This window comes from Bombus fervidus, chromosome 2, assembly GCF_041682495.2.
Source record: "Bombus fervidus isolate BK054 chromosome 2, iyBomFerv1, whole genome shotgun sequence".
In the NCBI taxonomy this organism is placed as follows: domain Eukaryota; kingdom Metazoa; phylum Arthropoda; class Insecta; order Hymenoptera; family Apidae; genus Bombus; species Bombus fervidus.
Genome location: NC_091518.1, coordinates 17,804,187 through 18,380,902, shown reverse-complemented (window position 1 = coordinate 18,380,902; position 576,716 = coordinate 17,804,187). Strand labels below are relative to the sequence as shown.

General features: G+C 33.6%; 23 protein-coding genes, 1 long non-coding RNA gene and 1 other non-coding gene across 50 annotated transcripts in view; 13 read left to right on the top strand and 12 right to left on the bottom strand.

Moving 5' to 3' along the window:
• The window catches only part of P130cas (Serine_rich_CAS and FAT-like_CAS_C domain-containing protein p130CAS), a 165,721-nt gene extending 30,208 nt beyond the window's left edge, over positions 1 to 135,513 (top strand). Inside the window, exons 2-9 of the mRNA XM_072021893.1 lie at positions 64,143 to 64,292; positions 74,579 to 74,728; positions 116,710 to 116,836; positions 121,864 to 122,164; positions 127,248 to 127,600; positions 128,597 to 128,889; positions 130,966 to 131,322; positions 132,175 to 135,513. Coding sequence (XP_071877994.1) covers positions 64,143 to 64,292; positions 74,579 to 74,728; positions 116,710 to 116,836; positions 121,864 to 122,164; positions 127,248 to 127,600; positions 128,597 to 128,889; positions 130,966 to 131,322; positions 132,175 to 132,462 — 2,019 coding nt within the window. The 3' untranslated portion in view covers positions 132,463 to 135,513. The remainder of the gene's footprint in view (positions 1 to 64,142; positions 64,293 to 74,578; positions 74,729 to 116,709; positions 116,837 to 121,863; positions 122,165 to 127,247; positions 127,601 to 128,596; positions 128,890 to 130,965; positions 131,323 to 132,174) is intronic.
• A 26-nt stretch (positions 135,514 to 135,539) lies between these two features.
• Vnc (GNAT family N-acetyltransferase vnc) lies at positions 135,540 to 136,686 on the bottom strand. The gene has a single exon (XM_072021899.1). It carries the CDS (start codon positions 136,557 to 136,559, stop codon positions 136,005 to 136,007), a length of 555 nt encoding a protein of 184 aa, XP_071878000.1. The 5' UTR covers positions 136,560 to 136,686; the 3' UTR covers positions 135,540 to 136,004.
• On the bottom strand, positions 136,637 to 139,071 carry LOC139997870 (uncharacterized). 2 transcript variants are annotated; one of them, XM_072021897.1, is made up of 3 exons: positions 137,898 to 139,071; positions 137,626 to 137,837; positions 136,637 to 136,818 (listed from the first exon to the last, which is right to left on the bottom strand). In XM_072021897.1, the coding sequence occupies exon 1, from the start codon at positions 138,766 to 138,768 to the stop codon at positions 138,013 to 138,015; it is 756 nt and encodes a 251-aa protein (XP_071877998.1). In that variant the 5' UTR covers positions 138,769 to 139,071; the 3' UTR covers positions 136,637 to 136,818; positions 137,626 to 137,837; positions 137,898 to 138,012. The 2 variants fall into 2 exon arrangements, with proteins under 2 accessions (XP_071877998.1, XP_071877999.1); XM_072021898.1 differs by having other exon boundaries at positions 137,626 to 137,832.
• Positions 139,072 to 139,698: 627 nt separating this feature from the next.
• On the bottom strand, positions 139,699 to 180,132 carry Axed (BTB/POZ domain-containing protein axundead). Of its 3 annotated transcripts, XM_072021894.1 has the most exons (7): positions 164,461 to 164,721; positions 163,446 to 163,743; positions 148,460 to 148,695; positions 147,101 to 147,273; positions 145,751 to 146,007; positions 144,672 to 145,066; positions 139,699 to 142,450 (listed from the first exon to the last, which is right to left on the bottom strand). In XM_072021894.1, the coding sequence occupies exons 2-7, from the start codon at positions 163,657 to 163,659 to the stop codon at positions 142,229 to 142,231; spliced, it is 1,497 nt and encodes a 498-aa protein (XP_071877995.1). In that variant the 5' UTR covers positions 163,660 to 163,743; positions 164,461 to 164,721; the 3' UTR covers positions 139,699 to 142,228. The 3 variants fall into 3 exon arrangements, with proteins under 3 accessions (XP_071877995.1, XP_071877996.1, XP_071877997.1); XM_072021895.1 differs by lacking the exons at positions 163,446 to 163,743; positions 164,461 to 164,721 and adding an exon at positions 180,051 to 180,132; XM_072021896.1 differs by lacking the exons at positions 163,446 to 163,743; positions 164,461 to 164,721 and adding an exon at positions 150,643 to 151,333.
• LOC139997872 (uncharacterized) lies at positions 144,969 to 146,061 on the top strand. The gene is made up of 2 exons (XR_011803136.1): positions 144,969 to 145,097; positions 145,742 to 146,061. It is a non-coding gene; the product is annotated as an uncharacterized lncRNA (long non-coding RNA).
• A 1,394-nt stretch (positions 180,133 to 181,526) lies between the features above and the next one.
• On the top strand, positions 181,527 to 188,353 carry LOC139997865 (uncharacterized). 2 transcript variants are annotated; one of them, XM_072021886.1, is made up of 5 exons: positions 181,527 to 181,722; positions 181,944 to 182,283; positions 182,362 to 182,636; positions 182,707 to 182,817; positions 183,012 to 188,353. In XM_072021886.1, the coding sequence occupies exons 1-5, from the start codon at positions 181,674 to 181,676 to the stop codon at positions 188,015 to 188,017; spliced, it is 5,781 nt and encodes a 1,926-aa protein (XP_071877987.1). In that variant the 5' UTR covers positions 181,527 to 181,673; the 3' UTR covers positions 188,018 to 188,353. The 2 variants fall into 2 exon arrangements, with proteins under 2 accessions (XP_071877987.1, XP_071877988.1); XM_072021887.1 differs by having other exon boundaries at positions 181,529 to 181,722; positions 184,260 to 188,353.
• Positions 188,354 to 188,731: 378 nt separating this feature from the next.
• On the bottom strand, positions 188,732 to 192,793 carry Rexo5 (RNA exonuclease 5). Of its 5 annotated transcripts, none has more exons than XM_072021888.1 (10): positions 192,567 to 192,793; positions 191,458 to 191,633; positions 191,208 to 191,392; positions 190,882 to 191,128; positions 190,608 to 190,806; positions 190,315 to 190,540; positions 190,101 to 190,245; positions 189,787 to 190,037; positions 189,320 to 189,713; positions 188,732 to 189,222 (listed from the first exon to the last, which is right to left on the bottom strand). In XM_072021888.1, exons 2-10 carry the CDS (start codon positions 191,584 to 191,586, stop codon positions 188,929 to 188,931), a joined length of 2,070 nt encoding a protein of 689 aa, XP_071877989.1. In that variant the 5' UTR covers positions 191,587 to 191,633; positions 192,567 to 192,793; the 3' UTR covers positions 188,732 to 188,928. The 5 variants fall into 5 exon arrangements, with proteins under 5 accessions (XP_071877989.1, XP_071877991.1, XP_071877990.1 ...); XM_072021890.1 differs by having other exon boundaries at positions 191,458 to 191,593; XM_072021889.1 differs by lacking the exon at positions 192,567 to 192,793 and adding an exon at positions 191,950 to 192,520.
• A 2,584-nt stretch (positions 192,794 to 195,377) lies between these two features.
• On the top strand, positions 195,378 to 206,874 carry LOC141445962 (uncharacterized). Its single transcript, XM_074112217.1, has 4 exons — positions 195,378 to 195,751; positions 195,869 to 195,958; positions 206,125 to 206,332; positions 206,465 to 206,874. Exons 2-4 carry the CDS (start codon positions 195,940 to 195,942, stop codon positions 206,601 to 206,603), a joined length of 366 nt encoding a protein of 121 aa, XP_073968318.1. The 5' UTR covers positions 195,378 to 195,751; positions 195,869 to 195,939; the 3' UTR covers positions 206,604 to 206,874.
• On the top strand, positions 206,780 to 240,560 carry LOC139998186 (uncharacterized). Its single transcript, XM_072022535.2, has 9 exons — positions 206,780 to 206,916; positions 219,339 to 219,593; positions 235,678 to 235,911; positions 236,001 to 236,176; positions 236,524 to 236,821; positions 237,281 to 237,781; positions 238,117 to 238,347; positions 238,938 to 239,181; positions 239,401 to 240,560. Exons 1-9 carry the CDS (start codon positions 206,797 to 206,799, stop codon positions 239,493 to 239,495), a joined length of 2,154 nt encoding a protein of 717 aa, XP_071878636.1. The 5' UTR covers positions 206,780 to 206,796; the 3' UTR covers positions 239,496 to 240,560.
• Trnal-aag (transfer RNA leucine (anticodon AAG)) lies at positions 238,710 to 238,791 on the top strand. The gene has a single exon. It is a non-coding gene; the product is annotated as a tRNA-Leu (tRNA).
• Positions 240,561 to 240,714: 154 nt separating the features above from the next.
• Positions 240,715 to 244,170, top strand: LOC139998200 (uncharacterized). 2 transcript variants are annotated; one of them, XM_072022565.1, is made up of 4 exons: positions 240,715 to 241,361; positions 241,747 to 241,952; positions 242,031 to 242,164; positions 242,297 to 244,170. In XM_072022565.1, exons 2-4 carry the CDS (start codon positions 241,811 to 241,813, stop codon positions 242,456 to 242,458), a joined length of 438 nt encoding a protein of 145 aa, XP_071878666.1. In that variant the 5' UTR covers positions 240,715 to 241,361; positions 241,747 to 241,810; the 3' UTR covers positions 242,459 to 244,170. The 2 variants fall into 2 exon arrangements, with proteins under 2 accessions (XP_071878666.1, XP_071878665.1); XM_072022564.1 differs by having other exon boundaries at positions 240,715 to 241,632.
• Positions 244,171 to 250,582: 6,412 nt separating this feature from the next.
• On the top strand, positions 250,583 to 364,582 carry Pip (heparan sulfate 2-O-sulfotransferase pipe). 3 transcript variants are annotated; one of them, XM_072022552.1, is made up of 8 exons: positions 250,583 to 250,733; positions 291,398 to 291,546; positions 342,514 to 342,587; positions 359,259 to 359,465; positions 359,745 to 359,824; positions 360,267 to 360,548; positions 361,577 to 361,731; positions 363,150 to 364,582. In XM_072022552.1, exons 2-8 carry the CDS (start codon positions 291,486 to 291,488, stop codon positions 363,344 to 363,346), a joined length of 1,056 nt encoding a protein of 351 aa, XP_071878653.1. In that variant the 5' UTR covers positions 250,583 to 250,733; positions 291,398 to 291,485; the 3' UTR covers positions 363,347 to 364,582. The 3 variants fall into 3 exon arrangements, with proteins under 3 accessions (XP_071878653.1, XP_071878652.1, XP_071878651.1); XM_072022551.1 differs by lacking the exon at positions 250,583 to 250,733 and adding an exon at positions 270,532 to 271,324 and having other exon boundaries at positions 342,517 to 342,587; XM_072022550.1 differs by lacking the exon at positions 250,583 to 250,733 and adding an exon at positions 270,533 to 271,324.
• LOC139998187 (uncharacterized) lies at positions 254,787 to 284,435 on the bottom strand. 3 transcript variants are annotated; one of them, XM_072022538.1, is made up of 2 exons: positions 284,073 to 284,435; positions 254,787 to 257,017 (listed from the first exon to the last, which is right to left on the bottom strand). In XM_072022538.1, the coding sequence occupies exon 2, from the start codon at positions 257,006 to 257,008 to the stop codon at positions 255,119 to 255,121; it is 1,890 nt and encodes a 629-aa protein (XP_071878639.1). In that variant the 5' UTR covers positions 257,009 to 257,017; positions 284,073 to 284,435; the 3' UTR covers positions 254,787 to 255,118. The 3 variants fall into 3 exon arrangements, with proteins under 3 accessions (XP_071878639.1, XP_071878640.1, XP_071878637.1); XM_072022539.1 differs by lacking the exon at positions 284,073 to 284,435 and adding an exon at positions 268,667 to 268,789; XM_072022536.1 differs by lacking the exon at positions 284,073 to 284,435 and adding an exon at positions 260,498 to 260,655.
• A 4,534-nt stretch (positions 364,583 to 369,116) lies between the features above and the next one.
• Positions 369,117 to 464,694, bottom strand: Gbs-76a (Glycogen binding subunit 76A). 8 transcript variants are annotated; one of them, XM_072022527.1, is made up of 3 exons: positions 407,313 to 407,679; positions 407,129 to 407,236; positions 369,117 to 381,858 (listed from the first exon to the last, which is right to left on the bottom strand). In XM_072022527.1, the coding sequence occupies exons 2-3, from the start codon at positions 407,201 to 407,203 to the stop codon at positions 379,492 to 379,494; spliced, it is 2,442 nt and encodes an 813-aa protein (XP_071878628.1). In that variant the 5' UTR covers positions 407,204 to 407,236; positions 407,313 to 407,679; the 3' UTR covers positions 369,117 to 379,491. The 8 variants fall into 8 exon arrangements, 7 of the variants coding, with proteins under 7 accessions (XP_071878628.1, XP_071878632.1, XP_071878631.1 ...); XM_072022531.1 differs by lacking the exons at positions 407,129 to 407,236; positions 407,313 to 407,679 and adding an exon at positions 464,589 to 464,694; XM_072022530.1 differs by lacking the exons at positions 407,129 to 407,236; positions 407,313 to 407,679 and adding an exon at positions 461,041 to 461,176.
• Aln (divergent protein kinase domain 1C) lies at positions 464,615 to 477,501 on the top strand. Its single transcript, XM_072022548.1, has 4 exons — positions 464,615 to 464,764; positions 472,687 to 472,847; positions 473,241 to 473,928; positions 475,560 to 477,501. Exons 1-4 carry the CDS (start codon positions 464,615 to 464,617, stop codon positions 475,788 to 475,790), a joined length of 1,230 nt encoding a protein of 409 aa, XP_071878649.1. The 3' UTR covers positions 475,791 to 477,501.
• Positions 477,502 to 478,043: 542 nt separating this feature from the next.
• Atpsynf (ATP synthase, subunit F) lies at positions 478,044 to 479,061 on the top strand. The gene is made up of 4 exons (XM_072017367.1): positions 478,044 to 478,278; positions 478,349 to 478,447; positions 478,713 to 478,829; positions 478,915 to 479,061. The coding sequence occupies exons 1-4, from the start codon at positions 478,149 to 478,151 to the stop codon at positions 478,941 to 478,943; spliced, it is 375 nt and encodes a 124-aa protein (XP_071873468.1). The 5' UTR covers positions 478,044 to 478,148; the 3' UTR covers positions 478,944 to 479,061.
• Positions 479,062 to 480,720: 1,659 nt separating this feature from the next.
• Hel89b (histone acetyltransferase 1) lies at positions 480,721 to 489,121 on the top strand. 2 transcript variants are annotated; one of them, XM_072022522.1, is made up of 15 exons: positions 480,721 to 480,901; positions 481,492 to 481,541; positions 481,968 to 482,215; positions 482,282 to 482,631; positions 482,712 to 483,072; positions 483,142 to 483,764; positions 483,834 to 484,609; positions 484,681 to 485,251; positions 485,332 to 485,626; positions 485,698 to 485,999; positions 486,073 to 486,386; positions 486,454 to 487,204; positions 487,307 to 487,579; positions 487,651 to 488,289; positions 488,604 to 489,121. In XM_072022522.1, exons 2-15 carry the CDS (start codon positions 481,531 to 481,533, stop codon positions 488,790 to 488,792), a joined length of 5,703 nt encoding a protein of 1,900 aa, XP_071878623.1. In that variant the 5' UTR covers positions 480,721 to 480,901; positions 481,492 to 481,530; the 3' UTR covers positions 488,793 to 489,121. The 2 variants fall into 2 exon arrangements, with proteins under 2 accessions (XP_071878623.1, XP_071878622.1); XM_072022521.1 differs by having other exon boundaries at positions 482,279 to 482,631.
• On the bottom strand, positions 489,047 to 502,546 carry Agps (alkyldihydroxyacetonephosphate synthase). The gene is made up of 6 exons (XM_072022540.1): positions 502,344 to 502,546; positions 501,679 to 501,768; positions 494,188 to 494,468; positions 491,542 to 491,830; positions 490,375 to 490,684; positions 489,047 to 490,071 (listed from the first exon to the last, which is right to left on the bottom strand). The coding sequence occupies exons 1-6, from the start codon at positions 502,430 to 502,432 to the stop codon at positions 489,298 to 489,300; spliced, it is 1,833 nt and encodes a 610-aa protein (XP_071878641.1). The 5' UTR covers positions 502,433 to 502,546; the 3' UTR covers positions 489,047 to 489,297.
• Positions 502,547 to 502,833: 287 nt separating this feature from the next.
• Positions 502,834 to 504,635, top strand: Vito (nucleolar protein viriato). The gene is made up of 4 exons (XM_072022566.1): positions 502,834 to 503,444; positions 503,652 to 503,832; positions 503,906 to 504,015; positions 504,066 to 504,635. The coding sequence occupies exons 2-4, from the start codon at positions 503,741 to 503,743 to the stop codon at positions 504,557 to 504,559; spliced, it is 696 nt and encodes a 231-aa protein (XP_071878667.1). The 5' UTR covers positions 502,834 to 503,444; positions 503,652 to 503,740; the 3' UTR covers positions 504,560 to 504,635.
• Nthl1 (Nth-like DNA glycosylase 1) lies at positions 504,571 to 506,181 on the bottom strand. Its single transcript, XM_072022547.1, has 2 exons — positions 505,220 to 506,181; positions 504,571 to 505,043 (listed from the first exon to the last, which is right to left on the bottom strand). The coding sequence occupies exons 1-2, from the start codon at positions 506,084 to 506,086 to the stop codon at positions 504,636 to 504,638; spliced, it is 1,275 nt and encodes a 424-aa protein (XP_071878648.1). The 5' UTR covers positions 506,087 to 506,181; the 3' UTR covers positions 504,571 to 504,635.
• Positions 506,182 to 506,388: 207 nt separating this feature from the next.
• On the bottom strand, positions 506,389 to 510,348 carry LOC139998198 (uncharacterized). 2 transcript variants are annotated; one of them, XM_072022561.1, is made up of 3 exons: positions 509,712 to 510,348; positions 508,247 to 508,435; positions 506,389 to 508,068 (listed from the first exon to the last, which is right to left on the bottom strand). In XM_072022561.1, the coding sequence occupies exons 1-3, from the start codon at positions 509,973 to 509,975 to the stop codon at positions 507,886 to 507,888; spliced, it is 636 nt and encodes a 211-aa protein (XP_071878662.1). In that variant the 5' UTR covers positions 509,976 to 510,348; the 3' UTR covers positions 506,389 to 507,885. The 2 variants fall into 2 exon arrangements, with proteins under 2 accessions (XP_071878662.1, XP_071878661.1); XM_072022560.1 differs by having other exon boundaries at positions 506,389 to 508,122; positions 509,712 to 510,347.
• Positions 510,349 to 511,363: 1,015 nt separating this feature from the next.
• Vps8 (vacuolar protein sorting 8) lies at positions 511,364 to 517,177 on the top strand. Its single transcript, XM_072022523.1, has 15 exons — positions 511,364 to 511,523; positions 511,831 to 512,109; positions 512,198 to 512,491; positions 512,576 to 512,794; positions 512,870 to 513,049; positions 513,132 to 513,377; positions 513,478 to 513,618; positions 513,679 to 514,134; positions 514,239 to 514,984; positions 515,176 to 515,563; positions 515,635 to 515,802; positions 515,871 to 516,018; positions 516,086 to 516,326; positions 516,409 to 516,622; positions 516,728 to 517,177. Exons 1-15 carry the CDS (start codon positions 511,443 to 511,445, stop codon positions 516,827 to 516,829), a joined length of 3,903 nt encoding a protein of 1,300 aa, XP_071878624.1. The 5' UTR covers positions 511,364 to 511,442; the 3' UTR covers positions 516,830 to 517,177.
• A 160-nt stretch (positions 517,178 to 517,337) lies between these two features.
• Positions 517,338 to 519,674, bottom strand: LOC139998197 (uncharacterized). Its single transcript, XM_072022558.1, has 4 exons — positions 518,645 to 519,674; positions 518,120 to 518,329; positions 517,741 to 517,959; positions 517,338 to 517,670 (listed from the first exon to the last, which is right to left on the bottom strand). Exons 1-4 carry the CDS (start codon positions 518,708 to 518,710, stop codon positions 517,392 to 517,394), a joined length of 774 nt encoding a protein of 257 aa, XP_071878659.1. The 5' UTR covers positions 518,711 to 519,674; the 3' UTR covers positions 517,338 to 517,391.
• A 1,027-nt stretch (positions 519,675 to 520,701) lies between these two features.
• Positions 520,702 to 525,766, bottom strand: Scny (ubiquitin specific peptidase 36). Of its 2 annotated transcripts, none has more exons than XM_072014172.1 (8): positions 525,579 to 525,766; positions 524,033 to 524,575; positions 523,816 to 523,923; positions 523,479 to 523,705; positions 522,997 to 523,395; positions 522,002 to 522,921; positions 521,744 to 521,880; positions 520,702 to 521,200 (listed from the first exon to the last, which is right to left on the bottom strand). In XM_072014172.1, exons 2-8 carry the CDS (start codon positions 524,526 to 524,528, stop codon positions 520,860 to 520,862), a joined length of 2,628 nt encoding a protein of 875 aa, XP_071870273.1. In that variant the 5' UTR covers positions 524,529 to 524,575; positions 525,579 to 525,766; the 3' UTR covers positions 520,702 to 520,859. The 2 variants fall into 2 exon arrangements, with proteins under 2 accessions (XP_071870273.1, XP_071870278.1); XM_072014177.1 differs by lacking the exon at positions 525,579 to 525,766 and adding an exon at positions 525,330 to 525,555.
• An 870-nt stretch (positions 525,767 to 526,636) lies between these two features.
• On the bottom strand, positions 526,637 to 559,382 carry LOC139992597 (uncharacterized). 3 transcript variants are annotated; one of them, XM_072013557.1, is made up of 4 exons: positions 559,132 to 559,382; positions 545,508 to 545,675; positions 535,300 to 535,559; positions 526,637 to 534,349 (listed from the first exon to the last, which is right to left on the bottom strand). In XM_072013557.1, the coding sequence occupies exons 2-4, from the start codon at positions 545,673 to 545,675 to the stop codon at positions 534,250 to 534,252; spliced, it is 528 nt and encodes a 175-aa protein (XP_071869658.1). In that variant the 5' UTR covers positions 559,132 to 559,382; the 3' UTR covers positions 526,637 to 534,249. The 3 variants fall into 3 exon arrangements, with proteins under 3 accessions (XP_071869658.1, XP_071869675.1, XP_071869665.1); XM_072013574.1 differs by lacking the exon at positions 559,132 to 559,382 and adding an exon at positions 551,752 to 552,273; XM_072013564.1 differs by lacking the exon at positions 559,132 to 559,382 and adding an exon at positions 550,358 to 550,875.
• Between the last annotated feature and the right edge of the window lie 17,334 nt (positions 559,383 to 576,716).

Here is a 576,716-nt window from a genome sequence, read left to right as displayed (position 1 = left end):
CGCGTTTTATTAATTCCTTTTCCGTGTGCCCTGGGTGCTTTGAAATGATCACAAAGTCGGATACGATTCAGAGAATTTCGAACTCGCGAGTAGCTCTAAATTTTGCGTTTAGGGGAACGATCTCCTACGTTAGGTTCTTAATTATACCGTGGTAAATCCACATTAGCATCGGAGCTTGCTTTCTGTCTTTGATCGTCAGTGGCGGAATCTTCTAATCTTGAATGCAGTGTTTTTCTATTTAAATTCCTGCCTTTTAGTGAGACTCAATTGCCGCGATAAAGTTCTGTCTCAAACACTGATTTTTATGTTATATATCGCTTGAAATTTAACAGTTCATCCGACTTTCGATAATGCGAATACATAAAAGCATAGTAGAGGCTCATGATAATGAGATGAATATATGAAAGCATAAACACGGTAACGAGAAATATAAAAGCCGAGGTATGAACCAATTTTTGAAGATTTTTCGCGAACTATTTATAAACTGTCTTTTTAATTCTTTTCTTAATTAACCGTTATAGGTAAATTGATCTCGATTCTTTCTGGTTATAACAAAAACTCTTCTTTATCCATTATTAATAATAAAAAAAATATATATATAAACATACGGTTTTGTAAAAAGAACATAATGCACTAGATTTTGAGGACAGTTTTATTAAGAATAGATACCTTTATCGCGTTGAATAATTAATCGTTTCTTATGTAACGTTGAGCATAAAAGGATTAACGATGTTCAACTAAATTTCTCTTCTTGGAAATTTAATTTCTTTTAGAAAATACAAAGAAAAATAGCGATATCCTTTCATCATAGAGTAATATATCTTTTTATCTCTTCCGTACGATGTATCTCAATTAAACAGTGCCATCCATTGTTATCGTACACTGGCCGTAACTATTTCAATAACATTAGTCGAAAAAAGTAAAAAATGAAGAACATTTATTTTCTAAATCATATAACGAGTTAACGTTGTAGATCCAGAAGATTGCTACAATAAACTCGATATGGTACGCAAGCATCAACGATAAGATTAGATAAACGAACAAGAAACATTTATTCAGTTTCCAATCGATACTACGAAAACTTTGTAAGCTCGATACGAAATCGTGCTGATTATATTCAATCCATATTGCACATCGGTCATTATACAAAAGTTAAAAATTAATACACGGATTGTCTTATCAAATTTGTCCATCTACAATATATTATTTTTATTATATAATTTTTTTATTATATAATATAATTTTATATTATAATCGCTATTTCAAGCAATACCTAAATAAAAATGTTACATATAAAATTTGTAGGATAGAAAGAAATAATGTAATACTTTCTTTAGGGTTTTCTTTCTTTAAATATAATACTCGATTATTTACGCAGTATTGCGATAGAATAGGGAATTCCGAGTATAAAAGTACCGAGATAAATTCATCCTGAAACGTAGCATTCCTGAGGAATTTGATTTTGTTCATGCTGTTACTATTTTATATAATATATACAGTATACAAAAGATTTTACCGAACTCGAACATCGTTCAATCTTTTGTCAACCAGCATATTAGGAGATCCTTTCGATTCTAAATATCACTCGAGTACTTTTTCAAGCAGAAAATCCTCACGTCCATGTTTCCTCGTGCGAGAAAGCGGCAGAAGAAAGACAGGTTAAATTCGCCCCATTTTTTCGTCCGATAGTTCAATTCCTCGTTTCCCAGATTAGCTCGTTCTCAAGCATGACAAACGTGTCTCACGGTCGTCGACCGAGAGCCAACGGGTTTCAGAGAAAAGAAGAAGCAGAAATAGATAGAAAAGAGAGAGAGAGAGAAAGAGAGAGGGTGGACAATCGTTTCACCAGCATCCCTGGAACCATTAACCCCTACGATGCCTCGCATTTAACCCGCACTGTTTTCTCCCGTTTCTCCATCCCTTTTCTTCCTCTTTTCTCGTCCGTTTGATGTCCTCTCTACACGCTCCGATTCTCCTCCCTCTCATCAGCCACTCTTTTCGACCTGCGCATATATACAGAGGGTGGAGAGGAAAAAGATGACAAGAGGCAGGCATATGACAGAAGAGAAAACGAAACAAGGACATGATAACGCAACACGTATCAGCGAAAGCTTGCTGGACCTGAAGTACACGATATTTTTTTCTCATTCTTTCATTATTTTATTAACTCTTCCGGTGCTGAATCGTGCGACGTTCAGCGTGTGCTGTTGACTGCCGATTTCTCACGACAGAGCATATACCGCATTGAATAAATTTGAAACTTTTACTCGAATATACTTTACTTGAACGTAGTCCAGTGTTTGGATCTTTTTGGTATATTATATTTCAGAAAAAGTACGTATCAAGAGCGCATAGACGATAAAGTGAACCTATGAAGCGAAACTATATGTAAGCGAATTTATGCTATCTTTAAGGACTGTAATATCAGTCTTGGCACTTGACCGTCGCTAAAACTATGGTCTAACGGCTATCTTCGAACTGATTCGGTTCCTGCGTCCTCTCGGTATCCTTAAGCCAGCGCAATAAAGTGCAGGTGATCTGAAGCGAAGGACCTCCGCCCTCGCGTACCAAAAATACCGTGGCGAAAATGTTATCGCTGATAATTCCAACAGTAATTATCGGATATTAAAGTCGATCGTATCGAATGGTTTTGCGAGAATATGCGTTCGTAGCCCATGATAAATGATTTTATGAACATGACATATGTAGGTTAATAGCGTTGAAAAAGTTGCTATCCTTTTATATATATCAGCGTATTCCAAGGAAGATAATCGCGCGCGTGGAAAAGTCGTAGAAAAATCGTGGAAAGGAGATGCCACCGCGATACTGGTCTTCTTTATACGTAATAAACTAGCTTCCTCGACGGTCCTCGAAAGTGTAACAGCAGGGCAAAACCGTGCAGCGAATTAAAGAGAAAAAAGTGCCCAGGTGAACGTGGAAGCAGAAAGAAAAAGACGAGGGGATCTAGGAGAAAGAAAGACCGAGATGAAAAGGAACGAGGTCGTCGCGAACATTCGCTGCAAGCACGTCACTCCAAGTGTGCTCCTCTCCGCGAAGTGCAGTTAGCCTCGATGGACTTGCCGGATCGCTGGAACACGCGGACCACCTTCGGCCAAGAGCGGAGCAACGACAGTACCACGTTTGAAAACGTTCCTAGTGCCCTCGTTTTTTAAATTAGCTGCACTGCCACGGTCAACGGGCCAGGAAAGAAAATTAACCTAGTACCGGTCGACGAGAGAATGGATGGAGCAGAGCCGCTCGACTTTGTCTAATTTACATTTGCTAATTTGGCTACCTCTATTGGACTTGGCACACGCGATGATTACATTCGCTAAGCGCATGAAAAATGTGGTATTGAGAGAAAAGGCAGAGAGAAAGACAGTGTAAAAGTATTCCACGTAAATCTGACATTTTCCAACATGTTTTTAAAACGAATGCCTCGTTCTCGTATCTCGTTACGAGAAATTTTCTTTTATCATATAATATTTACCTCACAGAGATTATAATGAACTTTGTTTCTGTATCTCGTGTTGCATATTAATTTTTATTACGTGTATGGAATTCTCTGAGAATCTTTCCAATTTTAATCGAAGGATGAGTTGAGTATTGAAGTTGGTCAAATATTACGTCGTTCGCGAAAATTTATAGCAAAATTTATGAAAAATTTAAAGCCAGTGTGTTTTCATACAATTGGCATCTTATTGAGTTATGTATATAACTTTTCTTATCCGCCGAATAGCTTCGCGAATCCTTTTCTGAAAAACTTCTGCTCTCCTCAGCAATAAGTTTTTTTCGTGCAGATTTTGCAAGGTCCTGCACTATTCGATTTTTCCTATAAATAATAGAATACGCAAATGAATGAAATTGACCTTTCTAGCAAGTAAAATCCGAAAGTTTTTGCCTCTTTTCATCCATAAATAAGAGTCGCATTGTTAAATTTGAATATGAATTAGAAGTTTGCATTTTACACTTTGAATTTTAAAAGAATTAAAACCAAAAATAGTCGCCAGACAGAAAGTACTAAGGTTTAATCTGCAGAGTAGAATTTACTGCGAGATGCGCAGAATTTTCTAGCGCCTTAACGATAAACGAGTTTAGAACTTTCCTGCTAGTAGCTTGCATGAAATTGAATTCCGCTGTATCACGCCTGAAAAGAAGAAAGCATACACACACAGCGCATAAAATTTTAACGTAATCCCATACGAGAAAACTGAGGTTACTTCTCGCTAACGTACGTCAGGGGAGATTTTGAGCTGTTTCGGTAGCGTGGCCGAGTATACCGACTCAATTTTGTCACTACGAGATTCCAGAGGAATTTTTGAATAATTCCATACGCATATTTACGTAGGAGAAAGAGAAAACTCGCGTCGCAATGCGGACAGAGATAAGCTGGTTCGAAATTCAAATCTGTATCTTCTTAAAGCGGAAGTTACCGCAAGCTTGTAGCTCAAAGCAACGCATTTATTTATCCGTATAGTCCGACTATTTTCTTAAGCACGCTGAAAGATTTCCCCCTGTCTTCGCTATTCATTCACGCCTGCCTCGTTAATTCTTCACGCGTGTGAGAAACAAAAACACACACTCTCTCCTTACGTGTTTCGATTTAGTGTCCCAGTCGGAACTGCTTAACGGTGTTTCCACCTGAATAATCCCGAAAAATTTACGATTTTCCCTGTCCGGATTTGGGGTAATTCCAGAAGAGATGAATCTCGTTTCTAAGATTCTTCCAAGCTTCAACGTTTTAAGAGTACGGGATATTCTACTTACCAATCTGTGCAGGTGCTATCTTATCTAACACACACATATAAATATCGTAAGACAGAATATTTTTATAAACAAGCGAAGCAAGAGAATAACATTTTGGTTTGCTTTTAACATTCTAAGAAAGTATTTAACGTAGGATCAAATTAAGAAACGACGTACGTACACCTGTAACTGATTCTTTCTTACTTGAGAAATTCTTCGACGATGAAGAAACACGATTGTATCTGTCATTTTTCTTTTTTTTTTTTTAATGGCCCAAAGGGTGTGGTAAGTTTAAATTCTTGGAAATCGTAGTTACCACGCGAGATTCGACAGGAAGAGCAGTCAAATAAACTGACGTTGTTTGCACGCGAGTTCCTCGAGTCTCTGCTTTCCCTTTTACGAAGTTTAAAAGTCTATATAAGAGGGTCGGGAGACATCCACCGCCCCTTGGCGTGACTGTCCTCCCTTCTCTGTGAAAGATTAGATTCTCTCAAGGGTGAGGTGCACGCAGTTCACCGATGGGTTCCATGTTGGTCCCTTCTGCTGGCATACGAACCGAGAAATATTGCCTTCCTCCGCGCCACCCCATTTGACTCCAAGGAAAAATATCATTTCCCTTTGCTGTAATCTCGCGAACTTTCGAAACATTCGACACGCTCTATCGTCGTTTGGGTATCGTCTGTGAGCTCGCGAAATTGTTCGAGTCATCGCGTGGTAATATTTAGGGGAGGATATGGTGCCAACCCTTAAACGGCGGTTAGAAACAGCGGTTAGGAACATCTGCTGTTTCTTGCGTCATTTTCTCGGCGTGATTATTTACTTCATTATATATATATAAGAAAGAGAAAGTGAAAAGCGAAGAGAAATGTGTTTTCAAAGAATTAGTGCACTGTTTATATTCATGCAAATTTACATTTATAAAAACGTGATTAAAGAAGCGAAAGCTGAGTAGAGATTTGTTTCATCGCATAAATACTATAACGAGTATTTTACTCTGGTTGTTTTGCATATTTTTGCACGTTAACTATTATATTTTGAATATTTTTGAATAGTTCAATTTTAAGGAAAATACGTAAGCATAAGCAGCTTAGCTTAGGAAGTATATAACTGCATTTTTCTAATATTTTAATTTCTTATTATTTTAAGAAGGGAGGGGGTAATTAGAAGCTTCGAAGGTGCGGATATTGACGCGTTTGTACAAATGAGTATTGTTTATCTAAACTTTCTACTTTCTCATGAATTTTTTAAATTACGGGTTTTGGGTAGAGAAACGAAGGCAGAGCAAGAAGAGAAACATAAAATCTTTGTCTTAGGACGATAATGAATGTTAACACGAAAGGTGTTAATATAACGTTCTTCCGAGTAAGCGTTTCCTACCTATGTTTCTCTAGAAATCTGTATTTTCCTAAGAGTCGAGGTATTCGTTCTTTACGTACATCCCATTTGTATACAATTATTTGCGATTTGTTAAATAAACGAATTAAAATTTATATTACTCCATTCAATGAGAGGTAAAATACTCAAGATAAGGTATGAACTATTATCAAAATTGTAAATGATTCCTACGATCAATTTAAACACTCGAAACATGGATGTAATAAAATCGATATTTTCTAAGAAAATGATCACGAGTTATAATAAGAAACAATATTATGAGCAAAAATTCGTGCTTTACATGCAAACATAATTTCAACAATAAATATAAATCGTAAGATAAATTGTAAGATTTACGCTTTGAAGTTGATTACTTAATCGGTGAGTTAATTAACTGCTTTCTTCGTCCAATCACTTCATCAAACAGCTGAAACGAATGAACTGTTCGAAGAAAACAGGAATTTCATGGGATTTTCATGGGGATCAGTTTCTCGACAAGGGTTAAGACGCATTGATCTTTCGTGATGGCTGACGAAGGTTAGATTCGTCTCACCCACATTTCCCAACGAATATTTCGGCATCGGACTTTACGACCTATCGTTGTTACGAAGCTTCACAGCCGTGGGATGATAACTCATTAAGAAATTTCATTCACTACTGTCAGGGATCGTCTAATTCTTCTCGTTTCGTTAACTCTGACAGATTTAATAAGAGAGAACCGTGTAAGTTGGTCACGTAGATGCGCTGCGTTAAATGTAATTAAGAATTCGTGACATTCGTGTGAAGCATAGTAAAGAATTTCAACGCATATTTGTAGGTAAAGATATTTCCAGCTTTGTTTCAGAGTAGAATGAGTATTTTAGAATATCAAAGTTAAAAACTAGTAAATATCCTTTAAGAAAAGTTTAATTTTTATTATACGTAAGATATAATCGAAGATATAAATGAAATATAAATCTCTAGAACTCTAAATTTTATTGCGATTGCCTGGTGTTTTCAAGCTACTAAATTTATTAATAAGTTAAACAAATAATAAAGTTAAATTAATGAATTGAACTTAAATTTAAGCTAATGTCTCCAAAACGTTTCATTCGATCAAGCACAGCTGAATTTCAGGCTTATGAAATATTCTAGTATTTTTTGTATTTATCTTTCGATTTCCTCGACTAAATTTTAAAGGTCGTTCTTGAAATCTAAAATCTAGAAATTATAATCTAAGCGATACGAATCTCCTCTTATCGTAGCATGACATTCAAAATATATCGTTCTTATTATTATATTACAGTATTACCAATACTAAGAAAGACTAATCGAATCGAGATAGCCCAAATTGATAAAAATAGTCGTTCTCGCTAATAAATATAATTACTTGTAATTTCTCGACTTTAAAGGACTACAAACATCTATATAAAGTCTAAAAGTAAAGTACTAGGTAAAGTATAAAAAATATTTCTCACACAGAAGAACCCACCCCCCTCCCTCGAAAAAAAAGATTCTACCAGATACTTCCAATGTCAAAACTGCGAAATATATCAAATTGTTTCTCGAGATACAATTATAACGCTACGTGATGTTGAAATACAACGATATTACACGCATAGGGACACAAATACTCTTACACAGACACCTACACAGGCATTTGAACAGGACTCTTACACAGGTCATACTCATTACTGTATAGAGAGTGGGGTTCAAAATATTTAAGGGATCATAGGTCATTACCTGCGTCTAGTCTGAGAGTAACTGGCCAACAATCAACAATCTCCATATTTTAACATAAACATTGTGTCAACCACAGATTATTAATCTTAACTTTAAGATTAAATTCTAACACGTGATATCAAATTAAAATTCGAATCGAAACAGCAAATAATTGAGATCCGAAGAAGAGTCCGAAATTGGTACCTCGAGGAGGAACATACACCGCTTTAATCAATTTTTACCTAATCCTGGCTGTGCCACTTGCTACAGGGAGCTACGGAACCGACAAAATTACCGTGTCAACTTCAACATACACCCGCGGGATCGAAGACTCGCGTCGACCGTAAGGAATTTTGCTCTTGGGTCTCTTTTAAGAGAACGAGATAAAAAATACTGCCCTTCACCATCCTAGAAGTATTTAGAACTTCAAATTCAAAACAACAAATAAAAGCCACAAATTTTCCAATTGAATGAACATGTTTCGCTGACGTTATTCAACCGAACGCGAACGTTTTTCCATTCATTCTCGCCATTCGTCGCCGGCAATTCGTTTAATTGAACGGGTTTCGGGGTTACGCGAAACACGAACCGTGCGTGTAACAGTTGGCGAGTCGCGTTTGCAGTTCTATTTCGCGAAAGCACATAATTCCGAGAATGCTCGTCAGCAATGGGATGCAATTCAATTTGAGACGAGCAGCGAGCGCGAACTTATCGCTTGTCATTAGGTCGACTGGTATGGGTAGTCTCGACCTTTGGTTTTAGCTGGACGTCATTGCTCGTCCAATTAAGCCACGACAGGAAAGGAGAATAAATTACGAATGGTATTCCTGGGAATTGCTGCAGGATACCGATAGATAATTCACCTTATTGAAGCTTGAATGACGTTCAATTAAACGCAATTTAAATACATGAAGCACGTGGGCAGCGCGTACCATCTTTCTATTGGTTATTTGTCAGCATTCGCTTATTTCGCGTATCCCTTGTTTCAATCGCTTCGATTATTATCTATGTAATATTTTCTGTTTTCGGTAACGAGTTTCGCGAGATTAATCCATGACACGTGCACACGATGCGCTGAGATTTTTCGCCCGCATATTTCCTGTTACATGGTTATCCAAACTAGTTATATGTGTATATGTTGTATTTATCAAGGGATTATAACTGATATGTAAAATATAATACAGGGCTGAACATGAATTTGCTTTTGTTCTTGTAATAAATCCGGAGTTTCAATAAATTTGAAAAAAAATTGGACATTTTTAGTTGGATAAATGGACATGATATTTTGATGCACAGTAAATCTGACGGGTTTGAAATATTTTAATGGAATTTCTGAATGGTGGACATTCGCAAGTGATATCGATAGTAGAAGATAGAAACAAACCATTAGGAAGAATTTAATATAATCCCCGATAGTTTGTATTATACAAGGTGCAGTTAAAAGTATTATACAAACGAACAGGAAAAATAAAATACGTTCGCCGAAGCTTTAGTTTCCGAGAAAATCGATTCTAAAAATCCACTGCATATATATGTACTTATACAGCTCACAATTAGATAAAATAAAGTATTATTGATAAAATTGTTCTTCGCGCTTCCTCGACTTCGATAATTTTTAAAAGTTGCGTAAGTATTATGTTACGCGACAATTATACGCAGTAAACTTTCAAAGACTATTTTATGGAAAACTAAGTCTCTAAATAAATACTTTATTCTGCTCCCTTGATTTATATTATTTTTTGCCACACTACGTATATATCATTTTCAATTTTTTTCTCTATTTCCATTTAAAAAAAGTTTCCCATATTTCTTGACCAAACAATTTTAAAGCTGTTACAATTTGTAAAACAATTTAATTAACTTCAATAATATAGGTCACTGTGTAAACAATAGAATTTAAATTACGCGATCTGGATCTTATCACCAGTTGTCCTGAAAACAAAAAGGTTTCTCTCATAAACTTCTCTTGATACCGTTGTCGTCGATTAACGGCGCAATTACCATCATGCTGTAACTACAAATCGAAACGTCGAGCCGTGACAGAACAAATATCGAAGAAAGCATTTGTTCCATGTTCGCCAATCATGTTCGATCAGCTCGATCGGTAGGCAAGCGTTCGTTTTAAGCTATCACCGATCGAGGCGAACGGTAAAATGGATGGGAATAATTCTGTTGGCTTGAACAATGAACCGCGCGTTCATGAAAAAAAGGGTGGAACACTCGAGGAAGCAGAAAACAGGACAATGAAAAGGGAGAAGATACTGGGTTTAATAAGCGAATATTTGTGTTTTTACGGGTAAAACAAAAACACTAGATTTGTCTGCTGGTATACATTTGATTTATTTTATATTTTTATTAAATACAGGTGGAATCTTCTATCCAAGTTCTGTTCGTTCCGTGATCATTTCTTTGAAGTGTACGAAAATTTACTTGAGACGATGAGATGAGATACTGTTGTTATTTCTGTATTTAGAGGTAGGATCGTGATAGTTATTATTTTATTCTTTGGATAAATCTATCACGCCGTTCTGAGCCGAAAAACCTTTGTTGCACTTTCTTACATGCACTAGGAATAAATAAAAATAAAAACGAAAGAACATCTTAAACCTATCGATTGTATCTGGAATTATCTTCTAGTTACTATTTATTGTAACAAGCGCATCTGCATATGGGTGGCGAGCACGAACTCACGTTGTCATTTTCAACAGATACAAATTTCACATTTACAACCACGTGTATCTTTGAATAATTCGTTTAAGCATTTAATTAGAAACATTTACTTTCTAGAATTTGTAGAAATTACATTTCCTTAGAAACTAAACATTTAAATAACGCTAGGACCAATCACTAAGTAAATCATCCATGATCCATTCTAGTTACTGACTAGAAGTAACTAATTTAAAAACAACGTTCGTTATTTCATAATATACAAAATTACAAAATTAGTCACGAACAAGTATTTTATCCTCCCATTTACCAAGTCAATAAAGCTCGTTGTACGAAAATAGAGTGCAGAAGAAACTGAAACGATCGATAAGTAAATACGGGGAAGTAAAAAATTGTCAAAAAAGTTAAACGAGTGGAAAAGGAAAGGCAGAAAAGTGAAAGGCAGAGTAACTGGAGAAATGAAGAAAGTAGAAAACCGAAGGGGTGGATTAAGCCACGCGTGTACGCACATATACAAGTCCGTGCCCGTTCGTTTCTGTTGATTCAGCCTGGCTTACCAGAATGGTCGTTTCACGACGTGGAACAGCGAACACGAAACGACGTCGATATCGATTTTACGACTGACGGATTAGTTCTTTCGCTCTACCTCCCTTACCTCTCTTCTTTCCTTCTCTTTTTTTTTTTTTTTTTCTTTTCGAGACTTTGTCATTAGCCTGTTCCATTGTGGTGGCGGCTAAAGAGGCAACGACAAGAAGCGTTTCGTTCCTGAGCAGAGATTAAGAAAGACGAGGAGATGATGAAGCTGTGAAGGGAAGGGCTGAAGGGCTGTTTTAAACGTCGTTGGTAGGAACAAACTTATCGATCCTTGTGTCTGAGCCTCCGGTACGCGTTGCTACTTCGCTTTCGAAAGTTTTCCGCGCTTCTAGCCAGCAACATCTTTGATACTTGTGTCTAAGTTTCCGTGCGAAAGGAGAAGTTGGATCGATAAGGGATGGGGGAGAAGGTATTGGAAGCTAAACGATGTTCAGCGAGGTTATTTTTAAGAATTATGAGGAAGATATTTCGATAACGGAGGAACGGATCCGCCGTTGATTTTTATGTATCGCTTGCAAGGGAAAGATTATTATTTTTAAGATTAATTAGATTGCGAATAGATTTTTATGCAGATACGAACATAGTTAAAAAGATGGAACGTATTTTTAAATTTCTTTCGCCTACAGGGTACTATAATATCGAATACTATTTTCTAAAAATTGTATCATCATGCGAATTTTTGCACCTTTGAATTTCAGTTCCATAGGTAATTGCATAAACATTCTCTGTCTAAATATGAAGAACTGTGTTCATGTAAAATCTTCCTGTAAAATCACCAGACTTCATACTATTTGTTAAATTCTTGGCAATGTTAATTACCATTGTAATAATGAGAATTATGGAATGACAGTTAATGCGGATACTCTGTCGTCTTGTAGAATTTCTCATTCATAAAAATTAATAGGAAATGAAATTTTCATGAATATATCGATAAAATAATGCTTGAATAGCTTAGAATGATAATTGAACATCTTAAAGTGTAGAAACTTGCAATTATAATAATACTTTGATACAATCATGATTTAATTACGTAATATAACAAACTTACGTTGCAGCGAGTCTTCCTTTTGTATTTCTTCTATCTCTATCAATCTTAATTTTATCCTCGTTCGTTCATCCTTAAAATACTTTCTATGCATCGTTAGTTTAGGTGACAGAAGTGCTGAGTTGTTCGTTCATCGTTTGTAGAACCAGTGAGATAAACGCGAAAATCCAATAAGTTGAATAACTCGAAGACGAAAAGATGCGACGTTTCCTGGAGTTTCCAGAGAATCGAACCTACTGTTCGGAAGTTTCACGTAAATCTCTTACAATGGTTACGCTTGATGCCGGCAAGGAAGCGCGATATCCAGGAATGCACTTAACTCCGACGCTCCTCTAAACTTTGACTGTCGCTTTATAACTCCGATTTTACGTCCTCCGCGATGCAGTCGCACGAATTCGTGCGATAAGATTGCCAAGACATTTTGTCTGGCACTAAACTTGCAACTGATTTTTTAAATCGCTCACAGTTTCGGATATTATAGCGCGTACTTTTGATAACATTGATATCGTTAATGATATTAATACTTCTTTGATGTATTTCTAAAAAATGATCAAGATGTATAACTATATAACAAACTAACAATAATAAATTATACACTTTCGACGATATTAATTTCGTCAATATTAATGGTATTTATTTAATGTGTTCTCCAAAGTTAATTACAATATATTAGGTTGTCCGGAAACGTGTTTTTTACAACAACGCACCTTCATACAAACGTGAAACCAAGTCTGTGAAATGTCACGGTGTTTATCTCAACAGAACAAAATGGATCGTACGTAATTCGACAAAATAATATAAAACAAAAAACGTCATGCGTCTATTATGTCCTCATAAAACGAAAGAAACTTTTCGGACAACCTAATATAATTCTATTTTTGCAATAATTAAATTGAATAAAACAATTAGAGTATCTTTCCAAAAGATACTCATATTCAGTTATATCGCGTAATCGTACGCTATCGAAAATGTTAAAGCAACGTTTATTTTATTATGTATTAAATATCAGAATAAAATATGTTACGTCGTAGATACATGCTGATGCTAGTGGTATCTGAAAATTGTAATAAAATTCGAACTCTGTCAAGATTATTAATATTCTGTTACTTAGAATTATTATTGTTAACGTCTGATTAATTTATTTAGAATTTGATACAATACATATATAATATAATATTCTGTATATATATATGTACATAATATAGATACGAAGTAATTAAATTCTACGCATATTCCCCAATAATCTACAACAAAATAATATCTTCTTGAAAACTCCTACAATGTACGTAAAAAAACGTCAAAACGTTTTTCATGAGACGCGCAAGCCCCTTTCTGTTTCACTCAAGAGAACTACATTATGCAAGGAAAGGCAACACTTGCTTTTTAAAGTTCACATGGCTGCCATACGATCCCCTAGACTTAATGATATTCGTCGAAGGCATTCCTCGTTTAGGTTAGGTCCAGTAGGCACCGCGATGTCGCGTTTCCAGCATAATTCCAGTGGGAAGATTACGTGGTCGATTTCACAGTGTCGCGTTCCTTTGCTTATCGATACAGATCTCATTGATATTCGATGGGGCTGCCGAAGGAGAAGAATTCGATCGATTGGATCGCGCGCGCGAGAACGCCGCGAGTGAGATGAATATTAATAAGCGGCCAGCGGGAGGGAAGGTTGTCTAGACGGGATAGGATTTTTGCGGAATTGATTTTTCTTCCCTTTTTTTTTATTTTTTTCGCTCGCGAATAAAAACCTATTGCGAATGGAGCAGGCGTGATCGTCAGATTTATTTTTAGCTGTGATTATTTTAGACGAGAACGTTATGCAATGAAGAAAAACCGGTGAATTAAGATTCTCGGATGTATGTATGCTCCGGGATCGTGACTCATTCGATCGTACGTCTGGTATCGGTTTCTCTTTAGGGAAGAAAGTTGCGAAACAAATATTTGCTGTTTAATGAACTCATAAATTTCCGACTCTTTGGCGGTCTCGGGATTTCATATCGGAATTCGATTAATTAAAATCGATATTTTTTTCTTAACTTCTTAAGAAAGTTTTTGATGTTTAATTTCAGAAATTTTCTACGTCGATGTAAAGGGGAAAGTCGTACGAAAGATATAGATTTCGGGTATTTTATAATTAGCGCGCATCGAGTTTGTTAGAATCGTTCAATAAATTTTGTGAAAGCTGGTAGTTTTATGTTTGTGTCCTTTTTAGCTGGAACATTGTCGTCCATGAAATTAACTGTTCGATAATGAAAATTAAGGTGCAAATTACGTTCGTGCGAATCTAAACAAGATTTCATCCGTCGTGTGAAACGGTAACATGAAAAACACAGTTTCGCCTTAATTTACTTTCATTTGATTACATCAAATTTAATTCCAGCTAGCTTCCACTTAGGAAGAGATAAGTATTCTGCAGACAATCTCGTTTTACAGAGAGCAGCAGGACAATTGCAATTAATTATTCTAACCTCTGCGAGCTCACTATTATCATCCTGGCTTCTTAACAAAATTAACATTTGACAGATATGATCGCTGAACGCGTATTTTTATAGATATTACTAATACGTATGGCTGTTTGACAGTTATAGTAATTCAGTAATTGATCTTTATGAATTCAAACTACGATATTCTAATTGTAGTTCAATTCAGTTGCATTCAATTAAAATGTACATATAATACGTGCTTTATAAAAAACATCATATTCGTTGTTTTTTTGTAGCATAAAAAGGTCTAATTATCTACAAATAGTGCTTGGAAGTTGATGTAAAAACATTTTACTACATTGTACATGTGTTAGTCTATAGGGAAATTAATATATATACAATGCTAACTAATATAACGTATAAAATATTAGCCACTGAAAATATTAATTACACGTTAGTATTTTATGTATCTACATACGTACATTTTTTATCCAGGCAACCAAAACTGTGATTATTCAACAGGTAATTAAAAATCTTTACATAAAATAAGTTTCAATATTCAAAATTTTTCCATAAGCTTTAACGTAAAAGTATCGAAAAAGAAACTGGTGATCTGTGAAAAATAGTGAAACTGAGAAATGCCCACATTAAGGATATATCTATCTACAAACATTTTATTTTATAGATGTACACCTGTGTATACACAGAAACCACATAAACTATGTGCTTTCTAACTTAAACCTTCTCAAACATCGAGTAAAACATCATACTCGAAAAGTACAAACGTACAAAGAAAAATTAAATCAACGTACTTTCACACGACCCCGATGAGACAATGTTGGCGTAGATCCGAGTTTACACGTGTTCCCGTATCGATTCTAATTTCGAGTCGACTCAGGAACAAGCCTTTACACGATAGACGAAAGAAATTACGAGCTTGACTATGGTAATCGCCGCGGCGCACACACGCGTGCGGCTTGGAAGTTCGCGCGCGGCCAGCTCCGAACAAGTCGTAAAATCTTAACTCTTTCACCGACTTACAAGCTGGTCTCAGCCGACCAGCCGCCGCCGGACGTTTACCAGACCGCAATCTCTTTCCCTCTGCCGAAGCTCGAAAGAATTTATTGCCTCGCGCATAAGCAACGCGCGCTTGCTACTTTTCAAGGTGTAACCTGGATACTGGATCTTGCTCTCACTCGCGAACCGGCTGGTTGCTCTTATTTATGGACCCGCGAACGAAATCTGTGGGAACGCGGAATTCTTCTTTACGACGAATGTCGTTGCTGCCCAATGAATCTTGTTGTCGTTCCTGTTGATGTTGTTCGGATACCATTTTCTTCGTGTTTCTGTCTGTTAGGTTAAACGGACAAAAGTAATGAGCTTTGTCGTAAGATTTGTTCTTTATGCTTGGCAATTATAATATGGTTTTAATGGTTTAACGGTAGAATGCTTGATTTATAACGTGGCGATATTATGATTGGCTTTATGGCTGGCGGCGATTTTATCCAATTCTCGATGAAATTGTTATGAGTATGATATTGTGGATGGTACTTTGCATGGGCATTTCACGAAGTATTTATCTACGTGGTAATCGTAAAACTGTCCGAAATATGTTTTAACTGGTGAAAGATGGAGATGGATGGGTTTTTAAGTTTGCGTTGTTTCATAGTGTTCGTAGCGTCGAATGATTCATCGGAACTATTAGCCATATATACGTTGGAAAAATCTTGAAATGGTAGAAGGGTGTGTTCGTGCAGGAGGAAAAAAAGTCAAGTTGTCGATTATTCTCGCTTTCGAGGGGAACGGATTCTATCGAATTACCCGCTAGTACCCTTCGATTTCACGAGTCATCGGTCTCCTCGCCGGAAGCTAGAGGGCTCGGTTAACCGGAAGTCCTATCGAGGGAGATCCGGTTCGTCACACGGTGGATACCTGTTTCTGCGTTACCAGAAATGCCTGTGGTTCGCTTAATTCTGGCCTCGATAGCACCGTGAAATTCGCAATAACGATATTAATTTCGATGCGACCGCAATTGAAAATCACCGAACGTTTTACGTGAGAACCTTGTTTAAACTTTATTACAGGCCACGGAACACTATTAATGCGATGGCGTTAGCTTTCGCCTCTGATAAATTACACGATATATTATATCGCAGGTAAATGTTTGTTTTATACTTCGCTATAAATGCAAAAAAGAATTAGCATGTCTAATATGTCTCAAGTGTTTAAGATGGAAGACTCGCAGATCTTTGAAATATGAAAACTTGAAATTCCAATTATCATTAATATTATAAACATACTAAGTACAAACGACAATTAACAGATATCGAAAAATTAACTAAAATATTAAATAAAAATTAAAATATTATTATCTTATGTTTCAAACTAATTAGAGAATCTGTTACCATCTGAAATAATCTAAATCGACCCACAACCCACTGACATCGACATGCTAACCCAATTAATGTCAACCTGTTCGCTATATGCGCGCGTATAAAAAAAATTACGCAGCGTCTCAGTTTCGTTGCTGGGTTATTCGTGACCCCGCTTTTTTTTTAAGGGAAGAAACAGAGGTGCAACCCCCTACTTCGATTCCCACGAACACTTGTTCGCCGAGAAAAAAAAAAAAAAAAGGGAAGGAGAGGAGTCACGGCAAGTGCATGAATGAAACCCAGTAGCACAGCCCCTTGTGTTTACACACGATTACGGCGCTGCTTCAAAATCAGAGAAACAACGACGAGTAAAACTCTCGCGTTTCTTTCGCTTTGAAATCGGAGATGTCTAGGCTTAGAAACACATTAGCTCGATTTAACGACGTTGAAGACCATGGTGCTTCGTTTTACGATGCCTGGAACCCCGATGGAAACCTGTGACAGAAATCTGGACAAACTGTTCATTTGTTTTTAGTTTCCAGGGTTTAGGGGAAAAGATCTTTCGTCGAACAAGACCATTAGACAATTAATGATTAGAAGCAATCCTTAATAGCTTGTCATCGAATCAACGGGCTGAACATTTAAATTATGTAATTATCAGAAGATACAGGAATAATATCTGTAGTAATCTACATATGTGTACTTTGCAATATTTATTGTATTATTACGCATATCGTTTGTATATAATAGCATCGTAAATTTCTCTGTTTGTTTCGTTCTTAGTCTGATTTGTAATTCAGAAATGAAAGAGATTAGAAGTTTATCAAGTATCGAAATAAAATTCTGCAGGATTTGGCTTTTAACGACCAATTCGATCAATAATATTCCATTATACGTAACCTACGACGATTACAAAGGATAAAATCGTTACAGTTAGTTAACATAATTTTGTAATTAAAGCGCAGTTTGCCCGCAAAAGCAAGTCCGCTTTACTCGTATTTATAAACGGCAGTATGAGAGAAGTTGTAGGACTTGCGTTTGTTTCTTGGAAAGTTTCAAGGGCTCGCTTCTCGGTAGCAGTCCCTTCTTTCTTTGTATATTTGGAATATACGTCTTTATTAGGCACATTTGCATTCGATGCAAGGTAAATAAATATCTCAAGAGCTACATAAGTTTGTGGCAGACCCATGTTTTGTCGTCGAGTAACGGGAATTAGTTACAACAGAGTACATATTAATCACGTTAATCCTTGGAATAGCTAATATTTTAGGATTGCCAGTGTGGTTGTGACTAATTTTAAGTTATGAGTATTCAATGGTGAATTTATAGTTGCAGCGTTGGGTAAATGAAGTCGCTTTCACGAAGCTGCTTGGCAAGCCTCTTTTACTTTGAAGCACTTAATCATTTCCATTCCTTACTCTTACTTTCCTGTGATAAGATGCTACGTTTGTAATATGATTAACGGAATGAAATTTAAGGTTTTGCTCCGATTAAAGACGGATGGAATATACATTTCAATAATTGGTCTGGGTAACTTGACTTCTACAATTAGTTTAGCAATAGCAATCAGATTCAAAATTAAAAGGGAAGCATTTTGATAAAGCGAGTTACTTGAAACGAGTAACTTATGTAAAATCGTAGTATATTATTTAATTTTCCGTAGTAAATTATTTGTTCATCTCAAATTTTCTAAATTTTCTTAGCTTCGAAAGGCTTATGCACTTCGTATTAGATTGTCCGAAAAATGTCTTTCTTTCGCAAACGTGTTTTTTACAACAATGCAACATTCATAGAATATTATGCAATATTATACGTACAATATTCATTCGATGCAATATTCGTACAAATGTGAAACCAAAAACGTTGTGCGTCTATTATTTCCTGATAAAACGAAAGAAACTTTTCGGACAAACCTGTTAGTATTTTCGTTTCGCTATCTAATAAGTTTTCAAGCTAATTAAATGTTGTTGTTAAAGGTTGAGATATTTTAAAGCTATTCAAGAGCGAAATTTCGCTTCTGTTCACATAGATCCAAAATTAGTTCGGAAGATCAAATTACTCTTAATGAATAAATATCCTAAATCGTCGTATCAGCTGTTTAAAAGAAACTTTTTTTCTCTATAAATTTATTTTTGCCTTTTCGTGCCTATTCTCTTCTGCTATACTTTTGTAACATTATACCTAACGCATCTTCCATTCTAAAAAAAAATATAATAGTTAACTGTTGGAATACAACGATATTACACGCATAGGCACAAACACTCTTACACAACACCTACACAGGCATTTGAACAGGACACTTAACAGATCATACTTATTACTGTATAGAGAGTGGGGGTCAAAATATTTAAGGGATCATGGGTCACTATCTAAGTCTAGTCTGAGAGTAACTGGTCAACAATTAACAATTCTTGCATACTTTGTTAATTATATCACTCGCTTATATACATTTGGTTCTGTAGTTCTGTTTAATAAATATCGCTGAATATTATTTTAACATAAACATTGTGTCTTCCACAGATTATTAATCTTAACTTTAAGATTAAATTCTAACATTAACAAATTCTATAGTAAACGAATGTTTCGTCAATATGTCAAAATACGTAGATACAATTTTAAAACGATGAAAATCGAAACGCTTGTTACCAGTAGCATCGTGTAATTGTGCGAAAATCAAATATATTTCAATTTTCAACATGTTCGATCACATAATAAACGTGGTTGCGTTAAAAAAATATTGTCCGGCTGACAGAAAGGTACACGATGGTTAGCAGTCAGCTGTCAAACCAAAAGAAGGGTAACGATTACATCGATACCGTGCGTCGCGATAGAACCGTTCGAACGTACATGCGTATACAGCGATGTGGCATCGCCAAGTATTGATTCCGAGTGGTTACCATCGACTTTTTATCATCGCGTGCATCTTCTCCCCTTTCATCGCTGTTTTTCTCTTATTCCTTCCCGGTGCATTCCTCCTTGTAACGTAATACTTTGCTACGCGCATCATGTACGCTGTCAGAATGCAACCCTTTTAACGCTGCGTAAGTGCCTGACGGATCCTTTAAAAACAGGAAAACGCCAATAAATATGTACATAAATATAGCTTGTTTGTCTTTGTTTAAACATCTTTGCTCGTGCACCTATTCTTATATCGATAATATCGCCTTTTGTTTTTGTGAATCATTTTATCCCTTTTAACGTGTTATTCCTTTGGTTTTCATTTAAAATATCAATTAAAGTTGTTTTTGAATTGATTTTATACAGTTTGAAAGCCTTATGCATGGGACAGATCGTTGAACAATCGACGTTTCCTAAGGGAAGCTTTCTTTTCACATCTTTCTTTTAGACAAATCCGATCGCTTATATATTCAGATTTGATCTTTTTGTTATTTTGGGCTTTCAAAAACTTTCGAAAAATTCTAAAAGTGAATCTGTACGTAGATATCGTCTCTACTATATCATGCGATGGTTGGCGATGTCGAACTTTGTTGAAGAAAAATAGAAACACCAAGAAAGGATATTCAAGGATGAAAGTTTACTCGAGTTCTCAACGATCCAGTGTTCTTATTGTGGATTATTCTCGATCTAGAGAAGATATATAGTTATAAAAGTTTCTATACGGGTTTTCTTCTTGTTTAAAATTTCTTGTAATATTATTGCGTAGTTTCATATCAACCTAAATTGGGTAGTACTTGAAATGATTGGTATTTATTTTATACACTGTACACATTTGTGTAGATTACGTATGCGAAGGATGTCGTTGTAAACTTTTAGACATGTAAAAGCGTGTCTTAAACCTTAATCGAAATTATTACCCTAATAAAATTAAAGTCGCTTCAAGTACTTAAAATACAGGACAGTTATGCCTTGTTAGATAACCATTGCTGTATCCTCGCCAATTTTTTAAAATGTTTCACGGTTATCAAAAATATTTATTTTAACCTTGATATCTTGTGCTTGAATTTCATATTTGACAATATGCTTACGTATTATCCTTTCATAATAATTACGAATATATTTCAAGAAATACATTTTAAACTTCAACTTTAAGTTTTTGTTTCCGTCTTTGGATGTAAACGATTATTGATAAAAAAATATGTTTCTGGAACTACACATGTTCCATATCTCTTCTATACTTCTATGCTAAAATGTTTGGGTTGGAAACTAAGTGATTGCGGATTTTGTCAATACCACCTAATGACAAAATCCGCACTCACTTAGTTTCCAACCCAATATAATGACGTGCTCGAACGTTTCCAAGATCATTGATTTTACAGGAATATGTTAATTTATGACGAGATTATTTCTTTCGCGAAACAATATTGTGCGGAAGATTCGAACATGAAACGAAACTATGCTTATTTGAAAAACTTTTAATAACAATAAATTAAACTTCATTGGGTCTTGGCGTAACGAGTAAGAGATGGTACACAAAATATCCCTTTTCATACTTTGCTTCGATCTTCCTCTCACCTTCTTCTCGTCTCTTCTCGCTCTCTTTGCACATGAAAATCCATTTATCATCAGCCAGCTAATTAACGATCTCTTAAAAACTGCGTACCCAAACAACTAGCCGAAACAAGTGATTTCATTCAATCGCTTGCCTTATCATCCGAACCACTTCAAATCTACTTCACCGTGGAATAAAAACCGCGGACAAAAAGTACACGCCTCTGAAACATTAAACCAAGCCTTTCTACCGCTGACGATATATATCGCTGCCGATCTTTTTCTGGAATCGACACGGTCGCTTTTATTTCTGTTGCGCCAACCGCGAATTAACAATCGAACAGCCACGAAAAGGCGTGGAAGAATGTAACCTGTATCTCTCTGGCGACCAGCAAATAAAGGGTTTTAAATTCTCAGCCGTGATTAGACGGTCTATAAATCGACGTGTCCAGGATTGATCACACGCCTCTACCGTAACGCGTTACAAATTGATATTATTGAAACGGCACGGCCCAGAACCGACGGTGATATCCGATAATGGTGTGTGATTTTCGCGGTGAAATGACGGCGTGCAGTCGCGGCTGGGCCATTGTCACGATCTGTTACGGGGTTCGACGTTCCACCTATGCATTACGGGCCCCGCCAAGGATTCATATGCATTTTAACGACTGACGTAATGTTTATGCAGACGAATGTTTGCCCCGGTAATTTGAGAGAGCGACGAGCAGGAGCAAATAAAACACGAAACGCGTCTACCTACAGGGTGATACACCAGGGATGATTAAAAATTTATTAGTTGATTCGGCGTACGGTTATTATTATCAGCAATGCCGTGTAAACTTGCTGCTGAAATTTTAAATCGTGTAATGACAGACGATCATTTTTTGCCGATTTAGTGTGCGCCGAAGATGCGCCTTTGGAATTCGTATTGTGAGCGCTGTGTAATTTCGTTCAGGAAGATCAGAGTTTCTCAAGTAAATCTTTGCATGTATAGGCAGCTGCCTTTATTACGCGGATGTTACAGATGAAACGATTTTCCGAATATGACGTTTTCTGTTTGTTAAAATTCTTTCGCTACGTGGTTCAGAGAATGGGAATGAATTACGTTGCACGAAGGGCTGGTTTAGATCTACGCGTATCAATCTTTTTCAGACTGTTCATTGGGGAATGAACGTTGCAATAAATCGCTTTACACGTCTATTAAAATGATGGATTGGCGCTTTATCCGAACTTTTAATTTTATTATTTTTGTGCTGTTGAAAAGCTTGCCCTTTCATAAAAGGATCGTTTGACAGGTAAATCTTGTAATATGTGTAATTCTATAAAAATTGATTTGGTTGATTAAAATACGTGAAATATTTCATTAAAAATCTCTCGCTAACTGCTTGGTTTTATAAAAATAAAAAATATATTCTCAATGTTATCAGCAGAAGAAAATTCTTGAAGATTTCTTAAGGCTATAAACTGCAAGTGATAAAAATCACACTTGATCCTATTTTACGAGTATTTTTATTCTTGTCTGATGAATTTGATAAATAAAACTTTACCTCGTTGCATTCGATAGCATTTCTTTGTATTTTTTTAATAACCAGAATGTTTGTAAGTTACGTGATTTTCAACGCAAGAGAGGGATATTTATATAATTTATGTATTATTTATTTTCTTCTCACAATCATTTTAAATGACGAATTAAATTTTTATTCGCTCGTAAAGTAGCCTGCATCGTTCCTGAAATCTCGATTACCCACAAACTTTTATCGGCGAAGAAAAACCACGTGTCGATAACTCAGCCAGGGCTTGGCATTTTCCAGAAATATTTTCAAACTTTAGCGCGCTATCGAGACGTTGACGAGGAAAAAAACATCGCTCTCGTCGTATATTTAGTACCGCGATAAAACGAATGGGAGATTTCTAGCGGGATCGAAGTAAAACCGAAAGAAAATGTTGGCTGGTGAAATCCTCGATTCGCTCTTCGACTATCGGTCCAATGCTTCATGGTTCGTATTTATGCGTGACTTATGGCCGTTCTTTATCGACAGATTTCCTCTTGAAGAATTCATCGTATGAATTTTTTAGTCGCGCGTAATACACAGCTATTTACCGTGTTAGTTTCGTGTTTGAAAATAATATTTCACATGACCTTGTGAACTATTTGATTTTTAAATATCATGATCCTCAGTTGAAAGGAGGAAGTAAATTTTAATTTTAACAGGTGCCTTTTATCCAGGTGAACATCGTACTAACTTAATTGCTAAATAACATGTGGGTGGCTCCCTCCAACGGGATACCATCTTCGAGTTTGACTATTTTATTTCTTTAGTGAGGTCAGTGGGGTGTTTTCTTTTTACTTTTCTTTCTATGAGAGTTTTGCTCGCTTCAGCAGCCAGCTGGTTTGGATGTGCTGCTGTTCTTTTAAGGATTATCAGGTGAAGCTTATATCGTAATTTCAATTGTAGCCAGAAAAATTTACCGAATGTCCAGCTGGACAAATTGTAAAGTACAAATTAAATAAAAATAAAACAAAAGTTCAATTTTACTTTGCAAAACTCTAATTTCAAATGGGTCTATATGTAGTTCGTTAGACAGGATAACTATCGTATTGTTACATTTATTAGTAGAAAAGTATATGCCGCGTGTATTGGAAGTTACATTGCGCTGCAAAGTAGAATCGCAGATTTGTAATATCAATACATCGATCTGTTAATCTCGCAATTTTGTTATTTACCTCGATACTTTATCTTTATTTTAATTCGCAACATTCGTTCTTTTCTATGAAGCGAAAACTGTTGGTAACATTTTTTATTTATTTAATTTGTACTTTACAATTTGTCCAGCTGGACGTTTGATAAATTTTTCTAACTTAATTGCTAAATAACATGTGGATGGCTACCCCCAGCGGGATACCATCTTCGAGTTTGATTATTTTATTTCTTTAGTGAAGTCAGTGGGATGTTTTCTCTTTAGTCTTCTTTTTATGAGAGTACTTCGTACAAATGTGTACGACTTGTCGTTAACGTTAATTATTCAGTATGATTTCGTGAAGGGTGCGATAAAATTTCAAGAAGTGGAGATATCTTGGTATTCAAAATAAATTAACGAGTCAAAATTCGTTAAAAGAAACACGCACCATGTTTTAAGAAATTTTTGTTGAAATGTATCTTTACTACCAATATCCTCTAAGAATAATTCTGAACACCATTTTCTCGTTAAAGTATAGTTCGCAAGATTGAAACCTCTGTTTCTCTTTCTTTCGGAATAGATAACGTAAGTACCTTCTTAGATACTTTAAATTAGCAGTTCTAAAATTCTAAACTTCCATCAGTCTTCCGAAACAATACTTCGTGTCACACACTTCTTCGTAGACGCTAAAATGCAACAATTAAATTCAAACTAAATTAAATCAAACGGACTCTCAATTGACACATTGGTTCCATAGGGGACCCACAAGAGTTTGGATCGAATTATTTAATTTCTCAGTGCATGCTGGATTTTAATTCCTATTCTGTGTTTCACGTTATCACAAAGGTTATCAGCAACCATTTATCGCGAAATACAAGTTAAAGCAAAAAACTGCAAGGTTTAAGGCTAAATAATCTGTCTCAGATCCAATGTCGTGATTAAATCATTGATCGAATATCGATTCGAACGTATTAGAACGTTCCTGTGATATTTCTCACGATAATTGTGTATTTGCTTCGCTCGACACCTAATTGTCCGCATTAATTAAATTTCCAGGGATTGTTATCCAGTTTAAAAAGGTAGCCATTCTTCCAGAAGGATGTTAGACTTTGAAAGAATATCACAGAAACTGCGAAATAAAATCCGATAGCTTCGACTTGTCTTCTCGCTTGTGTCATAGACACATCTGGGTCAAATAAAATACAATTTGCATTTACGCAAAAGTCATCATCCCCGTGTTGAAAAAATCCTACAATGTCCGTGACTTGATGGTATCCCGCTGGGAGTAGCCATCCACGTGTTATTTAGCAATTAAGTTTTTGTTTTATTTAGAAGTAGTTTACGATCAATTCTTATTGAGAATTATAAATAAATTATTCTGCGCTGGTACTATAACGCGAATAATAAATGATTATCGTATGTTTGGTTCTAGCTGGTTCTAATGTTTAAATCTACAGGGTAATGTCCTTTTAGCCTGCGGATCTGATCCGTCGTATCAAGTAATTGAGTAACTAGTGGGTTTTGGTGGTTGTTAATTTTATTACTGAATTACTGAATTTGGAAAATAAATACTTAAAAATACTATTACTGAATTTGGATATTTTTTAACAATTAAGTTAAAAAAATTTTACCAAATGCCCAGCTGGACAAATTGTAAAGTATAAATTAAATAATAATAAAAACAAGTGTCCGTGACTTCTTGGAGTTGACGAAAAAGTGTCCAGTTTCACGGCGTGACTAAAGGGCGAGGTCTTGAAGAAATTCGCAGGCGTATTGTCCTTGGTCTTCGCAGGTATTGCGTCCCGACATTCTTTTTCCTTTTGGTCCGACCGAGTCACACGGCCGACATAGACCAGGATAGGCCACAGAATCGTCGTCCTACGCCACAATACACGTAACACGAGACGCGCGTAGGTGGTCTTCTGTCGCAGTGTTCTACAGAAGTCCTTAAAGGCGGTCCCTTAAACGCTCGGAGACCTTCCACGAAGAATAATGACGAATCGTACGCAATTACTGGGAAGTTGCTTCCCACGAGAGGTTTTAACTTGTTAAGCCCTTTTCGTCGTCCACCGACTGCTTGTTGCGTGGTCAAGGGCTCTTTTACTGGAGAGAAAGAGAGAGAGAGAGAGAGAGAGGGCGCTTTCGTGAACTGGATCGCGTTTTTTCACTTGATTTCAAAAAACGAACAAAATTAGTGAAGTTGAAGGGTTGGTTAAAAGATTGTTCCTCTTTTTTTCTCAATTTTTCTGCTTCTACAGTTTGAGATTTGTGTAGAAATAAGGAGCGACTGTATAGCTTGTTTAAAGTTGTTAGAAGTTAATCGGGAAGTTAAAGAACGAAAGAAATGTGTTGATTGGAGAAATGACTGTACAGAGGATTTTTGTATAATAATTTGTCAAGTATAGAAACTGTATGGACACGAGTATCAAGTTGTAAGTTATAGACTTCCGTCGCGCAAATAACTGTACGTCGAATAAGACAAAGGTTAGTAATTTGTATAATGAATGATGACTACAATGCATCGGACTTTCAATTTACGTGAACGTTCAACCACTTGTTCCAAAAGAAATTCGTCGTTTTAAAATACGATGTTTCTAAATAAAATTACGTATATTCTTTATCCATATCGTAAGAAGAAACACTATTTCTTACGAATCAAAACCTAACATTTATTCACACTTTTCGAAACATTCACTGAAATAGATTTTTTGACTCTTCGGATTTCAATCGTCTTTTTATTGGCCTGGAATATTTACGAAACGTCGAAACACAGCACGACGCAGTACTGAAAACACGATCGAAACTCTAAGAATCGCAAATATGTCATCCAACTATTGTGAAAGCTTAAAATCCGAAGTTTGCTAAACCAGTCACTAAAAGTATGATAACTTTCACGTTTTTACCAAATGTCCAGCTGGACAAATTGTGAAGTACAAATTAAATAAAAAAAAAAATTTTTTTTATTTGGTAGAATTTTTACAATCAATTCTCATTAAGTACTATAACTAAATTAAAAAACAAATAAAAATAAAAAACAGAAAATACTTCCATGCTGGTTTCCGAGCTGTAATATCAGTCGTACAGGCATATCGCTCGGTAACATTTTTTTTTTTTTTTTTTTTTTTTTTTGGAAGTAGTTTACAATCAATTCTCATTGATAATTATAAGTAAATTATTCTGGCGTGGTACTATAACGTGAATAATAAATCATTATCGTATGTTTGATTCTAGCTGAATCTAATGGCTCGTTAACATAAAATCATATACTAGCATCCGGTGCTCTTAATATCTTTCTAAGCACAGAGACGGAAACATTAGAAGGTGAAGAATGAACGCACCGGCCTGAACGCAACATTTGTGCTGCACGTGGTATCGGTTGCAAAAACTTTGAAGAACTTGGGTCCATTCAAGCCGGCTGCTTATATACGCGCTATACTGGGTGCATTAAATGTTCTGAGAACGGCTTTCTCTGCATTATTCTTTGTCCACCTTGTCGAAATTCACGCTGCAACACGTGCTGACCGTCGTGGAATTTCCCTGCGGCACGTATTTTCTTTTTTCCGGTTGTGGCTTCAATAGAATTAGGGGTAACATCTGGAATCGATTTAGAGAAAGACTGGTTGCAGCAGAGATGCGAGGATGAGTACCAAGCGAGACCAGGATGACGTCACGATCCGACCATTCTCAGAGTTGTTTTTCAACTGTGTGGGTGTTTGAGAAGGATCATTCGAAGAATATTTGTTGACTGGAATGTTTCGAGATTTATATTGGACGTTTCTGATACAAAGACAGCAATTGGGAAAAATCAATGGACTATTTCTGAAAGTGCACGTTTAATTTATATATCTAAGTTAGAAAAATTTACCAAATGTCCAGCTGGGCAAATTGTAAAGTACAAATTAAATAATAAAAAGAAAAAAGAATTTATTTTATTGCGAATTTTAGCGATTTTCGTTATTAGTTACTGGTACAAATTGTTTCATTCCTCTGCTCGTTCACTATGACAATATTTGTTAATGCATCAAATTCGATGACAGTCTTTTGAAGTTTTGACTTGTCGATTGATGTTGTTGATAATATACGTATCTAGCGATTCTAGTATAGCTAGTATTAGGTACTTTGTCGTTCAATATCTTGTCATGAAAAGATGGGACAACAATTCTGAAAATCGTTCTATTTATAAAAAATAAAAATAATATAATAAATATATTAAATTTATAAAAATTATATTAAAAATACTTTTTGAAGTTACAGAAAAAGTCACATTAAAATATACATCCAAAGACGTCTCACATATCCAGAATTCCATGCGTATGTAGGTAATTCTCATTCCGACCGCACAAAGACGCGAAAGGTAGAACTCCGATTCAATGCTAATCACCCAAATTTGTTCTTCGTTCAGCAATTAGTACACGCTCACCTGTAAACGATATGCGTTTAAATATACACAAAAATAAGCTTACCTAACAGGAACAAAAAGTAAAAAAAAATAGGAAAATTGTTGGCAGAATAATCACGAGTAAGACAGTATATCCGCGAATATCTATGCAAATTTGTATTTTCCTGAACGTAGGAAATAGACGATAAGATGATAAGAATGTAAATGAAGAATTATTTCGCTAAATGTAACAATGTGTTATTTACATTTATTTTTATATATTACTTGAAAGAAGAACATCGCTAGTACAATACACAAAAAAACAATCTTACATGGACGTCCACCGATCCATAGACGATCTAACAATTTGTAAATTTTTTTTTTATTATTATTTAATTTGTACTTTACAAATAATCCAGCTGGACATTTGTTGAATTCATTTGTAGATGTGGTTATTTCGACGAGTAACGAAAATACATGTGCCATATTGTTAAATAAAGTTAGAAAAATTTACCAAATGTCCACCTGGACAAATTGTAAAGCACAAAATAGAAAAACGTTTCTCACTACGCTGTAAACCAATCAGATTTTCGTTCCATCCATTAGGCAATTTTCCAGTCGCGAACGGTGTATTTTGACACTGCTAAACGTCCTAAAGTAAATGCATAAACATACATAAACGGTCTAATGAAACTTGTCTTTTAAAAAATATCTTCGATCGTAAAAACAGGAATTAAGTAATCGTACGTTCGATGGAAAAGGAAAGCCAGGCAACGGATGAAAATAATTTATTAGGAGTGTCATTTATTGGCATTTATCGTGCGTGTATCTTTCTCTGTATCGGTGATTCGCGATCGGTTGCTCGGGAAAAGAAGCGACACACGTGGCTTCTGCAAATTGATTCGGGCCGCAGAAACTGGTCTGGTAAACTGGAGCCGCCGTTTCAGCGACCGGATGTTCTTAATGATCGGCAATTTCAACGCCGCGTTACGCGACAGAGCGAGTTTCGTACGTCGACGCGTGTGCATCTTCTTCCTTTTCTCTTCTTTCTTACATCCACCTTCTTCCGTTGCACTTCCTCTCGTGTCGACGTCTGAAAAACCTCAAAACCGTTGGACCGACGCTGGATATATCTTTTCCTCAATTAAATCCCTCGAATTTGTATGGTAATTACGAGCCACGGCTCGTAACTAAGAGGAATAATTAATGGCGCGCTGGATTGAATGAGAGGGGACCGAAAACGTCACGGTTGACTTTAATTAATAATGTTGCCGAGAACTTTTAACGGCTACATAAGTAGGAACGTCATTTTTCGCGTGGTTCTAAAAATTCGCGTAATTAGCCACTTTCTCTTGTAAATATACGGTTCATTTTTCTCCTCTCGTGTTTCCTTGCTCCGTGTGTTTCGACTAGTTGCCTTTTAACGTCCGGCATGTACGTTACCGTTTGAAAGATTCGGTTCGCTTTTTATATTCACGCTTTTCAAATGAATTCCACGTACTTCGTAATATCTTGTTTTTCGTAAGCGGATTACAAGATTTTCTTATTGCGTTGTCACATTTGATGTTCCTTTTCGCACATCGCGTCTCGAATGATTTCACAGATTTTGAGATTTCGTCTTGATATCATAAGATATACGTGTACATGAGCTATAATTTGTATAACGCGCTTCATAGAGTAATTAGTTTTTCATAGTGTTTGTTTAATTATGCGTTTAATTATGCATCTTGACTATCGTATTATGCACAGTCGATGATCGTATCGATATCAAATATAATAACTAGACTTCTGTTGTTGAAGAAAATTTGGAAATAAAATAGACAAACTCGGAGATGGTATCCCGCTGAGGGTAGCCATCCTCATGTTATTTAGCAATAAAGTTAGAAGAATTTACCAAATGTCCAGCTGGACAAATTGTAAAGTACAAATTAAATAAATAAATGAAAAAATAAAAGGAATTTTAGAGATGCAAGAATACGTAATGCATAGATACGATAAAAACGAATATAGAAAATGTTCAAAGTAAAGTACTCGTTAAAATATCTTTTTTTGATTATTTAATTTGTACTTTACAATTTGTCCAACTGGACATTCGGTAAATTTTTCTACCTAAAAATGTTTAATGAAAAAATAAATCCCTATTTAGGGCCCATTTCTTTAGCCAGATATATTCGCTAAAAATGTGACATTACGTAAAGATGTGCAGTCTAATGATACGTGTAATGGTAAACTGATAATTGTATATCATTTGTTACGTACAAACGTTCATTTGTACTTTCATATATTTAAAAAGATCTAAGATTCCTATTCACGAGACAAATATATCAATTGGAAACTTTTTAACGGTAGCGTATAGGTATGTACGTACACGAAATCACTACTGAAGGAACGTTTTCGTGACGAATCACGAAAATGTACGTATTTTGCGTGCTATTGAAGCTGTCAAATATTTCATTGGCAGAGATCAGTGTCTCTTCTCTCTCTCTTCTTTCATATTCGACGGTGCGCTGCGCCCTCGTTTAAAAAGTGGGCACGAAAAGGTACTCTTAACAGGGAGGACCTCGGTCTTTTATTACTCTACAGCGAGGGGATAGCACGCGGGAAGACTCCCGATTATCCATTCGTCCTGAAAGCCTTCACGTTCTCGACAACCCCTTTCCTGTTTCACAAGGGTCCTTAGTCCTTACAAGATGCGCATACGAGCCTGCAGCACAATCCATCTTTATGGAGTATCGTTGGTCAGTTTGACAATCGTAGAAATTTATCGCCGTTTACGAGCGAACGATGTTCCAATTTCTCTGTCGTCGCTTATGATTCCATGATTTAAGGAGTATCAGGTTTTTTCTTTTTTTTTTTTTATTTGTATTTTACAATTTGTCCGGACATTTGGTAAATTTTTTAAATTTAATTGCTAAATAACATGTGGATGGCTACCCCCAACGGGATACCATCTTCGAGTTTGACTATTTTATTTCTTTAGTGAGGTCAGTGCGGTGTTTTCTTTTTAGTCTTCTTTGTTGGTAGCATGTGAGTAATTCGTGTTTAATCCTTCGGGAACTGGGTAAAATGAATCGTTTATCCTTAAGCTTAATTCCTTTACTGGAGATTACTTTGTCTATAGAAATCGAAAAATTTTTGACAAAGTTCAAAGATATTTATCGGTGTTCTACCACATTGTACAATCGTTAGATGAAATATACAAAATTGTATCGAGTAGAGAAAAAAATTCGGAAGAAAGAGGTTCAAACGTGTTGGATTGCAAACTCAGGTTGCCTACGAAAGATTAAGAGTCTTATAGTTAACGATATTCGTCACTGCTACCGATTTATATTTTATTTTATATATTTATGTATGTACTAAACTTATCTCGTCAGAATCATTCGACTATTATCCGCTTCCCTTTGATACACCCAATTATTTAGAATCAAACTCTACTGCCTACGTCAAATTAAATGAAAAACGTTCATTGTTAGCTAATTACGAAGATTTAGTACCATCGTAAAACACCAACACCAGCCGTCACTCTATATGCAAATAAGTGACAAATAATATACGTAGTTAAACGACGATCATCGTCATCGTACCTTTATTATGTTTCGAATTTATGACCAAGGGCATAACCGTTTGATATTTCTTTGCTCATTAACATACCCTTCGTATCAATTACGTCGCTGTTACTATGAGTTATATCCAGTTAACCCAACTTTTAAACTATCGTCCAAAGAGTTTCTCTATTATACTCTTGCACTTCGTATTAACGTTCGTTCAACCGATGAACTTAATAAGATATGGTCGCGTTTAATTCACGCTTTGCTGTACGCACAATGCGTTTCAAACGAAAGTAGAACGATATTACACGCGCGAAAGAAACCGCCACCTATCTTCGTTGTTAACATATAAATTCTCGTTTATCGTTCAGATAGCGACTAGGCCATAATTGCGGTTAACGACGACACATTAGCGTCCCCAGTACGGGATCGTACGGTGATACTCCGTAAAAATAGAATATCCTAAGTTGAACTACTTGCACAGTCAATCCCGAAACTGGGTTGCGCACTTGTAATGTCAAAGAGCATGAATAAATTGGTCTCTTTCAGGTCGCGTCTATTTCAGAAACTCTTTCGTGGGCAAACTTTTGTTCTGGCTCGATCGCACCGACGACAAAATCCTGGGTGGCTGCTCCACTTTATTTTATTGGCCGAATTTATTTGCTTGACCTGGCATTTGTAATTCTGTTAGCCGATTATCTAACTGTGACAACGATATAGCCTTGAAAATTTTCTTTCACCCAGCCGTATCTTTGTTTCTTACGTGGGAACTCGAAGGAAATCGAAGATTTATGGATTTCACGGGGACAAAAGTTTTCGTAAATCGAAAGAAACGAAGAGCGTACATTATGCTAAGAACTGAGAATTCTCTCTCTACTTTTGTGAAAATGAATTTTCTCAAGTATCAGCAAGAAAAATTTTTTGTCACAATTCGAGGGAGAAAAAAACAAAGAACGTATATTATGTTGAGAATCTTCTTTCTAGGTTTCTCAAAATTAAGGAATTTGCATAAACTGAGTGTATATTGTGGCAGAGGTTGGCAACTTTCGTTCTATCTTCGTTAAAAATTTAGAATTTCCATAAACTTGGAAAAGACGTGTCTTGAAAGGTGAAAAAGATAAAATACGAATGAATTTTACTAAAGTTTGAAATTTGTACAATATTAAGGGTTTTATTATTAATTTCTTCGATTTATTAAAAATGAATTCTTTACGTTTAATATTCAAAAGTAAAAATAGATATTAGCAACGATATTTTTGCATTTTTTTTCTTTGTTTAAAAGGTAAAAAGATTTCTTTATTAAATATAAAAAAACCGGTTGAGTCAAAAGGTGCTTCTGTGATTTATTTATTGACCGTCTGAAAATTAGCGGATCCTAATTATAGGTTGCACACAGAGGCAGTGCTATAAACTTATCGCATGACGTTTATAACGTGGCATTACGATAAGTATCTGAATGTAATTTACACATTGCAAGATTTTTTTTAGTCATCTTGATCGTATATACACATCATCTCTTGAAAGAAATATCGCTCGGCAAGATATCGCTTTGATTAAATGATCGTATTCTCTCGATGTATTAAGTCGAATTGAGCAAAAGTAAGATTGCGAGTTTCTAGATTCCATGTGATATACGATTCCCATTGGACAAGAAACGAATTGTCGCCTCTGGAGATTTCAAGAACTTGGCGGCTGAAGATTGCGAGTGGAATTACTTACAGATTCGACTATGCTGCAGTTCTTGAACGCTCTCAAGAAAATGGAATTACTTGCTTTTGTTATGAAATTTATCGTTTCCATTAATCGTTTCATCATTACTGCGCGATCACTTTAACAATTTATGTTTGCTAAGATGAAAGAAACGGTGGTATGTTTAATTATGATATATATGGTAATATAAATAACGTATAATTCCACTATATTTGTCATTTTTAATTATGATATTGCAATGGAAAGTTTTGATTTCTGATTATATCATTTTCCATTATAATGTTTCAACATCGATTAAAGGATTTTGGCCTTCGATTATGATGCTTGGATAACAGATTTACGATATTTTTGCTAGTTTCTAATTACGATGTTTTTGATACCAGATTTACAATTCTAATTTCCAGTTTCGATGCCTTATAGCATCAAGGACAATATTACAGCGTATAATTACGAAACTTTTATGTCACAGATACACATATATACGTACAATTGTAAATTTTCCGTATCGATATCTTAATACATCTTTACGAAAGATACTTCTCTTTATGCCTAAGTGCTAACGAGTTTAAGGACAGGCAAGCCAATTATCAGCGATCATAAGGAACAAGGAAACTCTTACGTAGCACGAATAATAATAAAAATAGTAAAAACTTTCCAAATTCTTGTTGTTTATTTTAAATACAGAATCTTGTAGTTTTCTTTAATTCGTTACGAATATATTACCATTTTAACGACGAGACACATTAACACTTTGACTACCACCTTCTCCTGTGACGCCAATGTGGTCATTGATGGAGCGCTTTAACTTCTTACAATTGTAAAAATTAAATGAAAATTGGCAGTTATAGGGCATTTTGAATATAACCGATAAATAGAAGACGCTTTGAAATAAAAAGTGTCCCATTGAACGATTGAACATTTTTATTAGAACATTAATAAAAAAGAAAATGAGGACAAATCTTGCGTCTAACGGTGCACTGTGTTCGCGTCCATATCTTTGAGGGGTAATCTACGAATATTATTATAAACACACCTTAAAAAATAATCATAAATGCTGCTTTGTAATCATATAATTGAATTTAGAAAGGTGAACATACCTTACTATTATATATAGAATGAGAGAATACAGTTCACTAATATCTTCTACACGTTTCGACGATATATTCTGCACGTTTTGCTTACGACGATATAGTGAGTGCGAATGGTTTGTTAAAATAAACGAAATCTTGTTATAATATGTCACTATCAACTATTAACAAGGCGCCACGGTGGTCACCCGTGACCGCCAACAAGATAAACGGTTCATCGGGGAAGAATGTTGTCTTACATCGTCAATTTATTATTATTTTACCATTATATGCTTCGAATAATAAAAAATACTCTCGTGGCGTCCTCAGCGGAACATGTGATTTCGGCGTGGCAGTCAAAGTGTTAATTAACCTCCTACATATTTGTTGTTATTTCTTCATTTAGAGGTAGGATCACAATAGAAATTATTTTATTCTTTGGATAAATCTATCACTCCGTTCTGAACCGGAAAACCTTTATTGCACTTTTTTACATGGACTAGGGATAAAAACGAAAGAATATCTTAAACCTAACGATTAAATCCATAGAACTATCGTCTAGTTACTATTTATTGTAACTAGCACATTTGCATATGGATGGCGAGCGCGAACTCACGTTGTCATTCTCAACAATATTGCTGTTTGATCAATAATGTTACATAAATATCGCAGAAATGATAATCGAAGACTCTTCAGAGTGTCCTTCAATTTTCATACTTATCGTCTCAACAAATTTATTTTAGATACAACAATTTGAAAAAATGATTTCATTTTCCGAAAGCGTTTCCAGTAACGCGGGTCGCGTACTCATGAAAAATGCTGTCCTATCGATAAAGTGTTCATATCTAACGTAAAATTCGAACCTTCGCTTGCACCAAACACTTACACGTGCTTATCATAAACACAATTTGATCTTTAACCTGTGATTTCCACAAGATATCTAGGAGCATCAGCAAGGATTAATTGTTTACCATGGATCAATTTATCACGCGTTTATGCGTTATTGCGCGCGAATGTTTGTCGACGGGAGGATCGGAAAATGACCGCAATTATTCTAGCGTGATGTCGGGAACGAGTCCGTAAAGTCATGCGTCGAAGCCCATTCTGATGCGAGCTTGGTTAACGGTAATAATTTAATGACACGATATGACCGGGGCCGTGTAACGAGCACGATAATTTCAATATCGATGCACCCAGAGCTCTGTAAACTATGTTTAGAAACGTAACGCCTCGATCTAATCACTGCATATTCAATTACCAGGCTGCGCTTGCACCGTTTTCACCGCTTTATGCTGCTTTGACTCGATCAATTTATCCTGAGAAATTGCAAGGGAAAGAGAGATGAATTCACGCGACTTTCTTTGAAGTGAACCAATGCAATTAGCCACTATAGCTAACATAATATTCGTGCCGCTTACTGAAAATCGTAGAAGGTATGAAAAAATTGACTTGGAGCTTTTCTCTTTAGAGAATTCTATACGTCGATTAATTTGTTTTGATATGTCGAAGTGATTTTGATAAATTAGATTTGTCCAACTAATTATTTCGTACAAGGTAGTAAATATATGTTTGTTGTCGGTAGTTTTAATTAATTAGTCTCGATAGGAAATTTTATTGAATTATGTACGAGGAAGGGAAACGGTGTCATGCGTTTAATGAACAATTATGATAATTTATTGTGTTTAATATCAGAAATGGTTATTGCTAGATAAACGTAACTGCGAGTAAACCGTGTAGATAATAGAAAGAACATAATAGAATAAAAATAATAATACGATAACTAACCCTACTTTGAATATTATTAAATCGGAATTTTTCGTTAGTTAATCAAGAATTGTCAGTTCTTAACTTATCGTTCTAAAATAGAATTATCTCTTACGCATACCGTCGATCTAAATTATAAAAGGAAGGGTGTACACAAAATTCTATTATATTAGGTTGTCCAAAAAGTTTCTTTCGTTTTATAAGGAAATAATAGACCCATATGTTTTTTGTTTTATACTAGTTTATTGAATTATGCACGAACATAATGATAGAAATACGAACGAAATAGATCGCACCTAATTCAATAAAATAATATAAAACAGAAATTGTTGTTCATCTATTATCACCTTGTGAAACGAAATAAACTTTTCGGACAACCTAATATACGTGAAAATTATTCAATTAATCGATATTTGATTCGGCTACTTCGTTAAATATAATTATCTACGTCTTCTGTTCTTCAAACTAAAGGTTAAAAATCTTGTGTAATCAATTATACGCTTCATTATGGATCATTGATTTGATGTAAGAAGAAAATTAAGCTCGTTTAAAAATAGACGATGATGCATCCACGAGCATAAGGCGTGAAGGCATTATTATGGGATCGCTTGTTCACCCTCGCGATGTCATAAATTCAAATTAAGCGGCGATTTATGCGTGACGCAGTTGGCTATAGGAGTATTGATTCGAACTTCGATGTCTCGTTTCAGCAGACAACTGGCGAAGCTTTAATTATTCTCTGTTAGAGAAATTGTGATTCTCTCTGTTACTGGCAATAATGAATCCATTCTCTCATTATTAGCAAGAATTAATCGAATAATTTTTTATGCATGTTCGTTATAAACATCACATTCCTATACTTTCGATTCTGTAATATAACACGAAGCTACTTTATTTCTTTATAACGAAGTACTTATAATTAAAATTCTCCCAACTTTCGACGTTTATAAAATTTATTTCCACTTTCTAAAAGATTTTCGTGGAGATAAATAATTTAGTATTTTAAATCGATATTAACGATCGATCGGTATTCTACAGTCTTAATTATCTGCTATAGTCGAATCATAAGTAACCATCGTAAATTAAAAAGTTACTTAATCTTCCAGTAATTCGTTCTGTTTCGTATTTTACGTTTAACACGATAAAGGTTGTTAATGGTTTTTAGCATTTAAGTATAATATACGGAATAAACTGAAGCGTGTTAAGCTAGATCACTGTAGTCATTCATAACCCAATTGTCAAGAATTTTTTTATACTAATTGATTTAATATTTTGATTCACGATTAAGTAGCTTCGAAACTCTATATGTAATCCTTATCTATATCAAATCGTATTACAATCAAGGCATTATTTTACACCAACTAATCCATTTCAGGGAGAAAAGATACATAATCTTATTATTAACTCACAGAACTTATTTCATCGTTTGTGAATCATCAGTCGCCATAAAAAGACAAATTAATCTTAATTTGCATGTAATCGGCGCGATTAGTATCGATGACTTTAAGCCCTAATTGTTGAGCCGGAAATATCAATTAAGATCCTCTGCGTCTTTGTTCATTTCACTCATTTCACCCTTGTTGTATGCTCGTCACGACACCACTTTTACGACGGCATTCCCAGCGTCCATGATGACTCATCATCGATGCCTTTCTAATTCCTACGCGGCTAGATGCTCGTCTAATTTTCCGATTTACATAAAATTAGGGGACCCTGCACGGAATTAATTTCGAGGGAGGCATGATATTACAATGCGTGCGGCTAGATCGAAACTGTTTAGATTTTCTATCGATCCAGGGCGTTGTTCTTTTTTTATGAGGATCGTATGGTAAATGGATGGGAATTCTAGAGAAAATTTTAATATTGAAATTTTATATTGATTTTCAACGCATCACTACTGTTTTAATCTTGTTTAATTGCGACTTCTTGTAATTACCCCACGTATAAATAACAAAATTTATGTTTATATGAGATAGTGTGATGAAACATGCTAAAATTTGGTTTTAAATGTTTTAAAAATACTAATTGTTATAAGATAACTATAACTGTACTGTTGATTCTCCACAAAACTTTATGCGCCTGTCATCTATTACATTCTTATGTCTTTGCATCTGATAAATTGTTACCCTCTTCGATGTTGTATGCTATTAAAATATTCCATTTTACTCGCCTTCGCGTTAAAATTAAAAAGAAAATCGATAGAAACGAATTTATATTCTTCTCGTATGGTCCTCAGTTATGAATAAATATGAAATTGTATAATTTCACGTTACAGTTAAATTATTTTACTATAAGGGAATCATTGAAGAAACATGACGTTCATTCATAGATTAAATCAGTTATGCAAGCATTCCAATGAAATTAGTTTTTATTCACATATATTTAATACAGTAAGCGATAATATTACAAAATATACACGTATTTGTTGATAAGATATCGAATAAATTATATATTTCGACCAGTTAGAATAACTGTATCATTAACGTCGTGTATATCTAGCTTAGCCCACGACAGACATGGTCGTTAGGGTTAAGGGTTAATAATCTCTATTCATACCGGAGGCTACTTAGTTAGTATTGTAGAGGCTATTTTTAGAAAGTGGATTTCCATATAATATTCACATACATATACGTATGTCATAAATGAGATCCAAAACTTCATTCGAGTTCATTCAATTCTGTTCGTGCTCCCGAAAATACTTCTTGCAACTTGCGTTACGAGAATCGTTATTTCTTTTTTCATAAAATTGTAAGGAAGATTTAAAGAGGATATAAAAGGAATTTTACAAAGAGTCGGCAAGAATTTATTGCCTTGTTAACAGAATTTGGTGGGTTTATGATTCGTGATTAAATGAGAAATGCAGGAGACAGAATCGTAGAATTGTATTTTTAATATACACGTTAAAATTATTACACTTCGTTAATTAATAGCACGTCGTAGTTATCCTATAAAATTGTAAACGGAGCAAATTTTTACTCTATAATCTCTAAAAACAATTATTTAAATCAATACTGGTACGTTTCATAATACTATATATGTATTATATATTCATAATACCATTTCATATTGTTTTGCTTCATAAAAATTACAAATATTATTTCACTGTAAGATTCACTTTATTCCTTCTTTATAATCTTTCAAAAAATGCATTTTACAAAATTTCATTCCAGTTCAAAGGACACGAATAAACAACATTCTGTCCTCTATTAGATACGTATTTTTCTAAAATCACATCTCGCGTAGAAGCAGATATACTACAATTGTCATTAGTATAAATAGTGTTCGTTATCGAGGAAATTTTTGTAAGCGTGAAGGCTAGGAAATATTCCACGCTTAATCTCGACAGTCGTTAACCTTCGTGCACGGTGCTCCAAGAGTGACGAGAAGATGAACGGTACTCGGTGTACAACTCGCCTCAACATGCTTCTTGCGCGTGTGAACGGCTATGTATATCTGTTACGAAGTACCAGAACGAAACTGGAGATGTAAGTACTTTAACCGATGTCACACTCGGATGGCATATAAAGGATAGTACTTTTACTTTGCACGAGGCGGCCGCTATTTTTCTTGTATTTTATACAGCCATTTTAATTCCAGGCTGGGTCTTTCTATCTCATTGTTTCCTCCTTTCTATGTTATTTTCTTTTTTTTCTTTTTCTCCCCTTCTTTCTTTTTCTGCCTCTGGACACCTGACTGCGCGTATACGAACCGTGTAACTTTATATTTTTTCCCGCACATTTCATGGAGTTTAATTTTTCTTTACCATTTCCTTTTTCCCCTCTATTTCCCTCCCTTTGCTTCGTCGTTTCGTCATTTCTCCGCGAAATTGTTAGACCATTTTATTTTTCGCTTAAATAAACCGTACGAGTGCTTGGACACCAGATAACGCGTGTGTAATGCCGCTGAATTTTCTGCTGGTTATTAATTGGTATCCTACGATTCTTTTCTCTCCTTTCTTTCATTTGGCAATGCGAATTGTACAGAAATTGATAGGATATCAGGATCGAAATGTTTTAATAAGCTATGCACGAGTATAATCGAATAAAATATCAGTATCGAAATTTGTAAAACAGCTCGAAACGCGTTTCTTTGAAAGTCCGTATAATGATTGAATGAATCGATCGTGTTTTAATTAAACGTTTATCCAGGTATAATCAATTAAATAATATTTAATCATAATTCAACAAGCTTACAAGCTTAGTAACAAGCTTCCAAAAAAATATATTTCCTTTTTCTTCTGGACAAAAGGTATTTTTTTTTTTTTTTTTCATTCAAAATTATTATTACATTTTACAGTTTTGCATGAATGTAATCGTTTGAAACGATTTGTCCTTTGACAGACAAGGAATTAAACTTATTTCCTACATCCATTTTTCCCCTTCTGATTAAAGAGTATCTCGTCGCGTTTCTGGGATAATTTCTCCTTAAGCGATAATATCTACGTTAGATTAGAGTAGGATGACGACGTAGATATACCATGAAAGTTTGCATTTTATCTTGCGTGAGATATATTACCTACGATATGCTGACAGCTCCCTGTCCGTAATGTTTCCATTCTACATTTATCATACGACAATTGCACGATCCAATTCCTACCTGTTGTTATCTCGCGCGATTATTATCACTTTTTGGCCGTGTTGATTGTTCCATTTCAGAGTGTGAAAATTTGTGTAGAAATGTCGGCATAAAAAATTAGTTAGTTTTAAATATTTAATAAAAGTAAACGAATGTAGAATTGTAATAAATGACAAAGTGAAAGGTTCAAGGAAATAAGGATACAAATTTTTGATTTGAGAAGATTGCGGTTGCTAGAGTCTAAACTAGGAAACTACTTCGTATAATTTATTACCAGAGGAGTGTTTTAAAGGAGAACTCGCGAAGCTCACGTTAGATAGTAAAATGTCACGACAGAAATGGCACATACATCATTCAATAAAATGCTAATTCTTTGAAAGTATAGATTGCTTTTAAACTTTTCTTGAATTTCGTTACGTACCGACTTTCCGGACAACCCAATAGAATTTCTATGCAGATCGTACAATAGGACAATCATTCCTCATTGAAAATTTATGCGATGATAATGAATTTCAAGGTAAGATTTACGTCGTTATTAAAAAAGTATACGAAATTTCATATCTAGCTTTCAAATTTGAGAGTTTAGTATAGCAATACATTTTCTGACCAATTTTAATTTTGGAATATTGAAAATTTATTTTATTGATATCCGGTTATTGGCGCTTGTTTCGTGCTGACACCTGTACTCACGTACTTCTAATCTTCTTTCTGTTTTAACTGTCACGCTCTGATTATTTGGCTCGTGGCCAAGCGGAGATCGGTAACGCACTGTATCGTATCGTGCACGAAATAAACTCCTTTATTGCATTTTATTACTTATCGTTCAACATCCACGGCATTCCTTCGCGAGACGCAAAATTAGAAATAAGAAATTCCTGTCATTTTTATTTATTACATCTTTTATCTCCTGTTGAATAAATTCTTTTGATCGTTGTAGAAATAGCGGAGCAGAAGATACACTTCGTATAGAGATGTGCAAATAGCATAATTCGAAAATGAGTCTCTTATTATGATTAACCCTCGACGAACGTTCCAATCAAGCAATTTGTTGTACCATAATTTCATCCTACTTATCATATAATCGCACAATCGTTTTACCTCGTACGAGCTCGATTAATAAAATAAAATAAAACAATCTCAATCATAAAAATTGATTATGTCGGTAATAAGAATATTATCAATCGTAAGATAACAAGATTTCGATAAAATGCAAATTAAGAATAAACGAAGAAAACGATATAACGTTGGTAACAAGAAAATCTCTTCTTTATTATTTGTTATGAAAGAATCATGTAAGAAGAATTTCTATACAAGTATTTAACTAGGTGTCTACCTCGGATTTACTGGAATTTTTTTCTTCATTTTGATTCTTGAACGTTAGAGGGATCATTTTTATTTTTTAGGTTTTTAGTGACTCGAGGGCGAAGTTTACAATTTGTCGTAAAGTTCGATATGTTTCAGGCAGTGCAGTAGGTTTTGCATCGATTCATTGTCCTATAAACTGTCTCTCAAGGTGGTTCTCATGCTGAATTATCTATTCATCCATCTGTTATCCATTCATGATCTGTCTTCTGCGATCAACGATGACGCGCTCCTTTGTCGGATGATTTTTCTCTGTTACTATTATTCTTGAGATTACAAGTCGTGCCTTGATACAGTACGAACGATAACCTTCTTGTTGTTAGTCGCGATTTCGATGACGACTTTCATTTTCTATTCCAATGGAAATTTGATTTCTTCGAAGAAATTATACAACATGATAGCTTATAGTAAACAATTTCAGGTTCGTTGGAAATTACGTTGCCATAAGCCTGGAGGTTAGCTTCTCACGAGAAATCGGCTGGCTCGATAGACGAATAGATACATAATTCTTAGACAGCCACTTTAAGGCGAGCTTCGGCCGAGAAGCTACGCGATAAGATCGTCAATTCGAGCTTCCGTCGGATGGGAATTGAATTATGTAAATTCTAGCGAGCTACGTCCATTCCACCGGCCGAAATTCTCGATGATAGCATCCCTCTATTCCGTATAATCTCGGATTCTCCTCCTTCCGCGAACAGAAGGTGCAACTAGCCTCGAGTCCCGGCTGAATACCGCTTCACGTATTTAAATTATTCTCTGTCTGGTATTATACCAGACACGCTATTGTCCTGTGCCTGGGTTTCGCTACTACGGTCGCCCGGATTATAAGAAAACTTTGAGGAATACATTTCAAACGTAGACGTCTCTCTGTGGCCAGTGTTTTCTATTAAAAAAATGTCTGTTTGTGGAATGGCATCTTCCTCTTCTCTCGCGGAACTTGTGAATTAATATTAAATTTGTATCGATTATAAAGGATCGTATTTATGGTTTTAAACACAGGAGATGTGTGTTCTGCGTAACAGTTAGTTCTATCTCTGTATTTCTAATTTTACAGCAATTCTCTATGGCGAGCGAAACGTTTAAATCGCCAAATATTGAAATTTACTAATTCTTCTGCCGAGAGTAACAGATATTTCAAACATGCAACTGTACGAGTGAAGGGAAATTGAACATAAATAGCTACCAGTGAAAGGACGGTCGATTTTGTTCATGAGGTTTTATTCTTTTCGATGATTTTTAAGATCCTCGTATGCAGAATTTCTATCGAACATAAGGTCCGCAATTACGATTAAAAAATAGATCTGTACCTTTTGTTATTTTCCCTTAATATGATTTATAGCTACGCCGAGCTATAAACGTTTGTAATATCTCATGATAAAAATCTGACACGAAATTTACATAAATTACAATCAAATCGATATTCAGTCGGCAATGTTTATTACCGTAGATACGGCTATTATCTATAGATATATTGTAGCACATACGATATAATTTTATCGAAGATGAACGCACGATACAAATGTTGTACTTATTGATACGAGACCAATGCAAATTTTCAAAGCTTGGCATAAAAACCTATCAGACTTTTACCGAAACTCAATTTATTGGAACACCATCATCCATACGTCGCCAAGGAATTATAACGTCTCTTTTCTTCGTTTCCTCCAATGGTTTCCATTTTCTTCGTCGATCGTAACAGCACAAAGAATTCACAACAATCTGGAATCCCAGAGATATTAAAACGTTACAAGCCTTATCTACTTCGTCAAGAACGTCTTTACTTTCTTTCTCGTTATCCTCTGAAAAACGAGGACCAGATATTCACGTACTACGTGATAAAGCCACGGACGAATTTCCTATATTTTATACATTTTGTCGACGATAAAAGAATCTGAAATCCACGCGTCATTCCAGAGGGTTTAAAAAATCGCAGCGAGCAGAGGAAGTCTCGTTTAGTCACGCGTGTTCATGAATGACAGGCCACCGTCGATGGATGCCAGTCTCACGATTATTTTCTCCTTGAAAAATGAGTGTGAGAGAGTTAAAAGATAGAAAAAGAGAGAGGAGAGAATACACACGCTCCTCCATTGACAATGAGACGACGCGTGGGCAGTTTGTATCCCGAGTCGCATAATTGTCGTCGTTCTCTGCACGCACGTCTCTCATTAATCAGTCGTCTCCGATGGCTTGGGCTTTTGTTTCGTCGTGCTGCGACTGAAAAGCACCCCCCATGGTCGCTCGAACGTCCGCCACCCCCCAACCAGGAATTCCAATTCTTCCACCTCCCTTTCTCTGCTTCTTTCGTTTTCGTTCACTATTTTTTTCCCCAAAGTACGCAGCGTGCGGTCCCGCTCTAATTAATTCTGTCAGAAACGCATCTTTACGTGAAATATAGCTTGCCCCCTGGTGTAGCTACATTTTGACGAACAGCCTTTCGACTTGCTACCTTCCATTCCCCTGTCATGTTCGACGTGCTCTTTCGTAACGTCTGTAATTATCAAAGTGAATCGTTGTTCGATTTCTGTGGAATTGAATTATCGCGTGCGCGCTCGTGAGCCTGTTGGCTGGAATTTATGGGAATGGAGGAGAAACGAGCGTATCAAAGTCTCTCTTTGTATCTTTTACTGCATTGTGTCTTTTAAATTAATGGAGATATTGATACGAGGATTTTAGAACATACATACAAGCAAGCTCTGTTTATTATTTATATGTTCTACTATTTACTGTACATTATTTTCCACGCACTTTGTTTATACGTTATGCTTGCGCATTGCAATGTGATTATTTTACATAGGATTGATAATTGGTGTTAACGTTAATCGAAGAAAAGAATCGCGAGGAAAGGTGCAAGATACGTAATGACTAGACTAGAGATTTTTTTTTGAAATATTCAGATATTTTTATGAAAAAGGTAGGACTTAAATTTTCTTGCCTTTACTACGAGCTATAACGAGTATTTTACCTTTTACAATTTATGGAAATAATACCACGTGCTATGTATCGTTTATTATTGATATCGAATAACAAGTATTGCAATAATATTTATCGTTTATGAAAATAATAATTCCCGATTTTAATAATCTGTTCGTGATTTTGAATATTTTATGAATCGATAAAGTCGTACATAAATTTATTAAAGAATAACGCGTGTAGGAATTTATTTCCAAAATTATGCTTCCGGTCAGCGAACTACCGATATGACAAACGCACTCGTCTTCAACGAAACAATTCACGCAAAACGTTCGACTGAAAAATACGCTTTTCAATTTCTCTCGCGAAAAACGAAAATATCTTTGCAAATACAGAATATCTATCTTTATGCAACGATCAAAGTGACATATCACGCGAATCAGGATGAAATCTTTTTCTCTACCGATCTGTTTGCTTATTTTATACATATATACTCAGCGTACGCGATTTAGTATAAAACGTGGATCAGTTTTGCGGTATTTAAATTAATCGAGCGTACGCGTAATCCAGACGTTGGATTGGTTTTCGCTGGATGGTGGATTTTACGGCGCTTGAATCACAAAAAAAATCGCCAAGCACGACAAATCCTCTCCGGACGAATTTACAAGTGATTAGTTCGATCCTATTATTCGTCGTCCTCTCTCTCTTTCTCTCTCTCTCTCTCCCTCTCTTTCTCTCATCCCATCGATGCGTTAGCTTCAACGTTACGCGTAAACAGCACTTATACGATTCTCGAACTACACGGAGCAGCTTACGAGCCTGCTTGTAATTGGATTACAGACTTGCAGACACTCGTGTACACTCTTCTGCGAGAGTCCACTTGAAACTATCGCCGTAACGGGACTCGGCTCGAAGACGGATGCGAAGACGGTGAAATAAATTTATATATCTACAGGGTGTCCTTGTAGCTAATCTGTTTCTACAATATGATAGCAGTACTCTGTGAATGAGAATAAGAAACAAATTTCACATAAACGTAAGTTTGTACTTTGCTAGGAGGGAAATTGACGATTTTAACGATTCGTTCAAAGGTTATCGTAATAATGAAGTGGATATAAATTTCAATGGACTGGATGAATTTTTCGTTTGATACAGTGACTCGACTAACACGAGGATGAATCGCGTTTTGAATGTTGAAAAATCAAATGCCAGAAAACGAATAAAATAGAAATATTAGGTTGTCCGAAAAGATTCTTTCGTTTTATAAGGAAACAATAGACGCACGATGTTTTTTGCTTTATATTAGTTTATTGAATTATGCACGAACATAATAGAGATAGAACGAAACGAATAGAAAAATAATATAATACAAAAATTGTTGTTCATCTATTATCACCTTATGAAACGAAAGAAACTTTTCGGACAACCTAATACAGAAGTAGGAAAAGGAACGATTAAGAGGAATAGGTAAAAGATAGAAATATATAATATTCTTCTGCTTTCGTTTTCATTTATATTGTATGAAATATGAAAAAGTATACCTAATCAAAAGATAGTTTCAGATATTTTTGTTTTTACACTTACTAAAAATATACAAATGCTTGTGGTAGAATTAATATTAATTTTTATTGGGACAGACAAATGGTTTCTACGTTATTTATGTTCGTAGTATAATTATAACCGATGTGATTAATATATTTAAATATACATTACAGGTTGATAGTTATAGCGTTAATATCAATGATACTGAGACAGGTGGGAAGGGTATTGGATATCGCGCCATTTTATTTTCACTTGTAGAAAATTTTCGCGAAAAACCATCAGGATTTAGTCCTCGTCTGGTATCATATTTTCAGAAAAACTTGAGACACCTTGTATATCGAACGTGTATCGGCGCTCGAGTAGCGGATACAAAAGTAATAGTGACATAGTGACACTCGCGAATAGCGTTGTATAAGCGTGTTTAAGTGTGTAGGATGAGATGCTAGAAAGTGCTATCCGAAGTGGCATAGTAATGTGCGTTTGCACGGTTCATTGGACACGCAGATTTTGTTCCTTTACGTGGTATTCCATCGAATAGTTTAAAGTTTATCCAAGTCTTCGGGTTTATACATGGCGTAATTTATATCTTTGGACGCGATACGCGATTTTGGTTTTACTAAGAAAGATCGAATATGCTTGCGATATTTCTGTAGTTCTGAAGTTCTTATTTTTTCAGGTTTAAGTATATTGTATCAAAGAGTTTCTATTAAAAGTTTCACAAAGAGTTACTTTCACGTAGCTATAAAATCGATATTTCAAACTTCAAAGTACAAGGGATGGAAATTGTGTAATGTACGTTGATTAGATTTTACGTTACTCCCAAATAATCTGCTACGTTTTTCTTATACGTATACAAAATTTAAATTAAATTAGAGGCGAAAGTGAAGAATGAAAACCAAAGAAACAAATAAGATAGATATAAAACAAAAGCAGATAAATAAGAAGAACATAGAGTACCTGAAAATAGTTTAACCCTTATGAGAAAAAGCATTCGATTCCACGATCTTGGAAAACCGATATAGCCAGCAAAAATTAACATCGATCTTCTTCTCAATCGTCTTTGGAAACCTTTCACCTCTCCGAACCCTTGGAAAAAGCAAACCAAAGTATATAACGGCGAATAAATGTTAAAAAGTTTCCATCGTAAAGCGTTGAAAGTGGCTGGGCCGGGCTCTTATCAAAGAAAGGGGTGGAAAAGCTCTCGGGGCTCAATTTCTAATCAGTCTTCTATCCAAGGCTCTCTCGTCGCGGAAGAGCGTAATTAGAGGTTGTCGGGAAGCTGAAGGAAGGATGGGGAAGGGGACGTTAATTACGGGGAGGACCGATCGTTCAGACGACGCACGATGACAACGAAAATGGTCGAACAGCCCGGTGAAGTCGGCGAGAGGGGCTGTGTTTCGCGACGATGCTCTGCCCCGTGAACGGGCACGTGTCGCAAAGCGATTTTAACCCTCCCTGTAGTTAAACACGCCTCGACGAATCTGTATCGGTATGAGGCTACTTATCGCGAGCTGGCTGTGTGGCTTTTGTGGTATTACGATACCGGCGCGGCCTGCTTTGTGCGCAAGCTCTCTCGGCTCTTCGTCATCAGGCCACCTTTGTCGATGTCGATGTCGCTGTGGACCGAAAAGCAGATTAAAAGGGAAGATTTTTACGAGCTCACGCTCGGCTACCAGGAAAACGCGTCCCGTGTCGCTACCCTAGCGAGCACGGGGGTGACTCTGGGATGAGACGTCGTTTAAAGATCCCTCGATTGGCTCCTGGGATTGGCTGCAGCGAAGGGATCTTCTCGTTTTCCTTCTTTCCATATTGATACCGGGTATTCGATGAGATTATGGTGCTGGAACAGCGAGGATTTTTAACGATGTGACTTAGGGGGGTGGTTTTAGCGTGGAATACGCGTATCAAGGTAGTTCGTTGGTTTATTTGCGGAGGCAGTGTAATTGCGTATCGAAGAATTACTTAAAGTATGATTAATTCAAGATTGATCAAAGAATTTCTGGCTGATGTAGACGAAGATTGGTTTTTGACGATGTTAGATCGATTTGTCGGTTTTAATCGGTTACTGATTGTCGCTTGTAAAGGAAAAGTAGCTGATGTGTTTAGAGAAGATTAAGGAAAATGAAATTTTGTTCAGTTCGTACACGAATCTGAAAGATATCAAAAATACAATGGTCATATACGTATGTGTTACTCAATATTTCTTAGACGTTCAAAAATACTTTTTAACGTCACGTGTCTCGTTTAATATCTACGAATATGTTTTAAATAATTACATTTGAAGGATAGAAGAAGAAAAACACGGCAAAAAAATTATCTCTCTCCGATTTCAATAACTTCATCCCTGAAAAAATTTAACTTTCTTTTTCGAAGATTCGCAATATTTCTATATTACGTATTCAAACATGTTTAAAAAATTTGTACATTATAATAGTCTCTTATAAAAATTGGAAAAACGTCACAACCGTTTATCTGTCGACCAGATCAACTTTATAACAAATAAAAATATCAAATCGTAACCAGTATCCGTCATGCGATATGAAAGTAAAATTTCCCCGATCCATCAAACTCCTGTAAGTATCTCCTGCAAACGTTTTACATTTTAATTTCAAATCAACGTCGGACCATCTCCAAATTCCATACTTGTCACGCCTTCAAAAAAACTCGCAAGAAACTGGGTACATCAAACCCTCTAACCCACGAATCGCTGTATCTCTTCCAATTGCTCGTCGAACTTTCCCAATTCTCATCACCAATTCCGTATCCATCATCCTCACAGACGTTTCTTTGACCCCGTTCCACGATCCTAAATTTTTCGCGCAGCTGACGAGAGACACGACTAAAACACTGGCACGAACACGTCAATATTTACATCCCTCAAATTTATTCAAGCTCCTTGTCGCGAAAACTCTTGCAGCCCCTTATGAAACCGCGCACGTGTATTTTGTACACGGGAAATTGCGCCTATTATGGGGAGGGTGAAATAACGCGTGTTCGTCGAGCCCGTGGACGGTTTTGAACGAGTTTCTCGGTCGACACGGGAGCATTGTGCAGCCCCAGATCCGGCACGTGTGCCCTCTCGATCAAATACACTTCGGAAACTGAGTCACGACGAGCCTGCTTGGGCTACGAGCTGCCATGGGTCGAGCAAACGGCTCTAACAGCGGGGGACAACCGGCGTTTTGCATACGAAATCGAGCGGGAAAGCGGCGGTAAAATATTCGTCGCGTAATATCCAGCGTGTAATCCGCGCGCTTATCGCGCGCCGCCCTGGTGCGAACCCGCCTTATCGCCGGTGTGCCGCGCTCGAGAACCGCGCCGACGATGCGCTTTTCGCCGACAGCGTGAAATAATTAGCTTGCACTTGTTACGCTACTCGCGCGCTCGTTTTTCGCGTCGTTGCGTTGTTGGTGTTTCTCGAGCATCCGTAAGTTCCTTTCGTAGTTTCGCTTGTCGAGGTTATTCGAGTGGACATCTTTGGAATTTACGTGTAACATACTCGAATAATTGCTTTCATGCGTGGGCATTTCAAAATAAATATCCGTGGAACGCGTGTAGAATTGTTTCTTGCAGCTTCTATCAGCTTTGGTTTTCGAAACGATGGGAAATTTTTTTTGTAATATCGAGAGGTTTATGTGTTTCTTATTGGTGAGATAATTAGATAATTGTTCTAAAGTAGTGGTATTTCGATGTAGATATTTCTTGAACGCCTGTACGATATTTTATTCTGATTTCTCGTTTCTGGAAATGAAGTTGTTGGTGTTAGAATTTACTTGTTTATTGATTTGCACGATAATTGAATAATTATTCTCGTATATTGATATTTCAATACAAACATTTATCGAGCCACCGTGATACTTTATACTAGTTTCTGGGTTGTGTAGTATCTTGAAAAAAAATTTTAACGATATTATGTAACGATCTTTCTATCGGTTTCTTTTTTGCGATTGAAGAATAGGAATTCAATGAGGAAATAATTTTCAAATTTTAACGAAATACTTTTATTCTGCTCTTATGCGACGGTAGTAACTAGATTGAGAATGTTTGTGCATTTAAGGCGAGTACGATTATGCAGAAACCTACAATAATAAAATATACGTAAGATGTCAAAAGCAAAGTACATTTTAAAATTCGTATCATTTTACATAAATACATACTACTACATATACTCGTATGTAATAAAAAGCTGACAATGTAAAATTTGTAAATATGTATGCCAATGGACGATAAACAAATAAACCCGTTTCTCTGACGCTTTCACGGAAGCAAAAATCTTTCAGATAGCTGTATTATATTATATAGCTTGAAATAGAGAGAAAAGATGATTCATAAAACGAAGGACAACGCGCGAAAGTAAAGCCTCGCGTGATTTACCATATAAAGCCAGCCGAACAAATAACTGGGAGCGCGGTTGTTTGGTCTAGTTTTAGCTGAGTTTCCGTCTCGTATTTATGGTTCTCTATCCTCGTAAAGTCCCCAGATTTATTTTTCCGCGAGAAGGAAAATACAAAATCTGACGACCATGCTGTAGACACATTTGCATATGGAAGACAGTCGTCAAATAATTTCGCCGATGAAATCGAACCAAGATAAAAGTAAGAAAAACAAACGACAAGCTCGTTTCTTAACAATATATATGGCATGTCGAAGAAATAACGAGATTTTGTTTCAATTTGTCTAAATAATTGGATCAATTCGATGCACAGAATGGCTTGTGACTAGCGACAGGTAGATGCAATCGGGTTCCACTTGCGCAATAATTTACGATGTTATTAGCGAATTGACAAGATACAAATTGTGGGTTATAGACTTCCCTTGTACAATTTTCCAATTTCATATCGAAGAACCAAATAATTTTCAATTTATAAAATAACTTCTGAAATTCCATGTTCTTTATCGTCAAGCTTGTTGTTCTCGTTCAAAGAAATTTACTATCTTTGCTGATTTGTAAAATTTCGCTAATAATGTTGCGTGGTTCAATCGCACAAGAGAATCCAGTAGGAGAATGATTCTACACGATGACAAAATAAATTGAAAATGTAGAACAGAAATATTTTGTACGCTGTATCGTCGTGGAAATTGGCTTTGAATATTTGCTTGGTACTCGTACTTGAATTTAACTATGTTTCGATTTAAAGACTCATTATTGCTTATATTTATTGCATTGGATAAAACAGAATACACTGTAAAATAGCATATTGACAGCATACAGTGAAGTTTGTTAGCTTATAAATTGTCGAAAATGTTTCTCATTCTGTTCTTTGTATCGATGACAATTTCTGCGAACACACTCTAGCGTATTCTGATAATCAGTTTCATTAAACACTAAATAAATCTTTGTTTTAAACATCATCCGATAGTTTCTATTTCTTCGAAAGACGCAGTTAATTAACTGCACGAATCAAAATCGAACGAAATTAGATCGAGCATAGCCGAACAAATATTTAAAACTAATTTTCTCGAAGAGCAAAAGCTCGTAGAAAAAAATTCTTCTCTATATCCTCAATTTATTTTATCACGTAGAATCATCCCGTTTCCGCTTCATTACCAGTTACAAGATATCCTAACCATACATTGAGTTGTCATTAATGTGCATCCGTGTATCGACAGTATCGACATTGTAACATATATCAAGATCATTGAAATCCATGACATATGTCGTCTTTTACATAATATACAGTAGAACTCCATTTATCTGAATTCCATTTAGTGGAACGAAATACCAATTAACACCCGATTATTTATCAATGAATTTTTGCTGATTGAATTCACTTACCTCAACGAGAACTCCTCCTATACGAACGGAAAATAATAAGTACGTAGTAAGGAAAATCTACGAAGTCCAATTATACATAAAAATTGTTTGTCCCCTAACAAATTCAATTAAACGAAGTTCTACTATAATCGCTAGATTGCGAATTTGTATGCAGATTCGCGTCGTTGAAAATATAACGAAGAAAATAGGACTTCGGTAGAAAATTGTGTTATCCACTACGTATTGGATTAACAACTAAGTGATTGCGGATTTTGTCATTAGGTGGTATTGACAAAATCAGCAATCAATTAGTTGTCAACCCAATATTGCACAAAGCACTATACTTTGTATATTTTATATATTTTATTTTTTTTGTATCATGTGCATTTTGTGTAATTTTACGCTTTCATATTTTATTTCATATCTTTTTTATCAATACCACCTAATGACAAAATCCGCAATCACTTAGTTGCCAACCCAATATTACAGAAAGCACTACACTTTGTATATTATATATATATATATTTTTTTTTTTTTTTTGTGTCATGTGCATTTTGTGTAATTTTACGCTTTCATATTTTCTCATAAACGCATAAAAATCCGCAGTTTATTAATTATCCAAAACGTTATTATTCAACTTACTCAATTACCACTCCGTTATCCCCTTTTCTCATCTCACGTGCATGTCGTTCGATATATACACTCTACTTATGTTAATGTCATAAACCGCGAGATGACTGAATCCTAGTCAATGTACAAGCTCTCGAAGAAAAGATGACGGTGGCCCCGTGTCAAAATATTGGTTTAGGATCGACCCACGCTTTAGATTCGAGATATACGAGAATACGTAACGTTAGGAGTGGACCTAAGAGCCGTCGAAACACCTTTTCCACCAGTAGGCGCGTATCGTACGGTCTATATACGTATTCTGGTCGCATAAATATTTGTTCAGAGAGCGATCGGAATGTAGATCAATTGGAAAATATGGCCGTTCTCATCGATCTGGAATTTCAGTGGCTGCCTCCTCGCGGATATTAAATTCCATCGGTGTTGGACGTTTTGCATGGACTTAGTCAGGTGCATAGTCCATTAAATGGATCGGTTTATTAAACCTTTCGATCCTAATATTTAGTTCGTCATCCACGCAACGTTCTATGAGCAGCGGTGTACTCTGTGAAACGTTTTGAGTCGCTTTGAATATATTTCCGGCTCGTGCATAGACAATACTTTGGCTCGTCAAATATTTCAACAGTTATTATAGAAAACTTTTATGTGCATATCGTATGCGCTATATGAAACATTTTGAAAATTTTTTCACGTTGTAATGAAACTCGATTGTTACGATCGTCGTCAAATTTCCAATCAATGTGAAAATCAATCTATGTAGAAATTACATGATATTTTATTTTTAATTATAAGATATTGCGAATATATACGTATTTAATAAAAAGTTAGTATACAGCATATCTTAGGCATACAATAAGCGTTGAATTATGGTCCTGCTATATATTGAGGTTTATTAAAACGTAATGAATTACGTAATGCAAGAACTATCGATGTGGTACGCACGTCTTGTATATTTTATTCTATCAAAAATGTTTGCCTGCATTTTAAGAGCTGTTTATACCATCTCTGTCTGTTTGCTTAATTTTACCTTTAAATTATAATTTTGTGTATCTTTTGGTAATTTAGATTTAATATATTTACTAAGTAACAACGATTAAATAAACTTTGAATTAAAAGAGTATCATCGAAGAGTAATCATCGAATGTTTGTTACTAAATACTGAATAAGTTCTATTATTAATCACAGCTAAATACACAAAGAGTGAAGTAGAACACGAGTAGTCCAAATGTAAATAGGCTGTGATAAAGTACCAAAGTTTAATTATTTGTTCGAATCGTTTGTTGTGAGACTTCCATTCTGTTAATAAAATAGAGCTATTTGAAGAAAACGTCTGGTATCTCTCAGATGACCTCGTTCGTCTAATTTTATAGAGTTCTATAAATCGCTAATGTTGGTTCTTTTGATAAGAGCGCGTTAAATTAACACTCAGGTACGAGAGTGTCTATTTTCAAAATTTATGTTGAAATAGCATAGTTAGAATGGCGAAGACACAAAGTAATTAAACATACTATTTTCTATTTTCTCGTATAATTTCATCGCGTTATTCTTCCAGTTGGAAAGAATTCTTTGCAAATATACTAAAGACCTAATAAATCAGAATTCAGGACATGGAGCAAAAAAGAAGACTTCCCATCAAACCCATTTCGCTTAATTCGTTAATATTCATATTTTTAATTCTGTCCATGGAATAATTTATACCGTTCGTCGTAATTTTCAAGAACAATCTAATATTTCTCCAATATTCTGCTTCCATTTATTACAAAAATTGTGCTATCGTTTTCTGCCTTTCCTACCCTTTACATTCGTTTCGACATTTAATTAAATTTCCTCGATTGAATTCTGGTGCAGTTTAACTAGCAACTATAACTCGGAGCTATATCTATAGACCATAGCGAAAATTTTAACGAAAAGTATGAAATGAAATAAGAAGAAAGAGATAATACATGGCTGGATCTACGTTGATGAAGAGTTCTACTTGTAAATTGACTTTGGAATATTCATTTACGGACTAGAATATCGTTTAAATAAATCGCTGGTCTTTCTTCATCCGATATGATGATCATTTTTCAATGTCAATTTCTAATATAATATGTTTGTTTCATAACGAGTAGGACAAATTTTGATTATCCAATTAGAAGATTGGTTTCATCTTGACAGACAATATTGAAAATAATCGAATATATTTCGTTACTGTAACGATTACAAAAATCGATTTTTATGCTGTATATTTTGCACAATGCATACATTTTGTATTAGAGCATAGTTCACGCTTATTTCAACGTTTCATGCAGTATCTTATTATTGGTACGAAGTACAACAAAATATAATTGCAAAGCGTTGCATATAAATTTGAGACTGTATTACGATGGAACGTCTCTTTTAATATATTATCCGAAATTGGTAACATTCTGAAGAGTAGACATATTGAGCTCGCAAGGACTACGAGAGGTTCAGGAAACATTGATGCAATATGCTGCTGTCAATACAAGTTTCATTATACTTCCACATCATGTACCGTATAACAAGCTTCTTTGACATAGGTAAATTAATTTTAATACACGAGAAACACCAATTTAAACTTCGTAACATTGGCAAAACTATTATCTCTGTAACTTAAATTGCAAATTGTAAAGAGACAAATGATTAACATATCTACCTAATTATTCGCAATTTACTTACTAGCGTAAAAAAAAAAAAACATGACCTATCTTTGTCTCTGTTCTTTATCCACCAACTTCGTTTAATTTCCCCAGAATCAAACAACTCCATTAAAATTTCATTTATCAAGCGAGATTAGCGAAACGAACGTAAAGAATGACGACTTCCTTGCATACTTAACCCACACGACTCAACGTCTAAAGACACAGAAAATTCCAACTAGTAGGATTTTTCGAAGCACTGTGTGTTTGCTCACACGACCTTCCGAGGGGTTAAACCATTTTCCTGGACGCATACCAGCCGCCATGGAGCAGCGAATAATTTCATCCTTCGCATGGAGATTGTCCAGGAGCCATCGCACAATGGTCGTTGGGAGGACGTGGCCGTGGTCCCCCTAATGGGAATGTTAGGGAAGACGACCTCGTGTTTGGAATAACACGTTGCAATCTACAACGGTTAGAACGATGTAGCAATAATACAAGCGAACGATACATCGTCATGTGCACGTTCATCCGTATATACGTATATGCTGATGGTTATAAGCATTAGGATTTTAGGATACCTTTTGGATATTTAGCATAAATTGAATGGTCATTGAATAGTTGTGCGGAACGCAGTGCTAGGCTTTCGGGTAGAAGACGTGTCCAACTGGAATTTCTTTCCGACGTTTCGTTAGCGTCGCAGGTAGCTTCTTTAAGGTCTGAAAAAAAAGTTTTCATTGCGTGTTTTTAGACCTTGAAGAAACTAGCTGCAAAACGTGGGAAAGAAATTTCGTTTGGACACGGCTTCCACCTGAAAGCCTTGAGCAGCCTTGTGACGATTAATATTATTAAGCGTGACAATCTGGCTTATGGAAGTCTTAAAATGTTATCGTTATCGTATAGTATTAAATATTTTTTTTTTTTTTTATTATTTAATTTGTACTTTACAATTTGTCCAGCCGGACATTTGGTAAATTTGTGTAATTTAATTGTTAAATAACATGTGCATGGCTACCCCCAGCGGGATACTATCTTCGAGTTTGACTATTTTATTTCTTTAGTAAGGTCAGTGGGGTGTTTTCTCCTTAGTCTTCGTATTAAATATTATCGTTGATTTTATTTTCCATTGATTATTGGTTTCTTCAAACACACAGTTACTTGGCTCGGTATGTTATCGGTAAATGGTCAAGTTCATAATCATGATCCTTCATCTTATGATCAGCTAATTCAACAAGATAGCAAACATACGTTTTACTCAACAATTTATTATTAACTCACATACTATATTTTAGTAGACTTTCCCCATTTGTTACTATAAATTGATGAAATTATTTTGCTCGATTTTTGATTGATTTGATTTGATCGTAAACATTAGTATGCATAAGAGCGTGCGTTTGAAACGCAAGAGCACGGACTCAGTCGTGGATGCTATCACGAGGACTCGCGTGAAAATGTTTGCGCAGGTGCATCCGTGTCGGTACAGGTATGCTCGCTAACAAAGGCTGCATTATGAAGATACAATGATGCTGCATAGGGGGCCGCTCGCTATGGGGCGGATTTTAATCGAATTACATCGTCCGATCGACGTGATTCGCTGGGATTATTTCGGGTTAATGCTTCGCCAACGCCGGAACACGCGCCACGCCGTTAATGGAACTGACGAACTTTCGTCTGTCGCGTCACTGCCTCTATGTAGTTTGTGCAGAACCTGAAGTTGATTGAAGCTTGCAGTTTCTGATTGTAATTCTTTGTGCGCGGAAAGTGGGATGTTGCTGTAAATTCTTGTTTTTTTTTCTTTGCGTGTCATCTGAATCGAAGATAACGTATTTATTATACGCTTTAATTTTTATTGTTAGCTAAGTTATTAGTTAAGGGATTAGTAAGTTGCAGTTATTAAAAATAACGTATTTATTTTACGCATATATATTTTTTAAATCTTGTTTTATTCGTCTGTTCGAAATCAAATTCTCAAATCTTGTGGAATTCGTATTTTTATAAACAAATAAACAAGTAGAGTCTCTGGTAACGACAAGCAGAAATTTGTCTCGGTCTCTGAATGTTATAACAAAAATTGTACTTTGAAAATTTTGTATATTTTGACGTATTTAGATCTTTTATAAATACATAGAGTTGGTTAGTCTATCTGCTACTATCATACTACTGCGTTTCACCGCTATATCATCGTATTGATACGAAGCAATCTGTCCATTGCGATTATTGATTTCTACGTTTCATATCAAAGCGGGGAGTTCCAAAGGTCACAAATAAAATTCTACCTATAGAACGACAAAACTCGATATTTTTTCTCTTTTTACTTGCTTGCGCGCGTGAAGCAAGTTTAAAGAATTATTTTTAAAATTGGACTCTTTTGCATGTTACTTGCGTGTACAGCTATTTTCCAATTTTCTCATATGTATGTATTCTCGTTTGTTAGCTTTTCATACGTGCAAAACTTGATCATTAAAAAGTATTTGTAACGCAAAAATATATCCACGCGTTTTAAAATCCATAATTTGTTCTTTTTACTAAAAAAAAACGAACGACACAGAATATATTGAGACTGTTAATTAACCGAATATCACGTTAAATCGTATTAATTAATAAGATACTTTTAAACAATACTTACTTTCTCGAAATTCCCAAACGATGTCAATGAACCACCAAAGATCATGTCAAGATAATATCTTGTTTTTAATTAACGTAAACGTAGCAATCACGAGGGACTTCGTTGAAAGCATAGCCACAAACTGACCTGGCATAACAAAGGAGAGAAACGTTTTAAGCGTGCACCTTAAATTACACCAATTACACTTATCTCCGTCAAGTTAGAGTCCCACTTACCAAGGGGTTTAACGTGAATCCCCGTAAGGAATATTCCATTGCAATGATGTCATAAGCGCACTATGGTTCACGGCACAAAGATCTCAAATGTAATTACACGAAACCATTAATTTCACGCTACCGCTCAAACAATCAAATAACATTAACAATTCCATCAACTTCATTTCCGCTTCCAACAATGCTAATTTCCAGATGTAACAAATACCTCGAATGAAGTTGCAGTCGACCAACAGTTCATTTCGTTTTAAAAATGCCTTTATATTTTCGAATAAAAACTGTGCATACAATTATTGGCGAATTTATCTCGAATATTTTATACCCTTTTTTTTTGTTTGTTTTCAATCAAAAGAGCAATCATATTATTTGACATTTTGTTTTCCGTACAGGGAAATACAGCTTGAAACGAAAGCTCGTATGATCGAAAGGTTGAAATATCGAAGAATGTGATAAACAGAATGGACAGTGAAATTTCACAACCTATACGATTTTCGCACATAATGGAAAATTTATTCTTCAAACATTTGGAATACCTGGAATAGTATTTATCAGATGGAAAAACGATAAAGAGATTTCAATTATTTTGAAGATGAAGTATAGTTTGCTCGCAAAATTAATATAGAACTGACAATGGTATATATATATGAAGAAGACTTTTCAAAGAAAATTAAATACAGAGAAGATAACGGCGTGCTTAAGCGCAGGAAAAACTTTCAAAAGTATTTAGAAGCGATTCATTTAAAAAGTATCTCTTAATCCCTTTCCCTCAATTATTAACTCGTAACTTACAAGATTATAAAAATTGTTTGTAAAATAGAATTCTAAATTTATTACGCGAAAATACTTCGAAGGCCTAATTATGCTCGCTCGTCGCATATAATTATTCGTATTGCGGAAGTCGCTCGATGACCCGGTTTGTATCGTTTTAACCGTTGAGAACCGAAAGCTGTCAGTTCGAAAGGTCGTGAGTACCTGCGTGTACCTGCCAGACTAGCCTGACACGCGTTGGCAGCCCAGCATCCTTTTATGGGACTAAACTGCATTCTTCGACGACTTAACGTCGGGTTCGCCACGGCTCGATCCTCCTTAAAATAGGATCGATGTGTGGATCATACGCTGGCTACAGTGAACTTGAAGTATTCGCCAGGATATTAATTAACAGGGAAAGTTTTAGAGTATGTGAAAGTGGAATTTCAATTACTTGGACGTCATATGTCACTTGTTGCGTTGGACATTGATAATGTAGGGGAGAGTAGATGGAATTGAGTCATTGAATCGTTAGCCTGGTTTTAGATGATGTATGTAGGAGAATATTAATATCATTATCGGTTGATGTATGGAAAGTACTTAGTGACTGAGTATATTTGTTTTTCGTAACGCTTAATGATTCTGGAACATTGAAGAAAGATTTAAAGATCAGTTCTTAATGCGATAGCGTAATATATTTGTATACGACTTAAAATAAAATTTACTTGTCTTAAATTTCATGGATAAATAAAATGCGCTCGCGAAGTTAATATTTTTTGACGATGAGATTTACCGAAGCAATTATGTTTCATTTAGAAATTCAAAATTGAGATTTTTTATTACATACTTCCTTGCTAGCTGTCTTATAGTGAGTTACTAGTGTTTTAGTTTCCTTAAAATATTTAGTAGATTTTAAACGAGTTTTAAAAAGAGTTAGCAAACTCATATATTATGTTAGTGTACCTGAAAAATACATCTTCAACAATGAAATTTATTTCAGCTAAAATAATAATTTCAATTTTATCTAAAGATAAATTTGAAAGAATCACATATACATATATAAGGTGTCGAATAATTCAACAAACTTGAGATGATTTTCAAATATAGTTATATCACAATAAAGCAATAAATATGATAGCGACATCCAATATATAAATATCGGTGTAAATCTTAGAGTTTCGTAATTGAATGTCAAAGTGGCCGATCAAGAGACATTTAAAGCTGAATTAGAAGGGAAATTAATTTCTCTAATTCGAGATTAATTTCCAATCACGTTTGATCACTCGTGCATGGCAGTTACTCACGTAGCGGTTTCTACTAATTACTTCTTGATTAAAACCTTTGGCTACGCTTTCGATCGTCTTCGTGGCTCGCACGATCTACATTGCGGAAATGTCATCGTTTAATTCATGATTAATCGAGGTGACGAAACTGCGGGCTAATTATCGGCATACCTCTAAGAGTACGCTGCAGAATGCAGTAATTAAGAACGGGCAATAATTAATGGATTTTACTTTTACTTCTCTTGTTGAAGATAAAAGGTAGCGTCTTGAAGAATTGGCGAATTACAGTCGAATGATTGCATTGTTGTTTCGTAATGAAATTCTCTGAATTGAATTCCTTCGAGCAAAGTATTCGTTGATAAAGAGGAAGAAATAGAAATTTAACTTTAAACAATGGAAAATAGTTTTTATATGTCGTAGCTATATTTTTATTTAATTTGTCTCATTTTATTTCTAAAAATTTGATTTACATTATATGGAGATAAATACTCGAATCTTTATTATTTCGATGATGAAAAATTAAAGTCTTTTCTCTTCAATTTTATATAGTCAGAAAAGCATCGAATTATTCGAACACTAAAATGTCATAGGTTGCTTTCTGAACTTGAACCGAGAATGTTTCAAGGTAATTGAGGATTAAGCTTTGAAAACGTTCCAGCGGTCTCCGGTAATTCAGTTGAAAGGAACTTTGATCATTCCGACAAACTGTCATTCAGCTTCCATTATTCAATTGCTGTTTCAAAAGTTGTCAAAGGCAAACGTAGATAATCGTAAAAAGTTGAAGCTTTTAATGCTCATTTTTCCTTATAACACATCGTTATCGTATCATTAATTTATCTGCCACACGATAATATCCAATTACTTTGTAGAAACAGCAATTTGTAAATTCCATGTTTTACCGTATAATCAGCAGTTTATTAAATTCTTCATTGAATCGTAATAACGATAGGTTACACAATTTTTTGTGATAGCAATTACTCGTTACTCGCATCATTGGCAATAAATTGTTTCTTAATATTTAACCGACTAATTATAATCACTTGAGCTTGCCAGTGATTTTTCACGTACGTTAAGCAACAAAACATGGAATAAATAAAAGCAGAAAATAAAATAAATAGCACACAATGATGCAAAAAAGGAATTTTTATAATATGTGTGCGATCGAAACGTTCACGCTCTATGGAAGAAAATCATATTGCGTTGGAATATAATTACATAAAGCAAGAAATTTCATTGCATGTGTAACTGAAGTATTCTCATTCGTTTTAAAGTTTTTTTGCACTTTCTCATTCATTCGTATGTAAAAATGTCGATAGATTTGCATATCTAGAACAAAATTTCGTGATATGATCGAGCAACTCTATTCCATTCTAAATTTTGTAATTTTACAAAACCAACCTTTCTACCGATAAAAATAATGTTCTATATTCGGAGCCAAAAAATTCCGAAATACAGTCGAACAATTTTTACCTGTTTTAATTTATTCCCATTTTACAAAATTTATCGTCCAATGACAAGCGTATAAATAAAGACAAGCTTTTATACCAAAAATACAATTTAATTTAATTTGCAGTTACTGTTCGAAATAAAAATCTGGAGGTCATTCTGAAATTTTTAATTAAAAATCGTTTCGTAATGTATCTAGTTGAATTCCGCGAACAAATGTTTTCTTATTTACACGTTTACCGTTACAAATCTCCGATTCTTATTTTCATAAAATTATAAAGCTACTTAGATATCGCGAATGAGCTATACACAATGTGTTGGACGAAGAACAATAAACATTTGATAGAGCACACGGTACGTACAAAACGTATCTTTTTCATTGATGAGGAAAAACGGGGTCGTTCACGGTTCAACCACGTCGATAGTGTGACGCTCTCGTTAATTTAGGCTAAGATCATCAAGGCGCCACGTTTCCTCAGCGACATTCGTCAAAGTCGCGGCATGACATCATTGTTTGCCCTGAAAAATGGATGGCGAGGATTCCATTGTCATAGCACGGAGGCACTTTAATTGAACTCACTTGAAGCCTCAGTGAAACACGAGGCGACGGTTTTCCTCGTAAGCGAGCCACGTTCATTGTTTGCCTCCGTTTCGTTTGAAACGTTCGTTCTATCTCGTAGCGACATTTTGCTTCCCAAAATAGCCGCTCGAGCTGCAGAAACGGCTAGGATTTTATGGGATTCAATTGATTAGAAGGACGAACTCGCTTTGTACGTGCCTGCAATCTCTGAGAGGAAACGTGGCTTGTTGGTCGCTAATTCTGTGAATGTTGATAGGCAAGTTTGCGTCGCTTTCATTCTTTCAAAAAAGAAAAAAAAATCAAATCGATCGTTTTATCTGAAATTTGTATCAATCAATCTCTAATTTATTATTATATATTTCTGATTATCTCCTATATATTTGGCATATTTCTTTTTTTTTTTTTTTTTTTGTTACACTTCAATGTTCCACTGTTGCTATTAATTCTTTCAGCACCGATGATTATTCGAACTCTGTAGAAGCTCCTTTTTGATCTGTTATTAATGATAGAAACGTAGTTCTTCTGACGCTTCAGCGAAAAATATGTAGTGAATTAAAATCAGGATTAAAATGAAAACGTTTGTTACTTAATTAATTAGTAATTTGTTAAAGTACAGTGTTGCGTATGTACAACATCGAACGCGAAAGGTTAAGATATTCTTCCAGTGTTTCTATATACACAGCCTCGTTCGAAGGATCAAGCATTTTTATCGTCAAAGAGTTCAGCAAAAATCTATACAATTTACCTATCACGTCTCTAAGGGAAGATACGAAACCTGTCTTCGTTACAAACTTTACATGTAACTCATATAAAATACGCTTTACTGTAGAACAACTAACCGATCAAATGTTCGAGAACAGAATTTCTCCAGTAGGATCACATCATCTTTTTATAGGCTACGATTTGACGATTCAAATATGCATACGTTCCTTGCTCAAAAGTCTCAGAACAACTATGTATATTTGCTTTTCAGGACTGAGAAAACTGAAGTAACTTGATTTAACTTATCTTGATGTTCGAAATGAAGTAAATCCCAATTTATCAAAATTTATCCCGTTAAATACATAGAATTTCAAATTCATGATTCGCGTTAAACCTTACTAAAAATAAATTAAAAAAAAAAAAAAAGAAATAAATCTCAATACTTTTTAGCCAGTGTGTATGTCTTTCAATTATCTGGCGATGAAATTTTTCGATCAACCCGATATAAGTAACGTAATAATAATAATAATATAGAGTTATAATAATAACAATAACTCTCGACTATGAAGATTTACAGTATGAACGGTAGTACATAAATTTTGTATTTCTGTTGCAGCAAAAATGTGTGAAAGCGCGTGCCCTGTACGACAATATCGCGGAAGCTCCGGACGAGCTTGCTTTTCGAAAAGGCGATGTTCTTACTGTCCTGGAACAAAACACCGCTGGCCTCGAGGGATGGTGGCTGTGCGCTCTGCGAGGTAGACAGGTAATTATCTTCTTTAACGGAACTTTCCATCTTTTTTACTTTTCAACAAGAAGCTGATTATATTTTACTCGGCTACAGTATTTTACGTAAAAAATACGGCGGTACTAGTCTTACAGTCGAGTCTCGTTGCGTAAATAACTTAGTGTTATTAATTAATTAACCGTGTAATTACCTCGTATAACGTGAAATTCCTTAGAGAAATGGAAGTTCATTAAGATTCTGGATAAATCTTTAAATATTACACGTTGACGTTACGGTTTGATTATAAAAGAAGAATTCTTGCGAGGATGTGTTGGATCTCTGATGCTATATGAAATTGTTTCTTTTTTTTTTTTTTTTATGAATATTATGTGTCAAAGAGATTAAGTTGTTATGAAACAATTAGGTTGTCCGAAAAGTGTCTTTCTTTAGCAAACGTGTTTTTTACAACAATGCACCTTCGTACAAACGTGAATCCAAGTCTGTGAAATGTCGCGGTGTTTATCTCAACGAAACAAAATGGATCGTGTCTATTATTTCCTCGTTAAAGGAAAGAAACTTTTCGGACAACCTAATAAAGAGGGTATTTCTAGGTTGGATTAATTATTAGAATATTCGATATTTTTGTCTTGTACAAAATGCTCGTAATAATACTGGAAACATTTTTTTATTACCTTGGAGTTTATAATTTTTTATATCATCTACAAGCTAGTGCGATAAATAAATTCGTAGAAGAAATTCATTAGTTTTTCGAAAAGATCGATGTATGCAATATAATACAAACAAAATATGCGGTTGATCAGTTTGGTTTTTCAGAGTTTGATACATAGCTATAGGATATTTTTTGAAGACCTACACGTTTCAAGCTATTCTTTTTAATGGTTTTTAATTTTCAAATTAGAACCAAGAACAGAGATATATCATGAAATTATCAAAACTAATTTGAAAGGTATAGAAAGAAATTGCAATCTATAAAACAGATTCCCACGCGTCTCTTGAAATCTTCAAGTTAATTATCATTTCATCTTTAATTAATCTTCGATTATCATTTTGCCTACGAGCTTCCCAGCAAGCTATTCGGTAAAACAGCTCTTTGTCAATCGATCCAGCATCAAAGTTCCACATTTGCCTAGGTCTCTATCTGCATACAATAGCCAGCATACATTCTCATATAGCTAAATAGAAAGCTTCAAGCATCGTCCATCATCGAAGCTCTCTTTAACCAGCTTCCCACTCTGATCCTTAAAAGATTTCGCAATTGCCCTAGTTGACGATCGAACAGCCACTTACGTAAACGTCCGCGTTCATCGAGATCACATGTGTTCGCTCATGTGAAAGCCTCTCGGTGGCTCTATCAATGTCCGACAGACTTTATCAGCTGTTCTAGACAAGAAACACACGAGCCAGCGTATGGGCGCCATCAGAATATTATTTATTCTCTTTGCATTCACCGATGATATATCAGGCGACGCAACGTCATTCACGATACGTTGTGGATACTTAATTTCCACGCGATATCTAATTTTAAATGTATACACTCCACGATAATAAAATATATATATATATCGTTTATAAAGGATATGTGTAATTTATAAGCTTTATCAAATGTTCAGCTGGACAAATTGTAAAGTACAAATTAAATAATAAAAAAAGAAAGAAAATGTGTAAGCGTCGAAACACTTAAAAGAAGTTAGGCGAGTGTTAATAGGGAATAGGTTGTTAGGAAATTATTAAAATCTTTGAGAGTTATCGTGCATCTCGTTTCAAATGTTTCGCTATAAAGGAATTGTATATTCAATAACAGTGATCTGGTTGATCAAGTATATGTAAATTGAATTTCTGTTTTATCTATTTAGTTATTAAATGTTTCAACGAATTGTAAGTCAAATACAGATAGTGAACAGACTTTTTGGATTCTGACTTCTCGTATTAAGTTTGATATTAAACTTTTTCAATTTCGATCAGGATTTTATAGCAACTCGTAATTACTAATTGATTACTTTTCTATAACTTTACAAACAGCTATTGTCAATTCTTATCTTGTACTCTAAATCGATATCCCGAACAAATACAACATACTGGTCCTTTTAATATTTCCTCAGATCTAGAACGATCATAGCGTTTTGTAGTTCCAAGGCGTTTATAATCAAGACATATATAATTCTTAATAGCAAATAAATCTATTAAAAGTGTGATATATATTTCATTTTGTATCGTTCACTTCGACTTACGACTCGTATCCTATGGGAAGCTTTCACATAATTACAAAGTTAAATATCAATAAAGACAGATAGATAAAGGATTATTTAAAGATAAATCTCGGTTAGAACCGTTTCAGTCTCTACAAACTTGCATATAGTACAATTTATTTTCAAAACGAACGAAATAGCACGTAAAGAACGAGAAATTGCTAAATAAAAACGTTTGCGCATTCAAGAGATGGACAATTCAATCGACGAGTCAACTCGTCCTCCCCTTAATAGTTGAAGATCAACAGGTTAAGCGAGCAGATTAATAACTTGACTACCACGATGGTCATCGGCGACTCACGTTTTTCTTAGTAAATTCTCCAAAACGATTAAAATAAGATAAATGTCACGGATCAAAAACTGCTCTAGAATGTAAATGACAGATAACATTGGCAGAAAAAGGTGCGCAAATACGATGTAATAATTTAACAGTTAAATACTATGGTGTAACATACTCCAATTTATCGCCCCTCTCTCTCTCTCTCTCTCTCTCTCTCTCGCTCTCGCTCTCTCTATGTCAGGACGAAATGCATATAAAATTAGCCTAACAGTCAATGTATTGACAATGCAAGTGTCGCATAAACGACGTCGCATCTGGAATGAAAGAGTTATGCAGCTCGATGCGACTAGACTCGTTTATCTGAACAAAGACGTTGTTCCTTTCTTTCTCTCCTCTTCTCTTAGCACATGACACGGCATTATTATCGCGGAAATGGGACGTTAGGCCGCACCGTTACAGCCTCTGATCTAAGATCTTCATCTACAACTTTAGGAGAAGAGAGAGAAAGAGAGACAGAGAGAGGAGAGCCGTAGGAACGAGCTCGAAAGTGCGATCCAACTAGAATCGTTTCCGCGTTCGACATCTGTTCGAAAAATTTCGAAACGATGCGATGTCTGGCGGTTCCACGACCTACGGCAATCTTCTTGCCATGCTTATCTGTGATATTCTGAAACCTATCCCTACATCGTAGCAGCAGTACACGTCACGTCTGTTCGGACAACACGCTGGATGCTCTTGGAATGCGGAGAAACGATGATGGTTAAGCGAGGTCGGTTCTTACCGGTCGTAACTTGTCACAAGATGGATTTATCGGAACATTGTTAGAAGGAAAGAAGTTCGACTGGAATTTTTTGTGCGCCGAATCAAACCGTTTTCTTTTTCGTGAAAGAGATAGATCAGGTTCGAGGGCGATTTTTTTCGTGGAAGCTTTTTGAGTTAATTTTTCATGGAAATTTGATCGGTCACTTTTCAAGGCTTTGCGATTTATTCAGTTCATAGAAATAAGTAGTACAATGTAATGTATCGATAATTTGTGTTGTACGAACTTTGTCTTGCGTTATTGTCTCTATGTGTTGGTATATGAACTATTTTAAATTTGTAGATAAATTCGTTTATTTCGTAAGTAGATAGATAGATGGATGGATTTATTTATTTTTAGAGACAAATTTATTAATTGTATTATTTTTGAAAAAAGGAAATTGAGCATCGTTAGTATCTATGACTGACAATACGAATATTTTATCGTATTAATATTTCTTTTATACAATTTTTCGTAAAAAGTTTCTTCATATAGCGTTTCATAAACGAAGCGTAATGTGATTGATACTATAATAACAGCAGTATAACTATGAGTAAAATGATTGATATATTGGTATATTGCAGTACAATTTATGTTCGACTGACAGCTGTGGTGTTTTCAAACATTGACTTTAAAAGCTTGTCGATTCGTTATACTCACATTCTTCGCTTTTAAAACGCATTGGTCATCCTTGGAAGTGCTCTTACGTTTCACTGCACATAAACGTAGGTATAGTAAGTACATTCCTTGCTGACGTTTAGCTTGTTTGACGAAGACGCATTCTTAGGATGGCTTTCTGATTGTTGGAATCACATTTCTTTTTTAATAATAACGCTTTATACGTACGACGAGCGTTTTCTGATTTTTCTTCTTATGACACAATATTGCATATTTTATTTTCGGCTAATAGTCTCGCGTGTTATTTAGTCAATAATCTATATCGACTAAATCGATCAAACATATTCAATTCAAATAACAGCTTAGTTGGTCATAAGAATTCATCATCCAAAAATAGAGCATAAATGTTACGAACTTTTGTATTCTACGATTAAATAAAAAAATGAATCGTATATACATTTTACTTTATAAATTTTTAATCGAAAAATTGTATATTTCTATATTTTTTTATTTCCTGACTGACAGCTGTGGTGTTTTCAAATTTAGAAATTAATTCGTTATACTTTATATTCTTTACTTTTATATTTTTTATAATATACTGAATTATCGTATCATTCGCTAAATTTCTTTTTTTTTTTTTATTATTATTATTAAATTTGTACTTTACAATTTGTTCAGCTGGACATTTGGTAAATTGCTCGCTAAATGTGTAAATTTTATCTCCCATATTATTTCTAAAATTTATTTCATCTAACTCGATTCACGAAAGACAAATTCACTGATTTTTACGAAGATTCATACTTTTGAAAATATAATTAAAATAGTACGGACACGGTAAAAAATTGTTTTGCATATCAAATACTATACAATATTATGCAAAGCTTATACTATACTTTGGATATTTCATATATTTCTCTCATACTGTGTGCATTCTGTGCTATTTTCCACTTTCGAATTAAATCTAAATACATAAAGATCCCTAATAGTCTATTTATTAATACGCATCTCTGTATCCAGTCGTACTTCTTCTAGCAGAGATTTTGTTTCGCAACATCTTGTTCGTAGAATCTATCATTCGCCATATCGGTCCCTTCAACGTAGACAGAAGGCACGGTATAACGCATATGGTGCTCGTTGAAAAGGAACTGTTGGGGGTGGTTCGAATTGGAAATTGGAAAACAGGGGTACGCCGATGTACTACAAGTTTACGAGGAAATTACTCGCGTTCGCGTTACGAGTAACTGCAGCTGTGACCCGATACACGACTGCCTCATCCTTTATTTACAAGCCACTGCGTTACACGATAAATGCATCAACGTGGAGCAGTTATAAAATTTCAACTTTCACTTGCCTGAATTACCAACTTTCTGCGTAAAGCGTAATTCGTACGTTTAGTTTCGAAGTTGTACGTTAATCTCGTTCGTTGTGTTTTACCCCGTCGCAACTTTTATATTTAACAATAACGAAGCTTTTTTCTATGATTAACTTTTAAACGAAGTTGGAACCAAAAATAGGTTATATAATCGCACGAACGTGTTGTTCGATCGGTTAAAAGCTTCGATGTATTAAATTGTGAACGATATTCAAAAGTACAAGATACTGATGATGTTGTCGAAGATGCTGATTTTTTTTTACCAATATTTCTTTCGTTCAAACATCGTATCCATCTTAAACAATCAGGCATGAAATCGTTTTCGGCTTTACTTCTCGTTTTTCCGTTTGAGAATTTTATAAAAAGTTGTTGTGGCCTGCAAACTTCGTGTAGTAATTAGCACAGGAAACTGAGAGCCAATTAAGACCGTTGTCTTTAACTTAAAGAACTGAAACTATTAAGTTTAACGATGTCTTAATAAGAGCCGACTAAATAGCGATTAAAGAGCGAAAATAAGGATAAATTACGTGGAACTCGTTCAAAAATAAATACAACACTGTAGTAAAGATGACTGAATTACGCTTGAATCTTCAACAAACTGCATCTTCCGTTAAATTTTCCTGTCAAAAACACGATAATTGCTTCAACATCCTTTACGAATTATCTGAAATCTAACAGATAAAATGATCGAAGATATTTCCAAAATATTTACTACAAAATATCACCGTTTTATTTTATGCTTCTCCAGTATCAATTGATCATCAGTCTTGCTTGAATCACCTTAACACGTACCTCAAGCCTCAAAATATACATATGTACAAAATGACAAAATCATCGCAAAGTAGCAAATTATCGTTAGACGATGTATTAGGTTGCCCTAAAAGTTTCTCTCGTTTTATAAGGAAATAATAGACGCACAATGTTTTTTGTTTTATATTAGTTTATCGAATTACGCACGAACGTAATAATAGAAATATAACGAAATGTATCATACTTAATGCAATAAAATAATATAAAATAGAAATTGTTGTTCATCTATTATCACCTTATGAAACGAAAGAAACTTTTCGGACAACCTAATATTACTTAAATCTCAATATATATCACGTCTGTTAAACTTCAGGCCATTGGAACAATTGGATTTATTTGGTTTCCGCTGATATGCGATACAATTTACGAGTCCTGGAGTTTCATTTAATGAGACGAAACCAGGCCACGATCATTCGCACCGAAAGTTGGTTACAAAAGTGGTTTCGGTCGTCTTAACACCAGACACGTCATTGACTTCACAGTCGATTTGTCTCGCACGTCCGTACGAAAATTAACGACAGATGCGCCCCTGCGACATAACGGGTGTACGAACAGTTTCTGGTCGGAATAGGCTGTTTTCTATTTTATCCGTTGATAGAGAGTCAATAGAATCCGTAATGGAGCAAGCCTCTGTCCCTGCACATTGTCGTTTTCGTCCTCCTACTCCTATGCTACGGCAAATGAACAGTTTTGTAGAGCTAGGTACACAGACTGACTTGGTGTTTCGAAAATGAACGCGCTGTTGTTCGTCACCGGAACACGCGAACTTGCTGCATATGCGTTCGCTTGCTCCTGTTTGTACTCCTCGTGCCCTGAACCGTTTAAACCGTTTGTTTGCAACAAGCGAATATTTCACGTATTAGGTCGTGAAATTGGTCAACTCCATTTTGCATGAAACACTGAATTTCGGTAGTCAGGTATACAATTAATATTCAACGTTTCGAAAAACAAAGGACTTTTCACGATTGTATTTATTACAGGCAGATAGTACGCGTAAACAATGTTTGTGTTTCTCATTTTTCTTCGTATTTCGATTTATTTCACTTTCAACCAACGTGATTTCTGACCGTTTCACATATGAAAAGAGACGCGTGTTTTCTTTAAATGACAAACACTTTAGGTCTGTATTTTTGGTGATATATGTCCACAGGCGAGGATTTCCAAGAGAAATATCTTTATTAATATTGGTATTTGTATCGTCCATCGCTTGAACGATCTGCATTTTCGCAGTTTAGTATCTTTATAGATTTAGAGGAAGAATAAAAGATATAACTTTATAATTTTTTCATCGTATTCCACACGGAAGTTATATCTTCTCGTAAGAAAGTCTTTTCTTAATACAATTCTTCGATCATTATAATCTCTGTCTCTGTCAATCATCTAAGTGAAAACTTTCTCTGTGCGAGCACATATTTAAACGAATTAAGTCACATTTATCAAATAGAAACTTGCAACTTTGCGATGAACTATTATGAAAGAGATAAAAGAATTCTAACAAATATATAAGAAATATAAAAAGAGATTATCACCTCTGAAAGACGTTAATTACTGTTTCCTTTTTCAAACAAACCTAACCCATTTCCTGTGAACCCACCAGACATCATTCTCAACGCATGAAATCATATTTATACGACTAAAACCTGTTTTACCTGCTCGAATATAGGGCAAGAAAACATAGCCGGTCTAAACGAGCAAATATCCTTATGACAATTAAGCAAATCCACGACTTAACATAGTCACACCGCTAAATGACCAAACCAATCCATTAGCATAAACTTTACCAGTCAACAGCATTCATTTACTCAGCTAATCCCCTACTCACCGAACCCAGTATATTTCCATTTTCAGTAAACACCTCCATCCACTTCCGACTATATTTCCCGTTACCCACCAAATCCCCCAACAGCCCTCAGATTTCACGATCCCATTTTCCACTGTCGCCAGGCTACGATTACGTTACGTTTCACCTTTCTCGTACATATTCGAATATGAAACTCTCAGATAGGCAGACATTCGACAGCTGGCGCTGTCACGAGACCTCGAAAACGTGTCGTTTGCTCCACGAGAGAGAAATATCACCGATTCAGATTGAAGTACGCTAAAGGTACGTTCAAAACAAGCGAACGAATGCTCTTTCCACGTTTTAGTAGAATTTAGCAAACCGAAAACGTGAACGAGCATTCGTTGGTCGTTTGACGATTGCTCGTCGAATTGCAGATCGAACGTCCGAACAATCTAAAGGTGGTTTCAAAAATGCTGCAAAAACGCTCATCCGACTCTTTCAGATACTCGATTTAATCTTTACGAACGATCGCTAAAAGTTTTTACGAAAAGCATGAAATTTTTATGAGAAGCAGTTGAGAGATCTGGATGAAAATCTTTGTGACCTCGGCTTGAAATATTTTTAAAGAATACAAAGAGATAGATTTCAGTGTTTTAAAGTAACAGAAAGAAGGTTAGTGGAAGATGTATACCATAAAATTAAACCTACTAGGTGGAACGAGTCTGTTTACTTTGTATTTCTTTAATTGCATTTTGTCCTTCTCTGCATTTAATTTCTTTAATTGCATGTTCAGAAACAACATCGATCAACTTCATAAATTGAAAAGCAAAGTAAAATGGTAATTTTACAAATATTGTTTTTTAAATGTATTTTCATCAAGGAGATATCTTCATCGTATCAACGAGATTGAATAATTAATAAAAAATAGCCAGTTCAATTGCGTTCATAGAGATATAAATTTGCATGAATATAAATATACATATTATTGTTTGGCAACTAAGTGATTGCGGCTTTTGTCAATATCACCTAATGACAAAATCCGCAATCACTTAGTTGAACCTAATATAATCGTTACTATTCGTTTAATAACACCGGACAAGTACTAACTATACTAACACATACACAACGACGCTACGACAATAAACGAACTGCGACCAATATAGGACCCTTATCTTAGCTAAATACGACCTCAAGGGGCTAAAATCCACCAGTTCGCCGTGACGAAGGCAAGACCCTTCCGTAATACGATGGAAAGCTGCAAGGCTAACACGTTTATTTTCGTTTCGATTTCACGGAATCGTTACCGCCCGTACACGCTGCTAATTGAAATCTCCTTTCGTTTCCTGGCGACGATTCGACAAGTATTTCTGGTACGCTTGAACGTTGAGTAAAGTGGTGAAATCGTCAACAACGAAGCAATGTTCCTGTCTACGTTTCCTCTTGCTTCGTGTTTAAGCAGGGCTCGCGGAACATCGTTGGCAAATACACGAAATCGATTTCACGGACCGTCGCTTTATCACGCGAATGCGCTTTTCAAAAGATAATGGGTTCGTCAAATGGAAGAAAATGTAATTTGCTGGGCTTGATAAGTTGACTCGTTGGCCCAACAAATTGGGATGTTTAGAATTGTTCGTTAGAGCGAATTAACGAAAGGATTGTATAGAATTTCAGGGTGTAATAGAGTCAGGAATTAGTCGGACATTACGCCGGTGATATTCGAACGTTTATTACGTCCCGAATAATAGGATTTTTATTTTCGAATTGTTATTTTCATGGTAGATACTTCTAGACGTCCGATGTCATAAATTGTACGAGTCTTATTGTTTGATTGTTATTTTGATTTTACGTGCCTCGGCATTGTTTCAATTACCTATCGTGTAAATATCTTCCACGATCATTGGGACGTGAAGGGTTAAAGTTAACGAAAGAGAATTATCGATTAAAGAATCGATCAAACATTAAAAAGAAGTTTCGTTGAAGATCGAGTTACTTCGAACGCAGATCAAATATAAAGAGAAAGCAACTGACGATAAATACGTAGGACGGAACGACGATGAAATAGTCGCTCTGCTAAGAGAAAGCAATTCGTTAGAAAGAATTCCAAAGAAAATAGTCCTGAATAGACCTGTCACCTAAATAGTCGTGTGATTTAAAGTAACACACCGACTGTCAGAGATAAAAATTTAATTCGCCGCGTACACCGAACGTTTCATAGAACGATAAATTCCCCTTAACAACTGATGTTTCAGTTGTATGGAGCAATGTATCTTCTTGAGACGAGGATGTACGCCGCAACAAAGTTTGGCGAGTCCGACGATATTACTTTAAACCGTTGTTACTCCCGCCGGTTGTACGATGTTATTGCTATACGTCTCTTTTTTCCTTTTGCTGCTCAGGGCATCTGTCCAGGAAATCGATTGAGACTCCTGGTCGGCCAATATGATACAGGGGGCTGTTTGGTTGGCAGCAGACCTGACCTAACTATTTCTGAAGACGGCATACAGAGGCATGGAAAACGGCGTAGCTGGCACGTTCAACCGAACAGGGTAAGTTACTTGCTATACGATACCATTATTAAATTCATGGGGCACAGAGAATTTCTGTAGTATGCGCGTGTGCGTACATTTATGCGCGAGCATTGGAAATTTTATGAAAATTCTCCTCTGCGAAATCGCTAGCGTCGTATAATAAATCAAACGGTAGAAATTCGAGTTCGCAGGATGTAGAATTAATTGGAAATTAACGCTCGAAATTGGATCCAATCGAATGAGTATTAATTTTTGAATAAATAGTGATTTGTGACATTTAAAAGTTCGATTGAGCAATATGAATGCTTGATATTTAATTTTGTGATAATTGTTATTGAGTATTATACATACACTTAATAATAATGACTATTTCGTTTGATACTTAATATCGCACTTTCGTTCATATGTTTCATTATCGACGTACGAATTTTTTTTTACCAAATTTTATATGATAGAATATAGCTAGAATTTTCTGTTCGGAGACTACATTGTTAATTATTCCATGAATAATATTAATCAAATTCGATCGAAAAACAAGTCGTTTTCTTATCGACGAAATTAACGCTTAACTGTATAAAGCCCCATTGCTCGTTATGAAAACACAGACAGCTGAATAATCATTTAACACAAAAGACAGTCACATAGCGTAAGATAACACATACAAAAAGTATCTTCCTCCATTTCTTCCCACGAATTACTTCCTTTTCAAGAAATCGGCAATCTAATCACTTCGATATTATTATTCAAAGTCGATCAACTTGGTTCATTCAAAAGTAAAAGTTCATCCCTCGACCAATCAGCAATCAAGTCGCAGAAAACTCACGAAGCACCAGAAATACGTTCTAAAAGTCATTTGGATATCTGTCCACGCGATTTCTTCGATTGTTCATTTAAATACTTGATCGAGCCAACTCGTTGAACCTCGATCGGCGCAACGGTTCGATCCGTCGTTCCCCTCGACCGCGTGCTTTATCGTCGCGCAGCTGCCATCTTGCATTAATTTGCTTTCGATCTGAAAAGACGTAGAAATTTATAAAGTCCACCCTTACACTGCGCCCTAGTCCCATCGATCGACCTTCTACGTGAAACGTAGCACACAATGGCGGCGGTTCCATTGTGTTTCGCCGCAGACCCCCATCGTGCCCCCTTATGTCGTCTATGGTACGCGCTAGAGACGGGGATCTGTCAGAATCAGCTGACTACCAATTCGTTTGCTCCGGTGTCTGCCATTGGCATCGTTTAGCATCTGTCAACCGGCGCCAGTTTACCGAAATGAATATAGCCGATCGATAGGCCTCGTCGAATCTGCTTCGATTTGCCTTGTCGGGTGAAACCTCGTCGCGACGTTATAGAAAATGAATTCTTTGTTTTCCATGGTTTTTTCGATACACCGTGTGGAGGGTGTGCTTTCGAGTGGGTATAGGTACGCGTAAGTGGGTGGCGCGTACAGGTTCGAGGTTTGATCTCGATTGACTCGATGGTTGGGACGGTTATAGAACGGTAGAAGTGCAGTCGCAAGGGTTGATAGGCAAATGAAATAAGAACAGAAAGAAAGTTCCTATTGTCCGCGTCGGCATATGATGCTTTGGCAGAAACATGTTTCGATTTCAAGGGCGAAGAGTTTATTTGTCACCATTTCTCACGTCTTCGTTTTCTGACGTGCGTCTTTTCTTTGGTTTAGTTTACTCATAGAACTCGATGCGAAGAGGCTTTAAGTAAAAAAGGCCAATAGACGTTTAATAATTATTTAATTATTTGTCAATTAACTTGGTAAGATAACTGTACGAGATTAAACACATACATAGATACTATTTAAATATTTATATATTTGTAGAATATACGTGATTGCAGTCATTAATATTTTACTAGGGGAAAAAATCTCGAAAGATAATAAAAAATAATTGAGAATGGTGTAGAATGGTAATTGGTAATTTACTAGTTTCTTTTCTCTTCTGTTCTATTTGCTATTCTTTCTTTCTGTTTTCTTTTTTTGAAGTATATTTTTGTTTTAGCGATCTAAATTATTCTAAAATTATAATTGAACGTTTATTCTGCCTTTCTTTTCTTATGAAATGTACGTCAAATTTAATATTCTATAAAGTAATAACAGACAGTAATTCAGATTTTGAAATATAAACGTGATCGTGGAATTTTACGAAAATTATAATCAATGCTAATATAAATTCAATATTCACTTTATTGTGATCCATACATGTAACATTTATCAATTTCTGTCTTAATATATTTCATATATTGAGTCAACTAAAGTGTAGTACTAGAGTACAATATATTAAACTATCGATATATTAAGTTAACTAAATTGTACGTCAATTGACAGTCAATTGGCAAGTCAATTGAATGTAAATTACAATTAGAAGATGCTTTGTTATTGTTGCATAATTCCTGTAATGACGCAACGTTTGTTAGCGTTCACTTTTCGTACGTAACGCATGAAAATCTTAATTGGAAATTTTCATCGCGGAACATAAATTCACAATTTAGTGTAATTTGTTGAAACGAATGCAAAGCAGGACGCGTTAAATATGCAACAATTGTCGCGATTAACGGTCCATATTTTCATTCTACTTGTTGGATAACATCCGTCGTTTGTTACGTAATAAAGATCTTTGAAATGTGCGCTGAAAGCAAATGTTGGTTTACACTGGACGTGCTTAGATTACGAGTTAATAGCATCTAGCGATTTTCAGTTCTATTCGCTTTTATCCATCCACATGTTCCTATTTCTTTAAGGAATTGTCATATTTTTAAAGCTGACAAACATTTCCTTTCTTCAAATTTTGGTCATCGACTATCTTTCTCGTTGCTTCTAACTTATTTCGTTGATTAATTTTTTAAGAAAGAAACTAACGTATCAAGTTTTACTAGAACGAAATAAACCCGGGGACCTGATGCAAAAGAGAATAAATATGTTGATAATAATATACACAAGACAATGATATGTATTATAACAATAAATATATACATAGTAAAATAAATTAATAGGAAGAGATAAAAGATTACTTTAAAGGTTTACGTGGAAGAATAAGCTTAAAGCGTACGAATGTATTTCATTGCTCAACCATCATCGTTTTGAATATTTTAATTGCTCGAAAACTTTTAGAAATAAAACTTAAAAACTTAAAAGAAACGCTTTAGGAATACAAAATAGAGAAGTGCTTAAAAAATTATTTTCTGTTATACAATTATCAACGCGTACAAATGATTCGAATAGCTCCAATTTTATAACATAAAGTGCCGAAACTAATTAACTTTTTTCCGCTTGTTTCAAACATTTGTAAATACTGTTTTCGATGTATTAAAAATATTCGAAATATTCACCTCGATTTTTATTTTCATTTTTTTTTCATTCCTAGAATTTCATACATCATTGTTTACATAATCCGCCAAATATCTCTTTTATTTGTAATTTACAACAACGTATGTTATCCGTTTTATCTGCACATTTTACCTCTTGCATTCCACGTTATTAATACCTACAGCATACGATGAACGAACTGTTTACAGTTATACCATTGTCGGTGTTGTTTTTCTGGCTATTGAATTTCCGGTCGAGTATCCATCATACCATTAGCCATAATTCACTTTATCCTCTCATACCAGACGCATTTAGAAACGAGGGAGGGTCGCGACTCTTAATATTTCGCTACTCTTAACTTTCTTAATCGTTCATTATTATAGCTCGTACGTTTCATAATTTGCCATGCATTGGCGCAAAAACTAGTTGCATTGCGATCCTTTTTATCACACCGGATAATTGGAAAAATTATTTCTTCGAGCGCGTGTAAGTACTCGTTTCATCGTTTTGAACGGAACAAGCCTGATTTTGGTAAATCAAAAATTAAGTTATTATCAGTAAAGTTTCGTTTCACGGAGAACAACACACGTTCGTTAATTTTCTACAGAATTTTTATACCACTAAATGTAATTTTATATTAGTATAATTATTTATTTCGTAGCATTAATAATCGAGGAATTTTTTAAACGATACCTGTCGACTTCCAAAATTTCGATAATTTATTTCTCAATTAATTCACCTTTTCTGTTAAATATAATTCTTCTGGAAGGCTTTTTTTGTGAAAAATGAAAACATTTTTTCCCATATTTCGCGCTTTTGAACGCGAGGATCATTCGGTTTCGTCTTTTTTCGAGCATCTCGCACAGGATATTATTAATCCTTGTGAAATGCAAATATTTCAACTAACTCTCCAGCGAGCTGCTACTGAAAAAACGTCAAAGGGATTTTTAGTTTTGATTACATTCATAGAACATAATATTCATACATAGTATGAATTGTAAATAACATGGTGACATTTTCTCCTCGTCAGATTAGACAAACATTTTACGTGAAAAATATTTATTTTATACCGTTACAGAAAAGAAATTTATTTGAATACTTTAAGGATTAGTCTAAAATCTTTTCTCCTTATTTTCCAATCAGAAACCGTTATCAACATACCTAGCTAATTGAAAGATATTTGTAATTAAAAATCTTAAATCGTAACTGGAAAATGTCGGTGATATAAAATTTTAAATAAAATTCAGCGACTAAATTAAGTGCTATCGGAATATTTAATTCAATGTGTTATTTAATTCTGCTACTCTCGTTAGAAAACTTTTAAAACTTCGAAGAAAATATAAAAAAACCCTTATTGACACGCCTCGTCTTATTTTTGTACCAAAGTTGCCCTTGAAACATTGAAATTTCTCTTCATCGTCGAAACAAAAGTAAAAACGAAACATAGAAATAGAAATTGAAGAACAAGTGGCTGAGTTAAAAGAGCAAACTTATCGCAACGTTTACACCGTCTACAGTGTAGACTATAGAATCTCAGCATACCAGTTTAAAGATTAAAACGATATTTCAGCGTAAAACTTTACTGACTGAAGCCGCATCACGGTGTTTCACAACGTGAAACAATTTATGTCACGGTTTGCCGAATCAACAGAAATTTCCTTCTCCTTATTCCGAAACGATTCTGAATAAAGTATCCTTAACGTTTCATTCAACGAAGTATAGTTGTTGTCCTTTTTATCGCGGTTACGTCATCCTTTAACGTTTATTCGTGTTTTTCGACCAGCCAAATTTTCGATTGTAATCCCTGAAGGCTCTATCCGCGAGACCGACAGCCATAACTCAGCCCTGTTCTTTTATGCGGCGTATATTTCGGTAGGAAAGGGAGTGGAAGGACTGAAGAATGAAACAAAAGGGACGCCTCCACCGGCAAACATTTGTTATTCAAATACCGATACAAATAGCTACATAGCGAATGTCAAAAGCTGTATGCAACATCGACGTTTGGAATCGCTGAAGGGCAAAAGGATTTACGTAGCTTGTTGTGTCTGGACTCAATTTAGGTGATACACGTTTGATAAAGTAAAAAGGTTCGCGTAACATAAACACGAAACGTCCAATTCCATTATTCTTATAGGTTGTATTTTATTTGATATAATAATTCGTTCCTCGTTTGGTAAATTAATAAGATTTAAGAAGATAATTATTACTAATGTTTCGTAGAGATTTTTATCTAATTTTATATACAATACAATACAAATATCGATTAAATTTCAAGTAAATATAAAATAAATATCGTTCGAATTTATATACGTAGCATTTTTTAAGAGAAGCATTGATAGTTAATTTACGCGAATTATGGAATTATTAATATCTACAATGGCGTATTAAGTTTGATACGATTGTGTTTAAATAGAAATGATAATACAGATAATGCAGATAATTATGGATATAATAATTCAAAACTTAGTGTTTATTTCAGATTTAAGTAATTGTAATAAAGATGATGAAATATTAAAGTAGATGTTAACATAAATACTAAAGACTAGCGAGGACCAATAGTAACGTTGAACAAACGAAGAACATTGAAATTGTTCGTATCCTTCGATTACGTATCAATTATCAAATTAAAAATAAATAAAAATAAATGTTAAATTAATAATAAAGAAAACTAATACTTAAACAAAATTAATAATAAACCCTTACAAGACCAAACAGATCGCTAATATCAACGAGCATAAACGATCAAACAACGTCATACACAAGTCAACATCGAAGCCAGCCAGTAGAAAATCCATTCTCTGGTCAAAAATTACCACAACATTCGATCCACGATTGCATTCTCAGTTTCTCAAAAGCGTAACTGAAGAGAAAAGGGTGGGTAGAGCAGGAAGAAACTTTCTTTCTTCTCATCCCCATTGCCTCTTTGAGGCGCAAAAACCGCAGAGCAGAGATATAGATTCGCGATTCCGAGTTTCTTGTCGGAGTTGGCGTTTCCTCGACTCTTCCTTTGCCTCTTCTCCTTGTCCTTCTCCTTCTTCTTCTTCTTCTTCTTTCTGCGTTTGGTTGGGCTTTTTGCCGGCAAAGATCCGGACGGACGCGTCCGGCCCGAGCCCGCATGTGCGTCGACAGAAATACGAGCGGCGCGTCAGCTAAGGGTCAACGTTACGCGGTCCAGCTTCCTCGAAATTGCCCTGTCACGACAGAATTACCAGTCAGGTACCGGTGAGGCGCAGGTGCTCAGGGTCGTGCCGCGTGAAACGCTTCTAGCGGTATCTTTTCTTTTTTTTCTATTTTTTATTTTTTAGTTTTGTTATTCAGCAGGCCGCGTGGCCACTCCGCGCTCTTGTGCGCCACTCTTTTGGTATCGCGCGCGAAATCTACTCCTCTTGAAGACCACCGTTCTCTCTCTCTCTCTCTCCTTCTCTCGAAACCTCACTCGAGATTAAGACGTTCCACGAGTCGTTTCGGGATTGTTGTTTGTACGGGGGTACAGTATCGCGCATAAATGAGTCGTTGAGAAGTTGGATCGAGACTAAATTGAGACACGGAGTGGCGATGATTGAACGAAACTGTGGTTGTTTGTGTGTATTTGTGGGAAATTCAAGGATACACAAAGTATATGAAATATTCTCAAATATCGAAAGGATAGATGATTGAAGGAGACTGGCTGTTTGTGTGTATTTGTGGGAAATTCAAAAACACACAGAGTATATGAAATATTCTCAAATATCGAAAGGATAGATGATTGAAGAAGACTGTGGTTGTTTGTGTGTATTTGTGGGAAATTCAAAGATACACAAAGTATATGAAATATTTTCAAATATCGAAAGAATAGATGATTGAAGGAGACTGTGGTTGTTTGTGTGTATTTGTGGGAAATTCAAAAACACACAGAGTATATGAAATATTCTCAAATATCGAAAGGATAGATGATTGAATGAGACTGTGGTTGTTTGTGTGTATTTGTGGGAAATTCAAGGATACACAGAGTATATGAAATATTCTCAAATATAGAAAGGATAGATGATTGAAGGAGACTGGCTGTTTGTGTGTATTTGTGGGAAATTCAAGGATACACAAAGTATATGAAATATTTTCAAATATCGAAAGAATAGATGATTGAAGAAGACTGTGGTTGTTTGTGTGTATTTGTGGGAAATTCAAAGATACACAAAGTATATGAAATATTCTCAAATATCGAAAGAATAGATGATTGAAGGAGACTGTGGTTGTTTGTGTGTATTTGTGGGAAATTCAAGGATACAACACAGAGTATATAAAATATTCTGAAATATCGAAAGGACAGTTTTCTATTTATTTAATATTATTCTGTATATGATTATATATTATTTCTGTATTCATTGGTCGATCATGACGCATGCAACAAATTCTACTCAGATTCTATTTCTGCTGCATTAGCCGTGTTCGTAAAAGCGTGAGTTTGTATAAACGTAATCTAGCGATAATGTTAGAAATATTACTTTTTAAAGACTATCGTGGAATTTACCGCTCCTGCATTCTATCTGGGAAGTAACGAAGCAAATAAGTTACTTTGTACAAACGATGTCATAAATATACGTTATTACTTCGAAGCACGAATGTATTCGTTAAAGGCAGTAAACGGCGCCGCACATTATGGATAACGTAATTTCAAAGTTTAACGCCTTGTTCCAAGCAACGAAATGGGAAGAAACGTTTCAATAACTTGCACTGGAACTAGGAAAAATATACACACCGAACGTTTTTCAATTTTCTTTAACTTGAAGACCAACATATGTAATTTACATTTGCACAATATTTTTCTACTTGTTTCCAATGGATAGATCCAACCTTTGAAATATGAGCATGCACATGCTATACTATATATTGCTGTTCAAAATATATGTTAATAAATAATGATTTTTTATTATTGTTATTTTATTATTACAATGTGATAAAATCTTAAAAAGACTAGTAAATGATGCTATGAAATATTGGTATATCCAAGAATGACACAAGTTATATATCAAACTATTTTGAAAAAGACTGTCTAATTTTTAAAATACCGATCACATAACACAGGTTCTCCTAAACTCATCGTCGGTAGTTTGAACAATGATGTTTACAAAATTTTAATAAAAACTTCTTGACAAAAAAAATTCAATACAACGTCGGTCGATATTGAAACAAATAATTAAAGTTTATTATTTGATGATTTTGTAAGAAAACAATAAATGTTGTTCTTATCATCATATTTTGCTAATATCCAAGCGATATTGCCACAAGTTGACTAAAGTATGTGTATGTTTATGAACGGCAGTACACTTCATTCTTTTTGTACATCGAATACCTGAGGGACGCGTTTGAAAATGTCGAGGCAAAAATAGAGCCCGAACATTTTTCCAGTAGTTGGTTTTTTCACGGTAGCATACCGTTGCACCCTGGAACGATTTACGAGAAGTCGATCCTACAGGATACCCTACATGGAGCTTCCCTTGTCTCGCTCAGCGTGCAAAGACCACCAGTATCCTTATATGTCCGTAAGTCCAGACAATATCCAGTCCCCGACGCCACTTGTATACCTCCTCTTTCTTTCATTTCTATTTCCATCTCGGTCTTATTCCATTGGAAAAGAGCGGTTCTGTGTTCGATCCGACGCTCGATTAGAAATAAACTATTCAACGCAGCCAATTCTAATTTGAACGTCGATTCAGGCTCGAACATCGGCCTTTTAGTTCATCGCAGACCATTGAAACCACGGCTAAGGATCGATAACGTTAAGGGGAAACCTATCAAAGGTGCAATTTGAAGGAATGAAAGTAAACCTTCGTTTTTTGTTTTACATGCTATTTAATTCCGTGTTTTATAACGTGTTTAAAATCTATTCGAGTTTGGAACTTAAACGTTTGACGTGTCGCAAATCACAAATCTTTAATTTCATATTCTGAGATTTCAAGACAGCACGATTTCCGATTTTAAGGTAATAAAAATTAGAAATCCTAAACTAGCAGTATTGCAAACTTCGAAATGCTAAAAATTGCAACAGTTCAAGTTCTAAATTATTAGAATTGCAAGTTTCCTAGTGTGTAAGTCGCAGGATTCCAAATTCAAACATAGCGCGATCGTAAAATTTGCAAAATTACCAATTCTGAGATTTGAGTCACAAAATTTCCAATTCTGAAACAAACGGAGTGACGAACTCTCAAATTCTAGAACTTAGAGAATCGCCGACTCTGAAATTTCGAAACAACAGGATTACGAAATTTCCAAATCCAAAATCGCGGAAGTGTAAATTATGAGTAAAATCGTAAATTTGAACATACATAAAATTGTAAAACTTCTAGTTCCGATTCTGATGCCGAAGAAACTTCAAATTCTACGATTTCAGAATTTCAAGTCGCGTAATCTAAATTCTCAAAAATGTTCAAGTTTATAAATTACGAAGTATTCGCTCTAAATTTCAAAGCTGGCAAGTTTTAAGATAATTGCCAGCATGACATCGAGATTAATTATTCCACGCGTCGCTTGTACCAAACCTCACGTTCATTACGACAATTCATCGCGTCCTATCGATCTAAAAATCTCCACGATCTCTTGCTGCAACCAATCTCGATACATATAACCCCATCTAAGGCTGAATGCACACGAACGACATTTTACCGTGCGATTCGCCTGCGACAATGTATACCTTTCTTTCTTTTCCTATTTAAGAACAACAAAGACAGACGTACGATCGCAGCGATATCGCACGGCAAAATGTCGCTCGTGAAGTTCCCGCGTAAGTGGTCACTCGTTAAAAAAAGAAAAAAAAAAAAAGAAAGAAACGCAGTTACCGATCCAAAGTACCTGTTCGAAGTTCGTTTATTACCTACGACCTATGCTGTGCCAACCACTCTGCGGAGTCACTTTTGGTGTTGGTTGATAATCGCAAGGAGAAACACCCGCACACGTTCCATCGTGCGGGGAACACAAAGTGGGGTCCCTGGAGTCATCTCGATGGAATGCGCAGGGCGGTTTAGCTCAAAGAAGGGCGGACGCGTTTCATCACGTGTACATATCCATGGTCAGACTCGGCCTCTGTCTCCGTCTCACGCTTTTTCTCTTCGTTCCCCCTGTGTATCTGTCTTTATCGACTTCCTTCCTTCTTGGAAAATCTTGATGTCTCTTCTTTTATCACTGTCTCAAAATGTTGCCGTCTTCTCCTCTTTTCCATTTCTTGCGCGTTCATCCGGCACAGCTTTATTTCTTTCACTGGTTCGTCTCTCGCGTTTTCTATTAGGTATCTTCAAACAACCTTTCTTTGCTTCTTCTTCGAACCTTCTTTTTTTTCTTCGTTAGTCTTCTTCTTTTTCTTCGTTATCTTCTTCTTCTTCTTCTTCTTCTTCCTGATTTTCTTCGCATGAAACGCGGAAGATCGTAATGAATCATTCGAAACTTGCTTATCTGGTTTGAGAGTAGGATTTTGTCTCCTCGTTTTTTTCGTCTTGGGTGAATAAACTTTGCGAAGGCAATTCGGAGCAGCGTGTTAAGCGGGTACCAGTATGCGATTGCTTTTAGAGTGATATTTACTCTGTGTAACTCTATTTTAAATCGTTTGAAGGAAGTGGATTTTATGAGATTTTACTGAACCGGAAATTGTTCAGTGAAGATAAGCGAATAATTCAGTGATAAAGTTTCTACTAAATTTGAAAAGAGGTTTTATAACGCTTGAATGCTTGTACAAAGTAATAAGATTGAAAGAGATTTTCTTGGTATTTCTGAAATTATTCATTTGTATATGATCAAATTTCGAAAGAAAGTCGTTTTGTCTAAGTTTCGTTTGATTCGCTCGCTTATTCTTCTTTCTTCAAAATATTATTTCAATTTTATACAGCGTTTTCGATTCTACTTTAATTCTGATATTCGATAAACCTCAATTACCTCCTCCAATGAACCCTTAATGAACATTTTTTGTAAATACCCCAATAATTTTTAATGAGAAATTTCCACATTGTAAACATATAATACATCATTTAAGATCAGTATATTATACATGATTTTTCAGTAAAAGTAATTTCTTTTTTTTTTTTTTCAAAGAACAGATTCCAAAGGATTTTTAATAAACAAGATTGTTCGAAATATTTGGTAAAATGAAAAAGCGTGGAATTATTTTAATACACCTGCACATCGAAATTATTTTTCTCGAAAGAAAGCTTCTCTTTCAATCTTCCACTTGCGTATAGGGTCTTGTGTTTTTGTATTTTTTTCTTCCTACTTGGGTTTCTTTTCTATTCATTTCTTCGTATTCTAGTAAAAATAGATGCAAAACTTGCGCGCGTATCCGTCTGTTCGTCTTCTTTATTCTTTTCCTCCTGTTTCACGGTCTCTTATTTCTTTTATCCCAACACTTTCCTTTTCACTTTCGCTCGATCTTTTCCTTCCCCTCTATTTTCCTCTTCAGTTTTTTCCTTCTCCATTTTGCCTGTTGATTCTCCTACGTGTCCCCTATGCTTCGTCCCCTTTCTCTTCTCGTATCACGAGGTAAAACGAAAGGACAATATTTAGAGCTTAAAGTGCTTCAATTAGATGGAATTAAAGGGTGCATTAATTGCAGAATTAAAGGGCTTGTAACTCGTGTGGCGTGTAGCCAAAGGACCAAATTGTTAATCGCGTGTACGATAATCCGAGATACGTATATAACAATTTCAGATATACATCTATTATATATACATATACACACGTGATAGAAATTGTTCCTTTAGTTGAACAATATCCTGGGCAGAAAAAGAAGACAACGTAAACTGGTATTATTATTCGAAAATTACGGGGGAAGCATGTGATTTCTTATCTTTCACAAAGTTTATGAATCATCTTTAAAAGAATTGTTTGCCCTGACAAATATCGTTTCTTTAATTTCTATTTCAACTTCGTCAACTATGTCTTCTCTTTCCATTCTTGGACATTTTATACTAAAACGTTCATCGTAGCCGTAAAGCTGCAATAAAATAAAAACATCAACAAAAAAGAACTAATTGTACGTTCGAATTAAAGTCTCGTCCCAATTAAAACGGATGAATTGAGAGAGCAAAATTAAAAAAATGAATATGGTTTGTACGATAAGAATCGGGTAGAAACAAGAAGAGAAATAATCAAGCAGAGATCTCGTTGTGTCGGACAGATATCGTGGCCGGTTGAGTGTAACCATGGGGAAGCAAGAGGAGAAACAGGAGTATTCACGACGTAGGCGAAAGTGGCTTCGTGCTCCGACGACGTTAAATAGAATAACCAGATCGTGGCTGGTTCGGCTCCCTCGGTCAGTAACGACCAGTAACGTACGCTAACTTCGCGCATTAAATTCACTTTCGAACAACAACGCGGCCGTTGACGTTCCTCCGTTGGGCGGTTTCCATCGCGAGCTGCAGCTTCTGTTGCAAACGAACACACAAGCGTTACCAGGGCCAAAAGCCTCGCGAAATTACATCGCTCGACGGTTAACAACCGGTATCACGTTGCTCCGTGGAAATCACCAGGGAAATAAATTGCTAATGAGAATATTAAACGAATGCAAAAATCCGTCATTATCGTTAATTTTCTTTCGAAACGATGGTTACTATTTTTTTCTTTTTTTCTTTTTTTTTTTATGTACGTAATTTTGGGGGATTTTCTTCTTCAGAGATAATTAGGGAAAAAATTGTGGTACACGTGAGAAAATTTTTGATACCAGGAAATAATGAGCACAGAGTTCAACTTTTAATAGGAAGATCTGTATTATAAAAATTATGTTACTGCGTGGAAGGGACGGGGAATTGCTAATGAGAACATTGAACGAATGCAAACATTCTTCGTTATCGTTGACTCTATCCCGAAACGATGGTTACGGCTTTTAGTGTGTAATTTCTGGGATTCCTGAAATACTTTTTACGAATAATTAAAGGACTCGTTGTTAGAGAAAATGTATAAATGTTTAATGTAGGAAAACTGTGTTAATCTTTGTTAGAGAAATTTATATGCTTCGTAGTATTTATTCACGAAAATACCATGGTCTTTTTCAGTAATAATTCGTTAGAGGAGCTTCGGAGAAGGGAAATTAGTACGCGTGATAGAATTTTGTAACGTGACGGAATTGTGAACAAAATGAAATTTGTGTGCTTTCTAACATTTATTCGTGAAATTACGCTGTCCAACGATTAACGATGAGAATCACGTTGCTGCATGGGAACGACGGGTAAAATAAATTGCTAATGAGGATATTACAAGAATGCAAAGACCTTCGGTAATTTGACGGAGATCGTAATCGTTGTTCTTAGCGTGTAATTTTTGGAGAATAATTGTAAATGGAAGGTGGAGAACGTGGTGCTTTTTTTCAGAAATGGTTGGAGAACATAGAGCAAATGTTACAAATATATTTGTGGTAAATTTTAATAGAAAAATTTGCACTAGCCACTAAAGCTCGAAAATTTATAACGAAATATTTATATGTCATTGTAAAGATTCTTTTAATCTCTAATTAAATTAGCGGTAATAAACAATACATTTATATTACAACAATGAGTAGACATTGTAAAACAAAGTAGAAATATATATTTGTATAAAGTAAAATTGTTTGCCTGTAATGGTCGTAATTCGTGCATTTTCAAACCGACTTTCTTATTTCCATTTTTTCCTATTGTCACAAAATTCATTATGTTATCTACAAATAATTAGTAAAAAAATTGATTCTAGATATTATATTATGAATTAGACGTTTCACGTTTCTCCCACAGATCATGCCTGTAAACTTAAAAATTTGTTTAAGCTTCGCAGCTAGTAGAACTGTAGCAAAGAAACTAGTTTGGCAATTAGTAAAAGCTCCATCTTACTAAAAGCATATCTCTTTCCAAAGCAAAAATCTTAGAAAATCTTTTAAAGGGGAACATTCGTACACATATCAGCAGCAAAATCAAAATAAGTAAAACATCCGTGAATCCTCTGCCATACATCTTATACTTTATTCGCCCATGAATTTTCCAAATATTCCACGAAACCCCGCCATAAATCATCCATCCTTTCCGCGGAACTTTATCTCCATGGACCATTTCTCTACAATCTCTTCCAACAAACATTCAGCTTCTAAACGTGCGTGAGACGCGTCTCACCGTAGCATCCACCCTCGAAACCCTCGCCCTTATCCTCGTAATTATTCCGTCCCTCGTTCGTCTCGAGAATACTCAGCGAAAAATTCAGGAAAAAGAAACGAAAGAGAAGAGGAAAGCGGATTCATCGAGAAAATTCTGCCTTTTCCCGAAGCTAAGATCCGACAGAACTAAAGATAAAAGAAAAAAAAAAAAAGAAAGAATAGGAAGGAAAAAGAGTCACTGAAAAAGAGAGCGACAACCGTGTTTCGATCGCTGGAAGTGGGAGCGTGTGCCGGATGAGACACGTTTCACGATTCCAGTCGCGACGTTCGGCCGAGATTTAACGAAGGATGCTGCGTGCAGGAACCGATTCGTCGCCCGGGGTGACAAGATCTTAAAACCGTCACTGCCGTCGCCGAGCGAGCGTGCAAACTGTCGTTGCACCGGCTGAAAATGGCATGGAAAAAGGAACAGAAAGGGGAAAATCCGTGGACGGATGGAAAGGAGGAGAGGTGTTAGGGAGGAAGAAAGAGGAAGAAAGAGCAGAGAGCAAGGGGATAGAGGAGCTGTCTGGGCGTGGGCCGAGGTCTTTAACGGGGCAGTATCAATGAACTGCGAAACTTGTTCGCGTGGGATTATCTACTCGCTCGGTAGTAGCACGATGTTCGACGCGGAGGATAGATCGGAATGAATTGGCTGGTGGTGCTGTAAGACCGATGCCAGGAGAGAAACGGTGCTGCAGAGGCGACTGGAACCGTTGATTAGATCGACGCTGCTCGATATTCCCTACTTTTGCCGTAATTTAGAAAGTACACGGTGTTCTCGTGTTTGGTTAGGGTTGATGCTTGTGGGATTAGCTCCTTACATTTAGAAGCATTTGTTGAATGATTTTACACTTCGTTCTTTTTGGTGAATGTATCTGTTATATTTTTGTCATAATTTAGAAAGTACACGATATTCTAGCGTTTGGTTGAGGTTGATGCTTACGGGATAAGTTTCTTACGTCTGGAACGATTTTATGCCTCGTTCTTTTTGGTTAATACATCTGTTCGTAGTTTTCACGTAATTTAGAAGGAACACGATGTTATTCGTGTTTGGCGAGGATCGATGCTTGTGCGACAAGTTTCTTCTATTTGGAACGGTTTTTTGAGTGATTTTATATTTCATTCTGTCGACGAATAATATGTCTGTTCATACTTTTGCCGTAATTTATAAAGAACACGTGTTTCATTCGTATTTGCTCAGATTTCTTGCTCGTCGATCAAGTTTCTTTCGTTTCGAAGGATTTTTCGAATGATTTTCTATTTCATTATTGCGATGAAGTGTATCTTTTCGTATCGAAAACTTGTCTGAAATTTCTAATGATCATGCAACGAAACTATCGTGGCTCTGATTGTTGTTACAAGAGATATTTTCCATTATACTTACGAAGTGAGTCTTAACTTCGGTTCTCCTATTATCGAAGAATATTGGTATCGAGGAATATTACTCTAGAGGAGTATTAGAAGTCTTGAAACTTTGAAATAATTAAACTTCTATTGAAATTATCCTATTACAATATCACATAATCTCAGTAGATACATTTTAGAGTATACGTTAGAGCAATTGAAAATAATGAAATATGTAGCTTAGAAAGTAGATTTTCTAAACCACTCAGTATCGTTGGATCTTAGGTGATCTATAAGAGTTTGAGGTCAGTTACGTAATTTTAGGTATATTAATTATACGCCAACGAATTAGCTTACTTGGTTGTACAATATTCATTTCAATTTGTCATCGATAAATATTATACCTAGATTAAAATTAAATAATCTAATTCGATCTATTATGGATTAAGATTATTCTAACTATTTTACGAAATCAAACTAGACCTGTCCTATACTCTTGAAGCGAGGATAGTGTAAAATCTTGAAACATACTTTGCATTTTCTTCGATCGTTCACACACACACCGTGCACATGCCTGTTCGCAAAAATTCTAAGACTTTCATACGTAGGTGAGTTGATTCCGGAAATGCGTAGGATCGATCGCAGGTGAGGTTCATCGAACGCGTAGCGATCGCGTACCGATCCCTGTCGATCTATCTCGAGTCATTACGTCATTCGGCGTATTAAAATCGTTGGCCAGATCAACAAGAACGATTGTAACGTAACAGGTAGCTTTCATGAACAACACGACTTTCCCCTTCGCTGTAATGATACATCCGAACAAAATTTGAAATAAATTCTCTCTCTAGACACGTTCCTTGCGTCATTTTACCTAGGAAATTATTGAACAGCCACTATCTTCCGATCTGGAGTAGTTGCTTTCGCTTACAATGTGATCTTATTGAATTTCGTAATTTAGAAGCAAACGGAATCTTGTCGGTAGTAACATTTTGTATTTACAATCGAGAATCGTTATCTAAATTTATATGACAATGCTGTGCAAATGTTTCTGACCAGATAGGCTTTTCTTTTTTAATTTTCACAGGCTTATACGATGATATTGTAACGCTACATTTTACGAATATATCGTGTGTGCCGTGTAAAATATTTTGAAATTTCATTAATAGATTCATTGCGTACGTTGGTTTAATAGCGGAGGAGAAAGATAACGAGATTAAGAAATGATTTAATTGTTACTTTAGTGAAATTTGGTTGATAGTTAAAGGTTTCTATACGATAGAAATGATTTTCTTGTAATTAAAAAGTGGGAAAATTATTATATGGGTTGATGGTTTAAATAGAATATTGAAAGTGGATGTTTTCTATTAGGATCTTTATTGTATTGACTTTTAAAAAGACTAAAGTAGAAGACCGTTCAGGGGCATTGATATATGTACATGTAAATTAGAAAATGTTAATGAAGTTATTTGCAATGCTAATGAAATATTGAAACGGTCATCTGTGCAAACGCGACTTGCGCAAGTTATTGCTGTTACACAGTAACGGCGCTGATAACTGGATAAAATCCTGAAATAATATAAATGACGCACCGAAGTATTAAATTTTCGTACGAAAACGGTTATGAGTTTTATGATTTTGTTTCCTTGTTACTAGGCGTGTAAATTCATTTGCCGGCTCTTTAAATAAAATTCAAACCATAGTTATGGATGAAAATAATTTTATTATCCACCAAATGGCGTTTCTTTCAAAGTGTCAGAAAATTTGAAAATATGTGAAATCGAATAATTATTTATTAAAAATCAACATCGAAATCAATACATTTATTACACCTTTAATCGCTTATTGCAATTAATATTGTACATTACAAAATATACACAAATTTTGTTCCTTTTGTTCTGTAACTCGATTTGTTCGCACATGCGTAGATATAAAAATAAAATCAAACACGGAAACGACATATAAAAACAATCGTAGAATAATATGTTTAATGCTTCTTTTATCCAAATAATTGAATTAATACAGCAACGTATTTAACTAAAAGCCTGTGATTATAAAACAAGAACAGAACACACGTAATATTTTACATTACGATGAACAATCCTGAGATATTCTTTTTCTTTTCGTTTGAAAGATTGAAAGCAAATCATTCACGTATGACAAATTTCCTAATATCAGATAACTTCTATTGACAATTCTCTTGTCAAAAAATTGTATGGGTGTCCCGTTTAACATTTTTCTCACGACTGGAGCAAGTCAACCGCATTAGTCAAACACTTTCTCCACCCTAGCTTTTCTCCATTCTAATTTCCTGAATCTTTCGATGCGATTGCACGCTGACACGTGACGATTCGAAATCGATATTCCATGTTTTCCGGCTGCTGGCAAGGAAAACCGACAGAGGAGCACGCTGTAGAGGATAAAAGTCCCTCGTCGCCGAGACGGTATAATATATCCTATCCATATACGTTTCGTTGTAAGCGATAATTCCATAAAGCAGTTAAGAAGCGTGACAGCGTGTACAACGTTTACGTAATATCTCTGATAACTATAGCTCGCTTCAAGAAAGATGTATTATCTTCTCCTCCGTGTATAGTTCTTATTTGAATGCAGTTTCTACTATATATATATGTCGGATCTTCTTTGAAAAACGGTGCGTGTGACGAGTCTTGCTGCGAATTGTCCATAGCTGTCTTATACCAGACGATGTTTGTTTATGGGAATGTATTACAAAAGTTAACAAGTGATATCGACGATTGAGTGATCGAGATGTCTGTGACGATGAATTTAGGTTCGATAACGAATACACGGTCAACGGGATGACGATTGCGATTAGGAACTCGATGTACGTGTTCACTGGGCTAGTCGAACTTATCGGATTCCCACTCGGTCCAAGTGGAACTGCCTTATATACTCCTCTCCGTATTCATCAGGTCAATTCCTGTTTTTAAGGAGAGTTATTTAATTACTTTATACCTCTGTTAGGTACACGTCCCTGCCGTGACCGTGGCTACGTTCAGCGACCCATTACGTCACTTCGAGCCCAAGCCCACTGTCATAACTCTCGGATAATCATAATTGACTTAACTCATAAACAGCTATTTCTCAGTTTTATTGTTTAAGTACGACTATAACAAAAAGTCTGGACTAAAGTATCGGGGACCTTCCCAAATATTCCGGCGTCCCTTCATCTCCGACATATATATGTATTGGACGGGCAACTTGTGATTGCGGATTTTGTCATGACCACTATTGATATATGTATAATATTGTGTACTAGATTAGATTGGCCGCGTAAGAATGACACACGTATGTGAATATGAGTGTGCGGAAGTATATGTGTGCACAGCGTCTCGAAAAACAGACGAATGTAACTATTCCATTGGCAGTTTAGTATGGAAGATGACGAGACAAAGAAAGTGCTGAGACGCGTGCAAATGTATATCGACGAAGATCCTGAAAATCGTTCATTAAATAAATCTAAAGCTATTTTAATATGAATTCTGAGTGTAACCTTAATGTTTCTTTAATTTTATTTCGGCAATTAAGATCCACGATTTTCGACAACCACCTAATGACAAAATCCTCAATCACTTAGTTGGCAACCCAGTAGGTTGTTCAGAAGTTTAGGATATTAAGATAAATTATAAGGTTTTAATAGCTGTGATTGATATGCGTAAGAGGAAGTAAAATAAAATATAGACTAATTATACAGTTGATTATCTGTTTCCTGTAGTAGATTTCTTAGAGGCTTTTCCCATTACATCGGCATGTACGTTTTTCATATTTGTAAACACGTTTCGTTACTATTTTATCTAATTTGTACTTGAACGATGATTTCACGAATTATAAGATTTTGCTGTAGTATTCGAATTCATACGTGTATTCCATTTTGCCTCTCGTTTCAACGAATGAAATGATTTTGAATTGGAAGAATGGTTAGTACGATATTGAAAGGAAAAATGACACTTGTCAATAACAATTCTTTAATATTAACTGAAAATCTAATAGAAAATTTGTTAAAAACGGGAACACGATTGGTCCAAGAGACTTTATTTATATCGTTTCAAGGATCCAACCTTATTAATAGATATCTAACATAATAATATAGTAGAAATTATAGTAATATAAATATTTGAAACAGTCATTTTGTTTAAATGAAAAGTCAGTTCATCGTTGTTGCCTCGTCTAAAGACATACAAACTACGAGGAAGCATAAACAAAGTTAAATTGAAAGCAAGAAAAGTATCTGAAATTTCTAAGAATAAAAAACTATTAATTAATCTAGAAATTTCGATTATTCTTCCTGAGATAGGAAAAATACTTGTATTTATTTAGCAATTTCTAGCAGCATTATTCCTTTTATCTAATTACCTAATTATCTCTTACCTAGACAGAATAATAAATAAATAATATATTTACAAACGATATACAATTTTTTATAAAAATATTAATTACTATTTTCAATATAAAGTCTCAATAAAGAACGACTTTATTTTGTAAAATCCTGGAAAGAAAAAATTTACGATATCTCGGTTAAATCCACTTCTACGAAAGCTTTTTCTTCTTTCGAAACAAGTAAATTCTATCTGAAACGACATTACCCACCATCTCGTATTCCCCATAACCAAGAAGCACAAGCATCCTCAAGTTCATTGTACCGAAATCGCTCCTCGGAATCGACTTTACGAAAACATCGAACCCGAGTTTACGAAATAGCCTGGGCCAGTTATTAAAGCGATAACAAACGATATTATCCGTGGAGACGAAGGTGGCAGGGATTCGGTGACCCGCGTTGAAGATCTTATTATCCAGCGAGGCAATTTACATGGAGAATCGAATTTTCTTATCTGAGGCCGCTGGTCGGCGCTCTTATCGACGCATTCTCATTCGAATCCATCGCGAGATCTCCCTCTCTCTCTCTCTCTCTTTCTTTCTCCCTGTGTTCTTCCTTCTCCTTCCTTTTCGTCTTTTTTTTTTTGCACGAAGACTCGAGAGATCGACTCGTCGAGGCGTATAAATTGCTCACCGGTTGGAAAAGTAATAATTAAACGACTGAGATAATCGACGAAGATCAACGAACCAGACTCACGGATGTCCTCGACTCGTGTAACATCACGATGGATGGCGAACGATTGAGATTCTCGTTCGAGATAGATGTTCATGGGATGAAGAGAAGAGCTGGTGCTTCGTAGTCGGGGAGATTTTTGCTGTTGCATTCATGGCCGCCGACCGCGCGATAATTACGGCACCGCGAAAATATGGCGTTCCCAGTTTATGATGAACCGTGCTTCCTTCCTATCGATCGGCCAGGAAAATGATTAAACGGCGGCCGGGGATGGAAAATGTTCCGCGAGACGGCCCGCCGATGGACGTGATAATGGCGCAACAAATTGCTTCCAGGGGTGAAAATATTTGAGGAGGGAATTTTGGTAGGATAGGGTTTACGGCTGAGAGCGGGCATTTCGTAATTTGACGGTTGATGGAATTATCCTGATGTTTGTGATATCGTATAGTCTGAAGGTTTATCTCCGTTTCAATGATACATAGTGCAAATGGATATTAACGTGTAAAACTCCTGCAATACGAAAATATTCCAGCAGCGAGTTTACATGGACTAGGGTTTAATTAGGGACTCAAATTAATTTTGCAATTTGACGGCTGCTGGAATTAGCTGGACATTTGTAATATCGCTTAGAGTTACGTATGGTTTGCAGGTTTAGCTTCGCTTGACGGATAAATAATAGAAAGGAAATTAATGTGTAAAATTAGAAGGTGAAAATGAGATTTTTTAATTTGACAATTGATGGAATTATCTGGATGTTTGTGATATCGTATGGTCCCAAGGTTCTTCTCCGTTTCAATGATAAATACGTGGAAATGGGATCAATGGGTACGGTGTTAGATTTTGTACAAAATTGCAACGACAATGAATTGCTTCGAGGGCTGAAAATATTTCAAGGAGAAGATTTAGGAGGTGAGCGGGTGATTTCGTAATTTGACTGATGATAAAATGTTTGCGACGCTTGTGATGTTATGTGTGTGATTCGTAGGTTATAGCTTCGTTTGAACGATAAACGATGGAAATAGGACTAATGTATAACGTGTTAGATTTTGTGTGAAATCGTTACAACAACGAGTTGCTGCAGAGAATGAAAATAATGGGAAGTATGATTAATTGTATGATTAATTGAAAAATATCTTTCTCAACCGAAAGGAATTTTATATTTTAATAATTAATCAGATTCTAAGATTCGTGGAACGTATTGAATGGTAATCCAAAATGTATTTTACAATTCATAGTAGGATTTCTTCGATATCCTCCTTCACTTATGAGTTTTCAATATCTTTGAAATTTTCAATATCTGTTTTAAAAATTAAAGAAATATTCTCGGTAAGAATCGAAGCTTTCTGTGACTCATCCACTTTCTTATATTATTAACTCCTTTCTACCACTTGCGTAGCCGAATATTATCTTCAAATTTAATACGTAAAAATGCCTCACGAGTACCTCTAAACGTTTAAAGTGCATCTCGAAGAACAATAAGTATGCTTCGACTGGCGGACTAGGAAAAGTGTCGTTTAAATTCTTTTATTTTCAAAGGGTACTATGGTATCTCAAGTTTCTCATTTACGGTAAACTGAACTTAAACGTTCCTTCTGCATAATTCTTCAACGTTCTTTCTCGCGACAGCTACTTCGCAAAAGTCTCTTCTCCTTCTTCCTTTGTTAGATGTATCCTTATCGCGCCTCGCGACAAGTTTTTAAGATAGGAATTAACGCTCGGCAGTCTTGGTAATTCCTTTGTCGTTGGTCGTGTAAAATCTTGGTTAATTTACATTTTACGAGAACTAAATTAGCGAGCCAGAGGGAAGTGTCTTTTTGCAGGGGAGAAGCGGTTCCAGAACTTTTGGACTTTCAAGTCTCGCGCAAGGAGTTAGTAAGCAGCCGATTTAACGTGCCCACGATTTTCCTAACATTTAGATTTTGCAGAAAAACGTGCAACTTGAATGCGATTAGATGCTATGAACTTGTTGAGTAACGTGAAACCTGTCATTATCGATATACGCTTCAGAAATGTGGGTGAAATAATAGTTGTTTGTGAAACTTTTATCACATCGCGAAGAATAGAGCCTTTGTTTCGTATAAAGTAACTTTTTAAATAGTTGAAGAATGTATCATTGTCGTTTCTGTAATTTCACAAAAACATTTAAGAAAAATGTGAAGAAGAAAAATTCAACGTAGTTTAATAAGTTTCGATGAATATTATTAGAAATATAGGTATATGAAGTAGTTGGGAATATTTATGAATATTATTGTACATAACGAATGGTATCAACATTTTATGAGTAATATATATTTTGATTAGTATCGTTAAATATACTGATACATTTAACCCTTCGTTTTAATAATCGAGTATTCGGCTATCAGATTATCAGTTCTCAATATCTATCTCGATATTAGCGTTAAAAATGTACTTATTCCTACTAGAATATTTTTAAATCGCTCTAGATCTTCGTTAGACACTTTAAATCTCTTATTCAGCTCTAATAAAAGATTTCCGCCAAACGATATTAATCCTCGTTTAATTCCACAGAGCTGTAATCCTTTTAAATACGTAGATGTGGATGTTCGTGTAGTTTCAATATCTTTATGGACGTAGCTAAAGAGATAGAACCTGAATAAGGCGACTGCTTTTCTGTAAATATTTCACATATTTTTCTACATTACGCATTATGTTTTATAAATTTGTACATTTTGATGCTTGCCATGAATGCACAAACACCTACTCTAATCTACTTGCAAATCTATCACAAACAAAGTTACGTCTAACATTTACTATCCTAGCCTTATCCTGCACGCGGTACCATACGAAAACAATTCTATGCCAAGCCAAATCTGCTCCACCGTAATCTGCATACCTCTATCATACATTTACATACGATATCGTCTCCAAACAAAGACTCGTGCAGTTTCCTCCTAAAACGCAATTCCACACCCAAACATCCCCGCCGTCCAGCAAAGCGTATCACCGCCTCCTAACGAAGAGAAGCAAGTGGCACTCATGCCCTAAACAATACGTAGTGTTAAATTCGCGTTTCATTCACTCCATACAGGCTGCAGAACCCTCTAACCGCACATAGGGCGGAATAGAAAAATCCTTATCACTAGCTGAGACAGGCCTGAAGGTCCTGCTCGTGCAGGAAGTTAGAGAGGCTCCTTTCGCGTTTCCATGGAGACCGTCTTTCTATCTCCTCTGCTTCTCATACCCGTTTCTCTCTCTCTCTCTCTCTCTCTCCCTCTCTCTCTCTCTCCCTCTCTCTCTCTCTCTCTCTCTCTCTCTCTCTCTTCACCTACACAAACCCCTCTGCATTTCTCTTCTCCTTCACCTCTCTGGCCCTCTCCTTTCTCCATCCATCTGTTCCATTCCTCTCCCTCTTTCTCCTCTATCCTTCCAACCTTCCCTTCTCCTCTATCCAACCCTCATTTTTCCCTCCCTCCTCCCCGCCCCCTGTGCTTTCTCTCTTTCTCTCGCGTGCATGGGGTAATACGAGCTTTCACAGTTAGCGCCGCGACGCTGGTATCGACCGACGCATCCCTCCCTCCATGCACACTCGTGCCAGGCCAACCGTCCACCCTCTTTTTCACTTGGAGACCAAACCCCCTTCCCTTTGCACCACCTCGACTATCGCCCTTCGTCCTTCCTACTACGAGCCCACTACCATAGTACTATTCGATTCATGCCGGCAAGCAGAGTAATAGCGGAATCGCGTGCTGCCTTAATTCAGCAAAGCAGAAACCGTATCATGACCATAGACCACTCTTCCATCTTTTGGACATCGGATCACCCCGTGTCAATGTCACTCTCGGCCTCTCTGCTACGCCTACAGCAGCGTATATTCGTCGGTGAACCGCGCTCTTTCACGCTACTCGCGGCCCTGCAAATCGACGAATCAACCTGTTAGAGGTCGCGTGTGCTGCGATTTTGTAACCAGAGGGGCGTGGGCAAGGGGATCGCGCGAAAGTTGGGTATCAAACGACAGGTTTTGGGGCTAGAAGAGGCTAATTGTTTGTGGTCTGGGTCGTGTTGCGTCGGATATTCTGTTTCATCGTCTCTTGGTCCTCCTTTCTTAACGATTTCACGATCGAATATTTCTTGGACTGTGTAGAAAGCGTTCTTTCTTTCACGATTAGTAGGACGACTTTTTTTATAATTTTGAAAGAGGATAGAATAGGTCAAAATTAGGACCGACTTTAGCGAATACGTATAAATTCATATGTTGCACTGTTTGTTCTGGCTCGTGTAAGTTTCTTGGGTTCTTTGAACCTTTCATGGTCGTCAGTTGTCTTGCATTATGGCGAAAACATGTTTTTTTGTTTTCGATTATCCTTAGTAGAAATACATTCTTTCTTTGCAAGATACGCATAATCTATTGATAATGGGACTATGTTCGGTGAAAATATGTATGTTTATCGTTTAATTAAAAACAGATTTTTGCTGAAGTTCCATTTTCTTTGATTATATGTACGAGGAGATGAATTTATGGTAATAATATTTCAAAGTACACAGTGTTGTTTCTAGGCAACGTCAAATGTAAAGAAAGTAATCCTGTCATCATGGAAAGTTGTGATTTGGCATATTTACCACACGATGAAAGTTGTGCAATTTTGCTTAATGCATCGGTATACGTATGCGATGAGATGAGTTCTTTCGCTTTTAATTTTATTCGTCGCTCTGTGCGATTTTGTATGTTTTAGAGGCTGCGCAAATTTTTTAAGATTTTAATAACTTTCAAATTACATTTCTTCCAATTCCTAATAAAACATAACTTAGTTAGACATAATTTGAAAAGCTAATTTAGAAAAAATACTAAAATATTACTAGAAATACATCACCAAATACGATATTTTAAAAATTATGTTTCTGAAGGTAGCTGAATGAATATTTGATTGGTTCATATAGAGCTACGAGTATGATGTGATAAAGAGCCAGAGACTTGGTTAGAAAGCGAAAGAACGTTATTGGAAGTTCGGGTTCATCGTTGAAGATTCGACGGGTGGATTCTTTCCGACACTTTTTCTCTTCTCTTTAAATTTGATTTTCCCTGTTATTTCGGAGTTTGACGTTTCTGGCATGGCCCCGAACATTTATCAAGCTATCGAAATAGTAAATGACAGCTATGTTTTGGAAAAAAAAAATGATCTACCGTCGACTTCAATTGTCCAATTGTTACGGGATTTATTCGACAAATAAAAATCCCACTTTGGAAACTTTAAGCCAATAAATCCTGATTAACGTGAAAACAATTTTTCCTCGTTTTCTCTCCTTATAATGTCTCCGAATAGATTTCTCTTGTCTGCCTTTACATTTACTTCTCACTGTATTTCGCAAATAGAAAAAGGAGATTTCGTAACATTCACGCATAACAATTATTGTTAAAAAATCACGACATTTGACGTATCGTTTTAAAAGGCGGAGAATAAATTTCGCTTTAAGAAATGTAGAAAAATATATCTGTGTTACGATACGTGGATGTTCTTGGGATTGAAAAAAGTGGGAATTTCAACACCTCGTCACAAATAACACATAGGAATTCCCAATGAGAAACTTGTAATTGGGAAACACTATTATTCGCGTCAGCCACTTTTATAAGGTTGGCGCTGATTAATTTCGGAAGAAGATTAAATTGCTATTCGTATTTTAAGGTGAAAGATCGTATCAACTCAAAATTATTGCACGCGTATCGAAATAATTCACGTACACCGCGGTTTATAATAAAATTATTTTGTCAAAGAGACGCTCGCTATTTATATAACACTCGTCCAAATGTTCAAGTTGGTCAACAGACCCAACAATTTCACCAGTTAAATATGGAACACGACAGAATTTGTTTCTGGACAACTAGATCGTTATTATTAGAATTTATTATTATTAAAATGGTGTAAATGCAATTATTTGAAATTTCTTTCGCTCTCTCTACTCGTCAAACGTAACATCGTGAAAAGAAATATCGCCTTTTTCGACCACTATATTTATTATAAATAAATGAAATAAATGTAATAAACAACACGAACGCGTCGGTTGAAATCGAATATTATTAGGTTGCCCGAAAAGTTTCTTTCGTTTCATAAGGTGATAATAGATGAACAACAATTTCTGTTTTATATTATTTTATTGAATTAGGTATGATCCGTTTCGTTATATTTCTATTATTATATTTGTGCATAATTCGATAAACTAATATAAAACAAAAAACATTGTACGTCTATTATTTTCTTATGAAACGAAAGAAACTTTTCGGACAACAAAATACATACGGTACTTTCTTTAATTAAAAAGATGTTTAATTAAAAAGAAAGAAATTTTCAAAACATTGGAGTACGATAATGCGCATCGAAGAAACGAACGTTAATTACTTAAATAAAACAGTAATATCGTAGTAAGTTGATTCTCTTCTATATTCAAAAAATCAGCGTAATACAATAACTTCTTTTCACTTGTCAAACACTTCCAATCATTTTCTCCCGATAGCAAGACAAATGAAACCTTCGTCGCCTTTTCCAGTCTACTTCCCACTCCGTTTGCCATCCGAAACTTCTTTCTATCCTTGGTTTTATCGTTCGTAATCCAGTTCGAACCTATCGAACCTATTCAACCGATTCCATAAAACGGATCGCGAAAGTATTATCTTAAAAAGAAGAGAGGACGTTGCACAGAGAAGTTTTCTTTGGTGTTGCCTTCCTTCCAATTCGATCTATCGACTGTTATCAGTTTCAGCGAATGCAAACAGTCTTCTATAAACTTCCAACTTAGATATTTGCTTCCGAACGAAACACAGGCAAAGACAACTGCTTTTCTTTAGCGTTTACTCGGTTTCCTTGAAAAAGCTTCGCACTAGGCCAAGATCTAAATTTAGTGGCTCGTGATTTCTATCGGTTGAAATATAATTGAAGGTTTTTGTTAATGAATTTGAATGTGTTCAAAATAAGTTGGGAAATGGAAAATATTTTAGTTTTCAGTTATTGCAATAAATTTTAGTAACATACGAAGAAAAATTTTTTTTTTTTTTAAGAAAATAGTACAAAAGTAATTAAACTGTGAGATGTCCAACTTTAACGTTCTATCGTTACGTTATATTGTTATATCTAAATCATTAAAATTTCTTGGAAAATAGTTTTCGAGTAGAGTGTTACGATATCGTCGGTCCTGTGAAATATTCACATAACTGCAGAAAAGGGATTTCTCGACGAAGAGTTCTCAAGTTAAAATTGAATAATTATATGAAACATTTTAGAACGTTAGAATTGAAACAATTGTTAATATTCTCGTCTTACCTTTCAAACTAAATTTGTCGAAAATGATATTGTCGAATTTTATATGCAAATAAAAATTATTTTGTAATCAAACATGAATTTGACGTTTACGTCGCTGTTCCACCGACAAAGTAAAATAAATCTTCGAATTAGCCACACACAACTGACCTTTACATCATCGTTCGAAAAATTATGAAATTCTTATGGAGTGGAGCGATCGGGTACTTTGTATTTTTCATATATTTGGTATATTTCGTATATTGGTATATTTGATTAAAAATCTGCAAGTTTGCAGTCGTTTCATTGCTCCATTCGGATTGCAGCTATGTTGTTGCGTGTCCACGCTTGCACTTCTATTTTTTAAGTTACAAAATCTAAATTAAAATTCGTTTACGTTTCGCTGAGCGTTCGCGAGTTTCAGGGATGAAACAGCGGTTTAGTCGCCAGGAAACGAGTTTCTCGTCGAGAAATAACTCGATACGATAGCTGCGAGTCTCGTCCTTGGTCTTTCGTTCGATTCGCACTGTTTCTCGTGACGATCGAATGGAGACAGTGTTTCGAAATCGTACCCAACGAGTCGCCGCGGAAACACGCGATAATCAAAGGTTAGGCTCGATTAATTAACAGGCGAAAACTCGAACGATGACATCGATATCGAGTCACGATCCGTAAGATTCAGCGAACAGCAGATGGAGAAAAGTGGCGTGTCAAAAAATATGAAAAGTGAGCTGAGATAATTATGGAGACAGTTGTATTAATCGGTTGTCACTGGGACAAGTTGATCAAGTATGTAAACGTAGATAATTTTTTAATTGCTGCAGAGACTGTAGTTATGAATTATTCGACTGGAATTAATTTTTCGTATTCAAACTATTACGCGAGATTTAATTCGACGTAAATCGGTATACATGTGATATTGACTAAAAGTTTCCGATCGCTGTATCTGTGACGAAGCGTGTATGAGGATTTTTTAAATAATTATTAAATATTTCAAGGTAATTTAAAGGATATTTTTATATCCGAGTAGATGGAAATGAAACAAATTGTTATTGATGTAGCATAGCAACTACATTAACAGAATACGCAAGAATAAAAGGAGAAAATTAATTGGACGTACACTATCCTTCAAAAGTGTCCTGATACTTATTTATCTTTGACAGGGTATAATTCAATGACAAAATTATAAATGGACGGATCTGCAGTAATTTTATACTTTGTAAATTCAAGTTATATATAATAAAACATTACGGCGATAGAATTAATTCCTAGGTACTGATATAGAATTACACTATTAGTACCTGGCAATTTTCAAAGATCGTAGAAATCTAATTTCTAAGCTACGAGTCAGATGGAGAAAGTTGTCCTAAACTGACAGAAAGATTACCAACATTATTTCAAATCGTGATATCTGACATACGACAAGTACGTTAACATGATCATGTATTTTACTGAAAAAAAAAAAGAAGATGAACTATCGTTGAGCTTTTTAATGGATCATCTAAATATATGATTTGTTACGTTTATATGAAGATAGTAAGTATAGCTTTCAATTTACCATTAATTCGTGTGTGTCGATAAAATTCACGTATCGCCGTCGTTAGTTTGTATATTCTAGTGAAATTCGTTTATTATATATATTATAATTATATGTATAATTAATACGTATTAATTAAAGCATATTCTAGTATTCAGAGTATCTGATAGGTTAAATTATTGATCCGTCATAAAGTCTTGAAACTTTTTAATAATAAACGTTAACTTGATAAAGACACGTTTAAAAATGACGAAAGTGAAATGTCGATGAAAGAAGCATCTATTCACGTACCTTAATTTGTTGTAATTAATTCGGAGGGCAGGATAAAAGTTTTTAGATGGCTGCTTCGGAAAAGCACTTCACGTGAAACGATGTATCTAATATTAATATGTACAGAGAGCAAACTTTGGAATTTCCGATAGAACTTCGTAACTGGGTCAAGAAGTTCTATATTATGGTATTCAATTATAACGAAACCGACAGGCGCCGCGTTGTTGCGATAAATTCTTCACGGTTTCATCTCATTTCTCAGCTATGAGTTATTCGCCGAGCACTTTCACTGTAATATTAAAATGAGCAATAGATTTAGTAATTCGTGAAAAGTTTTGCTCTTAGAAAACGTTCAACTATCGATGGTTCTTCTATTACGGTTTGAAATTGTTCCATGTCAAATCTTTAAATACTTGAAATATAATTTTTCGCTGTTCCAGACATCTTTATAATATTTTACATCTGTCACATAAAATGTCTTCTTTTTTTCTCGAAATTTATTTTAATATCTAGTATTCTGATATCTATAGAAACGTTCAGTTTATTTATTTTCTATCAATTTATCTCATTGATATCGTATAACTTCAATTGAGCAAAACGAATCGCATAAGATCATTGAAGAATGCAATTGACGATAACATTATATATCTAGAAATTTACGCAGTCATTTCATTTTTATTTTACTTTTTTCTAACTGTATTGCGATACATTAACCCTGAGAAATGGCTTTCCTTATTGAAAACATCTATCTCTTCGTTGTAATTACAAGATATTTTATCCTAGAACTTTCTGTCTTCGCAATTAGAAATCTATACCTTAACGCTTTAACGAGTTATTAATTAACTAAACGACGAATATTTTTATTTCCAACCTTCTTAAATTTTAGAAAACAGTAGCAGAAACCTGCCTCTATTATCAACGATTAATAAAAATAATTGCCCTTCGATGCAATCGAATGCAATTCAACCCTGAAAAGGTCGACGATTAAAAAAAGTGCCCGCCGTTACAATTAAAAAATATTCCCCACCGAAAACGCTCTGTTTTTGCTATAAAAAAAAAACTCGGTATCGTTCCAATTAAAACGTACCCAATTTCCCCAAAAGCTATCTGTCATATGAAATTAAAAAAAAAAAAAAAAAAAACACGCTGTATTATGTTTGTCGGAGTCGAATTTTTTATCCTGCGAAAAAGATTTTTTTCCATTAATTATGAATAACAGAAGCACGTTTTTCAGATGGTTTGGCAAAGAAGATGCAATGTATTAAAAACGAGAGATCAGACAAAACACATTTATCTTTTGGTTAATTGGCAAAGTATCGATTAAAGTAAGAGGTCATCTATTAGGGTAATTTTAAAGCAACGTTAAACTATTTGGTTGTCCGAAAAGTTCCTTTCGTTCCATAAGGCGATAATAGATGGACAACAATTTCTGTTTTATATTATTTTATCGAATTAGGTATGATCCATTTCGTTATATTTCTATTATTACGTTCGTGCATAACTCGATAAACTAATATTAAAATTAAAATAATATTGTGCGTCTATTATTTCCTTGTTGGAATACAACGATATTTCACGCATAGGCACAAATACTCCTACACAGAGACCCACACAGGCATTTGAACAGGACACTTACACAGGTCATACTCATTACTGTATAGAGAGTGGGGTTCAAAGTATTTAAGGGATCATAGGTCATTACCTATGTCTAGTCTGAAAGTAACTGGCCAACAATCAACAATTCTTGCACACGTTGTTAATTGTATCACTCGCTTATATACATTTGGTTCTGTAGTTCTATTTAATAAACTGAATATTATTTCAACACAAACATTGTGTCTTCCACAGATTATTAATCTTAACTTCAAGATTAAATTCTAACATTGCTTATAAAACGAAAGAAACTTTTCGGACAACCTAGTAATTTATCAAGCAGCAATGTGCAATGCAACATGGAGCGTGAAACGCTTAAAATTACCCGTAGAATTCGCGCATCCTGTCTATCATCGTGCCAACCCTATGAAATCACTTCGTTTCCCAGAAGAAGCTTTCGAAACGATCTCCGAAAACAGGCTACTTCCGATCATCGTACGAACACGATCGCATCGTCGCATTCGGCGGAACAATGGGCATTCTGTCGCGTCTGTCGCTCGCGTCGCCGCGTCAAAGAACGAAATTGAACATGCAAATAGATAAAGTGGCACTCGAGGGCCCCCGGTTTGCTTGGCTCGTCAGAAGCTCGGCGCACAATGGAAGCTGAAAAGCCTTTCGCGGCTGCCGCCTCTCTTCTACGTCACCGGGGAGTTACTAATCCAACGATGTCGTTGATCCTGCTCGATAAATGACGAGCAACGCCCATGAGACCACGGCCCTACCCTAACCAAGATTTACGACGCTTATGCACGCGCGTACGCGTGTATACGTAAACGCATCAAGACGAATAAATATCCGGAACGTGTATTGTAACGAATGAGCGCATCCGACTCTGCTAGCGATTCCGACTGAAACACGGTTCATTTGATTCATGCTAATGCTAATTGTTCTTTATCGAGGATTACAAGTCTTCCTTTTCGAAGACAATTTCCATTTGTCGTCATTCATTAAATTATTAATTAATTAGAAACTAAAAGGTTCGTGGTAATTTATTTAATTTCTAGCATTGCCGGTATACATGAGACATACGTTACATTCTTGGTTGACGAAATTAAGTTAAATGTGCCAATGGACAGTTGTCATTACCATTTTATGTTTTTAAGTAACTATACAGTGGCTACAAAAAAGCCACGCCATTATATTCGTTACAGTGTACATTCACGCACTGTTACAGTCATTACAGTACTATGCATGCTAATTAAATCCAAATATATGAAAAATATCGAATCATTTAATAGCACTTCCACGTGGCTACAAAACTTTGATACTACGAAAATGAAATGTCGAGCGTGGTAGAAAAAGCTCTTCGTTGAAAAATAAGGGTGCGTACCAACACCGTGTAACTGTTGTTACTTTCCTCGCCATGCTTCATACAGAACTTCCATCATCTTCCATAATAATAAATTTGTCCTTTTTTTTGCTACCAGTATCGTTTGCTACACATCTCGACTCCTAAATTATCATCGACACCTTCGATCACATCTATAATCGTTTCTAAACAAGACGCAAACGAACAACGATTCGATCTACCCTCGCATCCGACGCATCTCTTCCGCTTTTCCACTTGACATTGCATCTCCCGGACATTGATCTTCCCCCACGATGCATCCTGTCACCTAATTCCGCGTCGTAAATTAGCTCGTCGCATGGTTCCGCCTGCGGACGCAGTCGAAAATCAGAGATAATCTGGTTTCGTTCGCTTTGTTCGCACGCACCCTCTCGGAAAGCTGCGCTCCATTTTCGTCTGGAGATTCTCGTGTAAACCGGTTGTAATCAGATTGGCTAAGGCTCTGAGTCACGGTGTATCGAGCCACGAGGCATGATCGAATTTGCAATCGGCCAGGAAAATCGTACGTACGTCGGATGAGTCTATTCGACTCTCTATACGCTCGAATATTCGTTCCTCTTGATGCGCTTACGCACACCAACGTATCCTCTATGTTCAGAGAAATATCTTTTAGCTTATATTGTTTGAACGTTGAATCCGAACAAATCCTCCTTGATACTTAGGAACAAATTTCAATTAGTATTTTGGTGCTGATGTTTCGACGAAGAAGAGTCAAGCGCGCAACTCTTTGATCATCTCGCAGATGCGTTGCGAAAGCACAGCGGTTGCGAAAAATATTGACACGCTAATTGTATTTATTATAACGTTTACACGGAGATTAATCGAGTCCTGGAACATTACATTTCGTATGGCTTAGTTGTACTTTCATATGACCATAAATATTCGACACTATGGAAATGACATAGAAGCTGGAAAAAGATTCGTTGGGAAAAAAGGAGTACGTACGAATGTTTTTCATAGTTAATATGATACAATTCAAACACGTTATTCGGGAGAAGCAAGAAGTTATTTGAAAACTTAGAAAGAAGTTGTTTATTAATGTATAAGAGCCGAAGAATATTATTTTTATTATTTTACTTTCTTATTGTTAGCCCAATAATTTGATGTTCCTTTAACACAGGATGGAATTGTTTTGTGTTATTAAATTTTCGAAATAATGTGGCAGATAATATTAATTTAGTTCATCGATGATGTCGATACTATTTTAACACAAACGTAATAATTCGAAAGATGAAACAACGATAGAGAGGATTGAGTTCAGGTAGTTCTCATGAAGAATAAAATACAAGAAGGTAAATTCATCAGTGATATTACGGACATATAAATATGAAGCCATGGTAGAATTTAATATTAAATTTATCGGGAGAAAATACAATCAAATAGCCATTAATATTTGATTAAACTTGTTTCCGAGAGCTTCATGCGTTTCCTGTTTTATTTAATGTCAGCAGCATTTCCACTTAACGAAACCGTCGAGTCGAATATCATTAGTAATTCGACATGACGCGTAACCAAGCAGCTGTGTATTTGAAAAATACACCCGTGAAAGTAATTAAATGCTACGTAAAACGCCAATCGAATATTAAATAATAGGCAGTGAATGAAATATCAGAAACGGTAGAAATATTTACAAGCTTTTTATGAAGCATTTATATGTAAAATAACGAAGCGCATATATTTATCGGCGTATAATACATCGAAAAAATTTTGCTTGTCTCAAGAATTCGTTGAAACCAACAATGAAAAAGATAACGAGAAAATGTATCTCAAACAATATGGAAAATTTATAACATTCGTACAAACTACGTACTAACAAGTATATTTTAAAACCAAGAGAAACGAAACGACGAACAAATTCAGCGTAATGAGAATTAGCGATAAGAATAGCAGTAATTAGCAATAGGAGCAATCAAACGAAAGATTCTTGAAGGGATTGCAGGTTGGAAGAATGTAACACGAGCGAGATAAAGAGCAATGTAGCCAAGTTCGTTCGAAGGCCGACCGGCTGAAATTAATAAATATACTACTATCACTGACATATTTTACTTCTTAAAGATAATTTAAGGTAATATTTTTTGTGGCATTTCAATGTTAAGTTATTCACCAATGATCTTACATTACGTTCCGTACAAACGTATATGCATACTATGCGATAATTGTGGAAAAAATCGAAGAAGAAGAAAACCATCGACACATAATATAGCAAATTCATGTGAAACGTTAGAACAGCCATTAGAACTGGATGCGAACCTCGTACTCTATCTCATTTGTATAATACTATTCTATTCTTTTACTTGTAAATTAGTTTCTATGTCGCAAAGCTGACTCGTCATAAGTAGGAAATCCATGTTAAACCGAAACTACAATCCCTTTCGTACAAAACCGATATCCGAAAAAGAGAACGGGTTTTAATCTCCTCGCGAAAAAAATTCTAGAGCCAAACGTGCATCAAACAATTTTAAACTTCATGAAAAAGCCACCCACTGCACTCAACATAGCGCACGAAACATATCCTCTTACACTTTGCCTTTCAACCGAAATACCCGCTGAAAAGATCAAAATACAAAGCTGTTGGCGCATGAAACAATGATAAAAAAAAAAAGAAAAAGGAGAGGAACATAGAAAAAACGTTCTCTCCGATGTATAAAATGAATTCGAAACGCAAACTCTGCAGGCGTTTTTTTGCCAGTCTTTTTTCAGTCGGTTTGGAGAAACGTCGGAACGTATCGCCATAGCAACCGATCAGGCATGATCGGTGAATGAAATGGGGCCGAAATGATTTGCGGTCGAGGTTCGATCACGGTTTATCGATGACGAGTCCTCCCTAGGGAGAGTTAACCGAGCTACGTTCCGGGCGAAAGGGGTGTGGCAGTCTGTTATTTCGAGGGTTGGCACGCCGACGCAACGATAAGGACTGACCCACATTCTCGTGGATACTTCTAGGCAGGATATTAGGCCTCCTGCAACCGACTCTCGCCTGTTGTTGTCCTCCTTTTCGACTGATCGAAGGCTCTCAGGCTACCTCTTGATGGAAGAGAGGTTGGTTTACTTGAAACAATGGGGTCGGGCGGCTGGAAAATCGCTAATTGCCAGTTCGTCGCGTCTACGAGCTTCGACAGATTTTGATATCTCGTTGAGACAGCCGCTGGAATAATTCGATCGAACGAGAACGAGAAGAAGTAGTATTTATTTATTTATTTATTTATTTATTTATTTATTTATTTATGAACGTTAACCCTATTGTACGATAGAAGAAAATAAATGTAGGAATTGTAAAAGCTAAGTTACGTAAGTTACAAGAGAACAGGAATACATAAATAAATACAAAAAGATATTACATTAAGCGTTAAATATGGGAAACACGGAACGTCGAATGTCGTGAAAGGATATAGAAAAGACATCAAGACATAGACCAGAGTATTGCATACTATGGTAATCAGGTCGCTGTTTCTAATATCGCTCGGGAAGAATACAATGCGGGAAACCATAGTATCACGCGAAGAACACGAACATACGTTATAAGCTGAAGAAACCGAGGGGCAATCGACGAGATTATTTATAAGCTTGAATAAAAAAAGAATATCGGCGATCTCTCTCCTGTTCTTCAGAGTGATACCGTTCAATTTATGAAATATAGGATCATAATTGAAATTTTATTCCGTTTGCTGATGTTCATTTTTAGAGGAATAAAATGGGAATAAAGGTTGGAGGTAACGTTCCGAATATTCTATGGGATTTACTTGAATTGTAGTTATGTTTGGACTTGTTTTCTTTTAGAATTTACAATTAGAAAGTATTTTGTGAAGTTTAACAAAGGCTTTTGTGTAAAGTTCTTGGGCAGAAATTGTGCTCTGCTGTTGATAATTATTTAATTGGCTGGAAAATAATGCAGTTGATCGCAGGTATCATTTTCCAATCAATTGAACAAATAGGAGAAGGTGTAACTTATGAGTAGTTGCACAGTGATTTTTATATTGCATATTACGTAATATTGATTTTTCTTGTAAACAATTTAATACGATGGCATTATAGAAACTGGAACGTATCGTCGATTTTATCTAAATAAACGTTTTCTCAGATATTCTAGCGCAATTTTATTGATCCATTTTTCAAACGTAAGGTGAATATACAAGGACTAAATCTGTTTCGCAAGATCCTATCTGTAACTGCTAAATGAAAAATCGAAAGAAGTAGAAGGAAGAAAAATAGATATAGACACGTTCGTGTTAAAGCTACTGTAATTTTGTGCCCGTAATGCCACGTTCATTATAGCTTTCGTTAGATGTTGTACCTTTGAGTTTTTGTGCAGCCTTGCCAATCGATGCTAGAACGATAAAAAGACTTGCAAGCATGTCCGAGGTCAGCTAAAAATATTGCTGACTTTCTTTCGCTATTACGTTATTCACTGTGATTCTTATCAACTGAATTTATTACTACTTCTAACTGTAGAGTCCTAAATTGACAGGATAAATATTTTCAATAATTTCATTTCGTTTGATCAGGAATTTCATTTATCTACACATATGAAATCCAATAAAATTCCAAGTTAACAAGTAACAAACGGAAACAAAGCTTCGATACTCGAAAGATCAAACGAAGAATCTTGAAAAATCTGCCTCTGTAAATAATTGTAGAAATGTAGAAAATCGAAGCTATTAAAAATATAGAAACTATTAATTACAGGATTATCATAATATAATATAAAACGGGCGATATAAAAGTGTAAGAAACCGAGTCTTTTTTACCAACTTACAAAAACTACAGCTTTGATGTATAAAGTAGCACCGCTCTTTTGTCCACAAAGTTTCCACAGCATTACCCGCCAACTGTACCGTCTTTTGTTCCACTTTCTATCGCATCTACGACAAAGAACGCTACTACCATTTTGCTTTCGCGCGCTGTCTTATCGACTATCTTCGATCGAACACACTGCGAACCAGAAAGAGTAAGAAAAGACATCGTTCTTCCTTCGTATAATGTATTGTGTCTAATATACCTTCGTAAGTCTAATGACCTATGGTATATACGTATTTCAACGAGGACAAGTCTCAGTCGTCGCGCGGACCATGAGCCGCGATAGAAGAAAGAATAAAAATTGTAGCACGCTTATGTATAACGCAAAAATTGAAGAGCCTCTATTATTGTAAAGCAGCGAACGATGAGCTCGGAGATTGCGCTCCAGAGAGATGCATCCCTCTACTATCTCACCCCCTACCCTCTGTGTCTCTCTACAACATACTCTCTCCTCTCGTTTCATCCTCTCTCCTCTCGTTTCATCCTCTTTTCCGCTCGCGTTTTGTCGACGAAATTGCATTTTCTCTTGGTTCAGCATCGCGGTTCACCGGTCGAAACGAACGCAGGCGTGTGTCCGCGTATCCACTCGTACACACGTATCATACAGATACAAACTAACGCAACTGTCATACAGAACGTTTCACGTAATTGGGACAGGCTACGCCTTTAAATTATTACGAGGGAGGATACTAAATACGTTGAGGCTGAATCAAAATGTTTTGATACGTCATAGGGATTGTAAGGTTTTATTTGAGGAATTAATATTTAAGTAGTTTATTTAAGTAGTTTCGTTTAAAGAGTTTCAAGGATTTGTTTCTTCTTTTCTTCTTCTTTAAGGAGGTTGAAGATTTATTTTTATTGATACTGTGAATCGAATGTAAACTTTCATTGTTTGAACAGTGGCATTGTGTGTGCTTGAATTTTGGTTAGAATTATCATAATTGTGCTTGATCTTAGATTGGAATATAGATGTATCTCAAGTTTAATTGTGGAATATTTGGATCTTGGGATGCTTGGAAGATTTGGATGTTTTTTAAGCATCTCTCATACGTTTTCACATGTGTCATGAATTTTTGCATGAATAATTGCATTTATTGGTTAAAATATCTTCTCATCTAATTATTATATTCTTCATAAAGAAAATTGGAATTTCTGCGTTTGTTTAATTATCTCTTTCTTTGCTTTAAAACAGAAATGAAAATGAGGAAAGAAGGAGGGAACGTTTTTTAATTTCTGCAAGGTTCCGCGCTACTTTTTTTCTTATCGCAATTAACTGCACGAAAGACAACGCGACACAAAGTCGTGATTTTTATCGGAAGCAAAATCGTGACGAGAATCGCATGGCGTAAATCGAATTTCGTTCTCTCGAGATCGAACTAGATTTTAATCGTACACTACCGGCTGTTTCAATTAACGTTTCATTCGGCCTCTGTACATTTAAAAGGATTTCACGGTGCACGGGTTTATAGGTTGCGCGGATTAATGTCGACAACTTCACAAACGCAGCTTTATGGATCGACAGCCCGTAAAAATTTAGGCTTACGAATATATTCCACCCACAGCTCTTTAATTTATTAGGTTTTATCGATGCTTCCAACGATCTATAAAAATCGTATATAAATACATCGTAAAAAAAAAAAAAAATATACGACATAACTCTGTATTCAGTTCCGTCCATTTTACTAAGAGTAAATTTTGCTAATAGCAAATATTTCGTTCTTTTACTTGCACATTCCCATCAATCCACTTGTTAAGTATTTTTGCAATGATAATTTTTCAAATTTTACCATTATTTTTACGCGTTAGGTTGTCCAAAAAGTTTCTTTCGTTTTATAGGCAAATAATAAATGCGCAACGTTTTTTTGTTTTATATTATTTTGTCGAATTAATATGTATGTTCTGTTGGAACAAAATCGATCATAATTTAATAAAATAACACGAAACAAAAAATATTGTGCATTTATCATTTCCTCATAGAACGAAAGAAACTTTTCGGACAACCTAATGTCTAGACTATATCTGGACAATCAAGAGAAAAAAGAATCTGTTCCTAATTCATCGATTCGTTACACCTATACATATATACATATATAGACACGATGGCAAAGTTCTATTTCTTACGAATTTCGTTAGATCGTTACGTGTGAAATATTTCTTTAAATAAGTCTGTAACCGGACTTAGTTTCGTCGATATATCATACAGGATGAAATAAAGTTCAAAATTGACACACTTTAAATTTTAGTAACCTTTGTACTAGAAATTTTTTATCACATTGGTTAACAGTCTTCTATTCTACTGTGCATATTATATTTATTCGTTACTCAGATTCGATATAAATCGATTTTGTAAAATTATGGTGTCTTATACTTCTCATTTTCTAAACTTTCTTTCATCTGTCACTGTACATTTAATTAAAGTAATATACAAGTCATATAAATTATTTCCTTGCTTTCTGTTTCCTGTTTTACCTTATTGTTTACATTTCCAATTTCTTCGCTTAATTTTCCGCAACGTTTCATGGAAACCTGGTGGAGGATCGTTGTATTTCGAAGGAGATCGAAGCGTCGAAGGGGTCCGTTCATTGCTGCGAGGAAACTCAATTAACAGGGTATTGCAATTAAGCTTTCGACGCGGAGAAAAAGTTGAAGTTCCTCGGGGCCTACTTTGCGAAATCGAGAAACGGAGCAGCGGCTGATTGGCACTCGCCTTGATAAATTCATTAACAACGCGCTGCAGACGTCTACCGTTTAAATTGACGAAGATAATCCGCGTGTTCTCGCGACAGATCTCGATTTAAATTTCTCGAAGATACTTTCCCTGCGAGACTTTCCTCTTCCTTGCTGCGCTCTGATCCTGTCCAACAATTTTCTCTCGAGCGATTTTACATTTTCTTGGAATAATATCGTCTTCAATTTTTTAAGAAATCTCCGTCACCTTGATTCATTTTGGATTTTATGTGATTTTATGCGATTACATAAATATCGAATCTTTTTTCTATTCAGCGTGATAAAGAAAATGAGAAGAGAAATTTAATCTTGAACAGCAATTTTTTATTTTATTTATGATAAACACGTGAAACATGTAAAAATTATCAGGATTTGTATTTTATAGCGAGATATATTTTTGATGTTATTAATCATCGTATTAATAATCAGCGACATAGTGGCGTATTTCATAATGAATAATACATAAACTAGCATAATTATCGATGAAACCGAGCGCAGGATGAGTTTCTTGTATTCGTATAAATTAATAATAATAAGCAGATTGAAAGGAATTTTTCCAAATTCTAATTTTTTCTTAATTGCAAAGATCTTCTAATTTTCTTTATTCTTCTAATTTTAGGCTTTTCGTGAAAATGGCCACTCAAGCAATCTATTAAAAAAAGCTTAATAAATCATTGCCGTCGATGAAAAACGTACATCTTTTAATCGCTAAAATGTATGCACATGTAGTTTTTCCAGTTTTCCGTTGATAATATAATTATACAATTCAGTTTACAATGTTTTCCAGATATCGATGAAAGATATACATTCTGAAATAAATCGTCAGTATGAATTCATATAATTTAGACATCGTTTATCAATCTGTCGTGCATAGTTCATTGCTTAATTAAGCGAATGGTTTAATGTACTAGCAACGAATCGATTTGGAAGATATACAGCATTTTCGTAACATTCGGCAAAACATTTTCATTCTGATAATCAGAATACATGCATGTGCTCTCCGAGATTATATTTCCATTTAGGATTATTAGAGCGGATTTATGTTCCGCTTTTATCTATACCAGTTGAATTTGCGAAATATGTAACGCTAATTCTATAATAAACGTTTCGTTAAACAACATCTTCACAAATTATTATTAACAACGTCGCAAATATTAAACTGAAGAGAAATAAAGCAGCGGTCGACTGAAATGTGTTTTGTATTCAGCGCGTAATTATAGCGAAAATAGCTTCAATAAATATAAATATCTGAATATATTGCCCAGAGTTTCGATACAAAATCTTAATTTCCTCGGTGCTCTTTGACGTTCTATTTTCTTAAGACTAAGATGAAAACCTACATTATTAGATATTAAATTATATACATTAGATATTTTATAGAAATATTACATTTTAAATGTAGGTTCGCAAGGTATTCAGAAAATAACAGAAAATGGCAAACGAGCGCTTAATTATTCGTAATGTTTAACGTTTTACATAAATGTAAACAAAGGTATCGACGTATCGAGGAAAAGCCCGAGGTACATGTCGATAATCTTTTGATCTTTGAACGATTATTAATGAGCGTTTGATGATTTTTGCGCAGGTGGTAACGCCACAGAAATGCGGCGACGTGTACCTTTACGATCTTCCAGCGAGCCGAGGAAGTCCTGCTCCACCCTCCAGGCACGATTCACCCTTGAATTCGAATAACGAGCATTTACACAACTCAGGTGCGTAGCAACCCTCCGTTTTATTCTGCAACGATTCGTTCGCGACGTAGCAACTTCAATAGTTTCATAGAGTGTACGCTGAAAATTGCGTGGAAATGTGTTTCTCAAATGAAACGTTCTTACGTATATATTTGCATGTAATCGTGCTATTTAATCTTTAATTCATGACGCGGTTTTTTAATAAATGTAATTTGAATAAATAAAAAGCTGGATAGAAACAGATAATTTCACTTGCTGAAGAGTAACTTTGATTTAAATTATTCAAATTATATTGTTTAATTTTTCGTTCGAATAACGTATACGTATATATTGTTTATGATTAATATAAAAGTTGATATAGAAATAAGAATATAAAAATTAACTTTATTCGAGCGCGAGACATTTGTACGAAATATAAATTAATACTTTAACGAGGCATCACAAAATTTCCAGCAATTAATACTTTGTATTCGAATAAAGTTGTTTCTTTCATACGTACGCGAAAATCGTATCAATATTTTAGTATACTCGTCGTTTTATTCATACAGAGATTACTCTGTTATTTTATATTCTGATCGTTCTGTTAACGTGAATTCCAATTGAAACGTGTTAGTTAAACGGAACTAAACTGCAGATACACTGCGATTGCATACTTTTCAATTAACATCACTCCGCGAGTAAATGTACGGGCAAATATTGATTTTAGTATCATGAAATAATTAAAGTTGCATAGAGAATTCATATTGCAGAATAATATTAATTATTTCGTTTCGAATAAACATTATTCATAATTTTCGTAATAGATTTACATGTATTTGTATTCTTCCTGTTTCATCCAGAATCTCGTTTACGGTCGCGTGTTTTATTAGAATTGCGCACCGGATGTTGTTCTGGCACGCGTGTGCAACAGGAAGTATCGAACGATTTCAACGCGAATGAAATAATTGTTCGTCTATCTATTATGCTTTTCGTACAATCTCATTTCATACTTAGAAATACGCTAAATAGAACATAGAAAATACAAAGAGAATATATAATTATGCCAAATATAGAAGATCTATTTTTCAATTAGTATATTTGAAATTGGTAACTTCTCTCACTTCATCTCCGATCGAAACAAAGTTTAAAAAGGAAATAATTCTATTTAGAGCTGTTTATCGCATGTTTTTCTCATTAACAGAACAATCAGAATTATTACATTTATTCTGGAATATTATACTTATATTTCGATATTACGTCAAAGAGTAACTGTACAAAGGAATGGAAAAGTGGTGAAAAATTGTTTCAAAGGCATTTTTCTTCGAAAACGATATAGATATAAAAGCGAATGTTTCTTTGTTGTTATTTAACGTTTATTGTAAAAGCATATACGCGTTTCTCCATCGAAGTTCAACGTTTCGCCTTATCGCTTTTTCTTTGTTCCCTTTGTACGTAACAATAAAATGAAAATGTATTTACAATTTCGCGACAATTCAAATTTCTTTCCATCGATTCTCTGTTTAACTCTCCACTCTTATTTGCTTGTTCGCCGAGTCAACGAAGTTCCGCTACCTCGAAATTGGGAAATAATCTTCCGCGTAAATGTGAAATTGCAAATTTCAAGAAAGAAACAAAAAAGAACGAAAAAGAAAGACAAAGTATTTGATCTAAAATTCTCGAAAACTATCCAAATATTTTGATAAAGAAGCGGACGTCTTGTAATTTGCATCGAACAAATAGAGTGGCATATCGTAAGTTCAGATCCTAACATCGTCTTACAATGTCATCATCCTCTTGGTGTCTAAGGTCATCCGAAGCTCATGGTTCAGGCATATTCAAATGTACTTTCTCGTCCGTGACACGATGCAACAGGAACAGACACGCGTTCCCTATATTAAAATACGACAATGACCTTGCAAAACCATAAGGTGAAAAAAAAAAGAACCAATCGAAAACTTTTTCTCACCTGGAAATTGGAAATCGTTCAAATCGTCTTACAAACATTTTTCACGACATTAGCAGCAAAGGGGATATTTAAGTGGTTTTCTTCAGTTGGTTCATCCTGTATATCGAGAAGGTTTAAATATGTACAGATATCGCGACAAAGCGATCTTTTTAATCCGTTTAATCGGCCATTATACTTTCGTTGCTGGGTATTCGGTTGAAAACAAGATATTTCCATAGAAAGCGTTCGTTTATTGAGAATCGATAGCACGTCGATGTTATTCGCCGATTTCTTTCATTAAACGGCGCTATTGCGAACACGATTTCCATCTCCATTCGAAAAACCACATATCGACTCGTGAACGTACATATACGCAGTGTTGCAATATTTACGATAAAAACTTTCAACTTGTATCATCGGTGTTGTATCGAGAGATCAATAATGTAGAAATACTTGGAAAAATTTTTACTGTACCGATACGGAACTCATACACAGACGGCATACGCTCGGTTATAAAGCAAAAGAGCTTTGAAGAAATTGTATGGAAATTATAGTTAAAAAGAGGAAAACGTTACAGAAACTCCAGGAAATTCATGTTTCGATACGTTTAACTTCCTTAGAGATAGAAAACGAGTTTATGAAGTTCTAGAAACGTGTAGAGGTTTATTTATTTATTGTTTGTAGGTGGACGTTTTCATGTATCGTATACTTTTTGCCAGAAATTCTTTGTTCGTATTAAATAATTTATTGTTACGTTGCATTTTCTAATATTTACTGAAGGGTGTAATTATTTTAATTTAGTTATTGTATGGAAATTGTAGGTAAAAAGAGGAAAACGTTACAGAAACTCCAGGAAATTCATGTTTCGATACGTTTAACTTCCTTAGAGATAGAAAACGAGTTTATGAAGTTCTAGAAACGTGTAGAGGTTTATTTATTTATTGTTTGTAGGTGGACGTTTTCATGTATCGTATACTTTTTGCCAGAAATTCTTTGTTCGTATTAAATAATTGATTGTTACGTTAATTTTCTAATATTTACTGAAGGTTGTCACAGGATATTCACAAATATAACCGTCATTTTTTCACATAGTTGTCATGTAGCAATAATAAATAAAACGATCAGCGATTATTGGAATATTATTCAAAGCTGAGATAAATCGAAGATCGCGAGAGTTTCTCTTATTTGTTAGTCTGTCAAGTTGAAAAACGAGGATGTTTTAAGAACAGATAATGAATCCAAGAAGAATCGTAAAAATCGAAGTTATACGAAAATGACAGAAGCAAAAAGAAAGAAAAATGTTTTGACGATACGCGATTGGTTCGTAGCCTGTTGAATTTTAAAACTGCTGTCCCATAAAAAAACAGAAAATATGACTTTCGAATTTTTCAATAAATCGATAAATCCATACGAGTCCACTTTACGTTATCAATATTTAACAGACATTTTACAAAATCATAAAAATTCCCTACGTTACGTTGAGAGAAGTAGTTTTTGAGAAATAAAGTTGTTGAAATAAACTTTGAAGGAAAAAAAATAAACTAAAAAAAAAAAAAAGTGGCGTTTCTTACTCGAAAAACTATTTCGATCTTCAAATAATTTTCATGCTACGAGCAAAACGAAGTCAACGACCTAGTCGGTTTTGTCGAGACAACATCGAAAACTGTCGCGTAATTGTATTCGAACAATAAAAGAAAATTGCTACAATCGCTAAAAGGAATCGCAGCTATTGTACTCTATTTGTTACGGACGATGAAGAAGAAGATGTACCGTGTACTATCTTATTTGTGCGTATTCGCGTGTCCGGTACCCGGGCTATTTATATCGGATGATCGAAGAAAAATAGTCTGCCGGTTCCTTTCACGAATCAACGTATCCGGGACATTCCAAGATCGTGGGCCATTAACGTAGGAAATTACAAAGCTATCTCGCGGGACCTTAACCAATCTGTGAAGTGAAAGATCGCTGATCTTGTCACGGTTCTCCTATCGACCGACTAACCTCGTTCGTCCGCAACGAGCCGTTTGAAAAATTCGCCTACCGAGAACAATGGTATCTCGATTGTTCGAATATTTAGTAAATAAATTAACGATATCGTATCTGTTTCTAATAGGCAATAAATTTAGCAGCGAATAGATTATGTTGCATTCAGAAAGTAATAATTATTATACGTTATTAGTCGTGCCATAATATTAGTTATTTAGTATTATTTTTATTGCTATTGGTATTAGTTATTTATTGCAGTTTAGATCAGATAATCGGAAGTTTCGATATTTATGACGTTTTTTCACTTTTTCTTTCGTCTTGCAAGAGGTTTGGAAATACGCGCATTGATCGTTTCAGGTCACTGTTAATTATGCAGGTGTATAAGTATACAGGTATACAGCTATTGGAGGTAATTTCGTTGTGTGAAGTATAAAAAGACTACAGAGAATATGGAAATAAATTTCCTTGTACCGTTTGTATAAGGAAATAAGTCGATTATAGAGAGGATATACACGTCCGTGAGTGAAAACCTGCATTAATCCCTGAAAACTGAAAATCCTTTCTTTTCTCGAGTCTCGAGTCTCGTCAAGTATACGTGAACTTGGCTAATTTCTTGCATAGAAACGAACAATTAGACCAACAAAGATCGCTGTACACGTACTAAGAAATTGTAAATATAGAATAACATTTTTTCGCTTTTGAAGCCACGTTTTCGAGAAAAATGAATTCCAAAATTTATGAATTTGCTATAAGAACTTTCCCTAATAAATAAACACATCGCTGTATACAAAAGTTACAAATGTACAACAATAAGAATAGACCGACGAGTACGGAGCAACGCTGCTTCGCGATCTTTCGTCACGAACATCTGATCTGAAGGGAAGATTTCCTATAAACGTCAAACCTCAAATACGAATTTCTACTGACAGATGGAAATCTCGTTTAGAAGCATCTTGGCGCTGTAATACGAAAATCTGAAACTGAAACGAGTATAGGAAACGTCTGCGTGTGAAGGCTACATCGAACCGAAATCGTTCAGACTTAGACATAAATGCGTTACAATCGCAAAACCAAGTTCTCAACATTTCGCTATTTATTTTGTCTTGAAATTAATTTTCTGGCGAATATGCGTGTGCAGGACGATACACAACTGGCAGCAGAAGTTCCGTGGACAACGGTGGCGACGCGAGCGAATGTTACGACGTGCCACCACGAGCTGTCCCCGTGATTCCATCGCCAGCGAGCAGTCCAAGTCCGGCACCCTCGTGCTACGACATCCCCAGGCCACCTACCTCCTGCACACCGAATTCCAACTGCTCTGGAGGATCCGGCGTGACGCCTCTCGATTGCTACGACGTGCCCAGACCGTTGCAACCCCTTACCCCTAGCAGCTCGGCCTCCAGCCTCACCAACGATGGATCCCTCAGCGGATCGAATCGGTACGTGATCTCTAGAGGATATACGATGGCTAGACAAGCGGATCTTTTATTTTATCGCTGGCTAACAGGATTAGCGTCTGATAGATAGTATAGAGCGATCGTTTGGTAAACGATGACTCGGTTAACTCCTCAGGAAGGAATTTTTCTTCTAGTTATCAGTAAGGATCACTCCATTGAGGTGTGGTCATTTTTATTTTAATGTTGTTTTTTAATAGTAAAAGCTTAGCGATAGATGCACGATATCTTTTGCAAGATCTTTCGTTTCGTTGTTGTTCAATGGGATGTACGTCTGATCGGAGATTTAGAAGGATCGTTTGTTAAGGCGATGTTTCGGTTAATCCGTTGTCACGCAGATTTTTCATCTATTTGTGGATAGGAAAAAATAATTGAAGTTTTTCTATAGTAGAAATCTAGCGAGAACGAAAACAGATGCATAATAATATCTTTTGTAAGACAATATGGATTCATGATATCGTAATCGTAACTGGAATTCATGAAATTTCTTCATTGGATAAAATAGTCAGCTAAATTAAAAAGAATCTGTATCTGTTTGGGTTGGATATGTCACTTTTAACTTTTTTTTTTTTTTTTTAATCAATTCTGAGTAATAGAAATGCGTGTATTTCTATGTACTTGCAAGGGAAACATAATGCAATAAAGCTTAAAGTTAGTTTTATTAAAAATAAATACACATTTGCAGATTAGTTAATAATTGGTTAGTAAGTTGTTAGATTACAATGGCTTGCATATTTGAAAGACAAGGAGTATTTTACTACATGGTGACATATATATAAAATGTTAGAGACTGGTTATTTTAATATTCTTCTTTTTATTCTTTTCCTATCTCTTCTATAAAAGAGAGTAATAAGCCTTTTTGAGCTCGTAGAATATTAAAAGATATCTAATTAAATTCTGCTGCTATTAATTCTGCGCGAGAAAATGAAAAAACATTTAATCAACGTAGTCTAGCTTGATATAACAGTAAATTAACGCGATATTTATTATTAGAAAATAAGTGTTCCTCCGAAAAGTGTTCCTTAATACGAAATTGACCCTATTTCCTCTCTTTTCACTCTGTTATTTGTCATTAAAATCACTGTTTCAGCTAATAATTGCAGGAAAATTTGCATTTAAATAAAACTAAAATCAATGGGGATTATCTGCTTCGTTGTTTAAAACAAATTAAACGCATAATTGTGTGATTCAGCGGGCGAGAATAATTATAACGCGCTAACGTTGATAAATACGAAGTTACAACGGTTAAAATAATTTTTAATTAAAACATAATGTTTTAACGAAGTTGAGATTCATCTTTGCATAAATTTCTACCATTTTTGGAACGCAGAGATTTCTTTGAACTTTAAACGCGCTTGTTTCTATATCGCAGAGCGAAACAGAAATTGGCAGGAAAAGACCTCTTGCTCAGAAAGAAAATTAAATTTCCAATACGTTTCCCTCGCTTGGAAAAAATGTCGTTGTTTAATAAGCGTGAATTTTAATTTGTATGCTCTGTCGATTAAAGTTCTGTTTAGTTTTCCTAGCGTATGTTATTCGATACACGATCTCGAATGAAAAGAATTCACCGAAATATTTCAAAAATCTCACTCTATCTGGAATTCTTTGACCGATTCTAGATAAAAAATAACGTTCTTTTGCAACTGAATAGAAATAAAAATCAAGTTTCGTGTTCCTTCAACGTATATGACAATAATATAATTTATATGCCACAAAGACTTATCAATATATCGAAAATAAATAAATAATCCGAGCAGAATCGTCTATCTTCTAATAGAAACACAATTTTCCTTTAAATTCGTTATGAATTAAAAAATATCAAAATGACGAGAATATGGAATATAATCGTTAATTATAATTTATAAATAACGGAGAATCATCGTTAGATTAGAAATATCATCAGAAACTGTGCAAACATAAACATTCGCTACAAGTCTAAATAAAGAAAACTTATGTACATTGTACAGGTTTCAACAGTGAGTAGCAGACACGAGCCATTATCTTTATATTTAGCATTTTACTTCTTCGCATAACCGTGAACAACGTTCAGAAACCCTAAAATTCTTTGCTCGTAGCTAATCCATTCTAATGGAACGCGCACCTTAAATTAAACCGTATCCCTTTCGAGCTTTTGAAGTTTTAGTATTTCGTTAAACCAGGTTTTAGCATTTCCTTTTCGTTACGACAGCTATCTGATGACTATGCCGAGGCATCAACATCGAGTACGTTGAACTTTATACGTTCGCTAGCGTAACGAGACATACAGCTGCTAGGAAGTGATTTATTTCGAGAAGCTCGAGCTTAAATACCGGACCGGTGCCAACAGCGGTCATTCCTACTGCAGTTTCGGAGAAATCGGTTCCATTTACGGTTCAGGAAAAAGAATAGAATGACGCTCGTCATAGTCTCCTTTACGATTTTCAGTTAGAATGTACTTTTTTTTTTGTTTTTTCTTTTAGTCGAAAAAATTTTACTCTACACGCTTTGGCACCTGTACAGAATGGAGAAAAAAAAGAAAAGACATCGATCGTTTTCAAGCGATATAATACGTACTGTGTAATGTTTATGCATTTATGGGAAACTGAAATGTGTAAAAATATGCAGAACGCGTATAACGTGCGAGGAAATATGTGAAATATTCGAAGTAAAAGACCTAGACGTTATATTTAGAGGGAATGGAAATAAAAATAAAATTTTGTTAATCGTTCAGTATAGAATGATATACATATGCTAATGATGTATAAAAATTTATCAGTATATTGAAAATATTTAAATAATTATAGCGAAATACGCCTGTGTTACGCGTTCGTTGTCTAATAACAACTTTTTATGTACATAAATGGTTTGCACTAATATCGTTTTTCATATTGGCTCCAATACGCAATATTTTTTTAAAACTCGTATACCGTTCCTCAATTTTTTCACTGTTCTCAAACTTTTCTGCCAGATCAGTGATCGTTGGTTTCCAGATAGCTTAAATCGATTTTTATCAGCGGAAAATTATCTTTTTGATAAATTCAGCGAGACTTTAACCGGTCTAGGACTTGGATTCTATTATGAAAATTATTTCTTTCGTAATAGATCATGTAACAAATAAACCATATCTTTAAGGAACTAATTTACCACTACTGAAATTTGTCTTACTAAAAAGTTCAAATTTAAGACGATTAATCCCTTTTTATCCACCCTTGGATTATAGAAATATAGAAACAAATTTTACAAATTGCCCTTTGTTAAGAACAATGCCAGATTGTTTAAACAGATATAATTATAATTTCTGGCTGTAAACTGTCAACAATAAATATTGCTCTTAATTAATAGTATCTAGTAATAAAAGAAGTCAGAAAAATAAAACTCTGTGACCTAAAATTAATATTCTAGCGGAAATAACTTTCTCGTTACCTTTTTCTTTCTTTTTTCTTTCTTTTTTACATAACTATAGTTCTGTCATTGTTCCATGAAAAGGTTTTACTTTTTTATTTCTTCCAACTTTCGTAATCGCTCCAAAGAAATAGTTCGACTCTACTAATAACATCAATTGTATTTAATCACTTAATAGCCTAATAGCAAAGTACTTAGGATAACAGGTTTCTTACTTCTGGAACTATTCCTTTGGAACTATTATTCCTATTCTACATGCCTTTCGTTGCCACTGATTAATAGTACTCCATGGGAGTGTGGCTCCTAATGGCTAAATGAATAGGAAACTGAAACGAGTTGAAACCAAATGGAAATACGCTTTAGATGGCTCTTGAAATGGCTAGGTTTTCAGCGATAAAATTCAGACTGGTTCTTTTTCTTTGTTTCTGTGAGAAATTAGAACAGCGGCCGACAAAACAGAGACAAGAAATTTTACGCTCGAACGAATACACACGGTGTTGCATTAGCGTAAAATGTTTTGCGAGGAATTTATCGTACAACGGTTGGTTAAGAATTGAAAACGATCCTAAAATCTGAAATTTTATCGTAGGTATAAATTCTTTCCACACTATCGTATTGAATATAACGATTTTAAAAACGTTTTGTTTTGTCTCCGCAAATGATAGAAATTACGCTCAATGAAAAGTTATAGAAACTCGCTACGCTGATGGAAAATCTACGCGTCTAGTTAAAACTCGGGAAACTTTGCTGAAATTTGATTCGATAAACTTTTAATAACGAATTAAAGTTAATTACAGCGAAACGAAACTAATAACAAGCTTGTTTCCTTCGACGTTTCAATTCGAATCTTCAAACACTTGCGTATATTTACAGCAAAGATTGGATATGTTCTTGAAAAATCGTTAGGAACCTATTAAGAACTTTAATTTCTCCCGTAGAAGGTTAATTACGCTGGAACTTGGATTATCCAAACCAATTATGACACTCGCTGATCCGATAATCGAATAACTCTGTTTTCATGCAAGAAACATCATTTATTCCGAGTTATTTTATAAATATCGATATCATAAACGGATTCATTGTATTAATATTAAACAGAACAGAATGTGACAATTTCTTTCGCTTCTTTTTTCCCGCTTTACGATATTTTTTAAGGAAGACCAGCCCATTGATCGATCGTTTCATTAATTCACATCCTGTTAATCGAGATTCCAGTGTATCACGTTTCGTCCAAGATCTATGAAAGATCTATCGTTGTTGAGAATTGTGGATCTTAATTGCTGAAATAATAGTAAAGTAACGCTAAAGTTACACGTAGAATTCATATTAAAATAATTTTAGATTTATTTAATAAATGATGTGCAGGATCTTCGTCGATATACATTTGCACGCGTCTCAGCACTTTCTTTGCCTCGTCATCTTCCACACCAAACTACCAACGGAACAGTTACGTTCATCTGTTTTTCGAGACGCCGCGCACACATATACTTCCGCACACTCATATTCACATACGTGTGTCACTATTACGCGGCCAATCTAGTCTAGCGCATAAAATTATACACATCTCAATAATCGTAATGTCCAAGTTCTAATTAGCGAACGAATCATAATTTATACTGCTGAATCGTATTTACGAACGAAGACTGTAGACACGGATTACACTGACAAAACGTTTGCCTCGTTTCAGATCCAGCCTGGCTGCTCAGGATTACGATGTACCTCGATCGCGTCTTCCAGCATCCTCTTTACCGTCCCGACACAACACGCCCGTGCCGAAAACACCGACACCTCCACCTCCGCCGCAAATGCAGCAGATCTACGACGTTCCAGTTAGCAAGGAGCTTCCCCTGGAGTTGGACTCCGCTTTGGAAGGTCTACAAAGGCTGCAGAGCGAGGCATCCGCAGCGATAGCCAGGTTACTCGGCTTCGTGAGCCCCACATGGAGAACGCCTCAACGATTAGACGCCACCCTAATGGATCTTAGGCTTGCTGCGCTCAGGCTTAGAACGTCTTTGCACGATCTGGCTGAATTTGCCGAAGGTAATTCTCACTTTGCTGAACCTATAGACATATTGTACGGAATTTTTATAAATTCGTTATTATTTGTTTGACACAAGGAAGATATACCATCGGTTCTCCTTCGACGTGAATTGAAAATCTGAAAGTCATTGTCTTAATTCTTAATCAGATCCATTCATTCGTTAGGTCTCTCACGGGAGTTTGTTCTCATTATGTACACTCCATTGTATATATACGTATCGATTTTGAATTTTCATATTATTATCAGAATCTAAGGAAGAATAGGAGAATTGTACTTCTATTAATTTCAACTTTCTATTAATTTTTCTTTCATTTAATTTTTGTTTAACTAAATGGTTTAGTAAATTAGATTAACAAATGGTTCGAGGAATACAGTCTCCGGTATAATGGACATAAGATACGAATATGAAACATACAGTCTTGCATGTACCTTTGAAGAAATATACAAAGTATACAAAATATATGAAACACACGAAGCGAATAGTTGAAACATTCTATCTAGAGTTTGTCAATTGTTCAAGGTATGTTTAAACGTTTGGGACTGCACAGGCTAACAGGATATTTCTAATCGACTGAAAACAAACACGGACGACGCGTAGAAAGTGATAACACTTCGATAGCCTTCAGTTCTGAAATAGTAGGTTCGACCTACTTTCAAGTAATAAATCACATTATGTACAACTATTGTAGTACCAGTCTGCAATCTTAACATCGTCTCAACATCATCATCGCCCACGCAACAATCGCAATTACGATCAACATCTTTCAAACCCATCGACCGCCGCAAATCCATGATGCACGCATTGACGACGACGAAAAATTCCTTTCCCCATGCTCGAATTAGTTTCACGAAGAGCGGAGCGAATCTCGAGGCGGAGTGGCTGTCGACGTGGAAGAATTGGTCCGCGTCGAATCAACGAAGCCACGCCGGAAAAGATTCTCCCAAGAGACTTGCCGTGATTTCTCTACACACATAATTTTTGTATTCTTGCGTAGGCACGCTGGGGAATGCGGGCAAAGCACCGGACAAAGGGTTGGCCTCGAAGCTACGACCCCTGGTCAAGGCTCTCCGCGACTCTGACAAGCTCGTGCAGGAAGCCGCGTCCGAACTGGACGCGATGGAATGGGACGCGGGTAAACTGTGTCGCGGGGTTGGTGATACCCCGACACCTACAAACGGGCCACCTTCCTCCCTGTTGCCGCCGGTGCAACCGGATCCACTCGATCAGCTGATCGCGTGCGCTCAGGCACTCACGGAAGACGTTCGTCAGGTCGCCAGTTTCATTCAGGTGAGCATCGAGTAGAAACGAAATTACGTTCTCTCTGGTTGGTGGAATCGGGAAAAAAGAAGACACTCGCGACGCGAGATAGCACGCAGGATTAGCCATTTGAGCGTTTAATTGATTAACTGGTATAATTGGTTCGATACGTCGTACGCAGGTTGTTTCAGTTTTGTCTCGCCAAACGATGTCGGTGTATATCGTATGATTGAAAATAAGAAAATGATGTTGTATAAAGAGAGGGTTGTAAACGCTTTATTACAAACTTCTAACAAGAATAGCGAAATTATAAATGACTGGATCGTCGTTCGATCGATTGGTCATGTTTACCGAGGTTCTTGTTCGAAGCGTCGTCCGTTCTCGTGAATACAAAATTCACATCGTTTCCATGTAGAATCAAACGAGGAACCAGTCGTTTATGATTTGCGTATATTTCTTACAAGGAATTTACGAACCTTGTTTATGTAACATCTTTCTCTTGTTGTTAATCGTACGATACGCCGACACCGTTCTCATCTTTTCATAGACGCGTAAGGAAATTCAAGATTTCTCTAGTACCACCGGGGAAAGTATGATGAAGACTGAGGATCATAGTGGTGTATGACGGTCCATTGGTATTTTTCATAATATAGCGTCTATTATTATTACAATATTTATTATATTTTTCTAAGTCATGAAAAATATCGCGGAGAAAGTAACGCTTGTAACTTGATTCTAAATCTGAAGGAATAACATTTTTAAGAGTTGAACTACGTTATATCTAAATTCTCAAAACATTGACTTACGCTTTCTCTTTAGAGTTTCCCTTAGAAACTTGAATTCGTACGATCTTTCGTTTGATTGATGAGACCAAGTCTCAATAGAAAATTCTGTATTTTTCTAAACATAAAAACGCATTATTTACGCGTTCATAAAAAATTTCTTACTACTAACTAAAAGATTAGAAGATTAGAAGAAAACTAAAAGATTTCTTCTTTATAAATTTAAATTCTTCAAATCTTACGAGTTCTATCTGGTAGCAGCAAAAATTTCAATTATTTTCGAGTGTATGTATTAGGTTGTCCGAAAAGTATCTTTCTTTCGTTTTGTTCTTTTTGTTTTTTACAACAGTACACCTTGTGTACAAACGTGAAACCAAGTCTGTGAAACGTCGCGATGTTTATCTTAACAGAACAAAATGGATCGTACGTAATTCGGCAAAATAATATAAAACAAAAACGTTGTGCGTCTATTACTTCCTCATAAAACGAAAGAAACTTTCCGGACAACCTAATAAAAGATGAAGAGGCGAGTTAGTCGAGGAGCAGAACGATTTATAGCAATCTTTTAGAGAAACGTGGTAATGACAACTGAATTTATTATGTTAACATAGTTTATAGAGGGATTGTTTTCTGCGTTGTTTATGTGGTTTGCGGGTGAACTGGTTATGGTATTGATCATCCCTTTCTCTTTATTATTTCGATGCATCTTTATTGACTATGTAAATTAATCACAGTGATATTTTTAATTTAAAGTAATTTTATATAATCGTTCTTCTTTAAGTTAACACAGAATGACACCGATGAATTAAATTAATAAATCATCAGTTTCTTGTATGAACTAAAATTGTTGCAATTAATTGACTACTATCGTGTAAATTTATTGATATTTTTCGTTTCTTTTTATACAACCTTCAATGCTACGCTATTTGTCAATTATGAGATCTTCCCATTTCTTATCAATTTGTTATTCTATTTTTATAATAAACTTATTAATTTACTTGGTAGAGAACATATTATCATCAAATATTGTTTCCCACAACACACATACACTGACAATTTACCGACATTCCACGGAAATGCCCAGTAACCAAATTCCTTCCCCTTTTCTTCTAACAGCATCTTCTCCGATTTCAATTTCATCGCAACAACAATTATTTTTCCCATCATATTCCAATGATAGAATCCTACGTTTCATCGTACAAAATAATTCCACCTACTTTTAAATCACACGTACAGTCTTATCATCGTTTCTCATCCCTAAACAACCCGAGCTCGTAATCGAATTCCTTAAAATAATCGAAACTGTAAAATTTGTCTAAAACAGGGCAACTCGACCCTGCTGTTCAAACGGTCGTCGATCATTTCGACCGGTAGTAGCAACAACAGCGGCGCCGGCGAGGATTACGATTACGTAAATCTTGACTCGAGGGAGGTAGTCGCGAAGCAACGCGAGGAAGTGAGGGCAACGCTGCCACAGGAACTACGTAGTAATTACGATCTCCTGGTGTCCGAGTCGGACAATGCCACGATTCAAATGCCACCCACGACACCGACACCCATGGATCCCAACGACAAACAATTGCTGGCTTTCTATGCCGCCCAGGTGATCACACATGGCAATCACCTGACTCACGCCATTGACGCCTTCATGCAGACGGTCGAGCATAACCAACCACCAAAGGCGAGTACCGTAAACCTGGAAATCTAAATGGCCATTGTCCTTCGGACGAACCATGAGCCATGAAAATATGCCATGGAAAAATAAGGCCTCGTGGAGTATTATCACTGAGATGACTTTACAGTATTCGGAGTATTTTGATTAAGAGGGTATCTCAAGTTAGAATTTAAAATTCGAAGAGATTGTGGAGAGGTAGGAGCGTTGAAAGGTTCCATTTTACGGGATAGAGCAGGATTAATTGGTGATAAGGGATAACGAAATGAAAAGTCAGATTTAAGAATATGATAAAATAAAAATAATTTTTAATTCGAAGAATTTTTGTAGTAGGGAAAGTAGAATTTCTTTCTATTATAAAATATTGTAGTTTTAATTGTGCGTATATTTCAATTTGAAATCGATGAACGATAAAATTGGAAGTTAGGTTCAAGAGAGTACGAGAAAATAAATAGCGATGAAACAGCGGATAAAAATATGTTACACGTTTGTTTAAAGGTATGTAGGCTCCGGTTAGATCTTACATACATACCTACGTACATATCTTTTAGAAATTTCAATTCCACCTAGCTCATCACCTTGTCTTATCTTTTGACTTAATTAATTAATTGATTACTATTTATATGTAGAAAGAATACAATACAGTAGAGTTCTTTGATAATTACATATTTTAAAGAGGATAAATATTTTACCAACATAGGCTATTCGCTAATTCTTTGGATAGCATTGTTTCATTGATATTAAACGAGACAAGGGAAAAGAAAACCTATGATTGAAAAAATCAAGAAAAGTTATGACCGAGAAAAGAAGTCAAGTGATAAAATTAAATTAACAGAAACGTTTTCTATCTTTTAAAAGCAGGTGTTCCTAGCGCATGGAAAGTTCGTGGTGCTGAGTGCTCATAGACTGGTGCACATCGGTGACACGGTGCACAGAAACGTGACGAGGAACGACGTGAGAACACGCGTTCTACAGTGCGCGAACGCTCTAAACGAGGCTCTGGGTCAGACCGTGTCGAAGACAAAACAGGCGGCACAATTCTTCCCAAGCGTATCCGCCGTTCAGGAGATGGTCGACAGCGTGGTGGACGTCTCTCACTTGGCCAAGGACTTGAAGGTCGCCATGATTCACGCTGCGCAACAGCCTTGAGCATCCAAAGATCAGATCCTAATCTCTGACACGAAAGAGGGTAAAGGAGAAAAAGAAGAGATATCTTGGATACACGCGAGCTGAGAACTATTTGTTATTTTTCTTTCGAGGAAGAAGTCACGTTACGTGAAATTCACGACGCCTCCATCAAGTTCCTTGGATTGTTTTCGACAATCCTAATGATCAAACAGTTTCTGTTCGCTAGAAACGTAATGCGACAGTAGGATCGATTGGAAGAAGCAAAATAAAGATGTATGTCGTAGCGTGTATTCACTGCCGATTTAATAGAAACGAGCAGCTCATCTGTTAGAATATCGCGATGCTTAATCGTCCGGTCAAACGTAGAGATTTTAACGACGAAGAGAAATTCGAAGTAAATGAAATAAATGATGATGAAAATTATATGATTATTGATTGATAGATTCGTTTTAACGAACAGCTATGAACAAAAGAAATTCGTCTTTTGGCTCGGATGATAGCAAAGTAGATCGTAGATACGCGAATTTCTGATCGTTTAATCGACGAGAAAATGAATTTGGACCAGAGAGGAAACGCCAACTTGCTTTTTCGCCCGACTAGAAACGACATCCTTCCCTCTTGAACGCAATAAAGAATTCTCGAGGCCTATCGTTACTTAGAGATACGCAACTGCCAAAGCCACAGGTATATAGAACGTAAGGGAAAAGCTCCTTCGAGACGAGCGTATATTTGTAATGTACTCGAGAATATAGAGAACGTAGACTTTTCTAGGAAACCATGTAACCGTGTCGTTCATTAGCTAGAGGTGTGGAATCAATTAAGCGACGTGTAGAACGTGTTCGAAATAATTCTCGAGACGTGGATGTATTGTTTGCTTGAAAACGAGGATCATTTCGAACTTGATACGCAGTTGTCGTTGCCAGCGTATTAATCATCGTCCTAGGTGTGTATCATGCGAAGAAAAAACTCTATTAAAATATGAAACATTTTCATTTGGACGCATATTTACAATAGATAATACTGCGACGAAAATATTAATTGGATTGAAATGAAAGGAGACTAAAAATATTGAGAAAATGAAACAAACGCAACAGCCTAATATATACTGCGAGAAAGAGCCACTGATGCAAGAAAGGAATTTTCTCTAATCGAGAATACTTTATGACAGCTACATTTATGGCATTAACGTTTATACATCAAATTCGAAGAACGCAAGGAACGCTATCTTTTTAGAGGCCAATTTTGAACGAATTTTATACCATTTTACCGCCATGTCACGACTTTTTCGTGTCAGGCCTTTTTACGGGCTCTTCCAGCAGCATTATTCGATCAAACGTAAACGCACACTGATGATAACAAAAAGAAAATGCATCGGATTTGCAGACTGTTTATAATCATTCCAATAACCTAATTCGATTACAAAGCGTGTTCCCTTTACAGGAGCGATGCAGAAACAATAACTTGAAAACAGTACGAAACGATACGCCTTATACACGGTCATTTTATCGATTATCATCGGCCGACGATGCTCCTACCGATTATAAAACTTTCATAGCAATCGAATCGTTCCCTTATCGTAGAAATTAGTTTTAGAGGCATAGGGCGTAGGGATTAAAAAATTTTTATAATCGGAAGGACTGCTTCTTTTGTTAAAAGATAATATAGATTTATGAAAAACATCAGCAACGTCTATATCTGATTTCGCTGAATTTGTTTTTAAATTTAATAAATTGTACAAATTATTTTCTCCGATTAATCGTGAAAAACTACATTCTTAGGTATTACGAAAGGTAATCGACAACCGCACATTTGTGTCGCAGCTTTAAGATCGATTGTATCATTCAGAACATGTATTTACTTTCCGCCTTTCGAGACGCAGCCTTTTAGTCTTTCTCCTTTTGTACAGGGGAAAAATAAAACGGAAGATCGTTCGTGCGAGAAATCGAAATGTCGAAAAAGAGAAAAGAAATTAAGGCGATTATCCGGCACTTACGATTAGGGAGTATTCACCACGATATAGCTTATAGTTTATTTTTTAGAGATTATATAATCGGAGCATATCGCGTGAACATGAACCTCGTTTACGAGACTTGTATTATAATTTATTGGTGGAACGTTTTTGTAAGATAAAATGCATTTTTCAGGCAGTTAGAGTTTACTGTATATTTAGAATTTATACATAGGCGATATATCAATAGGTGCTTGTCACATTCTCATTGAAAATCCTATTCCGATTGATCGTGACGTACTATTAAGTGAAATGAATTTTTTTTTTTCTCTTTACATCGAACAGAAAAAAAAGAATGTGAAACGCACAGATTACACGATTGCCTTTATCGTTTCGCGTCATTTCGTTTGATCGTACATCGTACCTGGAATTTTCTTTACACCGGAACAATATTACAATCGGAAACTGTTCTTAAGATTATGGAAGGTTTTATCAATGGAGTCTTTGTCAGCGAAGACTTTCGGTTAAACATTAAATATTGATGATTCATTGATTACCGTTATGTTAAATTTAATCTTACATAAATTATATATATATATATAATCGATCGATTATGAAATTGGAAAATTAATCGACGTATGACTTTCGGATTAGCGTGTCCTTCGAACTGAATCAATTATGTTACTTTAAGGACATTTACTGTGTACATAAGTATATATATATGTATATGTATATGTATATAATATACATATATATGTATATTATAATTATTCCTATTACAATGTATACACAAATACAATAATGTACCAACGCAGCAGTGACAAAGAAAGGAATGAAATATATAAAAATCGTGCAATCGTCAAACATTAATTTTTAAGCATGAAATTATACTCGTGAAAGTGCATCAAGTATTTACAAACAGCAGGGATAATTAAAATTGTTTCACGTAACGCAGATATAAAGATGGAATGACGAGTATAAATATTTAAAAAGTGTTCTCCTTTAAAAAGTTGGTATCATCTTGCACTTAATTTGCTTGGTGAAATCTGGGTGATAATTTTGTATACTGGCGCGTTACTTGTATATTATAGTTTCAATGGTTCAATAAAGATTAATTGAATACACAGGTAGAAAGTGATAAAACCTTCACTGTCATCTCTGCTTATCGTCTTTATTATTATATTAAGAGTTGTAGGTCTTAAATAACACAATATATCAATTAACTACACGCAGTGATACATTTGTTAGAAACTTCTTAACTCAATCCGCATTGAACATACATTACATACATTACTTTCATCTCTCTCCTACCCGCTGTATAATTATTAACAAGTACACCCCTTTTTTAGCGGTATATAGAACATTTCATATGTCTCAGGTAAGGCTCGAATGAACACTAATATTCTAAGTATCTGCAAAATTTTCATAATGATAATGTGTCAAACATTCAAGCCATGATACTTAACTCGTGATTATTTCGTGCACTTTTCATGGAAATCTATTTATGAAAAATATTATACATATTCATATGTATGATACTGATTTGAATTCAAACAGTATTGTATTAATGATGTGTAAAATCAGTTGCGACTTATAAGTAAACATCCCAATTTGACTATGAACGATCACAGCATCTGCCAGTATGTATGTGCGTATTACCATCTTTGTTTGTTTTTTCTTTTGCTGCATTCTTTTCTAAATAAAAGCTACTAAGATCACGTTTCATTGCATAAGCATCTTCTCCGTCAGCATAATATTTTGGTTCAACTTCTGATACTTCAAATTGCAAACTGCTTGTGTATAAATTCAAAGCTGCCCGATTACTTCTACGAACATGTAGAGAAACATATTTTGCACCAAAACATTCAACCATTGCCCTGGAAGCTTGATTCATAAGCTTCTGTGCAATACCAAGTCTTCTATGTGACCTTTTTACTGCCAAACTAGTAATGTGTCCATGTGGATTATCTTCGCAATCTTCTTCCATTTTAGCAAGGACATAGCCTACTATCCTGCCTTTTTCATCTTCTGCCACGTAACTCAACTGTGGCCACGAAAGAGCATGGTATAAATAATATTTCATTTGATAATTTTCTGGCAAGCATTGTAAATTACAATGTTGTATATTCAATAAATCATCTGTCGTAGCACAGCGTATATTTATAGACATTTTGATAAATTAAAATATTATAGATATATAAATGAAATACAATTTTGCTGTGGTCAATTTTCTTCTTTTGAACGTCCTTTTCTTTCTAATAATCTTCTTGTCTCAAAAATAAAAATGTGTCCTTAATCTTTGCGAATTTTTTTCATGCGAGATCTACTATTCTTTAAGTCATTTACAGAAGAGGATTCACTCATTCCACCCAATAGTTCCCGGACAAACCTGAACCTTGAAAGGAAAAACTTCCAAACTAAATACCAACCTAAAAAAGAAAGACAAAAGATGCATGTAAAGAAGAGATCCTGTAAAAATCACAAATCGAATTTGGATACACTTGAATACTTTCGATTTTGGATATAAATACATAGTGTGATGAAAATATAATTCACACAACAAACAATGTACGACATAACTACAGTAAGTACCTTGTCGATAGTATACATTATAGGGGAAAGATACAAAACAAAAGAAATTTTAACTGTTCGAAACGTAGAATAGCCGTAGAAATTGCACATACACGTGACGATAAAGGTTAAATATATAGTCAAATTCTCCTACTATACCTTCGACTTTGGGACTATACGACTATTCGACAGGCCGGATAACAATGTTTCGAAACACTCTGTGTACAGCACAGCAATAACGAAACGTTACTATCTATCGTTCTTACCCAAAACTACCAGGCCAAATACTATGAGTAGACTCGATATCACGGAGAAGGCTGCTAGAACGATTTCCTGCATTATTAATTCCGTACCCCGATTATGAATATACTAACGGACTTCCTAGAATGACACACGCGGGAACTGTGTCATAACCTTTTCCTTTCTTGCTCTCTTACCAAGAATATTAAATTCAGCAAATATAAAAACACGAACGACGGATTTAGCACCAGGAAATACAGATTTTATCTACGTTTTTTCGTTCAATGGTAACACGCCATTTTGAATCGGTGACGGAATAGTATATGTACAGGTTATGAATTCTTCCCCCTCCAATTGTATACATAAATTATTCACTGTTATTTAGCGAAACGTGTAATCTTTCAAGGATATATTACATCACTTACCAAAGTCCGATAGATTGTATTTTATACATTAGTCGGCATCACACGCGTGAAAATCGCAAATAGTCGCAATTGATTAGCGACTTTTGAATAGCCTACGACTAAAGCCGATAGGAAACAGTCGAAACCCGCGATGGTTAGTGCGCAATCGCATCGTTCCCGGAAGAACCTATCAGAGCGGTTTCGTTCCCACTTTTCAAAATTAGGAGCCTGTTCTGATTATTATAACATAGCAAAAAAAGTTAAAACCTTATAAAATATGGAATGTTCTATACCTAAGAAGATGCGCAGTATATTTATTACTCCTATATTCAAAATACATTATACAGAAAACTTGAAAACTATAATTAAATTTACAATATTAATGTCAGATATACATTATATATATATTCAATTTTCCTCTTCATCAGGTTCTTGTAAATGATCTAATTTAAGTTGTTTTGTTCTATCTATTTTCACAAGACGTATTTCTCTATTATTCTTTTTCTTCTTTTTCTGACCAACAACGTATTCTGGCATAATAATTTTACTACTCCTAAAGATTGGCTTATCATCATTTTCAATGATAACTGATGTATTGTCTGTTTCATTTGTGTTACTTTCAGGTTTCTTAAATTCAACTTCTGCGTTTGATATTTTTTGTTTCTTGGATTTAAACATTATTTTGGGTTGACTCCTCTTAACCAAATCAGATTCATTTGCGTCCTTTCCCTCTGATTCTTCTATTTTTTCCACTGATCTTCTTGCCTTCAATTCCTTTAAAAACGATAATGCAGCCCTTGTATTACTTTCCTCAGTCATATCATCATTGGACACATCATCCAGACTATATTTCTTCCACTTATGAGGGTTTTTGTGAAAGTCTGGTATGTTTCTACTGATAGCACGTGGTGCTGGGCCTTCTGGCCGTTTAAAGATACTCTCTTTACCACGAAATCTTCTTGTTTGACTTTTACGACCAGCTCTCAGGATTTGAGAATAGTTTGATTCGCTGTCAATATCCTGTGTAGATTCTGTAGATTCAGTAATCATTTTATTTTTGCTACATTCTTGTTCTGCATCTGACAATTTATCAAACAATAATTTTTGTTTGTTTGCAAATTCTGCACTACCACCGTGCAAAACAAAATCTCCAGTTGTATGCATTTTTTTGCACAGGTTTATATTGTCTGAATAGAAACGTCAAACATGGATATCATGAATATGAGATATATGTATGATACACTAACACACTGAGATAGGTTAAAACACTCAACAGTTATTTGCTTAAATATTTAAAATCGATAAGATCTTTATAGTCTTCAACAATTTGCTTATAGGTTTATCGTCCCTTTGTTAATTTCTAATATTTAATCACTCAAAAAACACAATAACAATATTGACGTTAAGTAGTTAAACTGCGTTGCATGTACGACGCCATTATATCTCGAAAGTGGGTATCGAATTTAAAATCGTATACTGAATATATAAACTTTTAGAACAATAAACAAAGTAATATTTATTTTAAAAATTTAAGATAAGTATGAATGGGGACAGAGATTATGATATAATTATTTAATAATAAGATATTTGCGAAATTCATTTTGTAATATTAACAACTTTGTAATAAACTTTTCTTTTTGTACTCTATGTGCAACTGCTATAGAACATAGTCTTTGATAAGTATTATATTTCACATTTTTGTACTTCTTACATTTAGGTAAAAAAGTAAAGCATCGAAAATTGAAAAAATAAGAAAGTATATGTCTTTTTTGTAAAAGAAGTAAAGTTAACATTATTTCCCCACTACAATAAGCAATTTTATACATATACCAAGCTGTACTTAAGTTGTTGTTCAGTATCCATTATCAAGAAAAAGTATGATTTATTAAATTTTACACATACTATAATATTAAAAAATATTGTGCCTTTTACATTCAATATTTAGATTTTCTTAACGATTTCCTTTACAAATTTATTCTAATTTATCTCTATATAATTCATAAATTTTATCACCTCAAATTGTTCCATATTTTTAACTAATTTGAAATTTATCTTTCTACAGTTGTTCAACTTGTTACAAGAAAAGGACTAATATAGTGGTAGTAAAGTTCTTATGTATATTTTATTTTTACTAAATTTATCATTACACTTGCAAGCTTTATTTGCAGCTTTCGATACTTCTTGTTTGGCATTCACAGAGACTTTATATGGGAAACGCACAAAATAAATTGAAAGATTTACCATGCGTATATTCAAAGAAGCAACTACGAATAGTGGTTCAAAATGAATTTACTCGTTTCTACAACCAATTTGATGCAATCAATCCGAACAAGTAATCAGGTTGAAATATTCCATCGATTTCTAAATAATCATTAACACACAATAGACTCAGCGACACTCGTTAGAGTAACATTTGATCTTACCGTAATTTGAGTACAACGAGTCGCGGCGAATAAAATTTAACCGATCAAATAGCAACACGAAATTTAATGACTAACGTATAATGGTAACGATAGAACACACCTAAGCGGCCATTTATGACATTAGCTCGCGAAAGGTATTAGCTAGCAGTAATCGTTAAACGAATATGACAATTACTATGAAAACGACAAACATCGTTTCATTAATGTCATCTTTCTCGTGTTTTTTATAACGACACGACATTGCCTTTATTAATAAAATTCGATGTTAACAATGGTATATTATATACAATTTAAATCTAGACACTTGGTATAACTATAGCAATAAGAAATTAATTGACTTAATTACCAATAGACAAATATACGTTGAATGGTCACTTGTTAAAATATGGTATGTAACATTAATTTAGTGAATTAATAAAGAAATTATTTAAGCGTTCAGATATGTGAACGCAAGATCTGTATATGTATATATAAAGAAAGATAAAAACAGTATCTCTAGATATTTCCGAACTTCTTCATTGTATTGTGTTTTTCAATACAGTATCATTTCTTCTCCATCCTTCATAACATATTTAACGCTCTCTTTAACTTATCTATTAATGTATAATAGATTCTTTAAAGCTTTTTATAAATAGTTAAGATATTTAGAATGAAAAGAATCGATATCATTCAAAGAAATTAACCAACTGCCTAGATTTGAACCGAACATGTTAAACGCACCAACTCCAAATTGATTTCCCCCTTTAATTAAGCTCCAAAATTCTTCGTTGTTAAAGGGACAATTCAGAGTTGTCGATTTCGAACCACGTAATGATTCACTCGAAGTCAGTAATTTCAAAGGTAATGACGATCATGAAAAATGCATCGCTGTTATTTTTTATAAAAATTTGGTATAAAGCATAGAAAAATTGTTGCAAAAACGAAGCTTGCGTTATTGAACGTCGTATTTACACGGACCAGCCATGGTTCCACGCTCTAACTCACAATTTGAACGCTATATACTCTGAACAGCAATTATGAACACAACGAACGTAGCCGTTAACGTATAACAGGATACAGATAATAGCGACGATGGAAAACTAAAAATACTAAACAGGCTGACTAGCATTTGTACGAAAAATATCTGGCATCCTCTATCTTTATTATTCTAGAAGATACCAGTATATGAATTAATGTAGAAGAAAAATGAGAAATTATAGCAGAAATAGTAGCTCAGCCTGTATAAAATTTTTAGTCTCCGTTATGATAAAACTACAAATACTTTTTAAACATTTTTAGAGAACTTATTTGTAAAGGGCGCGTAAAATATTGTATCAAAGATAACAAATGATGTTAAAAAATATATAAGATCGATCTCTTTTCAATACTCTTTAAATTGATAGATTTTAAAATGGTACTTGCCAAAGCCATTGCTAGGAGTTTTAAGTTAGTTCCTTTCTTTGCTTTGCTTTACGTCAGTTACTTTTACAATTTTGCCAAAAGGTTTATAAATACTTGTTTAAAAAGCAATAATATAATTGTTATTATTTTATAAGAAAGAGTAGATACAAATAAACAATAAAAATGTTCCAATGTACAAAATTCATTACAATATTTTCTCAAAATCAAAATTTACTGTGATTAGACAACAAGTAAATATTTCTATAAAAAAATGTGAAGACAATAAAATATGCAAACTTCAAAACGATTATTTAAAATTAAAAAATATTTGAATCCTTTAAAATCCAGTTTTCTATCCTCAGAAAATATCACTTCGCGAGGAGGAACGTTATATCCGAAAGTATCTATAAACTAGCGGAAAGGGACATTAACAAACGTATAATAATTAGATTTCAGCCTCTTTCAGCTTTCTTGCCATTGTATAACATCCATTGTTTGCGAAACTAAAATAAAATAAAAGATACTTCACGAAAACGAGAGGAAATCTGTAGAATAAACTGTATTTTTCAGCAGTATGTAGCGGACGAATGTTAATATCGATTAAACGCAAAACATTGTTATCCTTAGTACCTAAATCAGTATCATAACTCAGTGTCATATCATAACACTATTGAAACTTTGAAAAATTTTAACGCAAAAGTTTCACGTAATGCTGCAAAGATACGAAAAACGGTAGGAAAGAAATTAGCTTTCGGTGAGAGATTCAAGAATCTGTCAATGTCATCGATTCCTCTTCGTCTTGGCCCCATATTCAAAGTCGTTCAGTCGAAAATACAGGCGAGAACTCGCACGAGACAATTACCGATTCTCGCACAGGTCTTCTGTCCCTGATTTGCACATTCCTTTCTCCTATTCTTCCGATTGTCTTGGCATTCTTTTTTCCCTGGTTTCGATATTTTGTAACTTTGGTCCTCGCACATTCTCGTACCCATCCTTGGAGTACCGATCAGCTTAGGTAATGTTCCAGTTACGGAATTTCGGAGCTATGGACAAAGAATATAATAAACCTTTTATAATTATTATAAACATTATATTTATAATTAATTATAAATTAATTCTATACTTGTTATATATTTTTCAATTGAATTCCATTTCCAAAGAATAGATTAAAATTACACAACATGTTTAACAGAAAGTTAATCTTCATTTTAGATCTTATTAATGAAGCTTTTATTTTACTTTTATTATTGAAAGTAAAGTTGCATGTATTTTTCGAAAAAATAAAACTTTTTGTGTCTATTTATCTAGATATAAATTGCTTGAGATGGAATATTATATGTACCAACATGCTTCAAAGTAAACGTGACTTTTTATGATGTGAAATATTGTATAAAGTAGCGTTCAGACGATCAATATTATTATCGATACTATTTCCAATATTTAAAGTTCTCAACATTGTATTGACAATATATATTGATCGCCTGGAGAGTCTCTTACATATGATGATGTTGAGAATCTTAAACGTATTAACAATATGTAATGTTGGTCGTCTGAACGCTCCTTTATAATCGCTACGTTTGTTTATCATTTTATCCGATGATAGGAAGTGATATAAATATAACCCAAATAAATTCTGAAATTCATATATTTGTAGATAAAATTATTAGAGATTATTGGAAATCATATTTGGGCATCACTAGCATTAATTATTATTATCCAAACTGTTCAAGAAAATTATGGTATAAATTTACGTAGAAAATATAAATCTATTTACCGTTCTTCTACGTCTCTCATATCTGCCATTATGTTTCGTATCTTCAAGTTTGTTATTTATCCTATATTTTCTAATCGTCATTTTACACTTTGCGAATAGATACGTTAATACGTCACAAAAATGAAACTTATTATCGAATATTTCGTATTTATTAAATTTTTCGATATACAAAGATCTTTATTTTATCTTCTCGACTTTTAGTCGAATATCGCACAAAGAGATAAGAAAATATTCACATAAAATCACACTTAGATGCCAGTATATTACACAAAAGTATATTACACAGAAGAAAACTAAAATAGGTGATTTGATAAATGAATATGGTATAAATGGGATTTGGGCACTGTTAAATCAATAAACCATGGTCAGATAAAAGAGTACTGTCTGATAATAATCGTGGACATCGTTTTCAGCAACAAGATAAGTACTAACGTCTGATAAAGAAGGTGTGTTTCACTTTCACCTCGAGCGATATAGTTCTTATCCAATCGCGGAAAATTAACAATATACACGTATAACGTGGAAAAACGAGCAGAAATAGTTCTATCAAGTTTGGACAAGAAATATTAATTACTTCTTATCAAACATGATTATTACATAGATTACATCCTTCATGATAGTAAAAAAAAACTTACAATTGAAATAAGATATGTATCACTGATGGTGTAGGAAAAAGGAGTATTTTATAAAATTAAGAAATGCTCGAAAATAAAAGTGATATTAAGATAATCGCAGTATATAATTGTACTAGTAAACAATTCTACTGTATAAAACTTCAGTAACACAGTAATATATCATACGTGTATAAATATTGACAATTTTTAAAATTCTACTTAATTTTACTTGAATCAGACATTTCCTAATTATTATATTTTAGTCACTACTCTGTCTAAATATCATATTCCATATTATAACAATAAAATTTCTTTCTAGTACCAGATATGATATGTACAATCAGTTATCGTTTAATATATCACCAAAAATGAAAATTTTGAGATTTAACACAGAAAAGAAGGAAAGAAGAATTTTAATCTTCTCAACAGGTACTGTTGGATCATAAATAATCAAAAATAGTCTAGATCAGAGTATATAATGTTCAAATATGTAATCTTATTTTATATGTGTAGTATTTACTTAAACATGCTATAGACAGACAATTAAAAAGTAAAGTGTTAATTTTTGAAATTTAGAAAAGAAGGGGGAGAAAAAATGATCAATCTTCTTAAGAGGTATTGTCGAATCCCAAGTAGTCAAAAACAGTTTGGACTAGAATAATTAATGTCTAAGTATCTAAATATGGTAAAAATAAATATCAATTACATATGTATGATCTTATTTCTATCCCCCAAAAAATCAAAACATCTTTTCCCAAAACCACTTTGATAAAAAATTGTTATCACATGAAAATGGCTGTTAATGTAACCCAAACAATTATATATCATTTGATCCAATGACATATACTAGTTCAGTGCGAAAAGGTGCGAACGTACCTTCTCTTCCTCGTGTTTTACCGTATGTCCCAAAATCCTGGCAACGATATAAGCCGACTCTTCGCTAGAAAAGATTCCGCTCGCCATAGGGCCCTCGATGAACTCTCTGTCAGTCATAAGAAGATATCGGACGCTATACCAAACATCGTCCGAGAGTGCGGCTCTCTTATTGCTAGGAGTTGGTTTGACTTCGTTTCTTCTACACTCGAGCATGGCCCATCTGTCTAAAGCTTCGAACAGTATCGATTCTTTGGTCAACCTCAGGCTATCTCGAGACACCAATTCTTTCACTTCGGTAGAGCTCAACCATAAAAAGTATTCCTGGCAGAAAACCGTCTCCGGATTCGAGTCGATCACGTCCAAACAAGCGAGAAGAAGTCGCGTACAGACTGCGGCTAAGATTTCAACGAGGTTTTAGTTATCGAGGTTCTAATCGTGGAGGAAGAAGAAATGGTGTTTAGTAGATGTTAGAATTGGTTAAATGGTATGCTCTCTATGGGCTAACTTTTCTCATCTTGCTGGACAACTTGAGAATTTTTCTAATGTTTTTTGGAATTATGTTTTGCGGTTCTGTGCAATATTTTTTAACATGAATTGATGTTTGTGGAATTTTTTAAGATAAGTTGATTACAAGGAGTGGCAATAGCGGTAGTGTTTACTTTGTGGGTGTGATAGGTCGGTTGTGTTTTAGTAATGTGGCTTCATGGTTAATTCAATTAGTGACAGTAATGTCACTCGTTTGGCGTATTACGGTTATATCAGGGTTAATATCACGAATTTCAGTGTTCAAAGTTGATGATTTAATTGGTTGCCCTAGTTATTTAAACAATTATTAACAAATTATTAGAATAATAAAATATTGACTAAAGCATTATTTAACAATCGTAGAAATTTCCATGCGATTCGAAATTAAAAATTTAAAGATTAGCTTGAATTTTTATCGTGTTACTCCAATTGTTATTTTCACTATGGAATTTCCGTTGTAATTTTTATCATGCGATTCGAGCGTGTTATTCGAGGAATATTAATTAAGGATTGTCCAACAAAAATTGTCTAAAAAGGTAATTTAGTGACAATACCTATTTCAGCAGCATCATCACCGGGAGCCGGAGGAGCTGTAGGTGAGTTGGATGACCAGTTCTGATCCCAGCTTATCTGGTTCGCGTAAAGAGTGAGGTCCTCGTAGATCTCAAGCACGGAAATCGGGGTTAGGCTCCTTTCGAGAAACTCAACGATTAATCGTACTAATCCTGGACAAAGATACTGATGAGCCGCATGAAGTGTTGATTTAGCCATAGTCACAGTATGGAAATTGATCGTCTCGTCGAGAAGGTATCTGCACAAAGATAAACGTACTTCGAGTTTGTGTGAAAGAAAACAGTTGCCTGAAGGTTTGTATCATTGAATTACAGATTTTAACCATATTTTTCAGCCGTGTTTGTTCAGATTTACACCAACTCCTCCTCTTTTATCCAATAAGAATTTTTAAAATATTAAAGTCTCCTAAACTGCCCTTCCTAATCTCTAATCAATCGTTAGCACTGTTAGGTGAGAAATTATTTTATCAAATACCTTTCGCTTAGATTTGGGCTAATTTGGATCTGACAAGTTCTAAGAGAATTTTTTTCGAAATTTACATCTACTACATCTTTTTCTCGGACGTCGAGCTGTGATCATTCTTCGTTTGCAGCGGACTATCAATGAGAATGTAATTAAAATAAAAATCCAAAAGTAAGCGATGGTACCAAGTATCGTCAATGTGTACAGAGACGTTGCCATAATAGCATCGCGATTCTTTCTAAAAATACTCGATTCTCTAATAAAAAGAATTTTTATTTTTACTTATAAAAGAGAGAGTTAAGAAGTTGAACGACGAGAGATATTATTTACCAAATTCATCTTACTATGTTTCTATCATTTTGATTAAAACGTCGTAAAGGTTATCCTTCTCTAAATATTTTTATAATGATTGATTTTTATGGAAGATCAGCACTTTTGTCTTTAGCCCTCCCCCTCTCCCATTGTAAGTTACATAAAATAACTATGCTATGAAAGAAATGATATAATTTTGTCATCTACTCCTATGTATGTTTCTTCTTTTATTGCGTTTACAAAGTCACGAAGAATTTCAAACAATATAAAATAAAATATTGCATTTCCAAATTTATCAAATACAACTAACGCTTGTGTAAACTCCAATGTATATTATGTAATATTTGTTCGCCAAAATTCAGATGCGCTTGTCCTCGCTAGATCTATTCTTTCTCTTTATCGAGCAGCTAGAAAATATTCCTGCGGCAGCCTCCTTTCCGCTAGAATTACAATGCAAATCCCCGATTTATTCTAATTTAGACGAACTCTACCATAATCGAACTAATCGTATCTCCACAAACTTCCAATTTTAATATAACTATCGATACTGTGTTTACCTGAGTAAATGATCGAAAGCCCTTTTGTCCACGTGTTGTAATCTCAACACAGGTGGAGGATCGCTCGGTGCAGGCGCTAAAGGACCGAGGAGCATAGCACGGAAACATTCCGACTTCTCGGCAAGTCGTTGCCGTCCTACGCAGTAGGTCCACGTGTCTCCGGGTCGACCAACCTAAGTGCAATATGCACATACAGTACCAGGTATTAAAAAGAGGAGAAGAAATTTTTCTCATTGTGTTTCAGGATCACGCGAACAATACAGGTTTCGTAAATGGGAGAAATGAATTTAGGAGGTGCGTGATAAGCAGAATGCGTATATTTATGCGAATTTATATTTTTACGAATAGAGTGGAAAAGATGAAACCTGGATAGAAATTTGTTTTACCTACTAAATATCATAATATTTCATAATATTTCATAATATTTATTACATTTCATAATATTTATTACATTTCATAATATTTATTAGATAGCGATAAGCGTTTGATTTTTCTGACTAGTTCCGTTTCTTTCGTATTGATTTCTGCCGCTTGTTATAGTTTTCTTAACAGCGTTCTTTGTCTTTCAGATACGATAAATAATTTATTTAGGAAATGTGAAATTTCTGTGTTAAATTCTCATATTCGATTCTCTATTTAAATTAGAGAACGAGAAGATTAAGTGTGTTTGTAGATCTTTTAAATTATTGTGCAATGTATATAATTCAATGGAAGTGTGGTGCAAATGATAAAATTCTGTAATACGAGAAAAATGAATGAAATTTTACGATATGAGGCTTTAGATGTTTCCAAACATTACAACAGGTTATTATATTCGCATATACACATAAAAAAATCGGAAAATTTTTAGATGAGAAATTCTGTACAATTTGAATATAGACGAAATCCTTTAGATAAAAGTATAATACTTACGCCACGCGTAATCTGTTTCTCGAATGTAACGTAATTTCTAAAAGGAATAGAAAATAGAATCTTAAACAAGCTATAACGTTGTAGAAATCATTTAGTGCAACAGTTATCGAATCAACTTCTTCGATACCCTTTTTTCTATTGATTAACAAACATCAACGGATAGTATCGTACACGCGTAAACAAAATGTCTTTTTTTCTGTTTAAATCCGATATAAGGAAAAGGTATTACACTGAGGTTACCGCGGTTTATGCAATTCAAATCAAAGCGCCATTTGATAAACGATTAAAAAAGTAGATCGATAAAATGTTGATAAAAGGATACGCAAGCATAGAAAATGTGAATACGCGCTATTCATACATCATTCAATACACACAATTCATGAAATCATGAAAGGTATGGAGAACTTTTTCGTTTTATTCTTTTCTTTTTTTTTTTTTCTTTTTTACCTCGAGAATCACCATGTTACGAATCGAAGGTTCCGTCGATCCGTTTTCCTCGGTCTCGATAAGAGGAACTTGAGCCATGTCTTCCGTCGAGTTTCGAAGGACCGTAAGTTCTTCCAACGAGTCCCACGCGATTACGGGTAGGATTATGATCCTGGAGTAGATTCGAGTCCTAACACCCTCCTGAATCTTTTGTCGTATCCTTTCAGACTCGGTGCGAGCGCATCGTGAGCTGTCGTCTGCAACAAAACACACAAGAAACTCGATACTCCAGGGGTCAGGTTGCAAAACGTGAATTAAAATTTCTAATTTCCTTGTTTTGAAATATTTGAAAGTATAGCAGGGAATTACGTTGCGAAGATTATATCGGTAGTAAAGTACAATTGGTCTTTAGATGTTCTTTTAATACAAAGGAAGCTATGACTTTGTTCGACTAATTTTTATTCTTTGTTAGGAAAATGTTACGTAACATTTTTTAAACTCGTACGGCATTGTTCTTTAAAGTAATAATCTTTCAATTGTTTTTCGAAAATAAAAAATGTGTTATAGGATTTATGTACATTAATTATTGTGTAATTTTAGTAATTATTTTATAGATATTTCGTTCAAGACTCTAGTTAAATTTTATCGTTAAATTCATTATTTATTCTTTACCGGTTTGGATCAACATTTTTTTATGCAACACTATAAAATAATAATAATATAATATATACTATGTCGTATACTATAAATACTATATAGTATATTCGTAATATCGTGTCGTGCAGTTAAATATTATAAAATTAGTTATCAAACAGTTTAATTTTATACACGCTGTTATTTCTTTAACTATCGGAAATACGAACAATCTTCTTTTGTATTGTCATTCATAGAAATTTCAACATTAGTATATTATTTTTTAAAATGATGTTACGTATTTCTATTATTACTGCCTACTATTTACACGTTTAAAGACACGTATATATAGTACGAAGTGTGTATTGAAACAATAAAAATTAGAGTACAATTGAAGCATAAATTTATAGACGTAACATTTTACAACAGCAAACCTTGGCATAGAAATTTCGAAATATTACGAGTTTTCAAGTTCTTCCTTCTTAATTTTATACACTTCGGAATGCAAAAGCTACAATTTTTTCAAGGTGTGATAAAATGATAATATGCGATAGGTTTATGTCGCAACGATGCGTAACCAGAAACAGATAGTAGTTATATTTATTTTTATGATATCTTCGATGAATCATTTATTCGAATATCACATATTTCGCGAACTAGACCAAGAATCAACGAGTGCTATTTTTATTTCTTCACGCTTTTATCGAGCAGCTCGGTGATGTTTTGTTATGCAGCAGTTTTGTATCTAAACCATACAAGAGTTTGGCAACGTTCACCGTAGATAGCATTTTATGTTTGATTACCTTTTGATTCTTCTTCATTGAGATAATGAACAGTACTTATGCTCCTGATTGAAATAGCGAGGAAGAAAATTATATCTTATGATTTATAAAAATGAAAAATCAAGTTCTCGACAATGCTTAAGTGATTTTTATATTAAAAATGGGAATAGGCAAAGCGTAAAACGGAAGATATGTGAAATTTGTTACATTTTAAGTAAAGAAAAGTTACATTATGCTGAAGTTCAGCAGCCTGTTATGTCGAAAGCCGATAAAACATTTCTTTTATGTGTGTTCTTCATACGTTAGACGAAATTATTTCTTTAGACGTACTATTTTGTCTCAAAGTCAGAAGAGCATCCTGTTCTTATCATAAAAGTGCAATGGCAAACAAATTCATGAACCGGTAATGTTTTTACATGAAATTCCTACTGTACGAGATTTGTGCCGTTAATGTTTCTCTGTAATAGACATTATAATTATAGCAATTGGCTTAGCGACAGGATTTCTTAATATTAATTCATTACGATTTAATATTGTTCAAAATAAACGTGAAAACTAAGTTAAGTAACTTTTTACGATAGTGAAGATACGTTTACGATGTTAACTTTCTACATATCTATTGACCGCAATTCTTATATTTTAGTTGTTCGTGAAAAGAAGCGTTGCTTAGGAACAATCGGTGCCTATTTATCGATGTAACAAGCATAGAATTTTGGTGACCGGGTAACGCAAAGATACAAATTCTATGTTACATTCGTTAAACGAGAGTCAGAAAAATGTGCATCTTACCATCGTTACACACGATTGTCATGTTAATGGCGCGGTTCACAAAGTTGTTTTCTTTTGTCAGGTTCAGTTTTTAAGATCGTAAGGAGCGACTCTTAAAAAATATTAACACTCGACATATTCTTCACTGTTTACTTTCTGAAATTATGTTATCCTTTACTCTTTGTCTTATAATTTTACCAATAGAATTTATCGTCTGAAATAACAATAGAATGAAAAATATTGTCAAAGTATTTGAACAATAAGATCGTTCGATAAAAAATATTACTTTCACTACACTATTTATCTATTTACTTTATATTGTTTTCATATTTAGACGATACTCCGGAAAAACGAGTACACGCTGTATAAAATTCTTACTTTTCACTATTTTTACTCTCCGATCAACTAATCGTCTATTATCTGCATGTTATGCCATCGAAACGAAAGAAATTTCTCAATTAACGCAACGAGTCTTTGAAATTCCAAAAATCCTATATCTTCACGATAAAAACAATATTCGATTACGATTCATATTTTCACGCATCTTCACAGAAGGATCTACCAAACAAACTTTCTTCCAAGGAACTTCACTGTCATATTTTTATCTTTTAAGTTAAGATCTGTGTTCTTGTTCTACCGACAAATCGATTCGATCGAAACAGAGTGGACACGGCAATCCTTTCAGAGCGAACAACCTCGCTCGACTGACAGATCGATCAGACTCGTGCGGCTGCAATGAATGAGTCGGTCTACGGGGAGGGGGGGGGGGATTCGTTTTAAAATGCAAATGTATGCGGTTACGTTTTATCGACTGCAACGACAATTACTTATAAACAACGGATAAAGGTCTCAGGCACCGTGGAATGTCTCGAGTCTGTGACACCGTCTTATCGATACGTCGAACATCGATGTGGGAAAGAAAGCCGATTGGTTTGCTTCGTATCGTCGGAAAGGATGTTACTGCTGTGAAAATTGTATTTTGCTTGCGAGATAACTGGACTACAGATTTTCATGCGTTTAGGGGAAATCTGGAAGTGCAGAAAGGTATAGATACGCACACCATATGCAAAAATTATACGAAATATTCAAAGTATAGCGCTTATAATATTCAATGAATGAAATATATTTCTATTCGGATTCCGTTTGTTCGATTAACCCTTTGCACTCTGAATTTTATTTCAATTTCGTTACGTAAAGTTCGTTCGTAAGTGTTTTATTTGAAATTTACTTTAACTAAAAAATAAGACAATTTAAATAAATAATGGAAGAAACGAATTCACTTAAATACCAGTTTTATTCACACTATTGTTGCATTTTGTCATTTTTAAGTGTATGATATATGCAATCCTGGTTTTCTTTCAGGAAAAAAGATGGGACTCGACAAAGGAGCTCCTGAGATAAAAACTGATGTCGAGTCGCACTCGATATAGGAGTGCAAAGCTTGTGAAAATACGAATTTACATAGAAAGTAACTAGTAACAAGCTAAGTAGATTCGGACTTTTAATTCTTTCTCTATGGCATCGAAGATGCGACACTGGAGGTACTTTTGAAAGGTGTAGGTGAGGATAATTTTTATATATAGATATGTAAATATTTTTTATAATTATTCGTATATTTTGATAACTATTTTTATGATTATCGTATTACATAAAACGATAAATCTACTACGTTTTTAGCAAATAATTTTGGTCGATATTCGTGGCCGCACAAAGAGATGTTTTCATGATCTTGAAGGAAGTGAAGTTTGAGAAATCTTTTTATAAGTAATTAGAAAATGAAAAGTTTGGATTTTTCCAAATGATGTTGATGTAATTTCTAGTTTTACTTTTCAATATTTTTAAAAGCAAAAAGGTTACAAAATGGCGAAGTTACTTAATATATCTGGAATACCTTCTGTTACTTCTGGATAACTAGTCGCCATTCCCAAAAATTGGTACATTTGAAATAAAAAATTATTTCTATATCTTTACCAAATACAAATACATCTTAATTTTTTTTATATGATTTCATAAGTATTATATACTTGTGTAACGTTATATCGATTGCGTTATTTAAATTTCTCGTGAATTCTTTTTGGTGAATAAGTAGTTGCCATTAGCTAAGATACTATCACTGATAGAAAGTATCTCGTGAGCAGACTCGTGGAATGCATTTTTATTGTGTCTTAAAGAAAGACTTTATCGATACTTCGAAGCATTGAAAACTGCTTTGGTCAGCAATTTGATGCATACAGCATTGTTTTATACTATACATATTGCCATAGAACTCACAAGTTATAAATTTACAAATTTACTTACAAATTATAGTTAAAAATTATTTACTATCTAAGTTTCACATTGTTCGATATTTAACATTGTATTCGTCTACTTACAATTATCAATTAAAACGTAAAAAAGTGATTCCGCCAATAATATCAATTTCGATGTAATAGAATTTGCAACTAGAAAAAGTGCTGGGCGAAATATTTATGATTTGACAGTGAAACGTTTGGTTTAAAAAATAACTCGTTCATATTATTTCAATATTATAGTATTTTCAGTAGGAAATATTTCCATGTAATTTTTTATCGATTTCTTTTTACATATTTCGTCAAAAAAGAAAGAATAACGCAGCATTGCCAAAAATACAATCAGATTATTGTTCAATTTTGACATGATCAGAGGTCTCACTATGCCTTTATGTTCCATCCTGTTGCATTTTTCCTTCTCCCTTTTTTCTTTTTCTTTCGTTGTATGTCGAACAAAACACGATTGACAGAAATCTTGAGGCGGTGTTAATCTAGTTTTGCATTTGAAACGGATAATTAGCGCGCGTTAATTGATCGCAATTCCCGAGACGTGCACGAGTAATTTCATTTTGAAGGCCGGGACCGAGGTTACACCATAGTTATACAAGTAGAATGAAACTTGGAGGACGATACTAATTTATCTACGAAATGACCTTTTACAATTCTGATTTTTATTTGAATAAAATACTATTTGGGTTCGTTATAATCAGAATTATTAAATACAATCGATAAGTCGGAATGATATTGATATTAATATTTATTTTTTTTTATTAATTGATAAAGGAAAGGAACTTATTAAAAATAAAATATAGGAATTCACATTTTGATTGCAATTAAAAGACAGTTAGTTATTCTCTGTGTTTTGAAAAAAATCTTTGATCATTTCAATGTCATTGTCACGTAAATTTTTCTTCGTAATAATCATAATGATGAAAGATAAGGAAGCTCGAGACACGAGAGATTCAAGAAGAATTCGGATAGTGTGCAAACGCTTATAAAATTCTTCGTTGCTTGTGAATCACGGTTTCGTTAAAATTAGAGCTAGCAGAGGCAAGAAGTCAGAGGGACGTTGGCCACCGGGGTCATATAATTTTAGTAAAAATCTGTCTTGCCCCAAAAATATCATTCACATGGCGGTAAGCTTAACCTTGAGAATCCGGACGCCAATGAACCCTTAAATTATTCAGGCTAATCTTAATTCGACAGCATAAATACACAGCTACGATAGCGTGTTTCTTTCTGAATTAAAACAAAATTATGTTACTTTTTTCTAAAATAAAGAAATTATGTTACTAAAAATGTTATTATTATTTTCTCTCCTTTTTGTAGTTTCAAATATATCCGAAGAAATAATTTATTTATTTTTTTACTCGATACAAATTACATAGAATGATATATTTATGAATAATTTTAGATGTGTTTGTCGATTAAAAAATATGATTGTAAAAAGATTTTAAACAATGAAAGAAGAAATAAGTATGTATACGGGTTGGATAGAAACTACTTGTATCAGATTATGTATACACGTTCCGCTGTAACCGATGTACACGTGGTGAATTTGTTGAATAAAATTTTGCGCAACAACGCTGTTGAATTTAACACGATCCATGTGTAAATGGATAATTAAGCTAAACGAGCTCCAACGCGACCTTTTAATTCAATTGAGATTAATTTCTTTGTTTCATACGCGTCTATATTACCATAAGATACACGAATGTAGTGCAAAATTAATTGTGTTGAAAATAACGTGGCAAAATTATATAAGATGAACATTTTGGTTCTCGATTTTCACTTACATTATTTACATAATAGTATCTATATGAAATATTAAAGAACAATTATAGTATTTTATAATTATAATCTTGATAAGTTCTAAGCTCGTGTACGATTTGATATACTGAATAAATAATATAATTATAATAGTTATAATTAATATACGAAATAAGTAATATACCACGAAAGTTGAAAAGCTTTCCAAGTATAAAACATTCGTTTTCTATAGTTATACTTTCTTATAATTGTAACTCTATGAATATATGTAATATATCTGATAAATTATAATTTTTATAAATGATAAATTCACTATTTTCTAATCGTTTCAAAGTATGCGTCAGATGATATAGTACCGAGTAAGTGTTAGAGACGGGTGTAAAAAGAAAAAATCTCAGTTCACGTTTCTAATCCGATGCACGTATTAATTTCTCACGGTTGCATTAACTAGATTCACGCATGTCGATCAGCATATATTGTGAATAATAATGAGTACTGTCTGTGTTTTCAAAGACGTAATCCATTTTTATACCGGTCGTATCACCTTCTGCGACTATCGATTCCACCACTTCATTGATGTTGACTCGTCGATAATATAATTACTTGCGATATTATGCGCGCGTGCATTAATCGGTCGTATCATTTAATTCGTGTTAGTTTTATCCAAAGAATAAACGAATCAAATTTTAGAGAAGAAGTTGTGAACTATTTAAAAATTACATTTAATTTATTCCAATATATCTGCTTAGTATATTTTATTAGATTAAATAATTGTATATTTTATATCTAAAGCGACATTGAATTTCTTCCTGTTATGATTTATTTGCATTTCATAATTTATTTCCCATTTATTTTATTTAGTAATATACGAAACAAAAAAAGAAGATAAAATTTATTTTGATAATATTGTTTATACATCTACCGTTGTAGTATCGTCACTCGAATGATCAGTCAATAATAGCTATAACAGTCAATAATAGCGATTGAGACTGCAGTGATAGTATTTGCTCAATTAAGAACAAATGTAAACTTATCACTTCTCATAATGAAAAGAATAATTGAACTACTCAAGTTGAAAATATAGAAGGAAGCAACTTCTGAAATACTTGATAATTCTTTGATAATAGAATTAATTTAACGAAATAATTCTAAATAATAAATTTCTTAAGTATAGACAAATATTTTGAAAAGTTTAATAAATCTTTATGTCAGCATAAGGAAACAAGTTTTCTTACTATTAATATATCTTTCTCATGAAATACAAATTTTTGTGTACCTTCTTTTTTCCCTAGATACCAGCGAAGAAAGGAAGCAAATGATCAAACCTGAAATTCATGCTGGCTAATTATGAATCTGAGGAGAAAAAGCAGAACCGTAAATATAATTAATGTGGTGTTTTACAAGAAATATTTCGACATTTCTCTTCGTAGGCGTATGCAACGAATGTGGCCTCGAAGTCTGTGGTATACAATATACATATTGTCTCTCGTTATTACGTGACCTATACTCTCGTCGAGCAACCTATCACAGTAAATGACAAAAAGTGGTGCGTGAATTTGTATGATAAAAACATACGTTGCAACATCTTGTATGGTGAACAGAATGGCAGAAAAAATGGTAAAAAGTAGATGGAATAATTGGACTCTGAAAGAAGAAAACAATTTGAAACGTGCGAATGCTGGCGATTGTTATTTGGAGGCGAAAGTTGCTGATTTTATGATTCCAAAAAAGGCTTGTTTCTTACTTCCGAAATGTTTTAGAAGCATCATGAGCTAACAAAAGAAATGTCATATGATGTTTAGTCGTATGAAATCAAAAATTTATATCTACGTATCTCTGATAAAAAGAAATATGTAACAGACGTGATAATATAGAATATTTAAGTATAATTAATAAAATATAATATAATAAACATTTTTCATCTATAAAACTTCTTGTATGTAGAAAGGCATATTACACGATTCAGGTATCAAACGAATAAGAGCCATACGTCATGTTAGAAAAATTAACATATTTTCTTCTCTATAATGCAATAAAATATAATTTTGAATAGAATATCCACGAGCTTTTAATATTTCTGACAAATTATTTCTTGTTTCTTTAAAATATGTAAAACTTACAAAAAGAATATTTTTAGTAGCATCAAACATTAGAAATTAATGCTATAATATTTATAAATATCGTATATTACATTTTTTATTCCAAGTAGATTTAACGAATAGAGATATTAAAAAGAAGAAAATCGACTTCATGTTGAATTTTTATTTCAAATCTTTGTCGCCTATTTACTCTTCCTCTGCTATCTCGTTCTGTCAATGACCGTTCAGTTACAAAGAGAAAAAGAAGCATGCCGCAATTTTTATAGCTACAATTGCCGCAGTTTCCTTGAATTCTGGCCTGGTTTTCATATCAGAAGATCGTTCAATGAGCCTTTTTCGTATTTACGCTAATTAGGATATCAAACGTTTTGCAAAAACTTCATTTTTAAAATGGAATTCGATTTTACCTTCGTTAAAATTTACATATTAATATTTACACAGATATCGATACTATAGGAAAAATGTGAATTTTGTTTCAAACATAATTTGCAATTAAATATCTTCTTATTATTTGTTTATAATACCTTTTACTTATTTTCATCGAACAACATCATCGGTAATCGTGCGTTACAACATAATATTTCGTTCTGTTACGTTTCTAATGTTTGCAAAAAGTAAGAATAGAAACATAACGATGACAGTACGTAGGTACATAGCTTTAAAACAAAATGCCAATGTCAATCATGGTCGCGACACATATTTACAAGTTTACGAAGAAAATTAGCGACAACGAACGATAAATCCGACGAGGAATAGTTAGAGTAATAGTCTATTTACTTATGTAACATCATGTGGAACAATAAGAGGTGAATCTTCGATATTATCTTGAAATTTATCGTAATAAGGAGTAGAATGAGATGAAATAATCTTTTAGTGACGTAATGTTATTGAAGAATTGCTTGTATCCATTGAAATTGACGTGTTATTTTAATCTAATGTTATCATAGTTGAAAAATATAATTTCGATCTAAACATTATCGATGTTTAGAAGAGATAGAAAATAATACAATATCTATAATGAGATATTTTTTGAGCTTAAAGAGAGAACAATTATAATGAAATAGTAATAATGTTAATAATAGATGCTGATATTAATAGCAATATTAGAAACGAAAAATATTACAACAAAATGTTTTGCATAGATTAAGATCCTATTATACATATTAGATTTCTAAATTAATTTTATATTTTCGTTAAAACAGTTACACTGGATATCGAGTAAGTTCGAGGTATAAGGTAATAAAACTTAAATTTGGACTTTTGTCTAAAAAAGGTGCATCCTTACTAAAAAAAAAAAAAAAAGAAGAAGAACGAAACTTCCAAAAACAAATCTTTTATTAAAGGGTTTGTACTGAAAGAAGGATAATGAAATCAAACGTGGGAATTTTCGATATATAATCATTTTAAGGAGGAGAATACGTCGACTTTGTTATTCACAATTGAATCAATTAAATCAAAAGTACTCGAAGGGCTGTAATTGATTTTCGCCCGCATATAATTCCCTTTCCTTGCGTCCAGAGGCAATCTATGACCCACATAATACGCTGCAGAAACTAACGATCGCAAATACATTCTAATTTTGTCTAATCGTCGTCGACTCCTATTACCATTCAATCTTAATATCGATAATTATTACACGACAAAGACGCGTCACGTTTATAACAAAGCTTAATTTCAATTTCAAGCTTGACTTCGATTCTTCACTTCTATACGTTCCCATATTTTTGCATCTGACACAGTGTTACGACAGGAAAAAGCTAAGCTTTATTTAACCCTCCAACGTTCTTTGAGTCGCACTCGACCCAATCGTATCTTCTACCTTTAATAAACCGAAGTTTGCGGGAAACATAAAATGATTCTTACTGCTACTTAATTTTCTGCTACACATCTTGTGAGAATATTATACGTTCTTTTGTTTGTTAAAACAAAAACGCGATTCAGATATAAAAATTTATAGATCGCAGCAGGATTAAGTAATTACTAAAAAAAAAAAAAAAATTGTAAAGTTAGGGGTCAACATTTTCCTTTTACGCTTAACGAAAGAAAAACGACGTGTCTTTAACTCGAAAGGTGCGCTTACAGAAGGTTAAAAAGAACTTAAAGGGGGAAAAACCTAACGACAGGTATTTAGTTCTAGAAACATAATTCTCGTTGAAAAGTGGGAAGAGATAATAAAAATTCCAAGCTGTTCATTGGTTCCGGACGTTCCAGTGTATCAACGCGAAAAAGTGGAACCTAACAATGAATTATACTATGATCTGGAGTGTCACGCAGCTTTCGGGATCACTTTTTTGTCTGTGCTCATTCGTCATGCTCTACTAGCGTCGATGGTAAAAGCCGAACGCGATGACAGTATCGCATGAAAGCGAAAAATGTAGGTAAGAAACGAAGAAAAGGATGAATGGAAAAAAAACGGCGCGGCGGATCGAAATAAGAACGTGCGAGTGGTCGACTCGTAGAGCCTTGAAAACATAATCAACGTCTCGTACGCAGAATGGTTTTCGTCAAGACTTGGGGATCGCGCTTTAGTTGTACACGCGTTATTTCCTTTTTTTAACGTGGAAAAAAAAACGGAAGTTTATACGTGGTATCCGTCACTCGTGCACATACGAATTTATTTGTTGCGGATAGCTTCCACATATGTATGCAAATTAATATATTTTTATAAAAAGATTTAAACGGGACCTGCGTAAATTTGATTAGATTCGAATATTTTGATTCAGCTTTGAATATTTTTGCATATTGTGTTCGTTCGTTTAAATTGTCCGTAAACGTATAAAAATCCACAGCCATAATTATGAAAGATGAGTTTCATGATATCGTAACTTAATTGCCAACACAATTAAAGTAAGAAAATTGCAAGTGTTTCGAGAATTAATTAAGAATGAATTTATCTTTTGATGCAATTGATAATAAACGTAAAAGATATTGATATTTTTTTCACGTGATATTGTAATAGTTATATGTGCACTATTGTTGTTTGCTTTAGTTACTTTATTTTAGTAGAGATATCATTTTGTACGCTCTTTCTGGTAAACGTAATACTTTACATGTTTAGATTACTTTGTTTGTCTACTGAAAAAATGTTCAAATTTTAACAACTTTCATTTATATTCCTATATGAGTTTTTTTTAGAAGCAGAGTTGATTAAAATTTCACATCTGGTAAGTGTTCACGAATAGACTGTTTCACATAATCGACAGAAGAACAAAAAAGCGCAGGATTAACGAAAAAAATTTTACAAGTAAATTTTACAAATTACAAATCATCCGATTATCCCAATAAAATTTCTCAAACGACAAATGACTAAATAAACTTCCACGAGTTTGTTTGTAAAAGATACCGTTTATAGCACCATCGTCTTATGAGCAACTTGTGCTCAACAAATTTTCGAATGTAATTTAAAAGAAATTAATTTCTTTCTGAATAGTATATATATGTATATGTATTTCATCGGTTGAAACAACATAATTAAGTAATCAATACAACTTTATTTACACCGTATGGACTACGTAAAATGTAGTTACATACATGAAAAATCATAATTTTAATTAAACGTTACAGAAAACAACGCAAGAGAAACTCTTTGATTGCATTGTAGTTATTTTCTTGTACCCAAGTCGCGTCATACTGCTCGGAGAAGAATATGTAACATATTATTGGATTCTTTCGAAACAATGGATGCGCATTAGTTGTCAAAGAAGAATGTGAAGAGGGTAAGAGCTGGAACATGTAACGAGAGCATAACTTACGACAGGGTGAAGCGGAATTATCTGTTTCGTATGTCCTCGATCGTATTGACGATGACCAAAGTCTAAATTAGTCGAAAATAGTCGATAACGAAAGAAAATCAATGACATACAGACTTTGTTCGATCCTTTAGAAGCAACGCGAAGAAAATCTCGCGTGCCTAAGAGAATTCTAAATTTAACGAAATAAGACAATTGGATAACAACGTTCGAGACACATTGGAGCAAGAATGATAATGGAACGAGACTTTGAATATAAACGAAATAAAGCAAATTAATAAATTATATTATCCTTTGTATAATATATCTCCAAAAGCGTTGTATAAAGCGAATAAATATCATTCGATCGAAATATTCAATACAGGGTAAATATTACTCCTTCGCAGACAGAAAACTTCTATCGATGCGATCGACTGGCAATTTCAACGCACTTTTGACATGAAATTGTGTGAAATTAAATTACCACGCGTTGCAAAAAAAGAAAAACGTTGCATGAAAACGTGACTTAAAAGCATTGCAGACTTTGGTTAATCTTTTTATATGTATAGTGTCCCAGATTTTTCGACCAAACGTTGTCACTATATTCTGTAGACCGAGATAAGAAAAAAATATCATATAAATGTATGTCATTGAAAGCATTGTTAAAGAGTTATTACAAAAAGCGACGAAATGAACGAGAACGAACGTGCGTTACTATGGTACAAAACATAAATAGATCAGGAATATTTACATTTAATAGTAATCAGAGGTATACTTAACACAATACTTCTGCATGATACTTCTATAATTCCAACTACAATTCCATTTAAAAATGTTTTCTATTCCTGTTACTACAAGATTGATAGTGGCAAAAAATTGAATTTATTACTCTTTGTAGTATTAATTCTCTATGTTACATTAAGTCCTCGTCCATTATTCGTTGAAGCTGAAGTCATAAAAGTATTACGATACCTTCGATGATTACTACTAGACGTAAATATTTCTGATTTATTCATACTTTATTCATATATTAATATGTGTATAATAACGCATGTTCCTTATCGTGCATTTCGTATATCGTCTCTCTGTTAGAATTCTTTAATGATCCTAGATTTTGTTTCTTTTTTTTTTTTCTGAGTGATAATTGTTGTATACTCTATTTTCTACTTCTGTAATAAATATAGACTACAAAATGTAATATTCGGTGACATATGTTCGTACGATACTCTTTTCTATCTTTACCTACAGAATATACTGACAATGCTTAACCGGAAAAAGATTGGAACACACTGTACATAAGATAAATTTTATAATTACAGAGAGTATACATATCTTTATGAGGATATTAAATATCTTTGGATATTTAGAATGTAAATATAAAATATAACACAAGAATAACGTAAAAACGAAATCAAATAAAAATTTCCACGTTATCAATGTCGCGGTAGCGGCGCAAAATTTCACATACAGTGCAAGTATCAAATCTAAATATCAAATATACGGCAAACATTCGTCCTATGTATTCGATATAATTATACAACCTTGGACTAGATACAAATGAACTATAAATATATAACAGATATTTGATTAAGACATTAAGGCACAGAATATATATAAAGTTGGAAGTTATCGTTCTGGACAGATATAAATGAACTAAAGAAACATATGAATTAGAGATTCACGAAGAAAATGTGTTCTAGTAATTAAACGAAGAATTCATCTAACGACGATAAGTAGCGTACTCTGATAACTACCATAAAGTGGTACATTCAAGAAACGATAAAAGCTGTACATTCATAACATCGTTGAAAACACATCGTGAATTGAATCGTCGTATGAGAAGATTGAGGGTTTACAATGGCAAAATGTGCGAGAACCACTTGTTCATAGGATTGCAGTGTATCGGTAAATCCTTGAAGAAACCATGCCTTTTTCCAAGGTCCCTAATATCGGATTAAACGAACCAGGATATTCAGTACCTGATGGAACAATGTCTTTTTTGTTCTCTGATTTGCGGAAGACTTATATGCTTGTTACAGTTATGTGTATAATTATATTTTCACAAAAGAACAGAGTTATTATTTAATTTACATATTCCGCTATCGTAAAATTGTTACGAACTGTTTGGTGCTGTTTCGAAAAGATTGTACCTACGTGTAGCGTTATTATTATCTCTTTAATATGTTTAATATGTTTCACAGGTGTGATTAAGAAAATCGATTTATAGCAAAAGAGTATTAAAAGTTAATTATATTAGATTTGTATATATAGGAAGAAATTAGTGATAGTAACGATGGTAATTTTTACTTAGATTACTTAGATTACTTATTAGAGTACTTAATTTTTAAGTACTCTAGCGTTTCTAGAGAACGTCAGATCAGATATCATTGTCTTTAATATTTATTTTATATTGGAATTTCCAAAATAGAATATAGAGTTTTAAGCTATAATTTATAAATTGTATCAAGTATTCAAATTGTTATTCAAGAACATGTACATCAAATATTCAAACATTAAATTTTTCTCCACAAATTACTTTATAGGCTATAAATTATTCAGAAATTAATTTATAAATAAGGCATAAATTGCTAACATAAATTAGAATTAAATATCTTTAATGATTGAAAATTAAATATACAGTATACATTTATCAACGTTTGAACAAAATTTAAAGAAAATTATAATATTTTTTCCTTAGTTTCTTTATACTTTGTCTATACAAAATTTGTTGCCACAACTATTATCATCGTAAATATACAACACACGGTATTACAAAGTGCAAAACATATTTTCTATACCGTGTAACACCTCCATAATCTTTATTTAGATGTTGCATATATAAATTTATTACATAATTATTATATAATTATCTGAAAACGAAACGAATTTTCTTCAACCCTGATTCTTAATTTCTATAATTTCTTGGACTTCATCCTCACCTTCTCCATTCGCTTCTTCGTCCGATTGTTTATTCCCAAATCCAAATAATCGCATGTTTATCGGATCAGCATCGATTCCTTCTACGTGATTCCTGTAGAACGCGAACGTAAGGGAAACGATCCATTCGCTGACAAACCACAGCACACTACACGCGAAATAGTCGAGAAGTTCCGATGTCATCAAGTCGCGACACGATAACGGTCCATATATCATTAATAACTCGCGAACGTAGTTTAAATTTGACCCCAACGAGAAAATGTGTTAGAAATGGGGGATTTTTCAACGCTTCAGCTGCAGCTAAAATTAATCATACATATATCTCAAAATGGCGATCGAAAAAGGTCTTCTGTTTTATGTTTTTCAAAGACAAGGTTCAATTATTAATAGTCAACTTCTGTCGAGGTCTTTACTAAATTCATTTATTTAATCTGCATATATAAACAATTATTTTGTTCATGCATGACTGCCCAAAATTTGTATTAATGGTTCTTTATGTACCAAGAAATCTCGAATATGAGAAATATTTATGTAACATAGCAAATAGAGGACGCTATATTTAACCTTAATTATCAGTTTTTGTTAAATTTATTACTAACTTCGGTTATTTAGTTTATACGTATAAACGTTTCTTCTTTATTCATACATAATTGCTCAAAATTTGTAATTGACGTTTTATTGTGCACTAAAAACTCTTAAACATAAGATAGGCGTGGAAAAACAAATCGAGATATGGTCTATATTAACTCTTAGTTACCCTTCTTTGTCAAATTCTTCGTTAAATTCATTTATTTCATTTCCGTGTACAAATGTTTCTTCCTTGCTTATGCATAATATTACGTGTAACTATCGAAACTGGGGTTAAAGATGCTTCATTGCAAACTCCGAAACAAAGAAGGCTATAAATTTAGCAATACACTAAACAAAATATCAGGTAGTTTTACTAAATTCCCGCCATAGAACGTTTACGACCGATAAATACATAACTGACAATTAAAGATCGACAACATAGCGTACCACAACACTGCTATCTTGTGACAACAACAACGATATCTCACAGTTTATAAAGCACAAGTTCCAACTTCAATCAAAGAATTAAATACGAAACGACTACAACCCACTGATTTCTTTGTAGAATGTATCAGACTTTTTCTTCGGAACAATAAAACTATCAGACTTTTTTCGAAAATAGGAGAAATATTGAGCTCTGTAATTGTCAAAGATCATACGATTATTAGAACCGATACTAGCGTCGCTGTTAAAACACGTGCCGCGCGAAAGACACTCGAAGAATGAACCGACTGGCAGTAAGTCGATGCGCTTTTGTGGTTTCAAAAGCGACCACCAGCATCCTGTCTACAAGGAATCACGTGATTAATCTTTTGTACACGCACACGTGGTGGTATGATCGTAATGTGTCATATACGTGTGACGTTCCATTGCAAGAGGTTAGAATAGAATAAACCTCATTGACAAATAGACTTCTCTTTTCCTGCTGTTCGATCATTAAAAGACGAAGCATCATTAATGGGAATCTTGGAAAAAGTCGCGCCACGTAATGGGAAAGAGAGAGACGGAGAAGGAAATTAAGGAGAAGCTGAAGAGAGACAGAAAGTGGTAGAAACCCAGTTCCGAAGGGAAGTTCTACTATTATTCATAAAAGTGGTTGGAAAGTAGGGGAAGTTTCATTCTAGTGGAAATATTTTACTGGATTTAATTCTAGGAGAAACGGATTTCCTTATGCATTTGGGACTCTATAGTCGAAGATATTAATTTCTTTGTTATAAACTGCTGACTTTTAATCGATTAGAACAATCGACCTATAATATACAACGTAAAATATATTACATTTAAGCGATTATAATTAAAGTAATAAATGAAAAGAAATGGATATATGATTATGTTTGCCTCTAAATATAAGTCAATATAGAATAGTCTTTTTGTAGGAAAGAAAATGGGGGTACAATCTAAATATAATTCATAATTGTCGTGTTTCGTCAAGTCTCTTTGGTTAAGTTACAAAAACACAAGGAATATGAAATTTATCATTTTGATAATTGTTTGATAATTGAAAATGGGAAATATTCTATATTACACAGAAAAATACTGCATGTTTTTTTTTAACGATTTGCTATATATATAATGTACACTACAGCTTATAAATATTAGGACGCTCGGTATAAATGAAATATTCCTCGCATCTTTTATTTTCTAATCTATTTTATTACAAATTTGTTATTTCATTTGCGTCATATGCCCTTTATAATATAAAATGTTAGATGAAGTAAAATCCGCTAGTTGTCTAACAGATGTAATCACTAAATTGCTTATGTTATACTGAGCTTGTACTCTTTTAATTCGTCATGCAAGTATAGATTATATAGTAATCTATACAAATATATAACTATCTATGCATAATATAGTTATAGATATTACATCAACTCGTTAAAAATATCAATCGCTTGAAAGAAAAATTCAATGTTCTTCCGATTTTTCTTTCATGAATAAAGTTACGATTTATATTTTAGTGTGTACGAGTTATAATCTTTTAAGGAAGGAAATATTGATAGAGAGCAATAAATCTGATAACTGATACATTGTATTATTTTAGTGTTAAAAATGCACCATATTATCTACCTATGACGATAAAGCGATGAGGTCACGAACAATTGCATCTGTTTCCATGGAAAACTAATAAATATTACTGTTCAAACATTTGCAAAGTGTCATATGACAGCTGCAATTAGCTATATATTTGATGACTGGCGTGCCCTCATTATCTATTTATAAAGCGATGGTTTCTAGTGACATAGAAAATAATGATATGTCTAATGATACTCACCTTTAAATGTCTTAAAATTTTTTAAATACCATTTATGCTCGATCGAAAAATGAGAATAAGCGTTTTTTTTTTTTATAAACTCTTAAATAAATCCAAATCATACTCCTTGGGTATTGTCCAATTTCTCAAATTTCATTAAACGCAATTTCGGTCAGCCTACAGAAAGCTAATATGTAATCTAATTGGACATTTTTCAACTTTTTTATTGATATGTATAAACAACATGCTTTAAATAACGACAATAGCAACAACAATAACGGGAGAAAAAGGTAGTCAAGATCTGATGGTTAAAAGGAAGAAGAAGAAAACGAAGAGATAAAAAGATAATTGTTTATAGAAACACGTTGTACTTTTAATATAAATTGCTTATCAAGGTATCTGGATGTGATATGAAAGTGACGATTATTATCGTGTCATCTTACCATATTTGATATTTCGAGCTTACATTCGAAGCAGATTTTGTAATACAACCTAATTAATACATTCGCATTGTTTGAACGTTAGTAGACACGACATCCCCAGCTTATATCACTATGAAACCTCAATGATGCGAGAACATAAACAGTTTGCAATGTATCGACATTAAACGTGCCGCAGAAACGCACACGTATTGATGAGTAACGCAACATTGCTCAAAACCAGATTACGTGGCAACGAACTGATGTAAATTAAATCGTCGCATCAAGCACGAACTTGCAACATTAGTTATATCCTCGCTCGATGAAACCGTGTTTCCAGTAAGATGACAAGGAGTAGGATTACACAACTGTTCCGTCTATTATGATACATTTGAAACGACCTTGATACTAATATGCAATTCGTTTAAAATATCCTATTTCACCAATACGAACGCAGAAGGTTGTACGGCAGACGAATAATTTCCAATGACGATCGATTGATCGTAAAACGGTAAAACACGTTATTAATTAATAGATGTACGTATTTAAAATTTTTTGCGTACATGATCTTGGCTTGAGAATGTTTCGATTGTTTTAATTAAAGTACCTGTATCGATAATAATAACCTGGACTAATGATTTAGAAAAGTAAAGAATTCAATTTTTATTGTTGTACAAAGGTGTTTAGTTAATTTTATGTTTAGTTATTGATATGTATGAACCTGTAGGGGGACAAGTATAACACAAGTTCGTCTATTTCTCTCCACTACCTGATAATGTTTCGTTCAGTAAATGGGAGTTCATGTTTACGTAGGAGGATTCCATGAAACATTCGCTGTAAAATACATAATAATATCGCAAACTTGTATCAATTACAGAGCACAAGAACGTGTCACGTAACACGTGCTCCTCCTGTTTATATCTTATTGTTAGACTTTAAGTGAACGAGGTTCAATGGTAGTTCAGATAATAATAAGAGTTCAAGTTGAAATTCAGATAATCAGACACTATTACAATTTCGTTTATATAAACGAAGTTCCACTGTATATACATTTAGTTGATAAGATATATTGATAACAATGATTTGAAGTAGCTAAAAACTATAATTAATGGTTATCTCGCAAGAGTTTCGAATATTCAATAAAAGAAAAAAAGGAGACACGATAAGGATATAGCGAGACTCGGAATGCAAATGTGTTTAACGCGATCGATGTAATCGCACCTAAGCAAATTCGTTTCGATCTCAACGTCGGGAACGTCGCTGTCTAACATTTTCGCAATTTCACGTCAATGAGTCATAAGACAAAATTGCGCGTGATACGGCGGGAAAATACACCTCGTTTGCGAACGTGCGTGTTGGCCTATTGCTCGAACATATCTCACAAATGATCGACTTTTTCACGTGTGACACACGCCTGATAATTTTACGTTTTTACCTGAGAACAGCGCGCCTAACATGCGTAAACCGCGAAGCGACGCGATCGTTGTTGTTATTCTCGCTACACCTGTCGAGTCGCACACGCATCGCGTGTGAAAGCCGCTTTGCTTCGAGGAAAGCGAGTCTCGATCGATGGAATTCAAATGTAACGAGAACTCTCGTTTACTTTTCGCCATTTCACGCTTGCGTTTCATTGCTCGCTTATTCGTTGTCGTTTTAATCCTCGAAACAACTAGTATCAAAGGAAATTACATTGATCCCGTCATGGGTTTCCAGCTACTATTTACCAAATTCCAGCTACTATTTACCAAATTCCAGCTACTACATAGTGTTTTAAATTTCAGGCATGAATAAAAAATTTATTATTAATTGTAATTTTTATTATTAATTGTATTTAGGATCATGTGCAGAAATTTCGCTTCTCTAAGTAGAATGTGTCATGTATACATCCACTATGTCGGACAAATTTTCTTTGCCTGTCTAAATTGTTTCTAAATACGTACACGATCATGCATACATGTGTAGCTGTAGTTTAATTCTGTTAATGTATTACTATACCATATATGATGATCGTATACGATGGTGTACGTATGGCCATCATTTAATGTATTTAACGTATTACTACACCATATGGTGAAATATCCCTGTAATCCCAATGGTCAAACAAATCACCCGATTAGAATATCATTGAAAATGTTAGAAGCCTGATCGCATCATCTGCGTATTTATTTTTGATCACTGTATTATTCGATTTGACAACGAAAATTTAGGATGTTTAACAAAGTGACGAGGACACAAAAGTATGTTAAACAGGATATAAGCTGTAACAGAGGCATAGGAAAGAACGCAAATGATTGATATGCAGCTATTTGTAGAACTTCGTAGCAATTAATAAGCTTTGTTATTAAAATCGCCTCAATTTTATTCACACGATAGCTTTACTTGTCACGCGTAGATTTAAATCTACATGATTCATGCGAACCCTTTGCTTGTGATTGATTGCTGTTGTTGGCAATGGTGCTTTATTCGGCACTTGGGGTGGTTTAATATTAACTCTGAATCGAAATCATTGGGTTACAGGTTACTACGACAATTTAGCTCGAATTAAAGTAAATTATGATAAAACTCCGTTTATTTCAATCCATTGGAGGATAAACAATCCACGCAACGAGGGTTCATAAATAATATCACATTACGTTTCACATTAAAAGTATTGATCTTCTAATCTCCATTGATTAAATATTTTTTACCCTTTTTCGTAAAAACTGGAAGCCCTCGAAGTCCTAAACTCATTTCTTTTTTCAACATTCCATACGTATATTTCATTTTATAATCTACACAAGTCAGATTTCTTAATACGGAAAGAAATGTCGACTTATTGACAATCATGTTTCGAATGTTTATCTTTAAAAGTCTTGGACTCGTTCTTTCTCAACGTTGCATATATGTACTTCCTTTTGGGAACTACAAAAATCAGGATTCTTAATGGTTTAACGAACCAAAGTCCATTCATTCTCAATTACATCTCAAAAGATCTCAAAGAGGAGGATTTTTTCCATCGGAATAAAAGTTGGAGGAATATTGAATTTTCATTTGAAATCTCTGAGGCAACCTCTTTAAAGTTTATCGTTGCTACCATCGCGTGATCAATACTCTCTGCTTGGTGTACAGTTTGCTACGGAGGTCTACATTCTCTGCCAATCCCTCACCCTCAGCCGGAGAAGGAGGAAAAGAGGGTGTACGCTCCGGTGCGCAAAATCCGCCACTGATACACCACAGTAACGATTTTATCGCTTTCGAGATATGTCTCTTCGTCATTTTCCAAGAACCTGATCAATTCCTCCTTATGATCGGCGAACAGAAACAGATTTCCTCAATCGTACGTTGTTGATTACGATAGAATTGATCATTAATTCAATATTTCTAGTTATTTCAATATTGATGTTTGTTGTAGCATTCGTAACCAATCGTATGATTCGATGATTACATGAAAGATAAAATAAATTTTTGTTTTCGTTTCATTCCTATAATTACGTTTATGAAACTATAAATTTATCTTAACAATATGAAATATTTGAGTACTTTCGTGTACTATAAGTAATCCATGTACTTTCGTACCTTGAAGTTCTTCGTACACGCATAAATATCCGTAATCGAATTATAAATAAATTATCTACGTGTTATTTAAATGCTGTTATTTTAATATTAACTAAATAACTTCAATATTTAAAATAACTTTAATATTTTTTTATTTATAATATTATATTTTATAGCGTAACTGTTATTTAATGAATTTTAATCTTTCTTTTTCGTGTTCCAGAAATACAAACTCTAATCGTTTAAAAGATATGAAATAAAACATATTGATATCTAAGTATTTATAAACCTGTCGTTTCTGGTTCTTGCAATCAATTCGAGTAGGTAGGAAAACATTGAGTAGTTTAAGTGGTACACGCCTACGGTGATCAGACAACTGTTCGTAAAAATTATACCTCGTAATTATACCGTCATCGTAGGGGAACGGCCGGGTTACATTTTGCGATAGACTATCAATTACCACAGATAGAAATCGATGGCAACAAATAGAACAATTTATAACTTGTAAAATTTAAAGATACGAAAAAATACTAAGAACCTTTTAAATTTATAAAAAATAATATATAGTTTGTAAAATAATAGTCAAATTTGTCTAAAATTTTTCTGCAAATCTGTCATAATTTTACGTTATAAAATTTTGTCGATTAATTTAATTCTTAAAAAGTATCGTAATATTAGATATTAGATTTTTTTCAAATATTTCTAACATTAAATATTAATTCTTTGAAAGCAATAACATACTCTTCAGGTTCTCAAATCTTTTCCTACGTAAGGAATTCCAGTTTGATACAGTTGTTCTGTGAATGGAATTTTAAACACAAGAAGCCACTGTGTTTCCATGATATTTCCTCAGTATTTGAAAACATGTATCGATTATTCCCGTGATTCTAAGTATTCGCATTCGATATATCTTGTTTCTTTCACGTCATCAATCTTACGAATCCGTGACAACCCGCAAAAGAGGAATTCAAGCTGAAATAATAATGTGCTTTCATGCGTGCTTACAGAACCGTAAAAGTACATTATGTTTTGCTTTCTAGCAATTATTTACAATTGCCAATCTACCAAAAATGTTAGAAAATCCTGATATTATATTGAGAGTAGTATATTATTATTCAAAATTACATGAAAGATTCTTAACGAAAATAATTCTATTTATTAATTCACCTGGTTCGTATAATTTCGATTTATAGAAATTTATATATATAAAAAGAAAAAGAAGAAATAGAAACAAAGAGAGAAAAAGAGTAAAAAATGCTAGAATTTTTTAACAACAGTTCGATCGTATCTCATATTGTTAATTAAGTTCGTTCAACATTTGTACGTATTTACTAGTGAATTTATAGCCTCCGTACCGCCTAACAAAGAACTTGTTTAACGAGCGTCCCAAATACAGAAAGTAAACCTATGGAAGCGCAGCAATTTGCTGTGCTAATCTTCGGAAGTAACGTTTAGCCCAAAAGAAAACATTGTGGATGCGATTATAATCGGAAGAATAATTATTGACAATTAAATCGCGCTTGATAATAATTGCTAGACGAGTTTAGACGATAATTTCGCGGAAATCGAATGTTTATTCTCGCGCCCAGATATTTTCATTGTCGTGGTTCATGGAACGCGTAAAAAATTGAAATTTATATTGCTATTATTTTAAGTACTAGTACCGACATTATTTTTCAAAAGTAATTAAAAATATAATTTTCTTGAAATTTTAATTAAACCGTCGAAGAGGAGTTACATCGTTGATTGAAAACCAAAGAGTACGGTATTTACCAGCCCTTTTAAGAACTGTAACAAGCTTAAAACAGTAACTAGAGTATAACGAGATTAAAGTTGAAAGAAGTGGTTAGCTCGCTTCAGTGTTTATGGATATATTATATAGAAAGCTCTATTCGTTTCATATCGTAAGTACAATTACGCGCATAAATCGAAGTTAAAATTTTTACGTTGATCTCACCAGAATTTCACCAGATATTACATCCCAAAAATCTGTTTTATACAGAACAATTTATGAAAAATGACTAATAGATACGTTCAATGATAAAACGATCACGGATAGACCAATAATTTCTATGGGATGAGAAAGAAAAGAAGTTAATATAGATGCTCCTAATTTATTTCCCGCGTAATTTAACATCATGCTACTTCACTCGTTATCATAGACCTATCTAGAATTTTTATCACGGATCTGGACTGTCGCAGGCACGTTGCATCAATATTCTACGAACTCTGTAAAAGTTGTTGTCTAAAGTAAATTCAGTTTATTTAAACAAGCGTATCGATATTTATCTGGCGATCACGTGCCATTCGAAAGGACACTGGAATCGGTTTAATGACTGCGCGAGATCATTAATCTACCATAACAATCGCACGTGACGCACTAGAGATTCATTTTTACGAAAACATTCGCTTCCTCGTTCGCATTGAACGACCGTTTCTCAAGAAGAATATCTTTCAATGAAAAAAGACAATGGCCACCTGAAAGTTTATTTAACAAAGAAAAGGACGACACTGAGCACATTTCACAATTAATTACCTTCTTGTGTAAACAGCAACTGCGATACGCACACGCTCTTATCGGTACAAATCCCAGCGGGAAGAATATTCCTTGCAAGCACAGACGAAGAACATGCACCTTCAATTGCGTCTTCAAGATCACGCGCTTGAAATTCGCATTCTTTCTGCCCCGTTTCTAATCCATCTGTCTCTGATCCACTGACTCTAAATGATATCAACCGAGTTATCTACATTGAAAACGTTGCCTCGTACGTTTCTGTTTTGCGGGAGAAAATGTTCCTCGGGAAAAAGAAAAATGAAACTGTGAACACCGTCGCGAATTTTAAAGGGTTCGTTTGCTCATGGCGACCGATTAGACGAGACGAGAAACAAGGACTAAAAGCTGGATGTGCACCTTCGAATTTTCAGGCCGTTGAATCGTTCAATGTGCTGCAAGCTCGTTTTTTCGTGGTGCGAACATAATACCGTACGTCTTGGCCGATGACCAAGCCTGCAATGAACATATAATTCGCACGGAGGAACCGATGCCCCGGCCACCAGACGTATCACTGGCTATACATAGCACGCGTCGCGACGCGCAGACGCCGGGCATCTCTGCCCTTTTGCTATAGTTCGATAAACAATTTCACTGTTTCCTATTCGCCGACTTTTCGATGGAAAAAAGCAAAAAAGAAGTATTAATACGAGGGGATGACTCGCTGTACGATTAGGAAGCAATGAATGAGTTTCATCGACAGAGATTTGGTCGTGCGTCAATGAACAGATCTTCTTTTTCTTATTTAACCCTTTCGAGATTCATTGGACAACGTATGTCAACTTTTCATCTTGACAAAAATAACGTAATCTAAGGTAACTTTGTTTCTACAGACTGTTAGATTGTTATAAATTTTCCTTATTAATAACGTAGTTATGTAACAGTGAATCTTATTTTGTGGAAACTAACGATACTCGATCTAATTTTGTTTACAAGTATTATATTATTGCACACGAATTAGTTCGGGTTTTTCTTTTTTAAAGCAGATAAATATAATTAGGGAAAATACGAATTGGACATATTGAAAAATACGAAAGACTCGAGTAAATATAGTGTCGTAATATTTTGTTATATAAAATGAACTGAATTTTGTTATATAAAATACATAATTATTAGTTATACATTTATTAAACAAATACGAATTTATTATACGTATGAACCTACAGTGAAGTTTTCTTTTACTTGTTAAAAATGCAAAAAGTTTTGGGGATTAAGAAATTAAACATTCCTTACGGTTCCCCTTGTTTCTTTTTGTTTTATAAAAATATATCGTACGCATATTTAATATGTATTTGTTATTTAGAATATAAAAATTATTATTCTTTCCTTGATCCAAGTTTTTCAAACAACTCAATTCACAATGAATCGCTTCGCAAGAAATTAATTGGAAACGGTTTAACGCTTCTCAGTATGAAATAAGAAAATAAATTTTGTTTTCGTTTACTATTTCGATTAGGTAACGTACTAACAGAACATGTACGAAACATTCAAGGAAACTAGAACAAAGGACAAGAATAAACAAAGAACAATTATACACGATTATTTCAAGCAATATAATTATACCTGTTAACTCCAAGTAAGATATTTTGTAGAGAATTCATTTCCTACAAAAATTTAAAGAAGAATTGTAATACGAATTTTACAAAAAAAAATTCAAATAACAGACATTAGACTAATGATATTTGTCTGCCTAAAAAAATTTTTTTTTCCTAAAAGTATGTACGTTATAACGTTATACCGTTATACCGTTTCGAGGAATAAATTTGAATTAGTTTTACAGTTAAAGCTATTATAAATTTGTCTATATAATAAACAAGAAATAAACGCGTGAACGTGTGTGTTTTCATAATTTATTTATACGTAATAATCTATCGTTAACCGATTAACAAATCGAGCTATCACATAAGATATTAATTTTTCAAGAAATCAATGATCGATTTTAAACAAGTAAATATTAGCGTTAACGAGCGAAATCAATGGGAAAAGAAGTTCCCCTTTTCTTTTTCGAGGTGTTAATGACCCACATAAGTGCCAGTGACTTCGAAGATGTAGAGCTCGTGGAAATAGAATTCCTAGCGTTGGCTCAATGTTGTTGGCCTAATATTTTTCAAACAACGCGAGGGATAAGGGAACCTGACGTACAGCAAATTCTTTCGAATTCCATTGAGCAAACGATAGGTCGACAGCAACGATTAGATTGGTGTTCTCATCGGTATAAATCAATTGTTCTGCCAAAAATGGGGCTAAAATTTGCGTTGAATCGACTCTTCGAGTTGTTGGCCTTCAACCTTGCGCCAATGCATCTACGATTAGAGTCAATGCACCTTTGTCAATGGGACGTAGAACGCTTATCGTAAAAAGGTACATACCTGTATATATATCAATAGTTACTTACAGTTTCGTTGAAAAAGTTTCGTAATTTCGTATTTATCGTGTGTTCAAATTCCCGGATTTGTTTGGGTAATACTTTTATTTCGAGAATTAGGTAACATAATAAGCTCAGTTCTTATAAATCTTTTCCTTTTCGCCACATCATATTGTATCGAAATCATATTGTTTGCGAAAGTAGACTTGAATTAATTTTAGGATTAAAATTATTAGTTAACCTTTGTATCGATAAATATTCATAAATTCTAAATAATTGCTTCACCTACCTTTTATTTGATTTTAAAGAAACGAAATGAAAGTTATTAAATTAAAAAACTACTGTCAGATTACAGATGTTTGTACAGATTCTTATTTTTAGAAATACAAATAAAGAAACAAGCAAGAACCTCGAGCAAAGATTCGTTGCACTCGCTAAGTACTCTAAAGAGTACCATACTTTAATCATCTCATTATTCTCTCTATTTTGCATCTTTAGATTTCCCATAAATGCTTAAACATCCAATCTACTCGTTATCAATGTTTATAATATATACGTAGAAGATTCTGAACAATTGTTTGCTTTCCACATATATTTCATTTAATTCTAAAGAAACGAAATTATTTATTCGGCTTGTTTAAAACATTGCTGTATCTTCCGTGTTTTCTTTCTGTTTTCCTTTTTCGTTTAGTAGTCGTATTTCTTATTCTATAGTATGTATAGAATTGATGTACTATGTGACATCAGTAGAAACAGATGGTTCGAAACTGTAAACAAAATACGAGTGGAGTGGAGAACAGTGAAAGGGCAGAAGGAAATCGAGATACGAATGCTTGCATGTAAGGAAATTAATTGATAAGGACAGCAACTTCTTGGACTTCCTTATGATTCATTCTCTGCATTACGTATATAATTTAGAAACCTAACAGTCTCCCACGGAAGTTTACGTTGAAATCTTGCTTCCTGTTTTCCTACGGTTTAGTGATCTGCTTAAAATATATTACAAATAAGTAACAATTTGCGAGAGATTGAAAAATTATTCGTTGAATTCTATCAACAAAAGATTGCATTTGTAGTGCCATTTGTACATTACAATTTTTATAGTTAAAAATGAGTTTGTATACATTAATAATGAAGATAATATATAGAATAACAGTATTGCAATATTCTATAATTATGTGAGTTTTCGTTAATTTATGTGTTTTAGGTAAATAAACAATTATGTGTGTTAGGTCCTAAATAGAATTAAAATTACCGCTAATCCAGAAACGTGGAGAACGTTCCCTTAGTCAATAACAGCCTCTACCTTTGATGTAATCGTTTGAACACAACTCACAGCGCAATTGCCTATTTGCCTAATTACAATTACTTCTTCTTACACTGCCAATAATTTGAAGGAAGTAGTATAAGGATATTATCAGTATGATTACGATAAATGAGACTAGAATCCTATAAATTGAGTTATACATACGTATGTGTCATCTTGAAAATTTCTATTTTGCCAAATCGAAGAATATTCAAATATTATATACAAATATTATTACATTTATTGTTAAAAAATCCTTGTTTCGAAAGAGTAAACTAAAACAACGTCACAGTGACTGGCCCATGTTCCAACTCTCGCAACAGTGATACGATTTATTAAAAGTCTTATCGAAATAACTTTAACCTGTCTAATATTTCTAAATCTTTTTTTATATTCTGGATACTAAGATATGCAAATGAAGAGTTGTCTGATAAAAATTATTGCGAAAATGTGTCGTAAAAATGGGAAAGAAGTATTGATCGAAGAATATGGGGACGTGTGCGACAGAATTAGGTCAAGGTACAAGATCCGGGGTTTGAAAGTTGTCCAGGGTCGATAGCATCCGCAGCGAAACGGAAGGCAGAAATAGTTGACCAGAACGTCACGTAGGAATCCCCCTAAGCCTTTAACCTTAATACGACGTTCTGAGTGAATTCGAGGGATCAAAAGTGCAGCAGCCTATTCTAAATTATATCGGATGAAAGCGATACAAAATAGAGTAAAATAAATAAACAGCAATTTATGTATAATCGTAGCAGGACATACGGTTGTTTGAAATTAAAGAAAAGAATGAAGTCTCTTAAGAGAGATTTTTCTTTTGAGAATGAACGCGATAGTGTAACAATACGGACAATGATGCGTTTAAATTTTAGAAAATAAATTAAATGTAATTTTCAGTACAGATCGCGCGGTTCCACTTACAACGGGATCTTAAGTTTCAATAGAAAAAGAGAAAAATTATAAAAATTATAGCAATTAATTTAGGATGTATTGTCACATTATTCTCTAAACTCTGAAGAATTAAAATTAAATTTTCAATATGAATCGCGCGGTTCCACTTACAACGGGATCCTAAGTTTCAATAGATTTGTGAAAAATTATAAAAATTATAGCAATTAATTTAGGATGTATTGTCCCATTACTCTCTAAACTCTGAAGAATTAAATTGTAAAAGATATGGAGAAAATTGCTGTCGCTTCCTCATTTTCTATGAGATTACGATATGAAGAAGAAACATAAAGGTAAGTATAAGAAAATATAAAAGATATATAGAAAAGCTAGTTCGTCGAAGGTTTGTTAGTGATTGTGCTTCCATACTCGTTTCAGGATTGAAATCATAAGAAAGAAGAGAAGCATAAGAAACATATAGAAAAGCTATTAGCAGAAGTCTGTCGTTAACTATATTTAAACTTTTATTGACTTCTCCTTTTTTATGGCATTATATGGCCAAAGAGACGCAATGGAAGACAAACGAAAAAGAAAATATACTTTTTGATATTACGTCATTTACAGAGAAAGCATACGTTTGTCTTCGTGTTTCGAAGAACTTTGTTCGATCGATAAAGCTTCTTAGACGCGAATAAATGAATTTATACCTCAGCATGAAAGAAATGAGAAAAATTTACATTACTAAAATAAATCTGAAACTGATTTAATAACGCATTAAATATTTTTATAAGCTTCGAACATTAAATATCTTCATGGAAGAAATCGTATTGATAAAAATTTCTTAAAAAGACAACATATTTTTTTTTTAATTTATTCTATAATCTATAAATTTTGTGCTAACGTCTATGTTGATATTTAATTTATTATGTAAGCGTAAAATATTTCTCAGACTGACTCTGTCGTTTGTGTTTTCAAAACATAACAGAAAAGGTCGTTTTCGGTAAATCTCGAGGTTATTTATCAACTCTCTGCAAAAAATCTTGACTGACAAGCGTATGAAATTTGTTCCTAAACATAATTTTTTTAAGTTGACGAAATAGGATTTCAGGCACCTGCCTTTTTTTCTTATTTTTTTTTTTTTTTTTTTTTTTTTTTTTTTTTGTTGCGTTCAAGGCTAATTTGACTGGACTGTATGCTATGCCAAAATATCTTATACAGCATACTATACATACTAAGTATACTATACAAAAAACATAGGATAACCGACAAAGAATGACGATGGCGTATGCCTCATCGACGAGGCAACGAGTCCCTTGCATTTCTGTAGCAGAGTCATTCCTTTTCGTGACGGCGAACGTTTTAAAATAACTCCAATACAGCTGATGTTTTTGCGTAATCGAGATATAGATATTTTTAAAACGTGTTTCTTACAGTTATTTCATGTATTATCTTTATATTAACATTTGATTTAAGATTTATAAATTTTCGAAGAAACGCAAATAAGTCTATTTTCCCCGATCTATTTTTTACTTTATTATATTATATTTTTCAACGTATTATGTTATTCCAATATTTTGCTACACGAGTTTTCGCTAGTAAATAATAATATCTTGCAATACGATTCGGTGATCTCGTGTCTTAATATATTGTAATACGAGCTATCGATTGTAAGTCCCAATATTTTGTCGATATAAGCTTACAGTTTAAAAATATTAAAAATGATATATAAAAAATGATATTTCGCAACGTCAGATGATTCGTATTTATATTTGACGATAAAGAGCTCGCTGGTCTCACGCTTCCTAAGTAGTGAAGCATTGAGAAGAGTCAGACGCGCAGACACGATCATAAACACAAAACACAGCGTAATAATTAATGGCCTATCTGGACGTTACAAGTAGAATATTAATATTTTTGTAAATAGTATTTCGTAAATAATATTTTAAATTATACTATTCCATAAATATATTATCAGTATTATTGGCAAATATTTTTAAGACTTTCTTATATTTTTTTGACTAATTATAACACTGATATAATAAAATAAAATGAAATTACTCGAAATAAAAATAAATAAGTATTAGTCAATTTATTATTACATGATTTAGAGTTTGGTTTAAATTAAACGATATATGTGTATAATATTATTTTTATATACGTATAATATTCTTGATTTACGTTATCCTATTGAAATCATTACTTCAGAATAGTAAGAATTAAGTATTTTTTCATATATATTGGAATTATTAATTAACAAATAGAATAACCGAAAAATGTTCTTCACGTGTAATAAGAATAGTGTGGCTCTTCGAATTCGATAATCGATCACTTTTTAATATTTATATAAGTACATTTAGAAAACTGCTATACTAATTATTGATAAGTCAAAAAACATTCATTTGATTAATATTCCTTCGACAAGAATTAATTGCTAGATTACGTTGCAATATGTCTAGTACTAACAATAAATATTTTATGCAGACTTACATTTTTATAAACACAATTAATGCGATGGAACCTAAATTTATTCGCCTGTATATATTATAATGAATATTATAAATTATAAAATAATATAACCACATGTATTATAATATGGTTTATCTTCGATATTTTATACGTTTCTCTATATTATACACTTTCTATACACGTTTCCACATTTAAATATTGCCATAAATCCACGAATATTTATTAATTACATTAAATTGCTTATAATATCGATTTACCTGTAAGTTCCACGACGAAATACATTTTCCAATCTCTCAAGTAGATTCACTTATGTGTATGTACCTATATTGTTAAAAATTTGAAACTCTTTTATCTTTATTTACAACTAATATGATCTAAATGCTATTAAAAAGAAATCTCTGCCACATTTTTACTCGAACTCAGCTCTTTAAAGTTCAGAGGTAAAAAATTCAGTTTTACGCGTATCTCACTCACATAACGCACAATTTCGTACACAATTTTGTTCTACATTCACCAAAGAATTTCAACTGAAATGATTTTTCTTTTTCAAAATGTCACGAATCAAATCAACTTCTAAATATTTATATGTTGATATCCCATGTAAATTATTGAAGAAGATAAATCAAGTGAATCATTATTGTTACAAGTCCGATTACTTCACGATATATACACTTCTCGACAATGCATTTTTTTTAGTTCGAAGTCTATTATTGATGGTGATCAACCACGCAAAGAAAGGACTAAATAAATTGCTGCAGAAACGTGTTCTTTTTTGCAGGAACGTCCTTGTAGACATTATATATTTAAGATGATTTGTCATGCATACTAATGTACAGTTCGCCTTTCATCAAGGATATATGTTTGCTTGAAAATAAATTATGAGAATGAGTTATAATCACAGAAGTTTCTAAGAAACGTAAAAACGAAGTTAAGAAAATAAAGAAATGTTGAGGTACTGGAAAATAGGTGCACATTGTATGTATAATTTAAGTTATAAAATGTGTATAAATTGCAATGTAATAATATTGAAAATTATTTTAAAAAATATAAAGAGAAAGCAAAAATATCGCCCAACGTGGGGCTCGAACCCACGACCCTGAGATTAAGAGTCTCATGCTCTACCGACTGAGCTAGCCGGGCTTGGTAACAGCTAACTTAAAGAAATATATTTTCCATGTCATTTAAAATATAATTTTTATGCAAATAGATCTATTAAATAAATATATAAAGATTAATAATTTATGTATTAATATAAACGAATTAATACAAAATGAATAGCAATATTACGAACACATGTAATTCCTTTCGCTAAAACATGCATTTCTACTGTAAAATTATTTGTTATTACTGATAAATATTGATTTTAAGCAAATCATTATTTTATGTAAATTTAAATAATATTAAAACTAAACTTACAGAAGAATATTTTCTACTCTCTGATTGCATTATCGGTGATGTATTGATTTACATATTTCTTTTATTAATTTCCCGCACTTTTCACAATGATTACGAATTAATTTTTGTTATAAGATTATAAGTTTTATTACTTCGAGTAGAACGATACAAATAATAAAGAAATAATAAAAACGTGTATTTTTTTGTATAAACAATATTATGTATTATCTGTTGATTGTTTACATTACCTAAAAGAAATTTCTTTTAACGGATTTATCGAAGAAATTGAAATATCGCTGAATTTTGTCACTTGGTGGCTCTGAGTGCATTTTCTACAACGGACGATCCGCGCGCAATGTGGTGAAGGTTGAGTATGTCGTCAGTTTAAATTCAGCGAATAAACACGTGTTAATACGTAACCCCCTATTGACTATTATCTTTTTTATACGACTTATTGTTAGTATACAGTGTAAACAGTAAAAAAAATGTCGCGTCTTGTAAAAGAATCAGATGAAGAAATAGAAGTGAAACATGGTTTGTATTTTTCATTTTTTGGTTTCTATGCGCACGCGGTTCACTCAGTTGCTGAATCTAACGGTCGATTCGAAGTTGCATGTTGTACTTTTATCAATTTAACAACGTAATATACAATCTGTATGAACGTTATTTGAAGCCATCTCGAAGTAAATAATTGATATCTCACGAAATTTGATCGTATTACTATATTTTTCTTCATTTTCCCTTTAAAATATAAGGTCGGAGAACCCGTGCTAATATCGAGGTGATATCGGCTGATTCTCCACTTCGTCGCAGCTCTCGAATTAAGCCAAACGTTAAACAAAATGAATCTTCGCCCGAATCGCCTTTAAGCGACTCAAGCATCGTTAGCACTACACAAACTTCTAGAATCACAAGGCAACGAGCCAGTGCTATGGACAATTCTGCTATCAGTGAAAATCGACGAACTTTACGTTCTAGAATAAATTCTATATCCTCAGATGTTAACGAAATCTCAGAATCAGATGTTGGCACACCGACAAAGAGAACTAGAAATAACACTTCCAATGATAGTAATAAAACAAATACTCGAAAAAGGTATCTATAATGATTAATGATTGATTTATATGTATGAATTTTTGTTTTATGTTTGTTTTGTATATACTTATTGTTTAGTAAACGTTTTACAAGAGCTGGTTCAGAAGCAAAATCTCCACAACCAGCATCAAGAATTGTTAAACGTAATGTAAGAGCTAGTTCCGTGGGGCCTGAAGCTAATACGCCAAATAAACAGCAGCGTGGTGAATTAGTCAATACACCTATTAAGACAAGAAGACGAACTTCGGTGCTACTGTCAGAACCACTTTTAGAAGAAAAAGGAGAATATATGAAGTATCCAGTCGTGACATTAGATCGCACATTACCTGATCTTATTGAAACTAGAGAATCAGGTATATTATATTTTGAAAATATACTTAAATTAAAAAAATTTTACTTCTGTAATTCCATATTGAATTGTAGGAACAGAAAATTCCCCTAAGACATCATCAAAAGACGAATCATTGCCAACTTCGAAAAACAAACTCAATACAAGTCGTAACAGTATAAATGAAAAACATTCAGAAGATGATGGTAAGATTAATTTATCGTTATACTTCATTATTTTATATTAATTTTAATTAGATTGCAATCTATTGCAAAAATAGTTCATTATCTGTATAAAATTCAACAAAATTACAATATATAACTAAAAAGTTCTAGAATAACATTTGTTAATAAAAACTAATATAAGGACTAACTGATATTTACATTTACATTTACAACAGTTCAGGGACCCCACAACAACCCTCCAGAAAATGTTTCTTCAAATAATTTTGAAGATATTGAAAAGGATGTACTTACTGATACAAAAATATCAGATAAAAGTATACTAGAAAGTAGCAAAACACTGCCTGTAGATAATACAAATGAAGCAGAATCCTTAATAGATAATGAATCTAAAATACTTCCACAAAATAAAGATGAAAACACATTTATTGAAGATTTAAATAATCCAATGGAAAAACATGATGGTCATAATAATAAAGAGAATCTTACAACAAATATCGTTACTGGCTTACAGGATATAAATAATACAATTTCTAATACACAACAAAGTCCGAAACACGTATCTATAAATAATTTGAATGCAAATGTGTCAGCCGAAGAAACATGCAAATATCCTTGCATTGAAACAAGTTTATCGCCAAAACGTCGTCATTCTAAACGATCATTAGAAATGGCAAATGAAAATGTTTCTATGAAAGAAGTTAATATTGGTGTAATTAGTAATTTACCAACTGAAGGTCTGGATATTTCAATGAGTGAAGAAGACAATTCTAATAATATGCAAAACTTAGTAGTAGGTACAAAAACAGAATCAGCCATTGGAAGTCCATGTAATGAAAGTTTAGATAAGAATGGTCCTATACAAGTAGTATCTACAAATGCAAGTTCCAACGATAATGTTGAAAGTATGGAACTTGCAGAAGATATAAATACAGTAGATGATAATAAATCTACAGAAATTGGTATTGAATTAAATGTAGAATCAAAGAAAGCTTATGTTCATGCAAGTAATGCAAATGTAAGCAGCGAAATGGATGTTTCATATACCAAGGAAAATATAAATGAAAATGAAGAATCTGAACAAAATGATATAAATCAATGTATAAATGATGATCAGTATGACACGAAAAGTAAAAGTGATAACTTAAATACATCAGAAAATGTGCATGAAAATGATGATATAAGTTGTACAAAATTGATTTCATCTCCTAAATTAAGTAACATAGATTCGTCAAATTCAGTAGATGTGAAATCAGTTTCAGATACTCAAAATTTAACTGTTTCAAAGCATGAGGATGTATCTTGTTTAAAAAACATAAGTGAAACAAATAATTTATCTCCTAATACGAGCAATTTGTTAAAATCCTCGGATGCTCACATGAGCATAGAGGATTCTACATTAATTAATATGAATGAAGCTAATGTAACTAATGTGATTAAAAGTAGTGACTCTTCGATTGTTACAGAGACTCCTGCTGAATTTGTTGAAGAAGCACCAGAAAGAGGAGAACAATCAAAGAAAGTTTCTGTACTGGATGATTCTACAGATCCTTTAAGACTGAAGAAACAATATCAAAACAAATTAGAATCGAATGAAAAACATACAGACACTAACCAAGTGACCTCTGAAGAATGTCAAGAAAATATGAAAGCTGATGATAACGATTCTGATACTAGTGTGTCACATACATTTCAAGATATCTCAGCCAGTGAATGGAAAGAAAAGAATAATGATATGGACAAAAATTCTATACATTCAAAGACAACTGAAGATGAAAGTGAAGCCGAATGTGATCTTGTTTTAGTCGATAGAGAGGCATGGTTAGCCGCGGAAAATTTAAAAACAAGCAAGGAGAAAATATCTTTTGATTATGATTCAGATGATACCGTTATATTAAAAGCACATTCAGATTCTATGAAAGCAAAAAATGAAAATAAATTAATGGATATACCAGAAGACGAATGTAAATTAAATGATAGCAAGGATAAATCTTCCAAAGGAAAAAAACTGAAGAACACGAAACAAAACGAAAATAAAGATGAAGAAAAAAATAGAAATACAGTAGAAGATACAAAAAATATTACAAAAGATGAAGAAATATCAATAAATGTTGGTGAGAATACGTCTACGACGAAAGATAGTAATAAATATTCTACACCTAACAGTAATATGTCCCTCCAGAAATCGTTAAAAAATAACAGTTTATCTGAATCATATGAAACAACAGAAGGGGAAGAAAATTTATCATTAAATAAAAGTAAATTGTCTGAAGATGTCCCAAAAGGACGAAAATCTCTTAATAAGTCAGTGCAAGGGGCAAATAGACTTGAAGAATCTAATGCAGCTGAAACTGTAAACAAACGGAAATCTTTAAATAAATCGAATTGTAATGAAGATATAGTTACATCTGCTAAGAAAAATGGGACAAATCAGTCGTTAAATACTTCGAAGGAAAAGATGAAACCACAACAGTTAGATGAAAATTTGGAAGAGTCTGACCATGATTCAAAAAAAGTTCGCGAGAAGCAAATTCGCAGTGCAACAAGGGAAAAATTGAATAGAAATTTTTCGACCATAGCAAACATGGGATCCGATTCTAATGAAACTCAAAATTCCGATGATTCACAAAATAAATTGGAAATACCTAAATTTTTATTTTGCGGAACAAGCGATAGTAACAGCGACAATGATAATGAATCTAATAGCACTGTAGATTCTGATATCCAAAAAGAATATAATTTTTATGGTAAAGATGTTGCAAAGTTTTCTGATGATGATGTACCAGGAGATGAATGTAGAGCATCAGAAACAGAATCATCAGACCCAGATGATAATGGGTCAGATCTTGCAGATTTTGTAGTTGATGATGATGAAATTGAAGATGAAGAAGAAGATGAAAAAGAAGATGAAAGTGAGGACAATAAAAATGAGAGTATTGAAAAGGATACATTACATAATGAGGAACAGACTAAAGAAGATCAGAGAGATGATGGAGAAGGGATAAAACAAAAAACAATTCAGAAAGAAGAACAACATGAAAATGACGAAGAAAATATCACGGAAAAAAATATAAGTAAGAGGACAGATACTTCTAATGAAGAAAAAAATACATCAAGAAAATCTGGTGATTTAAGTATGTCTCAAACCATTAGAAGTGACAAGAAAAAGAAGAAGAATCTTAAATCAGATACATCTCTGATAGAAGAAAATGAAAAGGGAGATAATTACCCTGATTTATCTTTTGAAACAAAAAGAATAAAACAAAAGCGAAACTCTAAAGAATTTACGGTTAAAAGTGTAGAACAGTCATTAAATGACTCTCAACTAATATTTGATACAAAAGTATTAAAACTTAGTAAATCAATAGAATGTAGTACTCCCAAAATAAGTGTATCTAAGCAAGAGAAACTTAATGTCAAAACCTGTGGTGCTGAAGAAAATGACTCCCTTGATGAGGAAAAAGACAAAGATTTGACATTAAAGGAAAAACAAAATGTAAAGAAATTAAAAAGTATAAAAAACAATGAAACTCTCATGCATAGAAGTCTTCCATCGGAATTAACTGACTTGGCAACAAAAACAAATCTTTCAAGACCAATGTCATCTAAAGTACCAGAATTAAACAAATCAACACTAGTTTTAGGAAGTGAAACACCTACAACAAAGTACTTAAGACAATTGAAATTAAATGAAAGTGCACCAATATTAAATACTAATTTTAAAAAATTAACAAATTCTAGTAACAATAATGAACAGAATGACCAAGGTAAAGAAGAAAACGAAAACAATGATGAACAAAACACAAAAGCAGCACCAGATCCAAATGATTCATTAAAGAAAAAGCTGCTTAAAGTAGCGGAGAACATATTAGAAAGTGATCGTCAAAAGAAACGTAAAAAACGAAAGCGACCAATAGTTGAAGAAGTTACTAAGTCTACTTTATCTGAAACTGATTTCCCAGAAAATAATGATTCAAAATTACTAAAGGCAGCTAAACAATTTATTCCCACTAGCAATATTGACAATAATGATGAAACAGAAAAGGAAAATAAGAAAAAGGGGAAGAAGAAGAAGAAAACAAATAATACTGATGTGCAAATGCAAGAAGAGTCAGATGAACAAGTTACTGAAATACAATCAGAAAGTCAAGATGAAAAAATACGTAACGAAATAAAGAAGAAGAAAAAAAAAGAGAAAAAAGTTCTAGATGTTCAAGACGTTCAAGATTTGACAAATGAAAAGACTAAAATATTAAAGAAAAAGAAGAAAAAAGTTTCAATCGTTTTATCAGATGACAATATTCCAAACGAGCAACTACTTAAGAAAAAGCAGAAATTATTAGCAAAAGATACTGCTTTGCAAGATAAAAAAGTATTGGTTGAAAAGTTGCCTAAGAAAAAAAAGGAATTATTGTCAGAAGATGATGCTTTGCAATATGAAGAAGTTCCACCTAAAAAGGTTCCTAAGAAAAAGCAGAAATTATCAAGTGATGTTTCAGATCAGAAGGGAAATACTTCAGTTAAAAAATTATCAAAGAAAAAGCAAAAACAATTATTAGAAGGTGTGAAGACAGATAATATAAAATACACTGTAGCATCTAATGAAACACAACAGTTTCACGAAGCAGTATCAGATTCTGATGAGGGACCAGAAACGATTACATTCTCTAAAGCTCGAGATGAAGCGTTAAAAGATTTAAAACGTGCTGCTGATAATATTAAAGCCAACAAAGAAATGAAAAAAAAGAAACAAAGAGAACACAATGAAAAGCTGCAAGAACAAAAAGAAATTAAGATCAAACAATTGAAATCCAAAAATCAGGTGACAGAATTTAGTAAAACGGACATACAAGAAAAAAGTATTAAACGGCTTCCGGATTACATTGTTCAAAATTTATCGGATGTTCCATTAAAATCATCAAAAAAGAGAAAATTATCAGAAGAAAAATCTTCCCTATCTCCAGTGCGCAGTTTCAAACCTAAAAAGATGAAGAATATGTACATAGAAGATGATATTACTCTACCAAGTTGTACTGGAAATACAACTGAATTTAGTGTCGTCGATATTGAAACAATGAAAAAGAAAAAGAAAGCTCCAAAAGCAAATTTATTCCGAGAAAGAATGCTAGCTATGAATCCACGACAACCTATTTCTGCTTACTTAACATATTTGAAAAAGCAAAAGTCATCGGGTAAAGGAAACTTTTATGATAAGCCATACTAAACTTTTAATTGATATTTCACGTTATATGATCTGTAGGCATTATAGAATAGTTTCAAGTATTAATTAGTAAAACGACCTTTTTTTTTACAATGCAAGATAAAAGTGATTAATATATTGCTTACTATTTCAAGAATTATCTTAATAATATTGATTATTCTAATGCTTACATATTCGCTTTTTTATTGTAATTTCGAAAAATTGAAAGCTACTAAACTAAAAGTCGTTTTACTTTTGGTTTTAATAATTGTGGTTATTTTCCATCTTGTAATTTATTGTTAGTATAAAATAATGTACCATATATTTTTTAATATAAAGTGCGATTATATTTTAGTCAAATCATATTTTTATTGGTAAAATGTCCAAGTATAAAGCATCCGTATTAAACTTTGCTTACTTCATTATAGCTAATTCACTCTATATGATAAATTAAGATGTAGTATAAAAATAAAAAAATATAGATACTCGTTTTTGTTCGTAACTCCTAACTTTATCATGTTTATTATTGTTATATTTTCCAAATAACCCCTATTCTGTATGATAATATATCGCCTTTATAGAAATAAATTTTTAATATTTAAGGTGAAAATAACGAAAATTAATTTAATTAAATTTAACATTCTCTTTAATTTGTTGTTCATTTCGTAAATGTATGTGCTCTGTCCAATAGAGCTTATACATATTATAATTTCTTATTAAATATAAGCTCTTATTAAATTTACAAGGAATAAAAAAGTTTATTAATAATACAATATTTGTACATTTCTATAAAATAATTATCGAATGGAAATTAGTCGGTAGGAGACTTTGTTTTCTAGTTTGTCGTACATTTCTTTACAATTCATATTACTAGAAAGGTACTTCTTCAATAATTTCCTTTTAAATTAGTATACAAATGATAAATTTTTCTATTTTTAAGTGCGTATTGTATAATCTTCAGGTATTTCTTTCTTCAGATTCAAAAAACAAGCACCATTTGCTGCATTATTTTCTCCCGAAAATATAACACATGCTAAACCATTCACTGCCATATACTGCCATAATTTATGTACCCATTTATTTACAGTACGGAACGTCTTTTCTATTTTATCACTTTTTAATTTTTCTTGTCCTATCCTAACATGACATAAAGTAAAGGCATGTTCCATGGCTATTTGTGTAGCTCGCAGGACGGCTTGTTTATTATTGTCTGTCACTACAAGACGTACCTGTAATAACAATAAAATTGTGATAATACGAATAGTAGACATTAAGAATTCAAATAATCGATTCCTTAATAATTCAATTTATGGTTGAGGTACACACTTGATCGTTTTTATTGAAATTTTCATCATCCATAATGTTGATAGAAGAAGTTAAATATTTAGAATATTCGTTCATAACTTCTCCGTTACCCACAATGGCAGCAGTTTTTTTATCCTTCGTTATATGTTTGAAAATTGATGTAGCATACTTCCGTATTTCAATTTTTAATGATCGCTGATTATCCGTCCTTTTCTCTGGTTTCATTTTCAATATTTCCATGTTGCAACGACCAAGTAACACAGCATCTCCATAATCCACACTATTTGCTAATTTTAATTGCACTAATTTCATAGAAGCCTGTGAATCTTGAGTTGAACAATGACCAGAACTACTTTCTTGTATTCTTTCACCAAGAAATTCTCTCGCTAAAATTTGTAACTTTGTCTTTCGATATCTGTAATTAAATATTTGCTTAGGAAAATTTTTGTAAGAATATAACTGTAATATAAAGAAAATAAGTTGTGCACCTGTCACCGGTAATATTGAAAATAACAGATGTATCAATAATGTATGGATGCATCATTTTTAATGTATGAAGATCAGAATTTAAACTTTGTCCTACTAGAATTGCATCTGCGGGAAGTAACTTTCGTAACGTTTGTTGAACATCAGACAACGTAGTTGTGACACCTTCCAACATTTCTTTTGTTATACCACTGAATTGAGTAAGATAATCAGTGATACGATTATCTGGTTTTACCAGACTATCATAAATAACCTGTGACAGGAATTTAATAGAATTTGGATAACCTACTCATAATAATTTTGAAATTGAACTTACATTCATACTTTCATCCACAAGAGATACTCTCGTTAATTCCAATTCTCCAATAGTTGTTTTACACATTTCACAGTCTAGACCAAACATTGGAGATCTTTCATTAGCTTCTACATAAACATCTTTTGTCATTATGTAATGTCCGTATCTAAACATAAAATATTTGTTTAATTAATGTATAAATTTAATTCGGAATATTTCTATTATTGGTACTAACTTTTTTGCTAATTCACCCTTTAATGGGACAGGATAATTTTCTTCTACCATTTGACATAAAGATAGAAGTAATAGTGTACGGGGGAATCTATCACTCTTTGGAAGGCCATATTCTGTTTTAAACTGTTCCGCATTTGTTGATGGATCTCTATGCATTGGGAAAACAGTTCGTAATAATTTTATTACATCGCCGTTATTTTGTAATGCAGCCTCTAATGATCCATATTCTAAAAAATTATACACCATGTATGCTTGTTACATATTATAACAAATAGTATTTTAAAATGTACATACGTTTAAGTAATTTATCGCTTTGTATTCCGGTTATGGGAACAGCTGCAAGATCCTCTATTACGGACCCTCCATATGATGTAGGTGTTACAACTTCTACCCTATGTTCCAACTTTGATGTTATATGTGGAAACATACTTTCATAAGCCATAAAATGATACACAGAAAGTCCTTCAACAACAAGAACCACAGTGTGTGTGACCTTTTTAAAAAATGTTTAATGTTTAACAATATTTCAGAAATTTTTAATATTATATATGTTCAATATTTACATTACCCTATTATATTTTTCAAGATGACACCATCTTGCTGGCACATAGGGTGAGTGATGACCATGTAATGAATACAATAATAAATGTTGTATATCACTAAGAAAAATAGGAATCCTGTTTTCACTTTTAATATTAACAGTTAGGCTAGCACTTTCACCAGCTATTTTTAAACGAAATCGAGGTATTATTTTAAGTCTCTTTTTACGTTCCCTTAATTCCTGTTTCAATTTTAAATACTCGTCTCCACTTAATCTGTATTACCAAATAAAAATAATTTATATTCTTATATATCACACTAAATATATATATAAACATTTTACAGTATACAAACCTAGGCTTTTTGTTAGCAAGTGTATCTGATTCTTCTATACCTCCTACATTTTCTTTTTCAGTAGAATCTTCCAAAAGTGTTTCTTTTAAATCTTCATTACATGGACGTTTACGTTTGACATTATCTTCCATGGAGACTTCACTGCTGTCTGTATCATTTGCATTTGACTGATCTGCTTCTGCAGACTAAAATAATATTTATCATATGAACTTCACAACAAAAATATTATAACTCAGTTAAATATACTAACAGCTTTCTTAAGAGCAAGCATTTTAGCTTCTCTATCTTTATCATTTAATTTAGTTATTTCCAGAAGTGCAGCCATCTTCTTTTTCTTTTTTTCTATTCTTTGTAATTGTTTTGTTGTTAGATTCTTCATAATATTTCTTTTTGTTATATTTTTTGAAAAAGATTAAAGTTAAGTACCTTTAAAAAGACAAGTAATAAAAACTTTGATGTAAACTTATAATTCAAATAGACTGTCACTTTATTTTCCCACATTTTAGATATCAATAAAAGAAATTTTCATGGTTCATATAAATTAATAAGGAAAAAATAATACGAATATAAATTTAGTGACACAAGACAAGTCTATACATAAGATATAATAAATGATGGACTTGAAACTGTATTCCTTAGTATACATTTTCTTGACAAAGTAAATGTATACATGAGGTTATATGTGAAACTTAGCTTTGATATTAAAATTGGATATTAAAAATGAATTGTCAATTAGAATTACCTGAAAATCGAATTAAAGGGAAAAATATTTGTATGTTATACAATGTTAAAGAAATGTTGTACATTTCTATACAAGAAATGTAGATATGAGGGCTGGATATAACCCTTGACGAATAAATACATTTGTTTATATAAAAATTCAAAAACAGAGTTCTTGAATTTCATGTGAAAAGGTTTACACAATAATCTTTCAATTTGATATTAACTATAAGAATGTATCTATAATAAGTTTTATCGTTTTCCTCCCCATTACTTGGTTACCATCCATTGTTAAATACTAAAATTGCCACTTGATAAATGGCACAGCATATGTTTTATAGAAGTATATAAAATATGCATTAAGTAGTAAGTACAAAACTGCTTGATTTATTTTAATGACACAAAACAATAGGTGTATTTAAACGAGGAAATACAAACATAAACTTTGATGGCCTGCACAATTGTTTGTTTATTTATATCATGCAATTTTTTCAAATCGTTTACGTGATAAAAGAATAAATCAGTAGAATGAACTTTTGAACAAAGGCAAAAATTATTATTATAAAATCTATAGCAAGTAATTTACGTTTTGTTTACATTTAATTAATATTGGTTATAACGAATAGAAAGAAATAATACCATGGCTGATTATGAGTAAGGTTATGTCTTCACTGTCTTCGCTTCTCAGAAAGATGACAATATTAACACATATAATCTATATAGTACACACACAACTTATAGTTTGATATTCTTGAATAATTCGAAAATGAATATAACTTAGAAAGTTTGATGCTTTATCAACCATAAATGTGGAAACATTAAAGAATACATGTTACTCTTCTATCGTGTAACATATCATCGCTAGAGGTCAGCATGTAATAATTACAGCAAAATTATATGTATTAATAGAGTTTGGTATTAATGAATTAGATGAATTGAGAAATATTATGTATATAAATTTAATATATTCTTTAAAATTTTGATAATCTTAAAATAAAATACTGTTTTTAAAAAACCGTATGCTTTTAAGGAATACAAGTAAATTTTATTTTGTTTTCATTTTCCGTGATACTATTGATGATTTTATAAAAATCTCTATTTTTTAAGATAAGAAATATATAGTAAAAAGATTATTATAAATATAAAGTGCTATACTAATATTTGTATGGAAAATTTATTACCTTAAGAATGTTCTCTGTTACAAAAATAATATTTTTTATATTGTAATATGATTGGATAAAATTTTGTATACAAACGATAATAATTTTGAAACTTTTTATTCTTGACCTTGTTTTTTGTTTGAAAAATATATTTCTAGTTCATGTGCTAAATTATATGCTTTGAATAGTCCATAAGAAGCGAATGTCCCTTTCTCCAATCAGGAACGTAATGGTAAGCATAGTACGTATATAAAAATTATACTGAATTTTTACTTCTGTTTCTCGTTGCGGTCTAATTTTTATTTAATATTATGTAAATTACAATACGAATACTTTTTATTATACTATATTAAATGACCAATCTAATTTTTCAATGTATGTGAAAAATTTAAGAATATCAATAAATAACAATAAATATGAAAGTATGTAAATAAATTCAATAAAAAATATAGAATCATTAAAAAGCACGCAATTAATAAAATAATATAAAATCATAAATGCTAAATAAATAAGAAACATCTCATCTATCATTAAAATTTGCAAATATTTTATTAGAAAATTCTGAACCATATAATTAAATTTAATTTTAACACATTGTATATATTTTATTTGATAAATAAAATTTAATAAATCGATTTTAATCGTAGATCTAATACAGATCGATGCATCGATATCGAGAAAGATCGTAGGTACGCTACTGTCAGAGAAAGCGAGTATTCACGACAGTGACACAAACATCCACTTAAAATACATTATGTGTATATACAGAGAAGATCAAAAGATTCTAAGCGTGTACGATTATGCGCTTTATGCATCGGTGTGCAGTCCCCACCCGCACGGTGAAAACATATTTTTCCTTTGAATCTATTTCTTTCTTCACGAGGTAGCTCGTGGTGCATTAGTGCAAAATGCTTTTCTATACTGGGTGTCCGATATTTTTCCTAGTGAATCATGGCAGCTTAGTTTACCCGTAACTTAGTTCAAATATTTTTAAATATATATTAATTAATTAATAATTACCGTAATTTATTCATCTTATTTATCCAAATGGTTCAAATAAATCGAGCAGATTTAAGACAATTTTATCGATGATTAGTTTTAATCGATGACAATAATTACCGAAGAAATCGAATAATATCGAATATATCGATATCGCTTCAAATTATCGACATTTAATGTTGGGGTGTAGTACAGACTCTATTATATCTATTTCTGTATTAAATTCATTAAATAGTGAAATTTATGAATTATTATAAAGGCGCAAATATTGTTAGAAAATTATTAGCCATAATTTTAAATAATAAAATGTTGCTTAAAACTGTTACGGTGTTTTTATATTAAAGAAAAGTAGTTGATAGTTGAGTTTAATAGAGCATACCAACTCTTCGATTTCGAATGAATCAAACTGTATAACAATATATTATCAATGATGTCTCTATAAGTCTCATTTAATATAAACGTAATATGCATGTTATAAAAAAATATACGATATTTTCTTTCGAAAAATTAAGATCTCGAATTTCTGTTTCGAGATCGCAGTCCGATTAATCGGTTTTCAAATAACAATTTGTATACGTACTTATAATTAGTACCGATGCCAACTGTTACATACGTCTATATAATTGCAAAAGTAGTTTGCGATTAAAACCGTCAGTTCATGTACTTAATTGCACTGTCGTCCTCATTATAATGTAGTAATTAACATTGGTGGTAGGAATTGAGGTGAACTACTCTTTTATGTGGATTTGTATGAACCTGTTTTTTCGTTTTGAAAGGTTAAAAAATACATCTGTGCTGAGATAGTGTCGATTGGGTGGTAATGATATGTTCCAGTAGCTTTCGTGTAATAAAATTTTGTAACTGCTAACCAAAGAACACAATATGATCAGTTTATTTAAAATATTAGAATTTTCTAAGGAAAATTAGTTTTGCTGAATTAGCATTTTTATGAAAAATCAATTTGCTCAATTCGTTTAAGGGCTAGAGTTTTCTAGGATGAATTTGTCGTACCATAACCTTCTTCTTTTATTACAAAACTTGATTATTCCGAAGTTCATTTGTTATACTGTAATATTAAATATCGAATCTTTAATTACTTTAAAATTTTTAAATTTTATAACACTTTTTAAAGAATTGTTTTTAGAATTTTTAAAGATATTTTAAACGTGAATTTAGCCAAAAATAAGATCATGCTTCTTATTCTGATGGAACATAAAACCTTTTTTCATAACTATTTCATGACTAAGTTTTTAATAATAGTCAGCCGTTGCTTATTTTCATTCGTTATTATGTTAATGAAGCAATGGTATAACTGTAGCTATAAATTCACAATAGATCATATCATTATTAACACAAAAGTCACGTATTTCTTCTTATCTGCCATTCATCGAGTTAATTGCTAAACGGGATACAGTACGGTGAAATTAGAACGAAGTTAAGAGAAACGAGTATGACGACAACTGTCTGTTTTGTGTAGAAGACGAATGTTTTTTCAATTTAATTTTTAAATTTAATTTTTAGTTGAATTTTAAAGTGTACGTTAATAGACATTAATAGCCATTCTTAGAAAATTTACATACATACGTATTTGAAAGATTAGTACCAAAAAATGGTTTAGCTTACACGGACACAATAAGTTGGAGTATATTATTATTGTTTCAAAAGGTACAGTATTGTGTACTTTTTTAAAAATGATATTAATACAATAAATATTAAGATATTTTATATGTTTTTTTTACACATTATTTAAGTCAATGATTTGTGTATAATTTTATGTTGTAGTTAATAAATGAAGAATAAATGCGACTATTGAACGAGTTTTATATCGTTTTAGATGAAAAATTAAAGAAGCAATGGAAAAATCTTTAATCGGTAAGTGATCAGAGTAATCTATAATAACTGAAACTGTATCCCAATTTATTAATTATGTTTCTATATTATTTTACTTTGATTGTGCTCACAAAAATTACTTTAATATCTTTTTCTAGCTTTATGATGTTGTCCCAATACGTTATAACATCGTTGATTTTCCTTCTTTCTTTATAATATTTCAATTTGTTTAATACACCACAAGAAAAACGTTAAGACACCGAAAGACAAAGTATCATAAAGAAAAGCAAAAAATCAATGATGCTACAACATTTCAGTAAATAATTGATTCATAATACATATGGTCATAATACAAAATTATACATTATACAAAATTATGGTCTTATTAAGAAAATAATTATAAATTATAAATCAATAATGTATTACTGTAATATCTTAAAATTATTTTATAACTATTACTTTTGTCCAATATTGATAATTATACTACGGATGTTCATGCAATTTCTTATTTTTACGAATATGACTAAACAAATGGAATCTAAATAGAAAGTTCTTTCATTCATTAAACATAGGTGCTCTACTTTTGATATTTTACCTATTTTTACATATGGCTATCCTGTGTAGGTGAATTTCTACACGTAAAAAGGTTCTATTTATTTTCACTTATAATTGTATAATTACAACTGTGCAATAAAATGAACGAACAGTTATAATTTCTATACACGAATTATCAATTTCTTTTGATAATTTGATTTTTCATTCGTTTCGAAAATAATCCTTAGTATTTTTTAAGCAAGCCATGTTCGTAAAATGTATTATGTATATGATATCTTTGTATCTTTACGCGACAATTTAACCAGAGAAAGTCTCATTCACGTATTCGAATGAGTTGAAATCAGGTCAAAGAGAAGGAATACACGCTGTTTATACTTCCTCCTCAATTATTGCAATGAATCGTTGTATTTTCAGTGATCGTCTTTTTGAAAAAAAAAACATACGTTACAGCAATATTTCGTGAACACATATATGTATGCTAGAATTGCTAGAAATTACAGAACACGACTAGTCCATGAATTACGATGATTGTTCGATTGCTTGCGGGTGTAGGTACGTTTCCCACTTTCTCCACGAAACGTATTTCGCAGTTCGTACGAACATTTACGCGACTCTTGCTCATCTTCTTGTTCCTGAGCAATTTGATCGGCTCTGATTGGACGAAATGAGCGCAGACAATACGTTGGGAAATGCAGTGAAAGTACAATGTCTTGTACAAAAAATATTCCCTTGACTGTTGTTTGATATAAAATGATATTCGAAATTTGTACGTGTCAGCAGTGAAACCAACCAGCGGAGGTAAACATAAATATGCGAAATATTCGAGATACAGTATTCGCTATAATATTTAGCAGGTCAAACCATTTTCTATCTAATTTGATTAATTCAATTTTCACAGAAAGTGCCCAGAAAATTTAATTCGGCCAGAAAAATGGTGTCAGCGTCTGCCGTACACTAAGCTGTGATTTCAATCTTCTGGAAGGATGAAGAAAATTAGAGAGCGACCATGGGTATGTGTTTTTATAACCGTAAACAGTATCGTTACAGAAACTGTGAATAGGATTTTTTTATTGAGGCGATTGAAATCTTCATATAGATTACATTCTACTATATTTTACAGTACATTCTACAGCATACATTGTCAAACAAATTAAAATTAGAATATATCAGTTTCTTATATTACCATTAGGTTACGATTTTTAAGAAACGAGTGAATAAAATCTCTGTTCTGGACAATTCTCGTACGAAACTTCACGCAAGGTCGTCGTTCCATTGATTCATAAAATCCTCGTGTTTTGTTCCTTCGGGTGGAGCATTATCTGCTTCGTTTAATATTCATAATTATATTCGGAATAAATACGATCGAAAGATAAGAAATAATTATATCCTTCTGGTCTTAATAAATTCATTCCTGAAGAGATTAAGATATGAATTAAACGGAGGAACATGCGTTCCATTAAATCCTTGAATTCTAATTAAAATATCATGAAAGTAGCGAATACATAAAGTCAATTAACTTCTCGATCTTTTAATTCAAGCACTCCGAACACGTACTATCCATTTCTAAAATGAGATGCAGAATCCACGTATCCGTTATAATGGTTAGATAGGCTAGCCTCGACTGGTTTTTGATAAATGGCTTGATGAATTCAGTCGATAAGGACAACATAGTAAATTGATTAACATTATGAAGTATTTCACAAAACCCAATATCGTCCATTATCCAAAGTTCCAAGTGAAAGAAAGAAGAAAGTGTAAAGATTGTCGTGGTTCGATACGTTTCGTTGTTGCGAACGATTATCTTCGATATCCTTGATAGGTTCTATCGCTAAAAAGACCAATAACATTGTGCATTATAATCAAAGACGCGTCTTACCGTAGAGTTTTCTTGCGTAATGTTCCCGTGAAATCGAAGAACGCAGGAATTATATATATATATGCATACATATACATTTTTTCCTTTTTTTTTTGTCGATGCATAAACCGCATAAGTTAGTAAGTAAAACGCTTTTCTATTGCGATTTTTCATCAATTAAGTGAATTCGAATAATTGTCCTATACACAGACGCATTATGTATCGCGCAGAAATATCCGGATGTTTGTTCTTTTTTGACAAGAAGTAATTTTTTTTTTTTTAAATTATTTTATAAAGAGCGAAAGGATTTGAGTTTACTATGAAATAATTTTATTTATTATTATTGCATCTATGGTTGAGCGAAAGAGAAATGTATGAGAGAATAACGCAACGAAAGACATTTTAATATCTTTTATTTAGAAATATACGTATATATGACTTGAACTCCGAGCAATAATCGACAAAATCCTGAGGAACAGTTGGAAAATTGTGATTTACAATTATGGAGAAACAAATCAGGCGATAAGATTTTACATAGTTTTCTGTGTCTTATAAGTCACTTCAGCGAATCTTTTCGACGTATTTATCCTATTTTTGTTTTTAAATAATTACCTCCAATTTCTCAGGCTATTTTGCAAACTCATCGTATCTTTATTGAAACGTCGGCGTATTTTCATATTGATTTTATTATTTTGAAATATTTCGAATCGATGCAGGATAGTCTTTGTTTTTGTACGAGTAATCTTGTAACTTACTATTATATTGTAAAGTATCATTACGCAACAAAAGTAATCTTTGAAAGTTAATGGACAGTAAGGAATTGGCGTTCATAATGGACGAACCTTATGAAATTGTTTTTTCTTTGACAAGTTCTCATCTTCAGGTTATTTAATTTCGTAATTACAAATAGATAGAAAAACTGTTCAGATTAATTTATACGGCCATACTTAAAATCGTTTAGCATATCAACGAATCACGTAATTTGTAATATGAACTATTTATTAGGCGAAGGTAATTTAGTAAATAATTTATTTGGCAACCTGTTACTGCGTTAAAGGCTTCTTTAGATAAAAAATCTGTAATTTATACTTATTGCCGGTACACTAATTTGCATAAGAAAATACAAAATGATATTTCTAGTTATTGATTTACTACTAATTTGTACTTTGGTAAAAAAATTCTCTTTTCCGAAAAATAGATCGAAGTAGCCGGATATTTATCAGTGGTGGTGTAATTTCGTTTCTACGAGGGATAGGTGTGGAAATAAATCATCGTAATTTACCGGTTGCTTTCAAGCAGTTGCATCGTGCAGCGACCATTTCCTCGTTATTTACTTTTCTCTTGATAAACCGTGTGATCGATGTTTCCACGTTTGTACGCGTTTTGTGTTTTCTTTGAAATAGTGAATAATTACCAATGTAATTATCAATTACGTTATACGAAAAATTTTCGTACAATCGACTCAACGTAGTGCCAGCAAGTTTATTGTTCACGCAGAGACACAACGTAATACGATTAATAGTTATTTTCCAGCAGCTTAATTTGCATTTTCATGGTCACAATATACACGAGGTATATTTATCCAATTACTTTATTTCTTCTTTAGGAAATATATACAATGGCCTGCGATATTTCAAAAGCGATATTTTACAAAATTTAAACTGTGTATGTAATTACGTACTAATTAAATATCTGGACTCCAAAAGCAGAATGTACCAAGTCCACCTTTTTTTTTAAATTACATTTTACGTGCTTCCCGTACCAAATTTTTCACTTTTCCCGATGGTAAAAACATTTTCGTTTTAAATCATTTAGTTTTTAACATAATAGCGTAAAAATGATATTAAGTGCATATTATATATGTACAAGATTTTTGTAATTTTGATTTGCTCTGCTCTAAAGTTTAAAAAGTTTGTCTTAATGCGCTCTGGTTGCGGCATCCAGATATTTAATACTATTTATTTAATGTATCGTTCGTTTTATTTGTAACGTTTGTTTTACCTAATATTATTTAAAATTCTTTTACACGTCGCTTTTCGAATATTAAGCGAATAAATCTATGTGGTCGGAAATTTTTGTACTCCGCTGTATACAAGAAATGCTGGTTAAAATATTATCTAAAAATTACTGTCTATTTAGCTTTCATATATCTTTTATCAACAATAAAACGTATTCACGTGCACGCCGAACTTATCTACTACTCTTGTTAATTTGATCTCGATCTCTACATAGAAGTTTGTTATGTTAATGAACAGATAAAACACTCAATTATCCGTTTCGCTTTCTATATTTGCATCAAGAAACTTTCATAGAAAATGCAAACGAATTGCTTCGAGTTATTCAGCAACTGTGCGATTAAATAGATATTATTGAAATCCATATTGCACTGATATATCTGCAGACGAAAAGGAACACAATATGAAATCCATGGCTGTTACTAACGAGAAAACGAAAGTATAGCTGAGCATCATCTTTTTATTGACAATTGCGTAACAGCAAATGAAGAGAGAAGGGGAAACCTCTATTTCCGTAGTTTGAGAATTTCTCTCGTTGACACAATTGAAGCAAATAAAGAAGATAAACTTTCTTTATCATGAGCAACGTATTGCAGATATTTGTATTTTTTGAGGACAACTCAGAAAAGAATAGACTCCAAATAGAAATTTATTTTACTTAAATATTATGAGCATTTACTATACTTATGTTAGAATATTCTATATATTATGAAAATTTATATTTTGTGTATTTTGATATATGTATCTATTATGCAAATTCGCATTTTTGCGAAGAAAATTAAATGGAAATTTATTTTCAGAATATTCTATATATTTTAGTGTATTATGTGCATTCCGTGTGTTTTTGCATATCTGAATCTTCCATATCTAAATGCATAAACATTCATAGTTTATTTTTCATGTTAAAAATGTATACGTGTCGGTGATTGTGCAAAATGTTCAACAATATTTTCACTTGGAACAAGGTAAACGAGTCAGTAAAAACAAAAGAAATCCAAAGAACGATGCATTTCGTTTGTCATCCATAGTGCGCAGATGATCTGCATAAGTACCATCAGGTACCATTTACGTGAAAACGATGCCAACAAGGAGCACGTAAATTTTCGTGTGTTGGATGATTAACGATGGCCAAAGCCGTGAAAGAGCGAAGAAAAAGTTATTCTTTGTTCTGGTGGTCGCGTCTTGTCGTACGCAATTGCACAATAAATATGTTCATGAATGTTGCCCGAAACACATAATACATATGGATGTACGTACATACATGCGTGTAAAGTTTCAACGAATATGCTGCTGAAAGAGATCGTTAAACAGATTGTCAAGTGATCTGTTAGAAGCATATTATTTAAGGTAGTGGTAATTGAAATGATATAAAAATCACCAGACAGTTCATTCTTTACTGACTTTTTTTTATCTTTGCGTCAGTATTAAGTATGTTAATGTGAGATGGTAGATTCGAAGAATTCAAGCGATAAGTAGATGATAAATTTACAATGTTTTGTAAAAACGAATAATATCAATTTAGTTGTTGTATTAATACAACTTGTTTAGTACTAATCTATATTTAATTCAGTGAATATCGATGTTATTAATATCTTTTAGCTGTTCAAGAGAATGACAGAAACACGTATTTAATGACAGCATCGAACGAAAAGATAATTTTCAACTTAAAATTTTAATCTCTACGTTATAGATGAAATTTCTTCTCAAATATTCATATTGTATATTTTTTGAATTCTAAATCGATAAAGTCAAAGAAACGTAATTATATTATTTATCGTTATCTAATATTGAATGAGAAATAGAAAAGTTATTGTTTGCGATAGTTACAAGTAATATGAATGATAATACATATCAAGATAATTTGTTCAGGCTGAAATTTCATTCTTGATACCTTCGTTGAAATTTATCTTCTAATATTGAAATTTATCTTCCATATATTTCATTGGTGGTCTTTATATAAAAATATTAAGAATTATTAGGTTTAGTATTATTAGGTTTTAAAACACCAAAGACGTAATTTTTCATGTTAATTATATTAACTACGTTTATTTTCCCGTGTATTGTCTTGACATGTACAGATAATTTTAACGTTAGATGATAATGTAATTTAATATTGTACGTCGTTGGCGTTTATCTCTAACTCGACACACAGACCATAGCAAAATGGTCGTGTAACAGATATAACCGCGTTTGCGTTTCAAATTCATATTACGCGGGTATCAGTCTGGTCTTTTTGTACCTTGACTTAAGTACTTAGATATTCTTTACACATTAGTGAGTCTAACAGCGTAAAATTGTTAAAACATTAACATTGAATTTTGGTGTGAATTTTTTCTGTTGAAAGTAGGAAGGAACATCAAATTGACAGGAACATAACAAAGGAAAATATTTGTACTTGCAAGCAATTGATAATATTCCAGTAATGTAAAATGAGTTAGAAGTTAGGAGTCAAAGTAAATAAAAACATCGCTAGTCTCAGAATAGTATTTACTCATTGTAAATGTTTTATATTACTATTGCTTTTGTTATCATCGTTCGTGTATACAACATATTATAGAGACACTAAACTTTTATAGAAATATCAACTCTTCAACAGAACTATAAATTTCACATTTCAAATGTTATAGTACGTAAGGCAATTATTAATATTCATTTTCTATAAAACGTTGAAAATATGTATCTTCTGTATTTGATATTGGAAATGCAGGAAATCTTGGGAGCTAGAGATCTATTATGAATTCTTCGACATTTTATTATAAAAGGGATAATGTGAATATCATTCCATATCTGATATACAATCTAAACAATTAAATCTTGTATTAGGTCGTTCAAAAAGTTTCTTTCGTTTTATAAGGAAATAATGGATGCACAGTATTTTCCGTTCTATCAAAATAAGGATCACAATGTTCGACAGATTAGGTTTCATGTTTGTATAAAGATGCATCGTTGTAAAAGACGTCTTTGTAAAAGAAAGACATTTTTCGGACAACCTAATACTATATTCCATTGGTCTATACTAATAATAGAACAAAAATTAGTATAAAAATTTATCAAGTTTACAAGATTTGCAAACCAACTAACTTTATTTCTTTAAGAATCGAAACGTGCACGCATAAACCGATCGTAAATCAAGTATCTCAAACACAAAGAGTTGTCAGGAATGAGCTTAGCATTCGTCAGAAAGTATCGGAGCTGTAAAAGATGCTTCTCCGCGCCTAGATACGGCACAGTTAAATTACAAATTCTGAATGAGTTAATGACGTGAAATTTCGAAAGCACTCGGCTGTTGCTCGTCTATTAAATGGATGTCGATAAACAAAAGACTTTCAACGCTTCCTCCTATCATCTCTCCCGATGGCTCTCCATTCTGTTCACTGTCACGCATACCTACCCATCCGACATTTAACGAACACTGTAATATGAACTTCCTCGGTTCTTCTGGCCGGTCACTTCCTGTATACGGGTTACGTCGCTTCTACGATGTATTCACGTTTGTCGTGCCAAGCTTAACCCGAAAAAATCACTTGTTTATCGATTTTCTTCTTTCTTTCGATCATTTGAGATTTGGATCGCGAAGATCTTAATTGGGAAAGACGAGTCGACTCGTCACAGAAATCGCCAATATCATCTTGATTCTGGGAATTTATTTATTCAGAGATTTCCCGCTTTTATATTGTCGTTTTCCTACGTTTTTACCTTCACTCGTTACGTTCTTTTCTTTTTAAAAGAAATTATATCTTGTTTGTATCTGTAAAATTTATCAATTTTGAACCTTATGATAGTTACGTTTACAAAGTTTGATTTCGAATATTTTACGATGCTTCTATTGCCAAAAAGTCATTAATTTTGAATTCAAGGTATTCGTATTTAAGAACTGTTATTAATTTTGAATTTCACGATTACAGAGGCTTTTGAGTAGAGGATAATTCAATCGATATACTTCGAATTCTTTTCAGTTTCAAAGAGACTCGAGGGAAAAGAACGATTCGATATAATTATAGAGGACAATTAATCGCTTCGTTATTCAAGATTAATTAATTGGTTCTATAATGGAAAAATAAGTGGGAACTGGTGCAAGAAAGTTAAATCACTTCCAGTTGACGAGCCGCGTAAATTGTGTGAGTTGCTTGTTAACACGTTTCTTTTTCGAGAGTGATGGAAAATTGTTATTCATGAATTTAGCGATTCGCCGCGTCAGCAAGGATATCTTGTTCGCGATTGCCATGGAAGAAAATGTAAGCTACTGCAAGGTGCACGCGATGCGTTACGATTTGCGAGTCAGTGAATGAACAGCGTTGATTCGAACGTGATTCTTTACATAATTTCTCTCTCTCTCTCTCCTTCACGTTAAATAACGATTCAACAGCTGCTGAACGCGATAATTAAACTTAGATGTGCAAAAATATAAAAGTAAGATAGAAATTATTTTACAATAGGAACAGAACCTTTCACTTTATATTTGACAATGTACGATGATAAATTTTACATTGCTTTAAGTTAACAATATAAAAGACATGTTTCATTTTATGTAATTCGTATAAATATAAATATTCGTACGTGTAATATTAACGTAAAGTGTTAGTGGTATTTATATATATAAAAATATTATTTTTGCTGTGGTAGGAGAAAGAAAATAGTTGTATAATTGGTATTACAACTGCGTTAAGATAAGAAAGTTTTGTTAAATATCATCAAGCAGTACACATTGTGAGGATTGATGTAACACGTAACACAGATGTTCGTATGTTCTCTTATACTCTGTTTTAGCCATTCATATTTCATGAACAAACCATATTATACACTTAGTTTAATCGCAATCAGCCAGAGAGCTTATTATTCTATATCTTACCAAGTAATATGTTTTTTCTTATATGATATATATATTATTTATAACATATGTGTATGTGTACGGATATTCCATAAATACTTTGTTAATTACGATCAGATCATTTTACAAATAACGAAATGAATAATTAAAAAAAGATATAGTATAGTATATATATTTATAGTACATTTACATCAATGTTTATATCAATAAACTACATAAAAGATCATGAATCTTACATTAATCGATAGAAGACTCTGCGATGGAGCTTTTTATTTTATAAATTATTATATTCTTTCTTTTCACCTTGCGTCTATAATAATAACATATTCAAGATTCTACGATCATGTTACTAATTAATTACAGTCGCACTTATCATTCTGCAATAAGCGCGCCGTTTATAAATCATCAATCGTCAAACATAAATGCATAAATCAAGATACAAGAAAGTGACGATGCCACAAGCATTGTTTTATAAATTTACATTAGGATTTATTATTCCTGATTTATGCTATCTTCTTGCGATAAGCGAATCTATGAAATTTGTTTCTCGTGAATTCGACATTAGTCGTCCACTGGTATAGCGAAATTAGGAAATCAGCAAAAAGTCGAGTTGGTCAATTTCGCTTCTAAGGCGTTCAAGTAACAATAAGTATAACGGTAAGACGATATTATTTCTAACAAATGTAATGTATCTGATGTAGTCTGCTAGACATTCGCAACATCTGCTTTACGCGCTGCTATCACGCGACCGCGATTTACATCTCAGTAAAGAGAAAATGTTTAATCGCCTTTCCCGAAAACCGGCAGCGCCTTTCCAATTACGCTTCTCCTGCCCGGCGAAACAAGCTACCTCGCATGCAGCTCGCACACGCACGCGCGCTAAATAACCATATGTCCTTTAAAAGTCCAACCAGTGAGAGTTCCACATTCAAAAACAGTCCCGTCTCCGTTCCAGGGCTCGTCCGTCAGGTTGATGCAATTTGGCCAAAGCTGGGGAAAAACGGAATACGAGCCAGCCAGCTGAAGGTGGGGGCGGAGGAGTGCAGCAGCAGCAGGTGGAGGGCAGGGGACGAGAAAAACATTGCAAAACTTGGCGTTCGAACGTTGATCCCCACACGGCGATACCAACCTAGAGCGATCCATGGTGGGATAGCTTCGGACACGTACGTTACATTCACGCACATACACACATGATGTTTGCGCTCATATATACGGAATATTCACGCATATGCACGCTTGCTCACACTCGCATATGCACACGTATTGATATTTCGGTCTCGCCCACGAACGTACAGGTACACGCTGGAGCTGTTTAGAAAGTCCGACAACGAGAACACGCTGAGGTACACCTTGGTACCAGAAGACATACCCATCGGAAAGGTGTACCAGAAGGTTCAGCAGCTTCAACAGCTGGTGGGGGTAACCCTAAGCTAGCGGTGTCAGACGGTGCTGGCCGCTCACTGCTCGTCGATTCGCCGAGCGATCGACATCGAAGTGTTCTCGTCGATCGAGGAGAAGAGAGAGGATTTTTCGAGATACCACGTACAGCAAGAAAGGTATCGGTCGTAGTCAGAATCATTTAGTCAATCAGTGCCTTTGGAAGAAGAAGATAAAGGTACCAGGGAAGATGGAAAAGGAACAGCCGGATTCCTTGGCAACTGTTGCCGTCGTCTCGGAGAAGATGCCTCATCCGCCTCATAGCAATTACGCACCCAGCGAGGTGTACTCCACTACCGAACCGCCACCGGTAAGCCTTCAGCTTTCTTTGGATCAAGGGAATTAAGAGAATTCCTCTATTTTCGTGGGAGCTCGCCGAGCGAGACAGCTTCTCTTGTTTTTGGAATAGGAGTAGTAAGACGGTGAATCGAGGTTGTCTGGTCAATGTATTCTATGACTGGTCGAGATTCAGAATTATTTAGAACGCAGGATTCTGTTGACAATAGTTTTATAAAATAGCTTTGAGCTGCGATTTTCTAATCGCACTCAATCTCGCGGCATAAAAGACACAGTCTTCCGTTGATTGAAAGTATCGAACTTTGATCTTTTAGTCGTAACGCAGGGCTTGGTTTTGTTTTAATTAAATGTCCTAACATGTATTTCAATATGACTGCGATTATTATAGTAATAGAGTCTTCTGTCGATTATGAACAGTGACTTTTGATCTTTCATTTGATCCGATATAGAGATCGAGTTCGTTTTATTTAAATATTGTACCATAACTTCAAACGACTATTGCTAATAATAGAGCCTTCTATTTTGGAACGGGTGTACCAGGTAGAATTTACAGTTTAAAAACAATTCGACATGGTACGTGACTCCGGAACATGGTATTGTTTGAGCACCGATAGTGATCGCGTTGGCAGTATTATTATACTCATGCGATAAAGATGATTATTAATTAACATTTATTTAAATAGAAAGACAATTCCTTTTTACGATTTGCACCTTTAAATAAATATTAAAAAATTAGTGTTTTCTACCTTATTAGAAATTTATAAAGAGAAGACATTTCGAGTATTTACAATTTGTAAAAATATGATGAATAGGACGCAACAAACAGCGAGAAAATTTTGACAAATAAATTATCCAACTGATCGTACAATCGCGTGTAATTAGCAATTTTCATTTCTCCTCTCGTTTGTTTATCATTTCTTTTAACACAGTACGTGTATCTGTATACGTATATTTCGTTAGTGCTGCTTTATAGATTATATTCCAATCTTTGGACAAGACTCGATACATTTACCGTTATGCTAGCCACAATTAATGAAATAAAGCGAGCTTGCGTAAAGATAGAAATAGAATTTCGATGCAATGATGTTTGTACGCTATTTGCTCTCGATCGATTAAACAGGACGCATAAATGTAGTAATTTCTGATAACAAAATTCCAACGAGTAGATTAGATTTATGAATGCATGTGTTTTGTACAGCGAGGCCAGTTCAGGAAAATTGTCACGACGGAGCTGTAAAAATATGCGCAAGGACGTGACCAACGTAAATCTTAGAATAAGATCATAATATTATTTCCGCCTACCGACATAAATACGAAGGTGCTAATTTTTCTGATAGTTCTATAATAATCTTCGGTAACTAAAACTACTTTGCAATTAGTGTCGTTTCATTTCAATATTTTATTTTGAATAAAAATCTCTTGATGGCTATGTTCAAAATAATTTACAAATACGTAATGGTGGATATATCTGATACGTCTCTATCGAAAATAAATTCCCATTTATTATTAACCCATTGAGAGTTCAATAAAGCGATAAAATTTTGAATTGCTGTAAAAAGGACGTATATATTTTTATGTTTGAAATTTCTCCTATACACACAGTAAGAAATTTAAAAATTATATGTGTATATTGGCTCGAAAATTTCCTGTAGTTTTTTTCCTTTAGTCGTTAGAGTCTCAGGAAATTGATGCGTCAAAATAACAAACTTAAGTAGATATCTATGGTATGTAAGTAAAACATGTATACAGACTCAACATGGTCGCATGATAAACTGCCAATGGGTTGATCCACAAATAAACGAATTTTCTTCGGGAGCGCAATAATCAGATTACATTGTCCCCTTCGAATGAACAATTTTCTTCGTTATAACAAATTTTCATCAATATCGATTACAATTTCTCTACAGACATAAAATGAGACGTAAAATTAGTACCTTATAATTCTAAGGTATAAAATTACTTATCTCCATTTTTGCTATAAGCACCTACGTAGGTATCGTTATCTTTTTACAATTATATGATTTCGTTTCCTTCAAGTAGAAAATAAATCCTTTCGCGTTTGTTAAAATAGAATCTGTAGATATTCGTTTGGAAATTACGAAGGGAGTTATGTAACGTAAGAACCAAGTTTCAGTTAAGGTAAAACAATTTACAGTACGTAAGTGGCTGATTACCAGAATTAATTCTGCTTATCAGTCGGTCTTTATAAATTACAGGGTAGAGGAGATAGATCGAGACAGATGTTTCGTCATGCAACGGAAACGCTGAATTATACCGCGACTAAAATTCGTTCTGGCTTTGATACATTTTGTATCGAGGACGTTGTTTGGCTGGTATTTTATGAAAGAGCGCGGAAATCCGTACAGTAAGGCACTTCCGTGAAAGTTTCTGGACAAGCTTAATTGCGCGAACCAAGCTACCATATGTGTACGTTTATTTATTTGCTTGATCGATCAAAAGTCGCCTACGTAAACGGAAGAAGCGACGGGCAAAGCGATCTTGTCGCGTTTTACACCTGGTAATTTCCGCGAACATGATATTCTATAATTAGATAAGGAATAATAGGCTCGAAACGTGTTTCAACGATGTATTTCTCCACGAAATGAAACGCACCGGTACGGGTGAAAGAATTTGTCGTTTAATTAATTGCCAACTTTCTCTGTCAATAACCGTTGCAATTGTTAAAAGTGTCGGTGTAAAATGAAAGTCTCCATGAAACGTTGAATGTAGATCCTTTCAAGGTTGATTGCTTATTACGCTGTGCAGCTTCGTACTGTATCGTATTCGGTTTTAATTGTTCGGAAATTTTCTTCTATTCGCGAAGAGATTAATTAGAAAATTTAACAAAATTTCGTTTTTTTTATTTTTTAACGTCGGTGCTGAAATTTGAAAGAAATTCAGTTTAAACAAATGCTAAAATATTTCTCTGTTTCCAAGTTCTACTTTCGAGTATGTTTAACGTAGTTGAGAAATTAAATAAAGGATAGGAAATAATATGGGATTAAAGATAATGAAGGAAAGGCAATTTGTTGTTTAATTATCTGCTTGAAAATACAGTTGCAGTAGGAAATCCCAGAGAAATGGATGATACTTAGGGGACGTAAATGACAGTGCTCATAATTCATGTTTACCGTGGCAGTATGTGACAGTATGTTCGTGTGTGCATCCGTTCGAAGTAAATAAATGCAGTGTCATAGGCGAGTAATTTCTCAATGAGAGTTCGAGAAAACAGTTAGCTCACATTGCAGAAAAGAAGAATGGAAACTACCGTGAGAACTACCTCCTTTAAATTCACTCTATGAATTAGAAATAAAATATTTGATTTGATAATCATAGAATAGAATTACAACTGTATTTTCTATTCAATTACATCTGCCGTAGTTAAATATCGTTTGTGTTAGTTTAAAAAATGCTAAAATCTTATATGCAATAAATCATCCAGATTGATTTTTCGATTTTTTCGAAACATGGAAATTCTATCTCTGGCTAATCGAACTTTCATGTTTCATTAGAGTGACGCGATACGTTTTGAAAAATCATGCACGACGTGGTTTCATTTTCAACGTCGGCCACGCTTTTTTTTTTCGTTCGTTTATTTCGTTAAAACCGGAAACTTTCTACCACCGGTGAACGCAACCATTCGCCATTATTAGAAACTTTCATGGCTACCGTTGAATTGCCTTTTGTTTCTAGATTCTCAAAGTTTCAATGTAGAGTCCAAATTTTCCATCGCGGGAAACACGTATCCGCCATGACGTCAATGTTTGTTTCAATTTGGTTACATAAAGAATTCTTGTCCTTGAAACGTTAAAACAAAAATACGATTTCACATGCCCACGACCAAAAGTAATATTTCATATTCTTATCTGCAAAACACTTTTACGTAGTTTATTTTAAACATCTTTTTATTACGCATATTCTTATTATCTTGTTATAAAATAAAATGACTCTCGCATAAAACTTCTTCGTCTTCGAGGAAAGTTTTGCATAGTTTATTTTACCTATCATTTTTATTCTTAATAAAATCGTACGTATATCTTTTATATGTCAAAAAATATTTTTATGTGTCAAAAAGCTACAAAAAAGTTAAAGTAACTGAGACATAAAATATATTGAAGAAAAAGAAATAGTTGAAATAATCATCGTAAACTTTCGTCGTTAACTACTCTATAATCTCTTGCCTTAATGCTTTAAAGTAACGTTTCTTCATGCTTCTATCAGTAATTCATATAATTACAAAATTTGAAAACGGTATTTGGTCGACAACGACGTACCAACCAGTACCAACTGCACCGTCCTCATCGCGAGGCAAATACCGGCCATTGAAAACATTTGTAAGACTGACAGATTTCACCTGCAGCGATTTAAACTGCGTTTCTTTTTCAATCGAAGCGTGACTAGAATCGTACTATTCGGGTTGTACGGAATTCACAAGTATCGAATTTACATATCGCCTATGGAGGCAAGCACCGTTGGCATCGTGACAATTACGTTTTCCAAGAAATTACTACAATTATAGAATCGATGAAAATTGTATGCGCCGTGGTTTACTTGCAAATTCATCGAATAGAATTCTCGTAGACGTTAAATCGCTTAAATTGTAGATTTCCTCATAAATACGATTTATTCGACTACGACAAAGTGGTTCAAGATTTGCTTACATTCGTCTCTTCTATATCTTCCTCTTTGTAATTTAAATCGAAGTTTGTATTTGTAATAGAACAGCTGAATATATAATTTCCTTATTTTTTAATAAAATAGCTAAAATAAGATGACATAGATACCAATAATTAATATAATTAAACTAAATTTATGTAATGGATATTACGAATTTATATAATTTATAATTATTTATATTCATATATTTAGATATATGTGTCTTGAATATTATATAATATTGAATATTTTATAATAATATGATTCAAATATCAAAGATATTCGATTTTCAATTTGTAAAGAATTCAATCTTGAACGACGGTGCAATACGCATATCGAGTGAGCCTGGAGACTTTAATGCTTGGTTTGGAGTCACCTGCGGGATAAAGTTGGGAGCACACGACGCGTAGATAGTAATCATTTCATAATATGACCATCCTGCTATTATTTGAGTAGCAAGTAATTGAAACTTGAATTTCCTGCGATATTACATAACATGATCCTTTACGATATGCGTGTACCTTCTCCTTCAGCAGCGGTTTTTCTAGAAATTGTACGGTATTACTCAACGAATATCCATTTGCAACATTTCTTACATACGAAATAGGCTACACTTTAGATTTTTCAATTTAATAAATTCACGTTGCTAGAGTTCTTTACACGAGTTCTATAATCTTGAATTCCCATTACGTTATACTTTCTAAAATATATTTTCTATTCAAATATGTGGAATGAAATTTTTATCCCAACGAAAGAGGAATCGTTTGTAAAATATTCTAAAACGACTTGGCCCGTTGCCGATGGCTTAGCCCGTTTGCTTTTAGCTTCGCGCGTTTACACGATTTAGCATGAGCAAGATGTCTCTTACATAAGTCAAAATATATACGTACATATTTCAATATCGTCTTCGCGGAAGAACCGAAGTTATTTCTTCGAACATTCTTCCGTGATCGTTAATTAGCTTTGGAAGTTTCTTGAAACAGGATTATACATACATATACATATATCTCTGTATTTGTCAACGTATATTTATATTTTCGTAACGATTTAAATTGTGTGTCGATTATTTTTCTAATAATTTATTTATTAAATCTACTTTAAAGTTATATAAGAAAAAAATAGATTAATAGATTTTTATTATATTTAACGACGCTGAAAATAATTACACTAATTGTCACAGAATTTCCAAGCATACTTCAGGTTTGTCCATATCGAGACATGAAATGTTTGGATGGCGGAAGAAAGACAGGCGTTTCTAATACTCTTCCTACATTTTAATTAGACACAACAGCTATCTTTACGTGCTAAAAATGAAGTCCCGTACACCTAGGCGTAACTGAGTCACTCGACATGGATTTTTCAACTTTAATCCTTTAATTTACTCGTGTGCATTTCTACAAAACGTTTCAACTGTTTGTTATACTTTTTAATTTCAACGAATTAATAATCGCGAATACACGTTACAACCTTGCAAATCAAACAGTACAGCAAATCTTAGAATCGAATCGTTTGAAGCTTAAACATATACTTGTGCATAAATATTTATTATCGAATGTCAGTTTATTAATATCGTAGATTAATTATTTAGTGGAAAATTACAATGCTACATTTACATATAAAAGACTATTAGATATTCAAGTAGACGAATAAAGAGATATGTTAAAAAGCTAATTTGTTTTTCGTTTTCCGAAGTATGGTGCGTCACTATCATGACGTTTAAAAGCATTCGGTAGGCGTATGTACACTATGGACCAAAAATCTGCCATCCTCTGCTCTTACATGCTTCACAAAATGTCGTTAAATAAAGAAAGGGTTATCCGATTAATGTTTACATTTCACGTAGATATTAAAATATCTTTTTCATAAAACGAATAAACAAAACAACCGAATGTACTGTTCCCAAGAAAACATAGAAAAATATTCATCGTGAGCGAAAAATCCAAGATTTGTCAATAATTTTACCTATCGATGAAAATAATAATTTTTAATAATACTTTAATCAATTAAATAAAACGAATAATTGTACCTGTTAGTGAAAATTATAACGTTTGCTAATTCTGTAAGCGATTGAATGTTCGATGGATAAATGGGTAAATGTTGCTAGTAGATGCGAGTGATCCAAGACTTTTGATCAATAGTGTATACCGGTAAAGGGAAGAATGAGTCAGAGCACACGTCGAAGAGGACACGTTTAAAAATTTTGTCATGCAACATATACATCCATCTATACATACATACATATAATAATCCTTTGGTTTCTCGAGTGCCTGGCAACAGTGCCTGTTTACTTTTGTCTGGCAGATCGAGCAGCATAAAGGCAGCCTCGGATGGCCTACTATCTCCTCGAGGCCTCTCACCTTAGAGTCGTCCATCCACATCGAGGTCATTACGAATACGTACAAGTACAGTCTGTGTCACAAGCGTTTGCCCTTTTCAATTAATTTACCAATTAAAGCGGTAAGACGCAATCGCGGGCTAGGCGCCTGAAACCAACTTTTCTTCCCATGGGAAAATGTTAAACCCGTCTCTCATAAATCCGACCCATAAGCTAGTTTCCTTACATTTTTTAAACATTTACCTCTAGATCACGTGAGAAGTTGTTTTCGACGCTGATCCAACTGTATACTATGTCGTTCTTCCAGACTATCCGCCGACGATTTTCATATTTTTCTGCATAAACTCGCGCACGAAATTTATATCTTTTTAGGTTTGTTATTAGGAGACTTCTAATGTGATACAGAAAAGGTCAAAATAAATGGGGAGCGAGGAAATATTTTCATTTAGTAACTTGGAACTTACAAACCGCGTGGCCCGACGAAATTAACAGAACACGCGAAACACGCGCTAAAAATCGAAGTTACCCGGATGGAAAGTTAATCCTGAAAGAAGTTGTTTTCAGCGTTATACCGGGCGAGACTGTAATCGTAGAACAAACGGATAAGGACTGATTCTACGTGAAAAAAATAAGACGAAATTTTGTCATAACGTTGTTTCGTCTGAGGCTTCGTTTTCGAGAAAATCGACCTTGAAGATTTCGCGAGTAAACCTAAAATTGGCTAATTCCGAAGTGAACAAGAGCGAATAATCGACAGGAGTCTAAACTACATTCGAAAATAAGTAAAAGCTATAGAATACAATTTTTTCGTAAGATGCTTCATTTTCGAGGAAAATAAATTCGAAAATGTACCATGCGCACACGCGTACACACCGGACAATTTCGTTTCCGATTAAACGTGTTTTCGACTTATTTTTTCATCCCCTGGCTGTGGTTGTACTACGTTTACTCGTCCCACCCTGTGTAGCCGATTACTTTTTACTTTTTTTTTTAATATCGCATGGATCTGCACCGAGTTCCATCACTCGATTGGACTAGAAGTAAAATAAATGAAGGCACTGAAACGCAGCAGCTCGTGGTTAATCGGTATACTGTGTAAATTTCTTCGCGTGTTGATGTACGATGTGCACAGCGATTTATCTTTACGGTAACTGGTACGTCGTTTGATCGTTAACCGCGCGAGATTCTTCCTGATTATTATTCATGTAGTACAGCTGATGTCGAAATGACGATGAGAACCAGCGTACAGGTAAAAGTATCTTTCGAACCTGTTGAACGTTAGGCTATATTTTTCAATGTACGGATACTTGAGAGCTAAATACATATTTTGTTAATTGGAGGATTGACGATAATAGTGGCGTAAAGCAAAATGTTGAGAATGTGACTTAATTGAATGTTCTTTTCAATTCTTACAAGACTTTATTCCTTATTCTTTTAGTTTCATAATTAATACAAGTTATAGGATAGATCGTAGATATTTATGCAAATTTATATTTTTACGAACAGAATGAAACGATTAGAAGCTAGAAAGTTAGAAATCCGTTTCCTCCATTAAACTTTTTAAGTAGCGTACTCTGGATATTTTACATGTATTTGCAAATTATTCAATTTTTGTTTTAAACTTTCTATCTAATTTAATTAATTTCTATCTAATTCTATCTAATACATAGAATGCACGAACATGGCTTAGTTATAACTTCGTTTCTCGTAACAATACATTTCCATAATCTAAGGAAAAACACGTTTAATTTTGTTGGAAAAATAATTTGTACAATAATATTTTCAATTTATATTTACTGGAGTTCTCAGTTTGTCGATTATTCATGCACCGGAACCGTATCTTCCTTGACCAATCACGCGATTACTCTGCCAGATTACATGCTTGTTTTACTTGTCAAGATAATAAGCATAGAGCGCGACATTGAACTAATCTCTAAGTATATGAAATTACTATCAATTAATTATCGAAGTCAATGTTACTTGCTATAATTATCGTCGAAACAGTACCAATAGCACGTAAGGCTATCAATCAGACTATCTATATAATACATGAAACGACAAAAGATCCGAGACGAGAGGATCTGAAAGGAGATCAGAGACGTGTTCGTATAGAGTGACAGATTTTTCTAATTTTCAAGGTTCTCAAGCAGCTGAACGAGTCCGAGGCGTAAAATAATAGTGTCACGATACAGTTATTGAACAGCAAGCCTTACTTTATCCGACGTATTTCCTTCTTGTGACTAGCGACTGTCTGAGCATCTCGTGCTATCCACCCATCTTCATATTGGTTTAAACGATTTTATACGGATAGTTGATATGGAGTCAATTACGGTATTGTTGGCATAATTTTCATGCTCGGCTGCTGAATAAAACGGGAAATCTAAGAATCTTTTCTAGATTCATCGTTAACAGATGTTAATCGAAGTGTATTATTTGATCACAGGGTGAAAAGTGGAATTTATTAGAATTCTATGAGGAACATGATTTTCTCAGTATTTTATATAATTGATATATTGTATATTACGTTAGATATAAATAATTATTTGTAATTAGTCAGTTATATGTCTTATCTCATTTTTCACGATAGTTCATCGCTCTTATAAACAATAAGTTTTTACAATAGTTCTCCTCTTATAAAACTCCAATTGCGAAGAACTCTATTGTTTTTAATTCCGCATTATTTACAAGAGAATGTAATCAGTGGCGGGATAAAAACCTCGTGTCCATCATTCGTTATAATCGTTTGCCATCTTTCAGTGTTAAGCTTCCTATTCTCCTTTTACGAAACTCCAATTACGAAGAGCTCCATTGTGCTAAACTTAGTACTACTTATGGAATAATCTAATGGGAAATGTAAATTCCATACTCGTTTGAATTTCATAGTTCGTTGGAAATTTTTGGCGATAGGCAATAGTCAAGTTTATTGTTTTAAAGCTCACGACGACACATTGATATAAGTTAGTTAACTAACACTGGATACATCGTAGTTTCCTGTTTTTCGGGATTCGTCATAGATATACACTTTCTATACCTTATAAACAATCGTTGAAAATTTGCTATTATTTTAAACAAAATACAAAACAAAACAGTTAACGTTCTCGGTGGTTAAAAGTTCGTCTAAATTATATAGCGTCCATTATAGAGTCCATTGTCTAATAGATGAAAATTAACCAACTTGTGGCGTTAACGATTATTATAATTACCATAAACTTTGCAACGTGTAAATTGTAAATTATTGCAAAATTTATCAGCGTAAAGTTTATAGATTTCTGAAAGGATTGTATGAATGGCGATGTATGTTTTACCATGGTGGAGGGACGCGTGTTAGGAAAACGATGAGATTCTCCAATTCCATTTTTCACTTTTTCCCGCGATTAGCTTCGTTTCATGAAGTGGGAATGCTGCTAAACCACGGGAAAGGAGAGCGTGAAACGACAAAAGACCTCGACTCGGTTGGCTAGCCAGCATGAAGTTACATACACACATTCATGCGATTGCACTCTGCGTGTACACATTTTGCATTGACTACATTATCCTGTAATGAACCTTGCACATGTTTAGCAACTGCATGCATCTGTCGTGTTTGCTGAAACGCGCGGCGTTTACTGCGAATTCACGTTCCTCTTCGAACGGAAAGATCAATAAGCGTTACTTAGAATCTCCATTTCAAAAGTTGTTAATTTAAACTCTACTTTTTCACGACTGTCTCTTAAGAACGGAATTTGAATCGTTTATTTAGCAGAATATAATACTACGGGGGGAAAGGTAGGAGGTTTGACTAAACAAAAGATTCGATTCGTTTTTAAAGCGATAATCAATCTTAACACGAAGACGGTTAAACAAAAGTTAAAACATAAAATCGCTATGGTAAATTTTGTTAGAATTTCGCGCTTAAAAGAGATAAATTTTACTCGACGATTTGGTATTGCAAGCAAAACGTTTCGTTTAATCGAGTAACGAAGGATTGTCGGCCGTTAAAATTAATTTCTAATCGCAATCACGTTGCCTCTGATGTAATTTACTACGTCAACCAAACACGCAAATAATCAGCGAACTAAAAAGCGAGCAACATACCTATGTTCACACTCGGGAACATAGTATCTCAATTATCTCATTTACATCATTTGTTTCGTCTCCGTTATTGTACTAAATTATTCAAAAATAGAGCGATAAAAAGAGTAACAACGTAAATTGAGCTTCATAATAGAAATCATTTCATCTATTTATTTGGACAATTCTATAAATTATTAACACGCTCGATCTTTGAAGATTTATTTAGTTTCTAATGAAATGTAAAATATTTGACAGAGTAAAAAAGATAGATAAATATATACTACAATTCGAACTATCAGGTAAATAACATAAATTATACTTTTGAACAAAAATATATTACAGGTAGTTCCAAGTAAGCACAAATAGGGAATAATGTAGGAAATAATTTCGAAATAAAAAATTGATAAAAGTACGTTAGAGAACGTTCGAAGGATTAAAAATGGATAGGTATGGAGCGATGAAAAAAACCTTGATGAGATTGTAATTAGATTTATGGTACCGGCTTATTTCAATGTAGTGAGATCATCACGGAAGTCAAGTTTAGCTACATATTCCTTTCTTCGTCTACGGCGACCGAACGTAATACGCGCGATATAATCACAGAAGTGTATAAGCATGTTTGATTAACATAAAATAGAAACGGCGAGAATAGCGACGGAAAATCTCGAGTAATTAGATTCTGATTGCAAGAGGTAAACTTGTTCCGGTGCTTATTGAATCAAACTACTTCGCGCCGAACCTGTTACCCGGATACATTTGTCTCTATTTCGTAATTAAACCCGGAGTAACAATAACAAATGCAAGCTAACGATGAAGTATTATTTTATAAATTCATATGATACTATTCTGTGACGCTATATTTGACAGTGATACATTTTTGTTTCTGTAAAAGTTACGTTATTGTATTAATTCTTATTAATTCGCGTTTTAATATTAAAAAAAGCACGAATTTTGTTTATGCGTGTTGTATGGAGTTTTGTATTCTTAATGTTTTACATTTGCGTAGATTGTTTTAATTAATAAATGTTATTTTAATTTACTTTTCTTCAGATTATTTTATATACGATAATACTTCATAACAATGAATACAGAAACAATTACAGAATATACAGAAAAGATAATCGAAAATTTAGGATATGATTTTTCATTTGAAGCGTTGTTTTTAACAGAAACTTCCTCGAAGACGCGTGCAACTAATTTTTTACTAAACATATCCAAACTCGACTTTCTGAAAAATGAAGCCTCGAAGAACAAAATTTTACTTCTTATACCCGAGTTATTTCCAAATGTAGACTAGCGTCTTGCTCGTGTCTTGCTATTCTCTGTATAATAATGTTATAAAATAGTTTATATTTTTGGTTTTATTAACATTTTGATTCACTTATTCACAGGCATACATGAGGCCAAAGAGTACAGCGGTTCAAATTACAAGAATCGCGGCTGTCACCTTGGTGACGATGTCCGTGATCCTTGGAAGCTTCATCCTCGCAGCATCCTGGGTCCAAGCTCGAGCATCCTGCACTCCTGAATCGATTGCTGCGATGCAAGCTGAACTTAGGTTGCAGCAACAGCAACAACAACCATCATCCATTACATACCAACAAGGTGAATTCTTGAAACATCTGCAACCAGAGGCTCTCGTTCAGGTAGGTGATCATAATGAAATAAAAATTCTGCAGGAATTTACATAAAGATATTTAATTTTCTTGTAAAACATCGACCTCCATTTATAAAAATTACCGTAGTTTATTTATATTTTAAAGGAGTTATATTGCACAATATTCTACAATTCTTGTATACACAACTGTTTCATATCTAAGAAATATTTCATTTGAATAAATCGTTCATTATGCTTTTATTCCAATAAGAAATGTTATTCTAACTCGTTCTTTGGAAAGATACGAGGTAATTCATTATCCAAATTGTCAATAAATCGGATACAGTAACTCGTTTATTAACGAGTTCCTTATTTTTTAAGACATCACTTTTTTCATGTTTGTGATAGATCGTTTCCGTATAAATCAAAACCAATTTTCTTAAAAATGTTTTGCCTTATGACGAAGAAACGTGTGAGTTAACAGGTTTGGATTTCAGGAGAGAGCAACATACCACACTACGTATCGCTTTATAAATAAGATTATTTTGAATGTATAGTTTACGTTATACGTAGGTATATGGAAATTGTATCCAATATATGATGGTATGATCTTTACAAAAGTATGAGATTAAATAAATAGAATGGAAAGCACGCAGAAGAAAAGAGAGGAAGAAAGCCAGCCACTAAATACAGTTCTAGAAACATGGATGCATTACTGAAAGACTTCGATTTGTACTTTCAAATAGGCAAAGTAGTCGTTTTGCTCGTTTTGTAATGCATGCACGAGTTTAAGAAGGCTTTTCCTGTGTAAAATTTCTATACAGAGAGTTAGCCTGCTACCAATGTATCTTATTTCACTCGTTCAACGCGGTGCCAGCTTTCGAGATTTCTAAATTTTCACCTCGATTTTAACCGATTGTAAAAGATCAACCGGCTGATCGATCAGTTCTCAACGATCCTTTCCAGTCGAATGGAGCTGTTTGAGTTTATGATGGAAAGTGAGGAAGGGAAACGCCGCGAGAACGGCGATAATATGATTAACGCTGACATGCTGAACAAAGAATTCAATTTGCTTCGCACGGCAAAAAGATTGAAATATACGAACGCTCGGAACTCGAACAAGTTTTAAATTTTCGGTCGAACAATAGCTAAATATCGAAATAAACCATACGAAGCTCAGAGCTGTCTTGCACGATTAAATTAATATTAGCGATGGAAATTTTAGGAATCGCAAGTTACAAGTTGTCAATGTTAATAAATACAATTCATATAACAATCACAAGTTTGGTAATAAAACAACTGGATTCTTGCAAGAGATGTTTGCAAATTACGTGTCGTCTGATTATCAGATTTGACGAAAGATTATAAAATCGTAAAAGAGAAATCTGTGTATCTTGCGACTTGTTAAGTTATTAATATTATCAATGGATTATTGAGTATAAGAAGGAAAAGACACCAAGAAGTCCATTTTTGTTGAGAATTCGATGCTTGAAACGAACTAATCGAATCTTTCATAAAAAAAGATACATTTGGAAATGGGAACAACGTGTTGATTAATGATACGAGATTTTAAAAAATGTATGAACTTTAGATGTCTATACGTATCTGGTAAATTTGAATATACCAAAATCTACAAAATGCACATAATTTGAAAAAATATACAAGTTATCCAAACTAAAATATTGTAGAGAACGAGACAATCCTGTATTTAGGTTCTATGAATAATTTCAGTCACGTTCATAAAAATATAAATTTACATAAATATTCATAGTTGTGTGCAATACATGTACGAAGTTTCGTAAAATGTCAGGAGACAGTTAATGTTTAACGATCAGCGTTTGAAATGTTCAAGAGGTTGGTAAAAATACGTATTCGATCCTGAGATTAAATAAAAATATGGGATTGTTTGATATAAAGTTAAAATAAAATAATAAAATAAGTTAGAATAAAAATTGCTTTCCTATAAAACATCAAAAAATGTCACTTCGTGCAAGTGTTGCGTAACTTTACTTTCTTGTGCATTGTTCAAATGGAAATTTAAATGGATTTTTTAATGATTATCTAATTTGCTTGATATATATGTTACTTTTATATAAATTTAATTTAATTTGCTGCTTTAATACGCTGGTTCCAATCTCTAGTTTCATAATTTCAAAAATATTTTTTCAAAGCAATGGATTTCCGAATTTAATAACGGCTACTCCTTCAATGAGTATTAGCATTACGCTTGAATAATCGTGCATCTGCAGGAGATGCAAAAGCCAAGTAGAAGTATGTTTAAAAATGAAAGTGAAAGTTAAATGAGAAAGCGGTATAGTTGTTGCTTTACAGCGAAGAAGTTTTTCGACGATAAAGCTATAAAAAGAAATCAGCCGAGGATAGATATCCGACTGAAAGTTAAAACTAAAATTATCTATATAAAATATAAGTTACACCGATTACGGTAAAAAGATTAATTATTGGTACGATATTTTATCCATCTATCCAGCATTATTTTTTCTTTTTTTTATTATTCTTTGCTTATTGTTTTACTTTTCTTACAAACAAGCATAGTATTAATTTTTAACGAACGATACTAATATGTAATTCTAGTAGTTAATTTTGAAGAAAATAAAGGAAACGTGGCATGAATTGTGAATAATATTCTTTGAAATTATTTGTCACTCGTAAGCATTCGTATTAATATGATCGAGGAGTTCGTAGGTTGTTCGATATGAATTTCAATGCAACGCTGAAAACACACCTTTTATGATGAGACAGCAAAGAAGAATCGCTTCTCACGGCACTCGATAGAAAGAAAGGATGGTGCCTGATCTATGGTCACGCCCTTCTTTGTGGTATTCACTTCGATATTGCTGGCAATAACGAACTACCGTGATTTATCATGATTTATCGCTAACTTTTTCATCCGTAAAGCCACAAAACCCGATTTGAAGAACGACTCTTGTTACTCGATCGGCTATTCGATTTTACTCGAATTGCTTACCATTTATATTGCTCAGAACTTTATACAAGTACATATTTCTTCCCGTACTTAAACACAGGAAATCTTATAAATTGGCGTCTTTTATTTATCTTTTATTTCAATATGAAAAACGCTTCGTTTTTAATTCCTTGTTTTATAAATATTTTAATATTATAATAACGAGATTTTATAGAAAGGCAAAGTGAAAGGAGGTTGTAGGAATAATAGAGAGGATGGAGGATTTTATTACGTTGAATGTTCAATTTTTCCTCATCTTCGGTTATTTGTTAGAAATACTCCAATAAGTAGAGTTAACGATATCGAATACTTTCACTGAAAATTGGTCTAATATTATGTTATACTATAAAAATTATTAAAGAATCGAACATTTAACGATTGTATTCGAGTTATCTCGTACGTAAAATTATATCGAAATTATCGTTATTCGTTCTTAATGGCAGAAGAAAGATAATTATAAGGTTCAGCGAAGAAAGCTTTTGCCAGAGACCGTATTTAATCTCCGTGTTCTTAATCCGTCTCATGCTCTTTTAATGTCCATAAAAATAATAGTCGAAGGAGTATGTTAATGAGTAAATTAGTCATAAAAAGTTAGGAACCTAGAAAGCGTGGAATTATTTACGATCGAGACAGGACGTACACTCTTGCGCACTTTTATTGGCAAAGAGGAAAAGAAGAAACAGGCAGAAATCAGAAACAGCCATGCAAATTCCAGTTTCTTATCTCGTGTGCATTGTATATAACCTCAATGGATTTTAATTTTGCCATATCACGTCTATGACTGTTAATGAGTTATTGCAACAGGAGATACGAATCGCCATCAGGATTTTATTATCGTCAGTGTCGAACGACACTCTTTGAATCTCGTTATTTCCTCTGGAGCATTACAGCTTTCTATAATCATCCTTAATCGACGCTTAATTGCTATTAAAATGGGGACAAGAACAGTGTTTGAGTCACCTCACACCTATTTAGAAGAATCTGTGCTAATGTGTTTCAGGAGGAATTAAAAATAAACAATGACAAATAAAGTAAAGATTCAAAATGCCATCAGCTTCGAGACTGCAATCTTTTGCAGAAAGTTTCATATCGTATTGTATCATCGTATTATTACACTGCGGATAATTATGCATTTATGAGAAATTATGGGAAATCTGTATATGTATATTCGTAGCAGGCAAAAGCGTACAAATATACAAAATGAAATACTCGTTACGACACTTATGGTGCGAAACAAATCTGCATTAAGCTGTGCCATTTTCCTCTAGTTACCTAATTACGATATAAATCTGCATACTCTATTTATAACTTATGATAAATTACTATTTAAAGGAACGCGAACTCGCTTCCCATATATTTAATCCTTTTAATAATCCTTGGAAGATTGAAAGATCCAATAATGGCGTACTCATAAACTCGTTAGATCGTCTATAGGTCGGAAATTCAAACGTCATAAGGAAATTAATTAATCCCAGCAACGTTTCTCGTACTTCAACATCCAAACGATTTCCCACGCATTACGTCTCAATAGGCAGTAATTTAATTTACATTAGTTAAAAAAGTGCTCGATCTAATTTGTTTTTCATGCAATTAATCGGCAGACAAGTAGGAGCAACGCGAGAATCGATGGAGCGAGACGGGATTCGATTATTCAGCACCGCGTGTTTCGATTGTCCGTCGGAGATTTCAATGCCTGGCACCGATTAATCCTCAGGACGAGTCTGCCAGCTCACGTTCGAACTGCGCGTTTCTCCCGCTCGTAAATCCTCTTCTCTCGAGAAACCTTTTGTATGCAAAGGATAGACGACGCGGAGGATTCATCAGTAGAAAGAAAAGGACCGTCAATTCTGCTATCGAGTGGTGTAGAGAAACGAAGAAGAAAAGAGTTAGAACGCGGAGAACGAAACGCGCTGAAACGGTGCTGACCGGTGCTAGGAGCTGCGTTCAAGGAGAACCGCAACAGCGAATTACGTAATTCGGGTTACGTTCCTTGATGTACGAGTGATTTTAACGCGAAACAGGAAATCACCTTTTTGCTTCTTTCCACTCACAAATCTTGCCACTCTTCCGTTTCGATGGTTTATGACAGGCCATTCTACTCGTTTCGTTTAAATTCGTTTAATAAAAGGAGATTGAATTCCGTTCTGATACTAAATTGTAATTTTTCTTTTGGACAAAACTTTGCTATTTTTGGTTTCGAGATTTCTAGAAGATTATTTAACTTGTAATTAAAATGTTGATGTATTCTTTTAATGAGGCGAACGTAAATCAAGTTCTGATTTTAAATTGCTAATTTTTTGCCGACAAGATTTTAGTATTTTCATTTTACTCGTGAAAATTTGTGGAAGATTATTTAAGTTGAAATTAAAATACAAATAAGTCGACATTCACTTAATAAGAAGAATTTCAATCGGGTTTTAAGTCGTAAATTACTTTTTAGACAAAATCTTTCAGCTTCGAAGGTGTACCCATTAAGATCATTCAATTTGTAACTAGAATGTCGTTATTATCGTAATTAATAGAAATATTTCTCAGTTGTTATTTATCGTTATTTTTTTAATGGTACAGTCACACGTTTTGTACCTAATTCATCGGTGATATTTTCTATCATGAAAGCCTCAATGACGTTGTATTGTTAGTTACAGAAATCATTTTACTTTATCAATAAAATATTAGATATTAAAATATTCTGATATTCCAAGAAGGACTGACGTATCTAGAACCTCATTAGTACTTCGTTTTTAATTTCAATCTAATTAATAACTTGAGTTTGACACTATTCTCGACCGTTTTGAATGCTCGTTGTAATTTGTCAAGGTTAAACAACGCGAAGGAGGTGATTGTTATTAACGTGTAATAAAAAGTACATATGTTACGGTATTAAAACGAGGACGTTCTCGGACCAATCGGAGCGTGTAAAGATTCTTTGCGTTCTTGTGGAACAAGGACGACGATCGTCCACGTGAAATAAGGCTTTGCAGAAAATTTCCATCTAAGATTTGTAACGATTGGCCGAATGTGGCTTTTGTTTGGTCGTGTACGTTCAGAAGAATTTACAAAAAAAGTAAAGGCGTGACGGTGCTCTCAGTCACGGAAACCTAAAAGTAATCAAGGATGATGAATTGATTCTCAGTAAACAAGACTTTGTGGGAATAATAATTTCGACCTTTCAATGACATTGAAATATAAGAAGAAGATTTATTCGGCAAAAGTTAAAAATAAATTTGTTTGTGAAATAAAAGATTAACGAGCTTCGGTATTATTTGCTAAATTATTGGCCATTATGTAACATATTTTGACGAATGGTAATCTTTTTGTTGAGAAATATGTTTTATATTTTGTTACAGTGTTGAATAATATGCGCGTTCAAAGCAACGCGCTATCGTTTCTGCAATATATTTATGCTTCGATGGTTATTCAAGAAATTTTCAAACTAGTCTTGGCACATTTCTTTTCAAAATACAATTAATATAACTTAAATCAATATAATTCATCTATTTGACACGGAAATTAATATCTCCGAGCTTTCTTGTATTTTAGAAACTTCGAAATATTTCTAATATCGGTTTTTATATTTTGCAATGTATACATCAACGAATCTCTGACGAAAACTGGGTCAATTTTGTCTTACTTTAAATAAATTTATATTTCGAAACATTGCAGGCGACATAAAAACCCACATGTAACGAAGAAACCCTTTTTCGATCCAGTTATATTTCCTCTAATTTATCACACAGTGGCCGATTTTCACTTTACGATTAGTTGCGTTAGAATCATACACAACAACAGAAATACGTTGTTAGATTGGCATTTGAATCACGTAAACTGATCTTACTTTCTATCAACTGCCTTAAACGAACCGGAAACCACGCTATATCCACGTTATTTGAGTATCCAACAGTGCACAGAGACGTTTGTAAAACGTCGAGAAAATCATAAGAAAAGAAAAGAATTTCTTTTCTCTTTGTATCACATTGTAATTCGAGAGATAGAGAGAGAGAGAGAGACAGAGAGAGAAAGAAAGGGTGAGAGACAATTCACACTTACTAATTAATCAATCACGCGTTGAAAGTTAAATACCTCAGGATGAGCATTAGCGCCTATTCTCTTTTCATGCTAACAAGTGAAAGTTCGTGTTGGAGGAGTCCATGCACTCGACTCTCTGCTCAACAATCAATGTTAATTTTGGTATTATGGTTCCCTGGTAACCTAACTCATACATATACATGTGTTCATGTAAAAAGAACTTGAGACGGTAATATTTTCGTAAAAGTCGACATAGACAATTTAATTTTTATAATTTACGATACTCATCGATACAATACCACAAGTGGAAAATAGGTATCGTTAAAATAATAATTTGAAGGAAATCTGCTTAGAATCATTTCTAAACATCAGATCTTTTAACTTTTGCGTAAAAAAAGTAAGTTTCTTCACTTTAGAACTTTGAATTCAAGGCAAAAGTATGTAAGTATATGTTTATATTAAAATGCTTAGAATAACAGAGAATGTCTATAGCATCATAATTATTACAGTAAAATAATTAGAATATTAAAGTACTTGGGATACTTAGAGTACAACATTTAAAACGGTACTTATAATAAAATACTTACAGTTCCTAATTGCAAAGAAATAACACTTTTTCATTTTGAATTTCTATTTTTACATTTTAATTCGATATTATATACATATTTTTTTACATATCATATTTTATTACCAATCAGAATATAATATACTCTACGAGCCAATGCGGTGTCTTAAAGAACTGCCACTCTTAAATCTCGTGATGATGATACCTCCTACGACGAGTCCTCTTCAGCCTTCCTTCGAGTCTGCTGGCCAATTAACTGAATAGTACAACAGAGAATATTTTCGCTTCCCTAATAAAAACCTCACGTCTATCAAGTATCATGAATCAGCAATAGCCTGCAGGGCATAGAACTATTAAAGCTGTTTTATAATATAATCCTTAATAATGTACAGTTATTATAGACTTCAAGTTATAAATCCTTTAGAATCATTTATATTATTCGTATTCCTCTGCAAGGAATCTTCAAGGAAGTCATTTCGCAGTTTTAATCGCCATGGCATTAATCACCGTTTCGCGATTTGCGACGAAGAATCGAAGTCTCCAGAACGAAGAAGTTCTCGTACAGGTCATTTGTTCCTGTACTTTCTCAATTTCCAAAGTTTAATAGCAAATGTAATTTATACGTCGCTTTATTTACGAATATGTTTCATCGTTTATTTTTCGCTGGTTCGTGTTCGCGAATGTCGCTGGCAACAGAGTTTTAAGTAATTCGAACGCAACATTGTGCTTTTTTCCGCTGCGTTCGAGGCGAATGCATTACGAAACGTTCCGGTATATGCGAGTCGTTCGATTGGAACTAATTTTTGCGTAACGGAGGAAAGAAAATTATTCAGTGTTTACGTAGTCTTTTGCCGGAGAAAATCGCCGAAGAGATTCCACTACTTTCTACTATTTCCTTGACTTTATTCGTTTTCTTTCTTTTTTTCACTTTTTGTACCTGCGACCTGCTATCGCTCTGTTTTTCTTTTTTTTTTTTTTCATTCTCAGCAGTGCAGAAAATTCAATTCTAACGTAGTTCATGCGCGCATGAAATTTCTTTTTTGCTGATTCCAGCTTGATGCAAATGTTTCGTCATTTGGCATTTCTTTGTTTAACGAAGACCAGTCGGACAAACAAGAAATTAATTAAAAATGATTAGTATAAGTTCAAAGTTGAAGCACAGCTATAAGCTTATATTCTAGTCTTTAACAATGCAATTTTATCAAGTTATACATTTTTTTTAAATAAATAAATTCTGTTTCCAGAAAATTGTACAATACTGATTATTAGACTGAGAATATTTATGTACGTTCGTATCTCTTTGGAGCATAATCAGAGAAATGGAATCCAAATAAAGATTTGTATCAGCCTTTAGATACTACGACTATTTCATTCAAATACTATACAGGGTGTATCGTTTTAACCAACCCACGCAAATATCACTGAAACTATACGTTGTTCGAAGGATCGTTTCAAATAAAAGCTACTTTGTTTCGAGAGATACATCTTGTAATGTCCACAAATCTTATCTAAGTGATCGTGCCTTCGAGATTTCAAGCTGACTTTTGCCTTTTCTTAAATTAAAATCTATTTATACGTATATTTTTTATACTCCGTTGGATGCGTTTTGTAATTCTCTACAAAAAGTATTAACGTATCTGGTTCGAAGAGTGATTAATTTAAAAGATATTTTAACTTTAATCTCGTGGAACCTATCGCATGAAAAACAAGGGAAGATAACGCAGTATTTTTATGTTTATGTATTCCTTGACTTTTATACGCTCAATTTGACGAAATTAGTATTATTATCTCAATATTCTCTTGTAGAGAATTAAAATCTGCATCGAACGGTGTATAAAAAAAAATGTACACTTCTATTTAAAGAAACAGAGGTCACCTTGAGATCTCTAAAGCGCCTTCATCTAGATAAATAACCGACGGTCATCGTAAGGCCACGTTAAAGTGGAACAAGTTCTACTTGTATCACTTTTTTGAATCATGCATAGTTTAGAGGATATTTGCGTGGATTAATTAAAATCAGACAGCCTCTATATTCATCGTATGTTACGTTATGTATACTTTGCACATATCAATTTTTTTAAATATATAGACATTCGTAATCGAAACATACTAATCATATATGAAAAAAGTAATGCGTGTATTTTAAAACGATTAACAACAGATGCATAGAATCGATACACAATATTTTTCTTGTAAGTTTCCCAGTAGCTATCGTAATTGCTTGTTCACAATCATTTTATATAATTATCTTTCTATTATTTTCATAACTATTTTCTTAATTAGTCTTCTTTTGAATTTCTTTTGTAAATATCAAATTACTGTCGTACGTTATTTATGCCTAGCAAGATGGATCGCCGAGTATTTCACAGAGAACAATTCGGTTTAAAGTACATCGATATGAAAGCATCCTGAGAGGATGCTGTGGCGTATTTTTGCGACTCTCGATGGAAAGGTACGTAGCACAACGGAAAGTGGGTTGCCCGTTGCACGCACCGGCAGCAAGGTGAACGTTCTCTAAAAAGATTTTCTCTCTGCAAACTAACTGTATTGTTACCTGCTCGTGTCTGAGGCGTTGTGTTCACATGCTGCATCACCTTGATGATAGAAACTGTTCCTTATCAATTATCAAGAATAATTTTCACTCGTCCAACATTGTGCTCTATCTGTCTACGCATATACATACGTATGCTCGCGTTGCTGTGTGTTGTACAACGACGATGATGTTAGCGTAGATTAGAAAATTCCCTCGCTCTCACGGGAATCTTCTAAATTTCACTTTTCCTCGACGTAGCTAGATTTTAAATCACTCGGCTCGCTGTTTATTATAAGCAGAATGTAGGATAATATTTATAACGTAAGATAAAGAATAATTCAGAAATATTTGCAAAGAACATCTTCAAGTATTAATTAATATTTATTGGTCGTTTATTTACTAAATTTTTTTAAGAAGAAAGTATAAAAAGGAATGAAAAATATAAATATTCTTTCGATTTTAATATTTCTTTACAATTATATATGTACATTAATTATTTGATTTTTACGCAAGATACGAATATATCGTAGCATCTTTGCTACGAGAGAAACAGGATGATGTAAGGTTCTGTGAAAGAGTTTCTATGTATGTATCATTTGAGAAATTTTAATCAAACTCTCGTAACTGCCGCATTATTATTGTAAATCTTCCCCGCTATTAGAATATATGATAATTTTATACAACATTTAAAAATTACTAAGAAATACTACGTATTTAATCATTCCACTTGTGCAATAAATTTAATTATAGTCGAATGAAACGGTTATTCCTTTTTAACACACGGATCATCTGAAGTTAATTACATACATGGAACAGGCAGATCAAAATAAAATGTATTTAATTCGTATTCAAAAGTTTAAATCTATATATATTTCAAAATAACTGTTCGCCCATTTAAAAAATAAACATTTAAATTTCATTTAAAGTATTCTAATTATTTCATATTTTTATTCGATAAATCACTTATATCCACAGAAACTGCTACCTCAGATCAAGGAGTACATAAAAGCATATCCCTAACATAAGACCATTATTAGCTTCGCGTTCTCGATACCAAAGGTAATTATCAATCATTAAATTTCACTCTTCCAACTTAAAGTGCAACAAATCGTGATTCCGGGAAAAGTAATTTATCCTACCATATTTGGTAGTTAACAACAGTCAACATACTCCTGCGTTACACCGTATGATTCTCTATACTCTAGCGAGATAAGTATTATTCATGCTGGAAGATTTCCGTGATGAAAGAAACGTTGCTATCGTATCAGCATGGAAAATAGCTTGTTTCGCACATGACCGCGCTAAGAGTGCTAAAATAAAAAAGCAGCTGATTCGACTTGCTAGAAATACTATGCGGTTGATGTAAAAGTGTGCCGTCGATTTCCATCTCCCAAGCGATGAAGGCACGCGAGTGTAAATCTACATCATCGAGAACGTATAGTATCCTATAATGTAAGACTGACAGTGTGCAGGTCGCTTAACTACGATGATTACCCGCCATAATAGCTCGCTAATTGATAGGCAGCTCGCAAAAGGGGCTTGCAGGATTTCTAAAGAAAGCCTGTAGGATCGCGTGGTCGTGAGCTTCTCTCTCCTTCGCGCACTCTGTTAGTCGCGATACCGATTTCTTTGTCCTACTCCTTTCTACTCTTCTTCTTTTGTATATTGCATGCGACGCCAAGTCCATCGATTTCCTTTTCCTCGTGAAATCCTTCCAACAGTTCCAAGTCGGCCCACTTCTTCGACCGACTCGAAAGTAAAATTTAAATATGTTGCACGAAACGTGTTGACGAAGCGTTTGTGAAACAGCGTGCAATGCAAAGCGGTTAAGGAACTCGGATTTTCTTTTGTATTTCAGAGAATATTTTAGGTATTAAACATTTTTATTTTCTTCTCGGTGAATTGTTTCGGAATTGTTTATGAAAAAGTCAAATAGAAAATATAATTTATAACGAGTATCCAACTGGGTAGGTTAAGTTAATTTAGACAAATAATGGAGCATGTGGCGACTTTGAATAAAGTAAGATTAATTATTAACGGAACTAAATTGTGTCGAATCTAAGCGAAAGAACTGTGCTCTTTGGATATTAATATATATAATATATAATAATACAATTAAAGTTCGATGGTTGAATATCGGTTTACGTTCGTGTACGCAAGAATTGTGTTGCGGAATTAGAAATCGTATTAGTGTCGTATTATTGATTGACGTTGCAAAACCGATGGTTATCGCATAACCATCACGTACAATGTATTGTCCGTTCTTAGGCAGTGATTTTATACGAAACAGGAACTTCACGGTTGATTTCTATAAGTATTCTACTGTTGTTTTCTAACGTGAGTCACGAATACCATTTGATAAAATAAGGAGAAAAATTTTATGAGCGAGTAAACGACGATGCTAAAACACTCCAACCACCTGTGTGCTCGAAGGGTTAAGAAATTTCACTTATTTCCTCTCGTTCTAGCTTGACGATTATACAGGTTGTCGCTCGTGCACCGCAAAATCGTTTCTACATCCTGAGCAATTTCCCAAGTGGAAAGTGGTCGGTCTGTTACGGTACCGTCTGCATCTACTCGCAATCGCAATCAATTTCATTCTTTCAATTTACAAAACGTAATAGTTTGTAAATTTCGGTTTCTGCTGGAAATTCTAATTTTATTGAAATTGTTAATTAATTAGCAATTGAAATATCATGAAACAGTGTTCACTTTAAGGTGAACACCGTGGTACATAGTTTCATAGCGATGTTGGAATCAATGTTTTCTTTTTTATTATGATACAATCGAAATTACGGATTGCTCTTTCCTCTTTCTTGCATTTAATTCGAATTTTATTCTTCGCGAAGATAACGCTTTTAATATTTTGCTCCTACTGTTGAAATTAATTATCAATTAAAAGCGTTGTGCCATGCATTTTAAAACAGACCTCGTTATTGTTTCGTATCAATGTTGGAATCGGTGTTTTCTTTGTACGATGCAACGATAGTGTTTTAGTTTAGAATGAATGTTACGTTAATAATCCTTGAATAAATAGTGTTACGCGCTATATACATATTCTATGAATGTGCAATAAATAGAGCGTGTATTGTTGCAGCTGCTTTAGGATTCCTTAGGTAAAAAATAAACGATATTTACATATTGTGTAATTATTATTTCTCACGTCCCTCTGAAATGATAACGTGTGAAAAATACAATATTTTCTACATAATTAAAATATTATTCTTCGTTGCAAATGCTTTTCGCTTTACATTGAAACAAAATGAAAAAGGAAATACAAAACGTACCAAATTTTTAATAAAATTTTTTATTAATTGAAATATTACGCTGTTATTAATTTATTTGCAGAAACATATTAAACTTTAATCGAATGACGGAAGTTATCAGTAAAAAAAAGTAAATATACTTTTTATCTATATGATATTTTATCCACATACATTACATAATTAACGAGGTTATTAAAAAATAAACAGATATAATGTAATCGCGTTTTTATAAGATACAAATTATTTTTGGCTCGCTTATATCTCTATATGTATGTATCTAATAAAAACCAGCTATCACTCCTACATATAGTTGCAATACTAAACGAGTAATACTAAACACGAGATATCGACCTGAATGCAACAAAGTATCAATTCAGTTTCTCATTCTTGGTATCCGAAGGCAAAAACATCGTATTTCGTTCTGGAATGGTAGAACTTTCTCGTATACTTGAATGTATGATCAAACGTAGCGAAACATATATATATATACATAGTTCTCGACTGTGAATGGGTAGTGGGAAGATCGAAGTTTATTTCAGCGAGTCTAGAATTGCGAAAACCAGAAGCTGGTCGGTAGCTGAGCCATTCCGGCTACCTTTCATTACGTTCACCGATATTCTAGAAAGTTGTCACTTGGACGAGTAAAGCGAGAGGGCCCCGCTTTTGCCAACCAACAAACAGAAACTGTGGAACCGTCCAAGCTCGTCAGAACCTGATGCAACTTAACGTTTCTTGCACGATAATGGTTTCCTGCTGGCCGATCACAAATTAGGCTCTCGAAAGTACTCAGCAGCAACTTCCTTCCTATCACCGTTAACCAAATACGTATTTCACGTCGTTTCCTGGTCTATAACTCAACGATAATCTAATTTTCTAGCGGTCATCGCTTGAACACTAATTTGATTACAACTAACTTAATACGAAACGATCTTTGAGTATCTTAGGTTTGATTTTAGTAACTTAACCGTTTCTTTTCTCTTCTTTTGCATCTCTTCATTCGGGAATTTGCTAGTCATTATGTTATAAAAAGTATATAGAGGTAGTTCAACTCTGTCGCGTGTTCTGAACCATTTTCAATCCAATCGTGCTTTTCATCTTGTCAGAAAGTTTCTCGTACCATGGGTTCGAAGAAAGTACGAGAATCATTGTTCTTACACCGATGGTGATTGTTCGTTTCAATTTTATGTTTCTCAACTCTGTTACATAGTTCGAGATATCTTCAACTCAATCGCAATTTTCTTTCGTTGAAAAAGTTTGAAATAAACACGCAAGAATCGTCATTATATAGTATAGGTGATTTCTTGTTTCAGTTTTATGCTAAAATTTTTTATATCTGTGCTACATTTTCTAAGATATATTCGATCGTATCATAAAAATCCTCGAAAGTTTCAAACATTTCCCCGAAACGTTCAAAATGTTGATGGTTATATTATATTTATTGAAACAAAATCAGAACTGAATCGTAAAGATCCGAAGATCGTAACAGGACGAATCGTTGCTGCGATACGTCGCATTGTTAACGGGATACTTTATTAGAGTCCACGAAACCTCGGTCAGTTTCATTTGCAGCCAACGTTAATTAGAGCGTGTCGCGATAGTTTATTGCTTCTATACGACCATCGTTATTACTATCAGCGATTAAATATAATTAAAATCCGGACAATAATCACATAGGCAGCAGGTGAAATAATTGGGTCGTGTCGTTTCGTGTAACCTTCTCTTCCTGATAAGAGAAATTGAAAGAGTATCCGCGAGTTGGAGACCGCGAAACGAAGACAAATCGTTCCTGAAGGCTTCGAAAGTTGAATAAATATCGCCATAGTAATCATCCGTTGATGCAACTCGTTTTCTTCCTGGTCGCGACATCGGGTCGCGAGTGAAAGTGAACTCTCTTCATGTTATCGCGGTACAACCTCGATCAGAACGATGGAAATCAAACGAGGATGAGACGCTCGATTAGCTGGCACGATCCTTTAACGCAAACAGTTTTTCTAAGCGGAAGAAACACTTTGCGCTCGACACGATGACCCTTACGGTTCTTTTTATCTTATCTAAGCTGACCAGACTGGTACTTTGTACGTCACTTGAAACGGGATTCTGATGTTTCGCGAAGAGCACGATATTCGTGACTCGATCGGGTTATTTTCATAGAGAACGTTGATACTCTGTGAACCAGATCTAGGTTGTTCTCAGACTGGAAGACTTTAACGATGGTTTCAATTTTAGTACGCGATTTGTCACGAGGAGAAACGAGGAAGTGCACGCTATACGGTAGCTTTCGAACTGATTTGAACACTTGTCAAAACATTTTTGTAAATTTTATTAATGAAGCAGTGAGATATTACTGTGACGATTATATTGGAAAACTTTGAAACCATTTTAAAGATATATATAGGTATAAAAGTCACAAAACGTTTGGTGTAAACGTATGCATAATACAAAATTACGATATAACATGAATAATCTTTAAGATATAAAACATTAGAGATGGTTCCATTGAATATTGAGATTTATTAACGGAATATTAAACCCTTTAAATACTTCTATAATCTTTGCGAAATATGTATACACTTGCACTATTTTCATACTTTACCAGTATTGTTAATAAAATTTCAAATTGTCATATCTTTTATTTTTACATGGGATTAACCATCGGTTCTACGTTATGTCTTTGTATTAATATTTATTATTAACGATTTTACAGACTTTTAGGAAAATTATGGAACGAGAGGTGTTAAGGAATATTTTCTTGTTGTGCAGGATCCCAGTGACATGAAGGAGGTTCAGCAGTCTCTCGCTGAGCAAACACCATCGAAGAAGGAGGTAGAGCCAGACACCAAGGACGTCAAAGTCCACAAGGAGGATGAGAATAATTCAAAGTCAGACAACGAAAGCGGTGACCATGACGACGATGACGATGACTATGATGATGACGAGTTTCCTCCCGTGCACATCAAGCTGCCTCTTCAATTCGATTTTGACGAAATTGCGGGCGTAAGTTCACTAATTTGATTACAATTTCTAAAAATTGAAAAATTGAAAGATTATCGAAAGCATTTTTGTCTCTTTATTTTGTTCTTTAGACTTTGATTCAGGAGGCACGTAGCAGAGTTTCTTGCGTGGTTGAGAGACGAAGAGCTGATCAAGTGATGGACGGTGCTAACAACAACAATGTCGATAACAGTACTGATTCTCGCTACCAAAGACTGAGTGGAGAACGTGTCGCCATTTTGTGCGAATCTGGCAATCCTCAACAAGAGTATGTATGATTTGAAGTGCTATGCCTCCCCCATGAAAGAAATTTTAGTGTAATTTATTAGATTAAATTATAGATAGTACATTATCAAATTTATCAACCATATGGAAATTAAATAGAAATACAAAGTAATTTCATTTTATTTGGTGACGTTACTGGTAAAACCTTTTAGTTTACAGAAAAAAGCAAAGAAGATCAATTAAAATTAAAAATAAAGGACTTTTAAAAACAGTCTTGATATAAAAATACTAATAATTTTTAAAGATTTAAAATAATTGAAACTTTAAAATTTAATTGAGTTTTTACACATGGATGTTATATTTAATTTTCAAAATGTGCTTAATTTTCAGGCAACAAGATCAAGAGATGCTTACGCCAATCATCATCCCATTGGGAACCGTCCAAGTACCACTTCAATCTCAGGAACCGAACCCAGGTTATCATCAGTATCAAGTGCACACTCAATATCAAGTTCCTGACATGCAGCAGTTACCACTTAGCGATCCACGCGGACTTAATCACATCCCACCTGGTATTGTGCCCCCTGAATTGCGAAATATCCCTCAGGTAACTATGGAAATGAGGCCTCCGCGTATGGGACCACAGACGCCCATGATGGGACCGCAAAATCCTGCAATGGGACCACAAGTTAGTATATCTTGTATTAATATGCAATAATAGAAGAATTAATGCTGCTCTCTTTTTATTAAAATAGTTTTCGTCTTAGAATTAAATAGAAATCGAGAATAGATCCATTTTCCAAATTGAAGATTTGGTCATATTATTGTTTTGAACTAAGTTTGCAATATTCACCTAAAATTCAACGTTTGTTAAACTAAATCAGATAATTGTTTTTATTCTAAATAATTACATACTATATCCGCTCATAATTAATCAAACGATGAATTTCTTACATTTCACTTCACTTACACTTCACTTTTGCTATAGAAAGTTAAGTAAGGCTTCTTTACCACCGTTAACACATGCAACAATCTTTATTGGTGTATTGAATACTATCGAATACACCACTATTATACTCGTACTATTTTGAGTATATAAAAAAATCATTTACCACTACGATAATTAAAATTTAATAATTTCTTTCAGGTTGAAGTGCGCCGAATTCCCATCGAATTGCGTCATTTCTCGGCAAATCCTATGAGAGGTATGCGACCATCAATGCCCCAAGAACCGCAACAAGTACCCGTGATGTATCAACAAGTTGAGCAAACGGGAACGTATGGTCAAGAACAGGGACCAGCCATGATGCCTCCGCCAGCACCACAGCCAGAAGCTCAGGTTCACGAACAAAGGATTATTCCTCACGTATTGATCCCGCAGACCGAACAACATCCATCTCAGATGCCACCGCAAGTGCAACCTCAAGTACAGCCCCAGATGCAACCTCAGCCTCAAGCTCAGCCTCAACCACAGCCACAACCGCAGCCTCAGATTACTGAAAGACAACGTTCACCTTTCCAAGGAATTCCATTCGAAATTCGAAGGATCATTCAACAAGTACCTCTAGAAATTAAGAATATCATTCAACATATCACTGGTGAAGCGAGACCTATACCCGTACAAATACCTGAAGGTGCTCGCCGCGAGGTAATTCTTTTGTTTGAGATATTTATATTACATTAACCGAAAATATAATTGGCATTAAAAATGAATTGGTCTTGGAAATGAAAATTAGTAGAAAAATATGATTTTTTTAACGATCAATCTTGATTCGTTGTAATTTCAATAAGTAACTTTAATGTTCATAATTTTAATTAAACATACACATATTACATATGTATTAATAATAATAATATTCGAAATTGGATTTAACATCTGTATAATTGTACATGCGAGATTGTCCTATTATTTCTACTATTATTAGACGATAATATCGAATGTAATTTTTTATTTATTGAAATAATTTTATTTACATTTTTCAGAATGTTCAAGAATTCAAACCTTTCCCGGAAGGAGCTCAGCCCATTCCTCTGGGACTTCCACTTCCGTTAGAGGTTCGAAATCTATTGGAGCATGGAAATATCGAGGGTCGCCAGCGACCGGATGGTTCCAACGAGCAACAGGAAGCTAAACCTTTCCCTGGACCGGAAGATGATAGCGAGGAAGAAAGGAACTTCCCTGTACCAGCGGAAATTCGTAACATAATTCATCAGGTAAAAAACAAACTAATCAATTTCAGATATAATTTCAAATTTTTATTTTATTTTAATTTTAGATATTAATTTTAACGTTTCAAAGAAAAATTTTATCTGAAAGTACGCTAAAAATTATCATATGAAGAAAATTATTCTGTATATATATTCCTTTAAATATAATCATTTCATTAATCTTACAGTAACATTTTATTAATGTTACATAAATATCGTACATTTTTGTAGAATGTCATATTTCGGATTTCAACAAACTCGTACATTATAAAATATTATTATCTTTGTTTACTTGTTTATAATAACAAATGTTATGTAAGAACAAATGAGAACCGCTGGATCATCAATTTTTCCCTAAATTGATATCTGGTAGCGTGGCCGAGCGGTCTAAGGCGCTGGTTTAAGGCACCAGTCTCTTCGGAGGCGTGGGTTCGAATCCCACCGCTGCCATATTTTTTTGCTACCATAGTTATTTTTACTTCATCTCTTTTTCTATACTCATTAGCGTTATTATTGATATCGCCAAGTATTACGATTAATTGAATTTTCCATTTTATCATATGCAATTAGTACATCAATAATATGTTAATTTTTAGGTTGTAGAAGGTAATGCATTCCCAATTTCAAGATTTGCTCTGCCATTGAGACCTGTAGAATCCTTGGAAATACCTGTTGAGGCCCGTGCTGAAGTTTCTGATAATCAAAGCTCCGAACAAGAATCAGAGCAAAGGCAACAGGAACAACAACAAACGACTCACATGATGATGCAACAACAACAGCAACAGCAACAGCAAGTGCAACAGCAACAACAAGAACAAGAAGTGGAAACCCGCCCACACTGTGAGTAGATAACTTAATTTCTACAGATTTTTTATTCTTAACTTTTGCTACATTTAAGAGTATTCGTAATTCATGGACTCTTATTTAATCTTAATTTAATGGAAATTAGTATTTATCAAAGAACTTAATCCCGCTTCTATATTATATGTAGATGCTATAAAATTTTAAATATAGGAACTATAAAATTTTCTAATATACACTGTTCCAATTTGTTCACAGACGTGCAACCACGTTCGGTGCGTTCAATCCCAGAGGCATTCACACACCGCCGTGAGAAGCGTGTACGTCGTTGCGCTTGTGATTGCGCCTGTTAATTTCAGTTGCAGCGAATCGGATCGAATGTCCCATCATACCCGGTCAAAGAGAATGTCCCAAAAAAGAAGAAAAGCATCTCGAAACATGTTTGACGAGTTCTCGTAAACCGAAAGAACATTTTTCAGGCGATCCCTAACACGCGAACGTTACCCTCCTCGGATTTCACATTTTTGTAGATCTTACGAAAGTAAACTGGACCTGGTACATTACTTTTGTAGAAGACAATATATGGGACGAATGTCGCAGAGATTAAAAACGCCGTTAAGTTTGTAGTATTATACCGCTATAAAGCAGCAAAGTCACGAGCGTGTTTTTATTTAGGCTGTTCATAGTACGATCGAAGAAAATAAAATGATAAAAAAGAAAGAGGAGCTCGTGACTCAGAAGATACCGTAGAGAGTAGACATCTATATCAACAGAGGTACACCTACAGTTAGAGAGAGGAAGATCTATTGATTTGGAATGATATTCTTTTTTTTAACTAACACGTTTTCAATGAAGAAAATCATTACAGTTTCTTCTTCTAGTGATATGACAATCGCGTACAGGGAGAGAATTGAAGATATGAGGAAATCTGTGATCGTTTCTTTTATTCGCGTCGAAAAGAGATAAGAAAACTACACAGAAACAAAACAGAAGAAGAAACTAATAATTGTTTTTTAAATAATCGGAGATAAGTTTGTAACCTTTTATGGCGATCGCTGTATATTATGTAGATGTGGCTTAAGAGAAGCGTTATTCATTAACCAGCGTCGTAATCAACATTGACATTTTCGTTTAGTTACTTTTAATCGGTTGTGTGCTTAGAAGAAGCGAAAATAAAGTGTGAAGATCCTTCCGTAAAATCCAATTTCCGATTTCGGCGTGTATGTTATTACTTTTTTTTGTACTTACAGCATCGTTTCTTCCAAAACATCATTACATCATTTTTGCATCTATCCTAAATTGTTTTTAAGGTATGGATATTTTATTAATCTGTATTTTCTGTATTACATACACACACATATATATTTCTTTTTTTCATGACAATTAATAAAGCGAAAAGATTATTGGTTTAGACTCGATACCCTGCGAACGTGTCATTTTATTTTATTTTATTTTTTTTCAAGATAGCTTATTAATCATCAACAAATACATGGTTTTAAGACATCTTAAAGGAAGTATACGCAAAGAAGAGATATTTTTGATAAGAAGCTTTTAACGTAGATTAGTAGGATGTAGCGTTCCATTGTAATATTGCGCCTGAATTAATAATATTAATAGATAGTTTAATACTTTTATATTGTATTAGATATAAACAATCAACTTTCACAAAGTACACGTTATTCCTTGCGCAGGATTTTTATATGATAGTTTACCCTAAAAATCTTTTAACAAAGATATTATATAGAAGACAAAGTCTTAAAGATACAATTCGACGAATTAAAAACTTGGACCATGCTTAAATTTACGTCCTTAATAAATCATTAAAGTAACAATACTATTATTGTTATCATCATTTCTTTGAATATAATTGACTAGCTTTCCTAATTAACTAGATTTCTTATAATGAATTTACTTAATAAAATATGATTAAATATATTAAGGTAAGATTCGAAAAATAAATTTTTATTGAAGCGCCAATTTTATACCTACGTTACTGAATATGACATCATTTAATGGCGTAGGTTCGCAAAACTGAACTGAGCATGCGTATAACCTGTCAGTTCGCGACGTACGAGCGGTTGTTTAGTGTGTGATCTTGCACACAACACTGTTGCATTATGATTTACGTTTGTGATGATAGTAACTAATCATTTTTGAATAATATTTTGTATATCGTTCCACGTATTTCGAAAGAAGGATTACGTCGAGCTTTATTGAAGGTGAGCACGTTCAGGAGTATACATTGTGTCGATAATCGTCATGACGTAGCACATTTTTAGATTTCACAATTCTATTTAGAAACAAACTGTGTGATAGATTAATGAGTTTTAACAATAACAGAACAAAGGGCGAAGAGTTCTGATATCGTCAATCTAATCGGAGTCATCCGCTCAAAATGATGAATTTTGAAGGAGAAAAAGGATCTACAAGATCCTCGTCATCACGAAATATTTGTTGCTGTCTCACAACAGCTAGATATAACAGTTCAAAGTAAATTTCCTAATTCGTGTTTAAATGATTCTTACATGATCATGATTTCTCACTCGACATTCAATGCCATGATAGGACTTTTGTAGATGCACATTAACCATATTCACTTTTTAGTGTATATAGATATTACGTAGACGATCCAACCTGAGTGTACTATCAACTGATGTAGACAGATGATATGGACAAATTACAGAATCAGAATAGTCACCAACTGATCCAATGTAGATACAATAATAATAATAATAATAATAGTAATAATAATAATAACAACAGGTTAACGGAATATTTTAATTTGGATAATCGCATAGATGATCCACTCCGTAAGCAAAGACAAAAAAGAAAATAAGTTGTATATACCTAGTAAATAATGAAAAACATATATTTATGTAAATTTATAGGTGAGCCGGAAGTAACAATGAATTTGAACGAAGGCTCAGCTCAATTATCGTTTCATCCATTGGAAGAACCAGAAGAGGATTTATTTGACTATGAAATTGATACTTCGTATCAAGATATGAATACAGAATCTGAGGTAAATTAATAATTATGATACAAATATTTTTTTCAATTAGCTACGTACTTTGAATTACTTTCTTGCATATATATTCATATTATATGTATAATATGTTAGTGCTATATTAACTTCAACTATGTTCATTTATAGGAGCAAGTGGTACCATCCAGTCAACTAAGTAATAGTTATAAATATCCCGATGAACTTACCATTTCTGATGATGAGGTAGATGAAGGCATATTTGAAGATGAACCAGTATCTAATTTAGTATTGCCAGATGACAATAACAGATACGACTCACAACCTCCGTGAATATCTACTTGACTGTAGTTGACATGTTTGTAGAGTAGCACTTTGTGCTAATTTGCTACCAATATCTAATGTTATTCAGTTTTCCATCCATCAGCAAAAATCACAGAATGTGTAAAAAGTGTTGTGGTAGTAACATTAGAACATTGATTGCTGTTTTATATTAAAGTAAAACATTCCAAGTGGCTTTTTAATTCGTAGACATTGTGATGTAAGTTTCTACTTTATTTACATATAATGATGATTTATGATTTACAACATTTGTTTCATATTGATATAAATTTTAGTTAACATTTTATTATACAAATGGAATTATATGATAGAGAGAAAGATATATAATACAATTCTTCAGTTAAGTAAAGTATTATTTAAGTGTACTTTGAGGACGATTATATTCTTGATTATCGTCATTGTTTAAAAGAAAAAGTTAAAGATGGAATTACTTTTAGTATAGATTACATAAATAAATCCATTTTAATAAAGTGATGTGACATCACTAGACTCGTCAATATTCAGTAATAAAATATTTGGTTAAATTAATACCAATAACATTCTACTGTTGCACTATACAAATGTTTTTATTAATATTATATATGAGATATGAATTTATTTAAACATATTCTAAAATACTCTTAGAAAAAATAATAGCAAAATGATTTTAACTGGAAATTATATATATATTGGAAATATCTTATTTTTACTATGGTGGACATATTTTGAATATAATATTTAAATGTATATTATCATTAAAAACATAATTATTGTATACAGTCTTAAATGATATACTCTAATTAATTACATATGTAATAAAAGATAAAATAATAAAATATGAGAAACCATCCATCATAAGTTAATCAAGGGTGTATGTTTTCTCCTTTATATTATATTTATAAGTATTTTAGAAATTAGTATAAACAATTGATCACTGGCTTAAACAGTTAAATTGAATATTATTTTCTCATAGAATAGAAATACTATTTCTTTACAAAAGAAATTTTTTCTTAATACGAAATTTTTATACAAGATCATTGATTGATATAATTTCAACGTTTTTAATTTTCGATATCCTTTTTATTTTATTTTATATTTATTGATTTCAATCACATTATCACTAAAAACGCAGTCATATTTAGTGGGTTAATTCAATTCAGTATTTTTGCTATTCAGGACATAAAGTCACTGGAATATTTATGCTTTACTAGTTACATATGTTAAGTTATTACTCAACTTCTAGATGGAAGAATCATCTCAATGAATAAAACAATATTCTCCTATTTATATTCGAAGAATTAGGTAATATGAATATCAATTTTTTAAATTGAAATGTTAAGGACTATTAATATTTTACAATCCTCTTAAATTCTTAAATTGGTAATTTACTATTATCTACTAGCTATTCTCTGTTCAATTTTCTTACAACAACACGAGAAAGATATAAGGAAAAGGGTCAGGTACGTTCACTCATTCATAAAAACAAATAACTTCATAATCGTGATTTCTATAAATTATAGTAATTTATTGAATTACAGTAATTATCCATGAAACGAACGCACGATTTAATAACTGGGTCAATAAAAGAAAATGTAAATACATAATATAATTTGTCATCAAATAATTGCAAGTTATCGGAAATAATCTTATATTATGTATGTAACCTATAAATTATGTATTAACAATCTTGCTGTCGAACTTGAATAAATAGTTCATAGATAGTATTCGGTGTTCCGTTTCATCAAAAGTAGCTTTTTCTGTCACCCAACACGCGATCCAGCCTACACAATGTCCCACGCTAGAATTACTTTCGAACTCGTGTTAGAAGGTGAAATCGAATCATGTCGAATCGAATTTCGAAGAGCTTCCGCGGAATCGACAAACCGTAACGAAATCGTTAGTTTTTCTCTCTGTGAGTTTGCGTGCATGGCAATAATTTATGGAAATGCGAGAATCATGATCGTAAATTTTATATCAAAGAAATGCAGCAATATGTAGTATTCTCACGCGAATTTCGATCCAAAAAAGGACTAAAAAAAAAGTTACATACATATTAAGGATGTTGTTTTAATCAAATAGTTGAATTATTATGAAATTTTTATTTATTTTATGAATATAAAAGGAACAGTGTCGTATAAGTGTCATTATAATAATCAACCCAAGCGAAGCTAACATTAAAAAGCTAAAACTGAAATTTCCAACATAATTTACACAATTTATCATTTTGCCTTATCAATCCTTTTTTAGAGAAAGTTAAAGTTTACATAATATATCAATATTTATTATTAATGTTATGTTATTATAATTTTTAATTTGTGATATATTATTATAACCTTAACCTATGATATACATTTTACACATAATGTAAATACTTGTAATTTTTCTAATTATAGGTTAATTCTGCAGTCTATGTACATATAGTATAGAGGCTATCATAAAATTTCTATCAATGGTGTGACAACATAAGAAGAAATTGATTGATTCGCAATTTTATTTGAGGTAACTATTCTAATATTTTAACATACATATACATTGATATTTAAATCGTTTGCTCGCATAATATACGAATATGCATGTAAGATTTACGGCATATGTATTATTAATCTTTACGCTTTGTTGCGATACAGTTATAGCGATGTATGATTGATCGTACTTAAGCTCTCATTGTTTTCGATTAATTATCATAAAATTCAAATTTTTCGTTCGCCGTAATCCTACACCTTGGTACATGATCAAAGAATGCGGAAGTGATTGCAAAATTTCATGTTAGTACCATGCTAAAACACGAGGAGCTGTCTCTGCATCTTTTTGCGTTTTATGCAAGTTTCGCTGTTTGATTGTTATCAAATTTTTAGCGATCGTTAGAATTTTTCTCAAGTAACTTTTCCAATCAGATTAATATTTATTATTAGAAACGCTTTTTGTAATTATATTCTAATTAGCTGTTAGTAGTTAAATTTATTTAAATAGAACATCGTTCGATTAAATATTAATATTAAGTAATAACAAGAATAATGTTATCAGAGAAATAATCTTGACCGAAATAAGCTAGCCATTTAAATCGTAAGTCACTCAATCGGACACAAGAATCATGGATTTTAAGAACTTTCGAAAATCTTCGAAATCTTGAGGACTTATGAATAAAATATTTGATTACTAAATAATTTCGTGTGATTTATAAATATTGACGCGCATTACATTCAAATCTTGAAATCAACGTATTTTAAAAGTCACCATGCGATTGATTTACTAATTGAACTGTTCAAAGGCCAAATTTATTCTCCACCTTTTGGAATTTTTTAAATCTTACTGCCAAAACACTCGCCCATGAATTTGATTGTTATCTATCTCGTATAATTTCATCAATTTTCTCTACTTTTCATTTTGTGGAGTTAATCGATGTGGCAAATCTGTAATCCGGTTGTCACGTTCAAAGGGATGAAAGTTTAAAAAAGATGTAACGACATTCACAAATGAAACCTATCTGAGGTTTCATAATGGTATCATTGGAAATAAATGTAGGAAGTCTAGTTTATCAGGTCGGTGTCCATCGTGCATTTCGATCTCGGAAATCGTACAACACGATGTCGGGTGTAATTCAAACCAGAGTCCAGTTTTGCTGGTACAGAAATACCGGGCGACAGTTTTGCAAGCAGTTTCGCGTTACAAGTAAGGACGACAACTTTTCATTTGCGATTTTAGAAGAATATTATACTGCACACTCTGGATCATTTTAATTACTATCATTCTATATATTACTATTGCATTACACTTGAAACAAGTAAGGTGGTTGCACCTTTTACAGTCTATTTTTGGTATCCTACTGATGATTCCAAACTTTAATTACCTTCAGTTATGCAGTAATAATTAAATGAATGAAGAGTTAACGTAGAACGGTGCATTATTACTATCACTTCAAATTTAGGTATTTAACGCCACATTTAAATTTATGTTCAATGATAAAGCGTAAGAAGAAAAATTTTCCTTTGATCAAAAGATCATATGTCTTTCGAATGTTTGCTCTAAATTTGAATTAAATTTTAATTTCATTTTAAATTTGAATAGTGTAATAATTTGTCAAGGATGCATTAAGTGAAAATTACAAAAATTACACTTCACAGGTGAATTCAGTATGTTATCTATTATTATTAAACTGTTATATGGTTATGGAAATTTGTATTTTTATGAATATAATTGAAGAAAATGTAATTCAGATAGAGAATCGTTTTACTTCTTAAATATTGTAACATTATGTCCATTTATGTAAACACCTTCCAATTACCCGTAAATGTAAAAAAATTTGCAGTCTTCGTACGTATCTCTGACCATGCTTAATTATCTTATACTCTATTATTACCGCATTAACTTCGTTCCGGACTTGTTCTAGACTTGTTTCAGTCGACCTATTCCTAATCGCATTTCCCATCTTATGCAAATTTCACATTGTGCCTCCTCACAGCGACACCGAACGTTTTTCATTCACGAAACAGCGGAAGAACTTTTACCTCGCCCACACGAGAAGATGAAATCATGCGAGCGTTGTTTATTCATCGAAGAATCATCTATTCAACGTTTGTAACATCGAGCATACGCATAGTGAAAAAGATATGAGCAAAAGATAGATAAATGTTGGCAATTGGACGTTTTCAAAAAACCAATCTAAACCGAAACCGGTTCTATTTGACCTGGATGATTGTTTAAGAATTTAATTTTTTAAACTAGCCTCGTAAAATGCTTTGTGGAACGTTTTATAATCGTAAGCTAGTACCTACGCTATACTTACAGATGCAAAAGGTAATCAATGGGATATTTTAATTTTTTACTAAAATTTTTTCTTATATATTTTGCAACATTGTGATTTTATGCTTGTGACATCAAGGCGTTAATTTATTGCGAATATATTGCGAAATTTAGTTTAGAGAGACGGTATTTAGTAGTTTATTTATCATTATTGAAATTATTATTATTGTTAGCTAAGCAAAGAATCATATTAGTCAATTCATATTCTTATGAATACAATTAAAGCAACAGAGCATAAATGGAAACTTTTTCACACACTAAATATTATAACGAGTACTTTATTTTGAATATTTCTGCATATTACCTACATTCTACATGTTTTTGTTTAAAATTCCTTATCAGTGTATAAAAATTTGATATACATTAAGAAAGTTTATACACATTATAATTCAATAATGAATCAATATGATTTTACAGAAATATAAAAGTTATACATATTAAAACTTATACACCAAGCATACCAAGGCTTAATATTAAAATACTGTCAAGTTATGTGAAAACGTTGAAGATCATGTCAGCTTTCTCGATACATCGATCACTATAGCTGAGAGCACCGACATAGAACCACTTTCTGGCTGTGAATCAAAATCCGACTCTCCATCCTCGATATGTCTTCGTGAAATATTTATCATTTTTTTTTTTTGTTCATTTCACGCGATCGCATTAAATGGACTGGAGCGTTGCGCACATTAAAAATCTGTTTTATGGACATCACATGCTTACCTTCGGAAGAAGAGGAAGGTCAGTGAACCCGGCTTTTGGACCTTTCTCCTCTGAAGTTATACATTTTCTCCGGTTAACGTTCGTTCGAGATTCGATGGCATCCTTTTCTTTTTTCTTCTGTTTTTTTTCCCCGCTCTGGTCGAGTTCGGTGACCTACTTAATTCCTACGTTATACTTCCGCCCAATTTCTTGCAACGTTATCTACACATGCGAGGAATGCTGGTTATAAAATCGATTTACATATAGGTACATTAACATATTATCAGTCGGCTGTTTTATCTAAAAACTAGCCAGTAGCGATGTGTCACCAGTTTTTTCTTATATGTGGTAGAATATAAAGATATTCGCCAGTAATCAATTTATTTAGTTAGCAATTAAATTTGAGTTATTAGCTTATTAACTGATTTTTTCTAAAAACGTATCACGCGTTACCTATCTTCATAGCAGAGTAGAAAAATTCTCAAGTTTAAATGGAGTGAAATTAATTTTATTTGTACGTAATTAATCTGGTTTATTTGATTTATTAGATTATTTACACGTAATTAACTTTATCCAGAAAGCTACACGCGTTATTAGATTAGTTTCATAGAACATAAAGGATGCCATGGGAATTTAAATAAATTTTAATTAATTTTCCTTTGCGTAATTAAATTTATTGTTACAGAATTCAGTTACAGAAATTTTGTATATATTTTATTCATGTATATATATTAACTTTATCTTTGCATCTCGTAGGTTCTATACCACTCGCTTGTATTTTATGTCCTTTCGTTTGACTTATGTCATCGAGCGTTCAAAGACTACATTTGCATATTAAAACAGTTTGTATTTTAGAAACTTTTACGGCGTTTAGTAGTTGCTATTAAAGCGTTAAAAACATATGACATCCTACACAAAGTATCTATTGTATGCAAAAGTGAAGTTGCATCGATGTTTTAGAGTGTTAAACACCTTAGGTAATAATCAGAATGATCGTGACGATCGGCATTCGATGGATCTCAGCTGGAGACTAGAAAGTCCATCAAAGCTTAGTTTCTTTCTCTTCTTTTTACTTCTGTTCATACATTGGATGTTTTGTCTGTTTTTTATTGTTATTACTGCATGAAATTCATCATTCGCAATGCCAGCTATAAATTTTACTGTCCACCGATTTTTTTCAAGATGCGAGTGATTCATTGATCAAGTACTGACAATATAATTTTTCTTTTCGACATAGCAATGTTTGAAAAGAATGACAACTTTTCATGTAGCGCAAAGATCGATTCTTACGTTATTAATTCCTTTTTTCTTTTCTACTTTTATTATTGTACGAAAATACATGGAAAACACGCGTGAATTTTTTAGCACAAATTAAACATTTTATTACTTGTATAGAATATTTCGAAACTTTCCACAGAGAGGCTCAATGATATTTTCAGAATCCCTTCGAAGCTCTTCGATCAATTAATTCAATAAACCTAATTTTCTTCCTAATTTACGTAACTACCTAACCGCATCGTATTATACAATTATATCCTTCCACGGTATAGCCATTAAACCAGTCGTTTTCAACACCTGTTGAATCACATTGGATGAAACCCATTGGGAAAGCAATCGGAAATGACCAAAATTATATTACTCAATGACACGAGAATATTCGAAACCATTCATCAAATCCAATGACGTTGATGTAGCAATTTTAACGCGTAGACGATATCTTTCGATTGCGTAACTCTCGTTAAGACTTGAAGATTATGGAGGTAGAACGTGATATATATATATATATAGATCACATTGTTTTTTAATCTCGTAGAAGTACAATTCTAAAATAGTAAAACAATTTTATTGAAAATAAACAAAAAGATGTTTAAGCAGGAGAGACATTTTATATCTGATTTTCGTCTCTTGTCTTTGTACTTTTTCTGTCTTACTGAATATCATAAAAATATCGATCGAAACGTTAGGAGTATTTTCGATTTAGTAAAAAATCTCGTCAACTTTATCAATCGTTCGTAAATCCTGTGCTTTTTGGAATTTCTCATACTATTCCTCATGTTATACGAAGCTATTGCGTTACAACGCAACATTTCGCTTACAGTTTCCTTTCGGTCAACTTGCATTATCGAGCTCTATTCGATGTACATCGTACTTGCGAAAAGGAGTTGCAAGAATTTCTTCGATACATTTTTCCCTACTATTCCTTCCTCCGATCAGATCCTACTGTAATAAACAATTCTTTTCAAATTATACAAATTCTCCTCGTGTCTGTGACGCGTGCAGTGGGTTTCTCCGATGTATCTATTATCGCAATACTTTAAGATGATGTAACTTGATTTTTGGAACTTGGCTTCGAAACTCGTTTTGTAACTTAACTCATTCCATTCGTTTCGTAATAAGGTTCTGTTCAGGCGCAACATGGTTCAGGTGCACACATTACCTCGTTGCTTGTTTCTTAACAGATGCTAAGTACTCTATTTTAAAAGACGTTAAAATCGAAAGAGTCTGTGAAAATGGACTTGTAATTGGCTTATCTCTATATTTCCGATGATTTTTACGTTTGTTCGACGAACTATACCGGCGACTATCCACAACATTCTCGTCGATTTCTGTACACACACGTAACGTTACAATGTACGTGTTCGCAGAGATGTCAGACGGTAGTCCTGGCAGACGCACGTTCGATAACCCTACAAGGTACCGTTGGCTAAACCGGAAGTGGAGAACACGCGGGTATACGGTGCCACGAAATTGCTCGGGACCTTCGCCACGGAACGAGAACCAGCTGGTATGTGAGAATGCGTTCCTTCTTTGTTGGTGTTCAAAAAATGACGATGGGAGCGACACCCTCGCAAACGACCTCGATGGTTTCACGAAAGTCGTTTCTTTTCTCGCCTTCTTTTTTTCTTGCTTCTCTTTCTTCCTGAGTAACTATCGAAATGACGGATGGAAGATCAAGGATTTCCAGGCTGTCGTGACTCACACTTATTACGCGTCGTATTGTCTGAGTCTATTGTCTTCCGCGTTGAAGTTTATGGCAACTCCTTGGAGTGAAGTTTCTATGGTATTGTTGCTGATTCATCAGAAATCGTAATAATAATTAGAATGATACCGTGGTACTTCCTGCGACAGTTTCTGCTGCGATTGAACCGGAGTTTTACAAGTCACAAATTACAATAATATAATATTATAATATTATAATAATAGAAGAAGCGAATTTCTTGTAAATGAATTTTATAAATCAAATGTTGGTCGATTATCTTATTACGTCTGCGTGTTTTGTTCAGATGACTTCTATGCTCCAACGCTGCAATTATTGTTTCAATTATAGAATGGTTTTGATCATTTTACTGCGTTTACACGATGTAGTCTCATTTCTAGATTGACACGAACATCTTTTATTAACTTTTAATGGAACGGGATTTTTCACTTTGAGACACGCGACGAATCTTCTCAAAAGTACACGCGTGGAAAAGGTAGACGATTAGTGTAAATCTTTCCTAACACAAGTAAGAGATCCTATCAGTCAGTCTTAACTCTAGAGTTCCCAATCTTTAATTTGAATTTGAATATATTTTACATAGTTGATTAAAATTGATGCAATATGAATATGTAATTAGATTTTTATCTCGGTAAAAGTAGACAACAATATTGTCAAGAATACGTTTTCATATTTTTAATAATTATAAAAACAAGAGATTTCGTAGCAGCGGTTTGACCGGTTCGCTAATTTTAGTATCGAAAACGAAAGGTAACTTGAAAGTTATAATAGCAACGTTCTATACCTTCGTTAGATTATTAAATTTTCAGCAAGTCAAAAAAGAAAGAAAAATCGTTAGATCCTGGTACATTTGTCTCGTTTCCAGCAAGAATCGTATTTCCACAACTGCTGTAGGCTAACAGTAATCACGACCATATTGATCGCATGGAAACACCAAACGAAGGTCTTGTACCTCGTCTTAGATAAAGTCGAATTAATACTAAAGTAAAGCCAAAGTACTTTTAGAATCCCTGTCGATCGATCAAGTACACGCACGTTGCGGATATTTCGTCGGAAGGAATCGCGCTAGGTATTCGAAACGTACATCACGCGGTGAAAAAACTATTTTTTCTCAAAACGTGTTAAATACGCGTTAGGTCGTTGTTCGAGGTTTCCATTCGATTCCAAAGAATTACATAAATTTGCAACGTGCTGTCCCTATTCCCAGAGGATCGTTTAGCGGTAGGATGAAAACGATCTTGAAGCGTGTCGATTTTCCTCAAAATCCGGTCGCACCTGAGCTTTCCAAGGTTCTCGTAAAAGTCAAGGCCAGCCGGTCGTAAACCACAGGCATCATTTTATACCGCGTGCATTATACGTCTATCCGCGTACTTATATAGCGCATAGCCGTTCAGGAGAAAGCGAACAGCACCGAGCAACCAGTTTATGAAAATTACCACGACCATATTGGATGGTCGCCTTTCACGGACAAACACGTACACCGAACTTGAAAACCTTTAATCGCCATTAGACGAAGAAGGTGCGACAATCAGACCGCTCCGCCTTTAATGGAATTTTCTTACACGCAATTAGGTGGAATTTATTATTGTACATAGCGGTTTCTATCGTTCGCTTTTCAACGGTTATAAGCTCTATTGTTTGTAAATCTAATCGCGAGCGTGTTGCTACGATGCGATGTTACACCACACTGCGTATGGAGCTTTCTTTCGTTCCTGTATCGTTGAATTAGGTTTTCCCATTGAAATGGGCGTCTCACCAGAATCGGAACGCGTGAGTATCTCGCGAGTGTCTCTAACGATACCGAAAGATGTTTTAATCATGATCTGATTTGGCTTTCTGCGAACACGTAGATGCTATAAGAGAATTCATTCTTTCCTGATTGTACGATGATAAATCCTCTTTGTTGTAGCATAGTCCTTAATTGTCGTTCGAGATACAATTTTTTTAATTGTTTTATGCTTCCAGTGTTTCGAAGTACAAATATGTAATTTTAAATTGTGTATTATAGAAAAGGAAGAAATTAGACTTTGTAGTACAATTAGCTGAATTTAATAAGTATCGAGTATCTATTTAATACTTGCGACTTATTCTGTAATAGATGTCTCTTCGAGAAATTCAAAAAATGAATTCAACATTATGATCAATTTACTGTGAATATTTAAGCAAATTCATATGGTTATGCGTATAGCTAAAAATATGGAACGTAGACGCACGGATCTATTTTATTCCCTGAATTTCTAACGAATATAGAGTATCTTGGATGTTTTATACACTTTTGTATTTAGGTGCTATGTATTTTGCTATGTAGTTTTCTACCTTTACATTTTTCACAGTATAGCGATTACATTCTAATGCAACAGAATCTCGATTATCGGAACGTCGATTAAGGAAACAGGTTCAGTCTCTTGAGATAAATATTGTTAATACTATTGTTACGTTTTTATGAAAATCCTGTTGTCTCCCGGTATGTCGTGTACACTACTGGTTATAAATATTAGAACACCTTATTTTCTAATTCTAATTATTTCTATCTTCTATTTCTAATTATCGTATTTTATGACGAAACGTGTTATTTCATTCGCGTTATGTGTGCTCCGTGAAACCTGAAATACTAAACGAAGTAAAATTTGGTCGAGTGATTCTACAAACGTGACGAATAAGTATCCTACTTAAAATCACTACTTACAATACTTACGATCAGCGGTGTACATAAAAAAAAATTCGATTATTCGAATAACGTGTATCATAACTAATTTATATGATCTATTGGGTTGGCTTAAGTGATTGCGGATTTTGTCAGTACCACCTAATGACAAAAGTTATTAACTTAACTTAACTTAACTTGGTAACTTAGTTGTCAACCAACTCAATAGATTCTATCGTATTTGCATGTGAACTTATCGCGTATTTTAACGAATATTCAAAATGATCGAGAAATCCATCACCGGCGGTAAAATGTGCAATTATTGGTCGTTGTATATTTTCTCAGTTATTTTTAGAATGACGGTAGTATATGTGAATTTGCTCGATTCGTCATTCCGATGTAGTAACTTGCTGTCGGCAGACGTCTTAATTGAATTCAATAAATGAAAAAATGTCACGACTGCTCGTCTTAGATTATATATCACTGCCGATAGATGAATAGTATATTCACGTACCATTCCGCGTATTCAAGGTAACTTCAAGGTCATAAGTCAGACCTGCTTTAATGCATCTCAATATCTGCTACAGCCATAGGACGAGACAAAAGGATATTTTCGTATTTTTGCAAAGAAACAAAGGCGATAAACATACGAGTGCAAATTATTTATTTACATCGTATTTTTCTAAGTTACTCACAGAGTAACTCTAAATATTTTCGAGTGTCGTTTAAACACGAACAAAATTGTTAGTAAAAGTTGGCAATCGTTAAAATAGAAAAGTTCAATATTATTGTACATTACTAATAGAAAATTGCAAATGGTTAAAAATATTGAATCTCGTAGTCGAATATTTTTTTTTGTATTGTATATTTTTTTATTTGTGTATTTGTGTATTTAGTTTGTATGAATATTGAATTTTCTGCGAATTCTTGGAATATTGAATTCTTCCAGTATATAAATCTTATTGCCGATTTGAGATCGCTATTATCGATAATAATTTCTGCTTCATTTTCCTATTTGAATGTTCCTCTGAATTATCTTATTCCTTAATTTGTTTTACGTTTCTTTTCCTAAATTTTCAAGCTTTTGATTAAAAGCATTTCGCTTACTTTCGAATCACAAAATTGAAAGAATTTAGATTACAGGAAGTTCCTAGAACACGTGGAGGGAAATTTATTTAAAAATAATACGACCTTCGTATTCTTCTATTCGTTTATTTCTTTTACAAACTTTCTTATTCTAAGGATTCTGAGGAAGGTATTCTAAGGAAACACTCGTATCACATTCCGATAGTTACAAATACATAAAGCTATGTTCGATCGCGAACCATCGATGACATAGATATCAGAAACTCGATAGAAATACTCAAAACTACCGACTATCAGAAAAAAAGAAACGATTCGAAGGAAAGAATTCTTTCGCCTCAACGAATAAAAATAATATCCCAAACCTAATATCTCCGTATATGTTAAATCTATATAAATGATAAAAAGAACGTAAGTGAGTGCGCGAGTCGTTGTATCTGTCCGCTTAAATATCTTCAAAAACTCCACCCTGCAGTTCCTTCAGTTGGTTATTGTAGATATACAAGAAGTTCCCTCTAACCAAACTCAGTCCATAAAGAGCGCCGTTTTGTAGCGTCTGCAGCGGATTCTTCGAAATATCCAGAATACTCAAACTTCCTAAATTCTTACAGGAACCTTTCGGTATTTCGTTGATTTGATTCTCATTTAACCAAAGGCGTTTCAATTGAGGCAGACCTTCGTAACTGTCGCCATCGATAGTCGTCAAGGTATTGTTACTCAGATGCAAATCTCTAAGCGTAGGTAGATCGAAGGTTCCTTTTGGGATACTCGAGATTTTATTTCCAGTGAGAGACAACGTAAATCTGGGAACATTGACGAAGCTAGCCTTTTCTAGGCTGTTTATTTCGTTGAAATCGATGTGAAGGAAGTCCAAAGTCTGAGGTAGATCCGCAAAAGTGTCGGCAGTGATCTTACCCAGTTTATTCCAAGCCAGGTTCAAGTCCTTCAGACTCTCCAATTCCGAGAACGTACCCTTTTGAAGCTCTGCCAGACTATTTCGATGAAGATAAAGAGTAGTCAACTGTTTCAAATCGGAGAACGCCTGGCGTTCGATATCTGTCAGGCTGTTTTTAGTAATAATCAACACCTGCAACGAATCCAATCCCTTAAATACGTTGTTCTGCAGTTTCTGAATCTTGTTGTTAGCCAGGTTCAGGTAGACCAGGCGAGGCAGATTCGAGAAAGCCGTGTCGGGAATGGCAGAGATCTGGTTTGCCGCTAATATCAGCTCTGTCAGAGTATCGGGCAAACTAGAAGCGAACGAAAGGTTCTCCAGCTGATTTCCATTAAGAAACAGGGTAGTCAAATTGGTTTTCGCGAAAGCATCATCCTCCACTTTGTCTATGAGATTGTTTCGAAGATTCAGTATTTTTAGGTACTTGTTTTCGATCACCTGGCTCCAGATACCTCTGATCCTGTTACCCATCAGATTCACGTAAATCAGATCCTCGGGAAGATCGTTCAGTAGTTCCTTGGTGATTTCTGTGATCTCGTTGTTCGCAAGGTCCAAAGAAACTAACGGAAGGTATTGTAATTGATACCATTTTTCGTGGAATCCTTTGATTCCTAATCCTCGGAGGCTGACAGATCTTTCTTTCTCGTTCACTGGTATCTCCAGACATCCATTCGCCACCTGTTTATTGTCTTCGAGTGGTTCTATAGATAGCAATATGTTATTTGGTATGCACAATTTTAACTTCTGGCCTTTCTTTATCGACGATTTCGTGGATGGCGCGAAATCCTTCAACACGCTACTCTCTGTCGCCTTTTCTATCTCTTTTTCTACTCCGTCGTTCGGTTGTTCGATATATTCCTCAGCCTTCACCTTCTCCAAGTATTTCAACTCTTCGTCGTCTTTCAGGAATGAATTCGTGAATGTTCCCGTGCTTATGCTCCAAAGAACGTTTCCTTCCGTTAATATGCTGGTGGATTTCGTTAGACCGAACAAATGTCCTCTACGAAGGTGTATTATGGGATTGCAGGAAATGTTCAACACCTGAAGCTTCTCCAAGCGGATGAACAAGTTTTCAAGGCTGGTTAAGTTGTTCTGCGCTAGGGATAAGTATTCTAAGTTTGTCAAATTGGAGAACATGAATTCTGGAAGCGATTCGAGCGAGTTATTGGCCAAGTTCAAGGATTTTAGAGACGGTACGTTGTCGAAAGCGTTCTTTTCTAAGCGAAGAATTCCTAAACCGGATAAATCCAGCTCGTCGATGTGTTTGTCATGGAATTGTACGTCTTTCAGGATTCCATCCACCAGTTCCAAGTTGTACCCCTCTAGGGTTGGATTCAGTGGCACCGCTACCACCAAGGGCAAGCACAGAAGAAGAAACATCCTTAGTACCTAGGGGAGAGAAGGGTTTTATCGTTTAAAAAATGTTGCTTCGTTACGATTGATAATTTTCTTATCGACCTTCTATGATTCTATAATTATCAGAAAACATACTATCCGATCGAGCTTATTAGCTATTTTACTTTAAAGCTAAAATATAATCAGCTTTATACCAGGTACCGTCTTGCACGATAATTTTATCAATTAACGATATTAGTAAATTGACGAGTTACAGGTTGCAAGTTACGTACTTAGCTTTTATAATTTTATAGTTTCGCGTTGAATAGGATAATCGGACGATTTATAATCCGCAGAAATTGTTGGTTAAATTTCATTTGATCTGTTATCGTTACCGCATTCGTTATCGTTATATCTGTAAGAAAATTTATCAACATGGATAATTTATAATTTATGACTCGTAAAATTCCACTAATAATACTTGCTTAATCGCGCAAGGGGCTATTAAATTTATAGAAATTTAATATATAATAAATTTAATATATCGATATAAAACTTGAGCGTATTAAACGTACGGTGTAACAATGTGTAACAATGAGTGGATGATATAACATGTAGATGTGTTAGGGGACGATTTGTGGAATTGTATTTTTTGCAGATTTTGAGATATAGGGGATCGAAAAAGTAGAATAGTACAAAATTATAAGCGATAGAATTTAAAATTTTATCTTCTTGGGTAAATTTTATTAGTATTTTTTAACAGATAGAACCGAAAGAAAGTAGAACAAAGATTAAAAAAAAAAAAAAAAGAATTTCGTATTTATAACTGCGAACTAAGCGTTTAAGAAATTACCAAAGCGAAGTGAATAAAAGCAAAGAAAAATACAAGGGAGGTCTTCGCGACTAGATTTTCTTTTTCTTCATTTCCCTCTCTTTTTATGGAAATGAGATAATTTATTTCACAGCTCCGTGTTATGTTTGCACGAACATACCAGTAATATTATCGCGTCACTAGAATATACCGACGTTGCTCTTAGCGAAGGACGTGGAAAAGGAATGACGTTTAACACGTTTTGAAATTTGTAAAATGGTATTTTTTCGACTGTTTTATGAATCCGCCTGGTAACTCCGGGATTGTTGAAATTACCATAGCCCTTCTTTTACATCTTGAAGGAAACTTGCATTACGTATGGAATAACCGGTTCTACCACTTCTTGAAATCAAAGTTACGAAGCTCCGTTTATTTGTTTTCAACGACTTTTCTTTTTAAGTTTGAACAGCTTTGTGTTAGTAAGACGAGATGCTAGTCCCTGGTAAGTAATTGCGACGCGACGAGCAAAGTAAAGTCGCAGGATGATATAAAGCTGAAAGCCGGGCGAATAAGGCTGTAAAATTTTATTACGAACGCTCAAACTTTTACAATAATAATTCCCCTTTTTATTAAGATTGATATTTTATAGATGAATGTCGCGTTTTCGTTTTACGAATGGATAATAATGCAAGTTTTTACGTTATATATTTGTCTCGAAAAGATATAATTAAAACATTTTCTTTTCCTTTTTGATAATTAAGCTTTCAACAGCTTTCTCGTCCGTCAGATTTTTTTATGACTATCCCGCCTTTCTTTGCTGTTTTCTCCTTATTTCCTTATCGGTTTTATGCGTCTTACGTTGTAAAAGTTTATACGTTTCGTCTACAATATACGTACATTGTATATTTATAAAATGGTAAAAATCGTTACGAGCGCAAGATATATAAAATTTAAAATATGATATACACTAAAAATTCTTAATAGTTAGCTATATACTACTAATACACTTACTAGGGAATTAAATTTCTTCGTATAAAATTCTTCCTTTATTATATTATTGTAAAATTTTATACTATAATAGCATTTTTCAAAATCTCACCATTGTCATCGTAATTACTGTAATATTTAAAATTTTATCCGAAATTTCACTTTACTATAAAGTCTGTGCGTTTATGTAATCATAAAAGTCACTTTTAAAATTCGTTTTCTGAAAGACTACCATTTGTAACTAAGCACCAATTAATTACATTTTAAATATTTTTAATCAAATACTTCGCTTCAATGGTCAATATTACTGTGTTCAAGATTTCGCTTAATATTTATACCGTAAATTCTCTGCATTTAGAAAAAAATAATTGTTCTATTTAATTTTCTAAGTAACTATAATTATGAAACTATATGGAACTATAATTCCGAGTGTAGATTTTGTTAAAGGAAACACAGTTCTATCTTGAAAAAAATTTTGAAAGTCTTATGTAACAGTATCCAAAGTAACAAAAGTAGAAAAGAAAAGAACGACAAATTGAGATAAAAAGAAAATGATTTTTTGCATCGCTTTAAATTTCTCGTCAACATTCTTTTACGTAGCTTACTCTGGATGCTATTACAAACATATTCTGTTGGAAACTCGGTCTCGTTCGAAAAGAAAGAAAAATCTGTCGACCTTTGTCGACAAAAAATATGCTGACTACCTTTGCAACTACAAAAACGTCGGATTTCGGATGATTCCTCCTCGTAATTAATTGGTAAAAGTAAGCAGATGTTTTCAGGGTATAATAAATTTTTAAATAAAATCTCTTCGTAATCTTAGCAAAGTGCATACAAAGATACCTACACGAGATACTGGCCAAAAGTTCGAGATCGCACACATGTTCCATAAAATCCAAGAATTTAAAAGAAAGCCGAGTTGGTCTTCCGTTTCATCTTTGAAAAATGCTAAGATACTTTCCTTGTAAATACTCTTGAACTATAGAAAATGACTAATTTCGAATTAATAATAACAAAATTAGCGATAGATTTATCACAATTACAATCGACAAAGTGGATTTAATTTCTGGACCGCCAGAATATACGTTCTTACGTTCGCGATTTATGCTACTCCTAAACCATATAAATATCGCCTACTCAATTTATAAACTCCGTTTATTCTAGTATATAATCCAGTATATAACAAATTTTTAAATAAATGTCTCGCATTGGCAACGAACAAATTTTACAATATCCGAGAATCGTCAAAATTCTAGGAACCACGTACTTAAACTTACACCTCAAAAAGAAAATACAAATATCAGGTTGTCGGAAAAGTATGTTTCTTTCGCAAACGTGTTTTTTATAACAACGCACCTTCATAGAACCGTGAAACCAAGTGTGTGAAATGTCGCGCTGTTTATTTCAACAGAACGAAATGGATCGTACGTAATTCGACAAAATAATATAAAACAAAAAACGTTGTGCGTTTATTATTTGCTCGTAAAAGGAAAGAAACTTTTCGGACAACCTAATACATAGCGTGTGCAATCGTCTATATACTCTGGAATACGATGGATAAACGTGATCGCATCATCGCGCAAGAAAGGACCTAACGACGTGCATTGTCCTTCTTACCAGTCTTACGATCCACGATCTATCGGAATTCTAGAAACCGCGTGTTACAGTATAATTTGCTCTCAAGTAAATGTTTCGCCATCATATAGTAAAAAGAACGTGACGATATAGTTGCTTACCTGAATGAGATCCGCGAGCTATGGAAATTCTAAAAACCGTGTACTTAGAACCGTAGACCGAAAAGGACTGTAGCGTTCGTCTACTCCTGGAACGTAGTTCTCTCGCAACAGGATTCCTTGGGACACGGCAATCGTGAAAACAGGTCTTGCAAGCTTTTATACCCCGTGGATTTTGCGTGTGTTCGAGGGTTCCATAGATCTGTGCACGCACGCGTCGCGATGTATGTAAGCATCAGGATCGAACAGTCCGAGTGGGAGGCGATGTTAAAGAAGACAAAAAGAGCAACGAACGTTCATGGAACTTCGTTAAAACTGGTAGCTATTAGAGACGAAATCTCGTCACGTATCGACTGTCAGGGAGCAGGAAGAAGAGCGAACCGAAGCTACGCTACGCGACCTTCCTTGAATCGAACCGAGTCTATTATTAATTCTAATCCATTGGAGCAACCAGACTCTATAGATTTTCCCAATCTATTCGAAACAATGGCTTCTGTTGGGCTTTTCGTTGTTTCCTGCAGATTTCCTACTTGGCTTCTCTAAATTGAATCGAGAAAGACGCAGGTAGATCGCAGCATCGCCGTTGGTTTGGGGTTACGAGCTTGCTTGAATCTTGCAATAGATTTCCTTTCCTTCCTTTTTATATTTTTATACTCTTACGCGAGTGTAATTTTAACGAGAATAGGGCAATGACTTTGAAAGTAGCGTTTCACGGTGTTGTCATTGTGAATTTGGCGTTGACCGCGTGGAACTTCCATGGAATTAATTTCATATAGGAAAGAAGCAGAGAGTCTAGTTAAAAATTCCACGTTATTCTTATGAAGAGTTTTATACGTATGTGATACGTGGAATTTGAACAATGTTGTTGATGTATTAAAAAAAAAAAAAATGTATCAAAGGTTTTAAGGTACCTGGTTAAAATAGAAGTAACAAACGTGAAAAAGTATATTGATAAAATGTGAGTAATAATTAAAGAACGAGGAAAGTGAATTACGGTGTTGAAACAAGAATCCAAGTTCTTAAAGACTCTTCATCTTATTCGCCAAGAGAATGTAAAACGCATTATAAAACGAATTTTATGTTGTCACGCAGGAATACTTAAAGAATTTAATTTACTCGTTCATACATATATAGTAAGTAGTGTAGTTCGATTATTACGCTGACGGTGAATGAAAAATACATAAAAAAATACTTAAAGAAATAAATGCAATCGTCGACGAATACGACGATTTACGTTCCATACACGGAAACGTCGCGTAAAAATAGGAAGAAGACGCTTCTTTTATCAATAAGCGAAAGAAGATATATAGATTATCGTACGATTTTCTTTTTATATTAACAGTAATCTTTTGGTATGTTTTAATTACTATACGTTCAAATCGATTTATATATTTTTATTATTTCGGCTTATCTTCTTTTCCATGTCGCGAGAAGATTCATTTCAAATTCCACGTGCGGTCGAGCATTTATTATGGTTTGTACTAGAAACTCTTAAAGTCGTATAGTCGTATTTCGTACAACGTCTCGTGCGATATTCTCTACGAGAATATAGAAAAATTTGACGAAAGCGAAAAATGAAAAAGAAGAACGAGTGGTACGGAACGTGCATCTTGAACGATAATTTTCCACGATAAATATTGTCCACAGTTCAAAGTACACGTCTTTGTAATCGAACTCGTAGCCTTCAGTTTCGTAAGAAAATAGTTCGAACAGAAAGTGAAGATCATAAATATTTAAAGTACCCCTGGAAACGCTTAGAATACAGATGCGTTTAAAGTTTGCGAAGAAATACGTGTACAGAAGGATACCACGCGTTCCGATCTTCTACTATTTTATCAACGTTTGTCTGTAGTCGTTACGTGAAGTGATTTAATAAACGAGTCATTTCGATGTGAAAAATTATTCCGTGTAAATGCCAGGTATGATAAACAAATACTCGAGCCATTATCGTGATACTTTATTTGGAAGATATCGTTACGTGTCTTCTGTTTGGAAGAAAAGATAATTTACACATGGAAATAATACGTAGGAAATAAACGATTAACTGGTTTAATGTATTCTAGAAACTATCAAATTTTATAGGTATTTTGATACTTTAATTGACTCGTGGCTGATTTGTTCGAATTTGATGCAGGGTATACAAATGAACGATGAGTTAGTAATTACTAGAAGAGGCACTTACCGTGTTTTTGTGGAATAGGCACATTATAAATTTAAATTACATAACGAAAGTATCCATTAACGTTATATACATGTACCACTCATGTACACTTACTGTTTGAATATCTTTGCTTTTATTAGTATTGGCAGTTTAATTGATATCGATTTAGAAGAAGCTTGTTAATCTGACTCATAATTCGGAAATTAGAAAAATAATAAAATAATGGCTTTCCAAATTCATTCGTTCATAATCTTGTAATTGAAACACACATTGTCAAAAATATACAACTGTCCGAGCGATTACTCGATTAAATACTCACAGTCAATAGGATCGACAGTCTCTTTTCTGCTTCTTCCTAGACCAGACTTTTAAGAGAAATTTATTCTATATTTTTAACAAAGATATTATACGATAAACTGTTGGATAATTTTACTAAGAAATTATATGTCATTATTTTAAATACTCCGGTGGGCGTTAACTAGTTAATTATACGGATGGTCATCGATGATGCACGTTACTTAACGATTTTATAGAATCATTAAAGAAAGATGAATGTCATTGACCAGAAAATATCGCAGTATAAATGATTATGTAACGCTGTAAAATAAAAAGCGTGTTATTCAACAGTAGAACATTTGTGTTACAGCATAAAGTTAAGTATCATGACATTATTTGTGGTTTTCAGAGCAAAAACTATAAAATCCTCGTTATGGTCGATGTGTTAAGATGATATACTTTAGATAATTGTAGTGAATGACGAAAGGAACATATAAGAACAGTAGACGAACAAAGAAAGAAGCAGAACAATCAAGGAATTCGCTATATTTCAAGTTTCATATGGTTTTAATGAAATTGCTTGGAAACCTTTATGGCAATCTAACTGGCAACAAATATGTTGCAACAATGTACCATCCAGTGAACTAGATAGAGTTTTTATACAGTTTTACGAGTATATTCGTGACAGATCAGTTAAAAATGTTGTAATTAATTTAACGAGTAAGAGTCATTTTAACAAACTTTTATAGCACATTTAAGAGGATTAATAAATGAAATCTGTAAATATATAGGTAAATATCAATCTTTTGGACTTTATAGCTTGTATTATTTTCTTGTCTCAGAGAAATTGTAATAGAAATGTAAAATTCGGCCGGTCTCAACCGTACGAAGCAATATTATTGAAATTAGATGACTACATTTTCACGATTTTCATCACCAGATATATCTGTCGCTATTTTTAATTTTCATATCAGAATATATAATTGGCGTTTGAAAGCCATACAGGTGTCACTTGATGAAACTGATCAGTTCGACAAACAGGCTTCAACAAAACAATGGAAAATGAGAATTATTTCGATTTAGACTCGTTTATAAGACCACACATAATGTAATACACAGGTAGACAAACAAGTGGATTTGGCTAAATTTACCAATCGTATGTTCCAAAAATTGTACGCAAGCATAAATTATTGCTTCTTTTATAGGAATATAAAGAGAATTAAAAAATGGAATAGTTCATTCGTAATCAGACCCTGCATATATTTATTTACGCTGATATTTCGTACCTTGTATAAATATATTCACTTTCATGAATATATATACAGTGAATACCATATACCAACCAGACATGACTATAAAATGTAAATATTAGGAAATATAAATCGAAGAAGAACCAATACCTCGATCATACACCGACACGCATATCTCTGTTGCGTCGAAAAATATAAATGTTGCCAAATGATGAAACTATGCATTCGACTAATACTAATAATTCTCTATGCAATTGAACGTTAAACCAATCGATTCTCGAGCCACGTATCGTTTCAACGACACCGCGCGTTTAAATATGAAGACAATTGAAGATCGCCGTATATTCAGCCAATTAAAAAGTTCCACGACCAAAACTAAGCCTAATAAACTCTCCTGAAACTAAAATCAAATAAAATATAGCAACCCATAGTGAAAATAGCGCAGCATACGAGTACGTACATCCAGTGATTTGACTCGGTTCGACAAGCATCCTCGAAGGTACTCGTCCGTCTAGAAATAAATTCTTGGTCGGCAGGCGGTATTTCTACGACCAATTTGAAATGTTCGTGACCAGGCAGGAGGGACGGTAGAGTCCTATCCTCGAGGTCGATGTACTTCCGCAAGTGGAAAAAATGCCACGTCGCGGAGGTGAGAACCACTGGATTGCAGCGGATCGCGGTTATTACGCTGTTACAAGGGTAGGCGAAAAGTTTCGAGTAAGCCTCGTTGCTCTCTCACGGTGGTTGTATGTATACCGCGTGTATACGTTGTACGTAAAGGCAAGAAAAAAGCTTATGTCCGATACGTTTGGACGGCGTCGAGTTAATTAAGTTCGTGCGTACGCCGCGCTCGAGATCGGATGCGGCGCATCGAAACATAGCCGAAGGGCTTCGAATACCGAAAGGGTCTGTGAATTATCTTCCGCCAACGATCGTTTCTCGTTTTTCTTGCGCCGCACGTTCGTGAGAATCGCTTTATAATCGCAGAGCGGAATGAATGAATCGCAAACGTTTCGAACCAGTCGGAGAAACAGATTTACGCGAGAATTACACAGGTTCCCGCGGGTTTTATGCTGATGGTCGTTCGACGTTGTTGAACGTAGTTGATAGTTTGGTGGATACACTTTTCTCGTGTCGGTCAGCGTGTCAAAACGATAAGAGAATTTTAATTTGCTAATCGTGGAATGAAAAATTTCTTTCTAGAAGCATTTAAATCGACATCACGTTCATATTGAAAAATAAAATCGGATTCCAGATGTATAGTATGCTCGTAGAAGTACTTGAAGATTTACTACAAACACCTTTTATTACGAGATAATATATTTTGACGATCATTCGTTCTTAGTTGTTCGTTATTTTATTACATCGTTAAAGGGACGAGGATATGGAATTATTCAAGTTGCATTAAATACTTGTTGCAAACATGTTCGCAGTAAATTGTAATTTCTAACATCATCGCGGTAGTTGTATCTTTCGTAGTTTTACGAGTTGATAACACACGTATACGGGATCACGTAAATATTAGAACTTTTATAGATAACTTTTATGAATATATTGTGTGTATTATAGGAAACATTTTGAAACTTTATCGACACTGTTATGCATATATTGGTAAAGTTTGAAATAAATATTGAAATATACGTAGAAATTACAATATGTTTGAAGCAAGTATATCTTTCGTAGAGTAACAAAAGTACTTAAACAATTATATTAATTATTATATTAATAAACCTCAATATTCAGTAAGACCATATCGAACATTTATTATATATATATTCTACAGTATACTAATCTTTTTGCTCGATATACACGTATGCGATAAATATCTTGCAATTTCTCTATACATTTTTAGATTTGTTTCAAATTGTACCAACGTAACCATGACAATTGTGTCTCATCGCGGTGCTAATGAAATTTCAAAATGTTTTGTATAACGCATAAAATATGGACATACAAATTTTCTACGCCAAGTGTTTCAATATTTTCGTGAAGTCGTGCACTTATGTCCGAAGCAGTTTTCTATGATAAATGTTCAAATAATTTCATTAGTCATCGTTTATTACATTTGCATCGATATTCTTCGATATACTCGTTTATCAGTTCGATTCGATGGAGTTTGCATAATTTATACGACTAATAATTTCACAGGTCGTTTATTCTACTATTTTTTAATCAGACCAGATCAATAATCGTGACCGAGAATGTGAGGTCGACACAGCTGACGAGAAACGCCATTCGCGTGAGTTAGGTAGATAAAATTATTTTCGATTAAAAACTGACTGTGGAAATTTGTAGGAACGCCGAAATACACGGTGAATCAATTTGGTTTTTGGTTCGACGAACGTCTTATTAAAGATTTTAAAACGTAGCGTGGAATCACCGCTGGTGGAATTAATTTTAATCACGTTTGTTCGTGACAGATATGGATGCGCGAAAATTATTACTTGTTGCTACTCGTTCTATAGTACGCTGCTCGTGTAAGCTTCTGTAAATGATGGCGATGTTTTGTATAAAAAAATCGCGAACAGAAAAGGAGAAAAAGAAATAGAAGAATATTGGAAAATTGGGCAAATATTTTTGCGATTAATCGATTGCTACGATTTTGAAGGACTTTATATTATAATCTACAATTCGAAGTAGCGAAAATTAACACGTTGACGATCGATAATTTTATAGAAATTCTAGAATAAAATAGAATGTCACAAGCTTTTTGCAATTAATCCAGATATGCCTGAATTTTCAACGTTGTGTCGTATTTTTAAAATAATTTCTTCTTGTTTTCTTTTTACTTGGGTGCAAAATGGAACGTATTAATTAAACGTTTATTAATGTCCAATCATTTCAAAGGATATGGCGCTATGTGGACAGTGGTGCAAGAATTACGAGATATAATAAAATTATATCGCAATCATCCTTGTAGAAGAATAACGAGCATATCTGGTTTAAGGCAAAAATAAGAATATTTAGAGTTTTCTATGGAATATCTTGCCTTGCATCACTTGCTACTATTAATGCGAATAAATATAAAGGATTCTTGCTTTCTCCATCCCTATTTTCTCTTCTGTCATTAATAATTGACTAGGTTGCTTCTGGCATACGTAATATTACGCCAATTAATGTGTTAATCCTTTAAAATACTTCTAAAGATTAAAGAAATTAAAGAAAGTGGTTGAAGGAAGGAATTCAATTTTATCTAATCGCAAGAAGATTATGCTTTATCACTGCAACGGCAGACTGCACGCCTCAGTGCAGAGAGAAAATAAGCTCCACGAGCTGAATTGAATCATTGTAACGTATCCGTCATATCGTCCGGCTGTAGCTTTCTCCGATTTTTATTTTCTTTTTTGCATCACAAAACAATTGAGATGGAGAGAAATTCCAGATGTTTGAAGAAAAGTCAATTATGTTTCCATTTTGTAAACAAAAATTAAACACATTTAATTAATAGGGCTATCTGAATTTCACAAACATAATGAAAAAGTTGTTAAAGATAATGACAATTATGTAAGTATATAATGACAATTATATAAATAAATTACTTTTAGTAAAGTAATATTCACAGTCATTTTATGTTTATGGTAAAATTTAACAGATCTTTTATATTCGATATCTAGATTTATTAAATAAAATTTATGTTTGCAATATTTCTCTTCGCAGATTCCCAAGTTCGTTTGCGTTACATTTTTAATATACATCATATAGTCCTTAATGATATTGCATAGTCGCGTTAAAATACTTATTAATTAGTTCGAAAAAGAATGGCTAATAGAGAAAATTTCCCAGCCTCAAAATTTTTCTCTGATTATTATATTTTATTATAAATTTGTATGAAACTATCAGCATCAGAGAAGATTACATACTTGGTTACGACGAGACACGTCAATATCTATGTAACATCTTGACAAGGGTCAACACGATTTTCCATCGTGTCGTCAATGTACAGGCGATTAGATCTTTCCATTTTTAATTTGCTAATAAACGTTCTTTAAGCTATCTGTCTACTAATTGGCTGTTTGTAGATTAATTATCGTTGACTTTATCCAATTACTTCCTACAGGATAAATTGGAAATTTTTACCCTCTTTCTACATAAGATATCCTGTTGTAATTCTTAATTAAATTTTAATGATGTGAATAACGAACATTTATGAATTAAACATAATTATCATTAAAATTCTGTGCTTGTCTTTACAACGTTATGAAATTATTTAAAGTCAAATCTTTGCTTTCGTTGTTATATACGATACTTTACTTTCTAATAATAAGAACGTTTAATAAATAAACACGAAGTTTGGGTATCATACAAATTGTATCATACAGTAGGACTTATTCTTTACGTAACTCTTTTTTTTTTCTTGCTTCTATGAAAATCTTTAATTACGAAATTATATAACGTTGCATCACATTGCTTAAAATTATATTTCGCGCTTTCTTCAGTACTTTTCGATAAAGGAAAAATTGGGTAATTAAAATATAACTGTCTTACGACTTGGTAAGGACGAAACACAGCACCTTTCCCTTCTTTTGAAGTTTGGTTTCTCCAATCAAGATCTTTTTCTTTGGTATAATGATTAACGTGCGAAAGGATTGTACAAGTAATAACACAATAGAATGGCCAACTCTTTGATGGTTACAACACTTTTAAAGCATACCTTATCTGAAATCGATCGTATTATCAGCACTTCGTGGTTATTTACCTCGAGATACCTTTTTCCAAACAATATTAGATTTATGATAATAGATATATACATTTTGTGTATTTTCTCCGAGAAGATACGTTCAATACTGATTAAGGATATTTCCAGAAGGATGAAAAGAGGTTTGCTTCTAGAGAAAGACAAATGTGCAAGATGTCATAAATTTTTTAATCGCTCGACGATATGATTTTATACTTTCAAAGACTAATATTTAAGTGTCAAATGTTTTCTTAATGACGTATAGTTATTATGACGTATGCTATAATGAAAATACTTTTAAAGTTCTCGAAAGTTTCAATTGGATTATTATTTGACGATTTATTTATAATTCCTTTAATACAAACTTTTCCCTACTTTACGTTTTTTGAACATAACTCGAACACTTTATAACAGAATTTTCTAAACTTATCAACGTATTTTAGGAAATTAATTGTTCTTTTCTTAATTGAAATTGAAATTTTTCTAAAATCTGTAAATGAAACTTTTTTCGAATTTTCAAATTGACTAGCGACATAAATAATGCAATACAAATGAGAAACTTTAACATAAAACAACAAATACAGGGGCAGATACACGTCTGTCTAGGAATTCTAAAGACTCTGACTAGGAATTTTTGTTCTTATCAGACCATTATCAAAATTAAAGTTCAATTAAAGTTCAGGTACTTACTCAGAAGCCTGGTACACGCGAAACTCACCTAATCAGCATCCTATCTCACTTCGAACGCTACTTGTAATTACCAAGTGTGTTTTAACAGAACGTCAAATTCCACTTAACTTTAGAGCGTTCTGAAACAATACCCTCCGGACGCATTATCATCGTTCAACTCTAAATATTATCCTCTTTCAAACAACAACAAAACTCCCCAAAATTTCCACGGGCCATTTCGAAGTAAACCATTAAATTTCCATTCAATGAGCATTTTAATAAATTCAAATAAACCATTGCAAGCTACACGCGCCCATTACGGTCGAATTATTAGATCTTTTGTCTTCTTTGTTCTTAGAAAGCAAAGGAACCAATTGTCTTAATTGAACTTTATATAAATGGTACATCAAACAGTATAGGACATGTGGAATAGCATAAAGATGTTTATAAACTTGTGAAAATACTAGTAAATGATACGAATAATCTGAGAATAAAATTGAAAAATTCAATTGTGATGATATAAACGACGTACTAATATGAATATTCAAATGAACATAATATAGCGTTATATTACATTGCATAATTAGGTATTTACCTAATAAAATAAAATACAGTGGCTACAAAAATTATTCGTACATCACTGTATTTATTTCCTGTAGCATTTCTATAACTAACTAATACGACTACAAAAATTCGATGCTACTAAAATGAAACGTACTATGAAAAAAAAAAAAAAAAAAAAAAAAAAAAGAAGAAATTCTCTCGTTAGAAAATAAGGATACGTACAAATGCTTTTTACATCTATTGTAATACAAAATGAAAAAATCATTGGGAATAGCATCTAGTTGCCGGATCTTTCCGTGATCGAAGGCAAGTTCGGGGTCGAGCACCTTTTTGCACCGGCTATCTTCCAGGAAAGTGGCGCCTTTCTCGCGGCGAAAGAGGTCGGTGGAGAGGGCCACGGCGGCGGCGGCGGCGGCGGCACAGCGAATGTGGAGTAGAATCGCATTACGAGCAGGCTGAGTAACGGAGCGGGCGCGGAGCAGAGCGTATCGCGTGTCGTCTCCTCGTTGACGAGCGGTGTTCTCGCGCGGAATATTCCTAGTGCTCGTCAGTCGCGTGCTGACCAGCCAGCCTACCGTGCGTACCGCTCGAAAGTCTTCTCGTTAATTCCGTCACCGAGTCAGCTGTCTCGTGTCCCAATTTCAAATTCATCACAGAAACTTTTCGCGATAATTGATACAACGATTCTCGATCTCATCCACGTGTCGATTCTATACGATAGAAATCGAGAATTTAGCATACGATCGTAATATAACGTATAATATAATCCTTGATATTATAACACAACGTAAAAATTATATATACGCACTATTAAGAAATTTACTTACGATTAGAAAGACGACAATTCGTACAGGTATATTTGAAGTGAAGTACATGTCTGAATGGTCTAGTTGATCGATTATGAACGGTTAACGAGGACGAGGAACGCGTGTGCGAACGATCGATCGAATCGGCTCGTAGGGTGGCGTTGGAAGTTTCAGTGATCGATTGGAACGATAACGCGGCGTGGATCCGGCTAACCGGTCGAAGGGAGGAACGTACATGAGCTCGATCGACGTTCGTTGCTTCTTGATGAGTCGCGTTCGACCGTCTCGGATCTGAGGATCCGATCGACGTCGAAGGGCCCCGCATTGTACCCTCGATTGAACTTGGACAGGGTGGAGAGAAGAAACGGGCGCGTACATGATGCTGAACGACAACGCGTGGAAGCACAGGCGGGTGCCTGTCCCAAAGAGGTTAGTTTCATTCGGTTCATTCCCTCTTGTTGTATTTCGTTCTGGTATTTCTTTGACAAATTACAATAGATCTACCGTGGAACGAGGTTACTTTATCTACGATACCTGTAATGTACTTTATCTAAGTATTTGTTTCAATAAAAGATTAAATCACGTAGTACATTGTCGTTGGATTAAGCGGACGTTTATGGAAATTCATATTTTAATGGATCAGGGAAGTACCTAACCTAAATAGAGATTTGTTTCATTAGATTTTAAAAAAATTACTATATACTGTAAGAGATACATTGCGTTGGATATTTTGGATATTTTGACGTACGATGGGTGTTTTGTACATTGTAAATTTTCCACAAATGTGTAAATTTCTATAGTTCAATTGTGACAGTACATTTGTAATGTATAACGTTTCCTCTTAATACGATGTCATGGAAAATAATTCTCAATACGAAGTGATGGTTTTTGGTACAGGTGTCGCAGTGATAACCTCGTTCTTTCGTATTTTTAGATTTTCTGTATTTTATCAGAACTAGGTAGTCTGTACATCAATTTCTTTGATTTCGTCGTAGTATATGTTACCTGTCATTTGACTCTATCGCGTATGTGTTTTAGCGTAACCTAAACATAACCTAATTGTGTTTTCTTATCGTTAAAAAAATTTGTTATATAAAAAAATATGAAAGAATCAACGTTAACGCGCATATTATTTCAACTTCATGCTACAGTTCTTAAAATATTAAAAGTTTCTTATTCATTGAGACGAAGGAGCAATTAGAGCATGAAATTTCAAGGAATGTCGTTGCAGCGTTAATTTGTCTTTTGTGTCGAAAGTAGATTGACTAAAATACGATATCATCTCGTATATCGATCTGTCGCAAAATTATCTATGTATCATCGTACGGAATTTTAGGACTCTTAATTTCATTTTTACTTAATTCTGTATACAACATGCATATTCCTAATTTTTTAAGGAATTTTTTCTTTTCTCTATTGTACTGTTGTACTGTTGAGTTAACCCTTTACGTTTCACTAAAAACCCTGCAGCGACATTGACATTGTGAAAATTATTTATTTTACTTTTGATTTATTTCTACCGATTATTCGGCGCATTTATAATATTAAAATTCGTATTGTAAAAATAAAATGGATAAATTATAATATACATATAAGACGAAATAAAAATTTTACAATTTGTTTGAGTTAAAATTCGTATAATTCTATCTTTATAAAAACACTGTTGGACGGTTAAATTTGTTCAAAGAACATAAGCTTCCTCAGTTTACTGATATATAGTGTCAGTCGTACAATTTTCCGTGTTTTATTGTTGAAACGGTAACTATGATTGCTCCCAAGTAATTCTATTTAACTGTTTGTCGCTCCAGGCGACTACTATGTCACTGAACATTTACCAGTAGACTGGCTGTGGTTCTTTATGTGATAATAAGTTTATTTAGTAAATGTCCTTTCTCATTATTTACGAGAAAGGCAATCAGGTTAAATCTAAAGTTTAGAGGAAAAATTATAAATATCTATTTAAAGGAAAAATAAAATTCCAGAATTTACCAAAATAATTCTGATAAATCGATAATCATGTTAAATGATAACCAAGTAATATAATAATTTATTAATTTCATAGAAGATTTTATTATTTTTATACTCAAACTGTGACTTCCATCCTAAATTGCCAAATCGCTGATAACTGATAAAATAAGTTTTTGATTCCTTATTTCTCGAAGTATCCTTTTTTCTATCTATCAATTGTTAAAACAGTAAAATTCAATCGTTTAGTACAACAATTCTTATATTCTCCAAGAGATTTCTTTATCTTTGTATCCAAGAAGTAACAATAGTTTTTATTCCCAAATGTTAAACTAGTAAACTTCCAACAACTCTATAATATCATTCTTTATTTTTACACGCGAAAGATAGCTATACTTATTAATTAAAATAATCGATATTCACTTTCGGGAAAAAAAAGTATTTCTAATTTCTAATGAAATTTCGCAGATTCGAAAAAGCAGACCGTCACCATCGATCATACCACAACTTTCTCATTCCATAAAAATTTGTTTTCATTTTTCCACCCAGAAACAAGATAGCTTTCCCCTATCGAAGTATTTTCGTAGAATTCGTATTTCATGATAATTTCATTACCTGCTAATACTCGCAATAACGTAATTCTCTTTCGATGTTATTAAAACTTGTTAGAAGGCACAATTATCAAAAATGATACAAACCTCGAACGATCCAATTAGAAGATACTTTGCACGATCAATTACATCCTTTACTACTTTGATCCTTCAATTGTCACTGTAACAGTCTGCGAAAAAACCTAAAAGCCCGACGACTATAACAAACAATAATCGAATGTTATCGCTCTTCGTCTAAAAGCGATAAACTACTTTACTTTTGCATTTCAAAGATAACTTCCATCTCTAATTGTCGAGGCAATAAAACACTCCGAATGGTAATAGCCCTACAATTATGACAAATCGTTATTAGGCGATGTAATCATGCAGTAAACCATTGAATATTCATCATAGTGATATCCCGGTGCGTTAGTACGCGTTTCGATTGAACTCTATCAGGAGCGAAGCGAGAAAACGGTTGATGAATCGTCGTTGGTCCGGGCACAAGGCGCGAGAGTGGAGATCTCGTGTCTCGAATCGATTTATCAGCCGGCATTCGACGCGTTAAAATACTTAACCCCGGAATACCCGGCGGGTTCAACAAACGAACACGAAACTTCTGCTAATAGATACCTGCGCCTTTTGCTATCACATCGGCCGGTCGAGCTAGATTTATAGTCCAAGATCAAAGTTTTCTCTATTTTTTCAACTAGCTTGTGAATTATTAACAACTTTCGAATAGATCTCGGTCGTGATCTTTGGCTGAAAGATTTGATACAGAGAAAAAGAGAGAAAGGGAGAGAGAGGGAGAGAAACACGTTCAAGTAGTATATTGGTTGTTATCGAGAGGTTGATTGAGCTTCATTCGATTCTCCGATTTTTGCTATCGTACGTTAAAGTCTGACGAGATTCTTCGTTTCGTGTGTCTGTGATTGCGTACGTGTTCGGTTCAGTAGTAGCATCGAAGAAGTCGATTATTGTTAGGGGATTGATGCTCGTCTTCCGTTAGGTTTGGATCTTTTTAATAACAGATTTAATTTGGATTTTCTTAAACAGCAGATTCGATTTGGATTTTTATTTCAATATGAAACCCGGTACGAAGTACGAGGACAACGCGAAAGATCAAAATTGATACAAATCCATAGATTCAAAAGTAAATCAATGCAAAAATTATTTTGCTCCAAATGCTACGCTAGTTTACGTCTTTCCTTGTCTTTAATATGATAAGTTCTAGAAAATGAAACTTGGAATTTCTTTTAAACCACTGGATTTTCAATCATATCACCTTAATATCATTTTACGTGTAACGAAGAAATGATTTTGCTCTGTGCTCTGTGAAAGGAATATATGCTCCGTTTAAAGAAATAGCGCAACTGCAAAATACACATGTATCATTGCACTCGCGAAAAAGATACAGTCGTGAAAACGTGTAGTTCTCCTTGAATCATTCATCTCTTGTCACCAATGTTATCCTCCAATTTCAACCAAAGGAAAGAAATATAGCTTGTCCCATAAAAGTGCAACCTTCGTGTTCACATTTCCCTTGTCTTTCGTACGATAAGTTTTACAACATTAAAGTTAAAATATCTTTTAGATTAATCATCGTTCCACCAAAGTACCTTGATACTTTCTTTCGTAAAGAATTATAAAATACGTCGAGTGGTATATAAAAAATGTTATTTCCATTTAAGAAAGTTACATTGGCATTGAGATCTCTTTAACACTAGAGCTACCACATCGGTCAAATTGGCAGGCTGTACAATTTTATTTTAAAATTCCTACTTCATGTTATATCTTTTTCCGCAATGATGTAATGACTTTCTAACTAAACGAATAATATGATAACTAAACGAATAATATGATGAATTTCGAGTCAAAATGAGTGGTAGATGTCGAAGTGTAAAAGGATCCTGCAATTCGTTTATCGAACCCCAATTAACGAGTTTCCTCGTATTGTACAACTTACCACACGTTTTGAAAATTTTTATTGCGTATCATTAAATATGATGATATCAGTTATCAGGAAAATTCCTGATCGATCGCTGGGTCGCTAGATGCTAACGCTAGAAATATCACACCAGTCAAAATGATTGGTTCTACAATTTTATAAATGTGTCAACCCTCGTTTAGGGATCATGGTCCCAGATGGATCAGTAATATCAAACATGTACTACATAACATGGAATTGCTTCTGTAAGAAAGTAATAAATCAATAAATATAAAAATACTCTATTATTTTCAATAGCTTCGTGTTAATTATCGGTAGTTCTAGTGTTAAGCAAGGATATACAAGAAAATCGAAGTATCTTCTTAAGTTTTCCTCTAGTCGAGTCAAGTCAACTTTCATCCGAAATATCTCTTCGCATTTCTGATGTTTACAGAAACAAATGCGTACGTTTAACATACTGTACGTATATACACGAACTCCAATTAACTGAACGAGAACTCATAGGTGTTGGACAAAAATACGTGGACCCCTATTATACTAACGACCTGGTTATACGAACCGATTTGTCTTCCGAAATGTTCGTATAAACGGTGTTCTACTGCGTAAATAACGAAAGAAAACAAAAGAAAAAAAAAAAAAAGGAAGCAGAAGGATTTACGCATTCAACTCTTCCGACTTTCCAAAATTAATGGGAATAATTGGTCGACGATGCAACCGGAAGCATTCGAAACGAACATTGTTCCCACGAACGTCTATGGCTTAAACCTTCATCCATTACTCAACGGATTCGCGCAGAATAATTACTCGAACCGCGTTCACAAAGTTTCATTGAACGGGGAGAGACGGATCGAAGCATTCCTAAATGACGTTTAGATACATCACTTCGACGAGCACGACGGTGTAATGGATTAAAGGTTATCCAACAAGGTCTGCTGCAACTGTACCGAACAAATCGATCCATCACGTTGATTGGACGTCGGAATAATGCGAATTGTAGGAGAATCGTGAACGGCCGATTCGTTTGTGAATTTCGTCTTTTGTACATTCGCCATTATTTTCTTTTTCTTTTATTCTTTTCGTGTACGCGCGACCACGGACACGAGACACACGATGACAACTTGCTTCACGACGATTCTTCTCGTCGGCCTTTAACTTTTATGAATCGCAACGAAGAATATTTGAATCGCTTTGCTCTGTTGAGATAAGAGTCGAGTGAAAGAAAATATTAACTTTAACCCTTTAACTGCGCTGTCCCTTTAATTGGACATTTTTATTCGTCGAATGAAAAATTATAATAACTTTAATTGTATTGGATTTTTATTTCTCGCTTGTATACATACGGCATAATTCGTTTTTAACTCTAGAACTATCGATAGTTAACGCGAAGCTATTTCTACCAAAAAGCAGTCAAAATGATCGGTCTATACAAAATACGTAATAATAGAATATTCTTATATTTATTGATTTATTACTTTCTTACAGAAGCAATTCCACGTTATGTAGTACATTTTTGGTATTATTGATCCATCATGATCCCTAAACGAGGGTTGACACATTTATAAAATTGTAGAAGCAATCGTTTTGACTGGTGTGGTATTTCTAGTGTTAATAGAAACGTAACGATACAATAAAAAGTTGGAGTTTAAAGTTAGAGTTGGAATATGAAGATACGAAAGTACAAATTATGCTGATTAGACACCGTATGGAACACAATCGAAAGAATCTTTTAGCGTTGCTTGCAACAGAGGTTAACGCATTGTTTGGAGTTAACGCATTAACTACAAATTTCTATGTTACGAAAATATGAAAGTAAAAGTTGCGAAGATTAATTAGAAGAGTTTTTAGCGTTGGTTAGTTGAGAAAGATTTTGCGAGAATAATTATTTCAGTTGAAATTTGAGTTAGCTGCTGCGGCTTTAAAAGTTTGGTCTGTTGTTCTTTGCTCATTAAATAAATTTGTTATGTTGCGTAGCATTTAGCAAGTAAATTACGTACGTAAATGTAGAATGTATGAATCTGGGCTGAAAGTAAATGAAAATGAATTTTTAATGGTTATTAAATTGATTTGTGTGATTTTATCTATAATTGTAAAATTCCGATCGTAAAGTGAAATTAAAAAAATATTTTTACCTATCGTATGATAAATATTTAATTTCGTATGATATTATAATTTATTTGATAGAGAGACGAAACCTTCAAAATAAATTGCAAAATCCGACGAACACGAAAAAGACACAACGTTTCAAGCTCATAAACAGCCTCACAAATAAAATGTAAGACAGCTCCTATAGTTTTCCTTATAGAAAAATATTACATCAGGGGCCTCGACATTCTACTTTTAACGTCCTTTTTTTTACCAATCTTCACGGTAATTTATGCAAGTCACTCCCAGCAAAATAACAGGCCTTGATCGTTCTTCGAAATTGAAAGCCAAATAATCATCTTTACAAAATTACAACCAATTACGTTGCTTCATAATTTTCATAAGAATTACGTTTCTTTTTTAAATTTATAAAACTGTGTCGCAAACAATGATAGTGAAAAATTTAGAGACAAAGTTCAGCGCATCTGTTTAACATACTATCACAAAATAAAATTCTCCAAAATGAACGATGATAATAAATTATCATTGTAATCTGTAAAATTATATCGTGCCTATAAAATTTATTGTATTTATAATTCGGACATACAATTCAATAAATTTTCTAATAATTTCAATTGTATTAAAATACATATTCGATCGAGTCTTATAATGTAACTTCACAACTCTATATCGACAATGAAAAAATGAAAATTCCACGAACTCTGTGTGAAAGTTATCTCAATAATTAACGGTGTATTGAAATGTTTCTGTATACCGATTGAACGTCTATCAAAGAATAGTTTACGAAGAATTTATAAAAACTTGCCTGGAATACTCGAGACAGGAGTGGAATTTCGCTAAAGTCATTTTGCTTGTCGTTGGGATTGTCGGTCTCGTTTAAAACGTTTAGTCTGTCTGAATGAATCTCACGAAAGGACTAACGTTTCCCGTAATTTTCTTTGGAACGTCCACTTCCAGCCGCTTTCAATTAGACAGATTGAGTTAATTGCTTTCAAAACACTACTATTAAGCCTCGATCGCTGTTGCGATTTATCACGTTGAACGTCTACCGGTTCGTCTTTATTTCTTTTTATATACATTGAATCTTCCACTGATTCAAGGTAAAATATAAGTAAGGTAAGGTAAAGTAAAGTAGATCAGTGCAGTGACTTTTGGAACAAGTATTAGAACACTGTCTACATTCTTGCGAGAAATTAGGTTAATTGCAACCTTTCTGTTTTTCAACATGTTCTTCCGATATAAGTACATATTTCTTGGATAACTATCATTTTTTACGACCTGTAGAACATTTTATGTAGGAAATTCAGGATATTCTACGTAGCTAGATGCGTCTTACGTGTTATTTGGACGCCGTAGAAAACTGATGTTTTATCATTTTCTTTCCTCATTTCCTCGCAACAGTCTGTATAATGTTATTTAATTTAGAAGATGAAAGACCTAAGAAACTTCAGTCGTGTCTACATTCTATTTATTACATATTTGAAGTAAAAAAAAAGGTAGTAAATAGAACATTTTAACTAAAAAAAATGCAGAAGTTTGAACAATGGATGTCGATAACTTGTGTAGAAAAAGTGTGGCAATTACAAATTTTCCGTTCTCTTATTCCTATTGTCATAAAAGTAAATTAAAAGCTTCAAAATTGGTCGCAACATTTTGAAATTTGTCATAGCATTTACACTTCAATCTGCCAACAGATAGCATTTCCTAAAAACATTCTTATTGTTTTTAATAACAGGAAGCTGCTTTTAATAATCGAAATTCTACTCCATAATAAATATAATACGTTGTACTTATAAAATGATCGTATCATAGTGATATTATTCCGATAAATTAATTATTCTACGCTTACAACATCGAATTACATCCACGATAAAAAGGGTACTCAGTTAATTAAAAATTCGAGGTACGATAGCTTTCCTTCTGACTTTAGTTTCACTTTATCGAATTGCACGCGAGTGTATAACGACGCTTCGCTAATTTTCGATAAAACAACAAATAAAACAAGTGTCGGAAGATTGACAAGAGGAGTAGAATTGTCCTCGCCGATAACCATTCTAAAACGCAGTTGTTTTAGATTCCTGATTTTAGCGCGTATAGAAAAGAATTACCTCGAAATTGACAGGAAAGAAGAACGGATCTAAGCTCTCAAAGAAATCTCTTCCAAAAGAAAATTTTCTCTTTCGAGAAAGAGACTCGTTCCGAACGAAAGCTGCTGTAGGAGGAAATTGCCCTAAATTTACCCAAACCGAACAACACGTAGCTGTATATCTGCAAAACACGTTGCAAGACTAGAATAAAAATAAGATTGAAATTACGAATAAAGAAAAATGGAGTCGTAATGAAACTAACGGAATACGTGTATCCGATAGCTTCTTCGATCGCATGTTTCTTATAACCTGGCTATTTACGAGAAACGAAAGTCATGTGTGGCGTATAGGTATCGCGCGAAGTAATGGTTTCCAAAGGTAAGCGATGTTACGGAGGGGCCATTATTACCATGAACTCTCACTGACTCGGCGAACGTGACGCCACTGTGTCTACAGTCTGCACTTTCGATCGCGACCGATTCGTTCCAACGACATTGGCCGTTCGCGTGTTTTTCACCGGATACGATTTTCCAAGCTGTCACGATAACTCGTTGGCTAAGTGGCTCTACGTTAAATCATTAACGTTCCGGGATGTTTCCTTGGAACGATAGAAAAGAGAATTGCTCGTACTCTTTGCATGTCAGGATCGATTATTTTAGCCGGCTATTGCACTCGTAATTGGATACCTACAGTATAAAAAGACGTGTACTAACGTTCGAACATTTGTTTTCTTTTTATAAGACGTTAATTTATAATAATTATAACGTTATGCGTCAAAATGGCTATAATAATATTCTATCGACAATGTTTTGGTATTATCCATTAATCGTTAAATATTAGATATTAGACTGATACAGTAGATATTAGAATATTATCAGTTATTACGTATTATTTGAATAATGTGTGATATCTAGTATTATTCTAATAATCTGTTCTATCCGTTTGTATTCGTTTCTTCGAACTATTATAACGCGATAATATTGATTTTTGAAAATTAATCTGTATATTATCTAAAAGGAAAAGGTAACTTATTCATTCGTCGACTAACATAGTACCTAGAAATGTGAAATTTGCATAGTATACTTATTTTATAACATAGACGGGGGATAAAGGATTTTTGGAGATACGAATTCTAAAGGGGTAAGAAAGGTGATTTCTTTTAAAAGGATACCCATGTCTCACGAGTCGCCAAAGTTAGAGGCGTGAAGTTCGGCATATAAACTCCTCATTAAAAATAAACAAACGCGTGTTTGAGTCTTATTCCATATGAGTGCCTTGTAGGGGTGAAAAAGGGGCAAATTGATTTCTCAAAGGACACGCGAATTTCTAAATCCAGTAATTCGAACAACTAACGTGTAATAATCGAATTGTTGTCAGTAGATATCAAATTCTATGTTTAGTTATTTTAGAAGTTTTTTTTTGGTTTATTTAATTATTCATTTATAAATCACAGGTGAAAATGATTTTTCTAAATTTAATGTGATTACTGTGATTCGTGTACATAGCGATACCTGAAACCAATAGAAACATCGAAGGACTGTGTGCTTAACTATCACATGCGATTACTAAATTTTTTAATAAATAGATTAAATATATGATATACAAATTCTATATCTATATATATATATATTAGAAGATGATTATATTAGATTAGATTAAATTATATTATATTAGATGATCGATTCTAGCCGTTATAATTTGTCATTGGTTTTTACACTTTGGACATTATTCTCGTACTTTTATTACAAATGAATCAAAATGTTAAAATGTTTTTGTGGAATGGAAGTAGCGTGCGTATAAATTTTTGAAGATTTAAGCGTGATATTTTCGACGAAAATTTCGGGACAATGAATAATTCATATTTCTCAGGTCGCCTAGAAATCTTGAATAAACAGGAAAGCTTTTAATAAATTAAAATAGGATAATAATATCCTATTTCATCACCGTTTATAAATTAAGCAAAAGAATATGTATAGTAAAATAATATTAATTGAAAGAACCAGATCAGAGCATTGTTCATATTTTTAAAATTCGGATAGGAAGAAAACATTGAAGAAAACAAATCAGGGCGTCGCTTCGCATTTTCAAAGTACAAATGAGAACAGAAATAGAATTCGATCAAATCTACACTCACAGTTAATACACACGTACCTAATGAATCTTCTTCTTTTTTTTTAATGAATCACAGACACAAATTTTATCGTGCAATTTCGACTTCTGTATTTTTGAACAATTACTCTCCTCCTGACTGTATTTACGATTATACAGACACATTTTATACTTCAAAATTAAATTTGAATTTTTATCGTACACGCGTGATAGGAAAACAAGAAATTTTGCGTAGAATCCTTGACATTATCACGACATTAAAAAAATCCAACAATTAAAATTTCGCTGAAACAGTCTCACAGCCTGAGAACGTTTGCTGAAATAAATCGACAATAAGATTGCGTCACAGACGAAACGGGGTTCCGGGAAGCCTAAAACCGCAAGATCGATCCGAGTATAATTTTTATCGGATGATCTGCGCGAGCCTCGATTATAATTGATAGGAATATTCTCTAAAGACGATTATTTACGTTTGTGGAATCCGTAGAAAAGGTTAAAGAATAAATTAATTCCGATGGAAAGTATTTTTTCGAAAGAAATAGGAAAGACGGATCACAAGTTTACTAGTCACAATGATTGAGTAATATATTATTAAATAACGTATTAATTCATTATCTATGTCATTCGTTACGTAATGACGACCGCAATCACAGGTCTAGGGTTACTTATTTGTAATAGTTGTTATATTCGTATCAAGTTCAGCTATCAGTTATCAACTTCGACGCAATCCATTTTCTTTTAACATTTAGATTGTAAGTAATGATAGAGATTCCGTGTTATTTTCATGTATTTTTAATGTAAATTTTGTTAGATCTAGCGAAAGATTTTGTTTGTTATTTCATACACGAGATTTACAAATACGAAACAATTAACATGTAGCATTAGATAAAATTATTCCAACTTTTCCTATGTGGTATACACTACGATATAAAATAGTAATTTTATAAATTTGCTAATTAGCCTGTGAACAACGAAAAAGCATAGATTACGCGCGTGGAAGAGGTGCGCTTACAGCGTTGTACATTTTAAAAATTCCAACAAGGAAACGTGTAACGTGATCGCAGCTTAAAATTGGTGACGTCTATTCTAATGAGGATCTGTTTGAGTTCCAGGAATTTAAAGAAGATCCAAATCTGAGCCTCGCGCTGGAATAATATAAATAAATTTATTACAAAGAGAGAGCGAACAATTTTATACGACACAGAGAAACCGGTAAAAGAATTGCAACGAATCATAAACAACCACGAAATTTATATCACCGATCGATATAACAGTGAACGTCAGCTATGTTTTATTTTTGATAATTAATTATTTTGTAAACCTTATATCTATACACTGAATCGTTGTAACTGTGCAATGATTTCACTCAATAGTTCACGCTTCTTTATTCCTGTTCAACCATCATTAGCTATAACGGTGTTATAATAGCAACGTTCAATCGAAGATACATTAGAATATAATCATTAGCTCCACTAATAACAGTTGCTGTGAAATAAAAATTAGAAGGAACATCTGCCTTGAACTCAGCAGTTCGACCTTCCGCAATATCTAGCTCTTTTAGAAGGCAGGAATTTCCATGCCTTGTTATTACCTATCAATCTTTGATCGCGTGTCGACTGCTAGTTATCAATAATTCCTTGTACTGTAACATCTGGACGCACGCGTGACGAAGCTTGTAACGATTAATATTTTATTCTATGCGCTTTGAAACTTGTTACGAACTATTATTAATTTTTATGTCGATGTGCTAATTTTTAAAATGCTAACGCCTTCTAATTGAAGATCAGAGAACGCTTGAAAGAGGCTTTCGCTTGTTACGGGATTCGAGCATGAAAAAATATCGTGTTGAATAAAATTACAAATCATCGAACTGTTCGTTTAAAACATCAAAGTGTAGAAATAGTTACGAGTTAACATATGAAAATTTAGTATGGTTTGTAAAGAACGTACTTTTGAAAAATGAGAGGCAATTAAAAATTATAATGTGGTATAATTTATATATTCAGGATTGCGGTGAGACGATCTTTATCTAAAAATCTATTCACTTTTTATTTTATTATTTATTGAACAGTGAAGTCGTAAAAATTTCAAAAACAGCGAAGCAATAAAATAAAATTAAAAAGAAAGATGCAAATAATGAAATACTATTGCTTTACCTTATCGTGTCTTATCTTAACTTATCCTATGGTAGCATACAAATCGATCCATGTACTTTACGCTTACTAAAACAGAACGTACGCACATACTTTACGTCAAATTATACGATATCCTTGAATAACGTTTAAGACAGCATAATCAAACAAAATGTTACAGAATTATATAAAAATGTCGCAATATGTTGCTTAAATAAAATTTCCGCGATAAATTGCTCTCACCTTCTCAGCGTTCACCAGTTTCTTAAACTTCTTCGACTTCTTAGGTTTGTTGCAAGTTGCGAATAAATCCAAACGAACCCTAATAAGATGCTAACGATGTATCTTCTTCGTGTACGACGTTACTTAAGCAACAGCAACGGTCGTAACGCACGAGGAAATAAGAAATGGCACGTTAAAGATTTAACGATAGCGCGCGGCTTGAAAATAAGAAGAAATTATATCGAACCGTGTTTCAGTCGTGGAAAAGTAGAATCAGTGTGTTTCAAACAGGTATAATTGGCGCTACTTTTTACGTCGTCGCGCGAGATTCGACTTACCGCGCTCGCGTTAAAACAGCTCGCGTGATGATACGCCCCTCGAGTTTTCACGGTGTTCCAACAGCTCAATCCCATCGGAAACACGCGAGCTAGGCGCTCGTTCGTTCGTTGAAAATACGTCGTCATCACGTGGTTCGCACCTGCGCTGGTCATGGACAATTTTCACGAGGAAAACGAAGCCTTTCGCTATCTGCGATCATCTTACGAGGCAGTAGAAATGAAAGAAAAAAGAAAAAAGAAAAAAATTGAAACGATGGATGCGAGGGAATTCTGCGGACACGCTTCGTTGTGCCCTGCAGTCATTTGCAAACAATTCACGGAGAGAAGGAGCGATAATGGCGAAGTTCGTGGAAAGTTAAGGATAGGGTTTTGGAAAATCGAGGAAATTAAACGGGAAGTAGATTGCACTGGGATCTGTTCTTCTCACCACGAATGTTTGTTGTAATTGCAATATTTATTACTTCATGTAATGTAATTTTTAAATTGTCGACTATATCGCTTGAATTTGATATTCTTATTTTGTTATTTTATTTTTTATTTCGTTATTTCGCTTATTTCGGGGAAAAATGAAATTCTTTGTTCGCGTACCTTTTAAAGTTTGTCCAGTTATTTACCACGTGCAAGAGTTTTATGTGTGTTGGAGAAAGTGAAATGTTACAAGTAGCGCTATAGGACATCCTTATTTCGATGGTTTAATTCAAAAGTTGATGCATTAACGATGAATTTTGTCTTGCCGCTTTTAAAAGAACGTTTTAAATGTTTGATATCTTACGATTAGTAGAATAGAGAAGCGAGATTGTATGAATGTAATAATAAGAAATTGTCGAGCTTGATTTAGTTTCACTTTTTAATGGTGAATTTCATCGATGTAGTTATTATTCTATTACTATTATTACAAAAGATAAAATTCTTTATTTTTCTAGTTTTCAGAAGCTGTTACTTATGGCTTGAAAAGCTTTCTTTTACAAGCAATAACTTGTATCGCTAACAGGATCGTAGGATAATTTGTTACAGTCCAAATAGTTTATCGTCAACAAAATTTCTTTTAATAGAACACATTTACTATAAATCGAAATAACTTTTCCATGGTTATTAAATCGTATCTTAAAAAGTGAAATTCTCTTCGTGCCAAATTCCTGAAATTGTGTTTCATTGAAGCTCCTATCATAGTCCATTCGCTATAAATATAAGGAATAACTCATTACAATTTGTTCTCCTAAATTCACAAGCTATTGTGCAACCTAGTTATAATCAAGTACGCTTATCTCGATCATTTGGCAAAATGTTCCCAGGCTCGTTACAGCAACTAACTGTTGCATCAACGGTTACCTGTACAAAGGAAAACTAAAAATGTACAGAAGACGCAGAACACGAAGATAATTTTGCGTAATTCAATTTGAACTCCGTACGAGTATCAAAAAATGTCTATATTGTTAAATTAGATTTGCATGATTGATTGCTCTAACAAAGCTGAAGGAGGATGTGGCATGTGCCACATTATGCGTGTAGTTAAATATACATAGTGTTGCAGGCTGTTAACACTGTCGAGGTAATGTTTGACCGAGCAAAAATGATTTGTCAAAGTATTTCAATTAAAGTTGCTTATTTAAGTAATGGAACACGACTATCATAATATTATTAGGTAAAGGAGGATGTTGAGAAATGTCTATTATTGGATCTTCCTGCGAACGAAAAATTCTTGCAGAACATTTAGGACGCAGGATATTTCTGAAGGAACAAAAATCTTATTAGCATTCAATCAAACTGGGATGGGAAAGTTCTAAAAGACGACTATGCAAAGATAGAAAAATAGCAGCGATCAAATTTACACATGCGTTACGCTTAATCTTCGTTTTCATCAAATTCTGCAGCTACAGGATAATTGATAATAGACAGGATAAGATAATATACTCATCTATATCGACGTAATTCTTCAGATATTCTATCGGTGAGTCAATTGAAGCTTGAAATCGAGAAAATCCGAAGTATCACCAGATTGTTGCTATGCGAGAACAATAGCCAACAATGATCTTGTGGTACATCGGATTTGCTCGATCCTAAACTTCAATTGATTTATCAGCAGAGTATCTGGAGAATTATGTCGATATAGATGAGTATATTATCTTATCCTTCTATTAAAATATATAATAAATAATTTTATAAATGATTTTATCGTGGAGAATATATAATCCTTTTCATAAATATAAGGATATTTATAATGATACAGAAGAAAATCATCCTAGATCCATTTTGGATTGCAAGACAAATTTTCTCTTTATCGATTATATTATTACTCATGTGCAGAGCGATCGATCGCTATCATATTTGTATCGATAGTTTGACAAAGTTTTCATAAAAGAATATTTGAGCAAAAGTTCACCAGTATCGAACAAAGCAATTAAAAAATAAAATAAAATTTGGAAGTATCCTTTTCATAAAAAAAATTATTTTGTATTTTTAGTGTCAATAAGCTTCCGTTTAAAACATTTCGCTAAACGACAGTTAACTCGTGGATCATTCAACACATTCCATTAATTAAAGTTACATTTCATTAAATTAATATTACATTTTTAATATTTTTATTAATAAATCGTTACAATAATCAACAATACTTCATTTTATACGTAAAAAATTAGGAACAGCATTAACAGTAGCAAAGAAATTTGTCACATATACAGTTTGATAATTTGTTAAAATACAATACTTCACTTTACCGGTCTCCTTCGGTTTACAAGATCACTGCGGTTGTTACCGAAGGATGGTGTTGTTGTAAATGCAATTTGCATTTATTCTGCTGAAAAAGTACAACGCTGCATGCAACATCGATCATGAAACGGTTGAATGACGCCTTATCAAAAACGGACAAACATGCGAGGTACTTCTGACCAATAACGGACATTCTTCGCAGCAAGAGGATCACTTCAAATCGCTTACGAACAGAGAACCTGTACCTACTAAAAGTCTACCGTCATTCTCATGCATCACCATCAGGATCGTTTAGAAGGATCGTTTAGAAGGATCGATTCTCGCATGGATGTCCTGACCGGTGACCAACCATAGGTTTCCCTTTACACGTCCTCGGTTACAAAGAAGCGCATCTTGTTCGCCGTAGAAACCGCTTGGATGTCCAAGCGGTCCAGACAATCGCGTCGGAAGAAACGAACGCGTGTCCAGATAAAAGAAAACAAGAAACGAACGGTATCGGTCGCGGGACGCGGTGTCAACGACACACGAACACGAGGGAACCGTAAGCTCCTAGGAACGCGTTAGTGAAAGAACATGGGACGCGGGAAGGGCCATCGTGCATAATGAGGATATCTGGAAACTCGACTATTCCACGCGCGGTCAACCTGCATTTTCTTAAACTTAATCCGAATCGAACGTTCGAATTTCACCGTGACAAATGTCCCACGCTTTAGAAAGTAAGAACTCGAACCATCGCTCGAAAGTTTCGTACCAATCGTTCGACGATGGGAGGAAAAGATTTTGTACTTTTATGGAAAAAATGTAGAAACTTGAATCGTTTCTGGAAAGTTTGATATCTAACTTTAATAAGATCGTTTGACGACAGGTAGAAAGAATTTGTACTTTTACTGCGAGAAAGGTGATGGGCTAAGAATCGTAGTACTTGCTTATCGTTAGTGATTGGCAAGTGACAGATGAGCTTGAAAGTATTTAAGAAAATAGAAAAGAATCGTACAATGATGTGAGTGAAGATTTCGTGAATTTGAACTTAATCACGTACTTTGATTCTTAATAGCGTCGTTTAGTTAATTAAGTTATGACTTTATTCTCTGTCGTGGTATGTCTTTACGGCTTGAAAAGATATAATGAATTATAAGGAATGGCGGTAGACTGACTTATACTAACCTATGCCACTATGATTCCCAACTGTCTACATAGAAGATGTTCGAGTAGATATTTTTATACCATTGGTCGTTAGAATTTATTTAACGCTATAGATAAATCGTTCTGTAATAATTGCATATTATCAAACAAATTATAATACTTACATAATTTTTAGTTCAAAATATAATATTTGAAGATCGCAGAAAAAGCATATGAAAACTTTTACATGGATTGCTTTTGCAGAAGAATTATAAACAAGTAACAATAGATAATATTATCAAATAAGAGCAACAAAAATCGATAATTTAAACCTTCGAAAAGCTTACAATCAACGGTGTCTGGTATTACGAAACGTTTTAAGAAACTTTAGTCAAATATACATGCCTATACATATCTCTAAATAAATTTACTAATTCCTAAATCAATAATTGTATTTATTACCAAACGTAATAGCAAATTTTACTGTTTCAAGTTGTTAAGGTTATTCGATGGATGTGGAAATCAAAGAAACGCGTGGGTAAATTGTAAGGTATTGAAAGTATATATTTATTGTGAGTGTAAAGTACAAAGTGTGGAATACAATGTAAGCTGGTCCAGATCCGCACGCTAGCAATGTTACCCTGAGACTAAAAGAACTCTGAAGCCAACGTCGCACGTGTGCCGCTTATGGTCTGTCGTCGACGCATTCTTTTGTCTATGCGCTATTGATGACCTCGGCGCTTGAGAAAGCCGAAGACCAGATGTAGAGTTTTCCTAGAAGTGTCGATCACTTCAACACAAGTAATTAGAAAAATTGATAACAAATCTTTAAAAAAAAAAAAATATTCACACTTCGTATCTTTATCCAAACTCGTTTATCGATATCGTCGTTGATCATCTCGTTTCGAACGCGATAATCTCGAGAATTTCAATGGAGAAATCGATGAAATTGAATCACGTAATTCCTAGGAATTATGCAAAGCTCGTGAGATAACGTTACGAGAACTCCCACTTCGTTTGTTCTATGAAAAGATGCCTTTTCTTTTCTTTTTCTTCTGCAGAACCCGGTTCTAAATCGTGTAAGCGATACAAGAAATCTTTTACCGGAATTTCCGGTTCTCGCGGTCACGATTTTGCTCGTTCAAAGATCATAAACCATTATAAAGTTATGCGACACATGGCGTTCCGCGTGTGTCAACGTCCGAACGGGTTGAAAAGAACGTCATCGAGGATGACGTTTTACCGTACGACGTGAGAAATAGACGAGGGATCGCTTCTAAAGAAACGTTTCAATGAGATGCGAAACGCGTGTCGATCGCGGAATCGAAACAACCGACCTTTGATGTGATTACTTCCTGCATGGGGGAAAAACTGGTAAGGTGATAAATAGATTATTCTTTCATCGAGTATGATCATTGCGATAGCGTGTAGCCCATGGTAATTACGGAGAATTTTATAGCCCGGATCGATGTCGATATGATACTACTTGTTGCACGGTTTGTACGTTTTAGCCGCGTCGTTTATCCCGGGTTGAAAATTATAATAAACTTGTTGAATTAATTTAATGAAGCGGAAAGCGACGCTGTTTCTGCTTTATGCATATTTAAAATATATGATGACGCGATGAAGATATGGACGCATATGAAACGTGGAAATATACGTTATACTAGATATAACTGTATTTGAAGAAAGATGTGTAGCATGGTCTTCCTTACGATGTACCATCTTTTTTGGAATTTTTCGAAATACAAGCAAAATTTAAAATCCCCTCTGATGGTTTTAATGTAAGGTAGCGTTAATTCGTAGAAATTTTCGGTTTGATTAAAAATTGCTTGAGCTAGAAACTTTGGATTTTATTAAAAACGACTGCAATACGTGGAAATAATCGAAGATCAATGAGAATTGACTAAACTGTCGGATACGTTAAACAGATTCGGTGTATTTAAGTACGTTGTTCGAATTTGTAATTATTTCCTTTGATTTTTAGCGGAAAGAACGAATAATTTACATTTTTTTTTTTTCGATTTTCGTATATTGTAACAAAAAGGTATCGAATAAAATGTCAAAGAAAATACTAAATAAAATAACATTGAATAGACATTTTCCAATAAATGTAATAAATAAATAAATAAAATAAAATATTAAACGAAGTCAAATTTAATACACTTGTCCAAATATAACTATATATAGAATGGCTTTATTGCTTATGGTCGGTAGTATCATTAAACCTACAATATACGATTGAATTATCTGTATACGCATTTTAACGCAATTCAAACCATGCGAGTTTCAATAATACTGAAATTTTCCACCTGGAAACCTGTTCGCACAGACACTTTGACGTGTTGTCATTCCCGGGGGAAATTCCCCCGGATTCCTTACTTTGTCATCCTTTGCCGTAATTACGGCCGTTCCGTGAAGTTACAAACCGCACACGGCGTGCAACGAAGAAATGTTCGGGTTCTCTGTAACACCGGAGCGCAATTTTGTATCTCCCCGGTGACGGTCGTCCTTTCACGGTCGACGTGGGATCGTTTGAAACCAGGTCGCACGTGAACCATCTCCGCGAACAGAATGATCAATTACGGGACAGATAACTTTGCTTGCCGTGCCCTGTTTCCTCCGGCGACGACAACCCACATGACAGTCCGCTCGTGACACGTTGCTTTGGGAAAACGGACATCCACAGTTTCTCGAATGTTTTCTCGTTCTGCCTTTATTTGCTCGATGGAAAGTCTTCTCTTGCAAAGAGATTAGGAATCGACCAAGTTAACGGATCTAAGGCCAGCGGGTGTCAATATTTGCCGAAATCAATTCTGCCAATTAATCCGTTTAGAAGGATCCGTCTGGAATGGAAAGTTTCTTGCCTAAGTAAAGTAGCTCATTTGAGTTAGAAAATTTTTGTAAATGTTAAACGAACGTGTAACGAATTTTTATGCACATTAAAGACCACGCAAGAAACATACCAGTAACCAATTTTTGTGATTCTTTGGGAACAAATATATTCTTGTCAAGTCTGGCTCGAAGAAGCGAACCAGAACGTTTACGAAACGTGGAAACAAAAGACAAATTGCTAATGACGCGATTGAAATCCGAAGAATCAGTAACGTATAAAATAACATTAGATCGTTGTTTTTTGTTATGTAGGAGCAGCCGCTTGATTCGATTATTCTTTTGCAGGACCATCGAGCTGATCGCTCTTATCGCGATTTCCAGCACCCTTTTCCTCTTTTTGCACACAAGAGAGCTGCACTCGCGTCTGCGAAAAATGGAAGTTCGCCTTCAACCTGGCGAAGACGAGATCCTGTCGGCAAATCAACTCTCATCCGGTGAGTTTTTCACTCCGTTACATCTCCTTCGAACTTTCTCGTGGTCACATAACTTGTATATTTGCACCAACGCATAGTTGGAAACTTGGTGTGTAACTTGAAACTGTCGTTGGATTCGATAGATATTCGATAGATGAATAACTCGCGCGATATTTTATCAAGAAAGTGATATTCCAAATTGAATAGAAAGTCGCTTTACGTGTTGCTTACGTGCCATCCTGATTACTTTCATCGCGGGATATTAATTTCCCATGGAAGAAACTAATAATTCAAGTTAGAGGGCAAGTAGACCCATTAACATTTTTTTTCTTCATAAATTGTTCCTGGGAAAATTAAAGCTAGAAATTACAAGGTTTACCATAACATGCTCGAAGTTTACAGGTTAAAATAACACTTTCTCCCTTTTTATAAACAAAACTGTTTTACGCGGAAGTTCACGCCATCGTGTGTTATTATGGTTAGAGAAGAACGTCCGTTTCAATTTTTTTCTCTTTTCGTCACGACTTCATCTTCGTTCATTTCTTCGTTTCGAACCACCTGTTCGGTTCACAAATATAAGTGTCTTGAATATGGTTGGTAAACCCATGAAATTCTCTAGAAAATCGAGCAAAGAATCTTTTTTGAAATGTTCAATAGCACGCGAAAATACATATTTAGAATTAAAATCAAATAAGAGGGCACTTTTGGTAATACGAGATTGATTATTAAATTCCAAAATTGATTGTTCCAAGTCGATGAATTTCAAAAATATTTTCCTCAATATTTAAAATGCAGAATATCTTATAAATAGTGGACTTCCGAAGTCGACTAGATAAATGAATAAATATAAATCTCATTACAAAACACCACTAACGATTGTCAAACATTAACTATATTTACAAACGAATTTAATCCACTCGTGATAAAAGAACAGCGATCCTAATTACCTGAGAAAATTCTCTGCTTCGAGGATACAAGGATACGAAGGTAACAATGTTAAACGTGTAGAAACCAACGTGTGTATTTGTCGTTAACAACACGTGCTCGAGTCATGGTCTTGAGAGATCTGAAATGTACATTCTCGCGCCCCAACTAATCTTCCCGGTGTAATTAAAATCAGAAAGAAAAAAAACATTTAACCATAATCGTATAAGTCGCGTAAATTCCTAAATTGGTTGGCAGACTGTAGAAACACAATGCGCATACACGCGTATGTACGCATTATGGCGTCCTTCGGATGCGAATATCCTTCAAGGGAGGCTAGACTTCCCGGTTGAAGAAGGTCAAGGTGTGAGAGCGAACGCACAAAGAGCCAACAGTCAGGGGAAAAGCGTGGAGCGTGTGTGTATATATCGTTAGATCATTATCGTTCCAGCTCGTAGCATTTCGCATTCGCGAGATACGTAACGGTATCAGGGTCCTCGTTTGCCCGTAACACGCTAATTAACCGCTCCGGATCTGCCGCGTCGCGTCGCGTCGTTCTGATTCCCTCTTTAATGCAGCTGCTGTTCCCAATTTGTTGCGCCGTCGTTTTACGATCGCATCGATCAATCGCCGCCTTCTTCCTGTAGTTACGTATCTTCGCTAACGTATCTGAATTTCAAATGTGTCTTCCACGTCGATTTAACTCTCTGTCTATGAAATACGTGTACACGTATTTCGAAACACATATTTGTACGATAAAAGTTGGTTATCAAGTTCTGTTAAATTTCTGCGAGTTTGTTAAATTGTTCAAGAAACGCGTGTATCGTCGTTAATTAGTTTCGCGTTGAAACGAATCTGGAACTTTTACACGTCAACTTAACAGGTAGCTTGTCGCGCGATTTTGTGCGTAGATTGTACGAACAAATATACTACAACGATATGATAGATATGACAATGCCTGAATTTTTGAGATGATAGTTTTAAATTCGACAGGTCTGTGTATCTGCGTGTTGAATTTCACGTTCGTCTCTATTCGATATGTATATATGTATAGGCTATTTTTCCTACTTTAACACATGCAACTTTTAGTTCGAAATAGTACTTTGTCCATTTGGGTACATATTGCGAAGAATAGTCCATTACAACGCACATTTTTCTCTAGGAGAATGATTGCAAGCTTCGTTGAACGCGTATAAAACTTCATAAATTGCAGAGGTGGAGCTTTTTGTTTACAATGTATTAGGTGTACAAATTCCTTAATCTGAAATTCAAAGTCTATTTTTAAGAAAGTACAGCAACTTGCTCAATCGAGATATTCGCCGTTGCTTTCTACAGTTTTTAAGCGATCTATCAGGCAAGAGATGAATTCCATCGCGATAAAATGCTGTGTCTTTAGATGAGATCTAATCGTCAAGTCACTTTTGTATCCGATCCACTAATTGGAAGTGGATGTAGGATAAGACGCGTTACATCGATCGGAACAAGTAGCACTCCAAAGTTTGCTGCTGCAAGACGTCCCAAATCAGGCTCATTACGATGTCTTTCGTCTCTTGGTCCTGACGATTGCATCTTGTTTAAAGACAAAATAATTCTCCACGATGGATCTCGTCACCTGCTTCATAGATAGCCAAATTTATAGACAGCAACGACAAATACTCCGATCGAACAGCTTGCTACATCTTTTTTCTTTTCTACAGCTATTTCCTTTCTTAACTAAACTTTTGTTAATTTCGTTAATTTGGCTCATTCGTTTGTACACTTGATATTTAGGTATTCAGAGCGTTTAAAATAGGATTACATTCAACTAAAATATAATCAACTCAGTTGTAAGACTTCAGAGTTGACCTGTAGCTACCGCTAATTCGCTATTTGCTATCCGCTATTCGTCGTTCTTATAAGATGAAAGTATCTTGTACAGAAACAGCCGTCTTTCCGTTTTCATCGCATAAATTCGCCGAGACGGAGGTTTTTCTTCTCGCAAAGCAACGTCTTTGTTCGAAGAGATTTATTGTTATGACGGCAGCGATAAAGGGAGAGGAAAGAAGTGGCCGAACAGAGTTCTCGAAATAGCTTCGGGTTATAAATATTCATAATTGAGTGGCTGGCGTGAAATGGGACGAAACGTTTCCGACGATCTTCCCCTAAGATAACAATGGTCGTACAATTCGTATAATTAGAAATGTTCCAAGTACGCGTACAGAAGTATGCGTAGTTCGTAAGGTATATCGGAAATCGAAAGTGCAGGGCAGGAAGATGTTGATGAATCGGTTTTCCTCCCTCGAGCTCGCATCGTCCGCTGCATACTTGAGCTGTAGGTCATCGAACTTCTTACGAGGACTGGTAGATGTTCGAAGAATCGTGCTATCATTCGAAATACCAGCGTTTACGATTTCTAATGCTGTCGAACCATCGATCTATACTGCTCGTTACGAAGCATAGAAGGTTAATCGTTTGCACCTGTAATTGCTTCTTAAAGCACGCATGATTGATCGAGAAATTGGATTCGCTTATTCGATGGATCTCCGATGATAAATTTAATATTTGAGAAATAATTAATCCGCGTGGGAAAGTACGACGACAGGTAGAAAATTGAAGTTAAAATTCGAAAAGTGATTGCAGTTTACCAAGTTACGATAATTCGCGAGTTTAGAATTATACGAAAGATTGCGATAACTGTAAAATAATCGATACGTGCGTTGTGAAATACACGTGACAAATGGAAGTTTAATTTATAATTTAAAGAGAGAAGATAAATAGATTTTCCATAATTTACAACTTTGGAATTATAAAGAATTTAACGGTACAGTAAATTATGTAGAAATTTCGCAATAATTTCGAAATAATTCGTTCGTAAGTACATGAAATAAATATGGGAAAAGTTTGAAACTGTAAAAAATTTCACTATGGTCGTAAAATAAATTTTACGAAAATATTGTTCTAATTTTGCGTGCAACGATATAATGTAAATACGTACGATATAATGTCGCCTAATAAGTGTGAAATGAATTATTTAAGTGGGAAAGCAGAGTTTACAGAAATACACACAGAATACGCAGCGATGCTATGCAAAAACCTTTTATCATAGTTTAGACTGTTGCTCGAAGGGAATGGATGCATCGCTTCGCTCGGAGAGTTCATATCTCTTGACCTCATTTCCAGCGTTCTACTTATTGTCAATGAGAAAAGAATTCCTTTCTGCCGCGGCTCCACTGTGCGCCGCTCTCATTAAGGATAATTTCAAAAAGTGAATCACGTTGTATATGAACGATTGGTAAATGTAATGTTTGGGGGAGGGGGGTATAAGAAGTAAGAACGGAAACATTAAAAATAGAACTCTTTTCAATGAAACAAGATCATCTTTAACGAAGTATTTTTTGTTAACGAAGTCATTTACGACGAAGAAAGATATTTCAATCGAGAGCATTGAATAATTGGTGACAAACTTTGAAAAGAAAATAATTTTTCTTATGATTCACACATACTTAACTAATTTATTTCTGGCAGCTGTTAGTCGTTGGAGTTTGGATCAAAATAACAAATTGTAATTATCATTCTTTTCATATATGTAAAAGATTGTGTTCTCTTCTTAAATTTACCTACGCTATTATTATTTGTTAGATATAAAAAATTTCCATTAACAATCACTTGCGAAAATAGTAAATTATGAAAGGAATAATTTTTTGTATATTGATAAACATACAAACGTAAGGAAACTGTTCGCTAAAATGATAAATTCTACGGTAGGAATCATACAAAGTAACAAATTTTACAAATATCTTTCGACCTAACAATTAACCTAACGTAGTATTGGTCTCACTTTCGTTTCCATACGGAACAATCGGTTTCGTTCATGAAACCGAGAACAAACAAAGAATACACGGCAAAAAGGTCTTAATAAAACGTAATTATAGAGTTTCTCTTTAATGATCCATGCAGCCGCCAATTAATATGCACAATACGTGTACAACGTGACAAAAACTTGAAGCTATTTTCCATTTTCTTCGAGTCTAAAAACAATAATATCAAAGTAATTCGAAGATCATTCCATATAGATAATTTAAAATTGTTCAGTGTCAAATATTCTTGACGTTTTAAATCGTATTTGGATTAACTAGTTGTACGTATAGAACCCAATTTCTATATCTTACATTCTGAGACAGGATATCGTTTGAAGTACATTTTTTACATGTTGAAAATTACAGATAATCGATTGCATAATTTCATTCACAAATAAAGTTGGACGCGGCTGATACTAACCCGAGATAAGGGAAATGAAGCGAATCGGTTATCTTTGGCGGAAGATAAAGATCGACGATTTATAAATATGATACGGAGTCTGGCACGAACTACGAATTATGGTTATAACTTGTAACATGAATTTTATAGAAGAACAGGAGCATTTTACAGAGTACGCTTTCCAGATCGTGTTGTGATATGCGAACGAGTTCGATTTAACGTTAGTTATTGTACTCGTGGCCTGGTATTATAATATTATACTTATAAAAAGGATATAATAATATACATTTGATGAAAACAAAAATAAATTTATGAAGTTTCTATGACCACCGGTTTTTAACAACTTTCTTCGAGCTGCTATCGTAACTATGAATAATTCAAACTGTGCAAAAGGTGCTCGAATATTATCGAGCAGTTTAACGATGCAGCTTTTTAGCAAGCTAAATTAGAAAGATAAAATCGATTTTCTATTTCCACTTGATTCTTTTCAAATTTTAAAAGCTATTATCCGACTTATACAGATATATATTTCTATAAGTGAAATTTAAAATAACTGAACGATTCAGGATAATATGTCCGACAAAAGGACGTTGCTATTGATCGTAAATTCAAATTATTAAAAAGTACACTGCCAATACATACTACGATGTTACTGATTCAAACGAAAATTATTAGAATCGATATCGTCAGAGTTACACGTATACGAGTTATTTAAATTAAATAACAAATCCATCTATAGAACAGGTTGGATGTCACGGCAAAATGAAGACGTAATATGTCAGGTCCACGAATAAGAGGAACATTAATGAGATGAGACTAAGATACATCGAACCTCGTCACGTCCTGTAGGCAAGGCCAATAAACAGGAATAAGGAACAGAGGTTCTTGTTAATCTTCCATCGGTTGACTCCGCGTGATCTAATGGTATTAAAATGAGCTAGGGGTAATATTTCGTTGTAACTAGAATATCTTCCGAGCTTCGAGGGATAAGATACGGAATAATATATACAATTTTAGAGGGGAAAAAAAGTAAAAGAACCCATTAAAGAACTCACTAATCGCTTCCGTTCACTAATCACGTCTTTCGCTCTATTACTATGGTAAGATCAATCGAACAGATATTGTAAAATACAACAATGCAGATAATTTTGTACGACTCGTGCCAATTATAATCAATAATTCTATGAAACAATAGCTCAGTTCTAATTATAACAGACATCGGTCGATGTGAAATCGATTGATTTATGTCTCCCTCGTCTTGCATACTTTAATGGACGAGAATGAATCAATTGACAGGAAGAGCGACATTTCCTTGGTTAGATGAAATATGATTTTCGCTGAGTGAATACTTAACACGTATTTCCATATTTTAAATACCGCTACGTTTCTGGCTCGTGTTCGATACGATCGAGCTCTTCTATCGTTAGAAAATATCGTCAAGTTTCAAGAAAATATGAAAGAATCGCTATTGATATATCTACGTTTTAACTTTCTTTTAAAAATGTTAAGGATGCTCGTTGGAACGAGATTGAAACATAAATACTCGAAGATCGTGGTAGAGTTAAGGTTTAATCGTAGGGTTAACATAAAGTTATAGACTATAAAGTCTACCGAGGCCACTGTAGCGATTTTCATATCGCGAACATTATTTCCTATATCGTCCCCACTGATGAAACATGGAAAATGTGCAAAGGCTGCGATATAAATAAATATGAGAACATTTACTCGATCTTTGAAACAGTTCCACTGTCACAGAAAATACGTCGTTCGAAATAGTTTATGTTTGCCTAGTGAAATTTTCATGTTTCCTCTGTCACGTTGGAGTTATGGCTTGGCCCAGTTGCAAGAAATACCCTTTTATAGCGTGAATACGTTTAGCCCGAAATAAAGACATTAATCGTCACACGACGACCTATTCGCAAACTTTTTCACCCAACTCCGTGAACATTTTTTACATCGATCTCGTATTAAAACCCTCACTTTGTAACTTTTCAAACGATATTTTATACTCCGCGAATATTTAATTTCTTCGCTCGCAACACACAATCGAAATTAATAGCGTTGACTAATCCTGTACCTATGGTAATATTTACAAGCTACTTTCGACAGTCGTATTCTTCAAACTTTATATCACAGCCAAAAGGATTAATTATCCAGCAACCGTGTAAAAAACGAACAAAAAGAATTCTCCAACCCCGTCCTCGTTATCCATCATTCAGAAAGGAAATTCCAGCTTTATCTCCCTCGACCTGGAAAATGAGTCGGAACCGTAAAGAAGCGAACGTAACCCGAAGAAAGGGGGAGGAGACAAAAAAAAAAAAAAAATGCTTCGCAAAGAGGAAAAGCGCGTGAAATCCAGGGGATAATCGAGCGATGGGTCGTTCACCAAGGAGAAAACGGAAATCACGGTCGCTCTCTAGCCCGTAGAAAATGCAGAAGAGGCTCCGGCGAAATAACCCGTCTCGCAGGTGGCCGAGAGAAGTGAAAGGGAATGACGTTCGAGTGGAAGAAAGGGGCAGAATGCAGAATAAACGGAATGAAATATCTCTTCGAGACGGAGAAATGGATTAATAGCGGTTCTTGGCGAATACCCGTCTGAAATGAAAGTTCAATCGCGGTTCTCTTGCGAGCTGCTGAAGAGGATAAAGCTCCTGAGGCGTATCGTGCGTGATGGTGGGGAGGGTGTTGCATGAAAGGAAGTCATGTGAGTAGAGTGGTAAGCATTGGTGGTCGAAAGGGTGTTATTTTGGTGCGGAAGAGCGGCCTATGGTCGTTAACATTTGATCCAGGATAGCGAGTCTGTAGGAAACTTTGGTTAATTTCCAATTGATTTCTCTATTAACGTCGATGTTTGCTTTTGCTGGCGATTTGACGACGATCGTCGATATTTCGTTTGTGTTAGGAACAGAGCTCTAAAAGAGTGGTAGATTATGTAAGAAATATGAAAAGTATTAGAGGAATAGAAGCGAATTATGTATGAAATTTTGCTTGTATAACTTTGATTAATTAGTTGTTAATCGGAATTGAAGAGATTGAATACTCGTAAAGATATTCTTTATGAACTGTAAAGTAAAAAATTAATGGAAGATTTAAATGTATAAAAGATTTTAGAAATTCGGAAATATTTATATATTTGTTAGTGATATCGTTATAGAAAATTGATTTTTTATATTGGTTATATTTTACGCAAGTATGACATAAAAATGATTACACTGTAATTACTTTAACAGAGACAAATGTTTCGAAGCGAGTGAAGAAACAGCGAACGAATCTATCTCGGTTGCAATTAAGACTGTAAGCGGAAGAAGACAGAATAGATATTGCTTTAATTGCGTACGATCGAGTTGATTAAGCTTCCACGATAATCATATTTGAGATAATCTTTAATAGTATTTCATAGCCAGTCGTCTTCGCTCAGAATTACAATAAACGACATTAAGGCTGTGTTTAAAATATATGTTAAATTAATCATGAATATGAATGAGATTTCATGCTATCGTGTTTTAAAATAAAACTAAATTTAATTAAAATGAAATCCCAAGACTTGCAAGTCGAAATTTAAGAAAATATTAAACTATGTTACCTTATCAGTATTTTTCTAACAACAATAGTTAGTTTTCTCGTAGAACTTTTTTATTCGTATACTTCGTAAAATTTTCCAGAAAATAACGGAACTAAAATGGACGTTGATTTTATATCTTTTAAGAAATTTTTAACAATTAAACTTTGTAATGAATTTCTTCTCTACCGAAATGTTCCGACATTTTTCATCGAATAAAATATTTTTCTGTCATCGCAGAAAGTAATATCTATGACCTTCACGAAGTTAATCTTCAAACCGTAAAGTCTCGTAGGTAAAATTAATGATTATGTTGTTTCTCGCCAATCAAATGTAAATTAATCCTACTAATTTTCTCTTTGATGAAAGAGATAACGTCCAATCCACGATGATGCTAATCCAGAGGAAGAGAAATGAACATTTTTCAGTCGTGAAAATGAGATTAGGCAGATTTAGATAACAATCCTTGTTAAAAAATTCTTGTCAAATCTTTGTATGTTCCTTCTTTCTAGTCACAATTAAAACCCGGAAGATCGAATCAACCTTCAGAGTAAATTCACAATGTCGATCCATTTGTTTTCTCGCGAAATTAACATTTGAAAAGGGAGAAGAATTAAGAAATTACTGAAGAAGCGGCTCAGACGAGGAACAACAAAATAGATGAAATTAATAAAAAGTGAAAGAAGATACAAAGTAGTATATATGTTGAATTAGAGTAGACTAAAATATCTCTCGTGTTCGTAGTATCCGAAGAAATTCATTTTATTAGCGAAATTACATTACAATTTGTCATGCCCTCTATGTACATCGATGAGAAAATGTAAGCGTTCGCATGCTTTTAAGAATATGGACTACTAGAGAGAGTGTATAAAAATAAATAGAAAGTGATAAAAATTCTTATGCTGTAATAGAAAGAAAAATACGCTCATCATTTCTAACGCAAGTGACTAGCAAGTGAAAGAGCATTGCAAACAAAATCTTCTTAGAAAGTTGATTTCCACGGTTCGAAGTCATTTCATTTTAACTGCAATTTTCTTACATCTTTCTCTTATCTGACAAGCCCTAATAAAATGGGAACAAGGGGTTGAAAATTTGTTTGACTTTCTGTCAAGTTTAGATGGTCTCTACGAAAGGCCATGGTGTCTAAGATGCTCGTAAAGGAATCTATATCGGTTTTCGTTACGCGTAATATCATACTACGATATCTTGAAATCCTTTCTTTCTCATATGGAAATCAATAGCTGAAGATGATCTTCGCGTTAAGATCCGATGTTAAGATAATTCATTTCTTTTAATAAACATATAAAGTCTTCGAAAGTGAATTATCGGAACGATAGAGGAGGCAAAAAGAAAACTCAAGATCATTTAACTTAATGTTCAAGTTACGTAATGCTTCTCTATATTTTCAACATGTATCCCTTAAACATAAAATATTACAGCAAGAACGTTATTATACGTTCTCTACTAATATTCTTGTACATTAAGACACATATTATCACTATATAATACAATTTATTCACTTTCACTCTTTCTTAAAATAAAACAAATAAAAAGATATAAAATACAATGTTACAAAAATTACTTGGTATGTCTACATGAAATCATAGAAATAATAGGCTTGATATTATATTAATACCTTCTTTATATATTTCTTTCTTTTTATTTGCAATAATATAATGCAATATCCTATAAATAATATCCTACTATCTCCTCAGTGATGACAAATATTAAAGATTTTGTAATCTCTGATATATTCGTATCCCAAGATTCTTCTCAATTAAACGTTTTAATTTCTTCGCTTCCCTTCAAAAACACATTAAAGGCAATTGCATTCTCTACGCAGATGCAAACGACTCTGTGACAAACGTTACGTTCGCAGCTTTTTTGACAAATCCGATGCAGAAAATTCTAAATGCGCGCGTACACTTTCGTGACCGACTGTACACTTCCTCTACTCTACTTTTTCTGAAATTCTCAAACCCGGCTACCATATATAGAACCATTAATGCTCGCGAAAGAATCCTGCATCGAAGATTACACGTAATATCAGTGCACGATCTTCTTTCTTTCTCGCTTGAAGAACAAGCAGCGCGAAATCATCTTCGTTAAAATGGTTCAGCGGTTTTGATCGATAATTATAATTAGGAAGGAAAGTGAAGTAGATAAGAGAACGATAGAGGAAGCGACCGAATGAAGAAAGCAATGGACGATCTTGCGAGATAAGTCGAGGAGCAGATTAACGAGGTGATTTTCACTTCTTGGCGAAGTTACGTTCGCACCTCTCGTTCGCGATAATATCGTGCGGCCACAACTCGTAATACGTCCGAGCGGTATGTGCTCCGTGTGCGCCGTGGCCTTTTCATGGTCAGGATCAAGATCGAGAATGAGCTATGGCGACTCGTTCTGCGATCGTGGATACTGGTCGAATGCGGAAACGATGCTCCGTTTACAGCAACCATCGTTCTTTTCTTGCTCTCGCGCTCTTCTTTTTCTTGTCTCTGTTCTCGAAACGTATCTCAAACGCTATACAGTTCTGTTTACGAACGTTTCGATATTGATTATTATACGATCGGTAAAAATTGTCTCGTTCTCATAACGGATCTGTTATTCTTTAGTTTATGGAAAATTTGGTTTTCATTTATGTTCGACCTTCACATCTTAAAATGTATAATTGCGAATACAGTGACATGTTAATTAAGGTTTCGTTCTAATATATTTGTTTTTACTGATTGTTTACCATTAGAGAGGTTAGCGGTTAATATCACAGATTGAGTTTCTACAAGTTTTCAGAAAGATCGACTTATTTAAAAGAATCTTAACCATTACGTTGAAGTAATTAAATTTCAAGAAGAACTCTACACCTTTTCTTTTGTGATCTGGAGACTACTGTTATGAAGAGAATAGAATTTAGTGAAAAAATTGAAAATAAGAAGAAGTCCATATTATTGTGTACTTGAATATAAATTTTGTTTTGGGTTACAAGGTCTAGAATCACAAGAGCTATAAGTAGATTTCTATTGCTGTTTCTTGCAGCCTTCAGCCAGAGCTACACATCAAGGTTACTTTTTGCTAATGTTCTTTGCTATAAATATATGAACGCGCTCTCTATAACACCTTCTTCCTATTGTATCGTAACACTGTAAGAGTTAGGATCTGGATCAGCATACGCTATAGCTGTACTTATACCTATACTTATTGCAATATATTTTTCTATTACAAATTCAACCACTCGTTCCTCTATCAGTCAACCTCCACACATTATTTAGCTTATTTTTAGTCGTAATGTTCGATCGAAACACGTTTGTACGCTTATATTGGATTGGCAACTAAGTGATTGTGGATTTTGTCAGTACCACCTAATGTTGCCAACCCAGTACAATAATTTATTTTTATTCTAATTCCTGTTACTTAATATTTGATTGCCTTTTATCGCGCAGTATCCTTCGTTCTTGTTTCGGTATAGGTGCATCGTTCTTTCCGAATTTGTTGCACGTTGCTGCAAAACGTTCGAGGATCGCTGCTTTCAATGGTTCCGTTGCATCCGTCGAGAGAACAGAATTGATAAATGAACGTGCTGTTTGTATGATAACACGTTAAAGATTGATCGTAAAATAACGATGAAAAAAGAATACACAAGTACAAAGGGAGGATGAAAAATCGAGAAGATGCACTGATCGTTAACAATTTTTTCGTGAAACGATAAAAGCATTGCCTCACGTGTTTATGTTTGTCGCGAAAGGTATTATTCTTTGTTAAAATTTGATCAAAAATCTACGATAAAAATTAGAAAGAATAAGGGTGCACGTTTCCCTTCGCTATTCTTTGTAGGCAGACATAATTCTTAACGTGTCTACATGGAACGCACAACGTGACTTCCTCGTAGTCAAGTTCAATATCTGAGAGATAGTTTATGGTGTCCCTTTCATAAAGGAATGCTCATAAATATTTCTTAACCACGGAAAGTACCGTGACGTTGGTAATTATCGTATTAACGTCTTTTACAGACACTTTCCTACTCTTACTAGACATATATCATTTTTATCATGGAAATTATACCGTAACCTCTGAACTATAATTTCAGAAACTAATCAAATCGAAATCTCTGTAATATCGTCTTGAAAAAATTCTAAACAATCTTCCCATGATATCTATGATTGAAAATTAGATAGAAGAATTCAACGTTCTTAAAAATAAGGAAGATTCAAATTGTAATTGATCTGCGAGTATAATTAAAGAGTTTCTTCCACTTGTTGCATTTGATTGTCCAAGAAATATGTAATCATTGGTAAAACTGTGTCTACTCTGTTGCATTTTCGATTAGAAAAGGGGAAGTTCTTTCGCTTAATCTTCGTTGTTATCCAAGCAAAGAGATCGATATTTAAAAATTTATTCGTTACTTTGTTGCAGATTTGCGGTTTTACTTTCTACAAAATTGAGAAATTAATATTAATAAGTCAGCTTATTGTTCCCACGGTTAAACGCAAATTTCATTCTAGTCTTCGCATAAAATTTTTAGGCTCGTGATTCCTGGTGATGACAAATTATACTGGATAGATTGTAGGCTAAATAACAGTATTCGAAGTAATCAAGAGACGTTGTGCTTCAAAATGTAGATAAATATGTTTTAGAATGTAGATAAATCACAATACAACCCTTAATATTTAAATTAATCAGGAAATACTTCAGCATTAGAATCATTATTTTACGTTCTAGTAAAAATAATATTCTTGACGATGGCAGAAAATGTGATACAAGTTAAATATTGTCTTGATTTGACATTATTTATTATTATTATCATCGCAAGGAATAAAGAAACGTTTTCTTTATCTTAAAGGGTAGTCCCAGTAATTATTCTCGTTTTTACTTTCCTTTCTTTTTTGGAATGAAAGTCGTAGTTCTATCTACACGGTATTTTATTACGTTTCTCAAATGTTAAGTGATAATTAGTCATGGTTTATGGTGAAGTGGAATAGCGATATTTTAACGGTAAATACACGTGGAAATTATGCAGAATAGAATAACGTAATTATTAAATCTACCATAAGGAGAGCGTTGATTTTATTAATCAACAGTTATTAAAAAAGGTAATTATGATTATTCTACAAATTTGAATATTTCTCCATGTTACCTTATTAGAAATTAATTTATTTGCGTATTTAATCATTTTTTATAAACTATTACCTTACCAACAAATTGTTGCTATTACATCGAATAAATTTAGCTCGCATCTAGCGAATTCAAGTTGACACGTTAATTACAGAAATATTGCAATATTTATATCCTATAGTGAAAAGTGAAGTAGAAGCGCTTTAGCTTTTCTGCAAAAATTTCTACAAACTCATTATACACATTTTGTTATACACAATTTATACCGAAAATTGATAAAAAAAAGTTTGCAGTGGAATTACTCTGATAAAATATTTTCAAATCCAAAACTCCAAACTTTCAATTGAAAATACAAAAAGACACATTTTTTCTATGTAGTTTTAAATTTCGCACCGAAAATACCCAATGCGTAACGAGCCGTTTATTCTCTCGATGTGACAATCCTCTATCAATATCAACGATACTACGAATTCGAAGTAAGACCGATGTTCCTACTCTAATAAAATCTACATTTTTTCAACGTACCATTTATTCGATTACGACTTTTCATAAATCATAAAATTTAATTTATAAGAAAAGAAAGAAGAAAAAGAATAATAAGAAATAATAAGAAAGATGATCGTTCAATTCGAGAGCTGAAGATTCGAAAGCGTATGTTCTTATTATTTAAATCTACAATTTTCTCAACAAACTCATTCTTATCTGGGACGTGCTGCGATATTACCAAGCATTGCCGATAAAAATACGACGATGATCATTTAAGAATCAAGGAAACGGGAAGATAAAGTACCGCTGGGAATCTCATTGTTCCGTTTTTACAGAGCAACCTCGGGCATATCATGCACGCGGTAGACGACAATCGCAGTTTTGCAATTCCGAAACTGTCCAGGTCAGGAATTTCTTGGGACGAATCAAGATCACCGGATGACGGGCCGTAAGAGCACGATCTGACAAACGACATAACCTCGCGGAAATGATCGTGCGCCGATAGCTTTGCAATTCCAAGTGCTCTCTATTGTGCGTTATCGTCGGCCCAGTTCGTACCTACGCCATGTGGGAAGCTTTCACGGTCACGACCGAGATCGTGCTCGATGTAGAGAATGATTCTGAGCCGGCGTGTCGTAAAATTTATGAGCGCGTTCCAAGCGTTGAATTTTTCAAATACGTCTGAACGAACGTAGACGCGAAGGTTTTACATTTTTGCCGGTGCTCCGGCATTACGATATTTTTCGAAGAATTGCTAACGTTTGTCCGCGACTTCGTTCGCGTGGGCTACTGATATACACGGAACGATTTTCAAGCGGATGAATTTTTGCGAATGAAACACCTACATATTTTTTATACTAACAGTTAGATTGGTCTGCGTGATAAAAAATGTTATTGGATTATAAAAAGGTTCGATTTAGGAAAAAACAGGACGCAAATGATAAACGGTGACCTCTACAAAGCATGCGACTCAGATGCCAGGCTATTGCTCGGCTTCTACAAAACGGATCGAGATGAAACGTAGCGTATTTTCCTTTTCGGACAGAGAAAACGCTGTTAAAATTGGTTCGATAGTTTCTACGCGATGCGAGTGCAAGCAGAGAAATAAAAATTCTAAAAATTAATTTTCTGAGCTTTATAATTTATGAGCCGTTCCTGGATAACTATTCTATCTCTTTCTGTTTTTTTTTTTTTTTTTTTTTTTTTTTTATCAATGGGATAGGTATATAAAATATTGGGGTAGAAATACTTGTTCCAAATTTGATTTAAATATTATTAAACAGAGATTATTACTTTTATCTTAATTACTTTATTTCGGTGTTAATAAATTTGATTTGTGTTACAATGCATTTCTTTCAGTACAAATATCTCTCTAACTATTTAATAATGCTTTGGTTCAGGAATTAATACAGTAAATTAAATTATGCCAAACAATAATACGTCATAAACTAACGCCTTAATTACGTTAATGTACAGTTATATTGAAATAAATCTTTCACTTGCAATAAATCTTCCTATGATTGTTTTATATTCATTACGATATATTATATGGTATATCTATATTAGTTCTATATAAAAACGTCATTTTCAATTTCCCTCGAATCTCAAAAGGAACAAAGGAAACAATTTATGTAGAGCCAAAATAGAATATTTTTGTAGAACGAATAGATTTTTAACTTCCTGGTACATTTTGAAATGGGAAATGCGTAGTATGTAAGAAATATTAATCGAAATACAAACGCACAAGATATATTTCAAACGTATTGAAATGTATTAAAAAGTACATCGATTACTATGGGAATAATTTGCATAAAAATTATACGTTTCGTATTTCCACTGAAATAGAAATGATTTGCATTGAAGAATAAAAAAATCGGAGACTTTATATCTATTAGAATGCTTTTGAATATGTAATTTACGTTGGTGTCGCTTATAATGCTAGTTTAAAACCGTGGGACGAAAGTAGATATTTTATTCCTTGATATTTACTGTATCCTATTGTATCAACGTTTTTATAAAAGTGTCGAGAGTTTCTTCTACAGCTACGGATGCTTCAGATTATCTGCAGATCTAGTTTTTGCCTGTAATACAGCGGTAGTTGATGATTCGAAGAAAAATAAATTGCAGCGAGGAAATAAGCAGGAAGAGTAAATCAATTGGCAATACGTCATACCATCTTTATATATCATGAATGGCAATCTTTTCACAGTAAAAGAATTTTTCACATAGTAAAGTTTAATTGTAGAGAAAATACGACATCTTTTAAATTTGAATAATTGTTCGTACCTGTCGGAGCTCAATTTTAGAAAGAACAAAAAGCGGAGAAAATTCTTAATAATTCACTAGGCTTAATTGTGTCTCAAGAATAAATGGTTCAATAAATAAATCTAATTTAGTAAATCAGAAATCGTGGTAAGTAATTAATCTTTGAGTATAATCGTACAAAAATGTTACACCAAATTGAAAAATATATTTTTGCATAGATATTTCAATACAAATTTTTCGAAACGTTTGATTTCTTCAGTTACCAAATAGCTTGAGCGATATGACTCATGTGTCTGACCATAGTGCAGTTATTCTACTGTGCACAGTAGACTTGCTTCATAATGTACAAACTCGTAAAAGTTTTAATAACAAAATAAAAACCGGTTATCACATACACTTTCTATCATATTTTCTACGATACGTTTCTGTATTATCCTGAAAATTTACGGAATAAACGTGAATACGGTTCTCAATAGCAAAAGACAAAGGAGCATGGACGGCTATCTTGATTCAACGCATTCTCGCAAAGTGAAACTCCACCCTCTTGCGGAAGAATGTTAAATGCATATATTCCGGATGGTCCTTTGTTAATTCATGTTCCAATTACCCTTTATACAAAAGAAAATTGAAGGAGGAAAAGCCGTTGAAGAAAAAAAGTGTCACGTTTTAATTTACATTTTTAAATACGTTTTTCCAGGAAATTAACTTTTTTAAAAGTACGTAATTGGTATAATTGTTTATGATTCAAAATATTTACTTTAATCGCATCAAATGATAATATTAATTTTATGATATTAATATTCATTTGTATTTTAATTTTAATCGTTCCTCTTCAATAATATTTTACTAAAAATGACGTACGCTATCATTATTTAAATATATATATTTTATATACCTTTATTTATTATATCTATATATTTTAATTACCATATATTTGGAATAATAATTCGCCTACAAATAGAATTGATTCACTTTCGCCAAAGTGGACCGCAATAATTATAAAAATGGCAGCTGGAGCGTGCAAATAAAACGAGTTTCCACTCGCTACCAACTCGCTGCTTCCATCGCTTTTACGCGCTTTTCGATTCACCATTTTTAATGATTTTAATTATAGGAGACGATAAATAGCGAAAGACGAAGAAATCGCATTAAATTAATCGTGCGATATTCTGTTAATCAGGCGTCTGTGTGCAACGATGAATATCAAGTTCGTAATTATCCTTAATATAATAGGATCTAATGCAGGGCTATTACAAAGGCCTGTCAGAAAGCTATAGTTCTCAGCTTAATTATCGCGAAAGAACGCTTCTGTCAAGCGAATCAATCGACGAGCTTCCGTACAATACCTTTTTTTCGAAAGGATACGTGCGTTAAGATTCGAAAGATTAGCACACGGGAATTTCTAATTTAAAAAAAAAAATAAAACTTTTTCATACATATTTATTTCTGTGGTATTTCGATTGAAATCTAATTTGTAATAATAAATAAAATCATATTTTACTTTTACGAGAATTTTTCGTGAATTTGTAAAACGCACTTCTTTCGAAGTAAATAGCAAAATGAAAAATAAAAAAAAAAAAAGAAAGCGAGGAAGGCGTGTGATATTAATTACCCTAAGCTTCGCTATTTTGCTTAGTGTATTTAGCCAATTAAGCAAAGATACGTCGACTCATTAGCTTAGGATTACTACCTATATTTATTACATTCACGATGCTGTCGCGTGTCTGAATCGCACGCGAAATTTTCGCATTAATGTACGTAATAAGAACTGATGGCATTTCGCTCAGATAGAATTCATTTCCCTTTTAATTAGCACGCAAGCAACCTATTAGCCACTGACGTAGCTCGGTAAATAAATGTTAACTCGGGGAAACACATTTCCCTGGGGTTATTCTCCCCGACAAACTTTCCCTCCTATAGGGTGGCGTCTGACTGCTCTGCTGTTTGTTTCATCTATCCCAACAAAAAAGCTCGTTTCATTGCTCATAGAGGCGTGTACCACCTAGATTAATCTAGAACGATCAACATCTCGTACATTGTACCTTGCTCCTTCGTCCATTAAATCTTTTGATTCATTTCGTGACATTATTTTAGTTCATTTATCACAACGATTAAATGGTTGTATTTGTTTAACGAGTTTCATCGCTGCTTCTCTGATCTGACTTTGTGATAACGTTGTATTAGTCGATTGTATTTTTATCGTCACGCTCGTTGTTAACAAATGGCCTAATTAGCTAGCCGTAGCTTTCTCTTCGTATAAATGTACGGAAACAAATATTTATATCTATGTATGCTTATACACTTTTACTTTTAACATACACAAAAGAACATGTCCGTGTAATTTTATGTCTTTCAGCATAAATAGGTTTACTAATATCGTTGTATAATATTGAAATTGAAATATCTTCTTCGCCTTTTACAGGGAAGGTCGAGATGAGTCGATCGATGTAAACGAACCTCGTTCTCTGTAATCTACTAAAAAAATTTCCTTTTATCCAGTATGTCTTTAAAAACATTTCCAGTGGTGAATTAAAGTCAAACAGAACGTTTAAGAACTTACTAGGCTCGGCAGAAAATTCTATCGCTTTCAACGAGGAAGGAAATGTACTTTCTATAGTAAGGTTTTGTTAATTAATCTTTAATTAATACTATATCTATCTATATATTATATATCTGGCAATCCGCTTATTTCGTTCGATATAAAACAGTAGAAATTGCGTATGAAATTGAAAATTCATTTTCACGATGATTCGAATAAGCAGCAGTAAATCGCAAAGTTTAACTCGCCTCTCGACAACGTTCATACTATTTCAAACTTAACGATCCACCTCATCCAGCGACAGATTTCCAAGCGAAGCTTAAACGTGAATATGCTTGTCTTTTGGCAATCAAATCAAATATTTTACATCGTTGCCGATTGTTTCTATTAGTTACTCGCTAGCTGCTCGTTAACTACCTTGCTCATATTCTCAAACCCAAGACAAAATCTCCATCGTTTGCTTATACCTCGACAGTTATTCGTCTATTACAGCAACGCCGAGATTTGTGTAGCTACACTCGTTCATCACGTTTCGCGCTTCTCACGATCTTCGCTGGATCGCCAGCGAAATTGCCCCACGTTCAACGTTACCCATGTTTGTTTTACGAGCTGTTGAGAGTTCATGGACGTTCCTCTCGACGCCTCAATGGTTCGTTATATAAAGGTTCCACCCTGTCGTTAACCCATAGCATTCTAGCGGGAAACGCGAGAACGTGTGTGGATTAATCAGAAGAAGAGAACGATTCTTCTCTCGGCTGGCGAAACGAGGAAACATCTGTTGTTGCGTTTTGCTGGAAGATCGTGTCGATGTAGGAAGTTGCCAGGATGATCTGATCAAAACCTAATTCCAAGCAAGTAATTCTAGCGGCAGGGCGAAGGCAAGACTTAGTGGTTCGTCCTAGTAAGCTGGAAATAAGACCTCGAATTACTCGGTGCTAATGGTTCTCGGCTAATAGCTTCCTCGAGAGGTGTTTCAGGACGTGAAAAATATGGTTAGTTTTTGTTGCTGACGCTACGTAACGCGGGATCGTTAATAATCGGATTTCTCAGATTGTTCGTTTATTCCATGGAACTTGGATTATCAAGGGATGAGAGGAAGTTTTGAATTGAAGTTTTGACAAATGGAAAGTAGCGAAACGGAGTAATGGATAAAGTTGTAATATAATGCACGCAGTGGTGAGAAGTATTAAATTAGTTACACATTTATTTTAATAAACAACGAGTTTATAACAGGTTTTTTATTAAAATGTTTAATAACTGAGCACGTGGTTAAATGCGGTGGAAAATAAAATCAATTGATTAACAACGATGATACTTTTTGTATAATTTACTCAACGAGCGATTTATGTTCATTTGTTTTAAATTATTTATAAGATCTCGAAGAATACTCTAAGATGTTATAAGTTGTTTTGAATAATAGTTTAAAATATCGTAGGACTGGGAAAGAGTACCTTCGATAGAAGAAGGTTAAGAAGACTATAATTAGCCCTGAAGCACTGGACGACAAGCTCCTTCTTTTGTAAATTGCTTCTTTTAATTGTCGGGTGCGATGAATTGTGACGAATCGTTCTCGTTACGGTTGCGAGTGCCATCAACCGAAACGTTTCGAGATGGAACATCATTTGCCGAGGAAATACTTGTTAAATGCGTAATTTCAAGCGGAATATTGAAATTAAAGAAATATTTAATTTATGTTACGTAAGGAAAACTATTGTATGCCCCTAACACTATAAAGTGATCTTTATTTGTGTCGTTATTATAAATTGTAATTTACCATAAATCAATTATTATACTTTTCCAACATTCCTAAATTCTAAGCATGTAAAGTTAGAAACTACAATTTAAACATACAGACCTATAATTATGAAATTATAAATCATACAAATTCAGGAATTTAGCTAAAACTTAAGTACTTACGAAACAACTCGTTAATTGCTATTAACAGAGAATATAACTTCCATTAAGAATCGATTACATAAGTTACAAAGAAACTAGAATATTAACCTTTGCACTCCGAATTTTATTTCAATTTCGTCATCAGCAACTCCCAACGATTTTAAGTGTTTTATTTGAAATTTACTTTAATTAAAAAATAAGACGATTTAAATAAACAAAGGAAGAAACAAATTCACTTATGTTGAAGTGGTCACCACTTCTAAGAAAACTTTACATCCGGTCGTTTAGTTTTCTCAAGCACTGAAGCTATCGACAGCGTATAGACAAAAGACTGGGTCGAAGGCAGACCATAAACAGCACACAGGCAACGTTGGCTTCAGGGTTTTCAGTCATAGCAACACTGCTAGCGTGCGGATCTGGATCAGTTCAATTATATTCCGACTTGTATTTACACTTCGATATTTAAAATATATTTTCTACCTTACAATTTATCCACGCGTTCCTTTGTATTTACATACATCTAATAATCTCAAACACATTTTGAAACAATTTCCAGGATGTAGTCCTGGAAATAGTTCTTTCACAAAAAAAGTGTGACTCGACAAAGGAGCTCCTGAGACAAAAATTGATGTCGAGTCAAACTCGACATAGGAGTGCAAAGATCTAATACCTCGAAACTAAAATATTAATTCGCCCCATTCGTCAAACCGATACTCTGAACTGAAAACCTATTATCGATAACCTGCATCTTCAAACACCTGTTCTCGTACGATTCTCATTCTCAGTCATCGGTGGAGGAAAAGCGTATCGAATCGTAGATCGCATCGAGAAACACCGATAGAGTTTCCATTCTTCGCCAGAGGAGAAATCTGATAATCGCTATTAATGCGCACCAGATCCTATCACACGTACACCGGGAAGCGAATGATACAAAGTTGCCCAGATGCGGCTGTTATTATGGAAATGAGTTTGATTCGCTAATTGAGGAAGAACCTCGATTCGCGGCTCAGCTTCCCAACGATCGAAGCTTCTGACCGAAGATCAGAATTACACGATGATCATTGCACGGGAGGATCGGCTATAATGAAACGTTTATCACTTTATTATCTTGTATACTGCAAAAAGTTAATAACGATATGTTTCGTAAGAACCATTCGAACGTACGAGTCACGGTTTTTTAACTTGTTACGCTATGATTAAACCGCTGGAAATTATTTTCTTTACACTTTCATTGTGCCGGTTAATCGCGCGGAAATCTATCAAGCGATAATTTTACGAGAATGCGTGTGTACATAGTTCTCTCGTGTAAACGTTCTGCTAACTTTACGTTCGTTTTTATCGTGTACTTCGATCATAATGAGCTTAATTCTCGCTAGCTGCCAGTGTTAGTGTCCATTGATTTTGATTTATCGAGTTATTAAAAACGCGACGAGACGCAGAGATTTGTTACGTTGTTGCATTTAAAGGAAGCGTATAACGTAAAATTGGCGATTTAATTCTCGTTCAATTCTGAATTCAAGTTTGGCAGGCGATGGTGTAACCTGGGTATTTAATAACGACGTTTGTTAACAAGTACTTGCGACGAATTTATTTGATTTCTCGTCTCTCATTAAATTTCACAAATTAAAGTTATAATATCTGCTAAACTGATGTGTTTTCGATACGAATATCTTGATACTATTTCGTAAAGAACGTCCAGCTTGGATCAATTAATGTTATCAACAATATATGGTGTCTTAAAAAAAATCTCAAGTTCGTCTTAATATAAAAAATCAAGTTATATTCATCCGATCAGACCACTGGAGCGCGATAAATTTTATTTCCAACATTTCTGACAAAAGAAATTTTCTTTTTTACTTTAATAACTTTAATTTGAATTTCTTCATTTATCATCTGATAAAATCGATAGATAACGAGTTACTTCGAGTGGCGATTCTCATCGATTCACCCTGTATATACAGTCCGGAAAGCAATGAAAATTAATTACTATCAAACGATCCATACTTGGCAGAACAAATTGCGATCGTAAAGGGTCAAGAACCACCCTGTGCACGTCTCTGCAAAGGGTGAACGTTCGCGTAACGCCGGCAATTGGAAGCAGATCGCCGCCAGCTTCGTCAAAGCGGCTCCTGCCATTAAAGCAACACGATTCTCTCGCGGTACGTGGCAACGACAAAGGTCGACCAAAAGAAACGCAACTCGTGATAGCCCAGAGGGCAGATCGTGGCCAGGAAGATCCAAAGGCGCGCTTCTTCGACACGAAACACCGGCTGACTCGACTGGAAACGAAGTAGTGGTGTGTTGCCCGGCGGTCGAGCCCGGTTTTGTTCGTTTCCGGCCATTTGCGTGAACATATCGTGAAACGAGGCCGATCGGCCATTAATTTCGATACGGCTTCCCCGGGAACCACAGAACCGTTCGTATCGTTTTCATCCTTGCGCTTCCGTCCAGGCTACTCGTTCCAATCCCCCTCTCGATTTATGGTGTCCTGCTTGCCACGTTTCTCTGACCTCCAGATGGGATTACTCGAAGAGGAAGTAAGCCGAGCAATGGCGAGAACTTACCCAGGAAGTTCTGTGCATCTATCGTGGATCGGAAGAAGGAAGAATAAATTTTGTTGGGAAGATTTAATAAATGGATGTGAAACGACGATGGATAACGTGAATTCTGAACGGCGTTTATGAACGTTTCATTGTGATTTTATCTGCTACTAAGAAGTGGCATGGAAAAGGAAAAATTGAATACGATATCAATTTCCAGATCTCGGATATCTTGTAGTCTTTGATGAAACCTCGGTATTTGATAGAGTGGATTATAAAATTTAAAGTACATGGAATTTTTCAAGTTAAGTCAAGTTAAGTAATAGTTTATCGTTGGACCGCGGATGTATAATTGAAATTTAAAAATTCAAGAATATGCGGATACCGTATGATATAAAGAATCGTGCAACATATTCAAAGCAAAGCAAAGTATAAGCAAATTTGTATTTAACTTTGATCTTCCTAACGAGTTGATTAATATTCCCGAATTTATATAAACGCGTCTTTGTACAAATATTCACGTTTTATTCCTTGTATTTTTTAACTTTGCAGTGCTTAGATGTTTTCAATTTCAAAGTACATATAACGTCTTCACATAACTTTCCAGACTTTCGAGTAAATATTCTAAGGAACGGTTCACAATCTCTTTAAATCCTAATAATTGAAAGTATAAAACAACGGACAAAGAAAGAAACAAAATGACAAAGACGATGAAAGATGAAAATATTTCCTTTCTTCCTAAATGTCTTATTTAGCACGCTACATATTTCTAATAACGAAATAAACTCGCTCGCGTCGATGCACATATTATATCACATTTAAATCACATCATAGATCTAAATATTTTCACGTTGTTAACACTGTTATTTCATTGCGACTACGATATTTCTTAATGCACACACGTCGTCCTGGTTTCTGCACTCGGCTCGTAGCCACACGCTCAACCTGTTCAATTACTTAAATTCATCGTCCATGAAATATATACGCTCGTTTTTTCTTCTAAACGATGACGATCATCAGCTTCGGATACTGTTACACGGATATTACATGTTACACGCTCGCTGCGAATCGAATCGACCACAGTACGACATGCAACGAGCAAAGATCGAAATAATCACTGATCGATTTCGATCTTATTGTTGGTCGACGATATGATCAGTTTGTAAGCGATGTAAGTGTAAGTAATAATTTTCTAAAAAATCAGAGGATTAGTAAAGATCGTTTGCAGATCAAAGTCAAATTACTTGAAAATTATGCATACTAGAAATCATTGCAACAATGTAACATTTGCTCCCAAACTTTTGATCCTCCTGGTATTTGCTAGAAATGCCAATTACACGTATTTACTATTTAAGTATCACTGTTTGTATTAACATGAAAGATGTTTTTATCTATTTAGAGGATTTTTTAATCTGCCTTATAATTGAAGAATTAAAGAATCTGCAGATACAGAATTTGTTAAGTAACAAATTAGCTTTATAAGATATGGGAATTTTAACGTTTTGTCATTACACGTTGACTTTCGCAAATCAATTTAATCAGGTTACAAATGTTATAATATACTACTGCAGGATTATAGTAATTATGAAGTAGTTTTGTAATTAAAATATATCATGTCAAACATCGGCAAATGTGCGGATACTTTTGAGCGGCAGTGCATCGAGTAATATTACTTGTCCGCTTAGAAGGATTTCCACATTAAAATCCAATGTAATATAATATAAATACCAAATCTATTAATTCTAGAACTTATATTAATTAAAAACTTCTTATTCTTCTCAGCGAACTTAAACCTTAGAGTCTTTTTATGCTGCAATTATTTCGCCATTTTACTTGCTACTACTTTTATTCCATTTTATTATTAATACCTTTCATTGGCCCCATAAAATATTTTACTATGCCTTTGCTGTATACTATACGCTCATATAAGCTTTGAACTTCTTTTTCACCATCCTATACATATATGTGTTCGACATAATACAGCAAACATATTAGCGCAACAAACACAACAGCAATTTACAACGTTAATACGCGAGCCAGACATAAAGTTATTGAATAATACAACGAGGATAGCTCGGATGCACCTCGTAAAAGCAAGCTCTATGGAATCGTGGCCATTTTCAAGGTGTTGTTCGAACCGTTCTACGAAACTGCTAGAATCTGTCGTTTTTCACAGTACTCGGTGCTCGTAAAAGTCGTTTTACAGTTTTTCCCAGGAGTTTGGTCGGACGAACCCTTCGTACCTTTTATGGCATCGCCATTATCATGGAATCTTGTAAATGTTCGAACAGCTTCCCTGAAGAAGTTCCACCACTGTCGCAACGAGTGTCGCATCGTTGCACGTCGGACACTTTAGTAACAAGTATCGAACACGCGATAATTCACTGTAATTCGAAAGAAATGCACCACTTACCGATACCTCGACCTCGGGACATCGGTTTACCGGTCGGTTCGCTTCATTAATCTTTTCGCGGAAAGATCGTTGGTGATTCAACGAGTTCTAACGCAATGAATCTCTTAATTAAGTCATTTTTACACCGGACGAGATGCGAGAATTTTTCTTCACCCACAAAAGAAAGAGAAAACTTATTGCTTGAAGATAGTTGTAATTTATTATGTTGTAGAGCGTTGTAAGTTAAGAAGGTGGAAAGTACGTGATTATCAAGGATATGATATAAAACGAAGAGTACATGCCACTTCTTCTGTGCGAGGGTAAAGGCTATTGCCATCATCGTTGTAATAAAGAGTATGACGGGGGAGGATCTATCTTTCCTTGACTTGCATTAACTATTCAACTTCACACGTACGGTGAGGTGCGGTGAAGTCAGGAGGTTCTTCACAATCGAAACCATGTAATCTTGTATTTAAATACACCTCATTGATTTCTTCTATTTATCAAACTACGCGAAGTGCGTTCGTTACAAATGACAAGAGTTTCATATAACATTGCAATCTTAGGATATTAGCCTTAGGATATTAAGATAGAAAATTAACCAAAAGATTCATTTGCTATTCTAAAGCTGTTCGATATTATTTTCTTCTAATTCTAAATCTCATATATTCAAAGGCTTACAGTTATTATTACCGACAAACGTGTTCAAACTTTCCATTAAACATGAAATTCATTTATTAAGACATCAATTACTAAAAGTCTAATGCCATTTTAAAACCATAAACGATTATCTATTTCTTTTTTGATTCTAGGTCTCACGTATTGAAACATTTACATTTACATTAGTAGCAACAAACGCATTCAAACTTTCCAATAAATTTAAGATTCCTTCACCAAGGCATTAACTAAACGTCGAATACCATTCTAAAGTCATTAAAAATCGCTCTTCTTTTGATTCTACATCTGGTATATTCGACTATTTACAATTATTACTACAAACAAACACGCTCAAACATTGCAATAAACTTAAGACCAGTCGTCCAGTTATTACTCCGAAAGACTAATACCATTATAAAGGTATTGAAAGCTATTTATTTTCTGTTATAATTCTAAATCTCGTGTATTCAAACATTTGCAATTACTGTTACAAGCAAACGCGTTCAAACTTTCCAATAAACTTAAGATCCACTCATCCAGCTATTAGATACTCTGGAAGTCTAATAACATTATAAAGCTATTGAAAGCCATTTGTTTGCTCTTTCGAGTCTAAGTCTCGCATGTTCAAACATTTGCAGTTATTGTTAGAAGCCAACCCGTCCAAACTTTCCAACTTTCCAACTTCAGATCGATCCACCAATACGTTGGTCATCCAAATTTTATCTTCAACCAAATTATATCTTCAACAACATCAAACTCCATCGAGATCCTGGGTTCGTCATCAACCGTATCAGCTCTATCTTTGTCTCTCGACAAAATCAACTTCATTTCCCCGTTCCCAGGATCGTCCTTTTTTCCTTATTCCACAATTCTTCGTCGTAAACGACGGATTAACGCGACGTCATGTTGGAAGAATTCGTTAGGAATTCTCGGACTATAGCGTTCGATACAATTAGCCTGCGAGCCGCTAACGAGCCGCGTGGAACGATGGATGTAACGTGAAACAAGGAAACGAAATGAAACGAAACGAAACGAAACGAAACGAAACGAAACGTGCAGACTTATTACTCGTGTCTGTACTCTCGTCACATGTAAATTATAGTGATTAAGGTCCGCGCGGTTAACGAGCCTCGGAGGGAATTCACGATCGGCTGCCTAATATCGCGCGGCTCACCCATATCCATTTACGTACGCAGCGAGTCCTTGTTCCGTTGATTGCAGGATCGCGCGTAAATTCTGATAATTGCGATGCGCAACATTTTCCGACTCGAGACGTGGACAGTTCCGCTCGCTTTTTTGTTGGTTTTGTATTGCAGAACGAGATATAAATGCGCTGTTAAACGTAACTGGAGTGCCGGTCGTAAGTATGCGGACAAATTAATCGATTTGTGATGACAATATTGAAATTTAATAATAAAAGTATGCGAGTTAATGATGAATTAATAGTTGAGCTTCACAAATGCTAAAATGGTTAGCTGTATTTTTGACTAATTTTGTAATTTCATTGTATAGGTACATTGATGAACATTTAGTTCTCGAAAAAGAAATGATACGTATAAATTGATTCGTGGCAAGGATAATTGATAGTAAATTTTAAAGTGAATCGGAAAATAGAAATATTCTGTTTAATAGATTTAAATAAAATACGACGGATATTTCTAACATCATTACATTTCTACACTTTTCAATTTATATAGCACTTTTTACCTTTTCATGGAATCAATATACGTGCTATAAATTTAAATTACCCGGTAGAGGGCATTAATTTATTTTATTATCTATTGTACGTACTACAGCATGTTATTTAGTACTTGTACCAAAGTCGGAAATCTTTCCATCTGTTTAGCAGAACTTTCTTAATCTGACTTGTAATCGCTAGAATTTACTTGAGCGGTAAAAATCGAATCATAAGTTTTAATACAAATTTTGCAGATTTACGACGATGTAGCTTCGAAGATTTCAGAATTCTTTGATGAAATATATGGTTTCTCTTCTTGCGTTATATATTTTTTGAAAGATTTAACAGAGAGCGAGTAGAAAAATTTGGTCAATTAAATGAGAACGAAGATATTGCAGCGAGTTGAAGATGTAAATCGCCTGTGTTTAAAAAATATCATATGTTTGTAATACGCTTAACGATTATACAATTTCTTTTCATTGACTTACTCGTACAGTTTTGAAGACTGCGTTCTGCTTTTTAAATTTCGAAACTATTAAATAGTTTAGTTTAGAAAATAGGTGCTATTAAATAGTAGGTATATATTAAATCTGGCATGTACAGAGATACATTTTATATAATTTTTTATTCTGTCGAACAAGCGAGGTTGCCAACAATTACTCAAATGGCAAACAGTCGACAACGCTTCATTATGCGTATCAACGTCACGTTTCATTTTTCTTGCACTTATAATGCTTTTTGAAATAAATGAAACATCACATCGTAGTATCATGATTGCCGTGGATGAAGGCGAGTTTGCGCGTATAATTAATGCAACCACGACGTGTATAAAAGTAAAACGTCAGAAGTGGCAAGAAAAATTATTCGAAGAAATTGTCACGGCCTGAAATGGAATCGCGATAAAACGAACGGTGTGTTACACAAGTAAAAAGGTGACGTCTACAGAAACATCGTGGAACTGGATGTCTTTGATTCACTGGATTAATCTATTACGGTTGAAGAAGGTTGAAAGAACCTTCTATATAGAGTTCGAAAGGTTTCTCTTCTTTTTTGTGCTCTTTTTAAGTACTCGACAAAGAGTGCTTTGTCATTCTGTCTCACAGCTTCATTTTCCTCGTCCTTTTTTTAAACTAGTTGAGGAAAGCTTTCAATTCTCATTTAAAAAATAGATAAATAAATAAATAAATATATATATATGTATATTACACTTTCTTCGAATAAAAATGTTTATGAAAAAACAAGAGGAAATTAAATATTAATTATTGAATGGTTGAGTAAAACATGCAATCGACTGGAAAGAAGTTAGCGTATTTATTTTATTATTTTTAACAAATGTAATATCGTAAAATTAATACTATTAGTATTAAAAATGATTCGTTGTAAATAGTAACGACAAATGTTAAAAGAGTAGTTTACAAAGGATTTTCAAAATCAAAAAGAGAAATTGAATAGAATATGCCAAACTGATTTTTAATTACAAAGTACACAAAATTATAAAGAATTTCTCACGTGTCACGAAACAAACATGAAGTGGACGTGATTACGGGAAATTTGTATAAAATTTTAAGTCAAAGATTAATCGATCACATTAATCTGCAATGATAAAATCTAATTGCTTCATAATTACCGGACTAACCAACAAACATTTATGGGAAATTCAAACATCGAGCAAATTGAAGAAAATTCGAAGTATAATACTCATTAATACTCGTCGTAATATTTGTAGGCCTTTCTTTTAATGCATAAAAATATGAATTCATGTAAAGTATTTGTGCATATACTACAAGTTATCGTATAGTGCACAGTATTGTATAGTACAATACATAACGAAATCTGTTACAATACGAACATCGAAGAAAATAGCGTTACGTTCGAAGCAGACGACGAGAAATCGAGGAGAAAATTTATTACGCAATACGAAGTTGAAATGCGAACAGGAAATTACTAAATTAGTGCTTAGCGTTAATTACGGACATGTGGTTCCAAGGAAATCAACCAATTGTCATAACAGAGTTCTGTAGCAACGCCTAAGCGAACAATCGATGTTTCGATTGAAGAGAATCTTCTCTCGCAGGGTTAAACGCAAAATGCAGTAAAAAGAAAGATAAGATACTTTTACTGCGAAACATCTTATGAAACAATTCGCTAAGTTCGCTTAATTGATTACGTATAATGGAAACTTTTGAAATTTTTGCACAGTGAAGGAACTTTTTTCTCAGATTTTTTGAAACTATGCAGACAAAAATTAAAACATCAGAAACAGTTACTTGGTAATTACGAGAAATTAAATGATATTTATTTACAATATTAACGTGTAATAGTGCGACTAACGAAAAATATATAACAATGTACTTAACACAGCAAACAGAAATATTAAGAAAAATATACAACAACAATACGGTATATCTTATAATAATATTTATTAATACTTACCTAGCGACATTAAAAATTGATTAATACTCGCTTCTTCAATGAAGAAATTTCTTCTTCAGTTCTAAAATACTATTACTATACTCTGTTCGTTTAAATGAAGTAGAAAGTCAACATTACCACGCACCATATATCCAATTCACAAAACTGTTGTTATTGTATATTAAATATAAAAAATTATCGTCCTTGAACGCTGAAAGATAGAACCGTCAGTCGGTCGATCTAAATGGATAAATTATATGCTTAAACTGAAACTGTTTCCTTGATTCAATCGTACGCTTACGTATTCTATAAACTGTGAAAGAAACGGGATTCGTAATTGTTTCGAACGTACAGTAAACTGTACAGTGAACTGCGCTCAAGGAACAAAAATGGTTCCATTCGGTGAGCAACAAAACGGAACGATCATACGCATCGTGACTGTGTAAAATTTTGCCATGAAATTACCACGAATCCTCTCTACATTCCTGACACACATTACCAAGAATCGATCGCGTGTCTCGAAGCGTTCACCGGAATACGTCCGAGACTCTCGAGAGGATCTCGAAGCCTCTCGATCACGACCTACATATTCCGTGTTTATAATGTTCAGTTCGCGAAAGTTGTTGAACAACTCTTCCGAATTTCTTTTTTACTTTAGAACTTCCTCCTCGTGTGTGATACATAAATCAAACAGTTTCTTGCTGCGTCAGGCAAGTCGCATGGAAAATCTTCGTTGAATAAGATCGTTCTATAAAATTCAGGCAACATTTTATTTCAAAATGCTACAGCGCGAACTTTGGCGAAATCTAATTGTTTCACGGTTACCAGACAGCGGGCATTTACACGTTTGCGAGAGATTCAAAGACGCGAAAAGGAATACGGTGCGCGTAATACATAGAAACGTATGAAATATAAATTGTGAGATATCCAAAGTTATAATATTTAGTAGTAGCTTTTAGTTGGTAGGATAAGTTGATTTTTATATGAGAAGAGTTTTCTACTAGCCGGTTAATATACAAATTCTGTTCATGAAAATGTTACAATTTTTTAGAATAAAAAGCGAGTACTAAGCATTATTTTGATAATAAAAATACGAAGCAAATGGATCTCGCATCGTACGATCTTCCTTACTTTCCCAATCGTACGTTCTCACCGGTAAGTCATAATATTTCATTGCATGCGAACTTTGGAAGGTTTCCCATCGGACGATAAAAGAAACGGAAGAAGGGGGGGAAAAAAGGAAAAACGAGTGAAAAGGTTACGTTTACCAGGCGATGCTTCCGGTCACTGTTACTTTCTTTGAATCTCCATCGATGGATACGATCCTGATGGACGATTTCGCGTGCGTACGACCGTTCTGGATGGAAAGCCGGAAATAGTGGTCATCCGCAAAGGCGGCAGCGAGACCTTCGAGAGGCGTCCACCTCCGGCGGAGATGAAAGTTTCTGCAGTTCTGCCAGCCGTCACGAACAATTAGAGCGCAAGATCGTCTCGAGAGAAGCGTTGGTTGCAGCAACCGCGTTCCTCGAGCGGCAGCTCGCTTTCCCAAGTTCTGGGTCACCGGGTCTCCTGTTCGTCGACTCAGGCCAAAACAGAAGTAAGACTCAGGTAAGAGGCCGTCAGGCCGGTCTTATAAGTTCGAAACCGTGTCCATCGAATCGATTACATCTACTGAAAGATGCTTCTTTTTTCCCGTTCGCGACTGCCACCTTTTCACCGATTGACATCGTTCTCTTGACCTTTTCGCCGGGAAGATTTAATACGTTGTGTTTGATCACATAAGGATTATATGGGGAAAGAGAACAGAGTGGTATAAATGTATTTTCTATTTCCGAAGAAAAGTTAACTGTAGAGAATGCGATGTATGGCAGACTGAAAGTCATAGTGGCGTAAATGAAAATGTTGGATATTTGTCTTTCGTTATGTATGTTAATACTTTAAGGTATTAATTTGCATTTGATCTTGTATTTCAACTCGTAATTATGTAATTAATCGTCAATCGGCGTTGTTCGGCTATAGATTGCTATGTGACAATTATATTTAGAAACTATCGATATTGTTGAAAATGCGCAGCGAGAAAAGAATGTTCGGATATACAACGTGTCCTCGAATGTTTATATTACTCATGTTCGATAATGCAGATACGGACGGAAAAAGGAATTTTCATACGAGAAACTTGCAGTTAATACGCGAATACCTAACCGATTTTCAAACTCATCGTTTTTCAAAACGAAGCCTTACGTGAAAAAATATTATTCTTTCTTTCGACTTATTTTTGCTGAGTTTACGCTCGGTCCAGTTTCACTACGATTTTCCGGACACCCTATACTTGATTTGATTAGGTCAAAGATACATGCCTGTGCGCTGTCAAAAGGAGTAAATATATCACGACGAATAAATATGAACAAAACAATTCATATAAAGTTGAAGAAACTAAAAATATTGTTTCGTTATTTACTTCTATTTCATTTTATAAAATACTACTGTTCCATAATATTTTTCTTTGAGCACACACGTTTTAAATGGATATAAAGGAGTTTAAAAATAGATATTTTTCTACAATTGATCAATTTTATAATTGGTATATTGATTACTTTTAGTAATATTAACCCTTGCTGGTTTGATTCTTATTACGCTCGCATGAAGTCATCTCTCATCGAACTATAAATCCATCCGACTTTATTTGGTAAGATGATTTATACTTCTCGATGAATGCAAGAAATATGCCTGAAGTTCTATTGCTTGAAGGGATATTACTTTCTCATTAATTTTCATACGAGATCATGCGATGGCGATAGAATACAACGATCAAAAACGAAACAAATCGTAAATCATTATTTCTAATTTTGCATATCGTCTTAAGAAGAATACGTATGTTTATAACGTGAATATTTTCAATATCTAATTCGAATTTCCGGAAATTCTGAACGTCTTCGCGTAAAGTTTAGAAAGCTAAACTGTCGTAAAGAGAGGACTGCGGCAAAATTGAGGAAGGTATGAAGGAAATAAATGCATTTGTAAACATGCTCGGGAAAAATCCAATTTCCTGGTAAAAGTAACACGTAGTCGATATAAAAGTTTAAACAGCATGCTGCAAAATTGTGTTTACGTCCATGGACTCCCTCGCATTTTGTTTGGAATTTCTCTAAACTAAGCAAAACTATTTCCTGAACTCTGTTTACAATGAGTTTCGACAGGAATTTCTTTGCTCTACAAATTTGATGTGAAAATGGAAACGAGCGAATTAAAAGTTTAATTAAAAGTACAATTTTAATCCTCTTTGTTTTTATAAAGTAGTATTTCGCCGACAATTACTGTTAATTATTAAAGGAACGGGAGAGGAGAACAAGGGATTTCCATAGCTTAATTATAGATCCAATACGGAATAAAATTATCAGACCAATTTTCAAATGATGGTTAGATTTAAGAAATTCCTTGATCTAATTAGACGCAAAGAACGAGCTCGAAAAAGTTTTGTTTTCTTTGTAATAACCAAACTTTGGAAATTTTGCTAAAATCAATTTTAATCCTTAATAATTTTCTATTCTATTAATAATATATAAAATTAATCCATAATTTCTTAATTCCAAATTGATTAAGGTTTCAGAATACTTTCCAATCTATATAGTATATAAAACATACTTGAAGTAATATTCTTTGTTAACAATTCTCGTTTAATCAATGCCGATGAAACAAACGGTTAACATTAAATAGCGTAAAAAAGAAAGCAACGACTGACATTAGATAAGATCGAACTTGCATAGCTACCTAAACACAACGACTTTAAGCATTAAGACATCTTTAGCAAAAATTATAATTATTTTATCATTTGTCATCTCGTTTGCTTTAAGATGGAATGTACAAGTAAAATTTACTAGAGTTTTTCATTAAATGTAAATAAGTAGATACCTATGACATGTAAGTGCATCCGTTGAACGTTATGATGTTAGAATGATGGAAATATGTATTTCTAATCAGGCTTTATAGATTTTATGGAATCATCAGCCATCATTACATACAAACACGAAGATACAGTAATAGATATATTCCATGTCTTAGTTTTAGTTTACTAACACGTTTGATATCCACTTGTAGCAACATGTACTATAATTAATTACCATCAAACAGAGGTGTTCTTCCATTATAATTCAGAAAATATCACAAAAATACAAAATGTGTAATCGAGTTACGCGAAATAACAAGTATAAAATCTTCCAAAAAAAGTTCCTAATCATAAGACAATCTCGAGCAAAATTTGATGAATTAATAGTTGATTTTCCCGCGCACAAAGAAGCTTCCGGTCAGTCTTTGCCGACACGAAGAAGAGGAAACGCATCGTAAAATGTAATTGCCGGCTGCGTGGCCGGCTATTGTTAACGCCCTGACGATTTTCTCTTCGCTGTTCGCTCGAACGATTACTGTTCTTCCTTTCTCCCTCTTTCACCCGTTTGGAACAATGAGCGTTTCCTCTTTTTCGATTTCTGTCGCTTTCAATTCGCCGGCGTTCGCGTACGCCCGCGTAAAGGGACTTCCGTCGGCCTTATGGAAATTCCTGTGTACTTTGCATGTCTCCAGCCACGCCTGATTAGCATTGAACGAGAACAATACGAATGATAGAGGACACTTTGGCGTTTCGTTGTTTGTACTCCGTTCCTCTCCCTCCGTTAAATTATTTAATTTCTTTCGTTGCGATCACAAGGCTTCTGGTCTATGTTTCTTGTAATTGTAGACATTGTTTCTGATACAGGAATTTATTGTATTAGGTTGTCCGAAAAGTTTCATTCGTTTCGTAAGGTGATAATAGACGAACAACAATTTCTGTTTCATATTATTTTATTGAATTAGGTATGATCCATTTCGTTATATTTCTATTATTATGTTCGTGCATAATTCGATAAATTAATACAAAATAAAAAGCATTGTGCATCTATTATTTCCTTAACGAAAGAAACTTTTCGGACAACCTAATAGCGATTTTTTTAGCTCGGTGCGAATGTAACGTTCGTCGTTGTTTTCAAATAAAATTATAAATATAGCATGAAATAAAATTGTTTGTAAGAACGTACCTGAAAGTAAACGTCGGACAACATTTCTCGCGTCTAGAATCGACTCTATAAATATGCCCAATATATTTTCGGACACTCAATATCGTCAGTTTCTTAGAATCGCGACGTGTTAAAAAAATTGCCAACTTTTACACGTTTGTAAAAATTAATTCAAAAAATGAATCTTCTAGAGTAAGTTTATAAGTTATAAAATGAATTTTCTAAAACAAGTATTTTAATGTCATTACTTTAATTAATAAAATAGTTCTATTTACCAAGAAGATTGTTCCAATGCTCTTTTCGATAGCCAGTGACACGCATAAATTTTAATGAAGAATTTAATCGATCATTTTCCGTTACTTGAATCTTAAAAAAAAAAAGAAATTTTTTCGTTGCGAAGTGGTCAAGTTACCAATAATTTTAAATCAGAAATCTGTGTTAGACTCCTTCGAAGTCCAAGAGCGATCGACTCAGACCAATCAGATTCACCGTCCAATCGAGAATCGATAAAACCAAGAGACGATCTCAACAGCGATAATGTATTGTATAATGTATCGTCTGTGGCAAAAATTCTGTATTTAATTAAAGTTCGTTGCTCTTCGTTTACACACGGTGGCTGACCTCTGGCATCGACCGGTTCCCTGGTTCGACCTTAATCGTGACAGGAAGTTTCGTGACCGATACAGATACGGATTCAGTCGCGAGATACGTTCGTGGCATGCTTGGAACACAGCGTGGGCGTCGAGCGTTTGTTCGTCGCGTCATTCATAGCTCCGAGCAGAGAAGTTTCGAGGCTGTAAAAATCTGCAGTACAAGTACCAGTCGCTGATTATTCGTCATCACGATCGGAATAACGTTCTCGTAATCAGTTCCCTGGACCGTTTTAATCGAGATTATCAAGGTATTCCAAGAAGATCTACTCCTTGTGGGAAGAAATCTGTGGGAAAAATATCGATCTCGATACGTATCAAGGATAGTTATTGTGTTGCACGATTATGCTAATCATCGCTAAAGGAAGAATCTCGTCGATGAAGTCTACTAGACCTACATCCTCCCAACGATCGAGTTTACAGGATGTAGGATATGTTTCAAAACGAACAGGCGTCTAACGGACCGTTTAATTCGTTGCTTTGTAAGTAGATCGCGGAAATTTGTGCATTTACGGGGAAATTAAACGTGTAAAAATATAGAGATTGCGTAATATCGGGAATACTACTAAGTAATAATTATGGTTTATTTACGAATACATGGATTGATACAGATGTTGATTAGACAGGAAACGATGGTTATTTAACATGAGCTAATCGCAATAACGTACTGTACTGTACTTTAGACGACTCAATAATTAATTTGCAACTCTCGTCACAACGGATCCAACGCTCTCTCTCTCTCTCTCTTTCTCTCTCTCGCAGACCATACTCTCTCGACAACGCATACTCGCGCTCTCTGAACTCTCGATTCACACCCTCTGACTTCTCCACTGATTGTGAATTTGTCTCTCTGCCTTAGCATCCCTTTCGTCCCTTTGTCTTAGTCTCGCCACGCACGTGTTACGCAACCGCTCGTGGTCAGAGTCACATAGGCCTTTTTTCTACGAAACTCTTCAACCGAAGGACCGACGACACATTGACGGGCTCGCGACAATGTTTATGGTTTACCCGATATTTTTAGGCCTTTTTGTCCACGATACTACAATTGTATATAATACTGGGAAATATTCGTAATATTCGAAGTGAAGTACTCGTTGTACTATATAGAAGATGATATGAATCTTTGTCTTAGTTCTGTTTCTTTTCTTTCTTTATATTAAAATTTGCATAAACAATCGTAGTTTATTTATAATATAGAATTACGGTATATCACGGTGTGGGTTAATCTCTTCACTTTAAACATAAAATGATTTGAAGTCCGATGTATTTGATGTTAGAGATATCACGTGAGATATAGATAAAATATCCTTCGTAAACAGCTTCCATATTTTTTGAAAAATCTAGATGAAATTCTAAGGACGGCTAGAGATTTGCATAGTGAGTTTGCATGATTTGCATAGAGTTTCCATGGTGAGGCTTGAGACTTGTGTATGTAAATTCTGTTCTTTTGGAAGAAGTATCTCAATGTCCCGCAAGCACTCCAGCTATGGAATACTTCTCAGGGACCAAATAATACACTGATACAGTTTGATAAATTAGCCTGAATCAGCGCGTGAGATTAGAAAGATTCACGATCGAATATTAATAAAGACGAACTGTACTTGTGTCAAGTACCTAGTTTTAACTTGTATCCAATTTAACTCCGTTTCAGATATCATGGGGCAAATTACTAAACAGGTACCATTGCATGGTATTAAATATAAATTTCATGATATTTCAATGCTTTGATTCAGACAGAAAATTAACACGTAATTAATAGTTAAGCTACGATGTACATATAGTTTCAGTCAATACATTATATTTGTAGTTATGTGTGAAAAATGTCACAAGGAATCTGCGAAATAAATCGAAGAATTATTTTTTCAGACGAAATATTTAGAAATATCTGTGTTGTCCAATATTATAACTGCACGTATCCTAAATTGTACTCGTCTATTTCAAAAATCCAATAAACTGTCCCGATCGTAAACGTGGAACATTTTCAAAAAAATCTCAAATCTACTATCATGGAACTCCTGTTAAACTGTATCAAATTCTATTACCCGTTCATGAAAAGAAACTGTAAGAAACCGATTCATAAAATAGACTGAAAATATTTCCAGATATTTAATAGAAGTATTAAGAAATCTTCATTACAAGTTTTAATTACACGAAATACTATCTATACAAGCATCGCGATTCAAGTTATTCGTTTTCTTCCTCGTTCTTTCTCTTATCCTTCGGTAGAACGATCGAAGAGATTCTTCAATTAACGACGAGGAAACTAGTAAAACACGGTAGTACAGAGTATATGAAATCGAGTGAGAACTAACAAGAAGGTGCGTGCAAAATGCGTTATGTTTTACACGATTCCCAGACGTGACGAACGACCGTGGAATTTCATGCAATGGCTTTCACACGCACGGCCCGTGACCAATTGGATCAAAGGAGGATTTCCAAGGATCTGTTGTTAATCGATCTGTTCTGATCTCAACATCGTTGCATCACGGAAGGACGATGCTACATCTCACGGTCGTGCACGCTAGTCTGGTCACGAACCGATCTAATCTACTGTAATCGTTGAAGCTTCTCCGATATCGGTCTCTCCTCGAAACCGATATTAGCGCTTTTTGCTTAATTTACGAGTTCACCATGGATAAAACCGTAAATCAGGTCATTCGTGTACCGCCAGTGCTGCCAATTTTAGAAAATATTTCCACTAGCAGCACCGAAGTCTCGGCAATGACGTAGATCGTCGAATTTATCATTTCGTGAAAGATTTTGTTGTCGGAATAACGGAGGAAATTTTTCTTCCATTTTACTCAATGCTCCCTTCGATTATCAATCGAATCTGGAATTGATAAATCATAAATCAGACACGTTTTCGTTAACAAGTTTGGAGCACGCGAGAATTTCTGAAGTAAATCATTTTTATTTCATTCATCGAATATGATCGGATCGAAATATGGTAAGGTTGTCTTGCTTCTGACAATTAGAGTTTCGAGAGGAACAATGATTTTCCGAAGTAGATAAATATTTTAGTCGTGGAATTATTCTCATATAATAACGTTGAAACTGTAATTGAATATATTTAAAAATGGAAGTTATAATTATTATGTCCTTACTTCTCCCTTTCTTTAACTTTTTAACAGGAATGTATACGAGTGTCGTTTCTGTAATGTATACTTCGATGTTTCATTCTTAGACAGATGGTATATTATTAAAGCGATGTGATGCAATTAAGTATATATGCAGAGTATAATTATGTTTTCATTTTGATAAGCGTCAGCATTACTTTTATCAGAGCAGCACTTGCATACTTTTAGTAATTACAAGTACAAAAAATGTAAAACCCAAATTGTCTTGACAAATTTAGTATTTCTAGTACGAAGAAGATAATATTGTAAATATTGACTGATTGTAAATAGATTTTATCTAGAAGAACATGAGTCGAATCTAATTTTGTTTCTTCGTTTATTTTGTTGTGACATAGAAATAAGATTCGTATCATCAGCATGAATGAAATATTTAATTGAATTTAATCTTCTGATTTGCAAATCTACTTGCAATTGTTATTACACGTAACATATTATATACTTACGAAAATACCACTATTTCTAGAGAAAATACGCGTATTATATGATGCATTATTCGTACTTACTTAATTTTATATAATAAGTTATACGGTTGTGAATCGATTGACTGACTCAATTGCATAAAATACCGTTACATGTTGTTGTAACATAGGAGAAATTCTGTTACTGTTATAATCGTCGTAATATATCATCCTATAATCATAATGGTCATTATTGTTTTTTGTTTGCACATTGTACGTAATTTATTTGCATATGTCCTTATTGATCATTAATGGTAAATGAGCAGCATATAAAGGTGATAAATGAGCGAGTGCAAATTGACGTGTCGATTATAGTTACGATGATACGACAATTGAAAGACAAAAAGATTGATTTGATAACACGTACAATAATGACAGTCAAACAAATGTATAATATGTTGACAATAATTTTTGATATTTTTATTCCATTAAAATGAAACGGTTTCTTATATTGTTTCATAAATATTTTTATAATAATATAGTGATCTATGAACTTATATGTTGTCTGTTTGTCTGTCATATCGTATTATTGTATCAGCTCTTATGATGTTATTAAATGATTATAATTAAGTAATTAATCATTTTTGCGTTTACGAAATGGCATAGGAAGAGTTCATTTGTGTCGATCAAAACAAAACGTGACAAAACATGTTTTAATGTTATATCTGCTGTATATGAATTGATAAAATTGAAACAGTAAGTAAACAGTACAGATCAAAGCAAGAATAAGAAAACAAGAACAAGAAGTAAATTTGTGAAACAAATGTACGAAATTCCTCAACAATTCAGTGTCCGTTTTAATAAATAAACGTTATATGCAAATGTTATGATATGAAAGTTATCTTTCAAATAAATGTTAGATGATCCTTTTTTAATCAATCGATAAGATTGGCATAACGAATAAACAATACAAATGACAAAATCAATAAGACCAGAAAACAGTTAGAATCGTAGAAAATAAATTTATCAAATCATTCGTTATTTCTTTCTTTGAATGATTGATATATGAATACGTGTTCTAAATATACAATTTACAATTTTCCTCATATTATGAATAATTTTCCCGAATGGTTAAAATTTCTTCGAAATTAATATGATCTCATACTTTTAACGCTTATGGCCACGCGATAAAAGAGTTGCTACAAGAAGAACTGCGATTAAAAATTATAATTAAACCGTAAGAGATTGTAAAATGGTAATTAAAACGATAACAGGTTAAGGCACAACAAGTGATATTTAGCTTTAATATCCAATGAAGGGGTAATATTTCATTTAAAAAGCTGTTAAAAATGTCATAACAGCCTTTTCATCCTCTTCTCTTTCTGCAATCGTTATTACGTAAATTAGATACAGCGGAAAGGTTAATAGATTGTATCCAGGTTTATAGGAAGGTTAAACAGGAAGTTGTTAATGAGCTCTTCGCGTCCTGCGATCGCAGTTCAATAGTGCGTCGTATGGTGCAATTATTCTGGGTAATCGCTCGTAAATCGTATTATTCGAAAAGCATTAAATTTAGGAAGATAATCGTTGATGCGTGTATCCTCGCGTTTAAGTCCAAAAGTTATAGAACCTAAGAAATTTAAACTCGTAAACGAAGTTTGGAGTTACGAAATACACGGAGACTTCGAAGATGCCATTACGAATCTTTGATTTATTTCCAGAAAGAGAAATAACAATAACTTTCCCCAAAGATATTTTTAATTCTGATCCTATTTTATCACAATTTCTGGGAATAAGTTTGATATTTATAATTGAATCTCCTAGGCTTCCGTAGGTTTTACTATTGTTTCGCGAAACTTTTGTAATTATAGATCTCGATTCTGTGAGTACAATTTGATTATTTCAATTATTTATCTGAAATTGAATAGACTTTCTAATAAATATCTTCAAAATGACCTATATACGTATATCATAATAATGAATATAATATACACAGATAATAGTATTTCAGTATCTTTTAATAACAATCTCACATCGACAAGACTGTTTATAATAATATATTATTTACATCCTCATCAAAATTTATCAGAAATAAGATATCAAAAATAATATCCAGAATATAAAATCCATAAGTAGCAACAGTACACTGCAAATATTTATGCATTTATAAATACTAAAATTAGAAAAATTTGCAGAACGTACGTAATTGAATATTGAAAATAAAGTGCGCGCTACGATATACAGCGGACGAAAGAAATGTCTATTTAAATTCCATTTCATCAATTATGTCCATAAAGACAACCGTATAAACATTCGCCATCTACTTACAAGCATCAAATTAGAAAAACATCAAATTAAGTAAGCGAACGTGATAACACATTCTAGTTGACCAGACTTTTTATTCCGATTCCACGTCTCTAATTATATTAAAAAAAAAATAAATAAATAATACGAGTTTCCATAAACATCCTACTTCCGCTAATAAAACTAACAAAACATCAAATCAAATAAGCATAATCAAATAAGCTCAATCTAAGCTAAGAGAGATGAAAGAATTAAATAATAACGCCTTCAAACATCGTGAATAGGTCATTAATTCTGAATCTTATGATCGCGACAATTTCAGATGGCCAAGAGAAAGTGTTAATTTTCAATGATCGTTGAATGTTGACTTAATGAAGGAGAAAGCAGATCGAAAGGATTCTCCATAGGCAAAACGGCATTACCACCTTTAATTAAATCATAAAGCTTACTCGAGCTTCCTCTAATCACGTCGATCGCCGAGATTTCGCGTTTCGTGCGATTAAACCCGTCTAATTACCTTTTGACAATGATCGAGGGGGACGTAACGAGTCTTCGTCGTGATCGATTCGATCGGATAAGCGGTCGACACGATCTCGAGGCAATTTGTGGCGCAAGATACGTGTAATCCTCTTGGAATCTTACACTGGTCACCTTAGAGCAACGTTGTAACTCTATCCTAATAATTAACGGAATGGAATTAACCGTTCGATGAAAATGCTTGTGGCAAGAACGCAATAAGTATGACAAAGGTACATATAGGTGCCTGTGTTATGTGGGATCTAAGGTGGAACTAAGGATAATTCACAATGGACGATTGTAATGGAGCTTGTGAAATGATCGCGTTCATCTTGATGGATCATCGAGGAAGGTCGGAACGTTTCAAAGCGCTGCTTCCTATTTTTACAGGAAGTGCAGTCTGCCTGTAACCCAGGAGAGAGTTGCTTCAGATTTGTGAATTTCATGCCAGAATTATCATTAGAGCGGAGGAGAACGTTCAATTCATAATTTCCGAATTTAATTTTCGAAAATAATTTTAGAGATTTACGTACATCGATTTTTAAGAATTTAAACGAGAGGTTTGCGCTTTGGGGAATTTGGTTGATAGATTTGCATTTTTTAGAAGAATTTGGATAATAGACACGTTTCGAGAATTGAATAATTTTTGGTAAAATATTATGATAGGTGGCTTCCTTCTCTCTTACATTATGTATTCTTTCATCTATTCTTCATTTTGTTCTCTTTGGAACACGTTTTATATTTCGATCCTTCATAGTTTTAATATTAATAAGATGTATGTATATATTGATAAAAAATTCGAAATCGGTGAGAATTAAATATAAATGTTACACTTGTATATGTTAATACTATCAACGAAGGAAATTATTACTGACATTTATGGAATTATGACGATGTACGAATGTATTAGTTATTGCATGTATAAAATGTACAGAACGAGTATTATAAATCTTTTACGGCAAAGAGCAACTTCTTTAATGTCTCGTAATGTATGTAAGTTATTGCATATATCAAGTACATGGAACAAGTATTAGAAGTTTTTTATGGGAAAAGGCAACCTCGTCTTTAATATGTAAATTTCATATTAAACGTATGATGTGTAACGACTTTGATTGAGTGGCATAGTATATTGTATTTAACTTTAAATAAATTTCAATTTTAATCTTGATAAATTGGCAAATTGTTCTTACATTTTATCGAGGAAATTGTCTTTCGGCTAAATGACATGGAATGCACGTAACGAACGCTTAGACTACTTCGCTTGGAACGTTAAAAGTGTGAAAGAAGAATGTGTGAACCGGATGCCTGAGATTATACTGATTTACATGACCACCCAATGTTTTGCTACCGATATTCATCGGTATATCCGATAAATTATTGCTTTGATATAAACTTCATATATACGTAATTCAACGCGCCTTGAAATTAATAATAATACGTTGATATTAAAATCGCTATAAATTACTATTTAGGAACAGTCTAAATATTTCATTAAATTTTATCCATTACGTCGAAGAATTTTCGCGTGAATAATTTCTTTACAGTTTTATTATTCGAAGATACATTTTAATCGAACATAGTGTAGAATGTTTTGAATATTTTGCAACTTTTCTAAAAACATAGAACGTATTAAAATTATATAGAATAAAATAAAATGATAATAAAATAAAAAGCTAGTAAATATAGTGATTGCAATAAATAATAAGATAAAAATAGTACATAAAACATAGTAAGTACATAATACGATATCTTCGATATATTAATATCTTTAAAAGAAATACAATAAAAGAAGCATACACATCGATCTCAATGAAATCTTGAGAAAGATTAAAACGTTCGATGTCGATAATTGCTTTCTATTTTAGCAGGAAGAATAACGCCTTACCAATTGAGGATTAAGAAGGAAGAATAATTTAGAATTAAGGACTGAGATTTAATTGAATAATAAGGGGCAGTTGAAACGAGGAAATACATATGTTAACGGTTACAGATAATGTATTCTATTATACTTGTTATAAAAATATAATAAAGACTAATGAAATCTTAGAAAAGATTGAGACATTTGATTGCAATTGTTCCTTCATATTTTACAGGAAGTGTACCGTATTCCTTAAGAAGGAACTATTCTAGATTCGGATTCGAGTTAATGCGAAATTGAGATAATAAAGTGTGTAATTTCATTTATACACGTGATACAAAGTTTTTGTTGAATATATGATAGAATATGAACATTTTGATCGTGCTGAAATCCGAAGTCGAAATGATAAATCGAAATCACTGCCCCCTATCTTTCAGGAAATGTATCGTTATCGTAACTTGAGAAAGAAGCATACACATAATTAGATTACAAGCCGATGTAACATCGTGCAAGTAATAAAGTGAGATAATTTAATTATCGCGTAGAATATATTACGACTATTATAACGGTAAATATGGTTTCGATGACTTGGTGCTGATAGAATTATATTTTTCAAATTTATATACAACTCTTTGGTAAGAATAATTTGAACGAAAATTTTACTCGACATTTTTCACTTATTTTCACGTATAGAATAATTTCCCTCTGATTGTTCGTACCCAATCGGTAATTAGACGAGTTTAGTTTATTTGAAATATATTTTCAAAGTGGATTCTCTCGAAAACATTATCGTCGTGTGAACAAATTTTCTTCGTATTTCTTCATAAATTATCATATCATATTCGCTTTTAAATTGTATTCGACCGTACCCTGTATGATGTTACGACTATCTATATTCTCGCTCAATGTTACGAACAACGATATGCAATTAATAGTAACAAAATGATCACGTGAATTATCTGGAGTAAAAAGATTCGAGAATTAAGTGAACCAGGAAGGGAACAAAAGACGTCAGCATGGCGACACTTGAGTAGCACTTCTGCTAACGAGACGTCCATGTCCGAATTAACGATCACGTTGATTAAGAGGTCGACAGGCTTCTCGGCCAAGATCAACGATCTTCTTGGCGGAATCGAAGGCCTTCGAGGTTACCGTCGGTCATCTAGAAAGTTGCCGCTCCCATCGTTGTCGCAAGAAGAAAGAAACGGAAGGAGAATCGCAAGAAGCAGTTTCTTCGCTTTCTTCGTCATGAACGTTGACTTGCCTCTTTTAATACGATCGTGTCTTGAATTCATTAAGATCCAGGACTGGACGTTATTCGAATAATTATTCAGAATTTTATTTTAAGCATTGTTTGCCTCGTTGAACAACAATATCGCTAGAAAAAAATTATTTTCATATTTGCTATTTTAATTGATTTCATCAGAAAAACAAATATTATTATTTTAATTTTAATATTATTAAAAACAAATATTTTTCTACATTATATTAAATTTGTACTTTTATTATTACTTAGGGTTCTGATCATTTTTATCGATACACTGCAGGTGTTTACGCATTTATGGGAAATTTTCACTTTGACGCGATCCTTGGACTGTTATTTAAATTTGTTCTCGTTTTAGCAAGCAACATATTTTTAATGTTTTAAAGGCACGTTTAATATATAACAAAAACCAGGAATTATACATATCGGCAACAAGTTTTTTCACATATTGCTCAAACTGGAGATATATTTCAATGTCAAAGTAGTAGGATTGAATAAAAGATGCGACCGAAAGGTCACAGCAGGGTTAAAAATACAGAAATGCGTAGAATGTACATAATATGTAAAAATATATGAAAAATTCAAAGTACCGTGCTCGTTATAATATGTGGTAGTAGAAAAAAATGTGTGACTTTGCTCTGAAATATGAATTTGTATAAATACCCGCAGAATATTTTTATTTTACTAAACAGTGTTTATAGCTGCATATTAATTACCAGAAATATTATAAAATATTAATTTGCTTATACCAGTGCGGAAAAAATCGTTCCAACACAACATAATTCAGTTACAACTTTACAATTATTTTGTTCTTCGTTATCGTAACAATCGTAAATGATGTACGATATAATAGAATATCATGGTACGATGAAATAGATGTTTGAAATCTAATATACAGTAAGGAAATTGATATGCATAATGTACGGAGCTTGTGATAGGTACTACTTTTATTGTTTGAAGAGTTCGTCGGATCGTTTAATTTTCCGAACTATGTGTTAATAGTTTCGGCCATTAATTCGCAATTAGTTCTCATACGATTACCACATACTATTATCACAAATCTATCAAAATGTCCAAATACATTGTATAAGCGGTAGAACATGTTACAGAATAAGTGAAAGATGACGTTTATAAATGCCTGTAGAAATTAGAGAGTTAATAAAGAAGTTAAAAAGCAAATATTAATCTCTTGAAACTGTAGCAATCTGTTAGCTCGCAAGTTACCAAGCTGTGAAATTCATGCATTCTATACCGAAACTGTGAAATTCATACGTTTCTATTGCAGCATATCTACGAAAGTTTGCGAGCATTTAGAAGCGGCAGTGCATGCCACGGAATAAGAAAAAGATGGCATTTATAAATGGCCATAGATATTAGAGAGTTAATAAGAAAGTTGAAAAGAAAATATCAATCTCGTCCAAATGTAGCAATCTTTCAGCTCACGAGTTACCAAACTCTGAGATACATCGACTATTACCGCGCATCTACCAAACTTTACAGATATTTGTAATCGTTGATGTACGTTGTAGAACAGGTAGAATACGACGCTTATAAATGCTCTTGGAAATTGGAAATTTAATAAAAATAAAAAAGAAGTTAGAAGGGAAATATTAATTTCGTCCAAGTGCACCGCTCCATCGGCTCGTGAATTATTAAACTCCGAACGCTCTAGTGATTCTAGTCTTGATCAATCGATTTAATCTGCTTCTATTATGTTAATACCATGCTCGTGTTCCAATGATCTACTTCAGACCTTACGTACGCTTATCTATGATTCGTGTTCGTCGTATGTGATTACCACGAAGCAGCTGCAACGATGCAAAGAGTTTCGATTTACGGGCAAGTTCTCTCGAAGCAATCGGATTACAGATATAGTAAGCAATCAGGCTGAAGTAATGCAACATGGAGGATCGAGTCGTGATAAAGATATAATAAGGCATACTAGCGTAACAGCGCAACATAGAGCGTGTCTCTCCGAGCCTGTTCGACACGACAATGACGATTGGATGCAATATTAATTGGACTTGCTTTCCACGTGTTTTATTTCGAATTATTATTAAACGAGCCTGAGAAATCGAAGCTACCACAAATGGATGGTTCCATGGAAGATATGTCAGGTTTCAAGCAATTTAGATTTCAATCTTGTTGAGATGAATTTATTAAAATTCATTCTATTCCGCCTATGTACATGATCTTTTAACGTGTAAATTATTTTAAAAGGAATTGGAAATGAAGAATATAGGAAAAGATTCTATCCTCAGTTTCTACTTTTCTATTCTATTGTATTCTAAGAATATTTTAATTTAAACAACGATCATTTTTATAAATCTTGAATAAATCTAAATAGCCGGTGGGAAAGTCCATTGAATAACGCAGAAATTACTTAAATCAAATGTACCATGTTACGAAGAAAAACGAAAATTCATATGTAGCATACCTAATATTATGAAGCGATAGATTTTATACATACTTTTACTTACAAAAGACGTAATGAAGTTGACAAGATTCTTGTTGACTGTTTCATGTTGGAGAAAGCGGATGTCGCAAATGTCGATATGCAGTAACAGCAATGTAAATTCCAATGAGATAAGAATTTGTGGATATATATGATGAAAGGAATTAAGACTAACTTCCGACCCTATATAGTAAATCATTTGCCTTTTCCCACATATAGAAAAATTTGCATCTCGTTATACGATTTCTTAATTTTTAATTGATTCGCGTTAAAAAGCATTAAGAATCTTATTAAAATAATTCATTTTATTACATCATAAAAATAAGAGCATTATTTTATTTAAATTTAATTTATGTAATAAGTTGATTCACCTCTTAATGCTACATCGCAACGAATATTATAGAAACAAAAATTTTGGAATTTAAAAAAGAAATTTTGGAAGAGTCAGAGTAAAAATTTACATGACTGATCCATCCGAAAAAAAAGATTGAATGTATAGAACCTGATAAAAACACGGTTCATTGAAAATTTATGATATGACCAAATATTTAGTTGTTGCAGCTCTTGTAAATATTATATAATGGATTTTTGACGTTTGTTTTAACACTTGTGCGAATGAAATTTACACAAACTAATACATATGACATTTCTGAAAAATATTATATGTTTTCTTCTTGCTTGCTGCAAAGATCCAAGAATTCGCATCTTTATTAGATGGAAAATTCTGTGCGAGAAATGTAAATCTATCGACAGTCTGATATTTGCGGTTATATAAAGATGATCGTGGAAGATACTTTTGATATCTATATTTTTCACTATTTTGACGTGTGGTATTTGAAACAGCTTCCGCACGTGACTAGATGAGTTCGAGCATACTACTTTCGGAACACCTTTCCCGGCAATGAAAGTATCAAACGAGGTTCACGATTTTTAATGACATGGAATCCAATGAGCCATTGGATCATCTGTAATCTTATGAGGCGGAGAAAGGAGTCGTTACAAATATCAACCAGATCAAGATGCTTCCTGGTGAATGTCGATTGATTTAAAATTTGATAGACTCCTTATATAACTTCCTTACATGAATCTTTAATAGTAGTTACTTTAGAATTTGATTTATTCAAAACTTACATATATCTCTTCTGTGCGACAGAATTTATCGTTCTGCTTCCTTTCATCATTGTTTATAAGTGCCGATTCTTTACGAATTTTCATTTCATCTTATTCTTCGTGGAAAAAGTTAACATTAGGATTATACCAATGACTGAGATGTAATACGAACAGATAAACAACTATTTCATATATCTACTTTATTCATTTTGTAACTTTTTAGACCCCCAAAAATGTAGCACTGTAAATTTATTGTTATTAATGATCGTGAAAAAATTTACATTGATTTTTTACGTTCACGATGATTGATCAATTCTGGTAAATTCCTGTATTATATATGGAATATTTTCTTCCAAAAATTGTTATTTCTTCTTTCTTTAATAAAAATCTTAAAATATATCTAAATTTTACTTAATAAATTTGCTACATATATGTATAAATTATTAAAAAATTCCTTACCTTAACAAATTTTTTATTTCTTATTTGCTTTATAAATCTTAAAATATATCCTACAAATTTTATTTAATAAAATTTCCCTGCACATGCTATTATTTCCATTTAAATATATCTTAATGCCATTAATACTATATTACAACATCATAATAATTTTACCATAATAATATTAATAAATAAATTCGAAATTCAAGTCGCAACGAAGGTTCCGAGAAATTTCGACGTTCTAACATAGACATATTATGGACTCGAATAATGGAAAACCGTAAATGTTATGTACCAATGATCCTATACCAATAGTCTGATTGAATATGCAAATTATGAAATCATAGCTAATTTTCTTTAAAGTGTCGTGCTTAAGTTAAAAATAATCTCTTACGAGGCTCACACTTTGTTCTCGTTTAACTTCAGCTATAAAGTATGACTCGATCGTCAACTATCCGCGAGATTTCTGAACGAGTCATAAAAGTAGTCGTAACTTCTGTTCTTGCGAAGGGAAACGGTAACCACTTGAAGAATTATGAATTATCTGCATAGAAATCGGGATTTGTGTTAGAAAGAGTAATATTGATTCTCTACGCTTTACGATATGATAATAACGAATGGTTTTCAAAAATTTCTTACCATCCACTAAGCTAGATATTTTTCACACATATGAAATTTTATTATCCATAAAAATAATGAAAATATTAATTGATTCTAGAACGAAAAGTCACAAATAGTTTTCAATTATAATGCTGTCAAAGAAATTTCCTTCATGAAGAGTTTTTAGAAGTTTTGCCGTTTCTTCGGGTAAAAAGATAACGAAAATTGTAATTATTATCGAAAAATATTTAATATTGCTTTTCACGATGATTATATGCTATTAATTATTTCGCTGGCAATCGTCGTATTTTATTAAGAAGAAATTAAATATTAAACGAGGAAAAGAATATTCATGATTAAAAATCTTGTCCTAAGAATACAATAATTATAATACACATTTTGCTTACTTCCTAGAATATTATTTATGCCATGTAATTTTTCCCTCTTTTATTGCATACAGTAATATAGAAATATTTATTCAATTATCTTATCACACTAACGTAACTTCTATCTCTTGTTTCAGAAGGAGTGCAAACCGATTCTAGTCCGAGTGGAATCGTCCATTACCCAAACAGACATCGTATCTTCGCAATAAAGGTACAGATTTCTTATAGCATGTGTCTTTCCTTAATTCTTCTATTCTGCATATTTTGCAACTTTCATCGAGTTCGTAAATATTTTTCTTCAGATTTCGAAATGCCTTTTATAACATAATGTTCTAAAATATTACTGTTAGTCTACATTATACATGTGCATACGCACTTAGAGAAGTTAGTCTTCTTATAAATTTTTTATAAACGATATTTCTATATTCTCTTTTCGAGATTATCAGCTTTTAAAGGCAGAGGCAGTGTCCTCCATTAACGCTATTACTAAATCATGCTGCTGAATTGTACACGTAACGCAAGTACATGCAAACTTTCACGATGACTTAAAACTTCTTAAAGACATTGATAATTCATTCCATTGTACAAGAAATACATCCGGTCTCTTGCCTGTCTTATAAACGACTCTTTACTTTCTACTTGTTCTACAACTAATCGCGAACAAACAATGTAGGTAAATTATTTGGAAGATCATCTGCAAGTAAGAAAATGAGAAGAAACGCGAGGAGTAAAAGTCAACTTCCAGTAAATTATCTCGAAAATTCTTCCATACGTATAATTTTTCAAACTCAATTCCAAAACGCTACATACACTATAAACACCGATTTCTCTTTCTGCAAGTATAACATTTAAGGTCAGAGGTCGAGATGGACAGTACGAAGAGGATTTTACCTGAAAAAGTTATAAAATGTTTCTAGTCGTTAGTTTAAGATGAAAGTGATATACATGAACAATATTTATGTTGGTGATAATGCGCAGAAGCTTTGAATTGGAGAAAGTTAGGGTTTGGATTTTTCCAAGTTCGATCAACCCGTAGATGTCAGACTAAACATTGTAAACGGGACTGTACATGTTTCTGTACGAAAATAATTAAAGAAATAGAATTTAGATAGAGATTTACCTATTAAAATTTACTACTGGTCCTTGCGATAATTTACGCTTTAATAAAGTCAACGTTAATTAGTTGAGTTATCAATGGCGAGCTCCCATAAAAAAATGTAATATACAGAGTGCACCAAAAGACAAATTGCATAGATTGTGTGTATATTAATAAGAAAAAGGCAAAAATACAGTACATGACATGAGAGCAATAAAAAAGCTCGTACGAATGTGTTCCCTGTTTAATCTCGTTCCCGAGTTCTTACGAGTTTTATGTTGGAATAATTCTATCGAAAAGTGGTAGTAATTAAACTAATTTCACGCACCTATAATAAACAAAATTCAATATTTCACTTCGAACCTTGTATTCTAGTTCTGTAAACGCTTTCGGTCAACGATAAGACGTGTCCATTCTTGTGTTCGTATACAAGCAGCTCATTTTGAGCACATCTTGTGAATGTATAAAGATACAGTTTTAAAGTTAGATAAACAAACTTACTGTAACTCGAAAGCAAGATCAAATAGGGTTTCGTATAAACTATTTTATTGGTCTCATGCGCAGGATCTGCTGCCGACGTGGTTCCCCGATGCTACGGGACACCGTATATATATACTGAAAGTTATCCGTGAAATTTTCTAATTTGAAGTTATTTACTTTTAGAATACTTCGTTTTAATTGTAGAATATTCATAAATCCTACTGGAAAATTTCGTCGCGTAAAACAAGTAATAGTTGCAATTAAAACGAAGTAAACTTAAGTAATCCAACTTAAATCTAATGCAAACTACTATATTCAGCCAACGATACCAATTGAAAATTAGAAACTCTATTGCTTAAAGAATTACTTATACAAGAACAAAAGAAACTGTTAATTATGTTGATAAATCTTGTAAAATCAAGACACCGTTTCTAAACAGAAGTTGTGCCAATTTTCCTCCGGTTTTAACATTATTCGACGATAAAGCTATCGTTAACCCGGATTTAGAAACGCAACGTAATCAATTACCGTGCAATACCGATGCACAGACCTCGATGCATGTATGTATCTCGTCAACCGTGCAAAGAATCATTTTCACGGTTAAGGACGCGAAGAGAAAAAGAAACGAAGCAGTCTCGCTTTAGAAACGGAAGGAAATTGAAGAAGTGCTCGAAAAAGATTTTCTACGTCGAGTTGGATTTTAATTAACGAACTGCTGCATAACGAAGCAAGTGATACTAAAACGAGGACACTGTTGTCCAGAAGCATACTAACTGCAGCTTAATGCACCGCGTGTTTCTTCCCCTCTGACAATTATGCTTCTAATTATCTGCTTACACAGAAGTTTTTATCTGCTGTGCGCGGACTAATTTATTTCAATGGATTCATTATTTTCTTGCCATTGAGGAATGTTGTTATAATTGACGATGTTATGTAGGAACAGAATGGTTCTGCAATGAATGAAAATATCAAATGTAGAAAAATATCCTGTGCTTTAAATTCAATACTCTATTGCTTTATTTCAAATACGTTATTGGGTATGCAGTATTATCTTGTAACGTGTCTTCCCAATTTTTACAAGTAATTAATCAGTTAGATGATAAACGTATTTGTTTTCTGCTGTACTACTAATAATAAAAATGGTTTTGGTAAACGCATAATATTGGTTTAAAATTTTAATACATCGTGTTTCCTTCGTGGAACCATCTTAAAAAATACGTTTCTATTATTAACAATTAATAAGGAGAATAATTTTCTCAAAGTTTACAAAAATTTGTCGCCGAAAATATTAGAAAGTAATTCTCCAGGCTTGCAGTAGTATGGTCTGTACATGCACGGCCAATGCCGCGTCGACTAAATAAGTAGAAATGGACATACACTGACATGGTCAGACGTCTGTAATCACTGCGTGTTGCATAGAACTCAAGAATTTAAGAAAGATAAGAGTTAGCTATCTTTAACGATCCTGTTGATACAATGCAAAATGTCGAGACATTGAATCCGGTACACAAAGACACACAGAACGAGAATTTAGAAACACAGAATCTTTCTCTACGTCTAAAATACTTTCATGTATCGATATATGAAACTACGAGGCAAAATGAAGGTAGAAAAAAATTTGTTAAATAATTAGATTCAGAAATGAGTGAATTGTGCTATAAATTATAAAATATGGAATGTAAAATATATAAAAACTGAGAAGACTGCAATATGAAAGAATAATAGATACAATGAGTATGTAGAATACAAAATAGTAATATGAAATTAAGAATTTAAGTGGAGAAGCAGTTAAAATGAAGTGGTTTCCGAAGCAAACTATCAGCCTACAGCAAGGTGAGATATATCATGCACGTGCACATTGTATATAATTTGAAATACTCCGATGTTTATCACGACAGTTGTTGCAGAATCGATTAATCAAATAAAGAAGTACACGACGCGGGGTTATAAGGTGTAGCGTGCGTTATGACGTATGTAAGAATCTACCTTGCAAGAACAATAGGAAATAGATTATCACGTGGATTATTCCGTTATCGATAATGATCGTGATTCACTAATGGCAGTTAGGAAAGTATACATATACGAGAATGCAAAAATCCATCGTTAATTTCGAATATCGGTAAATTAAACTACCCCAATTCTCCTCGAACCTTAATCGAATTTAAATAAATATCACAAGTTTAATAAAACTGGAGTAAATACCACAACTTTGATACGATTAAAATACGTATAACATCTAAGAAGCTTTTGTAAAATCAACACATTTTTCAATTTCTGTAGACCTCGTATTTAATAAAAGCAAATTGGAAAGTTTTCGAGTCGTGCCACTATCGATACCGAGCAACGATACGATCCTCCGCTGACCTAAAAGTTGCTTACAAGATACGATAACCGCAAATTGAAGCTACAAACGCAAACAATAATAAAAGCATCCTGATTGCGCAATTCTCCGTAACAAAATTAAAATAACTGCCAGAATTCTAATAAAACCAGAATAGATACCACAACTGTAATAAAACGGAAATAAACACATCTACCACTTAATCTCTCGCTTGCTGCTCCAAACCCAACCTATTCCAAGATTTAACTTCAAACCTAACCGCAAGTCCACCTTCGCGCCATCGATCTCCAGATAGAGAAGCATCGAACCATTTCCTCCTGAACGAGAGAATCGGCGCAACGTTCCTCGAGTAACGTTTTATTCGAAGCAGCGGCTGATTCGACGGCTGGAAACGTTATTCGCGTGTCTGTGAAACAATTCTTAGAACAGAACAGACGGGAATCGGCGGCGTCGTTAGGATCAGATTCTATCTGGTACGTGTGCACTGTGTACGCAGCGTCTATCGAATAAGCAGCAAGTATTGTCGAAGAGTACGTTGACCGATCAACCGAGCAGACAGATGGCTGAAGCTCTTCTCAGCAAGTTTATTCCGCGTTAGCAGCGCTCCATCTAATAGGAACGGGCTGGATTTTCTTGGGAACGGTTTCCGTATGCGTTTCGTATCAAGATCGTTCTATAAGCTGAAAGGGGAAGGGGAGAAAATGTGGTAGAAGTCGAGCAAGGAATATTTTTACGTAGAAGTACGCGGAAGACGTGGAATAAATGTTATTTCTTGGAAAGTTTGGTATCGTAAGGATCGCGCGTTGCTTTTGCAACGATAATTTAGCAATGAATAATATTAATCATTCATTGGCAAGCTACAGGTTGTAGCCTTTTACTGCAAACATAATTCTTAAAATTTTGGAATTTTCGAAAAATAGGATAATCGGCTGGTTCGTAATTTCTGAAATTTACTTGTAAAACATAAATTATGATGTCCCATCGCAAACGTAAGTTTCGTCATTTTTTGAAAGAATAGGATGATCAGCCGATTTTGTATTTGTGAAAATTTGAAGGTATAGAAACACACAAAACGGATATAATGTGCGAAAATGTTTTTTCAATATTTAGGGAATAAAGTAAATCGTTTAGAATTCATTTGCTTGGTTGTGTTTATGAAAATAACAAATTGCATAAATACTCGTAGTCTAATTATTAAACTTGTTAAGATAAAAATTATTTTCACTGTAAAGAAAGAACCGAGTGAAAGAAAAAAAAAAAAAGGATATATATCCATCAAGAAATAAGTAAACGACTTATGGAATAAACTTTGCTTCTTTGAAGTCTAATTTTGAGAAGATCAGAGTTTGTTGGTGAAGTTTGTTCAAAGAATATTTTTATGCAGATGAAGCGCAAAATTAAAAAACATGGAACAGACTTCTTATTTCTTTGAAGTTTGGGATTTTAAAGAATCGGGTAGTGAAAGTTGCGTAAGGAATATTTTTATGCACGGCTAATGTGGAAGAAGAAACGTGGAATTATTATTTCCTTGAAACTTTAATCTTCAGAAAATCAGGATTGAAAATGTATTTAATTTCGCGTGCCTTTAAACAAAATTTATAATCTGATGGATACGTGGGAATAACAAAATTTCATACAATGTTTAGAACATATTTTGTTACTTATGTATGAATCAATTTTATTAATAAAATAAATAAATACTATAATATATCTTCCCAATTAGTATCACGAAAAATCAGATATATTTTATAGATTCTAATATTAATTAAACTTCTAATGTCAAGTAGTTTTCAATACAATAATCTAAACGAATATCGATCACAATCATTTTCTTGATTTTCACTTCATTCTAATTATCGTACTATGCGCGTCGTATATGCAGCCCGTATTAAACTTAATTTCTATAAAACTTGAAACAACTAAAAAATTCCAACAAATTCGATAATATTCACGACGTACGAACCGTTCACAGAGCTACACTGATCAACTTCAGAAATTGGGAAGTACACGATAATGTTACAAAAACGGAGCTCGACGTTGCTACAGTTCACGGAGAAATAACTAAAACGATCACAAATTATAAAAGCAGAATGGAAGTCCATAGCAAGCAACTGGCTAACAATTTGTATAACCAGCATACCCAGAGAAAACTCCGAACGACTCATCCACCAGATCTGTTAGATCGATAGAGATCACCGCTATGGAAGCTTTCTCAATGGAGAAATCGTCTACGTGATATTCCACTTAATAAGTAATATAAAAATTTATCCAATGTCTACGTAGAAAACTTATGAGGAGTTTTAGAACTAAAAACAAACGTTACGAATATATTTTTTTTAATTTACCTTACAACTTGTAGCGATACGTCTCATACCCGGTTCATTAAACCAAATCAGCAACCTCGGTCTACCAGAAGATCACGTAAACACCGAATTCTGAAGAAAATATAATAAACAGTATCAACGTTTATTATATGCAACATTTGTTAACTATTATTCTTACTGTTAATTATTATCTTCTTATGGAAGAAATTTATTAAACTGGCAAAGAGTATGGTCGATCAGTTTGGATTCTGCGAGGCTCATGTGACAAACCACCTTACAAATTCTACCATAACTTTATCCACACCCTATATACATAGTAAGAGTTGAAAAAGAACTGATATCGGAAGATCCTCGATCGTGATTAAATCGTGACCGGACGTTCTCCCTTTTCTTCATTTTTATCTTCGAATTTATTGTCTATCCAAGCTCACGATAATCGTGTGCACGACGTCAGGAAGATCTCGGATCGAGAGTTCAAGTTAACGAGAACATTCGAAGAATCTTTAATCGGATTAACGCAAAACGCGTGGGAATTACGAACCACCTGTCATGGTCCTTCGAACATTTCTCAATCGTGAAGACGCAACGATCGTTCGCGGTCGAGCGAAACAAGTAGAGCAGATGATTCGTCCGGGTAAGGAACGTCCATATAAATACGATTATGATAGTCTCGAGCTCTTGTTACATTCAGGTGAGAACATTGACTGCTAGTATTGCACATACTAGAAAATTGGAACACACTTTCTTCGCTTCGATGAGTTTCGAAGATTGACGAGGTCGATGATTTTACCTGATATTTCTCAAGATTTCTTCTTTTCGAGAGAATAGTTGATATTATTTAATATATAAATAGATATAATAATTTTAATTGGAGATTATATTAGATGAATTTAATTGATTCGTAATTATTTTGTAATTGTTTAATCAGTGGTAGTTTTTTTATAGTAAAATTATAAAAATGTAAAATAACAATTGAATAATTTGTAGGACGTCTGAAATAATATCCTTTTTTTAACAGATTGAAATTATATATTGTAATGAAGTATCGGAAATCTAATTAAATGACTATCATTATTAACTTAATATCGAATAAATTTGACGATAGCTCTAATGACCAAAATTTTTTACTGTTTTATCGTCACTTTTATTTTCTCATTTCATTGTACCGTAGAAAGAGGTTTTATTATATATAAAATATTTTATTTGTGCCATTATTATGTGCCATTATTTGTGCCATTCTAAACTAACATCACTAATTTTTCATGATAATTATATCTAAGTTTCAAATTAAAATATAAAATATCAAAAAATATAAATTCTAATTATTTATAGGGTTTCCTTTTTCTAAGTTTCCATTTGAAAAGATTCAGTGTTCGTCTTTCAGTCTTAAAACTACTTAAGAGCTTTTCGCTGCCATTCAGGAAGACACGTAATCGTTGAGATAATACATTGTACGATATCAGAACAGCTTGGAAATACAATAGAATCGTTTATGGGTTTACAAATTATGCGGTTCCGCCTTGACTTCGATCGATGGAATCTCTCGATCTTGAATTCCATAGAACATCTGAACCTCGGCATTCCCATGCGCGAATTCAATTATCCGCATCTAATCGTGACTCGCGATATTTAATCAAATTCTCCGGATCACGGCTATCTACAACTTTTGAAAATCGTTTAAGGATAACCAGGATATTTTTAACGTGATCGAATTCCAGAAATGGAGAATGTTATTTGAGATTCTTGTTTTTATTCTCCTCACTCGATAGAATAATGATAACAATATCACTGGTGGAACTTCTTTTTCTAAGAAAATAAATTTGAAATATACAAACATGAAGATAGAACTATTCTCTATCGTAATAAGCATAAATTTTACTAAATGTGATTATTATTATATAACGAAAAATACGATTCACTTTGCAAATATTATACATACTTATAGTTACTCTTGTTTATTTAAAAGTTTTTTCATAAATGACAAAAAGGAATTAACGTTACAATTCTACTCTAATGGAATCTCTTTCATCGTACAGCACTGTCATATTACTATTAGGTTGTCCGAAAAGTGTCTTTCTTTTCATCTTTTTACGTCTTTCATCTTTATACAAACACAAAACCTAATCTGTCGAACGTTACAGTCTTTATTTTAATAGAACAAAATGGATCATACGTAATTCGATAAAATAATATAAAACGAAAAATGTTGTGCCTCCATTATTTCCTTATAAAACGAAAGAAACTTTTCGGACGACCTAATATAAATTCTGTAAATATTACGACTGAAATTTATCCTGATAACTTGCCTTCTTACACGCATTGGCACATTCCTAAACAACTATTCAGGTTTATATCTAACGTACATATCTAACTTAGGAAAAGTTCGTTCACCCTTCGAGAAACCTATGTCTCGTACAAACGTGCTTAATAGTTATCTAGTGTAATAGTTACTTAGTGTTTAATAGTTACCTAATGTACTGTCTTCTTACCGTCATAAACAAAGGAACTAGTTTTTAAAATACGAGTAACTATACACATCCGTTACCTTGATGACCTCACTGTTCTACTGGAATAATTGTCGACGTATGAAATATTTTAGATAACTAATTACATAATTATTTCGAAGGATACACAAGTTCTTGATATAAACTGGCGCGAGGACTCAACGAACGAGCTTTTCTTGATCGTTGTCGTATGTTTCAAGATATTTCTACAAAGACAAGAGTAATGCATATAATTTCAATTAGATTTAGATTAGATGCAAGCTATAAGCTTGTGCAATACTATTAGATTGTCCAAAAAGTGTCTTTCTTTTACAGACACGTCTTTTACAACGACGTATCTTTATACAAACACGAAACCTAATCTGTCGAACGTAATCTTTATCTTGATAGAACAAAACTGGTCATAGGTAATTCGATAAAATAATGTAAAACGAAAAATGTTGTGCATTATTTCCTTATAAAACGAAAGAAACTTTTCGGACGACCTAATACATTAGACTAATCTTCTGTTATACTTACAAGATATACAGATAGTCAAACGAAGAGAAAATCTGAAAGCTGATTTACAGCAAAATCATTTTCCGCGATTTTGTTTTTTCTCAGAATTATTAAAAATATATTATTTTGGTATTTATTATCTCACATCTATTTTTATATTTCTGTTTCCCGTTTTGCAAACCAAACTTAGCAACGTTATTTTAAAATGCAATGTGATATCGAAATCGATATTCCTTGCGAATAATTCAAATTTTTCATTCTCTTCCTCTCTCTCTCTCTCTCCTTTTACAAATTTTTCTATCCAGAGCCGAAAACTTCTTATATTTTATTTACTCGAAGGAAAAACTTCGAATGTTTTATTTGTACCATAAAAACTTAAATTACTGCCGAAAAAGAACAACTATGCGAATAGTCTTAATAACAAATATTGTAACGAGCACATCATCACAAGAGACTAGAGAGATGGACAAAGAAGTAACATAAAAATAATCGAACGGTATCAAAGCGACCAGTTCCATCATCGTCTAGCATCGCCAATGATGAGAATCGGACCAGAATGCGGTGGCTTTGCAGGATGCGGGCGACAAAATGAGCAAGAAACGAAGTCACGATGGTGGTCGATGGAAAAACAGTGAAAACCAAGTGATTCGTGTCGTTGTCCGTTAGCAGTTGACCTTGTTGCCGGTCCACCCGTTACATATGTAACACACGCACACCTGAGAAACGGTAAAACGCTCGATCTGACTCGACACAGACCCGCATTGTCCGTCGAACGAAGGAACTGGAACAATAGCGAAAACTCAGCCAATGAATTCCATCGAGTGTCAATGTCTCCTAGACCAGTTGATTGAATTTTAACCGGCCAATTGGCTCTTGATCAATTGGACGCCAAAGGAAGGACACTCAGGCGAAGTACGTGGAGTGTTTCTGGCAGTAAACTAGGTTTGATTTTATACTCTGTGTAATTTTTCGTAAATGGTTACGTAATAACGTAAATACGATACAGCAATAGATAGAATAAAATTGAGCATGCAGATAGTTTTAGATTGTGGAGGAATAAATCATGAAAATTGTCCGAGGTCAAATTCTCAGAATGTATAATTATTACAGATATTATTATTGAAAGTATCTTTCTTCGTCGCTGTCTTCTTTTTGGTTTTGTAATCGTCTTGTAAAAGAGCGTATAACAAATACAAAATACGAAAAGTAAGAAATGGAACTGGAGACCGACGTAGTTTTATATGACGGAAGGATAAATCGTGAGAATTATCAGAGACGGAATTTGTATATTGTAATTGAAAATATTTCTTTAGATATCGAATAACAATTAAGAAGTACAATAACTAGAAATATTATAATGTTAATGATAATTGTATAATACCGAAGTACAAATAATTTTGTGACGAGGTGCATCTTTAGTCTCTTTGGTAAGTGTGTATGCATATAAATATACAACATGTGTACGTAGATTTTCATGACTGACTGTATATGTGTAGATGGAAGATCCGTTTAGAAATATTTCAATGGTTGTCGCTCGGCATACGATTCACGATCGTACGGTTATTTAAAAAAAAAAAAAGAAAACACGGAGATTTAACATTGTACAGAATAGACGAAGTAATCTGTACAAAGTAGACTTACAAGAAGCGAAAAATAACAGGCGCGGGCATTAGAGTGGTCAGGATGCGTGAAACCGCGAAATACATTGCTGCTTTTCAGCCTAATCGTTAATCGCTTAAATACGTCGACCGTGAACGATACTCTGAATTCATGGCATAACTGTTGGATATCCAAGTTTATGATGCGACGTTGCTGGATTTCGATGAATTTTTAATTGTAATGTGAACTAAACGTACTAATAGAAAAATTAACCATTCCATGCAATTTAATGTTTTGCGTTACTAATTATAAGATATATATGATGCAAATTACCGATATGTAGAATGCAAATTAGCAACACGTAGAATGCTAATTACTGATATCTCAAGTAGTTAAATTACGAATTTCCGATTACAAAAGAGGCACGTAATTAAATTATAACAGAACATTTTCCTTAACCATGGTGTTTTCTCCGCTTCGTCTTCGCGTTCGTATTCGCTCGATTATCTTCTTTTCAAAGTTTTCAATACTTGCGATACTTCATTTATAAAAATCATGGAATATACAAGAATCTATTGGGTTGACAACTAAGTGATTGCAGATTTTGTCATTAGGTGGTATTGATTGGGGTATTTGGTGGTAGAGTTTTAATGTATCGAGTACTAGAACTAAATATTTAACGTAATCTATCGAAACACGTTAGTTCCGAGTGAGGCAAATTCAAGAAGAACAGCAGCATTAAAATTATTTTAGATTCATGTTGTAATCCTTAGTTTTAATATCTTATCTGGAAACTTTCTCCCTGGCTATAGCTTTATTAAATCTACGAAAGTGATTTCACTGACTATATTAATTTGCTTATTTACTAGACAGATATTCTTGTTTATTTATTAGATATTTTTGGAATTAATTCGAATTTGTATTTCATTCGCAACTGTGTTATTGTAAGATCATGTTCATTGTTGTCTGATCTGGCCTTGGAAGATATAACATGAAGAGGATATTAAGAGAGAAGATATGAATCGATAAAACTGCAAACTCGGTCTATCGGAATTTCAATCGGATTGCAGTATTCGTGTAAAATGAAAAAAATATTCATCAAAGCAAAATTCATTTAAGATATAGAGTGTGAAGGAAAAAGCATCGAATGTTTTCAAACGGTAGTTTCTCAATTCTGTTATCGTTATAAATAGCGAATCAAAGAAACGTGAAACTCTCATAATTATTTTATAAAAGGGATTGCAAAATATGTATGTCTTAGTGAAAAATTTTTTAATTCCACCAACTGTTCCCGCAATGACTATATATCATACGATTATATAGATCGATTCATCAGAAAGTTGATTATCTTTAAAAAGAAACCTTGCATTAATAATTTAAGAACAAAAGAAAGAGGATCCGCGTTCATGAAAATTTCACCTTGAATTTTTTAAGCTTTCATCCTATACTTTTCCTGCACTCAAATTTCTATTTTAATAAAAAAAATCTATATTGATAATCTAATTTAATGCAAACTTCAGCTCGAATGTTTCAATAAATTTCTACATATTCGCTTACAGTAACGTAGAAACTTTCCTGGATAAAGATTTTATTTGGCTGGATCTTTAAACAAAAATAGCAATATTAGACTTGAATCTAAAAATGGGAAAATAATATCGTCGTTTATCGGAATATTTAAACACATTGATTCAACAAAAATCAATATGCATTCAAGCTGTCCTTTCTTTTTATTTTTCACTTTACGTTTAATTTTCCACTACTATTGTATATCATTTCTATCTAATAAAACAAAAATAAATAACATCGGTGCTTAAACCAAACAAAGGGCCCACATGTTCGTATCAAACAATTACCAAGCGGAAGCTAAAGAAAAGCAAACACACGAGCCCCCATAAAAAGAACCAGTAAATCCAGTCGAAGACCCTAACACCCAGTGTCAAGTGACTAAATACTCATGACTCGACATTATTATAGTAACTCGCTCTTCCGCTCTGCACTTGAAATAAAAATAAAAGAAGGGAAAAAGAAGACTAGAAAGGACAAGAGATACATGGTTATATTATTATATACAAGGTTGCAATTATTAAAAGAAAGTAATGAAGGTAAATACGAGATTCTCAATGTTGGTCGTTAGAAAGATAATCACGAGACAAATTATGTAATCATCATAAATTATGCAAATATGGTCGATAGTGGGAAGCATAATTCGTAAAGAATTGACGTATGTATGTGTAGGTCCTCGAGTTCCGATTGTGTTTTTAATAGCGCATTGTCCTTTGTTCCAATGTTTCGTGAACATTGTTCGTATCTTCGTGTAGTAGAGGCGAAATAATTTCAGCTTCGATATTATATTAATTCTGAAGACCTATCGTGGGTGAAACTTCACCTCGTGCGAATTTTATTTTAATAACGAAACCCTAACTCTCCCGTGACTTTTCTACTTTTTATTCGATATCGAATAATAATTTAGGATAAAATTTGGCGGAAAAAAATTTTGGAGAATAATATTCGTTCAACTTTATTGATATCTAAACAGTTTCTGCTTTACATCTGCTCTGAAGAAGTGGACAACGTTCGCGAAACATCGGAAGCGAGCGCAACGCGCTTTAAAATGAGAAACCCGAGGATCCAAAAATATTTCTTTTTTTTTTATTATTATTTAATTTGTACTTTACATTCGATAAATTTTTCTAACTTAAAATCCAAAAATATGTCGTGTAATAATCGTCGTGAAAGTTTAAAATGTAAAGATCAGGAAGACTCGGAGGAAGAAAAACGCCAGGAAGAAAAGGATCAGGGAATCCATAAACGAGAGGGAAGCGTGCAAACGCATGTATCTACTAATAATGTAATAATGTAATGTATTCGTGGCATAATGGCAAGTCACGAGGACAGGAAAAGAAAGACGAGTCCGATGCTATTACGTGTTCTATACAGCGTGTGACAGGAATTATGAGTAAGTACATAATCGTTGAGTGGTAGTTTGTTTGCCACTTTCTTGAGATTCGAATGGAAAGAAGGATCAGGTGCCTTGCTGTGTGCAGCCTGGCACATACATTCGAGCAGCTTATGGAGAAAAGAGAATTCAAGTCGTAAATAATTTTATAAACTGCATGAGTTTTCAGAAATTTATGTACGAGTGTATTTTATACGTTTGCGAACTTTATTCATAAAAAATGATAAAAAATAAACAAAATGAAATAAATACAAAATAGACGTAGCAAAAAATATGCAACTGAAATATATTACGATCGTAAAAGCTATATGTTAAATATTTTTTATTTTAATATTTAATATTTTATTTTAAAAAAGCAATGAAACATGGTACAATAGAAAAATTTATCCCACGATAATTAGAACCAATTAATCTGTGATTCGAGTCTTTCTCACTATTTTCACAGAAGATCATACGGACACCACAGTAAAAACCATGTTAAGTTTCTGACTTTAACGTCGCCTTTCAATGGATCGACAAAATATTTTAACACGGTACAGATGAAAAGACAAACTTGTCGAGCAAAAAGACCTGAACCTTCTAAAACCTCTTAAATTAAACTAAATAATAAACTAGAATTCTAAACTAAAATTAGACAATAAATCTAAGGTATCAATATTTCTTCTGTGGTACAGAACATTTCAATATTTCTCATTTTTTAAAAAATTAACACGTCGAAATATTTCTCCTTTGTTACCTTAATATGTTTGCTATAACATAGTACATTACAGACCTGAACCTTCTAAAACCTTCTAAACTAAACTAAATAATAAACTAAAATTCTAAACTAAAATTAGACAATAAATCGAAGGTATCAATATTTCTTCTGTGGTATAGAATATTTCAATATTTCTCATTTTTTAAAAAATGAACACGTTGAAATATTTCTCTTTTGTTACCTTAATACGTTTGCTATAACATAGTACATTACAATTACAGGTCACGTCTAGAATGACATCACAACATCTAGAAGTGACCATATACTGTCAGGTGGTCCGAAAAGTTTCTTTCGTTTTATAAGGAAATTAATGGATACACAACATTTTTCGGTTTATATTATTTTATCGAATTACGTATGATTCATTTTGTTCCATCAAGATAAAGATCGCAACGTTTGATAGATTAAGTTTCGTGTTTGTATAAGGATGCATCGTTGTAAAAGACGTGTCTGTAAAAGAAAGACACTTTCAGGACAACCTAATACAAGCAATTACAAGTGCAATTAGCGGTAGAAGATATTAGCATTCCTTTGATTTATTCTATTTGTATGTGATACCTGAATAAACGTAGAGTTACTCCATCCTTGAGATAAAATAAAATAACCAGCGAGCAAACGAGAAATTGCAGTTATCGTTTGAAGAAAGTATCCTCTTAGAAGGCTCGAGATTTCGAAGCAATAAGCAATCGAAGGCTCGTCGAGTAGTTTCCACAAGGCTGAATTCTACATTAACGATAAATTTGCGGAAGCACTGGTTCGATGTTTTTCTGATCGACCTGATCGTGTCGAGCGAATGCTCAATCGAACGTAACAGAAGAAAAGGAAGAGCATTCGAGAGACAAAGGTTGCAAAAATAGCCATTCTGATAACGAAAAAATGAAACTGAAATAAGGAAAATCTAAATGTAAACTCGATATCCTCCGTTAAGGATTATTATCGTTAGTGTCAAATGAAATTACATGCAATTGTGATCATCCTGCAAAAACGAAAGAACAGATATAGAACGTTGAAAATGAAAATCAGTGTTCCTCTGTCTTATTCAAGTGTATTTATAATTTAACGTTTTATAATAAAAAGAGAAGTAATTAAAAATTGAAGAATCAAGCTTTGCCTTAATTTCCAATTATTTGTTTCACTTTTTTCTATACTTTTCCTATATCCTCATAAGAAAATTGCGACTTATTATATTTATTTCTAATTGATGATTGTCATTAGTAATTCCGTAATATTCTCTAATAATTATAACTCTGTGCATAAAATTGCTTGCTTTGTAAAAATTTCAAAGCCACGAAATTTCTATAAATGTCGAGATCGAATGCAATCAAAATTGCGCATTTTAAAGAAAAGAATTGGAAAGAATCGAATGATTCGTATAACGCAAGTTGACAATTGAAAATTAATAGCAATTCATTCACTTCTTGGCATGCAAACTCTTAAACTATCTTTAATTCTTTTCTCTTGTTATGTACTTTCACTTCTCATCGAGTATCAGATTTTAAACGCGTATTTTCAAGGTTCAGATAAAATTGAGTAGCATCTACGTTCCTCACGCGCTCAATTATCTAATATCTTTCTTTGATCGTTTGTACTGACCGCTGAAACTACCCAGAAGACGAGGTGAAACAAGGCAGTAATTACTCGTTCCACGTATATCCTAGAATGACTTGCCGATATTACAAATAGTTGTTCAACGAAAGGGAATGGGATGACTCTCCCACTGGATAGAAAATGAAGATTCCAAACGAAAGAGAGAAACCTATGATTAACGTCGTGACAATTACCTTCTGCTTGATACTTGCATACACCAACAAGATCATAACTGAAATTGACATAAATTGAGAAGAAGCGAAATGTTTTATGCTTTATCCTGTGATCAGAATAAATTAATTTTTATTATGGAAAATGTAATTGTGGTTTTGTTCGTTTCTTTTCTTTCTTTTTAACGTGACAAAATTACGTACGATTAAAATATTCGAATATCATTACCATCGATCATTTTATAATTAATTTGTTTTCTACATTAATTTATTTGTATTTATGACCTCGTAATGGTAATTCGTTATATTGGGTAACACAACGTAACAAACAAATATAATTATTGCTATTATTATCGTCGTTTAACTTAATTACATTTGATAAAAAGCATAACGTGCTTAGGAATTTTGTAATTATAATTAGCTAGAGTTTAAATTAATAAATCGAGAAAATGGAAAGTAAAATTTTATTTCTCGCAGAGGAAAAGCGAAAGACAAAATAAATAGCGTAAATAAGGAAATTAGAAAGGGAACAATGGAATGAAAATCTTAAGATACTTTACCTGGTTTCAGTACAAAGAAACTGAAGTGTTGGACATTGACGCACTCAACAACACAAAAAGAGCGGACCGGAGCGTCCTGTTCTTCAATCGTGTACCGAAAGTGGGCTCTCAAACCTTTATGGAACTCTTGAGAAGGCTGTCCATGAGGAATGGCTTTTCCTTCAACAGAGATCGTGTGCAAAGAGTCGAAACAATTCGTCTTGCGCCTATCGAACAGGTACCTAACAAAATTTATCGAATACTCTGTTACCTTTTTCATATTTACTTCACATTTATTAACATTCTTTAAAAAGTAGAAGCGTGTGAACGATGAAAATCCTGAACCTTTACATTTTACAAAAATTAAAGATTATATATAAATATATATATATATAAGCATATATAATCTTTAATTTTTGTAAAATGTAAAGGTTCAGAATTTTTATCAAGATCGTGTTAAACAAGAAGATAAAATAAAACTTGTACTTTTGTACGATTAATTGCCTGTTTGTTTTAGCTACAACTCGCCAGGATGGTCAGCAGCTATTCAGAACCATCTGTCTATATAAAACACGTGTGTTTCACAAATTTCACAGAGTAAGTATTTTAAATTAATTTAATTGCTTCAAACTTCTATCAATTCATCCCTATACTACTCTATACATCCTGAAATAGAAACTGCGTAAATTTTACGGGATTTTAGAGAATTAAATTATAAAAGAAAATATACGACGCTAGTATAGATTTTTGCTATTTATCGACGTTCTATCGATCAGGATTCTACTATACTTCTATCGTCGTTGTAAAAATGTATGAAACCGTGAAAGAGCCAAAGAGGAATAAACTAGAATAATCGAATTCCGCTACAAATCCCTTTATCCGCCATTCTTACCAACAACCCGTGATAGATCATGATACATAAATAAACGCGAAATAAAGATGAAAAAGGGATTTCCTGGAAGAGCAAAAGCCAGATAGCCGGAGGTAACGTAAGCTAAATTCCCACGAGATGTCTAACGTGGAACGTTTTTCCGTTTAGATTCAACCTGCCACAGCCAATTTACATCAACATAGTCCGGGATCCTGTTGAAAGAGTGATATCCTGGTACTATTACGTGCGAGCACCTTGGTATTACGTCGAGAGAAAGCAAATATTTCCAGACCTACCACTGCCGGATCCGAACTGGCTGAAGAAGGACTTCGAGTCCTGTGTACTTAAGGCGGACCGTGAATGTAGATACCTCGAGGGTGAAATTCACGAGGGAATCGGCGATCATCGCAGGCAAACGCTTTTCTTCTGCGGTCACAGCGAGAAATGCACGTAGGTCCCTTTAAATTGTACCTTGGGATTACCTTTGTGCATATCTTCCTTCGCTATGCGAATAAATAGAGGGAAGAAATTGCGTTTAAACGCTTTGCTCGATGGATTTTCCTCTGAAACGACTAACTTTGAAGATACTCCTTGATTTGTTTGACTGAAGCAAATTGAGGCGTATGAGAGATTCGATTATTAGGTTGGCGCAGATGTGTAAAATTTCTTCGGTTACATATCATGCGTTAAAGATCGCTGGTCGAAGAACCGCAAGTTAAGAATTATAATATCAGAGTTGACAGAGTTTGTAGAATTTGAAGATCTGTCACGTATATAGTATATAGCATATATTGTAGTGTATAGTGGTCAAAAGTGCGTATACATCTTGAGGATACGAAATTTATTCAAAAATTCGTACATATCAGGTTGTCCGAAAAGTGTCTTTCTTTTACAAACACGTCTTTTACAACGACGAATCTTTGTACAAACATGAAATCTAATTTGTCAAGCGTTGTGATCTTTATTTTGATAGAACAAAATAGATCATATGTAAAATCGACAAAATAATATAAAACGGAAAATGTTGTGCTTCCATTATTTCCTTATAAAACGAAAGAAACTTTCTGGACGACCTAATACATATATATGCGAATGTACATTATACAAAAGAGTAGACACACACATATATATATTGCATAAATTAAAAATTGATCGAAAGGACAAGTAGAATAGAAATTGATAGCTATTAAAATTCTGTGATTCTCAAAGACGACAATATTGTTGCGTATTCGTTTGTTTCTAAGACTGTGACAAAGAAATCAAGCTAAAAATTCCTTCGACGAGTTTTTCAAGAGATTCTTCCAACGAGTTTTTCAAGAGATTCTTTCGGCGAGTTTTTCAAGAGATTCTTCCAACCTAGAATACATTGTGCATTATTCACACCTTGTTCGCGCCATTCGTTCGATTCTATGTTTTTACCTTTTGTCACACCATACTTCAAGCACCTGTCATACTCATCAATTGTCGTTTGTTCGAAGCCCGTTCAACACAGTGGGCGCACTGGAACGAGCGAAGATGGCAGTGGAGAAACACTATGCGGTTGTCGGAGTGCTCGAGGACGTAAATACCACTCTCACGGTATTGGAAAATTATATACCCCGATTTTTCCGAGGCGCCACCGACGTCTACTACGGTAATTCTTTTGTTCTCTTATTTGCATGTAACTGTAAATCCTTCGCTAACCAACGATTATTATGAAACAAATATTTTACACCGGTACAAAGCAATCATACAGGGAAGAATACCTCGTTGTAATTAACTTTTAATTAACAATCGATGATTGCGATGGAACAATCTCGTATTGGAAAAATATTTCGTTCTGATTATTTTCTAACTAACAACCGACAGTTATATAGGATTAAGTATAACGTGGAGATGAAAACGTTGTTTTGCTTCGATATACGTGACATTTTCGGTCAAAAGGCGAGCTTAATTTTACTGTCGTGTCGAGTTTGTCAAAGACAACCGATCAAGCTCGCGCTCCTTTCAGAGAACTTCTTTCCATTTGCACAAATTTAGTATGTTCGTAGATTCTCAAATATCAGGTACTGGTCGATTTGTAGTAATACGCGAATTTTACCAAAATGTAAAATGTGAAAATTAATAATGAATTAGTCACGAGAAGAAACAGTAGCTGCTCATCCATTAGCTACGTATTCGGATTGCAAAATGTTTGACTGCAATGACGATTTTCAGAGGTTGCTCAGGTCGCTGAAACCAAAAATAGTAAGGGCCATTTTTCACGGGAATAAGACGGGACAAATTTCGGTTGTGGAAAAATCTTTTGATATGCGACGTTCTCGCAGGATCTTTTAATAATTTGCTGCTTTTAAGCTGCTCTATGGCTTACCGCGTATACATTTGAATCGCGAGTATTGGAATAGGTTCGGGTTATTTTTTATATTTTGGCTGCCGTGAGGCGGTGAGCGTTAAAATTAGCATTTAGAGCATTGGCATTGGCTGTACCAACTGTCGTCGCTTACATCATTTGTTTTGCCACTTACCGCTCCATACTGTTATGGTCTTACGCGGATTTCTACAGTTTTTTGTGGATCAAATATTCGTAACAGAGAATTTTCAAAACCGTTCGTTTCCGTGAAAAATGCTCCTCGTTTTCGGCTCTATCGACCTAAAATATTCCCAAAAAGACACGTTCAGCTAAAAACATTTCCCAGTCCGCACATTGTTTTTTAACATCTCTAGAATACAGATCAGATAGGGAAGTTTCTTCCAAACTCATTGAAAAAATCGTCTACGTTAATTCAGGTACTGATATTTAACAAATTTTGATGAAACTCGGTAGGTCTATCGATGAATTCCTCCTTGATTTTGCACGTAACGTGAAGCAATTAAAGTTTATTATTTAATGATTTTATAAGAAGATGACGAGTATTGCTTCTGGCCACTTCTCATTTCTTTTACATATTTTGCTAATATTTGTATGCTGTTGTTAATATAAACTCTGGTTAAAGCGCGTGTGTATAATTATGAAAAGTACTGTATGTTCGTATCGCAACGAAACACGAGGACTGAGAAAATTTTCTCTTTCAGACGAGGTGAACGCGTTCACGAGGATCAATCGAAACTTCTTCAAGCCACCAGTCAGCGAAGAAGTAAAGGACATAGTACGAAGCAATTTCACCAGGGAAATCGAATTCTATCAGTTCTGCAAGCAACGACTATACAAACAGCTGAGGGCATTGAAGTTGACCAAAACCACGCCTCTGTACGAAAGCAATAGCTTGTAACTATTTGCAATGTGTTTATTCGATCCGTGAAAGTATCGAGTAACTCGTCGAATTTTCTTTTAACTATGTGAGAATTTTCCTTCGAGGAAGTTGGTAAAGAGCGAAGTATCGAGGACATCGGGAACGTTTGATAATTTGTCGAATTTTCGTTTGATAATGGAGAATAGAATCGAAGAATTCTTACGGATGTCGAAAGTATGTAATTCGTGGAAAAGGTTGGAGAATGTTGAAAATGATAAATAATTTGTGAAAAAGATCGAGAGCGTTAAGAATGATGAACGATTCGTCGAGATGGTTTAGGAAGTTAAAAATGATAAATAACTTGTCGAAAAAGATCGAGAACATTGAAAACGAGGAATAATTTGGTCGAATTATCGTTTGACAGACATCGATGCAGGAAGAATCTCAAAGATGTTCGAGTTGGCCTCGAAATTTTGGTGATGTTAGCGACAAACGTATGTCGAGTAATAAGCGATAACGATTAAACGCAGATGTAGATGTTTGTCAGAGAAGCCACTTGCGCATGGAAGCGACGTTAAAAGAGAAATCGAAGGAAAAAGAGAAATTAGAATCATTGCCTTTAAGAGAGGATCGTGGCAGATTCTCTTGATTTAATATCTTTAAATATATTAACAAATCGATCAGCGTGATGGATCGTAACGAACGATTGTTCCACTAAGCAATATATTATGTGATTCACGGCAGTGAGTGCTTTCAATTCAGGACGCTTCGATCGAGTGCCTATTTTTTTATTTTGTGATCGTTTTCCCTGTATAATCGCGTAGCTTAAGATAAACGGCGATATAATCGCTGAACTTAATTATACGAACGAGAGCAAGTACTTACGAGACGAGGCATTAAGAAATATTTATTTAAATATTTAAATATTTAAATAATTGATGGGATGTTATCGGTTATTGCGTAAAGAAAAAGATGCAACGAGTGTTTCTGAACGCGCGACATCTTGACGCTATTTAGATCGCTTCTTTCGTTGATAATTCATTGAAGAACGTTGTAAAGACTGATGAGAAAGACAAGGAGAGCTAGAGAGAGAGAGAGATTGCTTTTTATCAAAGGATACTTAATTATTTGCAACGACAGAAGCACACAGGGTAACCATTAGGGTATTGCTTTCCAGACGACATAGTCGTTTTTTAATGTCGACTTAAGCCGTTTTTTAATGTCCACTGTTTTCCTTCCTTTTTTTCGTAATAAACAGCTGCCATTTTCGAACAACGTGATTTCTTTTCTTTTTTCTTCACCTGAATTCTACTCGACACGTTGGTTGCTGCTAAAATATAGCGATCCTTTTTCCAACAGATGTATAGCTTTTTGTTTGTACTGTTTTGTATGCCTTTCTGACTGTAAATTATTTTGTTAGGACGCATGAAAATGAAAGAGCAACAGTTACGTCATTAACGTTACTTAAAGTCTGACAATTAAATTTTAAATAAGAAAATTACAGTTAAGTATTTAGATAATTAAATTGACGTAATTACGCCAGTAGCAACGAATGTGTTAAATGTGTAAAAAGGATTAAAAATTAATTTTAGGTGTCTTTCGTTAGTGTGAAGTACAATGTGGAACATCTCCTCTCGTGTAAAAATATTGTTATATCATTCTTATTGATAAGAGAAACATAAAATTACCGTAAGAACTCTTTTTTCTCAATCTATAACGATATCCATCTATTCTTACTATAGCGAAAGAATGTGATACAAAATAAATTTCTGTCTGCTTTTACATGAACGTGTGCTATAACAATATACACTCCGCGACAAAACTATAAGGCATTTATGGAGAGAGAAAAAGAAATTTTAATGAATAATATCATATAAATACATAATTTTGTAGAATCACTAAAGTACAACGATCGAACTATATCAGTAAATAGACATATTGCGATAAAATATTTGTAATAATTTCAATTTAAATAGAGATTATTTACAATTGCAGGTTTCTCAATGAGAAACAGTGCGACGAAACTATGAGATACGGAATACTCTTTTGCAAAATAAATGGAAATTTTTATTTACTTATTAACAGCGTGTAGTACCATTTTTGTTTCTCGTAACTTTTCATAGTCTTCAGATCCGACAATCTGGCGAGCCATGATAATACTTCAATATCTTCTGTTTCCAAATTTAACGTACTTTGCTTGAATCTTCGTGATTTGAAAAATCAAAAATTTTCTACAGCCATTTGACAAGTATATTCGTCTAACAGTTCTTGGATTGTTTGAATATATATTTTACTGCTCATTTTATTAGAAACAAACTTGATATTGCTCTTATCAGTGTAATTTATAGTTGTCCACACCACAATACCTCCTCCATTAATTTGTCTTTTATGTTCAATAAAATTTTGTTTTCTCGTCCACCAGGATGTTTTTTCAAGTACATACAGTTTCTTATTTCTTTCAGATGGTGGATGCGCTCTATTTCTGCCGATGAAACCATCCCTTTCTTTTTTTTTTTTTTTTTTTTACGAGTTACCAATTAGTTTACTTCGACGAGGTATTTTACGATCAGAGTGTATTTAATATTAGAAATAACAATCGCCATAAGATAGCACGTTCAACAACATGAAACCAATTACCACAGCGAAAATCACACGAAGCACTTTTTATTACGTTCTGATCTCGTTAGCAAACAACAACCGTCTTACAATTTTGTCGAGGAGAACACAACATGTTTACGTGCATTGTCTGAATTCTTGGAATTATAGACTTCGGTATTTCTGTATATAGAATAGAACAGTGTGCTTCCACGAGTATCAAGCAAATAATAACGCTTTAAATCAAATCAAATCGACTAATAGTTCTAATAACGAGCCAAGTATAATCTTCCTCGATTATTCTCGTGTATATCATAGTTCTGTCGTGGAGTGTATTAGACTTGCTTATAAAGTTACTTTTACTTCGACATAATTATAAGCGCAAAAGAATAGGAGATTAACAATCTAATTGGATTTTCAGCAGTTGCGAAATGACAAAGTTAAAAGAAACATTTCTTAATTATCCTAATTATTTGCTCACCCTTTTCTTTGTTAGTCCCTGTACATTATTCCCTTTGTTACTTTATTCTCTTCATCCATCATAGCATTCTTATGCCTATCATAGTATCTGTCATAGCAGGAGCACCGCTCTGACCGTCGTTCCAAGTCATATTTTATTTTTAAAATACGAAGATTATTCATTCGTCGCATGACCGTTATTGCTTGAAATAAATAGAACATCGTAGTCGAAGTTTGTTACTCGCTTAGTTTCGATAAGTTGGTAATTAATACCAGTACCTATGATTAATATAATTCAGATTAAAATAATGGTAATAGAAAAGATTGTGTAAAAGGTGAATGATCGAACAAGTAACAAAGGTAGAATAGAATAAACCGATTTTTACTAGTTCCACAAAATCTTCTTCTAGCACGTAGTCTTTGTATCACGCGTTCTTTAAATGGAAAATTAGAGAGGATATTGATATCGTCTGCAAAAGTCGAGAATAATATATAATTAATTTAATCGTTTGTCGAATAATATCGTGTGTCCGGTTATAATTTCGTGACAAAACATTTGTGAATTTTATTTATAAACCAACGTGTCTATAGCAAATAATTGATTGCTTTAAAAAGCGTAACGCAATCGACGATAATTGTGTCAGGCCAGATTACGTCTGTAACTAAAATTCACTGGAAAACATATCGAATTCGCCACCAACAACGTTCGTGCCGTGTATTACGAATATAGATTAAGTTTCCAAAAGCTACAACGCTTGTGCAATGCAAAACAATGCAAACTCGATACACGAGCTAAACTTGGCACCGCTGAAAGTACTCTAAAAATACACGTGGAATGTTGGCCTAACCGGAAGGTACAGTTCAATTATTTTCAACCGCTCGATTATTCTGTAGCTTGCGACGAAAAATTATACCGTGATTTGCTGCTTTGTATAGAAACAAAAAAATTAATAAAACGTTCTTTGTCGTTGTTATACATAATCGAGAAGCTGTGAAGTGTACAAGGGACACACGTTGTAATGGAAATACAGAGACATAACAATTTGCACATTTTGATGGAAAGTTAAATTGAATAAAAAGTTATTGGATCGATTCTTATTGTTATTTTATATTCTTATTTACCAAATGAATATACCATTAACTCAAAATTAAGATTACAAATTTCTTCAAAATATGAGAACAGAAGAATCGATGAATTAATAATTTGTTAGAAGTAAAATATAATGAAAGTTATTAAATAATATGAATTTTACAATTAAAAGCATTGGATAACAATTACCATTTATCGTTATTGCTTTCCCTGTGAAAATTATTTTTTCTAAAAAATTATTTTTATCGAGCGTTCGATCGATTCTTCGAAACTGGATTGTCTATTTTTTTCTTTCTTTACGGACTTAACGTTTTTGGACGTAGATAACGTAAAAAAATGAAACAATGCTGTGCCACGAAGAAAACAGTGACATCGCGCAATTCGTGGAATCGCAACTTACCTCGTTCTATCTGCAACCCAAGTGATAAACTTAAGGTTTAAAGTAACCCCAGATTGCCAGGTCACACCTACCGATAATAACTCTTCAATTAGCTTTACTTATAAAAATAAGTTTCGTGCTTTTGCGTCATTTTTACTCGACAATTGCTTTAAATATAAAATCTCGCATATAATATCTTCTAATAAAAGAAAATGATGCGTGAGCTGAATCTGACACTTGCCTTTACATTGTTTTTTACAATCGATCGAACGATATCCTGCAAGCTAAACATATAACCATTTTTGCTTAAATATCTCTATATATTATGATTAGTTCGTTCGAAATGTACCGAGTTGAAATATACTCGTTGTCTTTTATTATAACAAATATCGAAAGAGAATATTATCACTAGACATCAGTTTACTATTACTTTAAATAATATCAGAAACGGATTTGTCTTATTTCTTCGTGATTGAAAATTCTTTAGAGTTAACGATCTCTTTGCTCGAATGATTACCATCAGCGGAAATTCACAGGCAACGGAATAAAATGTTTAATAACGATGATACAAAGGTGTAACAGAAACTTAATGATAAGATCAAATTGATTTCTATTTCCAATCTGTCTGTATTTTTACAATTGTCATGCGAGGAACTTCAAAAGAAAGGAGAAGAAGAGAAATTTGCATTTTCAATCGTGCATAAAATAATTATAAACAACGATAAATAAAATGTTATCCGTACGATCGATCTACTATAATACATTTGAATATGATTAAATTTTCCAATCGAACCGGACTACGGTAAACCAGACTATAGTAAATCGAAACTCTTAAACTAAATCTAAATTAATATAAAACAACGTTAACATTCCAGAAATATCTTACAAGGATAGAAGAAGAGACTGTCGATCGGTCTTCCATTTATTGTCTTAATAACATATAGAACATGTGTTACAGATATATAATATACGTCTATTTATACGTATAGATACTTGCTTCATTCCTCCATCAACATTCGTTCCTCGTTTCGCCGCAATTATTCCTTCCATTAGAACCCTTAAACGCTATCACCCACGCCATACTCGGCACTGTATAACAATAAACGCGAAACCTTAAACCAAACTACCGAGAGACAACGTCTAAACAAACAAACGAGATTAAAAATTACGGTTTCGTCGACGTACAATGGCGAAAGGAGAAGAAGGAAAAGGGATTTTAGAAACTGGACCGACCGTTTGTATCAGCTACAATCTGTTTCTTGCTGTACGTATACGCGATACGTTTCTTTTCGTTCTTTACCTTTTTATTTTATTTCCATTTTCTTCTAGTAAAAGTACGCAAATCGACCGATCGTTGTTATCAGTCCGAAGCAACGTTGCTCTGGTCTTCCGTACGGTGAAACTTCTTCAGAGAGCAACTTTTACGTTAAAAAACAAAAAAGAATGATTTGGAAAAAGAAAAAAGAAATAAAGAAGTCAGACGATCGATTTTTACGATATGGTATACGTATACGAAGATCGGAGAAGAAAAACGAGATAAGTGGATTACACAACTTTTGTTGATTTTCTAATGTTAACGTTACTTTATGATTGAGAAGGATCACGTAAGATCGCATAATTTTCAGCATCTCCCGGTTTTAATGTCGCTTGTGTATGATTAAATATGTGAATCGCAGCATAACAAAATTTCGTTCGTTTTCTTCCACAATTTCTATGCAACGTAATTGAAAATAGGAAAGCGATATTTTAACGTGATGACGATGATACTACGTAATTTAATATTTCGATATTATGAAAATTTTGAAGAGAAACGCACTTTCGGATCCAAGTAACGCGACGTTAATCGACAAAGCACACCGAACTTGAAAACTGCTTTCCTATAAAAAATAGAACATTTAACTGTTCTTTCCTCGGAATCTTTACATTATAGAATATTAGAATATTTTAACTCTTTCTACAAAATTACCTTTTAATACAATATCAAAGAAACAGTAGGTTTTCTCAATACGATATTGATAATATAACGATAATTCAAGTTTGTAGAGAAATATTTTTTAAACTTAAGCCTGATGAGATAATCAGCTGAGGCTATCCTTTAGTATTAAAAATAGCCAGAGTTAATCGTAGTTGTTGATCAATGAAGAGTCCAATTAACGAACTAAAGTCTCGTCGAAGCGAGTGATGATTTTCTTAAATGATATTCATAAGACAAAAAAGACTGATCAATAAAGTAACGCGTTGCGTGTCGCGAAGGAACTGTAGAAGAAGAAACGTGTTTGCGTTGCGTATTTCCGTGTAAATAACGTAAAACATCGAACGAAATGAAAGGATTAGCATCGCCGTGTTTCGTCGTTGAAGTCCACGGTACACGAATCGATCAAATTCTAAATGTATTTCGTTCTTTTTTTCTTTCTTTTCATTTGTAAAAGGTACACATTAATATTAATATGGACATAAATGTAAAACACGCAGTAAATAAATCAATGACCTTTTTTTTTTTTTGTTGCTTTTCTAAATCGTATATTTGATATACAACTTCACTGACCTTTCGCAAATAATCAAAATGTGATTAACAGCAAAGTATATAATGTAGATAAAGGAAGTACAGTAAGAAACGCTACACTTTTTACTAATACAGATACATGGAGGCCCTGTAGAAATATATATAAAAAAAAAGGAAAACGTGTTTCGATGAACGCAATTACTGCACCGTGGCCTTCGACCGACCGAAAATATCGAATGATTATTCCGTATCAATGACGCTTCGTCTTTGCGGCACCGATTAAACTCATCTTCGAAATTTAAAGCGACGCGCTCTCGTTCAGAGACGAAATATTGCATCGTAGAGCAGAGAATATTCTCGTAGTTGTAGGATTTGCGGAATATTCGAACGTTTCCACGCATTTTCAGTGAGTATTATCGTTTCGTATTAGGGTACAACATGCAAGATATAGCGTAATTCTAGATATTAAATAACAAGTAATTCCTTCTTAAAATAACGTATAATAAACGATTTCTTTGTAGAATTAATTATTTGGGTAAATAATTAATCTTTCCAACAGAACATTTTCTTCTATTCTTTGAAAATTCTCAGTGGAGCGTAATTCTAAATATTAAACAACGAGTTGTTCCTCTATCAAAGACAAGTAAAAGAGAAGGAGAATGCGTTATAGAATTATTTCAACGTATAATTAATTTTTTTTTTTCTTGTTTTCGAGAAAATTGATATCTAAAATATTTTCTATCCTCCGTTCTTCAGAAATTTTCGATAGAGGATTTCAGTCATAACAACTTTTCAAGATTGATTAATCGTTATAGCAAACTTTTCATATACACATAGAAATATATTAAATCCCTTGAATAAATGTACTACGATCAGCAACGCCGATTCAATGGGGAAAAATGTTCGATGCGAGATCGGCCAACTTTTCCAATCTTCGTAGGAGACCCAACGATTGTTCATTGACAATGACGACAATTAATTACTTTTCTCGAAAACTCTAATCCAGCTGACACACCGAGCGATATTCTACACAACGCTGTTCGATATTTTCGAGTAGAAGCTGCGTCCAAAGGAAATTTCTTTCCAATGTTTCGCCAGCGTTGCGGCTAACTTCTTCGGTGTCTAAAAACGCGCCATCACGGACATCGGATTTTAGACAGCGAAAAAGCTAGTAGCTGCGATGCTGGTGAAACATCGGAAAGAAATTTCTTCCGAACGCAGATTCTGATCGAACGTCCCGAGCATAATCGTACAATGAATTTGGAATATAATTATTGCGTACAACAGTGTCAGGTGCGACGATCCGGGCCGTGAAAGCCTCAAAACTCGTATGCCAAATCCTTCTGAGAAAAATTTTGATTTCCCACGAATCGCGCTATATCTCGAAACAACAATCGAATAATTATACAAAGACAGCGTTCATGAAATCGATTTTTTTTAATTGATCGCGAGTATCATCGCTCTTTGCGGTCTTCCCCATGCTTTCTCTCAGACTCTTCCATCATTTATGAACCTAACAAATTTACATTATTATTTACGGTCGTGTTACTCGTGCGAAGGAATAAAATACAGTAAAAGTCTTTATCGAAATTGTCTCGTTCAGTCTTGGCTCTGATTCGAGCACCTATCCGTGATCCATAGATCGTGCTTTCTTCGTAAATAATGGTAGATGTTCGTTAAAATAATAATTGCCGAGGACAAAAAGAGCAACAAATCTTACCACGAACTCGATTTTGCGATAGCAATTTCTGCGAAAATTTCCCTTTGCGAGTGTATAAGATTTCTCCTTTGAAATGATATTTAGAATAGAAACGGGAGTAAAGAGCAAAGAACGACGATCGAATGCAAATAAAATACCAGGTTTGATTCGAAGAATCTTTCAGATGTGAAAGATCGACGTGAATTGCAACGAACAGTATCTACAAACTTATTTAACGGATGGACGAAAATTGGATTTAATGTGAAACAAGAAGATAAATAAACACAGAAAATAAATAAACGGCAGCAAATATTTATAATTAGACTACTTTTTCAAGGGCGCGAAGAATTATCTTCGTTTCGCGAATTTGTCTACAGTCTGTTCGTCGCTAATTCTTATCCGCTGATTTCGCAATCGAAATTCGACGATCGGAAGGACAAACGAGTTTTATCCTCTTCCCGTGCCAAATTGGGTAAAAATAAGAGAGGAAAGGAACAGACATTAAACGATTAAAAGTAGCGAGTTAAAATTATAAAGTAAAAATAACTATTACAAATGGACAGAGAGATTATTCGGTATTTCCATGCTCTTCCGTTCGTTCTCTCTCATTTTTTCTCAATCATACGATCGGAAATGCGCCGACACGCACACACAAACGCATACACGCCGCACATATACACGTAGTTTTTCCTCCTTTTTCTCCGTTTCTCTCTCGCACCTTAACACCATAATAGTTGTCCATTTAAACTTCGGTAATTAATTTCTTCTTTCTTCTTCTTGTTTCTTTCTTTCGTTAAAAACTGCAAAAGGCTCGGTAATTGGACGAAAGCTCACGGCTCTACGGACTAGAGGTGCAACGTATGCTTACGTGTACATTAGAATATAAAAATATACTACCGTTATAGCTATGGTTTTTTTTTTCTCCCGTTCGTTTCGTCTCGAACGTAGAAACGTCCCCATTTCAACGACGAAAAAATAAAAAAAAAAAAAAAAAGGAAAGCAAAAGACAAATCTCTAAACAATTCATCGAGGAATCTCGTACTAATTGCAAATGGAACCTCGAAGCATTCCTACGATTAATCCATTCTTGTTTCGTTTCCTTCTTGCAAATGGCTACTCTGATTAAGAAGAAAAAAGGTTCGACTCGACCAGGTAACCAGAATTTTTCCTTACGAATTTCCATTCCATCAAACTTCTCGACTAATTAAACACACAACTACAATCGACTTTCGATATAATATATACATATTTTCTCTCGAATCTTTGCTTGATCCTGACAATTCTTATTTAATTAAAAAATTTAAAAAATTCATGCAGATCGTTCGGATTCTCTCGATTGCCAATAATTTTAATACAGAAATTTGCTCAAATCTCTGCTTGGTCCTATTAATTCTTACCTGATAGAACAATTTTACAAATTCGTGAAAATCGTGCAAGTTTCCTCGATCGCCGATAACTTATTCGCAAAGATTTACTCAAATCTCTGACCGAACCTGATAATTCTTATCTAACTAAAAATTTAAGATTCCTACAAATTCTTCAGGCTTCCCATAATTTTCCGTTTCTTTGCAATCGTATCTTTTATATTTAAGAACACATATACGGATTGTTTAAAATCATACAAATCTAAAATAACGATTAAAACGATAATTTAGAGATTAAAATTTCTGCAATAGACAGAAAATGATACTTTTAAAATCTATATAACGACAATGTATTACGATGGCGAATCAGCCAATGGAAAATGACACGGTATCAGAATATATTTCTACGTTCGAGACTCGCGTTACAGTGTTGTTTCCTGCGTTAGTTTCAGCCCCTCGGTATCGTAAGGTTCTCGTAAAAATCGTAGCTGCCATTGGAAATCGATTTCGTAGCGCGAAACAAGCGTGAAACTTTGTCTCGTCGCTGTTGGAAGAATCTTACGAGTGAGGCAATAGCTTAGCAAACGCGAACAAAGATTTAACAAAAATAGTTCGTCTCCGGTTTACTCGGGGTGTCACACGGTCGTTTTTCGACATTTCTCGCGATGTTGTTCGAGACTGCTGAATCGATTTTCCACAAATTTCTTGAAATCTCTCATCAATGATGAGAACTCCCTTGTGGAACTTAGGATTTGCGTGTTAATAGAAATTGAAGTTGCCGGGTGACACCCTACACCTTGTAGAATTTAAAACGCGTATATTCCATAGGATTCAATGATTCTTAATAATATAAATTGCTTTCGTTCCAGGAATCCTTTATTTTTCCAACCTGATGTATAAGAAAGATATTTCAGAAATTCTGTGATAGATCGAAAACAAAAGATTAAAATGGTCGTTCGTATTCTTCAGAGATTAGTTTGAAATTTTTGATAATGCGAACAATAATGCAACTGTTTCTGAAAAATTCTCGATGACTGATGGCTTTTTTCAAGTTCAACTATTTTTATTTTTTTTTTTTTTTATTTTTTTTTAATGCGATCGATGTATGACCAATAATTCGTGTAAATGTTTAATTGTCGATGAACTTTCGAGATAATTTCGATAGAGATCACTTTTGGGATAATGCATTTTTGAAATGAAAATTAGAAGTAACTTCTAGTGGGTTGAACACAAAACGTGTCTGGCAGTAGACGGGTTCCTTTCTTCTTATTTCCTTCCTCTTCGCCATTTATCTTCGTTCAAGTCCTACCACTGTGCATTTCCTGTTTCAATCCCTCTACTGTACCTTTATTGTCACCCTATATAATCTGTGCGTTTCTTTCGTAAATGAAAATGTCGAATTTCTTCATAAAATATTTATGAAAAAAGTACTGAGAAACGTTACGAATCTATTTCGATGTTCATACAGAATTGTCTAATAACGTTGATATATAGGAAAAAAAATTGAAAATTTTTTATACTATTAAAAAATATAAAAATGCTACAGCAACGAAAGAAATATCAATATCATTTTCCTCCCTTGCGATACAATAGAGCGGTTTCTAAAATACCTTGTACATCAGGTTGAAGTTTTCATAACATGATTAAAATATCCTAACTCGTGACTGGTACTTATATAACTGTTTCCATAAATCTCAATAACCGTCATTCTTAACACGTGGAAGAATATCGTTTCTGCCGTTAACCAGAATAGAATTCGAACTTTGTTTCTTAAGAGGCATATGTACAGAGGACAAAGTATAGGAAAAGGCTTCGTTCGATTTATGTTGTTCGTGTGTTTACGGGCTGAGATACGCGCGTAAATATCGAGGGCCTCAATAATGGTGGTTACGTTGCGCTTAAATTTAAAACGATTAAAAAAGAGAAAAGAAAAATACCATCTCGTTAAAATATAGACTATACGGATAAAAGAAACGAACGAGTTAAGAAAGAAACGTAATTTCACTTCTCTGGTATGAAGAAGCGTTTCTTCGTTCTTGCAAAACGTAATAAACATTTTTCTGTTATTTTCCTCTTACCAATGCGTAGAAGGATAACGATAAGACGAAGTGTTTACAGAATGGATCGATTAATAAGCAGCATTCTGTCCCCAAGTTAACAATATGATAAAACAAAGCGAGTAAAATAGCAAAGTAACGATATCTGTCATGCGTTCAATATAAAATTAGAAAAGATCGATATTTGCCATAATATATATGTATATATATATAAAAAAAAAAAAGAGAGAAAACAGCAGAGAGAAATAGAATACCGAAAACTAGAGACTCGATTATAACTGTGATGTAAATATATCATTGTGTAAAATGTATCGATGAATATGTACAATAAAATGTGTATAACAAACATTGCCTAAACAGACTGTATATGATAATATACGATTAAAAATCGACCGATTTATACAAAAAAAAAAAAGAACGACACCCTCATTCTCGAGACACACTTGCCACCAATACTGACGCCGCTTATGTACAATTTATATTGCGTTTATGTTCTCTATATATATATAGCATATAGAAAGCACTTGTTCACGGTGAAAATTGTTAGAAAAAATATCTTAACAATATATAGTGTAATCTTAACATCATTTGTTCGTTTCTCTGTTAACGTTATATCGCTGATGCTACCTCGAAGACTATTGACATTAGCAATAGTTGACACATTTTGCGTGCGTTACGTGAAAATACGTATTTTCTGTGTTATCACTAGATTGTGGATGTTTGTGCTTTGCGTTTCTATGAATATGTATATATATATAAAATGGAATCTAAGAAGAGATTTGTTTCAATAACTACTGAATATTATAACAAGTGTTGTACTTTAAATGTTTTATATACTTTTGCGCATCCAGTGCATTCTGCGGATTTTCTCACTTTAAATTGCATGTAATAGATTTATAGGAAATACGTGAAAATCCACAGTCTGATTATCATTTAATTACCACTTTATACATATATGTATATAAGTACCGTGTCTTTTCTTTTTATATAAAATTCTTGTACATCGATCTAAGATTACCGTTTCGAAAAATGATACTGTACAGCGAAGAAGAGGTCTTTTAATTGCAAAACGCGAAAGACGTATCTTTATGTAACACGTGCAAAACATGTTAATGGCAACGGTGGTCAGAATTACAAAAGAAACGTTTAACATTAGCAAAAATATCGTGGTATCGTGAAATACTATATCGTGTTGTGATCTCGATCGCTATCGTGCGACCTATGATTATTCTTTTCTCTCGGTCGTAATAATTCAACGAGGGTATTTACGTCGTTAATTACAATTGGTTCATTTTTAATGTGGTCTGTGTCGTTCAGGCAATACTGTACCAAGTTTAGTCACGAATCATCGGTAAATGTCATTTATCGTTTGGAATTCGATAAACAAAGTCGATCTCATTACCCAATGCGATCTCGTGCACGCGACACAGGACAATGTTGCTTATTTTTGGCAGCTGTCACTGCTATTGTGACTCACGAAATTCTAATCGTTGCCAAAACGCTGAAAATGTCTCTGCTTTCTTTAACCGGTAACTTGGATTGCACTGACGACTATTATCGTTATCCCACGTGAGGACTAACGTAAATGGTTCGTTTATCATTCACACATAATGCCAGGAGCGTAGAAATGAACGAAAGAACTTGTCGAAGAAATTCCTCAAGAAATTAATCGTTTGATCTTAATATTTTCGTCGTAGTGCAAATTAAATATAAGCGATATCGTTTTTATGTGTATTCCGCAAAATATAATATGCACAATGTACAGTGATAAACGAAAGAAAATTTAAAGTTGATACTTATGTACGTGATTACTAATGTTATTTGTATTAAATATTTTTGATCATATTGATAATAATCATCTATGCTTGTCTAATTGGAAAATTACAAATTATAGATTATATCATTTTAAAATTTGAAATTGGATAGTCGAATGATTTGTAGTTTACAAAATTTCATTTGTTTTAGTACAAAATGTCCTTATTGTTATATAAGATTTCATTGTTAATATTAGTTGAGTTAGTTCTGAAAAAATATATTTGATCTATTTAAATCTATTTAGATGTACTCGTAAATATAATTCAGTTTTCAATGATTATTAACATTTTTCGTATCATTTAATGTTTCATTTTCACGCTGCGAAATACGATACAGTATGAAAATCGAATTGAAAAGAATTATTTTTTTCTTTTTTATTGAAACTATTCGAAAACGATTGAAGAAATTAAAGAAAGAAGTAAGCTCGCGCTTTCCTTCGTTCGTCACTGCATATACATTTGCGTACCACACAATGATCGATTCAGGTCCTCGAATCACAGAATGAAAGCGCTTCACGATTGAAATTAGTTAACGATGAACTAAACGATAAATTTACTGCCAAAGCTGTTGGAATCTCCTCTTTCGTAATTTCGTTGCATGTCTAGCACCCCGGCAATTGTACAAATATACATGCATAATAAAAATAAAATTATGAATGATCAGTTACTATCATCGTCTTGGAGATTTATACAGGTATTTAATGATTAATCGATCAAGCCCCGATTTCCCTGATTTTCGACGATCATCTGGCGAATAAAATCTAGAATTAGGAGAGCAAAGCAACCCACTATGATATTCGTTGCTATTAAACTATCACATTTCGTTTAAAAAATATTTATGAATATGGTATAACGTATATTCGATTCGTGTTATTTCCCGATGTTATAATTGATCCAATGGCACTAGGTCAAAATTGGCACTGGTCGAACGTTTTGATTAAACGATTAGAAAAGCTTCGTTTCGAAGTTTATAAAGTTGGTTCGTCGTAATATCCTGTCATCTATGGGGCTAAGAGTACACGCTATATAGATAAATCATTAACGCATTCGCTGCTATTAAAATAAACGCCTCCCGTCTATCTTCTTATCAGGGAAATCTTCGTTTCAAGTTTACTTTTTTACGTTCCTCGCTGTTTTGTATCTCCTGTTAAAAACTTTCTATCGAAACGCACGAACTTAAAAATATAACAGTTATCTCCTCGTTGCAACCTTATTGGGAATTTATGTATAGTAATTGAATCAACGCCCAATATGCGTTAATAGCAGCGAACGTGCTAAATGAAACTTTCGTAAGCAAGACCGGATTGGTCGTCGCTCAGAAGTTGCTGAGCAGATATGTTTGTGGATAAAAGTTTATCAACAGGTCGTTTCAACCTTAATTCATCTGAGAATATTCATGCAACTACGTAAAATATCGTTAATATCTAAAAAAAAAAAAAGAAACGAGAAAAAAGAGCCCTTGATTTCGTCTTCGAAGCAATACCATCCTAGAATCTCTTCAATAAACATCTCATTTCGAGTAACAGTTTCTCTCATAACCTTTAATCTCTGTCATTTCGCATTATGATCAGTTTGAGAGTCTTTCAAACACGTTAGGCTCGATTATGGCGCAAATTCTGTAGACTTAGGTACTTTCTAGGAACGTGAAAATAATCCTCCATGCTCTGCCAGATACTTTAAACGTTTCATTGTTCGTTCGCCTTTCAAATGTCCTCTTCTACTTCCAACTTCTGGCAAAGACTAAATCCTCTTCTCTGTCATCTTCAAAGAGGTATGTGTACGTACTTAATATTTCTTCTTTCAACTACAGTCCCAGTTCGTTTACAGAAGTGGTATCACGTCTATACCGAATACATATTCTCGCTCGTAAACAAGGAACAACGAACGTGTAAAAAATGTCAGTCTAACAGGTGCGTCGAGTTTCTCCAGTCCATTGAAAGGCTGTCCGGAAAACGGCAGGAAAGAATAATTGACGCTAGTGCGGTCCCTGCTCCCCGGCTTGCCTTCTCGTTCCTTCGATCGACTCGAGAATAGGACAGTTATGTACAGTAAGGTATATACTCTAGGAACGTTTATACAACCGTAGGCTTTCTCTCTTTCCCTCTCCCTCTGTCTCTCTATCTGTCGCTAGTTAGCCTTACTCGGATCCACTTCAGACTCCTTGTCTATGCGAAGCATCGCTGTGTCTCCATCGCGGCATCCAATGCTCGATCTACGATGTCCATCAGTAGAACACAGGCGACCACTCGTGATGCTGACCCTCCTGAGCCGTGATGGGCATGTAACCAACGGCTGGAGAAACAGGCAAACACTGGAAGCAGTAATTGAGTCCGGAGTTGTTATCCCAGTACTGCTCGCCCTTGCATTGAAATCGAACCGCGAACTCCAGCCTCTGACCAATTGACAGCGTGTGACAGTATAGAATGAACGAGAATTTGTCGCTGAAACCGTCGCACGAGTTAGGTACGTAGATGGCTTGCAAGTCGCTGAAGTTTCGCCACGAGTTCAACGTGTATCTGATGTGCACCGACTTGTGAAAGTCCAGATTGATCACGCGGACCGTACCCTGGATACAGAAAGACACGGGATCCTGGACCAGCACGTTCTCTAAGCACACTCGACGTTCACGGACCAGATCCAGGAAATTAGGCAGACCGCCAGGTTGTTGAAACAGAGGCACCAAAGTTCTGTCCAGTTTACGCGCGGATATCGCGCAGCCTGATTCGCGTCGACTACCTACGTATCTGGCTCCCCATTGAGCTGAGCTTGGCAAGCTGTTTACAGGACTGGTGTCTTTCTGGAAAATGTCATCGTAGATCAAGTCGCTGTACGCTGAGTTCGGCACTTTAGGGATTTCGTCTAAGAACGTTCGCACGTCGGCGAGATCTAGGCCTAAAACGTCCGCGAATCGGACGATCTTCTTCCTTCCAGGTGTTCCTGGTGGCGTTTTTCCCGTCTTCAAAGAAGAACATCGTCTGATCTTTTGAGGTCTTTCTTCTCCCTCTTCTTCGATACTATCGTCCTGTGGCTCCTCGGTTATACGAATGTCCTCTTTGATACTTGGACTTGTGGCGAGCTTCTTCAACAGAAGGCACATCTTATCCTCGTTGTTGCTAGCTATTATAGCTCCATTTTCTATTTGTATTTGTATCTCGTTCTTTATCGTGGCTTCTATCACTCCTTCTACTATAGGACACTCGAGGGTGAGAGCACCAGGGATGTTGATCATACTGCTGTACGTCGAATGGTCGTCAGTCTCATTGCCAGGAATCTCTTCGAGTTTCAAAGATAGCATCTTTGATTGTTGCTCCAGTGTATTCTTGGGCTTCTCCTCGTCATATGGAAGATCCTCCTCGTACGTATTATCCGACGAATCCGAAGTATCTTCTTTGACGAGATTCCTCGCGTTCTTGATACCCTCCAATTTGCTATTCTCCGACTGAAAGTTAATAAAATCGACTTCGTCGGTATCGATTCTTTCATCCTTAATCGCGGAAGTGATCATTATACTAGGTCCGTGGACGGGTATCTCTGAATCAGAATGCGACTTGGGAAGCCGTTTCTGGTGTATGATTAAACTAGGATTTATTTTCGCGGGACATTCGTCCTGAAGGGACACGGTGCTCTCGTCGAACGTGCTCCAAAGAGATTCATGACTGGGCGACGTAGATGTCTCTTGGGAGCTTCTATCGTTCGAGTCCTCCGAGCTGCACGCCAGGTCCTTCTTCCTCGGGTCTTTATCGCAAAAATTATTCCTTTTGAACGAAGCGCTCGAATCAGATGTATCCTCGGAATGTTCAACGCTGATCTCTGGCCTTCTACGACAGGGCAAGCTTTTGGGCCTTACTATTTCGCAACCGTTCGAGAGATTCGACGTAGTCACTTCGCTATCCGAGGTCGTCACGGGATCGAAGAACGTTTCGTTCTTCGGCTTTTCAACATCGGATGATTCTGGGTCAAAGAAGACGTCGGAGGAATCGCTATCTGGAGACGTTCCTAACAGAGGAGACGCGAAAACGTGTCCAGATTCTGAATCTATACTGGTTTTCGATTCAATCGGTGAACTGTTGTGAATTGCATGATGACTCGATTTTAATACTTCCGGATTCACTACTAAATCCGCGACTTCCGCTGCTGTGGCTTCTTCTGCCGGCGAACTAAGACCATCTTCATACTCGAGATCGTAATCGTAGCACAAATCCGAGTCAGGATTGTGACGAGGTTGATGCTGAAGAACGCGATTGTTGGAGCTGTTAGTTATTATTCTTCTCCCTGTTGACGGCGAACGTAGCCAGGAGGTTTCCTTTGGCAACGAGGGATCATCGTTTCGTTGAGAACTGTCTTCGCCACCGAGAGACGTTAATCGTCGATGAAGACGTCTGGCGAATGCCTCGGCTCGACCACGACAATTGCTCGGGAAAAGGGAACTGACCAGGCCGCAGGAAGGGCCGCCACTGTGGGCGCTGCCCGCCGAATCCATGCTGCCCATCTCGAGGACGGGCGAGCCGGACGTCTCGTCGGCGTGCCTGCCCTCCGAGGGCGAGGTCGTGCTGCTACCCTGCTCTTCCGCCTCTCGACTCTCGGTGCTCGCCTGGAAATTCAGAAAAAGATAATACTTTAGAGAAAGGAAATTTTATCGCAAAATTTGTATAATACGGTAGAGCTCCATTTACCTAAACTTGTCGAAGAGACAAACAGTTTACGTAATTATATAATGGGAACTCGGCAATTTCACCCACAACCTATTATGTTTCATTCGCATAATAGAAGCTCAAATAAACGAATTCAACCAGCGAAAGTTCAGTTAATTGAGCATTAACTAAAATTTCGTAAATGGAGTTTTACTGTACGAGGGAGCGCGTATATTTTAAAGACAATTCTCTTTCGTTCTGAAATTTAAATATCAGTCGATTCTTTTCATCATCTATCGTCATCTAACGAGGAGATCCGAAATAGAAGAGGAGACTTAGCCGAAGAAAATATACATTTCCACTGTAAGAATGTACGAATTGCGTATAAACATTCCACATTACTACGACCAAAAGTTTGGTCTCAGATGCTTCATAAAATTCAAGAATTTAAAAGGCAGTCAGCTTAGAATTTTCTGCGTTACATTAGAAAAATCCTAAAATACATTCGTTTGTTCAACTAAAGAAAGTTGCCGTTGATATCCGCCCAAGTGATTTCGAATTATGTAACAACAAAATTGTCAGGAAATTCACCGCAAGTATAATAATTACTAACTTGGTATAAGTTTTATTATTTCGTTTGCATCGCATACGTCATATAACATAAACCTACCGTGCCATAAATGCTAAATGCTGCGACATAATACAAACAGTATAACACTGAACAAAATAAAATGTATTTATAAAAGTTTCCCACTAAATATCCTGATATTTATAGCCGGTAGTTAGTATATTATGAAACTTCCAGGTCGCATACATAGCGTTATAGAAAGTTAAATAAATATGCAGATTTTTCATGAAAAGAAAATTCTCCATCGTGTAAATAGATTTATCTCTTTAATGCTTTTCTTAATTGACACGATACATGTTAGTTATCAGGCGAAACGAACTATCCCATGCGTTTATCTAGAGTTCTCTGTGTGATGAAGCGAGGCATGATCGAGAGAGAAATTAATTATGCACTAGAGGAGGAGCGTTCTTATGAAAAGGTGAATTTAAAGGTAGTTTCGTAATCACGCGAGGGGTCACGGTGGGTTCACGATCGTCATTTGAATACAATTCGCGGTCGGCGGATCGAATCTTAAGCACCGTGTATAAATTTTCTCATCTCGCATTTGCACGTATCGGCTCGTAAATCTTGTCTTCCGCATAATACACGACAAAACCCTTTCGGACTAACCTGAGAAACAAAATTACGCGATGGTGTTAATGGTCCCTTGCGCTTCGCGTTCGTGACGAAAATTTCAGAAGAATTATTCTAAGTCTTACGCTTGAAACAAGAATTTATTGAAAATAACAAATACTTATCGCTAACGAATGAAAGAGTTAGAACAGAGAAACACGAGCTTTCATGCTGCAGGTGAACGATATACACCGATGTGCGAAGATTTGAAACACGTGCAAAAATTCTTTTCTTTTTTATGAAACATACGTAAGTATAGATTCTATGAAACTTTATAGTTTAAGTGGTTCGATCTTTCGATGTTCGAATGATCGTTGCAGGGTTTTGGATATTCTGAATGAATAGATTTACAGACAATGAAAATTCTACTATGAAGAATTGTCTTACTATGAACTGTCTATGGAGCATCTTTGAGAAAGTTTGATATTTTAATCCTTGAAGATAGAATCTTATTTTGCTATAAGAAGAATGAACACGCATTTCTCATGCATTATTGTGAAAATTAGTGCGCTATTTTCAAATTTATAAAAATTATGAAATTCAAAATTATAAAAGTTACAAACAGATATAATAACATCACGCGGTTCTATTATACATCCACACGATAAATTTGTTAAGAGCTTAGTTATGGAAATATAACTTAGCTTGTGAGAATATATTAGGTTGTCCGAAAAAGTGTCTTTCTTTTACAGACACGTCTTTTTTGTGATCTTTATTTTGATAGAACAAAATGGATCATACGTAAAATCGATAAAATAATATAAAACGGAAAATGTTATGCATCCATTATTTTCTTATAAAACGAAAGAAACTTTTCGGACGACCTAATAATTATTTTATCGTCGTTGGGAATTTTCTTTGTCACTATTAGCGATTTTTAACATTTAAGCGATGATATGACGAGTAATTACTAAAAACTGAGAGCAATTAGGAATTATTTTTCTGAACTGAAACTGATGCAACTAAAATGACAAAGTACGTAACTGTTCCTTCACTGCATTTATCGTAAAACGTCACGAAGAATGTTACTTAAATTTCATTCTTAATATATTTCATAGCGTGCTTGGCGTACTTTTTACGTCGCTAAAAAGGCAACAGAGCATTTAAAACATAGGAAACTTTCTAAATACAACGATATGAGAGATTAAAAAATCGGTCAGGGTCAATTCAATCCACCCACGAAAATAAACGCGAGAAAATTGCCGCGTCTCGTGTAAATCATAATGAACGGCTGTCTCGTTTATCGTGGATATTAACGTCCACGTGAACGTTCACACCAACATTGACGACGACGAGGAAAAATTCATCGGTTAGTTGATTCTTCGTCGCGTACGGCGACGCGAAGGGAGAAGCAACGGTCGTAGGGCTCCTTCGACGCTTGTGACAGTTCTTGAGGTTGCGTATTATAAGCACAATCATAGTATTATCTCCTATAGTTGAAGTTACAACTGCCATTACAACGTTGTTGTATTGTAATAGCTTCGAATTGCGTCCATCGAGCATCGTGCATCGTGTAATACTGCGTCGCAGCATCTTTGAATGAAAACAAAGCGCGTCGTTCTATTTATACGCAGTTAGATTCTATCTGTCACATTTATGGGTCTTCCTTTGGATCATTTCGAAGATACCATCGGTATCGGATGAAAGTTCGAAGAATTTTTCACCGATGTGTTCTCATGCTTTCGGAAGTGGTTCGATCTTTGGATGTTCGAATGACCGTTGGAGGGTTTTGGATATTCTGAATGCCTAGATTTATAGACAATGAAAATTCTACTATGAAGTTTCCTTACGACGAACTGTCTATGAAGCATCTTTGCGAAAGTTTGATATTTTAATCCTTGAAGACAGATCTGCGTTTAGAATAACGAATAAGTGTTTGTTCTGCAAGAAGTATATGTCGTTCGAGCCTGGAACGATGGAAAATTCGAAGAATGTTTAAGAATATTTTTATTCGTTTAGAAGCAGTTCAATCGCTCGGGCTTGTAATTAATCGCAGAAGGATTATAGGGTTCTAGATACTCGCTGCTATAACTACAGCTATAAGACCTCGATCATTCGAATAATTAATTACTAAAGGATTTATAAAAGGACTTTTTTATATAGACCGCTGTATAAGATTCAATTTGTTTAAAACTATTACAACTCGCTGATTCGGTTTTTGTATGATGGAACATTTAGGATCCGGTTCTCTCAAAGTATTATATTCCGATCGTTCGATATTTAAGTGATTTAAACGACGATTGGAAAATATCGAGGCTTTTGAACGAGTCTAAACTTATAATGCCTCGTAATGTTTTATTCTCGTACAGTAACGATTGGTTGATAATACGGCAAAGAGGGTAATAATGAAAGATCGGTATTAAAAGACAGTGTGAATAAAGTGATTTATAGACTTGAAATATTCTTTGACGAGCGCTGACTATTAAAAAGAAATCAGTTAATGGCACGGTGGATGTTAACCCTGTGATTAAGTTACACTTTTTTGAATTGATGATGCGAGTCAGCTGTCCGCCTATATTTATCGCTTACGTTATGAAAACAAAGAGTCATTAGCGAGTGGAGAAAATTACTCTGCGTTTTATAAAACACGTCCCATATGTTTCAGCCTGCGTCCGTAAAATGTAACAACAAAGATGAGATAAATTAAAAAAGTTTTCCTCTCAACAAATATCATATAAATATTATATAAATATTCGTGCAACTAATTATTCGCAGTAAACCATCATTGTTTGTAAACAAGATGACAAAAATGAACCCGCGTTAATGACATCGTGGAGAAATTTGAGCACAGATCACAAGGTTGGCTCTTAGCCAAAATGTGAATAGAAAGAGCGAACAGAGGAAATGCGAATGATCGTCATCCCGATTTACGCGTTGAAATTTTGACGCGCAAAACGCTCTTACGACACAGAAATCTTCTTGCAATTAGATTAGAATACAACAATGAATCTTTCAACGTAAGATATTTCAGCAATAAATGCGATAAAATAGAAACGTTCATAATAAAATAGGTAAATATCGTTTGAAAATTTATTAATCAATAATGACGATATAGCCGATGATCATATATAAGCAATAACGAAATTAAATAACGACAATTGATAACAAAATGATGTAATTGTTAGTAGAAAAATTGAACAGAAGGTTCGCTCTACTTAATCCAAACATACAAATACACGTTTGCGATATTAATAATCGTAATATCCTCCCTTAGGAAAATGCTAAGAAAGATATAAATAAAAAAACATATAAATTTATATGGATATTTGCATTTCATTTGCAACACCAATTAGGTCGGTCGATAATGTCATTCGTAACATGACATAAAACGATCTCCTTTAAGAAACGTAACACGATCAGAAACATGTAAATTTCGATAACTAAACGTGAGTTATCCATTTAACCACACATAGCGTGAAGAAACCTAGTCGTTTGCATTTAGTAAAAGAACAGAAAGAAAAGAGATAAAAGAAAAAGGGAAAGAACATATACACGCGAATATTCGAAAACGGTTTAGCCATATCGAAGCGAAGAAAATAATCTTTACGGTCTCACCTTTCCCTCGAGCTTATTGTTGCGCCGCTCCATACGCACTCGTACGCGACAACCAGACAATAAAAACAAGAAGATGGTGCACGGGAAAGCAACGCAGCTGCGAAACGTACACACGAAGATGAAGAGGAAGAAACGCCCTCGTTTCGCCTTCTGCCTTGCAATCGCAGAGGTCTGGCAATTATTTTTGGCGCCGAGCTCGCCATAGTCGATCATCGAAAGCAATTGGTCAAGAAATGGAGCGTGATGACCACCATGAGTCCACCGGTCGAATCTCGTCGATACATCGATACTCCGGTTCGTCGATATTTGACCGAAGTAAAGGTTGAACTTCCTCTAACGTTGCCTTTTTGTAACAGGCGAATGAACGACCAGAGAACGAGAGTGATTTATGTGTTTCGATAGCATTAGAGAAGAACAAATCGTGCTGCTATGCAGATACATCGGAATATCGAACGAGGAAAATAAGAATTTGTTTTTAGCATCGTTGGAAGGAAAATATTTGAGATATCGAGCTTTGCCGTGTGAAAATTAGAACAAGATAAATATATCGCTGGCAAGGGATCAGTTCTGCCTATCTGGCCTGGTCGGTGATCCGGTGTTTAAACCGTGCGAAATTCATAAGTACACCTTTCGAGTTACTGATGCCGATATAATCGCGATAGAGATGATTTTTTTGATTAAAATATCAGAATATTGTGGCAGCATGTGAAAGTGCAAGTACGCTTGAGACGTTGAAAATTCTTCTAATTCGCGACACAAGTGATCCTTCATTTTCTCTATTTTTTCTTGAAAAGTTAAACATCAGAGAACGGAGAGGGATAGAAAGGTTTTAACAACTTTATTTTTGGATAAATAGATTAAACGACATAGATGTTGAAAATAATGTATTATTCTGTCATTGAATTCTTTATATAAGGACGTTATTATTATTTATTTATTAGTAAATCTATTGTTCAATTTTATTAACGGTGAAAAAATGGTAAAAATTGCTGGATTTTATAAATTCTTTAGAAAAATCTACAACTGATAATTTATTAAAATGGTTTTGATAATTTATCCAATTTTCCTCTACTATTCTGTAAAGGATACATACTATTTGTCACTTGGAAGAATTAAAATAACCTTCGTTCGACTTTGATATGTACTTCCACCGAATACTTCTCTTTATATTTTTGACGTCTTTTGTACTTTTATAAGTGCAATTCTTTTCTAACCATAATCATATTACTTATCCAGGATGTTTGCTATAAATTGAGATCATGTAGAAGTAACGGTTACAAAAATTTGCAACCTATAGACTGCGGAGCATGAATTCTCAGTCGAGTACGTATGTACGCACTCGAACGATCCTCAACCCATAAATCTTTCACGAAAAAACCAGAAACAAAAAAAAATACAAGGAGAAACTTCGTTGAAAAAGTTCTCGCAGGATTCCAACTTATTTTTATACAAGAAGTCACGTACATACCCATTATATCACGTACCCCACATTTCCAATATTTTTAGAGATGTACATTTATTTATTACATTTTCGACTCTGCGAATCGGATCGACGATCCGAAAGGACGATCGCGAATTAATTTCATTTTCCAGGATTTTTATAACGTTACCAAACGATCCTCGAAAGTGAGTAACCATTTTTTAAAAAATTATTCGATTCAGACGTCAAGTAGAGGGAAAATAAATAGTCGGAAAAATATTACAAGACAAGAGTATTGCAAAAAATATGGAAAAATATTACGAAGAGACAAGTATATCTGGATTAATGTCTACAATCTTATCTAGAAAAATGTTGCTTCGTTATGAAAATATAACGACTGATAGAAGTCGGAACAAGCTGCCGAGTTTGACGATTGACCTCTGACGTTCTGGCGCCAATCAACAGCGACAAGGCGACAACACTAATCCGAGGAGAATGATTGACGTATATGGTCGAATGAGAAACACGCGATGCTACGCATTATAAAGAAAAAGAAATAATAATAACAAGACAAGGAAAAGAAGAAAACCAATTATGGCAACGATAAACGAATTAGATAACTCATAATACGATTCCATGGATTGCGTTGCAATTTTCGTTGCGTTTGCAAGTTGGTTCGAAGAGATCGTATACTAGAAATTAACGAAGTTATTAACTAGATTATACTACGTAATTACGGGAAGAAAACAGTTATGAAATATGCCCTGTAAAAGTTAATATGTATGCGAGCAATAAATAATATGATCTGACACTTATAGTCTTTCGTTTGATCGATTCGTATTACAGCAATTTGTATAATTAATAATTATATTTTCGACTTTAAACGATATTGCACACATATTTGAAATGTATGCGTGAAAAATTATTTAAAAGAACAAGTTTAAAGAAATAATAATTTCTAGTATTTTTCGAAGATATAGATTAATAGGGAAAAGTAAGAATGTTGTATTATTCAATCATTTCGTTTTAAACTTTAAACAAGGAATACAACGTTTTCACATTTGTCAAACATATTTACCACCATTTACAGTCTTGGTCAGGCGTAAGATTATGTAACAACGCCATTTAAATTTACATAATTTATACATATAGTACCTGGATTTAAAAAAAAAAATGATGCCAAACCTTCTCCTATGTCGGTACACGTGTATTTAATGTTACTTTATAACAAAGTAGTTTGATATTTACGTAACGTGGTTCACTTTATCATATTTATATAATTAATAAATCTGGTTTTGGCCAATGCCGTACCACACACGATTACTGTCAGTACGATCGACAGAATAATTTTCGATCAACACTATGAATTACTATGAATTACATTACGTGTCTATCAACGTATGGTAGACTTAATTTCATAGTTCTCGGTTTCTACTTTTTCTTTTTCAGCGAGTAAACCTACAATAAACGGCTAAAAATAAACAATTTTCTTGCACTAAAAATAATACTCTTGGAATCCAGTCAAGAGATACAAACACTAAATATACAAAGATGCGGGAATTATAACAACTAACAACTATAAATTACATATATTTTGGCAACAGCCATAAAGTACGTCACGCTTTAAAAGCTAAATTGACTTAATGAGTTTACGACGCGGCACGGGACTAGCTAGCTAGCAATTACAACCAAAGAAAACTCTCCTATTATTATTCTTAGAGAAGAAAAGGTTACAATTATTCGCCTCCCTTCCTTTCCTCCTATTTGACGATCAGAAAATATATCGAAAAAATATATCGATACTTGAAAAGTCAGAATCTGAAGGTCCCCAAAAGCGAACACCTTCTATCCAGTAAGATCAAAACGCACAAGAATAAAAAGACATGGCCAATAAATGAAGCGTCGATCGGTCAGGACCACCTAGGGAAGCAGTCGCGCTAAAATCCTTGCAAATCGCGTGTCGTTCCGAAATAATTACGCAGCCGGACGGTCGTGTCGGATGTGCTACACGACTAGGAAGAAGGTACTCGCTCTATTATTATGCGTAGAAAAGGGAACAAGAAGGCACGTTACGCCTGCGGCATGCAAAGTCTTCTATCTCTCTCGTAGTTCAGGTTACCACCTCGCCCCGCCGACAACTTCGATCCTATCTGAATCGTAAACTTTCTTTATCTGGACCATAAATACAGAAAGAAGTTCGCCGAGTGGCCCGCGGCCGCGTCCAACGCCAGGGCGTTCCCCGTGCCCGAGCGACGTGGTTCAACGTCAAAGAGTCTGGAGGCCAACAGCCTCCGAGCCTCTTCTTACATAACGATTATCTATCACGCACGCCTAGACTTCCGATAGACGACGACCCACCGCTGTGTGGAACACACGCGCGCTGCATAGCCGGCTGCGAGCGCCGTGCACACAGAGAAAAAAACATACGTATTCCCGATACGACGATTTTTCCTTCACCCGCGATGGTGACTCGCCGCGATCGAGAGATGATTACGCGCGATTCAGTCGCGAATGCACGACACGAGTGCGTGGAATGCGAAGAGCGCCTGCCTCTTGCCGAGTTTTAGGTCGTTTGTAGCTCCTTTTGTATCTGCCACGGTTGTTTCCGAGCCACTTACGACGATTCTTATCGCACGATGTTCCGTCCTTTTCGATTGTTTTATGTTACGTTATAGGTCTGAGGAAAGCTAGGAACATTGCGCGTGATACGTGTACCGATATTTTCTTGATAGTATAGTGGGAGTTCAATTTTGTTGGTATTGAGAGCGTTTCGAAGAGATGAAAGTTGGAAGAGGTAACGTGAGTTGAATGTACGAGAGTTCGGAGTGGAAGGATGAAGTTTGTTCGTGTGGTACGAGATGTATAACAGGATAATGTAACGATATAGTAAGATGTTAGGAACGTTTGGGGAAAATGAGAGTTGAGAGAGACGTGTGGATACTGTGATTTGAATTATGTTCGTATAATAAGATAATTTGGTAATATATTAAAATATTTAATTGTATATTTGTTTAGAAACAAGGGAATTGATGATGCTTCTTTTTATGGCAATCGTGAAACATTATGTGTATTTTAGTTATTTTATTTGCATTTACGTTATGATATAATGATATATGATATAATAATACGAGAAAATAGGATTTGTAAGAAGTCTTGCTATGACGAAAGTAAATTATAATGCGTATTTTACGAGTAAACTGAAAACAAGTTAACAATTAGTAGCATCAATACTACGACTGATCCTTAAGAATGAATAAATTTTAGAAATTCCTACGACATCCTAATTTTGATTTCTAGACGAATTTATAATTCTTAAAAAAGAATTAATTAACCTACGAGAACGATTATACACGGTTCTTTAAAAATAAAGTGTCGTTATTGGAACTGAATTTCGTTATAAGATCCTGATTATTTATATTCATAAATTTATGATTTTAAAATTAATTCAGAGTATCATAAAGTAACCGAGGTCGAGCGTTCTTGGCAATAATTGAGCAATTTGAAAGATGAACGGAACCGGCGGGATCCTGAATTTGCGTTAAGATACGGTGTAAATTATAGTGATGAAGAAGCAATACCTTCGCACGGCGATTTGAATATTCGAATGCCAAATTTTTTCCCCGTATTTTTGCTCGTGTGATGTTCAATAACGGTACGATCAATTACCCGCAATAACTTCCCGATACATGATACTAGGGATTCTGTTTTTAAAATTTAATATTCCACCGGCGTTGCTTGCTATTCTATACCAAATATAGCCGGCAATAATTGTGTTTCTGTGTACGAGTACGATAATGACTCTAATTCAACCGAAGAATCCAACAACGACTGCTACCTGGTGCATTAGCGTACCAGTACCCAATGAAGTGTTCTGAGATTTGTTTGAACTTGAATTCGAGAACAAGAGAAATTCGCTCGTTTCTTCTGCGAGTTTAGATCTACTATAAAGATCGAAAGAATAGAGCTTGTAAGGATATTCAAGCTTCTAGATCTAATTCTCTATGGAATCTAGGAAACGAGTTTAAAAGCTAGAGAAAATAATCGATAGAAAGTATTTAGAAGAAAGAGAAAGAGAAGAGAAAATTTCTATACAGATTGTAATAAAAGGATATTACGATAAAAAAAAAAAAAATACTTGCGATATATGAAAAGCATAGAATCGTATGAAAATAATATCTTTCTCGATTTAAAATAAAATTCTAATATTTGTCTGAAAAATATGTAGGTGGTCAAATAACATTGATATATTCTGCAATTCATTCTTACTCAAAGCTTTGTATATTAAATCCTTGAATCCTCCGTACAATATAACAATGCAAATTGAAACAAGTTACGTTCACGTCCCACATAGTATCTAATAAAATCGCAATTGGTATGACAATGTCGCTTCTTTGTACAAAAAAAAGAAGAAATGGCTACAACGGTATGCTCTAGTACCTTTGAACTTTAAAGTACACTCGCACCGTTCGAAACATCGCGATGTTCGAAGACGCCTCTTCTCATTGTGTGATATAACAACTACAATACCGAACTGAGTCGTACAAGCAAGAAAGATGCAAATCTATTTTAGTTGTCAATTTCAGCTTTAAAACACATCTGTGCCGTTTGAAACGCTTTACGTTTGCGTCAATCACGAAATCAAAAGGCTTCCAGTATGATTTTATAGCAAAGCATTAATGCCAAAATTAAATTACACGTTCGGTTAAAGTACATGTGGAAAGTGAAAAGACTTTAAATTTGTTTTACCTCGCTGAAGCTACTTCTGAACGTTACGTTTGCACTAAAAGAGAAATTTATACTCACTACATATTTCATTTTCATGGGAAGAAGGTTTTCTGGCGATATTTGCAGCTTCAACTTCGAGTTAATGATATCTCTGATCAATGATCTTCTGTTATAGACGAAATGTTCTGCAATAACGTGTTCTTGAAACGGTGCCACTAACATAATAAAATATTTTTCCGGACTACAACTTCCTTTAAAAAATGTTATTCTCTAACACTAGGTGTTCTTATTTCTTATGACTAAACGACACTTACGTGAGTTACTTCTCCAGAGAATCAACCTACTTGATGAAAGTGGATCTATTCTTCAACGTGAATTATCACTAACTGTCGCTGTTATAAAGAGTTATTTCTTCAAAGACAGCTTCTTTCTGCTTGAACTATTATTAGAAACTGACGTTAATATCAGATATCATTTTCTTAAAACCTAACTTCATTCCAAAATATTTTTCGTTGAATTATCGTCACAAATCAACACCAACATCAACAATTATCCTTTCAAATACTAAACTTTTTATGCAAACGATATTTCTTCTGAAACCATTATCGCATATCCACACTACTAAGAAAAATCAATAGATTCAATTTGTATAAACACACCTCTCTTTGTTAAACCATATTTTTCATTACGAGCATTACACATTCATATTAAAAATCACGTTTCTAGAAGCAAATTTCTCTCCTAAACGATATTCCTTCTCAAAATGATTACCACAAATCTACATTGATATAAAACAATCACTCGCTCTTAATTCCTTACCACTTACCAATATCAAATGTCATTTTTCTAAAACCAAACACTTTTCTGAACGACATTTTTCACCGCAGTGCGTTTAAATCATCATCGCGAAGCATCGCTGTTATAGAACCTTATTTTCCTAGGAAGTAGCCCTTTGCTACGATAGATATTCCTCAACAACGTGTTCTTAAATCACTATCACGAACCGACACTGGTCGGAGCCGTGCGCTGTCACGATTGATGAATATTCGACGGTCAAAGGCGGCGTCTTCGGTGATCGATTCGGAAGCGATTTTCAACGATCCGTTACAGGAACACGCGTTGGTAATCGTCGGTTTCCTGTGAACAGCCCAGCCAACCGTTCATTTAAACATGCGTAGGATTCGTTGCACGCGTGTACGTGCCCACGCGATCCGAGAACATTGCACCTGGGAGGAAGGAGACGATGAGATGTAAAAACGAGACGTTGGACACATTCCTCGCAGTGGAATTTATCGATAGCTTCGCGTGATTAGCAAATAATTAATAAGACTGGTAGACGACGAACGATGTCGTAATTCGATATCTCTTCGTCGTTTTCTATTCGCAGAGTGTCGAAGGGAAAACTTCGATTCGATCGAACGGATTCGTATAAAATTTCGTTGATCTGCTGAGACGCTTGTGCAGTAGATACGCTCGTGGCTATGCACGCAAGGTGGTTAGAAAGCAACGTTCCATTTGCAGATTGCGTGGGTCTACGTTTATTTTTAGAGTTGAAATATTTACAATTCTATTTTCGACTCTGCATTGTTGAATAATATTGCGGGTTTGGTCTTTGTTGCTTTGACGGAAATTTCTAAATTTATGTTTCAACTTTATTAGATTAATGCTTAGGAGAATCGAACTCTATTAAATGAATATTTAACATTCTATTGTCAATTCTATATTGCTATCTGTTTTTAGAAATAGACATTTCTAAATTTATGCGTTATGTTTCTATTTCTATTTCAGATTTGAAGTTTCTTAATGGAACGTTGAAGATTCTATTAACTTTGATATTGAGTATGAAAGAATATCGAGAATTCCAACTTGCAAAAAAATGTTGAATTTCCTTTTTATTTTCATAAATATCTAAATCCATTAGGAAATTTTTTACTTCTATTGTAAATTCTACAATCTTTATTGGAACATATAAAATTCTATTATTTCATAACTGTAACATTTTCAATTACAATGAAATTTTATAATCAAAGATCATATTATCTCTGTATTTATCAAATGTAAAACCAAAGATATATTTGTTTATCAGAATAATATCAACAGACAATGGATACAATCTAAATTCTTCTTTCAATGTTTAGTTTATAAAATATATTTTATAAAATATGTTACCATTTATAAAATACATTACAGATACATTTAGTAAGAAATATTCTACTTTTTTCACGTTAAATTCATTTTGTAAAACGTGCACCCGTAATCTGCTAGTACATCGATCGCAATAAGAAAAGGTTTAAGAACGGCAAATAGATTAAGAACGAAATGAGTAGCTTCCTACATGTTCCTCAAGAAAACTGCATAACATGGTAGTAACGCAAAATGATTCTCATTAAACTTGTTAAAACAAAACGTTCTATTGATCCCGGTTTATCATCTGACACGTATGTTACGCTATTAATCAGTTTTACATCATTACAAACGAATAGACCATTTACTGATAGGAATGCAATCATTCTACTAAACAATAATAGTTTCAATTTTTACTAGGAGCGTAGGACAAGGTCGTAAAGAATGATTATCAATAACTAACATACTTGAACTGTTATTTCGATGTCGATCGAGGTTGCAGCACAGTCATTCCGGTACTTTTCTCCATCCATTATTTTCTACCGACGAAATCCATAGAAATCATTTACTAAATAATAAGAAATAGTATATAAAATGTGAGAAGTGTAATAAAGTCACGAAACTTTGCTACATTAATAAGAATTTGTAAACTACTGTGTTAATATGATACAATTAACGTACCGTGTTAATAGAAATCGTAAAAAATTGTTATCGAAAATTCTAATCTTGAAATACGAATGATCGTATTTTAGAGGATTATGGATACCTTAAAAGAGTATAATTAAGATTCATGGTGCAGACTTTTAGTAAAATTAATGTAATGGAAAGAATATAATTCGTGTATTTTTTAAGATAAACGTCGATTTTTCATTTTTCAAAGAAAATCGATTGGTGTTATAAGTAAAGATAGTAAAACATATATAGACAATATTGGAAGAAGCAAGTAAAGTAAAGCTTCTGTTATTTGAACAGTGTATTAGTCGAGTGTTCTGTACTATTCAAATATTCTAGTGTAAGCATATTTCCTTCATTACGTGAATATGAAGTTGACATTATCGTGTCTATTGACATATAGACACGTCTGTTAACACTTTATGTCGAAAAACAGCATAGAGAAGACGTATGATACGAATTGCTGGAGCGATATATGTATTCTACATGAAAATCTAGGAAACAGAAATGTGATTCCCTGTAACTTAACACATTGAAAAATTAATACGATCTACAATGAAAGAAAATATGAGACTTATAACTAATTGAAACGATATTACATTTATATTATATCCTACTTTTCGTTATTTTTGATAACATTATTCTTTACAAAATATAAAATAGTGCAGGATAAAATGAATATTCTGTTATCCAAAAATCGTTCTATTCAAATGAACGTATCTTGAATCAACACACTCGATTCACATTTGATCTATTTAATATATCTAATGCTAAAATTAATCTGTTATCTGACACAAATATAGAATTCCTTTCAACAAGATAGATATCACTTCGTATGTTTTGTGTGGTATTAACGTGGAAACTTCCTGTTGTTAATCCCTGACATTAATACATTACATTGTCAACCTTTGAGATATATTAAGAAAAACTATGATGGAACGTAGTATAACGATAAATAAAGTTTACACGGAATGTTTCAACTGCAATGTCTTGATAATTACGGAAAGAGATATATTTACACGAGGTCGTTATGTTTACCTCCATTTCGCTTCCTATTCCATAGATTAAAAGATCTTAAACCAGAAGTTGTGCGTTAATCTAATAGAAAAATTTTCATAAATCTTTCCCCTTCCTATATAGCACAAGAACCAAGCCATTTGTTGCGCTGAATTAAAAAATAATACGAGTACGCCTAAAAAAAAAAAAATGAATAAAATATAATAAAACGATACGTAATATTTATAAGATATAATTCTTTTTTATAAGATAAAATATAATTTTAATTTATAAGATAAGATTCTGTTACGGATTTTCCAAATTCGATATTTTAACACTGTTGTTACAATATTTATATTGTATTTTAAAATATATTCCTTATATTTTAGTATTAATATTCAAACATTTATAACTGTAGAAATTCTTCTATTAGAAATAAATACATTGCCACTTGTTCCATTTTTCTAAAAATTTACTTACAAGAAGAAAGAGAGGCAATTACGGTGAATTTTGAAAATAAAATCTCTTGATACAATTCGAGATATTAATTTCCTTTACAACATAGACAACGAGAAGATAGACAAGAAGAAAGATTCAATATATTCGTTCTCGTTAATTCACAGTCAATTAAACCAATCATAAAACTCTCAACATATGTAGAGTCTTGTGTAAAATCTTAAACCATCTGTATTACTGGGCTTATAATGCTGACTAAATATATACTAAATATATTACTCCTTAAGAATTGCTATTATAAAAACATTTGCTAATTTAAGATATTTTCTTCACGGTATTGATCGTTAATGGTTTCTGCGCTCTGCAAATAAATGTTGCCGTTGAGATAGTAAAAGGAAATTCTTGTAAATTATTTATTATCTTCAATTAATCAATATTCTTTTAGGATTATTTGAATAAGCAAATAATTCCCCTTTATAAGCAGATAATTATTTCATTGCTCCGAATATCAACCGAAACGATTGTTTGTTTTACTTGGTATTTTAAATTCGATTAAACGTTTCCTAAAATAGTCTCTCGAATAGTTTCTGATTCTATTGTACATATCAACATTGCTTGCATCAGGAATACAGATTTCCTCACAGTGAATACGCCCATCAGGTCAGACACGTAATGCGGAGGTAATTTAAAACGATTCTGAGAGCAAATACTATTACGTTATAAAACGCAACTGTATTACTTACGACTGAAATATATATTAAATGCGACATTTGGAAATCAAATAATTGGTTATCTTATTTGAGATAGTTATTTAAAATAGAAGACTCTTTGAAAACAATTAATTTAGCTTTAACACAAAACAAAATTGTTTACCCTATGTATTGTTATTACACTCCTGCTCGGTGTACTCGTGCTCGCACACTAACAAATTACAAATATATGTATATACGACAGCAATAGAAAATTCCAGCGACTGCTGATAATTATATCGGAATCCGCATGATTCTTTTTAGTCTCTTAAAAAAAATGTAATTAATTGTACTCGACAATTAAGAACATTTAATAAAGGGGATAAAAAAAGAAGTATGTTATTATTTGCAAAGGAGGATGATTCTAGTATCCAAACATATTACAGCTTTTTTTGCATATTGCATGGACTATTGTTGTATTATTGGACTCATACCATATATATTACATTACAAAAAAAATTGAAATGTACGAATGACGAAATAAATACTTATTTACTTACTGATATTATTATTTGTAAAATAACAACAGATAATTGTTATCGATAATATACTAACAAACAACAAAGCAACAGATAATTTGCTTCTGCAAGTTGATATTTTTTACCCTCGCTTCAAATATTCCGATACGTAAACTACTAAAACCATACGAGCATTAGCATAAATATATGAATTCCAATCTCTTGCTTTGAAATCAATCAGAAAGTAGGAAGAAATGGATCGTGGATTACCTGTATCGAATCAATTCGTATTTATTTAGACACACGTACGTTGACGGAACGCGATTCAACGTAACGCAAGTACAGTCGTCGTCCAGAGAACGAATTCTATTGTCCCCCTATTGTAAAAGCGGCCTATTATTTTTGTCCGATTATACACCGACACAGTCTAAATCGTGACTACTTGACCCACGAGTTAGGGCAGCCTCGCAATTCATCGTGACAGATTTATCGCCTTCACTGCTACAAGAAGGCCGGCCAATCAACGCCGAGATCCTGGCTCTAATTGATTAGCAACAAATTACGTGTGGGGCGACGATATATATTTACGCGTGGGCTACTCGGCCGAGAAAATATTTACTACTCTTACTTCACCGTTCTACGCTTCCCTGCAAACCTACAAACTTCTTTGACGTTTCCTCTTTCATTTTTCACGATGACATGTTTTTGCAGTAGAATACTCCTTTACGTGGCAAAGCAAGCAAATAAACGGGATCATTGCGTGTAAAGGGGATTTTACGAGATATTTTTATAAACGAAATTCCGCGGTTCAAATAAAAGAAATTCCTAGCTGAATTGGTAATTTTAAAAACTAATATTTTAAATTACGATCTCTCTGTAGAATTAAATTACTTGATTTCCTATACAACTATATATTATTAGGAATATATCACACGTTTAAGAAATTTTTATTCAAATCTTACGTTTAAGTTACATTAAATTTAAACGATGTATTTGAATAAGAAAAAGTGGAATATCGGTGAAACGTGATTCGATTTTAAATAAATCGTAGCAATTTTTAACACACACCGATTTATGTTTCGTGAAACTTTCAAAAGTGCAATTATTCGATTACGTATGTGTAAAATCGATCGGATTTACATTGAAGTGAATGGTTGAATTTTGGATATAATTTTTCACGAACGCGGCAATTTGTTAGAATAAAAATAAAATTAATTAGCAGGGGGAAGAACATCGTGAAATATGGTTTAAGAGTAGAGATTTTATTGAACGCAAGTTTGCATAGGGCATTCTTGAAAACGGCGGAGGTGGAGGAGATTTATGAGGGACGCCTCAAGGGATTGTTACGAGGATTTTAAAGTAAAGGTATTGTTTAAATTTTGCAACTGTTGACAGTCACGACTAGCAAAGATATAATGCACAGCGTGTCTAGAAAATATCTTAGAAAGTTGCATGCTAACATTATTTTTACGGTTCAATGGGAATAGATGAAGCAACAGAGAATTCATGAGACATAAATCAATTACATCTTCAATGAAAGGTTGGAATACTTCGCTACAAATAGATTGTGCCTTATAGATTCCATTAAACTGATACGGCTGGAAATGTATATAAATATATTAAAAGGAAATCGATAGACTTTTTCCCTTTTTGCGATATATCCTTATTTTGTGCGATGAAAATTATCAAATTGTAAATAAAAACTATTACGAACTTTAATTTTCGCGTATTAGTAAAAATATGATTTTCTGATCTCCAGACTTCCAATTGTACTTAGAGATGTAAAAATTTGAAGATTAGAAAATTTAGAAATAAATCTGATTAGTTAATCCAACTTAAATATCTCCGTAGTATTTTTTGATAACGTATCTAGATCTTTTACTATGATTTCATTAGGAATTTTTATTTAAGATCAATTTTTATATAAATTGTCGAACCTTATATTCGCCTCTCACAATACAAGATATCAACTTTCGACAGATTATTATCTCAATAATAACTCGAATAATTATTAATCCCAAAGAATTCATACTTTTATAACATGATAAATAAAGTTCATAAAGTAATGTAATACTTATGATCTTATCGATGTTTATATAACACTTAATAGTCCACGAATCCTCTTATCATTCTTAAAAATCTTGAAGGATTAAGGAACTGATAAAACACATAAGAAATTGCAAAGTGATAGCGAGAAATACTAAAAAAATGGGATAAATGGAACGTGCTTAAAAAAGGTAAGATTCGTATGAATTATTCAATGATTCACTGTTCCATTCCACGGTTGTTAATTTTCTTCCCAAGATTTATTAAATATTTAGTAATTATAAGATATATCCAATTATAAATTGTCCATAAAAGATATCAGGAAAAATTACAATAAATTTTCACCCATCCATTTCTATTCTTCAGCTGTAGTTATCACTTTCGCAATTCCAAAATGCCATATTTTAAGTATAATTGTAGGCTATAGTTATAGATTTCTACCGTGGTTATGAATTTTATTTCGAAAATTTCATATTATAATCGTAAGATACATTCAGCTATAGATTATCCATAAACAAATCTTAAGAAAAATGGCAAACTTTCACGTATCACGTTATACGATTTACCATTTAATTCGTTCAGTAACCCAACCTCGTATCGAAGTATCAATTTCCCCTTCCTCGTGAATCGTAGACGCGCAAAGGAAAAAATTCACGGTGAAAATATTGGTATTGTTCGTTGAATCGTGCTGTCCATGCAGTTATTTAATCGGCCGTTGATCGAAAACTAATTGCACGACACGCCGATAAACTGCAACTTAGGTTATCGCACCACGACCACGCCATTATTTTTTCACCTCGAGAAACATTCCATCGACGATGCATCACCGATCCGACCGAGTCAACAACCTTTCTTTTATCTCCTTATGTTCCGATTGTTCGCCATTAGTCGTTCGCCAGTTATCTGCCTAAACCAAGTACAGCGAATCGTTCATTTTTCTTTTTCTGCTTCTGCTGATCTTAATTCACGTCTGTTCGCTTTAAACGCGTATTTCGTGATCTTGTAGAAGTCGTTTCACGAGATTGTTTTGCGTCTATCACGACGAAATTATTACTTGCACGAAAATTATTTTTTATTTCGATGTTATGAGAAACGAAAGAACCGAGTTTCGGTCGGTCGCGCGATATTTTTAAAATCGAAGATCTACGAGTTCGTGTTTGTTCGTGCTTCGAACTTATACCTTTTGTAAAAATTATAAATTTGTGACCTACGATCATTAGACGATGACTCAAGTTGCACGTTTTAAACATTCAATGTTATTACATGGAAATGTTGATCGATCGTTCGAAATCGTTTTAAACGTTTCGTTGAAATCCATAAAAGAATAAATCAACGAGTACAAATGGATATTTATTTATTGTTCTTAAAAAATTTCGATCTTCAATCGCTTGTCAAGATATCCTCATTCGCGATCATATTATCTGATAATCAATTTAGAACGCGATTGCATAGAGAAATCTCCTTCTCAGAAGACTTTCGTTCGATGTATATTCAATATTCAGGCACCGATGCGTATGAAATTGAAGAAAAGCGCAAATTGTAGATGAATATCCTACTTGAAAAGGCAATAATTTCTACTTGGCGTTTTATCAGATAAGAGTTGTCACGACTTAAGTCCTACGTTTCTACGTACGACGTAAAACGTCTATCACTTTAAAGATATTACAGCTTATGGCATATCTCTAAGATTATTGAATGATTCAGGATTTTATACACTTTCACAAAAGTTCTACTGCTTTATCATTTGACGATCAAAACAAACAGAAAAATGTTATCGAAATGCGTAATATTTAACGCTATCGCATTTTGTCGGTCATTTTGGGCTATTTTCACTTAGACGTTTAATAGCGTCTTTTGTTGTTAGAAGATTTGTTAGTGTTGGAGGAAGAATTGCTTCTAATGTGCATGATTTTGTATTTTAATTTTGTGTGAACATTTTTTGGGAAGTCTTTTGACTCTCTGAAACGAGAAAGAAATTGAAATATCGAAAATCCGCGGAGGACCGCAGCAACGTTAAATTTCTCCAAATAATGTACGATCACAAAGTTTCCACTTTTCCACCAACTTCCTGCGTTTCCGGAAGCTGTTAAACGCGATATTAAATGTTAAAGGCGCAGATGATAAAATTTAGGCATCACGGAGAGTTGAGGAACTGGAAAATTCAGAGAAACAGAAAAAAATTTATGAAAGTTTGCGTGCAAGTAATTCATCTGTAACGTAAACTTGCATTTTCTTTGGTATCGCAGGGATGAAGTCGCTCCTCAAAGAAAATGAAGAATTTTCTGTCTTGTAAGAATTTCGAGAATTATAAAAGGTATTGAAAAAAAGTAGTGAAGGAAGTCGCGTCTTATTTGAAAATAACTATCGAAAGATTGACAGATACTTTTCAAATTATCCCTACGGTTAATTCTAAAAATTAAACTATTGTAACTCGTAAGTTTATACGAATATTCTATTCTACCCATAAACTTCCGTAAAAGTACTCCTTTCGCATAAACGTATAATTAATTTCTATATTACATTGAGAAAATGATTAATATCCAATATAACATGCTATTGAACGTAGTATCTAACATATTATTATTGCAAAACAGAAATGCTACTAGGGAAAAAAAAGGAAAGGAATGACCGACACTAATATAATAAATATATTTATTCGCTTTTTCGTCAGATGCAACTTAAGATAATTGAATACAAGATAAGGTATCTGATAGAGTAATATTTTTACCGAATGTTTTACCTGGAATGAGATGAGTCACGGGGTTGCATTTCTTATTTGATTGAGGTGAGAAGGAAATGACGAAGAAAAAAGTTGAATGATGTAGCGACATTCATCTTCCCATGACTTTGCTATAATGTATCTACAACGTGGTTCGTTTTTCCAACGTTTCTTATACAGGAACGTTACAGCAACGTGCTCAAAGATTAAATGTTTAATGAGACGTCTATCTCGTTTAATGATTATGAGATACACAAATTTTTACAAATTGTGTCTTTTTATTTTGCATTTTCATCGAGACGAGATTAATCACTGATATTAAGAGGTTTTTTTTTTTATATAAGTTTGAAATAATTAAAAGGCCATAGAACCTATACTATTCTTTATTTTTCTGCATACGATTTAAAATATTCAGTCGTTGTCATGTAGCAGTCTGTAATAGTCTAATATAACTTTTCTTAAAAGATAAAACTGCATCTCCATTGAAGCAACGTACAACTGCAAACGATTAAACCACCGCTAATTATACCAATTTCAACGCCCTTAAACGACATCGTCGAATATCTGTATCGCTTCGCGGTATTTAACGATATTATAGTTTAAGATAATTATAAAATTTGTATCTTTCATTGGGAAAAATCAATCAGTTTCTCGTTGGATATATTTAAATCAATAGAGCTCCATGCGTATAATAATTCCGTACATAAAGTTTCATCGAACTGTCGGTACACCGCTATTTATTACAGGAAAACAAACATTGTGTTTTTCTCTGTGATCAAACTAAACATACGGCTCGTTTCAATTACGTGACTTATACTACGTATGCCACACTGCAAGGAATATGATGAGTCAATTCACTAACAAGAAACGATTTCTTCGGCAATTTATTACGTGTTGAAAAAGTGATGCTTATGAATATTTCATTTTCCTGTACAAGAAGCCTACTTTGGAATTTATCGACAATAAATAACTGACACATTCTGCTCTTATTAAACTCGTTTTTATTCTTTTTTCTTTCTTCTTTTCTTTCCTTTTTTACCGTGAAAACAAGATCGAAGGAAAGAAGATAACAATTTACCGACGCATTTGAATATTCATCGATACATCTTGAAAATATAATGCGAAGGCTCGATGGTGGCAAGAGTCGATTCGTTGCCAAGAATAAATAAAGTCGCGATTTATATTTAGCCAAGATGGAAATTGTGACGCTGTCTGCGTTTCGAAAGATCGTTTTATATTCAAGGAACGGATGGAGATCGTAAAAATCAATTAGGTAAGACGCGACAGAACACCAATAAAGACCTGGTTAGGTGGTAGCATCGAGTTACGTTCGATATTTCATGATATTATAAAATACGATAGCAACTTCCTCCTTCGCGTTTCTTTTTTTAATGAAGTTTATGCTTCGCCATCTTAACGCTATTTAATCGAATCTTCTGTTTAATTACATCAATATTATTAAGTTATAGGAGATGAAGTTCTCTTCCACTTCACAAGTTAAATATAAACTTCGATCTCCTTCTTTCACAGATGTAAAAGTTGTTATATCTTTGGTTTATATAAATCTAAAATTCGATGATTTTTTATGGCGTTCTTTTATGTATTAAATAATCTTTTTGTACGCATTAAATAATCTAAATTTTTATTTCATCGTCACGATCTAACGAAGAATCGTAGGAGGTTCAACATTTAAATACTTTCGATGATAAGAAACCTTAACAAATACATATTACGAAAAAGCCGATTACGTTCGATTAATTTTTACAACACGGTAATTTAATATATAAAATTATCAAATAATCTGACGGACTACGTGTTTGTGCTAAACGGACGTCTCTGCTCGAGAATTATTTCAGATCTTATTCTACCGTGAACAATTATTCTTAAATGTACAAAATAAAGTTAATCTTGACGCTCGATATCGCATATTTCTTCGAAAAATAATTTACAAAATTACAGGAATAATTATAACGTTATTTTTCTAGTAATTTACAAAAAACAAGAATACATCTTTCGGTGAACTTTAATTTCTAAAAAGGTGGAAATAACAGAAGAACTTCGTGAAATTGTATTCGACGCGTTAAGGATATCGCGTTAAGGATAGCGGAAACGCAAAGAAATAGGAGGGAAATTCAAGTGTAATTGAGCTGCCGTTTAATTTGCAGAACTCTTTCATCGGATAAAATTTCATAGGATAAAAGCGAGATGACATTTTATCGGCCATAATATATCTCTGGATCTCCTTTGGCAATGAATGCGAGACGGATACGTATATACACCGGCACGTGCATTCTAAAATGCGCTCCACTACCGCGCCGGTACAAACTTGATTCAACATAGAGCGGGCGTGCAAGGTATTTGTATGCAACCATTGAGAAACCCTGAATTTTTTTAATAGTACAGACTAGCCTTATTTGTAGGTTACGTCTACGTGGTAACAAATGCTCGTTTAAAACACATAGCAATCGATCTTGCTTCCTGAAGCAGAATGTGATATGGTAATTTTCCTATTTTATGTTCCCGTTAAAAATTTGAAATCTTTTCGTGCGCATGAATATAAAAATGAGAGGTTTAATAGCCTATGTACTATTTCTAGACATACTTAAAGCAATTTGTAATTTTCCGATCTTTTTCTATAGAGAAAAATTCTCTGTTACGTAGTTATTATTCTACCTTTGTATAAAATTTTAAATATTGCATAGTAAAAGGTAGCGAAATTTATTTGCCGTAGAAATTATAAGTTAATTTTGTAATATTCGATATTACATTTATATACAGAATTAATATTACAGTTCTATCGATTCTAATTCCAATTATTCCATATTTATTCTATGTAACAAGTATAATGGCATTTTAAATATCTGTATTATCATATATAAACAAGATTAAATAATTATCGATAATTTAAGAAATTGATACGAGTCGACGAATCTTAAACAACGAAGCCAAAAAATTCAATGGATGAACTTTATCGACGACGATTATTTCCGTGAATATCAAGAATACCATCTTTGAGATAACGGAGAAGATAACGAATCTGCGATTATTTTCGCGAAAAGCTCGATTGTTGTGGTACAATAAATTACAAGCAAAGGAAACGCGTAGGTTCAATGAAATCCGTTACGAATGCATAGATTATCTCGGTGGATGATCGCTCAGAGCTGTAATTATCTCGATGAATAGAAAAACAAATAGTTGGCAATAAGTTTTATAGATTGAAATGCTTTCGTCGATAGATACAACGCATTCGATCAACTCCCCACGTGTATACCGATATCAAAGGAGATAAGGAATCCAAACTATTTCTATAAATAGAAAGATAAATGCGAAAGCAACGTTTCTGCAAAATTTAGATGTTGATTTAGACGTTGTTAGGAAACTTGAAATAAGAGAATACGGAAGTGCAAATGCTATCAGTCTAACACAGTGACACGAATAAGCATGGAATACCTTTCGAATACTAGAGAAGATAACAAGTCTTGGATTACTTTCGCAGATACGATGATAGATTTTTGCAAATGCGGATATAACCGTAAATCGACGAACTCTGAACAGATAAAACGGACAGAAATGCGACGTGGATGCTGCATCACACCAGCGAATACCAAGAATACCGTTTCTAAGACAGCAAACAGTCGGCGATTATTTTTACAAATGTGAATGCGAACAGCCAATAATCTCTTTCACAAACGTGACTATTCTGTGCCAATGAATTCGTGGATGCCGCGAGTTCTCTATTAACCTTTCGTATTATACGCGAATAAACGTCAAATGTATCGTTAAATCAGAGAGATATAAAAGAACAAGTAATTTTAGAATATTTTCAGAATTATAGGAACAATACTGTTTAAATTCAACGTGTACATAATTCTGTTGAGGAAAACGGACACATTGTGTCGCCATGTTCTATTACCATAGTACTAAATGCCAAGCGCGCCATTTCCAAGACAGCAAACAGTTCGCGATTATTTTTATTAAAACGAAGACGGACAATCACAGCCAACGACTATTTTTACGATATATAACGGTACACGTTAACATGAGTTAAACACAAATTTTCTCCAACTTACCAAGTTTTTCAAACTTAGCCAAAGGGTCAATAGATAAGTCGTAGACCATACATAGTATAAATATGAGCATGCCATTTCCAAGAAAGCGAACGTTTAACGATTATTTCGCTATTAAAATATAAACGTAAAAGGAAAATAAATTATTCCAAAGTAGTGCTCGCTTTTATAAATTCCTCCAACTTACCGATTTTTTCCAAACTTAAGCAAAAGGTTCGATCAAAAAATCGCAGACCATACACGATGTAAGCGTAAGCGTGCCATTTCCGAGAAAACAAATATTCCACGATTATTTCAGCAAATGTAAAGACAAATAGTCTTTCGGTGATTATTTTTACGGATCCGAGTGGTACAAGTCGACGAATGTCAAACAGGGACGAGAGGCGGAAGCGCAACGGGTTCCATCGGCGTTGCACGCCGCCACGCCAATGAATGCCGGGCGTGCTGTTTCTAAGACAGCAGAGAAAGTCGGTGACAAGTTCTGCCACTGGTTATTTTTAAACCTTCGCACGGGATAAGATCGTTGCAACACCGAGTACCGATCGACGAATTAATCAAGCCTAACCTAAGCTCGTCGTTCATTTCGTTGACTCGTTCAAACATCCATTAATATGAGATGATATCGTGCAAACATCAAACTCGAGCGTCTAGATGTAGATACATAGTCGTTCGAAAGTATCCAGACACTTGTCACATTTTGATGCAAAATATATTTTAATTATGAAATTACCGATACGTATACTAACATAGTGTGTATTACAGAAAGTGACGATTTCGCTAATTCGTTTAAATGGCTATATTATTCAAAGTTGTTAATATATTCCCTCTGTTGTTTCTTAATTCTTCTAGTTTCGTTTGTTCCAATTTATTCAAAGAAAGGATATTATTCGAACGATTAAGAATGGTATTTTAAGAATTATTTTTTATTCTTATTCTTAATTTTATTCTTAATTTATTCTTAATTTAAGTATTCTTCAGAGATTCTCCTACTCGTCAAGTTTTTCGATAATCGTCGAAGGAATGTTGCGATGATGCTGTTCTTTATGATCGTCGTATTTGTAATACATGTAATATTGCAATCCGGTTAAATTGATTTTCGCCAGCCGATATGCGATAACAGAGCGGTTTGTAATTGTCAAACTAGAAGTATTTTTATTCTTTTACTTTTAAATTATAAAACAATTTAACTATAAAATAATTTAATCTTTAGCATTATAATCTGCTGATTCTATAAAAAGATAGTGACTGTTTTTTTTTTTAATTACTAACTTGTCGTTAATTTTTATACTTTGATACAACGTTTGTTATCCCTATATTTTAATGCAATATCTTAATGTTTATTGTTATCTCAGATAGACCAAAGTGTCCGGATATTTATAAGCGATGGCGTATGCTTCTCCATTGTATCGACATAAATCTGTATCGTCTGACATGTATAAGAAATTCTACCTTTACCTTTCAATAAACGTTCAACGTTCGCCTCGCGCTAATCCTCTGTTGTTCGACTGACGTTTTCATTCTTATCTGCTTGATGTTAACCATTCGCGATATCAAAGTTCACCCCATGGAATCTGCGACCGAGTAAGTAGAACTATGATTCAAACTTGTTAACAGGTAACTCGTTGGGTGAATTTACGACTTGGCAGACGTCTATCTGTACGAACCTGATCGATAAGTGCTAGACGTAAAAGGGAAGAGAAAGTTCAGACGATTTGAATGTGCCAAGCTACAACAATGCCCACGATAAATGGAGAATATTGTTCGAGTATTAGCGTGCCTTTGTGGTCGAGTTATTGAGACGTTAGGAGGAAGTACTTTATAAAATTGGACTGTTTAATCCGAGGAGCGAGAGTGAGGTGTTAAATCCGTTAAGTAGTCTTGATCTTGATCTTTCTACGATCGTAACAGTGCCAATTATTCGTTTTACAGACAATCAACGATATTCTCTATGGTTCGAAATTTCGATGACGGGAAGGGAAACTAAATTTTCGATCGAACTGAGATCCAAGATGCAACCAAATTCTCGGGTATTTAATGTTCGAAAAAATCGCGCTGATTTTCTCTGAAGCTATGATAATCGTACGTTCTTTATCGTAAGGGATAGTTATTTTATTCCGCCGAATCTAGTTTAAATATATACTTAGAATTTATTCCAACGCGATGATTCACGCTATACTAGAAACTTAGATCCAGTCAAGTAATACATCGTATCATAAAATGAAGAAAAATATAAAAGATATCAAGAATCTTTATGTCTACGAGGATTTGAGTTAAAAACTTGCTTCTCCGAACAAGCTTTCCGAGCAGTCGAATAAACTGTAATTACGTTGCTCGTTTCTACAATTAATCGTCACAGAAGTCACCTAAACACGAGTACACAGAATTCTAAATAATCATCCCTCCGTTAACTACCACTTTATAACTATGTACCTATATCCAGATCATTGAAACATTTACATATGCCATATCCTACAATTTCGCTGTGCCGCGTCTGTCATTCATGAGAACCTGCAGCTGAGTTAATAAAACGCAATCGAGCTCGTCCCCTTCATTTGCATCTCATTCGAGGCAACCTGTTTCGCGCTGCAAATTGTAAAACTGACGAAAAAATGCCGAGGAAATATCGCCAACGAACACCGAACCCGTCCGCTAATAATTGCCAGAGGAACTGAAAAGGAGGCAGGAGAAGAAAATTCTACCGTGGCACGCATTCTTACGCGTATTACCGTTTCAATAATAAACAGGTATCGGTTTCCGAGCGTTCGTAGACGATTACACGAGTTGCTAGTCGTCTCACGCGAGATCCTCTATAACAAGGATTAATATCCTTCTCTATTTAGCCGGAGACTTACGAGTTGCAGATGTAATCGTCCTGGACTGGTGGAGAAAGAACGGCGATGAGAAAATTTATTCGTGCGGACGATTAAATAAATCTTTCGTGCCACCAACAAATCTTAACGGAGTAATCGCGGCAGATATCGTTAGATTAATGGCAAATGATCCTGCGACCCGTGACACTGGATCCAGCGAGTCGACTGCCGAGAAAAAACGATAGAGTAGGAATACACAGAAGTCTCGAATCGTTTTGCTTGCGATTTAGACGAATAGCTTGCCGATATGTGCATCTGTTTCGTCGGTTTTTCGTTGACTAGAAAGATAGAGAGATTTCGAGCGATGGGAAAAATTACGAATGATTGATATTTAAAGAAAAGGCTATGGAGAAAATTCCTTCAACTTCTTCATACAACGTCCTGAATTGCTATCGTATTATGCTTCGATGTTACAACTTTGAGTAGTTTTGTTAGTAAATATTCATTTACGAGGAAATGAACATTCGTTACGGTAATTCGTTACATTTAATCGATAATGACCGTATGATATCTAGAAAATAAGATTTATCGGTGTACCGAGACCGTCTAGGAATTCTGTTAACAATAATTAATTGAACAGAAAAGATCTCTCTATAAGTTTGGTTAAGCAATGAATTCTGAGAAGCCTAATCATCCATCGACTTTATCACTGAAAAGAAAAAACATATATATATATATATAAGACCTCTGTAAAAGTCCTCTCTTCAGGAATCGATTTGCATAAAGAAATTACTCGACGTATCGAAATACACTGACAAGCCGCACACGAATAACGAGATAGTAAAAGTCATACGCAAGAAAGGACGATATGGATCTGTATGCACTACAATTCAGCAAAGAAGCAAGCGCGCTGTAATGCTTATCGTTTATTCGAAACAACTAATTTACATACATACTTGATACGTGCACGAGTTACTGCGAATACGAGGATCAGCCACGATTTACGCGCGAACGAAAATTTATTATCAAAACCAGTTCATCGTGCTACAAAATTACTCGTACGCTCTAAATTAAAGTCTAGATCGAATTTGCATAGCAAGGCGTCGTAACGTATTAACCACGTAGAAAAATGGTATATCCGTCTGTCGAAGAGCAAACGATACTATTTGCTAAGATATGCGCACTCAATTTGCTACATGGATTTCAATTACTCACTTGTTCCGAACAGTTCGCTCGCTTAGTGACAGGTATTTAATGCGAGAAACTCAACGCACGATGAACTAGCTTCATCTTACACTGCGTTCTCGCATTTATAGATTTTATTGTTGCTAAAATTAACTCGGCAATAACGCGTGTAATTATCATATTAAATCGTAATTTAAAAGGAAGCTTGTCAGTGTCTTCGAACGTGAATGATATTCATCTATAACAAGCTTCTGCGGAAAAATAGAACGCTGTATTCAGGCAAATATGTTTCTAACTGGATATTAAATCGAAAAATTAGTAAAACGGATTAGCGAGACAATAGAGAACGCGTCGTTATTCGACAAAACTATCCAATAAATGGATAGCTTTAAATGAAATCTACCATAAACAAAGAAAAAATACTTTATTACCGAATAATTAAAATCAGCGAGTATATAGAACCAACGTAAAAAGAACTTTTGTAAAAGTCGAAAATCTTCAGCATCCATATTCAGTCCTACGTATATGTATATCCCCATGATTCTCTTTGTTTCATCTTTTTCGCAAATAACGTTGGATACCACCGATAACTGGTAGCAATCTCAAGCGAAGTATTGATTAAGTGCAACAAGAGGAAAGCAACGCCTCAAGCGTTCGAAAGCAAATGACTGAAGAGAGCGTTGAAGAAAAGCCAATTAAAAAAATACCCAGGATTATATTATAGGTGCCGTTTCTTTAGAATTTTGTCAAACCTTATCGTGAGTCGAGTCAATTATCGTGGCCTTAAAGCCAATACGCGGCCGCGTAATTGCAAGTCTGGCTAGATGAAGTCCACTCGGAGGTGAGCAACCGGTCGCGGAAGGGGTTAATAATAAGAGTCAACCAGCATCTGCGTCTTATTACGAACGGGGAGACTGATGGAAGCGAAAGGAACGCGAGACGTGCCAGCATCAGGGTTGCAACGAGTCATTAATGCTTTCGGACAAAACACCTCTACGAACGTTGCAATTACTCGTGCGCGATTTATTATGTTCGGATACGCTGGAATAACGAAGCGTGCACGACGTTCGGACAGCCCACGTTTTGAGAACTTAATGATTTGCGATACGGGTTGCATTCGTGGTACTTAATTTAATAATCGTTGATTAACACACAACGAAGGTCGGATTAAAAATTGCAACGAATAAAAAGAGTCGTATCGTGTAGAAAAAATATTTAGATAAAATTTAAATCTGCTCTTTTCCTCGGTTTTTTATGGCGCTTCTTTTTTCGGATTTTTAGGGAGGAGAGGAAGTACTTTGTTTATAAAAGTCATGGAATACTCGCAAGATAGTAAAATTTATTGAATACCAAAATCAAGTATTTAAAAGGTATCTATATGTTTGAATAATGTGTAAGGAGGACAATGAAGTTGAAAAAATTGTCGAACTCGATAGATAGCAGAAAGACGTATGACGCAATACTTTCTTTTTTAAGATAGACGTAATTGCTTCAGCTATTATAATTATTATGGTTTTAGGTAATTTTTAATTATAGGTCGAGATTTACAATTTTTGTTCTAAAAATTTTGTAAATTATCCATTATAGAGGAAGAATTAATTCGAAATATTTAAACTAGCAGTTTTGTTCCATGTGGTGTATGGCATGCGTGTCATCGTCGTACAAATTTACGTATATTAAAATCTCGTACATGGGCGGAATATTTCGTCACGTGGTATTTCATGCGATCTGTCGCTTTAATGAAACATTTCGTTTATCTTTTCATGAGAAGTCAAAACGTCTCGTTCGAAACGGAGTGAAAATCAGTTTGCTCGTTAACCATGTTAAATGCAGAATTTCGCAGCGATGTTTCGACGATCTTCTTTTTTATATTTTTAATGATATACCTACTTCATATTCGTGCAAACGCATAATAATAATTCTGTTTGAATTGAAAATATGAAGCTACCGAATTCGTCGTCGTCGCAAAATTGTAACATCGCGTAGCTCTGCTACGTAAAAGCCAAATACCTTTAATCTCCACTTTACACGAAATAACGATCATAAATATTGGAAAATAGACACGTGAGATATTTTATCTGTATCGTTATATGGATGCAGATGTTAAAGGATTATGAATCTTGAATTACATGCTATTAATAAATATCTTTAATTAACGTTAATTACGTAATTATAAAGATCTTATTAGTATAAATAATATTTGATGCATAAGGTTTGTAAATAATGCAAGTACGAAGATTTGTAGAGCATAGAATGAGTCATACGTGTACCGCTGTGTCTGGCGACAGACGATCCTTTTCTACTTGAGTTTAATTTCGGCTGACTTTTCATATTATTTCAATAAAACGTTCATGATATAATAGTGATTAAATACAATATTTATAATAAATTATTTATACTGTATATTGTTCGTTAAATTATAACGTTTAACAAATAAATCAATATTTATTATTTATATTTAAATATACCTGAAATTTTCCTTCAAGTATTACGTGAAACCAATATCTTTCGTACAAAATATAAGAATATTTTATGAGTACAGAAGACATAAAACATTGAAGTTTACGCAAAACCGGATTTCGATCCGTCGTGCAAGTAGAAAACATGCGAAAAGGAAACAAAAGAAATGTTATTTCAAGGAACATAAATGATGGCACACGTAAGACTATGTAGTTGCACTGCACTTTCCGGTTTCCCATAACGATACTTTCGTCATTTTAATCATTAACTGGTATCAAAACATAGCATATAAAACTGACCTTAAAATTTGGTATTAAAATTCACCTTATTTCTTCAAACAATCGAAACTAGATAAAAATATAATACACAAGGATACGTGTATAAAGAAATTAAAAACTCGATAACTCAATTAAGTCCATAATATAAATAACTTGCTCGTATAATTTCCGATACAGGATATGTCAAAGTTGCGTCAACATTTATTATTATTATTACAATTATAACATTATACACCTACATATTATATCGTCATGTATATTACAATATTATTATTACTACATAGATAATATTCACACGATTTTAACATATCCGGTATCACCACGATCCCATCTTTCAAGTTCAACGAGACAATACGTTCCAATGTGTTTGCGATCATTTTTCTCATATCGAACATCACCGAGATCTATCGGAATATAGAATGTATAAATGGTACTACCTATATCTTACCGCACATTTCAAAAATTAATCTCAGCCTATTCTTGCATATGCGAATATGTTACAATCTGTACTATTATCGTATCGTTACATTCGCTGTTGATAAGAAAAATGCCCATCTCTATGGAGACAAATAACGAGGAAGTGGCAGATGTGAATAAAACATATACGTTCTTTGGTGCAGGTTATCACGCAATAACGCACCGTCGCGACCGAGATCGCCGGGATTGTATTGCGTTTGCCAAGCCACGGGTAATTTTTACAAGGATATGGGTTAGATAATCGATGCGCCGTACTATCGACGTAACTATTAAAATATCGTATAGCACGGTAATCCGATCGTCTAAGCGAATCTGAAATAGAATTCGTCTCGTTCGAGCGATAGAAATGTTCACGCTGGATATGACTCATATAAGAAAAATCTGGAAAATATTCCCCAGTCGTCACGAGGTATTTGTCCAATCGAACGAGTCCGAAACTCTGACAACTCTGTTTCGATTATTAGACTCGCACCTTGACCTATTCTGGTTAATTAAAAATAACACAAGGCTGAGAACTCGGGAAGTGTTATACTTTGTGTTTGCAATGCTCATCGTTTCGCACCTTACGCAACAGATAAAAATTGGCTCGCGTCTGTGTATCATACGAACAAATACAACGTCAAGTTCCTGTTGACGAGACAACTTTCGACCGAATGTAACGCACACTGACAGTTCTCTCACGTTCTTTCTTACAACGACATTGAACCTTATTTTTCCAAGTACAAATTCGATTCAAATTAGTGTAATTTTCTTTATTCATTGCTAAAGACCGCAAACAGAAACGACAAAATCTTGTAGGCTCGATAGATTCGAAACATCTTCTAATAAATATGAACAGTGTATTATTCAGATGAGAATCGTATAATCTTTTATTAATTCTCAGTGCTGTACTTACCGCTGGGAATCCAAACCCTAATTTGTTATATAATCGTCAAGAACTTTTTAAGAAAGCTTTCCATCGTGACTGAAAACTAAGCGAATTTCGTGCTGGAATAGGTTGCGAGCGAAGAGTGAATTGAAGAACGCAAGTGAAGATTTGGGATGGTGTCACGTAGAGCTTTAAAATGCACTGTGCTGCTTGAAAGTTTGATTGTTTAGGAGAACGTGTACTGTGGTTACGAAGTTTTAAAAGTACAATATGATTCGAGGAAAAGCTATGGAGTTGTCGAGAGTCATGAAAGAATCATGAGAGAGCCATTCAGAGTCAGAGTCGAAGGAATCCGAAGTCATTTTGAGTAAGGTTCATTGCGTCGTTAAATTACTATAGCGTTATCACTATTTAGTTATTGACGAACAATAATCTATCGCGATAAAAAATTGCTAAAACTATACAAATAGTACTTTCAATGCAAATCTTTCGCAAAATATCTCTTTCTTTGATTGGAACAAATTTTTTTCTACGTTCTATCCCTTTAGTTATACCAATGGCTGGTTCACCTAACTTTATTACCTGGAACATCTCGCTCGTTTTTGATAATATCGAAGAATATTTCAAGAACAAATTACCATCTTCATAGACGAATGCGTAGAGGACATTCTTAAACGAAATCGCATATTTTTTAATACGTTGGTCGATCCAACTGGACCTTCTCCAGAAAAAAGTATTAACCTACTTATGTCGCAGAACTATACTAATCTAGCAGATATTGTCTATCGTTTAGAAAACATCCAGTTGGATCGATTAATATATGATCCGATTTAAAGAGAACATGGTGATGTTCGTATGTCTTCTACGCGTTCATCTACGAAAAAGCTAATCACGTCAAATTACGTTCCTCCTAAAACCATTCAACGTGAACCTGAAACATTTTTTAATATCAGAAACGAGCGAAATATTCCTAAAGCTGGATGGACCAGCTTGTGTACGTAAAAATACGAATGTAAATAAACATTCACGTTAGTCATGTAATTTAGAGTTTGAGAGATATAGATTTTGTCATTAGGTGGTATTGACAAAATGGGCAATCACTTAGTTGCCAAGCCAATATTACTCAAGAGCTTCGAGAATCTTTTCAACGTCCGAAATTCGGTGCATGTCGAACGTACTTGGCATTTATCACGCCCCACATATCGACACTCTCGCGAAGCCTCGAAGAACGAATCTTAATTAACGCGTTAATTACTGGAAAATAGATGCGATCGGTCAAACGTGACCAATGAAAAAGGCGCTTATTGGTAATCCCACTGCGATAACCTCGCGTAAGCAATCTCGTTTCTCTCTTTAAACGCCTCATCGCTAAACGAAGCGGAGGAAAGATCAAAAAAATTGTGTATGCTCGGCACAATGACACCAGCGGTTAAATCTCGCGTGATAGGTAGTAAGAGAGAGACAAATTTCGAGTATCGCTTGTTACAATCGTGTGGCAGATACAGAAGGCACGACTTACGATTTCAAAATTCTAATACTCTTACGAAATGTAAGCAAAACGTTCTAACTTCCTTTATAAACCCTTCGAGACATTATGCTTATTAATTCGCGGAATAAAATAAATTTGATGAAGTAATAAATTTATATGCATCCCTTTCTGAGAAATGTTTACGTTAATTGTTGGAAAATCTTTCGCTTATTTAATAGCACAGCTTTCAAACTTAAACATAGAAGAAATGTAATCATTTACAAATCTTACCAATCTATCTGCAATTTTACGCGAAAATGTTATAAATAAAAACAGTTAGAGATCATTGTATCGGATAATAAAAGTTCAATAGACTTTGCCCATTACCTGTAGTTTTTGGTGTAGTAATTGGCATTCAGCTTCGAATCGAATTAGGTGAGTTCGAATGTATTGGGTTGGCAACTGAGTGACTGCAGATTTTGTCATTAGATGGTATTGACAATACATTCAATTGTCGCGATTACTGTAATTAGAGTTCATGCTTCGAAAGAAGACTTCGTTTCGTTAAATGAAGCAACGAAATGTTGCTCTTTATACGTCTAACATAGCATGTTTCAATTATAACATAATTTTCGTTATAATATATGTATTGTGCATTGTTCTTCGTCAATTGTACGACAAATAAAATCATATAAAAAAAACGTATAAAATCATGTCAATAGTAATCTTTTTATCTCGTACATTACGAATGTTTTTAATTCTGAACATCATATGGTAGACAAAGTTCATTAAACGTTAAATTTTAACACTCTGCAAATAAACATATGCGACTTACAATAAAAAAGATAATTGCTCTCGCGTGTATGTAAATTTAATAGTGTTTGTCTACGTATTAGTTAGTCATACAATTCAATGCACGTTAAGGTTGAAAAATTGATAATAATACTCAACGTTTTCTCATCAAGATACACGCAGTGATAACACGAGCGTAATGATAACGCAGATTAAATGTCACAGTACCGTTTATTTAACAGTGGGACTAAACAGATAAACCGTATCTCGATTTTTTCCGACAGCGACCACGAAAGAACACGAAAATGAAATACTTGTTGAAATATGCAAGAATTTGAACGCTGGGAACTGCCGACACATTGGTACAAAAAAACAGGGGAGCAAGCTGATAAGTAGATAAAGCGAAAAATATTCTCCGCCACTTGTCTGCAGATCCAGAGGAAAGACCGAGTCCCTTAAAATTAAATTTATGTAACGCAAAATGGTGAAATATTCTATCGAATGTAATTCTTTGAGAAATCGAGAAATCCGAGCGCAAGGAGATTAACAACTATACGCAACTTCGATTTTTTTACTTCACAAGACCGAATTTCGAAATCAGCGAAACATACGTCGGATCGAAAATCAGCGATGAAAGTCAAGATTTGATATTTTTGAAGAATTGGAATTAGATATTATATAATAATATATAGGTCAATTCTTGCTTTTTTTAGGTTCTTTTAATTTCGTGATTAGTCGAATTATAATTTCATCTTCTGCCGCGATATGTTTTCATAATTTGAAGAAACAACGTGAATTGTTCGTAATAACAAACGCAGAACACCGTTTCGTGAAAAGTAACAGTTGGTTTACGCCATTACGATCCTTAGCTCTTCGTATGAAAATATCTTTCTGAATGTCATACGAAAACCTGTTCTTTCCATTCGTCAGAGGTTCGATAATACACGTCCTATACATCAATATTCTAGCAAATCCTAAAAACCTTGGAAACCCTGAACACCTCAAATTCTTATTCGCATGAAATTTAAAAAAAAAACCATCCCAAGAAATACTTGCTTTTACGTAAAATCTCCTCAACGAACCTAACCATTAAATATGTGCGTGAGATAGGCGACAAAGAATCAACTGCTAATCCGACGAACCAGCGTTCATCGCCCACAAAACAGGCTTGAAGAGAATATCAATTACCAAGAACGAGCAGCGAGATAATCCAGCAACGTGAAATAATGGTTGAAAGTAGATCAAACGAGAAGAAACACGAGGGGGTGTGTAGCAACAGGTATGTGGCAAGTGGTTAAAACGAGTCTAAGACGAAGCTCTGGCGAGCGCGAAGCGAAGAGAAGAGAAGAGAGAAGAAGGTTCAGGGCAGCCAAGCCTTTGGAGGGTAATTTATTTAAACGACGGCCTATCTGCACGTCTATCGGGTTGCTAGTCTCGCGGTGGTTCGCTGATAAATCTCTTTCTCTCCGTTCGTGGTGTGTCGGTACTCTTTTTTCAGCCGGCTCGGCCGGCAAAACGTAAGGAAGGAGTGTACGCGGAGGGTGACGGGGGTGGTGTATATACTAGGAGAAGAGAAGGCTTGTTAGTAACTTCAGTAAAGTGGCGGGCACAACGGGGCCCGTTTTGTTTCCCGGTTTCGTAGCTGGACCATAGCGATAAGCTTGGGAGAGTTTCGCGCAACGAGCCCGGACGACTATAAGGGACCTTAACGTGCAGGTTCGCGCTCAACAGGATCGCTGAACCACGAATAAATCCGGCTGCCGTATGTCTTCGTGCAGATTAGATCGCCATATCCGCCGTGACTCGATGCGATGCGCTACACCGCTGGATTTTCGATAATAAAACGACAGGATCGCGATCGTTAATCTCGTAAAAGGAAGCAGTTACCGTTAGACCGATGCGTCGAGCGCGTGCATCGCTTCTTTACTATCCGAGCGCCGCGTCTTGTCTTTCTGCTTGTGACACTTTTCACCGCACTTTTCATCGCCACATTCCCGTTCGGCCTACCACAGTCATCGGCTTTTTGCCTTAATTCTAGCGTCGCTACACGTGTTTCGTTGTTTTTCCATCAATTACCGACGCCTCGCTACAAGCTATCGCTTTATACGACGTTTTATTGAATCTCTAAAATTTAAATTACCCAACGTTTTTAGATTCTTGGATACTGTCGAGGGTGTTCTTTTAATTTCACTATGTTTGTAAGCTAAATATAGTTTACACTATACCATTGTCTGAACACGGCTGTGAGAAAAATGATCGAACGAGTGGCAAATGATCATTTATAGCTGTTTTTACGAAATGTACAGTTAAAGTAATTAAATACGATATATCGAATGTCGTTTTACGTTCAGTAATAAATATTTAAAAGGATGTACATGTAGCTGAGATGATTCTAAACGTATACGTATCGATCTCTTACTAAAAGCTGTGTAATTTATTAATTAAAACTTATCCTAGCTATTACGATTATTGTTTGATACATTAGAAGAGAATCTTGGCGTAACTTAGTCGCACGTCTTGAATAGCGGATACTGACGTTGTTCGTGTATCACTATGATCAAGAGTCGTAACCATATTCGTGACAACTATCCCTTTATCGTGATTCGGGTGTGTATTCGTGGCATTGGCAAAGATACGCGTCACTTCGTCTCTAAACACGGAGACATCGTGTCTTTGTCCAGAATAGACGCGCGTGTACATCTCCGCGTGCATGTTGCGAGTGGACTTTGAGCGTGCAAGAAGATTTGCCACGATGGAGTACGTTCCTTAAAGCCAAGGCATCTCTGCTCGCCACATGACAAAAAAGCTTTCAAATCTATCGCTGATTTATGAAATAAGTCGGATACAAGAATGAATAAAAATTAACTGTATCATAGAACCTTATTATGAAATACCGTGAACTTTTAATTAGATTCTCAGTTCGTTTCTTGTTAAGTAATTTATGTTACAAAGAGAAAACGTAAAAGTCTGGAGAAACATTGATAGCTTTGAACTTTTTGAAATTGGCGTACGTAAAAGCAGTTTAAATATTTAACATTTTGAGTAAGAAACTCGATAACAGGTACAGAGATCACGCTTATTGTTAAATCATCAATCAATGTATAACGATGGTTCGATTTTGCTTCACAGCTTCCTCGAAATTTCATTTCTTTTTTCAATTATATGAAATACATATATAAAAGAAATAAATGAAATATATAAAAATCTCGTTTTATTTTTTAAATAAAGCTATCGTAAGATGCAGCAAGAGAATAAAATGATCGGTTACGGAAAGTTCTTAATCTAGCACTTTGGTGTTAGGTGAAATATACTCGATGACAGGAATGTGTTAGTTGCTATCTGTTCTACAATTCCACAGAAACCACAGTGTTCGGACGAAAGTGGTCGTGCTGTTTCCCGTGCCATTTAAACAGCTAAGCCGATGCTAAAGTTAGAAATTTAAAGGCTTGTGCTTGCTAGATGCACGTAATGAGCGTGCAGCTTTGAGTTTGTTACAAGAGTGTCTTGAACTTAACGTTAAAGTTCATGCACCGCGCGACTAAAGCTGTGAGAAAGTTACCCCGGGTCCCCTTCTAATAAACGTAACTTATAATTTTTCGATCTTATCCCACTGTGACCTGAATGCTTCCCGGGACTTAATTTATATTCCCTTAGATATCTAAGTGCTGTATCAGCGCGGTTTCTATCATGTAGAAAAAAAAGATGATAAAATACCTGCACTTCTTAGCATCCTAATGTTAAATATTTTACACTAATAAATTACACCGCTATCTATCCTTAGACACTTTATCTCGTAACATGCTTAATGTTGTCGTCATCAGTGCTATGAAAGTTAAATAGCGTAATAGTAACGATGCGATGTAGTACCTACGTACGTGCAAGTAATGAATGCACCATTAATGATAATTATAAGTTTCAAGTTTAAAAAGATCCCAACCGATGATAAGATAAAAATTGAACTACATAAGAACTAGGGAAGAATGTAATTTTTAAGTAACTTCCAGTATACCTTTTGTGTCCTGAGTTCTCTACGATAGGATCTAATCGATACATGAAAATTGCATGAAAAGAAGATAAATTAATTTATATCGGTTTTCTGATTTTCACGTTATTTAACGTGCAAAACAAAGTACGTTAGTGCCTGATAGATGAACATGACGTATAATATTGGATAACTAATACTGTGATAACCGGTAGTTTTGAAATAAACAGGAAGATAAGAGAAACAAATATTTTGTCTCTAGATCAAATAAAAGAATAGCTTAAAAGATATGGAATTAATAAAACTTTTAAATAAATTTACTATAGAGAGAGAAAAATGTTTTTCATTGCGACTTATTCTGATAAATAAAATTGCGTTAACTATTTATCTATATATTTAAATCAACATTGTAACTGAAATTTACAACTTTAGAAATTTTTCATTTCTAAATACCTATACGTACATGAAATACACAAATTACAAATACTGGTGCGTAAAATTTTACATAAATGAAAAATAAATATGCCGATTGATTAAAATGTACGTGATAATAAAATAATCGTCGTATCGTATTATATCGTGTGCAATACCTAAAATATCGATTCACTTGTCATTGAATAATATCGTATCATCCGTTAGCCTACGAGTTGATAATTTAATAGTTTACACGTTAAAAGCAATATTAACTGAAATTAATGAAATTTCATCCAAAAACAACGAATAATAAACAATCTTCGTATTGCAACCTTCGTGGGTCATTGTACGAAACCAAGATAAAGTTGTTTCAGATTGTTTCGACGAGCTGTTGATAACATAAACATAATGCATAACTGATGAATAAGCAACATTACTTTACGCAACGAACATTAAAATAAACACTTTGCAGACATTTATTGACCTCCAATATCACATCGTATTTTATTATTATCGGGTGTAGAAATAAAAATATTTATTGCTGAAACATTCGCTATATTCCGTACGATTGACTATCATCAAGCTCGCTGTAAGTTCGTGTAAACACGTTTTGACAAAGGCGTTTGCGTTTACGCACAGCCATAAACCTGCGTATTCTAATGCGTTTGGTCGTGAAACATCTGCGACACGCATATTACGTATACGTGCGTTTACGAGTTTACGGTACTATTGGCAATTGTAATAAAACGCCCAAACGCATTTGTAGAATCTACAAAGTTTCGCAATACTTCCGGCTTACACAGCGTCAAACCAAACTCCTTCAGTTTCTCCATATCGACTTATTTCTTTAACAAGAATTTAATAAAAATTTAGTAAAAAAATTCTTATCGCGACCAAAATGATCGAAGAATCTAACGTATCTCGTGGTTGTAAAAAAAATTATGAACCTTTTTTCAGTCGCGCATACTATCGTAATTATTTATTAAATGATCTATAACTTCTAGTCACACATATTGGCGTGAAAAGACATTTCTAATAAAACTTCTCAATGTTTAACGATACTTAAATTTTATTTAGTTTTACTATAGGTCTCAACGTATAAATGTTTCTTTATGCGAAATATTAAAAAGTATTGAAATAGAATTTGAATATTAATATTTTAATATTTGTTTGATATTTTGCATAGATAAAAATTTACATAGCGGAACCTATATTGAAACAAACAAGGACTGAGATTCTATGTAATAACATTTCCTATAATAATAATTGAGTACAAAATTTCTATAGAAATAATTGTATAATGCAAGTAAAAATAACCTCGGCGATCCCCCAGGAAACACTTTGCGTTCCCCTTGGGGTCGCGACCCATAGATTGGGAATCTCTTGCTTATAGCATGGCGTGTATGCTATTTTTCTTCGATCATAATAGAATCGGTAAATAAAAATTTCAATTTCGATTCGATTAAACGATTTGAAAAAGAAACACGTTTACAAAATTCATATTCTAATTTCAACTTGATTCGATACCATAATTTTATGATTTAAGAAAACAAACTTATTAATTGTAATTAAAGTTCGTAAGGGTGAGAATACAAATAGAACGTTATCCAAGACAAATGAAACCTGTTAATTTGTCAAAAGTAAAAACTATATTAATTTCCTTGACGTATCACAGCAACCGATGACAAATTAACCACCGACGAGATATTTGTCTTAGATAAGCATCAGGGTGTCGGCTGTACGCAAAATGAAACATTACTTCTAGTATGCAAATGAAGAAGACCGCAAATATTGAACACTTTTTCACGTCGAGAAGCGACATCTTAACAACCTACTGATAATTCATAAGAAGAAAAAACACGTGTAACGAACACACAAAAGGCACGAAATACGTCGGTAGAAAATTCTCAAAGAAGAAACCGGTAACTTTATTCCGCCCAAAAATGCACGATTGCACCTTCGAACGAAATAATTAAATGGTATAATATAAGAAAAAAAAGAAAAAAGAAAAAAAAATCGTGAACCACATTCGAACATGGAAGTAAAAGAACTACAGTCCGCGTTCGTTCCTCGTCGTTTCATTACGTAAAAGAAACGAGTCGTCCTGTTTGATGACCGGTAGGAATGAAAGGAGAAAAATACGACCGGTGCATCAGAATGCACGGTTATCCAAAAAATTTGTATTCATAAGTACGCAAGGACGATGAAGCAATCGCGTGGCCAGAAGTTTCGTGAGGCACCATCGCGACAAGAAGATGTCCGATTTATTTGTGTGACATTGCCGTCTTCTCGACAGACCATTGTTTTTTACGCGAATCATATGAAATTATTAATATCCATTAATATCCAATCAAACGACCCGACAAGGTTATCGCCGCGGCTTTTCAATATTAAATTGCCTTAAGAAGGAGAATGTCACGTGTGTCAATTCGCTAAGGGTCAATAATCCGTCCTTGCATTGTAAATTATAATATATGACGGATACAAGTAAAAATGTACGACAGCACACATCGTATATATTTGTAATAAAATACGTGCATTATATGACGGTATGAAAGCTTTTATCTTCAGGCAAAAAGAGGTGTATAAATTATTTATAAAATTATTTAAGAGAATAACAATAATTTCTACTTTCTATTTGGAATATTTATAATAGTTTCGGAATTTTTGTTACTTGTTTCTTGTATTATTATTTAGTATTATTATATACACAATAGTTTTTGATAGTATGTGCAAATTTCTATAGAATTATTTAAAGGAGTAAAAGTAATTTCTATTTTATATTGAAGAAATGCGTAACAATCTCAAAATTGTTGAATAATTATCAATTTTCTGTATTATTTCAATAATTTTTAATAATAATAATTCTAGAATCTTAATTAACATATATAATTGAGAAAATAAGGATGGAAACTTGCTTCATCAACGCAATTACGTTGCATATTTTATTAATCAAATTTATCATTTCTGTCCTTTCCATTCTAATAGAAAATTCAGAAATTCTAAATTTTGTGTAAGAATGCTAATAACACAACTATTATTAGAAAAGCTAGTATACCGTATGTATATATACGAAGTGTTCAATAATGCTATTTCGAGTGAAGAAGGGTCAATTATCAGAGTTATCGGTATTACTTGCATTTGCATGGCAATAAAGCTACACCCTATCTCGAACAAAGTGCTACGCTGGAAGAAAAGAAGAATTCGTTCATTCATTGTCAGCTGTCGAAGAACACGATGACTAACTGCCACATGGAAAATTCTATGAATACGTCAATGCATTGTTGTCAGAGAAATGCGGAATTACTCAAAATGTTATTCATCCTAAGATGCATTTTAAACACCGATTATATAACTAGTTATTGTTTTAAGATAATTGTACATTGATTAAGATAATTGTTTACAAACTGACAACTAGATATTGTATATTTTGATAAGGAACTACTTCTAGAGTTCTAAACTGGCATGTTATTGTAATAAATAATTATTAATTGAGGATTTATTTTATTATTAATTAATAATTTAGATATTTTTATTGACAATTTTGTTGATAAAGTTGAATGGTATTCTGAAAGCAGATTGATCTTATTGTTCAAACTGTAACTGTATGGTATACTTGCGTCAATACGCAACACAACTTATCTTTGCAATAGAATATTGTATTCTGTAATATAGAATATTTCATTGCTGTGGATATCGTATTTTTATAGATTCTGCTATATATTCCACAGATTATAAACAATTATAGTTATTTACACGAAATTTATTTAATATATTATTATAACTACTTCTTATTGTTATTTTGCATATAAATGAAAGCAATGTGAATCCAATGACTTCCAAAAAGAATCATAGAAAATTTTCACGATCCTTCCAAATTCAAAATTTGGAATATCTAAAATTTCGACATATTTGTAACGTCTATATTACCTCCCCGAATTAAATCTAGAATAAGTCAATCTAAATTATCCAAGTTTCGATGTGTCCCAGGACGAAGCATTGCAACAAGCATTCTAATTCAAATCTAGTCTAAAATAGTTTAAAATAGTCAAAATAAAAATTGCTCAAAGCTTTCCCAGAAAGGTTCGTAGAAAATTTCTCGATTTTTGATAATTCCAAGGTATTTCTCAATAGAGTTTTATTTAATCTGCTTCATTCCTAACCAAAATTAAATCTCGAATAAATCAATGTATAAATTACTAAAATTTTGTCGCGTGCCAAGACCAACCATTGCAATAAATAGATCTAACTCGGACCTAGCCTAAAATAGACAAGATGCAAACTGCATAAGCGTCGTAACGCCCTTCTAAAACAAATTCATAGATAATTTCTCAATCTTTGATAATTCGAAAGTCGTGTCCTTCCAAGGAACGAAAAATAATTCTCGATGAAATTCCATCCAACATCCTCTATTCCTCTATCGGAATCGATAAATCAGTGTACTCTAATAATCGAACCTAACGCGAATCTAACTGAAATAAGTCAGCTCGTCGATAGAAATGATCTGAATTTGATTACGTACCAGAGTGAAGCGTGGTAAGAAGCGAAATTTCAACTGATCGACGCGGAGACCGTGCGAATCGCGCGGTTCAGAGAAGCAGATACTGCGCGGTAAGACGCTGTTCGCGTACATCTTCTATACATAGATACGTTATTGCGTCGTCGTCGTCGTCGTCGTCGTCGTCGTCGTCGAAATGATGAGGTTCAGTCCGATGCAGTCGACCGCCGATCGGCACTGCAACCGAATACAGCAACTCTCGTTCACGATATTTTCGGTGTCAAGGTGTACCAGAAGCCGTGCTGCTATCATCAACCTGGCCTTCGTTTTGCGGTGAAACGTTAATTCATTCATAGCACGCACCGCAAGGGCAATAACCTGGCCAACCATAATTACCGTCGAAAAATCAGTTCTCGGTCAATTACTCATACCGATCGTTACGCCTAAATAGCTTGTTACGATACGCGGGTCGTTCAAACAGATTCGATCGATTTGATTAAATCAACAGGAAAGGAACAAGCAATTTAAATGGGAAGCGGATTAGTAGACAATTTCTTGATTTATTTGTAAATTTTGGAGTGTATTTCGAGTAAAACTGAGTATGAAATATATACGTAAGGGTAGGTACCGTGTTAAATGCTTTTTTGTCTTTCGTACAAAATTAGAATTATAATATTTTCTGAATTAATAAGTTCCCAATGTAGGTCTCTTTATAGCTGTTTCTTTTGTAGAGAATAAAGATTAGAGGAAGATCATAGGAAGAGATTTATAGTTCTATCTAAGGAAAGAGAGATGACTTTAAAATCATTGGAACGTGTCTACTTCAGAAGTGAACACATAAAGCAAGACTATTTAATTTTATCTAATAAGATCCCTTTCCAATCGTTTTATTTCCATCGTTTCGAAGCTATAACTGGGAACATTAGATATATACGAGGCTCGTAAGAAAAGCGTAATGAGCCTATTTTAATCTTCCGATTTTAATGTCGTTATTATTAATTGACAGCAGGTTGGAAAGTAGAACAACCTGTTGGACTCAAAGACTATAAAATACTAAGCATTAAGTTCAGGAAGCTGCTTAAAAAAGAAAATAATCAAAAGCGTTTCAAATTAACCATCTTTAATACGCGGCTAAGCACGTTATAGTTAATTGGAATTGAAACAATATGACAAAAATACATCATCTGTATTAAAATATGTAATTAATGGCTCAATAAGAGTAAACATTAAATTACCGAATTCATTTACATGTTTTTAATAAGTACAATAATAGAGAAACTGATATTAGTCGTTTTAATTGCTTTGGTAGTTCGAATATCGACGACTATGAATATATTCTCGACATATTCGAGAAACAGAGAGTCCAAAATACATAGTTGATCCAAAAACTAAACAGAGAACAGTTTTAGTAATACAAAATTCTTTGAAATCATATCAAATTTTAATATACTATATTTAGTACAATGGTGAGAAACGTAATTTATTATTCTACCGCGGTCGCCGTATGTAAATTAGTTTAGTTTAATTTATTAAATTACACTAACGCGCTATTGATAGAACAAACGAATGTTTAAAATCTCGTTAAATTTTTCTCTCTTCGCGCATTTAATCGATTGTTTTAACTAATCATAACGTAATCCTATTAAATCTCTAAATGCCGATGCGTAATTGATTTTCAGACATTTGTTCTTCGTATTTTGCATATATCAAAGATCGAATATACTAATTAAACTGTACGCGATGTTAAAATCACCGTCGCGTCACGTCGCGGAGAGAAAATGCTGAAAGTCATACGCGATACGATACGGGGAGCAAACTAAATATAAATGTGCTCGTTATTAGATATGGGTGTTTAATTTCAGAACAAATAAATTTATCTACTATACTACGTATCTTTTTCGATATACCGAGATAAACCGATGAATGCCAATGTAAATGAGAGAAACGTGGCGCTTCACGATAATATCTGCCAATATTATTATAACGAGCATTTCACTTTTACAATTTTCATTTAAAGAGACACCTTGCAGTCTATTAAACGTAAAATATCGCGATACTAAAATCCCGGATCAAAACACGACTTACGTGTCTTTGGATAAATTGTTGGTATTTAAGGCGAAAGATTAAATTGATTAATTTAATTAAAAAACAAAAGAGCTATTCACCATAGAGTGGCCATTCATTTGTTCTGTCGGTGTTTTCGACTCGAAAGTCGTCGATACTTCTTCCGTATGCGTCATAATCATGCTCCTTGTTTAAATCGTATTGAATCAGATCGAAGTCACCTCGTTATACTTCAATGAAGATTCTTCCAGCGCTTTCCAGTCGGTTTCGTGCATCTTTGTCCTCACATTTTCGAAAAACAACCTTTCGTTTCTTAAATATATTCGATGTTGTCGAAAAAGGTAGGATTATTTATTTTGCACGGCGCCAATTAATAATTGTTTTCCAGTCGAATCGATCTATATCTCGAGTTAATCAGAAAACAGCAAACAGTCAATCAGTAATAAATAACACTGCTCTGGTATCGTCAAGAAAATGCACTTTTTGTTCCCTATTGGTGATATAGATTGTAGCCTGTTTATCGTCTTTGCCAATACAGCCGACAAAGTTCAGTTTCAGAAACGTGTAAAAATCACAATTCCGTTCATTTCGTTCGCAGTCCGTCAAAATATACGACCTATACGTCGCACACTGACTTTTCTAACGTTGAGAAATATTTTTGTCTAGTCTTAACCCCTTGGCTTCTTCGAATTTCGTAATTTTTTTCAATAAACGTCTCTTTAGAAAAATTCTTAAAAAATCGATATCTTTCTTCGATGCACGATTTTATTTTATTTTCCAGCTGCTTTCTGCATACGTACGTATTTTAAATTATATCGTACGTATTTCCTTGAAGCACAAATATTAATAGAGAGCGACAAGATTTTAAGTTACGGCGTTCTTCTCCCTAAGTCAGAGAGGAAATGATTTTTCAAACTCTTTCTAAAGTTTCTTCACCACCACAGATAACAAAAGGACAAACATAAAATCCCATCAAACGCAAAATCGTCGTACAATTTTAAACATCTTCGGCCTATTAATTTGCTGTCCGTTAATTCACAGAAACTGTGCCCTCCGTCCCGATAAAAGTAACAATAACAAAAACTCAATAAAAATTTCACTCGACCTCGTCTCTTCCTCTTCGCATTCTCGACGACCGAACGTCTCTCGATATTTCTCCTTGAAAATGCGATATTTCGATGCTTCGATCCAATGCTCCACTGTCGACGAGAAAATCTCTGCTGTCTCTTCCTTCTTTAAGATGCTGTACGACTGTAAATCACGAATTTTCTGCTAAATTCAAGGCACAACATGGAAGAAAAGTTCGCGAAGAGTATCCCTCCTTAACGGGACCACCATGATTCGTTTCTCGTGACGGATAAAAGGCTTTGTAGTTCTTAGGAAATCGCAAGTTTTGACGGTGCAATTTGTTCGACTGTTAACGAGACACTTGGCCCGATCTATCTATGGCATGCGGCTGAATGAACGTGCAGTCGAGTTACGATTTTTCGGAAAACGAAGGTGCAGCAGAGCAAAGACAGAAAAGGAGCCGGCACGACCGGCCGGCTTACACACACTGACTTCTGACTGGTCGAGCTAGTAGGTGACTCCAGGGACCCCTTCCATAACGCATAGCAACTGCTCGTAAGACGACTGATAAGTTCTTGCATTCTGCTAGAATCGACAGATCGTCCTGACGGCTGCCGCGATCCAATCCGCAGGATTTCCTCGAGTAGCTAAGTATGCGATTTGTTTTTCGAGGAAAACTCAACGTCAGAAGAGAAACGTCAACGAGTAGATTTTTTACGCGTGGCGCCACGACTTTCCGTAGAAAGTTGATCGAAGAAAAAAGAAGGGCTCGTGCGAACGAACATCGACTTTCCGATGTCATACGATCAATCTTGCTTTGGCGAATTGATTTATTTGTTGTATAGAATGATGACAGAGGAAGGACACGATTGGTACATTTTTCTTGATTTTCTAATTTTGTGTACGAAGAATGGTACTTTAATACGATGTAGCTGGGAAGCTGTTAAGTCCAAAGATGTAAGATTGAAAATAATTCTTGAATTTTAATATCTAATATTATCGTAGGCAATAGTTTTAAAATTATGAAAACGGAAAACACGATCTCTTCTGTGAAAAATAGAAACTACGACTAATGTTCTTCTCCTATAGTTTTCATATAGATGGGGAATTTTTCTAGGAAAAATTATTTAATTAAAAATTAAAAAATATTATTTGTAGGAAAATATATATAATAGTAATAATACAACGATAGAAGTAATATCCAGAGCAGAGTACTTGGTATAATATGTTATGGTTGAAACAAATTTTTCCTTATAATTGTGTTCATAATTTGCATAAATATTCGCAGTATACTCATTTGTTTCTCTGTATGGATTCGTAAAAGTATCGTCTTAATTGAAAATTTCAGGTGAGATATATTTGTAGGTTTAAAAAATTACAGGATGATCGTGAACTTAAATTTCAGTGCAAATCATATCGTGTTAATGAAGAACTTGTTAATTGACGATGATTAACTGATGCATATCACACGGAATACTACCAACATACGTACACATAAATTACGAGACGCTTCTTATTTGTATATCTAAGATAGAGATAAACGGACTTTGCAATTATAAAATTAAATTGACACTTGTCAATTACGTATAAGGAAAAATAAGTTATATCACATTTCAATGATAAATAAATAATAACTAGATAGACACTACTCTCGAAACTATCTGGCGACTTATGAACGAGAGTGTAAATATTTGCATGTACGATAATACGATATACGATAATTATAAGTGATATCTTAATTACATCATGAATGATGATATTTCCAATATTTGTTTCAGTATTATGATATGTTTTATGTTATTTTTCGTGTCCTCTTTTATTTTTTTAGTTTTGTAAACTTTCTGCTGGACTATTTTGTACATTGAATATTATATTTGGATTTTGATTTTGAGTTTCGAAAAGATAATCGTACCTTACGAAGAGTTTTCGTCTTTTCAAAATAATTACTACAAAGAAATGGGATCAAACTTAATCTGCACAACTTTCGACAAAATTGATAACACTGAAACATTAATAAAAATTAATAACATTGCCTTCACTTTGATCGATGGCTTCCTTAGATATGATATGGCTATCGTGAATAAGCAACGTAATACTAGTTCGTTGAATGAAGTACTCGTTCGTTAATTGCGAATCAGTCTCTTATCTGTATATCGCAACCAAGCAATTAGTAACAGAAAGTTAAAAAAAAAATCTACATAGTAGCACTCCACTTTCGACCAAATTTATTAAAAAATTTATAACCGTTATGTGGATAAATAATTGCATTGAAAAATGTTTTAAGCTATTAATGACGTCAATATTGAATGTAAAGCACAGATTACACGAATTACGTACTTTCTACTGACGTTAAAATTGCGGCAGCAATTTTTTCGATTATCTTTCACGCGACATGATTATGTAAATGATGAACTCCCTCGATACTAATTTGTTACAAAACGCCTGGTTTCGCGTACTACTTGTTGCCGCGCTCGTGAAAACCAATTGCAAGCGAAGTAAAATAAACGTTCGTCATCAAAGAGGGAACACCCGTAAGGTTCATTCATACTCTTCGAGCGCAGGTTTCTATATTTAACCATTCCCATAAGTTTCTGATAAATTCTCAACAGTGGCGATACGTGCTGAAACGTGACTTTCACCATGAGTTGTAGTTCTCAGTTACCAGACTATTGTTTGTTATTCGTCGCCTTGTCTGAATTGCTAATGAAGCAACTAAAATGCCCAACCTAGAAATTTTCCATATGCAAATCGTACCACAATTTTACTAATTACTTATGTGTGGTGTGCGAATATTTATGCAAATTCGTGCTTTTATGAATTAATTTAAAGAATCGAACCTAGACAAAAGTTCGTTTTACTTAGCCAAATATCGAATGTTACGAAATACGCTTCCCAAAAGTACATAAAAATCCGCTATCCACTTACGCGTTTTATATTTTATTTATATTTATAGCAATGTGAAAGTAAACGATGGAACTTTAATATGAGAATGTTAATGCGTGAATCATTCTAATTACAAGACATAAAAATAATTAATATGCAAATTGAAACGTGTCGTATTGGCATTGTCATCTAGAGGATAGTATAAAAGGATAGCATAATCTGGAATCGAAGATACTCGATATCCGAAAGTTATGTTCATCGGATTGCGAATAATTATACAGAATGCGTCATACAACACGTTGCAATTAAAGTTACGAGACTTAAAATTCTTGAAAGTGAGATTATATTGGATAATATCCAAATACAGGCACGATCAGATACATGTAAAACGGAAGAAGATATAAAACAAATTAAATATTTTATTACTAAAAAAATAGAATTGAAATTCCAAGATTACGCTTACGATATCGATTCTATTGAATCGAAAGAACAAGATCAAAAATTAAAATGATTGTTTCATACACACGAATCGAAACGCTGATTGTGTATTTGAGAAATTCGTGTTATTAATTTGGAACTACGAACTTTTACTTCCGTTTATTTTGTTACATGTATAAAAAGAAATTAGTATTTAACAGCTACGAGTATATGAAAATTTTCCTAAAAGCGATTTAAATGATAGGATGTTTAATTCGAGAGAATCACCAACAGAGATGAACTTTAATGGTATAATCTGTATCTATACATTCTTAATCCAGATCTTAAGCAGATCTTAAACCTCAATATGCACTTGTTCTAGTGACCGCTTCCATATTTGTTCCACTAAGACTGTCAGTTAATTGGTAGGTACGTCTACGTAATGTTCAAAGAAAGACACCTTTCTGTTCAGCGTGCTCCCGATTTTCTTAGTAGATCAGACTCAAGAAAAGACGTGCTGCCTCTCATAGTTATAAAATCGCTCAAATATTCTCAATTTTTATTTGTATCTGTACGTTTAAGGCGGCTATTCGTGCTGTATATTAATTGTTCATTAAGTACGTGTTTATAACGAGTACCTAGTATCTCGTAACTTTTGTATACATTTTCAGATTGGTTTGAAATTTTATCAATATAATCGTGATAGTCGTGAGTCTCGTTAGAATTTTTACAAAATTTTAAAATACATAACGTAACAAGCTTCCTATGCTAACTGTTTAGATACTTTCATCGATACTTTTCACCGCTGTAATTGAAGTCACACAAGACGATACGATAATTATTCAAATTTTGCTACTAATTCGTATCTAAAATGGAGTACTTAAATATAACACAGTTGGGAAATGAGAAACAAGCTCCTGGGTTTTCTAGTTATAAATAATAAATTACAACTCTTTCGAAGATTGGTGAAAACTCCACGAAGCTTTGTGAAAAACCCACAGTCCCAATTAATGTCGTGACAATCGACGTTTTTGAAACATTTACAGAGTGAGCGAGACATGTTCAAAAAGAAATAGAATTTCGTTTAATATATGCGAAAGTAATCGGATGCTTGTTTGTCGAACAACCTGTATTCAGTGTAATCATAAGTTTAACACTCGTTGTATGCGCTTAAAATGATCATTCACGTTGTACGCTAAACTTTCATTAAACATATATTTACAATGGATATCTTATAATTTCCACAAACATTTTCAGATTGCTTTTAAATTTGACCAATATAGCAATGTCAACGGTGTCTCGTCACTATGCTAATGAAATTTCGAAATGTTTTATGTAACGCGTGCGATGTGGACGCAAAAGTTTTCTATAGGAAGTGTGCAAAATACTTTCGTGGGTATATTTATTATCGGTTAGGAAACCGAGCAATATTTTTCAATGGCACCGAGAGGATAAACCCGAACGAAATCAGGACGAAGTGTGTGTACCTCGTAAACTGGTACGTTATGGTGCAGCTGGCAACAAAAAAAAAAAAAAGAGAAAAAAGAAAAAGAAAGGAAATCAGCCCGGCCATTTGATGCGTCGTCGGCCAGTCGTAAATCAACCAAGGATGCAATATTATTAAATTATGCGCGCACTCAATTCCTGCTATTAAAGAATGGAACTCCTATCGATCTTATCGGCCGATTTCATCGATCTTATCGCGACAGTACGAAACGCCTACGCGTTTGTAATCGCGACTTAACTGTACGCGACCTACGCCAACACGGTCACTGCGGTACCTAGGCAACCTCGTTTTTCAGCCGGGATAAAGAGAGAAAGCATCAGGCTCGACTCGAGCTGCAAATAATGAAATGAGGCGTAAATGCGGCCTCCAGAATGACTGCCTCCCGGGTTCGCCGCGTACATCCACCTAAAGGACCGTGAGAGAGATTCATCGATGTCTCCGAGACACGACGAGCGCGACGCCTGAGTGTTACGAGACTGTCGGATCAGATTGAATCTTCTAATAGGGAAGAAGATGTCAACTTGATAGAAGATAGAGATATATGCGCGTCTGTGCGAAAGTCTCGAATCATCTACGCCGATGATCTTGCGATGATCAGATACGACGATTAAGGGTACTTTTCAGAAATGTTTCTATAGACAGCGCTATATGAAAGACGATATTTAATCGTATCATTAAACAACGATGTATTTGATAGCGATAAATATTCGAGTGGAATTCTTCTATTTACCATGCGACAGATAAGCGATTTGCATTTGCATCTTCGTATTTACAAATGCGTAAGAATTGTTTGGAAATGTGGATAATATCAAGCAAGCATTGTTTTACAGCGATGTTATTATCTTCGAAACAATAGGCGGATGATAAGAAAGTATTATCATCTTGTTCGTATCTGTAATATATCTTGCATCTGAAGAGTATTTATGTCACTAGGTCCTCATAATCGATGTTGTTTCGTATTATATCCTGCGATATAGGTGTTTGTTACTTTGACATATTATACATCATACGATGTATACAACTGTATTGCATTCTTTAAAGAGCGCACTATAAAGCGAGAAAGTGTCACTTTCTTTCGGGAACAAATGGAACCTTCGATATAGAAAATATTTTAGGACTTTCAAATTATTTTATTATATTCATATAATACCCGTATACAAGACTGTTAAAATATCGTATTAATATTTATCGAAAAACTTTCTATTCTACATGTATCTAGAAATTCTCTAATTCATATTCGATCCATGAAATAAACTATTACTGCTTTCATAGAGTAATTTGACGTATTGTCATAATTTAAGGTAATAATCGCATACTATTGTCACAAGATACAATTTAATATCCATACGATTCGTTAATTCTAAACGATATTATTTTAAAGAAACTTATTGTTTATAAACAAAAATATCGAAACTAAATATAAACGTGGAACCTAGATTATAACAAGTGCGATATTACAACTTCAGCAAAAAATCATTCATTGATTTCTGCACCTTATCGAAATAGGTATGCGATAAGAGATGACCTAAATACAAGTCACAACGATGATAACGTTAAAAACATTCAGACTACGACTAATTTTAACTTGTCGGCAATTCATATACGTATTGCGTATTAATTAGAGCGATTCGCGGATTTTTTTCACGCTATTATCACACGAAAAGGATCGTGGATATCATTAAACGTTTTTTTCTGGATTTTCTTATCAAGAATATCATACAGACTCAGAATTTTCCATATACCAAATGTACAAATTTACCACAGATCTAGTTTCGAAATCTGACCTACTAACGTGTGATATTTGTAATTGCCAAAATTACGTTAAACACGTTCTGCTTTAAAACTGCTCCAAATACAGAGAATCGCGTTCTAAATTCCAGACGAAGAAAATCCTAAACAACAATCTCCAAGTATAATACCAATCAAAAATAAGTAAAATAAAATAAGTAAACAAAAAACAAAATAAGTAAATCTCAAAAAAAGTTCTTCTAAAGTTTTTCTAAAACTTCGAAAGTTCTAAAATTTTTCTATCGGATCATCCTGAATGTTTATTTTGCAATTTTTATTTTATCGCTTTAACGCCACATGGATGTTTCGAGTATTATGAAAAATATGGTTAGGTATAACGTGTACCATTATATTTGCAGCAACTCATTCCTCTTATATCTAAAATGGCCAGACAAATCTTGCTTTCATTCCATAAGGATAGCAAGCAAGCTTTAAGGATAGCAAACCTCTGATTATCAATATATGTGTATTGTCAACGTTTCAAGATCCTCAGCTAAAAGGATCAATACGTATCCTTAATATTTATCGAAAAACCGGAGTTTCGTCGGGAACCTTAAAATATCGACAATATTATTGATCAACCGAGGGCATTTGCTATATTCTTGTAATTTATTTCCAACTGATTTTCACCTTTTCCACTTACTTTAACGATCGTCTTGCACAAAAACGATTTAGGAGACGGGAGAATATGGAAAACATCGCTCTGTACATTTTCTTTTCGTTAGAAGTTCTCTTCTAACATATTATTATACGTACGGTACAAGAAACACAACTTTATGAAGAAGATCTAAATAAAAGAGAATTAAACCTCTGTTAAAGAACAAAATATCGAGCTGAAGTATTCGAGAGGTTGATCGAACTTTTCTTCCTTGGTACTTAAATTAGTGGACGCATAGACTCATTAATATTCATTAAGCTTGATTTTCTGGTCCATTCCCCTCACTTTGTTTTCATTGAATCCATTCACCGCGTCGAGCGAGACGATGACAAGCTTCTAACGATGAGAAGAAAGGAACAAGGAGATAGACAAGTCGCTGGTTGATTAAACAAAGATTAGAATCGTAACTGCAAGTATGTATCGATCATCGATCGACGACGTGTCCTTTGCGAAGTGAAACAGAGGCTTCATCGATTGTAAACCTCTTTGTCAGAAGTGTTGTCTCACAGCGGCAAGGAGAAGATCCTAGGAAACGAATAGACGTAATGACCCAGATAAAAATTGAAGAGGAACTATACTTGAATAGACGAGAGGATGCCAAATGTCTTCGAGATTGGCAAATGGCAGAACTTAAACGAATTCATATGGATTGTTCTATGATATAATCAATACTTTTGGACGATTCTTGGTTGAGCGAGGAGGATCGATACGATGTTAAGATGAAACTGGAGAGAAGTAAAATTAAAAGAAGGTCCGCTTCGTTTTCCCACTTTCTAAATATTATTATAAAATACTTGTACGATGTACTTGGTATTATTAATTTACTCTAGAAGCAACGAAAAATTCTATTTGCGTGCAATTTTATTCAGTACACGTCGTTTGCTTGGCACATCTATACATATACAGAATATACAATTGCAAGTTTCTCAACGAGTTTCGCAAACTTTTACAAGGAAAAGAATTTATATTCGTTGCAACTGCTTTAAGAAGAAAATTTCCTAGGCCGATATTATACAGGGTATTCGCATTATTTACTTCAAAAACTTCCTCCTTTCATAAATCACAAATTTATGAAAGAGATAAATAAGACAAAGTTACGCTGCTTTTTACGCACAAATAGAATTCTTAATTTTCTGTAGTTTTCACGTAATGACACTACTACCAAGAATGTTTTCACATTCGTTTATAACAATAATATTTCTTAAATTACACGAAAGTTAAACTCGTCTTAATAAAATACGGAAAAGAAACACCGACAATTAATAACGTAAATAATCTGTATATATCCGAATCTTTTGATGTTCGATGTTGCATCTACACAGCATGCAAATTCAATAAGTTGTTCACTAAAATTCTTAACAGTCTCAAACTTTGATATATTACATCTACTTCAAACAATCTCTTCAAAAAATGTATTTCGATTATCGACGATTAATGAAGAAACAACTTTGTTCACAAGCTGAAAAGGAAATTCCATGCTACAAGGGTTAACGAATTTTCCTCTCAAACTATGCTGCCCTAAACTTAGTACAGGAAATATCGGAAGAAAATTTGTGTCCAGCTGCTCGATAAACAATAAATTATACAAGTGTCTGTACAACTTCGAAAGCTATGGAACTGGAATCCTTAACACCGTTCGAAAACTCGAAGGAAAAAGGAAGTAACGCTGAGTAGAGGGAGAAACGATATCAACGTTGCGCCGTAAGACTTGGGCATATCGTCGTACTCTGATCGTCACATGAACAGTGCGTGTCGTGGGTGCCCGGTGAGCAAGGAGAACGAGAAGAGCAATAAAGATAATTCATGCCAGCGAAACGTAGAGAGACGGTACAAGCAAATATCGTGCACAGACTGGCCCCAGACAACTAAAATCCTGCCACTACGTGTCCTGTTATTTATCTCTTGGTGCTTATAATACGTGTCATCGATGCCACGATCCTTTATGGGCGTAGTTTAATCCTGCTGCAGCCTTTGCCTCGTTTTCGACCGAATTGTGTTTTTCCATCGTTGGAAGATTTTTTCGTCCATTGACAGCCGATGTTTTCGTTAATGCAACACGTTTCATTTGAATCCTATTTCGATTAATTTGCATTATCGAATTTTGTATTCTTGATATTGTGGCGATAAAAGACAAAGCGTTCGCTTAACATCTTTCTCTTCGTTTCATAATTTTCATAATTTTATGAAATTTAAAGAAATTGATGTACTTGTAACGTTATAATGCATCACACGCGCATTGTTTGGTCTTTAATGGGTCATAGAATGTACTTTACCGTAAACTTGTGAAAAGTTAATGAAAAACATTTTCTGAGTTAAAACTAAAACTCGCGCTACAAAAATATTCGAGCAACAAAGTTTCTAAAGAGAAACTCGTCTAAGAAAAATCCATGGACGAGCATAACAAGAGAGATAAACGTCGTGATTGCTAATACTGCTTCTGATTTCTCCAAAGAGGATTCTCGTGTCTGATTAGCATTGTAACCAATTCCATTAGAATCAAGAGAATCATAGAATCAGGAATTACTGGAATTTCCACTGGTAAAGTGGATAAATGATATTATATACAGGTATAGGTGGCAGTGACACCGAAGAAGCTTTTTTTTAAGGAAACGCAACTTATACCAGGAAATGCTGAACGAACCAGAATCTAGGTCCTTAGAGTCGAGAGATTTCAAACGGTGTCATTACCAAAGTAGCAGCGATGTCGTCAATTTTACTTGTTGCCAAGTTTACGACCAATAGACACGAGACGTGTTAAGCATCTTGTCCCTTCCAATTTTTAACGCCTCCGTGTTCTTCCTTGCATTCTCTTTTCTTCTTTTTGTTTTTCGAACGAAACGAGGTTGTAGAAAGATAATGGAAGATAAAAATTAAAATGATGGTTGAAAAACATCGATAAGATCGATACGAGTTCAAAAGTAATCACGTTTAAGCAGAGGACCGAAAATAATAACTATTTCTAAAAGTTTACGGAAAGGTCACTGAGAAAAAGTTAATTTTTGTTCAGGCGAAAGATAACGATCGCTAAATTAAAACAAAAAATTGGTCAGAAGGCTAGATGATTGAAAGATATTAATTTTCAAATGTGCCGGTTACCTTTACAATTTTTATCATTTACAATGGTTATTTCTGATCAGAAATTACTTAAACTAAAATATTAATTCGTATACTCTTCTAATTTGGGTTACAACTGTTACGATCTCTAGATCAAAAAGTGCAACGTTATGTAATTTTTGGCAGATTGGTGTATTGTACGGTTAAAGCTTTAGATTCTAAACATCGACTGTAGTTGTACTACTCATGCCAAATTATGCAAAATTTCTAGAAGATTTAAAGGAGATTTTGCACAAACATGTATTTAAATATAAATGATATTTCAAAACGACTAACTGAATTTTACTGTTTCTCCGTTAAACTAATCTACAGAAAAACAGACGTATAAAATATCTAGCGCGTTGTCAAATCATAAACTTCTCAAATTTTGTTATTATTAAAATATAATATTACAAAGTAATATTATAGTTTCATAATCTTTCACATTACTCGATTACAATTCATCCAAAATTCGTACGCGTAAACTTTCACGTACAACACTTTGCTCGAATAAATCTGTGAAATTATCTTATAACAACGATAATAATAAATAAGAATAACAAATAGAAATATTAATATTCAGAGCGTAAAAATAATAATACATATTACTGAATAATAAAAATAATAATAATAGCTAACAATAACAATAAATAATATCACACCTATAAATAAACTTCTACGATTTAAAGTCTAAATAATCGTAATTCTTATTCTTATTGTTCCTTCGCTACGTTTTTGGCTTCAAGCTCCGTCTCATTAATTGAGAACGAGAACGAGAACTTACAAAAGATCTTTAGAAACTACCAATAGCCCTGATCGATCTACAGAAGCGAAGGACCGAACGTCAAACCGGCTCGTTTAATTAGAACGGCCCTTAAAATGCACCGACACTCGCTTATTCTTCCGCTTTCATCAACTCCTGGCCAGAGGCAAGAGTATGTACATACGTGTATGTACAATACGCACATCTGCGAAACGAAGTCGCAGCGATTTCAAGAAACAAAAACGCCGACTGTTTGTATCGCAAATACAGATTATTTTACTGCCCGAAAAAATTGGGGAATTGCTTTTGGAGTCACTTTGATTTTTACGTCTACTTCTTCCACCTATATTTTGTACATCTTTTCTCTTTTTTTAATAATCGCCTTACAGTCAATCTTTATCACACAGTATTGTACGAATAACATACCAATGTACCAAGTAGAGTGACTGTAAAGTTCGTAGGAAAATTAAAAAAAATGTAATATTTAATATTCATACAAGAAATTTAACACGATGTATTAACTAATATATTCATTGTTTTTTCAATGGTTCTTCTCACGGACATTTTTATTCTTTTCAACAATGAGTTCCACGAAGTAGATTCGAATTCCATCGAATCCTTGAAATGTTCGATTTCTCAAGAAATAGAAGCAAAGATTTGTCTCATCTGTCAAATATCATAATGGTTACCGTGCTTCGGATATTTCATATGATCTTACATATTCTACGTATTCTGTGTATTTTTGCATCTTTAAAAGTCCCATGAAACCGTAGACATTCGTAATCTATTTATCAGCATCGATAACTTGTAACTTATGGCTTGTACAATTTTACTAATAACACAATATTAAATCAATTACGCGAGAGGGCCTAGCAAATGCTCTAATGTTTATGAACGGGAGTGTATATACGTATCTAAAGTTCAATACGCATGAACAGTCTAGGACAAAGACCCGTTGTCGATAGTCGCGTAAATTATTACCATGCTCTACGAGCTATAAATATTAATTCACAGCCACAAGTGTTCCTGCAATAAATCTTGGCTGGCAGCGACGTTTCGCGGTTTCCGGCGAAATATTGATCGATCATTGATCTAACGACGAAAATGGACTCTCGTGAATTAGAACAACGTTACGTATTTTTAATATCAATGACCAAAATGTCAATGGCCCCGCGTTGATAAGCCGTCTTATCACCTCCTTGAGATAAACAAACAAAACACTTATAAATTATTAGAAATAGAGCAAATTGGATTTTATCTGCTTTCATTCTTCTTTTTTCTTTTTTTCTTTTTTTTTTTTTTTTCATGGAATCGATGAATCATCCGACTTTAAATAAATTATGGAAACAGTGCCACGTTTGTCGAGAAAATTTGCAGATAATATGTTGTAGTGGATAGAAAGGAAACGATATATGTGTATATCGCTATCGACGTCGTACTTGGAACAGTTTTAGATCTGGGTTATTAATATTCTTGCTTTGAGATTTACAGAATGCGTCATTCCTTAATTTAATACGACCTTAAACAGTGACTATATGCTTGAACCTAATTGATGTAACTAAAGCATCACGTACTGCGGTGTAATGATTTAATTATTCCCTATATATATATATTGTTTAAAGGAAACATTAAATATACCATATCAATTTTATTATTACCGTTACGACAGTGTTACGTTGGTAGAATATTTATTAGAAGATATTATCGTAATAAAAGACCAATATTTCTTTCACGAATAAAGTTGATCGAAAGTAATGATCTTCTTTTAAGTAAGCATTCTATGTATTTTTATATTTTGCAAGATAAGAACAACTTTTAATACTCTAAAAGTTCGTTATACGAATTTATTCAAGATTATACATATAGAGGTACAAGATTTAAATACTCCCAACACTTCGATATTATATTATACGTATATTTCACAGTATTTCTCTGATAATTTTAAAAAATTCAGTTCATCTATATAAAACAGAAACGTACAATACATCGGCAAATTTTCATATCTCATATCACAAAGAAAACCTCATATTTTTTCAATCAAATTTTTTATCTCTTAAACTTCTACAATCTCGTTAATCAGAATGCAGTTGCTTTACGTATCACGCGTACTGCGTTTTGCTTGATAAAATCAACTGAAACATACCGACAAAAATTATTTATCAGTAAAGAAAAGCTAATCAGCGGTGAAGGCGATAAGAAGACATAGATCAATATTCTCCATATCGTTTTAATGTGCCTCGAATCCTCCAATTATTTACACTTTCGCCGTCTCTTTAATCCAATTTTCATCGCACGTCTGCGATGATCGAGGGGTCAACATTCCCAATCACCCAGAAGCTGCCCGCAAGAAAGCAAAAAGCAACCACAGAAATACCACCGGTTACGACCGCATCTGAAGACGAGCAACAACGGGCGCCATGCTAAAAATAATCGCTTCCTTTAAACGGCGCACTAAAAAAGCATTCCTCAAGGTGAGACGCGAGCGAGGCCGTGCGCGGTCCGTCGCGTTTCATCTGTATCACTCACTCTCGTTACAAGCTAGCACAGATTCCTCGCACGACAGTGTTACACGATAGAGAAGATTCCACGCACGATAGTCAAAGTCAACGACGTAATAGGAAGATACTTTGCAGGGCAGAAATGACTCTGTGCGCAGCGATCAATCGCGCAACGAGAAAAAGGATTCCTTGTTGGGCAGAAAGGATTTCGAGCAAAGGATAGTCGTACATCGTTGGTGGGAAAAATTTTGTGAGGAACAGAAAGAAATTTGTATATATATAATAATAAATTGCTTTATAGGAATGGATTCTTCAAAGGGCTGGAAGATATTTATATAAAGGACTCTTCTATGTATAATACTTGTTGGAATACAACGATATTTCACGCATAGGCATGAATACCCTTACACAGACACCCACACATGCATTTGAACAGGACACTTACACAGGTCATACTCGTTACTGTATAGAGAGTGAGGTTCAAAAGTATTTAAGGGATCATGGGTCACTACCTAAGTCTAGTCTGAAAGTAACTGGCCAACAATCAACAATTCTTGTATACGTTGTTAATTGTATCACTCGCTTATATACATCAGGTTCTGTAGTTCTGTTTAATAAACATCACTGAATATTATTTCGACATAAACATTGTGTCTTCCAAAGATTATGAATCTTAACTTCGAGATTAAATTTCTAACAATACTCGAACGTGTTATAAAAATAATTTTTGACAGAACATGACAATTTTCGTACGATGATTACACGAAATAGGGTAGTATGATATTTTGACGAATTTTGTGGAAAGTAGCAAGGAAGAAATAAGCGGCTTAATGCATAGTTATTGCACAAATGTATAGAGATGGTTTTGTACAGAATAGGACAAATTTTATGCTATGTGGGAGAGATCCTGTGTATGATAGAAATGATTTTTTACAAGTTAGAAAACGTTTTGTATAAAGCAATAATTATGGGTACATTGGCGCTCATTGTTACAGGATCAGCCTTCGCAGGCGAGAAAAGATTTTGCATAAGGTAGAGGTTTCGTGTATAATAGTGGAACACGTTGTAGAAGGAGCTGTTCGCAGAACAGAAAAGATTCTACGTACAACGGTTGAACACATTACACGAAGGATTTTTTACAGTACAGCATCTTTGCTTTATATGGTAGGAAGGATTCTCTATATATAACAGTTAAACAAGATACGCGGAAAGAATTCTTATGGAAGAAAAAGAGTTCTATTTATAGAAAGCAAACATGTTATAGGAAGGATTTTTTACAGAATAGACAGGATAACAGCGTTATTGGAAGAAAATTTGTTCGTAAAATTCTCACGAAACAGGGAAGAACACGTTGCAGTATAGAAACTATTCCGAGAGATATATTAACAGCAACAACAACGATACATGTTATAAGAAAAATATTTTACAGAGTATGAAACATTCTACGTACAACGATCAAATATTATATTTCTCTGCAAGACAGGAAAGTACTATAAAGCGAGAAAAATTCCACGTATAACAGCTGAACATGTTACAAAACAGAAAATATTCCGAGTACAAGAATGACACGTTTTATAGGAAGGATATTTACAGAAGAAGAAAGATTCCACGTACGGCACTTAAACATGTTAGGGTATATTAATACGTACTTCAAGAATTCTTTACAGAAGAAAAAACTTGCGAGTAGAAAAAGCAAGCTTGCTGCAAGAAGAGTTATTTACATCACATGCAGAATTTCGCGCACAATAGCCAAACTATGGAACAGCGTTACGAGGCACAATGTATTCTATTCTACACACGCGACTGTCAAACACGTTTCCTTCCGATACTTCATAGAGTGAGAAAGATCGCGCGTGAAACAGTCGAACGCAGCCATGTGAGGTGATTTTCGCGGGAAAAATCAGCAAGTCTGGCGTGTGTCGTACGATGCCGTGCGTGACGTTGCTTCGCGATAGAGCGTTAACAAACACAGAGAGAACCTCTTCGCTTGTACGAACAAGCTCGATATAATTGAGAGCAGGGAGTGGTTACAGAGAGCGAAAGAAGAACGAAAAAAGAGAAAATAGAGATGCAAGGGAGAAAAAGAGAGAAGAAAGAAAAAAGAAAAAGAAGCAAAGAGAATGCAACGAGAGCGATCCTGTCCAGAGACGTATTATCGAGTGCAATGGCCAATCGGCCAATCGTATTTTTCCCCCGTGGTCGCGTCCAACTTGCATGATTAATAATGGTCCCGTTTTACTCGTTATTAATGTCACGCCGATAATCGTCCATCGTATTGCAATTATGTTGTTACGCTCATGGGGACACCCGGTATACGAGTTGGCTAAGGGTGTGGTCCCGCGGCGAAAAGGGAGAAAAATCTCGTTGCTCTCTTAAGACGCATTATCGTGCGTAACGCATCGTATTTCAACCTCACCGACTTCGAGGGACCTCTGTATCTCCTGTGAAAATAAACGTCCGGTAATGTACTTGCTCCGTACGCGTGTATCAGGGCCGTATTCACCGCCTTCGTTTCTTCTCACAATGCGTTCGAAACGTCGCAACAAACGAACCGGAAACAAGAGGAAGCTTTTTCTGACGAAACTTCCCGATCTTGTGTGAGATACAGTAACTCGTGAAAATATTTTTCTATACATTATTACGTGCTATACGAGAAATGTTGAAATTTTGTTAGTACCGTGTGACTATCGTGATTATATTGGTATTTGAAACGAATCTAAAGATGTACATGGATGGTGCGAAATCGCTAGATCAAACACCAGAATCAGAGATTATCAAAGTATTTAAAGTGTCGGTTATTCGTTGTATCAACAGGTGTTGAATAATAGCATTGAGAGAAACTTATAAATTCAAGGTAATTCATCGTTTGGAAATGTGATTCGTAATGACGTTGGTAGATGTTGTAAATGTTTATTGATGATATGAACATGTGAATGATAGATAGGATTGAAAGAAGAAACGATAGGATTATAGTAAGATGCTCTTAAGAAGATGTAGAGGATAGGTGTTGGAGATTCAACTGTTTCTTACTTGAAAGATAACAAAGGATCGTAGAACGTAGATTGTTAATCTGCGATAAAATCATGAACATCGTGCGCATCGATCACGTATAGTCATTGCTACTGATTGACGCGTGAGTGATTTAATTGTAGTCCTAATAGTATCACAGGCAGACTGAAGCTGTTAACAATCGATTGAACGATTAATATCTGGATACACACGTAACGTGATCACCTCGCACGATTCCAAGCTAAAGTAAAGTATATCGGGTGATTCTATGAGAACTAATTGTTATGGTGATTCTAACAAAGGCATGGAATGTTAGTCTAACGTTGGGACGATTGTGATCCGATATGAAAATATTTCAAACGACGTGAAAACGTAAAAAAGTGATTAGTACGAAAAATGTGAAAAGTACGTATGATTTTGTAGATAATAGTGTTAGGAATAGCTGAGAAAAAGTTTTACTTTAATATTTCTGTTTGGAATTTACCGTTTTCGGTATTACCTTGTGCAAGTAAAAGAAAATCAGCTCTAAAATAAATTTAAAAGCTTATTACAAGTAACACGAATCTAAATTTACATAAATCGTCAATTATTTTACATGTAAAAGTCTTTATGAAAATTTGTAAAACGTCCTCGATTGTTAAAAATAAAGACAAATGTACAGAGAAAAATATAATCTATATCTGCACCCCAACAGTCACGCATTACAAAATCTACATAATATTTTGGTAACAACTCGCTAAACAATCGCTTACATCATAACGTGACTTATTCATATCAACGCAAAATCAATACCGTTACACCAATTAAGTCAAACACTTCCGAACCTTAATTCTTCCCATGTCTAAGAAACGTCACGTTCGCGTGCAAAATCCTCGATGCCAAACATCAAACGACTAATTAACTGATAATTTCACCAAAAATTGCTTGAAACGAAATGGAAAAATTTCGACGATGTAGACACGTGAAGAGGAACGTTAATTTCGCATGTGATCATCAAAAGGACCGAGCGTAAGCAGAAGTCATTGCACTCTGTATAACGCGTATACTATGTATACACATGTGTACAAGCGCGTGAGTGAAACATGGTGCTTGCACGCGATATTACTCTCAACCCTTGATCAGGCGAATGTCAAGGGGAAAACACAGAAAGCGCCCTTGTAATTGGCATTACTTATGAGGATTACTAGCTACCATAAATAACAAAAAATTAACTCGTCGACGATCCGCTGAGCCGCGAGGAAAACTTAAGTGAAAGATACCAAGCCGTTTGGCTTAATTGGCGCAACTGGATGGAACGATTAATTACTGGCATCTTGCGAGTACCATCGACCGTCGATAATTGACCATGGGGGTGAGATTCATGGCGAAAGATATAAAATACCTGAACCTGTATGTTGAGTCTACTTGTCACGATTTTTCATGGCTGCAAGTATCAAGTACAGTAGGGAACCTTCGTTCGAGGCCGGTTCGGCGCGAAGAAAATAAATTACTGTGAAAAAGCAACCGTTGACTAACAATTGAATTTTTCCAGTATGGTTAAAAGAATAATCGATTGTTTGATTTTGTTGCTTTGCGAATTATTGCCTCAGTCTTCTGTAACACGCGTGAGAAATGCGTGGTATATTTTAAGAGTTCTGGTTTGTGTTACTTTTATTAAACTTTAAGATGAAATAAATTGAAAAGAATTTTGTGTATTAAGATTTAGGAAAGAATTTAATGTAGGAAGATTCTATATGATAAATTGAAAACTGTACTGCATACTGTATTACATGCTTTTTTTGTACCACATATTTCTATAAAACTCAGTCAGTTATTTCTATTCGTGAATAAAATGTATAATAACATCCCTTCATTGTGAAAATACTTTTCTTGATTTAGAATTCCACTTTTTACCATGAATTGATAAATTTTGTAAATATTTTGTAGGTATATTTAGCTAGCTATGAGCGAAAGAGTATTTAAATTCAATTCTGTCAATGAAGGAAGTAATAATACGACGATAACCAGTATGCTTTTACGTATATGTATGTTTATTCACTGTTCAAATAACGAATCACTTAATTCCGCTAGAAAGAGTACTTTTTTAACTGGCTGCTATTACAACGATAATTGTTAAAACGTTCACACGCTGAGTTTATGATTTTCCAAGCATTATATGTTAAACGAAGTATAATACACTCATTAGTCATAAACGATTTACTGTAAAGCACCTGAATCATAAATTATAAATAAATTTTAAGGTAACATTGTAGCTATGCGCATTGTCCGTTAAATTCATTGCACGCATAAATTTACATTTACGCAAAAAATGCTACATTGAAAATTATGATATATACACGATATATATCGTTATATTTGTGATTATATGTTATGACTAATGGAATGAATTGCAAATTTTTAAACAATTTTTAAAATTACAATACTTTTCTGATTTTGTTTCACATCATGTAGTATAATTAGATAAGTATTTCTGAAAGTGGAAGTTTGAGTTTTCCGGAAAAATGCAACTTTTTTCTAATGTTTTAAAATTAAATATTCATCGCGCTAAAAAAAAAAAAAAAACTAAAAGTGCGCGCACTCTAGAAAGTTTATAAATAGATCGCTGCATTAATCATGTACTGTATATTTTCAACTCTTAGAACATACACATACACGTACATAATACATCAAAAACTTTAACTTTGTTTGTGAAACTATTACTCATCAACTGAAAGTACGAAAAGTACCTCAAGGTACTACATTTTCATAAATTTGCAAAAGACCTCGCAAGTTTTATATTAGGAAAGTTATTCTAAAAATAAAAATAAAATTTGTACAATTTCTTTTTAAACTTACGGCTCATTGTAACTTGTACACTTGCGATCATTTTAATTGGCGTATATCACGAAATGAGTAAGAGTAATAAAACAGAAGTTGAGCATTACGACAATCTTAATTCATTAACGACAGCAAATCTCCATTTACGACAGTCAGCAGTAAACCACTTAATGACTGTTGATGATGCTAGCTATGATGAATGAATTATGCACTTAAATAATAAATAAACTATACATTTTTATGTACATATGAGAACTTTAACAATATTTATACAAATACATTAAATACTATCATAGCATCAACCATACACAATATATAATGGTAAAATACATTAAACAAATATTAATATGCTTAAATACATTTGCAAAAATATATGAGACATCTATTATCATTATAATTATTATAGTACTAATTATAAGTAATAATTATAACAAATAAACTACTTCTGTCTACATTCTACTCTTTTAATTCTATTCGTAAGAGTATGGAATTTGCATAAATATGCCCAGTTAATTATTTAAAATTATGAAGTTATTTTTAATTATAAAGTAGTAATTAATTGACAATTATGAATTATGCATTAACAAGTCCTAATACTTATCCAATAAAAAATTAAAATTTAACATCTCTTTCTCTCTCTCTCTCTCTCTCTCTCTCTCTCTCTCTCTCTCTCTCTCTCTCTCTCTCTTCCTCACACATAAGAATAACGTTTATATAATAACTACACGAGCGTAATTTCAAGTAAAAGGAAAAGGACGAGTTTCTCGCATATTACTTTATAATGTGCACGATCTAATCAACGTAATCGTCTTATTGACCTTCGATTTTCATCGAAACTCGCTGAAAAACCGAGCCGGATCGGGAGCATAGTGTCTTTGACCACCTCTCTGCCTGGCTTTCACGCCGATATCTATTTCTGGAGTCGGCAAAAGGTCGATCGTCACATTGCTACGAGCATCGACGCGTCCTAAAACAAAAGTTCGACCGAGGGAAAAAAGGCAAGCTAGCCTCTTGCACAGTTCAACTAACATCATCAGTGGAATTTTACATGTCACGTGTTACAAGTTATCAATATTAATAAATAACCTTTCACGACAACGACAGGTTTAGTAACGAAACGAATGAAGTTGCACGAGTAAATTTTCTAAATTATAAATTATTTGATTATGCTGCTTAACAGAAAATTATAAAAAGTTGTAAAAGTATAAAAATGTCTATAAGCTAAATCTTCTAACTCGGCAATTTAACAATATCATTAATTAATAATTTATCGTACAACAGGATCCTGACTGAAAAATTGAGAAGAGAGAAAAAGACTAGCGTAGAGACAAATGCGGCTAAAATAAAACGGCACGCGGATGAAATTGGCACGCGGTCAATGCATCGTGTCGTCTACTTACTTATGCTTTGCGTTATGCACTTGTTTTTCCGCTTGCTCGACTGCTCAAGGGCTAATTAAGTACTGCCTCTGAATGAATATAGCGGTAATTAAAAGCTTTCCGCGTAATTACTGTTACTCCTGTAGGTCAGTAGACACGCTTATCAATTTGTTAGGGAGCGTTAGAAAGCACGTAACGATTCTCCGCAATACGATAAAAACATTTTCCACAAGAAGAGATATTAACAGGCTATGATTCAGTACGTGTATAGGTACGTGTCTTGTAAAAATAGCCGCAGTCTTCCTCTATGTTGTTATAAGGCTGGCACCGATGAAGTTTTTCTGATATTAGAATTTAGTAAAAATCTGTTTGAAAATTTGGAAATCTAGAGGATCTCAAAATTTAAGGTTCAACTTTGAAATATCTGTTTTTGTAGATTCTGTAAATCTAGTGCATCTTGGCAGTGACGAAGTCTTCTAAGAATTTTCTGGCGTGAACGAGCCGCTAGAAAACTAGTATTGCAGGTCAGTTACAGGTCTAAATTTATATGAAGTAGTTGTTATATCAAAAGACCGTTTAAATTTCGATTATCATTCAGGTTTCTATATTTTACTCCAGAAATTTCCACAATTATTCAAATATTTTCACCAATCTTATCTAAATATTATTTCCACCGTAATTATCTAAATGTTTTCACAACCTAAATTTTAACCGATGCATAAACAAAATTCAGTTTACTTTCGGGTAATGTTTGTAACCACAAGATTAAGGAACGCTTAGATTTCTCTTAAAATAAATAAGAAGAATAAAGGCATCGACAACGGAACGCTTCTCGAGATTTTACGATCAGAGAAGCCACACAACGTTATACGAGCTAGGCACGATAAACGAAATCTGGTCGTCGTTAAATCCTGAGCCATTCTTTTCCTACTACTTTTCTGGTGGAGAACTAATCCGTACGAAGGAGAACGACCTCTTCACAATGACCTTTCCAGATCGTACACAGAAAACCGAGTGAAACTACCACATGGAGAATCGTGGGAGGAGATTGCGCCTTGTGGTGACTTTCAGGAACTAAAATCCACCCAAAGCAGTTGGATCGAACGCAACCCTCTGGTTCAAGGTGACTTTCGCTGACGTAATCACACCCACCGAATGAAACAGAAAAACGGAAACGGAAAAACGATGTATACTTGGTGAATTGCATTACGAGAGGTAAACAAGAGAATTAATTTAATTCTTGCATTCACAGAATCGACTAACTACACTAACGTTTGAAAATATTTGATAAAATATTAGAAAATATTTCGGACGATTTCGCGATCGATACAAGTTTGAATAGCTTGCCTGTTGTAAATTTTAGTAAACGATTCGATGGAAAATTCATTTAGAAACATTTCTAAAAATGTTAATCAAAGTTCAACCAAAGGATTTGATTGTTGTAAATTTTGATAAATTATTCCTTTAATATATTATATGATTGCAGGAAAAGTCGATTGACGTTATCATTTATGGTAAGTAAAATTTTTATTCAATACAAATCATTCGTTAAATTTTGATCGATACCCACTGCACGAGTCTGTAATTGTACGAATAAGAGAGAGAGTAATACGTAGTTGTTCGTGAAAGACAGGAATGAAAATCCATATCGACCAATCAAAATGATATAACATTCTCATCGGTGCTTCATCATTTGCATCAAGATTAACTTATAAAATAATTAACGAGCTTCCATCAATCTCGTACGTTTCTCCAAAGTTCGTCAACAGACTGACGACAGATGATGAAAACTTCCAAACATATGACTGCTATTAATCAACTAACTATACATATACGTCTTATGCATTCAGCACAATCCATTCTGATGCTCTCTTATAACTCTCAGCTGAATAAATTCCTGACGGAAATGTCAAAATACTTGCAAACGACAAAGCTATCTACTAATGGAGCGAGAATTTATTCAAAGAGATTCCTCAGAAAATTCTCTTTTCTAACTACAATACATTATATAAATACATACTACAACACATAAACGGGAAATTGTCCTTGATTGTCTGAACTATCGCTACATACCTAGACGATCATATATGATATATTATTTCATTTGTTTGATTTATTACTATGCATATAAATACATATATATAATGCTATATCATGTCAGACAATTCACTCGATGTGAGTGGCATTGGGAATGTTCGGAATCTGGTCCAATCATCTTTGTATGCATTCTCGATCGCTACATTAGCCGATTGCAAGACAAAAATTCGGGATTCTTATCAAAGAAACGAGGATATAAAGAATTCACAAAAATATTATACAGCGCATGATGAAAGAAATATAATTAAACACTGTAATGTAATAAAAGCAAACGGGGAAAAAACAAATATTGTACACATGTACAGTAGTTCGTGAAAGTATTCGAAATATAGAAATCTTTTGCAAATATATCATGTGTATTGTTACGTGTGCGTTGTATGTGTTAACTCCCGCAAAATATCTTGAAATTTATATATATTTTCAGACTGCTTTCGAATGCCAGTGAAATTTCAAAATGTTTCGTATAATACACATAATATTACGTGTACCTACATTAATTTTCCTAAGTGTCCAAATACTTTCGTTAACGTGTATAACGTATACCGTGACGATTTAATAGAATTCGCTCGCGCTCCTCGATCTTACTAAGAAAAGAACCGCAAAGAATACTGAAAGTTTTCAGTTCTAATTCGGTGACCAAGGACTGTAATTTCTTACTTACTCCAGCTACGCTTTCTCGCATAGCACTTACGACTTGAAAATCGCCGGCCGTTTTACAAATTTGATGATCCGTAAATACCCCTCTCGCTAACCTGAATCTTCGCGTGACAACTTGAAAGACACCCATTACCAACGAGGAGGAAGAAGGAAGGTCTTCGACGATCTTACGAATAACAGTGGTATGAAATCGATTGCAGCGATTCGACGCTTCCCGTCATGCAGTTCTCTCTCCGTCTTCGAAGGTCAAAGCAATCGACAGGACTCGGTCGGCCTGTTTTCTGATTCGCGTGAAGTAAAGCCGCGACTGGGAACCCGACAAATTGCGTCCTGCTTCCACAAGGGTCTACCTGACGCGTCCACGTGACGAATCACGATTTAAAGGTCGACGAAAGGCTGACACGATCAATCGAAACTACGTGACGTCGAATCGAGGTCGTCGTTCGCGCCACCTCCGCCAAGCTTAGCCCCGCGAACACGAGCGTGAACTCACGCAGGAGGGGATCAAAGGTCGAAATGGAGCCCAACCTCGGCGACTCGGCCGCTAACATCAAAGACTATGCTCGCTCCTTTTTACCGCGTCGACAACCTAGACGCCTATGAGGGATTCCACCGGCGATCCTTATACACCTGGTCGTAGGTCGTGGCCGGCCAGACTAGCGAGATACGGGCAAATTTTATTCTTGATTGCGATGCACCGCGTTACTGCTATATGTCGGCTAAACTCTTGGCCTTCGAACGGAGACCTGCCAAGAAATTGGATACCTGTTGGCGAAAATAAATTGCAACCGGTCATCCGTATACGTGTCACACCTACTGTGTCATTTGTAGGTACGGCAGCGGATTTTTCTATTTTGCAAATTGACGACGTAAAATTGCAAAAGTGCAAGAGTCATAGGTGTATATATATTATTGGGGGGACGGTAGTGTGATTTAATAAGATTGTTACGCGGAGATAATTGGCTGGTTGAGAAACGCTCCCTCGGGTTCCAATTATCGTAAGTTTCTACAGATGAGTATTTAATTATCTTTTTTCCAATTACTCGTATTTAATAACTTTGTACTTTAAATTATGGGTAATTTTCGATTAAATTTTTTTTAGCGATCATATAGTGTGTTTCTCCTTACGTTGATCGTAATTATACTGCGGAGACTTATGCAAATTTATGCTTCTTTTCGATACAATCAAAGGAATGGTGTCTAATAGGAGATTATGTTCATTCGTTAAATATTATATAGACTACTATACTGTGGATATTTTACGTATTTTTATATATTCGTGTTTCCCATGAATGCATAAATATACGCATACTAATTACAATTTATGTACATTGTGTTTATACGCGAAATAATTTAGTTTGTTAATAGTTTCACCCTTAATTTATGCTAAATTATACCGCAATTTGATTATATATTATATATAAAATTATTTTCTGCCCACGATTTCGTTCGCCTGGACTATTTAATATACGGAACTACTTTTAAACAAATAAATTTTTACGAATAAACTATTTACATATTTTTTATACTAACAGTTAGATTGTTCTCCGTGGTAAAAGATATTAGATTGTTAAAAGACTCGATTTTAGAACAAACACGACGTAAACAATGACCATTGCTTGACCAAACATGGGAGCGCGTTCAACTCAAATATCAGGCTATTTCTCAGCTTTTACGGAACAAATCGAGATGAAACATATCCCATTTTTTTCCAGACACTAAACTATACAACAGAGAAAATGGCATCAAAATTCTTTCGGTAGTTTTTACGCGATCCGAGTACAAACAGACAAAAATTCCAAAAATTAGTTTCTTGGACCCAAAGCCTATGAGCTGTTCCTAGATGACAGTTTTATTTTCTTTTCATTCAACGTACACGCACAACTCTTCTATTTTTTCATTACATGTACATAGATATTGTAACCAAAGAGTCGCTCAAACGAACGATTTCATGTTATTTAATGTAACATTCGCAAATTGGTAATCATTACGATTAAAGGCGACAGCATGATGTCGGCACATGTTCTCAAATAGAAATTATCGTTATTATTATTGCTAACGCTATCGTGTCCCCTATCTGTGTTCATTTTTCAATAAATTTGTTGTTGCATTTCGCGCAAAAATTTTTCAACTGTCGATCAAGGATAATCGAGTAAACACATTTACAATTGATAAGCATTGCAAGAAAATTTGTTGTTTCAAATCGAGATTACGTAAGAAAGCTTTGTTAGTCACGTGTATGAAAACATTTAGATTCATCAGTGAATCGATAAAAATATATACACAGATAGCAAGACAGAAGACTCTTCCATTTTCTATCAACGAAAATCAATATTGTCTAAAATATTCCACAGAATATTGTCAATCGAAACGAATAACAGATTTTCACTTATCACGTTTGAGTCATGTTATTAACAGAATACGATTATTGCGATATTCATTTTCATTGGGTATAGTGTATCGATATATGTAAAATAAAATATATTGTAGTATATTTCTATCTTTATTATATGCAAATGAATAACACCGAAGCTGTTAAACTCAATACCAGATAATATACCGTCATAACTTTCCTTCAATTGGTACCATAATTGATAAGACCACCATAATAATATTAACGTTATACGACACTAATGATGCTATTAATACTATTACTACCGTTGAAACCAATATTACTGATATATGTTTGTAATTTTATGTTCAATCGATGTAAAGATGAGAACGTGCTCGTAAATTTCCTTCCTATTACATTACACTTTTGGATTTAATTAATTACACCGAGCAATTATTATTGATATTCACTGTAGAATTATACACGATGCGCAACTTATTACTAAATTCATTTTAAGTTTAGAAAAATTCTATTTCACAATTTAAATTCTTAAATGAGAAAAGCAAGTGAACGTTTAAATAAGTGTGAAAAGAAACATTTTCACGCTTAATCGGTATTTGAGAAAGTTCGTAACTTCATCAAGTTAACCCTTTTATTATAAGGTTCTCGTTAGAGACTTAATGAATGGTCAGATTGTGCACACCGACGTTGAAGTAAATTAGCCGCTCATTCGCGGCTGAACATCAATTACACTTTTTCGAACATTCTGTAAAACACGCGCGAGGAACCTTATACGGGTCTTAACATGAAGCCAGTCTGTTATCCTCTAGAAAACTTCGTTAATTCCTGATTATCGAGAGAGGTTCACGTGAGGTTCACGTGAGGTTCATGTAGGGTTCACGTATTTGTAAGGGAACCTTGGGACTTTAGGATAAACTTGACTAACTGTAAATATTTCTGATAGAAAACAATAACTTTTCAACTGAGAGCATTAAATATTTGTATTTACTGTGCGAAATAAAGAACAAATAAAGGACATTAATGGTATAACAGTTAATTTAAAATTGCTTAGAACAAGACTAATTAGTATATATCAATAATTACCTAAAATTATTTTACGTATTACACAATCACTTTGTTACGATTATTTAATTAGTTTACGTTCAATCTCCCTAATTTACACAAACCATTATGCAATCATAATTCACTGATTTATAATAGAAAACAAGTTTCAGAAAATTCGAAACTTTGTAAATAAATTTAACATAAAAATTGTCCTTTATCGTGACTAAGATCGAAACTACCTTCTAGCTTCCTATAATATTCGTTACTGTAAATATTAGAAACTTGCGTAAAAAATTATATTTTAAAAACTATCCACGTCCTTTAGAAAAGAAAAACAAGATAATTTCCAAACTAGTAAATCTGCTCGATACATTCCTATTGAAAAGAAATTTCGCTAAGACAGAGGACCATTGGCGAAACTGCATATGCATTTGCATACGACGCTGAAATTATGTGCACGTATCATAAATATTTTATATATAATATACGATACATAACACTAAACTCGATAACTAGAACTATTAACAAATAAAAATCACGCGACTTGCCACGATTTCCACACTTCTATTTATGATCGCTCATAAAAAATGGCACAAAAACGTGTATTCAGATCAACTAATATAATTTCAAGCGCCTGTAAGATACGATAAGTATTCCACAACAACGTTTCACGATGATGCTGCTATGCATAGGAAATAAGCGTATCGTGGAATAAACAGAAAACCAAAAAGACAGTATACATATTTCTATCAATAATCGATCTACCAACAGCACGCATGAACATCTGCAACATGCGGGGCAATCTCGTAAGTTAGGAAAATCCCGATGGTTAATCGGAACACCCGAGAATAGCGGTAACAATGCTATCTTCTGTTATTTAAACAATCGGAGTGCATGTACATGCGAGAAACTGACACGCAGCAAGTACGTGCCGCACCATCATCAAAGAATAACGAACGAACACGCGTTAGTGGCAAGTTGGTAGAGGGAGGATTCTTGGACTGCGAACGCATTGATTGATTCTCCGCGTTTCCGCTTGAATCGCAAACAAATCGATCGCCGACTATCTAAAAGTACTTCTCTGGATTTTCATTACGTTAACCCACGTATGTTTACCGCTGTTAGGTTTCTTGAGATTTCGTAGAAAATTTCTCTGTCTTTCGCTGTAGACATTTCATTCGGTTTTTTTCACTGGCCTTTCACTGAAGGATATAACATCGAGAGTTCGTGAAATATTGAATTATTACGAAATATTTTATTCTGAAAATTGAGAAAGTGCGATTGAACGTGCAAATCTGGGAAAATGGAAATAATGAAAATTGAAATATTTGAAAGTAATATAATATTTTATACGCGAAAGCGAATATTTGAGACGAATACGTGAATTAATATTCAAAATTGAATTAGTCATCGTGAGACAAAGAGAATTAATTAATTAAATTATACGACTAAGAATAAAACAGCGATTGTAATAATCTTAATTAAATTTACGAAAGGAAAATGTACAAATAAATAAATCAAATCTGTCAAGAGCAAAAAAACGAAATAAATAACTGGAAAGTCTCCGATGTTCTTAATGAAAATCCAGCGAATGCTGCAAAATACTGACTTCAAATCGACTCAATTTCATATATATAAATACACCGATCAATTGAAACGACTGAAAATGTCGAATATTCTAATTCACTTTAATTCGTTGTATTTGTAAATTGACGTCAAGACGATCAATATTGGATAGATCTTATCGTGGATGATAAGAGGCTCGAATCGTGGCGGAACAAGAACGCTGCGTAACATTTCCTACTATCAGTTGCATTAATTTGTTCGATATCTGAGAAAGCTCCTGTATCGAAACGCAATACGTGCGTTCACACTTGTAAGAGTGCGTAACGCGATACGAATCTGCAGCAATCTATTAGATTTCTTTCAATTGCATTGGAAAGTGGATCAGAAGCTCAGGTATGCGTGTATCTGTGGCTTAAACCGATTCTCAGTTACTCGCATGTAAGAAACAAAATATCAATCTGTGAAAAATATGATATTTACGTTCCATCAAAAAATATTGGGTCATCTTGCAAGGAATGCGGTTTTCTCGAGATTCGAGTTTAGAACAATGGAATTTCCTACTACATTAAAGTACTATAAAAATAAAGAATTACAAGAGATAGAATTACATCGTGAAAATAGAAATCATTGCATAAAAACCAACGGTAGCATTGCTTATGAGATGACTTAATATTTGTTAAATAATTCAAAACACAAAAATAATCCATAAATCACGCGCTACTGCAAAGTTATACATTTTGTTAATCGTCAAACGTAAACGTTTACAATAGTGACAAATATTTGTTTGAGGTTTCGAAGATTTGTTGGTTTCAAAGTTTTTGAAAATTTCTGTTTCTAATTAACATTAACTGTCAATTACTTTTACTTTTCGCTCGTATATTGAGGAGAATTTTAATAGGGAGTTTCGCGAATAGTTTTTACAATGGAAAGGACAGCAAATCTGAGCGCAAATGGCGAGCGATTAGACAAGTTATCGAAAGTTGTCTGTCCGAATACCGACTGAAACTCGTCCATTCTTATGCAACTCTTTACAAGAAATGTATTCTTAATAATATAATTATATAGAGAATAATGTGAACTGGAATACAAAAGTGATCAAATAAGAGGAAAGATGTGGGTAACTTACGATAATATTGCAGATATTCGCGATAAACATGAGTGATCCGTGATTCGTCCTTTTAAAAGTATACATATATATATCTAGTAATTAAATTTTGTTCGATGTTTCCGCACATATGGTATCGATGATGTTAAAATTCGAAGGCAATCACCGACGACGAGCCACGAGGATGATTATTGCGTAATATCGAAATAATAATACACGCGAATTTATACATAGATTTGATCACGAGCGTGCTTCTCACAGTACTATTTATAATTGTTCTGCTGTAAAAACACGACGTGACATATATTTGAGACACATGTGGGACGAAGACAAATATTTAAATAGATCGATAATATTTTTAGAATCGTCTATTAGATCGAAGAACAAAATTTGTACTAAGATATAAATTCACGTGGAATTTGTGAAAATATTATTTATTAAATATGTAAAAATATCGCGTAACAATAATGGGTGATTTATCAATTTGTATTATTGATATATTTGTATTACGCATAGAGACAACATTATAAATAAGATGTTCGATACTTCATTTTTAAATAATCGAAGAATAAATTAGACAATTTCATACGCCCTAACAGTTGCTTCGTATAATGCAAACGAAGAATTGCTTATCTGCTCCAATGTCAATCAACACAGACATTGATCTTGACATTCCCCTTGACAAAATTAAGCACAATCATCAAAACAAGTATATACATGTATGTCTTCGTTACAGTTAGGTTTCCCTTTGAAAACAATCTAACACCTACTTCCATCGAGTATCCTAGCAGTAATCAAAACAGAAACAGTTAACATCATCGGTTAAGAGAAAACAAAATCGCCGATTCTATGTTATCACGGAAATACAAATATAGAGCATACATATTCAATTGTAAGACATAGATGTAAAACAGTCGAACTTTTCGCTTATTTCATGTTAACAACTATAAGAACGTATAACTTTTAATTTATTTAAAAATATAATTGAAAGTTAAAATGTTGAACAACATTGCAAATATAACTGTTACCAAAGTCATAAACACTAACACCTGCTTTGTCACTTTCGCCGCTTCATCTCGACGAATTCCTCTCTAACGCAACAAAAAAGATTGATTGACCTAATTAAACTAACATTATACAAGAAAACTTTACAAATCGCATGTGCTTAATATTTTTGCACAATAGTGGCAAGCTTGTTACTAAACCAAGTCAAGCTCGACAAGTAAATTTTACAAACTTACGATCCAGTTTATTATCTCGTTTGAAATAGTAAAAATAACACGAATTATTCGCGCGACAAAAGTCTACAAACAACAACACGATATTTGTCAATTTATTAACATTATCATTTAATAACTTACTGTACAAAGTTGTCAATTTTCTACAATTTGTAACGTAAAAATCGTATCGCTATATTTATAAATACCGTGTAATAAAGCTCCATAACCAACAACGCGTCACTTATCAGTTCGTTAAAATGCTATTCATTTCTTACGTTACTATACAATGCTGAGAATCAGCTACAATTTGTATTCTACAGATTTAAAGAATATCGTGTAACATACGTAACAGCGTATCACTTGTCAGTTCGCTGACATTATCATTCGCTAAATTTCCATACGAGTTTGACGATTTCTTACAATTTCTATTCTACTGCACTGTGCTGCAATAATCGCAAAATACTTGTATAACAAAACTCTATAACCAGCAACGTGGTCACTTGTGTCAATTCACTAATGCTCTATATGCACTTCCTATAAATCGTTTATTAAATCATATAAAAAAAATCCAGACAATTTCCTGAAGCGTTCCCTACGAGGCCCTTTAAATCTATTGCGCAGGTACACGATGTCGCGGAGGGTGAGTGAACAGGAAGAAGCGTGGAAGCGAACGCGTGCTGGTTCGCGCGGCACTCACCGACTTTCCGCCAGGCGATCCTTTCACTGGTGCCCCTTCCAGAGGGCCGTTTAGCGAAATGCACTCGCGAGGACACGGCTGACAGCACCGGTATGCTCCGGCGGAAGTAGCAGCGTTCACAGGGGTGAAAGCACACTGTTTGTCTCGCGTTACGGGAGAACGTGACGGTGGAGAAACGCGGAGAACGGCCGGGATCTGCGTCTTAACGGGAAGCAAGCAGAGCGGACGAGCAAACCGCGCGCGTGGCCGTGCGTGCGTCCGGCGTAAAAATGACGAGGACGGGCGTCGCGTAGCACGACCGCCGGCACAAGGGCGTCGAAGGTCGCAGCTGCGCGCCGAGCATCATGCAGGTGCGTCCCTCTTTCGCGATACGCGGGACCGCGCGCGATTTGGAAACTGCTACGAATCGTTTCTGCGAGATTCGGCCAACGCGCGATTCGCTAAGGGAGGGGAAACGGAAGATGACTTGCGAACGCGATCTAAGAACGACCCACGAAAACCACACCAGTGGCCACACCAGGTTTCTGTCAAAATTGTAGAACTTTTAATAGAGTTTGAGATAGGGCGACGAGGTTGAAACTAGGATGTTGCGCAATAAGAGAAAATATGGGAGAAGTAGCGCGAGCCAGTTTTCATTTTGAACCTCTACGGTGAATTTGGTATCTTTTGAACAAATTTTTGAGAAATCTAAATTCAACGAATGTAGGTTTATTTATCAGTGAAAACGATAGAAGGAACAATTACCATATCATCGACGGTATTACCGCAACGCTAGTGGTGCACGAGCGGTCAATTGATGTAATTGACGCGCAGAAAGGAACGTTGAAGTATTTTGTGAGTACGGATGAGGATAGATATATTCGATATTTAATATATTAGAAAAGTTGAACACGATGTATTCGCGTATTGGAAATAATTTGACAAGTTTGCTACTTAGATGATTTAGGTATGTTAGATTTTACTAAATTAGTTAAATATGTGGCTTATTATTATTATTGTATAAGAGCGGATAAGAGTGATGTAAAAATTTTGCTCGGAAAAATGTTAAATGGTGTGGATGTACTGAATCTTACTGAATCACAGGGATGAAACATAATATCTTATCGTTATTATATTCGATTACGTTAAAATATTTCGTGTATAGGGGTGAGTAGATGGGGTGAAGAAGACAGATGTACGAATTAATTTGAGGAAATGTATTCGGATATATGGAATAATTTAAAAGATAATAGATAATCGATTAACTGAAATAACGATGAAATGTTACATCTGAGTGGGTTACTTAGATATGAGATTTTTCATTATTATTACATTTATAAATTTAAAAGGCCTGAGAATGTATTTTCAAATACAAAGAATGTTGAGCTATTTAATTAGAAGGATTCTATTGATGATCTTATCAAATATCTCTATTACGGATCTTATTTTAACCGATTATTATTACGACACGAAAAAATGTAACATCTTACGAAATAAACAACAAGAATTTCTGAACTCATTTTTTATAAGTTTAAGAATAATGTAAATGTAGTAGCATCCATAAATGTTAAGTATCTGATAACAATTTCATAATTAAGAAATAATTAAGAAAACTCATATGCATTGACCTTTATAATTACCACAAGCAATTACATCGATTGCACAACATTTCCTCTATCAGCCAATAGATCGATTTTTGCTTCTGCAATAAATAGCTCAGATTTAATTGTACGTTCAAATTCTGGAATACTATTCAATTTTGTGGCTGAAAATTCCTAACCTAATTTCCTTAAAAATGTATTTGATACAAGAAAAATTTGAGTATATTTTTATCGAATAAAAAGATTGCAATAATCCATAAAATAAGTGATAAAGTACATATAGAAAGAGTCGAGAAATTAAATTCTTAAAAAAAAACTTTTCTTTATATTCAAAGTTTCCAGAAAGTTCACGCTGCTTGCATCAACGGTCGTTCTAACTTTTGTAACATCTATCTCGTAGCACGACAAAGGAGGCAGCACCGGCTGGACCTCCAATTAAAATCTCCCCTCGTTCGTTTCGAACAAGTCTACACTATCGTAAAACTAGAGTGTGCACGTGTACGACGATGATGAGCCAGCAAAAAATTTCTACAGTAGCAAGCAATGTAGAACAGTTAGAGATACAACGTCGTACGTGTATGTAAAACCTTCGCCGAGCTAATCTTCAAACGCAATTTGAACGAAACAATGCGACCGTTTCTTTAGTGTAATTCGATTCCATTCAATGTAAATACATCACTACACCTAGCTGTTTATCGCGAAAGTGTAATGAAAGTGATAAATATAGAAGAAATAGGTTCTATCTGTGACAATTGCTTGTAAAATTTACGATGAGACACATCATAAAAATAAGAAAATTAAATTAATGCGAGAAACGTGCCAATTTTGTAATAGTTGGTAAAATCGAATAAACTTTCGTAAACTTTTCAATTAAAAAAATATCGGTAAAATGTAGTACGATTTAATATATTCTTTTTACTTTGCTTCAAACAAATTATTCGTTAATTTATTATTTTCCTTTCTATACTTAATATTATAATTTATCAGCACGTAGGTAATTAATCCCTGAAGGGAGCCATACATACGATACATGTGCATGTGTATGTACATGTTGTTTTATTCAAACATGATTCCAAAGATATATAATAGCCACGTATGTACAATAACGTACAACATTTTTCTCAGATAATTAAAAATATCTTCCAATATCGATGCAATTCATCGAATATCTGTAAATATGATTCAAGTAAATATTATCTAATTTAAATAAATTTACTCTCAAAGAGGTTAAACGTTATATGAAACAGGTTATATCAAACAACGTAAAGCAAGACTCGCATGGCTTTTTCCACACAAATAATCGATACAAAAAGGAAAGCTCTCCAATCAAAATAACCAATCAGCTTCGCCTATATCAGAGAACGTACGAGTATCATCGAAAAATCTGTCCGTGTACGCAGATTCTAAATTAAATCGCACAAACATCGTATAAAAACACCTCGAAGATAACCTCTCAACGGTTCTAACCTTTACCCCATCGCTCTCCCCGTCCCCAAAATATTAAATCACCGACTGTACGAAGGAATCGTTGGCAGAAGAACGGAACAGTGTGCGAACGGTGATCGAGCGAAATTCGAATTTTTCCGTGAACTGGTCTAAATGAATACGAGCCTGCGCAACAGACGCTATCGGAAGATTCGCCGCGAGAGGCGCGGCGTCGCGACGCTCGCATGTGCCGCAGATTATGCCGCATTGCCACAAGCGTACGGCACCGGTCGGACGACGATCGTGTTGTCGGGACAACGCTCGGAAAAAGAGTCAAGCGAATGAGCGAGTCGCGAATAGGTTAAACGCGAGACGTCCTCGCGATGCGCCGTCGAGGACGTCGTCGACGAGACAGCTGGTAAAGAAAGGAATACATCGAACGCGAGCGACGACATCGCAGATATTGACGAATATTCCGGAGCGAGTAAACGAAAGAGAGAAAAAAGAGGACAGAAGAAACGTGATAAATATTCTTCGACTTACTCTGAACAGAAGAAAACCCCAGGATCATGAACGTCCGACGATTGCCTGGTTTCATGTACCACTACAAGGTGATCACGATGCTCCTCTTCACGACCATGGTCCTCGTTGTCTACCTGCTCCTTCACTGGGGTATTATGTGCACGAACCTCGAAGCCTGGCGGCACGTATCCAACGTGGTGAGTCCTTTCGAGACACGTTTCACCGTGCACAACTATATCACACACGACATACACGTACCGTATGCAGAGATCGTATAGACAGGTCGCGCTAGGGTCACGCTCGCGAAGGGGTGAAAACCGTAAGAGGGTAGAGAGAAAGGGACAGGGACCGAACAAACGGGCACGCACGCGCTCTATCAACGTGCACGAAACGAACTGATTCTGTAGCACGGTACGGTGCCAATTTCACATTTATACCTACGAATCTACGAAAGAAAATTTGCCCGTCCTTACTTCTGTGTGTTTACATCGTTACAAGCCTTCTGGTTGTCAACCTCTGCGTAGTGCTTACTAAATAGAAACAAGCAAACTTGCGAGATCTTCCGAGGATTAGGAGGTAGAGGGGGTAATATCCCCATCTCTGCAGGCCTTCTATTTACGTTCTTTTGAATCTGCCCTTAAAATTTGACTGGTTTCCTAGAAAAATAAAATCATCTATGAATAGGCCGTTCGAAGGGAAGTCTTTCAAACTATCAAATCGACGACAATGAATGAGGCAACACATGAAATATTCCTTTCTCAACCGTTTAGGGTTGTTGTGAAAAATGATCGTGGGATTGTATATACGTTTATATATATTATATTATATATATTTTGAGGAAGATAATATTCGTTATACAGCGGAATTCCGCCACTTATGCGTTTCATAGAAGTTGAGAATCGTTGTTAGTGATATATTTGCGCGTTTTCATAATAATATTCACGTCTTTGTAGGAAATTAAAAAAATTTTAAGAAAAGGTGCTCGATTTATCTCGTCTGTGATTTACTTTACAATTTATAATCGCTTTAACGCGTCCTTCGTGCAGCTGTTATAGTCGTCAGAAATATTCACTTAAGCACAGTTTAAGAGATTTTCACCGTGTTATGTTCTCATTATAAGTGGATTAACGTTCAACGCACGTGGCTGCAATGGAATTCGATTTTATATCACGTTCGCTGCTCGTCAAACTTCCATTACCTGAGCCATATATAAACGAATAAAAACAAATTTCCGTACAAAATTCATTCTGTATTTGTGAAACTTGTTCAAAATTTCGTGATCTTTAATCGAGCCTCCTAGAATGAATTTCATTATATGAGTATACACGATCGATGCTCAATTCTTTAGAAACAAATGATCTATGATTACTTCTATAAGTTCGTTCGTCGCAAGAAAATCACGTAAATAATTATTGATAATTAGAAAACAGTGCTTTTAACGTCATCGTTTTTCTGTACTTCTCGATTTATAAAGTTGATCGATGAAGCTTCTAAATAGCACAATTTCCATTACACATGACAATGAGTCATGTATTAACGAGCCAGTATCACGTCTATTATACATACATATATATATCGTGAAAGTATTGCGTGTTGATTTAAGTCTAGGACGTATGAAATGAACATGTTAACAACGATTTCAATCGCTTGTGTTTATTCTTCTCATCCAATGAATACTACTTAACACCTATCGAAACAGTCAAATATAACAATCAATACTACCTATTGACAAAATCCGTAATCGCTTAATTGCCAACATAATAATTCCTCACGAAAATTGTTTGAATACTTACTATAGGAAACATTTACATATATACATATACACTATGCTTGTATTATATAAAACATTTTCAAATTTTCTAAGCACTGTAGCGAGATACGACTATGATACTGACGTTGGTTAAATTCGGAACCAATTTAAAAATGTGTATCGAAGATACAAACTGCTTACTATTTAGTTGAAAAAGTAATATAAGGCATGAGTAATCGTATTATTATATACCGATATTAATATAACGAACAATGAACTACTTAAATATTTTTCTATGTACACCTTCGGTTTCTTTTTTCTTTTCCAAACATTGTCAATGTAATCGCGAGAGTCAATCCACCGAGTTACTGCATTACAATTTTTAAACGTTTATGTGAAATTTTGGACATAATATGCGAAGCTATATATATATATATATATAATATCCATAGTAGTATATTTACTATAATATTTAATAAACAAATCGCTGTTTCAATTTCATTCATTCGGATATATTTTTAAAGATAGCAAAAACGTTCACGGTCTATTCATCACACTGTTAATGAAAATGCGAAACGTTTCGTATGACGCGCATAATATATGTACATATTCGTCAAAGCTTTCTATAAGCGTTCAAATACTTTCGTGAGTCGCTATATATGTAAATTTATAATTCAGGATGACTCGTGCACTTGTTGCGATCGTGCACAGTTTTCTATGACCATATAAAACGCTGATTATAAGTGGATTAATATTCTCCGGCGGTAGAAAAAACATTAATTGAACGTGGCTATAAATTAAATTTGCCGAGAGAGTGGTTGCATCGATGTGGTAAAGCATCGAATGCCAGCTTAGTGTCACTACTCATTACATTCAAGCCACACTATCATCATGCTGGAATATTAAGAACGAAAACGTTTACGTAATGTATTATCCAACGCACGCGAGGTCGCGAAAAAATGTCTCCGGATGATCCTCGTGTTAAATTATCTCTCGTTTAATGATTTTCTGCTCGTAGTATTGTCCAAATATAAGGAATAAAATCATAAACGCTGATCGTATGTTATTGAATAATTTAAGCGCCGAGATATTATGTTCGATCGGCGATATTTATTTTACAACACTGATATACTACAACGCGTTATATGTATACTTAAACTTGATAGTGACTCATGGATCGTTTAACATCTTTCAAAACATTCAGCACGAACTACTTATACCGAATTTATTCCGTAATCTTGATATTCCGACGCTATATGAACGATATATCATGCTTATGAATTTTAAGCCATTTATTTCATATGTAGATGAAGCTCATTTCTTAACCTTGATAATTGTAAAATATTGCTGCATTGCTCATAATATGTCATAACATGAAGTATGCAAAGACCTTTGTTCCTGAAACAATTTTACTAATATTTATATTATTTAGTATATCGTTTTTCTCATTAATTGCATTTGGCCAAATTACCATAGGTAAATCGAATCGTTTATCAGAGCCTAATTTTTTTACTGTTCTAGTCTTTCAACGAGTCTGAAAAGGTTCCAAAGTACTTATCTCATAGTTTTTCTATCAGATTATGCAATCGTTTGTCAAGTGAAACGTTAGCGATCTTTTCTAACTAAAATAAAAATTCGAGAGATTGGAATTCAAAGACGTAATTCCTACGTATTTAGGAAGGGTGTTTCCCATCTACAGGTGAAAGGAATTTCACCAAATCCCGGAAGAATCGCTTCCTGGTACTTCCCACCTGTATTCAAAACCTTTGCAAGTCAACAGAATTCCATGAAACGCCATTGAAATTGCTCGTGATTCGCAGAAATTTTATTACCCCCGGAACAAAATAATCCTAACATTCCTCCGTTTTTCTATCCCAGGATGCATAGGAAAATGCGCGAAAAAACGTGGGACCTCGGCTGGTATAAACTTGGCCCAGATAGGATGATGGCTTTCGAAAAAGTTCATCCGAAACGTTACATGGACGTTACGGTGCATAAAGGCGCGTGACACGCATGTTATGGGATCCGCCTCTACTCGAGAAATCCTCTCATCATGGCGGTCACGACGACTAAAAATATCGTTGTGCATAGTCTACAGTATGCACAGACCCAAACGTGTGTTGTACCGGTTATACGCACGTGAAACTAGTTATACGTGTGCGAATACACGCGTGCCTGTATGTAACGCAAGCATCGCCCACGCAGCAAGAAAATAATTCACTTTTATTGCTCTCATTCCGAACGATGCCCCAACATCTACGGATCGAACGTAAAAATTCGACGACATGAATCGTCCGTCCACCCACGAAATTCTTATTTTTGCGATTAAAACATTTAAAACATTCTTCCTCATCCTGTTTGACGGACTTTACGTGGAAGTACATGTTCGTGCATATTTTCACTTGCTTGCCAATTACGTTAAACGATATCACATAATATTGGATCACCTGCTGATATTTAATGTAAATGAATAAATGCGAAAAACGTGATGAACAATTTTAGGATACAATAATTGGTGTCTGTTAAACATTTCAAAAATGATTCTTTACTTGATTGTTTATGAAATTTCCTGGATTTGTTACCTATAATTGAGAATCCAACAAGTTGCTCGAAATCAAGAAAGTTCTTGTCGTGTGCCGTTCAAATTAAATATTTTACACTGCTCTTATTTTTTAATCGTTTCGTCGTAAGTTATTATTTCATTCACCTTATAATATACGATATTAAACAAAGTAAAACTTGTTGCAGTTTTTCAATAGCCAATGGATGTACTGTACTAATAAATTATGGCTGATATCATAGCAATATACAGAGCCTCGGAAAAAGTATTAACGTAAAAAATTTAACGATTATATTATAATACGTAATTTGAAATTACTCAAGGAAGAAACTTTCTACGACCGAAAAAGTATTCGGTATCTTTTCATGTGATGAACAGTTAAATATACATTCGTACGTGATCAACGGGAAATGTATTGTTAACACATTTCTCATTGTTGACAGCGCTATTGCACGTTGAAGATTCATTTCTACTTATTTTATTTGTTTTATCAGCACTTCGTGGTGGCACCGTAATTTGTTTTAGCTCTCGCGGTGAACGAGAACCTCCTTCTGGTTGCGCGTTTCTCGAGTATTCGTACTTGTGGTTCTGGGACGACAATAAGGATTAGCGTTTCTTTCCTTGTGAACTTGGAATAGTAGGCAAAAAGTAGTACGTACATAAATACAGAGACATCGTGAAAGAGGACGGATGTACAGCGAAGAAGAAGGTCATGATAAATTTCGGTCTTCTTATAGCGTTTATAAAATACCAGCGATAATAGCAATAGGAAAATAATCGAGTTTATCAAATTTCATTTCTATATGAAATATTCCAAAGTGACAAGTAATTTTACATTAAACACACTGTCTCCTTCGATCGATTAAAAAATATTTACGATCATCGTAATCGTGATTTTTACATAATTCTTTCTTTACCTTTGATGAATTACGATAGATTCCGATAGATCGATAATAATAATAATATTATTATTTTATTATAGTATAAGATATTAATTATTAATGGTCACCAAAAATGAAATTTTGATATGCATCTTGTATATGTGTATTACTCGTAAGGGCAACATAAAATACTGCAAGTGAATCAATCTACAACTGGTTAAATGATGATGCTGTCAAATATGTTTAATGGATTACAAGGCAGAGGTACAGGACGTTCAATTAAATCAGTGTAATGAAATCTTTAATGAATACGCGATGTCAATATTCGCGAGTACACGTGTAATTGATCATCGTATGATAAAACAGATATTCGGTAATATAAAGATCGGTCATGCTGTCGCGCATAAACGAGTTCCTATAGTAACCTTCGTTTGTGCACAGCTATATTGCAAATACCTTGAAACTTTGTTTGTGAATGGACAATTTATCGTGCCTTTTTGTGTTGCACATGCATCTACAGGGTGTTTAAACGTAGAAAAGCTCAGTTATCAGGATGATAAATCAAAACATGCTTCTTATCAAAGTCGTAAGGATCTTAACATGATTCAAAATTATTACCCCTACAATCTAATTGTAATTTATCTAAATCGTATACTCGAACGTAAAAACCTAACTAGAAAGGTAAATTTTCTGTAAACAAGACTTTATTGGATAATTACATAAGATGAAAATCTTTGTTGCTTCTCTTCATCGTAAAGAAAGTTTCGTCGATAATTTCTTTTTTTGCAAGATAAGCTTAACTTTACTAAGCTTAAGGTTATTACTGATTTTGCTTCTTCGTAGGAGGCAACTGATATTTAAACCATGTCACATTTTTTTACAGAAATGAAACATTATGGGAACAGAGAAGAATAAATGTATTACGTATAAACGAATGCAAGATAATTTTAGAGATTTAACTATTCGAACAATTTTAATATGTTTGATAAAACTACTAAATGTAGTACTAAATGGTAACTTGCTATTTCGAAATATTTAATATTCAGTGCTATACAAAGCTTCCCGACCAAGTAGATGTTTCCCTTTATATTCCAAAAGCTATATTTTAAAAAAATTTGTGTATGACACGTAATGCAGTTGTCTTCATTTACTTTTCCATGTCCTTGTTCTCGATAAAAAGTTAAAAAGACGCGTAGATCGCTTTTGAAACATAGAATGAAAGATTTATCATTCTATCCTTTGATGTAACAATGTACACAATTTTAATAGAAAATAAATAAATTTAATGTAACATTACTGTTACATGCCTCGAAATGTTGAGCCTCGTGTCGAGATATTTGTAATACAGGAATTACATCTTAATATTCTTCGCTCGGTTAAATGAGACGAATCCTCCTGACTACGTCCTCTTACAGTTCCAGAGACAAAGAAATCCTTTTAAATGCACAATTGCAATGTCTCACCCTGTATACATATCACGTATACGTGACTCAAAGAGAAAACTAACCCATTACTCGGCCAAAGTCTCGCGATATTCCTTCATTCTGTTTCAAGAAACCCCCTGTGTGCAACGTGCTTTTACAATAACCTTACTTCATTCTAAAATGGGTTCTAAAGCAAAATACATAACGAAGAACGTAAGACGTCCTGTACGTGTAGATTATACAGATACGAAGGAATCCGTTTTACACGAGTCCGCGATGAATGTAAGAAAAGAAACTTATACGATACTTAAAGCTAACCGAGGCGCTTTTCGCCAACGGGATATCCCTTAAACCGTGACTTTTACACGCCGATCGACTTGATCGATTCAAATATCGGTGTCACGTTGCGACGAGCGTGGAAATATCTTGAATGAAAGTCGTTCGATTTCATTGAGGGACAGACGAGACGATACGTGACTACGATTTCACGTGTTCCTTCAGATAAACGGGAATTCCAAGGCAATAGATTCTCTTCTTTAGTTCCTTGGTACTTGTACGGAAATTTTATTTCAAAGTAAAATCGGAAGCAACGGGAGAAAAATGCGTTTGATGTTTATTTCGTGAAAGTTACCGGTTTCGATCGTATGAGAGATCAATTCTTTGAAGGAAACGGTAATTTTGAATTTATACGTAGTATTTCGGTGGACAATCGTAAGAAATAATCCGTAAATTTCGACTTCCGGATAATTAAAAATTTCTATTATTAAAATGTAAGAATAATTAGGTTGCGTAATTAAAGCTTTCATTGCTGTAGATGAGAACAGCAAGAATATTGGAGTATTCACCTGGTTAATTCTAACCTGGCATCGCCTTTTAATTTCAACTGTCGTCTTTTTAAAATAATCGGTGGAAATTTAATTTGTTAGGCTCAATTACACGAACGTGTCTTTTTGAAGTAGATTATTTTTCATCGGATTATTCGATTGCATGAAAATTCAACTATTGACACTGTGTTGCATATGGCGGGTAGCGATATGTTAAAATATATTTAAATAGAAATTTGTAAATATTGAAATATCTTAAAGAAGAAGTACAATTTGAAGGAGACATTTTACGTATTGTTGAGGCCACTCTTGAAATAAACCATACATTGTTAAACGAAATAAATTAATACTTTAAAGGATGTTGGAAAGTGGCCGAGTCTGGTTTACGAGAAATTTCGCCCCGTGTCATAAAACTGCTTTAAGAGTTCCCTGTCTCGGTTTGACGTTTTACGTAACCCTTCAGCCGAAAAGATGCTCGTAAAAATACTGTAAATCAATGAAAAATAAAGAAAAATATGAGAAAGAGAACACCAAGTTGGTAACAAGATCACGTTGTAAGAATGTTTCAGAATCTCAGAAGAGTAAAAAGAAATTGAGGATAATTTAATCGTATCCCTTGAAGGGAATTTTTACGATGCGAACGTTATTCTTACGGTACCTGATCATAATTTTCATTTCAGTGCAGCACGCACAAAAAAGGAGCTGCAATAGGAATTCTCTGCGACCCGCTATGCTCGGAAAGAGGGATTCACTCGCTCGCATGCGAAACTCTTCACGCTGGCAAAGAAGCGGTTTTCTCGGCCCACTGGGAGACGACCCGTCTTGTGTTCAAAGCCTCAAGGTTTATTCCCTTTCTTTGCAAATATATATGTCACAGAGAAAAATTCGATGGTTACATCTAGGATCAAGGAATTCTCTGATTTTACGGTATTCTCGAGATACAGTATTCGACGGAACGATCGTAAGATCATTTACAATTTCGTAAGACTGTAGAAACTTAGAGAATTCGTGAGACGTCAAGGAATTGGAAAGAGTAAATTACAAATTTTGTTCAAACCAATAGAAATGTATTCTATTTTCTAAAAACTAGTAAAAAAAAAAGCCTACTTTGAAGTTGAAAAATTACTGTTTAGAGTCTAGGCAATTTGAAGAAACTGTAATGTTGTAGCGATCGATGCGACCGTAAATAATCGTTCAAAAACGAAGACATTTGAAACAAGGGCTCTGATTTCAGAACGAAGACACCGATGGAACAGTACGAGACGTTATTCTGGACGGACGCGACTGGCATAAAGCATTTCCCGTCTGAGACGGACTTCAACACCATGATCAAAGATCTGGTCGTTAGCAGGCTGAACGTGACGCTGTCGCAGCATCAATTAGAGAGGCTTGCACGACTTCGTACGCATCGTGTCGAGACCGAGCCCAGAAGGCGACAGCTCGAGATGGAAAATCTCTGGCCGCTGTTACAGGAGAACGAGTACCTGATGAGCATACTGTACGAGGACAGGGACATTTTTCCACAGCTGATTGGCACATGCGGAACCTTCTACGCGGTCGAATACGTACGACCCATAGAAACACCCACGACAATCCTTGCTCTGTCCGATTCGAAACCGGAATGGGCGAAAAGATTGAAGCTGGCCGTGATGATCCTGGACCTGCTCGAAGAACTCGACACCAACTTTCCTGAGCCGATCCATCTGTGCGATGTGAAGATAAACCATTTCGGTTTGCCTCTCGGTGGACAGAAGCTCAAGTTCCTCGACCTGGACGCGGTGTTTCCTAAAACGATTATCAGCCGTATCACCGCGGACGGGAAGAACTGCGAGAAACACGACGACTGCGACTACTTCGACTGCAGGTCCTTCTGTTCGAAGAACAAACGATGCGAGTCACCGGTCGCCAACAACAATTTACAAGTAATTACCAGAGATAATAAAATTAATTCGATAAATGACGAGATCGAGTTAGGCTAATCCTTTTACGGTATAGTTCGAAAGAGACTGCAGCAAACCACGTCAAATATGGTGCTATAAATTTCATACGTTAATTGCCTCGTATTTTTTTTATTTAAAATATTGAAACATTGATCTTTGATAAAATATTTGAAGATCGTAGCAGGATTAACTCGTAAAACTAATATTAATATTTATTTCCTGTAAGAAATTGAAAGTATTTTTCATCCTAAAAGAGGCAGTGTATCGACAATATATATTGATCTTTTCAGTTATGAACCTTGAAATATCGACAATATAGATAATATTGATAGCCTAAAAGCACCCTAAAACAATTGTTTTCTAAATTGTTTGTTCTAAATTTTTCGTCAGTTAATTACATAAACATATTTTTTGATATTCCATAGATGAACCGGACCGTTTATGTCAAAACATAATTTTTCTATAATTTAAGACTTTCCAAACGTCTGAAAAAGTATGTCAATCGTTGATTAAATCAAATGTTTAATACTTCTTCCGAAATTTGCATAAGGAGTGGTACGCAATTGCAGCTTAAAGTAAACGATTTTGACAAATTTTAAGTCGAATAAATTGTCTAGTTTCCCTTCCATAAGCGAGAATTAAAAGAATAATAATTAATTATTTAAAATAATAATTAAATAAAGGGAAGTAATAAATAAAATAAAAATAAATAAGCGGTTGTTATCGCTTGAAATTCCTTTAGACAATTTTGGGAAAAATATAATACGTCTGTCTAGTTGCAGACTTTTGAACGTCGCAATTTGTTATTTGATAATAGCATATCTTATGAAATATGATTAGACATTGACTAAAAATAAGGTAGAAAGACAAGATTATATATGTATATCGAGAAGATTATATGCTGGATAGTATGTATGATGTATAAGGTTTCCTACGTGCTATTCACACTAATTGGAAGATCCTCTATTTTTGAGTAACTTTATCTCCAGATACAGTTAGTTCCTCAATAAAATTTTACACGATATATACTAGTGTCATGAAACTATATGTATAACACTTTCGTATAACATAAAGTGTATAATAAAAATACTCTTTATGTACATACGTATAGAAACATAACGTGCCAATCATTGTCGATAATATCAAAATTTGAATCTTAATTTTTCTTAAATCAGCTGTTTTGCTTATCTCGACGAAACAAAGCTGACTCGACAAGCAAAGTTGATTCTCAAAAATTCTCACTGATTACTCACAGAGTAGAGGATACACATTAGACAAATATTCTACCATCATAATGTTGAAAATATAATAAATATAAGCATTAACCTTCGAATCAAGTTGCACCAGCTTGTAATGCGCAACTATGTGTAATGGCAACTAAGTGATTGCGGATTTTCTAAGTACCACCTAATGACAAAATCCGCAATCACTTAGTTGCCAAGCCAATACATAACACATTGGTTAAAGTTTTAGTTGAGATCGAACACGAATGTACACGGATTGTAAAACTTACGAAGCTTAATTTTAAAAATTGTTCGATGAAAGACATACGTATGTATGTAAAATACGCTTTATGAGAGCAAATTAAAACGAACGACTATGACATTTTTCAGATCATCTGCGAGAAAATATTTCTCGGTTGGACTCTCTCGGGGACTATCATAATTCCTGGATTACTCATGTCGGAGCACACCACCAGTACACTGGCAGTTCTTTTACGACAATGCGCGAATCCAGCCAGTGACATTGAACATTTACCACGTGCTGCAGTTTCGGATAATTTGAAGACACGACTATACAATATGCTGCACGAAATGGAACAAGAAGTTGCTGCTTCCGTATAGAAACGTTTTAGTTCGGGAAAATCACGAGAATCGAAAAAATCCTCGTTCATGAACAGATAGGTATATTTTCAAATGTATTCGATCGAATTATCAAAGGCTGTTGTTAGAAGAGCGAATTGTTGAAATTTATAAGAATTTTATTACACGAAAAGATATTAGCGATCGAAGGTATAAACATGAGAACGATACTTTCGATGAATTTCTTGAAAAATTTGTAAATAAAACGAGGGAAATTCGTTGAAACTTTTAAGTTTCGATAAAACGGTTTAATTAACTCTATTGCAATTTTTTAAGAAATTCGTTGGACATATTAAACTACGAGGAGTATGATATCTGGAATAGATTCAATCTATTTTTAGAATTTATCAACCCCTACACTTTTATAATTTAACTTTTCGATTTAATATACTTCTTGAAGAATTAATGAAATTTATTCGAATGTCTACGCGTACTTAAAGGTACCAACCGATGAACATATATTTATTGTAGAGTTTATTTATTCTTCTTATACGTAATAATATTTCAAATAAACCAAATTTTACACAAGCAATTTTAAACAAATACATTAATTTTTGAAGCATGAAGGTACTAACGATTTTAGAATGACTACGAAGTTAATGGAACGAAGTTAAATCTCGCTGTCGTTCGAATAACGGTATAAGTATTAGGTTGTCTCAAAAGTTTCTCTTATTTTATAAGGAAACGATAGATGCACAACATTTTTTATTTTATATTATTTTATTGAATTATGTATGATCCATTTTGTTCCAATAGGAACAAAAAATGTTGTGCATCTATTATTTCCTTATAAAATGAAAGAAACTTTTGCGACAAGCTAATAGAATATTCGACACGCATTTACTTATTAAACAGAAACCCCTAAACGGCTGACGTTTCTAGTCGTTCGTTAAGCTTCATTGTCACTTCAGCCTGGAAATTGATTTACATTCATTCGGAGAGCTAACAAAATGTGCGCAACTCCATGTAAACTATAAAATATGCGAGAATCGAAATGAACAATCGGGAAATTTCTAACTTTCTACGAATCCAGAGAAACGAAAAGAAACAAATGATCTTTGTACTCGGAGAATATAATAAAATAAGCGACCACTAGAGGCTAGTGATAGTAATAAGAATAGGAAAAGAAATAATATTATCAACAACGAGCACAAATACCAACTACCTTACACCTAATTGTAGCCTTACTTATGTACTTTAAATTAAACATTCGATACGCTTAGATAGAATTTGAAGATAGATATAAGAATACTGTTATTTTTAGCATTCGCGCGTAAGGCTTGAGAACTTATTAAATACTAAATAAAAATTGATTAACTTAATTGTAATAATAAATAGTACGATTTAAAAGAGCGGTTAGAGAATTATATTTTGTTGCTAAGATTTTTATATTCGTTGCGATATAGATTTCACGCGCAAGAACCTATTTATAAATTTAATACTAAGAAATAAATTTAATGTTATTAATCAACAGATCATAGAATTTGGCAAGTTCCAATAACGAAATAATTTCTGTACATATTATTTGTTTTAGTGGAAGAATTATTGCGCATCTTAGTTTTGGAAGTAAATAATTATTACCTTAAAACATGTGTATTTAATACCTACTCTTTAAATTAAAATCTTTAATGATCAAGCATTGATAATGTAAATATAAATGTACATTGCAAAATAAAAGATTTTGTAAAGTGAATCGAATTTTTAAAATCAGTTTACATAAAATTCTATGTATTGAACAAAATAAATGCACATCTTTAATTTCAAGTCTGATCCACCGAACTATATAGATCTTCTCTCTCCAAATTGAATAAGATTAATAACTAGTTTTGTATTCATTATGTTATCGTTATTATCCATCGTATGATGAATATTTGATAGATGACAATGATAGTAAATTATTATAAATATTGCAATTAACAATAATAGTTTCCGAAATAATATTGTAGAACTTACTAAATTCATTGCATAGTTGCAACACTAAAACCAAACAGTGGTAATAAAAATTTTGAGTTATAACTCATGATTGTAAATAAACTAACTTGAGATGTATATTTTGAATTTCTTAAAATCTCGCGCGTTTATATTCAAACCAATAGCCAATGCGACCCCAAAATACCACGTGACTATATCCCCGCACCCCGGAGGTAACTGCACTCTAAAAATAGAGATTTGTTCTCGGTGCCTATATTCCTATACCCATGTTTAATTCATATATCTAGGGATTTTGTCTCTACATGATTGTACATCTGGTATCAGATATAACCTTTATATAGTACCATATAGATATTCATCGAAACGTACTCACTAAAAATTCGTATTCAATAAGTTGGTTGTTTCATAATGAATGCACTGGAACAATTGTCGAATCAATTTGGCAAATTGATTAAATTTGATACATGGGGTAATTATCCTGCAGGGTATGATCCAGCAAAACACGGTCCATATGATCCTTCTCGATATTACGGAAAACGTAAGTCTACCATCTTTCGCCATTCATTCAATGTACAAATGATTTAATAAAATATTATCCGCCCTTACAGCTGATACGCCATTTGGCGAAGTAAAACTTCGTGAATTACCAGAATGGTTTGGCCGACGCGAGAAAGGATTCAAAGCATTTGCATCGTTAATTTCACGAGGTAGATATTTTACAAAAAAAAGTGGCCTTACAATGGCTCAAAAATTATATAATACTTTTGTTACAATTAGCTTATTATTGATATATACGTTAATATTACTAGATAAATTAGTTTTAAATAAATAGAAATAATATTTTTTATATTTAAAGTTCAATATAACTTGATATAAAGCGAAAATTGATTCCTTTGCAATTAAATTTTTGCTCTATAATAATTTGCATTTAGTTTCTTTGAAGTTTCAGAATTTAATCGTTATAACTTACAGCTCACTGGCGATGGCAGTTGAAGTATATGCATCCTAAAAAAGCAACTATGGCTCCAATTTTCCAGCTTGCTGTGGCTGGTGCAATATTTGGCTATGTTATAAATTACCTGCGTATCAGTAAGTTTATATATAATAAATTTTCATAATTTACAGTTATAAAATAATGAAGAAACAATATCATAATGTATGTTTTCATTTTCAGGGGGACATAGAAATTATAAATATCATTAAAATATTATTAAAATCATCTTGACTTAAAATAGAGTACTATTATATTGTATTAGTTAACAAAAGTAATATCAATAATCTGTAAAATCTATAATATGAAATAAATGCTGCTTAAACATTTGATATGTGTGTAATGTATATAATATAATAGAACAAAATTTAATTTTATACATAAACATTTGTTTATAACAATACCTTTGTTTACTGGTTAAGATTACTGCTAATATCATTCACATTTTATTATTTAAAAATTAACATGTTTTAATGCCAAGTATTTTTAGAAACCTTTTTATGTATTAATTACAGTACAAATTATTCAACTAGGAAAGATATGCTGATGCTTATAATTTTTTATGATTAAAGGTTATCCTAATATATTGTATAAATTTTGAAATAAGATTTATAAGTTGATTAATAAAAAATCGTAATAAAATATTTTTATTATTTTTAATATAATCTGTCATTATGTTTATAAAACAAATTTTGAAATTTTGCAAGATGATTTTTTATGAGCAAATTTTCAACATTTTGAGAAAAATATATTAAGTCGAATCGTAGCTTATATATGAGAACCATTACCATAATATGAAAAATAATAAATATGTATCTCAAATTATGCGATGTCTTCTGATTTCAGTCCAAATTATACTCGAAACTAATAAAACTTCACATTTAAAATTACAGCGTGTCAAAATTCGGAAAGATTCAAATAAAGTCACGAGGTCATCATAATGGCGCGAAATATGAAACAATATTTTGCGATTGTATACAACACTAAAAAATTTAATCATGGCGTGAATTTCAATAATTTAGTATATAATATTTGGTATATATATATATTTGGTACATAATAGAAGCTTTTTACATACGTTTAATTAAAGGATTTTTTAGTTGTGTTTCAAAATAAACAGATTCATGCTGAAATGTATTTCGTATTAACATACACACTTTGCTTGAAAAATTGCATATTATACAGAATGACCCAGATTTTAATGGCAATACTTTGCCAGTATACATATTCTATGAAACTAAATAAGAAAAAAATGTTATATAGACATAAATCTTTTAAGATCTTATAAAAAAGTTATGACAAGAAAACGAAATATGAAAGAAAAGAAACGAAATATGCAAAATAAATATTGTTGATTTATTCCTAGATTATATCGCAATAACCACAAATTGTTTACTGTTTCCTTCATATTTCATTTTTTTGTTACACTCTTTTTATAAGATTTTAAACGGTCTATGTTTATATAATATTTTCTCCTTATTTAGATCTATAGATTATGTATACTAATAAACTTTCGTCATGAAAATTTTAAACACCCTGTATATTTAAGAATATAACATTGAATGAATCATAATATGTTAATAAAATATCATATTCATAAATAAAATATATATATGTTCTAAATATAGAATTTTGTGATGCGTAAAAGAATATAAAGTAAATTTTCAAAAGATTGAATTATGCAAGTGATTTGATTGCATACTAATTAAAAACATAATTAAATGAGTAGCAACAAGCAATATGTATATACTTAATGTTCTTAAAGTGTGAATTATGAAATAATTTTGAAAGAATTAGGAAGAATTAATGCATCTAGTAAATTATGTGTACGCGGCATAATTTCATCCTACGCATAAAACGTGTGCAATTTAACATGATCATTGCACGAGGGAAACGTTGATTGGTCCATCGATTTATAAGATCCGTATAATCAACCAATGAGAGCAAAATTGGGGGACAAAACTCAGGTTCCCTTGCAATATGGCTGTCAGTATAAATTTGATGCTTGAACATGCGTTTCTCTCCGAAAAATTTGACAAGTAGTCTGTCTATCTATCATCTTTTTCGAAATATAGAGCGTAATGTGATTTTCGGGGAATCAATACAGTGGAAAACGGCTATGCGGATTAGCTGAAGCGTAGCAGTAAAATAAATTATATTTTGAAATCAGGTATGTTTAAGCGTTCGTTCATCGCTATTTATTTATATGTCCATATTGTGTTTCCTTACGATATCTTGATAAATATTATGTTCCGTTTCATTTCCTTAATTAAAACTTGTACAGTTTTCCTCAAATTTTGCATTATTTAAATCCCTGAACTTCTGTACCGATTAAAAAACGCATACTCGCAGATGTCATCTATCCATCTTCACTTCATCAACCTAACTGCAACAAACTTTCGTTCTTCAAGTTGACAATCGATTTTCCTTATTTGAATCATTTTCTTTTACTTTATCAAATAAATAATAAATAATATGCTGGTTGTTTTATTATTCCCTGTACTCCATTTTATTTTGTATAGTTGGAGCATTCAATATATTTCCTGTTGAACTGTTGTAATATCCAATAATAAATATACATTTAATGATCATTTTGTCTATGTTTCTGATATGTATGTTTATTAGATGTTTTCATTTATTTACTATAAATATTATTCCAAATATGTAATTATTTTTTAATGATAGTTCATTCTTCATGTATTTGTGATACTATCTTCATGTGATACTATATATACATGTACATTCTTATTTTGATTTTAGGCATTCACAGCTGTTTATTGATCAACATAGTTTGTAAACATGACATCAAGGTAAAGCATGACAATTATAATTGTGTTGTTAAAATAAGATGTATGGAATAATAGTAATATTTACATTAATCTACTTACAATTGTGCAAAAATAGATTACTTCTTTATGATACTATGATATAATAACAAACATTAATGTATCATTAGTAATATATTATCATTAAACTTTATATATATTTTATACATAAAAATATAATTTATAATAACTATATTTAATAAATAGTAAATTTTCATGTGATTAATATTTTCAAATTTTATATCTATTATCTCAATAAAATTTTATAACGTGTATATTTATCATATTGCTATATTTCTACTTTATATAATAATAAAGAAAAATTAAAAATAATATTAATAGATGATTGTATCTATCTATAGTTGATTTAATAACATAATTGCATACATCATAATATATGGATTCTATTAGGCTAGACAGGCTATTCATACTATTGGAAACAGGGACAAATGCAGTAACTAAAAGAGCTGCAGCACAACAATTAGGAGAAGCACAGAGATTACATCCTCATGATTTACATCATTTATTGGCAAGAGTTTCTATACTTTTAAAGTCTCCACAATGGGATACCAGAGTTTGTGCTGCACAAGCTGTACAAGCTATACTTGCTCAAGTTCCTACTTGGGATCCACAACCCATTAAAAAAGAAACATGTACAGGTAGCTAATTTTATTTTTTTATATACTAAATTTTGTTATTAATATTAAATTTTTTATTCATAGAAGATGAAGAAACAAAAAGACCAAACAATAAATTAAATTTGGAAGACTTTGATATGGAAAAGATTTTAGCACGTAGTTCATATCTTACTGGATCAGAAGGCAATGAATATGATTTAACAGCTACTGATGGGGATCAAATGCTACTTCCTAATCAAAAGGAAAAAATTGCTGCCAAATTAGGCCTTCATCCACAATTAATGGGAGTTGATACATCAGAATTGTTTACCAACGAAGATCTTACACCAGAAGTATTACCACCTGCGTCAAATATACAAACTAATGTATCTGTGAGTGAAACACTAAAACAACCTAGTGGTCTTAGTAGACGTGAAATGAATAGAGCTAGACGTAAGGTAATACATAATTGAGTCACTAATATGCTCTCGTTGATATTAATGTAGCAAGATATTATATAGTATTATTTATTTGATAGGCACGACAGTCGGTTTCAAAACAACGTTCACGAGAACCTGATGACCATCGTAACAACGAAGATTCAATTCAACACAACAATTCAAATGCTCAATCTCCCATCGATAATGAAGGGGAATCACTAAATAAAAGAATAAAATTAGAGGAACTGATTTCGTTAGAGATTGGCGTTAATTATAATTCACAGACTGAATCAGTCAATGGAGTACCAGATAGTACTGGTTGCTGGCCAGATTCTGTAATAAATTGGCCTCTAGAATCATTTGCAGAAAGTCTCTGTCAAGATTTATTTAGTCAAAAATGGGAAATAAGGCACGGAGCAGCGACTGCTTTACGTGAACTCGTAAAACTTCATGGAAAAGGTATGAAAAATGATTGCAAGTTGCATTTAAAAAGTAATAAAATACAATATTAATTGAAATTTATTATAGGTGCAGGTAAATCGAAGAATCAAACTGCAGAGGAAATGGCAGAAAGTCATTATCAGTGGCTTATTGATGCCGCCCTTCGACTACTATGTGTTTTAGGATTAGATAGATTTGGAGATTTTGTTTCTGATCAAGTCGTTGCGCCCGTACGAGAAACATGTGCTCAAGCACTAGGTTCTCTTTTATTACTAGTGCCAAATCAAAAAGATGATGAAAATAAAAATAGGGGAATTACAGGAATACTTTCAGTCATGCTAAAACTGTTAGAGCACGATGAATGGGAAGCAAGACACGGTGCGCTACTTGCACTCAAATATTTACTTGCTATACGAGATGATCTGTTAGACGACATACTGCCAAGAGTATTTCCAGCTACTATGCAAGGTCTTTCCGATCCAGTCGATGATGTAGGTGCTGCGGCAGCAAGTGCGCTTATACCAGTAGCATCTGCTCTACCACGTTTGTTAAAACCATCAGAACTAGAAGCAATTGTAATTCGTCTTTGGGAACTTTTACGTGAACAAGATGATCTAGCAGCAGCATGTAATAGTTTTATGAAATTACTTGCTGCTATACTTTCATTACCTTGGGCGCGCTCTTATATTACACCTCAGCCATTATCGCAGGTAAGATCTATATTAATAGAAACGTAATTTTTTTTATTTAACCATAATATCAATATGACGTTGTTTTAGGTCTTACCACGATTATGGCCATTTCTTAGTCATTCTAGTTCCAGTGTACGTAAAGCCACCTTACAAACACTACAAACACTAACTGAAGATGATGGTGCTCATAATGAGAATAAAAAAGAACGATGGGGCGAAGGAGGTGGACTTGTATTGCAAGAGGCCCTCCGTCATGTTTTTCAACGAGCGTTAATAGAGCACGTAATTGCCATACAAGATGTAGCTGAACGTGTTTGGGAAAATCTAGTCGTACAAAGCGATCTCGAACTTTTATTGCATGCAGCGTGTCCTCTTGTCAGCACATGGCTTTGCCTTGCAATGCAACCGGAACACGTGCCATTTAATCCGAACTTACTCATGATAACCACTCCTAATAAAGGAGCTAAGAATAATCAAGTTTCTGGTAGTAACGACGGACAATCAGATGCTAGTAATAACGGAGGAAATAATACTGTTGGTGGAAATGCAAAATCCATATCCGAATTAAAAGTTTATATTGGTGGAATCGAAACTGTAGCTCCAAACATAAGGAAATCAAACTTAATTCATGCTCGTTGTAGAGCTGCTCGAATGTTAGGGTTGTTATCACATTACGTAGTACAACCAGCACCAGGTGTTATTTACACACCAGATATGCTTAGTCCTTCACTTTGTTACGCTAAAGTATTACTGGCACATCTGAATTCGCATTCAGCATTACAACGCACCATTGTAGGTTTAACGATGTCTCATTGGGCGACTGTAAATAACATGAAACCACCTACAATACCAGACATTTTAAGGTATCAAATGAAATCTTCCTATCTTACTTATATTTAATACAATACAATAATAATATATTTGTTCTCAAAAGGAAGAGACTATTGGAGTGTTTGAACGAGTACGTATACTACGATGAGATCGCCACATCTTTTACTCGTCTGTTACACGACAGTCGCGGTTACGTTGCCACTCTCAAACATTATAACCTGCCTGTTCTTATCAAGGTAGAACCATCGGGAGTGATGACGCTCGACCAAATTGCAATCCTTGCTGGGAAACCAATTTCAAAACTTTGTGCCATGGGTAATACGACAAGCTATGGAGGACCTAGTGGAAGTTTTAGCAACAGCTCTAACCCAATTAAATTAAAGCCAAAGTTGATTGAAAGTTTAGAAGAAAGGCGGAGTGCAGTGAAAATGGGTGCTGCTGATATAGCAGCACAGCAACTTTCATATAATGTTATGTCAATGGCAGCACTCGCTGGTGCTGCAACAATGTTACACTGTCTTCCTCCATCTCCACAACCTCTTAACCCATTGATAAAACCATTAATGGAAGCTATTAAACGTGAAGAAAATGAAGAACTACAAAAATTGGCTGCAAAGCATTTGTCGTATTTAGTTGATCTCTGTGTAGATAGAAAACCTACTCCTAATGCAAAGGTTTGCATGGAAAATAATATCGTTAACATAAACGGATATTACATTCTCTTTGAATAATTTAATTTAACTTTATATCATAGATATCGACCAATTTATGTACATTCCTATGCTCGGATACTGAATTTACACCTCGTGTAAATTGTAATACAAACGCAGATCTATTTGACGGAATTCTTACTTTAAGCAATAGACAGAAACATGCTGAAAGAATAGCTTATAATCGGGGAACCAACAGCGGACTTAGTGGAGGCAGAGGACCTGGCCGGCCACCAACAACTGAAATTCCTTTAGAAGAACTACTTGCTTATGAAGAACCTGAAGCTAAAGCTGATAGAACACGTCGTCGCGGAGCTACTTTAGCACTTACCGCTATAGGTTTGCAATACAACATTCTAATACGATATAAGCGCGTTATATAAATTTAAAATATTTATTGTTTTTTGTAGCTACTCTATTTGGTGCACAATTACCTACACGTTTACCGCATCTTTGGGAACTAATATTACCAAACGTATTACGAGAAAAAGAGAAAATCACTAATCGTGAAAATATTCAAGAAGAAGTAAATCAGTTAATTTTTGGTTTACAAGTTTTAGAAGTTATGGCTCCCAGCCTTCATAAAGCCTTACTGCCTCCTGTCCTAGAATGCCTTTCATTCTTATGTGAATTATTGGCTCATCCTTACAAAGCTGTCAGACACATGGCATCCAGATGTATAGCTGTATTAGCTACATTAGATACGGAGAAGGTAATGCTTTAAGTTAATATAATATTCGATGTCAGTTTGACGATTAAATCTTAATACCAAAGTTGTATTCCAGATAATAATGCAGGTTACAAACCGTGTAATACCACTTCTAGAATCAACTGGTGGAGAGAAAATATACTCAGCGACTGTAACAGCACCAAGCGAAGTAGATTCAATAAAACAAGGCGCAGCCGAAGCGTTAGCGTGTCTTGTCGAAAGTTTAGGTGTTAATATCGTTCCATACGCTGTGCTCTTTATGGTTCCTTTGCTTGGGCGTATGAGTGATCAAAATCAGGCTGTAAGATTAGCTTGTAGTGCTACGTTCGCAACACTCGTGCAACTTTTGCCCCTTGATCCTGGTGCGATTACGGATCCACCAGATTTAATGTAAGTCTAAATTTTACTAACAAATGTTAATTTAACATGTACATCATAAATATTTGAAATATTTTAGAGAAAAGAAAACACAAGAATGGCGGTTCTTAGAACAACTTTTGAATCCACACAGTATCCCAGATACCGTATTACCGATTCCAGTATCTGCAGAGTTACGTTCTTATCAACAACAAGGCTTAAATTGGTTAAATTTCTTGAATCGTTATCGACTTCATGGTGTTTTATGCGATGACATGGGCCTTGGAAAAACTTTACAAACTCTTTGTATACTAGCTTTAGATCATCATCGTAATCCTCGTGCCCCACCAAGCTTGGTAGTGTGTCCGCCAACTCTAACTGGTCATTGGGTGTATGAGGCAGAAAAGTTCTTCAAAACCAAAGATCTTTCAGTGTTACAATATGTTGGCACCCCACCTGAACGTGAAAAATTACGTCCAATGGTTACTTATCACAAACTCATCGTTGCAAGTTATGAAATAATCCGTAAGGATATCGATTATTTCGAAACATGTCAATGGAACTACTGTGTGCTCGACGAAGGTCACATTATTAAAAATGGAAAGACAAAAAGTGCTAAGGCAACTAAACGATTACATGCGAATCATAGACTTATACTTTCGGGAACACCAATACAAAACGATGTACTTGAATTATGGTCCTTGTTTGACTTTTTAATGCCAGGTTTCCTGGGTACTGAGAAACAATTTGCGGCAAAGTACTCACGTCCTATACTAGCCTGTAGGGAACCAAAAGCTGGCCCAAAAGAACAAGAGGCGGGAGCTTTAGCAATGGAAGCACTTCATAGACAAGTAATTTTCTTCATGTGTATTATATCTTACTTTTTAATCTTACTAATAATTGAATATATTTGTTAAATTATCTACAACTTTTGGTGATTTTGCATTGTGCAGGTTTTGCCATTCTTACTTAGACGAAATAAAGAAGATGTCCTCAAAGATTTACCACCAAAAATTACACAAGACTATTATTGCGACTTATCGTCATTACAACGTACGCTATACGAAGATTTCCATACTCGACGTTCTGCCACTTTATTATCCGCTACGTCGTGCACTTCAACTGGAAATAATGGTTGTAGTGTCTTTGAAGCATTACGATATCTACGTAATGTTTGTAATCATCCCAAATTAGTATTAAATCAACGACATCCGTTATACGCAACTGTTAGTATCAACATGACATCCGTTAAGATATTTTACTTGTAACTTTAAATTGATAATTATTTTATTTCTAGGTGTGTAATACACTGAAACAACGAAAGAGCACATTATCCGAGATAGAATATGCAGCCAAGTTACCTGCATTAAAACAATTATTATTAGATTGTGGCATAGGACAGCCACAGCGACAACAAAACCGCAATTCTGTAACTACTGATGGTACATCAGATAATCAACCACCGCAGGAGCAACAGTTAGTGAGCCAACATCGAGCTTTAATTTTTTGTCAATTGAAAGCAATGCTAGATATCGTGGAAAAAGATCTTCTTTGTGCACATTTACCTACTGTTACATATCTTCGTCTCGATGGAAGTGTACAAACCACGCAAAGGCATTCCATAGTAACACGTTTTAACGCAGATCCGTCCATAGACGTGCTTCTGTTAACGACTCAAGTCGGTGGTCTTGGATTGAATCTAACTGGTGCTGACACTGTTATATTTGTGGAACATGACTGGAATCCTATGAAAGATCTTCAAGCGATGGATCGAGCACATCGTATTGGTCAAAAGAAAGTAGTGAACGTATACAGGTTAATCACAAGATCGACAGTGGAGGAAAAGATCATGGGACTGCAGAAATTCAAACTTCTCACAGCAAATACCGTAATTTCAACGGAAAATGCATCTCTGGAAACGATGGCAACTGATCAGGTAAAATATATAAATCTAAATTTATTAACTTGCATAGTTATAGCTATTTCAACAATAAAAGTTTTGTAATAAACTAATAAATAAATATATTTTTTTACAAAAATATATTACATATAACCCTGATATTTTTATCTTTTTCGTGTTTTAACTTTTTTTATGTTACTTCGTATTCCTCATTTTAATTCTACAATAAAGCTTTAAATAAATGTAAATACACACGTATATAATACAAAACAATTCTTGAAATATGCTATAATTAATTATGAAAGAAATTTCAATTTATAATAGATTTTATTTGTAATAATTTTTTATAGCTACTTGACTTGTTTTCATTGGACAATGGCAAAGAGAAAAAATCAGAAATACAAGATGATGCCACGTCTAAAATTAGCGAGGTTCCAGGCATTAGCCGTTCTGTTTTAGAAATTCTCCCTGAACTATGGGAACAACAACAATATGACGATGAATATGACATCCAGTCATTTCTATCTACTTTAAAGTGAGCTTATAGTTTTTTACACATCAGTATCATCGAGTACATTTATTTAACAGTTATATGTGTTTAAGATGATCACTTTGTGAAACATACATGAATCTGACCTGATAGCAAAACAGTAATCTTAATTTTATGGACTGAGAATGACAAATAATCAATGGATATATAAAGGGATATACGAATCACTTATAAAAAAGAAAAGATAAGGAAGAAAAAACTCAGATAAATAAGTTACGGATTATATTGATTAAGTACTATAAGTAAGCGAGTCTTGTTTATTTATAATAACTTATAAAAATGTTGATACAATTACAATTCCGTATTTGTACCAAACAACATTGTGATGTGTTTATTTATATTATACTAGTCTCTTCCTTTATCATCGTTTCTGTATACCACCACACATATCGAGTGATAAAAATGGCAATGTTAATTGTCTTTTTCTCTTCTTCTTTCTGTTTAAAATGATTTCCAATGTGATAAATTGCAATTATCACAATTTCATGTTCACCTCATAGTTTCGATACACATTTTGGATCCAAGTTCCCGGCTGCAAATATATTATGGGGATCCAAGTGTGCTTTGGCTGCTCTATAAAGGGACACTCCCACTGTTCCTACTGCATCCGCGTAAAAACAAGAACGTAATTTTCCTATACCGTGATGATGAGACAGAGAACCACCGTTTGCAAGAATTTCTTCGCGTGCAACGTGCTCGATAGTCTCATATGTTTCTATCGGGTTCGGAAGATTCTTGTAATTGAACGCCATGTAAAAGTACACACAACAACCGGCGTCGTAAGTCTGTGTAACACGACAAGAGATAAAGTATTGTTCGACACCACGTGAATAACACTCTCTGATCACACGAGATTTCACATTCCTACACAACGGTAACGCACGATTCCAAGAGACGGACGTCTCAAATGATTCAGCTAAAACGTAGTACTCGAGACCCAGATCTCGGATATAAGCTATAACGAATGTTAAAAGGTAACCTCGTTCACCATTCGTTTCTCCTGCTTGAATACCATTGTGTTGCTTCGCGATGTTGTAAATTTTTTGTTCCTGTGCTGCCACCTCGGCAGTCGAACTACCTTCGAACAATAAGGTAGCGACACATATTTGATCCCATTTGAAACGTTTTATCCTAGTCATGTAAACTTGTTTTAATCTTTGCAAAAGTAAATCACTCCAACCAGATTCTGGTCGTAACATCTGACCGAACTGGAACTGTTCATTGTCCATCAATCGTATACTAGTCGGCTGACATCGTTCCTTAGCTATCTGTTCATAAAAATGGTACAGTTTTTTTTATAACAAACAACTGCAATATATTCAATGTTAATCTTAATCAAATATCTTAATAACCAAGAAAGTTTGTCAAGCTTTAAAAAGAATTCAAGAACAAGAAAATTTAAATAAAGCTACAGTTCCTGTTTTAATTTGAACTATCCAAAAAAGAATAATAATAAAACTGCAATATATAATAGATATTCTCTAAAAATTCATATTATATAATAATAGCAACAAAGTAATAGTATTTAAATTTAAATTATATATATCGCTATTAAATTAATAAAGTTTTACCTCACGTAACGCTAATACACCGGCTTGAAAATTTGGGAAAACTATGCTACCGTATTTGACTACTTTTGGCAATGGTCTAACTTTGATCACCACTTCCGTAACGACGCCCAAAGTTCCTTCGCTACCAAGGATCATATGGTCAAAGTCAGGACCGCAAGAAGCTCTTGGTACCAATATACCTCTTTCGAGTGTTATTTCTGGATCATCCGTTCTACCGGTAACCATTCTCACTCGTACAACTAGGTCTTCGATGTTCCCATATCGATTTTTTTTCATGCCACTCGCCCTCGTTGCAACCCATCCACCTAAACTGTTCTTTCAAGAAATAAAATCGATCATGCGGCTAGTAGTCTTGCACTTGATGTAAATAACTATTTGACATACTTTTCTTATCGTATAGCTGTGCATATGATGTTTGCACGAAAGATTGTTCATAGAAATGTGAGACGAAACGTAAGTGATAGGCTCTTTGTGCTTTTTATTTTATGAAGTAACTTTTAATTCTTTAAATGAAACTAAAATATTGTGTGGCTTTACTCATGCAAAGAATATAAGTACGCTTTTAATTATACTAAAATACAAGCACCTGCAATTTTCACGACATTTAGTATTATGATCATGATCTTCTCCAACAATTCTCTGACATGCACGATTAAACGTAACGTAATTAGTACTCGGTAAATCACTCCAGTGAGAATTAATTTTAATTTAAAGAAATTGAGATTAGCCCAATTGAATATAAAAGATAATTGCCATTTAATATTACTTAGGAAGATTTACATTTTATAGTTTACTGCATTATAAACTTTAATCTATCTCTTAAATAAAAAAATTATATTTACAATTAAACAAAACAGCAAGAAGAAGAAAAAGCAAGTCAAATTCAGAATAGCAGTTCGCAATAAGGCATTCCATGAAAAATACGCTAATTAAAATGTTTCAATGTCAATTTTTTTCCATATACGTTCTTTCACAAATACGCAATAGAAGATTTCAAGAAAAGAACTTATAACTTGCTAGCTATGACGATTCTTATTATACATATACTAACATTGCGTAAAACGTCGTAAAATTACACGTGTTTGTATTCAAACAGTTGATATTTTAAACAAATATTTGTTACGAACGAATAAAACGGACATTCTGTTTTAATGTAATATGGTGTACCTAGAAAATTCATAAGAGTCGGGTTCGTGGCCAGAAGTCAGACCTTGCAGTCGGAGTTGCTTTTCAAGGTCCTGTCCGATAATACCAGCCTCGCAACAAGCAATTAGGTTTTCCCTGTCTATCCACAGTATCCTATTCATTTGCGAAGTGTCCAACAATATTATCGTTCGCCGTTCGTTCGTCGGACAGGAGGCAGCACCGCTTACGCTTGTTCCACCGCCGAATGGAATACAGACTGATCCATATCGAGCACACAATTTAATTATTTTTACGACGTCCTCGTGGCACTCTGGAAATGCATAGACACAGATGTCATTGTTATAAGATAAAACATTTTAGCTTCTGATTTGTTAGGGTTTGCTCGATAATTATGTCAACTTTTTGACATATTTTGTAATCTAAGAAAAATTTGAGAAAACTTAAATTTTCATTTTTGACCTTGTTCGGCTCTACTCAATAATGATGCCCTTTCTTTAATATATATATATATTATATATAATATATAATATATAAATATATAAATATATATATATATATCTTGTATTCTAAGAAACAGTAATCTAATTTGTGATCTAACAATTTGAAGAAAATTAACTTCTTAATAATTTGGAATATTTGAACAAAAATTGAAATTACAACAAATTCGATGCAGTCAAGAAAAACATGTATTTCAAATTCAAATTATTTCAAACACATACTACATTTTCACAGACATGCTGCAAGTAAATCTTATTTGCTGTATTATACATCAAATTAAGTATTAGATTACAGATTTGCATACATTTTACATTACTGATTACTCCTACTATATCAAGAATTTAAAAAATAAGTAGTAGCGAAACGTCCACGAATTTAGGCAAATAAACAATAATAAAACAGATTTATGAATTTAAAGGAATAGACGAGAGTAAAACATTTATGAATTTAAGAAGTAAGCGATAATAAAACATTTATGTTTTATCCTCCGAATCTATTCAATAACACTAGTAAGTGCATGATGATATGATTATTACGTAATATGGGTCATGAATAAATATGTGTATGTAGGTATGTCTACCCGCTGCGTCGTATAGAGGAGCTAAATTAGTCATACTCTGGAAATATATTCACTTGTAGGCAAATACTATTCTCACTCAAAGCATTCAAAAGATCAAATATCAATCCATTTCAGGACCATAATACATAGGACATAATATAATACGAACACTGATACATGTAGAAAACATTAAAGTGACATTAATCGATAGGTTATTTTTTAAGTAGCAAAAGAAATGGAAATGAAGAGTAAATAAAAATGATAGCACAAAAATTTTATGATTTTATAGTAGTACAGTTTATTTATAGCCTTCCGGCCGAGAAAGGAACTCGGTACACAATTATTTTCCCTATTGCCTTGCATTTTCATTGATTCAGCTACAATTTACACACACATCCATTCATTCATTCAATCCTTAATTTTTTATTAATCTATCTGATCTATCTATCTTATCTGATCTATATATCATATATCTACTGTCTATCATCTATCTATCTCTAACTATTAGCTATTATATATGTCTGTTATCTTTTATATATTGCATAAATCTTTATCTAATTGCATAATTTTAATTTTTTTCAACACCCTATCTTTTTCTTCTTCGTTGACTATGTCTACTATACTAGTTCTAACTATACTAATTCCTAATTCTTTACACTATCTTATAAAAGAGTAATTTTGACGTATATAACAATTGAAAAGATATTCGAAATGAAAAGACGAAGCAAATATTCATTGTGTCGTTTCACATTTATACGTATATAAGGTATTCGTTTAATATCACTTATTCGAGTAGTTCATGGTATAACAGAGAAACGTTTTCCGGAAATTATAGACAACACATTCACATATAACTAAGTCAAGGTTCAGAAGTTTGTAGTCCACCTACTCGATATTCATTTCATACACTATACATAGTTGAAGCTAGCTTTTAGTTTTTTACGTGCCTTAAATAAATGAAAGAAGCTTTAAATAATAAATCTTACCTCAAATGGAAAAAATATATATTAAATTTCCATTTAAATGAACTATTTAGCGAAACACTTGAATTTAAAAAGAATATGAACTAAGAAAGATCTGTACGTGTGTATATCTATATTTACTTCTAACAAGCAGTTGATTTTATATTGACATGCTGTGTAAATTATGAAATTTATCTTGTTTACAAGTGTTTTAGACTTACTGCTTATTGATTTTGAAAGTAACTGCATTAATTTATTGAATTACCCTAATAGTAATGGTTTTACATTTCGTAATAATAGCTAAAAGAAATTGACAAACAAAAAGAGAAACACAAACGAACCTGAAAAGATAAAAATGAGTTGATAATTCTTAACAGATGATTTTTGTACATATTGCCACAAGGAATATGATACGAACTGCGATGTAATAAATAAACTGTACATAATAAATACATGGATAGTTTCTAATTGGTAGTTATTATCTAAGATCATGTTTTTTAGATCAAGAACTACATTATACAGTGTATACTAATACATATTACTATCAGATGAAAGTATATGAACTGTATCACTGATACGATAATTAAACACGTTGATAAGATATTTTAGATCACTAAAAATATAATATAACAATTTGAAATTACTCACTTGGCCAGAGAACTATGTCCGGTATTCGATCGAACGATCCATGTTTGAGGAGATAAATTTCCCGAAGTGTATGCCCATGTGCTCTAACCAACCGATCGATACCCTTCAAGGAATATTCGATATTTAATTCTTGAATCGCTTCCAACACTTTCAACGATATGATCGGTTCTGGTAGATTTGTCGGTATCGATTGAGATACATTCCTTTGGGTCGGATCTATACCAAACGTGTCTTTTACCCATTGCGTGAAATACGGAAGTTGCTGGTTTCCAATCGGATATCTGCAAAAATATTTCATTAATTAACACGAGTAATAAAACATTACAAAAAAGAATAAAGTACATTGATATTAAATTAATTCGATATTTATTTATACAGTAATAACAATACTTAAAAAATGGAGCAACAAGAAGTATAGATAAGTTAATTTTTTGGGGGAAAAATATAATATTTTGGATTACTTATAAGATTATTTAATTATGAAAATTTGATTGTTGTGTCAGTGAACTTCTTAATTAAATTAATAGGCAAAGGAATTAAATAAAATATATAGAATAGTTATTTATTAAGTACTAAATATTAGTAATAAATTAATTAAAATTAATTAAAAATTTGATTTAATAGTCAAATTGAAATACTAAAAGTAATTAATTCAATTTACGAGTTTTGAATTTAAATTGTGTATATGTAAAACACGAAATGATGTAGGATGGTATGATGATGGATGAAATTAAATTCTATATAATTTATTCAATTTTAAGAAATTACATTATAAAATACTTCTACATTTCTATTTTATTTTGGTTTCACATAACTATCATAAGGATGTGTTTTATCGTGATTGATTTTATTTAACTGTTATAATAATATAATATTATGACTTGCAAGTTAGTAGATTAAAGTGAGATGTCTCGTATTACATTATACTGTAAGTATTACATTTAGTTTTGTTTAATCAGCGTATCTTATCATGACGATTGTATATGAACTTAATCATATGTTTCCCAGAAGTTAAACGTCGTTGCTGATGGTCATAACCCACTTAAACAATGTTTCCTTTTTTCTTTTGAAGAAATATCACAAAGAATAGGGTTTCAGTTATGTTTTATAATATTTCATTATGAAATGTTTCTATTTATGTTGTTCAATGATAATCAATTTCTACTAAAATTCATTTAATTTTCAATAACGAATGAAAATTAATTAAACATTTTAAACAAAAATCAGTAAACACACAAAGAGAATATATATTTTTATATTTATATTTTTGCTCGCTTGTATCACATACGTTTGTTTAAGCTCGTTAGAAGCAATTTGCTGGGTAGAAAACAGTAAGTGTAACTGCGTTCTTCGAGACCAACAAAGTAAATATGAAACAGTTTCTTAGTTGTGCAAACTTGCGACGATTACATGGAATATACAAGTTTTAAAAATAACATTCATTATCCAAGAATATAATACGATATATTTAAATTGTTAACCGCATCATTGCTTATTCAGAAATTTTATGACCATGGAATTATCCTCATTAATAAGAATAACTCAATTTCAGATGGATCGACTTTAATTCGTACAAATATAAATATTACGTAATATATTTACGACACGAATAAAACAAATGATTAAAAAACAGAACATCAGAACCTATAAATAAAGAAATTATTATACTAAAAATATTAAGGCTCTGAGTGACGAGTTAATTCGTCTTCTTCAGTTCAGAATTGAACACCAAATAATATATATAGTGATAAATCAAAGTATCGACACAGACCACATTTTCTCTTAAAATATTGCACAAAACTTGAAAAACACGATTTTTTGTAAAATGTAATTTTCAAGTGTAAAATTCATGTATATTATAATTTGTTATTAGTAAGCAGCTATAGAATACAAGTGAATAATAAATGACGCATAACTGAATGTTTTTAATATTTTAATGTGATACTAGATTTAAATTATCATAAAATTGACACGAAGCAATCAGTTCTAGAATTATTTCGAAACCGACATAAAATCGAAAAAATAATTTAAAGGCGATATAAGAATCGATATACAACGGAATATATCGTAATTCGTATTGGTAAAGCAGCTGCATAATAAAAATAAATAATAAAGAACGCATAATATAACATCTTCGTTATAAGAACTCTTCGTGGAATTGTATCAAATAATTTTTCAATAAACTTATTTTGTACTATTTACCATTTTGCTTTTACGATTTTAAACAAGCTTCTTGCATTTTTTAAGTTTAAAAGCTTATTGCATCGTTCATCGTTGATTATTAGTAATTAGACAATATAGCATATAGTAATAGCAGTAGTTAGTAGTAGTAGTAGTTTAGCAATTAACTACGATTAACAAGAGAAGATCTCTAACCCGGAAATTTGACAAATTATGAAAATTCGGGAATATATAGAGCATATGTAGCCATGTATCGTGCAATTTTCTTCTCTTGCCCAAATTCGCTCTAAGAAGGTAAAATCGACTCCTGAAAATTCGAGTTTCCAAGATATCTGCAAAAATCTTGTCGGATATAATTGTATATTATGTATATTATATATAATTGGCAAATACAACGTATTTGCCAATGTTTACAGTTTATATAAGTGGGTTAGGTGTTATTTAATCCCGTGGTCGCGGTGAGACGACTGACAACCAATACTAATGCATACGCTATCATGGCCGCACAATTATAAGCAGAATTCATTATGAGCTACCGACAACTTTTTTGAAATTATCTCGGAAACTATGGCCGAGAGGCGATTACGTGTATAGAAAGAAGTTGTTCAGAATTATGTCCCGACAATATATAAAAAATACGTCGAAATACAAGATGCCGGTAGCTTCCTATACACATAATTACCAAAGATTTATCATTTGTTTATATAATTACAAGAAGGTTATAGAGAAAGTAATTGATAAATTTTCAAAAAACTCATTCTTTGGCGTAAAATCTTAATCAATGATTTAAATGATTAGGAAACGACATAAAAAACATACAGTTATTTTTTAATATAAATACAACCTTTGTTGCATTGTTGAATTGTGTTCTTTGACAATCGAAGAACTTCTCAATTTCATTGTACGCATACTATGATATGCTGACGTGCAATAAAACGTTTTCGGTGCATATTTATGCACCTGACGCATCATATAACGCAGATATGCATTCGGTTATACGAAACAAAGAAAAATATACGGACTAACGTATCTAATGACAGAGTAATAAATAATAAGTAAACATGCAATGTTTTTAGTGATTAGTTAGATATGAACGTTTATCTGAGGAAGTGACATGTGTGCAAATTCAACTAAAGAAAAGAAAAGGGATGGATAGGAGAGAGATACTGATATCCGGCACGTGCAAACGTGAACTCGAGCGTCAATCAATATTTGCTCGAAATAATCGATGAGGATCGATGTCAAGTTTCGTTTAACACTTAATCTCATTCGGCATGCTCGAAGCTCACGTCGAAGTCCCATTTCCAAGAATTAGTGGCGTTAGCGACTTATGCTTAAATGGGCACTACAAGTAAAATAATAATAAACAATAAGTAAAGTAATAAATAATAAATGATTTCGCTCTTTGTTATTTTCATTTCAGTACAGCGTCAAAGGTTAACATTTGTCTAGCGAAAATAGATTAACAATTAAAAAATGCTGCTTTGTGGTGTGCTATAATACAGTACTATAGGTGCCAACAATAAAAAGTAAGTATATCTAAGTGTATCTCTGTGACGATCGTATAAAAATGGTTCACGTAAATCCTGCAAATACAATTCGTTTACTTATGATTACGTTCAAAATTGTGGATAATAACAATATAATGAGATATTATAATGAGAAGAGAAATCGACTTAAAATATATAATAAAAGATACGCTTATTGTATTAATTTGTGGAACCGCTTAAACCACATTCTGTAGAATTTCTGGATAATATATAACGAGGTGCGCGCGAAGAACTTTCAGAAGCGATAGAGCTCTAAGATGAGTGTGTACCAGAACAAGGAGATATTGTTACTTTAGATTACAAAATTAATGTTGTTGCATTTTGGAAAAGTGGAAAGAGGACGCGACTTTCCTTAGACACTCCCAGGCATAAATTTTGAAAAGTTTCATCTCTTTAACAATTGTGTAAGTATATAATTGTATAGTTATCTATACGTTTTGTATCTATGCATAATTGCCTTATTTAAATTATTAGATGGAAAGAGACGGTAAACAGACGGAGAACACGGCGGGAAAAGTTGTTATAAATTTCCGAATATATTTATAACAAGTTTGTTAACGCTCATGCTGTTATTCGTGATTTGAACCTTTGAAGATGGACACTAGAAGCTAATGAAAAAATAGATTCGAAAAATTTAGAAGCTAAAATTTTTCAAACTAGATTTTCAATTTTAAGAAAACTTAAAATTAATAATATAGACTAGTATCAAAAAAAAAGTAAACAAATTTATTACCCGATTATATGGCACTGATACCACGCAATTAAATGAAATTGCTTCGTCTTTTGTTAATAATGTAAAACCTCATACTAGAAATATCGGAAAATACGTGTTGTACAGTAATCAACGCTGACGAAAGCGGATTAGAAAGAATTACATTATGACTGTACTTTATCTAGGCAAGGATCAAAAACGGTTATGGCTGTTATAAAGTCTATATCAGCTACAACACACAGTTATACTATACTCCCCATAATATCAATTTCTAGGAAATTTATTTAACCGTTTTTTATTGTCCTAAAAAAAGAGAATGGTAATTTTGTTCCAAGTGTACAACAATATTTGTTTCGACAATGGAATGTTGACATAGTGACCTCCACGTCTGGAAAGTTAACCAAAGAACTGTTCAGTGGATGGTTAACAAACGTATATCTAAAATGCAGAATTTGAACTTGAACGTTACTGACATCGTGATCTGATCAATGTTAATCTACATTACAAAATAGTATTGTAATCAGCATGCTGAAATATTTACAATATCGAATACAGGAATAATGTAACTGATATATATAATTCCGCATAACGAAGAACTTTATATGAATATTTTCCGATCTTGTAGTATTATTTAATTGTGATGATTGATATCATTAAATTACAGTTTCTTATTTTATCTCTATTTTCATCATCAAGGTATTACGGTGTACGTACATACTTGCTTAGTCGTGGTATAAAAGTGAATATTATATCGATAGAAAGGAAATCAAATGATGCGGAAAATCCAGTAGATTTCGCTTTCTCACAACAAGATTGTTCTTAAACATTCTTTTGCAGAATTTCATTATCATGAAGAATAATTCATAATACAATTCATATGACATTTGTATTTTCGAAATTATTTATCTATTCTTTAAGTGTCTATTCATACACATAAAAGTGGATGAGAAATTGCTAGAATAACTGGACGGACGAGTGGAGAGGGAACCAGAGGAGATAGAGAAGATGCTGAAGAGAAAACTAAATGTCAAAGCATGAGCATACAATAGAATATACGAAAGGAAAATGTATAAGAAGAGAGGGTAAGGAGACGGGAAAGGAGGAGGCAAGAGAAACTAAACAACGGGGACAGCTTGATTATGTGAATAGTATCATGGTTTTCTTCCTACATATTTTTCAGACTATTGGAGTATTATTAGTCACTATATATTACATCCGAAAATATGAAAATGTACAAATAGTGCAATAAATAACTTACTTATATACTTACTTCTTTAATTGCTTATTAAACATCTATATTATTTGTTACGAGAAAGAATAAAAAAGAAGTTTGACAATCATGTTAATAATGACAAGTTCTTACGAAGATACGTTATACCTACAGTTCTATTCTTTTCTTTTATTTCCATCTGGTATATTTACTTATTGTGTAATAAGAGACGGAAGTATAAAATATAAATTACCTTACTTTTGTAATTGTGCAATACAACAAAGCTTGTATTTGTATTTTAAAAAAAAGTATTTGTCTTTTATGCCGTTTCGTAATTATTTAAACTACCGATTAAGATTTTACGCTAAAACAGAAATTTTTCGAAAAATCATTAATTTTTTTGTTTATAAATTCTATCTAATTATATAAATAACTGATAAATCTTTTACTAGACGATATTCCTCATTAAAAGAAACAACTTCTGTTTGAAAACTATTTTTCTATCTTTTATAATTAGCGAGTTATAACACAAAATCGAAAAATAGTCAAATTTTCAGGGGTTACTTTACCCTCTTAGAGTCAATTTGGGTGGTAAAAAAATTAATAAAAAATTCCACAATTTTTTAAATGTTCAGGTTGTGGATCTTTTCTATATGTCAAAGCAAAGCGATTGATCTTCTCAAAATACTCGATTTCTTACTATAGATTAAACATTACAGATTATAAATTAAATGTAGAAAAATAAATATTATACAGATTAACTATTTGCTTCTTCCTTTCAACATAAATAACATAATGAATATCGAATAAATAATAGTTTTGCATTTAAGCGAATCGAACAATCAAATGTTAAATTGATGATACGAATCTTTTAAAACCGTTGAATACAATAGGAAATAAAAAAAACTCAATTGTACGATAAAATTAATGTTGATGTATATTGATTTTATGTGATGAATTCGATGCGTTTTTGAAGTTGTTTGCAACGGATATTTGCTAGAATAATAATTAAGCAAGAACTAAATACACAAAACCAAATGTGTGCTTAAGTAAATTAAAGTGGTTCATTTAGATCTATGTAGAAATTTCGTATCGTGATAACAAGTATTAGTGAATTTTATATATCTTAATCCGCTTATATGATAAGCTTAAATTATTTGTCATTCTACTCTCAAAATATAATCAACCTTTTACTTATTCAATTATGGAATAGTATAATTACCTAACAGCATAATTATACGTGTGTTTCTTGTAAACAAACTAAAATTAAATTATGTTTAAAAAAAATAGTACTTAAATATCTATACAATGATGTAAATTAATATAAAAATTAATAGACATTTCGTTCCTATAACATAATCTTTATCTTCAAAACACGATAATACGATTTCCCTCTAATATATCATTAATATTTCTTTACATATAATATGAACATTATAGAATTATTATTAGTTTATTGATTGTCTTTAAAGCTTTTGATAAAAAATTGTAGAAAATAAAAACATACAAAATTAAAACAAAGATTAAGTGATTACTTTTTTTCGGATTTAAAGAGTCGAAATAATCTACTTTCATAACATGTAGAGAACTAACATTTTATTTGTTATACTGATAAAAAATATTATTAAAAATATTATAATATAATATGTAACAAATAAACATATTGAAATATTAAAATATATGTAAATAATTTTTTTTATTTATCTATGCACAAAACAAGTAAAACAATTTATGTATAAAGTTTAATCATTTTTTAGGTATATAAATATTTATAGTTACTATTATTATTTTCTAAAATATTAATAAAAGATGAAGATTGAAATATTGATAAGACTTACCTCTCACCAGTGAATTCGATGATATATTTTTGGTTCATACGAAATTCCGAGTCTTTGTATCCCCAACCATTCCACTTGAGAATCTTTTGCCTTTAAAAATTCAAGAAGATACAGTTATTTAACACATACTTTTACCATTTGGAGTTTTGTCTTGCAGAAAGATAAAAGAGTAATCGAATAGAGATTCATATATCCCTGGCGCGCGCGTTTCTCACACCACGTGACTGGTCAAGCAACCAATCGGTAGGAACAGAAACAGTATTAGCCTCTCATATAGTAAGTTTCTACCCGGTAAATGAATCGAAATCTTCATCATCAAAAATACTAAGTAATAACAAAAATGATAAAAGAAATGAATCATTCCGATGTTTTCGTTATTTATCACACAAACAGGTCGTGATATTCACAGAAGAGGTCACAATTGTCACAGGACGGAAAAAAATCGATCGATTTCTTTTCTCTTTCACGCTGGAATAGTACAAGGGGTGCTTTAGATTCGCAACATCTGCCGATGAGTCAGCTAGTGCTGGGTTCGAGGCGTGGCTGCAAGTAATTTAGCAGTATCCACGCTCTCATACAACACTTCATCGCGATATTGTCCCTGGTGTCCGCACCGAAGTTTCTACAAATTGATATGAACCAAAAATTGCCGGTACAAAACTGACCTTTCTTTTGGCACAACACTCTGGAAACGGATGGGTCCATTTAAACTCTCTGCATCCTCGTTCGTATCGTTTTTCGTATTAGACGACATATCTTTTATTGACCGCACCGCGAAGGGCCTAACCTTTTAGTCCGCAGAACACGATCAGTAAAGAGTAGATGCTTGAGCGCGCGCTCTTCGCGGCACTGTGTTGACTATTGACACGCGCACCGGCAAACCAAATTTAAATCAATAGAGCCCCCGCCCTATGACTACCCGCCTACCGACGGATCTCCTCGTGAAAGGAACCAATCATTTACACCCGATACATTCTCGCCGTAAATAACCAATGCTTTCTTCCACCTCTGTTCTCTCCGATGCTGTTACGTCCTACTAGATTGGGGGATTCTTTTCATGTAAAGGACTTCTTACGCATGCGCAATTAGATATTTTATAGGATGGTTTCATAAAGTCACTTCCATGCTATGTTTGCTCGAGTATTATTGGTATGTAATTAACACAATTGTGGAAAATACAACCAAAACACGTTAAATGATGATATTTTGAGTATTTTAAGATAGTTAGATGCTTTAGGATGTACTATCTATAAACGTTATCTCAATAATACAAAGTGTGTTAATATAATTAAATTATAACCTGAATACCAGTAACGCCGCGTTTACTGACCAGGGAGTTTACTTTGTTAGTTAACCATCGTTGCCACCATAAGTGGCTTTATAGACACTGATATGTATTGTAACAGACTACCGAGACTACTAGACTGTAATGTGTTAAGTAAATAGAAAGAAACGATAATTTTATAGAATAATTATGTTAAAAACCATTAATAAGTTTAAAAAAACTTCAAATAAAAGATACTAACTTTCATTTTGTGCAACACATTTTTCTTTCCTTAAAAATAAACGATCCTTTTTAATCTTTATTAAGAAAATATTCATGAAATAAAGTATACATAATTTTCCATGAATTATAACTATTTTAGAAGTGATTTCTTAAGTAGTATATTGCAATACACCTTATACTTGTAATATGTGTCTTCAAAATTTTAACAATATCTCTGATAAAATTTCTATGTATTAAGTGAACAGTATTGACGTATACAGTAAGCTTTAAAAAGCTATTTTATACATATTTAATCTTTAATTTTGTAGTATCTTCTATGAAATGTATTTTGCAAAATTCTGTTTACATCTACGAATGCTCATCTGATCATTTTCTTAAATGAATAGAATATTTAATAACAAAATTTTAAATAATCTTGTTTTTATATTAGTTCAATTATTATTTTATATTATTTTTTATCATATAGACAATCTAAAGAACTGTAAAATATAATTCTTACCGATATAACCTAGAACTGATATATATTCACAAGTGCACGTGACGCCACACATAAAAATGCAACCGAAATTACTCAATGTGGATAGAACGCGGAATCAGTCAAAGAAACGCAAGAAGATTATTCTTGTATTTGATGAGAACAAGAGACAGTAATTATATTAATATCAATTGTGGGTTATATAGATTATAAGTCATATGTACATTTTATACTTTCAAATGCAGAGAATTTCTGAAGGGGTTTCGTAAAAGGAAATTACAAAGGCAACAGAAAGCTAAGGACGAATTGCAACAACAATTAAAAGAAGAACGAAAAAGAATTAAACATGAGGAAAGTATCCATATGAATTTTATTGTGATGCAATAATAAAGTATTAACTTAAAGTATTGCTTTTACAGGCACGAGAACGTTATAAAAAGCTATTATCAAACCGTGATATTCCTGAAATTCAACAACTATTATCTCAAGAAGAATATGAAACAGAAGGACATACTGTCAGTATTTTGGAATTAAATGTTGCAGATCTAGCAGAGAAGAATGCATTAATTGGTGAAAATAAAGGCACTGATGAAGTGGAAAATAATGAGAAAGAAGAGAGTGATAAAGATTCTGAAAATGATGAAGAAATTGTAGGGATGCCTTTAAATGAAAAGAAACAAACTAAAAGTTTGAAAGAAAATGTAAAAGGGAAGCAAATTGACAATAGAAAAGATTTAAAGAAAGCAGTAAAAAGAGCTGCATTGCAACAAGTGAAGAAGAGTAAAGCATTCCAACAAAAACAGAAAATGGAACGTCAAAAGAATAAGAAAGAGAGTATGAGAAAACGTAAAAGAGTTGAAAAAGCTAAGAAACGTAGTGGGAAATTAAAAAAAAGTTAAATCATTAAATTATCTCACAAAGTTCTTTTTTAAATATTATAAATAAATATAATTTATAATTAACATTTTTACAATACTATGTCTTTTTTTTTATACTGCTTTTTGTGCTAGATGGACATATATCTTTATTTAGACATTCATCACATTTAGGAAATCGTGGTAAACAAATTTCTTGTCCAAATCCAACAAGTAAATAGTTTACCTCGCTCCAGAGATCTTTGGGAAGCCATTCTTCCACTGCAATTCGAGTATCTTCTGGTATTTTAGTCGGTTTCTTTACCCATCCTAATCTATTACAAATACGATGTACATGTGTGTCCACTCCAATACCAGAAACTTCACCCCATGCTATTTGCATACATATATGTCCCATTTTTGGTCCCACACCTGGTAATTGACATAACTCTTTCAGAGTCCTAGGAATATCACCATTGTATTTCTCAATTAAAATTTTTGAAGTTTTCTTAATATACTGTACTTTTCTCTGAAAAGTAAAATTTTTTTTGGTCTGACATACTTTTTAAGTAATTCTTTACTTCTTTCAGAAAACTAATAAAACCTTTTTCATGATTCTATACTATTTTAATATATCTTACTTACATAACAATTAAATATTAACAAACCACAAAGTTCAAGTAATTACTAAGATATAAATTATACCTTCCAAAATCCAACTGGATATATAAGTTTTCCAAGAGTATCATCAGGAGTACCTGATATTAATTCTGGAGTACAACCATAAGTAATTAATCTTTGCATGGCAGCATGAGTAACTTGATCCTTAGTTTGACTACTGAGCATCAATGCTATTAATGATTGATACCTAGTAACTTTGGCAGTAGCATTTGGATCTATACATTTGTGACAACCCATCTCATCTACAGGTGCTGTTTTATGTTTTCGCATTTCCTTAACATTTTCTAAAATAGTTTCCCAATTTAATGGCATCCATTTATCTTCTACGGTCTCATTCTTCACAGTTCCATCTTGTAAATCTTCAACTTTAACTTCATTGGATTTTGACTCAGTTGCATTTTTCATTTCTTCATATTCTATCTTTACTGGTGTACGCTTTTTTTTCACGGTTTTATTTTGAAAATCTTGAACTTTAATTTCAGTATTTTTCGAGTCGGTTACATCTTTTATTTCTTCATGCTTTATTTTTACCGGTGCATGGTCTTTTTTCACGGTTTTATTTTGTAAATCTTCAATTTTAATTTCACTATTTTTCGAATCAGCTGCATCTTTCATTTCTTCATGTTTTATCTTAACCGGTGTATGCTTCTTCTTCACAATTTTTTTTGGTAAAGCATCTTTATCATCAAAATACCGTGATGTTGTAGATATATTTTTACCGTCACCTTTATTTTCAGATCGTAAGGACCTTGGCTTTGTAAGAACATCAAGCTTTAACTTTTTACTCATTTTACAAAGGTTACAACACGATGAAGTATATGTCAGAGCTCTACTTGAAATAAACAAAAAAATGTCATGTCTGCAAATAGCAATATAATTCGAAGATAACATAACCTTCCGCGTTTCCTCCGTGATTTGAACTAATAATTTAAATTTCTGCGCATGCGTAGTAATATAAAAATTGATGATTTATTTATAGTCATCAAATGCGTATATAAATACATACTGCCAGATACTACTAATAGGTACTAATTAAATATAGACATTAAATGATTATATTAAATCAAATATATTGTATTTATATAATAAAATAAATATAATATATTGTAAATTGAAGTCTATAATTATATTTTCAAAAATTCGTACACGCGAAGAAAAAGTGGAATAATAAAGATTTAATAAGGCTATATGTCATTTTTTAATTATTTATTTTTCTTATTTAATAAAAATACTTACATAAATGAATGAATAAATCATTAACTAATATAGTATGGATTTCACATAAATTATTGAAATAATATTATTGTTAATGCATATTCATTCTATGGTAGCATTGAATCCAGACAGATACTTATTTAATTTCTTTGTTTTAAATATTCATATTTGTAAAGTGTTATTTTAACGAATTATATTACATTATAACGAATAAAATAGATCAATCAAAAAAAAAAGAAAGAATGAAACTTATATATAAAAAAATGCGTGATAGACAAAAATTTAATGATACTGTTTTATACAATGGAAATTGTTCTTTTGTTTTGTAAATGCAATTTCAAATTTAAGTAAAATTATATATATAAATAAAGATTATTATTTAGAAATTTCAATAATGATTTAAAATTTGTAGCTGATACTCAGAATAGCTTAACCACAGATTATCTTATATATACATAATATTACCCAGTCTCAATAGATATACGAAAAGTCAGTAAAACAGAGTCCAAAATTTTATCAGAGTGTTAAAATACTTATATTGTAAAAAGTATTTATATGTATAATAATTAAATTGTATGTAATTAGAAGTATTAACTATAAATAACATAAGTATAAAAACGATAAAGTAATATAACAAAACTTGTGCAGTGTATTTCCCTTCACTGCTCCATATCAACCCATACCAATTTATTTTGAAAAGATGGGATTACTTCGTAATATACTTTATGTACTTTATCCTAATATATACACATACCTTTATCTTCCTAATACCACCTTGTGTTAGAGCTCATTTTTCCCATATACATACATATAAGATGAGCAAATAGTTTGTTACAAATATTGTCAGTCACACTTAATGCTGCCATCATATTAAACTGGGCAGAATAATACAAAATATCGTTTGTTTATACATGCATTCATAACTGGTCAATTCAGACCAATAATGTGCCAATATAAATTACTATTATATCAAGACAACCGATATTAGTATTACTATTAAACATGCTATGTATTTAAATAATAATCAAAGTAATATTTTTTTTTTAAATAGCTTATATTGCATTGTAAATAAGTTCTTCTAAAATTTACTATATGTAATATCTGGATTCAATGCTTATCTAACATATTACCAATGATAATGGACGGAGTGGAGGAATGCATAGATACAAACTAAAAGGTAAAATTTAAGAAAAGTATGGTAAATGATATGTTACGCTATGACTTGTGCTGATAATTTACGGAAAAATTTCTTACATTTTAAAGTCAGGCAAAATTGTTCAAATAAATTTATATGAATCGTCATCAATTAAAATTACTACTAGAAAAGATAAAGAAAGTATAATTCTCCTATTTGTAAATAAATCACATAATTCACAAAAATGACAAAAATTGTGATTCAGGTTGGTTCACATAAAATTAAAAGAATGTTCGCATCGTGTGTTCTTACTACACATCGACGCATTTAACCTTTGTACTCAACCGGGAATCTGATTAGCAATGGTATTAGGACCAGTGGAGACAACCGAAGGAATTGTAGAATCCTGCATTAAGGTACGTGTTTCTTCTTCCTGATCGGAAAGTGGTATTGCTGGAGTATCATGCGAACTTGTCTGCTTCAGCTTCAGTTGACTCGGCAGCTCCGTTAGTACCGGCCCGTACTGCGAAGTGGAACCCACCAGCAAGTCAGTCGATGGATTCAAACCGCCCAACATCTTTCCTCATAGCAACGCGTATATAAGATAAAGAAACGAACGTACGAGCCAAAACACACATGGATGGCTTCCGGTAAATAAAACCAAACATAAAATATAAATCTACCAAACAAATTGTGCCTACCTGACCACTACTTCCAACCATTCCACCTCTTGGAGATTTACCACGACGGAAGAAATGCAGCCAGGCCCAACCGAAACCCAATAGAAGCCCTACTAACATTAGGCTAGCACCTAATGCTATGGAACTTTTTGCAGCATCTTCAATATGTTCTTCAACACTTGTTGCAGATGTAGTTGGATTCTCATTTACCTTTATGTATAATTATTTTTTAATTTACTTTCATACATTAGGCAACAAAAACACATATAAATAACTGATAAAATAATTTACTTTAGAAGTGTGAAAAAATCGATTTTATAAATTTGTATAAATATATTTTGCATAAAAATGCATAAGCAATAATGATAGTATTTTGTGTTCTTTTTATTTAGCCTTATACAGAGTTGACCATCCAACTGGGGCTGGCTGTAGCTCCGATTTTCTTGAAGATAGAGAAAAATCGTGGAGAGAAATATTGAATGTATAAAATCTATGTTCACAGGTATTTGCTTCCTTTTAATATGCAACGTCGCACTGGGAAACTGCAACTACGTTCTTTTTCTAAATGGAATTCTATAATTTTTTATAATCATTCAATACATCATTTAATTTTCTATAAAGGTATTAAGGTATTTGAAAATGTCCTTAGTTTAAAAGATATTTTAATTTTAATATCATCAAATTTAGTTTAAGAAAGATGAGGAAAACATAGACGCAAGCATTCTGCCCTGTATGTTCCCTTGTTTCTCATAATCAAAGTTTCACAAGATTAAATTTGAGATATTTTTTAAACTAAGTATATTTTGACCCAAGTGCCTTGACACTTTCTGGTAGAATATTAAAAAATGAATTACTAAGTACTAATTAATGAAAAAAATATTAACTGGTTAATAAAAAATTATAGACCAATTTGAGAAAGAAGTGCAATTGTACTTTCCCATTGCATTGCATTCTAAAACAAAAGTGAGTACTCTCTACAATTTTTCTCTATCTTCAGTGAAATCGGAGCTTGATCAGTGCTTGAAATTGTGGTTTACCCTGTATATTACTATATCAAATATATACATATGTATGTATAATATATATCTATAATATATATGTATAATAAAAAAGATAATGAAAATAATAAGAAGATATGAAGTATTAAAGATCAATCTTATAATGAATATCTATGTATTATTACTATTATTATAAAATACTCTTTAATAATGGAAAACAATGCAAAAAAATTATTTTCCTAGAATGTAAACCAATAGAAATTTTTTGGAATAAAATAAGAATTACTGTTAGCTTTTAAATACCAAACTAACAAGACACCTGTTAATTAAAGTAAGGCTATGTACTATGTATACATCATGCATTTACATATTTTGAATACTAAGAAAGATCATGACTTCATTTAAATATACGTCATGCTGCTATCATCTTTCAGAGATTAAAATATTCGTAAATACAAAGCATCATAGTGTAAGAAGGTTATAAGTACCTTTCTTATGATCTCTATTTTATTCTCTTGTGATGTGTCATCGGATACAAAACTGACCAGCATCATCGTTAAACCAGCAATGAAAAACGATAAAGCAACCGAGAGTAATACCCATTCGAACCATTTCCTAGAGCTGAGTTTATGTCTTGATATAACTCTCCAGAAACCACTTCTTAAACTGCCACCACCTACAGTACCGTCACCTCCGCTATCATATGTGTAACCTACTGTTGTAGGTTGATAAACAGCACCACTATCTGGCATATCTTCTCGCGAAATATACGCAATTTTTACAATTTTCTCGGCCCACGGATGGGCACTTTATAATCACGCGTAAAACTTTTAGTTAAATCTATTGATAGGAGATGGGTAAAAAAATGGTATTACCCAATACAACGCACAAAGTGATATTATTCCGTTGTTAACGTGTCAACTTTCGATCAATGCTTCTAATTACTTCTGAACTTTTATTTCGTGCACTGCAATGGTAATTTTTCACCCTTTTCTTGGTATATACACACGCATATGTATATATATGTATATATATATATATTCGCAATGCAGATACAATGTGCAACTATGATCAGGTATGACATACAGATGCCCAGACGTCACGTATCAAAAACCTACTACGTATGTCATAGATATCACGGATTAGAGTTATACCAGTGATATCAATGTTGGAGATTATACTATAGCCGCATGGTGACACCACAATCGGACTTCATGCGATTACATATTTGACAATTACAGATTAATTTTGAAAATAATAATAAAATAATTACTAACTCTGTAAAAGACATTATACGAACTTCAAAATTGTTCCACTGATTAATTAGATAAAATTATCGTAAAAACGAAATAATTTCCGAGCTGTGTAACAGATTTTTATTAAACAAGATTTTTATTACAACATAATATAGTAAACTATAAATGATAATTAACGAAATGTCCATAATTGCTATTGTAGTTAAATAAAAAAATATTAAGCGCTACATGTTTAAGAAAATGCAAGTTAATAATTATACGGTTTTATAACTAAGTCCAGATGCAACATGTGAATCTACATTCTTATATTTAGTTTAATATGACACCTGTGATAGTGATAGCGGTTTTATCACTTTACTATTATATCACACAAATAAGATAAATTGGTACACCCAAAAACTATACTCCTGAACACATAAAAATAAACGATTTATGAATAAACGTATATATTTCGTTTCCTATTTTATGTTTTCTTAAAAAAGAAACCGGCTCCAATATTTTATGATCCGTAGATTCGTAAAAATTTACGTACTTTCTTGTAAATAAATAAACGAAAATACATATGAAATGTTATTCTGCTTCATAAATTGATCAAATTAAGCCCTACGAATTAAATGTGTTTACTTCTTTTATATTTTCTCAATAGATTAAAGATTAAAAATTGAAATGTTTAAATTTAAATACTATGTAAATCATAAGACTTTTAATGTTTCTTCATGTATAAATTTAAAACTAAGTTATACGATTTTCTATAAAGATAATTAATTAAATCAATGATTAATGTATATGTACGTATATATATGTAAAAAGAGGTGTCAAATGTATGAATATAAAAAATACTGTAAATTGCATATGCATATGTACATATATATAGCAGATTCTATCATTGTATATGTCTTATAACTTAATGAGTGGCCGCTATATTTACGTGTATCAGCTGTGGAATGACAGGTGGGATAAAAAATGGCTGAAAATGGGTTGGGGTCGGATGCTGGGTCTCAAGAATACCTCGCAACAGAGGTTATTAATTTAGATATCGAAGAGGTAATTAATTATATTCGCTATAGAAATGTTTAAGTACATTATAAAATTTCTAATTTTCAGGTTATGTTCTCATAACTCTCTTACTCTATTACTGTTTTAGTATGTTTATAAACTTAGTATAATATGTAGAAATTGCAATTATTTTATTTCATTTTACTTTGTTGATATTGAAATCTATTATATACTTCTTTCTTATTATTTTATTTTTACTTATGTTCTCGTTTTATTAAATTTAATTATATTATTACCTAAATTATCATATTTTATTGCTAAATCTATTGAAGTTATATATATTTTATAATTTTAGTTGGATAACACAGAATATGCTATACCAGCTGTGGAAGAATTACCCTCCTTAGAAAGTATATTGACAGAACCTGATTGCGCATCATTATCTGGAACAGATGATGACTTTGGTTTAACATCAGGTGAAAAGCTAGGGAGTAGTGAAACAACAAGTGTTGGGAGCCATTTATCCTTAAACTCTTTAAATAAATCAAACAAAGCGTCACAACCAACGTTCTCTGGTGCTATTTTGAGACATGTTTTATTAAAAGGAATATCGTCACAAATTATATCAGCTAGTGTGAGGAAAAATATTTTCTTTACAAAAAATCTATAATTATGTTGAGTTTATAATATATTGTCTTTAATTATTTTTTTTTTCTGTATAGGAGAAGGTTAATGCTGGGTTAGCAAGTGCGGTTGCTGCTGGAGGGAATATGTTAGTAGTTGGAACTAGTCATGGTCTGGTATTAGGTTTTGATTCTTCACAGACATTAAGATGGTGTGATCAGGAAGCAAGGCACCAAGGATCTGTATCTGCATTATGTTTCAATCATGATGGAAGCAGGATATTAGCTGGATTTGCTAGAGGACATATATTAATGATAGATAGTTCTAATGGAAAAGTATTAAGGACACTCACTGATGTACATCCTCTTGATACAGCTGTGTTACATGTTAAAGTGAGATTATCTCATACCATTTTAATATTTGACATATAATTGTGTGAAATTTTCATTTATAAAAAATAATATATTTCTGTATAGTTTACAGATTCACCAAAGGTAGCATTATGTAGTGATAGTGGTGGATCCGTTTTTGAATTAAATTTTACAAGGGTTATGGGTGTAAGAGGCTGTGATAGCAGGTGTATATTTAGTGGATCTAGAGGTGAAGTGTGTACATTAGAACCATTGTTATTGAATCATCTGCCGTCACATGCCCTGAAAAATTATACCATAGTGGCAATGGCAACATTATCAAAGGTTTTTATCTATTGCTAAAAAAAGATTTTGATATTTGTAATATACATATAATCTTATATTATTTGAATTTTGTAGGTAATAGTAGTTTGCATAAGACCACGAATGCGTGTTCTGTTAACTCATCCTTTATCTGGTGCACCTATAGCACCACCACAACTATCTTGGCAGCTTGTTGTCATACAAGCAGCAGATGCTTCTCGTGTAATTGATCCTGTTCTGGCTCTTGCAAGAGATGATGTGGTTCATTTTTATCAAGTATAGAGTTTATATAACATAATTCTATTCATTAAACAACCATATTGTTAATAAATATATATTGATAACATTTTTTTATTAGGTATGTACTGAAGCTGGTTCAAGAGTAAAATTATCTCCCTTAAGAAGAATGACTCTTCCATATACAATAAGTAACTTACGATGGTTAAATCCGAGATCATTAGCAGTATTGGATACTCAAGAAAGATTACATTTATTAGATGTAAGAGCACAGGATAACTTGGAAACTTTAGATATGAGTCGCGTTGGTATTTCATATGCATCTAGCCATTTCAAAGGTTTGTCCACTGGTGGAAATGTTTCAAAGGTATTAATCAAATCATCGTACTATTTAATTATCAAATTTAGATCAATAATCTATCAAATTTAAGTTGATAATCACATTGTTTTGTTTTATAAAACTACAGGCAATGGCATTGGCTGGTGAAAGAGCATGTTATAATACTGTTCTAACATTTGGTACTCAACTTTTATTATTGGGTACCAAAAATTTACATGCAGTCTGTATACGGACATGGACTGAACGATTGCGACATTTAACGATGCAGGTTTGTACATATATTGGAATTATATAATTTTTTACTTTATTACATATTTTGTCATTTCAGAGGAGATATCCAGAAGCATTAGCTTTAGGACTTTCTTTTTATCAAGATAAAGGGAAAGCAGTTGTTGGTCTACGTGGTTCGAAACAACGTCGTAAACAAATAGCTCGCGATAAAGTATGTCAAGTTTTGATTCAATACATGGAAGAATTGAATCATTGTCTTGCAGACGAAAATGCAGAATTTGAAATAGTCACAACTTGTGTAGATTATTGTATACAACTAGAAAATACAGATTTATTATTTGGGAAATTATGGGACTTAGTTTCGGAGTCCGAAGGATTAAAAGCGAGTTATTTACATGCCCTCGAAAATCCTTTATTAGATGGGAGTTTACGACCGCGACTACCACCATTAATAGCTCAACAGTTAGTTACCCTTTACGATCAAGAAGAAAAAGTAGATTCGCTTCAAGCAATTATAGTGTTACTAGATGTTGATTGTTTAGATATCCATCAAGTAAGTAAACATATTTATATTTTTTAATGTTTTTATTTGATTAAAAAAAGTAATCTATGAAAATTCAATCTAAAAGTACTTACTTGTATCTAAAAATATTACAGGTAACAACACTTTGTCGGCAACGAGGTCTCTGGGAAGCTTTAATACATCTTCAAACGACGGCATTAGGTGACTTTACTGCTTCAATTCATCAATTAGTACCAATATTACAAAATATGGTAACGAATTCAAAGGATTCGTTAACTCGAGATAGTATACAACTTGGCAATGCACTTTTGGTCTATGCTAGTTGCTGTCTTGCCGGTCGTGGTTTTCCCAGAGATGAACTTCCCGAGGGTATGTCCCAAAGAGCAAAAACAGATGTATTAAGAGCATTGCTTTCACAGCATTCGAGTTTGGCTAATGATGCAGAAAGACAATATCCATATCTAAGAACTTTGCTACAGTTTGACGCAAAAGGATTCCTTGACGTGATAGCAATTGCCTTCCAGGAGCCGGAATTTACGTCTGAGATGGGCCTCAGACAACGGCAAAGACTCATAGATATATTATTAAATATCGTTATGCCTAGCACACCGTTAAGTCCAAGGAATCCTGATTATATTACTGACGAACAAAGAAATTTAGTTCTTATATTTATAGCTAATGAAGTTGCAGAAAATACTGTTAATTTAGAACCTAGTATGTTAAATAAAATGATAGAAATATTATGTACTGACTCAAGTATGGGATCATCAAACGAGCTTAAGACTGATAAAGAAAGCGCAATACTGGGATTATTGCGTTCAAAAAAATTGCGTAATATATCGGATAATACTTTACTTAATTTAGCAGAAAGAGCCAATTTGTAAGTATATGTATACCATTATTTAATTTTGATTGTGTACCACATTTTTATTAGCTAGATAGAATATATTCATAATAAAAAAAATATTATAGTGTACCTATGTCAATATTACATTTCGAGAAATTATATAGCATTATTAATATTAATAGCATCATACATAGTAACTTGTATCGCAGTATATAATGTTACAGTATGCGTGTTGCGGAGTTGCTGTATAGCGCCAGAGAAAATTGGATTGCAGTTTGTAAATGTATGATACTGCATCCATCTAGACATCATGATATTTGGCTCTGGTTAAAACATCTTTCTCCAAATTCGTTGCAATTAGTCATAATGGCAAATGCCGTAGCTCTAGTGGGAATTAATGCAAATCAATTTGCTATGTTGATAGCAACACATTTGCAAAACAACGTTTCTGAAATTTTACAAATACTAGAAAATACTCCAACCTTACAATATACTTTACTAGAAGCTTTATATCAAATAGTACAATATAAAGAAGAAGACATCACGTTAGAGCTTACGACTGAAATGTTAGAAAAATATTTGGAATTAATGTGTAAATTACAACCAGACCATGTTAGTAAAATTTTGTACTATAGATAGATATTGAAATATATTACTAACTTTAATTATTTTTTTAAATTTAGGTTGTTGAACATATTCAAGGATTTCATGGTTGTAGACTAAATGAAGCATTGCAAATAGTTCAGAAAGCGAATCACAAAGATGCTGAAGCAGTAATGTTAGAAAAATTGGGAAATTATCAGGACGCGTTTGATATTCTTTTGAAAGAATTTCAAAATAATTTAGAATTGGTATATTGTATGAAAATAATGTAATAATATTGATTATTATTTTCTACTTTAACAATATTTACTTTTAGTACTGTCAGAACAAAGTATCAGAAAATGCATCAATTCACAGTGCAATACAACTAGCAGGAATATGCAGACGATCTGCAGGAAATTTAGATTGGATGCCACTGGTGGAAACTATACTTCAAACACATTCAAATAGTACTAACAAAGAAGGTATGGTACATTTTGACATAATGGCAAATCGTAAATAATATTTTCTAATTATCTAACGAAATTACAGTTGAAAAATTAAGCGGAAAGTTATTAAGAATTGCACTAGAATTTCTCAGTGGAACAACAGCATTATCGACCGTATTAGAGCAAATATTGAAACATCCATTGGCGACAAGTGGAACAATAGGTGACATAAGAAAATTATTATCTGGAGTACTTACACATTCCCGATATGAACAAACTTTAGTTGAAACTACTGCACGTTTGGTCAGTTTGGAGCTTCACAAGGCACTGAAAAAGTCGCTTAGGTATGTATAGGTCCATATAAGTAATTTTTTAATTATTACTAACGTAATAATTATTTAATACTAACATTTTTATCTTTTTTAGGGACGCAGGAAGAGCTTGTGCAAGCGTATCAGTAATCTGCTCAATATGTAGACATTTGTTATCACAATGTACGGAATATATAATAGTTTTCAGTTGTGGGCATGGTTTTCATTCAGAATGTTTAGGAGAACCTAAATCTTGTTATAAATGTTTAAAGTCTAAAGGATGGGCACCTATTGTTACTAATATCATACATACTACTAAATCATTCCATGTAAGTAATATATTGATTTCGTTTCTAAATAAACATATCATACATATATATTATTAAGATATCGTTGATATTTTTATAGTAAAATTTAAATTTGTTGTTTTGTAGGAACATAAGCAAATTCTACCACCAGAATTTATGCGTAATAAAAATCTTTCTTTAAGACTTGCACCACCTACTTCCTTACCGGATCTTGAGGGTATTTTTTAATCTAGTCTTTGAATATCACAATTTAATATTACACTTACCCCTGGTGTGTAACAGTCTGTTAGTAGAAATGACTGCTGCGTGTTATACATGTATTATATATTACATTGGATCTCTTATTTTTCATTCCATGAACAATTAGATTGTTCTGTTATCATATTTTATATGCAAAATTAAATTATAATTGTTTTTATCAAGGCTTCCTTTTACATATATAAAAATACGCCATCCATATTTTTCACTATTTCTGGAACTGTGGTATTTAAGATATTTTTCTGCTTAGCAGGATTCAAATATTGTATGTTTGTATATTGTAAATTAATATAGCTATATTGTGTATAGTATTGATAAGGACTTGTATACTTTTATCGATGTAAATTCCATTTGCCCAATGTGCAACACGTTGCCAAATATCAGTCATTAAGTAAATAAAGATAATAATTAATTAATTATATAAAGTCATTATTTACTATTAATATTTATGTACATTATCCTAGATACAATATTTCATTTGGAAACATTTTAAATATTTCATGTGTAAGACTGAAAATATATTAAATATATTTTATGTAGGATAATATGGATGAATTGATTTGCGTTTAACATTTTTGATAATAAAAACTGGCTTTTTAGGCATATTTTCCATTAGAACAAAACTAGGATCAATTGATTCGTAACCAAGTAATTCACCAGTCAATAACTTTGTAACTAATGCAAAGGCACTTAAGTCATATGCGGGAAAACTTCTAGGTAGTAATTCAATAGTGGTAACATATTTATCAATTGCAGATTGTAATTTTATAAGACGTGGCATAATATTTGATATGCACAAGAGTTGTTGCAACTGTAATTTGAAAAAATAATTTATATTAAATATTAATATTTATATTAGTAAAATATTAAGCAAGTTTTACCTTGCTATCACATTTTTGTAAGCTGCTTATAAATTTTTCACTTTTGGTAATTAGTTTGTATCCTTTTAATATATGTTCTTGATCATAAATAGATTCATGACGTTGTAATGATACTTTGAATAGAATAATTTCTTTTTTTATTTTATTAAGAATTATTGATAATGGTACTCCGTGCAATGTTCCACTACCCATTCGTATTTTAGAATATTTTTCACAAATCTATACATATAGTTAAATTATTTTAAAATTCCTATATTTTTCCAACAAAATATTTTATTTCGCAATAACAGAGTGAGATTAAAATTAAACAAATATAAAAAGTGAAGAAACATAGTTTCGAGTATGAAAAAGATTTTTTTAATAGTAAAATAAATATTACCTGACGATTTATAGAAGTCCATAAACCTGCAATTTGATCAGCAAATTGTTTTATTTCATTTTCCGTTGGTTGATGCGCTTCAGCTAATTTCCATAAAGATTCAAGTTTATCCGCGAGACTACGTGATACGTTATGGAAGTACATGAGTTTAACATCCAATTCGTAACTGATCTTTGAATTATAGTGATTTTCTATTTTTAAGATCGCTACCTAAATAAACGTTAACAGTGCTGTGTTGTGTTGCTCATCTTTATTTACATTTTTTAAAATCAGTTTTTCAAGTAAACAGTAATGCACTTTTTCATCTTTTTTTCCAATATTCACTAATTACTGTTAATTTTTTTTAATTATTTAACTCTTTCATGCTAAACAATAAAAAAATGCATCTTCGAAATCAGTATATAATACGCGTGAAATTTTTAAAAACCTTTATATTGGTAATTTAAAAATTAATTTAAATAAAACTAATAACAATAATTAATATGAATATATTTCAAGCATGAAAGGGTCAAATTGCTTACTCACATTTTTTTCGAGTGTTTTTATGAGTTCGTTAGACGAAGTCTCTTCTTTTTTCATCAGACACTCCATTTCAAGAAATATGTATGAAGAATTACCTTTTAACAAATTATAAGAATACAAGATGAAAATAAAAATACATTAAGTGCGTCTACAGATTATATTATCTTCGCTCGAAAACGCGATAGTCTTTTTCTTTTCTTTATAGTATAAATGAATTGGTTTCTATGGATTTAACGTCCATCTCACTCTGTTTGTATCGATAGTTTGAATGTTGTACAAACGACAATTTCCGTTTTATTTATGATACTTCATACATAAATTAAATCTGGTGTTTGTTGTTGTTCACTTCTGTACAGAGCAATATCACATACGTTTACAGTATCAGATGTACCGATTTTATAGAACTTCAAATCTCATTCTTCAAATGATACATGAATTTATACAATGCACAAACCATTGTTATTATATTTTAGCGCATGTAATAACATGGTGCTTAATTTAAGTCTATATTACGGTAATTTTATTGTATTCACCGCAATATCAAGCTAATGTGATTATTCAATTGCGACTAATATCTTGGATAAAGATACAGGTCCAGCATGTACGCCCAAGTCATATATCTTTTGAAAAATATCGAGTACCATAAAATCTGTAACAATCATCAGATTTTAACGTATGGTTGTTTATCTCTTTTTTTTTTTGGCTAATATTTAATTTGTAGAATAATATAACGAGGTATTATATATAACCAGCAGGCGAAAAAGCCAGCTTTTTTTTATCCTTGGCTTAACAAATTATCTATGGCTTTGCAATTTTTAATGATCTATGAAAAATCCATAATATTAAAATTCTACATTTATATATGTAATTTACAATTTCTTTTCTTTTGAAATTAATATTTCAATAACTTGATACTATTAATCCATTACCATTAAACACTCTTCACTCGATTATTCACAAGTTCCACAAACACTCTGGAATTACCTGTATATAATATATATATTATATATAATAATGTATATGTTATATATATGTTATATATATAATATATATTATATATAATAATGTATATGTTATATATATGATATATATATAACATATTATATTATATATATATATATTATATATATAAAATGTTAAAAAAAAGAGAATTGAAGTCACATGTATTCACAAGTATGCATATTCACCATGTTAAGAGAAATCATTCACTTACTGATTAATCATTGTAATTATTATGAATATATTTCTCTTCAGTAAGCGATGACGAAGACCACGTTTCTTGATCGAGCAAGATTGACTGCTTAATTGAATGTTTTTTGTTACAGCTCGATGAGGGAGGAGTATCTTTGTTAACTAAAACAAAGGACGGATTATTATATGATAAATGAAAGATGTTGTTGACATAAAATTTTCAAAATATTTTCTTTAACTTAATTTTATCTTCGTGTCGTTAAAACTAACTTATTTTTTGTTGATTAACATGCATTCCTTTTTCGTCTGAAAATGTATGGACACTGATGAAGTTCTATGAACAATTAAACACCAAGTATATATATATATATATATGTCAAATATTGTGTTACAATTTTAATTCAACAATAGTATCAATATAAGTAACATAAGATTAGTATAAAATACTTATAAAAGAATTTTATATTGTTATGTAATATGAAAGTTACTTCAAATTAAATAAGAACATAATTTTATGACCATAACTAAAGTATAAAAAAGTCAACAGGAAAATTTTAAACACTTAGCGATATACTGTTTAAACTCTTAACCATTGCATCCATACATATATTTCTTTAATACGCAGTCTAAATTAATAACGCACATATAGTATTATAGTACAATTTTATAACAAATTTTACTTCGTTCATACTGAACACAAGATTGGCAGAGCTATTGATACTCATCCCCCGTGTACTGTGTAGTACAATGTCCACATACGTACGTGAGCTACAAATAACAATATAGTACATGAATACTCTGTCAGGAACATGCATGGTTGTTACGATGCAGTTTAGCGATTCATTATAATGAATGTTGAATATTTATTAATGTCCAACATTAATTATATAAATCAACACTGCCACATCTTTATTTTAATTTTAACGTATTGAAAAATTATAATTTGCTTTAGTAATTGAAACCTAACGAAGTCTTTCGACGTTGGATTGCTTTCGAAATTTTTTCTCAACAACTTATTTTTTTTATCTTATTCTCGTTGCCAGTGTGCACGAGAATGATTATGATATCTGTAATGTGGAGGCCTATAATTTCTGCCATGCCGTGGTCGTGCATTATTGGAAGTATTATAGTAATGTCTCCGGTAATAACCACCAAGAGATCGGTTCCACGTTTTGCCATTTTGATATTCCTGGAAAGGATTATACCCCGAGTTATTTCTTTCTTCATACGTTCGATGATCTTTTACTTTCTTGACTCGACCACGATCGATTTCTTCATCGTCTGCATTGAAATGTCGCTTACGTTCTTCCCTTCTATCATTATCAACTTCTCTATCTAAGTGTGTTCTGTTACCATTCCAATTTGCAACTGTAAACAAACAAGCATACACTTTAATACTCACTATTTTGTTTGATAAGAAAATGACATTATTTTATCAGTAAATGTTTAGAATAAAAATATTTGTACACAGTTTTTAATATTTTTGTCATTTAATAGTGTTACTTTAACACTTAACATAATTTTTTTAATAAATCACAAAATATACTTTTTATTATTATCGACTTAGCAGAGGTGTAACAAAACAAATATTTTTAATTTAAGGATTAACAATAGCTCATAATGTTTTATAATATCCATAATTTATCACTGAAAAGTTATTCTTTACTTTCTAGTGTTCTTTTTATTACTATTATTATTTTATTATTATTTCTATTAAAGTTATTGGCGGGATTTTTGGTTTCAAAACATTTAAGCGAATAAGAATTTTCGCTTCTTGTATGTTTATTCTATTGCTTTATGTAGAATTTTTGGACTTAGGACGCATGGGCGCACAATAGGTTGATGAGGATTTTGAAGGGAAAGCAGCTGGATTCAATTGGTTCTTCAATAGAATTCTTTTGTTGTACTGACCCGAAGAACTGCCATAACCACGGTGAGACATCTTTAATAAATGGGAAACCGTATCGGAACGATTTGTTCCATTGAAATCTCTTAAAGCTGCAGCACTTGGTGTGCTATTATTTTGACTAATTTTATGGACATCTTCCCTATGAAAAAATATTTAAATACGTATATTAAACCATCGTTGAATTAAATTTGCTAGAATTATAATGCTTAATTTATATTGCTTTTTTAATAACATTATATCAAAAATAAAATATAACTTACTTATCAGTCACGGACCATCCGTTTGGTGTTACAGTTGATGTAGCAGAAAAAGATGTATCTTTTGAAACTTGCCAACCTTTCATACTACTGCTTGAAGCTTTTGTAATTACTTTATCGTCCTGTCCTGTTTTTCTAACAGATTGATGCCACTTACTTTTGCTATTATTATTACTATTTTCTGTCTTACCATTTGTTTCTGATTTACCATTTTGATACTTTATTGTACTTGTAATGGTACTACAGCTAGAACCATTTTGTGTTTTTGTACATTGCGTTACATTACTTTGATTCGGAGATACACTACTACCATTTGTCTTTGATACATTAAGATTTGCTTTAGGGGAACCATTTTTTGTCGGGGGACATTTCTGTGTACCATTAGTAGCACTAGCAGAAGTGTTTGTTTTTGCAAGTGTATTTGAATTTGTATGATTTTTTAATGTTCCAATAAAATTAACATCTTCTTCTTCACTAGATCCATCATAAGGAACTAAGCTATTTCCATTCAAAATTTTCCCATTTTTAATATGCATAATTAATCTTGGTTGAGACTTATCTTGTAATTTTTGTGGTAACTGTGGCCCGATAAAATTCGTGCTTTTTTGGGTATTAAATTGAAGTCCCGCATTTTTATTTGTTGATATCTGTAAATTCGTTTCTGAATTATCTGTGTTATCTTTACTAATTGATGTGCCATTGATTAATCCATTTAATGCGTGTAATCCAGATGTTGATGCTTTGGGAGCTATAGTTTTATTCATAGGGCTTCCTGATGAAGATAATGTGTTGTTTACAGTCATTGTACCATTTAATTTGACAGTCTGTTGAGCTTGAACCTGAGATTGCGTTTGTTGTTCCATCTCAAAGATCATTATGTAAGCATTTGTACTGAGTACATTACTCAAACTAAGTGGACGAACCTATATACAAAGAATTTTTAGTATTAACAAGATAGTTCGATATTTTACAAATAAAGAAATATTGTTAATACATACACAAGAATCATCAAAGGAATAATATTGGCCTGTTGAGACTTTCGCAACTGCAGTATAATGCCCGCAATTAACCGATGGACCCATATGTGTAACTATTGACATAAGCTTATATGTAAGTGACTGTGTAGGTTCGCCTGGTTCTTTCCAAAGATAAGGGCCCATATCTATAGTTTGCTTGAAACCTATATGTTTAGATATTTTTCCTCCTAGAACGCTGAATCTTTTTAATTGCACACAAAGCACTTTAGGGGGTCGTTCTAAGCTAAATTGTTTCGTAGCAGGAACTCTTCTTTTGCAAGCTTCACATTTGTAATCATTGTTATCTAGTTGTTCACGGCTAAAATAGCTACTTAATGCTTCATCCAAAGTGCTTGCTTTACGTATATCAACTAATAAGTCCTGCAGAAAATTGAAAACATATTTATTTTATTGTATATTTAATCAACAGCATGATTATTAGAAAAGCTGCATATTATATATACTTGAAAGTGTTGGAAAGTAGTGGAAACATGTCGACATTGTAGACACTTTACTTCAGTACGAATGTAACCACCAAAAATTTGGTTGATAGGTGTTGTTTCTTTAGAATAGCTGTCTAGTTTACTAGCTCTGTGTCTTGCTAAATAGGCTTTTTCCATGCCTTCTAATAAATAACGTAAAAACTCATGAGCATCTTCTTGTTGCCCTGGCACCATGGTTCGACAAATAACTAATAGAAAATATAAGATATATATATATATATATTTATATATACGTATATAACAAACATATAAGATTTAATAATAATTGATTAACATTTTATAATTATTTAATACTTACGTTTTAATTTGTTATATATGTAGAATGGCTTGATAGCACATCCTGATTTTTGGTGACTAGATTGTAAAGTCTTAGCCACTGCACATGTAAGGCATTCTCCACCTCCATCTAAAATTAACCTATTATCACAATACGATACAAAACTGTGGGATTATAATTTCATTTCTTAAAAATGTGTAGAATATGGTAAAGTAAATTATAAATTTTAATAACCTACCATTTTGTTCACACTTTGATGTATGATGAGAGTCTGACAATAACCAATTTACAAGCGCTGGTACATGAAACAGAGCTTGAAGAGTACTATTTAAATAGCATGTATTTCCAACATTATACATGCCAGCCCCAATAGGAAATGTACCCTTCCACCCTAGGCTAACTTTCTTTGGAGAATATAAAGTAACTATTGGCTCTGGCAAGCTGAGTCCTTTAGATACTTTTTCATTTTTCTTTATATAATTTGCACCATCCTTCATTTTATCATCCGAGTTTTCAGAATTTGGTAAACTTAATACAATGTATTTTGCTTTAAGTTGATCTAGAATTGTTGTTTGATAATCATCAACTTCTTTATATTGAATTTCTGACTGAAGAATTCTTGATGCACTGGTAACTAAATTTGCTGTTAAGTCGTCTGATGTTTTGGACTGATTAGTTTCCAATGTACGACGAAGAGTGGCCGCAACTGGGTCACAAATGCTTACAGCAGGCATTTTCACTTTATTTTACTTTATATTGAAAGGTTTTGTTATTTAATTCCCTATGTACAAAAAAATATGTAAGAATGAAATAACTATATTAAATAATATACCTATTCTATTATTAAGATATTTAAAGATATCAAAAGATAAAAATGATATTAATATTTAATATTATTTTTTGCAATACGCATACAATGTTTGAGAACATATAATTCTTACATGAATGAGAAGCAATATCTTATAGCATATAAATGTGTACGCAAATTATACAATTGAATGCATATTTATATATTAACTTTAACATTAATAAATACATTTAAAAAACTTAGATTTTTTTACATTTTTTCTAGTCAATATAGTATTCAGATAACGAATATTATGAAAACAATAAATAATTTACAAAATTTTGTAATCAAACGCAGAAAGAATCAAAATTTTTTTAATACACATAATAAAATAATATAATTATTAGATATATCACTCGGAGAAACGTTTTAAAAACAAATAAAATTTTCTATGATACAACAATCAAACATTTCCTTCTTTCTCACTTAAGATATTATCTACTACAAATACACTGCTTCATAGATACCGAGTCAAAAGGGTTAATTTCACTATTAATTCATTTATGAAAGCACTATTTACGATGGATTGAAGCAACGATATATACGAATTTCTCGATACGATGAAGGAACAGACGAAATTACGTGAAATGTTTCATGTAATTACACGACATCGCACCGAACCTTTAACAAAGTACACTAAAAGCACGCGGCGTGCAATAGATACCGCGCCAACAGATTCATTGTTTACCTTCTCCTGATGATTATATACGTTATATCTTATACAAATATTTTTTATCAACGGTATTGTAACACATTTTACATTATAAACGATATTTGCTGACCACGACCACGTAGAATCACAATGCTATCGATTAATTCGAAATTCCACGCGCTTACATGCCTCGAAACGGTTACCGGATGAGTTTAACTGAGGGCGCGTGTCTCCGGCCACGAGTCATTTTTTTCCCGCGTACTTTGTTACACTTACCCCACTTACGTTTAATTCATGTATAATTATGACAATAATTTCAACAAGAAACACTATTCAAATTAACACGTGTGAATATTACACGGCATTTTTAGAATTGTTAGTTTTGGGCATGCGAAATCAAGACCCATCCTTTATCATTATGTCAGCCATTTGCAATTACAACGGTAGCCATTAAACTGTTTCCCTTGGGTTCTGTGATGCTATCGGAGGCGCTGTGTATTCGACCGTGAAGGCGCCACAAACCTAAAGCGGGGTTTCCATGAATTACATTTGTACGAAATTCACATGTACAGCTTTCATTTTGTAATTCTTCAAAAATTTTGACAGTATTTTCCCCAATTTTATAATTTTAATCGTACATGACAAGTGTGAAGTTCATAAATATTTTTATTATTAATCGGTGGAATATGTGTGTATATAAGTGCATTTAAAAATCTAAACTAATTGAACAAAAATAAAGTAAGTATTTTCATTTATGTATTTTCGTTCTCAAATTTCCGTAGCGCTTATAATTACAGTACAAATTACAATTGGGAACTATCGATAATACTTGGGTTTTTTAAAATCAAAAGATAAATTAGTAATTAACTTACTATTTTTGTTGATAGTATATTTATTCGAGTATATATAATATACTACATATAAATTTTTACGTATATGAGGAATATTTTACATTAAAAACTTATTTAAGAATCATGAAAATAAAGTCTATTTAGAAAAGTATATCTTTTGGATTACGTTTTGTATGTAATGTGTAAATTATATGTTATTTATACTACCAAAAACGATATAGTAAATAACAAAAATTTGTTATTTATTAATATTTTTACTATTTACGGGTTCGTTAATTGGGTTTGATCTTCAGTAAAATTTATTACTAATTATATTTCTACAGTTAATTAAGAAATGTTATATATATATATATATATATATGTATATAATAAATTCTTCTGTTTCCAATAGACAATATTTCGTACAATTAAGTAATGACCACTATTCGTTTAAATTTTAAACATATTATGTATTTTTAAATGTTTCTTCATTTTATGACAATTAGAACCATATTTTCTGTCGTAATAGTATCTTTATTAATTGCTATCGATAATCTTTGCTTACAAAATATACAGATTAACACAACTTTCAAGCGACAAGGTAATAATATTCCAGATAAAATATTTATAATGTGTAATAGCCATTAGTAGAAGTTTTAATACGTTTACGATGGCGAAAGGGAACATCGATATCTGGTTAATTTTACTTTCTTCCTTTTATTCCTGCTTTTTTATTAATATATTATGCCAGAATAATTTCTGTAATAAAAATCCATTTCTTCTTTTATTTTTTTAAAAAGAAATCAGAGCCTCGTTACAAGCATGCATACATTAAACAAACTAGTATATCAACTCGATCAAGATTCCTTTATTCGAAAGCGATGAAACTGATCGATCTATGTTTATATTCTTAATCATACTTTTTCTTTAGGAAGTCTACGTTATTTTTCAAATACTCTCTGGCAGTGATAAAACAGACTAAACTTTTCATACGAAAAGTTTGCTTTATCCCAGTTGGTTCTTGAGAGCCATCTTTATTAATCATTAGTGTTCAACTATATTATTTAAATGGAGGAGCAACTCATTAATAGTAACGAAAAATTTACATAATTTTGGAATTCTTTTTACCATGTGCTTTGAAATTTGTGATTGCAAAATGATATATAGCAATGTTGAATTATGGAGATAATGCTGAATGGATTTATCACGGACATAACGATGAAAAGTTACGCCATCGTCAACGTTTTATCATTATTCCGTAAACGTTATTGTGATATTTCTAGTTTTAAGCTTATCGATAAAACTTTCTCGATTACGTGTACTAATCGGCAATACGATAGTGTATTTCGTGTCGTTACAAAATTTTCTTTGCATTAAGCCGTTTTTCTTAAATTCCTGTGTAACATATAGCGCCTCGTTAATTCGTATCTGATAGTGAATTCCGTGGCTAAAAAATCGGTCACGGATTATATGAATGCGCGATTAAATAACTTTAACAGAGTCTCGTAATCCATAAAATCAGAGTACAATGTTATCGAATCAATTTTAACATCAATTAAAATATGTGTGAAATATCGAGTGAAAATTAGAAATACAGAAGACAATCGTAATTAAACATGAAATTTGTACGAAATTTTTTTAAATCATTCTCGATAGCAACTGCTCTTTTTTTTTATCAGACACGGATTAAAAACTGTCCACCTCGGTAACTTCAATTAAAATTCGTCCTAATAATTTTGTCATGACATCCCAATTGGTCATTAAACACGGCTACTTATATATAATAAGGATAGTAACAATAATAATCATCTTTTTACGGTCGTCGAACGTCCTCTACGACTAACAAAAAAATTATCATTGCGCGTTGAACTCATCCTACCCCTGTTTTTTTATCACTTTTTTGTATCCTTCCTTTACGTATCCTAATATTTACAATAAAAAGTACTCAGCGTGTACCATGGTGTTCTGTGGAATAAGCCAAAGATGTAAATACACGCAATATATTTTCGATTCTTTCTTCTAGCTTTAATAAGCGACAAAAAAAAAAAAGTTTTGATATTTAAAAGAGACAAATCGTGTGATGATATCAGCATTCGACGGCAGAGACGATCTCATAGAGCACCATTATAAAAATTCTTACAGCTAAGTGTGTGCGTTGAATGACTTAATATTAAACTGGATACCAATATGCAACAAGAAATCTGTTTTTCTTTATTACTACAATTGTTCTGCGCAAATAAAGTATGATATGAGACTCCTACCGTATAAATCATATACATAATTTTATAATTCTTATTATCTTGAGTGAGATTTGTAATTTCGATGAATTTACGATAAATTGAAGCAGTTAAAAATTATTGAGAAACGTGATTCAGTCAATTATGAAATGAAAAAAAAAAAAAAAAGAAAAAGATATCAATGTTGAATGTACGAAGCATTTACGTTTAAATTATTGCAAAATCAGAATAATTATCTTTGGTTTTATTTTCAATTTTAATAATATTTCTAATTAATATATGAATGATATTTTCCTTGTTGCACCTTACCCAGATTCGCTTCACATTAAGTACTACCATGGGAGTAATATTTTAGGGAGAAATACAATGTCTTGAGACATTGATCACACTGATTAATGAAGCGTCAGATAAGGAGGAAACTAACTTTGCATTTCGAAATGATAAAGAAACTATAATTTTAGCAATAACAATATCCTTACTGTTCTGTCGCGTTCTATACGCGAAACGAAATGAATTCGCCAAGAACAGAGGAGAATCCAAATCTTTGTTTCTCCCAAAAATATTTCCATCACCCTTTTCCCCTTTCATCTATTACAAATTACTTCACGTTCGAAAATAACTGCTTGCTCGCCTAGAAACGTATTCATATTTATCCATCATCGAAACTATTCGTTTTTGCTAACTCCTTCTAAGATTTATGTTTATATATGTAAAGGAAGCGGATATTTTACAAATTAAGGCAAACGTCTCTCACTGTAGAAGGAAATCTCAGCGAAAATGGGATGTCGTTCGATAATAAACGAATGTTCAATAGCGGCGTATCTAGCGTCGTTTCAATCGCTCTTTCCCCTCTTTTTCTTTTTTCCTTTTTCTCTTACTCTTTTTTTTTTACTTCATTCTGTTGTATTATACTAATGGCAATGAAAAAATAGTTATCTACGTATCGCTTGTTCGATAGATATGTTTCCTTTGAAATTCATTGCTCGTTGCAAAAAAGAAGAAACGTATGCTCTACCCTTTGTTGATCCTTAATTAATAAGACAGAACGCCGATCGTATAAATCATAAGACAAAATCGATATCTTGTATAATTAAATGGTTCGTTATCACACACGCATTAATTTCTCTTAACTCTCTATTAAATTACGAAATTTGACATTAATGAGGACGTTGCTGTTGCATTTTTTTTTGTTAAGGTGTTAAGGTGACAGAGCATGTTCATGACATGTTTTGAACTTGTTCAGCGTTCGTTTCCTTAATCGAGGACCAAAAAAGATATGGTTCCGAAACCACGTCCGTGAACGAAAGGAAAAGATTTGCAGGCGCGAATTTGTTGCTCGAGAATTACTCGAAATGAATGCTACCTCGTCTATCCACGTTCTATGTTTCTTTACTTATAGTAACTTACGTTAGTTACGTAGTATTATCTTACGTCATTATGTTCACGATTATTAGCGACGATTGAAAACGAGATCGACCGTAATAATTTAATGACATTTTCACGTAAACAAGTGCTGATCAATTAAGCTGTTCCATTCACTTCCATTCTCAATGAAAGATGACGTAACGCTATTTAAACGTTCATTACGCTGTTAAGCGTGAGTTTGTCTTTCTTTCTTGTTGCAGGAATTCACAACACCATATGCATCGTTATCGTTAGCCATCAATGAGAAAATCGTTAAAAATTCCGAACGATAGATTTTTCGCAATGTTCGTGTGCCTGGATTCATTCTGTACGCCCAGAAAATGGTAGTTATCGATCGGTATTACACGAATAAAATATTAAACAATTATTGTTAAAGGAGACCATGTACTATGGATATGATATTTATTCGCTTGAATCGTACGGAGAGCTGAATGCGAATCATAATGGTGTAAGTCAATCCACTGTTTTACTACAATAACAAATTTATATTTCTTCAAGTTGTGAAATTGTGTTGCAAGAGAGAACAAAGTTATAACTTTGTTAATTAGGAAACTAAAGAAACGATACTCTTAAGAGATGCTTGCATACTAAATGTTGGTTTCCGAAATCTTGATTTACGCCATTATGAATCTCATGATCGCCACATATAGATTACTTTTATAATTGAAATTTATTGAATACATTGGATTTTAAGCTGTTTAGAACTGTTATAATTAGACTGCGGATATTTATACAAATGCATACCTATATAGAGGGTGTGTAAAAAACAGGATTTAAACAGAAATCTGTTTGTTCAGTAAAGGTTTCTAAAATTTAACGCTAATATACGATCTTTTTTACATATATGTATATATAAAGTACTTTTTGATATTATCTATCTGAAATTATTACGTATAACTTCTTAATTTTGTATCGTAATAGTATTATTCCATTGAATTGATCGATATCGGAAGATTATTATTAATGCGTATTCTAATATTAAATCGCACTAAAATTCGTAAAAATTTTATGAATCTAATATTTCTTAGTTATTTATCAGGAAACGATCGTCTACGATAGTCTGGGCGTGTATAGAGAATCGAATCCTCGAATGTGAATTATCATTTATAATTATACGCATGAAATAGAAAATGTTATATGATTCTAACAGCCTTTCTGGGATCGATACGATCGTTTTTTCTCGAGCAATTATTCCTAAATTCGACAATATTTTTAATCGCTCTTCGAGAGTCTCGTTCACTTCATCATTTCTTTAACAAACGAACGAGCAGCCTTAACGCCTATGGACTAAGCCTAAACATCGATTTATGTTTCGTAATATGAAGCATATAATTTATTAATATTCGTTTTCCGGTATGTTTCAGCATTCGCGGCCTCATTGTTCGGCTACGACACGTTCAATTTATGATCGAATTTCCTTCGAATCGTCTTTCGACGATCGATAAAAACCACAAATTTCTCTCTAGTTATTTCATGGAACGGAATAATATATTACCGTGTTCCACGATCTCGTATAACGGGTGTCAGGTAGATGAACCTCGTTACATTCGTTTCAATCATGCCACGATTATTATGATACGACATTCATATTGTTGCGCGATGAAAATTCTTGAAAACACTGGTGAAACCGTTCTTGGTGAACCGCGAGGAGAATTTCGCTGGAGAACGATGCTCGAAACCATAAAAACGTGCGCCGCGAGAATCAACGAAACGGTGTCCGAATGAAACATCTAACAATGCTGATATGATTTAAGTACAGTACATAATTATCATATATGTATATCTGTACACAAATGTCCGCGAAATGAATTACTAATTTAAAAGACACGTGTATACGTAATACGTATGTATATGTATGTATATCGCGAACCTTTCCTCTCGCTTTGTTCCTTAAACTCTCTCATGGTATTTGTCGATCATAAAAATATTTTATGAAATATATCGCCGCTTGTAAAATTCACTAGCTTATTAGAACGTTTGCAAAGTATCTCGAGTGAGGTCGGCTCAGTAATCATTTTCTTTTTTCGTTATTTTGAACTATTCAAATATTTACGAGATCGTAGATCTTTTCATTTTCGTTCTCGTTACTCGTTTTCTCGCCTTAATTATCGTTTTTCTTGTTCGAAACGTATCCCATCGAACACAAACAGTATCGACAAGATATTTTAGCGATAATTTAGCAGGAACTCGATATCTGAAGGTAATTGTCGTTCTCCGTTTACGCGGTATACATATGTACGGCTATATAGTTTTATGTGGCTTCAGAGGAGCAGATGGATGTTTAAAGAAACTATGCAAATTAATTCTAGGTATGATATCGTTATTATCTACATAATGGTTGAATGAAATAATTTCTAGTTCGTTCGCAAGTTAATCCTTGTTTCGAGAATTAATTAGCTTAATTAGATATGACATTTTCATCAGTTAAGAAGTTCTTCCTTCGAGATATCGACTTTCGTCACGCTGTTTCGTGCATACAAATACATATTTCCCTCCGTTTACCCAAATTCTTTCAAATCTTTTTACAGCTACTACTTAATAGTCGAAGATATGTGCAAATACATCATGCGGTGATAGATACTTATAGTGTGAAAGTTTATTCACTTAAACGCATTACTGGCAAGTGGACGGGCACCAGGTCCCGACTAAAAATATTTTCCGAGTATCTGCAGGGTGTCTGTTGACTGTAACAAGGCCGCTCCAAGCTACTTACTTGACTCGCTTGATCGTTTCCAAATCGCTAAATTCTAATCATCACGCGTCATCAAATGCATGAAATATTTACCGTTCTTTTCCTTCGCCTTTCGTTCTTCTTTTACCCTCTTGTTGTCCCTTTCTCTTCGTCTCATCCTTTCATTTCGTGAAGTGATCAGTTGCAATGAAGTAATCAAGTGCTATAATTAATCTAAATTTTTATACAAAAAACTTTACGATATATGATTTCTTTTTTTTTTTGTCCGCGGCACATCGACCGATCGATCTATATTTTTATTTAAATGTTTTTTTTTTCTAATAACGTTTAAACGGTTAACGTACTTGAGAGTCAGACTTGTATCTTGGCGATTTGAACACAATGAAGTCTCGAACGAAATTGCTTTTTTGGTCTCTTGTGGTAAACGATGTTCCGAACAATCGAAAACTTTCAGTGATCGTTAGCCGTGAAGCAGCCTTCGGATGTTCCTGATGACAATTTGATCAGCCATCTACACAAATCTTCTCCGATCATTCCTTTGTCGAAGATTCTTCGAAGATTTCTACACGAACAAATAAGCTAGACTCCTCGACGACGAATGTATTCTGCTGTGTTCGTTCGAGGGAAGACTAGTTTCGTCATTGGTATAGTCTTCAACGAGTATAACCAAAAGGCAGATCCTCTCGAGATTCGCGCGTACGAGTCGATTTCGTCATGTTGAAACTCTACTCTTACCCTTATCAAACGACAAGTGGTGCAAAGACTCAGCTGAAACGTAATTCGCGTGCATCGGGTCTGTTTTCGCAATTCTCGACGCTTTTGCGAGCCAACGAACGATCACGAGATTAACTATACTTGAAATACATTACACGATTACTCTAGTCAAAACATTCGTACACAGGATCGTTCGAAACAAGTATGCTGTTGCTCTGAAACGATAGTAAAGTCCGCACGTGCTTAAGGAAATAAAATCCTACAGTGAACCGAGAGAGTTTTGGACGACGATGAAAGGAAGGCAGCCGGTAATTAGGTCCCTTTTTGCTTGATCTTTTGTATCATTTTATGCGAATTGAATGCTATTCGTTCTGGAACTTCTCCTTTCAAACACTCCGATTCGTCCAATCGATTTACGAAGAAAATGTTCACGGTTAGAAGGGATCGTTAGACCAATCGATCACCTTCATCGTCATCACGTTATGCCCCTTTCGTAGTCAAGATTTCAACGTCTTCCTTGCTAGTGTCGTCGACTTTTCTTCGATTCACATGTCGAGTTTCTGCTGCATGATCTTTTATTCGTGTTCGGAACAATTGGACCCGAGTCCACGAAGCAACAACAACGGTCAATCAATCGTAAAGAATGTACTGTGTGTTTGTAGGCGATTCTATCGCGTGTGCTTATCAAACGAAAGCAACGTAATCGTTCATGATATTCATGATGTTTCGCTCGATCGCCTTAGGGATACCGCTTGCATCAAGCTAAAGGCAAGACGTGCAACCTTCGTAGAAAGAAACAGCTCTTGGTACGTGCACACTAGTCGAAAATTGATTTTATCTAAAAAGTCAAGCTGACCGTACGCCAGTTTCCTTTTTTCTCGCCTTTTTCGATTTTTCTGCTTTTTCTTTTTTATTCTTGCTTAAACCAGACTATGTTCTCGAGAGTCGTAACGATGCGTGTAGAGAATGGATGAGCTAGTTCCTGGCGACGTCGATGACGATGGCGTATTCGAGCACGATGGTGACGATGAATGGGCCTTCTTCGAGGCCGACAATACCTAGGTATTGTGTCCCTGTTTACGGATTTTATTCTCCAGGGCGGAGGTTGGCCGGCCGACGAGATCTTCCAATTCATCAGGCGTCAGCACTGTGAAGTCTCTGTTTGTAAAAAAATATTCGGCAATGTTACTACTTATAAAGACTTTTCATTTCATTTCTCATAAACTTCAAACTTTTTCATTTAATCCTTATTCGAATATCAAGGGTTAATTTCGAGATTGGAATTAGCTTCGAAAGTTAGTAACTCTGTGGGAAAGTTTCGTACATCTGACTTCTATTATTTTCGCCTCAGGCACAGAGGCGATGAATGCAGATGGCAATTATTAATTTGTTACTAAAAGTTTAACGATAAATACGTTATTAGATAATGATACTACCTTGTACGAATACCAGAATGGTAATGTCATCGCGTGTGCGCCGCGATAGAAAACTTTAAATCGGTTTTGGAAAGAATGACTTGATCTGATCCTTTTTGATTCTCATTTACTTCGATCGTTACAGTATCTTCTGGATAAAAAATATTTAAAGAATGAAGATGACGTAGTTTCAATAAAAAAAATAGAAGATTCTTCTGCGAATGAAATCACTGAATCACTAGAAAGATGGAATACGATCTCATACAATGATAGTCATCGTATCACAAATTAACGAATAAGTTTTAAACGAGTAAGTAAATAGGAATATAAGAAGCAATAGAATTTTTCGACAGATCTAATATTAATAATTTTCATTGATTTATTGCAAGATCTCTTTATGATTTCAAACCGATTACATTACGTTTGACGCGACAACAATGTTAAAATATACCAAACGAATCAAATATTTACATTAAATTTTATACGGAATAAAATATTCAAATTTTCCCATATTTATTCATAAATTAAATAACAGAGGAAAACTGTATCGATGTTTTCTTTCAATCGACTGCACAGTGCAAAATGTAAACAATAAAAATTTCACGAGCTATTAAACAAGTCGTCTATGATACCCGTGTCGTCGTTTGTATTATTTCAATCGCAAAACATAATCCGCACCGCGTCCGGACTCACCTGTGTTGTGCCAAAAGCATGTCTATGCTGGTAACACTTCTTTGATGTGTTCCATCCTTCTGACCAGCCTTTTGTTTCTTGATGCACAAAGCTCTGAGAGGCGCGAGGAACACACCGATCACCAGCAAACTGCATCCAACGACGATAAGGGCGGTGGAGTTTTGTGCAGCTTCTGCACCAGGTGCAAGTTGCACCAGACCGACCACCAACACCACTGCGCCCAACAGCAATGATCCAACTACCACGTGTAAAGAATTGACCTTCGAAAACATTGAAAAAGCCTCAATCAATAATCAGCTTCATAGTTTACACTTTACGTAGCTTATCAGATCATTCTATGAGTAGTATGAGTATATTAAAAAAATGATACTGTGAAACAAGAATCTTTTTAAAGGTGAGATTGACAATAACTAATAAATAATTGAATAAATAACTGATACATATACAGATTGAGAAATTAATACGAATAGAATAATTATACGAGTTAATATTTGATGGAATTTAAATTGATTGAAATATTGTAATTGGAATGAAATGAATCAAAATAATTAAATTAATAAAGTGGAACATCGTCGTAGAAATTGGATCTGTACGCTGTTTAATAAAATTTGTATTATTTATAAATAGAGTATTCTATACATATTATTATAATTCTTTTAATTTAATGAAAATCAAGTAACCATTTTCAATATTTTGAGAATTCTAGTTACTTCGAACACTAAATTCTTTTCCATAATTATGTTACGATACTGTTATCTTGTGAAATATCAATTCTTCTCCGTCTAGACGTTCTGTAATTTCTTCGATTTATTTTCACTTTCCGTGCTGCTTTGATATTTGTTTTCATCGTGATCTAAGCGAAATGTCATCGACTTTAAATTCCAAGTTCGGAGGTAATCTTCAAAATTTCTCAAAGAATAAAAATCTATACTTTCCATTTATAAAAGAATTTTTTAATTCCATATTTTATACGGTTCTTTGAAAGCGCACTTTCCTTGTTCTTTTCCTACATTGTTTCATTGTTTAAAAGATGGTTTATTTAATGTTGTGTCAGCTGCCGTTAGCAAGTTACTTTGCTAAATGCGAGCTTTAACTTTGAAGGTTCCTCTTTGTGAGGAATTTTCCTTTATATGTAGAGTTACGCGAAAGCAAACATTGTTCCCACTACGCTGCGCAGGAGTGGATCGACTTAATTAGAAATAGAATTCTTGAAATATCCTACAACTGAGAAGTTAAACGAAGAAGAAACGCCAGAACTTGGACGTGCGACGTCATGTTTCAAAAACCTATTATTAGTAGCTATAGTGTCGTATTAATTTCTAGTATTCTCTTTATGAAAATCATAACAAACAGAGAAAGGCGTTAAAAGGGTGTAGAATAATCTATTAAGCACGCGAGCGCATTTGCGCTATGTTTGGACGATGAAAAGAAAGATGGTTTCAAATAAGAGATAAACGAAAGAGCTTTGAGCACTTTTTAATATATTTTATATATATTTTTTATAGATTATAGGGACAACGAAAAGGAAATGCTCTCCGGTTGTTTCTTTTCTTTTTAATTATATGCTAATCATTCTGCTTCCAAAATATCCGTATGAAATTTGTAAATATTACCTGAAAACATTTCAATAATGATTTACAACAGTTGCAATTATTGGAAAGTTCGTTAATAAATTCGCAGAAAATTTAGATGGTTCGTTTAAGGCGTTTTCGTTTCATATTCAAGGATTTCTGAGATTACTTTCAAATTTTCAAGGCGGACGAACATCCTAGGGAAGCAATTTCTAGCATTGAAATAGCGAAAATTCGAACTTCGCATTTCCTCTCTCACTATCCATAGATAATATCGAGTTTCAAGGCTGAACCTTGAAGGTTTTAATGAATTTCTCAAATTGCATCATTTTGCTAACTAGCAGATTTAAACTTAGCTTACCGTCATGCGACGTTAACCAACGAAACACCAAAAACTCTATAATTTCCCTTATATGGTGAATAAAATTCAACTATTTAGTCAAATCTATCCTTTTTTAGAATAAAAATCTGTTAATTTCATTTATTTTTAACTTATTCGTTATTCATGAAAATCTAACTGATTTTATTTTCCTTCGTCAATGTAGTTCTAGTCTTTTCTCTCAAAAAATAATTTTTAAAACCAAATTTAATAAGTTCGCAGCTCGTATACATTTATATTCGATTTTAACTGAAACTTCGCCTTTGATCCTACTACAGTTGATCTTGCTTTTGATGTTGGATTTGTTTGGAAAATTAAAACAGGAAATAACGTATACTAAAAACGTTTCTTTCATATTTTTCTCAATGTTTTCCCAGCAGGAAAGTAGTTTATTCCCGAAATAAAAGTTAAGAGCCTCCTGTTGAGACGTTTTCTTCTAATAGTAATCACAGTAATAAAATAATATAGACTATGATACACCCTATGATATAGTCTATAATATAGACTATGTATACAGTTCTATTTATCACGAAATTGTATATTCCGATGTCAGAAAAATTATAACAATCTACATAGAAGTATTATCCTATTAGTTTAAGGGATTCAAACAAAATTACGACAAATCATATTTGCAATTTTTTAGAATTGTTATAATTCATAGCAGTTCACGCTCTGATAAATTTTGTTTCTAAAATTTCATAAACTTCTTTCTTCGATCCGAAATTAAGTTTCTTTCGAACCTTTCAATCATCTAAACCTAACATTCCCACTTTCGCTTCATTCCATTCACACGATGTACGCGAAAAAGAATCTCAAGACAGGAAACGTATAATTATTATCGTAAAAGTCCATTAATCATTTCACAACAACAACAACTTCCTTCGTCCAGAATAACGAAAATAACAAACACTGTGTCTACACGTCATAGAATCCACATCGTAAAGCACCGTGTCGACGATAACAACTCCATATCTCATCGCCCTATTATTATCCCGAAAGTTGTATTAACGACGACGACGAAGAAGAAGAAGATGGTCGTTTAGATGTAAAAAAAGAACAGCTAAATTTAGTGTCGATTATCGGGGAAGGATGTTCATAAAAATTATCTGCGGAGGAGGTGCGCGGTAAGAGGCGGGAAAATAAATTCCAAACAGGACTCTATGTGCTTTATCGCGTAGTTACGGGCCGCTTCAACAGAACGCCCACGAGTTTTCAATGACGTCATTTTCCGCACGCCGCGCCGCGTCCAGGAAATATTCAATTTCTGTCCTGGTAATTCGCTATGCTACAACGGAGAAACGCGGCGCTTCCATTTTTCCATGGAAAAATTATGCAAAGGAAAAGTCGTGATTAATTTGCAGCCGTTCGCATCCCCGAGTCGACCAGAGACTTTCATCGTTCCCTAATCGAATTATCGTCCTCTGGCTGTTGCTACAAAATCAACACCGTTTGACTGAACGAGAATTTTCACGGAGATTCTACATTTTCATCGAGCTACTTTTTCTCTTCGTTCTGCGCCCCGTAAAGTTTCATAATGAAATTAAGATGGAAAGAACTCGCGTTTGTAGGACAAAGTTTCAGGTATCCCGTGAAATATAGTGAAAACGGTGTTCCTGAGGAAACAGCCAGAGAATTTGTTGATCGATATTTTATAAAATGAGATTACTTGCAATTAAAGCCTAATTTAAGGGATTCAGAGAGCTCTCTCTAAACGTGGTCGTCCTATGAACCTTGCAGGTGTTTGGAAAATGGGTACGATCTGTAAAAATTTTTTAATCGGAATTGTAGTTTGACAGCGTGCTTGTATCGCGGTTCAGAAACAAATTGGTGAGCTTTCTCTGTGTTTTACAGATATAACGATATTTATTTGACAAATAAAATTTTGCGCGATTTAAATGTAAACGTTAAAAAATTCTAGAAAGAAAATTTTCACAATATAAATTCCAAAATAGAAGACCAAAGTTAGCGAAATGCCAAGTGTTACGAATCATAAAATTTGCGATTGTTTAAATCAATGAATAGTTATTGTAGAATTTACACGAAACTATTAGGTTGTGCGAAAAGTTTCTTTCGTTTTATGAGGAAATAATAGACGCACAACGTTTTTTGTTTTATATTATTCTGCCAAATTACGTACCATAACAATCCATTTTGTTCTGTTGCGATAAATACCGCGACATTTCACAGATTTGGTTTCACGTTTGTTGTAAAAAACACGTTTGCGAAAGGAAAACGCTTTTCGGACAACCTAATAAATTCAATAAGATACGAACAAGAAGAAGGAGAAAACAGAAGCAAAAGCTTTACGATATTTCCTCTTACGTATGCACGTTATTATTACCCAATTTAAATTAGCCTTTGTTAGAGAGGAAATTTGAGAATAAAATAAGGGTCATAAGGCTGAAATAAAAATTTCATCTATATACATGGCTAATCCATAGATCGCGTTTCCACTAACTCCTTATTTCAACCTTCACCTTTCGGAGTCTGGTAGAAAATAGCGGATGTTGTGAGCGTATATTATATTCTGTTAGGTTCTTCTTGATTTCTTTCTACAAGTAATATCGATCGTTATTTTTATCATTATTGAGTAATAGGTGTCGAATGTTTCAGGCTTCGAAGTTGAAGGAAACACTTTCTCACTATCGCATTTTCCAAGGATATGTCCGTGAATCGTAGTTCTCTAATTGACATATTAAATTCCAACTTTCTTATACAATCCAACTAAACACGTGATACAATAAATTGTATGCAAAAAGTGATATATATCGCGCAATATAATACGTACATAATTTGATACTAATTGGAATCTCTTTATTTGAGTTTAAATTGCTTGGATCTTTGGATTCAAGTACTTTTTAAATACGTTCGTTAAATACGTCGAGTTATTTTAAAATGAATGCAGTTGAAATGCATTTGGAATGTTCTAAAGAGAAGCAATGTAAAGAGGTACTCGAAAAAATATCTGTACGTATCACGTGCAATGAATTTGATGTATACCTTCTGTCTGCGTAAACTAACCGATTCTGTCTATCGTAGAACACTATACAAGAATTTTTATTCTTCTTCATTAATTAAATAAATATTCAAACTAGCAATTATTCTAATTTTATATGATAATTTACTCAATTTGTTAAAAAGGTATTGTTACGCCGTATGAAGCGGCCAACAAGTCAGCCCTTGTTACCTGACTGTCAGCGGCTCTCATACCGTTAATCTGACCTTCTACAGACCCAAGGATCCACCATATACTCTAACGATAGTTTAATGGCTAACGTATATAAATGGGTCAATCGGTCTGCACTAAAATTACGCGACGTAGAGTCCCAAAAGTTAGTTTACGTTTACAGTGGGCTATTCACCGCGACCTTGAATTTATTACGTGCTAGTAACAATCACGGATAAAGCGGGTATCTGTCATACGGAAAGAGCGGATGTATATACAAAGGAAAAAGGGACTTCATCCCAAAAAACAATATCGTCAACTACCTAAGACGGTAGAAAGTCTCCTGGTATTTTTCTTCGTTAATACTTATCCCATATATTAAATAATCTACATATCAAACAAATTAATCGTTTATCCTTTTCATTTTGTTTTTCCTTAATGTATCTCGAATTATCCCGTTCAAGTTCCTCAAGTTTAACACCAAAAGCGCTAATTTTACATCCTGACGTTTCGTGTTTGCAGACAGTTTGTCTTAATTTCACACTGTACTAGATTTATTTCTAAATACAGGAAAAATTCTACTACGCGTCTTGCATTCTTGCATTTCTCAATTTTTATTGACGATTCCTCTCTCGACCCAGATTCTCACGAGCAATAAAGAATGTTAATTCCACCGAATACGTGGATTCCTCTGAACGGCCGAAAGTTTCGCGTTCACAGGTAATTTGCCTTTGAAATCTCAAGTAGAAATCATTTGAAATTCATAAGCGAAGCTCGTAGCCTCCTTTCTTCTTTCTTTTCTCCGTGTCGGAGGATTTTCTTCTCGTACGCGTGCCGCCGCTCGGTTCACGCGTTTACACGAGGATCACGTCCGCCGCGTTTTTAACCGGACTTGCCTCGGAAATTCTATTTATAAAGAGCGACGATGGAATCTGATAAAGAATACGGCACAATTTTCCCTGACATCGGTTTTTTCCGAACGCAGAGTACACCGCGTTTCGCAGCTATGAAATTATTCCGAAGTTGTTCAGTTTCGTGCGTCGCAACTGAATTTAAATGAAGAATTTTAAATTAATGTAAATTATTGGAAAATCGTGTGCGATGTTTCGTTACATTTACTTCTAATCAGATTGTGCGACTGATTGCTTCTAATCAAAAGTTTTAGAACTGCTTTTATCATTGCGGATGCATTTGTATATTTGAAATAATCATTTGCGGAGAGGACCAGAGTTATAGAAATGCTTGCACTCATCTTAATTATCAATACGATCGATATTTGTTGCAAAAATATAATGAAATCTTCCTGACAAAGGTTTATGCCATATTATATAAGTAAACGTAAGTATAAGTAAAATTTTGATTATACATATAGAAGAAACTTTAAAAACTTTTTAAATTTTACAATTATTTAATTTTGCAAATATATTTTACAGCTGTTATAGAATTAATAATCAATATCTCTGTGTGCTACTTGTTGGCAATGATTTTCAGATCGAATTATTAATTCATATTAATATTCAAGCGGTATCCTCGGACTAATAAGTGACTCCCATAATTTGGATTAGTTTACTAAATTTTATTTTACAACTTCCCTTACTTAAACTGTGAGTTATGAAGTAATTTCCAAAAAGTATATTTGTACTATTCGTTCGATGAAATATACGAACACAACATTTGAGAATCAAAACGTTTAACAGAAACACCCACGTGTTAAATTACACGAATCATTCGATTCCCGTGTATTATACACGGTCTGTCCAAAAATAATCGAATTTCTTAGGATTAGAAAAGACCAATGGCAACAACAATAACGAAACTTTTGTCACGTAGAAATACATCCTTTATTATCATCATGTTAAATTCTTATGGCGATTAATGTCATTTAAAGCTTAGAGTTATAACATAATTAGCTGAAGAATTAGCTAAAGAGTCATTAACGATCAACGTCAGGGAAGAATTCGTTGACGCGTCGAAAAATCTGCTTCTATTACGTGATAATGCGGCTGTAATTGCTTTTCTTGAAAACAAGCAAATTAAGATATCATACCACTCATTCTGTTTATCAGATGCAGCGATGCAACTACTTTTTCTTCTCACGGCTTCAAATAACAACGAAGAGAAGCCGTTACGATATTCAAAGCGATACCACGAAAAGACGCGCAACGTCTTAGTAGTAGTTGGATAAAATAAAAGATTTTCCTCGAAACGATTTCTCTGTTTTCTTATTTTTAAGAAGTTTCGTTATTTTTTGGGATAGACCGTGTGTATACATATATTGTTCGCAACATGTTATTCGTTCATAAAAGTCATACCATTCGTGTATAATCTTCGTTTTGACGTATTTATTCATTTAGAATAAACCGAAGCACGTTCATTTGCTTTTACCGTTAATATATCTATATACATGAGGCGCTTAACTTTTCTCAAAAAAGTAAAAGAGGAAATGATATTACGTCAGTACGTAACGTCTCAGAGCGACGACGTTGAAAAAGTACAGAACATTTGGGTAGGAAGATAAAACGTTGCGTCAGCAACAGTAGGAGTATTAGAGATCGTTTCTTGAACACGTTCGACCATCGTAAGAGCACTTGACTAGATTGAAAAGTTTTTGCCGACAGTGGTAGAATGTGAGAGCTGGAAAATCAAGTTTGACAGAGAAACGAATAAAGTTAATTAACAATAATATTTTAAACGTTCCGAGGAAAATCGTGTACAACGCCTCCGCGATCTCAGAACTCATTAATTTTGTGCCTTGTCTCTCTTCGTAATCTTATATTTGATCAGAAACGACCTTTGACCGCATCCTTCATTTTTCATCCTCTTTTTTATAAAAATTACGCGAATAATTATCATAGAAGATTTTTAGCAATACGTTGTCTGCGTTATACGCAACGTTTGGAAAATTGCATTCCAACATTTGTAACGAGATATAATTAATCATTGTATCATATGCAAATGTATATAAAAGTTACAAGATATTTATTGGAAACGTACATCTCGAGGAACGTTATGAGATTAGGCTTATGATATTATACCAATATTACGTAGGTATTATTGATCGTTCACAAAAATGTTCATTGTACACTTAAGTATCCGCATTTTGATAGTCTCATTTTAAAATACATTCTTTTATACACTAGCTAGCAAATAACATTAAAATCAGAAAATCAACGAAGAATTACGTTCTTTTCCTATTGTCTTCAACTGTAACTGGTGATAACAATGGGTGCATTAAAATACATCATGGGGTGGTTTATTAATAATGAATAATTAACTGCGTAAATAATTTTCTGACTTCTACGAAATGCATATGAAATTAGTAATTATAATAGACGTATCTCGTTACAATATTAATGAAATCTTGAAATGTTTTCCATAACATCCATAACACGTATATTTATAAAAGGTTTCTGGAAGTGTTCAATTACCTTCGTGAGTCACTACGTGCTACTTATGTATATGCGTGTTTTCATCAATACCAAGAATGCTACGTAGTTCGTTTAAAATTCGTCGTAATTCGAAACTGTACCGTAGTTCGTCGTAAATCGATTAAAAAATTATAAATAACCTGAATTGGAGCAACCGATGCGTGCGAAGCATTTTGTGGAAATTCAACGCGTCCTTCATCGATATTAATTTCACGTACGTAAATTGCATTTACACTCGAAAATAGCTAAGAGCGAAGCAAAGGAAGAGAACAATGATCGTATGTATACGAATAACTATGTACGTATATATGTACTAAGATAAGACTTCTTGCAGTTAATTAAGATTGTAATTGAGGTCTGCTGATTTATCGGTTGGTACGATGTTCTTTGAAATTTTGCTTGTGATCTTTACTACGTAGTAAACACCATTTACGGTTGTTCATCGATTAAGTTTTAACTATCAAACTTTCTAATTTCTATATTTAACTAACGTGATCGATATCTTTTGTTTTCAGAGACTTTATTTACGCTTTCTTCTATCGAACTATCAAAAATTACCTTTTCCTCTTATATACTAAGTTTTATATGCAATAATTTCGTAAATATCTCTTGTTTTCAAAGAGTCACTGACTTTTTAGTTTTTCGCTAATCATGTGTAAAATTATCTCCTTAAAATTTGTGTCTAGTTGTTTCGAGTAGCAAGTACCTTTTGTTTTCAGAGAATCACTGACAGTAGCTTTGCATTCGTTTTCGTTAATTAGTCATTTTTCTGAAGAAAATTCTGACATTTTTATTTTAGGTCGATTCGTACGTTTAAAAGATTAAAAGTAATCGATCTTTGTCAATTAAATGCAGCAGGTACTAAATTAACCTTTTGCAATCGAGGAGATTATGAATTATGTTTAGACGCTCGATAAATGTCACTTCAGAACATTATTAACTTTCTTCGTCTAATTTTTAGCTGTCAGTGATCAAGAGCTTTTTTATTTTCCCTTTTCAGATAAGTAGAATGACCGAAATCGTGTCAGCCGAGAGAACACTCTTTCTCAAAGGAGTTCTACATAATGGCAATGGTAACTCATGTAATTTAGATTATTCTTACTCGAAGAAAGTGACAATGTGATAAATATTCTTCAAGCGCTAATAAAAAATATACATGCAAAGAATCGATACAACAAAATTTTATAATTTCTTTGGAAAAAGATTTCCAAAAATACAATGGGTACAAAAGTATTTATAATCTTCCATAAAGCATTTTCTTACCAGTTCTCCTATACAATTTCATTTTCATAGTATCAAGTTCGTTTTTGTTAATTTCGTGAATTCGATCGATTTGTTCGTTTTATAAATATAACTTTCTTAAAAATAGGTGATCTGTGAAATTTTGCGAACAATCAAGTAACGAATTATTATTAAAGTGCCCAATAGGTTGCAAAAATATATACGTGATATCAAAAGCAAATAAAAGGACAATTTAAAAGGACGATTATTGAATTTAAAAATTGCTTATTTTTTGTCTATGATCTACAAATACAATACAAATACTTTTAGTAGCCACTGTATCTAAAAGCATGGTATTCTAAGCCATAATACTACGTGAACACGTTTATTTTTATTAAAAAAAATATCTAATACTTATGGTTTATGGATATAATAATTCTTACCTTGCCACAAAAGTAATATTCCGGAGGTTCTTTGTCAACTAGCGCTAGCACTGCATCATTCTCGGTCAAAGGACTTCCAGGTTGACTGTTCCCTATCCTGGATCCTTTTTCCTGATAGTAAGTTTTGTGGAAGACCTTCACCGAGGGCACTGGCAACGCCGTGATCATCTTTGAAAAGACACCATATATAAAATATTCATTATTCCTGTAATACCTGGATATTTAATTAAAAATCCGATAAACCGGATATCGATTATTCTTTTAAAAACAATACGCTGACACGATAAAAAAGAAAATACAAATGCAGATCGTACTAAGCAGAGGCAATCAATCAATAATGAACAATTTTGCAATTTAAATTTCTGTCGATGGGAAAGGTGGGCGTGGTGAAAACTCTGAACTAACTGTTTGATAATTTGAAAATAAACTTTATCGAACATCACTTTGTAGCGGCAGCTTTCTTTGCTATTTTAATCAAATCTGTCTGTCGATATTTAAGTATTTGTACGCTTGTTTTCGTATACATAGGATGTAATTTAGTTAGTAAATGACGAATGAGGAAATTTTGTAAAATACTATGATAACTGAGGATTTTTATGCAAATTTACATTTTTATGATCGCGACTGTAAAAATTCGTTTTATCTGTTGAAGATTATAACGAATACTCTACTTTGGAAATTTCACGTATTATTGTATATTATACGTATTCTGTACATTTTTGTACCTTTAAATTTTCCATAAGTGTATAAAAACCCACATTTAAAAAATCACACGATAAAATCTACTTTTAGAAGTTGATGTGTAATAATAATATTGACTTATGTGAATGTTAAAGTGTTAAACGTAATGGCATAATTTTATTTGAAAAATAATTTTGTATCATCTTTTCTGATTTTTAAGCTATGAATCAGATAGAGAAGATTCTTTTGAACTCACAAAGAGATTATCATGACTAATTCTAGCAATAATATTTAATCAACGAATCGCATATTTGATTTTAGTATATTATTGGTATATTTTTTAAGTTTTTATTATCGAGGACAAGGTACATATTCATTTTAATTATTTACCATTAATTTATGCGTTTTGTTAACATTTTGGTATTATGACTACGAATTGACGATAGTGTTCGCATACTATATAACTATAATTTGCCTAAGTTTGTCCAAAATAGTTTACTGTATAGTTTATACTAGCATTACTTCAAACTATGCAGAGCGAAGTATGCTATAGTAAGGTACAAAGAAAAATGTATGCATGATTTCTTTCTTCATGCTATGATTTAGTTAAGTATACTTAAATTTTAAACTTGTCGTATATTCTCATTAAAATTTAAATTTAAATCGTTGTACATAATTTCAGCTCTTTGCTTCGAATCATTTTCCAGATATATTTATTTTTGTATAAATTTGAATAATAAATGCAGGAGTGAGTAGATCGTTTACTTTGAAGTCATTGAAAGTTGAGAAGTAGGATATGAAGATATATCGTTTTACTAACAAGAAGAAGTTATAGATATAAAAGTATAGCAAATTTTAAAGAATTTTCGCGTTTAAGTATTCTTAGCATAAAGACCAGACTTCTTAAAGAGTTACGTTTCAAAAGTAATGTTTCCTATATAGATAAGTATTATGCATACATTGAGTTAATTGCGTTTAATCTAATCGTTAATAACAAACTATTTTAAAATTTTCTATTAAATCGTTATTCTAAAAAGAAACATCTTTATATACAAAAGAAGGAAAAATATGTTGTAAACTTATTGTCATTTACATTTCATCGTAACGTATAAAACTTGTAACTGTTATCTTCTAATAAAAAAGAAAAGAGAACTCTTATAATATGGGTCTTATAATGAAAGTTGTAAATTTTGAACTGATTTTATAACTATAAATCGCAAGATACGTGTATCAAGATGAATCAGTAAACGAAGTCTTCAACTTTAGCCTTTAAAAGTCACAAACATAAAACCCACACGCATAACGTATTACTACATATTACCGTACTATGCTTATCTAGTAAAAACATATGACAGAATATAAATACGCGCAAAGACAATTCACTTGCTTAAAGCATTTTCATAAAAATATTCTTTGTTGTTAAAAATATCTTAATTCGAATACACGATACCAATGTTTTATACACAAACAAATATACGGTAGTTGTTAAAGTGTTGAAGTTTTTAACTGCAATTTGGTTTTATTATATCGTTGAGATTATAAGCTTCTCTTTAAATTTGTATACTTTTATATAAATGTAACTATATGTAGCTTACACATATGACAGTATGTACAAAGTTGACTAGACTAAGCTTCTGGCATAAAGCATTTAATACTTTTCTATAGAAAACAACCAGCCTCAGCGATGAATGTACTAAAAACGCATATATAGCTGTAGTTAGGATAGAATTAAGATAGCCTTCTCTTAAATAAACGAGGATATCTTGGCAATTTTAATCTTTTATACGTGTAATTTCTCATTCTAATTCTATACGAAAAATATCCACAGAAACATAACAAATCTCTTTTTGCCTTAGAACTAAAGCAAGATTAAGACAGAAAAACCTGTTAATCATCCCTTAACTGGAAATCCCATAATTATAAAATTATAAGTTAATAAAGATAGATCGATTTCAATTCTTTTAAGTATAAATATAGTATGAACCACTTCGGACAGAAATGAAAAAACAAATTAGAAATCCAAGTAACGAGTTAACATATCCTCCATTCTGTGGTTAACAGAGCAAACGTGCCAAATATACTTTCGCAACACCCGATATGTGAAAAAAGGATCAAGTGTACGTGGCGTGAAATTGCGTATCGACTTCGTAGCGGTGTCTCGTCCCTCGAGTTATCGTCCCGAGCCGGTGTCCTCGCAGAAACTTTCCCCGGCCTTATTCCACGTTGCTCGAACACACAATATCTAGCAGCACTACCAGCTGTCGTATATGATGTGGCTGAATCCGGGAAAACAAGGGAAACCTCCGAGAGTCCGCCATGGCTTGTCGATAAAACGGCAATAACGCGACCCTCCCCTTTTCGTTGTTCGATCTCAAAGATAGGTTGCAGCCTGTCCTTGGCTTTAATTCCCCGATCGCCGCGAACATCCCTTTTTCTAGCACGTTTACACGACAAAGGAGCCGACCGTGCTGTATTTCCACGGTACAGCGACGAGCCTATTGTTCACTCAACATGTGGCAATCTCTTGTCCATCCATTCTATGTATCACGGAAACTCAAGATCTCCTCAGACTTTGTATTCCTCTTGCTCTTGTAACTCCTTTTTTCTGTCTTTCTGCCGCGATCAATGACAAGGCGGTGGTGTCTTGAAGCCTGTGTCTCCAGCGAAACTAATGATCGCGTCCTTGGCACACCTTTCGAAATCTTCCTGTGCAAGCCGAAGCTTAGTTTCTTTTTATCATGCATTTGCTGCTGATTGACGCAGGAAATTGGATTTGTTCGAGTTTCACTGGATTTTGTAATACGGTGACTTGGTTTTATGGTGTTGGATGAAGTGCATTGCTCTTATTTGGTAAGCTGATTGTATTACTTTTAGGATAGTTTCTATTTATTTATTTATTTTTCTTTTTGTTCAATTTAGAAAATTTAAGTATCGTTTTGTAACCAGCGTTTGTAATATAAAACTTTATTCCAAGAGGTAAAGGACATTGCTTGGTGATCATTTTGAAGATTGAAACGTTTCATGATTTCTATAGAATATTTCTTGAAAGATTGATGCAAATATTTTGAGTTAGATATTATGGGATATACCTTTTTCAAAAAATTGGTACGATGTAATTTTAGAAATTTGTTTCATTTGTCAAATTTGAAATAGGTTCATGTAGTTCATGCAACATTATTTTTGTAAAACACCCGTAACTTTGGCCCCGTAATATTTATCAAAGTGCATACGTTTGATAAAAAATAGTGGTGACCTTTCACATCGATTAACGACGGTAACATAGTCAAGTCCCTGGCAGGGGTAGTAGTAGCCGTATTTACAATGCGCCATATGATAATTGTTACTTAAATCTTTTTACATTTAATCAAAATATTCAATATTTCCACGATATCTTTTTCAATTCTCTCATGTAGCAGAGGAAATCTACGTTTGCCATAAATGAGAAATATTTCTTATCGGTACAAATACCAATTCCTTTGTTTTAAAGTCTTTAAAATATCCCTTTTTCGTTCTCAGACAATGTCTTCAACGCCATGCATTTGCCACGTCGTGTGCCAAAAACACCAAAGAATTCCAAAAGCAATTCGTAATTAATCTATTCATTTTAAGACAACACGAATAGTTTTGATTGTTTTCGAAATTTTAAGGAAATTACGTGGCATTTGCGTGGAAAAGAATCTTGTAATTTCATCTTGAATAAAGTTCAATGATTTTCGAAATCTCGATTTAAAAATGTCCCCTTATGATACTTCCCGCAAGGAAATACAGGATGTTCCATTAAACAAAAATATCAAAGTAACCTTTGAAATTTTGATATTTTAGTCTCAGCATAAAATCACGTAATTCTTGTTCCGTACTCTTTCTCGTGATAGTCAATGAACAGTCTACTAATAATATTAAATCGTCAAGATTATAATGCAACATAACGACACATGGACACGATAACCGAGAGTTCGGAAAACAAGTGATACGAATGGAAAAATCTCTGATTTAACTAGACTTTAATAAAAAGTATACGTTTGTTTTCAGATGTACAAAAAATCTCATTCCTATGTATACAAGACTCACGAAGAAGAGTCGAAAAATTTATAACAAAATTCTCGAGATAAACACGAATCTTATATATCCTTGCTTATACTTATCTTACTCTTGTAAAAATGCACTTGTACCACTTTTCTCAGCGAGCCTCTTGATTATCTTTTTTTTCGTGTTCAATTCGCTTCTCTTGATCATTCAGGAAAACGCGATTCCTTAATTCAATAGCGTCTCGTGTATATGTAATGAACAGCAACAACAACAACGTTGTAGTATTAATATACGATGGTTCGCGATGGTTGTAGCAGTAGCAATGATATTGATGGTGGTGTCGGTGGTGGTGGTGGAAATGCTGGTGCCGGTGGCCTAGATACGTTCTTGGGGCCGACGGCCGTTGCACCTCGGTTATCGAACAGCAGAGCTTGCACCGGGTGCAGCTGCACGGCTAGAAAACTATTGCAGTCCCGTTTTTGGCGTCCTCCTTGATTTCCTTTTGGAATCGACCGGTTGCGTTGAAATTAGCACGCTCAAGAGAGCGTTTCGACTTGTAAACATCGACTTGCCATCTTCGCCGATGATTTAACCGATCCATTTTTGTGTCTGAATCGATGTCAGTATGCCTGGAACCTCTATTTTTAAGGTCATCTTTAAAGAGATTTGTTCGACTGCAATTCTTCATGTTTGAAAGATATATAAGAAAACTCACACACATTCATATATATATATATATTTTTGAGTTCTAGAGAATCGGGTTTTTGTACGATAAGAGGATTTTGGTACGTTTGAGTGAAAAATTAAAATAGAATAGTCTGAAAGTGGAAATATATAACTCGGTACGTACTCGGTTATTTGATCTGGAGACAATTTCGTAGTTACAACGATTTAACGATATCTTTTTTAATTCCTCTTTTTATTTCTATGGAATCATTTCGTGTAATAAACGAGTTTTTGCACTTTTTGATCTATAATTAAAATTGAATAGCTCGAGGGATTAATAATTCGATTAAAAGTTACAGTGATTTCGCAATATATTTTTTTGCTCTTCTAATATTTCTAGAATCTTTTCGTATGGTAAATAGTTTATAATATTCTATATTTGAGGACTAAGTGCAAATAACGGTCTAAAAGAAAAGGGCAACATACACGATTCTTCCCAGAAAATTGTTTCGCACGTTATATGGTTCGTGGTACTTTTTATTAGAACTTTAATTCTATTTTATTTTATTATTTAATATTATTAAATTGTTAGAAAGTCTTTTGGTGGTTCAGAATTTTTTTGCTTAGAAAAAAAGAGCAAATGTTCTAACGAGAAGTACATATATATTGATCTTATAGAAGCATAACTTCATTTTATGATAATTTAAAACAATTAGAGCGAACGTACAATATTTGTTCGATACTCTACAATTTTGACATTGCAAAATAACACGATAGTATTTGTTATAATATAGAAACGTATGCCACAAATGAAATCACGTAGACAATGTTTCTACAATCTAAACTACAAAAGACGTAACGCAATACATACCTATCGTACCATCTTTCGAAATTGTCTAAATCATACGTCGTACAATGTCCTTGTTTTTTATAACGAACGATAGCTATGTTTAACAAGAACACAATAAACTCCACTGCAATTATTAAGTATCCCATTTTCACAAATATTTACGCTTTCGCCTAAACAACAAATTTAGAAAATTGTGCATTCCTAGGCAATGATAACAAATTTTCGAAAATGGAGTTAGTTTATGTTCGCGATAGGCCGGCTGGCGGGAACGACCCGCAGTATTTCATCGTTAATCTTATAAAGGAATAATTCTGCGCGTGCTAATGATAAACACAATTTCGCGTGTCCACGGTTACGTTCACGAAGGACGGAAGATGAACGACACGCGATCCAATCTGCACGTGTTGTGTTACCATGCGTTCCACAGCCCGGCTATTCAACGTGTACGAATTTCATCCAGGGCTTGGACAGATAGAAACAAATCACAGAACCGAGTAGTTCAACAATTCCCGTTCTGTTTACTCATACGTTTCGATGAAAAGCTGTTGCCGCCATGCTCGTGGATTTCCAATTATTGAATTTGTTCTCATTGTTCTGGCTTCGTTTGAATTAGAACGTAAAGAAAGCTTCAGCTGTTGTTACTGAATAACCTACATAATCAACGTTTTACTTTCTCTTCCTTTGGCTTTCTTCGTGTCAGTTAATAAGTTACGAAATAAGGATTTTAATTGAAACTTTTCGTAGTATTTAATAAAAAAGAAATTTTTGATGGGGAAGGTGTATGTATAAGTTTTTGTGATTTGTCAAATTTTATAGATTGAAATTATTTACGCGTGTTGCAGTTTTATTGTTAAAACTGTTTCGATAGAAACCTGCTTCTTCGAATGATTTTCTAATGACAATGAAAATTGAGAATAATTTATTTTGCATTAAGTGCAGTGCAAAAGAAAAAATTTCTAACAATAATGTTGTACTTCGTTTATGAAATTCACTGGTTTCTTCATGAAACATGCATATCCAGCTGAAAGTTTAATAATTATATTTATTATATTAGAAATCATATTCACGATAAATAAAAACTTAGCACGAAATTATCTAACTACTCCATCGAAACTTTCTATCGCCATGCTGAAAACTTCTGCATAAAGAAACACAATACTCGTGATTGCAAGTCGTGCTTCAACATACGAGTGTTAAAAAGAGGTCTGAGATTTTAAAGGTTTAAAGGGGTACTTAACTGACTAAATAAAGGAATGTTTAATCGATGCAAGTTTTAAAATCGGTGTGTACTTTTCGTGCAAAACATAATTTGGTATATTTCATATTAAGGATATTTCATCGTTTATAAAGCCGTGTAACTTATAAGATGCACTTTCGTATGTCCATATTTTTACTTAATTTAATTTTATTTCTTCATTGCTGTATTTTTCTCTCAATATACTATTATAACAATACCAAATATTATCTATTTATAAAAATAATTATTTCCTAAATTTTAGATTAAAATATAATTTTTTTTTCTTTACAAGTAAACAGAATTTTAGTTATTACAGACTAATAAGTTTACTCTATTCATCCACGATACATAGTCGAATTAGAGAAATGAATTACAAATACGAGTTTCATATTCAAACGAAAAGAAATCAGACCAAAGAAAAGATAAAGTCTTTCACCTCAACGCAACTATTTGTTATGATACGTTTCTCTAGATTTCTCTAATTAACGTATTTTCACATCTTTCTATTCTGCATTTGATATGTTACCAAGAATGGTAATTAAATTACTAAGTCACATCTTAGCAAAAAATGTTTACTGCAATTTTCTATTTCTCTCAATGACCACTGTAAGCTTTTACAATTTTAAACCCATATGAAAGCCAACACTCTGTATAAAAATTCCAAGGAGATAAATAAATAAAATAAGAAAATAATGATATTACTCAAAATGAAGAAAAAAGAAAAGAAAGGCGTATCATGGCACGATACATTTCCAATACAGAACGACCAAGCATACCTTCTCAACACCGCAGCACCGATATTTCCCGTTCGACGATATATAACAATTAAAAAGGAGGCTACGGAAGAAACTGTAAGAGAGCTGGCGATTCGATAGAACCTAGATTCGCGGTGCGGAGAACTTTCGTCGGCGCAGAACTTTCAAGGCTGCCCCGTTCAAGAGGACCTCGTCAATGATCGCGGCTTTTCACAAGCGCGGCTGTAAACGAAATCGCAAGGCCGGCCGGATTGTCAACCAGGCTCACACTTCGTCCCCGTTTCTAAACGTACGCGGTTCGATCCTCCTCGAAGCGAATGGGTCGAAACGGCGCGGCGCGCCTGTCCGGCGTCTTGCATTTCCAGCCAAGGAATCGTACAAGTTTCGCAACGGGTTGGTTACGTGCACGAAGAACGAAGGGGTAACCTTTATTGCTCGGAAAGGCGTAAAGTGGGACAGTGGCCTGATTCCTGGTGTCATGGCTGCAGCTGCATGTGCACCGACCAGAGTGGAACGGCTATAGACACACCGAATGTGCAACCAGTACTCCACTGTTCGAGTCTGTCTTGGATCTTTGCCAAAAGCTCGCGGGCATGTTCCGTCTCTCTTCTTTTCGTCGGTTGTGTAAAAGGAGCTGTAGGAAAAAAAAAAAAGAAAAGAAAGGAAGAAAAAAGAGAAAAGGAATGAAACGTGGAAACACGTAGGATTAATATGCGCGCGTTATGCGAGTGTTCAGTGGACTCGTCTGGTTCCTCCTCGTTCCTCGCTCTGATTCGTTCCATTTTTTTCGGTTCGTTTGGTAGCAACGAGCTGACCAAGCTACGATCATTTCGGCCAAAAGTTTGCTTCTTAATGGATATTAATACCGTAAATACATATCTTTTTATCTCTTCAAACACGTGTACACATAGTTGCTTGCTTGGCTAAAAGTTTCGTTTTAAATGGATATTAAACGCTTTATATGGATACCTCCTTATCTATTCAAACATTTCTTTGTTAAATGAAACAATCGAAGATCGCAGGAGAGAAATGCGACAAGCACAATCTCGATTTGTTGATCGTAATGTTATTTATTAGGAGTATTTTAGTAGAAGGAGATTGATACGAGATAATGAAAATGGAAATAATCTGTCGCGATGCAAAGATGTTAATCTTTTAATAATAACCGAGGCAAGGAAGTTTTATGGAAATTTCAAAAGCGTAATTATTAAGACAAAAAATATTTGAATATCTTCGATTTTTTAGTATTGTAACAAGTTGAAGATGGAGAAACGGGAATGTTTTATTGGTAAATGAATAAACAAGTTTACGTATCGATGATTTTACGTTGGTCTAAAATTTGGGCTCTAGATAGATAGTAAATAACGTTTGTAGACAATATGCGAGGAAAGAGATGAAATTTGGATTATTCGGGCGATCTCGTTAATATGATTTTGTTAGTAATTGGATGAACGACTTGCGTTGAGAAGGGGTGATTTGTTATTGCTTCCAGATTGTCTCTAAATAGATATTAAATAGTATTTCATGACGTATGAAGAAAAATGTAAATGTGGAAATCTATTATAACATCATTCCATTGGTAGATCGACGAAGACTTTATATCCAGAAAGATGAATATTCGTCGATTTAAAATTTTGACTCTAATTGATCATTGAGCATTCAGAAACATAGGCGAGAATATAACCGAAACACGATATTATAAATTTTACATCTTAATTCTTCTATATTCTTTGTGACATTTTCAATTGAATCGTTTTTTTCTACTCTCAGAAAATTCTTTATGTTCAAGAACTCAGTTTCAATTTCATGCTACAAATTTTTCTTAACTCGTTGAAAGCTCTTTTTTCATTGAAACGAAAGCGAAATTGAGACGCAAAGAATTCGAAAATACAATTATTAATCATTAAAGTTATTCCTTACAAAAATTTCACAATACTCCTTGTATTTTATATCAGAAAATGCAGGAAATGTTAAGGAAAAACAGAACTATTTTCTAGATTATCCGTTTCGAACTTCTTGCTTTATTACACTGTCAAAAGAGTAAATGGTATTTCACGATGTGCGAAGAGAAAGGTGCAGGGAAATGGAAGTCTGTTAAAATTCTGAACAGTTGGTGGAATTGATTTTATTGGTAAACGGATGAACGATTCGCGTTGAGAGGGAAGAATGACATTTCGTCTGTATAAAATTTCACCTTTAGATAAATATTAAATGATATTTCACGAACGGTGCGAGATGGAGGATGGAGGAATGAGTATTTGTGAGAATTCTGCAGGGTTCGTGGGATTCTATTAATATCGTTTGTTGGTAAACGGATGAACGATTCATATTGGCAGTGGAACGTTTCATATTTGATATACTTTCACAGGATCTCCAGTTCCTGGCTGTAGGACGTAAACAATTGGGCGACGATCGATAATCTATTTCATGCATGATAAAATTATCGATTCGCAAAATTGGATTAACGGGACACGCCAGAGAGTTTCGAGCAAAAATTAGTAAACAGATTGTTGACCGCGATAAACGATCCTTGTGCGTCCACGCCACGCGATTGAATTCGGTTTCATAGAAAATATACGATTAGTCTTCGTCACGTCTTATTAAATAGTTATAAAATTCCTATAATAATTTACTACCATTGAGCAATTACCTACTTGTTGTACCTGCACATTTTTTATTCATACTAATCGTTTTAAAGTCAATCTTTGTCACAGTATTATGCGAGCAACACGTCAATCTATCGAGCACATAGAATCGTTTCGCTTTCATTCGCTGAGATTGGTACAGTATGACCGTTCATAGTAACGATCTTTTACTCGAAGAATTAATAATAAAAAACTACCCTTGCTCGTGTTCGTCTTTCTCCAAGAAAGTGAAAGAATAGCAGCTTTAATCTCTGTTCAGTATATTTCAATCTTTTTAATAAACTATTTATCGTATTACACGAGTCCGATAAATACATTTGTATTTATATCGCGGAGAAATTGTATTTCGATAAAGGTTTTTATAGAACTGGTCGATTTTCATTCGACGATAAATTCAGGCATAAATCATCCGAAGATCGCACGAGAAAAATATGACAAGTACAATACGATGAGAATTCATCGGAGATTACATCAGAGAAAATTAACCGACGACCGACCAATTTTTTTTCCCCAGAACGTTTAATTGATCGGACCATAGGTGTAGTCCTAACGATAAAAGAAAATAGCTTGGGAAGTATTTATGCAAATACGCGCCTTCGCATGGTGCATGCAAGTCAGTTTTATCGAAGGTGGCACGACATCAAGGTGGTTCACCCTTTCGCGGAAGGTACCAATCTACAGGGGTGTTCCGTGCATTGCGTGAAAATAAGCGTTCCACGTCGGTCACCGCCAACAGACTCGCCAGTAGTGGCCCTAAACTGATTTCAACGAAATCTACCCCGACGTTTGATCCTTTTCTCCACCTACCACGATTAATCACATGGATAGTCCCTTAATAATTACTGTTAACATAAATTTCTCGTCATAAGCCATCAGCGACTCGAAATTCTAAATCCACTAACGTTATTTCCTTTGTATATTTCACTATCACTCGTATACATGCTCTTCGAACCAGTTTTAATAGAATTTTCCTAATTTTCATTTCTTTTTCGTCGATCACGATGCTTTCGCATTTTGTCATTAACCACTTACATATTTTTTAAACCAGATTTAATAGAACTTTCTTAGTTTTCATTTCTTTCCCATTCATCGTAAGATCAAACATCTTTACAAGTTCTAAACTAACTCGCTAATCATATTTCTTTCGTATCTCGTAATTAATCGCTTACGTATTTCCTCAACTTTATGAATAGAACTTTTAATAAACAACAGCTTAGTAGACTACGAATCGGTTTTAATAAAATTCTTCTAGGTTTCCCTCCTTTCCCATCGATCATAGAACCAACTAATCATCTTACCGTACTTTTATGAATTCTGAATTAATTCACTGATAACATTCCCTTTGTATTTCACGATTAATCGCTCTCGTGCTTTCTTAACTAATCTCGATAGAATTTTCCCAAGTTTTATTTCTTCTTGTATCGTTCGTACAACGTTCGAAGCGTCGAAGCATAAATATTCCATCGTATAAATCCTCTCCTCCTCTTCCTATCGCTCCTTGAAACTATTTTCTCTTTGATTATCTTGGTGCGACGGGGAAACGCGATTACCTTAAAGCTCCAAGCTGCTTCGGTTTCCCCGTGCCTCGTGCATAACTTCCCTTCGTCTAGCGAGGGACCAGCGGGAAACGGAGTCGAATATCCGACTTGAATCTCACCGAGACCTAATTATCGACCGTGTGAAAGGCCGGGATCCTCGTGAGCGTCGAACAACATTGATTTACGGATACGTCCCCGGCGAGAGGGATTCCTCGTACGTTGACTCACGGCTGCCAGTCGCACGAAATGCAGTTGCAACTTTGGCTCTGGCTCGGTTCCAGCGTCGTATAACTGTAAGCTGCCTCGATAGATTCGGTAATCGAGGTCAGTGTACCCCTTGCTTTGATGTATGTATTTGTAGAGTGATTTTAATGCGCGCCTCTTTCGTCGAACTTTGGCCCCGGACACCGAGAATCGGGAAAAATCTAATAACGAGACCTCTTTGGCGATGGAACGTGATTTCTAGGATTTTTACTTTGATAAACGAAATAAGGACAAATAGGATTGCGCGATAGATCGTTCCTAAGGCATATTTGTAATCAGCTACATTTTTATTAAATTTGTTAAATTAAGCTTCAATGAATAGCTATATAGTTGGTAATAATGACAACAAAAGGCTTTGATGGAAACATCGTTGAAGATGTACTCGTACATGCGTGAAAGCGATGAAAACAATCGTGGAAATGATTCATTAAAATCTCGAGAATCGATAAATGGGTCACCGCAGGTCGTCGGGCAATATCTCATGTATCTACGACGAGTACTCGATCGTCAACTGGGTCATTCGACTGTAGCGAAAATGGGCGGCAAAAGTGACAGACTATCTGAAATTCACATTCGAATCGCCTATTATCTTTCCGCATGAGAGAACACGTTCCACAAAGACGAACAAAGCACGGAAACGCTTCGTACCTATTTACACCTACGCCAATGATCACAACAAGACAATTAGCGAACGAGCCAGACTATCAACCAACGCGAACTACCATCAACAACTACATCCGTAGTAACAAAGATCTATCTTTTGATCTGCAAGAAAATGTCGCGGAAATCATCAGACGAGAACGCCAGTCGCCTCTGTATTTACACTGTCTATCACCAACGCGTCACCTTCGTCCCCGATTCCATTTTCTATCGGATCTTCGGAAATTTAATTATTTTTCCACGAGTCCTATCCTCGAACAAATAATAAAGGAAAACAAATATCTATCTGTTGTAAGACTTACTCTGATGATTTTGCGTTCGACGAGCTTCTGTGAAGAAACGGCGCGTCGTTTCGCGAGGAAAACGCCGGTTACAGATGAGAAGACTCTTTCTCACGACGCACGGTACATTGGAGCTCGACAGACGGAGAAATCGAACGTAGCGGAGCTGCACCGCGAGGAGCACCGTGAAGAGCACTGTGTATGTGTGTATATATTCCGGTTGGCGAGAGAACGCTTCGACGGGGTGGTGGTCCCGCGAATACTGAGCCTCTGGAGCTTCGTATCCTGGTCGATAAGACACCCCTCCGGGCCACCCACTCGCACTAAAGGTACGATCACACCTGCGCTGGCTCACGTGGGCTCCCGTGCATTCACACTTACCCTAAACGCACCTTTAACCTTTTACGTTGATTACCGACCGATACGCTGCCAATACGTACTTATATCCAGGTGCATGGTGCGTGCGCGTGCACCAAAGTTTCGAAACGAGATTTCGAACGACAGGTTGCTATTCTTTTCGTTTGCCTTATGACTTGTCTGTTCGCGTCTGTTTGATCTTCACCCGGTTCTGCTATTCTCTTCGGTTTTGTTCGCTCCTCTCTGTTCGCCCGCTGTTTATTACACGTCACCCGAAGGAATCTCGTTGATGCTCGTTATTATTTGCTGATGCGTTTCGCAGATCCGCGGTGCAACAAGTAAGTACGCACTGCGATTTGAGTGTTTTAGTTTGGCTGTTGGGAGTTTAAGTTGGGCTTTTCAGGTAGCAGGAAATGTTTGAGGTATTATTTTTGCAGGATATAGCGTCGGTGTAGATTACTTAGTTAACGCCGGATCTAACTACCGATTTCTAGTCTGTACTTAAATATATTATACGCAGAAGACTATGAGTATAGTGGCGCTTTTGTTTTTAGAATACCTTGGAAATTCTAATCGACTATAAAGTTTAATTAACAACTAGAAATTAATCAGATATGTTAAAGCTTATTAATTTATAGTTTAGAACGATTATAGATATTGGAAACAAAATAAAATGTAAGAATTAACAAGTATTACTGTCTCGTTCTTTACTCTGACCGCAGGATAAAGAATTTTATATAAACTGTAATGAAATATTTTTATAGTTGTTTTGAAATATGTAGAACATACACGTGTCTATCGCGTTTGAAAAATTGTCACACGTACCATTTTTTCATTACTTGAAACGAACATCGACTTTAATAAATGGTGCTAGCAAAATAAAACACGAAGTAAAGTAAAATGGTGTAAATTATAAAGTTTAAAGTTTAAAGTATAAAACACAGGATATGGAGACAATTGTAGCATTATAATACAAAGGGCTATAATCTCTATGTAAAATATTGTGAAACAATTCATATATAATATAAAACAGTTAACGAGGAAGTAGAAACAAATGGAAATACCTACTTTAACTAGCTTTAATATTTTTAACCTGTTGTATTACAATTTATGCACTGCGCGACTTTCCTCGTTAACATACCTTTAACCTTTCTTCTCTACCGATGACATTTTTGCAACGGGAGGCGAACCACTTAATGATGTTTTCAAGTATCTAGAAATGCGTCCTCGTCTTTAATACTCTATGTTTTTACTCTATATTCTTACACAATAATTATCGATACTTGTTAGCGTTATCAATAATTTTTACATTGCAATTCCTTCTATCTTTCATTCAAATATTTAAATGATTTAACGTAATCGTTCAGTGATTGTTTGGTAATTTTAAAATAATCTATTCAGTTTCAAGTTATAGCTGTATTATTCACGATCAAATGACTAAGTTCGCTAAATAAATTTCATACAACAAAATAGTTGTTAAGTAATTGGCAAAATATATTGAAAATCACATGAAAGCTTAAATAAAGCTTAAATAAAAATACAACAATGACGGACAGAGAAAAATTCAGAAGAAATTGAAATAATACGAAAGTATTGTGTAATATGCAACAACATATTTCAAATTCCATTAATTTAATAATTCCATTAATTTATTCCATTAAAATAGTAAATTATATCTTCGTAAATGTTACATAACTTCATTCGTATAAATCTTGATTAAAAAATGTGAATAGTTCAAAAATTTGGACGAAAAATATTTACGTTTCTATAGAAATATAGACTTATTATTTTAATTTTATCAAATATTAATATTCATTTAGACATATTTCCCATCTTATATCCATCATATCTTATAAGAAAAGTCCTTCAGTTTTTCACGTTTTCATCTACCTACTTTATACTCAGTTCGTTAATTTAATAAACCACATAATAAAGTTGATTAATATTAATCAAAGATTAAGAACTTTATCCCAAAAGAGCTCTATATTTTTTCAAAAGTTCGTTACGATCAATTTTAATATATGTGTATTATATACATGTATAATATATGTATATCAATTTTATTATATGTAATATATGTAAAACGTAATTTTATACTTCGTAGTTAGTTCTCGATGCACGTGTATATCAAGCAATGATTAACAACGAAGAAAAAAACTATCTTTGCTTCCACTCAATTAGGACGTAAAATTTTTGTTTAGAATTTGTAAATGGAAACATCCAACGGACACTTTCCATGCGCGTCTAACACGAGACGCAGATTTTACAGTCCGTAGTATTCAGAGTGATTATTTTTAGAGCGTTCAGCGTTGAGGTGCTGCGCTATCGATAAAATATCGATGAGACCTTCTCTACAAGGTTGGCAGTCTCTTCATTGGAGCTTAACGCGATGCGTTAAACGGCAATAATTAATTTCGTAATTAACCTTGTAAAATAACCAATAATAACGTTTCATCCAACGAACATTATTAGTCCGATAATACAGATATTTGATTTGTCAATCGTACGACAGATAGTTTCCACAAATTAGTGTTCACCCATTTCATCGGTCACTTTACTTTTCAACTTTTAATTTGATCTTTTCTTATAATCTTATAATCGTTAATATTACAAAATTTTGATGCGATAATATTCGTATCGCAAGGAAATAATCAAATGATTAGATCGAACTTGGTAAAGATTTCATTATCGTACGTTGGATGCAAGTGCATCAGATACAGTGATAAAGCATATGATAAGTCAGACGTTCTTACTTTAAATAGCCATTAAAGCCAATAACCATTAAATCGGAAGAAATATAATGCTATTATATTTTTATTTAATTGCATCAATGTACGAAATAATAGTGTTGTGTAGTATAACTATAACAGTGTCGCGAAGATATTATATTAAGGGATGAAAACGAGAGCACTATTAAAATGAGAGAAGTCAGAAATTTTTATATATAAAACATTCAATGTTAAATTAAAAGTATAAGTAAAATTAAAACTAACTCTCCTGGTAATAAGAGTGAAACATTTCTAATTGTAAGTGAATTAATAAATTAATAACTAAGAAACTAAGTGAACGTTTTCTAATACTGGAAATTATAATATTATAAAAGAATTATACTCGACTAAATTACACGAAATTAAACACAATATAAATGTGACAACGGACATTCTCTACTAAAACGAGAAATACAAATTAACAACTTTCCTTTAACAAATTAATATTAAATTCTACTCTTAATTCAAATATGCTCGCGATATTTCCAAAAATATTGATCGTAAGGTAACATTATTTTGCGATTTCTAATGGCATTGATTCGAACAATGACTGAATAGTAAATAACAATTATCCTGAAAGATGATTTAGAAGGCAATAAAATCCACGAATTATTAATGTTCGTCAAAGAAACCAAATTACTCGTCGAATTAGTACGATATTAATGTTCCGCAGCTGGTATATTTTCCCACAATGTCCTAATTAAAACTAATAACCTTATAATCGATAAAAAGGATACTCTACTATAAAAATTTAATTGTTACAATTCAATTTAAACCACCAGATAATGTAAAATTAATATTATTTCGAAAATCACTCTAAAAAGAAATTTCCATATATGTTAGCTTTAGAATCTATTGTTGCATTATTATTTTACATATCATTTATCACGTTCGCTGCGTATCCGACTTTCTTTTCGTACAATGCCGTGTACGTTGTTTGTACTACAATGCAGTGCATACTGTCTGTGCTACAATGTGGTATACGCTAACAAAAAGTTTTCATACAATACCTTTCTTTATATCGTGCAACTTTATATATGTGTTTAATACGAATTGTTATGAAATACTTCTTCATAATTTCGGGATTTTTAACTCAAATATCACATCCTGTTCGATACCATACATTATACAGTGTTATACATAATCTAAAGGTACCTGTCGACTCGATTGTGCGTCCTACACAGTGAACGTATCGAAAGAATCAGATAATCTATATTTTAAGGTAATCACCATAATCTTTCCATCAACCGTACCGTATAATCAAATAAAAAAAGACTTCGAAACTTTCGCCTACATTTATCTTCGCTCACGACCTATTTTTATCATCGAATCGCAATCTACAGTGACGCGCTTCAAAACAACCAATAAATGTATCCATTCGTTAAAGCCTTCAGTGACGATCTATTGTGTTTCTTTACGTTCAATCGCGGAACTTCCGTCCGACGTAGACGTTTCTTCAAACCTAAACCAACTTTTCTGTCTGTTTGTACAAGACGTTCACAAATTATAGGATGTTTGGATAGTGCATGGAATATTCATAGAAAACGTGGTGGTACGAAGAAATTTTCCGAGTACAAACTAATTAGGATTGGATCGATAATATGGAGGATCAGTTTGAATGCCTCCCATTCAGGGAATTGATTGTTTCTTGCGTCAGAAGTGAATTCTAGTAGAACCGTTTCTTCGAAACGGCTATTCAAGACATTGCTGGTATCGTGGCGTCATTTTTTTTCCAATGTAGTAAAATCGTTTTCGGAGTGCACGTTCCTGCAGAAAAATTGCGATTGAAATTGCAATACGGCAAGTCACATTTCTTCTTTTCTCAGAGGAAAGTAATTTCAAAATATACAGTAGTTAGAAAAAGTATTTGCAGGAAAAGTATTGTATTTATTATAACATTTACATATTGGTTCATTATCGTATCAAATTTCGTGTCATTCAGTTCACACGGTTAGAAAAATTTGATACTGTGAAAGCGCAACGTGGAATTTGATAAAAACACGCTTCATTGAAAAATAATGGTACGTACAAATGTTTTTCGTAGCAACTGTATTTGGAGCCTAAAACCTAATTTTCAGCGTCATTCGAGATTCGTTTCCATTATACAAATGTCTCATTTCTTTGCATAATGAATAAAATATGACGCATTTTATATGCAAAGTGAAGTGAAGTATGAATTTTGATTTTTTTTGCATTCAAGTAAACATATTCTTTTAACAAATATACTGGCGTATAAATATTTCTTGTAGACTAATAGATTTATATTTATTTATAGATTAATAGTAATATGAAAATTTTACAATGAAGTTACATTAAAGTACAATTGACTCGAAATAGTAAATGAGGTAGCGTTTAATTGCTTAAATTGAATGAAGATGACATCTGTAGATTGTGATATTGGATACCGAGACAAACAAGAAATTTTATAACGCAATAATAGAGATTCAATTATTGAAATACCGTCGTTAAGGAAAATACGCTTTTACGAGTTTGATGTGGAAAGAAATTAATAAATCTAATTTCGACATAAAATATTTTTAACGTAAACGTGCATCGTACTAGAGCAACGTATTTAATTCATTGATAATGTAGTAAAAAAGTGAATAATGTCAAAGTCAAAATGTCGAAAAAAATAATGTCAAAATGTTTTACCAGAGTTATAATTACATGTAAATCGTTTTTCGAACTTTCTATCAGTTGAACACTTTTTTAATACGATATATGTTACTTTTCCAAACACATTAAACAAATCCATTTTTTAATTCATTGTTCATCAACAAATTCATTTTTTAATTAAAAGCTCGAACAAATTTTCGAAAACGTGTAAATATATATTTATTTTTTATCCCGTTACTTCGTGCCTTATAAATATTCGCATAAAATTATATTGAAACTCATTTCCCAGAAAACAGAGTATTTTTATTGTTACGGTAAAAGATTAAACTCATATAATCCTATGTAATATTACGTAGGTGGAATCTTCACTGTTGCAATATGTATGTGTATATTAGGGGGATGACCACTGTGGTATTGATTAATTCTGAATAATTAATCGGAAGATGTTTCACTAATGTTACTTTCAAGACCAAAAAAAAAAAAAAAGAAAAAAGAAAATCAACCTGCTCGTCCCATCCATCTTGTGTCAATTCAAATGTACATCGAAACCTACGTTCCCAGCAGATACAATCCTGGAGATATTCCTGCCTGATTAATCAGCCGACTATAAATTAAATTTTATCTGACAATACGGAAATTGTAAAGTTAATATTAACTCGCCTGATCCATTTTCGATCAAAGTTGTCGACGTTAGCTCTCATGTATCGGATGTTATAAGTATTATAACTCTGACTGATCTCACGACATCCAAACTATAATATCGGCGTTCATATAGTGGGTGTTACTTGGCCGTGGGTGTCGTAGATTATGTAATGCGGATGTAATTCGTACTGTAAATCGCACGATTTACTAGTTGATCGTGTTATATTGCATTATGGCGTCAAATATTAATTTTGACCTTTCCAATTTGTTTCGACCCTTCTGAGTCTTGTGGAAAAATATAGTCAGAATAAAAATTGCAGATTTTATGACCGGAACACACTTGCTTCTTCAATTTCTGTGCTGTCAATATGATGATATTTTGAAATACGAGAACTTGTAATGTAACTCGCATGATTAGATCGTTGGTCGCGTTAAATCACATCTTTACGTCAAAAAATTTATTTTTAACTCTCAACGTCATTTGCAGCGATACGCGTGGAAAGGTTGGATAAAAGAATTCATAAGAAAAATGTTTGTCCGTATTTATCTCCTTTGACGACGAGAAAAGAGTACAGGAATTTCTCTTAAATTCCTGTTGAATACATCTCAATCGTTTTAAACAAAATATTCATTATATCGTAAAATTCTTATTAATCTATTCGTAGTTATATCGTAGAAGAATTATATTTGATTAAATCATCAAGTTTTGGATTTCGTAACAAAAGCTGCTTTTATGAAATTAATTTTTATGTCAAGGTATAGATCACTTTTCGTAATATAAATTTTGTCGTACTGCGTGCCCGACTTTTGTTTACTAGAATTATTTACAAAATACGTTATTATTTAAAATAGTCGAAGAATTTGGCGATAGTCGATCGCAAGAATAAAAATCTCAGATTTTATCATCGTGACCTATCTGTTTGTTTAATTTTAACGATGTCAATATGTATGATGTTTTGAAATACAAGGACCATAGATAATGATTGTTACTGTTAGCACAGTATCTCACAATAAATCGTATCTCATTTGCTTTGGTCTTCAGCTACGTTTCAATTTCCGGCTCACCGAGACGAAGGTATCGTATTCGTTCGAAAGAAGATAACTTTTATGTGGTTTTATTTTTGTGAATTAGTCTTGCAAAGGAAATAGGACGAAAGAAAATAGTAGCGCCGTTTCAATCGCATTATTGCTTTTGCTGACACTATGCGTCTAATAGGATCAAAGGTTACTGGCCTTTTATACAAAAATATACTCCTGCCTTTAAACAGATATCTTCTTTTTAGTTTGTACTTTAGTTTCAATAGAATTTTGTGATAATAATATAAGAAATACGTGTTGTTTAACTTTGTTTATTTAGAAAATATTTCTTACACATTCTAAGCGGAGAAGAATTATTTATTTCATTACTTCCTACTACTATAAATGATTATAACGAATAAAGACATAAATATCCCTTACATATCAAGAAGACACATTTAAAAAATTCATTGAAATTCAAAGAAAAGAGAAATTACTATCGATATTTACGGTATTAATTTTTGATTAACATCAACATTAATAACAGGTTGAATATACAGCAAGACCCTCATTTATCGGAACGAAATATCGATTTAATGCCCGATTAACTTAACTTTTGCTGATTCACTTATCTAAACGCGAGCTTCTATTATGTGAAGGAAAAATGGTAGATAACGAAGGAAATTGGCAAACTCCAATTATATAACTTTGTTATATGTTGTCCTACGACGAAGTTCACATAAATGGAATTCAATTGTAACTGTAACTGAGAATTAACCGAGGACCGTAACTTACATTTTTTGGTACTCTACAGTTATCAAGAGAGACATTTCATTAAAACTAAATTATCTATGATTTGAAACTTCTCATTTTTGTATTTTTAAAATACAAAACTTTCACTCCGTCATTAGTATCTCGTGTAATTGCGACCATTTAATATTTAACTCGACGGTATTCGCGTTCTGTTCGCTGTGCCCTTCCAATTCGCTTCCAGAAGATTTTATTACAGTAATTTGCATTGCAGGTCTATAGATTTTCTGTCTTGTTCGCTGACACAGACATGGAAATGCGTTGGCGGACACAGCTCGGACGGCTATGCACATGCAACCAGGTATGAAGAAGAATCCATGCTTTTCCTGATTAGAAGAACAGCGCGGTTGTTATCGTATCGTTTCCCTTCCTTTCTCATCCCCGAAAACTAATTTGAATTTTTCCAACGATTTACCTTTTTCTTTGCTTAATTTTACTCAAATTAAAAATACAAACGATCGTTCGAACGTTGCATGGGTTTAATACGAAATCTTTACGTTTCATCGAAAACCTACGACAATATTTATTTTCAGTTAAAATTTTAAGAGTTTATTTGAAATAGATATGATATTCTTGTATTCCTTTAATATGGAATACAAGTCTCTGGTCAATCTCGTTCGACTTTTGTCGAGCTGATACGAAATTAGATGGCCTGTTCGTTCTGTTTATATTGCCGACACCCGAATCGAGTTTCGGGATTCCAAAACTTTCAAAAGCCTCAGTGATATGGGTATACCGAGATCAGCCCAATCCCGCCGAAAACTTCTTTCGATCCGTCTCAATCCCGGCACACGTGTACCCATACACCTGCAAATTAAACGATTCAGTGTATATATTGTTAACAATTGTTCACGATCAATTTAGTTTAGTAAAACGATAAATGTAGGTAATTATTATAAACATGAAATTCGTTTTCCATATTATTCTTATTTTTTATTTATATCGACTTGATTTTAATTTATTTTTACCTGTTGCCAAGCATCTCTTACTAAAGTTTCACCGTAGATACATCGTAATAAGCTGAAATCGAAAGATATTTTTAATTGAAACAACGAATGTAATAGCAAAAGTAGAGGGAAGATTTTTCGTCGAAATTAAAATGACCTATTATCGGTAAAAATGTGATTGGTGGAAAAGTCGATTTGTGGAAACGGTATAACCGCGAAAGGGTAATTTTTCAGCGTATTTTATTTCACAGATAGGTCGTCGTAATTGGAATTTCCCCTTTGTTAGTGAAAACGTTTTATTAAACTCTGAAAGTTACAATAGCAGTAGAGTTCTTTTTTTTTCTGTTATTTACGATTTTTTTTTCTTTACTGTAGAATCACATACAAGGTTACAGTACTTGAGGCCCTCCATGCGTAATAATTGCGACACAATTCCGTGCAAACCTCAAGTTTCGTCGTAATTCCGTGTTCACGTTCTCATAAAGTTAAGAAATAATTCAGTCTTTCCAAAAATCATTATCACGTACCTTAGGAGACAAACGATCGCCTCCCTGGCTAGAGCTTTCAACGAAACTATCGAATGAATGACAATCCGTAATGATCTGCATAAAACCGTACAGTCCTTTTGATTTATCAACGCCCGCATCTTTGAAATAAACAGTTGCCTCTGACATTTTTGCTTTCGAACTAAGGATCGCGCGAAATAACGTGAACGATATTGCAATCCTTTTGGATCAACCTGAAGTCTAGACTTCTGTGGAAAAATCTATTTCAATATTAATATTGTCGCTGTGAGTTAATCTCTTCGCTTTATTTATAAAATTTTCTCAATTCCTCGTGTTTGTATGTAAACAGTCATTGTTCATCTAAACTATTCGATAGTACGAACTATCATTCTCCGCTTTCTTATTTCTTCGTCTTTTTTTTACAGAATTAAGTAAAAACACAAAGACGAAGAAAAGTTAAAAAGTTTTCCGAAATCGATGCTCGTAGCATCTTCTTGATTTGTGACAATTTCGAATCACCTTTGCTGTATTAATAAAATACTTTCATTCTCTTTGTTGTTAATAAAGTATCAAGTAATTCAATTAATTCTCATTTTAGTTGGGCAAACTTTACTTTTTGCTTCTACTTAGAAAACAAGAAACAAGAAACACCGATTCCAGGGAAGTGTGAAAAATTGTTTAAAAAGTCAATCGTCGATATACCATTTTTAAAATAATCTTATCCGAAAATTTCGAAATTATAGTCGATAGCTATCGTAACATCGTTACAGCCTCGTTATGTCCACGTTATTTCGTGCATGATCGTACAATCGGAAAGGAATCAAAGGCCCTAGCGGCTTCTGAGTACTGTCACGAAACTTCACGCACGAAGTTACGACGAGCTCGGATGCGACAAGAAAAATGATCATGTCGTTCATGCATGCGAAGTCCCGTTATGTTACCAGGTAATTATCGAGCCGAATGTGCGATAAGAAGGTTCCACGATAATCGTAACCTGCACGAACCTAACTTTCATGCGATACGTGCGTATGGCTTTGTGTGTAAACGTACAATAAATATTATACCGAAGAAGTAGCGTATATATATATATTATTCTTATATATATATATATGTATATATACACACATATTTATATGTATATTGTTGCATATGTATTAACATATTCATATGTGTGCATATTAATGTATATACATTACACATATGCATATGTTAACATCGTTCAGAAGTATCCTGAACACTTGTTTGCTTTCGTCAGAATGTAATTTAATTACAAGATTATAAATGAAAGGAGCGAAGATGAGTTTGTGTATTTATTATTACCATTACGTGATAAAATTAACCGTTCAAAATTAATATGCGAAAAAGAACTTGTCATTCGTTATGGGACAGTTTCGTTATATACAGAGTGTTCTGTATTTTCAGATTTTTTATAATCATTAAAAAACTTCTACTTTCCAAAATATATATATAGAATATAGATGAAATGTATACACATAGAAAGACTATCGTGATTAATTCGAGCAACGATAATTAAAACCGGGCGTATGTCGATGAATAATTTCAATATGTTACAGGTAAATGTTTTTAACGAATAATCAAAATTGTCTGACTGCGTAGGGAAATAAATATAATAAAAGATATAAGTATCGCTTTTAGCCGGTAATCCATCATTAATCGTATTACTATGTAACAGCAGTCGTGAATCGTTATTACAGATTAATTAAAGCGTTTGGATACTTCCTAGCGATAATAAATTATACATACATATATAGATATATGTATGTGTGTATATCTCAGGTAAATTTGAAAAGTTCACCTCTCGTCGTTTATCTATCTCTTTCTCTCGTTCTCTTTCTCTCGCTCACACTCTCTCAGCTGAAAGATTTTCAACTTGCAATTGGTCGTGATTCGTTTAAGCATCGATCTTCGAGGGGACTCATACTTTTTCATTATTGAAGTCCCGTTTTAACGAACGAAGTTAAACAAAATTCGCGTGCAATCGTAGCCAGACCTCTCACGAGTTCGTTGAGTGTGCCATGTTTGCCCATCGCATTTTCTTAAAAGACACGGAGAATGATCACCCGACAGAGACCCGAGGCGAATATGTATATACATAAAATATAACAGACTTTTTTTTTAGAAGCTAGAAGATCACATAATCTCACGAGAAATGGAGTTTTCTGAACGTTTTGCATGGCGAACGTGTTTTACTCCCGATTTCCTACCGTCGTCGACTTTTTAGGGCAACTAGAGTACAATGATAAAGATCTTGGAGTATCTTGGACGATTCTTTACGAAAGAAAAAGCATTTCTTCTCCTGCACGCAAATACAGTAAAATTCCCGTATTCGCGTTTCGCCAAGATCTCGTGATATTAGGTAGAAAATTCCTAAATTTCATCATCAAGGATTCATAATATTAGAGAAACCCATTGCGAAACACCGAATAGTGTTTGAGGATCATCCAAAGCAGATGATTCTTTTAACAGTACATTATTAATAGCGTTATGTCGCATTGGCTTCATTAGATTAGATTGTTAGTTCGTTATCATTAGATTGTTAGTTTTTATGCAAATTTATACTTTTAAGAACATGACCGAAACCTATTTATCTCTTGAGAATTGAATATTAGTCGTATACGTATGTAATAAAATTATGAAATCGTGAAAAAGTAGAATCGTTTCATTAGTTTGGCTTGTGAGAGGCTCGTATAATCATTATTAATATATTTCGGTTGATTTGTCTCGTTATCGATTATTTTATGCACCACTGCGACTGATTAATAAATTAAATTCAATCGTATGTGCATAATAGTGCTCGTTTCTATGTACAGTTTTATAATACGAGGGTTTCACTGTATTTAACGTCTCGAAAACTAAAAAATCAAGATAGCCGATGATAGTCACAGTTAGAAGTGTTACGACACGATATCCTTATTGCTTTTACGTTTGCTTAATTATAGTCTGTTGGAAGTTGCTCAACAGTGTCCAAGATATTCCGTACATAGGCTCCGTTATATTTGTCGCAATGTGTTACGCTAAATCCATCTTTTTTTTTTTATTTTTTTTTCTTATTCTTTTTTTCGTACTATCTGAAAGAACGTTAACGCAGTTATTCCTAGAGATTACGATAACCCGTAAATTAAACGTAGCTTCTTAGCTTCTAGTTCGGATCAACGGCGCTATTAATATAACTAAAACGAAAACACGAAGGATGAAAATGTTACGTAACAGTAACGAAATATTATAATAGCTTTTGTATAAGTATCATGGTGTTAGATATCACTTAATATAGCAGAGATTCGAAATGAATGAACTCGCAGAGCATAACGATATTAATCTTGGTTAGTAAGATACAGCAGATGATTAACCTTTAATTCCAAACACATGCTCGAGGAGAATCTGAGTGTTTATTTCATTATCACAAAGTGGTGGAGAATTTTAGAAGCTGTATTTATTTAAATACTTGCAAGTATTTATATAATTTAATTGTAAAAGATTTTTATAAATAAATAAATATATATATAATTATTCAAAGCTTTTAAAACATGATGATTTTAAAAATAAAATCATTAATCTGCGAGAAAAGTTTGTGATAATGGCAAAAATACGAGCATCTGTCGTTAAGGGTTAAAAATCGACATTTTTTGTCCAAAATCAATTAACCACGCAAGTCTGTATAGATAACAAGACGTAAATCCTTTAATTGCACATAATCATTTTTCTTCTATATTATTTTTTCTTATGAAGTGTCAACTCTTGCACGTAACAAAAATTCTGTATTTTTAATTGATATTTCTATAGTATCGTCTTTCAGCTTATTTACAGCATCGATGTACGATTTTTAAAATAATGTGTTCTGATTACGATATAATTCAATAATATGCATGTTTAACTGTATTGTTTCGTGTTGTAATTGAATAAAAGTGCTGATAAAGTTGTTCAAACGATTTTTTTTTGTTCCTTGCGGTAATACGTCAGTAATATTAGAAATGCTATAAAAGAGATTTAAGATTCGGAACTAATGTTAAAACAGACGAATAACCGAAGAATCAGTGAATCAAAATGGTCAAAAAATAAAGCGCACTTCGGTCGTGGGAAATATCTCAATTTGCAAGATCACGATTTATGTACAAAGAACGTAAAATTAAAAACACAGAATTTTCGTCTAACATCTGGCGTATTCAGAAACGATCATGTCACATTATTTGCACTCGGATTAAGAAACATGCTTGCGAACGATTAATTAATTTTGGACGCACAATAATATGATACATAATAAAAAATAGAAACGCTTCGTAGAAGGCAGAAACCTTCTAGCGATGAAACATTCTGTGTGAGGAACAAACAAGCTTTCACAAAGCATCACAGCAAAGCAATCAATCAATCGTAAGCGTAATATCGTTTAGAAACCTTAAAAATGTTCAATGTTCACGATTATAAAATAGTTTGGCGTAGTGACAGCAATTGTGGTAACTGTCGACTGAAAATATCAAAATTGCCCTTTGTTTGTGTAACTAATTGGCGAAATTCAAGAATCAGCGCAGGAAAGCAACGAACTGCAAGTAAGCGTAATTCGTACATGATCGATCGTAGGGATCGAGGACCGATTCAAATGCAACTGGACTCGTATACAGGGTATTTCATCTAACACATTCAATGCGGAAGACATGAACGTGCGTGTCGTCGGAACTTCCCATCGTCTTGCGGATAAAGACGTCTGGATAAAAGGACACGTGTTATAGAAAAATCGATTTCCGCCACCAGGGACCCATTTCGCTTTTGTGCGTCGTATTGAACGCGCTAATTCGTTTGCTACTGACGATGCAAAAAACATACTTTTGACACGAGTTACTTTATTTTATGATCGTAATTTTGCAAGGATCATTTCTGCTTCAGTTGCTATATTCTTTCTTTATTTTATATGCGAGAGGTAAAAATATATCGGCTGGATTTCTGTAAATTTATTAGTTTCGTTCTTCGAGCACGTGGCAACATTCAATTTCTCAAAAGACAAATACTTCTAACATTGTCACTTTCTTGTACTTTCAGCTTGTAAAATTAATCACTTGATCGCTTGATCTATTCGCGAAATCATATAATTTCATTTTCCAATTAAACTCAGTATTTCCTTCGCCAAAATATATTCTCTTATTCGATCAAATTAACGATCTGAAATTTACGAAGGCGAAAATGTATTCCTGTATATTATATAATATATATAATATATCCTTGTACAATCTTCCTCGTATAGAACCAACTACCATTATGATTATTTCCTCACGCCGTCGTTAATAACAATTGGAATCATCTTAAGTATAGAAATTAAGCGAAATACCCCATACACGATGATTCACTGGAAGAATCGTCGACAAACAATGTGAAAAAGACGCGTTTTAACGATATCTTCGCCTCTCGATTCGCGAACGACGACTCGACAGAGCATTGTCAAACCTTAAAAAGAGCGCAAAACACAGTAAAAAAGTTGAAAGATAGCGCGCGCGCATAGAAAAATCCCAGTTGAACGGTGTGTCTATCAGCGAGCTTAAATTAGTTTACGAAACTATTTACACAGATCGCATTAAACGGAAGGTTGTCGAGCTTGTTATACATGCTCGTATGTCGCTGTACTTAAGCTTAGCGGCTTACAGTTACGTACAGATACCTTAGTTAGTTCAGAGATGATTCGTGCGTGTACCGCTATTATTATATTAAGAGTATGTATATATATTTTTTTGTTTTCTTTATGCATATGCATTATATTATAATATATTATATTATTTTATATTATATTACGTTATATTATATTATATTATATTATATTATATTATGTTATGTTATGTTATGTTATGTTATGTTATATTTTATATTATACTATATTATTATATATCACTAGCACTAGGTGAGTGAGAACTGAAACTTGGAGATTATACTTATGGAATTTCTTCCTCGTTCACCTAGTGCCCAACGCTTTGTAAAATAACTTACAACTGTTCTCATATACATACATCGGTGTAACGTTTTTGTAATAACTTTAAGTGGACCCGAACGGTAGTCGAACGTGCACGCCTGTGCCTCGAGAAGAGTTCTTATTATATAAGACTGTGTCATCAATTAACAAGTAAACTGGCTGTCTACGAGAGTATGCGAAAAATTAGATATAGTACGATATTGTAATATCTAGAGGAACAACTTCTTAACGTTCTCTTTTTTCCAATTTTTACATCGTCTTGGATGAGGTAATTAAAATTTGATAAAATATCTCTCCATTTGAAATAAAGCATGCCGCTTCGTGACAAGTTAAACATTGTAAATATATACAATAGAGGGTTGTATCAAGTGAAGTACATCGCGCTGCACTTGAAATCAATGTACAGAATTATAAACGGAGATGACAATAAAAATCGTTATAGTCAACGTTATTTATATCTGTTCGCAGTTTTCATCGTGTTCCATAGGTATAAATCTAGATAGCTGTTTAAAATACAACGCTATAATCAATAGAATTCTAAAAAGTCGAAGCTTCTGCGTAAGTCGACGTTAAAAGATCGCTATGGTTCGCTTCTACCCATTTTTCCTCGCATAGAATATTCGTAAAAAGTGAATTCCTAGGAAAAAGTCTTCTCGACACACGGGCACAGAAGAATTTATAACTGTTTTTAAGTATAAATATTGCAGTGTAAATAGATAATTTAAATATTTGTTACTCGAAAGACACATCTAGATCGCATGTTTTACGTTGCGTCGTAAGATCATCGGAAAAATTACTCGCTACGATTTCCTTTCCCGCACAGAAAATTTTCCCTCGAAAAAATAACATCGAAGTCGGGTGCAGGTGCTGAGTTACATTTATCGACAAGGTGTTGTAAATAGCTCATAGCGACGTTCCGTAATTTTTGTCATCGTTTCTTCATCCCCGTGTCGTTCCTTCCTTTTTATATCCCTCTTTTGTTCTCGAATCGGTACGCAACGCCAGTTCACGTACAAGGCTCTTCGAGAATGACGCGGATGAATCGTTAACATACACGTCGTGTCTAAAAAAGTTGCAATTTCTAGCTCTATTTTTCTTCTTTTACCAATGTGTTGCCACTTTTCGTCTATGAACAGGCACGCGATTTCCAGTTTTATTCGATCATGTTTCACGATTAAACTGTGGATATTTATGAAAATTTATATGTTCATGTAAACTTTATGAACACAACCGAAGGACTTAATGGGAAAGTCGTACAAGCGTATGTTTCCAAAAACGAGATAAAATCGAATTTTTGCGTAAACAAGTACTCGTTTAAAGATTGTTATCATTCATTTCTCTTATGAGTATGTATACTAATATGTTTTAATATTTAGAAGCATCTTTTCTCGTATTGTAAAGTTTGTCACACTTGTACTATTTTAGTTCACAACAAATGTGATATATTTTATTTATTTACGAATACCATGTCTTGTCTTCTTTCTAAATCGTATCTATAAAGTTTTTAACACGTTCAACAAAGTTGTATTGAATTCTGTTTCTACTTCAAGTTATGTAACAGTAAGTCTTTGTCTTAATGTCATAAATATATAAGTACTTTTAACACCTTCGTTTCCATTCTCGTTACATTCCTCATGCTGAAAATGAATTCTCAGCGTCGGGTTTAGAAACGTCACTGACATCATTTTTATCAGTTAGAGCCGACGTCGTGTCTGGTTAAACTGAAATTACTGTATTATACAATTATAGCGATAGTCTCACTGTACCCCGTTTTCCGTTTAATAACTTCTTCAAGATAACTTCTTTAAGATTTAATAACTTCTTCTTCTTCTTTAAGATCAAAATCTCGTAAATTCAACGTTCTACAAATTTTATCATTTCTTCACCGCCTGTACCAAAACCGAAGAGAAATTTTTATATCGTTTGAAATAGTCAAAAACTTTCTGATCAATTCAGATAATGTAATCGTTCAAAC

Coding starts and splice junctions, on each gene's coding strand:
- LOC139997870 (XM_072021897.1), bottom strand. CDS start 138,768: ATGCATACAACTGGAGATTTTGTTTTGCACGGTGGTAGTGCAGAATTT.
- LOC139997865 (XM_072021886.1), top strand. CDS start 181,674: ATGTCGCGTCTTGTAAAAGAATCAGATGAAGAAATAGAAGTGAAACAT. Junction 182,284..182,361: donor AAAACAAATACTCGAAAAAG/GTATCTATAATG, acceptor CTTATTGTTTAG/TAAACGTTTTACAAGAGCTG. Junction 182,818..183,011: donor AAAACATTCAGAAGATGATG/GTAAGATTAATT, acceptor CATTTACAACAG/TTCAGGGACCCCACAACAAC.
- Atpsynf (XM_072017367.1), top strand. CDS start 478,149: ATGAATGCACTGGAACAATTGTCGAATCAATTTGGCAAATTGATTAAA. Junction 478,448..478,712: donor TGCATCGTTAATTTCACGAG/GTAGATATTTTA, acceptor TATAACTTACAG/CTCACTGGCGATGGCAGTTG. Junction 478,830..478,914: donor TATAAATTACCTGCGTATCA/GTAAGTTTATAT, acceptor TTTCATTTTCAG/GGGGACATAGAAATTATAAA.
- LOC139998197 (XM_072022558.1), bottom strand. CDS start 518,710: ATGGAGTGTCTGATGAAAAAAGAAGAGACTTCGTCTAACGAACTCATA. Junction 517,960..518,119: donor GGACTTCTATAAATCGTCAG/GTAATATTTATT, acceptor CTATATGTATAG/ATTTGTGAAAAATATTCTAA. Junction 517,671..517,740: donor TACAAAAATGTGATAGCAAG/GTAAAACTTGCT, acceptor TTCAAATTACAG/TTGCAACAACTCTTGTGCAT.
- Rexo5 (XM_072021888.1), bottom strand. CDS start 191,586: ATGAAGAATCTAACAACAAAACAATTACAAAGAATAGAAAAAAAGAAA. Junction 191,393..191,457: donor TGCTTGCTCTTAAGAAAGCT/GTTAGTATATTT, acceptor ATATTATTTTAG/TCTGCAGAAGCAGATCAGTC. Junction 191,129..191,207: donor CTTGCTAACAAAAAGCCTAG/GTTTGTATACTG, acceptor TTGGTAATACAG/ATTAAGTGGAGACGAGTATT.
- Vps8 (XM_072022523.1), top strand. CDS start 511,443: ATGGCTGAAAATGGGTTGGGGTCGGATGCTGGGTCTCAAGAATACCTC. Junction 513,050..513,131: donor ATGTGGTTCATTTTTATCAA/GTATAGAGTTTA, acceptor TTTTTTTATTAG/GTATGTACTGAAGCTGGTTC. Junction 515,564..515,634: donor GTAAATTACAACCAGACCAT/GTTAGTAAAATT, acceptor TTTTAAATTTAG/GTTGTTGAACATATTCAAGG.
- LOC139998200 (XM_072022565.1), top strand. CDS start 241,811: ATGGACAAATTACAGAATCAGAATAGTCACCAACTGATCCAATGTAGA. Junction 241,953..242,030: donor TCGCATAGATGATCCACTCC/GTAAGCAAAGAC, acceptor GTAAATTTATAG/GTGAGCCGGAAGTAACAATG. Junction 242,165..242,296: donor ATATGAATACAGAATCTGAG/GTAAATTAATAA, acceptor GTTCATTTATAG/GAGCAAGTGGTACCATCCAG.
- Hel89b (XM_072022521.1), top strand. Junction 486,387..486,453: donor ACGGATCCACCAGATTTAAT/GTAAGTCTAAAT, acceptor GAAATATTTTAG/AGAAAAGAAAACACAAGAAT. Junction 488,290..488,603: donor AAACGATGGCAACTGATCAG/GTAAAATATATA, acceptor AATTTTTTATAG/CTACTTGACTTGTTTTCATT.
- LOC139998186 (XM_072022535.2), top strand. CDS start 206,797: ATGGAAAAGGAACAGCCGGATTCCTTGGCAACTGTTGCCGTCGTCTCG. Junction 235,912..236,000: donor ATTTTGACGAAATTGCGGGC/GTAAGTTCACTA, acceptor TTTGTTCTTTAG/ACTTTGATTCAGGAGGCACG. Junction 238,348..238,937: donor TTCGTAACATAATTCATCAG/GTAAAAAACAAA, acceptor GTTAATTTTTAG/GTTGTAGAAGGTAATGCATT.
- Gbs-76a (XM_072022525.1), bottom strand. CDS start 426,492: ATGTACGCGAACAGCGTCTTACCGCGCAGTATCTGCTTCTCTGAACCG. Junction 381,859..426,381: donor TCTTACCACGCTTCACTCTG/GTACGTAATCAA, acceptor CTGAATTTCCAG/GCGAGCACCGAGAGTCGAGA.
- Vnc (XM_072021899.1), bottom strand. CDS start 136,559: ATGTCTATAAATATACGCTGTGCTACGACAGATGATTTATTGAATATA.
- LOC139998198 (XM_072022560.1), bottom strand. CDS start 509,975: ATGCCAGATAGTGGTGCTGTTTATCAACCTACAACAGTAGGTTACACA. Junction 508,436..509,711: donor AAATAGAGATCATAAGAAAG/GTACTTATAACC, acceptor TTATACATAAAG/GTAAATGAGAATCCAACTAC. Junction 508,123..508,246: donor TGGTTGGAAGTAGTGGTCAG/GTAGGCACAATT, acceptor CTATGAGGAAAG/ATGTTGGGCGGTTTGAATCC.
- Agps (XM_072022540.1), bottom strand. CDS start 502,432: ATGTCGTCTAATACGAAAAACGATACGAACGAGGATGCAGAGAGTTTA. Junction 491,831..494,187: donor GGACATAGTTCTCTGGCCAA/GTGAGTAATTTC, acceptor ATGCATTTCCAG/AGTGCCACGAGGACGTCGTA. Junction 490,685..491,541: donor GACTCTTATGAATTTTCTAG/GTACACCATATT, acceptor TTGAAAGAACAG/TTTAGGTGGATGGGTTGCAA.
- Nthl1 (XM_072022547.1), bottom strand. CDS start 506,086: ATGTTATCTTCGAATTATATTGCTATTTGCAGACATGACATTTTTTTG. Junction 505,044..505,219: donor ATCCAGTTGGATTTTGGAAG/GTATAATTTATA, acceptor TTTACTTTTCAG/AGAAAAGTACAGTATATTAA.
- LOC139992597 (XM_072013557.1), bottom strand. CDS start 545,675: ATGATCACGGCGTTGCCAGTGCCCTCGGTGAAGGTCTTCCACAAAACT. Junction 535,560..545,507: donor AATATTACTTTTGTGGCAAG/GTAAGAATTATT, acceptor ATGTTTTCGAAG/GTCAATTCTTTACACGTGGT. Junction 534,350..535,299: donor ATGCTTTTGGCACAACACAG/GTGAGTCCGGAC, acceptor TTTTACAAACAG/AGACTTCACAGTGCTGACGC.
- Vito (XM_072022566.1), top strand. CDS start 503,741: ATGCAACCGAAATTACTCAATGTGGATAGAACGCGGAATCAGTCAAAG. Junction 503,833..503,905: donor TTTGATGAGAACAAGAGACA/GTAATTATATTA, acceptor TTTCAAATGCAG/AGAATTTCTGAAGGGGTTTC. Junction 504,016..504,065: donor AAGAATTAAACATGAGGAAA/GTATCCATATGA, acceptor ATTAACTTAAAG/TATTGCTTTTACAGGCACGA.
- Aln (XM_072022548.1), top strand. CDS start 464,615: ATGAACGTCCGACGATTGCCTGGTTTCATGTACCACTACAAGGTGATC. Junction 472,848..473,240: donor CTTGTGTTCAAAGCCTCAAG/GTTTATTCCCTT, acceptor CTCTGATTTCAG/AACGAAGACACCGATGGAAC. Junction 473,929..475,559: donor TCGCCAACAACAATTTACAA/GTAATTACCAGA, acceptor GACATTTTTCAG/ATCATCTGCGAGAAAATATT.
- Pip (XM_072022550.1), top strand. CDS start 271,272: ATGATGCTGAACGACAACGCGTGGAAGCACAGGCGGGTGCCTGTCCCA. Junction 360,549..361,576: donor GGTCACAGCGAGAAATGCAC/GTAGGTCCCTTT, acceptor GTTTGTTCGAAG/CCCGTTCAACACAGTGGGCG. Junction 361,732..363,149: donor CGCCACCGACGTCTACTACG/GTAATTCTTTTG, acceptor TTTCTCTTTCAG/ACGAGGTGAACGCGTTCACG.
- Scny (XM_072014172.1), bottom strand. CDS start 524,528: ATGCCTGCTGTAAGCATTTGTGACCCAGTTGCGGCCACTCTTCGTCGT. Junction 523,706..523,815: donor CATATATAACAAATTAAAAC/GTAAGTATTAAA, acceptor ATTTTCTATTAG/TTATTTGTCGAACCATGGTG. Junction 521,201..521,743: donor TGGTTATGGCAGTTCTTCGG/GTCAGTACAACA, acceptor GTTTGTTTACAG/TTGCAAATTGGAATGGTAAC.
- LOC141445962 (XM_074112217.1), top strand. Junction 206,333..206,464: donor GGTGGGATAGCTTCGGACAC/GTACGTTACATT, acceptor ACGAACGTACAG/GTACACGCTGGAGCTGTTTA.
- Axed (XM_072021894.1), bottom strand. CDS start 163,659: ATGATATATGGACCGTTATCGTGTCGCGACTTGATGACATCGGAACTT. Junction 147,274..148,459: donor GTAACATGGTGATTCTCGAG/GTAAAAAAGAAA, acceptor TATTGCACTTAG/GTTGGTCGACCCGGAGACAC. Junction 145,067..145,750: donor TGATGATGCTGCTGAAATAG/GTATTGTCACTA, acceptor TTGAAATCTTAG/CCGCAGTCTGTACGCGACTT.
- LOC139998187 (XM_072022538.1), bottom strand. CDS start 257,008: ATGTTTCTTCTTCTGTGCTTGCCCTTGGTGGTAGCGGTGCCACTGAAT.